This window comes from Apteryx mantelli, chromosome 3 (genome assembly GCF_036417845.1).
Source record: "Apteryx mantelli isolate bAptMan1 chromosome 3, bAptMan1.hap1, whole genome shotgun sequence".
Lineage (NCBI taxonomy): Eukaryota > Metazoa > Chordata > Aves > Apterygiformes > Apterygidae > Apteryx > Apteryx mantelli.
The window spans coordinates 94,245,722-94,796,930 of NC_089980.1; the positions used below are offsets into that span (position 1 = coordinate 94,245,722).

At 37.9% G+C, this 551,209-nt stretch overlaps 4 protein-coding genes, 2 long non-coding RNA genes and 1 pseudogene across 28 annotated transcripts; 5 read left to right on the plus strand and 2 right to left on the minus strand.

The window, feature by feature from the left end:
• Positions 1 to 19,145: 19,145 nt before the first annotated feature.
• LOC106489644 (uncharacterized) lies at positions 19,146 to 69,272 on the minus strand. Its single transcript, XR_001293428.1, has 3 exons — positions 69,220 to 69,272; positions 26,460 to 26,571; positions 19,146 to 19,210 (listed from the first exon to the last, which is right to left on the minus strand). It is a non-coding gene; the product is annotated as an uncharacterized lncRNA (long non-coding RNA).
• Positions 69,273 to 163,166: 93,894 nt separating this feature from the next.
• On the plus strand, positions 163,167 to 263,803 carry MMS22L (MMS22 like, DNA repair protein). 5 transcript variants are annotated; one of them, XM_067293947.1, is made up of 26 exons: positions 163,167 to 163,243; positions 165,082 to 165,274; positions 167,580 to 167,705; positions 171,231 to 171,283; positions 174,648 to 174,735; positions 174,834 to 175,011; positions 176,462 to 176,555; positions 179,804 to 179,934; positions 185,342 to 185,455; positions 187,525 to 187,704; positions 193,824 to 193,886; positions 200,251 to 200,370; positions 200,786 to 201,012; positions 203,448 to 203,957; positions 235,046 to 235,236; positions 237,730 to 237,880; positions 242,397 to 242,539; positions 243,318 to 243,460; positions 243,617 to 243,776; positions 246,074 to 246,243; positions 250,535 to 250,573; positions 252,561 to 252,772; positions 256,844 to 257,010; positions 258,417 to 258,513; positions 259,454 to 259,621; positions 261,806 to 263,803. In XM_067293947.1, the coding sequence occupies exons 2-26, from the start codon at positions 165,096 to 165,098 to the stop codon at positions 261,879 to 261,881; spliced, it is 3,780 nt and encodes a 1,259-aa protein (XP_067150048.1). In that variant the 5' UTR covers positions 163,167 to 163,243; positions 165,082 to 165,095; the 3' UTR covers positions 261,882 to 263,803. The 5 variants fall into 5 exon arrangements, with proteins under 5 accessions (XP_067150048.1, XP_067150050.1, XP_067150049.1 ...); XM_067293949.1 differs by having other exon boundaries at positions 237,745 to 237,880; XM_067293948.1 differs by having other exon boundaries at positions 193,830 to 193,886.
• Positions 252,698 to 424,150, minus strand: KLHL32 (kelch like family member 32). 19 transcript variants are annotated; one of them, XM_067293956.1, is made up of 20 exons: positions 423,489 to 424,150; positions 422,284 to 422,634; positions 404,719 to 404,836; positions 371,202 to 371,290; positions 368,875 to 369,055; positions 343,629 to 343,736; positions 334,139 to 334,237; positions 310,663 to 310,878; positions 288,244 to 288,970; positions 279,415 to 279,473; positions 276,736 to 276,928; positions 274,541 to 274,635; positions 271,199 to 271,361; positions 269,844 to 269,905; positions 265,923 to 266,066; positions 261,421 to 261,607; positions 260,787 to 260,874; positions 256,091 to 256,194; positions 253,743 to 253,814; positions 252,698 to 252,780 (listed from the first exon to the last, which is right to left on the minus strand). In XM_067293956.1, the coding sequence occupies exons 4-14, from the start codon at positions 371,222 to 371,224 to the stop codon at positions 269,874 to 269,876; spliced, it is 1,896 nt and encodes a 631-aa protein (XP_067150057.1). In that variant the 5' UTR covers positions 371,225 to 371,290; positions 404,719 to 404,836; positions 422,284 to 422,634; positions 423,489 to 424,150; the 3' UTR covers positions 252,698 to 252,780; positions 253,743 to 253,814; positions 256,091 to 256,194; positions 260,787 to 260,874; positions 261,421 to 261,607; positions 265,923 to 266,066; positions 269,844 to 269,873. The 19 variants fall into 19 exon arrangements, with proteins under 19 accessions (XP_067150057.1, XP_067150054.1, XP_067150055.1 ...); XM_067293953.1 differs by having other exon boundaries at positions 265,923 to 266,100; XM_067293954.1 differs by having other exon boundaries at positions 265,904 to 266,100.
• Positions 403,642 to 406,846, plus strand: LOC106489600 (kinesin-like protein KIF11; annotated as a pseudogene).
• A 157-nt stretch (positions 424,151 to 424,307) lies between the features above and the next one.
• On the plus strand, positions 424,308 to 429,719 carry NDUFAF4 (NADH:ubiquinone oxidoreductase complex assembly factor 4). Its single transcript, XM_067294809.1, has 3 exons — positions 424,308 to 424,482; positions 425,210 to 425,307; positions 427,539 to 429,719. The coding sequence occupies exons 1-3, from the start codon at positions 424,356 to 424,358 to the stop codon at positions 427,833 to 427,835; spliced, it is 522 nt and encodes a 173-aa protein (XP_067150910.1). The 5' UTR covers positions 424,308 to 424,355; the 3' UTR covers positions 427,836 to 429,719.
• Positions 429,720 to 458,909: 29,190 nt separating this feature from the next.
• On the plus strand, positions 458,910 to 480,015 carry LOC106489640 (uncharacterized). The gene is made up of 3 exons (XR_010883900.1): positions 458,910 to 459,141; positions 477,796 to 477,884; positions 479,530 to 480,015. It is a non-coding gene; the product is annotated as an uncharacterized lncRNA (long non-coding RNA).
• Positions 480,016 to 484,363: 4,348 nt separating this feature from the next.
• On the plus strand, positions 484,364 to 485,681 carry GPR63 (G protein-coupled receptor 63). The gene has a single exon (XM_013948843.2). It carries the CDS (start codon positions 484,370 to 484,372, stop codon positions 485,627 to 485,629), a length of 1,260 nt encoding a protein of 419 aa, XP_013804297.2. The 5' UTR covers positions 484,364 to 484,369; the 3' UTR covers positions 485,630 to 485,681.
• The last annotated feature ends 65,528 nt before the right edge of the window (positions 485,682 to 551,209 follow it).

A 551,209-nucleotide genomic window follows, 5' to 3' on the forward strand; every position in this document is an offset into this window, starting at 1 on the left:
TCTTTCACTGAGTAATTCTTTCAAAATAGTTTTGTTAAAAATATTAAGCTAAAATCATCGACTCTTTTTCACACTTCCAGATAGAGAGATAGATAACTTCAAAAAAATCCACAAGTCCCAGACTATGAATGAATAGGACCAAGGAAGATGTTAGTCCAAAGGTGAATATCTGTAAGGATATTGAAGAGATTATAATAGGAAGTATTTGCATACTTACCTACTCAGTGATCACTCTTCAATCCATCACAAAGTCTGATTTCACCTACTAGATTGCATTCCAACAACAAACTGAATACACAGCATGCCTCCTTTTCAGGCCTTCTTCCAAGACCTTAAAACTAGAAGTAAATTAGATTACATTTCTATGAAAGAAACATTTCCATACTTTGAGATACATATTTAATTTATGATACTCTGTAAATGCTATAATTCCCATACTACAGGAGAAAAATTTGAGATCATAAAGACAAAGGAATACTGAAATTTGAACCTACTTTAGTCCTGAAAATCCTCACTATAATCAGCAAGAATTTAGAGGACTTGGGCCAAAGTACAAATACATATACGAGAATTAAGCTGATTCTTGAAACAGTTTCTGAAGCAACACACAGTAGTTGATGCTATTTCTAATTTAAGAATTCCTTCTCTCTCGTGAAGATGAACCTGATAAAGTAAGTGCTATTTTGTCATTTTCTTTCCTTTTGATTATAGGCAAAACAAACATGACCCCAGAACATCTTTGTTATTACTGTGAGAAAAGAAAGGGGGAAAATAGCAAGGGTGGGACAAAGAATGTAGGAAGGGTTTTTTGGCAAGTTGTATGATTAGCATAAATGGACGTTAGCGTTTTTGTAAGGGAAATTTTAAAAGGAAAGGAGACATTTAATGGAGGCTCTGTTAGCCAGCACACCAGTCACTGGAATGACTTAATCCTTGAAGATGTGGTAGGAGCTGGAAGAAGATCCAGTTGAAAATGCTTCTCACTGCACATGGGAAAAGAAATACTTAAAATAAATAGCTAGAGGAGATTCAAATGGGGCACTTTTGCTATCACTAAAAGGTGCCTTTTCCACTGTAATTCTTGAGGCGGTCTTCCTGAGCTTCAGAGTCTCTGCATAGCCACTGCTGTGCAGTGCATTTATTTCCATTTTATTTGCCTTTGCAGTGGGATTCATATCCCCTGATTTTAGCTGTAAGCTTGACAGTGAACTCAGTGAGGGTCAATTCAAGACACCTACAATTACATATGTATGTGTAGGTATCTACGGGCACAATGGAATAGCACCTGAGTTTTGAAGCTTGGTTCAGCTGACCACACACTGGCTTCTAATGCCATCTGGAATGTCCTGGGATGTCCAAGATCCATCTGACAGGTCCACACAGATGACACAGGACATATGGGAGACCCACTCGCAGAGCGGGCTCTTCCACAGCCTCTCAAATAGTGCTAGACCCCTATGAGAGGGCAACCGAATCAGGGCTCTCCTTAAAACAGTCAGTAACATCCAGACAGTTCAGCTGACCGACTATGGTATCTGCATTACGGTGAGCTCAATACCTCACTTGGCTGTCGTGACTATACCTCCACTCACTCAATGGTAACTTAAGACCTAGCACATATGTCAGCAACAGCATTTACTAAATGTAAATGCCTGTGATCTGGAGTTGAATCTTCTCACAGTTGTCTAGGCCCCTTTTTCTGTTACAAAAAGCACTACACTTACCCAGAGGACAACTCACTCTATTCTAGAATTTAAGTCTAAGACAGGTGGGAGCAATTGCCACTTGGAAGCATTGCCCCTCCTCTCCAATGACTTTAAATCGGACTGAGATAACTGCTATAAAAGCAACAGTATGCAAAAGTTTCCACAGAATCCTCACTCTGACATTGTGGATATAGACTCCAAATGTTGCAGACAAAATTGTGAGATAAAATCTTTTAATGATCAGTTACATATTTTTAAACACTTCAGTTAGTTTTAACACACTTGGATAGCACTAACTCAAGCAATTTATACAGAGCTCTCCTTCATCACATGGTAGCTTTTCTACAAACTTAAAGTTTGGTGTCATTAAAAAAAAACAGCATATAACCTGAATCCTTCTATTCACTCTGTTTCTTTTAACCACAAGGATAGTTTATATACATTTTCATTAACCCTTTTGACAAAATCATAAAAATTTTCTGTCTGATCACAGTAAAGCCTAATTTTCCTATCTGTTTAAAGTGTCCCTCATTAGTGACATTTATAAATCCTGACAACTAATCTGGTCATTTCAGAAATATAAAAGCATCCTAAATTGGATTTTAAAATGATAAACACTAAAGGAACCATGTCATTCATAGATAAAAAAATAAATACAGTCAAATTCAAAGGAATGAGTTTAAAAAATTTACTCTGACTTGAACTTGCATGCCAATTTACAGAACAACTGCATTTATTCCAGTTCATAAATAAGTGACAAAACCACTGTACATTTTAGTACACTTCTGTTAACAACTGGAACTACTTTAAAAAATGGAACATAATTGTGAACTGAAATATGGTCATTATTCAAAACGGAAAATTTCATGAAAAGTAGTTAATCTTTATTTTACTTTCCTGCCTTATTCTTTTTCAAGATTAATACTTTTTCTTTTTTTTCTTGTTTCTCTTCCTTTAATCCTCTACTTTGCATTTTTCAGTGGTTTAAAGAGTAGGAGGAAAAGAGTGGTGCTTCAGGAAAAATAAAACATAGAAATTTAAAAAAATGGAAAAAAAAAATTTTAAGAGTTGAAAATCTTTACAACTGAGCAATCAAATGAGATTTTTCCCTCAATAAATTAATCATATCCCTCATATTCCTCAAGATACAAGTAATGAAAATTGCTTCATATCCATTTGCAGAAGTATATTCCTCTCTTTAACAGATCCACCCATCAGATGACAAACAGAACTTAAAAATCAAAAAACAAAACAGGTTCTGGTGTTGCTGGACCAAAAAAGGAGGATAATGCCAGGATGAAAGATGAATTCAGGATGATTTTCCATGCATCCCCTTCCATTTACTGCAGAGATGACTGAGTGCTTCCTCAGCTCTCGCCTACCATGGAGCTACATGAGAAAACTGATGTCAGTGGGAGTAACCCCCTGTACAAAGGCATCAGCATAGGCCAAGACTCAGTGGGCTGAGTCTTTTTACTTCTTTAAGGAACAACTTCCTCTTCCAGTTAGAATAATTCTCCATTCATGACAGACTAAGAGGAATTGCTCTGGGTTAAAAAATAAAATGTCAAATTTTGTTAAATTCTGTATCAGGTTTATATTGGCACAACATAGTTCAACTTGAAGGATCTTCGACTAGAAAGGAGAAGTGCATCTGTCTCCTTTAGAGTAGATGATTTGCTCAACAAAGCTACCAAACTGGATACTAAACTGACTGATGGTCAGCTTAAGGCTACTTCTTATGTTTCATGCAAAATGGTCTTAAGGTAACCAGAGATTTTGAGCAAGGTAGCTCACATCCATGCATTGAGAAAGCCTCTGACAGTATAACCTAGATTTGGGTTAGTTTCCTCGTCCGGTAGCCCTTTCCACCCTACCCAAATGTAGGAAGAAACATCCCAGGGATGGGAAGAGGTGTGAAAGACCTGGTTCCTGAAACACCTGATCCTTCCCTGTGGTGTAGGGGGTCGCATAAGGGCAACGCAAACGAAAATAGAAGCTCTTTAACATGCATACTGATGAGGTGGCTTGGGAAGCCAGGAGCCCTCTCAACTACATCGTAGTCACTGCGACCAAAATGACGTGTACAAACTGTGAGCTAATTCAGGGCAGGCAGCACTCAGCTGTGTTTCTTCTTGGAGCACATCATAGACCCATGAGCAAACTGAAGAGTCGCCCAGGCTCTGTGATGTTTCTGTTGCAACACGCAGGTCCCCCCAGTGTGTTTGAGAGACGAGGAGTCAAAACGTGTGAAGAAGCCACTCAAGCTGTAGGAGCTGGGAGCTTCTGAAATTCTTCCGGTGAAATTCTTGTGACAGAGCCTACAGAAATATTGCAAGCGAGTTTCAGCAAGCCAAAATCACAGATTTGCAAAAAAAAATTGATTTTCTCCCCTCTAAAAAGAACAATAAAACTTTGGGGTCCACATCACAGGATTTTTTTGGCTGATAGATTTGGTTTTTTTTTTTTTTAACAAGCATTGCTGCAAGGTGTATGCCGGTATATGTACAAAAGTGACTAGGAACAGGGAATTTTGGATTGCGGTTCTTTCACAGGTTCAGCTGTTCCTACAATGATATCCTACTGCACGATTTCTACAATCACATTTTATGGCACTTCTTTAAAGAAGTGGTCAGAGCAGAAGTCCATGGCTGAGGGGAGCTGACCGCCGCTACGGCAGCCCGAAACAATTTCTCGTGACAAGATTTGTCAATCTTTACCGCCTTAAAAGGCTGCAGACGGAGAAACATCCAACAGCAGCACTGCAGGAAGCTGGTTGAGGCTGTCAGCAGATGACTTCCACCAGCCCCCGACCCTCACCCGCGGACAACACACCCAAAGCGACGCGGGCTGGACGGAGCCGGGCATGGCAGAAAGCGAGCCCAGGCGGGCCATCCGCAGCGGCATTTCGGCTCCGCGCGCCCCCCGGTCCCACGGGAAGCAGCGGCGTTGATGGGCGCCCGGTGTCAGCCTCCCTCCGCCTGTCACTCTAGCTTTTGCCTCTATTATCAGCTGCCCGCACGCGGGGCAGCCCCAGCCTGGCCGGGCGGCCGATGCCCATCGCGGCTCCCTCCGCGCTGCCTCTGCCGTGAACCTGGCGGAGGGAGGGATGGGATGGAGGGAGGGGGCCGGCAGGGAGGCAAGAGAGAGAGTGAGGTGCTGATACAGTTTGGTTTCTTTTCTTATTTTCCCCTCCTTCCTCTGGCGCTCCGTCTTTTGTGTCAGCTTTCAGAAATGCTCTGTTTGACTGGCAGCCTGTCACAGATCAGTTACCACCTAAAGCCGCTTGGCAGGGAGAGGTGACGGCCCAGGAAGGGATCTAAGTGGGTTTATCAGTGCTTCTTTACGCCTCGTGAGCTCCTTGACACAAAAGGAAAGGGTATTAAAGATCTAAAGCGAGCCCAAAAGCGTGAAAGCTCCTTATAGGCTGCAAGATGTGGATGTGACTAAATTTTTAAATATTTTGAGTTGATGCTATTCATTTTGCCAATAGAGTAGAAAGAATTTTTGTTACAGAAATGAGTGTATGTTCCACTTGAGTGAGATTTGGAAAAGGGAGGAAGTCCCTAAATATGTGCTTAGAATATTACAACTACCCGGTATTTACAATCATGCATCTGTTTTGAATATATATAAAATCTGACATATTTCTTTTTTAAAAGCCAGTCATTTAACACATCCAGTATTCAATTTCCTGCTACTATTGCTGATTTCATTTAGGGGTTTTGTGTGTATTTGTTTGTTAAACTTTAAACATTATAATGTAGTAAGAAGGGCTGGCGATTTTAAAATCCTATAAATGGTAAGCATGGAAAAGATCCAGAATTCAGTAGGTATATGCCATATCTCCTTTCAAGCTCTTTTATGCATGGATTATTGTTAAAGTAGTGTATTTTTAGCATACCAATGGCTTCTCACAGCACATTACTACAACCATAATGGTTACACTATAGGCAGCAGAGCACAAAGCCTTTTCCTTTGTTCCTAATTTACCAGATCTCAAACTCTTTTATTGTCTGATTTAAATTAAAACAAAAGCATTTCTATGGGAGACAACATCAGCAAGGTGTATGATTTAGGGGTGATGAAATATATAAAAAAAAAGACCCTACATCCTGGTGGTCAAAATGGATAGATTTTTCATCATCTACTTTAGGGAAATTATATGTACTCTAAACCTCACATAATCAGAGGGTCATATTCCAGCCTTGATGAATGTTAATGGGAGTTATACAGAGATCAGAACTGTCATGTTCAAGATTACTTTTTTTTTCATTTACACAAGAACGATGGGAAATGCTTTTTATACATTTATATTTCTCACATACTTACCAGATTCATTCTGAAAAAAAAGTTTTAAAGTGTTTGGGATCATGATAACATGCTTTTTTTTCCAATACAAAAGAGTAAGTCTCAATCCTTCTCTCGCTTACATATAGTCACCCAACTTGTTTTTCATGTCATTATAGCCCCTCCTAGCCTTCACATCTGCTGTCTACCATTTTCATTGCTTATAAGCAGCAGGTGAATGGCCCAAATGAAAGATTTAACAAGTCCTCAGCGGAGCTTCTGCTCTGACATTTCACTCCTCTACACAATGCTCTTTCCCTCCTTTTATTTGAACTAAAAAAGGTTTCCCTTGAACTATTGTCTTGACTGTTGGCTAATATTGTCATCCTGCATAAAGTTCTGTAAGTAGCTACTGAGCAGGATGAAGTGAGTACTGTAAAAATATTTTCACACTATTTCCTCAAATTTGTCAGACAGGCAATTTAAATCATCTTCCCATGCCTTTGTTACTAGACACCTGCAGAAACTTGAGCTACTCTGTTTACAGGTGCAAATACTAAGATAAGCAAATTAAGTGCTGATTTTTGTACCAACAGTTCATATACATCCCTCCTTTCTGAAAGCAGAAAAAAATATCAAGTGCCTGCCTGACCAGTGAAAACAAAACACTCAGTTTTTGACCATTTATGATTAAACCCTACAGTGATCAAAGTTTGAAAAGAAATACATCTGAATAAATGAAAATGTGGGGAAATCAAGACATAGTTCGTCCACAGCTGAGAAGGTCTACATTTGTCTTTTTTTCTATGCATAATTTTTCTGAAAATTATATTCCTGAAAAATATTTTTCTGTGCACTGGACTTTCGATTCATTCCCAAATACCCTTGCAAGCACAACACCAAATATAATTTCGCATAGATTATCCAAGGAAGACCTTAACTTCTCAAGCTGTGTCTTTAATGAGCTTGGTGCTTCCTCTGCAGGTTAACCAGAAAGATTACTAACAAGTTAAGCCTATTACCTGTGAAATGGATTGAGGTAAAAAGAAAACCCAAACACACGCAAAAGTCACTGCAGTAGCATGTCAGCAAACAAGCTTTTCACTGTAAAAGGCCTAAATTCAAATATGAAGACAGGAGTTTGCTAATCTCAGCCTAACCGATAGAGGACACCAGATTATATCCCAAGATACATATATATATATATATATATATATATATATATATATATATATATATAATGGCACAATAAAGTTTACCTTAAATATGCACATCCATTTCATTTAGTGTGCCTTCAGGTGAGGTTCATACATACTGGTGGCAATATTTTCTTAATAGTACTCAATATTCAAAGAATAAATGTCAAAATGTCCAAGTCACAAGCATTAGCGGCTTTTAAAGGTATGTTTTACAGCTGGAAAAAAGTGTATTTACAACAACATTAATTCTTAAAGTATGCACCCTTTCTCAGAATATCTGGGAACACTAAAGCAAAAATGTCTTTCAGCTAGAGGGGTGATACGTTCCCTGCTTACTGAGAGTCCAACAGCTTTCTTAGGAGAGAGGGACTGGAAATCCTGGTTTTCTTTGCATTCGTGGGCAACCTGAGACATTGGTTGTCCTAAACTAGATTTTGATGGGTACATGGGACTTTCACAGCAATACTGCCAAGCCAGAGCTGGTACTTTGATAACAAAACAATGAAAAAAAGCACTATACCCAGTGCCTTGCACTTTACTCAGTGAAGAAGATTCTCAGCCGTTATATATAAGGATCCTTTAAACCGCTGTGGCTGGAAAGCAGCAGTCCCTTTACACCGCCAGTGTGGTTTTAGGGACTTTAGTATAGGTAAGAATGTGGCTATAATGCTAAGCAAGGGAAAAAGGAAGAAAATGGTGACTAACTTTCCTTATTTTACTTTGTATCTATCTCATTCCTCAGCCTTATTTATCAGGGCTTTTGTAGAGTTTATCCCCTCCTTGCATATGGGATTTTGCCCATAAAGATAAAACACCCGTAAACCCCTGTAAGATACCGACAAGAGCTTGCCTCCTTTGCCACTCATTCCCTCCCACCTTGCTCCGAGCAAATCGCACTGGAAAGCAGCCTGGGCAGTTGCTTTGACACTGTGAGTGCCACAGCCTGACTGAGAGAGGACGCTACACTTTCCTGCTTTCCGTCAAAGCGGAAAAGGAATGTCAGCTTGCCCATTCCTGCGGCACATTCAGGCATGTTTGACCGCGAGTTTGGTGGGGAGAGCGGGCAATGGCAGAGGGCAGAGAGGAGTCCGTGGAGAATAGAAGAGAGGAAGACGAAAATGACAAACAAGAAGGGCAAGATACCAATTTAAACTCTCTCTTCCTCATGTTTTAAGCCATACCTTGTAGCCCTTTGGCCCCTTCAAATTCACTGCAGGTGAGGCAGGGTGGGTGACAGGTGCTCACCGCAGGGTCCCGCAGCCCCAGCACCTGGCTGCCTGGGGAGGGAGCAGGTCCTGGGAAAAGGAGGACCCTAATGCTGGCACACCAGCTTCCCCGGCACTCAAGCTATGAATAGGGAAAAGGAAAGATAAATAACATGATTTCCATCTTTTAGAATATGGACACTTGTGCAGAGGTAAATTAAACAATTCGGTCCTTGTAACAGGGCATGCTGGTGACCTGCATGCTCGATCACCTCCCTGAAATGCCTGTACACCAATGCACGCAGCTTGGGGAACAAACAGGAAGAACTAGAGATGTGTGTGCGGTCGCAGGGCCATGATCTCATTGCCATTACAGAGACATGGTGGGATAGCTCGCATGACTGGAGTGCTGTCATGGATGGCTACGTACTTTTTAGGAAAGACAGGCCAGGAAAGCGAGGTGGTGGAGTTGCTCTTTATGTGAGAGAGCAACTGGAATGTATGGAGCTGTGCCTAGGGGTGGATGAAGAGCGAATCGAGAGCTTATGGGTAAGGATCAAAGGGCAGGCTAATAGAGGTGACACTGTTGTGGGTGTTTACTACAGGCCACCTGATCAGGATGAGGAAGTGGATGAGGCCTTCTACAGACAGCTGGAAGTAGCCTCACAATCCCAGGCCCTGGTTCTCATGGGGGACTTCAACCACCCCGATATCTGCTGGAAAGACAACACAGCTAGGCACAAACAGTCCTGGAGATTCCTGCAGAGCATTGGTGACAACTTCTTGACCCAGGTGGTGGAGGAGCCAACAAGGAGAGGTGTGCTGCTGGACCTCGTACTAACAAACAAAGAAGGACTGGTGGAAGATGTGAAGGTTGGGGGCTGCCTTGGCTGCAGTGACCATGAGATGGTGGAGTTCAGGATCCTGCGAGGAGGCAGCAGGGCACCAAGTAGGATCGCAACCCTGGACTTCAGGAGAGCAAACTTTGTCCTCTTCAGGGACCTACTTGGAGGAATCCCATGGGTGAGGACCCTGGAAGGAAGGAGTGTTCAAGAGAGTTGGTTAATATTCAAACATCACTTCCTCCAGGCTCAAGAGCGGTGCATCCCTATGAGTAAGAAGTCAAGCAAAGGAGGCAGGAGACCTGCATGGATGAGCAAGGAGCTCCTGGCAAAACTCAACCAGAAGAAGGAAGTCTACAGAAAGTGGAAAGGGGGACAGGCCACTTGGGAGGAATATAGGAATGTTGTCAGAGTATGCAGGGATGCGACGAGGAAGGCTAAGGCCCGTTTGGAATTAAATCTGGCTAGAGATGTCAAGGACAACAAGAAGGGCTTCTTCAAATACATCAGCAGCAAGAGGAAGACTAGGGAAAACGTGGGCCCTTTGCTGAATGGGGTGGGTGCCCTGGTGACAAAGGATGCAGAGAAGGCAGAGTTACTGAATGCCTTCTTTGCTTCAGTCTTTACTGCTCAGGCCAGCCCTCAGGAGCCCCAGACCCTGGAGGCAAGAGAGAAAGTCTGGAGAGAGGAAGACTTTCCCTTGGTGGAGGAGGAGTGGGTTAGAGATCATTTAAGCAAACTTGACACCCACAAATCCATGGGCCCTGATGGGATGCACCCACGAGTGCTGAGGGAGATGGCGGATGTTATTGCTAAGCCACTCTCCATCATCTTTGAAAGGTCATGGAGAACAGGAGAGGTGCCCGAGGACTGGAAGAAAGCCAATGTCACCCCAGTCTTCAAAAAGGGCAAGAAGGAGGACCCAGGGAACTACAGGCCAGTCAGCCTCACCTCCATCCCTGGAAAGGTGATGGAGCAGCTCATCCTGGAAGCCATCTCCACGCATGTGGAGGAAAAGAAGGTGATCAGGAGTAGTCAGCATGGCTTCACCAAGGGGAAATCATGCCTAACCAATCTGATAGCCTTCTATGATGGAATGACTGGCTGGGTAGATGAGGGGAGAGCAGTGGATGTTGTCTACCTTGACTTCAGCAAGGCTTTTGACACTGTCTCCCATAGCATCCTCATAGACAAGCTCAGGAAGTGTGGGTTAGATGAGTGGACAGTGAGGTGGATTGAGAACTGGCTGAATGGCAGAGCTCAGAGAGTTGTGATCAGTGGTACAGAGTCTAGTTGGAGGCCTGTAGCTAGCGGTGTCCCCCAGGGGTCAGTACTGGGTCCAGTCTTGTTCAACTTCTTCATCAATGACCTGGATGAAGGCACAGAGTGCACACTCAGCAAGTTTGCTGATGATACAAAACTGGGAGGAGTGGCCGATACGCCAGAGGGCTGTGCTGCCATTCAAAGAGACTTGGACAGGCTGGAGAGGTGGGCAGAGAGGAACCTCATGAAATTCAACAAAGGGAAGTGCAGGGTCCTGCACCTGGGGAGGAATAACCCCATGCAGCAGTACAGGTTGGGGGTTGACCTGCTGGAAAGCAGCTCTGCTGAGAAGGACCTGGGAGTGCTGGTGGACACCAAGTTAAGTATGAGGCAGCAATGTGCCCTTGTGGCCAAGAAGGCCAATGGTATCCTGGGCTGCATCAGAAAGAGTGTTGCCAGCAGGTCGAGGGAAGTGATTCTCCCCCTCTACTCAGCCCTGGTGAGGCCACATCTGGAGTACTGCGTCCAGTTCTGGGCTCCCCAGTACAAGAGGGATGTGGCACTACTGGAGCAAGTCCAGCGAAGGGCCACAAAGATGATTAGGGGACTGGAGCATCTCTCTTATGAGGAAAGGCTGAGAGAGCTTGGCCTGTTTAGCTTGGAGAAGAGAAGGCTGAGAGGAGATCTTATCAACGTGTACAAGTATCTGAAGGGAGGGTGTCGAGAGGATGGGGCCAGACTCTTTTCAGTGGTGCCGAGCGACAGGACGCGAGGCAATGGGCACAAACTGAAACACAGACACTTCCATCTTAACATGAGGAAAAACTTTTTCACTGTGAGGGTGACAGAGCACTGGAACAGGTTGCCCCGAGAGGTGGTGGAGTCTCCTTCTCTGGAGATATTCAAAAGCCGCCTGGATGCAATCCTGTGCAATGTGCTCTAGGTGACCCTGGTGGAGCAGGGGGGTTGGACTAGATGATCTCCAGAGGTCCCTTCCAACCTCAGTGATTCTGTGATTCTGTGATTCTGTGAAAACGAACAGTAGCTGCTCTTACTCCAAACCTTCACCTGTAATGCCATTAACGCGTTTCAGTGTTTGGCCTTTAAAGTTTCTGCCAAAGTGAAACAGACTGTTGTGCAAACATATGCAGATATTTCTCTAAGAAAGAGTGGTATTTTCACAGACACAGAGTGTATTTAAAAAATGGGATTCAGCTACAGTGCCAGTTATAGATGTTTAACCTTGAAAAACAAGAGGAAGTCTACTTCAGAGCCCATTTTAATCCAAAAGGCCACCCCTGTTCTTTGACAAAGCTGAAAACTAATTTTCAAGGTGTAACTATGTAAGAAGTGATGGTATAAACAGAGCAATAGCATTATTACCAGTAAAATTCTTAGACGCTATTAAAACAGCTGGTATCTGCCATGTAAAAGCAGAAAAGTTTAATCCTGTCTATGAGTCCTTTAAAGTTTCCTCTAGGATGAAGGGTGCTATAAAAATATTTTTGAGCCTGTAACTAGCAAAAATGACTTCATTATGATCTCATGTGCTGCCAGAGCACCAATTAAATTGACTTGATAATGTTATGATTAGGCTGTACTTTTCATCAGTTACAAAGCTCTTGATTGAAGAAGAGATTTGCAACACTGAAAGAAATGACCTTGTGATATGGATTTTTATCAATGACTTTTTACCTTGCTAGTTTCCAATTATATGACAAATAAATAGTACTTTCAGATTCTATTACACTTCTGAGGATCCCAAAGTACTCTACTGATTAATTAGCTTCGCAAGAGCTGTGAGAGATAGATAGATACATGTTATCCCCATTCTTACTAACAGTTCAGAATTCAAATGTGACATCCTTGCCCCATTCAAATAAATGGCAAAAATCCTACTGACTTCAGTGGGGTTAGATTTCACATTGAGAGTTTAAGCAGTTTGACCAAGGTCACGCAATTTGTCTGCAACAGAGCAGGGACTTCCTTCTCACCACCACTGCAGTTAAATCCATAAAGTAACCAAGGTAATATGTACCTAAGGTTTGAATTAGACTTGATCCTATACTTTCATTGTCAAAAAGTTACCTTAAAAAGTCATAACACAGCACTAGCAACTCCCTAAAAAATAAAAAATAAAATTTAACTATTGCACAAAAAATTTAACTGGTGGGGAAAAAAGAGCTGATTTCCACAAAGCATCCTTTCAAGTCCTTTTCAGTCTATAAAAAAACAGTTTGAGAACACTTCTTTTTCAGCATTTGTATGCACACAGACACTGAGTAAATGTATATTTGTATAGAATATGTTCTCATACTTGTCTTAACATAAATTCACAGAAGGAAATCGAAGCACAATACAGCAGAATAAACAAAGCTTCTCAGCCTATGTTAATACACATTCAAAATGACCTAAGCAATCATATCATAATGTGAAGTGAAATTATACACAGATAATTTAGAAAAAACTTTTGTCCTCCTGGATGCTCTAAAATGTATAATTCACTGTTATAGTGCCTTATGAGAGCTAATTGCTGTTTGGGATACTGTGCAGTGGGCATTCTTTACACTGCGTGCCACGCTCCTTGGAAGTTTCATAGAAAAGAAGAAAAGAAAGACAATTTGTCTTTTACCTTTGAATTATGGGACAGTCAAGAAAAAAAAGATTTTTCTGGAGTCAATTCAGAAAACATAGCAGCTAGAGTACATCCAGCTGAACTTCACTGTTTTTTCTCCACCAGGCGGGCTGGTTCCCTGTTGGAGGAAAAATGGAATCCAGGTAACATTTACTTTTGAAATGTATGTGTTCACCTCACACCTACTAATCCTTCACAAACTTAGCTAGAAAACATGAAGAGAATCCTCCATTTCAGGGATTATGGCCAAACTCAATGTTCATCTCTGAGTTTGACCTCAAAGAATTAAGACAGACACCACCCTACCTAATTGTTTGCCTCATCTTTCTTCAAAAGATATTCCAAGGATACAAAAATTGCAGTGTAGGAGGAAGGCAGCAAAGATTTTTTCATCATCAGTTGTCAAACATGCACAGAGTGGTGGTCTGTAATCCTTGCCCTGCTTCTCCTCTTGTAGCATTGGTCGAAGCTGAAGAGACCCCAGAAAGGTACAAGGCGACCAGTGCAACAAGGACATCTGTCTGGAGACTGGGAAGGTGACACCTATAGACATTTATAGGCATTAACAAAAGGAGATGCAACCCTTGTGGCAAGAAGAAACAAAGAGTGAACGGGGATGAACTTCAGTACTGCTTGCCTGTGTAACCAGTGTCAAAAAAAGGCGCCCCTCCAAACACGTTATTACAAAGTTGAGAATTACTAAAACCTCTACAGTTAAATGCATTTCATTAGCTCATGCTAACCAGAGTCGGTTAGCCTACATGCCATAACAAGCATTGTGTGGTCAGGCCAGCCTGGATGTGACCTGGATTCTGATCTCCAAGTTTCCAATTCTGTGACAACTTCCCAATGAAATAATTATTTTAAAAGGTCTTTATACTTGCAATGTGGACATACCTTTATTACAAAACCATGTAATTTCATTTGACCGGGGTGCACTTAGTGCAGTAACACAGAGAGGGAGAGAAGTTTACAGTCAACTTTTAATCTGGGTACCAGCTCAATCCACAGGAGAAAATACAGGGGGCTGTCACAGGCTCCGCAGAGGCTCTGCGCAACAATGACAACCTTGTATCTTAAATTACAGCTTAGAGACAAAGCAACGCACAAGCCATTTTTACAGCTGTACACAAGTGGCTTTATTGGTTGTGACACAAACACCAAATTTCACATAAACCACAATGTAACATATACAAAAATTCTTTCAAGTTGCCTTTTGCAGACACCTCAGAAGTCATCTACTGATCTTCATAAGATCATAGGTAGAAAATCATTGCTCTTCACCATCCATGATTTATTATTAGACAAAGGGAGTTCTGTGTCAGGCAGCATTTCCCAAGTTCATACGCATGGTATTTCAGGAGGTTATGGCACATATCCAGAGTATAACTAGCAATCTAAACTGGATATGCTGTAAAAGATGGTAGACTGGATCTGCACAATCAAGTAGTCATAATGTTGATAGTGGGTTGTATTCCTGTTTACAGAAATCAAAATGAAGATAAAATTTATTTCTTGTTTTGGAAGACACTGTGCTGGTGGTTCAGAATTCAGTTTTGAGGAAGTAGAGATACTTGTACCATAATACCAGAAAAACCCAAAGTAAACAGCAAGATTTTCAAGATTTTTTGTTTAAGTTCATAGAGGCCAGAAAAATCCTGAAGATATGCCTGTAGAAAGACATGTTACTAACTCCTGGGATATTAATTATAAGATTTATTGCCTCCTTCTAAAGACTCCCAGCAAGAAACAATGTCCAACTGAGTTTGGGAAAAACAGATAAAAGATTTGACCTCCAGTCTGTAATTACAACAGTGGACACTGAACTAGATTATCTAGCTAGCAGGGTGAATTAGCTTGACCACTAAGTGGACATGATTAAACTCAGGGATGGACAGACTTTCTTGTAGAAAATAAGAGAGCAAAGTAGATCACTGCATTTCACGTGTCTTCTGTCATACATGATTTGCTTTTGGAATAATATGCTGCAAAGCCGGACACAAATCATAATACCTATTTCTCTGCTAAGACTGCAGAGGATTAAAAAAAAAAAAAATTGCTGAATTTTCTTCATGCCTCATATCTTGAAAATTGTTGTTAGGAATAACTGTATTCATAGAGTTGTCCTCTCTATCTCCTGGACATCCAAAGCCCCTCACATTTAAGGTAATGGACAATCTGGTTATATGAATATTATAGATTTAATTCTAACCTTTGTGTCTTTCTTTGTGCATGATCAAATTAAAAAGAAACCATCAACACTTTTGTTGTTGTTGTTGTTGTTGTTGTTGTTTAGCCAAAGAAAGCCTCTATTCCACAAAACACAGCAGGTATTAAAAGAGAAACAAGAATTTCACATGTGGCATATATATCAAACTTTTTTCTTCTTGATATTTCTGCACTAGATTTTCTGCCTCTTCTCCCTTCACCTCTACTCTTCTCCTTTATTGAATGCAAACTCAAAGAAACTTAAATCAAATATACAAAGTCACTAAGTTCAAGCAGGTTTGAAATTAGGTGAAGAAAGTTCACTCAAATTCACAGACTATATTTCTGGCTTCAGCAATTTTGAAAACAAACACAATCTGTACCCATAGGGGAAGAAGCTGAGGCAGCCTCTGATAACAGAAATGTAGATTTGAATCTTTTCAAATGCAATGGATTTTAATAATCTCGTCTTAAAATGTCCTTTTGGACATTTTTCTATATCTGTGTTTTTGGTACTGAGGGTCTTACAGTCAATGTTTCACTACTGTTCAAGACTTGCAGTCAAGATTAGGAACTATAAAAATGCTAGGCATTGATAGTTTACAAGAAACAATGTTTTTGTACTATTTATTTTCTGTTAATGTTTACATATTGTCACTCCTTCCAAATATCCACATTCCAGTGTGTATCTTATGCCTATTTCTTTCCAGTAAAGATTTCTATTTTCTTATTTGACCAGAATACTCTGATAATCTATTGTTTATTTCTAATCAGAATTTGGCACATTGTCTGCATTTTTAAAGCTTCCAAAAATATGTTAAAATCAGGTTTAAATAAGGATTATATGATGGGTAGCCTTCACTGGAACAAATACATGCAACTTGTGTTCTGATGCTTACCATTAATGTAGCATTGTGAAGGGCAATAAAATAAGTTCAGGCAGCAAAGGATTTTATGCTGAAATAAACACACACAAATTATAAAGCTTGACAGCGCACACAGAGTCAGAGAAAATTCTAACAATTAAGATATATAAGAGGAGGCTTAATAATCCATCCCAATACTGACAAGCATTTTGTATAACTCATATTCAGATACTGAGTAATTTGAAGCTACATCATTTTACATTATGAAGAACGTTAATGAAAGCCTCTGAATTTAAAGATAGAATATCTTCTGAGAAAAAAGGTCAGTGAGACCTAACTATGCTGTTAGTCCCACCACCATTAGTGAAGATACATTCCCCAAGTGAAGGAAACATTCTTTGGCCAGTTGTCATGTGAATGGAGAAAGAAGCAACAAAGATGTGCAGAAGGCACCAAGAAGATAGAAGTGTATGAACTAAATTAGGAAACTAAGGGAATGTGGGAATGAAGGATTAGATGGGGAAAAAGAGGAAAAGGGAAAGATATGTACATGAGATTGTATTAAGAGTAAAAAAAACCCTATGAAGGTGAGAGGGATAAATAAGAGAAAGAGAAATTTAGAAATGATGGGAAAAGATGTTGGTGAAAGAAGAGCCTGGGACATATAGAGGAGCCCTTCAGCCTCATATTTCAGTCTTAGCACGGCCAACTGTTATGCAAGGAAGAATAAAAGCCGAATAAGCAAATAAAATATTTTTATTAGATAGATTCCTATGGATATGTGCTGGAGTCTGGGAGAAAAAGTAGATTTCCTAAGTCAATACATGCATATGAGTAGACACATACTTTAATAAACTTTCAGATATGGGAATTTAAGATGCAAAAATTACAATTACAAATAACAAGTAAAAGAACTCAAGTTCATTTTAGCCTCACAGTTCTCTGCTGCCAAAGAGACAGAACTTAAGTAGCCCACCTTGTGAATTTTGCAGCCCAAACCAAACATGTGCCACATTATTATATAGAATCAATATAAAAATATTCTCTGCAAAATCCCTGCCTGCTCTGCCTACCCCTATACCAGAATGTGAATGTGATAAAAAAACATACTGCAGCTGATACATACTGCTCTTGCAAGATTTTACATCCAAATCTTTTCCCTTGCCCTTTATTTGCTGTCAGGAGAGAGAATTCCTTCTGGTTTATCAAACGGTTCATTAACAGCCAGTTTTGATGAGATTCTAATGACTTTATTGCAGTTTGCCTGCAGCCTCACCTCATTTCAGGCCGGGAGACAATAGCTGAAGCACAAAAGTCTTAGGAGCTTTTGGTGTCATCACAAAACCCATCACCAGAAGTACACTGGCTGCAGTGACCAGAATAATCAGGCCGTATTATACTGATAGGAGGAATAAAGTGAGGAATCCTGATGGTCAAAAGTTCTGTGAAGACAACTCCTGAATTATTGAGCTTGCTGTTGCTTGAATTTACTTACCCTGTACTTACCCAAGAACAGAAATTATGCTAACCCTTAATGATAACATTTTTCTAACAACCCTCATTCTCTCCAGAATGAAATAAAAACTAAAAAACCTACAAATAAAAACATTTATTTCACCTTTAGTTATTTTTCTCTTTTCATCATTAAAATTTTTTAACAACTCACTGCAGCAGCCATGCTATTTACAGGCAAAGAATGGCAAAATGGCATCAAAGAATGGCATCAAAAGGAATGGCAAAAATCCACAAGAAGATGTAGTGACTTAGAATAGGTTATAGGTAACACATCTATTGTTGAGCAAGTGATACATAACATATACATGGTGAAACAGGAGGAAAGTCATCTCACAGGTAGTAACAGTCTTTGTCTCTTACTAATCCTCTACCTGGTAGTCTTATGTAGTCTGCAGAGTATTAAAGATCCTTTTAAAAACAGAAGTGATAGCTTTATACTTGTTTATAGTTTTATAAAATAATTCTCCACTGGAGTTACCTCATAAAGCTAAATCAAAGCTGATGTTTTCAGCAAACAACACTCATTATAAAAATGATAGTGGGATCATCCCATTCCATATGTTCTTACCCATTTGTTTTGGTTTTGTTTTGAATTTCAATTTTGATGGTGTTAATGAAGTATCATCATGAAAATACATACATAAGAATTTACAGTGAAAGCATGATAGTACAACCTAGGTATCAAGTATCATATTGAAACCTAAGTACATGTAATAGTAGAAACATAATTATTCTTGAAATGTATGCAGACTACAGAGGAATGTAATGGAAAGAAGAGATGCCACCGTACTGGAGGAAAGGTTATGTAAAGAAGAGCTTTCCCATTATGTGCACTAGCTAGAAAAATTCATCCCTACTTTCAGGCTAAAGCTGAAAGGATTGAGTCTTGCTTAAGGGCTTCATCCTGATCTTTGTAACATGGGACATCCCTGCAGCTCATAGAGGCCAATCCCAAAGTAGGTCCTCACCCACTGAGAGACTTGGAGACAGTGATGGCATCCCTAGAAGGTATTTCAGTGGTGGATGTTGAAACATCTAGATAATAGGATGCACTCCCCTTAATTTATGTTGCTTAGAAATTTCATCATGCTTTAACATCTGATGTTTCTGTGCTTCTCAACTCACAGCTCCAAGCAGAACAGTCGGAAGTTGCCCAGCACAGTGATAAACAAGCCTCATATTACCGTAGTAAAGTCCAAACTTGACAGGAAAAGGTTCAGTCTTCAGCAGAGCCCGCAGTAGCAGAAAGCATTCTTTCTATTTATTTATCTAGGATTAGGAAAGTCCTTTCAGCACTTTAACAGTCACAGGCAAATGTCCTCTTTAGAGATGTTATAATCATCCCTTCAGTTCCTGGAAATATTTCTCCTTCCTTACCTGCATCTCTTCCATCATGCCCAGGAGGAGCCTAAGATTGTTCTTCCATCAAGTAAACATTTCTTTCAGACACGGGGGCATATCGGTGGCACCATTGTCTCTTCCTGACAAGAAGGAAACAGAGCTGAGTGTATCTGGATGCTGATTGTATATGAATCCATAACTACTAATAAACTCATTTAAGGCTCCAGCACATACACCAAATGCAACAGGGGACAAAGCTCAGCTTCAAGTGTCAGAGTCCTTTGCAAAGAGTAACAAATAGCCGTGTCACTGAAAAAGGACTGCAGGACTCAACAGAGCAGTACTGCAGTTTAAGAGCTGGTATTAAGACCATTCCTGATGCAAAAATTCTACAGTACAATTTCAACACAGTTATCAAAAATGGTGGAATATCTTAAGGACTATTGTTTTTTCCAGTGGTTTCTTTCCGAGCAAGATTTTCATTTGAGCGGGTGAAAAGGAATATTATCTGGTATTCTTAAAATATAAAGATTCCATTTACCTGTGTATTTAGTTCTTCCTTCTTTATGGTTACGTGGATATCAAACTTTTATTTAATAGTTAAAACAGTTTAAAGGATTAAGAAGACTTTTTAATTTTTGCATTTTTATTTTTTAAAAAAATAATCATCCTATTTCAGACTCGGACATTTAACCCCAAGTGACAACTTCTAAAATTCTGGATATCACAAGTCAAATTGTCATTTGCAACTCATTCTAAATGCGACTCATGCAAAACCTTTTTGCTCACAAAAAAACTCATGCAAATCAGTTTGGAGTAAGGAAACAGGCCTTTATATATGGACATTCATATAATTTTGCAGATGAGAAATCACAGGCCATGAGTCCATCTTGATGAAATACAGTCATTAAGGGATAAATAATATGAAAAATAAACCAAACCCAGGTACTCAAATATACTTATACTTTGCTATTAATTTAGAAATAAAGATTTCCCCCTGGTTAAGGAATTACTTTGGAATTATGATTTGTAATTGTTTCAAGATCTGAACTCCTTCTTATGCATGTATGTTTGCAGACAGGTTCTGAGGTTAAGGAATTAGCCACTACAAATATTATGTTACTTTGTTAGAGATGACACTATACATGTTACTAGGAAATAAAACATTAGATTCTTCATTAAAATTAAGCTGTATAATGCACTTTTTTATTCTTAATACTCTGGTAAAAACAAGCTCGACAGAATGAAGCATAAAACGTACTTTATAAACAATCCATTCTGCAATTGGATTGTTCTAAAAATATAATCCTTTCCCTCTGATTTAAAACTATTATTTATAATCATAAGTCCTGGTAAACATAAAAATACAGAAGGCTAAGTCCGAGCAGAGTGTTTTCAGTTTTGTTCCTCTTTTTCCCCCTCACTCTTCTACACCTAAGAATACTTTCTCTAAAAAAAGAGGCAGGGTTGCATACCGAATGCTGAACGCAATCTTGCAAACATTTTCTTCCTTTTGCTCTCTCTGTTTTTTTGTCCCAGAGCCCTAACGTAACACTTCCCTGCGCTCTCACTTGTTAAGCCCCAGCTCCTGAACTGTTGTATGTGGCCAGCAGTTAAGCGGCTCCCTGCGTGAGGAATCCTCCTACCCACAGAATTCCTAGTCCTTGTTTTCTAATGTTAGCCAAGCAAAACAGTTTATCTCTATACACACGGTGCAACCACCAAGAAATCAATGGTGCGCGTTCTCCTCCCTCTTACACTTCTAAAGAACCACGCTCGGTTTGCTGTTTCTTTTACCCAACCTTCCTGAGCTTTAAAGCAGCATCTGAGCCCTTCCCCTCTGCCCCGCGAGAAACAGGTAAAATTCCTCCGTCACTTTTAACACCTCAGAAATATGATCGCGAAACAAAAGCTTTGCTCCTCTGTCCAATTTGATGTCTTTTTCATGCTGCCTCCGTGATGGCCAAATAATTGGTTGTTCACTTGTGTCCTTGTCTCCCCCGACAGTTCCACAGATGCCCTGAACAATGCTCCAAAGGCTGCTTGCAGCAGGGGCAAATCCTCATTAATCATTGCTGGCTGACAGCACAAGGGAGCACCTGCATCTGGTGCGGGCACCAAGCAAGGGCTTCTGGGAGCGCGCATTAAAAAGACCAGCCAATTCAAGTGGTGGGAGTAGGCTCTGAACAGCCATGTGAAAAGTCTGCCTCTCTCTCTGGGCTTTCCTTTCATTAAATATCTAAAATTAGACCTGTGGCTCGTGTCGAGATTAAAACACCAATGTATTCTAAGCAAATGAGGAAGTGAACAGTACTGTGTGTTATGATAAATGGCTGCTAAATTCTTTATGTCTAGATCAAGCAATGTTAGCATTAAATACTGATGAACTGTCACATAATTTTCATTTAGAAATGACTGCACTTTGAGCTTCATGTCCTGTGGTGCTCATAAATATTTTTCCCTGCTATATTTCAAAAATAGAATATATTGACTATACAGATATTTTCACCACGTAGCCCCAAGTCCACACTGTATATAACCTATTTTTCTGTGCGAGCATATCAACCTTTCTGTGCAAAGTGTTAACAGAAAATGTTCATAGTGCAAAAGGGTACCATAGCCATTCCAATACTACAAAATCATGCTCTAACTTCGTATTATAATATTTTCTTAATGGAATAATTGTCAGATTTTTTTAAGGGTGTTTTTGTTTTTTGGGTTTTTTTTGGGGTGTGTGTGTGTGTGTGTGTGTGTGTGTGTGTTCAGAGTACAGTGCATTTTTTCCCCTATGACATAAGGGGGAGAAGAGAACAAAAGGAGGTTGTATTTTTTTTTATTTTGTTTGCATAAAAATAAGTCAGATGATACATAACTGAACATTTAGGGACACTGAAATCTGATAGGGTTCCTACTGATTTCAATGGCCTTTGGGTCAGGCCCTTAGCTCCTGCATCTGGTGTATGATTAAACAAGCACAAGTCTTCCCACAAACAAACTGGAAAGCACCACCATGGACTAGGGATTACAAACTACTAACAATGTATTTTTTTGCACATAAGAGGGTGCACAACCTGGCTTTGAGTCTGTCCATAAAATATGTTCACATCTCAGACTCAAATATCTCAAAGCACTCAGCGGATACAAAAAGTATCTTTTAAAAGGTAGTCAATTATCACATATACTACGTGAAGATTTTACCAAAGGTCAGAAGGGGGAGTAAAGGAAGGAGAGAGGCAGGGATAAAGAACTACAGAGCACTAAAACATCACCAGTGGGGAGATGGTGTACACAATATAAAGGAGCATAAAAAACATCTTGGAGATTACTTACAAGTTTAATTTGAAATATATTTCCCTGCAAGTTAAACGATGCTGATGGATTTGATTTTGAAAAAAATGACTGAAAGCAAAATCAGAATTTTGAAGTCATTTTTTTAATTTTAACAAGAAGGAAAAGTTTTCACCTCGATTTGCAAAGTAGCATCAAGTTCTGTACAAGCCAGGATAAAGCTTACATGCAGTAACTTTACCAAAAAAAAGCACTGATGACCAAGAGAAAAGCTATGAAGTATAATACTTGTGAAATTTATGGCTGCATACATTTTATATGCATTTTCACATTTTATCTTCATATTGACAAGTATTTTCACATTTTGTGAATATTATTGAACAAAAAATTTAAAAGATATTTATCTTTTGCACTTTGTTGTTGGTTAGAAATACTGACATTTAACAGCGAAATACTTTCTTTGTACAGAATGCAGTGCCATCATCTATACAATAGGAGAAATGATGCTACCTAAGTGCCATGAATTAAGGAGATAAAAAAGAGCAGATAAAAAATACAGGCATCTATTTGGCCTAGTCTCTGAAAGACACCAACATATGAAGTCTTGCTCAGTCCATTGCTACTTTCTGTTTTGCTGTGCTTTTATAGCAGCAACTAACGTAGCTGTTCTTAAAAAATTCATCCAGCTTTGGAGGAAATAGGGTTTATAAAAGATGACAATTTATTATTAAGACCAATATTTTCATGAGGTCTTTAAAAATCTCAGATCTTTAAAGTCCATGTTTGGACTTTGTACAAATGTGTACAGTTGAGAAATGAGGAAAAGAAGTGACTGTGTGGATGTGCTGTATTTTTATTCACATCAGTTTGTAAGAATAGCAAATATGTATAGTGGGCATAGGTATATCTCTTTAGTAATACATCTCAGTGATAGATGAGAATGACTTAATGTGGGAAGCCTCCTACCAATTTCTTTAATTGAGAAGTGTAGCAAGCTGTCATACGTGCAGAAGGCTAGAATGTAAATTGTAGCTGCCCTCAGGCAAGTTTCATTAGGCTTTCTGAAATCTTTTTAAATTTGCTGTGTAAATAAGTTCCCATATAACTTGACAATATCTCCTGCTCAAAAGCGAAACACTTAATGTATACATCAAAAATATGAGGGGGGAAAATGTTCTTCAAAGAGACATTGCTAAGGAAAAAATCATGTAATACATTATCTTGGTTGTTAGTAGAAACTCTGATTATTGTATCGTTATTAAAGTTTTGAAATAACTTTGAGAATCTATTTCTTTTATCACAGGCATCACTCACTTCTCTTAGACTGGACAATGAAATGAGACTAGCAAGTTTCCTTTATAACCTGTTTCACTATCTACTCTTACTCTAATCAACTTAAAACTAAAATATATCAGCACAAAAGTTTGCACAAGATTAAAGACTAAATCGAAATCAAAAAAACCCTACTTTCACTCCAATTTTAAAAACTCATTTCTTTGACCGTTTCTATTCACATTGTATTTTCAAAATCTCCTTAGAGGGAGTTTTCCATTGAAATTACACAACTCAGTCATATAGGCATACAGGGAACGTGCACAGCAAGCGAGGCTCACCCCCCTCTCCCACTTCTTTCTTAAACTTGGAATTAGTCAGTTCTCAGAGGCAAATTAAAACTTTAAATATATAAAGTTTTATTTCAAATGTTAACAGTTCCAATACTGGGGGAAAATGTGGACTCATTCCAGTAGGAACTGGAACAGAAATCCAAAAGCCAAAATACAATCCTTAACAGTTTTCTGCTTTCTACCCAGCCTTCATCCACCAGCTCTGGAGAATCATTCTTGACCCAGTCCAAACTATGTGCATAGGTCATATACTGCAAAGGGTAAAATACCAGGGGAATCACGTGGGTAATCCTTATAAGTGAGGTACCCAAAATTAATCTATAATATCTTTTTAACACTTCCCTTTTATCTTAGTAATTATATAGGAAGTGTATATTATATATAATCGATTAAATATGTAACCACCCTCCCAAGTAATAGTGGCTTTCAAAGATTGTGTCTTGTTTTTTCACTTCATTCTTATTCCTTAACTCTTAAAACAGTCATATAGAGGCCTATTTTTTTGGGGGGGTGGAGGAGGAAGGAAGGGGGGAATAAGGGGTTGCTTAACTTAAATAATATTAGAACGATTAGTGTGCCAGAGAAGTTGTTCTTGCATTTTCCCCTATATTCCTTTCTCATAATCCCTAAAGTATAAGGAATAATTAACTGAAATCCAATTAATGTTGATTTAGAACACCTGTTTCCAAAATCCTTTGAATAACTTTTTCTTATTACTTTTTCCTTTGGTCTTTGTTTTAAGATGAAATAAATATCCGTATTCTGTTGCTTTCAAGAGCCCAGAGATTTGCATTTCCTAGACATGAAGAGAAGCTTTTGTAGGAGAGCTGTGAAGACTTAAAAGACCAAAAGAGCCTGGCATGTATATCGCAACAGCACTAACTTCTTTAACTCTTCCTTTTCCAAGTTGCAGTCCTTCAGAAAACCAAAGTGATCAACCCACCCGCCCCCCTCCTCCCCCCCACACGAATTTTGTTATGCTAGCTAATGTCTGCTTTACAAATTTTCTGCAATTTGTGGAGCAATGTAATTATTTCCTGCTAAATGTGCTTACCAGAGCCACCCTGTCAGGATAAGCACTAAAGAGAGCGCAGGTTGTGCGATAAACACTGTCCCACTTTCCCAGAAAAAAATATTTGCCTGTGCTATTGGTTGCAGGTCTGAACATCTTTCATGCCTATTCACTGCTTATCCTGACCTGCTGTTGTGCAGGTACGCTTGAGGACAAGGTCCCGTCCCGTCCCTTCCTTCCCTTCCTTTCCCTTCCCTTTCCTTCTTGTCCCTTCCCCAGCTATTCTTATGCAATGCAATACGAAAGAGTGCCCCGAAGTGGGCAGGACATGACAGGATTTGTGGTTATATCTCAGTCAGGCGCATCTAGAAAGCCCCACCCTGACAGTTTAGCCCCGAGGAAGACAATGATTTAGTGAGACACTATGAGAGACTGTCTGCAGATTAGACGTAGTAATTAATTGTAAGCTGTGGTTGTAAAGACCTAATAAACACATCTTGGAATCAAAATATTTTTACAATTTAGGCCTGATATCATACTCCTACAATGTTCAACTGAATGAAGAAAGAATCTTTTCAACTCTGTATTTGGAAATATTTTGCAATATAGCTGGCTATGAAACTATCCTTATGTTTTGTGGGGAGGAGAGGAACATGAGGACCTCTTATTCCTCTTTATCCTTAAAAGTGTTAGATTGCTTAGCTGAAAAATAAGACACCAGCAAATACTATTCAATCTTAATTTCTTAGGTACTAAGCAATTTCTTATGAATCATGTAATGCATTCAAGGGATCAACTTGTGTGGATACTGATTAACTGTATCAGAAGGGAGCTGTCTTATTATATATCTTGAGCTTTTTTCCTTAGAACAAATCTGCAAACAAACGTTGAGTGTTTAGATTATTTTGCAGCACGCTGTATGTCTGGCCACAGATACAGAATATACCTATTACTTTTAACAGGATTATAGAAAACATGAAAGGGCACTTACTTAAATATTGACGGTAGAGGGGAAAAAAAGACTTTTGATACAGAATCCAAAAGAGATGACAGAAAGAAACCTTTTGCCCCTTTAAAGATCAGCTGCATATTAAACATCTACACTTCTGAAGCACCTTTAAAAAATTACCCTTAGCATTAGAGTGTTTTATGAGAAGCCCATGAAATTCAGTAATAGTTACAAAAGAAGGAAAGAATGGACAAGAGATAAACAGCATTAAGGAGAACTAAGTAAAAAATTAGTCTTGAATTATACAAGCTGTTATAGGCAGCAGCCAGGGTTGAGGGGGAAAGGTTACATATTTCAAAGATTATCGATTCTTTTCATGAAAAGCACTTGCGTCTTTACAAAGCTTTTTAGCATCCCCAATGATATCTTAAGGTTAGTATGAATTGAATTAAAATATTGCATGCAGTGGAAAAAGGTTTCCTACTGTACATATTTATTTTTACCCTCTCTCTTACCCTTTTCTGTTTTGCTGGCTCTTTCGCACTGCATGACTGGTACATAGTCTTCAGGGTGCTCTGCTTTCTGATGTTAAAAATATTAGACTCCTGTCAATACTGGAGAGCAAATCTGGAGAGGGACATATAAAAATGGATTCCATGCCTTTATCTTCACACATGAATAGGGCTAGTGCAGACTCCATGCATGCAAAATACAGACTTCATAGACCACAAAAAGGCCACCACCTCCATTAATGAACTGCACACATACAAGACTGACAGATTCAGGCTGAACATGTTCAAAGTAGTCTACACGCTGATGTGCAATTACAACTGCTTGAAAGCTACAACACCAGTGCACATTTCTAGGATATAGGACAAGAGGCACATCCTAGCTCTTCACAGTGTTATATTTTGACGACAGATTTCAACTTGTTCAACTAAAAAGAATGCTTCATAAAAGAACTTCAATTGTTAATATTCCAACAGAATGAAATAAAGAAGGGAATAGTCTAATACCAAGAATATTTAAAAAAACAATAAGGATTTGATCCTTTAACAAAAGTAAAATATTACTGAAATAAGTAATTGTGTAAGTCATGAGCCGACCCTATTACTTATTTCAGGAACAATTTTACTTTTGTTAAAGGATCCAGCCCTTATTGATTTTTAAAATATTCTTGGTGTAGCTACGATTTAGGTGCAAGATTTTCAATGATAAGTTTTTTAAACTGGATTTCATTCTCTGCTTCCCACAGGATCATAGCTAGCCCAGCTGACAAGAATGGAAAGATCTGCCTGAGTATGGCACTTTGGGACACTGGCTTGATTTCTTGAGTTAGGTGTCTTCCAGTTTTGAAGAAAACTTTGGGAGGGGAGAAGGGATTTACTTTAGTTTTCCAATATTTGAGACCAAAGATCTTGAGAAATGCGCCTTTTTCTCATAAGCTCAAGTCTGGATATGCATGGCTCTGACGGAAACCCCTTTTGTTCTGTAAATTGTAACCCAACTCCCATTTCTGTGGCCATGTGGCCTAATGGATCAGAACCTCTCACCTTTGGAGATGCCTATAGGTACCTCTGCTCATCATCAGAATGAGAGGAAAAGGTGAATTTCACCTCTGCCTCTTACCAGGTACATGGGGTGTAGGAACAAAGAGGCAGGCAAAGAGGGGACCTCTGCATGATTACCTTTCCAGCGCTGCTCTTCTCATAGCCTTTATATATCTATCAACTTTTCCAAAGGGCTTATAATGATCCAAGGCATGGATATTATATCATAAAAAGGAAAGCACAGGCACTATGTTTGCATGGAATATTAAAGACAGACTGTGCCAGCATAGGAGCTAAAAGTGAAGTATTTTATAAAAGCCATTGAAACCAGCCATTGAAACAGACTGGGCAACACAAAATATGTGCAAACAGTCAGGGTGCCAATAGATCAGGGAGTTGATTAGAGAGAGATCCTCATGGTAAGAGTTTGGATAATCAGGATTCTATTGTTTTCAACATCAACAACAAAGGAGGAAAGTTAATGGAACTATCTTAAATATTAATACAGTCACTTTTATTTAGTGCCATTCTTAAATGTTACTATTTCAGTGCCTGTTATCTGAATAAAAATTCTGTATGAATTCAGTGCCAGGTCAGCATCTGCAGGTGCAAAATCCAAATAAATTACTGGGGAAGGGGCAGATGCTGACAGGATTGCAGTCTAGACTCCTCACTCTAAATCCATTTAGTGCTATTAACCATAACTGGGTGTAATAGCTCTGTGTACATTAGTGCCAGGATAATTTTCCCTATTTTGCTAAATATCAAATGTGTTTATTCATACATACTGTATAAAGAAAACATCAGAAATAACAAAAAAAAAAGGCTAAGATGTATTCTTTATTTCCAAATGTAGACTAAGAAAAAAAAAATCAAAGTAGACAGGGTTTCTTAAAATATAGCAATATTATTCCTCTATTGAACAGTGGCACCAGATGAAATATTTCCTTTTGATACAAACAGATTTCACTCACTCAGAGTACATGATAAAAAAAAACTTGTTTAAGAAACGCACACTTCCACTGCATGCAAACAGCAATAGAAACCAAACTCAATCAAAAGATAATCTCATTTAACTGAATACATTTGCTGTGTGACAACCCATATTTTATTAAGTTGCCCAACACTTTTGAACCTCGATAGGGAAATGGACCTATTCTGGGGGCAACACAGATATCTGCTGAGGAGATTATTTCTACTGTATACATCTACCCTTGTTAAGAAGCAATGAAGAAAGGCGATGCATAAACACAGGGTGGAAACAGAGGCAACACTGAAAGTGATATTGAACTAGAGGGCCCTCCTTTATGAAAAGAAATAAAGAACAAGATTATCTGAAAAGATGAGAAACTGGTACCAAAAGGTAGGGAGAGATGAAAGGTGCAAGAGAGTGAAGGGCAGAGAACAGTCAGGATGTGCGGTGGCTGGGAGAGTCAGGTTACACTCAGAAGAGGCAAAGGGATCTGAGGGGAAAAAGCCAATTAATGGATTAAAGGGTAAGTATCCAGGTTCTGAAACAGAGGGGTGATAATATAGGCAGCTAGGGAGAGGATTAGAATAAAGAAGTGATAACAGTATTCAGCTGAGAGGGAAGGCTGTCAAGAGCTGAATGGGAAAAGAAGGTAAGACAATGAAAACAAAAACCTGTCATTTAATCAAGGGCTGTGATGGTGAGAGCTTAGACAAAAAAAAAAAAAAAAAAAAAACACAGTTTGGTTTCAGCTCCAAGTGTCCTGAAATCATTGTTAGAGGGCAGAGACAGATGGAAGATTTGGCCATGATTACATGAAATCAAGTGGGTAACAATGAGTTTGGAGCAATTACCACATTCAGTTCCACAGTGCTGTTTCTCTAAACTGTTTGCCACTAGGCACTTGCTTGTCCCGAGTGTATAAAGCTGAGGATTTGCAACAAAAGATACAATGCCTGTTTATGGAACTGTATAAGGAATTGTGCTCTACACATTTCTTTTATGGGGTTTCATAGTAACAAAGTATAATAAAGTATGTTTGAAAGAATGCTTAGTTTCCCAGCTATATATTATCTTACTGTATAATCTTAGCTTCCATAATGTCTCTGACACTATCCGCAGTCATACTTTGAACTTAGCCCTTCTCCATTAAAATATTATAGAGGATTACAGGGGTGGCATGGGCAAGGACTGATTTTTTCTGTTTCAAGCATCTTTTGCTTCTTACTATTTATGCTTTCCTGAGCTGATAATATCTTGTTTTCTTCTTCTGTGTAATTTACTAATATTATCCTGTATTCTATAAGTATGCTAATGTATACCATAGAGATAAAATACAGCAGTCATGGCAGATTTCTTCCAAGGGAGTGTTTAAGAGGACTGCAGAGTTGCAGAGACTTAGTGATACTTACAAGCTACAGCAGGATGGTTTTAATACAACCTGAATGAGACAAAAAATTATAATCTTTTTACTAGAAATGTAATCAAGCAATTACATTAGCAAATTTTAACTGAATCCATTTGTTAGGGAAAATTATTTAATAAACAAAAGCATTCCCATTGGCTTTGAAATTTCTTTGCAATTCTTCAACCATTCTTAAAATCCATCTTTTCATATATCCTGTACTTTTCTCAATGAATAGGGAGGGAAACAGTTTTTATAGGTATGATTCATGTAACTGCCACAGAATGATGAAAAACAGCAGACAAGCATAAAGGCTTGATTTTGTCTTAAAATGCTGACATCTGTCTTCTACTGATGTCAGCAATCCAAGGTCAAAACTAAGCCATAATTGTCAGGCCAAAAAAAGTCTTATCATAAAAGCAGAGGACTGGAAGTGGAAATGGCTGTGGATTAACACAGCTGTCTTTCGTTGCACCATACATCAGCAAATGTCTCAGTTTCAAGCTGTAAAATGACTTTTATAGACCTTTCAGAAAAGACAGGATTCCTTTACCCAGGACAGTGCGGTTAAGGAATTTGCATGCAAGTGGGAAAAAGGCAGAAACTGTTGTGAAAACTAGGACTCTCTTTCCCCAAGCAAATCACCTGAAAACTGGGTTATAGATCAGCTGATCTTTCCCCAGTGCTTTTGGACTGGTCCATTTGTACAAATAAAGCCATATTTACACAGTCATCGGGAGAAGCAGCAGATTTTATACAGAAGCAGGCGGGAGCCACAGAACAATTCACTAATACAGCGCCGCGCTGAAGGGAGAGAAGTGGAGGTAAAGGGGTGAAAAGGGAGAAGAAAGAGGTAAACCTCTAAAGACCTGCATAGCCTTTCCCCTCAATGTTGGCTCCTTTTTCTCTTCAGCGTTGTTCTCTCACCTACACTTCAATTCTTCTCCTGCCCATTTATCCTGCTGCACTACTCTGGTAATACTCTGAGTTGGGCTGTACTGCCTACAGCTGTCACGGTTTGGAGAGCCCCTGCATTAATTCAAAGGGGCCATATGGGATACTGTGTGTTTCAAATCCTGGCATGCTTCAGAGTGTCTTATCTAAGGCAGTGAACTTCATTCACAGATTCCAGTATTTAAATACTTTAAAAAAAACCAAACCCAAACACTAGCCCTTCACTAACCATAAACTGTCACAAGACTGGGTGAGAGAAATTTTCAGAGAAACAAAAGTTGCGTCTCTGCCTGGGTTCTTGAACAGCATATAGTCCTCTTAGTAAGGAGCAAATATTCTTTTTTTCTCTCACCTTGGAAAAGGAACAAGATTTTGAACAGGTTCTGCATCATCTACTTTATTTCCTCAAGCAAGCAGTTACTGCTGATAACATTTTTTCACAGAATTTTGTTTGAGTGTAGGGTTGTGAAGAGCCTGCTAAGGTTCTGGGTTTAGTGTCTGCCAACATCTGGGCATGGAAAAGTCTCATGCAGGAAAATCTTACTAAATTAAAATGGCACAATATGTAATTTTTATAAGTTTTACCTAAATCTCATGGAATATGGTAAAATATTTTTTCCCAGTTTGGGAGAATACTTGCTTCCCAGTTTGGAATTTTCTTTGCAGTTGTAATAAAGTGGCTGTTTGGAAAGCTTCTGTGCTAAAGAGGCCCTAGAATAGGTTAATGGAAATCTTCACTAGGGTAAAACGTGTTAACATTGATAAAATGGGGTGATTTTATGTATCATATCTGGAATAATTTATAGGAAACTTCATTTAAATGCAGAGATTAATCAGAGATTCAATCAGAGATTCTTTTCTCCTTTAAAGTAGGAAATACTGTTATAATTTTTCTGTCTTAAACAGATCTGAGAGATACAAAATTGTTTAAAAAATTAACTTGGAAAATTGTGTTAAACTACTAACATAAAATGTGATTTATAACAACATTTAACTTTCTTTCAATATATTATGATTTTGTGGAAGACACAAAGATATACATACTTTCATAAAAACAGTATTTTGATAACAGAAAAAGGGAAAAAGCAATAAGACAAGCCTCTTGCAAGATCTCAGAGACTCTCCTGGGAATTTTGCTTTTGTAACAGTCAATAATATAACTCAAGCATTAAAGCTGGCCATCTCTGAGCAATACCTGTACGCCTTCACACCATGGCTACATCCTGTGACCAGCAGTAGTGCTGAAGGAAAACCCAAATGGAGCAGAACATTAAGTAACAGAGCTCAGCTGCTCCCCTACCCCAGGATGGTTCCTGTGGAAAAGCCTCGAGAACTTCTCCTGCCTGGGGACTCCTCCGGGGCTGCTTTTCCTCCTGACTTTGAAATATGTGATGTTTGCTTTACAGTTCCAAGCCATAGGAAAAATTCGCTAGGTGGCTCTTGGAAACAGGAATACTGACCATTTCCGTCACGAATAAATTCAGACCAACAGAGTAATTTTTCTGATAACTAAAAAGAGTGGTAGAAAGATAAATAGCTAAATAACACCCAGTGCACCTTTTTTGAATTACATGTGTATTTTTGCATGGGCATGTTACACTGCAATGGCTCATAAAATTCTCTGGGTATCTTTTTTGGTAATGTTACTTTCGAACAAAAAATGTTAAATCATAAATTTTATGAAGAAGTTGCTAATAGAAGAAATAAATTGGAAAGTATTTGGAGTTAAAATTACACGCTTGGGACACGCTTGGTGTAACTCACCTGAAGTCAGGGCAGCTGCAGTTTATAGTTTATATAGTTTATAGCTTCCTAGAGTCTGTTCAGTGACTGTATGATGAGAATGATTATATGAGAAAGGATTACCAGAACTGAAGTTCTGAACTCAAATGCAAGAATTATCCCACCAAACTTAAGCCAGTAAAAGGTATTTAATGCTAGACACCTGCTAAAGTCAATAGCACTTCCCCAGAAGGATGTTGCCCTGGCTTAAGCTAGATTTCTGAGTTTAAAGGGTTGAATCATCCTCTCTCAACAATTAGTTTACCTTAAATTTCAAAAATTTAAAGGCCAAAAATTATGTAACAGGAGTCCCCTCTAACTATTTAGAAGAAAGAGCCTTGAATCATTTGATGATAACATCAAAAGTTAAAAATATCAGCATGCCTGATGATTTGATAAGGATCCTTTAACTTTGCCAGATGACTTAGAGGTGTGTTAGTAAGGTAAAATGAACATTCCAGGAGATTACAATAAGCATATATCTAATTAAATCTTGAACTGAATTTGTGTTGGAAAATCAGTCTTGAGAAGACCCCTGAAAATCTTGCAAGAGCAAGTTTATACAAAACTTAATATAACAGGCTCTTATCTTGATGTAGCTTTAATCATTGCTGCTTAAAGATTGAAATCATGTTCTGCATGCATCTATTTTTTTCCATTGCCTCAAAGGCATCTTGGTTGGCTAGACTTTTAACTTAGATATTCTGGTGAAGTTTATATAGTTGGGAAATTCAGTTCCTAAGAACTCAGTGTACTTACATTGTAAAATGTTCAGGAGGCCTGAAAGTACCTGAATCATAAGTCCAGTAGCAGAGATATCAAGTTTAATGTGGTGATACATAGCTGGAAAAAAATGTCATTTTTTTCCCCATGTTTAAGAAGAAGGAAACCTCTGTGGTACACAAGGATCAGAAGAAAATTTGAAAATGGAATATAGAATAAAATGTAGCCAGTTACTGAAGGTAGCTACTGCAAACTTAAATTGACAGCTATCTTTGATAAGATAACTGATTTTCTGAACAAAGAAAATAGAGTAGTTCTCACCTATCTGGACTGGTGAAGGAACTGACAGAGTGCCACACAGAAAATTACTGATAAAATTGGAGAAGACGGGAATTAGCAGGAAAGCTGCACAGGGGGAAAGAACTAGCTAAACAACAAGACAGAAACAGGCTATAGTTATAGATTAAGCACTGGTCTGGGAGGTTACTGGTAAAATTCTTCATGGTTCATTCTGGAGGCCTACCTAGTTTAATCAGAAAAAAATCAGAACTGCTTGATGAAATATGCTGATGACAACGTTGGGAGGTATTTTTCAAAAGAAGGAATTATAATATCATGCAAGAAAAAATAGATGATCTTTAGGAATGGAATAATAGAAACGGGGTGACATTTAACTGTTCAAAGTGCAAGGTCAATCACTAACAGATTAATAAGAATTTTTGCATTAAATTTGGAGCTCATCAGATGCAAACAACACAGGAAGAAAATACATTGCGATCTTGTGAACTACTAATTTAGCAATGAGGAGCAGAAAAACATGGCTTTCAAAGAAAAAAACAAAAACAAAAACACTACCCTGATATCCAAAAGACCCTGGTGAGTTAACTGGAACATGATATGGAATACAGCATTCAGTTCTAGTCATCTATACTTAAGCACAATGGGTTTGAAATACCACATGGGCAGAGAATAGCTACTAGCTTGTTCACATTGGTTTCCAAATAAGACTAGTCTTTTTAAATTCATGGGAAGGATTAAATATTGCAGTTGTCTCTAATAGCAGAAGACTGGATTATGACCCAGGAAGTCCTTTTCATTAGGAGAGCCACCTGAAAGCAGGACAGGGGGTGAGCATAAGATTTAACAGCTTACTATTTTACGATAATAATGTTAGAAAGGTTATTTACCACTAAAGGGTATTTTGCAACATACATTGTCTGTATTCACATGTGGCTGAAAGTACATATAGCCTTAGAACTACAAACTTTTAGTCTGAACACCATCACACGAGCATACCCGCTCTCTACTCGTGTGTGTAGTACATAAGGAATAAAAGGGTAGGATATATCCTTTTTCTTTCGGTTAAAATAATAGAAGGACCCCAATGAAATGGGTAAGGGGTGATGAATTTAGGGGCAATATACCTCAAAGAATATCCAGCTATTGGTAAGCACAATAGTTTCTTCCTGCAAAGGATTGTTCGTGTGCGTATTCCTGCTGTGGCATTGCAGCACCATGTAACCCACATAGGTCATCAGAGGAAGAAGAAAACTTCAGAGAACAAGAAATCTCAGAGAAAAAGAAAAAATATGAATGGAGAACTGCCTAAATAAAAGGTCAAGCACAGAGGTCCATACAGCTCTGCAGGCAATGACATGAGAACTTCCCTCAAAGATGCCATTCAGATAATCTCAGAGAGCGTGACCAGACCATACTAGTTGATTTTATCTTGCCTATGGCGAGTACATAGCAGGTGTAGTAGCTAAAGAATAGTTGATATAAACTGCAATAGTAACTGGGGTGCACTTGGCACTTGTTACAAAAGGTTATTGTATGCTCCAAAATCATCTGACAAAAAGGATATTCACCCTAGGACACAAAAGAGAGAGAAATGATTTCAATCTGGCAAGCCAAAAAAGAACCATGAAGCATTGGATCAAGATTTTGAGAGCTTGCTTGCTGAGCTCTTTCTGTAAAGAAAGAGTAATTGAAGATGTCGAATGATGAGTGTCTTTAAGAAACTGGCTGCATTGTGACCTGGAAGTATACAGATAAGTATCCTGCCTCAAGTGCCAGATCAAAATAGGAAGGAAGAGTAGTAGCAGTCTGTGGCCACTGCTCTTGTTACAAGCAAAAGGAATCTGTGATTTGTATGAGCTCTCATATCTCATTTGCCAGCAGTTAGTAAGTGGCCTAAGTAGCCGAAAGCATCAAGAAGAAAAGAAAAACTCCCTAATAAGACTCCAGGAGAGAGCTCATCTAATGGGTAAAATGTAGACTTACACATCTTAACAGAAATAATAAGGTGTGGGCAAAGTTGTCAAAGCAACTTGCCACAGCCTGCTAACTGTGACCAAAGGCAAAGACAAAACTGGTGGCTGAACAGAAGAAATATTCAGGGTTCTATGCAACATAAGCAGTCCCTACTATGAAGCAGAGGATATTCTAGAAATGGAAGACCATCCAACAATAAAGCTGTATTTTGAAGATTCCAAGGAACTAAACATTTATTTGGTGAACAGGCCCAAGCTTTCTCGTGTCCTCTGCCTTCTCATCAGACTGTTTGTATCACAGTCAGAATTAAGTTCAAAAGTAGGTCTCATGAGCCTTTTTATACTCCTCATCCTTTTGAGGATGGGAGTTCACAGCATGAAAAGAATAAGATGACACTAGAGAAACTGCCTTTGTGAGGCTGTGTACAGGGGGCTGATCCCTTGCCCTAGTCACTGAGCTGTAGTCCAAAGACACCCTTTTTCCTGGCTGGAAGAAAAGGCAGGGTTGAGCACCACTGAAATGCTCAAAGCTACTCAGATCTGAGACAGAGCTAACAGATTTACCTCTTTTTGCTTCTCTTAACAGGATTTGGGTCCCTAAGCATTTTCCAAGGATAAGCTTTTCTTTGAGACAATAAAGTCTTCCAGTATGCCCAAGGGACAAGGGACTATCTTCCCCCCACTTGTAAGGCAGGTTGATATCCACCAAGGAAACCATAAAAGGGATAAAAAAGCGAGGAAAAAAATTATAGGCAAAAGAACTAAAAAAAAATCCAAAAAAGCTTTAAAGGATAAATGCAAGGCCAAAAAGGAACAGGACATGGTTTAAACCCAAGTTGCATTTACCATGTGTTCCTCCTTTACCACGTGTTCTGTCCAGTAAATGGGCATGGGCATAGATGCACCAGATGGTAACGCTAAAGCTAAAAGGCTCATTCACACCCACAATAGGAAGATACATATAGAAAATCACTCACAGGAAAAGCAAGCATTTGAATGTAAATGCAATCATATGTACAGTTATATAAAAAGCAAATTTAAAAAGGTATTCCCCATAGACCTGTAAATATTTCCAGCAAATTTGATGGTAATATTGTTAAGACAACGGAGGTATCATTTCTATCAACAACAGATGCGATATTCAGGTTGATGAAGCTCCTCAAACTCAGTGGGAGACAATTCTTCCAAATTCAGAAATTGTCTTAAAAGATCTGAAATAGCATATACTGTCCAAACAAAGAAGTTAAGTCCTTAAATACCCTCATTTGGAAGGAGAGAATAGTCAATAGATAGAACAACCAATTGGAGAGAGATTACAAAGCTCAAAGAGATTTCAATGTAACAGAAAAAAACTGAGGAAGTAAAAAATGACAGAACTACAGTCTATCTGTAATTATGGGTAATATCTTGTGCTGTTAAAGTAACCTGCATTTGTGCAAAGCAAAACAAAAAAGAGCAAGATTTGAATAAAAAACATTATTCTTTCCACTTTCCTTCTTTTAATAACAGGACAGAAATCAAATTCACCTTTGAAGTCACTCTAACATTTAGAGGACTGAAAGGTGTTACACAGGTACTTAGTAGATACAGAAGATTTTTACTTTTTTTAATATTCTGGGTACAAATTTTCACTTAGTGAATCATACATTCTGTTAATCTAAAATAAGGCTATGGATGGAATTTAAGAATCTGCCTTTCAGTAGATTCCAATTATTATTAAAACCTTCCACATATGTTGGGAAATGCAGCTATGTGACTATCATTTAGCCTATGTCAAAATTATTTTCCATAATTACTACTTAGTAAGCCTTGGGTCAAATTTTCCTTTCAATTACACCAGTGAAATGAGACTTGAGTAAAGTTTCTTTGCTTTCTCCAAGACAAGAATTTTGCTCCCAGTCTTTTTATCTTTTTATTAAGTGCTGTGTTTAAAAAAAAAAAAAAGATAGCATGTCAGATCATATCAACGTAGTCACCTCTGTATATATAGTTCTGATAGAACTATAGTGAGTTACACAAAATCAGAATCTAGACTATTATCATGGATTAATCATGAATTTTGAAGTCCAAAGGGAATAAAAATCCTTTCCCTGTTACTTTTATCATCATTAAAAAAAAATAGGATTTTTCCCCTGTTTTACTTCTGTAACTTTAAATAATCTGCCTTTATGGCTACAAATGATGTATTGGTTCCCTTAAATATCTCTGCAAATGTCACAGTATAATGCAAGTACTGGAAGTCCTGCATTGAAGTTAGGGTGTTCATATAGCCAGAGAGTTCAGGTTTTTTTATAAATAGACAGGAAATAACATTTGAATACTCAGCACAACATAAAATTTACATTGTGAAAAATAAGGGTACATTTCAGCAATCAAAAATATACACTCTCAACAAATATCATTTTGATCCATGTATACAAATACAGGCTATTGACACACGTAGATACCTGTATACACTTAAATTTCAACAAGAACATTATACTTGGTCAGAACATAGCCTTTTCATGCTCTTCAAAAGTACTAAAAATATACTGCCTTTACATCCCCCACCATACAAATTTCTACATCTAGATTCTGTGCATGTGTTTGGAGGGACCTATACAAAATTCACATGTATGGGATACAAAAGTTTGTTTCCATCTGATCTTTTAAGCTTTCATAATCATACACGCATTTTAGATACAAAAATATTCTACTTATTTTGGAAATCCCCTTAATTCCACTGTCATTCTTCATTATTGTGCCGAAGTCTCCTTATCCCATTCTGCCACAGCTCAAAAATGTGTGCATATATTCATACAGATGCAGAAACACAGCTTGGCATACGGCGATCTTGGAAATCAGTGCGTACGTCAACACTAAGCAAGGGCAGCTAAGCACATCAGCTAGGAAGTCAAGAAGACAGAGCTGACGAAGCCTGGTGTGCTATACGGGGGTGTCCAGTGTCCCCTTAGCTTTCCTGTCCTTGGGGTAGGGGGCAGTTCCCAGCCCAGGCTTTTCCTGACTCATGTCACCTCTGCTTCCAGTTCCTCTTCCCTGCCCTACCTACTGCACACTGGGCTCGCAGGTTATCGACCAGTTTCTGCTGGGCGGCTGACTGCCCATCACCTCCTGCAGTAAGAGAGCTGTACCTCACTTACCAGGGAGAGACTTTCCAGGGAAGAGTGGCGCTGTGGCAGGGAAGAGCATTTCATTTCTGCTCCAGATCTCAGCTGATTCCGTGCAATTGCAAATCTTCATCACCTTGCAGTTGCCCAGTCCTGCATTTTTCCTACCCCAGTCCTTGCTCTTTCAGCCAAATGCTCGGAGCTGTGTATCTCACAATATCCCTTCTCAGTTACCCTGATACAAAACCATCCCCCTCCACTGAGGACCCTGCAGTAACCATTTCATCTGTCTCAGCTGTGCGACAGTGCAGACAAAAGACAGCCGTCCACCCAGGCCGCTCACAGCTCATACCAGTACCATTTCCAAGGAACTCCTTAAACACATAGTGTTTATGCTGTCCCACTGCTGAAGACGAAAGGAAAAAACACTCATGCTTGTTCTCAGATGTAGAACAAACAACTTTTCAGCAGCCTTAATACAACAATTCTTTCAACATCTGTACTGAGAAAGACACAGCGTACATATGCAATAGAAAACAACAAAATAATGCCTTTTCTATTCTTCATGCAAATACAGACACTTGCTCTCATCTTTATATCTGCCCATCTGTAGGAATGGGTGGAAAGAGATGGGAAGTGTCATTTCCTTTTTTTACTTCTGTCATATATAAAGGCAAAAAGAGCATATGAGAAAGGCTCAGTTCTTTTAACAAGAAATCAGGATTGAGTTCAGGTTTAGCAAATTTCAGGACTAAAGCATGTTCAGTCTTGCAGTGTACTGAAAATTAAGCTCTGTAATGCTCACACATTACCACCAACCTTAGTTTAAAGGTAATAAAAGGTTAGGAAGGAGGCAGAGATGAGGTTTGGTTTTTTTATCCTAGCTAGGCGAAAAGAAAAAAAACAAACATGATGGTTGCAAAAAACCTATATTCCACAACAAGCCCTTAAGACTCCCATGTGCTACATCAGCAGCACTACATCCTCGATTTTTATTGTAATCTTGTGGCTTTTTATTTGTAACTTATATGAAAAGAATCACATTGATTGGGGCAGTTTTAACTCAGTAAAACCTATTCTACTGAGATTGTCTGCGCTAGGTGATTTTATCAAGTTCTCTTTTGGTTTCATTTTCTTCCTCATCCCTATCCCCAGGGGAGATTGCAGCCCAGCTTGCAGAGCAAATTGCCCTAAATTGAGTTCTTTCTCTGCCATATACAGGCCTGCCTTTGGCTCCTCAGCTTGAAAACTTTATGCATTCTTATTTTTTCCTCCATCTTCCTTAACACCCCCTTCTCTTTTCCAATTAAAATGGAGAAGTTTGCACCAATACCTGCTCCCAATTAAATGAATACTGCATTACCAGCCACACTCTCCAGATCTCCTTTACCCTCCCTTCATTAGCCCTATTCCTCTGAGGTTTCCTGGCTGTCTGCCAGGGACTTATGGCAAGAATTCAAAATCTTGTACACTTTATCCCCTCAAAATCATTCTTGAATTTAAGCAGTCTGCTCCTTGGGCCCAGCATGAGAAATGCTAGCAACTGATTCAAAGGGGAGGAGAGAAAAGAAAGAAAATGATTTATTTAAAAGGTTAAAAAGCTCCCATAAAAGAAGCTAAGCTAAAAGAGGTTAAACTTCCGGGCTAATTGGCTTCCGTTTCCTTTTAAAAAATCTTTCTGGAAGACAACAAATGACAGGAAGGTGTTCCTGTTTTATTTAAGAGTATTCATGCCTACAGAAAATGCATCATTCTCTTAACACCTCAGGCATGTTCGCCACTGCTCACTCAAATTACAGACCCAGCACAGAAAAAAACTAAGCAGTCAGAGGCTTAAGCAGCTGGGTTGTTGTTGGGGGGGGGGAGTTGGCCTTTCTTCTAAATCATCATCTAATTTTCCAACAAATGGTGAGCACTGCAGTACCGTGGCATCAGCCACTCTCATCTGACACTTAACATAGCTAACATCATATCAAGCTGTCAGCAACGACAGCCATATTGGCAAGTCTAATACAGCAGAGGGAAGTACTGTATTACTATTTAAAATCATATAAACTCTTCTCAGAGGTCATGTAAGTTTGCTGTATTTATCAAACATTAATTTGTCAAATGCCTCAGCAGAATTCGGTAGCTGAAGGCACTTGCATGGGACTATAATTCTTCTTGTGACCAGACTTAAAGAAGTTGTTTAATACATTTAAAACAAAATTCTGATATTAAGAATGGTCTTATTCTCAGTGACTATTTTTCTTGAAATCAACCCCCAAATTAGTTAGGTCTCCTTTCCTGTGGACCCTAAAAGAAGCTTTTATCTTTCAAAATGCTACAAATTTTTTTGAGGGCACTGCAGGAGTGTTCACAGAAATTTCACAGGAGAAATTTTTAGCAAGCTGAATACCTTCAAATGGATTTACTCTCTCCAGTAAAGCCAGGGAAAAGTTGTTTTTTGTAGTACTGAATTCCCGCCTTCCGGTGGCTGGCCGTTTCCCACAAGCCACAGCTTCCCAGGTGACACTGACTTGGTGAGAACATTTGTTGGGAAGTGAGGTGGGTGGCAGGGGGAGCTTAACAGTCTGCTTTTAAGGATTTCAATGACTCCCAGGCTAGAGGTTTAATTTTCTTCATCTCTTCATTTCTCACCCAACATTTCTTGATGCAGGATGATTCCTTTCCAATGAGGGTCATCTCTTGGGATAATTATTTAAAAGTGAAGAGGAAACCCCTCTCCTTTTTGCTCCCATTTCATTTGTTGAAGCTGCTTCTGATCTTGTTTTCCCCTTTTTATTAGATCGTGCTTTACTAATTACTGTTTCTTGCTCTCTTTTTACAGATGGGAACAGAAAAGGGTATTATAACTAGGAAAGCTGATTATACAAGTAGTAAATAATACAACATTTAGGCCTTATAAATCTTTCTGCAAGACTTTATTGTATTAACTCAAGTCATGTCCACAAGGAAGCAACAATACTCTCTCAGCCCTTCCCTTCCAGATAGGCAACAAACAGAAAACTAGTGCAGGATGAGAACTGCCATGCCTAGTTTTTGGAGCTAACCACAGGAAAAAGAAAAGTAGCCATTATGCAAGAACATACAGTATATATATAGCACTCTAAAATAACTAAACAATATATTCTATCCTGTTAATAACAAACTTCAACTGACAATTAACTTAATGTATTAAAATACAATACAGTACCATAATTACCATGAAGTAAAATAAGCTCATTTATCCATACCAGGAAGTCCCAGTGAAGAACTGTCAATATCAGAAAACTAGCAGACTGTTGGGCTGCATTCAGTATTATTAATAATTTCTGCTCAGGAAAGGCCACATATAATACAAGCCAAGAAAGAACTGCACTAAAAAGCTGCATGTTAAATAATTCATGGATAAATATTACGGATACATTCTGTTACAGTACATTATACTTTCTGGATATTTGTGTGACATTCAAGCACCATCCTGTTATGGATGTTACATAAGGCATTGTACAAACAAATGAGTACCAATTTCTTCAGTGATCATGCTAATTTAAAGATTGGCCTTCAAACAAGTTCAGGTCAGGACTTAAATGCTGGGGTCTTTTTTGTAGTCTTTTGACAGATTCTGTGATTATCCAAGAAAAAATATAATCCTCAAAAATGATCTGGTATTCTGGTATTTTTAATTTTTATGTCACCGCAAGTCCATGACCAGGAAGAAATCTGTGTTTAAAAGTTAGCTGCCAAAATGATCTAATTTTTAGGTCTCTAATTCTTGGAGTGAAATCAAAAATTTCTAGTTCAGTTCTTAGGTTCCTGAAATAGTGCATGGGAGAAAAAAAAGTATTTTAGAAGAAACCAGCAAAGCCCTGAGCTGTGAGTTACCTGAAATTATAATATTCACAAGCAACTGTCTACAATGCATTTTGCACTAAAGACAGATCAGTTCTTTACCTACATTCCCAGCCCTCCTAACTCAGGTACCAAGGCAGGTTCATAGGGCACCAGAGCCTTGAGCTTTCTTGCTGTATAATTAAAAATATTTTTTTAACACAATCATTCTATAAAAGAGTATATTGTTCTTCTGTGGAGTTATTTGAAGAGTCTGGTAATAAGACAATAGCCCCATTTTGATAGGAGTCTACTACAGTTATGGTGTGTGACTCAATGAGACTGCCAACTCATTGAGTTCCTTAGAATTATATGCTAAAATGAATAGTTTCTGCATATCATCTGGCTTGTACCTGGTGTAGATTCCCACCTGTTCAGCATGAGCAAGACTGGGATGGTCCTAGAAGAGCTCACAAGTGCAATTATATGCACCTGAGGAATTTTAAAGTAACAAAAAGTCTGTATCCTCCTAGTTAGCCCTATGTTTAGACGGCAGCTAACCACAGACTTCCAGTTTTAGACTTGGGTATCTCAGTTCCCTGTAGACTTGGGTATATCAATTCCACAAAGTCCTTTTTTGGATTTGGCCCTTGATTTATTGGAGGATTTTTGTCTTCCTAGACGAGTTCATACTGCAGCCTGCAGTTAAATTTTCCAGGTCAAAATCTTTATTATACTGTTCTGTTCCTTGCTGGTTAACTTCTATTTCCATGAATGAATGAAAGCTGTCTAACTTTTGGTGACTCTGATAAAAACACCTTTTGACACATACTTTGAGATGCAAAGCACAGCCTACAGAGTACTATGAACAGGTCCAAAAATAAATGGGGAGAAAAAAGGCAGACCACTGTCCTTTATTGCCTCTGATTATCAAGAGAGGAGTGTTTCTTAAACTGGTTGCCTTGGACCAAGTGGGCAAATTATCCTTAACTCTGTGAAGATCGTCATAGATCCCCCAATTCATGTCCAATACAGGTATCTGCAGCCCTTAAAAAAATCATACAAAAATAAACGAGATTCAAGTAAAAGCATTTTTCTCCCAACTCAGAGATTTAGCTTCAAATACCTTCCTCTTACCTTCAAAAGCTACCTTAATATATTTAAAATGCTCCTTTAAATTACAGTATTATTAGTCTTTCTATGAATTTCAGCTATAATACACTTTGCCAGTGTTAATTGGACCACATGCTTCATTAGTTATACCGTTCAGTCCGCAAAAGGCCCTGAATATGCTTTAACAGACACCTCTCATATGTAAAGCAATTAAATTATACTTAATATTGCTATAGTTTGTTTGCAACCTCAAAAGGGACAAAGAAATTCTATTCTCATCAGACCATATTGACATCAGAAAGGAATAAATCTCCATTGACTATGGCACAGTAAATCTCCAGCACCTTAGGAGCAGCTCATCCAACAGTTTGGAAACAATCTTCCTCCCCTAAGTGCCTTCTTTTTCCAGATACAAACAGATCAGTTAGAATACGTCAGGCCATGGAAATTTTGAAACAGTTACAGTGCATTAGAAATATCAAGATAAAATCAGTAAAAGAAAGGTATCTAATATGGAACTGAAAGTACAGTGGCAAATACTGAAACAAAACATATTTAAAATGTCCAAAGGATATTTAAGAAAGCATGTCAACTTACTCTATTGAAGTTGTATTGATAATTAATTATACTCTAGTGCTCCAAATATTTTTGGTGCTAGAATATCCTTCTTTCAGCATTGTGTTCCCCAGTGCAACCAGTATTTGAAGGAGGATATAAAGAATGGAAAACTTTGATTTTTCTTCTTACAATAGTCTATTATTGAGAATAACTTGAAATATATGAGGGTTTCTAGTAAAACTTCTGTATTTGGCATGATGGCTTATAGTTAATGGTAGCAAAATACTTTTTTGTTGCCTCTGAGAAATGGGAGCAAAGTAAAGGTTTTTTGTTCAAAATAAATTAGTGAGAATAAATGCAGTTCTGTAAGTGGTTTCTGTGTACTTTGATTCCTATGAACTTCTTAGGAAGTCTGAAGGTGCTATCCATTTCCTAGTTTGATAATTAATTGTTATTATTATGACTTTTACAGATTCTTAAAACCTAAGAAACATTTTATTATACTAACAAGAGTGACATTTCTGCCACAACCAGTATGCTATTTTCAGAAAGGAAAACCAAGGAATACAGAGAATAACTTACTTGTTCAAGGTCATACACTGAGCCTGCAGCACAGACAGGATTAGAATTTCAAGTTCTTGAATTTCTGTACCTCAGTAACAAGTATCCCTCTTATAATTTTAATAAATAATGCATTTTATGTCACAGAAGGTATCAAGAATACTCCTACATGCCATGAAGTGCTAAAACATATAAGAAATAAAGCACAACAAAGTAACACCACATAAATACATAATAGATTACGTCATTGTGCAATGCAAAAACATTTCAACTTCTGTGGTTCTCGTATTTCCCTTAGCCCAGTGTAAAAACCCTGCTGCTACTTGGCTCTTGAGCCTGAAGCAAAATCATGAAACAGACTGAAGCCATACAGTATCTCAGGGTCCTCCTTGGGCACCTTATTGCTGAAGTGAAGAACTACGCAAACGAGGTGCAGCACAGAGCCCAGGCAGAGAAACTCTGCCGCCCTAAGCAGAGCCAGCTCGGATGCCCATGCTTTTTAAGTAGTTCATGCCATGTTCATTAGTATTTCATAGTTTGTGCCATGCTCTTTTAGTTAGTTCTTTTAGAACTAACAATGCCAGGAAGCACAATGCAGCTTATTAGTTTGATGTTTTAATTTAGTGAAGGGGAGAGCAAAGGTGAAAAATCAGTAGCAGCACTGAAGCCATACCAAGGCAAGAGGAAAGCGGTGGAGATCCTGATGCATGGCAAGTATTTCTGGCCAAAGTGTGAAGAGCTAGGCTCATGGGCCACAGATTAGTACCTGTTTTCTGACCACAAAGAGGTTGAAACGACTGTGCTATCACATGTCTATTCTTCTGTTTATTTACTTACTCACTTTTAATATTTATTTATTTATAAGGAGAAAAGAATCAAGAAAACTAGCTTAAAAACTTTAAAAAGCATTCTGTTTATGGCCAAAAAGTAAGGTGCTAACACCATAGAGAGAGGCAAGTCAGCTCTCAGCAGTATCTTGCTTCTAAGAAAGAAAGAGGCTCCTCACTTTTGCAGATTTCTTCTTATCACTGGGGTGCAGCAGGTTACTACCAGCCACAACTCAGCAAGAGCTGCCAGCCAAGTTGCTCTGTGTAAGGCAACATATTCCAAAACTAGCTCCTGCAAAAATGGGAAACCACCTTCACACAGGAGCAAGATACCACCGATCAGCTGAATCAGTGGGGACCTCTTAAGAGACCACTTCAACTCACTAATACAAAGACAGCTAAACCAGAAACAAAACAAATTGTTGGTTTTGTTTAGGGTTAATAAATTGAAATGCCTCTGTGCAAGGTCCAGAAAGCACCAGTGCTTTCACAGCAGAAAGGAGAAGGGGGTCACCTGGCCAGTAATAAAGGCAGTGGGAATGAAGGAGAGCAAGATCCCCCTGTTTTTTACAGGAGGGAGCCTTTAGCCTTGCTTAGCTGCTTGCAGAACAGCAGCCCAAGGTAGGTGTTGTGTATAACTCCTGTTCGCCCCACACCTTTGGTTGACTTCCTTCAGATTTCCTACAAGTTCTCTTATACTAATTTCTGTGTAAGCAGAGTTAAGAGATGCACATAAGAGAACATAAACTTTTAGTGGATCTTTTGGATTACTCCTTTGAAAAAGTTATAGACCTTGAGTATTCTTAGTGTTGTTTACAACATGTTAAAAATTTTTTCATTTATTCTTCTAATTACCACATGCAATTTAATGCCTCATATTTTTTTACTACTAGGAGTCTATGAGACTTATTCTGCTCTCAGCTACACCAGTATAAATCAGGAGTAATTCCATTAAAATCAGTGTATTTGCTGGTGTAAAAATTGGAGGCAGCACATAATGACTTCAAAATATGTTTTATCTGTGAATCTTCAAGGTGGTAAGTAAACTGGATTTTATAATAAGAACTCATCATGAAAAAAATTTTATGTTAGGATTTTAATAGTGTCTGATGTACTCACAGTATTCTATTTACTATTTTATCCACGTATACAAACACTGCAACCAAGTGAACTTTGAGTTAAAGAACTATATAGCTCTAGAACCAGCACTGCTCCATATACTTCATTTTAGAGTTTTAAGCTATCATCAAATAATTTTCTACCTTGCCTAGTAGAGAAGAAGCTAAAAAAAAAAAAATACATGTTTAAACAATGTAGAAGAAGTATCATAACTTCTCAAACATTAGGCAATTTTGACATATAATCATGTATAATCATCTTCAACCTAACTAAACATAAAAGGTAAGACATAGTCATATCTGAAGTCACAGGCAGCATTAAAGACTGGTATGATCATGTAGAGTATCAAGCAAGAAAACTCAGGTATGTCAGTATAATTGTTTGTTCTTGGAATTTTTTCACAATACTAGTTCAAATTGCATGAAGATTTCATGATATCTTTGTTGGGGGAGAAAAGGGCTCAGGGCTATCCATAGTTTATCAAACATCTCTGTAAACATCTCCGAACACAAGCACTATTTCAAGTCAAAACACACAGCACACATATATTTACTATGACATGACTCTAAACTATGGCAGAGCAGCAGGAGGGAAATGAAAAACTTTTGCATAACTCCCTGCAGAGCTCATTCCTGAGAGGCAGGATGGAGTTTCAAAAACCTCATCTAAATTCAGTAGACGGGAAACCTTCACTTGATCAGCTTTCGCCATACCACCAGATGTTGCTGCAGCATTGGCAAAAATAACAGGATCAAAAGATGTGCGATAATTTAGCTATCAATAAAAAGTTCAAACATCTATTTATGCCACTGCAAAAATCAACTGTCCATGAAAGAAAACTCAGAAAGGAAATTTATTATTGAACAAAGTAATTGTCTAAACTAGTTTTTGTTATTCCACAATACATCATTTGTAGTTGAAAAGAGATGAAAAGCAATAAAATATTTACAATTACAGATAAATCATGTAGCAATAACCATATATCAAACTCTTAGCAACCGCAAGTCCTAACTTTTGCTCCCCAGATAGCAATAGCACTTTATTTGGTTTGATAACAATACATGCATGATGGCAAGGAGTGATGGATCACTCATATCGTCCGTACTTCAGTGGACTGACCAACCCTCTCCAGGGAAGTGAAATTATGGTCACACACCTTTAGTGCATGCATCAATAACAATTACATTCTAATGTGTTTCTTGAGGCTTCCACTATAATGGGGGGAGATTGTTTGTTTGTTTGTTTGTTTTTTAATAAGTGCTGCCTCACAGGGGCAAATCAAAACATCCAGAAAACAAACAGTGTAAGTCATGAAATGACTGATATAACATAAACCTTCAGGGAGGAACTGTGATAAACTCAGGGACAGAATAAACATTAGTATTGCCCTCTCCCAGTATTTAATATGGTATGGGTCACAAAAAGATTAGCATGCAGTGTAGTTATTTAGATTTTGTTATTGAAGAAAATGTGCTGTAAGAAATAAGTTTTCACATGCTATAAAATGAAATCAATATAGAATGAAATGCCTATACAGAACTGTAAACAGTGTTTAGATAGCATCTTGATGACTAAGAGATCGTGACTTCTGTCTGAAACTAAGTCTAGTCCCAAAGGTAATGCCAAAGAAATGGGTGAGTTTGCAGAATCTTCTAGTTTATGCTTCCTACACCGCTTCTAATTAGATATCTTGGAAAGACTGGATCTGATGAAGTCTTTCCTTCATACAGATATGTAGCTCTGCTCGAGTTGAATAATACTCAGCTTGGTTTTGGAGAGTGAAGCAAAATGGCATGGTGAGCCAGAGTACTCAAAACCATTCCCTTGAGGAAATGACTATCTCTTTCTGTTGACAGTAGAGAGAACTTAGGAAAGCTAGGCTCCTAGCTTGGGAACATCAGCACTGAAGGCTGAAGTACTCTGTATTTACAGTCTTTCAAATTAGAGCAGATTTTGGCTTAGGACATCATTTCAGCTGTCAAACATAACTGCTGAAAGAGAACACATGGAAGAAACATCTCTGCTAAATTTATTTTTCTATTTTTTTGTGTATGGAATTAAAACTCATGATCTATTTGTAGTTCAGATGCAGTGATGCAGCTAGCTTCCACGTTTTTCCCCAGTTTAGCCCTCGCAAACTGAAATATGAGGTAATGCAATGTAGTACGCTCCTGTTATTATCTTATCAGAAATAAAACGGTTGAGACGCACACCCACACCAAACAACATTCCAGATCGGTAGTATGATGTTGGAAACTGTACTTTTAAATGGTTCAGCTTTGGGAACAGAATGTCTGGAGAAGGGCTGTTCTGTTATACAGACTATTTGTAACTAATCACTGAATAATTTAATGCTCAGTGCTTGAGACCTTTGCTGAGAACCATATAGTAAATAGAAGTTGCAAAATAAGAGTAAATAATAGCTGAAGAAAACAAGACGATTGGAGAATTGAGGGTCTCTGAAACACAACTGGAAATAGTTTTAGAGCAGGGAATACTTATTGTTGAGTTAAAAGTGTGTCAAGAAGGTCCAGTTTTTGGCAGGTCGCTGAATCAAAACAATTGAGAAAGAGAATCAAATTGTCTCACTCTGCATTTGCAATCAATAGGTGCCCATGTCAAAGACGACCATCAGAAAATAACCCTATTACTGACAGCAGCAGATTTTAATGCATTTCATGTGCTCTATAATTTTCAGCTAGCTCAAATAAAAGAGGCTAACTATGAAACTACATTTCAAAAATGTGAGTACTGTCCTCTCATCTGAGGGAGATATATTAAATCTGAGGATATCTAAAGAAAGTGTAAAGAGTTTGCAGTTTATCCAAGGCAATTTATCCAAGTATTGTCATTCTCGCAGGACTAATCAAGTTCCTGACAAAGACCAGATTGTTATTAAAATCTGGCAAGGGAAAGATGGGAGGGGAAAGGGACTCACAGCTATTTTTATGGCAGGAGATAAAAGGACCAGGGACCATGGTCAACTGGCACAGTGTAGCTTGCATCCATACAGCTTCTCTACCTTATCTCCAGAAACAGGCTGGCCACATCCAGACTGCTTATTGAGACTAGACTTTGACTCATGCTACCCACTATTTCAGAGATGGGGCAAAACTATGATGGAGACCACGCTCGCAGCTTAACAGTATCAATGATCAGAGGGCAGCTCTCAGGCCCATGCCTTAGCCCTGTTTAGTTTACTAAAACAGATGTAGCAGAAGATACAGCTGGAAGACAAGAATTAATTGAACATTGCAAGTAGAATGAGCCAAGCAGCTGGAATCACCCAGTCAAGAATAAAATTTGGGGAGATGGACGATATTTTAAACTATGAATAGGACTGAAAATTTAGAATACAGAAAACACAGCTAAGACATAATAGCTCAAAATCCAAGCCACTTCAGAAAGACCACAGACTTGCATAGACTATGAAAAACAGCACAATACCTGGCATATGGAAAAAAATGAAAGGCATGCAGTGGTTCACATCAGTTTGCAGGCACAAGTCAAGTATGCACGTCATAGGCAAAGAGACGCACAACTTCCTCGGATGAATATTTCATGGGAGCATTGCCCATCATTGCACCAGAAGATAAATAGGCTGCCATCCTGAAAGTAAATGGGACATTTATTAACTTTAAGCTGGGCACTGGAGCACTAAGCCAGTGTGATGTCAAATAAACTATTATTAGCATTAAAAGAAGAGGTAGTGGAATGCAATTAAAAATACACGCAAAATAGAGGTGTAGGTAGATCATAAACTGGCAAAGATAAAAATTCGCAGCAGCAATTTGCAGGTGCAAAGTCTTGGCTTCGCCAAGAATGTGATATTCTTAAAGGATCAAAGTATCAAAACAATCAGGGAAAAGTTTGAAGACTTCTTGGGGATGGAGAAATTCTGAAGCGCAGCAGCTGAAAACCCAGTGGCTCCACAGTTCATGTTCCTAAGTCCCACTCAGGCAGAAGGAACCAGATCCACTAAAAGAATGGGTTGCAAGCACTCTTCAGAGAAAGAAGAGACAAAACTTTTTCTTTACATTTAAATATATGCAACAGCAAAATGTCTACCCCAAGAGTCAAGGAAATGATACAAGAATGCTTTGGAGTGGTCAGGAAATTCCTGACTGACCATGCTCTTGGACCAAAATCTTAAACTCACTACAGTGCTGCAATGGGGACCTGAGGAAATACAACATCAAATGCAAAAATAAGTTGTTTACAAATGGTTCAAAGGAATGAACTGGTAAAATTCTCATAAAGCAACATGGTAAAATTGTAGATCAATGTTTTATGCATTTTGGCCACTGACAAAAGCTGAGTCCAGGCACAGAAAAAGGTTTTGGCCTTTAGTCCACAGCACAGAAAGATTCATGTCCTTATGTACAGAAGACTAGCATCAGCTGTAAACAACCTAGCATGAGCGCAAAATATGGGCTAAGCAAACAGCACCCTGAAAATATGGAGATTATTTTTCAATTACAAATTGATGATTTGTAATTGGTTACAAGCTGAGGGAAAACTTCTTGTCTGGAGGAAAATTCTTTAGAGCATTTGATAAAACTTCATTGGAATAAAATCCAAAGTTAGATAGAGTTACTATTAAAGAGATTTTTAAACATTGTTCCATTACAGAAAAAGTGTAGGCTGTAGCAGTTCAGGTTGAGAACCCCCAAAGAGGATTATCATTAGTAGTGCAGACTAGCTAGTACAGAACATTTCAGGCCATAAAACAAAATCAAGGCAGAAACTTGAATTCATACAGGGGATTTAAAATCATCAGAATAGTGAGTTGACAGTGTTACTGAAAAAGTATCTTAAAAAGGATAAATCAAAGATAAATCAAAGGACTGAAAAATCCAAGAGACAAGCTAGAGATGTTTGATGCTGCTCCCAAATACTCAGTGCTATTGGAGAATTTATCTAGGCTTTGTCACGTGTGCAAAAATATAGGCTATGTCAATCAAGGGAGACCTATCGGGCAAGAGAGAGTAAATTGTCCTCTGGACTAAAGTAGTCCTTGATTTATTTAAACTGACTAGGAAGATGTACATATTCATTCTAGACTATTATTTAAATTTTCCTGAGATAGCATTACTAGAAAGTATTTTAGTTAAACAGGTGATTATGCAAATGTATCGTTGCTAGACATGGAATATCTGACAGTGTTTAACAGCGGGCCACAGTTTACTAGGGAGGACTTGAAACAATTTGCAGTGAAGTATGTGTTTACCAATGTGATGATCTTTAAAAGGCTATTGTAAAATAATCTGGATCCAAAGAACATGAGCATATTTAATTTAAGCCTCATTAGGTCTGCCTATTCCCTTCACTTTCCGTCATCTGAAGAAAAACAATATTCATGGTTTCTTGAATGAATTAAGCATCCCTAGCCAAAATTTGCCTTCTCGTGGAAAAGGTAAGCAAGTCAGCATAGTCACTCCTTTGCTAATGTTTCTTTGTGAGCCAAAGAAATTCAGCTGTATCCTGCCCACAGCAAGTGACCATACAATTCCTCTTGTGCAGACCAGCGGATAAGAGGCTGCTGTTACTTATCAGTACCACTTCAGAACAAAAACAATAATAGGGATGATACAGTGAACAGGCAGATTTATGAACACAATTGCCCTGTGCCATGGTTATCAGGGCAGCTACCAGCTTGTTCTCTTCCTGGCTTGCCTGATTTTACTCCTTTGTGCACCCACCTGTACTGGGATGAAGTCCATAGTCGTCCTGCTTTTGAGCTAGGTGTTGGGCTACAGAACCTGTGTAAAAATTGTTTTAAAATAGTAGGTGAGACTGAATTGTGAACTCAGTTGAGATTCTGTGATCACTGGCATCCAGTGACTAGACTGGCTTCTTATTTAAACAAGATACAGCCTTATATGTATGCTTATCCTGCATAAAGGCTTACCTTCCCTTTATGGCAACATAAGCAGGTCAAATGCCTTTTGACATCTGAAGTTTTCTGTCTCAGCTTGGCTTCCCCAAGTAACTCTCTCTTTCAATGGAGAACTCCTCTTCTAAATCCTCCATATTTCTTCTCACTTCAAATCACCTACCTGGGCACCAAAATGAAGCACCAGAAACCATAAAGACAGCTGGGCTACGAGATCAAACTCAGCAGAGGATGTGCAGGTTTAGTATTGAATTTTCGTGATGTTTAGCTCAGAATTATATATCTGCCTTGTTGCTTAAAGAGGAGTGAGAGTGCCTTCCTGGGAACATAGAGAGCCTGGGAACACACATCCCGCATTTGACCTGCCAAGGTTATCATAAGAGGAAGTTAAACCTTTAGGAAGCACAATCCTTGAACCAGTTGAATTTAGATACCGCTAGAATTAAGCTGTGCTGAAAAGCTCTCTGAACCACTTTCTGAGGCTTAGGTGTCTGAGAGAGCCTACTCGTCAGCACAGAAGTACCTAAACATTTTGATGATCTAGAAATAGAAGTTCAGCCTCATGCCATTTTTTTTTCCACTACCAGTATGGGAATATGAAATTGATTCTTTGTGTCAGCTGGATCCTGCCCAGGCTTGCAGGGAGGCGTGAGCTGTTCACACCATGGAAAGCACCTACCCTACATGCCGTAGTGATACAGCTGAGTTGCAGACAGTGATTTAATTGTCAGTACCAAAAAGAAACAAAACAGAAACAAAAGGTCATGCAGCTTAACCTTTCTCACTAGATCATCAAAAAATGCTGTAATGCAAAGAATTATATACAAAGATAATTATATTTATGTATTTTAATATAAGCATTTCTTTATGAAGTAAAATTTTCTCTGGTAATTATGGATGCATATGTTACGGCCTCTTCATTTTTCGACACTTTGCAGGGTATACTCAGCACAATCGGTGAAGCTAAAGTGAGAACCGGACATGTACAAACTTACACATACCTTTAAAAATATCCAATATGCAAAACAACTTAGAATGTAAATGAAAGCAAAAAACACTATTTCATTTGCACAGTTTAGAATTATAGGGACTTAGCTATAGAATTAAAGGTTTCAGTAAGTGTAATAAATGAAAATGAAGGTTTATTTTTTCCTTTTAGAATTGATGAATAAACAAAAATAATGCAAGGTCTCTTTTTGTCTGGACCAAGACCTCTTTTTTCCCAGCAAAACAGAAAATCTGAAATACTCCAACTTTGTTCAGACCAAAAATAAGTGTTTTGTTTTGGGGTTACTGAGCTCTTTTGTTTACCTCCCTTCTTTTAATTTAATTCATTTTTAAAAGAAGAACATTTATTTGAAACAGAAAATAGAAATGCTTTATTTTTACATATCAAAAGTGGTATTTTTGACACTTCTGAAAATACACTGTGCTTAAAACTTTCGAAAATAAATATCCATTTTTTTAATTGCTCATGCCTTTTTTTCAACTGAAGCTATCAGGCATATTCTGCCTTTAAGAAAAGTCATTTCACTCACCAAAAAATCCAAGTTTTTGAGCAAATTTACTAATCATCAAAAGCCTTTGGCTTGCCTCTGCCAAAGAAAAAGAATCAGTACCATTCTACTGGTACCATAAGTCTGTCTGTAGTACTGTAGCTGCTAACAATAAAATTACTTCTTGTACTGAAAGTCTTAAGGGAGCTATTGCAATGAAGAACCAAAACAGCAGATGTTACCCAATATAAATACTGGTAAGTATCAACTGAAAAATAACACACAAAAGATAATACAAGCACTTAGGCATTAGGAGATACAAATAAGCACAAAAGTGTATGCTATTTTCAAGAAAATATGGTACCCAAAGGCACTAATCGACTCTATGGACTAAATAATGTAGTTAGCAGAGAAAAAACAAAGCCTTGATCAACTTAGAGTGCAAAAGAGCACCAAAACCTACTAGCTCTTTTTCCTCCCACTATATAATAGCAAAAGCGATTCAAAAACACCTGTAAAAAAAGAAAATTCTAGTCTGAGACCATTCATGCTGCAAATTAAAAAAAAAAAAGCAGTGAGCATAGGGAGAGTGAGGAGGAATTTTAAGTGGGAAAAGTTTAATATTCCCATTATGCTACTAGAAAAGTTTTATCACAATAACAGTCATACAGTAGTTATTTTTAATGTTTCCAAATTCAAGCCCAAATGAATTCTTCTTTGAAAATTGCAAGACAAAACACATGACTGTGTTTGAATGTTTTTTAAAAGTACTCTTTCCATAGAAATATGGCATAGACTAGAAGAAAGCATACTGTCACAGCACTTTCTTGTTACAGGAAGCACTGCTTAAGCCCCCCTCCCCCTCCCCCCCCCCCAAAAAAAGATAAATATTAGGATGAATTCAAGTTTTAAGATTTATTGTTATTGGTGAAAAAACAGTTATGACAAAAATTAAGAACCTGGAAGTTGGATCATCTGCTGGCTTGCAACTGATGCAGCTCCATATACTTCAAGTTAAATATTTTTCTACCAGGTGACCTTTGTCAAGGAGAAGAAACATAATTCATTTAAAACACTGCAAGGACACAGCAAAGCAAAGCACAAGACTCTTCATATTGGGGAGGATATGAACATGTAAAAGGAACTTGTGGTAACTAGCTATTTCCACAGATTAGTCCTTGCCACAAAGTTCACACTACGATTCAAGGTTTTTTTCCACAATAAAGTCTTTTGACTTCTTTCACTTACTCACAAAACTAACCCGCTATACAAAGAGCTTCCAAGGCCTAGGCTAAAGTCTTTTTTCACAATCCTTTAGCAATGGAATTTGTGCTCTGCGTGCATGAGTACTGGTGGATAGGCAGTTGCATGTGTAGATGGGGCAAGAGCAATATAACAGCTATGGTAGTAAAGAAGAAATTTTTTAAAGAAAATAAAGAAAATAAAGGTCATAAGGGTGTGTGTGTGTGTGGGGGGAGCAATTAGAGGATTTGCATCTGTGTGGTTCTTTCTCTTGTTACCTTCCTCCCAAAGGACTGCTGCTGGTTAGGACTCTGCAGGGGGGACTCAGAACTGTGAACTGGTGCTGGGCAGGAAGCGGAGGCTGATAGCCAGCGCAGGCTGGTACTTGGGCTGAGTACTGATCAAGAAGATCTGAACCTAATGGCTTAAGTGGTTCAAAGGGTTTAATAGAGGTCTTTCTCAATGGAGTGGCTTTCACTCTCATTGAATGTTATGAGCATCAGGATAGAGTTGAAAGTCAAACGGAGGCAATGGAAGCAATTTCTTGCGAACTGTGGTCAAACTTGGAGAAATGAACAGGATGCAAAAAAAAAAAGAAAAGAAAAGAAAAGAAAAAGAAGGAGGGGAGTTGTTTCCCTTCTTAATATCTTTTTTTTTTCCTCCCTCTTATACACAATGATAAGAACTGCACTAAAGGACTTTCCAAATAAGAGCTATGGTATATGAAAAAAGTGAATGACAAATTAGGAACATGGGAAATCAGATAAATGAAGACTGGCCTTTTTCTCCATTTGCTTATTCAGTAATTCCCTATTTTAAATTTGCAATACTGAGTAACTCATGGAAGCTTCAGAGTTAGTATGAGAATGACTTTCCAACAGCAACAGACAAGATTCAGAATGAAAAATTTTACTGCTAGGCAAGAAAAATTTGCAATAATTTTCTGTAATACAAGCAGACTTTTTTAGTACTTTTATTGCAGAAGCAATTCTAAATAACAGAGCTTGTCTTATAATAGCATTTCTATAATAACGGTGTTTTATAACAGAAGTGCTATTATTACAGAAATGGTATTATAATAGTAGCATTATTATTGTAGAATCTTTTCCATAACAGGAGTGCTAAATAAGCCCATTTGTATTATAGAAAATGATTGAAAACTTCTTCTATGGTACTGAAAATGCCTAAGCTTTTCTGTTTAATGTGATCCAGATTTTAGGAAAGATCATAAAAGTCCAAAAAATCTTTCAAAAGGAATCCATGCTGCAGAACAACTGAAAACTCTGGTATGGCTCAGCAAATGGTATATCTGACAACGAATTTTAAAATCTAACTCAAATTCCAAACTAAAAGTGGTTTAAAGCAGAAGTTAACAGAACATGTCTTTGAGAAGTGTAAAATATTTCCAGTGCTGGAATAAAGCACTAAAACGTTGGAATATCATCTCAGGTGATAAAAAGATGTAATATTCAGTAATAGTCATACCGCAAAAATGCTTTGGAAAAATCTTATATCTACATCAACTATATTAATATAAATTTCACTCATCATTCAATAAAGTATATATTGCTTTGCCATATACTTAGGAAGCATTCATCTAAAGAATTTAACTGTATATATAGGGCATGAATAAGTAAATTTTAGTTTATAAAATTCAACTTCTTTTTATTAAAGTTATCTGGTAATACTTCAGTACTGAGATTCTAGTGCAGTATAGAAGACAAAGAATTTAAGTTCCAAAGCTACTGACCTTTTTAACATTAAAATAAAATCCTATATACTTCTAGGCTGATACAATCAGATTATACCATCTGGTTAGGATAGAGTCTATGAAACAGTAAAGTAAGAAAATTCAATAAACTCATATCCTCTGCAGGCATTTTTACATTTTTTAGACTGTCAGGAAAGCTTTAGATGTGTGTTTGTATGAAATGAACTTATTTTATTATTGATTTCAGGCAGAAGAGAGTTTTGTTGGATTTTTTTTTACAGCCTGCATTGCTATAGAGAGTATTTTTTGTTACAGCAATAGTCCTAGCTCATAATCATAAATGAAAGTTATCATGAGCTATCATTTTTGGAGATTGAAAGATAAAGTATTACATAGAAAGACATACTTTAAAATGCACATTTAAGAAATATTTCTAACCTAATAAAAATAAAAATTATTGATTAGCTTTTAAAATTTACTGACATACACATTCCAATACTTGCTGTGCATATAATCCATGTAGTCAACAGAGATTATATATTCATTCCAAAAATAATGGTAAAAAATTTGCAGAAATGATCTTGCAAAAAAGGCACAAAATTAACCCTAACTCTGCTGCTTCCTCTGTGTTTATGATTATAATATTTAATTATAGGAGCGAATATTCTTATCTTTAAGGGCCTTGCCTCAGTCAGGGTTTAGTTCTGCACTCGCTTAAGCTGAGAAACAAAATCTCAGTGACTCTGAAAAGTACACTGCAAATGTTGCTCTTTCTCCAAGAAAGAGAAAGTTGCTATTTAATTTCTCATTCAAACCACTCCGTATGGCTTACTGCTTCTTTGACCCTGACAAAGTTCTGCCAATTTCTCTCTGTCAAAATATTATTAATGGTGCAACATCAACGATGATGCTTTCAAAGAGAAAAGTTTTAACTGAAACCAGGCATAGCCTTCCAGGGTGTCTTGTTTTCTCTGTTTTTTACATTGGGTATGCTCTTTGGGGCATGAAATGCCCATTTTTGTCTTTTTCATAGAAGAGAATACACTTATTTGTTACAAACCGCAAAGAAAAATCAGTGTAAATACTAGAGTGCAACTTTCTTCTTACATGGCCTATTGGCAGCACTTCACGTAGGGAAGTTTCTGAAGTGCCCACTCATGCTATGCTAACTCTTGCCAATTCTATCTTGTTTTCCCTGCTACCAAAAACATTGGTATTCTTTTCAAGCACCTGCAGTTTCCCTGCAAAATAATTTTTTCAAATATTTCATCTTATTTTGGCAGCTTTGTACATACTTGCTACACGCAGCAGCCGCAAGTCCACTCCGCGCCTAACTCAAGTCAGTGTTCTATTATCTCCTCGTGTTTTCTAAACCCTTGACACGCAAACAAATATATAAATTAGGAAATGAAGTAAACGCCTAAGTATTTTCACTGTCTGTTGATGTAATATTAAGTAGCAAAACAATATTCTTTCCCTACCAGGCTTCCTACTCCCCATAAGAAAATCCAATTCCAAATGAGATCACGGTACAGTGACCTCATTCTGAATGTTACCTTATGCTTTTGGCAGCCTGGAAGAAAACACCCCTAGCTCTTGTGCTGTGTTTCGATCTCTTTGAATTTCTCCAGGGGCTTGAATATCTGCTGAAAAGCTCTCTGCAGCTCTGAATACACCAGAAGAGGAAAGGGAAGCAAATACGGGGGGGCGGGTGTGTGTGTGAAAAGTGGGGATTAGTTGATAAAAAAAAATGTCAAGCTGCCTGCAGTGGAAGCAAGAAGGGGTCGAGGGTAATAAAGCCAATTAGCGGAGCAGAGGATAAGAAGCCATATTTGAAATAAAGGAGTGATAATTTTAAGCAGCATGGGAGAGATTAGAATATAGAAGTGCTAATGGTATGCAGTTTGGGAAGGAGATGGTGAAGTACTGGATTGAGAAAGACAAGATGAAACCAAATACAAACCCTAACATTCCTCCTAGCTGCTTCAAATTAATGCTCCTATATTTCTGGACTAGCCTCCATGCTGAATGATGCACAGATTATATAAATATCCTGATTCCCTTGCTTCCTATGCTTGCAGTATTATTCTTGCACATATGAATGGTTCTTGCTTATTTCCAAGCAACTTCTTTTCCTTTGTCTTTGTAATAAGCTGAGTTACTAGAGTTCTCCCTCTTGATGAATATCCATCTATTTTACATGGCCTTACAAATATTCAATGTCAAATATTACTTTAAAATAAAACTGTTTTCATTTTTGGAGTACTTCCTATAATTACTCATTTTATTTTGTTGGCTATTGGTTGGTACCTTACCAACCTCTTTCCATATTTTACACAGCTTGTCATTTGATAATAACTGTGCAGAAAGAGCACAACACAAAATTTAGGCTTAATTTAGATTCTGTTTATATAATCCTTTTTTAAATACTTCAGTCACTGAACACACTGGCTTTGTTTTTCAGCTGTGTCAATGGGCTTAAAGAATAGCATATATGCAGCACCTTAGTCTAGTGTGCTCACTAAATTAACTTTCACTCCTGTTGGTTTACATCAGAGGCACACCTGTAACATAAACCAGCATTTCAAATCCTAACAATATTTTTGTAGTTACAGGGCTTTACTCACACATCTTGAACAACAGATTTGGTACCTAAATGTGTTTGCCTCCGATTTTGTTACACTCCTGTTCGATAATAACTACTCTGAATGTAAACAATCAAGGCTTCAAAGCATGCAGTATTTATCTGTGGATTTAAACCAAGGCTGAATTCTGGTATTCCTGAAATTAAAACTCAGAACTACTTCAGCAGAATCAGCATTCACCCCATGAATCCAACATCTCCTGTTCACTGTAGAAGCAAACATAAGATTCCTACATCAGGGCCATTCTTTGCCAGGGGTGAGTCTGCAAAATTATTTCAAATGGAAATAACATAAGAGGTTTTTTGAACAAGCTGATCAGTTGGGTAGTAACAAATCACCATGATTCAGCAGTAACCATCTATAGTTTTAAAAGAACTCACACATGAAATTGCTGATCTATTAACTGTAGTACATAAATGACCACTTAAATCTGCTTTGGTACAGGGAAAAGGAAGATGGCATATATAATAACTATTCATTAAAAAGTCTCCAGAGGTGATCTGGGAACTAAACACTAGTAAGTCTGACTTCACTACCAGACAAGCTGGTAGAAAGTATAATGACAAATATGCTTAGTAAACATATGGAACATCAGTAAGCAGAGTTTCTGTAAAGAGAATTGGTGCTTCACAAATCTATGAAAGGTCTTTGAGACATATGATATGGGTAATCTCCCAAATATATATCCCACACCAAAGGACTTAAAAAATGAACAACAAAAACTGGGGGATAAAATAGAAGGTCCTTTTAAGAATTAATTATTGATTAAAAGATAGCAAACAAAGGTTATAAATAAATGGTCAGGTTTCAAAATGAAGAGAGGGTACCTAATCTTAAGTAAAAGCTAACCTTAAATATGGGGCAAATATTGCAGTGACAAAGCAATGGGATGACACAACATTATTGCACACACTCATGTCTTCTGCTGACTACAGATAGTTGCAGAAAGAGAACAGGATCACAGAATAATTCAGGTTGGAAGGTATTCCTGAAGGCCATCTCTTCCCACTCAGAGCAGGATCTGTTCTGAAGTTAGATCACTGCTCATAGGCTTGTCCAGTTGAATTTTGAAGATCTCCAAGGATGACAGTTTCAAAACCCCTCCTTTGCAACCTGTTTCAGCATTTGATAGCCCTTGAAGGGATGGGGGGATATGGGGGAGGAAGAAACTTTTCACAGTCTAATTGGAATTTTCTTCGTTTCTTGTTTCCTTGTTCGTCATGTTTATTGCCTCTCATCTTTTCACTGTGTACCTCTGAGAAGAGTCAGGCCCTGTCTTCTCTACAACGTTCCATTAGGTAGTTCAAGCCAGCAGTAAGATCCCCCTGGTCTTTTCTTCAGGCTGAACAGACCCAGCTCTCTCCGCCCCTCCTTCTCTGTCATGTGCTTCAGCCCCCTAATTATCTTGCTTGCTCTTTGCTGGACTCTCTTCAGTGTGTCAAAGTCTTTCTTGTACTGGGGAGCTTAAAACCAGACACAGTACTCCAGATGCAGTACCACAAGTGCTAAACAGAAAGAAAAAAATATTTTCCTCTGCTTTTTGACTACGCAGTTGGGCTTCACTGCTGCAAGGGCACCGTGCTGACACATAATCAACTTGTCTACCAGGACCCCCAGCCTCTTTTCTGCAAAGTTGCCTTTTATCCTGTCAATGCCTAGCCAATTCACAATACTGAGTGACTAGCTGATAAAATAGTGGATGGGTTTCAAAACAGTGGATATAATGATCATAGTGGGGGAGAAATCAAGATAGCTTCAAATATGCTATGGTGGATTTTAAATTGTCTTGGTTGCCACTCAACAAATTTTGAAGACATTGCAGATAATTCTGTGAACTGACCAGCCAAATCCTCAGCAGTGATCATGAAGAAGGTACAAAAATAAAGGAAAGGAGTTTACAATAAAACAGAAAACATCATTGTGCACTATTCATGAAGTACTTCTACTTCTTCAATACAGCATGTAACTGTTTTGTTTTGTTTTGAATAACAGAATAGCAATAGAAAAGTAGAAAAGGACAAGAAGAACAGAGGCATGGAATTGCTTTCAAGTGAGAAGAAAAACTTAACAGACTAGGATCCAACATAGAGGGCATGACCGAGTGGCAGTATAATAGAAATCCAAAGTCATAAACAGAGAGAAAAAGAGGAGGTTGAAATAACTGTTTATTTCTCAGAAAACGAAAACTATGAGAACTCAGTGACATCATGAACAATAGTTTTTTAAAAGAAGTTTTTCTTTCTATAATACATAACTACACTGTGGAGCTGGAGTTTTTCTTTCTGAATCTCTGGAGGCCAGAAGTGTAAACGGGTTCCAAAAAGGCTTAGACCGGTCATGGAGGATAGGTACATTGACAGTTATTAAACACAGCAGTCCAAGTCCAGCCTCTCACTCATGCAACTCCTAAAGCACTGTTTGCTGGAAATGCTAGAGTTAGAACAATTTTGTGCATTATTGTCTTCCTTAGGTATCCACTACCTATCAGTGCTTCACGCTGGACACTAGTCTAGATGTACCTTTGATATGACCTACTTCAATTACACATATGATGATTCCATGTTAACTAGAAATATGAACTACAGAGAAAACAAAAGAAAAGTTACAGTACTGACTATTTTGAGGGCTGCTCTTCAGAATAAAATTGCCTCTCTTCATACAGTGAGCCTGAAAGTACAGCATCAGGGGTAGCTAGAACACTTATACTATTAGCATGCATACCAGGCTGTGAACTTACGGGTGCTTTGGCAGTATGTCCTTCAGAGACTAGATATGTGTATAGTGGGTAACAGTTAGAAAAGGATGAGAAATGGGAACATCAACAGACCTTTCACAGTCATATCTCTGTGCCAAATGGTGTGGGACTGTAGAGTAGAAGAAGAAAAACAGGATTTTATGGCTATTTCTGTCTGTAGCTGAGGTACTCCCTAATCTCCTTTTGCTCACCGCTTACTTTCAGCTACCTAGTCACTGACCTAGCTTTAGAACAGTTTAAACTTTGTATTGCTTTCGACTCTTAAACTGGGTTCAGATGTCAAAGCACCTCAACCACGTCCCATACCTATGTCCTTGCTATCTTGGTAGGCCAATATTCTGTATTTGGTAACTGCAAGCTCTGGGGTAGAGAGATTGAGGGAAGTGCAATGTCTATATGACAGAACATTCTCCCACCCATCACAAGGAGATGCAATTTCATGTAGTTTAATGTTCCTGAAACAACATTTAAAAAACAACGGAATGGTTTGGCTTTGTTGTTTTTATCACAATAGATTTTCCAAGATACTAATATGGAATATGTTTCTATATATCTAATAATTAAACAAACAAAACAATAAGAGGTGCACAGTAACAAGACCTTAGTAAAAAATTCTAAGAATATGATGTTATATAGATTTCTCCTGACATGAAAAGTAATGATGTATTCTTCCTTCTTCCTATAAAATTCTTTTTTACCCTCAGATATACATTTCATTGTTTGGCTGCTGGAAGATAGTTCATGGAGGAGCTCTTCATTGTTTTTTTTTTTGTCTAGGGCACCTGGTTCTTGTTAAAAAGCAGGCTCCGGGTACATTGAATTGACTCTTCCTTGTTTTAGAGGGAATTTGTAGTACTTTTCCCAAATAGTTTTCCTTCAGTTATTAGACTTCCGTAGAGCTTCTGTACAGGACCTCCTCCCTTAGGTACTGTTCCCTAGCTATTTACATAATCTCTTCCTCTCTTCTTATGAAAACTACCTTTTTCATTATCTCCTTTTTATCATTATGTCTTCTATTAATGGCTAGGAATTTCACCAGTCATTTGACTATCCTACTAAATGTTACTCCTCCACGTCAGTTGAAGAGGATGTGGTCTCAGAGCCAGCTAGCATGACAATCCTCTGACTTTATTGAATAGACAACTCCATTAAGCCCCACATTGAGATGACAAATACTACTGCATGTATGTCTACAACTACAGATAAAATTCTAGTAAAGTGGTCAATAGAATTGCACGAGGAAAATAATTGTCTTTGGAATGTCTAATGAGAACATTAAAACAGGAAAAAATGGAATTTTTAAGTACTATTGTCCCTTTTCTTTCCATCTGTAAAGTAAGCTGGTTTAGTTACTGATATGTGTGATTCCTCTCAAGGAAGTTATACTAGTCAGACACCATAAAACTCCTTTGCATTGTATTTTCTTACATTGTAAATTTTTTTCCACAAAGAATTTCTCACACCCTTTCAAATTACATTTTTAAACCAGGGGCCTTTCTCTTTATCATTAGCTTTCATTTTAGAATGAGTTGCAATTTGGGAGTTGAAAATCTGAGTTTATAGTTTTCAGCTTATGTATATGTATTTCTTTAGCTTATAAACCTAACAAAGAGACTACTTGTTTCACATTTCTGATGTATTCACACATAAATAGTCTCTCTCCACAACTAATTCTTTCAAATGTGAGCAAAGACACCAGTAGCTTAGGTATCACAGAAATTTTATGAGGATTCTGACAATAACATCTATGTTGATGATATCAGTTACTGCTTATTTTTTATACTAGAGACAGCATTTGTACATCAATCCATTTCTCATGTTTCATTTATTTTTAAGATTCTTGCTACATGTGTTACCACAACTTCTGAGAAATTCCAGTAAGCTACTAGGGAAACATTGTCCTAATATTCTGTGATGATAACAAGTAGAGAAGAGGTGGCAACTCTTTTTTCACACTTGGGACAACTGGGTTGCTTGTACCTATATCCCCAGCAAAGTTTCCCACTTCCTTAAAAAATTACACTTTCCTTGTCAAACTAGTCAGAAGGATTTCATGCAAGTATGAGATCATTATTTCAGTATCTCTCATCCTGCAAAGGAATCTTTTTTACTGCCTGCATCTAGGCATCTAATCTATAAATTATTTAGACAAATGCACTCAGCTGCTTACTTTGCAGTACATACATCTCTATGTCTTGTTAAAGCATAAAAAATAGGGCCAAAAAAGCATCTGGTTCAACAAATCTAGTCACTTGACACAAAAAGTTCTGTCCTATACACCCCATTCATAAATTTATCAAGGCTCATACAAAGATTAGTTACTCCTGTTATTCCTATAGCCAGTAATTCCTGAACTGGTGTTCCAGAACTGTGCCCCTAATAATCACAAATCTAATAATTCTCATCTTAAATTTAGTCAAAAGTAAAAAAGCACATTGTTCTAAATTTTAAAATTCTACTTTTATTACTAAGTTTGCAAGGCTAACAGGTTATGTGAGAACACACTATATATTTATGGCCATATCTTACAATTCAAGAAAATTAAAAGGGAATGAGGCTGTAAATTAAAAGGTTGTTATAGATGGATGTCTTCTAAGTGATATATGTGATAGAAGTGATTAGCATTAACTGATCTTCCTGAAGAATGTACAAGTATAATTCATTATAATGGCTTAGAAGTGCAATTAGTGAACTATAGTGTAAATGACACTGCTGTTCATAGATCTGCCCATAAGAGTAATTATATTTTGAAAACTACTTAGTGAAAAATTGATTGAATGGGTCCTGTGTGCATAGATAATTGAGATAAAAATATGTAAACAAATTCCCATTAATAAGTTTTATGGCAAATTTATACATTTACACAATTAGCTAGTCTGGAAATGTATATAAGGAATGATAATTTTCTGGTGTTTCATTTTTAAGACACATTTAAATGAAAAATTATTTTATACCTTTGAAACAAAACTATTTGATTATTCTTACATTGCATAGTAAGATTTGCTGTGATTTTCCCACTTGCTATTTTCTGATACTTAAAAAATAATGAGATTCAGAAAGAAAACTTCCACTATCTGCAATCCTTTAACTTCAAGAAGCTTCCAGATGAGATCAGTGTGGCACGTGCTACGTTAGAAAAACACCTGCCTCGTACCAGTTGCAGGAGTCCCTGGGGCAACTCCTCTTCTAACCAAGGAAAATAAAAACAGAATTGACATTTTTTCCCCCTTTAAAAGAAATCTACAAATCCTATTCTAAGAACCATTCCCAATTCAAGCTGGAATACAGGAACTTGAGTGATATTAGAGAGACCCAGTGTGTCTTCGGTGACCTATCCCAAACATATCCCGCAGAATACAGTCTCTTACTGTGTCAAAATTCAATTTTGCCCGTGCTGCTGAGAAGCTTCTAGGAGGCTGTTCTCATAGCATATGTACCCACACTCACAGACATTCTTGCTATTTAGGGAGAGATGGAATTTACTCACTTTTCCTTTTTCTTCTTCCACTAATTTGGGATTATTTTAATTGCTGACATTTCCTTTTAGTTATATTTGACCACAGTTTATATCAAATGAAGAATTTCCAGCAAAGGTAAAGAAATATTTATGTTGCTGTTCTGAACACTAGCATTCCAGAAAGATGAATTCTAGCAGAGATGTGCTCAAAGGGCTTTTAGGTTATTATATGCAATGGAGTGCAGATCTTAGAAAAGAACTAGCTAGACTAGAGGAGCTTGACTTATTTTATCCAGTAAGATGAATATTGCTCACTCTGTCTTAGAATATCAGTCGTGCAAGTGCCAGCAAGGCAAAAGAACTATTTGACCTAATGAACAAAACTAGCAAGAGAGCACATGAGTATAACTATGAATACATTTACACTGGGACATATAAGTAAGTTTCTAACGATGACAGGAGTAAGTTGTCGAATGACAGGAGTAAGGTGCGGAAATATCAATGATAAATGACATAAACAGTTTTAAAGAAGGAGGTTTTCCTGAAGTGCTTATACAGTGTGGCTGATGGCAGGGGAGTGGACTCGATGACACAGGATGTTTTCTCTAGTCCTGTACTTGATAAGAAAAATCATAGAGGTATTCTAGGCTCTCATTATGAATAAATAATTATGTATTCATTATACTGTAGTATATAAATTATATAATTTATTATAAACAAACACCAGACTTGTGAAGAAGCATTCACTGAAATTGCATAGTAACTGTATCCCTGAACTGAGTGATCTGAAAACAAGACCAAAAGAAATCCATGCTGTTGTGAAGAGAGAGATTTCTGGTAACAAGAAATTTATTTGATACCCCACATTATTCATAATTAAATTATCTATGTTTAAATAAATGGACTTATCTTAAAACAATAATTAAAAGAAACACTTTCCACATGCTTTCTGATAATCCTAATTGTAACCATACCAGATATCGCTTTTTTTGAATCACACAAGATATTTTTGATATCATAGTAATGTAATTATTATCTAATATATTTTATAAAATACTATGTTTTCACATGATTTCATTTTGTACAGATGTTCTTCTATGAACTTAGTGAAAATACCTTATTGGACTAATTCAGTTTCACTAGTAAATGCTAATTTCATGCTCTTTTTTTGAGATGTCCAAAAGCTTTTACTCAATGATAGGGTTTTTTTGCTTAAAGACTGTTTTTTTCTGAAGACCTTAGCGAATTAGTAAATACAGAGTGCAAATATTTGGATATTGTAAGAATAAAGGATTAGTTTCCTTTGTAAGCACGGCAAGTACTGCATAGAGCATTTTTTTTTCTTTAAAAACTATTTATCTAATTATTTGAAATGCTGTGTTTCCAGCTATGAGTTAATTTACTTACTTGATTACTTAACACTGGAAACAAGGACTACCAGGCATCATTTAACATGTATGATTTTAAGGGTTAATTCTGAGAACAAAGTTGGCATGGAGAAAGATACGTGACTGATCAAGACAAAAGTTAATGCTGGGTAGCATTCGCAAAATTCTTCAGTTTTAGGCCCTTAAAAGTCCCAGTGCAAATTGTTTCTGTGAATCTAAAAGCTTCATCAATCAGATGTAAATTGCAGCATGCATGACTGGCTGCATATTCCATTCTAGAGTTCCCTACAGAGAACAAGAGAGCCAACTACTATAGAGGCTCAGCTAAACTGCAAGTATCTTTTTTGCTCTCTTGGGAATATATACCAACACATCAGAAGGGACAGCGTTCACCTGAAGCTCACATCAGCAGATCTTACAAAATCAGAGACAATGAGTCGAGCCAGCATCTTCTAGAACAACAAAATAAAGGGGACCAGGAAGATGCAGGCAAATATTGATACAGGAAACAACACTAAAAGCTTACTTAATACCCTGCGGTACTAAGTGGCCTTTCTAATCACATGTCCAATGAATAGCAGATGCAGAGAAACCTAACCCAAGAGGCTGGATATTCACAGAAGGATAAACTATAAAGAATAGGGGCACAAGATTTATTCCCAGCATTAACATGGATATGACTGTCAGAGACTTCCAAAAATAACGAAAGGGGTAAAAACAAATTTTAAGCAACACATTAAATTATTAAAATAGAGCTGTTGAATGACCTAACAGTAGATACCCGAGCTACCATGAAGAACAGAACTACTAATTGAATTTCAGCCACAGAGAGGAAAGCTGAAATTCTTGCTGTTCTTGTGATCTTCACTCACCTAATTATGGGCAGAGATAATGTATGAACAGAGCCTATGATCTGTAAAAGGAAACCACAAATGTCGGGCTTTGTGAGGTAAAACCAGAATATGATGAGAATATGTGAGAAAAGGCGCAGCTTAATGTAGTATTTCTAAAACTTCCTAAAAGATCATGACCTCCTTTTATCTCACCAGTCATCGTGAAACTTTCTGAGGCAGCAGTAGCTCAATTTCTGCAGAGCAAAGGCTGCAAGTGACTAGTTGCAGTACCTACATTAACTGACCCATCACAGAGCAAGAGAGCTGCTGATTAATTATAGGTAGTTAGTTGTTAGGTAGCAGGTGTAAATAGTTGTATCTTGCAATTTTCCCACCTATTCTCACCTCTGACTCCCAGTATGAATGTTTCTGTGACCCATTTAGGAACTGCCATCAGCTATTGGTTTAATAGGTATAGAACCAGACTGGGATACAGGAGATCTGGGCAAATTTACTGATCTCACTTGCAAGTCTTTTGACCTTTCCACTTCTTTATTTCCTTCTCCATCATTTGTTGATCTTGCCTATTTATATAGTAAGCTTTCACAGAAATAAATTGTCTTTTATATATGTTCCTATGATATATAGAGTTTAGCATTAATCTGTATTTCAGTCTCTCAGAAACACAGCATTATTAATATCAACTTCACAATAACATTTCATAGAAATTATTTTAATTATTCGATATAAGCAAAACAAAAGTTGTTTTTACAAAAATAGTTTTTTATATTAGTATAGAAAGGATATTGCTTGTTTATTTCCTTGCTTTTTCCCTTCTAAAGTGTACTCATTCCTATCATTTAGCTTACTGAAACATAAAATTACCACCTGGGAACAAGACTGGAAACTGCAATTTCTGTTGTTAGGGTCTTTAGATCAAAAGGTCTGGCATGAAGTCCTGAGTTTAAAACTTATGTTGAGCCAATAAGAAACATCAATTGTAGAAAATGAAGATACATTTTAAGTTTGTTGAGTAAGAAAGTAGACACTCAAAATTTGCATTTTCAAAATTAAGTCTGAATAGTGTGGACCTTTACCTTTGACAGCTGTCTAGGAGCCTTTGTGATATTCACTGGTTACTGAAGGCCAGTTTTCAGTGGGTCAACATCTAGATTATTAAGCTTCCATCCCAACTGATGTCATTGCTGGGAGGACTCTGCAGGATGTCCCTCACCTGAAAAGGAAGAATATATGAGAGACATTTGCAATGTAAAGTTGAGCAGCTTTAACTGTTGCTTTTGGTAGTGCTCGTTCTCTGGGGAAGTCCTGGATCTTTCATCTACTGAATCCATAGCACTGGATATTTTCCAGATTTTCCTGATCAAAAACCCTCCCTTATTTATTGTGTAAAATCTTTGCCTTTCACCCCTGTTTCTGGTTTTTGGGGTTTTTTTTGACTCAAAGAAATAATTGTTTCCTAAGTTTGTGTTTTTTCCTTCATTTTAGGTGATAAATTTGGGGAAAATTAATCTTTTCAAGATTCAAATAGGCTGGCATATTTCATTTATTGATTCCTAAAACATTTTCTTTAAATAAGGAATAACTCATAGGACTCCACATTTCACACTCACTTTGTGCACCTCTGGGACTTTTACTTCCCTATTTGATCACATTTGTTTATAAAACTTGGCTAAGTTATGAATCTGTGACCCCATGGAAGAAAAAGGGATGAAGCTTACTGTTACTTTAGTAGTTTCTACCAAATCTACGTTTTAAACAAGTTGATTTTTTCAAGGAACAATTAAAAAAACAAAATAAAAACATAGTTATTCCTTATCAAAATCAATGTATTTAAAAGACAGAATGTGGCTGTGTGAAGTGTCTACTAATTCAAAATGCTTTGTTCCAAATCCTAATACTTAAAGTCTTATGTGAAGGCTTTAAAATACACCCTTTCTGCAGAATTAAAAAAATGGCTTTTAATTCAGATCAAAATTCATCAGACTACTAGAAAGGATCCTACCACTTGAAAAAGAATGACAAGTTTAAGTTTTGGTAATTTTACCTATATATCAGATCACTGCTCTCTTTTTCGACTGACATTCTAAAGGCTCAGTTCTGCCAGCAGCTCTGAAAAAGTACTATTAATCTGTCTCCTCTTGCTTAGCTACCCAGAGCAAAGCATTTTCTTGCTCTGCTCCAAAATCCAGCCACAGAGTCACTGCAAGCTGTCTGGTGTCCAAGATATCCCTCTTCAGCCTTTGCATTCTTTAGCTGTCACTCTAGACCCATGCCACCTTTTGGGTAATAGCAAGAGCAGCAGCTGATGAGGTTCAAGCATATATGCCCCATTTGCTGTCCTTAGTTAGCTCTACAACCACTTAGCTCTGATTTTCCAGGCTAAAAAAATAAAATGAAAAGTGGATTCCCACTAGTACTTAGGTAAATTACGTTTAAAATATAACTGTAATATAATTAAACATTTGCAAACAAATTTAGTATTTATATTATCCTCATCAGGTGTAGAACCATCCTGTGATGTCAGGACTGTTTTGGTAAGGATTGTGCATAATCTCTTTAATGATGTTCAAAAAAAGCCACCCAAGACAATCAAATTTGTCTTTTTCTTATTTTTTTCTAAAATATCCTCACCAAAGATGACGGTATTTTACAATGCAAAGATTCATACAGAGCATGTAGGAACAGTTTATTGAATTGAGAAAATGACTGTTGTTCAGCTTTCCAGTAACTTAGGACACAAGTTTTTTTTTATTTCTGATACACTTTTTGCCATACTCTCATTAGAGTCATTTTCAATTTTGTGATGATCACATTGAAATCTTTCTTTCTTTGACATTTTGTGTCATGAACATTTTCAAAAACAGACCTATTACTCTGTACTTTCTAGACAAACTTTTTAGAGACCCTTTTGTCTCTGGGTATGTCTCATTATGCTTTCAAAACCGAACCAAACACAAGAGTTATTCATTCCTTTAACATTTTAGACTAGCAGATATTGTCTTTATTATATTTGTCTCAAGATCAGGAAAGCTGTTATTTGCACCCTCTGCTCATTTACCTTATGAATTTGGCATCATGTTTATGTAGAAGGGAAGGGGATGCTCCCATATTTTTGCAAATAATGTACACTTTAAGAATGGAAAGCACAAAATTCATCTTGGCAAAAATCAAAAAGAAATCTGTGCAATCTTTGAACACTTCTTTAAGGTTTAAATGTGTCTGTTGTTTCTTCTGAGGTTAGGAAATAAACATTCTCCAAATTGTTCAATTGTTGTATATGTACCATGCTGACCCTGGCCAGGAAGATCTTTGCATCAGAATCACTCTTGAGGGAATATTGCTAATCTATTAGAACAACACCATTTTCCACATGCAGTAAGAGTTTTGGGGGGGTTGTTTTTTAACAGATTTCAAAATAGCTGGAAAATGACTACTGCAAAGGTCGATAAAATCTTCAACTACTACATGAATAAGGCAAGTAATGCAAAGAACTTACAGCACGTGACAATGCTCTTAATAAAGATCTTTAGCAACTGCTGAATCATTGTTGAGGGCCCTACACACTTTTTTTTCCCCAGAACACAGTGCATTTCCCCAGAAAACTAGGAGAAGCCCCCAAATCAAGGCACAGAACTGCATCAACAGGTCTGATTTCAGAACCATAATTGCTATATTTGCAGATTTCACTCAGAAAAAAGTTGCAACCAGTAATCTGCCAGAAGTTATCCAAACTCCAGAATTTTTATCAGCAGTTAGAGGAAATTGATTACTTCTAAATAGTTCATTATTTACTATATCTTTCTGATGATGCTCAAACGTTTCAGGAAACCATTTCTTTGCCCGTTCTTGATAAAGTGGCCAACTATATGATATGGCTTCATATAGATAATTTCTGAATGGATTTGAATAAAATCCCCTCACGACACACAAAGTCTACTAAATTGTATGGAAAGTCAGCCACAAGATTTGCCTTATGATGCACACAATCTAACCATGTTTCCATAATGGAGGAGAAAGGTTGTTACATTTTTTACTAGCACTTGGTTTGACGTGTCTCAGATTTTAAGAATTTTTAAACTGTTTACTTTATGCTTTTTCTTACAATATTTACCTCTTAAAAATTGAAAATTCTTGCAATTACCACTTTTCTTTATATATTTTACCTCAGACTTTATAGCTTGCAAACTTCTACTAATGACTTCTGTTTATGATCCATGAATACTGCATTTTTTAAAGCCACTCAGTTATGATCAACTTAAGTGTGCTCTTGATTAACAGCATAGTGTTCAGAATGCCTCCTATACTAAAGATCAGATATAAGAACCACAAAAATAAACTGAATAAAAATGAAAGAACACTGTTTTGCATGCAAATATCAAATTAATTCAACTGCTATTTTTTCATTAAGAAAAATATTATTAATATTAATATTAATATTTATTGACATTAGAGAACATTATAAGAAATCACAGGTTAATTCATAACTGTGAGACTTACAATTTGAATAAAACCTTTGGGCACAATTATCACAAACTACCAAAAGTTGTCAGAGGAACACACCTTCCTCTTTCATCTTCTCCACCCCTGCCATGAGAGAAGCATCACTCGTAAAGCGAGTCTATATTGGTTGGTGAATATAGGCTTGAACTGACCTAACTGCACATTACCCAAGAAGTTGGATCTAAGCCAGCTCTGGTCTAGAAGCAATCTAATCATGTTCATACAGTGTTGCATGCAGCCTTTTAAGCCCTGCCTCTCAATGTTGATGTTCCCCATGATGTTCGCTAGAGGCTTTGCTACTGTTATTTATTTTATTTGGAAGGCACTCAGATGCTATGGTGATGAGCAGCAGTACACAACCCTTTGAGAGAGAGTGTGAGAGAGAGATGAGAATGAGAATAAAGACATTTTTATTATGTTCTTCTTAGTCTGAAATTCAAAATCCTGAAATTCTCTGAACAATGGATTTAAACTACAGTCAGTAATTCAAGAGGAACAGATTCCTCACATTAGCCTCTTGGTGTGTGGTGCCAAAAGGTCAGAAACATTGAATATGATTTAAATGTGTAAGTTGAGATTCTATACAGAAACCACACATTCTGAAGTGGTGTGAGAAATGACCACAAGCCCTTTTAACACTAGTTTCTGTCACAAAGCAAAATCTTTTCTAACACCAAATCTCTTGATTATATTTTGCTATTCCACTAGGTAAAAATGTAGGAGAGGAAACAATATCCTATTACAGCCTGAATATTCTCTATTCTGCACTCAAGGGATCTTTATATATTCTGCTTTGGACACCTTATTTTCTTTCCCTATTTTGGGATATTGTAAAGCTGAAAAATAAATCATATTATTATTTATTTTATTGCAATAAATACTTTCTTAATCCATTTCTTTCACACACACATATATAAAGAATATACATACACTGCACACTTAGACTGTTTCAGTTGCATGTCCATAACATGGAGTACATACATAAATGCCGCAAATAAAATGAGAGTCACAGTTTACTCTTCCTATCTGATAATAAAAAAGTTTTAAGCCTTTTTATGAAGTGATAAGGTATAACACAAATTTCATAATTTATGGTTCACAGGATGCAATGATTGATATTATATAGAAAGTTAATCAGTCTTGCAGAGCTTGCAGACATATCACAGTAGGAGGTTCTTTTGACATTTCATGGAGAACTAAGCAAGATGAGATACAATATGTGTGCATATTTCAGTATGTTATGTATTTTCTTAAGCTTTTATCCTTTCAGGAGTTATTGTCATCTTGAAGGAAATCATTCCTTTAGAAAGTTCTAAATACATGAAAGATTGAAGCTTTACCCTCCAAAGCAAAACAGAGCTAGAAATACCTACAGAAGTATCCAAAATTTTTCCTGACATGGACTTCACAATACTGACACAAATCTTTTACACTTTTTATATACCTCCTGAAATCTGTCAGCTCTAAAGCACTTGGCTGCAGTCACATAATCAGGCTACAACCCTGATAATATACAGAGCTATGACTGAGAACATTTTGCCACAAAGCCTACCAAGGATGTAGGAAGAGAAAGTCAATTCAAAACCATGGTCTCTTACTTACCTACCCACAGCTATTCTGATTCTAAATTCCCAGCAACTAAGAACTGAGCCTGAAGGGGAGAATATAAAGCTATTATTTCCAAGTTACATTTTATTATTCTTATTTGCAGTATGTTGTTTCATGTAATGAACAGAAAGGCAAGTGCCATAATATCACTTCATCCAGCAGTATTCCATGATTCTTAATTGAAACAAGTTTGTCTTTAGAAAAAACTTTATGTCAGAATGCTGTAATTACATTCATCATTACTTGGTAAACCTACTTATATGCTATTATGATATTAGTGCTTGTTGGACTGAATGTCTGAATCCTCAAATACTTTATCATAAACCAGTGATTATGGCTATTATCCCACACATTCTCATTAGGAATGTAAGCAACTACCTAAACTTTTTGACAAATGTTATCTGATACATTATTAAATGTTTTGTTGTTATTATCAAATTAATAACTTTGTTCATTTTACCCTTTCTCCACCTTTTTTCTCATATCCCAAAGTTGTGATTTAAACATACAAAGCAGGGTACTCAATTTTTTGGTGGAATCAAATTCCATCTTCAGAGAGCTACCTTAGAAAACATCTTAAGGATAAATATAAAACACCAGGAATAGGTCAAAAATATATATCTGGTCAGATAACATACAACCAGCTTAACACAATGCTGGTCTATATTATTAGGTGGCAATCCTTCCTGAGGTTACACAGCAGGAACAGGAATCATAGCTATAAATGACTTTGAGTGGAACTGGATGTTTCCATCTTTTTAAGATGTCTTTTTTCATTAAAAATAAGCAGCGTGCATTTGTTGTTTTACTTCAAGTGAAACCACATTGTCTTAAATTATATGTGGAAAAAGTATCAGCCCAGTAAAAATGCCAGCTACAGTCAACTAAGAGGACTATGATTAATGAAAGAGGATAGCTTACCATTGACAGATGGCTGGCTGGAGTGGTTTTCATCCCTATCTGCTCTGCCCCCAGGGTAGGAAGGACAGGGATGTTCATGAAGAAGCTGGAGAACCCTCATAGTTTAAAGCCCTGGATATTAAGACAAACCAGCACCAAATTTTTTGTAAAAAATAATAGCTTAGCCTACTTTATATGCCACTTTTCCATGTCTGGAGAAGAAATGGAACAAAGAGAGACAGACAAAATGGGCAGGTGGGAGCAAGAGATGAAAGGAATTATCCCAAGGTGTATGTCCACCTCTGTGAGGCAAAACGCTGAGATAACAAACTGGTAGCATGGTAGCATATACAACTTGCTTATTCTGTAACCTCCTGATCACTCAAGATTACTGTACAAAACCAAAACCAAAACCAGTTATTCAGGATAAAAATTTTGGGTTACGTAACAAAGAAGAAAGAGAGATACTTTGAGATTTCAAAAGCAGAGGTATTGATACTTCCTTATATTCATGGGCTAGATGACTTTGTCACTTTATATCCTGCCAAATACTGTAAGCTTCTTTGATTTAAGATAATCAAGAAAATTCCATTCCAAAAGAAATCTACAACATGACCACTAATTCAGGTATTTTTCATCTTTTGTTTTATTGCAATCTAATTCAAATTATGATAGCAAACTATCTATGTGAAAAGAATAAAAATCAGTAATCATTTTAGGAATCTAAGAAAAAGAAAGGCTAATTTTTTTCAAGCTAACTGGTGTCATGGTTAGATATAAACTCATTTCAAAAGATCTCTGTGACTTATAAAAGTCTATCTATGACTTCTGCAAACAACTTTTTTTTTTTTTTTTTTTACTATTGTTAGACCTGGGAAGTTGCAATTTGGGTTTACGTGTCAGTATTCGTCCGCAAAGCACAAAACTTCATCTGGAGAAATAGAGCATGAAATCACTTTCTCACCCTGCTTCCATACATCATACCTAACAAAACTGAAACTTAAAAAAAAAAAAAAAAAACCACACCACTACTAAAGTGGTGTAAAAATAAATTGTCAGATTTATTTTCTCAACTCAAAATCAAATCCAGAATGAAATATACTTCTCTTGGCATCTACAAATCTCAACACTTGGTTGCAATTGCTGCATTACCTTTACCTTTTATTTTCCATGTTTAAAAACACCCCCCCAAAAAACCCTAAAAATGAGAACTACCATGAATGTTTAAATATTATACAATTATAGTAACTTAGTAACAAAAAGATGCATTTTTCAAATGTCTCAGGATGCACAGCCAATTATTAGTGAGAATGACTGTTGAACATTAAAGGCTTAATTGACTAAAAATATTATCTGTATTCTAAGAAAAGAAGGCTAGGCAAAACTAGTAGTCCTAGAAAGCTCATCAGGAATTGCAAGGTTCATGTGGCTTTTATTGTGGCTTCCAGAATAAAAATATAGTACTGTTCCTCTATCTGCAACTTTAACATCAGCAGAGCTTCTTCGAACAGGACACCTTTCACATGTTACATGTTAAAGGAGATGAAAAGATAAACACTGGAGGATGATAAAAGATAAAGATAAATTTTAATAAGATTAAATTTGGGCTCTTGGCATTGGATCATTAGGCACAATTAGCTGCACCACCCTTGTTACAAGGCAATAGAAGTAAGCACTACACATGTAATAAACACTGTACATCACTGATAACCAGTCTATACTCAGTTTACCACCACCTATAAATGCAAGCAATATGTTTCTTTTGAACAGGCCTGGAAAGTGTCTCCCAGGATACCTTCAAGGAATGTGTACTTTTTGAACTAATTAATCACTGGATGCCATCACAGCTCCACTCCACTGCATATGAAACAGCAGTTACTTGGCACTATTCAAGTAAAACAGCTTAAGAGGAATATAACTTCAGTGCAAGAGAGATTAACAAGAGCTAACTCTAAGCAAAAATGGACATTTTATAAGTGTATTTCTGTATTATGAATGATTTTCCTTCAATATTTGCATGATTTTCATGCATATCAACTGAGAACTCTTTCCTGTTCTTCCTTTTAGAAATACACTGAGTGAATGTTCTTTTGGAGAAAATGGACTTGATAGACACATACTGCAGGAATAAAAGTTGTTTAAGCTCCCTGCCAATGTACGTTGTCCCTAAGATCCTCGCTAATACAGTGCTTTATAGTGAAGAAAGGCAATATTTTTTTCCAAATATGGGTCTTTTGTCATATGTACAAACAGAAGTAGGACACCAAAGTATGAATTTTCACTGGTGACCCTAAGGTAGAATATGAACCAAGGTCTCCAGAGGGGAAAGGCTAATGCACTAACCTACTGCACCACCAAGTCCCCTTCACTTTCCAATTATCACAAAACCTCTTCTACTGCTGTGACATTCTCTCTGCCACATAGGTCAAAAAGTGAGTTACTGTCAAAAGTGATTCATCTGTCAGCTGGCTCAGGAATGCTATTGAATAAAATGACTGGTGCTTTTCCTGAATATGGCTGCAATACCACAGATCTACTTTCAGTCTTTTTATATCTGAAATCATGACTTCTTTTTCATTCATACAGTATCATGTCATATCAGATTTAAAGGCATCTTGTAAGGGGAAAACTCTCAGTGGTATCTCTTTCATAATAAAGTTCAAGTTTATAGTTACTACAAAACAAAGACCTCTGCTCACATGGCTTTATTTCTAATATATAAAATGATATATGACAGGTCTGTTTTTAAATATATATAATAAATTAAATAAATATTACAAATGTAACCTGAATATATTTTTGTGGGTTTTTTTTTCTAGCTTGCATTTTAATTATGAACAAAATAAGCTGCTTATGAATACAAGCAAGTAACATATACTTTAAATTCAAAATGCTATGATAGTTTTTTTCCTCTAATTTTCCTGTAATGATCCTGCACCTTAAAAAAATAGTTACATTATCAAATGACCCTATGCAATTCACCTGCATAGCTTATCTGCACAAAATCCCCAACATTCACTCTCCGATTAAAATCATATTCTCAGACTCAGCAGATTTACTCTAATGTTGAAAAGTCATTTTCCCAAATATTCTTTTGGTAATATGATCTTTCTCTTCCTTGAAGGATTTAATAATTTAGTATTGCAGATTAAACAACACTCTGAGTGGTTTCAACCTATGAACCCTTTTTGCTCACTTTTTAAGGTTATTGGCTTCATTTTGCCTCAAATTGTCTCATAAGCTTACTAAAGATGCTAAATATTTATGAAGCCCTTATGAGTACAAAATTAGATATTTAACAGATTAATCAAAGTCTCCATTTTATATCAACACAGTTAGCTACAGTTATTTTGGTGTTTAAAGATTTTCATTTTTCCCTTTCTTCTAAACTTCCAGACATTTTCCAGCTCCATCCTTGTTGCAAGCTCAGTCAGAAAAAAAAAAGGGGGGGGGAATACAATTTCAGAGTATGCTAATACAGTGACTCATTCTGACTGTTTTGTAACTGAGATCTGTAAGTCAGGACCCTCCACTAAAAATTTTGTGCTTCTAACTCCAAAAAATTCCACCCAGGGCTCTGCCAGCTTCATTGATCCTACTGCAGTTGTATCAGTGCTGTGTCATCACTTCCCTGCCAATCCTTTGCTTGCTTCATGCAGACATAATGCATATAAAACACAACTATTAGAAAAGTATTCACTTGCTTTTTTCCTAAATATTTGTTCAAAACCGGATACTGTAAATTTTCCAGGTGTCAGACCTGTAGACCAATTTTAAGTTGTACAACTTTACCTTCAAGCTAATAACTAAGGAAAAGTTACTAAGAGAAAACACCTAGAAGAATGCCAATGACTTTGTACTTCATTAAAAAGCATTGCATTGTATTGACACCAGATTTAGTAGAAAAATTCAAATTAGAAAGTTTTAATAAATGATACTGAGATAGAACTGTCCCTTTCCTTGTGGAACCTGTCCTAAAGTTGTGAATTAAACAAGCCTCTGGGCAAAAGAAACAAGATCATTTAATCCACACAGAGAATAAAATAAATACTGTTTCTCATATGCAAGATATAATTTATTAAGAGAAAGTCCTGAGCAAGGTCATACAATATAGTTGCCCTTATAGTAATTGCTCCGGACCAAAATTATCCTTATATTATTATACAATAGTAATTTACCTACACTCTATATATAACCTTCACCCATCTTATTACTTTTTTATAATGGCCTCATATTATGTAATGTTGATATTTCAGTCTTTAAATTATAGTATTTTTAAGGAAACTTTAATTTTATGTATTATATATGTTGTTTACATATATTGATCAAAACTTCACTGCAAACACTGATTTAGAACAGAAAGAAAAGGAGTGATTACATAGACTAAAATATTATAGCAAAGACCTCAGATACTACTTCTTTAAAAAGAATTTAAAAATCTGCCACCTTTTGCTTTAAAATAAACAACTCTAACGTTTCGGTCTGTGAAAAAGCATGTTGTAATTAGCTAGTACTATGTAGCAAAATGATTTTTTAAAGAAGTTCCAAAAGCTACCTTTTTTTTAATCAACTAAAATATGTAGCTATTAGGTTGTTTTGATATTTAGTCTTCATCAGCTGCAAAAAGATCCTCTGTGACTTAAAATACCTAGAATTTCAGCTAACAACATGGAGTTTCTTTGGAAGAAGGAAAACATTTTAAAATAGCAATTACCACCATAATTGCAAATAGCTGAAAGTTTTTGAATTTTAGATGGTCTGATTCTAGCCTTGATTTGCAACATCATTTTTGATTGCATTCCTCTGTGAATCTTCTTGTTGACATTCAGGTTTTTGTTGTGTTTTTTTTTTTTTTTGTCAGCATGGCTAGAAGCTGTCATCTGAAAACTGAGGAAATAATAGGTCAAAAGAATCAGGAAGGGTGAAGGTATGGATTAAGAATTTAAGCTGTTTGTGAGGCATTCACATGGACAACCCATCTTCTTTTAAAATGCCTGTAGAATGGATTTCAGAAAGTTCTTCTAAGTAGATTTAATAATGAAGTTACCACACAAGATTTTGTATGGTATAATTTTAGTTGGAATGAATTTACACTAAAAATATTAATATTTCTCCCAATAGATTCCTTACTGCTATTCTTTATTTCATTTCTCTTCAGCAGCTAAACCACAAAACCAACCAGATCATCAGCTCAGGCTTCCTCCCATCTCCTCCTAATCCAAATGAACACAGTTGCTTCTCAAATTGAAGGGACGATTCATAATCCAAAAAATATGCTATATATCCACATATAACTCTTCTTAGATCAGTGTTTCAGAAAATCACAGAATCACAGAATGGTTGAGGTTGGAAAGGACCTCTGGAGATCATCTAGTCCAAACCTCCTGCTCAAGCAGGGTCATCTACAGCACGTTGCCCAGGATTGTGTCCAAATGCCTTTGAATATCTCCAGAGAAGGAGACTCCACAATGTCTCTGGGCAACCTGTTCCAGTGCTCAGTCGCCCTCACAGTAAAGAAGTTTTTCCTCATGTTCAGACAGAACTGCCTGCGTTTCAGTTTGTGCCCATTGCCTCGCATCCTATATCACTGGGCACCAATCTAATTACTTGGTACCATCAACTGTACCAGTGATAACTATAGTAATTGCAATTGGCAGGAGCAGGACTATGAAAGGTTTTATACCATTTTGAAATGGCTTCTGTGTCACTAGTGGTATACAGTTTGGGAAGCCCTTTCTTACTTCATGCATCTGTAGTTTTACTTCTCAATGAGGGTGACTTGATGGAGTACACTATGATACATGACTACATGTAGAAAATTCTTTATCTGTGGTAGTCTCCTTAGGTTACTGCTTAATACTGATATATACAGTCAAAAAAGCCATTGAGAAAGTATAGCTGAAACATGAGTGACTAGTTAAATCATTGATTTCCAGCCATGACTTCCACCCATGAGATAATGGTGGACAACACAGATATGTATCCGTTATTACAGCTAATGAATAAAAATTCAATATATAAAAAGAAATATAAAAATTTAGCAGGAACTACAACTGACTATATATTCAGTTTTCATAATACTGATTACAAAATAATATCCATATCCATATATATTTTATATCTAGGTACTTAAATAAATATTTTACAACTTTTTTGTGAGCTAATAACCATGAAGAGACTGAGGAAAATCACAGAAAGACTATGGACATTTCAGAAATGAAGATGAAAGTGTTTTGAGCTGCACAGTCTGATGAGTCATCTTTTATGACTGGCAAGATTCTAAAAAATTTCCTTTCACTCTCCTTTTTAAATTCTACTTTTTCAAACACTTTCACATTTGTATATATTTGCCCTTCAGACATTGCAGGTTTGTCTGATGGAGCAAGGAAGAAATGGCATCTTCCAGAAAGTAAAGGTTCAATGTGGAGTTATTAATTATTTTCCTTCTTCCTTTCATAAAATTTCATATTAGTGTAATTCAAAAGGTGATTTTTTTTCATTGCCTTGCCTTCAGTTTTCTAGGCTCTATCTGATAGACTGAAAATCAGTTCTTTGTTTACCCTTAGCTACAATGACAGGAACTTAGAATTTTTTAATTATGCATTTGTAAATTTGAATAAGTAGTTCTGTTCTCAGTTCCATTCTGAAACTGCATTTAGTATTTGTCCAAAAACCATAACTAAGAAAAAAACAAAAAGAGGGAGAATATCCCACCTGTTTGGAAAGTAAGACCATTATGAGCTGGATATGGTAATTATTATCTTTGGGGTTATGAAATGTATTGAGCATATGGTGATTTACATTTACTTAATTACATGTAGACTAAATTAATTGGTAGGTATACATGTATGTTTACTAACATTTGCTGTCCTTTAAAAAAGTGTGCTAAATGTTAGTATTAGAGCACAATAGAAATAGATTCTTTGATAGGAAAAAACATATACAAAAATGTACTAATACATGCTTCTTACTACTATATATATTTCTAAAAATTCAAAGGACCAGCTTAAGACAGCAAAATAGTTTACCAGCTGGTGGTGGATGTTTACAGAAGGACTTTCAAGGATCAGGTGTTTTCTAAACTCTCTCTCTTAAGTGTCTGAAAATAGGTATGATAAAATTGGACTAGTGTCAAATGCCCACAATATAGGCTCTTACTGCGGTGTGCTGTCCCCTCACTAATTTATTTTGGCAGAAATTAAACATCATTCACCAAAGGTTAAAAAAAATTAAATATATCTAAACTCATAGCAGTTATAAAAAAGACAAACTTTCCTACATAAGGACCTTATATGTTAACTACTTAATGAAATGGGAGTAACAGAGTACGTTTAAGGGTCACTAAACTGAATGATACTATATGTGCTCATGAATAGATCACTACACATCTATTTTTTCACAAGGTGGAAACAATAATGAAGTCCTCTTTTTCTCAGCAACATTTCCAGTGAACCCCACATAATATTTTCTTCTGCTTTACTCATTCATAAAAAGCTTACCTTTACCTGAGAGCATGGTGCAGTTGTACACAGTTTGCCTTTTCTACTCTCCTGCATCTGTTTTCAATTTTTTCCTCTTCTTTTGTTTTGGTAATTTTTAATGTGCCTGTTGTTGTCTATATGAATATAAGAATCGGGTAAAATAGGGTCCAACTGGTAGTGCAAGGTTAGTACTAGATAATAAAAAAAGCAGCAACATTAATAATACAACAAAGCCCTTGCTATAAACTGCTAATTCCTGTTTTCCATGAAAAAGCTGCACTCCATCAGCTTCAATATGTGAAAAGCACATTCCATCAGTAAAGACTCACCATGGACAACTATATACAATTAATTCACCAACCAATTACAAAACTGGGCAATTTTCCAGCTCCCTTACCTGCAGACCAAACTAGTCACACAGTCTTCTTGGTTCTCTTCACCAAGCAGACCTTAGTAACAATGCTTCACATGTGCAATAAAGCAACGAAAATCCTTTAATTTTAATAGCATCCTTTAATTTTAATAGCATCCAATCTGGCTGTCAAATCAAATTATTGTCTCTATGACAAGTAATAAAGACAGCTTGAACACACTGTGAATCAGGAGTAATAATTGATCTCTTGAATATATTTTTCCCATGCTATGAATCTTGTACTTCAAAGGAGCATATCCCAACTATACTTCAGAAAGCTCAGGCACAGTCACTTCAAAGCCCAGTGATGGCAATTTAGTCATATTATAAGAAAGACCATTTCATATCAGTTCTCTCAGAACTCCACACCAATATACTTTATTAATGTGATTAAACTACATCATTTACAATGCAAATACGCAGGTGAATTTGTATTAAGGTTAATAACAGCATGGATGCAGTCTTAGTTTCAAGAGGGTGGACTTTCCTTCAAATAACCCAAGCAAAAAATGTCCATGTCATCTTCTGACCACTGCCCCCCCCCCAAAAAAAAAGACTTCTGGTTTCTTGACAGAAATAGTCAGCCAATTTTAAAATCTTTTATCAGAGATTTCATAGATGTTTGCATATGTATTTTTATACGCTCATTTCAAGAAAGGGAATTTCATGTCTAAGCTTCTGAAAAAAAAATTAGTCAGGAAACCTGTGCCATTTTTTTCATGTTTTCTTCCAGAAGTTCAGTTTCCTTCCTTCAAATTCTTAAGCAGTTCATGCTGTATACTTGTAATTTTCTTCTATAAATTACATCTCTTCCTAGACATGAAGGCTGAAGACACAAAAATTAATATTCTTTATTACTAAGAAGTGTCTCTTCATCGTAGAAGGAAACAGATACATTATTTGTCAAAAGCTAACATTAAAAGTAGTTTAAATATGAGCCCTGTAGTGAGGGAAAAGCTTACCAGCATATTTGTACATAAAAAATATCTTCCTAGGTGAATCATTTCTTTGCTAGTATTTAGCACAGAATAGTGTAGTTGTTAAACAGTCTTCCTGCATAGCCACTGCTTTCCTTCCCAGACAAAAACAAGTCTGTGATCCATTTTTTGTAAAATTGTCTTTAGATGAAATATGCTGTTATTCAAAAATAGTGCAGAATAAAATGAACCCTAAAAATGCCAAGAAATCAAGAGGAGTTTGTAATGGAAGCAGAATACTGTGCAGTATTCAGTAGGTGGGGTACAATTCAAATGAGAAAAGATATTTTCTCAAATACTCAAATACCAAAATAGACATTCACTCTCATCTCTGTCACCTCTCACATGCACGGAGGACCATTCATAAGTAAAGCAATCAAGATTGCTCTTATGCTAAAGAAAAAAGTAATTTAAAGGGATAATTTATATCAGCTTAAGCATATGTAGAGAAAATAAAAAGGAAAGAGTCAGATTGACAAACTGAGTGAAGCAACTGAAGTGGGACTTTGATGGAATACTGGTATTTAAATTCAAGACATAAAAAACATACATCTCCCCCCATAAACACATAAGCTTTCAACACTAATATTCCCAAGGTGTCTAGCATTCTGCTTCTACACTTGTCCAGAAATGCACCAGATAAATCAAGACCAAGGAGCTCAATATCTAAACCTAACTGAGAATCTCAAACTAAGCAGTTTCCTGACACATCTTCACTAGAGCATATAAGCTCCTTACTCTGCATTGCACAGGGAGCTTTGGCACCTAACTCACTGTGCTTTAGATTCCACTCAAGGTGCGTGTGTATTAGACTATGCAACACTGAGATTTGCATAATCTAAATTCGTTTATGTATCCATTTCCTTGAAAACTGTTTAGAATGAACTCCTATATATGCATATACAAAGCAGCCCTAAAAGCTTTCAACAAAATAGCAAACTTGGGAAATTTTCTTTAAAATAGCAAACTGTGAGTTATAGTGTTTTCATTTCACCCATTAATATCAGCCATTAATTTCTAAATGCATTTATTGATGTGCTATTATCAATTTATGCTATATTCATAGATAATAAAAATGTTCAGGTATAATGGGAATGGCATATCAACAGAATTAACTATTGCAAAAAAAACCCCCCAAAACCCCAACAAACTATTGCTGACATGATGCCCCAACACTTACCAACTCAGAAGCCAATATCAACTGGCATACATATGCAAACAAGTTCAAATAAATGTCATATTGCAAATATGGAATTAGTTTATCCTGCAAATACACAGTGTCTTCTGCTGTGATGGAGGGAGACATGCCCAACATATTGAAGTTATGCTGAACAGAGAAAGAGATTTTAGGAAAAGACCTAATTGTTATTAAATAATTATACTATTTGCTGATGAAGGCAATTATCAGAAGTTCAACAACCAGGATTTCCATAACTTGCTTCAGTTGTTTCATAATATACAAATCTTCAACTTGGCTACAAGTATGTATCACTGCCATACAAACAAACAGAAATAACTTCAGCTTTTTATGATGAAGAAAAGTTTGACTTAAACCCTAATAAATGCTATGGTTAAGGTGATGTTTTGAAAGATCAACTGATAATGTACATCAACCAAACATCAGTATGAAACATTTTCTGGACAGAAGTAGGCAAACAGTAATTTTAGTTTTCAAAACATAAACCTATACAAATCAACAGAAAAAATATGACTTGATTTATTCAATAAACCTGAAAAATTTAGATATAGATATCCAATAATTTTAGAACACTCTAAATGCTTTTATATTGACTTCTCAGTTTTTTTTAGTACAAATTAACTAATAATTATCAACCAGAAGTTTTCTTAAAGCTAAACCTCCAAAAAAATCACCTGTTATACTTCAATTGTCTTATTTCAACGATATAAAAACTTCGTTTTTCAAACTGAATTAGGGCTCTACTAATAGTGACCGATACTAATGCCAGTTCTGATTTGAAAGCATGAATTATTTCTGTTGAAAATTGTTTTGATGGAGAATTCCAAATAAAATCCTACCTCCAGCTCTTTTGAGGCTGACAGTGAATTTTAATTGTTTAGCTCAATGTGTCTCTTTCTTCAAAAAGTTAGTAACTTTCATATAAAGGGAAGAAAAATACTTAGCCATAAAGAACTACCAGTAATATTTTTCAACTTAAAAAATAGTTTGAAAGTTTGTTTTCATCGCATTATTATACATTTTTTTCAAGTAAGAAATAATATCTTGAAAAATCAGTATACTTACCACCTCTAGAAATTTTGTTCCTTAATTTTTGCAAATGCTAGACCCTTTTAAAGGATCCAGCTCAAATCTTTCATTAACTAATTCATACCTGACTTTTCACAGGTGTTTTTCCTGTTCTCTGAAAGGTTGTTCTTTTGAAGAGAACAACTGAACCTCTGTGGAATTTTCTCATTATTAAATACCTTAAACATTATATAACCTTATATTTCTACAGCATATAAATAAGAAGTCAAAAAACATGGAATTTTAACCTTGACAACTAACTAATCTAATGAATTTATTGAAGCCAAGTCTCTACACAGATGTCCAAGAAGCTGAAGCAGAGAAAATAAAGTTGGAGCATGACGCATATGAAACAACAGCTATCTTCTTTCTCATCCTGCCTTTTTAGGGTTTGTGTTATTGTTATATGTTTCCATGTTCATCCAAATTTGCCAGTTCTCAAAGTCAGATCTGTTTGTGGTTTTGCCTCAGTCTCCCCATTGCACCCATCAATAATCTTCCTCCACTTTTCCCTACAAGAATCTGCTTCTTACTCCCTGGCAACATCAGTGGCAGTCTCGTTGCCTACGTCAGGAAAGGTGTCCAACTGCACAGGCAACACTCACTGCTCAAGCAGCTGCTCCTGCCTCCTCAGGGAGATTGAAGGCCATCAGGTGGAGTATATTGATTCAGCTAATTCATTTTTAGGATGGTAAATGCTTTTAATGGAGAAAGAAAGTGTCATGATATGTATACTCAGTCTTGATGGGGAATGGCTCAAGGCCCCGTTATCAAAAATAGACTGCTTTCAAGGAAAACTTTCCTTTAAATGGCATGACCCAAATTCACTGTTCAGAAAAAGTGTGGCTGACAAGGCTTCCCCCATGTAAGAGCAACGATTTCAATACACTATCACTAACAGCTCTGTTTCTGTATGAGCAGGAAAAGGAGACACTTGCAGCTTTAAAATACAACATAAACTAAGCACAGGAAGATCATGCCAGACTAGACCAATAGCTTTCTTTTAACAAGATAACTGATACGCTTGACGAAATATCTATGTGGATTTCAGCAAGGTATTTCACACAGCGCCACATGCAAAAAGATTAGTTAAGCTGGAAAATGCAGAGACTAGCAGTGAAACTGAGAGGTAGATAAGGAATTGACTAAAGAAGAAATGGCAATAAGTAGTTTTGAAAAGTAAAACATCAAGCTGAAAGGAAGTTGCCAACAAAAAGGCAAATTTTGGCACAAAAAAGTATGTATAAACTGGCAATGAAAAATTTAGGATGGAAATGTAAAGGAGTTTCTAACAGAGAGTCCAAGAAGAGATTTCTATTGGAAAAAGCAAAAGTTTTTAAGATGGAGTTTGCTAAGTTTATAAAGCTGATACAAGAGACTTAGTCACCCATAAAGTCCCTGTTGGTCCTGTGTTTGAAAATTTCTTACCCCTTACATTCTTTCATCAAATCCTGTACCTTAACCATGCCATATATCAGGGTATCTTTACCATGTTCTACACATACCCCATTCTTTTGTTCAGGAGAATGCACTTTCTCTTTTTTAAGGCACATTTATCTCTTGAATTATCTGATTTGAATTGCCCAAACTAACATTCTTATGAGTAATAAAGTGAGATGAGTGATAAGGTCCCTCAGCCTCAAAAAGTTATTAAAGCCATTTTCAGTGAAACAGTAATCAATGCATTTTCTTCACTACTTCTTGCTTCACTGATATGCCTTTTTTCCTTCTCCTCCCTTCTTTTTCCTCACCTTTCTCAATTCTTCATCATTTCCTTCTGCTTGTTTTTTAAATATTCATTAGCACTAGTTAACACTGTTTTCCTTAGCAAATACGAGGAATGCCAATAGCATTGATTCATTCATTTGTATACATTGCCTGTCAGATTTACAATTCAGTAAATTATCTTGCCCAAATCATGGATATGAATACTCCAGATCTGGGAGAGACTAAAAAAATCTGGACTATACTCAAGCTCTTCTCCTTTGCCCTGAACAACTTAGGAAGAAAAAAATGCACTAAAAAATGTAGTGTAGCACAAAATTAGGAGGTAAATATTCTGGTATTGCTGTTCTGGCCATTTATATATTCTGGGTTTATCTGAAGTTCATCATGCCTATTTCTGGACTTACTGTATGGGTAAGACATGTATAATCAACCCCTAAACCAGATTTCTTTCCTTTTCTGTGGGCAGCTGTTCTGCAGGCAGCTGTTCTGCATGTGAACTAAAAATTAAAAAAAATAGACTTACCTTTTAGGTAGATCTGTGATAAGCTTCTCTCTGCTGGAAATTGCTCTCATATACATCATGCACAAGCCTTACAGGCTAAGAGACCAGTACCTAATAAAAAATTCAAAGTCACTGCACGTAATAGGTAATGAAGTGCTGGTTCTAGGCAGCAGCACAGGAACTTCAGGTGTTTGTTTAATATTCACTAAGCATATTCCTAAATAGTCCATGCACATTTTAAAAAATTTCTTTCACATAATGCTGCACTTTTTTAGATCTTATAAAAGACACTTGTTCAATAACATCCACTAAGTAGCTGGGCCTGGGGAAAACGTATCATGTGTGCAAAAGAATTAGAAAGACATTTAGTAGAAAATGACATATCTTTGAATCTGATATTCCAATAAAAGACCGTAAGAACTTAGGCAAAGCAAGTTAATGTTTGCATTACTTATATTTCATTTGGCAAAAGAATTGAATCATGAATTTAGATATATTTAAAGCCAAAATTACACAGACAGGAACACATGAACAAGTTAATATGTAATGTCCGTATACTTATAAAAAATTTTATAGCATAGCAAGTGAGCTTTTGAATTAGCAAAATAACATACCTGAACAAAACAAAACATATGACTTGCTTTTAATAACAAAAATTAGTCTATATTTGTATTATTTTTACTTCTCCTACATTTCTGGAGTCACTGAGTTTTCACAAATTTTTGCCACCCACCTTTTGCATACTGTCAACTTCTAAAGGAATTAAGTATAGAATATTAAAATATAGAATTAAAATTATATAATAGGAAACCTGTAATATTAAAAATATTGAAATATGTTGAGAATTAACAGCTCTGAAGATCAATAAAATCTTAAAATATGGTTCAAAATTTAAAAAGCCTTTAAAATGGTCATTCGCTTTTATCAAAATAGACATGCTGCCTTTGGCTTACAAAAAGTGACAGTCCAGGGAGATTTTTATATAAAACAGCTTGCAAACAAAATTATTTTAAAATACTGACAAAATGTATACAGAAATGTAGGCTGAATCTGTCACTAAGTCCATGAGAGCAGTATCTTCCTTTGTAAAAAAGCCTCTAATACCAGTAAGTCTACTTAGGAGCCACTGTGAACAAAGTGAGAGAATCTAGACCAAAATATTTTTAGAACAAGTTCTTTCTTCATAATCCATACTAAAATGTACAGTATAAACAGACTCAAGGATAATTCTGTTTTCATGATACAAAACTTAGAGAATCAGAAACTACCTGCTCCCCAAAAAACACACTCAACCATCTTTTATTGTTGTCTTGTCTTCTTCTATAAGCAAAAAATTTAAGGGAATACACAAATGCATGTGCGCATGCATATGTTTGTTTAAATCTTGGTGGGGGGAGCAAAAGAAACACAATAGCAATGGGAGACAAAGAAGGAATTTATTGGATTTAAAAATATTCAGGCAACAGAGCGACTACTCTTCAACTCTTGGATTACTTTCTAATGTCCAGTATTCTCTCTCACTTCTTCTCAAGGCAGACTGAAAGAATTGCCTATTTTTCAGGAGAGGTAAGACCTCAAAAGACAGGTAATTGCCATTTTGCTGCAAGATCATATAACTGCAGCCTCTGAGAACCCTACATTTAAGTTGAGCAACACTTTCAGTGATGTGGATTTTGAAAAATTATTATGTTCCTCCATCTCACCATGGCATCTTTCTGTGGTAAGATAAACTTGATGTACACACATGTAAGATTCATGCAGAAGAACTGCCATAAGGAAGAAAAACAGGAGAGAAGGAAACATCTCCATCAATAAGCAAACATGGGCCTGGCACAAGAAATATACCCAAACCAGTTCAGATTCAGGTAGAGTGCTATTGTAAGTCTATTTTTGCATGCCTGTTTATATTCTGTAAGCCTCCATAAATGCAGTTATCATTACCATTGTTGCCTTATCATTCTCAGTGATTGCTCTCTTTCAGTCAAGTACAAAGGCAGGCTGAATATAAATGTTTTGTCATAAAACTGCTATTCAAACAATAAAAAGGGTTATAATAGTACTAAAAAAATCACCCCCAGGGCTGCAGCACAGACTGGCAGTATGCATATTCAGGCTGTGCAAAACACTTCTAGTCACATACTTCTACCCATAGGACCCTTCCACTGCATCTGTACTTAATATCAGCATGTTTCCAAAAGTGATCCAGATATTATCAAGTAGTCAAGATATACAGAACATTTTGGAATCTGATTCAATAAGACAAATACAGTTCAATATTCCTGCTTATTTGTATTGAATTCAGCAAATATCAACAAATTTAGCTTAAGCATTTGTCTTTAATTTTTTTAAAAAGAAAACTGCTTCAATTATATTTTCTTCCTTTATCTGAAAATGTTTTTGTTGGTCCCAGTTCTAGCCATGTAGTGCCACCCAGGGGCCAACTGCAACATGGTTCAATACTGCCATCTTGCCAAATAGTCTCAAAAAAGCATTATGCAGTACTTCCCAGACAGTCTTCTCCACAGACTTGAGTATTCCTGTTGCAATGTCTTAGAGGCTTTGGTATCCTTTTTTGTAGTGTGGAGACCAGAGGTAGGGTCAGGTCAGGCAGAGGAAGGTGAAAGAACATGTAACAAGCAAGGGATCACCAAAACAAAACAAACTAATTACTCCCACAGAGTGACAGGATGGCTATCTGATCAAAAAAAAAAAACAGTTAGAATTTAAAACAAAAGGTATATCAGGGCCGAAAGCCCACTGCCCTAGGCAAATGTGCTTCCTTGCAACAATAAAGACAAATAAAGTACTAAAAAAGGATAAAGCAGGAGATTACAGACCTAGCTGTGGTTTGATAAATGGCACTCTACTCCACTCTGCTTATTGTGTACTTCATACCTCGCTCTTGAATATGGAAGAGAATTTTATTAAAGATTTAGCCACGGTGGTGGTGGTGACTGGCTCACAGTAATTTTCCTACAAAGTAGTTTAATCTATCACAGGGCAGACAGTGCACCTTCTTACCATGTATCATATCTGTCTATTGAGTAAGTGCTATCCAAATCCAATTTCTTTTCATTTTTGGAACCCGTGATGCATATTCAAGATACATTTTGTTTTTGTCTGTGGCCTAAATTAGGTGCTGTATAAAGAAAAAAAAAAAAAGAAAGAAAAAAGGAAGTAATAAAAAAGACTGGACTCTGGAAGCTACATTTCTCAGTGGACATTTTCTTCTTCCTTTTTTTGTAAAAAAGGTTCAGCACAGTACTAATGATGCAAAACAATGGGCATGCATGGTTGTCATTCTGCTCACAACACTGCACGTGCACGGCTGTAACTCTGAATCCTTGCTATAGTACTTACAGGTGACTTACAAAATCACTGCAGTAAAGCCCTATGCCTTAACTTTTTGAAGATTTCAATGCTTGCTTTGTGTATTTAACTAAAATAACAATCAAAATCATTGTCTTTTATTTTACTGAATGATCTAAGTCTGGAAAAATAGTTGGTTTTAGTGATCTAAAATAGAGTCCAAGGATTTAGAAATTACAAAATGGATCTTTTTGACCAACCATGCAAAAAATATAGCTTCTAATAATTTCTTTATTTTAACTGTAAATGAACCGATACAATTCAACACTTAATTAAATAAACTAACTACTTTTAATGTCTGATAATTTTGCATTTCTGTAAAGTATTTCATCGCGTCCCAGGGCTTTAGGTTTAAGGATTGAGGGATTTTTCCATTTCCTAACTTCTGTATGTCTGCTGACAAGAAAGAGCATGTTTGCCAAACTAAGGGAGAAATTTCAAGAGGTCTAACCCAAAATTGATTGTTACATCTAAAGGGCCCTTTTTTGGAAACTACTATACAGAATATAGCAGCCCGCTCAGCTCTGAGCATGAAGCACATCAAAGCCTCGAATATATGAATATATGCCTAGTTCCACAAGCTTTCCAGAGGCAATTAAAGGTGCTGGATTTGGTCCTTCATAGTTTCTGTCCTGTGTGTATTGGATGCTGCTTCTCTTCTCTTCATTAAAGCAGCACTTAAGATCAGTGTATACATTTCAAGTGATAACCTGAATGTTTAATCTATTAACATATTTGAATTTATGCCTGCTAAATTATGGGTGATTATTGGATGCCTGATTCACTATGTCAAGACAAAATAAACTTGATATACATGAGCATTTACTTAACAGTAGTATATTCCAAAAGTGCAATGTTGGAAATGTGAGAGGCTTATCCTGGAAGAACTAGACAGTATCATCAAATCTATTCCCATTTTGGTCCCACAGAAGTATCTTTGTCAGGTTATATCAGCTTTGAACTTTCTGATATACGCAACAGGCTGAAACAGTTACCTCTATCTTGATTTTTCACTTCATATCCCTGATTTTTTTCTCTTGGACTTTCTATTTCTAATCTCTGTCTCCATATCACCGTATTTTTTTCTCAGTAGTGCAAGTATACTACTCCAGTGCCTTTAGACATAGTTCCATTCAGGTCCGAGTCTTCAGCAACAGCAGGGACTACAAAAATGATGTTCCACGACTAACTAACAATTTCAGTCCATATTTCATCTGAGACCAGACTACTGAAAAAACAAGTAAGATTAACATACTCTGACTTTGTTGAGAGTTTACTTACTCCCTAGAAGATGTCCTCAAAGTCTTTCATCAGTTCTCTCCCTCTACAAGGACAAGATTTTCACTCAGAGATGAGATGAAAGGATTGTCAAATTTTTCATTTTATTGTGGGATTTCTTCCCTCATTCCATTACAAATCATATTTTTGTTGTCTACTGAACAACATATATTGTTAGCATACATTTTGAATCGAAAAGCCTACAGCTTAACCTCTTCCTCTTCACTGTTTCAGTTCTTTCTACATTGTTAATAACCCAGAATCTCATGATTTTTTTGTTCTGAAATAAATTGTGCCATTTCTTCCAAGCTGACAGTTTAGTCACCTTTGACTGCAATGTCCACTACTGCTCCTTTGAGGGGTATTATTTTCTGAGGTAGTAGCACTCATCTAGTAATGTCCTGTGAGATGTGCAGATGTTTCCAAAACCATGTAGTTCAATTCTTGTAATTTTTCCTCAAATAGCAGGCTTTTTCTGGACTTTTTATGTTTACTACAGTTATGTTTGTGGTGCTTCTTTTGGTCTCTTAATGCCTTTTTGCCTAATGTCTTTTTTGCAGTACTGCAGATTCTCTATCATATCCACAGTATCAGGACACTGCCTACTCTCCTTGGGCTTTTTTCTCATCTTACTTAGCAAAGTAAATTACTTTTTGAATTTGGATCGGTCAGCAGCATCTTTCCAAAGTTTTCTGTCCTAGGTCTCAGACCCAGTTGGGTTTCATATGAAGGACTAAATTAGCTCCCCAAGCAGTAACCCTTAAATCCACCTTTAAGCAACCCTTACTCACTTTTAGACCTTCATCATTGTTTTTATGCTCTGAAAAGCATTTGTTTTGTATTTATATAGAATGCAATACTCTTCAGATTTCTGTAATACAGTTAGTTTTACCTGATCCAACTGAAAACTACTGAAAACATCAAGTGAGTCTCATCCTAATATTGAAAGAAATAACACTCAGTTACTCACTCAAGTGCTGTTTAAACCTTATTCTATTGTTCTACACATCTTCAGAGAATTTGAGCTGGGTGGAGGTTTAACAACTCTCTTTTTCCATCAAGGGCATTTTCTCAGTTACTTATAGTCTTGTATCTCATTTTATCTGTGCTATTACATTTTCTTGAGGAATCATTCTGAGCTATAGTTTGACAGAGGCCTGTGACAGATACTAATACAGTATCTGAGTTCTGGTTGATCTCCACTAAACAGTATGAGGTACTACACATTGTACCAACTGAGTACAATTGGCCATAGGCTTTCACTGCTACAGTTTCCCACAGATGGGACCAAAAGCTTATAGATGAAAGCAAAGCCATGACAACCAAGAAAAGACCTTACTCTGCCAATGTCAGTAAGGATATTGCACAGATAGTAGGCAACGATGTAAGCAAAGGTAAGCAGAACTAAACATAAAACACTAAATGAAATATTATAGCACCAATAAAGAAGGCTGCTCAGCTCCTGTGTTAGAAGGAGAAACCTGACTGAAGTATGATACTTATGCTAGGAGGAGGACAATGCACATTTGTATGAAAGAGATGTTTTGAACATGCAGAGCAAAAAATATTTAAGATAAGAACCAAATAAATGAGTGTCTTCACTTTCACATTAAATAGCCTGGCCTGTGTCATTAAAAATATGAAAGGGGAAACTGAGGAGAAAATGACTCCAGGATCATCTCAGATGAATTCAAAATTTTTCAAAATCTGTCACTTGGGATCTGAAAAAAATGCCACCTTACATGAAAGAGATATATCAACTTGGATAGCTCCAAAAATTGCTTGCTGTAGGAACAGAATTGTAGGAATGTTTCAAGTCTGAAACACTGATAGAAAGCACTGAGGGGAAAAAAAAATCAAAAGCTACCTGTTAGAATTAGATATGATTTATACCTGTACAATTGGTCCTCACATTCATAACGCTATATTCATAAAGACTTGAGATGATATCTGATCAGAAAGAAAAAATACTCTAGTCTAAACAGAAAAATTAATAATCAATAATATAATGGAGAAGAGTCTTACGGTGACTTGGGACTTAGCTTGTGAACTGAATGATCAGAAAAACTGATCTGGCTATACTGGTAGTAAGAGGAACCTTTATATTTAGTCAGAAATACAAGATGTAACATGGACCAGCTTTGTTATCAAATACTTTCTTTGATGAATTATAGAATGAATGTCTTCCTTGAGACAAATTAAAAGTATACTTTTCTTTTAATTTCATATAGAGATTGGTCTTCTTCTGTGGACATCTGGATAACTTTTTGATTTTTATTCGCAATGGCAACTGAGCAGTCAAGCACCTATTGCAGTCCTGCACCTGGCTGTTTACACCTGCACCAGTCTAATAAAAAACCCTTGTTTTAACCAGATTTGTGGACTAATTCCTAAGGCCAGGTCACTGTATGACAAAAGCAGGAAGCACTGGCCTAGAATATTACTTAAGGCTAACTGCCACATTTTAGCAGGCAGCTAATAATTCTAAGACTCTGTCTCTGCATCCTTTGGGATAACAAAAAGCACAAAAAACACCTACTACTCATCTAATTTAACAATTAAAGATTTTGAAACTTATGTTCCCCTTTGGAGTTTTTCATCCTAGAGTATTTAGAACCTCTCCTTCCTCTCCATATTAAACGACAATACGGGCTTTGGTTGTAACTCTCAGTTCCAACAATACACACTCGTCTCATTTTCAATAGTTTTCAATAGTCTTTAAGAAGAAATTACATTACTTCCCCCCTTACCAAGAACAATATGAATTAGCATAAGAAACTATATAGCAGCAAGAGTTTAAAAGAGGGTAACACTTAAGATGAAGGAATCTCAACATTACACATCAGTGATCAAAGAGGATTTATAATTTTTATTTCAATTATATCTAAAAGCAACTATTAAAACATTAAAGATCTGTTAAACAGTAATTAAAAATTCAGATTTAACTTTACAAAATCTAAATGTGCTGAAATATGGAAATAGAGATACCATTTCAAAATAAACCTAACTCTTAGTCATGGCGTACATCAATAATATGATCATGTGAAATGTGTATTACAACTTCAAATAAGACTATTTGACTAAGACTATAAGACTATATTTGACTATTTCACAGAGTATTTACAGGCAATAGACCAAACCCTTTAATTCTCATAAATCCGAGAAGCTCCCTTGAAATCTGTGCAGCAACACACAGGTTCTCTACATTGACTCTATCTGAAAAACTGGCCCAGGAATTTTTCTTTTCAAAGTAAATAATCTTTTTTAATCATCATGATTAATATGAAATTCTTGAAAATATTTTTTGCAATATACATCTGTACTAATCATCTCTGTACATAGAGCAAATGTCTCAAAATGATCAAAGAGATTTTGGTAGAAGGATCAAAATATATGCCAAATACAGCCAGATCCAACCTGCCTCACACTGTCCTTTCCCTTCTCAACTACTTATATCAAGATCTATATCTTGTCAAGTCTGTAGCAAGCATGCACTTCTTTAGTCCCCCTGCAGGGTTCTGTGGTCTGGAGTTCAGAGTGCAACAGCTGAGCAGAGGATGCTGCCTTTAGGTGAGTTGGGTCCACACTGCACTCCAACATGAATACCTTACACTTTCAATGATGTTTGAAAAGTTCAGTAACAGAACGTTATGGGGAAAGTTATGACACAGAAGTTGGATGCTTCACCATTTTATTACGTGAAAGCTAAAAAGAATTTTTAAAAAACAAATATGCTGACATTGCCTAGACTCTTCAAATATATTTTGAAAATTTTTCACATGTATTCTTCCCCTACAAAGGAAGCATCACTCAGTTACATAGCAAGTTGGTTCAACCATAATGGCTATATATTCGGTAAATGCGAAGAAATTCATTCTTGCTGAAAAACCTAACAAAAACTAAGAGAATTCATAGATGAGGGAAGGTTCCTCTCTCCTCCTTGAGCTCATTAAGGAAGTGAATAAGGAAATTACGTCTTCTGCCTATGTATTCAATATCAGCTATATCTAGAGACAGCATGTTTTTATTAGTATCTGTCACAACACTAGCATTTATATAGACACTTATATAGAAATGGCTTGAAACCTATATTCCAGGTACAACCGTCCCAAACCCTGGGAAAGGCCAGATACAGCCTGTGCAACACAGAACATCTTTGCATCTTATGAATGATGCTTTATTGTTAGAAAATTTTCCTTTTCTTTTATTTTTTTGGTGTCATCTATCTAGGACTTTTTCATATAACCCATGGCTAACAATGTATTTTTCCAGGTTAAATTACAGAAGATATAATAATATTCAGAAAGTAAGAAAAAACAGATTACTAAATTATATTATTGCTCAATATAAATATTTGCCCAGAAGTGTTTCTCTAATCAATATTTAAAGTGAGTCAAGAAAGTTTAATAGCTAAATCTTGCTCTCATTACATGTCATCATCCTTTATCTGATCTCTTCTGAAGCTATAGACCCCTCAGAGGTTGGGAAAAAGCAAACAATTAATTTCACAAAATTTTTATGAGAAAAAACTTCTCACTCCAAAAATGATAAGAAAACTGGATTAATATTTTCATGCAGTCAGGATGGCACTAACAAATGCAATAATTTCTTTAATAATGAAACATACTTCGATCCTATTATACATTTCAGGAATAATTATATCCTGTCAAAACACCAAACAAAATGAAAATAAAAATGGTTCACAAACAAAAATGATTGGAAATCATGAGCAACATATGCATATCTATTTAGGATAAAGACTGTATTTTGAGTATGTACGCATGTGTGCATTTGTGCTCACACACACGCTGTTTTTGTGCCTACAACTGACTCCTGATCTGGTGCCGCCTGGCATTCCTGCTAACATGTCATTGTGACTGACCATGCTGAAAACAATTGTCCAAGTTAAATCTGTATTTGTACTATAATTTGCAGTATATCAATGTATAAAAGGTATTACTGTTTTCTTTCAGCTAAAAAGGTATCTTCTATTTTGTAAAAAGCATTAACAAACCCTTCCATATGAACATGATGCAACCTTTTGAAGCATGAGTCACTGATGAGAATGAGCACTGAAGAACTAGATGACAGACACATAAAGTATTAAATCATTTATTATTTATAGCACAGTAGGCTCCCACAATGCCAGCTCTGAACTGGGATCCCAAAGTACTAGGCCCTGCCTTGGGCACAGACCCAAACAAAGCTCTCTGCCCCAAACTGCTTATTATGAAAGTACAAGATCAACAGAAACCCTAATTACACAGGGAAAGATAGGAAAGCTAAGGAAGCAATACTATCAGTGCAATAGTCAGTAATATCTAAATACCAGCTATGTATTTATTACACCAGGCTTAACTACAAGTTATACTATGAATGTGCAATTTTTAGGGTCAAATTTTGAAAGCTGCCAAGGGGAGTGGATGTCAAATTTCCACAGGAACTCTGCATCCAAATCATCTAGGCAACTTTTAATACATCAACCAAATTTCTAGATAAAAGAGAAATATTTTTGAACCCTTGTAAATGCACAGATTGTAATTCATTTTACACACTAGTAGATGAATTGATTAGATTTTTTTTGGAAACTCAATGCAAAAAAATTATCTGTGTTATATCCCCAAAGATATAAAGTTTAAATATGTCTTTTCAAAATGTTTTAATACTTTAAAGGTCTAGTTAATGTGACATTTTCCATGTAAAGCTTGATTGCTGTGGTGAATTATGAAAGATGACACAGACTCCTCAGATCAGTAAAAATCAAATGAACATTCAGAGTCTCAAGGGCCTTTTGTTGTGAAACTGGGAAAAAATACATTGGTGTACAGGTACAGTTGCTTCACTGCTTTGTCTGCTATCACATTTGTGTCTTGGATAATTACAAGAGTAGTAACAACATAGCACAAAGATGAGACAATCTAGAGTCAGGAAAATAAAGTAATTATAACAGAAGGGATCTAAACCAAAACTAAATGCAACAAAAACCACTACAGATCATCAATACAGAGAATTTTATTCATGTGCTCTGTTCTTAGCATTGATAAATTATGGCAAGTGTGGTTTAGGAAAGAAAATCTTTCAAGAATCTTGAAGTAAATTATTCTGTGGTAGGGAGATGATATAATAGTGAACCCACTAGACTGGAAACCTGGAAAGACTGCTGCTTATTTTCACTGTATGTTAAAAGAAGCATCACCTTGTTCTTCTTAGTGAATGTAATAGTTTTTACCTACACCACAGTATAATGATGTACAAATTCATCCCTACTTATGACATGCTTTTGGATGCTCCCATAAAATAGGCTTTGAAAACCTGGATTCAATATGCTGCTTGGCTCCTTTATGGCCATATTTAGTTTCCCTTTGCCTAAGTTCTTCTCTGGCAATGGAGATAATACCTGCTTTCTCATATAGTTCTTCTGCACATCATTACACTGAAGGTTGGGAGAACCAAAGGACCATGAGAATGAGTATCACCAAGGATGCAGGTATAATGGTACAGTTCATCAGGCACTTAATCCTTGTTATAGTGGGTCCCTATTCTATTTTGTATTTACAACTACTAGGACTACATATAAAGGTGAGAAAAATCAATACTGAAATAAAACTATCATGAAACAAGCATTCTGAACCTCTTCAAGCTAAAACCTCTTATCACTATTTAAATTTGCACATCACAAATATTAGTCATGTTTATGCATTTATCCAGCCTGGCTTCTGACGATGTTTTTTGTCAGACCACAGATGTCAAACACCAACATAAGTTCAGCTGTCTGAAATTGGGATGCAAGGCACAACGACTAAGAGATTACATTGGAATATTATTTTTGTAATGTACTAACAAATTTTCCCTCTACTTTTTCGTAGCACAGTGTAATTACTACATCCCGCTACCTACTCCTTAACAAAACCTGGGAAAGATCAAGTGCTGTATAATAATATAAAAATGCACTAACAAGCTAATGGCAAGAACAAAGGGGAAGGGGGGGGAGAAGTAAACTTGGATTTTTACTGATCCTAGCTGTTAAATTTGGCTAAACTTCCAGAATCTAACAGCACAGAGTAACCCCCAATAGTGAAAGAGACATGTGGGATGAGCCACAAAGAAACTACAAGTAGCAGAGGGGCCAAAAGGTGTCCCCTTAGCCTCGAATTATTAATTAGCAACTAGCAAAGCTGTACCACAGAATCACTGCTCCAGCATTCCTCCTCCAGAGGTTGCTGCTAGTCTGTCTCATTATCATCTGGATGGAAAACAACACTCTTTCCTGGGAGTTCACTGCAACAGTCTTATTGATTAAGTTCCCACAGTGTTAAATCATTCTGCATCTTTCACTCCATTCTGCCCACCTTCCCACCCCTGAATAATAAAAGCTTCAGTGGATTTATGGGGGTGGTGCAGTAGATGAGGAGGATTTGATAAACACCATAGCATAATACAGTTTCTATTTATGCAATGCCCTTAGCTTCCGAACATTTCACATGCCAAGACAGCATTTTAAAAAGCCAAATTAAACTAATCTGACTTTGTTCTTGCATGTACACTGCTTCTGTTACCCTTAGGAAACTCTGCCAAATGCATCCAATTGTGCCCTTTCCTGGTGGTACTGAATTTGAAATAATGGAAAAAAACCCTGGTAAGGCAATGATAGGTCTCCTTTCATCTTCCTTCAAGTTGGAGTTCCCCAAAAACTTCAGAATAAATAACTTGTTATTTTTTTCACATCTCAGATGTGCAAATATATAACACACAAAAAAAAGAAATGAATGAAAATATAATTTATAGATAAAAATAAAACCGAATCTTCTCACTTTGTGAAAGAACCTACACAGAATCATGAATTCTTGTGTTAGTGAAACAACAATAAAGACCCTAGTGCAAGCTTAGGATGATTATAGGCTTGGCTGTTTCTTTGCAGAACTGGAGGTAAGAAAAGAAATAGAGTCTCTTGTGTTAAGTTGCACAGAGAATAGCCAGGAGAAAAGCAAGCATTACAAGATCATTTCATAAACATATCTAGGTTCTCTTCCCCTCAGCCAGTCCTATGAGAAGAAGAGCTGCTTCTGACAAATGAGGAATTTCCCACATTAACAATTTCAGGATGAGAAAGATCACCCTCCAGATACTTCCAAAAGTTAAATTATACTTCCAAAAGTTAAACTGTTTGTGCTGTTTGGGTAAGGATGGAAGAGGAGAAAGAATAAAAGGAAAAAAGTCTCATTTGTAGATGAATAATCCTTGAAATTGTCATTGATCTGTTTCTAATAGCAACATTGTTCATTTTAATTAAAAAATATTATTATAGGCAGAATATTTTTAAACTTATTCTTTCCCAGAAGAAAGAGGGTTAGGCTAGCATTTAAAAAGTACATCAGTTGTATCTGAGCATCTTTCAGTAGAACATGAGGGTGTGACTAACCTTTGTTACAAGTGGTCTTTCTTCTTTCCATTTCCTATTCTCTTCTCAAGAATGATGTATGCCATTGCCTCTGTTCCATGGTTATTTGCTTTGTTTAAGCGTATATGCTCTGTAGATAATCATAAAGAAGTATGCTTTGCACTTGAAGCAAAAACCAGTGAGAATAATGTAAATTCTTAAACTTCAGGGGTTTTATCCAATACTCTCAGATTAGATTTAAAATGGGTCCACAGATAAGTTTAAGTAATTAAGCAGAAGTTCTATTTTGTGTATGGAGTTTATCACAGATGTATTGCCAAGACAGCATTCATAACGGTCATCACGGTTTAAACAGAAAAGATTATGGAATCCTTCTGATGTTTGTTAAAGAGACATACTTACAGAAAAGAGAAACTTATGTTCATCTCTGGAGAAAAGGCCCTGCACTATAGAATCAAAACAGACTGCAAAGAAGGTAAAACAAACCAAGGTAGTATCCCTCTGGCCCAAAATCAGGACAGACCACAACTGTTATACCAAGAACATTGCCAGATGGTGGTTGATCCAAAAACAAGACCAAACTTTGCTCACAGATGAAGGAGACGCTAAGCAGGGGCTTAAAAGTTTCTTTAGAGGACCCAAGCAATGGAAAATGCATCAGATCCAAGTGGATCCTGAGCCATCCTAAAAGGAAGTGGGCTGACAAAGAAGTCATAGGAAGGATGTTCTGAAAATGTAAAATTAATTATTATCATCAAGAAAAAAACTGAAATTGACTGAAAACACCACTTAAGAAAAGACCAAGATAAGTATATATTAGAAAGTGTCTGAGAGGAAAATGTGATCGAATCAGCTTTTTGGCCAAGTGATACATTTCAGTTGATATGGATATTCAGCTGAAAACTAAGTATTTCTCCTCCATTTGTCCAAAAACCCCCATAATGTCTGTCACTTAATACCTAATGTGCCTAATATGGCACTTCAAAATTTTACCAGAGAATTTTTGTTCTGTATGGAGCTATCTTCTGAACTAAGACATTGAGAAGATTTTGTTATTAACTCAAATTCAGATATGAATTTGTGAAAGCAAGATAAGGGAGGGTCAGAGTTCAAGGTTTTTGCTAAAGCTCTATCTTTTTCATTCTACTGATAATTCATGTAACACCTTCACTGATCAGCTTTTATTCTGACCATAGTTGCACATCCTGTGATTCTAGTACCTTACTGTCAACAGCAAGTAGACTGACTACCTCTAGACATCCAGCATGGCATCCTTTCTTTTTTCTACAACCATTTTTAAACAAGCTGCAATGTTGTTACAAATGCACCTCTTAGGCATGTTCAACCAAGGAAAGCCTGTGCCTGCTGTTTGCACAGTGGACTCTACCTTATAGTGCTAGTGTGTCACCACAAGAAGCCAGCAGGAACTGAGCCTGCAGTGAGGACAGCGTTCTTCCTCTTCTGTAACCATAGGGATATTTTTGCTTTTTCCATTTCTTTCTGACTGGTTGTGCCATTCATTCATTATTGAAAGGAAAAATATTTCCAGAAAAAAAGGAAGAAAAATTGCTGATATTCTAAGATACCATGCACTTATACTTTGATTCAACAGGTGAAGGAAGGACAGTACTTCAGGAAAGAAACTAAACAACTAAACTGAAATAAACTCCATTTAAAAAATGGAAATCTGAAATTACCGATATCTTCTAAACACAAGAAAACCTGTGGCAGGAACATGTGTGTTATTCCTAATATCCCAGCTCATTCCCAATACAAATAATTACACCTTGCTACCTAATTATATTGACAGTTTTATGTGGATGATTTAAATTTTATTCCTTTTCTTTCTCTCCAGCATTTCTTTTGTTGTGACCACTTAATTAGTTGCTGTATTTTATCTAAGAGATATGGATTTACATTTTGTATGCTTCTTGTAAGCATATTTTGCTATCCTTACTTACATAGAAAGTTCTAACTCTTTCCATGAAAGTTCCCATTGATTTTAACAGGAATGCTCACAAAGTAAATTATTAAATAGAATTAGTGAAAGCTGTTATATCAGTCTATGCATTTACACTGAAAAGAAAAAAGATATGAGGTATGCACTACACTTCTTAGTACTAAGTATATATATGCCTTCCTTTAGCACTTACAAAAATTAGTTGAAGTGTATCCATTGGAAATAATTTGAATATTTTGAAAGTCACTTCTTCTTTGTTACCAAAGCATATCCGTACTCATCAGCAATTTGCAAGTTCTTCTTTATTTATTTCATGAAGTAATGAGACTGGGAAGACAGCTCTCGATGATACATTTTTAAAAGTGATGAAAGATTTTCTCAATGAGTATGTCTTTTTCCACTTCAGGAAGTGCTCTAAAAAAGGCAGAATCTCTGGATTGGAAACTATGCTTCAGTACATATTTATCTCAGGAACTGTAATCAAGTTCAGCAGAAAGTTCTATAGCCCTAGCTGGAGGTTTCAGCTGAACATAATTACAAATTTTAGTAAAAGACAGGATTTACCAGGGGACCATCCAATAATTAAGATGTGAAAAAAGGCCATAATGAAAAAATAAACAGTTTCTGTGATTCTCTTCTAGAAATAAACACAAAACACAATTGTTTCTATTACTCTATACCATTGAACATAATTTTAGTATGTTTGACCAAAGCATCTTCTTAAATAACATTCTCCTAGTTCTCAAATAAATACAACAGTAAATGTAAAAATACATTTTCAAACAACAAGCACAGGCTGACATTCATCCCATGTCATTTTATCCATCCAAAACTAAATGTTCAGTCTAAGTCAAGTTGCCAAGACCTATCCAGCAGTAAATGGAAAGAAAGTTAGTTTATGAAGAGCCCATTCTAGAGTTTGCATACTATCTATGGAATATGACTATCAACTGTTACAAATGACTTGTTTTCTCCCTCTCTCTTTCTCTTCTACTGGAAGTTACATGTGCAAAGATTAGTTTATCTTGACAAGATGCTTTCTTTGTTTAAATGTATGTTTTGATATGTTTTTCCATTGGAATCAGTGAGACAGATTGCCCTCTGAAATGCCTTTCTCTTCATCTCCACTAAGCAAGTAACACCTTACCCGCATGGTTTAGGTAAATGCTTAATTTTGTGTAACTAAAATGTAGTAAAATCTGATTCACTGACTTTTCAAAAAGCAGTAGTTTCTTTTAAATTATCAATAAGTGGTTCTGGTTTTAGCTGATGCAACAAAGACTAGTTGTTGGCCAAATGCCAGCAGAGATCTTGATAATGATATGCATTTTTTGGAAGCTAAGTTATCAGAACACAGAGAGATCAGAAGGATGATAAACAATGAGGAGAATGTGCAACTGTTGCAGAGGACCACCTAGTTGAATGGTCACAGCCCAGGAAAATGTGCTTTCATAAAGTCAAATGCAAAGAAATAGGTATGTGGGAACAAAAACCAAATGTTTTTCTTTGAAAAGGAGTATTACAGGAAATTATAAATAACCATCACAATATAATTTCTTCATGCAATATTGTGGCGTTAATGATTAATGAAATTCTCATATATTACAAAACAGAAGCCGGGAACAGTCTTTCCTTACACAAATTTTGGTGAGACCACTATTATAATACTGGATCCATTTCCTTTATTCACACTGCAGAAAGCATGTGAAGAGAAAACTCAGAAGAGAGCTAGGTAGGTGATCCAAAGCTAACGAAAAAAGCCCAAAATATGGGACTTAAGGTGCTCAGTCTGATTTATCAAAGCAAAGGTCAAGAGTGTAGGTATTTACAAATGGAAAAGATATATGAGGGAAGCAGCTTAAAATATACTTCACAAAAACTTTAAAGGGCTCTCTCTTCTTGAATTCTTCAAGCGTGATCAGGCAGGCCAGAGATGAAAAGTTAAGGAAAAGGAAAATTAGTGGTGGTATGATTCACGTGCCCTAATGTGGGAATCAAAAAATTAGACTAAGGTTAGGCTCTGATTATAGTCAATGGAAAGAACCAAACACCTTCAGAGGATAATTTATCTCATCCTAAAATAGATGCTGAAATACATAGAATGTACCTGGATATATTTATTTCTCTCCTCTGACTAAAATAGGAGCAAAGATGACTAGGTCAGACTGATATAACTACATTTATATGTCCGAAGTTGGGTGAGATGTATCACAGCCTCTTACTTTTAGAGCCAGACTGTCTTTCAGGAGCTGTAGCGTTATCACCAGAGAAGTGGTAATCTGTATTTTGATTTTTCTTGGAGAAAAACCTTACCCCCCTGCATGAGTGCAAGAGTGTATGGAGAAAGGAAGAGGGAATCTTTCAGTAGTTTAGGGCAGTAATGTAAAATCCACTGGATTTTTCATTTCAGCTTTCAACTTGAAATTACAGATCTAACTTTCATTTGTGACTGTTATGACTGTACTGAGATTAGCATTTACCATATCCCTCTCTACAGCTGGTACCAGTGAAAATATTTATGCACACAGTTAGAGGAGAAAAGAATCTGCCAAAACCTGTGGGTGCCACTAAACACATTTCTTTCAAATATGTGTTTTTGTACAGCGCACAGCACAATGGTGCCCTGATCACAGTTGGAGCTACTAGGCACTACCATAATCCATATAATAAAATAAAAATAATCATTTCTGTTTTGTAGTAACTAGATCTTGAGCAAATTAGGCACTATAAATACAAGAGAATATCAGTTATACTGTCTCACTGGGGTGAGAGAGGTTGGCTTTCTAAGGAAGACCACTCTAACAGATGTGGCTGTAAATTCTAGTTTTAACTTTAAGCTCTCTTTGGACTTACAATAAATAGATATAGTGCATATGTAAATAAAACCAAGTAAAATATGAACATGTAGAACCTTCTTAGGCTTGGCCTATGGATAGTAAACTAGTTTAGACTTTAAAACATTACAATGGTAGTAATCAGTCTTAGATACTTGATTCACTCAGAATAAAGAGGTAAAGAGGTACCAGAGCCAGACAACTAAAAACCAGATGGATTGTGAAGTCTGTGCCAGGTCTTTGCAATATAAATTGCAGAACGAACTGTTCTTTCTTACCAACATTTGGCAGAGAATACTTGTCTTTTTTTTAATTGCTTTTGCAACAAACTCTATAAAGGTTTGTGTGATGGTGATGGAATGCTGACCTCACTGAAGAAAGACCAGTTTTACCTTAGTTAATGAATAATAGTTGCCATTTTCTGTAATTGTCCCCCCCCTTTACTGTCACAAATGGTCTTATGATAATAATCATAGTATATAATCTGACACAAGTGCTCTTAAAGAAATTTCTAGTAAAGGACTGCAGCCTCTGTGGGAGGTAACTGTCGGAATTATCTTAAACCACTACCTGTCTTCCACTACAATAGAAAAGGCCTTTAATCGAAATAATCCTTTTTCAAACGAGCAACTTTTTTCCCTCTGCAATTCACTCATCTTAAAAAGAGCACTATAGCTTTTGTGCATAACTTAATTCATTCTTCAAGACAAGTACAAAATTTGTCACTGACATTTAGCGCCAGCCGTAGGCAATGGATAAAATGAACTAGTTAGCAATTTAACCTGCAAAAAAAAAGAGTGGGATGAACAATTTTCTGCCATCAAAGCAAATGGCTAACATTTAGCATGATTTTATTTTTATTTTTCAGCCCATCCCATCCTCAAGAAGAAAGAAGTCAGGCTAACATTTTTTCTGGGTCCTAAATCTTCCTCTCAGCCTATTTCTTTAATGGTTTAAAGTAAATGACTATCCAGAGGATAATTAGGCACTGTGCTGTCGCATCGTGTCAGGTCACAGCTGGATTTAGTCAGCATTAACCTTTGGGGAGAATTGGAATATCAGTATCATTTAAAATTAAAGACGTGTAAGCAGGCATTTCTGGAGATGTCAGAAAAGTAATTGTCTGTAAATTGTTTGACCTTGAGATTTAATTGCATGCACAACACACATTCTAGCAAGAACCCTGGACTGTGTTCATTCTCTTTCACCTCTGTACCTCTCACTTTGCAGAGCCCATTAAGCTACCTGTGGATTTTTCAGTAAAATATTAAAGATTGTTTTATACTCAGAACAAATGCTTTTAAGCAAGACCTCTAACAAATAAAATTGTTAAATAGCTATAGTATAGACCTCTCCTATTTGAATTTCAGCCATTTTATATACTAAGAAATATTTATATATACATATGAAATACTCCTGTTAAAGAGTTATGCTTAATTTTTATTCCCCCCCTTTTTTTTTTTTTACCTAACAAGTTTGCATATTATGCCTTATTCCTTTTTTCCCTAATGAGACAGCTTATGCTTTCAAAGTCCCTCAAGCTAGGCAAACCTCTCCACTGCTTCCACTGTTAATAATGAAACTTCATAATTATACAAATCCAAGGTGGCCAATCAGCTTACCAGGCTGAGCCTTTGGGTACCTCATGCATTATTTATGTGGCACTCGGGCCTGTGAACTCACTTGCTTATATTAGAAGCCTAATTAATATTTAATCACACGTACAGAGGGCACACAAAGCTGCGCTAGCCCCCAAAAGAAGTGCAAGAAAAAACGTACACAGGTGCTTGTTTGTGTGTGTGCGCAAGTGTGCTACAATATACGCACTCATACACACTGATTAGAAAGACTCATCTCAGATAAGGAAATAGGCAAGTCTTTGAAGATGCTAGCATATATCAATAAAGACCTGTATGGTTTTGATCCTGATTGAGAAACACCTTTCTCAGTTGATGTTGAAACCAGCTGAGACTCTCCAGGAAGATTTCAGCAGATGGAAACCAATGCCGTGTTTAGGTTTCTTGGCTCAGAAATTACTTTCTACATTTTCACGGACAGAACCCTAGGGCCAGATTCTCCATTCATACAGGTACTAAGTCATCACTTGCAAAGGAGTTGTTTTACTTTTATGATAATCCATGAGAAAAAATAGCAAAGTCCCCAAATACCCGCATTTTTGGGGTATACGCCATAACCATCTCTTCCCTGGTTTGGGAGTGGCGGATAATCCCTGCTCTTACCTTACATGGGAAAGAAATATCTTAAAACAACCATAATTGTTATGATGATGATTTAAGTTGTAGAAGATACCACTTGTTACTGGATTGTTTTCCAAAAACCATTCATGTCAGCTGATGCACAATTGTTTTCTTTCTCACATAACATTGTGCCTTTACCTGAAAAATCCTCGTTTGTCTGTTGTTTCCCTTTTCTCTACATAAACTCTGAGAGATCACAGTACAGGATGACTCCTTTCTGATCGGGAAGAGGAGAGATCCATATCTAGAAAACCCTCTGAGTACACAAGTCAAAGCAGTGAGAAAACAGCCTGTCTCAGTATTATAAATTCCACTTAGTATAATTTGGCTTAAAATTATTAAACAAAATGTTTCATCACATTGATAATATTATTATTTCAACTGACATTTCCAACGAAGCCATTAACTTAACATTTCTGAGTTACTATCCTCTCAGACAGATCATTCCAATCTTTTCCTACACTTGTGCCATCATTTTTTAGGCAGTCATTAAAGACCTCATCTGAGCATCATCCTCAAACATATTTTTTCAGTTCTAGTTTCACCAGCATGGTCTCCCCATAAATGGTTAAAGTAGAACAGCAGCAAATAGGACTTTTGGAATTTATTCCAAAATCCGCTATTAATGCATTAATGTGGCTTTGAGGTGATTCATCTTAACCATCTATATGGTTGTGATAAGTAGACCTAGAAGAAGCAAGATATTTTGATTCGGTGGTCAATCCAAAAATTAGGAGTAAAAAGGTGAGGGCTCCTACAAAACAAAGAATTTATTTTTAAAAATTGTCCAAGACAACATAAAAATATTTTAAAAGTCATAAATTTTACATTTTATAAAATTCCATTTTAAAATTAAAAAGCAAGAAGTATGGTTAGAAATATTAAGTCTTGCCTTCCTGGAATATTTCATTTTGAAAGCATCACTGTGCAGCTTCCACACTTTTCCCAACCTTGTTTTGGTTGAAACTATCCTCTGAACATAAATCAAAATTGTAAATAGTTTTAGTTACTGCAAATATCCACTTGGATAAAATTTGCTGAAATCATAGTCTCCCAGCTCTAGTGATATTGATCCAGCTCAAGGCTTTGTGAAACTTAAAATTCTCACAGTCTTGAATGAAGTATGCTACACAGATTAAAAGAATTATAATTGTTAAAGTGAAGTACTGAAATTCATTGCAATGACTGTCCAAGAGAAGTAGTCCTTCTTTCCCCTTCTAGTCTCACTTCTCCCTCCCTAGTAAATATTAAGGATAAATCGAGATTCCAAAGCTTAAATTTGTCATTACATCAATTTTTAAAGTAAAATATCTTACCAATGCACCCTAAAAACTCAGTTCTGATCTCAGTTGTGCAAAATATTGACAGTACATTCTTGTAAAATAACTTAAAAGATGCAGGAAACCATATAACTTCATATGTTTGACATCAATTTTCTTAAAATCAGGTGGATGTTTCGTAAACAATGAACTGCCTCTAGATGCATCATTTTTACTTAGTGCAGAGGACCTTCTGTAGTAAATTGATAGAAATAAATGAGCTGGCCCAATGTATACTCCATACCATTCCATGTCTGTAATATATGCACGCACGATATATTGACACCAGTTTGCTGAACACCTCTGGCAATCACTGTAAAAATAGACATGCATAGACGAACTTAGTAATATGTTCCAAATGAAACCAAATTCCAATTTATCTTGATTTTTTTTCTCCTTTCAGGAATAAAAATAGTGAGGGATTAAATATATGCCAGAAAACCTGTACCAAGCATCTGGCAAATTTATGGGTTCTTGTATCCATTTTCCAGTGCTACACTCCCAGAGGTGCATGAAATGAGAAGAAACATTTGTTGTAGTTCCAGGGAGAGTCTGCAATTTCATAATTCTTTATTTTTAATGAAAGTGTCTTAAATAAGACTTGCAACTGTGTTTATACAATTTCCTTACAATGATAGGTATCCAGAATTTGAAATGACACTTTGTATGTTTAATAGGGAACAATCTGTCATTAACAGGGAGAAGAACTAGATGAGTCACAGTGATTTTCTACTTTTATCCACCTTTCTAATTAAACTGTAGTTATGATGCTAACAACAGATTAGGTATGTATAAGGATAGACAGAGCACTGAATAGTATTATCCTCAGCTGCAGAGGTAAAATGATTTGCTTTCAAAAATTGTCAAAAAGTGGGTTGTTTTTGCAGTACTGTGCAAAAAATATTTTAAATATTTTTCCATGTTGTGCTTGTTTGCTAAATGCACCATTATGCCAACTTCAGTGCTTAAACTCCATTTACGTAAGACTTGTCTACTCACAGGACAATAGAGAAAAAAAGATTTTAAAAAATCATCTGACATTACTAGCTTCCATATTCCATCTCAGTTCCAATATAGGATTGTTCTATTAAGTGTATTCTCTAATGGTCTGGTCAGCCTAGCATTAAATTATTCAAATAAAGATGAGGGACCTGATTCTCATCTGGCATATATCAGTATAGTTGCATTGATTTAAATAGGGCTATGCCAATTTACATCTGTGAATCATGCCCATCATTTCCTATCAGAATGATTAAATGATTAGTTTCCTAGTATATTAGCATTAATTGGTAATAACTAATGAGCGCTCATACTTCTCCACCTTTTTGTAAAGCCATTTCCAAGCATACAAACATTTACCTGGTAGAGGGGTGAATACATAAGCTGTTGTCTCATGCATCTGAATAGAATTGTTACCTAGCACAGCCAAAAACATGGAAAAGATGCACAGTCTTTGTAAGTTTACAACTCACAACACTCAAGAAATGCAAGAGAATTTTTAGCCGAGATTAAAACAACAGATGCTACTATTTCACCAGTACAAAAAAATAACACTGCAATCTTCAATAAATGGCCTCAAAGGACATAAATTTATACTATAGAAAGACAAATTTGCTTTTCTTTGAAAGAAAACATGAATCCAGAAGCAATTAGTTTTAATAAAAATAGAATGAATTAGTAACACTGTCATATTAAAGAAAAGAATCAGTTGTACCACATACGTAAACAAATGAAAAACAGTGAAAGCTTTCACTATAGTATGTCTTGTTAAATATCTTGATAGTACTTTTAAATCCTCAAATATTTTCCGGTTGTGGTAGCAAAGTGTAAAACCAGACTTAGTACCATCTAAAGTGTGCTCTTCCCCACAGATTTAGGAAAATATAGCTATTACTACCTTTAGACTTCAGTGTCAAGAAGGCATTTTTCCTCTCTATGCCACAAGAAGAACACTTCCTGAACACTTCAATAGCTTCACAGGATGGCAGAGAAGAAAAGAGAAACATAAGTAACGATCTGTTGTCTGGGGTTCTGGAAACCCTCATCTTTTAAGAAAACAGATTTGCTTACTTGTAGGTCCAAGGTAATGGAATTAACTCCCCAATAATCAAAGCCCATACATTATTTTTTTTCTTTTTAAAAGGCTTTATGTATCACTTTGACTCTGTCTTCTGTAACAAGCACGTACCACACAGGGAGAAAATCAATTTTAAAATAATAATTTAAACTTAGTATTTTTTTTTCAGAGAAAGAAAAGCAGTAGAATAGCAAATAAATCACATAGGGACAAATGCTCAGCACAGAACAAACTCTGGAGCAAATATAATACATTAAAGATGTGCTGTAAAACTTGAATGGGAGAAGAGAGAGAAACCATTGATTGAACTCTTGCCCAGAGTGAAGTCTTGTAAATTAACATATATCCTTGGATAGGATCTATTAAGCCACTGTCCAACCCAGCAAGAGGCACTTCCTTAGTCTCCTTAGATTTTGTGTATTCCACCTTTTAAGGGTACAATAATATTGAAGAGATTTATCATAGGATTATAGTAATACATGCACTTAGAAACATCAAGTTATATCTGCTCTGCATACAGCTTACAGAAGCTTAACAAAGAGAACAGACTTTGGAAAACAGAATTAGAGATGATTACAAAGTCACTAAAAATTTCTTTGGATTGAAAAGGACACAAGAAAAGAAAGAGGAGGAAGGAAAGGGGAAGAGGGGAAAGAGGAAGGGAGGAGGGAAAAGGGGAGGGAAGGGGATGGGGAAGAGAGAAAACTGAAAGGGAAAGAAAAAACAGAGAGAAAGAAAAATGAAAAGAGAAAGAGAAAAAGGAAGAAAATGAAACTAACCTTACTTACAGTCAAAATGTCATTCGGCAATCTTGTTTTCATTTCTAGCATGTACCTTTATTAAATCCATTTTTATTAAAAGTGAGGTTTGCTGCCCAGCTTGACTTTACCTTCTAAAAAATATATATATATACAGACACACAATCAAATTTTCACTCCTGATCAGAATAGTTCATTTCAAATCCTCATTTCATTTTTTTTTATCCAAGATCTGTTTGGATTTTCCATATAAATTTAGCAATATCAAGACCTTGAACTTCACTGCAAGTGCTCCTGAACAGACATTTTGCATTAGCAAGAACAAATTCTTAGATATAACTGCCAAACACAGTGTACCTTTTGTATAGTATTTTTTCAGAGATTTGCTGATGAAAAATAAATATTCACTATAGCTAGGAAATTTTATTGTAAACTAAATTTGTAACATACCCATATTCACATACAAGCATAGATAGCTATTAGGTGTGTGTAACCATAAACATGCACAGACATATACATTATATGTATATATACACATTTTTATGTATACATGTAACTTCTTTTTAATTGCACCTTCAGTTACTCCTATGCCTTCTTATCCATATCAGAAGGGTGTAGTAAGTAGTTTCTCTTCAAATGTATCAAAACCTTCAAAACTGATCCAGAATTTAAAGAGATTTTTTTCCAGTAATTAGTGCATCAGTAATATAGTTGTTGGTAAATTAGATTTCCACCACTTCCCAGGATTCCTAGTTTCACTTTGAATTTCAAATTCACTGTAATCCAAATCTTTTACTAACCCAAATTAAAAAAAAAAAAAAACTTCTTGTGTTTCTTTCGTCTGACTTTTTCAAAAATCATTGAAACTTGGTGCTTGGTTAAAAATCTCAACTAAGAGAGCCGTTGATTAAAACTGTTGTGCAAGAGCCTTGCTTCTTTTAGTGAATTTAGTATAAACCGATTCAGGTGTAGCATCCCCAGTGTTCCCTCATGTTTTTGTTTCTGCTACACAGGAAAGAAATGAACAACAGGATACAGAAACACTACTTTGGAGAATTAAAAGACTGAGACCAAATTGGTGATTTTTCATGTTTTCCTATGAATGTCTCACATAGTTTAAGTAAGTACTAATGCCATTTGCTAATTGGGTACATTTACATAGAAACATTTCTCCCTCTAAGTTCACTGGAATGTCAATAAGAGGTTTTCTGTTGACTTCACTGAGGTGAGGATGAGGCATTTTACAACCAAAAATAAAGCTGTTCTTGATGACCCACAGCTGATGTGCACACATTCCCTTTTCAAGTTTTCCACTTTTACTACCTCCTCCCCTCTGAGACTTGAGAAATGAGAGAGTCTGTGTCTTAAACAGTGAGGAAGGTAGCAAGAGAATGAAATTGAAGTGCTTGACACTGTACCCTCTATTTCTGCAGCGTAGCACTACAGAAGAAAGTCCTTTTTGCAATATAGAGACAAATACTCATATACATTCTACATGACAATAGTGATAAAAATAAGAATTGAACTGACTCAAAATATGACTGCGTGAAAGAATCCTAACATACATCTAATTCTAATGCATGCCTCTGATAGATATATTTTTTAATATCTGCTGTCTTCTCTAATATTGAGTGCAATGGTATCTCCTTAATAATGGTATCTCCTTTGCAAAACCAAAGTGAGTAATTCTTTGCAAAATATTTTGGTTAGGTTAGAACTGTTGAGAATCTCCTACACAGATCTCGGGGGATACTTTCACAGTGTTTAATGAGTGTTTTAATTACATCAGCTTTATGCCAGTGATTTTAAGTTTTAGAGAAATTATAACAATACCTCAAGTTTAAAAAAAACTTTTCATATACACTGTTTCTATTTGTCAGCTAGCTATTACACTATGTGAAATAATATAGTATTCAAATCACGGAGTTTAACATTTTGGAGATAATATAATAAACGTCATTGAAGAGTTACACTTTGAACAAATGTATTCCAGTGTGATACCTAATCGGTAGCCTTTTTCATAGATAGTTACAATTTTCCTACTGTGCTGCCAAGCATCTGCATATTAATAAGTAACAACATTTAATGAGAGGAAGCACTCCAAAGTAACACGTTAACTCACTGTCTTTATTCACTGCATCATAGTAAAAATGTACACTTATGCCAAAGGGAAGTTACGCTTTTAAACTGCAACTGTAAATTGCAACTAACATACTAAAGCAAGGATGTCACAGTTGCACATAATTACCATTTCTACAGGAGCCTGTTTCCTGTGGTGACAGTAGCATATTTAAAAGATGCCGTTTTCAGTCTTTGATGTCACTTTTCTCATACAAAACTCTTTTTCACTAAGAGCCCCATTCGGTAGCCCAGCTTTATCCAGAAAAGCATTTAAGCATATGCTTAGATTCTATTATTTCCAAAGAACGTAGGCACATGATTATGCATTTTTCTGAAATGGGACTGAGCTTGAAATATATGTTTCAAATGCTTTGTCATATGGGGACCTAAAACAGCAGTGTAACTTCTAACTGCAATACTACCAATACTCCCTACTACCCAGGAATTTTTGTGACAATAAATTTTATCAAGTTTTTAAGGTTTATCTTTCCAAATAATGTTTTGGCATCAGCTTGTCTTGTTATATAGCACATGCTGTAAGCTTATTATAAGCCACAAAAAGTTTGAAAAAACATTAAGCTTAATCATATTTGAATCTTTAATACTGCACCAGTGCTCCTCAATGGCTTAAAGACCATAAGCTTTAAATACCACAGAGGCTTTTTTTCCATATTTGAAATGAGAATGGTAAGGAAGGTATCTGCTGCTTATACAACAGGTTGTAAGCCAGAAATTCACGGAGAAACCAGGGGAAAAACCCTTCCTATGTCTCCTGCATTTTTCTTTCCACCCTTTGCTTTTGCTTCTACACAATCTCTATAATAAAAAAAGTGTTTTCTTGGAAAAATATTACAGAACAAAGGATATAGTGTGACTGGCTTCCTTATACAACCACAAATTTTCCAACAACCTAAATATAAATAAAATGTGCCCAAATTGTATTTGCTAAAAAAACCCTGTCATCTATTCCCCTTGTACTAAATTCCTCTGTACTACTATCAAAACTTGAGGAAATCCTTCCTAACCAACCCTGTAACTGAATCCACACTTTATAAAAATAGTTACTGCCTAATACCTCAGATATTTTTATTAACCTGCTTATTATCACAAACTGTGGTGGTTTTAATATTTATACACCACGTGTGTCACATTATGAAGATTATGCCGTCATCATCATTCTTCCAACAGAAAACTGAGTGCAGGTTCCCTCAGGGCCCTTCAGTGGTACTCATGAACAGAGTCGACCATAGGCTGTTGAGGTACATATAACACATTGCCTCTTCTTCATAGACTGACTACATTTTCTCTTAGGATAATTTCTTACAGAGAGAGCACAGAATTGAAAATCTAGAAATGTATGCTCCATTTCTCGCTGGGCCACAGACTTCATGTGTGGATCTTGAACAAACTGTTTTACTCATTTACCTCTGCTTTTCATGTCTGAAAAGCAGGAATAAAAGCAACAAGAGCAGCACTGCAAGGCTCAATTCATTAAATTTGGCAAAGAACTTTCAGTTCAATGGATGGAGGCTGCTACAGATTAATATTGTTAAAAGTTTTAATATTTTATTTGTGATCTATTTTTACTGATATAAGATGATTCTAAAATGCAACATGAAAGTCTAACACTGTATCACTGGTGTACAGGTTCAGTTTTAAAGATATGTAACTAAAATTGAAAGGTGTTAGTGGGTTTCCTCTATTTGGGCTGCATACCACAGTACTAGCAGAAGCTTCAGGAAGAACCTTCTTCAGATGGAAAATTATAATGAAGCTAAATGGAATATGAATACATACTTTGTGTTTATACACACATGTACATTACACATACAGAAGATATGTGCTTTGAGACAACAGTTCAAGGGAAAAAAAAAGATTTTTTCTTGATTGTGTATTAGAAGGCCATAATTCCTAAAGCTCAAAGATAAATGTTGCAGAAATGGTCCAAAGTAAAATGTCTGTAATTAACTAATATAAGATTTTACATAAAATTCTGTGTTTCATCTGTCTTCATATTAACATACTCTGGTTAAAGGAAAATAAAACAGCAGAAGAAGAAAAGGCATATTTGTATTTTTAAAAATAATAAAATCTGCTTTATTCCAATAGTATTTTTCCTTAGGATTTTTTTCTTTTAAAAATAAAAATTCCATTTTCCTGTCTGAATTCAAAATGATTGACTAGAGCACAATATTAAGTAATAAATAAAACAGTCCCAGTGCCTGAAAGACTCCTGAATAAAGAGAAAATTATTTTTGGATTTTCCTTCTGATCAGATATGAAATATTCTGAAACGGCACCTCTATAATTTGATAAAAAGCTTGATATCCCCAAATGAAAATAGGATTCAGCACTTTCATTTTTCTGTCTCTAAAGGAACCTCTAGGTAAACTGATTTTAAAAAAATGAAAATCTCAAGCATAAAGGTGGGAGTAATGGAGCAAGTTTAAATATGCGCTGACCTTTGAAATGAACTGCATTCCATGTTGTTTGGCCAAGAAGCTGGCTGTGTTGCTGTCTCCATCAATTTCCACAGCATAAAAGATGTGGGCTTTGGAGCTGCCCTGCTCTCTGGTGGAAGTTGATAGGCATCGCTGCAAATACACCAGTGCTGATAGTAACAGCCATATGTTCATTGCTCTGAAATATTAAAAAGAAATCCACAAGGCACAAAAGTGTAAGCATCTTCTTTTGCTGTTGTTCTTCACCGTAAGAATTTATCCAGAGGTATCTGTATTTTATTTTCCCTTTCCTTGGTTAAAAAAACAAAATTCTATTATGTTTTATTTAGTAGCAATATTAAAATAAGAAAAAGCAAAACAAAACAGGTTATTCTTGGAAGCTCAGAGTATTATGCTGTTTGACAGCATCTAAAAGCAAAGTAGTATTATATTACATTATTTTATTCAATACAACCTCCAAAACAAAAATGTACACTATTTTGCAGCTTTAGTTATATAATTACTTCCTGTTTCCACTCTTGATTTATTACCTAAGGTTCAATAGAATTTATTCCTTGTTTAGCTAATCTGAAGGTGTACAATAAACCTGAAGATCAAATGTCATCCTCTTAAAAATTTCAATGTTTGATATCAAAATGGAAGGTTGCAATTTTAATGTCTAATAGTTTTAATAACTACCATTAATTTAAATATCTAAATGCTCATTTTAAATCTTTCTGTAATATATTTTATTAACAGTCAGTTAAAAAGAGAATCCTATGACCTAATCGTATATTGCCTAGAAAGATGAATGATAGAAATGACAAAGATGCCACATTTGAGAAATAATACAGACATCTGAATTAGGAAATATTCATACCTGACTAAAATGTATTCTGCACATGCTAAGTCTTAGGTACTAGATTCTGGCTTTAAAAATAAGACAGTAGCAGGTAACGAAATTATTCTGAGTGAAACTACAAGAAATTTTTGCTGATTCAGCCAAAAGCTTTCTGCAAAAGAAGTTTTTCCAAGTCTGCAGTGACTCCACCATTCCTCTTTCCTTGTATGTCTTAAAAGTTCTGTGCTGAAACAACAAGAGCATCTTCTAAGTAGCTGTGTTATTAGGTGCAAGCAGTGGTAGAAATCCAACTAACTTTTCCATCTATTTTCTCATTCTTTTATATATCTGTTAAGATCTGTATACTAACAGAGCTGAAGTATTAATTTAAAAATTCATGATATAATAGAGAGTTGAATGTTTATTTACCTGTTTGTCATTTTTACAGTAATTATATCATCATTAAAGCAGCCTTTTAAAATAACAGGTATAAATCTATCAGTGGGACCATACAAATATGTAGAAGTAAACTACTGTATCAATCCACCCTTTGAAGACATAATTCTATCTTTCCTAAGACATAGCTTTCAATTGCATCCTTGCTGAAGACCCAGAACTAACGAAAAGCAGCCAGTGACTGAATTTTACTCCCACCCTGAGTAATAGCTCTTTCTAATATTAGGTGCAACTTAAGGTGCAATAGAAACTAATAATAGTAAACTAATTATCCTAGAGTGTTTTTGGATTCTGATCGCTACCTGAAGCACATATAAAGCCTCCCGGAGGTCTTTTTTAGTCAGACACGTGCAATCTAGATTTCTAAAGTTCCTCTCCAAATCATAGCAACATACTTAATAGAGACGCTACTGGTCTTCCACTTGGCCTTTTGGAACATTAAGGATCAAGGTGGTGGGAACTGCAATTTATCTTTGTTGTCTAGTTAAGCAATCAGATCACAGCCCTATGAAATGAAGCCCAGCAGTCAAAGGAAGGGAAATCACAAAGATTATGGAAGACTAAGTTTCAGCTCCTACATGTAAGAAGATTTGAATCCCATCAGATACTATCCAGGACAATGCATGAGGCTAAAGGTTATTTGGCTTGCTCTTTCTTCTGCTGAAACAATTCTACTCTGCATGGACTACTTACTTAAACAGTAATTAAGTCAGAAAAAGAAAATGACATTACAGCTCAGTCTATTCTAAACATGATTCAGAATGGATTTCAACCAAGGTCTTCTACTAACAATTCTAATGCAGGCTAGAGTCATCTCCTTGTCTAGCTCATTGAAATATTTACGTTGCACACCACCTAGGTGGGCAAAACAGTCCTATTCCCATTGTCTTCAGAGAATAAACATTGAAAGGAATTCTCCAGTCAAACACAGCCAGCTAGGAGCAATATAGTTGGCCTATATTTAAAGTAAGCAAAGGATAGGAAGCGTACAGAGGGATCAGAGCCACAGAAAGAAATAAGAAAAAATGCAAAATTGATAATGTGGACCCACCCTGAGTAATTCATGCAAAATAAAACATTTCTAAAACAAAAGATCAGTATTGGCCTACATAAAATGCCCTAGATCATAAGGACATTGTTTTAGGAAAAGAAAAACTTAGGTTCAACTCCCTGCAGAGAGAGGGAAGAACAGAACACCACAGTTTTGAGTAAGGGACTGCCTCCACTACGGTGTTGGTAAAAAGGGATTTGAAGATAATCCTCTCTTCTCTCAGCGATATTATTTACTTTGACATTCACTTTACTACTTTTTAAACCAAACTATCTTGATAGTTTTAAAGTACAGATTTACAGAACTTGTTCATTTTTTTAAGGTGATGGATTTGGCAAATTTGATCTGACCTGAATGGAGCCACCCTGCAGATTAAATTTTTTGACTACCAATGAACTTCCCAAAACATGATATTCCGATCTACAGATAACACAATGCAAACCTGGCTGAGAGGCATTTCTTATATACTGGTGGCTTATCCTGTTACTAGAACAGGAAAAAAAACGCTCATGGATTAAATGGGAAATGATATAAAAAGTAATAATCATAGAAAGCCTCTGCTATTTATATATACATTAAGAAGCTTCGACCAGCAATATAAAATTAGTTATATGTGACTTCAAGATGATACTTAGAAAAACAGTTGGCTGACAAACTGGAGAAAAAAACTTACACAATTAGTAAAATTTTAGATGTCAAATCATGGACTCTATTTCTGAATACAGATGGTTATCCCGCCAGTATATATTTTTACAAAAGAGTTACACATGTAGTAGTTTTCCCTTCCACTAAAATATCATTTGACAGAACTCTTGCTCCTCAAGAAATTGCAACTACACCCTAAAAAGTGGAGTCAATAAACACAATCAAACACATCTTCAAAAGTAAAGTCAACAATTTAAAGCGCATTTTATAGGTACGAGTAATAACAGGACACATTCACAAGCATGAGGCTGAAGCAAACCAAAACATATTGACTGCATCACGGAAAAAAATTTCAGAAACATGGCCAAGTAAAAGGGGGCCAGTTTTACAAAATAAAACCCTAGCATTTGAAGAGGTGAGGAAACAGATTTTGAGAACAGATTTTGCAGGTGAAACAACAGTGAGAATCTTTCACTGAGGTTCTACAGGATAGACTATACAGCAAACATCATTACATCAAGTGATTTAGGCAAACACAGTATTCACACGTTATTGTTTAAAAGCATTGTGTTGGGTCGAAAACCGTGCAGGGGACTCTCATGCTGTGCCCTCCTGACATGCCTTACACTTGATGAAGTCTTCTGTCTTTCAGATATAAAGTCTTTGGAACTTTATTTCATTAATCACAATGAGAAAATACATCAATGGAAGGCCTTTAATATATTGAAAAAGCAAGGCAGAAATAAGAGCAAGGGATTGTGGTATACGTGACTTAATGTTGTCATTTCTTCATGATATTCAGAATGGCAACAAAGAAAAGAAATCAACCTGTTATGGAAGGAATGTATACTTCAGAACATATTTTTCAATATAGGGCACTATTTAAAAAGTGACTGACTAAAGCCTGTCTTGAAAACTTCTATGAACTCCTGAAAAGATCAGTACAAATTCAGAATATTTGAACTCAGAATTCAAAATCTGAAATCTCAACTAATACAACACAAAACTGCATCAGACCTGCTCTTCTTCATCATTTGCTTATGTGAAAAAGCTATTTACATTTGCTATACTTTGAATATTATAATCTGTAAAATACAATTTTGTAATAAATTAGTTGGATTTTAAATAAATCTCTAGATTGTATCAGCATTGCTAAAGTTTCAATAAAGAGTTTACTAATCTTGTTGAGAGAAAGAGCATAAAGCAAACTCTCTTTTGAGGGTTTGTTTTCTGTGACAGCATGAAAACAATGGATTCTATGCAATATGAATATTAGGAAATCATAATATACTATGCATACAACAGTTGGAACACCTCTTATTCAGCTTGCCTAACCTTTACAAAAACATATTACAATATCCCTTCCTATGTGGCCATTATATTTAAGCCATAACCACTTAAGACTCGCTTGTACTGGACAGTTTCACTTCAGTTATCAGCTCCTGAAAACAAAGTGGGTGGGGAAAACATATTACATTAATCTACCTTCGCAAAAATTTCTTTCAACTAAATATAGAGAGAGCTGAGTTATTTAGGGAAAGAATGCAGGAGGGAAGAACTGAAAGGGAATAGAAATGCAGAGTGTTGAAGAATAGGAGACAAAAGAAAAGAAAAACAAATAAGGCAAGGAACCAGTAGAGTGGAACTTGTCTGAGCAAAGAGACATGGGACAAGGATATAAAATCTGCAGGAGGAAAGTAAGTAAGTGAAAGAGCTAGTGACAGCAAGGAAAACTCAACCAGGCTGTAAAGAACAAACTAGAAAAATCCGTAACCTTCAGATTTGCTCTCCTCCACAGCCTGAAATCAAATCCCAACTTCTAAATCATTCCATTCCCCTAAAACTGGAAAACACAAAAGCCACCAGAAGTGCCTGCTCTCCATCTATTGAGCCACATTGATGATTAAAGCCTGGTACTACCACCAAACGGTGAGCTTCTTACTTCAGCTGGCAATGTTCTAGACTGTGGATGCAAAGATTCTAACCCCATCAACACTTCCATGAGGGTAGCAACAGGTTGCCAAAGGATGACATTACTATTCTAATCATCCTGCTATGAACATCACAAACATGAGAGTTAATCACACACAAAACACTCCATTAAAAAAAAAAAACAACTTCCTAAAAGTCTGCAAAATCAACATTAAAAAAATCCAAGTTAAGGTGTAAATTGAGATTGAATTCAAAAGTGCCGATAGAGGGCGAAAGGTATTTTGAAGGCTAGGAAAAAGGCAATTAAAGGCCTGAAAGTAGTCAAGATTCATATCCTATTACAACAAATTCACATAAAGTACGATCTCATACAACTCGCATCTTCTTCAATATCTGCCTTTATTCAGCTTTCATAGTAAATATGATAAATCCTAAAGGGAGTTCTCAAGGGTTGGTAACTGCCAACATCCATAACTAATGTTACACAAGGGGGCAGATCCTGTACGGGTCAGTGATTCAACCTGTTCTAAACTTCTGCTTCTTCATTCTGAAAAATTTTCAACAGTAAAGATCAGATTTTACTTAAATATGCTGGAAAGCAACTTAATTTCAGAACACAGGATTTCACCCAACCTATAAAGAAAGAAGGTTCATGATTTTATTAAATTCTACCAGAGGAGGGAGAAAAGGGATTTACGTTTTTCCTCTTAGTATGACAAATACAGTAGTATTGTGCAAGTGAAATTCCCCAAAGAATTTTCTAAACTACACATACACAGTAAGATACTAGGCTTATTTTTAATAATTATGATAAAATTAAAATATCATTTAAATACACAGTTTTATGGTAGCCACTTCTCTCTAGGCAGTGAATAACTACTATAAAACATTATATTGTTATTGGGTTTTGTTCTTTTTTTTAACGCAAATGAAGTTATCCCACAGTGAAGTACAAACCACACACTGGTTCCATTAAAATTATCTAAGTACAAAACAGAAGAATATATATAAACCTTTATCATTATTTTGGTTTCAGGTTAGGAATAGGAGATACTATCATTTAGCCAAAAACATACATAGTTTCTGCAACAATCGAAAGGGTAGAACTTCTGAGACTAGATTTTTAACAGCTCTTTACTCATTAGACTAACTAGGACTAATGGTATGGCAGAAGTATTTCTATCATTAAGTGCCTATCACAACATCAGTTAACTCTGAATCTTTTCTACAAGGTCAGTAGCAGATGAATAGCATGTTTTACAGTTACTAGTCTTGAGAGCATTGTTTTGCTGCATCAGAAATTTTAATTTAAGTTCTAAATATGAATGATAAATGCCACAACAAATTAGTAACTTCCTGATGTTATTATACAATGCACACATTTTTCTGAATCATAATTTTGCTAGGTAGGCACATATATATCAAAAATTATTATATTAGTCCTTATCATCATACAGAAAAGAATAGGTAGATATAAATCTAAAATTTTCAAGGTGTTTAAGCTAAATATGCTTAACAATAAAGCTCAGAGATTACCATCAGAAATATTTACAAAAATGTTGAAAAAAGAATTACATGTGCAGCAAGAGTAAACTCCACTTTTCATCAGAAATGTCTGCTGTTTTATAAAATAACAAAAAAGAGAGAAAATAGATGAAAGAGTGAGGGTTTTTCTTTTTTAAAAATAAGAATCGGCTTTCTTGTTTTATCATCTTCCACAGGATAAAAATAATCATCTTTAACTGTGCAGTAAGACAGTGTTTAGTTTTTAAGGAAACACAGCAAAACAGCTGAATTACAAGCACCACATTTTGTATTATGAAGAGTTTCCTTACAGGTTTTGTATCATATGCTGACCAAGCCCAGTTTTGCTCAGGTTTATGAAAAGTGACAAGATCACAGTTAAAGCTGATCTATGCTGCAGGCTATTCATGTTCTCTGCTCAGATGGCATGTCATAATACCATGAGTCCAGATACTGCAACTTCTTTGTTTTCTTTCATTTATTGTACTGAAGTTTTATAACAACAGAAACAGAGCCAAGATCTGAATTTATGGTGTTATTTCTCCCAGCTAAGAATAAGCACCAAACCATGAGGGTGTATTCACAAGCATCTCCTGTGATGTCTCAGACCCACAGGAACAGTATATTCTGTTGATTTTGTGGTCTTAACTGAAGAATAACCGAAGTGAACATTATGTAAAAATACACACTTACTTTATTTTTTCTGAGCAACATTTTTTGGTTTTAAAATGTATTGGTACTGGCAAACACTTTTAAAAGAATTATCTTAGAAACTGTCAGCATTTTCCAGCTTCTACCCAAACTCTAAAGATTGTACTAGAAAATGAGTAGAGTTCAATCACCAATACAGCCTTTAGGGATGTCACCAGATTTTTAGAGGACATCAAAGGCTTTAGATCACCACTGAGAACCAAGAAACTTCAAGAAATGGGCAACTTCTGTAGATTGAATTTAATCTTGAAAAATCAGAGACATTTATAATAGAGTACACTTTGTTTCTTTAGTTGTTACCATTTTTGTTGGAAAATAAGAAACAACAGGACAATTTCATATCACTTTGCAGCTGGATTGATCTCAAAATTCTTTACAAACCACATATACAATCATGTGTGAATAATAAATAGAAAATAGTAAAACTATAAAAGCATAGACACCTAGGAGTTTGGACTGGCAAAACTGTTTATTAAAACACTGAACTACTATAAAACTTCTGTAATTGAAAGGGAGGAATTACTTCAGCACATTACTGTGAATTAAGTAGTACTACTGTAGCCATATGTTCTAACAATATAAATAAGAACAGTTCATAAGAAGAGTTAATATCTTCTATTAGACTAAATGAAATATTTCGGGAAAAAATGACAAGCTTTCAGGCATGCAAGACTCTCTTCCAGTCTAAAATAGAATTAGCAATCTTCCAAACTCAGTAAAAGTTGAGAACAATTGCTCTGAAGTTAACCTAATCATACTTACCAATTAAATTAACTAAAAGGAAACATAGTTGGCATATATGGAGTTGGTCTATATGGCGTTGGCATAAATGTTAGAAAGGGAAAGACAATACATTTGTTTGCTCCTATGAGACACAGAAAGAGAGAGACAAGTAATTTATTGTCTGTACAGCATGGAAAGGTTATCCTGGGGTGGCAAAAATTATAATGTGCCATAAAACCAATGTCTCTGTTGAGTCCATGGTTTTTAGTGCCCAGCAGAGTTATGAATTTTAGTTCCAGACTCATCTTTTGAAGGTGTTTTGTACATTTCCCTTGAGCACCAGGACTGAGAGGCTGGAGATGGAGTGGCTGTTTTGAATTAAAGTAAATGTGACGTAGCTATGCAAACTGGAATTCACAAGACAGTAGGATTAATATAGCTATCCTGCCTCAAGGTGCTGTTTAATTGCCAAGAATGGTCACTCCCAGAAATAAAAATAATTCAAAGTCCCTGCTTAAGCCATTTTCAACCGCTAGAATAGCGCAAGATAACCTTAAACCAGTCTTAAATAGTTGCTAAAAATTATTTATCTATGATGGCGATGGGGCCATTATAGAAAATGGAAGTTGATCTATATCTGGCTTTAAGCACTTGCTTCTCTCTACTCTGACAAAACAGAGAGAAAGGACAAAAATAGTCTTGGGAAAATCTTTTAGCCAGCATAACTTCAATGAATTCCTTGACTTGCTCTAAAACTTTTCTAGAATCCATTATAACCTCAGGATCAGGGAAGCAGAAGATTGACTCAAAACTCTTGATTTAGGAGAATATTTTTCCACTGTATGCAGCAGCATAACCACTTCAAACATGTCGAAACAATAGTTTGAAGGCTCAAAGAAAAGAGATTTCTTTACTGAAGTACCACAAATACTACTGGTTGTGTTCAGGAAGCTTTCTAGGCTGAGGTCCTCAAAAAGATCTTTCCTTTTTTTAAAGAGGAAATTCCAGCTGCCAAACCTTATCTCAGACATGTTGTATTTTAGAAGTTAAATCACTTACTGGCTGGTTAACCTACACTTAAAATTGCCCAAATTATGCTATCACTCAGCGGATGATATAATAGATAAATTAAACGTTTTAAATTACATAGCCTGTCACGCTTACTTGTGTGTGTGCTTCATAGCTAGTCAGTAATAAGGCTGTAAAAATTCATATGAAAAGGATACAGAAATCAGAGGAAGGTACCAAAGGGGATGAAGAACAGCTTCTCTCCTATGTTCCCTATGTTACATAACAGTGAGAAAACAGGTAAGTGTCTGGGTCAGGCTTTAAGAGTTTTTAAGAGGCTAGAAAGAAACTTCACAAGAGACTTCATCGTGATATCAAAAAAGTACATTTTCATGAAGCTTAGCAGTCTTAATACCCACTCTGAGATGTACAACTTAGGCAGTTAAAACAAAATCGTTTTGCTATTATACCAACAAACACCTGTCCAGCTCTTTAAACAGTGTGAGCTAATCCAAACTTCTTTCAAGGCCTTGGCTTTGATGTTAACCAAGGAATGTTTATATTTCTAGAATATCTTTCCTTTACCTTTGAGTCAACAGACTCTTGGTCTTCTTTCTAGTAAGAGTTGACCTTACTTAAAACTCAGAGCCACCTTAACTAGTTAAGAGTTGTAAATGACTGTTCCACTGTTTTAATAACTCAGAAATACCTCTTTCACAGTAATGCACATAGTTAAGCGATATGTAAGAACATCAAATGATTTATACATTTGAGTTCTGGTCAGTCATTCTCACTGTTGAGGCTACTTTATGGTCTTCAGTTTTATTAAAAGGTAGTCCTATTCTGTGAAATATAACAGAGACTTCAGTTAACACCAAAAAGAACTTCAGGAATACTAAAACAACATATAGCCCCACAGGTACCAAACTAAAAATCCTGGGCAGCTCTGAAATAATTTATTTCCCTATTCAACCACAAAGCTGAAAAGAATCAACTATTTGATACATTTCTGTGTATAGTTTCCAGAAAATAGAGGCTGTGTTGTATTGTAGAAAGTGTGTTGAAATTCTTAATCTATAGAAAAACCTCTGCAACAAACAAAAAGAAACAACTGCCACGTTAGGAACTTTTGGGCTCATGTAAAGCAGAAATAATTAATTGTTAGCTTAAAATAAAAGAAAAAAAAGCAAATTTAGCATAACCATCGGTTTGAGGAATGTCTCATTATTGGACATTCCAAGAAAGATCCTTTTTTTATACTTAATGAGCAAGGCAATAAATTCACTTCCTAAGGTTAATAAAGAACCAGTTCTAACTTGTTGGTCAAAACCAAAGATATTTAAATATATCTCACTAAAAGCATAATTTGTATCTGTTCTAATCAATAAATAGGGTATCCATATACAGAATAGTTGAAGATGCCATTGCGAAAAACAAAAAGATAAGGATCATCTTGAAGCTTCCACAGAACATGAGGTGATTAGTTAGTGGCTGAACTGTATCATTTGTTTGTAATTCAGAAAATGAACTACATCCTATAATCAAAAAATTAGGATGTGAATATGAAAGAATGTCATTGTAACCTCATTCTGCTTTCTCTACCAAATGTGAGGGGAAAAAGCGTGTTAAAAAAATAACTGCTTCTTCCTTCGGAAATGACTATAGAAGCAGAATTAGCGTCACAGTGTTAGCCTATTGTATTAAAGGGTTTGTCAAGCCCTGCTTCCAGGGTTTAAAATTATCATCAGGAGTAGGGCCAAAGATAACTAAAAATGAAAACTAATTAACATGCAATTTTCAGCATCTATTTAGTTTAATGGAGCAAAATAACCTTTACTACAAACTTGACTAGTATTAATAAGAAAATTCTAAACACAGAAGTATTGCTTTCTTGTAACAATAAAAAAAGGAAAATCAACCTTCATTTTATTTAAAAGATTAGTTAGTGCTGCTCATTCCCCTGAGAAATATTCCACACCATCACAAAGGATCCCTAAATCTGATTCATGCCTAAGAGCCAAGAAGAGTTGGAAGTGCTTCAAAATCAGCTTAGGCAACTCAACCCATAGCTCAATGGCTCAACAATGATTTCTACAGCCAATTAAACAGTGGAATTGATGGACCCTGAGAATGCCCTATCCCGCCCTCTGCTGAAAAGATGATCATTATGACATGAGGACTTAAGGCTGGAAGGTTTGACAGAAGAGAAGAATAAGTGAAGAATCCTCTGATCTCAGGGATGTGGATAATTCCTTTAGGGAGGGAGGGAAGATTAAATGTTCACCTGGGCAAAGAAAAATTTCATAGCACATAAATATGGTGTATATATAAATTACTTTGACAGGAACATGAAATCAGCAAATTAGTTATTAGAAATGTAACTACTGAGAATTACATTGATTATATTCATATATGTCTTTAAAATGGCTACCTGTCAAGTAGTTTAGAATTAACATGTGACCTACTTTAAAGTTATTATAATGAGGAGTGTCTTTCAGGTTCAAAATATGTATTTCTTACCCTGTCAATACTGTGTTTACTGACTGGTGCATATAAATGCAGATGTACACATTTCAAAGTCACTGTGAGAAATAGTTAGCAATAATGCTGTTGTCAAATAAATAATTAAATGGTTACACTCGCTTAGTAATACTTTCCACTTTCAGAGGGTTTTATATCTTAATGAAAATGTAGAGAAATGTATTTTTCTAGGATTTGCTGTATCATAGCCAAACTGACAGATACATGAAAAGGGGACAAATGTATGAAAGCGACCAGCAGACTGTACATTAAGTCAAATAAAACTAGATACATGTTTCTTGGAGCAACAATCAGAGTATATCAAAAAAAGATGGTATAATTGAACTTGTCAACTAACATTCTGAGCCTATGGATTTAACTGAAAGGAAAGATAAGAGAAAGATGCTTAAGTATAATTATTGTAGTAATATTTTATTCTAAGAAGGGTGCCACCCTCCTTTCTTAGGTAATGAAGTACTGCTGCCCTATAGTATCACATAATAACAAACAAACAAAAAAGTTACATGGCATCTCAGTGACAGTACAACCACATTTCTACTTCTATCTACAAAATAATATAGTCCCCAGTACCACCTAGAATAATGTGTAAAACGAAGACTGAAGTATTATTATAGACCATTTTTCACAAGATTTTATAAAAACAGTAGTCCATTTAGCCTATATTTCCCCTGCTGGACCACTTTGTTATTATGAATGAATAGAGGAATATCACATTAATTTTCCTTTGGAATATTGTCATCTTGCTGGCACCATACATACTCCATGGTATGGCACTGGGGGTATAATATACACCAAAAATGCTCAGCATGCATGTTGCTGTTACCAGGGACGATTGACATAGAAGAATCAGTGCAGTGCATTTCAAAGTAAAATAACAGGATGTACAACGGTGAAAATTCTGTTCAAACAACACACCTGATGTCTATTTCCTATAGTTGACAGCTTTTAATCAGTGTTCACTAATCTGCTTCATAGTATGTGATTTATCTTCACCCTATCCTTACCTTCTTATATGTAACAGTATAGAAAGTATTAAGATTCCTATTAATGCTATTTTAAAATAGTTGTCATTTTTGTTATGTTCCAATAATCAGGAATATTGTTTAATTTTTACACTCAATACTGTAATTTAAGAGGATTCTACTACATGATGATCAAGGGAAAGAAATGCTGATGGATTACTAGCAGCCATGTTTGAAATACTGTCATGTTTGAACACCCTTATTTATAAAGATTTGGTCAGACAAAATGTAAATATATATAGTTAGGAGCTTTTACTTACTTTATCAAGGGATGATACTTTTACATTAATTCTGATACCAAACTATTGATATTAAACAAGTTAATTGTAAAGAACAGTGTATATAAATGTGAGCTTGATGGAGATGAACATCAATGTAAATCATGCAGCGGCAGGAACTCTATAAAATATTCTGGGTATTACTGTGCTACCCATAACCATAAATATTTCAGTACAGGAATAGAAATGAAAGTTGGGGAAAGAAGATGGGCTTAAGCCATTTTTTGAGCCCTACATTTCATGGATCTCACACAACTTCTAGTATTCATTAGAGTAGCTGCATGACTGCCTTCATTTATATACTGCTTCTCATAAGCTAGGTGAAGAAGAGAAAAACTAGGGAGCCCCAGTCTGTCTTGGCTTTGCAGAGGTATAAGAAATGGGACTGGCACTGGGCCATTTCAGAAAACTCTGTGCTGGGTGAGCTTTATTTAATCAAAGAACTAGAATATCATTACCTATCCAAGATTTTCTATAGTTAAAATCACCACACTTTGGGCACCTATTTGGAACAGCATTTGCTCAAAATACATACAAAACAAATTTTAGCACAGTTCCTGTAACAGCATCTACTATCACTCGTCTTCATTTTTGTACAGATATATTTTGTACAGATAACTTACCTCCACCTTAAAAATATGCTATCATACAACTAGTGAGCTGTACAAATAAAGGTTATAAGAGAAAAAGTAGACTTCCCAAATTGAAACCTGAAGACTGATTTTATTATTTTTAAATTAAAGTCACAAATAGTACACTTAAAACATTTCCAGATAAATATGAGTGGTAGATTACAATCAGCTTAAAACCAATTTGCACAGAAAGAAAGGAGTTAGAGCAGTGGGGGATGCAATGATGAGGCAGCAAGACAGCTGAGTCTGTGATACTCAGAAGGCCCACATGGTGGCCTGGCCCCCAGATGTGTGAGGGCAGCAACCCCATGAGGCTCTGGTCAGGTCCAGGGCCAGGAATGAATCAGTGGTGATGGTCTAAGAGACTCTCAGTGACTCAGTTTCTCAGCAGGAGAAAGGTTACAAAGATTAAATGCATGCCATTTAGAAGAAATTAAATACAAAAATTTCCATGGCAGCACTCTCTGAGATGTATTTATTATTTATTATATTGTATTTATTATAATGTAATGAATTGGGAGACTTCTAATTGTCAGTAGGTAACTAGATGTCACATTGATGTATGAATATGACACTTACTTTTTAGGTCCTATAAATGACCAGAGCATCTAGTGGCAAAACCTCCAAAAAGAAAAGTAACTCTTGCCAGGATCATGAATGGTGTAAAGGATGTGGTTCCCAGTATTACTTTTCAGGAGCCACTCTATGACAGCAACCATCATATATTTAGATATGTCTTGCAGAAACAAACAAAACATGAAAAACATACTGTGATGCTTAATTTCAGAACAGGGAACTACCTAAAAATTAGAAGGTTCATGAAAAAGAAATGAAAAGAGACACCAAAAAGGGAAGAATACCTGCAGTCATTAAGGAGACTATTTCAAGGCCTTATATTTAAGCCTCATAGCAAATGCATACAGCTATCAAAGGGACCAGAAAGACCAAGGAAAAATTGTTATCATTATCACAGCACAGTCATGGAGACCAAAGGAAAGTAGGAAGTTATCTTTCAGAAAAAGAAGTTGCATTCAAAAATGAATAAATAGAAAAGATCACAAACTCTGATAGTTTGTGAAAAAATACAGAAAGGCAGGCCAAAGACAATTCGAAGAATAACTTGCAACAGGCATAAAATATAATAACAAATGCCTTTTCAACTAGATGAGGAGCAGGAAGTCTGACATAAAAAAAAAATAATAATAATATTTAGATCCATGGTCATTGTGGAAGAGCTTCAAGAGTTCTGCTCACCAGAATTTTTCTTTATGGGGAACATATTAAAGGGTCTGCCTGAAACTGAAAGGTTCTGAAACTTTTCAGAGTTCTGGAAGAGGTTCTGGAACAAAACAAAACAAAAACCAATCAAAATGAAGAGCAACAAACTTCCTATCTACTAAGTGGTGTTCACCAAAAGTTTTTAAATGATACGAAAATAACACAAGTAAATTTGTTATGAAAACACTCTCTCAAAAATGCTTTGGCATTAGAGAATACACTGTCAGTTTTCACAGTGAAAGGAGGAAAATGGCAGAGTCCCACTGGGATCTGCATTGTGACCTGCATTGTGTGCTGTTCAAGAGATTCATAAATGATCTGAAAGAAGGTTTAAAGATTACGAAGTTTGCTAACTTTGATAGAAAAGTTAATGGTTAATTTCAAATGTCATGATACTGTGTGACTATGTAATTAAGTGGTGCGTGAAATTCAGTGTAGACAAATGTAAATTGATAGACCAAAGGAAAAATAATTATGGCTTTACATACACAGTGATAGACTCTGAAGTATTATCACTCAGTAATAAGATCTTGGAGTTATAACAGATCATTCCCTGGAAATATCAGTCATATGCTTAGCAATAGTCAAAAAAAAACAACAGAAAATTGTAAATTACTATGAAAGAAATATAAAATCCACAATACCACATAATAAATTAAGGCACAGCTGCAGTCTGAATACTGTGTATTCAGGAAGGTGGTCCTTCTTACCTCAAAAAGAATATAGTATAACTGGAAAAGGTACAGAAAAGAGCAAAGAAGGTATCAAGGTTGGTACAGTTTCTTTACAAAAAATGACCAGGATTCTTTAGCCTGGAAAAGAGATGGGGACATACAGAAGTCCATATATTAGAAGTGGCATTAAGTAGGTGAACAGAAATGTATTGTTTACTGTCTCTTCCAATACAAGTAGTAGGAAACATTAAAGGAAAACAGCTAATAAAAGATTCAAAACAAACAAAATGAAGATAATCCTTCAAATATCATTAAATTATGATACCTCTTGATATAGAAACATGGACGCTAAAAAATGGTTCAAGAAATGATCAAAGAAATTCATGGGGGAACAAAAATCTATCAAGGGCTATTAAAAATAAAGATTCAGGAGATCTCTGAGTTCCAAATCATTTAAGCTTAGAAGAGAATCCTGGAGATGCATCACTCTCAGACCACAGTCTGTACAAATTAGATCAAATGAGTACATCTTGATTACAGAACTATTATTAATTTGCCTAACCATAAGCACAGAGTGCCAGCTCAGACACCTAAGGCTGAGACCTCCGGCTGACAGACATGAGACCTAGAGGAAATGTGAGCCCTTCAGGAGCAGCAGTTAGAGGCTAGGTGAGACATGCTAGTGCATTTCAAATAGCACTAGACATCTATGTTTTGGCAACAAAATCCTACCTTTCATTTTTAAAGAGCTGTTCTATAGAGGCCCAAACATCAGCCATACCCATTTCCATTTATAAAAGCTTTGTAGCCAGTAAACTCACTTACTTTGTATGTCAGAGCATGCTCACTGGTGCCAAAGTCAATTGAAGGACCTGAGATAATCACTGTTTAATGTTAAACTCTTGTCTACCAGCAAACTACAGCAGCTGCTTTTTGATAATAATTACATCCAGATCGTTGAACATTTTCTCTCTCTCTCTCTCTCTCTCTCTCATATTGAACCATCCAGCTCACCTATGTACCATTTACTTTTTTTTTTTTTTTTTTTTTAAGTCCAGTTAACGTTTAATGCTTTTCTAGAGTTTATATATTTAGACCAGGGAAGTAGTTTTTTGTCATGTGTGAACATTCAACTTCAGAGATATCACAGTTTCCTTGATAACCTAATAGAACGTTAGTGGGAATGCATATCAAACATTCAAAAATAGATTTATATCCACCAATCCAAAAGAAATTCAACCATCTTGTACATTCGAATACCAAGTGTTGTACTTTATGAACATATACTATTCCTTCCCCAAAAAATCCAGATTAATTTAATGCTCAGGATTGAGCTGTGATAGGAAAAGATGATTTTATATGGAATTTTTATTTCATTTGCTGGAGCACCTGGAAATTATGTAATAAACATGTAAATGTTTAAGTAAACATTGTTTTATGTAAAAAATTTGGACTGCACTGGGACAAGGAACTATGTCAAGGTGAAATGGAATGGAATAGGAGGTGCCAGGGGAACTAAGACTGGGACTGGGCAAAAGTGTCCATGCCACAGTAATGCACTTTCCTCTAAAGCCTGAAACAGAAAACAAGATTCTGGATGCTTTCAGTCCTCTGCTGTCAGCAAGTATCTGTGAAACCCTGCTGGAAAGTATGTTCCTCTCTCACATTGATCTATGCAGAGAAGGAGTAGGCAAATCAAACTATTATGCCTCTCATCTCCCAGTTCCAGCTTCTTAACCTACAACCAACTCCTAAACGAAGTCTCTCTGCCCAAATATTTGCAATTTCTTCCTCCAATTGCCAGTCAGTTTCTCTCTCAGTCCCAGTCTCAGTAGACTCTTGTCTTCATCCTCAGGCCTACCTAAGCACCAGCAGCAGGACTGTGGGATACAATGGCACAGTTTAAAGGAATTGCATTGCAACTCGCAGTTAGACTGAGGAAATTTATTCTGAGTGTGCAGTATGTTCAGTAGCTGGGAAGGAATGGCACAGGTGCTAGCATTGATGAGACAACAGCATGTCTGGGGTTGATGCACAAGCATCAAGCTCCTGTTAGATGCAGGAGATATGAAGGGATGAAACATATTCAGTTGCCATCTGTTAACATTAGGGACTATGAGAGGATCAAGCATGCTTAGTGATAACAGAATATTAGCAAATTTTAGCAATTAAGTTCCACAAAGTCATTACTGACTATACATACACCGAACATACAAGCCACAATTTTTCAAAGGCCATTAAATGTTGACCATGGGGAAGGAGGAACCAAGCGTGGAGGTTGTGGATAGAGGCCTTTTCAACTGGACAACCAAGTCACATTCCTGAGGCAAAAACAGTCCCATGCATAAGGGCAACAAAGTATTTAAAAGGAAAATAATCTCAACTGTTTTCTTTTTTATGAACACTTTTTCTTTTTCTCTGTTCTTCAAAAAGCCCGAGTCTTTCTAGCTGCAAATAAAATAGCAAGCTGGATGAGGCATACAACAGCATGTAAAATTTTGCTTCAAATTCTCAAACTTCGACAAGTTGTAAACAACTGAAAATAGGTTTTTAATACTACTACTTCCATATCCATACCTGTCACATCATTCCTTGGGAAATATTGTTTCTTTGCAAAGACTGAGCTGTTTTTAACTGGAATACAATACTGTCTTTTAGCAAGTAAACATTTTGCCACACACACACACAATAACTTTATATTAAACACTATCCATCTTCTAACTTCACTTCAATGTCTGTCTGTACTATTGGCATTAGCTACAAGGGAAAATCTCAGAGATGGCACATCTGTACTTCAAAAAAGGTTTAAAAGTCATGAAATCATGATCTAAAAATTATTTAAGCTCTACCTTATTGAAAATGCTTAAATATTAACAGTTCACTGAAAGAAAGAACACAAAAGTGAAAAAAATTATAGAGAGAAGAGACTAATTGTTTTAAAAACAATCAGGAAAACTGAAAAGAACTTGCACCATAATGTCTCAGTGGCCAGGATACTCCAAAGGGAAGTGCGACCTCATAGATCAAAGTGATTCTTTGCCTTACTTAAAGAATAAAAATAACATTTGCCAGTAAGTTTCCTAACCTGCAGTTTTGAGATATTCTCAAGGATACTGCTGAACTCATGGACCTCCTCAGCTTTATATGACAGACAAATATTCATTCTGATAGAGAGCAAAATCAGCCAGCCCATGTGGTAAAAGTATTCTCACAAGCAGTGGGAAATGCTAATTTGTCTTTCCTGAGTCAAAGAAAGAAAATGAATGAAAATCTCCCATTCCCTCGCTGAATGTTCTAACCACTGAATTCTCACACAGAATGGAGAAGGCAACACACTATCATTTATATTATTAAACTAGTCCTTCCCCTTCTTCCTCATTTTATCTGTTTTTTCTAAGGCTGCTGTTTGGATAAACCAACTGCAAGTTGTGATTTGCTTCAAGTAAACCAGAATACACTCTTGTTTTTTGAAAAGAAAATTTCTCCTAGAACTGGTCTCTTAAAAAGGACATAGCACCATGGAAGAACATAACAATACCCTCAGCAAGAGTTATTGTGTTTCTGATTTAGTGTCACTAGAGGTGACAATAGAGTTGTAAACTACAAACACCTAAAAGCTTATAAAACAAGCTGTCAAGCAAAGAACTTCCTGCAGTTTTAGACCATCTGGATAGCTCCAAACTTTTTTTAATCTCAGTCAAGAAAGAATGTGAACATGGATGTATAAACAGTGGAATCTCAAGTAGGAACAGAGACACTACTTTGCATCAGCTACTTCAGTACTAGAATGATGCATCCAATTTTTGCATTCACAAGTCAAAAAAATGTTGATAAGTAGATAAACATCAGTAGATATGACCATCAAAGGATTCAAAAACATGACCTAAAGGAAGAGAATTGAGGAATTTCACCTCTTTAGTATAATGAATAACTAGATTACAGTCTGTAAATATACACATAGGAAGATAAATTTCATTTCAGTCTCATAGAGATATAACAAGACTCGGGCTGGAAACCGAAGACAGACAAACTTAGAATTAACAACATAACTAACAATGAAGAGTACCTCATTGAAAATTGTGGTAGATACTTGAATGCTTGAAGTATGCTTTTTAAAAAGCAAGGGAGAGTTTTGTTTTATCTTTAGAAAGATATGACCTAGTTCAAATGGGAAGAAATTGAAGACAGCCATGAGGTCTCTGTTATACAGTATGCCAGGCTGCATGATCACAGTGGTCCCTTCTGGCTTTTTAATCCATGAAACCATGTACATTTCCATTTCAATGGAACTGCATCTTCAATGAACATTTTTTTTAATGGAACAGCTTTTCAGTGAGATCTAGTTATGCCTTGAAGGCATAGCACTGTTTTGGGGAAAGCCTGTGAAGAACTTCTGGACAGCACAATATGGTGTTACTCTTTGAATGGGGGCAGCATTCAGTTTTTTCCGAGCTGAAGCTGGGACCAAGTATGGTATAGGGTAGAATATACTTTGTTTGACATACTGATTGGAAATGAACGCTTTGCAGCATCAGCCTAAATCAGTTTATGCACTCAGTTCTATCATCACTTCATGAATTTCACATCAGCTTGGCACAGCCAGACGTGCCATTTTAACCGATTTTGGTTTACCAGATACTTTCCCTTAAATCACTGCAGAAAAGGGAGTCTAATGTAAAAGTGTTAACACTGGAGCATGTTTGCATCAAGACTTCTGATTTAGTTTGCTCTGAAAGGATTTTCATTTTTGCACATCCAACTGCTTAGAGAACTGAACCAGCATAAGGCAAATGGAGACCACTGAACGATTTGCATCAAAAATTTCATATTGCACCAAGACAAATTGCCAGGGTAGACACAGCCTTCAAAGACAGGCAATCTAACAAGCCCACTATTATCCATCTATGTTTAATTGTCACTACATAATATTAGAGAGACAATAAAATATTTTTTGAAATGCAACTCACTCTAGGATTTTTTGAAGTCACTGATTTTGACAGTACTAAATTTAATCTAATGCATTTTCAGTATGGCACACAATGTTACTTATTCATATCTATTTCACTTTCTTACAGTAGTTTCCATTTCATTAATATCTTCTTTAATATCTTCCTGTGATTTTTATTATCTTATTTCAGACATGTAAGTAATCATCAAAAAAAAACCTAGAAGATCATTCCGACTGCTGACACACAGAAGTAAAACTGTAAATACTTTACATGAAACTAATTTTTCTGCAGATAGTATAATAAAATGGACAGACCTTCAAGTTCAATCACATAATATTGGCTTAAATGCCATATCCCAATGAGTATAAAGACTTAAAACACAAGCATATCTTAAAGGTAGAGAAGGGGATAATCACAGTAGTATACACCTTTTGAAAAGATCTCATTATCTTGTGATTTAATCTCTGTCTGCAATGTGTGTGTGCGTGTGCGTGCACATGCGCGCTATAAGCACATTTAACCTTGAGAAAATCCTGCATCTGGTACATGTTTTCAGCAGGGAGTCCTTATGCTAGTAAATGTGAGAACTAGATCTGACTTTATACTTGCTGTGATGGCAACAATGGCTCATACAATTACTTGTCTGCTTTTAGCTTAGTGTTTGTGAATGATTTCTGATACCAGATATCAGTTGTTACCTTGTTGTTAATACTTTTCATCTTTATGTCAGTAGAGGTCACTGTGATGAAAATGGCAAATCATATAGAAAATATCTGTAGTCATGAATAAAGAGTTCGAAAATAATGCTATTTCTCTTTCATTGTTTCATCCACAATGTTGCCTTTCGCATTCTGACCTCCAATGCGTAACAATACCTGACGAGAGCATAAGAATAACAGTAACTACATGTTTCTCCATAATTGCTGTTTGTCATTCATTTCTTCAGCATTAACAACATTCCAGACAAACTCAAGGTCAACTATATCTTATGGTAAGGGACACATCCCTTCTTATCAAGAGAAATATGCAAGCCAATGAAATCCATTGCCAGCTTCCAGATGAGTGCTTGATTCTGGCTCAGTTCTGTGCCCATGACTAAGGAAAGCAAAGCCACTGAGAATATGATGGCATTATAAACTGGCAACCAAAGCAGCTGAAAATATCACTAGTAGTATTTCCTCTTTTATACGTGCACAATCAACTCTGTGTACTTAGACAGTACTTTAGCACAGAGAGCCAAACCTGTGCCCTGAGGTGACCTTCCCTACAAACCTGACCTTGATAGAGTGCTAGAGGATGTTTACATGAAGACAAACAATCCTCTAACAATTTCTAGAGTGTATTAAAATGTATAAAGTTGCATAAAGTATATCACTAATTTTTTGCCATTAGTCTTATTAAATACATCATTGAAATTGATAAAGAATATTAAGCTAAAATAGATTTAAAAAGACTACAGATTTGAAAGGTTACAGATTTGTTGTAAGATCCTTCATGAAATGACATAACTGAAACAACGGATCCTTCCATCCAAAACAGGCACAAAACAAACAATTGTGCTAGGCACACAAAGACTGAAGAATTTTGGTAGATATTGCCATAGTAGAAGTGCATATGAAAGAAGCATAATCAGGAGGAAAACAGAGAGACCTTTACAAAGAAATTTGCAAGAAGCCACCAACCAAAAAGACATAAATAATATATCCCAGGGAGGGAAACAGGAATTATTGTTTTCACCAAGCACTAATGAAACTGCAGGAAAGAAACTATTCCATAGTTTGATTTCTCTTGTATTGAAGACAATGGGGGTTTATTTATTCTTCATAAATAAGCATGTTTTAAACAGAAAATAACTCATTCCCAATTTCTATTTTAGGGAAAATTAAAACAAACCCATGAAATAGCCACCAGCTCAGGTTAGAAAGGCACAAAAATATAATATAGCTTTGTTCAAAGACAGAAATGTCATTTTAAAACATTTTTAGATTATTTTTCATATGAAAAATAGTTTCAGATTTAATATATACTGAACCACTCATCCTTTTTGTTGAGTAGTAAAGGACAAGATAAATGTATTCCAATCTTTTGATGGAAATTGTTTAAAGAAAATTCAGTAGGGTCCAATGTCATGAAGCAATTGGCAAGAACATCAGTTGGCCTTATGCACTAATTGTTTCATCTTTTTTGGCACCAAAACTGTTTTTCCTCAGATCCACAATATGACCCTTGTCCCACTGCCAAAGCAGTCCTTGACATTAAGGAAAGAAACTCTGGTGGCAGCAGAATTTAGTTCATCAGAAATGGCAGATTCAACATCATCAGTCTCACGAGAGCAGCGGACTGTACTAATGGAATTTTCCCCCAAATCATTCAACACCAACCTACTGTTACTCAGAAAAATTCAGGGATGCTGCTTCTCTGCTGCTAAATGCCATGCAGGTTGACTATTCTAAAATTTGCAAGACAGTCTCTGTTTTTTCCTAGCTAAAGAATTGTCTATAACAAAGATACATCTTTCCACAAGGCGACACCAAATAATGAAACCTAACATCATGTTAAACCACACCACGTTAGTTTTGCAGAGATTAAGTGATAAGTGCCTGCCCTTCAAAGAGCTACAGCCCTGCTCAGTCCAAGTTCCAGGTTCAGAACCATGACATGCATTAATCAATATTGTTTGGACTCCACACAACAGATTTTAAGTCTTGTCATTATAATAACTTGGTCTCCAATTAGCAGCCAGATTAATTCTCAGCTCCCAATCTCTTTCATGTATACTAAAAAAAACATTCTGAGAGGGGATCACTCAGGTGTCAAGTTGTAATTATAACTTAATAATGTAGCACAATAAATGAGTGAAATATGAAATGTTTGTTATACCTACATCCTGTTTAATTTATTGTGAAGTGACAGCCCGTCTAACAGAATCCCATTGACCAAAGCTATTTGATCATGTAATCAAAGGTCATAGTGTTATGTGTAGGGGAACAGAGATAAACACAAAATAGGAAGGATCAAAAAGATGACAAGACAAACAGGAGAAAAAAAAGATTTTGAGAGAACAAAACTGAAACAAGATTATCTCTGAAATTTTTTGCTTATATCATATTTAATACTTTTTGAAGTTTGGTTTATCTACATAGTACCCAAAGAAATGTATGCCCATAACTCTACACATTCTGACTCTATCTTATCTTTCTGTCACTTTTCTTCTTCAGTCCCCAGTTCAGTGCAAACGTGCTTAATTTTAATGTGTATGTAATTCCAATGAAGTCACAATGAGGCGTTTGGTATATAGGTCTTTTTTGTATATAGTCTCTCTGAAGAGATCATATTTCACATCTTTACATAAATATTTCCTACAGTAAGTAGTGATTTAGTCTGGAACATTCAGGCACCTTTATGCAAATCTTCAATACTTTAATAAATATTAAACAACAGGACTGGCATATTTATATTGCACTATTAATCAAATATAAAAATATAATAGCTTCTCTATAGGACAAGTTATTATGTTTTTAAACATTTTCTTTCTATAGAGGAGGAAAAAAAGTTACCCAAGAGACTTGAGACTGTCATATGACAATCCTGAACTAGGTTTGAAACTTTTTCCAGAAATAGTTAATGTAACACTGCTGTCCCAAAATAAGAGGAGATATAAAGTCTTTTTCCTGTTCTTCAACTTACTCAGCAGGGTGCCAATACTAACAAACTCTGCAAAGGGAATATAGACTTCTCTATATTGCCTTTCTCATCATCATTTGAAGGCACGTAATGCAATTACCTAATGGCATACATAGTCCATTCAAAAATTTGCATGGGAGGAATAGAAAAGCTTTGCAGCCCCACAAAGCGTGACTGAGTCATGTGATGCAGGAATGTGTATTGCACCGGAAAGCACTAATAAGAAGGTTTAAAGTCCTCTTTAGTCTTCCCTGTAATTTGTTAAACACAGCAAGGATGTATCAAGAATTCTTTCCTTGACTGCTCATTCAAAAATACAATGTTAATCACAGCACACATAAAACTATAGAATTACATCTTTCATCACCAAATGTTTTGCATTTACACATATATTCTACAGCTAGATTAAGAGGCCAAACACATGAGAAATGTGTAAATCAGCACCAAAACCATGCTGATACTCTTACTGTCTTGTATTTCAGCTAGGCACCAACAAGGAAGCCAAAAATGAATTAACTGCTCCTGCTTTTATTCATGATACAATATTTAATTACAGTATACTTAAAATACCTAGATTTGTGTACCTTTCATTATTCAAATAGATTGTGTTTTCATAGGTGTTAGTGGTTTTAGGAGACACTGAATGATGAGAAAACAATGAGAAAAGTCATTTCCCAAATATGTATTCCTTTTATCAAATTAAAGTATTGATAATTCATAGTCCATTTTTAAGATATGGGTATGCTACAGAAGTAACAACAAATGCAACCCAATCTTGTGGTAACATCACATACGAAGCTGCGCTGATACATGGCAGAAATTAAATATTCTTGTTTGTACAGAAAATATACATCAGGACTATACTGCATGCTTAAATTATTTTTTAATAAATGTGATCAGAAGTACAAATCAGATTTACTGCTTCTTCAACAGTCTTTTCAAAGTTAATGTGAACAACTCAATTCTCTTGTCAGCAATCCTCAACTAGGATGGTAGGCAGAGATCAGGCATATCTTGGTACACATTGCATCAAACTTTCGGTATGCCTAATACTTGAGCTGGCTTTCCTCAGCTTATGCACTCCAAAGGAAACCATTAAAAGATATTTCTTCTTTAACCTAAGCAACATAACACCAGCACATTAAAAAATGAGCTACAGGGCCCATTATTGCCAGTGCCTGTTAACCAAAGTTATATACAGACATATGATCAGAAACAGTGAGGTAAATGGAACGCGTGTTAACTTCAGTTGAATACAGAGAAGCTTTTCTTTTTTTCTTCTGCCAAAGTGTATGACTGTGTTTCCAGCTGCCTAGTATTCATTGTGTAATCACATGCTCAACTCCAAAATTAATACATCTAACTTTTCAGATGCTGATCAGTTAATTGCCTTTAGCAGGTATAAAAATCTACATTTTTCTTTCAAAGAAGCTACATCAGGGATTACTCACATAGGATATACTTAAATTTTGAACAGTATTGGTTAACAAGGAATTATTAGGACGCTCCATTATTTATATGGACACTATGAGTAATATTTATTATGATTTCTTATTTTTATGAAGGGGCTCAGATTACCAGACAGACATTCATTATGAGGGCATGAAAGCAACTTAAATAAACAAAGTATTTCTTGTATATCCAATATCACAAACTTTCTTCTGTACATTGAGTATTCTAAAGAATTAATGCTTGATATATGAGTCCATTAGATGAAAAGAACCACTCAATTCACTTTATAGTAAGTATATTTTACTCAGAGTGCCCTTGAAAGCAACTATACACATCTTAAGTGTTCCTTCCTGTGTACTCTTTAATCCTTGCCAAGAAATTAGTCTCTATTGATTTCCTAGTTCACTAACAAAAATGTCAAAATAGAAGAGATAAATTAAAATACTATTGACCTCAGTTCTGGACTTTCTGTTCCTCTTTACATATATGACATCTTTATTTATGAGGGTTTTTTTTTTTCTTTAGAAGTTTCAGTCTGTCTAAAGCAAAACTTAAAGCGTATCAAGCTCCCACTGCAATTTTTAATGGTACCTGCTGATATTTGTCTTTTGTTCGTTTAATGCAAAAGTAAATAACAAAATCTCTATCACACCTCACAGATCAGCACGAGCCCAGGGACCAGACTCCAAAGTGACTTCTTCATCCCATGCAGATTTCACACCTCAGCAGGCAGTAGCACCTGTAGTCTGTATGGCAGCCACCTCACCCAAAGCCAGGCAGAAAAAACAATAATGATTTCTAGAAGTAGTATGGTTGTAGGAATACTTAACTTTTTCTGACTGCTTCTGATGCATGATGTCAAAGAAAGCTTTAAGTACAGGAAGCCCTGGCACTGATCAAGGTAATAGAGCTAAAAGCAATAGAATCAGAGTGAATTCATAGCTCCTGTGTACAAAGAGCTCTGTATTTTGTGATCTCCCAATCCTAGGACTCAAATCCTTTCATTTGGTGCCAAGCCCTTTTTTGAAAGGCACAGCTTGAGAAAAAAAAATCTCTTTGCATTCTCATTTCCCTTCTTACAGGCTTTTCTAAGCAAGTCCCTCATTTGGCCCACAGTTACACTCTTTTGATTATGTGTAATTGTGTGAATTTTATAGATACAGATAAAATACTGAAGGAAGTTTGACAGACCTTTTATATATCCTCTTTGCATATTTTTCATTGCTTTGTAAATACAAGGATGTTCCCAAAATTACTTTATCAATTTTTTAGCAAGAAGGAACAGGATTCACATTTGTAGATTGGTTTCCTGATTTTTCTTTAATTAAGAGAATTCCCCATTAATCAAGAAATGCATGAGATGATTTTAGATTTTACTTGCAGGTCATACATGTTATTAAATATTTGAGAAGTGGAACTATTATTAAATAATACATAAGTGACTTAATCTTTTCTAGAACTATTAATTCATGTCACAAATAGCTTATAGTGCCTATCTTAAAACTTCCTAGTGTTTGAGAAAATAGAAAGATGGGCAGATAACAATATGCAAAATACATGTCATTACGATATGAATTGATGGTACAAAAATTGTACCATCAAAGATGATAGTACATCTTTAATGATAGCATGTTACAACCATCTTTAAAAATTGTTTTGATTTTTGGCCATCTGATCTCAAAAATGACAAAGCAAAGATAAAGGAAGAACAATAAACTGACTGGACATAAGGTAAGAGAGTCTTAGTTACTCCTCTATAAAGCGACTGAAAAGACCAGCATTATTTAGGATGAAACACTAGATGTAAAAATACATAAGACAGATATATACAACAATAGTATAAAATACTAAAGGCTAAAACTAAAACTAAAGACTTTGAAAGGACATCTAGCTCACCTCCTTGCATGTCACAACCACAGATCAAACAGATAATAAACAGATTAATCACAAACATTAAAAAATAAGCTGCAGTTTTCCTGGTTTAAAACAAGGCAAACTTTAAAAAGTGAACTCAAACTAAAACCCAACAAATTAATTTATTCAGTGTTAACAATCCCAGTTTGTGTTCTTGGCATACTAAGACCCATATTTAATTGTTTTATTATGCTACCATTCCATTAAATATCTGCACACCATTCGGAGCACAATTATAAAGTTTTATAAATGCATTTGCAAATTCTGCTTCAGACCACATCCTTTAAAACTCCTGTTCCATTATTCACAGCTAAACTGAATGAAATGTATCATTACACAGGAAAATAGTACTCTTCCATAAATGCATTTTCTGATTACTAAATTAAGCAAGTCTGATTGGTTTTGTTAGATCAAGTGACATATAAGGAGGGAGTTTCTAGTATGACAAACAGAAAAAGTGAATTTGATGGTAAGTACTAGAGCTAAGCCAGTCAGCATACTAAAGAGTAGTTCTTCCTGAAGTTAAAATTAAATACTTTGCCAAAAAAAGTCAGAAGTCTTCATCTTTCAGTTCCAGCAAATTTATGGCACAGAGTATTTAGGAGTCAGTAAAGAAGAAAGGATGATGCAACCTCACTGGCCATCAAACCTTAAACTCCAAGACACTGCTTTAACAAATGTGGCGAGAAAAAATGTGGAATGGAACAGAGTAAGAACATCTACAAAATAGCCTCCAGCGAAAAAAAAATACTGTTATATACAGAAAATCAGTTAGTGGGTTTAAAATGGAGTGATAAAAAGACAAAATATCTTGCAAATATGAAAACAAATGATAGTACCAAAAGATCCTAATAATATGTTAAAGAGTGACATGTAAGGAAAAAACAGTGAAATTCCAAAGTTTGCTGGGAATTTTGACAAAACTTTTAATATTAGAAAATAGCATATTAGATATGACAGATTTTTCAGCCCCTTAGAACTTCCAATCTGAAAAAGGAAAGTCCCAAAACAGACACCAATAACATTGATAAGAAATGCATGAGACTCAGCTTTCACCCAATTGTCTTGGGCGCTACCCATCTTCCCTTCACGGATATGCAGACCATTCCTACTTTTTTTATATTTGCACAGAATACCTTATTTCTCATTCATGATCAGATTACAGACTACTACATCTGTTACAGACAGAGCAAGCAATATATGTGAGAAATTTTTAGTATATAATTCATTTCTCTTAAAAGCTGAGGGGTTGAGAGTGAGCAGCAACATATGCACAACAAGTTTTTCCTGGTTCACTAAATTATAACCTGAGAATCGAACAAAAACATTGAAAATAATCCAATCAAAAGGAAAAATATAAACAATATAAAAGCAGAACTTTTCTTATGGCAAGGAAAAGGAGCAAACACACAAGCACGCCCACACACGCAAATCTTAAGTGTATAAAAAGTTTCTGCTTTTCCTTTTTGAAATCAAAGATCGAAGAGAAGACAATCTTACTCACGGAATAAATTTATTAGCATACATCCAGATTAAGTCCACCAGAGGAATCTTAGCACTGGATGACACTGAATGGAGCCAGAGCTCACTGAAAACAAATAATGTAAGCAACTATATGCAGAGACAAAACACATACACACACAGAGACCTGCAAATATATACACAAATATATAGCCTGGGTACATCTCCAAAACTGCTATTACAAGCAACTTTAAAGTCGTTCTTTAAATAGTTCCTCCTTAATACTCCAGAACTGACTTTCCCCCAGCTCTATATCAAATACACTATGCAAATTTCCCAGAACAAATAGTGAAATACCTTCAATAAGCAGTCCCAGAACTCCAACACCAGGCCTCAAGTCTGCATCAGCTATTATGGTATTAAAACAATAGAGATTTTAACAAGTTATGCTTCATTCAGAACTGTTTGCTTTTCTGGAGAAGATTTAATAGTCTGGATTTAGCAAAATATTCTAACCTCACACAGAACCATGTCACACATACAGATTAATGAACTTCAAGAATGAAAGCTCAGATAACTGCAAACTGGATTTAAATACTGCCCATAAGAACAAACTCTGCAAGCATTTTTTTGCACTGTCCCTTCTGGATTCAAAAAATACAGACTTTGACAGAGTAAAGTGGTCATTTGTTTCTAAGTTCTGAAGCATCTGAAGTAAAATCTCAATACAGATTAAAAGACTTATGGTTATCTCCTTTTCACAGGCATAGACTGATCTTCCAGCCTACAGCAAGAAGCCAGTCTGGATGAGTGAGGAAAAAGGCTCAAGGAGCAAACAGAGCAATTCTAGCAATTATACAACCTTATTTCTTAAATCAAAAAGTAAAAATTATTTCTAACAAACAACTGAAAAATTAGAAGGCATAAGATGGAAAATAAAGTATAGAATGCAATAAGCACAACAGGCACTCCATCAGAGTCTAAATTACAGTCAGTTTTAACAAAAGCAGTGAAAACATGTGAGTCAACTCAATGACTTCCAGAGAAGAAAACATTTATTAGTCAATCACTTCCACTGAGAGAAGAGATAAGAAAAGTATCATTTTTCTAATGCACACTGGCCAAGAGATTGAATTATTACTTTGTACTCTATCTAGAAAGATGACAGTCTTGTGTTTATATAATAAACAGAAGTAGGTTAAAAGCTTCTGTCAAACAAGACTGACAACAATCAGAGGAAAAATACTGCAAGAATAATCACAGAAAATTCACAGTTGTGTAACAGAAAGCAATTTTTTTCTTGGGAAATGAATTTTAGCATATAGCACACAAAATATATTCCAAAAACAACTTGTGACTGCCTATAATACTATAAAAGCAACACTTGCTTAAGTGCAATAAAGAATTCCAGAAAATATGAAGAATCCAGAATACGAGTAGCTCTTGCAAGTAAAGCTTTATTATTCACTTATACGATCTACACATAACGTCTGTGAACATACTAGCAAATCATATTTTAAACAACCAAAAATTTCTGCCTGTTTTTCTAGGACTATATTGTAGGCAGTGCCTACATATTTACCTCTATAATTTAAGATCTACCTGTAAACCATAAATTTCTACATAATCAAGGCTGACCTACTGAGCACTTAAAACCTGATCCTGTGCTTGCATCCAGTGGCATGTATTTCTGGAGTATTGATTCTGGTCCTCTCTGATGGGTCGGGACTCATGTGCGAATTGCAGTTTTAGGGGACTGGTAAATTTCTCCCCAACCTTCCCAGATTAGGGGATTCAAATTCAGCCAAAGCAGCAGATGCTTTGTGTTAGTTCAGTGGCTATTCATGAGCACATATAACAGGTATCAAAGCAGTTATCAAAGATGATTCTAATAAAATACTACTACCAACTGTCAACTTTTTGCTATTTATGTTCCCAGATATATTCCAATTTTGTTTTATTTTTCTAGAATAATATGATTAAGAAAATTGATGACATGGAGATAGCATGTAAGACAACACCACTTCAACTGAAAATTCTAAAGATTTCTAAAGCATTAAGAAATCAAGCTGCTACTTTTAGAAAACACAAAAAATGTCTGACTGGCAATAATTTCTGAATATTTTTGCCACTGATTGTGAAGATCATGGGAAGGGAGCGGATTATTTGGAACTGGGCAAGTGAAAAATTCATTGTAAAGCAATTGTTTGAGTAAAAGCTAAAGCAGTGAATACTATAAACCATATAGGGATAGATACCATATGGGTAGAGATACCCATAAAGGGTAAAATGCAGGGTATGCAGTGGAGTTTTTCGGGGTAAGGGTAGAGAGAAGCTTTCCATCAGAAGCTGTTACTCCTGGAAGCCTGATACCTAAACTGATCCTTCAGAATAAGGATGAGATTTTTATGAATATGAAACTATGAGTATATTTAAATATCAAATAATTTCAAATGAAATAAACATCATATCTTTACTAAGAAACAAGGCTTAGCAGCATCTATTGTTGACTCTGAGAGAACAGAATACTTCTTAGATCAAAGACTATTGTTACTTTTCACAGTTCCCTAAAAAAATCAGTACTGTAATAACACTACAGGTCTCTTTGCTCACCTCCTCCTGATCACTTCCAGTAACCAATTTCCTCCAAGCCCAATACAAGGGAAGAAGTATCAAAGATATGACATTCCTACAAATTTTGTGAAAACAGGCAGCTGGTAGAACAGGGTATCTGTTAGTTAGAAGAAAATGAAGTGAACATAACTTTTATTTAGCAGTATAAAATCCACTTCTTAGTCAAGGCTTCTCTTTCAAATTGATTCTCTTCTGTCTAACAAAGGAGGAATTTACCCTGCAGTCTGAGTTTTTTACTTAATTAAAACATCAATTCACAAATACACAAATACAAACACATAGGAAATCAGGATGCACTTACTCTTACAGAACTATTTCTCAGTCCAAAACCTCTAATTTAAAGTACACAAACAGACCAGTACACAGGTCTTTCTCCCCCTCTCTCCCTCTGGAATACAGCCAGCCACACACACTCATCCTCTCCTGCCCAATGAATCTGGCATTCCTGGCTGCATAGTGACTCGGTACTGATAAACCCAATACCCACCCCCACCTCCTCCCTCGACAATTACTTTAAGTACACTTGAACGGGGTAAGACAGAAGTTCAACTAGTTCAACATCCTGCCTCTGACAGCATCTCTGATAGCAGCCAGTAGAGAATGCCAAGGGAAGCAATGTAAGAACAGAACAAGCAGACGATAATTCTTTCCCTGGCATAGTCTCCCAGTAGCTGGTATTTTGTGTTTGTGTAAGACCGAGACTGTTCATCTCCCGGACTTGAAGTTGTCTTCATAGTATTTTCCATAGGAGGGCTACAGCAGCGGTGACTCATATAGGGTCCAGAAAGGAAGTAGTCCTACACTTCCCTTCACATACCTGACCCCTCTATACTTTCTAAAAGAAGGAACAGATGAGCAGATGCACTAAAACACATTCATGAACAAAGCTTTGTTAAGATATTAACTCCTGCAGCCTTGAAAAATGGCACACAAAAGTCCAAGTTCAGCTACTAGAAAACAAATCAGACAATTTTAATTCAGTAAAAGCAAGTTCATTAACAGGGTTAAAACTATGAATAAGGGGACTACATTGCCTTTCCAACCACTAATAGTTTGAGAAACATTAATATTTTGAATCATGAGCTTCCAAAATCTACTACTGAAAAATAACACGTTGATAGACTGAAGGTGCATTTCTTATTTGCAGCAGAGTATTGGGAAGATACCCCACAAGTTTGTTGGATTAAGGTAGCCCCTGAACCAGAAGCAGCACTACTGCCTCAGCACAAAGTTGTATCTATTTAATCAATATGTTAAGATGTACGATATATTAGCTTGGACAAAGCAATATGCTAATTCAGTTGTATTATTTTTGAGACCCTAGCTTGTGTCTCTGCACTTCAAATATGATATAATCAGCCTTGTTGACCCTAGTTTTAGGGTCAGAAAAAATCCTGTGGGCTAATTAGCATGCTGTTTACTTATAATGGATAGGTTACTTCTGTCTGGCCATGATTATCTGGTATATCTAGCTGATTTCAGTGCTATTAATAGCTTGCTCTAAGAAGTATTAGAATACGATATTGATTTTAAAAAGGCTATATCACAGTGCTAATTTACAAGAGATTCAATTAGTAAAGAGACTATCAACATTTATTTAAAAATACTCCCTACCTTCTTGTGAATTCCTAAAAAAGTGTAATTTAAGTAGCTAGTAAAAATTAAGAACAAGATATTTGAAAGTGATCAAAAATGTGAATTCTAAAACTTTAGAAATAAACAATTTCCAAAGAACAAAGGTTCAGAAAGTTAGGTCCCTTTGAAATATCTCAAACTACGTATTCAGAAGGTGAGAACAAAAGAAAAAAAAATAAGATGTCACTTTTGAAAACCTTGGTCTAAATAATTTGTCTAAATGATTTTCACTCCAGCTGCTGCTATCCATTCTGTTCCATTAAAACGGGGTCAATTATTGTAATACACCTGCTTTACTGAGCAGTGTGGAGGTGTTTTCTATTGGTATATACATAGAAAGTTGAACAGCAGTTGAGCAGTGGCATTTATTCCCTTTTCTAAGTCTCTCAAGAAGTTTCCAGTTGGCCTACTCTTTTTGTTTCAGCATGGTTTATGATATCATACTCTCTACAAACAAATCAAAATCCCACTAACAGAGGCTAATGCCTCCTCCAGATGAAGTCTAATCAGTTTTCACCATTTCAATCATCAATACTGTCTCTGGTCTTTATTATGTTCAGAACAGGAAAAGATCTCCTTCCTTTCTATTACTGTGGGAAGAATCTACCCTCAAAGATCTGATTATTGAAACATCTGCTCCAATGAGTTGTCCAGAGGACTAAAATAAAATTACTATTTTTGTCAAGTATTTAAATGATCAGATCTTAGGGTTTGTTTGCTTTTTGCTGAGAAATGTATTTGTCCATGTACCAGAACAAGGGACTATGGAAGAGCTTTTCCTGTCAAAGTAAAGAAGGTGAGCTCCACATGCTCACAGCTGTACAGGCTACTTACAGTTACAGTCCCTTGGTAAAACACAAACACAATTCATTCAATGCACCTTTGAAAATGGCATTTTTTCCTGAAAGAAATAGAGATAAGAGAGGACCACTGCCTCACTCCTTTCTCTAAAAAAGGGCTGCCACAACCTCATGAAACATTCAGACAGCATCTGCACTCCGTTTTGAACTGGGAGATGTTATTTTTTAATTTACTTTACCAAGAATATATTCACAACCACATTGGTCTGAGCAGGGGATAAATTACAATGTCTTAGGAGTGTCATTTTACGGGATAAGGTTGACTAAAAATAGTTAGCTTTACACATAAACTTAGCACAGTTTTACGACTTTTACCAACCTACTTGAAGTTGCTAGATCTAATCCTTTACATAATACCATTGTATAATCTTCATTTTTCAAAAATAACAGTTTCAATATTTTGGTAAGTACTGTTAAGTCTATCTAGAATATACAACATACAATTATATAGGATTACTTATACCCCCTAGTTAAGTTGAGACACATTTTCTAATACAGTTTTCATTATAATGTGCTTTCACTTCTGTAGCCTAAGCCTGAAGCAAGAAAACTGTCAGTTTATTCTCACTACTCTCTAAGGTTTCTAATTTCATTGCTCCAAACAAACTTCACATATCAGACTGAAAACAAGGAAAGTTCTATGTTCTTGTAAGTCATATCAGCTCATCTGGCAAATTACAATACATACCTCTCATAAGGATATAAACCTGAGGAATCTTTAAAAAAATCTATAATTCCTTGCAGCTTCTCTGTGTGTATGTTTATTAAAGATACACAGAATAAAATATGAGGCACTTCCTGATGTGGAAAATGACTCCAGTGGGCAGATGGACAAACTTTCCCTTCTCTCTTCCCAGAAAGAAATTTGGCTCTGGAGATTTCAGATCTCAGCATCAGACACTGTCGTGACTCTCCTATCATCTAAAACCTTTCTCTGTAGAAAGGACAGTGCAACTGATACTCATATCCAGATCAGAGTATGAACATCTAGAGATAGGATCATAACGGTAGGATCATATCATACAGACCTAGTCGTTTTAAGGCAACCAGATACCCGGGAACAAATACCTTCCTCTGAATTCCTCTTTTTTCCTCTGTGACAGACACTTGAGAATAGTTTCATTATACAGTCATGTTCAAGTGTGCTATTACGAACTCTTCAGCCAGGATGCCTGTTTCAGCCGTATTTATTTATCTAAATGACTGCTGTCAAAACAAAGACTATATCATTTTACACCCCTGTTTTGCAGATTACATAGCCAGGGCATCTGCAAAATGAAGGTTATGCTCATTTATTTTGGAAAACTGCTTTGAGATCAATTGATAAAATGTGATATCTGTATACAGTTGTTTTAATAATACACTGGCTAATCATTCATCTTTAGACAACCTGTATTGATTTCTATATAAATTTTTTAAAGCATTTGTTTTTACTGGTTCCTGTTAGGTTTTGGAATTTTTTTAAAGAAAAAGACCTTCCTTTCTCTATTTTTCACTTTCTCCAGAAAAAGAAACAAAAACCTAATATGAATTAATTTTATAAACATGCTTTTAGTATAGCTGGCTAAAAAGTAACTTGATAACATGAAATTCAGACAACTTCATCCCACATTCTGAAATGAATAGTGTGGCTGATAAGTCGAAACGAATGAAGAAAAGCTTCAGCACTATATGATTGTGTTGTTACCAAGCCCTAAAAAACAGAGCAATGTGTCACTGCTGCCAGTGGGAAATAGTAACAAAGGTGTGCAAAAGAAGAACAGGGCAATGTTGACTGAAAACAAATGATAAATAAAATAAAACTAAAGAATTCAATTAAAATCTGAAAACCTCAATACAGAACTCACCTTAAGAATGAGTATTTTGACAAATTTCCATTGCAATTCTAGAAATAAGCTACCATTACAAAAAGATGCTTTGTGTATTTCTTTGCAGATGACCCATGCTCCCCAAACAGATTTACAAACAAAAATAAAATTTTCCTCAAGTACATCAACATTTCAGGTAAGTATTTTAAAAACACATTAACCTTGTCCAAAAATAGACAAAAACAAGATTTGATGCAAATAAAACTCTGCATCTTGATTGTTATCTCATTAAGCTAGTAGTAGATGATTTTAATTTCACATATTGGAAAGACTTAAGGGGTCACTAAGTCCAGTTTGCAGTTGCTTTTCTCAGGCAATATACTATATGACTCCTTCCACAAACTGTTCCCGTTCCATTTCAAAAATCAACTCCTTCTCTATCTCCTTTCAGGTATTTCACTGGACAGTTGCTCAGCAGAACTTCATTTTATTGACAGTTGGAAACTATTTTTAATTTCCACGACTGTGCATACCAAACTGTTTTTATACATTTGCTCAAATCCTGTGCCAGTACACTTGAGTATCTAAGAGCCTCTTGTAGGCTTCAAATGAGAATAGGACATCACTGGAATGGTTTAATCACACAATAAGAGAGAAAACCTGCACTTAAATTCATATGGTCCAAAGAGATTTAGACTTTGGATTCTGAAAAAAGTAGGAAGATTTCCATTTCCATTACACAGTTTAGGAACTGAGATACAAAGATGAACTGAGTTCCCAAAATCATACAGATAATCTGTGCAGAATGAGAAACTGAACTTGGCCCATAACCACTGCCTTTGTTTTCTTTCTACTAATCACATCTCTTTTTTCTAAATTCCTAAATGAGGACTTAAGATACACGAAGAGTACTTTTTTCTTCCACTATGTAAACAGTATGCTAAAATTCAGAGAAAACAACAAATTTTTTGATCCAAAATTTGTGAAGTCATGCTAAGCACCAATAGTCTTCCAAAAATTTTTTGGAGGGTTACCTGGAGAGGCAAAGAGCAAAAAGCGCTCCCGAACACAAAAAGGGAATATTGCTGAGATGAGGCAAAAATGGGTAAAACAGTATACTTCTGGAAACCACACATGAAGTTTATCAGAGATCCACTCTGTATTTGACTGATTATTGTTATCTGTTTTAATTACAGCAGCTATAGATAGGTATTTTGCTTCTTTAAATACCTGTTTGAACATGTCATTTACACTGAGAGTGCCTTTACGTGGGGCCCACATCCATAACCACAGAGATCATTAACATACTTTCTAAATGTACAGCCTGTGGACAAGTCATGAGAAAAGAAAGGTTTGCTAAGTTCATTAGCAAAGCAGGAGCTCAGCCTTATTCCCCAACATTAGACAGATAATGTGAGTTAGAGAAAGACAACTAGACTTTGACTTTTTTCTAATTAACAACCTTAATTCAAATACTGTCAACCACATATCCATCCAGTGGTGCTGAAGCAAATATTCTGTGTTTAAAAATTCCACACCAAAAAGTTTGTGCTATGGTTTAGCCAGAAGGTTCCTGCTAAGCTTGATGTTGGATTGCAGAGTTGTGCCTTCCACTTCCCCAAGTCAAAGGACACTACCTGTCCCTTTACACTGGATACTGCCAACTAACACACACTACGTCAAAATGCTGATAGCCAGACACTTATCCTCCCAACATCTAGAATATGTGTATCCCTCAACATGTCAAAAGCAATGATTCTTTCCAAGACTGCATTATTTTCTCCACCTTACTCACTGAACAGATGCCTCCTATAGATTGACACCGTCTAGCCACTGTAGTCTCCTCCCACCCTGACCTTGATTCTGAAGCCTGCACACATGCTATACTCAAGAACTCATAGCTCTGAGATTCCTACTTATTTCAGCCACATTCCTATATCCCTCTTTGCCCAGCACCATCCATAGATCTCCCTTTCAGACACCTTACCAGCCTGTTGCGTTGCCTTCCAGCATCCCACCCCACTTCGCACCAGGGTGCCCCCACCGCAGCTTTATGATATCTCTTCCTCACAGAAATTTTTTGCTCCACCATAGCCACTCTCAGCCAAAGCCATTCCTCCCGGCAAAAACCCCTCAATCTACACCTGGACTGATACAGTCCTTCAGCCATACCTACAGAGGTTGTATTGTCTCTATACAACACACACCCAACCAATTTATGTACCCAAGAGCCCGAAAACATTCAGCGCAGTTCTTATTGGACCTAGGGTCTCTTTGACGATTAAGTGTTACATAGGGGAGGCAAAGAGAATGGAGAGCACTGGACAGAAATACTTTGAGGAGAAGTTATGCTTTGCTTGTATTTGACCACTTTCTCCCACAGCTTCCTACTGCCTCAACCTTTTAACTTCCCCACTATCCAAATGGAATTGTATTGCAAAAATGTTATGAGTTGAAAAGACTGACAGTGTTATTAGGAATTAAAAATGCAGCAATTAAAATACTTAACCCTGTACATTATTTATATTACTATTGTTAGGATTATCAGTTGTATTAAGATAGTGCCTCAAGGCCCACTGTTTTGGGCTCTCTACAAGCACAGAACAAAAACAGTCTTTTCATTAGAGAGCTTACAATCTAAACATAAATTGGGAAACAAGAAATGGGATACTACAAGAAAACAATGAGAAAAGATAGAACGATAGGAAGGGATTTCAAGGACATTAGCAGCCAAACTGTTGCCAACTCATGTAGCAAACATAACAAAAGAGTTGTAAGGAGGGATGCTTTGGGAATAGTAAAAGCCTCCTGAGCTTCAGGCATAGCATGGGAGAAAGTTTAAAGTGAACGGCTGAAAATTCAGCAAGTGAGCAATAGAAGCCTGAGTCATCTTTTAAACAGGAAATAACATCTCCATGAGGGATAAGAAATAATTCTAAAAGTCAGGAAAGTATGTATAGATGATAAGACAGAAGAGCAATCAGCTGGAAGCAACAAGATGCTTTTGTACTGTATTAAATATTATCAGTACTTTTTCTGGCCTACTATAAAAGTATATAAGAACTGTAAAGTTTTATATATTTATATTTATAGAAGCTTGGAGTATGTGAACTCATACAGTTTATTATGCTATTTCTAGTTTGATTTCGTAAAAAAAGCCAAAACTGAGTTTAAAGTAATGATATTTATCGCTATTCTACTTTAAAACGTATATAGTATCTTAGGTTGCTATTCTTAATATTGAGTCAATTGTATGGAATTTTACAGAATAAACTGTGTATGTTCTACTTATGAAAAAATTTCTGGAAAACATTGGTGAATGTAAATGAATTTGAGATTTCTACCAGATATCCAGATTACTATAACTTCATATGACATTGGCATATATCTTCCAGTGGAGAAAGAGATAAATTTGGAATTTAAAGTATTATCAGTACTCAATCTCCTTCTACTCTGAATATTTGTTTCTTTTGGTTAGCCTTATTCACTGTCAATCAAGTTAAAATACTCCCACTAAGTTTTAGGGTAGTTTTGCATATAAAAGGATTGCATTATTAGGCCAGACTAAGAGAAGATATTTGGGAATACTTAACTCATCATCCCACTTCAGCATTTATTACTTATAATGCTACTTGAGCCCGGAGCTATACAAATAAAAGCAGAGAATATCACTCACATAAATATATTATGGATGGATTTTTTTGAAGTATTTGATATGCCATTAAAAATTGAACTAAATTAAGAAAATATTTTCTTGAATTTTTGATATAAGAACAACTACAGAAATACAAATCAGTTAATTCCCCAAAACCTTCAATATTCCAAACCACAGGAAGTTACAAGTCAGAGGGCTCTCACAGTATAAGGGTTACATTCTAAATATATGAATGGGATGCTTGTGTGTGTTTGTGTGTGTGTGTGTATATATACACACATATATAACATATATACACACATATACACACACATGTGTATGTATGTGTGTGCATGTATACACACACACACACACATATATACATATATACATATATGTGTGTGTGTGTATATATATATATATACACACAGGTCCTTAAAAATTTTTTTGGGTAGCCACTACAACTTCATGATCAGATTATGCCAATTCTGATTCCATGGAAACATCACAAGTATCCTGTAATTTTTCAGACATGGGACTCCTCCATTTCGGCTTCAGACATCACGTTCTCCCCCCGTCCTATGGGAAGGCAAGCATGGTATTTTTTCCTCCAAGCTAAAAATGAATTGAGCTCTACTTTTCCCTTAACAAACTGAGTAGATCGTAATTTGCTCTTTCTTAGGTATGTATCTCCAGATGTAGACTGAATCTGCTAGGCTAGTTGGAATAGGCTAACTTTCTAACTTTTTTTTTAATCTAACACAGTGTGCATCTTTGCTGCACAGTCAACTCAGGACTCTTGTTACTGGTTGCCACTAACTCCCTTGCCATTTCCACAAAAAATTTCCTCACCTAACTTTTGTGTTGCCTCAAACTCAGATTGTCTGATCCAGCTGGGGATATGAAAAAACATTCAGATTTTAACTTCTGGATACCAAACTTCCTGACAACAAGGGCACGCTCTTGTGTCTTGAGACAACTCTACCTGTGTCAGCACAGAAAGTTCTCTCATGAGTCTCTGGCTATTAGAACTCCCTGCTCACAGCAGACACAGCACCTCTGCAGACATAACGCCTCAGATATTCTTCTCAGTATGATGGTGGACAACATTAACCAGGTCAGATCCAGGTACTGAACAAGAGAGTTAAGGCTATAGGATAACATATCCATCCATACAGGCCACTGCCTGTTTTTGAATTAAGTTTTTTAATTGAATTTGAATTTTTGAATAGGCTTTTTGAATTAAAAACATATTCAGACATGTAGTGCATCTCTTCATCCTGTTCTAGATCGTATGTCTAAATTAACAGATGTCATTGCAGCCGTAACATGCAAGTCACATTAAGATTTTCTTCAAAACCCACAAAAGCAACAAACAGATTTCTCTAAACGAAAACATAGAACTTATTTTTATGACAGTTGGAATAGCATGTCTGAGTCAGGAGAAGTGCGTTTCAAGAAAGAAGAAACACAGAAAGTCCAGAGGACAGCAGCAAGAATGAATGATCTAAAATACAAGGAAAAAAAAACCAACAAACCATTTCCTTCTAAGAGGAAAAAAATGAAGTGGAGTTGGTTAAGAGAAAAAAACAGTGAAAATGTCATTAAGAACCTTAAATATGTAAAAGTCTGCTGCAAAGGGGAAAATAAATTCTTTGCAACCACAGTGCAAAAAGTAACAGGTTCATGTAACTTTCAGCAAGTAAATTTCAGGTCAGAAATTAGTAAAAACTTTCTAATGACAAGGCTAGTGAAATGATGGAATAGATTACTTGGGAAAGTAATCATCAAAATCTTCAAGCTAGGCAAGCAAGCATTAAAAAGACAAATTTTACTGATCCTGTCTTCATAGAAAGAGTGAGGGCTTGGCCATGACGCTTTCTTGGAGACTTTTTCAACTGTGTGATTCTATTCTGAACTGACTGAAGAAATGTGGCTACATAATGATACCCATATTATATAACAGCACAGTTTGCTGTGGGATCCTGACTTGAAATGAAAGTCATATTCTGCAAAAGACAATTTCTTCATGTTGATAATCACTTGGATTCTAATATAATCAACTAGTTACTGATCACCTATCTACATTAATCTAGACTGCAAGTTCTTTATTCAACCGTTTAACAATAATTACTTTCAGGACTGGACTAATAATGTCTGATACTGGTCATAGTATTTATCACTTTAGTTGCTATAAGCAATGACTTAGTAATTTGTTCCGAGGCCTTAAAGACAGACAACACTAGTAACAGCCACAAAAGACAGCAAATTCCAAATTTAGTTCTTGGAAGAATATTTTAAAAGGGATTAGCTTTAAAATATTTTGTTTTAAAATTCTAGATGTACTCAAAATTCTTAATCCTATTTCTATACTTGACTATTGAGTAGGGGTCTTTGATTATTTTTTAACTGAATGGCAGATCATCTTTAATAGTAGATCATCTACTTTTAATGGTAGTTCATGTTTAATAATTAGAACTGCAATCCTCCAAACACTGCATGAGAATAAGTTTATTTCACAATAGTCTCAGGGACTGTTCTTTATATTTTGGAGAGTTAACACAAAAGAATTAGATAAGATTCTCCAGTGAGATATTTCATAATAAAAAAATTATGATTGTTCTAGTGTGAGAACTCAGGACAACTGACTCCCAATCTGACTAGCGACTAAGTATGGAACAACAACACTCTCTCTCCAGTTTCTTCTCAGTTGTCCTGCTTTTTATTCTATAATAAGCAGCATAGAGAAATAGGAAATTTGCATAACCATGCATATTTCCTACATTTAAATCACCCGCCTTAACACCAGGTAAATGATAACAAGGAAAAAAGGAACAAACTTGCATTATAAAACACATTTTTGGATGGTGAGACTGTACTGTTAAAAAAATAACATGTTTTCTAAAACGTGTATACAGTAAAGCCTATGAGAAGTGAAAAAGGTACAACAACAAAACAGTAAGCATCAGGTGTTCTCAAAGTTTCTACACTTAAAGTAGCTCCCTTTTAAAAAACTGTAGTTTGATAAAAGTTACAAATGTCTGTGCTTTAGATAAAATCTTTAAAATACATTTAGTCTCTCCTATAAATGATTGCTCTATGATAGTGTATACATTATTGACCTTTTCACAACCTTTAAAAAAAGGCACAAAACACAACCCCACCCCCGTCCCCCGACTCACAAAAGCTGCCAAAAACACGGCTACAAAGTTAAATCAGCCCCCAATTTGCTCCCTTGGGCTGCCTACAGTGTACTCACCATAGCGGGTTAGTTTTGAAGACTTTCTTCCCCTCCCCCAGCACCTAAGCACAATGAGTGAGAATGGAGAGTAGTTTCAGAATTAAACTTGAACTTGCCTGCTTTTGTTACTGTGAGTCACCACCTTAACATTATCTCAACTGTAGACTTTTATCTGTGAATATCTAAGCCCTGTCTTGTGCAAAACTAATTATTGAGCCACTGAGAGGCTTCATAATGTCCTGCATTTAAGTCCTGAACATCATACATAATGCATAGGAAGCAGTCTCTGCACTCTGATTACAGAACACTGTCATTAAGTGAGCAAATTAAAGATGTGAATAATTCACTGGCTGAGCTTATTGTCAGTGCTGCATTGTGAAATTAGAATTTCTAATAAGTACTGCAATTTTTTTAACCCAATTAACACAGAGAACATCTTGAGTCCGATTAGTACAATAAAAATTATTACCTTATTCTTTTGCTTCACAACAGCCAAATTAAATACTGTACTTAATTATGCAGGATTCATCGCTGTGATAGAATAAAAAAAACCTCACTATCGCTTTAATAAGGGTTCTAATATTTAGAATGCCACCGAAAAATAGAACATATGAATCTCTAGCACAATTTCTTATCCAAAGTTGCTCGATTTTTTTTAAGACTTTGCAAATCAGTTTTAACATCAGCAGTTGACCATGATGTCACTACTGAAGTCGTCTCTGGAAACAAAAACGTATTCAAAAAAAAAAATCACAAAATTACCCTTTCAGATAAGCTCTGAAAATCATTGTGAATTAACTTTTGGGGGAGTTGATGTAAAGACAGGAAAAAAAAAAAACATTTCCACTTAATGATTCTCAGTATACATACAGTTTGTGTGTGTGTATATATATATACACACACACATATACAACTACATATATATCTTATATACATACACACACACATATACAAATGGTATATATCCTGCTTCCAAAAAAAACTGCTTAGGAAATATGCTACGGAAAAGAAGGAGCTGGAATAGCTCTCTTACCTCAGTTCCCCCTTGGCACAGGATAGATATCCTTTCATCCTAGGAAGGAGGGAAGTCCAATTCAACATCCAGCATGTTGCTTTTCCCCCACACATGGCGCCTGCTGCCATATTAAATAAAGAAAATGATCACTGAGGATGCAGCTTTTGTCTCCAAATATTTTTATACTGCCTTTTGGTGTCAAGGACCCCAGGAACCTTAGCACATCTGGCAGTACACACTGCTGGCTGCAGCTGCTGCAGTGGGATTTTCCTCAACCCTATTTCATTCCAGCTCCTTTTTCCTTCCCCATCCCGGGGAAGTTTAATCACTGAGCATGGGTGGAAAAAAGAAAAGAAAAGAAAAAAGAAAAAGAAAAGGTGGCATTGCAATCATGAGATTTCTTGGGTTTTCTTCCTAGAGACAGGGACTGCAGCAACCACCTTGCATCTTTGTCTAGTTATTTTAGCATGTGCATGCGAGAGAGAAAAAATAAAGGAGCCCTGAAAATCATTCAGACACAATGCAATAAAGAGAAAGAGAAAGGGAGAGGAGGGAGGGAGGGAGAAAGAGAGAGAGAAAAACACAGAGAGACTAAGAGAGGGAGAGGGGGCTGTCAGTGCAGATAAATCTGCATATGGAAATCAGGGTTATCCTGGGTACAGTTTTATTTAACCATGATGTACTGCTTTTTTAATTAGACAGGAATTTAGAGAAGGAAATGAGGGATTCTTACATACACAAGAGCAAATGAAGCTTTTATAATCACAGCAGAGTTTTCACAGCAAGCTGTAGCACCAAGAGCAGAACTTTTTATAGTAACTTTCCTGTTAGAAACAAAAGTTTCATGCACTGCTGCTAATTTACACTAAAAAAGCAAAACTGGAAGAGCATTTTGAAATTGAACTAACCAAAGGCAATCCAAAATAATGCAATAATTATTGAAAATATCAAGAAGCCACCAGCTGCACAATATGTATTTTAAGCGAAGTTATGCCAAGTATAGGTTTTAAGACTTTCTCCTAGGCCCCTACTCTGACTGTCATAACCAATGAAGAGATTTTAGTAAATGAAAATAGCAATACCTAGCCTGAATTTCAAACGTGCTAAACACTGCTTCCCCTGCACGATGACAATTGCTGCTCTGGAAACGGGAGCAGTACCTGAGACATACATGGAAGATGGAGAACAGTTTATATGGCATCAGAAAAGATGAGATGGGCTCATGTTCGTGGCTGCCAAGAAGCATGGGAAGAGGTGAGTTTAGGTGTCAGATGAGGAGGAGGAAGAAAACCAGGTTCTGCCACAGGGACTAGAAGAACCCCCCCAAAAGATGGTGGGTAACAGAAATACAGGAAGACTGGGAAGTGGCAGTCTGACTCGGGGGATTTCCTAGGAGTGGGAAGACCACAGACTTCGGGTGAAGGGTAGCCAGAAACAACTCATGGTGGATGGGCAGGCAAGGGGTGCCCAGCGGAGCAGTGAGAGCGGAGGGCTCGGAGGTGCTGAAGGAAGTTGGGAGCGCTTGACCAACAGCAGGAGAAGCAATGGGCCTGCAGGGCGAGCAGCTCCCGGGAAAGCCTGCCTGGATTATGAGAAAAGCGGGTGAGTTAACAACCACATTGTGACCTAACAGGGGGACAGGAGGCAGCACGGCTTAAAAGGCTCAGCCACCGGGGCACAGCATGGCACGGGCCTCGGGGGAGGAAGGGGCAGAAATGCGGGGTAAACAGGTGCCAGGCCAGCACGGCAGGGCCTGCAGGCGGGCAGGGCCGCGGCAGGGAGCCCGTGTGCCCAGCGGGACCCGCAGGTAGTGCGGAGAGGGCCAGGAGGCGGTGGGGCCCGGGCGGCACCGCTGCCCGCGAGGCTGGCGGGCGGGCGCGGCCCGACGGCCGTTGGGGGCGCGCGCGGCGCTCGGCCCTGAGGCAACCGGGGTGGGGGAGGGGAGGGGCGGGGCGCCGCGCGAGCCGGGGCGCCGCGGCCCCACGGGCGGCTGTGGGGGGGGAGGGAAGGGGTGAGGGCATCCCCAATCGCCGGGGGCTGCAGAGGGCGCCGCGAGCCACCCCGTCCGCGGGGACGGGGGAGGAGAAGGAGGTGGGGGAAGAGGGGAGGGGAGGGGAGGGGAGGGGAGGGGAGGGGAGGGGAAGGGAAGGGAAGGGAAGGGAAGGGAAGGGAAGGGGCGGCCAATCGGCGCCGCGGCGCCTGCGCAGTGCTGGGGTGACGGCGGCGCGCGGGACGTACGGAAAAGTGTCCGGGCGCGGAAGGGGAGCGGCGGCGGCGGCGGCGGTTGGTGGTGGCTCCGCCAGGGCGCAGGTACCGCGCGGGGCGGCGCGGCCCCTGCCCGCTGTGTGCGGGGCTGGCGCCTGCGCCGGGCCCCCGCGGGGTGCGGCGAGCGGCGAGGCGGCCTGCGGCGGGGCGGCCTGCGGCGGGGCGGCGCCGCCGCCGCCGTTGTGCTTGTGTGGCTCGCACTAAGGGTCACCTTTTATAAAAGCCTTTATTGCCCCTGTCGTGCCCTGTTTAAACAGGGCATTGACACGTTAGGCAAAAGCTGCGGAGGGGTTTCCTGAGCTTGGCTCAGCCTGGGCAGCGACGATCCTGTCTTACTGCAGTTTTCAAAGTTACGGTTGAGTTTCGATATTCAAAATCCAGGTCAAAACTGGGCGCTGGTAGCTGCTGAGATGCTGAAACAGGGAATATTAGTACAATGGGCATGGTTTCAGGGTTTGCTTAAGCATATGCACAAAGTGTAAAAGATGATGCTTTATATAACACTAAGTCTGTCGGGGGAGAGGCCTTCAGGAACTTGTTAATGAATTTGAACTGACGGAGCAAGTTTGTCCTTCTTCAGTGCTTTCTATCATTTGGGATGATTTAGATAGCTTAAATTGAATAGACTTTCTTTTGAAACCCACAGCAGCAATGTCATGATCTGCCATCCTGGCCAGGGAAGCTGATCTGGGGAGTTCCTTTAGTTGCTTATTTCTGCCTTGACTGTTGTGCCAACACAACTGTTTGTAGGGGCCTTCTGTAAACTGAACCACTAAACTCATCAGGTCATTGAGCAGTAGCCACTGCTTCTGCTGTGCAGCAGGCTGCATCGCAGGAGTGTCAATGACGGGGGGGGGAAGGTGGGACATAAAGTTTTTTGTTTGTTTGTTTGTTTGTTTGTTTTGAGCTCATTTTCTAGTCAAGCTTCTGTACTGTAAACCTCTGGCCACAGGGTAAATCAGTTCATATAAGTTTGTGCAAGAACAGTACCAAAAGCTGTCAGCAGTGAAATTGGAAACTTTATTTAGGGTTAGTAGTCTTAATTATGTCACTGAAATCGCTTTGGTAACAATTATACTGCTTGCATATTATTGTAGAACTCTGTGGCATCTTTTGCCTAGTTCTGTTCTTTCAGTATGTTGTGTAAAAATATTAGTTCACTAGTGTCACGTATACAGTGTATTTTCTTTTGACCCAGTCTTTCTTCTCCTTTTGCTTAATTGCTCTCTTTCAGATTCCTGGGAAGTCAGATTTTTACATAGGAACTTATGATTTTAGCTATATCAAAATTAGCTATACAGTGGTTTTCTCAACTTCAATAATTTGGCATCTCAGTGTTGCATAACTGTTATGGGGGTGTATTTGCTATTTCTTAGAAGGAACTTCAGCTGTAATGTTGCCTTAAAGTCATGGACAACTAGGAGCATTTAATGCAGAATATTGTTTCATGGTAGCTAATGTGGTCAGAGAACTAAATATTGCTGAAATTAGCTCACCCATACTCTCTTTCATGGTATGCATTCCTCCCTCCTCTTTTACCTTAGTGGTATTCTGACCCCATAACTAGTCAATTCAGAGAACTAAACCAGCAGAAAATGAACCTGTTTTGTACTTTTGTAGGGTTAGGTTTTTTGCTAATTTAACTCCCTGAACAAATTGCAATGGGGGAAGACGAATTCCAGTGTTGCACAAAGCAGAAGTATGTGGCAAGGTGTGGAACCACGTCTGCCCTTTTTTTTTTTGATGGTAGCTCTCCTGCTAGTTTCACGCTACAACTAAGCTGATCTGTGTTCTCACTTGGGTTGCTGGTTTATGGGGAAATGTAATGAAAAATTTATTTGTAGAAATACAGAGTTTTATTTATTTCTATTTCTATTTTCTAGAATAAGTGAAAACAATGGATGATGACTATATGGCTTCCTTCACACCCCTGTTCCTCACTGAAAGCTTGGAGATGGCAATGGAAGTGGAGAATGAGAACTCCAAGCCGTCCTGTTTTTCCTGTGTTTTTGACAACCAAAATGGAGGGAGAAGCTTCTCTTCAGAGTCTTATTTAGCAAGTGGGTCTCTTAAGAGGTAGGCTTATATTGAATTACAAATATAATAAGCATTTATAATGTTCTTTTCACAGGTGTTTGGTGTCTCAAAATGCTGACAGGGTCTCCAAATCAGTTCTTCTTGAGTTCTTATGAGCCTGAGTTTAGCTTGATGATGCACCAAACCAGGAAGGGCAGTTTTGCTGATACAATGCTTTGGACATTGTTCTGGATCCAGGTCCTAGCTTTGTGAATGTAATCTTTGAGGGTGTAAATGATGTGTTACAGCCTTAGTAGAACTCTTCTAGACAGAACACTTCAAAAATTGCCCTGTTGGGTAGCAGCATCTAAGACTCATATGCTTAAATTTCTGAGGAGGCTGTGGGACTGCTTTTTGCATTTGTATGATCTCCTGGATGCTGGCCCTTTCTCTGTTTCCCATGTGATAGAAACATGGCTGCCCTGCCCAGCTTCCCTAGGAGCATTTTCAGTGGCTTTATCACTGTATTTCTCAATACTCTTCCTTTGCTGGCATTTTGGACTTAAGGTTCAGAAGCCATGTGCATAACAAATAAGTATTTTCTGTGAGATTCTAAAATGTTACTTTGGATTAGGTAATATCTTCTTTTCTGCTTGTGATCCAGGTTAGCTTTCTGTGCCATTTACTGATCCTGCAGGGGCTGTCTTGTTTATCTTACAATAGCTTTTTTCTTTCTTTCCCAGTACTTTTTTTTTTTTTTTTTTTTTTTTTTTACATTTATACCTTTGAACTTACCTGCTGTGGGTTTATCTTGCCATTTCTCATGGTTTTGCACTGTTACTTTGATTTTGTAACCTTTGGTTCCACAGCCTTTTATGTAAAACCTTAGTGGGGGCATCCCACCCCTCAATCTCCAGCTTATCTACCATGTTTTGTTGTTTGATCAGAGCACATTCATTAAGACTAGCGTTCAGTAAAGGAATGATAGAACCTGTGTCTGCATGAACATATCAGTAGTGGATTCCATGCTGGTAAAGAGGCACTCCATGACAGAAACAATTTCATATGAAAGCTCACTCAAGAGCTTGTATATACACAGGTTTCCCAAATCACTACCGTCATGATAATTATGTTCTCCTGCCCTTTAGTCACCTTGTCTACTTGGATTGTAAACTTTTGGAAAAGCTTGCATGTGAGAGACTCCTCTGGCTTCGTTACCTGGAACGATAGTGACTGGATATAAATTGCTGTAGGCTTCAAAACAGAACAATGTTTAGGCAGTTGCCAAGAGTGAGTTTTAGGTGTTCTGGGATGCCCTTTCTGCCTCTGATTGAGTACTGAACTGATAATAGCGCCTAGCTCAGCAAGAACACGAATTTGGTGTGTAAAACAATGCAAACCAATACATTTTCTTTATTTTTAAAATAGAAGTGTCTTTTCTTGCATCTTAGTAAATACGGCTTCATCCGTACTGAAGTATTTTATGCAAATCAGTAGAAAAACGCTGAAATAATTTGTTTTGATGTCTTTGTTTTTATTATAGAATACAACTTACAGTGATTTTCTTTTTTTTAAACAATCTTTTTAAAAACACCTAAATGAAATATTTTTATATTTACACAATTAGTATATTCAGAAAGTACTTTAGGAAAAATGTGCAAAAAACCTTGGGATATTTTAACAGTCTATAAACATGCCTGATTTTCTTCAGTTTGAGGTAAAGTGGGAATTCTGACTTTCTTTGACTAGAGCAAAGGGTAGTCCTGGCCCAGTGTTAGGTTAAGTTGTAATAATGAAGTCACGTTTTGTGTCTCTCATCAGTTTAGCTGCCTAAAACTGTGCTTTTATTGATGTACTTTTTTCAATAAATGTTCCATACAAATATTTTTAAAAGTATACAAAAGAGCAAATATATGTTCTACAGTTAGTTTTTTGGCATGTGGTATACATTGAGAAAGATTTCAAATGTACGCTTCTAGTGGAGAACACTCGCTAATGTGGCAGCCTCTTCTGTTAAGGACAAACTGTATGTCATGCCTCAGGCCCCTCTGTAAGGATAAAGATGCTTTAAGGTGATAGCTTGTTAATTTTTTCTTTAGTTTCTAAAACTTATTGTGCCCTGTAACTAGACAATATTTTTATACTGTTGAAGCTAGGAGTTGCCATATTTCATAAACTAAATAATATATGGCTATAAAAGGTACAACAGTTTCTCTTTTGAGAGCACTGCTGTACCTTCCTATCTATAGGATATATACTGCTGATATATTGATAAAATAGCTATGATACAAAAGTCAGCTGTAGACATTGTATCCTTAGGCTTATTACTGAAGAATTTGTGAACAGTGCTAACTTTATTTTATAGGCTTTTGCTGAGACTAGATCCTTCTCCAAATGACTATGAAGAAGATACAGTGGAAATGTTTGGCTTTCAATGGGTTACTGAAATGGCATTAGTTGAATCCTGTCGGCTTCTCTTTGGATTACTTAGGTATGATGTCATGAATGTATTTTATGATTAATACTCTTCTGAAATTGTATACATTTACCTAAAGGGCTTAACAAACTTTTTAAAGTTTCTGATAATAAAATTAAGAAAGACTGTGGGCCGTGTATCTAAAAAGACTGTTATCTGTATAATCCTCTGATAAGTAGTGGGTAACACACAGATGAAATTGTTGGAGGAAATAAATTATGTATTGTAGAGTTGTAATATTATGTGACTTACTAATACGTTTCTAAGTAGTGTAGTGCATATCTTAGCTACAGCCAGATAAAGATTTATAAATATATTTGCTAAACAATTTTGTGATTAATTTAGAAAGCATAGTAATATTATTTGTCTGACTTCGGAGTGTATGAATAAATTGCATCAGGTTTCCTTAAATGAGACTATGCTATATTTAAAGTTGTCTTTTTTTTTTTTTTTTTTTGCATGAGTGTGTAAAGGAAAAGTAGAGGTTAAAATCAAATACTGTAAATGTCGGATGCAGCATTTTCTTCAATTGTTTGGATTAGGATAGCTTCAGCAATCTCTTCAGATACAGTTACTCAGGGTTTGACTAATATTCAATGCAGATGTTTAATCTGGTCAATGCAAGTACACAGATCACTGATAATCCTCTGCTACTGATAATCCTCAGGATGTACAGCACATACAGAGGGTGGTTGGAAGAGGGGCTTTTATACGATACGCAAATATATGTGATATATTCCATCATTCCTTTGATTGTAGTGGTGTGAAATGTTAATTGGGTCTGGCTATTGAAATATGATGGCATAAATGACAGGAGGTGTTTTAAAAACTAGTATTATTTGTTTTTGCTTATTAAAGCAAACTTTGACTTCAGTGTGGGTTGTTTTTCTTTCTTTGATAGTGAGAGAGATAGGAGGATAACTCAGTTAAAAGAAGCACTATATCCCTTTCAGCATTCTGTCTGATCTGTTTGTTAACAAAGTGACCACTTTGGGCAATCAGACAGCAATGTAATTGATCTTTGGAATCAAATCTGTTTTTCTTTGTAAAAATAAACTCATTCTGTATTTATCTTCTAATTGTAATAGAGACAAATATAGGGCATAATATATTTTATTATGGTTTTTGAGTTATTCAAGCTGTACAGTTGCAAAAGCTTTTAAGAATAAAACCACTGAACTGGTAAAAATGATGGATTTCAGCTAACTCTTGGCTGTGAGAGTTTGGTTGCTAAGCTGTCTTTTGGTGTGACAAGTCCCTCTTCAAAGATATTCTTTCTTTCAGTTCATTTGTTTAGTCATAAAATGGAACACTTTCATTTATAGACCAGTTGGTAACTGAAAGTAGGAAAGCTTGTTTCTCCAGTGTAGAAATCATGTGTGAAAGTACAAGTTATACTAATTCTTTGAGGACAAGGTGACTGGAAACAGTTCAGTCTTTAAACTACAGATAACATTATGTTTAAATGCATGCTTATGGAAACTTAGTCTACAAATATGCTTTCTTTCTTAGGTGCCCACAATATTAAAGATGGTTATGTAATATTTTATAAATATTTTAATAACAATATAATACAACACCACTGCAATTTAAAAAAAATGAGTAACTGCTCAGTAAACAGAACTTAACTGTAATTTTTTTAGTGTGATTGAAGATATATGAGTTAAAACTGAATAACAATTATGTAATCGTTTACCTGGGTATGTTAAGACAATGTAAACAGAGGTGCCAGTTTAACCCTCAGGCGGTATTTATTTGAAAATCAAATGATTTAATGATTAACAACCAGTGAGGGTCAATCTTTCAGGTACAAATACAAAATGAAATTAAAATTACTTATTTAATTGAGGACATCTTTGTCATGTTCATCATGCATGCTTTGTGCTTTTGTTTTATCAGCCCACTGTATTGTCTTCTAATATTCAGTAGAGAAGTCTTTGTTTTTTTTTGTCTGTGGCTCCTTTCTGACTCTCTCTCTCTCTCTCTCTCTCTCTCTCTCTCTCTAACCTTTAGCCTCAGCAGCCCCCTTACACAAAGTCATCCAATTTTAGACTTTCTTCCTTTCTACCTAGCTGAAATAGTTGAAAAATTCATTCAGAAATTCAGCACTGAGAAAAGCTAAATAGCTGAAAGTAGTCCTAGGTAGATTTTATCGAAGGAAGGAAAAGCTGAGGGAGGTAGTTTTACTGTGTGCTTGCCCTATAATGTACAGGTTACAGTCTGGGTCTTTTGATCCTTGTGGACATCTTCATAATTTTCACAAGGGTTTTTTTTTGCCTTTTTTTAATTTTAATTTTAATTTTTTATACGAGCAGCTGATCTGGGTTGGAGTCAAGCATCCTATTTTGAATCCTACAGTAGAGGGTGCTTAGACTATATAAGAAACAAGGCAGAGAGCTCCTTCCTCAGTTTATGTAGTATTTCATAATTTGAGCTTAGCAAGGGGGGCAGCCTTTTCTTTCAAAGTCTTTGTCTTGTGCAGTTGAGCTTTCTATGTATTCAGTTTAGTGTCCTGTTATCTCTGTGGAGATTATACTTGATGATCACTTGAAAATTAGTTACTGCAGAATATGGCTGAATACTTAGCTGTGTTACAGCTTTTCTTTATTTTTATTTGTAGTGGCAGTTAGCAGCAAATTCTTTAAAAATGGTATCTCTTCCCCTCCAAAACTGTACAGCATACGTCATTTTATTGCACTTCGCTTTATTGCACTTCACAGATATTGCATTTTTTACAAATTAAAGGTTTGTGGCAGCCCTGTGTCGAGCAAGTCTATCGGCGCCATTTTTCCAACAGCATGTGCTCACCTTGTGTCTCTGTGTCACATTTTGTACATTGTTTTTTTTAGACATAATGCTATTGCACACTTAATAGATTACAGTATAGTGTAAACAACTTTTATATGCATTGGGAGACCAAAAAATTTGTGTGACTTGCTTTATTGTGGTGGTCTGGAATGGAACCTGCAATATCTCCAAGGTATGCCTGTATTGAGTTTTACCTTTTCCAAAGATGCTTTCTTCTTTGACTGTACTATATTTGTTGCTATTAACTCTGTGTGCTTAAGTTAAGCAGTAGACCGTGTTAAGCAGAAAAAGGGGAAAGCTGCTGGCAGAATTTCCTGGTGCTCGTTTAGAAGTGAATGAATTTAGTGTATGCTATGAGGTCTATCATTCAGGTTTACTTGGGGATCAAACGTGAGGGAGATTGAGTTACGTTTGTGGGAAGATCACTTAAAGGGAGTGTGGGGTTTTCTGGTTGGTTGGTTTGTTGTTTTTTTCCCCATTTTGGTATTTAGCTAATTTCATCATTATTGTTTAATGTTTTAAAAACAAGCAAAAATGCTGTCCAGTATTATCACTTCACACTGGATATGTCTGTAACCTTCTTCAAATGCTTTTTCCCAAGTTACATTTCTGTAAGCTTTCTCAGAGCAGATGTGTTCCTTGCTTTGTATTTCTGTTTAAAACATTATTAAAATGTTGTTAAATACCTTACATTTATATTAATACCATAAACCTTTATATCTCTCTAATTAGGCAACGAATACACGGATTGGAAAACTTAGTACAGATGAGTTCGTCTGATTTCAGTAAGTTTAACACATCTCACTTTACATGGGGTAGATATCTGACTACATTTTCATTATAGAAATAAGCTATTACCCTAGTACTTCAGTTCTTGACTGAGGGCTCGTGTGGTACACACCACAGAACAATATATAAACTCCATAAAGCCGCGATAGGTGTACTAATGTATGCAACCAGTTGATGTAAACTAGTGTGAAAATAGATACCTGACCATGCTAAATGGAAGTGTTATGAGTCAGTTTGGAACTGGATCTTCCTGTGTAGTAAATGCACAGGTCAAAATCCTGGTTTTATTGACCTCAGTAAGGAATTGTGTTAACTTGACTTGAACTAAGATAAGATGTCTCTCACAAGGCAGGGTTTGGCAAACCTATTTACTCATTTAATTAAAAATGGAAAGTTGCATCAAAACTCCCAATAACTATTTTAGTTATAAAGGTAGTTGGTTATGACTCTTTTTTTTTTCCCACCACAATGTTCTCTTGGCTTACATTTAAACAAGTTAGTTATATTTGCTTAGCTTGGAAGTTATTTACAGACTTCATTTGTCTTTGCAGTAGGATCGATGAAATAGGAGCACTACAAAACAGTTTGTTTGAATTAAATACTAGGGCATGAGAAGCAGTGTGTTTCTGAGGGATTATTGCAGCCTTGGGCTTACTGTGAGTTTGAAGGCTGCATTACTTAGCAAGTTGAGAAGTTCAGTAATTACTCAGATATATACTGTCTGTAGTATCTTCTTGTTAAAAATAAATTGGTAGTGTTCTAAGAGTACAAGTGAATATTCTTATACCTTTTTATTATTAATTTGGTTTGATATTGTCATGCTGTGCCATTTATATTGCTGTTATGAACTTAACCAGTAAGATTCGATCATATGCTTTTGTTGATTGTATCTTAAAAATATAGCTTTAGCTGAAATTTAATACCTAAGTGGAATAACTTTATTTTAAATTACATTTGAATATTTATATCATAGCTGGACATCAAGTAACTGTTCTGTAGTTCTTTTTTCCTTAAATGTAAGCATCTGCCTGGTTCTCTGCTCTGTACTCTTTTCCTCCTTTTGTCAAATAAGCTAGTAAACTAAAAATAGTATAAAAGTTATACAGAAAAATGTCAAAAAATATGGAAATACGGACACTTCTCCCTGTCCAGTTCTCTAATACTGGATCCATAATACTCATATCTGGTCTAATTGTATAGCAGGAGTTTGGATTCTGTGCCATTGCTGATAATATTTCTATTTGTTTCTGCTAGGTCATATATGACCTTAGTTGTGAAATAAACTTTGCATGCAGCTTTAACCATGCCTGAGCTTTAGTAACTTTATTCTGCTACAAAAAATAATTATTTTAAAATAGGCTGTTGTATAAAATGCCTTTAATAATGTAATATAATGAGCATGATGATTTTTCTGGTGAAGCACTGCTTTAACTCAGTAGCCTCAAGCAGGGATTAATACTTGAAGGTGCGTGTAAAACAGGCACAGAACTGATATAAAAGTTTGCAAAACTCTGAGATAATCCCAGGGAAATGTGATGTGTAAATGCTATGTGCCTGGGCTCCTGGACCAAATCATGAGAAATGAGGGCTGATTAAAAACAATCTATCCTGCTGAAGAAGACATACGGAACTGATTAGAGTCCTCTTCAGGAAGCTTTCCTGCCTTCCAAGGCCGCGTCTAGGACCTATGAGATGTGAATTTAATGCTTTGCAGCAGACTACCTTTGTGACTTAGAGCAAAACACTGATGCATCTGTGCCTCAATTCCCCATTTATACAAGCAGAGTAGTAGTAGAGGTGTAGTGTGAAGATACAAATGTTAAAAATGATCAGACAGTGTGATGATAGGTATTATTGATATCTTAGATAAATGGGCTATTGCCACAGTTTAAAATCAAGTTTGGTTTTTAGCTCAATGGATCTTTGTTGTGCATATTCCTTTACATGTATGTTTATATAGATATCAATATCATACATATTGTTTAATTTCTTATCAGTCTTAAAAAACTTTGGAGGTTTGCTACAAGGATCTGTGTAATGTGGAGGCCATATGAAATGTTTCTGAATTTGGAATATGGAATATTCTGGTGCTTGTGCCAATTGATTTGTTGTGTTCACTCAATGAGTGTTGTTGCACAAAAGATTGTGAGACAGACTTATATGCATTTATTTGTGGGATCCGTAGCAAGTGGCATACATGAACTTGAAAGTTACCTTCGGGGGAAGAAGGGAAACAAAAGGAGAGAAAGCAAGAAAAGGAAAGGGAAAACTCTCCTCAGTGGCCAGCTGGGAAGAGAAGCGATGGAATCCTAGGCGATTGTCTCCTCCGGGTGTACTCTCCAGTGCCATGCTTCTCCCCTGTTACTATACAGTTTTCATTGGGACCTATTCAAATTGTCTATTTGTTTTTCCTATTTATGATGCTCTTAGCAATGACTGGCACATGCTTAATCAAGTACAAGTGTTGTATGCTGACTGGTTGCTAAGTTTTTGTGCATATATATTATTGGGTAACAATTATGGGGTATTAAATGACCACTATCTACTTTGTTATGCACTAAGTTTTGGTTTCCTCTAATATAAACTAAAGCAACCAGATAAGGTGTACGGAAATGGTGTGAGGGGGGAAATAAGGAGTGATTCTCACACCAGTGGCAATTGCTTACCATAAAACTTGCCTTAAAAATGGTGTTTGGGCTTGCAGGTGCAAGATGATGAGGGTGACACCATGAGAACAACAGCAGGAAGCAGCAAGGGAAAGGAAAAATACTATCACAGAGGCTTTGGGGAGAGACAGTCACAATAACTAGATGGAAGGATACGCAGATGCAAGTGAAAAGCAGATTACTGAATTGCAAATGGAAGACTCTTAGCATTATACAGCTTAAGGCACCTGAGGCACTGTACAACAATGCAGTGCTTCCCAGGGAAAGATGTTACAAAACATATTTCCAAATAAGTCCATCTACTTAAGAGTTTCCCTGAGAGAAAAGGATGCTGAGAAATTGCTTCATACTGGTGTCTTTTCTGAAGGCTTCTGGGAAGCAAACAGGGAGCAGGGCAGTAGGGCTGAATGGTTTGTTCTAGTAATGATTGCTTGCCTCTGCCATCTTTCCTGAGGGACTGGATGCCTTCTCTTCCCTCCATATCTGGATATGTACCTTTGATGATAAGATAAAGAATTATGGGATCCCTCTGTCAAGATGGCTTTTGGAAGTGGGTTGTTGCCACCAGAACGATTCATCTGGCCTGCAGCCTCCCCTACAACCTGGCTTCAGGAAAGAAGGTGGCTTCATGTGATTCATGAGTCATAGTTTGGGCAAGTCTGCTTTAAGCTATTGATCTTCTCTTTTACTTCAGGTCAAGCTGCAAACTTGCACTCTGAAGCAGAGAGCATCAGGCATCAGTGTATTGAGTTTTTGCATTATGTGAAAGTTTTCATCTTCAGGTGAGATTTGCACACAGTTTACTAACTTTATGTAGCACTGAGCTTTGTCTAGCTGTTTTTTACATGTTCTCTGATTGTGTATCTCTGTGTTTGTTCAGGTATCTGGAACCTCCTAGAGCAGAAAATGATGGAATGCTCCACCCATATGAAGAACTAGAAGCCCAAGTACCATCATTGTTGGTGGAAGAGCTTCATGCTTTGACCCTACAAATTGGTCACCTTTTTGAACTATCTAGTAGTGTTCTGGCAGCATTTACTATTCAACACCAGGCAAAGGTTGATGGCTGTTGTAATTTTAAATTTGTTTGTGTGACAGTACGTGTTTGACTTGAAAAATTATGGTTGAATAAGAATTAACGTTTCTTCAGAAATGAAGAAGAATTTATGCTTTTTATTTTTTTTTCTTTTTCCCCTTTTAAATGTTAAGTGCCATCCCATTCTTCAGACACAACTAAAAAGCTCTTGATTTACTAGTTTATTATTTCTTTGTTATGCTTTATTCCTTTTAGAATTCCTCCTGTAGTATACAAATGATGATAACAATTACAGCTAAATAAATAGGCTTGAATTAGTATAACATGTTACAAGTTTCTCAGTGGTGGTCCTTGGTGATGGTTAGAATTTCTGACCTTCCCAATAGAAGGGGCACTTCTTATAAATATATTCTGAAATGTGTTTCGAAATAGGAAAAGATCATGCATATGACAAAGAGAACTGCAGACATGGAAGAAGGTGCTGCAACATTTGACACTGTAAAGTATACACCACTAAGATTGTGCATATATATAGTAACTAATGCTTTCAAATCTCTAATGCTCAAATCTCTTAAAAAGACAAGAAGGAATTTCAATCTTAGGTTGTATAGACTAATATCTGGAGAGGAACGATCCACTGAGGAACAGCATTTTGAATCTTTCTGTTCATTTAGCTTGTCAGTAGGACTAACGTTGAGCTGATGAAATAAAATACAGGCATACCTCATTTTATTGTGCTTTGCTTTATTGCACTTCGCAGATGCTGTGGTTTTTTTACAAATTGAAGGTTTGTGGCAACCCTGTGTTGAGCAAGTCTATGGGTGCCATTTTTCCAACAGCGTGTACTCACTTCGTGCCTCTGTGTCACATCTTGTACTTTTTTTTCTTTTTTTTTTTTTAGACATAATGCTATTGCACACTTAATAGACTACAGTACAGCGTAAATATAACTTTTATATGCACTGGGAAACCAAAAAATTTGGGTGACTTGCTTTATTGCGATATTCACTTTATTGCGGTGGTCTGGAACCGAACCCGCAATATCTCCGAGGTATACCTGTAACTCCAAATATTCAATATTCTCTTCCCTAAAAATTGCCGAAATTATTGTTTAAGTGTATACTTCACTCTCGACACACTTTGTGTGCTACGTAATACTTTTCTGGAAAGGAAAGGGTAACTAAAGGCTTTTAATCTGGCAAGTCTGAGCCAAGACATTGTGGCTAAATTGTGGTTTAGATCAGGTTAAAGTCTTCATGACTTTGTGCTCTACAGACAGAATTAACTGTCTGGAAGCTCTTTTTCTTTCACTGAATGGCATGTTTATATGTTACAGTCAATTTAATAGTAGATATCAGTGATGTTCGCTGTAGGCAAAATGTATGCCCATCTTCGTGTGCCTTAGCGGCATCCTGAATTCACTAAATAAATGTTATAAATAAAAACTAAATGGGTGTATTTTTTAATCACAGCTCTTTCCTCCATCATGGCATTTACTGCATCTCCATTTGGATATCCATTGGCTAGTGCTGGAAATTCTTCATGTCCTAGGTGAAAAAATGATGAGTAAGTATGTGATTTTTTTTTTTTCTTGAATGTATTCTTCTGCATATGACTTATCTAGATATTTCTCATCTCAAATTGTCTAGACAAATTTACTTTTTTGTTAGAGCCATTACTAAGCATATCTATATTTAATTGGTCAGACTCAGATATGGTGAGGTCAGATTCTTTGCAAACCTTACCACATAGTTTGGCCTGTGCATCTGGGTTTCACTGTGTAGTACACCTCTATGATTAAACCTTCCTTAATATAGTTTTGCATTAAATGAAATAGTATTGGGAATTTGTTCTATCAAAAGTTGACTACTATTACAAAGTTCTTTCTCAACTGGTGCTTGCAACAGACTAAATATTTAATAATAATATATGTTTGACAAACAAAAATGCATTTGCAGAGATCTGGAATGTGTGATAGTGCACAGCAATTTGATGCAAACAATGTAGGAAAAGTGTCCAGGGATGGGCCAGAACTAAGAATCTCAGACACAGGCTCTCTTGAGAGTCAGAACATCAAAAGGAGAAATATTCTTCTAGTCAGGGTACATGATTCCTCTTTCATTATTAGACTCCCTGAGAAGGTTTTGTGAAGATTTTAAATAGAGAATCCACATTGCTAACCATATATGACATTAAGATGATACTGGGCAAAGACTCGGTCAGAGGAGTTTGTAAAAATACAGCAAGAAAAGGGCAAGGCGAGACTATTTTTTTTAATGGATTTTAAAAGGGCAAGGAATAGATTGATATGAGTAAGCTGTTCAAAGCAGCTGAACAAAAAAGGTCATAGGATGCAGTTGAAGAACCCAACTTCAAAGCAGTTCAGTTTGTTAGAGAAGAATTGTTAAAATACAGACGAGAACAATTTTTGCCTTTTCAGAACTCTTTATGTATTGTTCATTTCCTTGTCAGCAAAATAAATCACAAAAGAATGTTTTCTTCTGTAATCATTGTGTTGCATTACACCAAAACCCCACATTATTATAAATCACTTATACAAGTTCTGTATAGAAATTGCAACAGTTGGAGTAACATTGAGGTCTATCTAGAGTACGCTGTATTAGACGTCTAGTCCAGGTAACTGGTATTGAATCTGAACTCTTGGATTAATATTAGTCCGCTTTTGAGTGCTGTCACAAAACAGTCTTGCTCAGATTAATGTCTTCACTGTTTCTGCACATCTGTTTCTGGATAGCATGTGGATTGGCTCTTTTCTCTATAAAACTTTATTCTAAGTTTCTTTTATGATCCATTGTAGATGGATCGCAGGATGGACCTGTTCTCTTTTTTGAGGCTTTTGGAGAAGGATGGGAAGACTGTTGGCTCTCACATGGTCTTTCCTTTTTCTTTATCAGAGAGTGGACAGTTTTAATCCAGAGCTGTGCTTCGATTCGTACGCACAATCACATAAGCATGAACATATTCAAAACACAAATCAGCACAGGGTTGCAAAATTTTGCTTGGATGTTATAGAGAAGTTGGGTAGAAAACATATTAAAGCTAAGACTATAGTGTCGCCATTCTAGTAGTTCGTTAAGTAGTTCTACCAATCTCTCAAATGAATTGAACTCATTGAAAAAGGTGAGAAAAGATGGCAGAATTTAGTCAAAGCAAAGCATTCTGTCATTGTCCAAAGTGTAATTGAAAGAGAATATTATATTTTTTCACAAAATATTTATAATAAAATTTATATGAACTTGGGATAATATAAAGTTAACTTCTGTACTATCCTAAATGATGAATGTTTAAGTGTTTGAATCTGTTTTTTAAATGAACATACAAAACCAGAATAATATATCTATTTGTTTATTTGTTTTGCTTGAGAGTAACATAACTTCAGTTTAAATTAATTACAAATTTCCTATTCATTTCAACAGCTGAGTACTCCTGCTTGATTCATTATTCACTGCATTCAGAAATGCTTCAGTTTTTCTAGAATTTTGTTCAATAGTTTAGTTATGAATTCAGTGTTTCAAAAACAGACTTCTTATTTATAGGACCCACAAAATTTAGCACTGTATTGAGACAGATGCTTTCCTTAGCAGAGAGAAAAATAGATGTATTTTGAGACTGTTTTGAGGCTATGAGGGTTATAGCTATTTTAACATTCGTATAATGCCAAACATGTACAGTGTGCCTTACAGAGTACTTGAAAGGCAAGGTCCTTCTAAAAATTTGAGCTTGTAGAGGGAATGTGTAAAAATAGCATGGTTTGGAAGATGATGAAAAGCGTTATGATTTACTATTGAAATTAAGTGGTTGTTAGTTTTCTTCTTGCCCCTGTGATTTTCCCATTTTTGCCTAAGAAAATTGACAAAGATTTTAAAAAAATTTTAAGTGAATTTGCATTCTCGGCATGAATCTTGCATTGAATATTCAGAATTTCTCCATAAAGAGGTAGAGGTTTTCTCCTCCAAAATTTAGTATTTATTTTTAGATCAAATTCTGAGTAGTAATATAGTAATCCTTTTTCATAAGAGAAAACTTGTGCTTTTTGACAACAAAATTCACTAGTCGAGACATTAGTCAGTCTGCATGTATTATTTTGTCTTATATTCTGTATGCCTTGTAGAATTTCTTAAGCTTTCATCTCATTCCATAGAGCCTGCTGAGTGAAAACTTCACGCCGCTGAAATCAGTGGCAGGATAGTGGGCTCAGAGCTTCACCCTACATTTCCAGGAATAAAACAGAGGCTCGGTCTGCATATCTTCTGTTCCACTGATGTCAAGGGAGTTGTACTGTTGGAAAGCTAGTGAGATACGATCTTACAGCCTCTTAACTTTACCATGTTATCTGTGTTAATGTCTACAAATGCTCAAGTTAGAATATGATCATGCCAGCTTTTTACATCAACACATCTCAAGGAAAGTGTTAGACCTCTCTAGAATTGTTTGTCATCAACTTGCATATCTGTAAAACATGTCATGATTTCAGAACATGCGCACTGGCATGTGACAAAGGAATTTGCAGATAAATAAATTTTTATTCCCCTGCAAAGGCTGTGCCAATAAAAGGCTGTGAAATGCCAAACCACTTTACTGTCAACCAGAACAATATCAAATTGCTGTGTAATAATGAAGGCACTAGTTTGAATTTAGAATGGATGAACTTTCTCAAATGAGTTTGTAAATGAAAACTACATATAGCTCAACAAACCTATTCTATGATATACAGTATAGAAAAAAAAATCTGTCTTTGTATTCCTGGAAGCATGGCCAGGACTAAATAGATCTAATTTTCTTTTGTGTTTTAGGACAAGTGGTGTATGCTAACCATTTCATGAATCTAACTGGAGAGAATTTAACCAGTATCAGTTTATTTGAAACACACTGTGGAAATCTCATATGTGATTTAATAAGCATATCCATCAATAAGTATATAAAGGTAAATTTTTTCTTTATCTATAGGACAAATTAGATGCTTCTATTGAGAACCACATTAGGTGCTGTACCCATGCATAGATGACTTCTTACTGCTAAGTTTTAAATGTTATGTGTGGCTTAGTATCTCCATGTTTTAAAGAGTGTTATTTGTTAGGAGCTCAAATTGTGTTATATTTATTCATGACCATCTGGCAGTTGAATGAGAGAGTAATATTGAAATGCACTGTGTACAGAGCAGAAGTGTGCCACATTTCATAAGTTCAGTGTTCCAGGTTTCGTGCCAAACATGGCACAGTCTAAAAGGTTTAGAGCCACAGATGAAAAAAAAGTCTTTTCAAACTCTCTCAACAGGAACAAAAAGAGAGTTATTGTAATATTGGCATTAAGCTAACTGGACACTTATAGAATGTCATATTACATTTTATAGTTACACTGCTCCTGTTTCAGCAACCGCATCTTTCTATTATAGTGCGTCTTTTCTGTTACATTTGTCAAGGGAAAACCTTTTTTTTTCTTGATGTTTTTCTTTTTTTCCTACTCTGGCTGCAATGTTTTTCTTGCTTGTCTTGAGCAATCCAAAACCAGAAAGTCATAATAGCTTCATATATCAGCTAGTAAAAGAGCTGTGCAATCTTCTTTGACTCTGTCATTGTGAAACCTGCTTTAGATGTGTATGTGTGATCTGTGAATTCAGGAGTAGACTCTAAGAATAACTAGCAATGACCACTGTATAATTTATATTTTCCAGGTACAAAGATATGAAAAGTGGAGTCCCTCTTTCTTTCCTATTACTCTTTACGGAAAGACAACAGCTGTGGTAGCATCTGAGAACTGTTCTTTTAAACAGTCTCTTCAGGCAGAATTCTTTTATCTTTTTAAATTGGTTTTGATCTAGTAAATTTTCACATAATACTGCAACCTCCTCCCCCCTCAAAAGGCAAATAGGAAGAGAGTAGCTTTTATAAAGCAAGATTCAAGTAGTATCTGTTGACCACTGTGCTTGATGGCAGGCTTTGAAGTGTCGGATGCTAAATTGAAATTCGCCCTACTTGCACAGAGCTATATGAGACAGAGACAGAGAGAGAGAGAGAAAGAAAAGATTGTTTCGTTGCTACTTTTTCTTCTGTCTCGTAAGGGTTGGGCCCCATATCTTGAGCTAGATCTATTTGAGGTTCATTTCTGAAGTGTAGCTTGGACTGAAGCTGAATAATCCTTCTTCAAGCTGATGCCTCCTCTCGTAGGCATTCATTGCTATGATCTAGTGATGAAAATAATGCCCTGCAATCATGGACTGAGCCCATTGTGGTCTGAGATGTATTTGGCAGAGAAATATACATCCTTGGGAATCCTCTTTGCTATTTTCAGCATCACATCCTGTCACCAGAGCTGTATTGCCTCACTGTGCCACAATTTGAGGTTATAGTCATTATGATTTCTTTTCTAATCCCATTCTTACTGAGATACTCAGCTCAGGATGTCACAAGGGGAATTGCAGACCATCTCTGAACAAAACAAAGTTTCAGTTATCCTCTGTCTAACCAATATCTGTATGGTGTCTTGCTCAGATACTACTAGCCACACTCTATCCTGAACAGGTACTGCACTCAAATCTCGTGTAGAAGAGATCCTGCTATCTTGTTGTAGAAGATCATAACAGCTCATTCATCATGAAATAGACCTTATGCTTCCTCAGGTTTTAGGTGCCACATTTGGTCAGACCCATGCTTGAGAACTCTTCTTCAGAGATCAAATGTCATGTTAATTCCATTACTTTCTCTGCTTTGAAAGCGTTGTCTTTTTCACCAGATGAGAAAGTGGCATTTGCAGATCCACGCCACTCAAACTTTGGATTTTGAAGGTGTGAAGATTCAAGAACAGTCCCAAAAGCACTTGATATCTGTAACTCCCCATTGCCATTTGGAATTGCCTACTCCATTACCAAAGGTGAGGTAGGCAACTCTTCTGAAAGGGATTTGGCAAATGCCACATAATCTTTTGCTTCATTTGGGAGGGTTTAAAAAAAAAAAAAAAAAAGTACTCAGCCCCTGCAGAGTTACTTATGGTTCCAGGAGAGTAGGAAAACATTCACATCTGTCCTCAAAATATTTTAAGAAACTGGGTTTCCGTATGTGCAGGGTGGATTCCTCCTACCTTCCATCAAAAACTTTCAGATTCAGTTTATGAAACTTCATTTTCTCTCCCTAGCAGTGAATAAAATTGTTGTTGGACCTAATCAGCACTGGGTTATGGTATCTATTTCTATTCCTTACTTCTTCCTACTCTCTTTCCCAGCCTTCTTCAGGGTTCCATCTTAGGATAGCATACTGAAAGAGAAGTAGCAGTGTGGTTTTTATTTAGCAGCAGTAAATAAGGTAGTTGGGAATTCAGATTTCTGTATTTTGGTAGTCTTTATTCTATCTAAATCTGGAGAGACTTGAGTCTGTATATTGTCTTGGATTCACTATAGATACATTTCGGTTATTGCATCTTGCGTGTTCAAGGCCTATACTTTCATGTACCAAAATACCTAATTTATTGTGGGACCAACCACTACAAGTACAAGATGTTGTCATTTGGCCTCTCAATGGCTTTGAGAGTTTTTCCAAAATGCCCACTTGTAAAGAAGAAGTTTTTCCTTATGTTCAGACAGAGCTTACTTTCAGTTTGTGCCCCTTGCCTCTCGTCCTGTCACTGGGCACCACTGAGAAGAGTCTGACCCCGTCCTCTTTACACCCTCCCTTCAGATATTTATACACACTGATAAGATCCCCCTTCAGTCTTCCCTTCTCCAGGCTGATGAGTCCCAGCTCTCTCAGCCTTTCCTCATAGGAGAGATGCCCTTAATCATCTTAATAGCCCTTCACTCTGTCTCTTGTATTGTGGAGCCCAACACTGGACACAGTACTCCAGATGTGGCCTCACTAGTGCTGAGTAGAGGGGGAGGATCACCTTGCTCAACCTGCTGGCAACGTTCTTCCTAACGGAGCCTCACAGCTAAGAAAAGAAGGTAGATAATAATAGGAGACAGTTGCAAGCCTGAAATACACTTTCTTCTGCTGCTTTACTTTTTAGACTTTCTAATGAATTATCCCTCATCCCACTGCAGACAGTGGAATTCATAGGCAAAGATTTGTAGTCCAGCAAGAAGGTATATTCCAAAGAACAGAACGCTGTAACAGCTATAACTCATTACAATGCAGCTTTGCCTCTGACTGTTGTGTCACATACTCATGCATCCCAGGTACCACCTGTGGCCTTTCACACTCTGGCCATCAAGTGAATAAAGTCATTGCTTCTCATATCATCTTAGCATTGAATTGATGGCTAGACCTGCAGTGGTGCCTGCTTCTCAGTCTCTTTCCTTGTCCTGTGTTAGCAATAATTACAGACCTCTCAAGCACAAGATAGAGAACATTTGGATTATCTGCAAGTGGTAGATGAAGAAACTTGGATGTTGCAGCAACTGGCATTCCACGCAACAGGTCTGAAGCTTTGACTGTAAGATAGTTTGCATACCTAATACTTCCATAAAATCCCCCAGTGTTTTAGTGCCTCTGCAATAAGGAGACTGCTCCTTCTTGAGGGATCTGTTGTGCTCTTTGGTGAATTATAGCTAGAGTATTTTTGAGGCTGCTTCAGCTTTGGGAAGTCAACAGTTAAATAATATTTCATTAGACTTTAGTGGTCACTTTTGAGTTTTATTCTGGTGCTAATGTTTACATAAGATTAATTCAGGTTTTTGAGAGATTCCTATAATAGAACTTTAACTGGAAGCATGAGGAGGCATAGGCATGTGCATAATTCTAAATAGCATACATGGAACATGAATAACAGAATTATTTTAAGAACTTCAGTCTTGACCTCATGAGTTTTTTACATCAACACTGGATCCACCCTGGCGATTTCATAGGGTCAGCAGGATTCTTTATAAAGAGAGAAAAATAAATAATGTGTCACATTTATTTATGTATGTATGTAAATACATATACATTCATAAACATGAATAGCAGTACTATAACTGTACTACATGTTACAGTATATAAACTTAATTTGGAGCTGTATGAAAACAGTAGTTGTAAGCGTATACGCTAAAGGTGGACAATAAATAAAAGGTCTGTATCCTTATAAATATTACACAGATTTGAAGCAGGAGTTGAAACTGTTGTTGATATACTTGTTCTAATTGTGAGAGTGTGCTTTTTAGTCATCCGCTCCCACTTCTGTATTGTCTCTTTCACACAGCTGCTGCTGTTATTGTCAATGCATGTTTTGAATGAATTTTTAATTTATGCTGTCAGGTTTCCAAATTCAGAAATGATTTTAAGTGCCAGTGTTCTGTAAGAATAGTAGTGTGTGAATGGATCAGGAAGAACAGGAGGATATAAAAATACAGGATTCATCTAATCAGATTTAGGTGTCTATGAGTCATCTAAATTAGTCACCCTAGGCTCCCTTTATTTTCAGAGGAGGATAGCAACAGTTCTTCCTCCTGCAATAAGAAAGATAATTGTTCTCTCTAGGTGACCATTTCTTTCTTGGCTCTAGAGGGGTTTAGGTTCATTACTCAGACTTGGACTACTGACTTTTAGGTCCCTAGAATTGGGAGAAATATCCCAAATTTGTGGGATAAATTGAGTATAAGATGCTTTCTCTTACCTCTTTTCTTATTACATTTCTGCTGTCTGCTTGCTGTTTTGCTTGTTTTGTTTCACAATTCAGGGAATGTAAAACTGAAAGATGAATCACAAGAAGACTACTTTGCATTTGAAATTCATCAGTCTAGGAGTGAATTTTGTTAAATATGGAATAGTAATCAAATAACGTACATGACTTGAAATATGTTGTTTTCTGCATATTAAAAGAATGCCTTGCAGTAAATTTACCGAAAAGCAGATTTAGTGAAATGTTGTAGGAACATTAACATCCTCTTGCCAACAAAAACATATTCCACTAGCATTATGCCTAGTCATTAAGGTTTTTTGAGTTAAAAATAACAACAATAATAGCTATTAAATCATTTGAAATCTTTTTCTTATCTTCCCAAGAACATCAAGAAACTCTAATCAATCATTTTCTCTTTTCCCCACTGTCAGACAATGAATCAGTATTTATTGCAATTCCATTTCATTTAGGCCTCAGAAACCCATTTTCATTTGATTAAATAATATTTGAATGTGGCTCGGAAAAAACTAAGAAATAGAACAACCTATAAGATATGTTAAATTATGAAACAAAGTCTTTGTTGCATGAGGGATGTATTTTTGGAAGTTAATGGGATAATGTACTAGTCCGTAATTTTGGATATATTATTTAACTGGAAAAAAAAAAAAAGAGGAAATATTGGTACATAAAATGCAATTTCAGAAACGCCACTTCTCTGAATAATGGGATTGCATATTCTCTTTCAGGTGAGACCTTCTGAAGCTCTTACTAGTCACCATTACCCCTGTACCTGCATTAAAGAATTATGGATTCTACTTATTCAGCTGCTGGATCATAGAAATAAAGGGTCTCACACAGAGGTAATGGAAGAATACTGTTACATAGGCATACGTGTTACATATACAGTGCAGTGGCCAAGTGTCCTCAGAATGCCATGAATGCACTAGTTTGTATATCTGATGATAAAGCTGAACTTCATTTTTGCAGGCTTTAAGAGGGCTGCGTGCTAAATATGAGGCTTTATGCCACATGTTTGAATGTGCAGGTCCTGACTCCAGCTTCACAGCTTACTGTTTAGTTATGACCTAGGCCACTGACAAGGAGTGCTCCTTGTGCTAAGGAAAACAAAGTGAAGGAACGGGCTGTGTAAGTTGTATTATGGGATAAAAAAGAAAAGAAAGCATCTTTACCCTTGTTTTTATTTGCAGTTTATGAATTATGTTATGTGAAAATTCATCGTCAGATATCAGAAGTACAAGAATGGTCAGACCAACGATTCATCTAGCACATCTTGCTGTCTTTGGCATCCATAACTTAACTAACTATATAAGAACAACCTGGTTTTGTTTCTGAAATTTGTACCTGCTGGTTTCATTTGATGCCTCCTTATACTTTTTTTGGAAGTATCAGTCATTTCCTACTCTGCTTCATTATACCAACTTGATTTTATATGCCTCTTCAGGTTTTCTCTGATATCTCCTACCTTCAGTTTTCTCTTTTCTAGACTGAGAAGTCTTACTGTATTCAGTCATTCCTTTTACAGCAGCCATTCCACACCTGTGGTTATACTTGTTGCCCTTCTCTGTACCTTTCTCATCCTTTCTACATCCTTTTTCAAATGTCAGAGTACCAGGACTGAACACAAGATCCAAAGTGTGAGCTATGTGGCTGTGTGATTTTTATATACTGAATAATGATGTTTTCTGTTTTGTTCTTTTCCTTTGCTAATAATTTCTCGTGTTTTGATTTTTCTTTTTTGACTGCTGCTGAGAATTGAGCTGATGTTTCTCTGAATGCATATTAAGAAGTGGCAACATTCTTTGAAAACTTTCTGAAACAATCTTTATAAAAAACAAAGCAGCCATCTGTGCAACAAGTACCATTTAGTTAGTGTAGAACAAAGTACTTCATAGTTGAGTATGTGCACTGATAGCTATTTACTCGTTAATGGCAACAGATGTAAAGGGGGAAAACAAAAATGAGACTTCCTTGCTAGTGTTAATTGTTTGCATGGCACTAGCACCTTAAAGCCTAAGTCAGGATCAGGACCCAGCTAGGTGAAGGCAGGCGATACATAAGTGCAAGGAAGTCCCCCAAAGGTTCTGTATAATTAGGCAAGATAGACACAGGCTGTGAGAAGTAATATTATGGTATAGATAGGGATCTGAGCCAAAGAGATCTAATCAATTTGACAGTGCTGTAACAGACTGACTTGAAACAAAGCAGGGAATGTGAACCTTAGTCAGCTCTCTTGCAGACTTATTCTCTTAACTATCATCTTTCCCTACTGATAATTGGCCATGGTAGAAGCTGCAAATTGTTCACTACCATAAAGAAAAGATCATATTTATATTTGTGATTAGATTGTTCTCTCAATACTATAAATGAGTATTAATGCCTAGATCTCTTTTTGCCCAATGCTGTTTCTTAGCATTAATCACATGCTTTGTAGGCTGCAGACAGTTACATATGCTGAGAAATAATTGTATCTAAGGGGTCACTGTCTCAGGTGTTAGGTTAGTCTGGGGCTAAGACTTTTCGCAAAAATCTGTTATAACAATATTCATTACAGAACTTTAATCTCTCTAATGCAAGTACAAACTGTTGGTGGTACACAGTCCTGTCTGTACAGCATCATTCCATCTGCTCTTAATTGTGCCTGTAAAGTATCACATCATGTTCTTCCTTGTGACCAGAGCTAGTCCTTTCACACTGCTTTCTACTGGCATTTGAGAGACAGCATCCTAAAATGGCTTCAGGTTTTCTGTGGTAGTACTGAACATTGTTGTTTGTTATTTTCTTTAAATGACTGTCACCTTGCATGTTCTCTGCAAAAGCAAATTTATCAATAGGACAATATTGTAGGGAACATTTTTAACATGGTCTTTGTTATTCAACACATTTCAACTTACTTTTCCATTTTCTGCAGTCTTTCTGGAGCTCGGTGAACAAAAATCTAAAGAATATCTTTGAAAGACCAAGTAGTTCTGACAGGATGTCTGTTTTTGAAACAAATCAGTGTAAAGACCCATTGAGTTTTAGCTGGTGGATTATTACACATCTGGCATCACTCTACCAGTTTGACCGTAATGGAAATCTAGATGAGAAGGTGGGTATGCTTTTTCTAAATATCTGAAAGTTGTATGTTTTATTTAGATCTCAGAATTTGTTTGGTTGTTGGCTGAAAACAATAGAAGAATTTTTACATACATGTTACAAAGGGTCCTTTAAAATTGGTGGTATTAAGGTGCGCTTTGTACAATTCAGTGTATTCCAGGATATAGTCCCTCAACATATTGGTTATATACCACATACTCAGAAGATTACTGTTTTAAAGAAACTTGAAGAATCCCTACTAGTTAGTGGCATGCACACTTAATGATGTGTGGCCTATGTATTAAGATTGTCCATCTGCAGCATGAATGCTTTACTGAGTTTGTTGTTTTAGGAACCGAACACATTTGATTGTACTGTATGAAGAATAAATCTCAAACACTGACTCTGTAGCTGTTATGCCACCTTTTTAAAAGTGGTAGCTCTGCTCTGGATAAATTCTAGTCTGTCTGATTGCTTTCTACATCATTTTTACGGCATTTGGCATGATGAGGGGTGTGTGTATATGTGTATATAGCTTAATTTCCTATGTTGATATGTAGTGCTGTTAGACACTTAAATAACTGCTGAATTCAAGCTTCAGTTTAGGATGTTCTGGCAGTGAGCTGCCAGACATTTGCCTTTAGATGATGGCCTCAGCTTTTCCCTCTAGATGACTGGATGGCTAGATTAGGCAAATCCATGATTATCAGGTTCTTGTCTGTGAATCTCACTGTGAGGGACTTAATATTTCTATGCACTGTGTGAGGGACACAGGTGCCTAGTTCAGACCTGCACATGCCATTCCTAAGTCTGCAAGATCTATGTAAGGCCATACTTGGTATTGGTGCATCAAATTCCTCCATGGACCTTACCATACCATTTGATTTATGCAGTTCTGGGGTAACCTAAACCTTGACCCTTCTTTCAGTCTCTTACTCTGAGATTAATCCTGCCTAGTTTTAGGTTTCTAATCATTAATTGGGAAGGAAATAGGAACTTGCTGAGGCAATTCATCCATTTTGAGGCGTGAAAGCTGCCAATTTTCCTTAATTGACTGAAGAGGGAGCTGTGATGATTAGCATAGACTAATCATGCCAAAGAGATAGCTGAAGACCCAGAGATCTAGTTTGTTAGGGGCTTTTTGGTCTGATAAAGTGTTCTCAACATTGGGGAGAATCTGGTTTTGCTCTCTTCCATCCTTTTATCTTCTCTGTCTTAACTGCAGAAATGCCTCATTTCAGTCTTAATTTTATACCATTTTGTGTTCTTTCTTTACGTTTCAGCTTGATTTCCTATCATCTCCAGTTTCCCAAGCATCAGCTATATAGGGTTCCTTCAAAATTTGGCTTAATTGCACTTTCTTGTGAAGTATCTTTCACTATTTGTAATTTAATAGTGCATACTAATATTGGACAGGTCATGCCCTTTCCCTGTTGAAATCTTTACCAAGATTTCAAAAATGTTTCCTGCCCCGAATTAGGATGAAAAGTTAAAACCTTGGAAATGTTTATGAACTGCAGATCTGGAAGCAGAGGGAAAAATCTGATCAACTCAATTTGATAGCTTAATTTTTTTCCCTGTTTCATCTTTAGATTTTTAAAAGCTTTAATATATGAACAGAGAAGGAATGAACTGTGTTGAAATGTTGAACTTCTCTGAATGCTTTCAATAAAATAGACGTTCTAATCAAAATAAGAATTGCTTTCATTGATTTTTATCTTGCAAACTTGCTGATTTGTCAAAAAAAAAAAAAGATTGGTTAGGGAAGGTGTTATAACACAATACTTGAGTACTTAGCTGAAAAACTCCTCACCATTTTTGGTGACTAGAAGACTTGGTGAATGTGGGACTCTCATCCTTCTGTCACTGTGCTTCAGGGGCAGGGAATCTTTTGTTCGCTGAGGGTTGATGGATCCTTTAGGATCCCATGACAGGCTGCTTATTACCACATGCATCAGACTTGTCTAATAACAGCATGGCAAAATGCAGCAACTTCTTATACATTTAAACAATGTAAAACTGCAAACTGTATCTGGTTGTCATGCTGCAGGTTATGTCAAGCTTCCCTTGCTCTTTTCCCATTACGATGTGGGAGACCACAGGCCATTCTGTATCTTGGAAGGGCATTGGGAAGATAGAGTTGCTATACTCCCCACTTATTACAGGAACTTAGATGCAGAGAAAATGTTATTCCTAGGTTGAACACAGAAACTAGCGTTGAGACATTTGTCCTGGGTTTCTTGTGTTTTGTGCCCTAATCAAAATGTCCTGTTTACTTTGATCATTGTTTTTTCCCTGTCTATCTTAGTGATATATAGTATGTAGCCTCCTGAGAGATTATTTTTTGCTTCAGGCAGGCACTATATTATTTAAACAAGCAAAACAGACATAGAATGGAAAAAAGATTCTTGTTCTTATTTTAAAGTAGAAATCTGAGATGCAGTGACAGAAAATTACTTACCCAAGATTAAACAATATTTTTTTCCTTAGAGTCCAAGTAGGAGAAAAGAATTTCCAAGCCAAAATTTATAAATCATGAGACCATCCTGTGCACGCTTCTCTTTGTTTCCAGCACTCTTTACGTTCAAACTGTTACCCTGTGGTTCACGTTTTTTTGAGAGTGTTTGTGAGTTTGTCCAGGGATCTCTTCTTTGAGCACTCTTAACTGTCATGTGTGCCTACAAAAAATCTGTCAGTAACAACAGTGCCTCTTCACACATGACAGGAATGTAACCTATCATTGATAGTTGACAGTAACCATTTCTTCATTTTTTTTTCCCCTGAATTACAGCCTCAAACAGCCTCAAACATTCTTTGACCATAATAAGATAAAATAGTCCCTGATATAAATTACATCAGGAATTACATCAGGGCTGAACATAGTCCTGTCTTGTTGGTTAAACAGTATAATGTGGTGGCTTCATGACACATATACTTTCTTTTAATTAACTGTGATCAGAAGTGGGAGGGTGATGTGTCGTAATGATGGTTATTCATGTGCTCCGTAGCAAAAATTGCCTCCAAGCCTATGTCATCTGTGGAAGACTTTCAATTTTTTAATGTGGACTGCATGGCCTTGAGGTTATTATGAAAGCTTTTAAAATTCTAAATAGGTTTCAGACCTGCTTCTTTTTATTTTTTCCCCGTTAGCTCATATAACATAATTTCAGATATGAAATGATTCATATAGATTAAATGTATATTTTGTACACATGAAAACATTTTTTAACTAGAAAATTTAGGCCAGTTTTTCTGGAGACACCTTTCTGAAGGATGTACAGTGCATGTCTTTTTTATTTTCCCTAACTCCACATTCAGGTCCCACTATGCTATTCTGAAAAGCGTGTTTTGTACATTTAAAAACCAAATGGGACCTGATGAGAAAAATCCCTACTTCTGAACATTGCAGGGGTCAATTTCAATATATTGTGGACAAGGAAATATAGGCAAAATTGCTTGGGGCAAAGAATTCTTGCCTTTGAATAATCTGAAATGGCTACCTGGCAAGATATGCAAACACAGATTTCCAGCTGAGAAACCTTGTATGGCTCTTCCAGGTAGTCAGCAGTTAAAGTCTTTGCAAAAGTTTTTTCCTGACAATCCAGAGGATCTCAGCTCATCTTCTTGGCTTTTCCAGCACTTTTACACACTGTGTAAGGTCTCCAAGTTCTGTTGGTTTTAGGACTTTGGGGGTGGAGGAAGTATACAGTAAGCCAGCAGGTTTGGAGTGAGATATGTAGATTCTACATATTATCTGACAAGGATGGATTTTAAACTGTTGCCATGCTGTGTTGCCAGTATAGCAGGGAATCCTGTTAGAATGTAAATTTAGCTAATTTGAATGAAACATTTCTTAAAAGGTAGAGACAATTGAGGCTAAAAGAAAAAATGCAGTGTGTTGTTGGTTTCATTCTTTCCCTGCGTTTGGATTGAACATGGGTGCAGTCTTGTCATCAGTTATGGTTGGTGTCAGGAGCTTGCCCTAGATTCCTCCAGGATCTTGTAAGGTGATCTGCATACTGCAGCTGAACTGAAATTTTGGTTCTAAACACTTTTGTATAAATGGTGTGTCCTTTGGCTATGGGAGTGTTAAAAGCCATGTTCTGGGCCAGTTGATCCAGAAGTTTCATAGCTATTTAGCACGACTCTCTAATATCTATTTCTCTCTGATATACCTGGCCTTTGAGCAGTTGATTAGCTTTACCTGGAGTTTGCAGTAGGACCATGCAGGTATTCTTGTAACATCCAGCTCTAAAATACAGGAGATAAAGTATGAAACTGGCATATGTGAAATGGCCATGTATGAAACTGAGCAGCTGGAACTGTCCAAGGACACTGATCATGCACTTCCTGGATTCTGTTCGTTACTGAAGTTGCTACCTGTGTTCCTTGGCTGCTTGTTGGATGCAGGGGTTTCTCCTTCTGACAGGACTTCAGCTGTGGTTTCATGATATAAGGACCTTGGCATCAATAACTACTTAAGAACTCCTGTTTACTGCTCTAGGCATGATGCACCCTCAGCTGCTCTGGCACAATTATGGAGCTATTATGTGGCCTAGATGAGATCCACCTCCCTTTTTTCCTCCTTTCTTTTTCTCTTAAAACTCTGGGTCAGTTCACTGATCTGGTTCACATTGGGTTCCACAAACAGAAGTACCAGAACAACTGAGCAGTGGCATGCCGCAGCTGCAAGGGCAGGAAGAGCAGCTGGCAGGATGAGGAGGAAGCAACGGGAACCCCTTAAGTAATGTTGCTGAAGTTGCTGTATCATGAAATCACAGCTTTCCTGTAACTTTCTGTAGATCTGTCCTTTATTTCCTTTCTGTTCTGTTTGTTCTATATTTGTATATTTGTTCTGTTTGTTCTAACAGTCAACAGACTGCTACCATCAGCAGTTGTTCAGAATTTTCTTTTTTGTAGTGCAAAATTGTAAAACCACTAAATAGTCAAACTATATTATGTGAATCGTAGAGTATCTTTGATCTCTAAAATTCTCTGAATATTCTCTGGAATTCTGTGTGGAATCTCACAGAATCGCAAAGTCAGTAGGAAAGGAAGACCATGGATGATGGTGTTGCTGCTGGAAAGTGGTTATATTTCAATTAACAAAGCACAAAATGCTCTTCATTGTAAGCTCTATACAGATGTTTAAAGGACAGATATCTGCAGAAGAATTAACAAGTGTCAACAGTTGTGATAACTGAGGGAATGAATAAGGCAGGACAAGGATTTAAATACTACATCTACACATTAGTTATCTACACAAGCTATATACATAACTGTGTGTATGAGATGATTTTTTGGTCCTCCTAAGTGATCTAGGTGTAGCCAAGAATTGCAAGTACATTGGCTTGGTCTCCTATTATTTACTTTTTTTCTGGCAAATAGTCTTAGTTGCAAAACCTTCTACCCTTTTATTTCCCACTTTGCCTAAACAGATATTTTCTCCTTTTAATATATTTTGCCATGCAACTTTATTACTTTAAAGGAATGGTCTAGTTGATTCAAATGGATAGTCATCTGCCTTTCCAAACTGAAGAATATGAATTATGGGCCGTATTTGACTTACCCTGTTTTGTTTTGTTTTGTTTTGTTCTATCTAGGTAGGGCAATACTGTCTGACCAACTCCTTACTAAGTTGACCAAAACAGTCCTTATTGTTTGGCCTAAGGAAAAAGAGTTAGAAGTAGCTTTTCACTGAAAAGGTGAACGAGAAAAGTGAGATTGTACAGTACCCCTCTTCTCTCCCTTATCTCTTCCTTTTTAGAGAATGTTAAGGAAAGAAATTATAAGATATACTTCTTGCTTACACTAATCAAAAAGGCCTGAATATTTTGCTTCTTTGCTAAAAAGTGAAGGTTGGGATTGAAAATGAGTCGCTTAAGCCAGTTAAAATAGCATACTTTTTATTTCATAAGGAGGGCTTTTTATTTGTTTTTGAGGCCTAATTACTAGGACAGATATCAGTTGCATTCCTAAAATAGAAAAGCTCTTTTCAGTGATGGTTTCAACATGCTGCCATGAAATTAAATATTTCTGGAAATCTCTTGCTTGCTTATTCTCATGTCATTATATAATGATTTCTGTGCAGAATACAAATACTATTTCATACTGATAATCAATATTTTTCAGAAACAGAAGGAATCCAATTGGAAATTTGTGGAAGAGCTCCTCAAAAAATCCATTGATGCTCAAGTAAGTGTGTAAAGGAAGAAATAATGAACAAGAAAGTGTCAGGGATGCTTTTTGGAAAAGACAGTGCATGAAACAGAGTCCAACTAACAAGTGTATTTTTGGAATTCTAATGTTTTTATCACAGGTGAATGATCATCCTTGATATAGCTGAACTATGGCAGTATACAGTTCCCTCCTTGTTAGCAGTTACACTTTCTTTAAAGTGATTGCGCTTGATGCTAAATTGTCAGATAAAGGAAAAAGATAATTATCCTGGAAAGGTATATGGCTACTCTGACAAGATGTATTCAGAATAAGAACTGGATGCTTAGAAAATGTAAACCATATACTGAATGTAAAGATATCAAGTTGAGAAGACATGATGAGGGAGATAGTCAGTTGCATTGAAAATTCAGCTATATCCTCATCACAGCGGGAAGGTGACTTGCCTTGCTGAGCAATTTGTCTTACAGGCTTGAATCAAACTCTTACTGATAAGGTTCTAGTTTCTGAGCACTCATTTCATACCTTATCATTTTTCTTTCTGCAGAACTGTTAATGCAATGCTTCATGGCCCAGAGGTCAGAACTGACCTCCTTTTAAAGTGCTTTTAAATATGCTGTTCATCACATTTTTAAATATGTTACGTTGCAGCTCTGTAAATTTGTTTTGAAGTTGCATGGTACAAATTGTAATTGCTGTAACAGCAACACCTATAAAAATAATTTCTTTAATTTGTGTGTGTTTAAAATGAGAATAAACATGTTTAGCTCTTGTATTTGGTCTCACATGAAATAAAAACAATCCTGCAAAATTCTATACTTAAAAACAGAATAGGAATGGGTTCTTTTTTATTATCATTACTGCCTTGCTTGTGCTTTAGTAAAAGCTGTGATTGAAGCTGGAGTTAGTAATAACAGTACTTGTTAAAAATACATTTTTTATTAATAAAAATAATTTTAGGATAGTTGAAACAATAGACTGGATATTAAAAAATTGAAAAATCATGCTATACATAAACTTTAAAGAATTGTAAAATTTGATAAACGGTTCTTAAAAGAAGGAGGAAAAACTTTCTTGGCCCATGAGGTTTAGTGAAGGCAGACCGACTTTCAGAATACTTTTTCTTAAAAATAGTTACTGATACCCCAGTTTCAGCGTTGTTAGCAATTATGTCAAAGATGCTTGAAAGAAAATCTTTCTCATCTAAAGAGGAGCTCTCAACTTTTTAACTAGCCTAAATTTCTAATAATTGTATTCTGCCAAGAAAATCTTGCAGTGGTATCTGTTTAAACATCTACCCCAAGTTCATACATAGATCTGCCTGTGGTCTCAGGATTTCATGTCTAATACTTCATGTATTTCATGTTTAAATACTTCAGTGTCTGTATTTAGAAAATGTAACAGAGTCATGCTGAGCCATTTCACTGAAATTAACAAGGTAAATCTATCTTATCCCTGACTTGAATTTCAAATATATTTTAGTTTATATAAATACTTGTGGGGTTAGCGTGTTTGGTTTTAGTTACCTCTTCATCCTGATAGTTGGGGAGATATTCTTTGTTTTGGTTATGTGGTCTTTTGGCTTATTGAAAGATTAACTCTGTTCTGAATGATTTCACAGTATATATTTGAATATGTATCCTGTGTGTATACATTCAAACTATAGTGATGACATCACTTATTGGATGGTTAGCATTCTGTGAGAGAAATTGGAGAGATTTAGATGAGATAGGAGTCATAAAAATTGTAAGTGGCAAATTAGCTGTTTTCCTGTATTGCATCTTCTGTATGTCAGCAACCTGAGAGATAGTGAGAGAACACTTGTAGTTACTCAGATTTCTCTAGAAAAGATTGCTTTTTTCTTGTGTTTATTATTTTGAATTAAGAATACTCTAAAGTCAAATAGAAGTGAAATATACAGCTTTTTGATGCTTCTGTTAACAAGTGTTGTATTGTAGACACTTTAGAAATGCAACTAGATGGCCAAGTTCAGAAGACTTGAATAAGGAGTGAATAATGACACTGTAGTAGGAGGCAAAAATCTGCCTTAAGCTCCAAAGGCAACCAGTCTCAGATTTAAAACAAGCTGCCATTTACCAAATACATGTTTGCAACTACTACCAACAGTTTGAGACATCTAGGTTATTTCATTTTTTGATTGTTCATTATTTTTTCTTGCATTGAGTTAGCTGTTTGTAGGAAATGCTTCTTGGAGAGTCTCTCTCCTATCAGTAACTGATTTTTTTTATGCATATGACCTTCAATTTTTACATTGTTAAAAGATGATTTAATAGGCACTGTAGCAGGTATGGATTTTGAGGGTGAGGCAGCAGTGGAGGAGAAGAACCATCACCTTTGCTGAGGAATCAGCAGAAGGCGGAGTTCACTTTCACATCCTTAGGACAGCTAAGTATTGGGATACTAAAAAGACTCACCAGTGTTAAAACTGCAGTATTTTGACTGTTTCAATAAAACTGTTGAGTTTAGTGATAGAAACTAAGGTTTCAGGAAATTGACAATGAGGTAAGTGACAGATAAAAGACCAGAAGACTGTCTATCTAGTCACATTAACCTAAGAACAGTTTAGTGGATCGGAACAATGATTCATTGAGGTAAGAACACATAACACCTCCCAAAAGAGGGGAAACAGGATGTAAGCAGTGGGATGAAGCTCTGGATTTACAGCCCTCTCTATTCCCATGTGTGTGCCCTCTGCCCCTGGGGTGGCTCCCCTCTTCTTAGGCAGGACTTTGCACTGCAAGGCTAGCCCCTGGAGTCTAACCCACAGCTCGTCGTGTGGAGGATCTCCAGTGTGGAGAGGGCAGGGCTCATGAGGCTACTGAGAGGCTGAGCCACCTCCATCCAGTATGTGCCTGATTTGGGGGGTAATAAAGATTGCCTGAGGAAAGCGCCTCATGTCCTGATGAAGGTGGCAGAGGGGTGCTGCAGTGCACTGTCTTTGGACAGGCATTTCTCATTTCCAAGGAGATACCCAGCCTGCTTCTGATCAAGGAAAAGATGCGAAGGGGCTGTCTAGTTCAGGGGGCCAAGGAAGGTGGGAAGGGAAGCGAAGGTATTCTGTTTATGGGCTGTAAATAAAAATGGTTGCAATAATGGATACTTTGGTAAAGTGCAGAATACTACTGCATTGCATGTATCCTTTCAGCTTCCAGCAGCTGGCAAATTGATGACTTTCTCAGCCAGAAACTGCTCTCTTTTTTTATAATTCTTGATAGATAGAGCTGAAGACACTTGTGTTAAAAATCTCTCATCTGTATCACAAAAACAGTCATTTCAGGGGAACTGATTACATCAGGTATTCCCTAGTTGTAATTTGGATTTGTTTTTACCAGGCTAATGCCAAAGGTAGAGCGGGCTTACAATTATATTTGAACCACAAAATGAAAATTACCGTACTAGGAATATTAGAATAGCTGTATTTGTGTACTGGGTAACATCAAACTGAGTAAGCTTGTGGATTGTCAGTATAAGATGAATTTGTGCTTACAGGCTTCTGTTGCAAGTGAGAATCAAAAGATGGATGTTTTTATTCATAAGAACTAATAGCAGCTTGTGTCTTACTAGCCTCTCATTTTGGAAAATAAATGCTTTGTGTTGTTTCATTTTTACTGCAATTTTTTTATACCTTCACTACATTTTGTGTTTAATTCTACTCTGGAAGAAGTACAGAAGTACTTGCTGGAGTTCTAGGAAAACAATTTTGTTACTACAGTAGGAGGTCATAAAGGAAAAATGTTGTGTTTAGATAGTACTACCATTTTGATAATATCTGGTCTTCCTCCCTTCTGTGATAAATTAAAAGCTGACTACCTCAAGAATTCTGACAGTATTTCCAGCAGTGCAAAAGACCATTTTAAGCAAAAGAGCAATGAGAGAATCCATTAATCCCAGAGGTATTTGAAGTCTGGAGAACTCTTTCATGTTAAATTTGAGATAAAGCCTTCAGAACTAACCTGGTTTTGAAAACTGTTCTAAAACTATTGTTGGACAGATAACTGGTGGTCTGAAATTGAAGCTGCTCACAATGCCAAATTTATTGTTGAATTAGTCTAATTAAAGCAATAATTAAATGTTGAATTAGATCCTAAATATAATCCTGTGCACGAATTTGGGCTTTAAAACTAAGCATTCTCAGTTGGAAGCTTTTTTTTTTTTTTTTTTTCATACATCTTCTGTAACTTTGTAGATCTCTCTGGAGAAACAGGCATGTTCATCTGCATTTTTTGTGTTCCGTGTCAGACACTTTTATCCATAAAAATAGCAGCTGTTGAAAATGGCTATGGTTCAGTGACTTCTTGTTTTTGGATAAGTTTATTTTTATTTTACTTAAATTGGAGACTACCAATTTAATATGTACAACTATATCATATATAAAAACAATATTTGAAGATCACCCTTTGTAGCCATTTTTATTATACTTGAACTGTTCTCTAATTTTTAATGAGTCTCTCTTCAAGAGTTTCTCTTCTATTTCAGTGTTTTTCAAATTTGTTATGTATAATTCGTTGAATACGTAATTTTTTATATTACAAATGAAAAAGTCTTTTCAAGTTGTTTTAGAAATATACCACTTGAAAAGCCATATGCTGTAGATTAACTGTAGATTGTTCATGAGAAGAGAAGGCAGACATGATTAGTAGCTATTGTAAATGATTGGCATAATTGCTCACAGTGTTCTGATAAAGTATAACAAATAATGTTTTTCTAAAGAGAAGTATAGCCAGATTTATGAAGTTAGCTATAAGTTAATGAGTTACAGCTCCTCTGTAGTGTTGAAAACAGGGGGAAAAGGCAGGTCTAAAACATAAGTCATAAAAAGTAGCATTGTGGGTCAGATCAGAAGTCCCTCTCTTCCAGTATACTGTCTTTGATAATAGTGTAAAAGGCTCTTAATGAAAGAGTATTTAAAAAAAAAAAAGCCTAATGTTATCCTCTCCCATCACCTAGCATCAGTGGGGTTTTTTTGTTTGTTTGTTTAGCATTTTCTTTGCTGGATCATCTTGGACAACTGTCTTGTATACTTCAGGATCCAGCAGGGTAATTGGAACTGAAGGGGATAACTTGCTGATGTTTATCTGAGGGATGAAAGAGGTTTTGTTCCTTCTCCATCCTGGGTACTATATTTTCAAGTCATTAGACTTGGCCTGTATCCCCCTCCGCCTTTTCTTCCCCTTTAGCTCATTTTGTGCATTTAGAAATCCAGGCCTATTTAGTATTCAGAAGTATTTGAAAACTAGGAATAGGTCAGAGGTTTCTCTTGTCACAGAACAAGTTTGCTGCAATCCCAGAGGTGAATAAGACTTACGTGTCTTAAGATAACTACAGAGAAGCTGGTCCCCTAAGCTGCCTTTATAGTCGGTAGAGATGAGAAATCCCTTCTAGGGCATTATTCTTCTCTTTCTAAAGTAGATGTCTGAAACAGGCTGGATTAATTAAACATATGATTTCAGTCTGACTGTGGAACTCATAACATCCTAGATCTGTTGCAAGTCCAGCTTTGCTGACCACAAATGCTGGGTGAGATGAGTCCCACCCACAGTAACCTAGAATTACAAGCTGAATACTTCATGGTCTTCAAATTGATTTGAATTTCCTATTTTCTTTAATGTGGGCTGTATATTCTTCCTTCCTGTGCAAAAGTTGGAACTGATGAATACAAAAAATGTTTGTTTTCTGCAGTGGAGCTAGTTGGCAATATTTAAGAGGCTTACTTGCCATTGGTTTGGAGTTGTCTGAGATGTTCTCAAACCTCTGCAACATGGCTAGAGTGAGAAGAAACATGATTCAAAAAGGGAAGCCCCTCCTGTTTTGTAATAGCATTGTATTACTGGCAGTATAATGAGAAACATCACCTTTCAAGTAGCTGCACCTTTACTTGCTGCATAATTGGAGATGCAGCATCATACAGATTGGTAGTGTGACATCTCTAGAATGAGCTGTCTTTTGGCGGTACACTGCAGAAGGGTTTTAACATGCTGCTGACTCATGCATTCAGTATAGCTAATGCCCCTTTTACCATTTTGTGAGGTTTTGTACCACACAATCATGTTTCAAGTTAGGCTCACAGTATTGAATTTGCTGTTATCTTAATGTGTCCACAACTCTGTGGACACCTAAAAATGTGCATGATGAGCTATTATATTGGCTGGATTTCCAGGTGCATTGGATGACGATGCCTGTGTTTGTCAGCTTTTATTTTCTAGTTCATTGCTCATATTAGCAGATGCTTTTTTTAACATTATATAAATAGAAATAATTTTTATATTAGGAAATTATTTTCGGTAGTTTGGTGGTATTGGGATTATATGTAGGCAAGGTGATGCTCTCCTGTGACACTAAACTTTTTTCTTCCCTTTGCAAGACCGGTGTGTTAGAGGAACAGTTACGAATGCATCTTCAGTGCTGTTTGACTTTGTGTAGTTTCTGGGACTTGAACCTATCTGTTGCCACCATCCTCTGGGATTATTACAGCAAGAACTTGGTAAGTAGATGGATATATGAAGGAATAAAGTTGAATGTGGACAGTCCTCAATTTTAGCAATTAATTCTACTTCTCCTCTAGCCAAACATGATTGCTGTACTTTTGTAAAAATGACTAGTCAATGGCAGTATCTTTAAATTTGCTGTATTTATTTTAATAATTATGTTTAAACAAGTATTATTGTTATATTATGTCATAGTAGAAAGAATGCATTTTGACTCTTATTTTTAATCAGGGCTAGTGATTTTAAGATCTTGTAAAAACACTTGTACATATTGACAGTACAGTTTTATTTTCTGAGTTGTGGTAGGAAGAGATTGCCTTTTGTTTATGTGAAGGACTGCATTTTATTGCCTTTGGAATATTACCATTTTATGTTACTTAACTTCTTCTCTGGTTTCATTTATTATTTTAGAACAGTTCCTTTACTGTTCCTTGGCTTGGTCTGAAGGGTCTGGCAAATGTTAGTAAAACTCCTTTGTCAATGCTTGAGCTGGTGAAAAGCTGCTGTTGTGACCAGCAGATCCCTGCTCTGTACAAGTCCAGCAACAGTTACCTCATTTTTCTCAGCATTTTGGCACGGATGATGAAAGAAGAGGCAGAGAACAGTGGTGTGCATCCTTGGAAACAAATTAAAGGACGGTATGGCCTCTATTTAGCTTATGGTCCCTGTAAGAGACCTAGTCAGTCTGATTGTACAGCCCTTGAACCACATACTGCAGTGAAGGTGGTACTGCGCTCATCAGAAGGTTAAAGGGGATGAGGGATCCAGGGTGATTCATGATTGGAAGAAGACAGTTGTTGCCGGCTAAGGCTGTGACAGGTGTATAGCTGGGTCCAAGAGTCATCTTGGCATCCACAGCCTTTGATGGTTTACTTCCTCCTACAGGCCAGGGATTTAGTATACTGGCATCGTATGCACTGGTACAACCCTATTGCCAGTCAGGTAATGTAGTTAAAGCACAGAAATTCTATTTGAGCTGTGTGTAAGCCATGTGTCATCCAAGAACCTGCAGACAGGCTCTTGCTGTACCAGTAATTCCATTTATATTTTCTTTTTCATGGTTGCCTAAATTTTTCCACAGTATTTTTGAGAGGATTTTACTTTTTCATTAATTTTGAAACATACTAACTATGGGATATGTTAAGTCATTACATAAAGAAGCATAAAATACATGCGCTGTAAATCAAAATCCTGATGTCCTATGTACTTACTGAATCCTTGAAATATGTATTACAGTAATAACAACTTACTGTTCATTAAAGGTGCTAAAGTTTTTATGAATTGCTTTCATTGTATAAAACAGACTCTTAGAATTAGTTCTTAAGTATTAATCTCAGTTATTTATATATATGTAATATATATTTAAAATGCATATGTGTATGCAAACCCTGCAATGATACGTAGTAAGCTTCTTCCAAGAAAGAAGCATTATCTTGGGTCTCAGAAGGGGGAAATATATCTACTGCCTATCTATGCTTCATGAGTTGTTATAGTCTTCAAAACTTGCGTTTAAAAATTACTACAACTGCATATTGAAACAAATATGACATTGGATGTTGAATCAATGTCTTGCTTTAGTTAGTAATTTTAATTAGTCTGCTCTGTTTTCACTGAAAACAAATTATACTTACATTTTTGTCTTATTATAGCTTGTTACTTTTCCTAATTTAAGAGGGGGAATAATAATACATAACACACTCTGCCAGTCTGCTCAACCAGTATTCATCATTTCTACCTTGAATAAATCAATTACACAAGTAACAAATTTTAACAGCCTACAGCTATGATTTTGGGATGAACTCTGTTTTCTGCAGCTAACCAAGCATTAATTGATGCATGAAAAACAGAAATGCCTGTCAGTAGTAATTTACTACTAAGCAACATTAATTGGATTTGCTATAATTTTTGGTAGCTAGATTTGATAACCTCAGCACCATTTCCAACTGTTTTTCCAGGTGATGGAATAAGAAAACAGCATTTATGGATGTTTAACTACTCTATATGGAACTTTTTTTTAAGTTAAAGGTGAAAGATACATCCAAGTTTTTAATCACAAGTTAAGCAACCCATTTTCATCTTATTCCTTTCTCATAAGAATGGTGACATTTATTTAAAAGTCCAGATATGAGCAAAGGTCACACAAAAAACACCTATGTAAAAGCTTTCTGCTTTTTGCCAATCACTTTAAAGTTGCAAAGTAGGAGAGCTTTTCACCATTAGCTATGTATGACTTAAGCACTACCGTATAAGCAATCCAGCTTAAAGTTTCTTATCACGTCTTCCTGCTAGAGAAAGTTCCCTCTCCCAAATGCTCCAGTTTCCTGTTTCCTCCCAAACTTGTAGTCTGCAGTCCATACAACATGTGCCTGATAAACTCCATGCAAGACTTTTGCAGAACACTGTCGAGAAAAGGAGCTTTCTATCAGGAATCTTTCTCTCCCTTTTACTGTAGTGATGATTAAGTAGGTGAGCCTTTGATCACGACAGCTATGGTAGTATAACGTAAGAACAGAAATTAATATCTCAAGGAGAGAGGTCCCTGGCCATTTTTGGAATTTTGTGTGTGCCACCTGGAAATCACTGAGCTTCTAGGAAAGAAGTTGAGGTACAGAAAGTGTTAGCTGTTGCTGAGAGATGCGACTTAACAACAAATTGCTTTCTTTTCTAGCAGTCCTCACTGGAGATGTGCTAAGTTTGATTGATGCGAAGGCATGGTATGGAGAAAACTCATCACAGACAAAGCAGAGAGTCTTCTAGTAACACTGGGCTAAACTTTCTGCTAGAGGTTGGATGTTGGGGTAAGGGAGAAAGGTTAGGCTGCTCTTGGAGTTGAAAGCTCCAGCATGCACTTTGTATTGGGAGCAGAAAATGAAATAGCATTTTTATTCCATTAGCCAAAACAGTAGGAGAGGGGAGGGAAGGGAAAAAGAGGGTATCTAAAAACTAAGAGTTATTGTAAAAGGGTAATTCTAGACTAAAAGCATGAAAATACAATTGTAGTGTATCAAGCAGGTAGAAAATAGTGTATTTGAAGAAAATTTGTTTTGTTTTTTGTTTGTTTGTTTTGATGTAGAATTTATTCCAAGTTCCATCGGAGAAGAATGCAGGAGCTGACAGAAGTGGGTCTGCAGAACTTTTTTAACCTTTTCCTTATGCTAGCAATTGTTGCAGAAAGAGAAGACATAGTGAGTCGAGTGTTGGATCTTTTGGATTTCCTGACTCCATCCTCTGTTACTGTCTGTCAGAGAGCTCTCATTTGGAGAGGCCAGTTTGCTTTTCTTTTGATTTATGTTGAGAAGAACATGGACATTAGTGTCCTAGCTGAGAAACTCTCAAATGCTTTCCGTGAAAAAGCAAAGGAGTTTTTGGTAAACAAAAATGACTACACACAGAAACAAAATCTCTGGACTTTACTTTCAACATACATTGATGGTGTCCAAGAAGTGTTTGAGACCAGCTGCAACCTGAATCTTTCTCAGGAAAAGTTGCTAAATGATGGCTTTACTATGCTGCTGCCTGCTTGTCGAGGAGCTGAACTGAGTATGGTCCTAAATTTTCTACAGGTTGTTCTAGCCAGACTTCGGTAAGTTATTTAGTTAAGTTGTGGATATAGACTGGCATGTTGTTTTTGTGTTTGTAGTCAAAATGTAGTTCATATTAATTTCTTCCTGAAACACAGCAGAAGTAAAGAGGTAGCTCTGGAGGACTGTGAATGATTTGTTAAATTTCAAAATTCACCAATACCTTGCTATGTTTAGAATCTTAGAAATGTTTCCTTACAGTTTCAGGACACTGAGGGTGTCAAGACACAAAAGTTTGAGATCTCTTGATATTTTGTTATGAATCAGTGGCACTGTAGGCAAAATCATTCACTTGCCACTGTTTCAGAGAACACCGTGAACATACTATCTTTCCTTTGGCACAAGAAGTTTCAAAATTCATATTTGTACTAATTACGGAAGTTACTTTTTTTTCAGTGAATCTGTTCTATTTTTCAGATTCTTCGTTATAAATTTTTTTTATCTCTTTCACCAAGCTTGTGATCAAATATAACAGTTATGGAGACTTTTAGTCTGGGGTTAGATAGGAAAGAAGGAAATCACATTTCACCACTGAAGCAATTTTGCTTTGAGGTACTAGTTCAGTTTTCAACAACCACAGGGTTCTTCAATAAGCATATTTTTGTCTGCTGAGGCCTTTTGGAAGTAGTCTTCCAGTTTGAAGCCAAAATTGCCTCTTTTTTTTTTTTTTAATAAGTTATTAAGAGGCAGCTATTGATCTGCCATTACTTGAGATGTGCAAGACCGGAATATGTGGAAAGAACTGTGTAAGAGCGTGTAATAGGAATAGTGAGGCCCATATGCAAGATCTCTCTTTAACGAAGTGCTTTGTTACTGTCTAGTAGTTTGATTGCAGCTGTCAATAGCTTATATGTCCAAAGACAACTGTTTTTCTGGCAGTCTTTTGGAAAAAGATGAAGCATGAAACTAAGTTTAGTTGATTTATTATTTATTATTTCAGTTCTACTGAATGCATTTACTGGAATAAATTGGAGACTTCAAAAATACTTTGAAATTTTCTCCATTGGTTAATATACAGCATTTGTGTTGCTTTTAAAGATGAAGTAGGGAGAAATTTTAGACTGTGAAAAAGTTTCCTGTTTCATAACTTGACATTGTTCTGAAGCTTTCCAAAACTTCAGGGTTATGTAGTCCTCTTGTAACATAGAGAGAAGAGGATAGAAATTCATTCTAGACTTCTCAGGCCATCATGGGCAAGGTACAGTACAGTTATTTATACCTTTACTTACACAAAGGAGTTGTTCTGAAATAATTTGCATTACCAACATGCTCAAATACTTAGTTGTATGAGAGAGATTATTGGAATCTTGTTTTTAACTGTTGGGAGGGAATAGTGAAATGTTACTGGGTCTCTTTCCCACATTGATAGACTCACTGAAAATAGTCCTCTGCTGCCAACATGAGTAAAACAGCACTAAAAATAGTTTCTTCATTCAGAAGATTTAGATGATTTTGTGCCAACCAGAGGTTAAAGTATTACTACCTTAACCAGACTGATTAGGCCTATTGTGTTTGCAAACTTGGAAGAGGATGAAATGGTTCAGTGCTGTTCTCTCTCCTGTTTTTAAAATCCTGATATATAAAAGATAGTAGACCTTTCATAAATAAAATTTTTCTGTAGACTGCACTAATAGTTTTATAACTGTGTGACAGGGAATTTCCAGGTAGGAAGGAAGTGAGATCACTGATTAAAGAGACAAGCAGCTCCCTGTAGGCTGTTAGGAAATAATAACTTCATGTGCCACTTTCTGCTAAACCCGGCTGATGGCTCACAGGAGTATTCTTTATTGCTGATTAAGTAGCATTATGAAAATACTGCCTTGGTTATGTTAACTGAATGCCTCAGTATTTAAAGCTTAGAATGTCAAATAGTTCTAGCAGTCTCCTTTAACGTATCTTGTTGCATTGCTACTATCACATTTCAGGTTTCCCACTTGCTTTTATTGAGGGTATTGTAAAAAAGGCAATCTTTCATTTGCAGACTGAGGTGTAGCCAAAAGCTCTTCTTTAATTATAGCCATTCATGCTGCTATGGTTAAGGGTCTGTCAGCATTTCCATTATAAACTTTTATTTTCAAGGGTTTGTAACAGAGCTGTGAAAACTTGCTGTGGGCTAAGACTTGTCATAGAAGGGTTTGAAAGTGTGCTTGTTTTCTTCCTTTCTTTTTTCTTAAAAGGCATCACAAAAACGGACCTCCACCATTTTTACACTACTGTATTTTAAAATAACCCTTTTCTGACCTTCCCTGTGTTTTGTTGTCTGCTAGAAAATTGCTGGTAACTTTTGATTGTTGTGTCTACCTACGCTTAGGGTATTTTAAATAAGCTGTTTTATACCATTGTTGGTTTTTTTTGTTATTGTTATTACTATTTTGGCATCCAAATACTTCAAATGAGCTATGACTTAGCAGGAAAAATTATTTTATTAGTCTTTGATCTGTGGAGAGTGGATAATTGGAAACAAGATGCTACTTGCTGGCACTTCCAAGTATTTGGTTTTCATAGTGAGATTCAGTATGAAAGTGTAAGATTGTATTTTAATACAGTCTCCTTTTAAAAAACATATGTAAAATAAACAGTCACACAAAAAACCTCAGTAAAATAAAAAATGTGACAAGATATAGACTTCCTTCTTAGGTTTACTTGGAGCCTTCAGCACCTAGCTCAGACATAAGGTTTTCATTACTTTTTTGTTTCTGCTTTTAAACAATACTTTAGATCCCTGAATTTTTTGTCCTTAATGAAAGGTAAATGTGGGATGCTTGCTCCATGTGTGCTTTCATTTGTTGCAAATTTCTAGTGCTTCCCATCATCTGAGTACCTCATGCCACAAAAAAACCCCAAACCCTAGGTTAATAAAAGTACAGGCATTTAATGGATTTGATTAAAACTCACTATTAAAATGGACACTGGCTTAGAGAAATTTACTGAGTACCTGGAAGACAGTAGGTTCCAGCATTTGTAATACGTTACTCTTAAAAAAGTGCTTGCAACATATTAAAATGTCTTTTATTGTAATCAGATAGATATTGCTCTGACATGAACTTTTTCTCGTTACCATCTTTCTGGTGTTTATTTTTTTGTAGTACATTAGAACTGAGTTACAGTATTATAAAATGTAAGTACATGGCCCGGTATAAAATCACTGCTGGTACTCTAAACATCTTTGTGTAGTTTCAGCGAGACTTACTATGGATTCTCATAGGAGAAGAGAGAACTACCACAAACCTAATAGCATAATAAACAGTGATTTTATTTATGAAGACAATATCTGAGTATTTATGCCAGCTTCTAATGCTCTGCCAAAGTTGTAGGATATGAAAAGTTACTGAAAAGTTCAGTGTGTAAAATTTCCTAAGTTTGTCTTTTTGTCTCTACATGAATGCTAACCAGGTAAACATGTGTCTAATTAAAATCTCCATTAATAACTGAGCCATGGATAACGGCAGAAATGGATGTCTCTATCTGTCACAGTGTGTCTAGCCTTGAGGTTGAGAGAGAAATCATGATAGAAATGGATTTTCTATCCAGTATTATCTTTGCTATGGAAATGTATACTTATTTGTAATTTTTTTGCATTATATTTCCATCAAAAAATGCTGTGGGGAGCATTCTGAGACCAACAGGAGTTTCTCTTCCTTTCTCTGGTATTGCATTAGTCAGCAGATGGAGGAGGATGGAAAGGTCCTCCCCCCTTCCTCCCTCTTTTCTTCCCCTCCTCAGGAATTTTAGTGTTAGTCTTTGGAAAATGTATTTTTCTTAGGTTGAACTTCTGAAGACTGTGTTCAGAAAAGTTTGGAAGAGCATGAGTCTTCTCTTACCCATCCCTTCCCATGAGTATATTTAAAGCTACCAATATGATGTCCTGATAAGTACAGAGGGTAGCTCTGTGACAAAAACACCGAGCTGAGATTCAGGAGAACTTAGTTTGGCTCTGCCAGACTTACTGAGTGACCATCAGAAAGTCTCTGAATGTTGCTACGAGCTTTGTTCACCTGTATGGAAAATGGAAATAAGTCCTTCCTTTTTTGTCTTGCTGTTATAGGCTGGGAGGCAATTATAGGTTTGGGGAGCAAGCATGTCCAGCAGGACATGGGTTGGCTTGACCTATGATTTAAAATATTTTAGGGCTTTGAAGTGCAGGAATTCTCTTAATTAAGCTGAGGTATGAATGAATTTAAAGTAAATATAGTCTCTAAATGTTTTGGAACATGGAAAGTAAGCATTGCTTAGAATGTAGCACTGTTCTGAAAGGTTTATTGTGCCCAAATCCTTTCAAGTAATCTGTTTTGGTTTTCTGTGGGGCTACTACATGTGTTCTGAGCTACTTTTATTACTTTAAGGTATGGCTCTCATAATTAAAATTCAATTTCCTTTCTATTCCTCTTTCTTTACCTGGTATTGCACTGTTTTGTGTGTGTGTAAAATAACATCATATGCCTTTTGTGTTCTGATTTTCAAAGACAACTAGCTAAAACTGAAGTGTATTTTGATTGCATGTCCTCTGCTCTGAGAATATTACTATATTAATGAATGAAATGAGATACATTGCACTGAAGCTGTGTACCTAATACTTTGTTTGTGGAAGGTTCCTGTATTTGTCTAGGATTGCTTCAGGTTTGCTGGAGTATTTACTTCCACTTCTTACTATCAATTTTCTGGAATCTGTAAAAGGTCACATGAGAGCTGAATAATTGATTAAAATCAATTTCATATTAGTGTTTAGGATGTAATAGAGAGAGCATCTGCCATAGCATTGTTTTAAGAACAACCTGAAATAACAGAAGCAGTCAAGGAATCTGCCAAGCTTCTGATTGTTGATGCCCAAGTAATGCCAATCTTTTTAGATACATGAAGCTAAAGAAATTCAAGTGTAGTACTCTAATTATGAAGATATGCAGCTCTGTCCCCTGTGCTAGAGACTGGAACACTTTTCTGTCTTTCATCCATTGTACCCATTTTATCTACCAAAAATTAATTCACGTAGGCCTTTTTGTGGCCTACCTGACAGCAATACAAGACTTACTGTTGTGAAAGACTAAATACACAAAAAAAGAGTAAAATCATATCCAGGTGTAGTAAGAACCTGCTGGTTAGGATCCTGTTGTTTAGAAAAATATGTGCTTGTTCCCTGAAGGACAGAAAGTACAGATTTGTTTTCCGGTGGAAGTGTCTCACTTTTGAAACTGTTTTCCCCAAATGAACTTTCCTCTCTGTTTTCCTTCTTTTCTTCTTTGCCTGAAGTGTAAAAATGGCATTTCATATGGAATATTTTTTGTTGTGGATGTTAAAGAAATATTTTTGCCAGTAAAACCATTATATGCAAGTAGCATTCTAATCTCTTAATTTTGATTGTTTCTTTGTTACCTTACAAGATATATATTTCTTCTCTCTTTAGATATCTCTTGTCAGATTTAAGGCTTATTTAAAATGAAAAGAAAGCTGAAGCAATTTTCTTTATTCCATTTCAGTCTCCTAAGGCCTATTTCCCCCTGGTGAGCTCATAGCAACAGGGGGGTTTAAGGGAATTCAGCTTTCTGCAAATTAATGTCTCGCATCATGAAAATTCAGGACTTTTTTTTCTATATCTTGAAAAAGTAATACAGTGAGTGTGAGTATTATTTCTTGCCAGCGGGTGGAAAATGAATGATTTTGTCACAGTTTTACTGCTTGATGAGCAGTGTCCTGAGGGTCAGGCTTAAGTCTGTGTCACTATGCTGCTCATTACTCTTGAGCTAAATAAGGGCTGATTGGTTCTAAATTGCCTAGCACATGGGCCGCAGATGAGCTCAGTGAGTAGGGGATGACCTGCTATTCAGGCTGGGAGTAACCCCGGTGTGCAAATGCTGCATTAGAACACCGTGGGAGAATGAGAGGCTACCGACCGCTGCCAGCAAAAGAAATCGAAATGTAAAAACTCTTTGATGCTGCAATGTTAGAATTTGAAATGTAGGAAGTGACAGGTTGATGGTACTTATCAGCTTTGGCTGGATTAGAGAACAGTGTCATTTTGCTTATATAATGACAGAAGAATGAAGCTGGCTCCCAACTACTTTGCGGTGCAGAGCTGTGGCTGCCAGACTCAATGCTGCCTCCTACTGACAGCCTTCATGGAGGAATGGAGAAAGCGGATGGCGAGCCCGCTCAGATGTTCTTAGCCTGTTTTGTGTACTGAAGGATGCTCTGTGCATGTGTGCATCTATGCCTTTGTCTGCGTTCTCTTCTCCTAGCAGAGAAGCGGAACGACAGGCCTGATTGATAAAACCCTGAGCATACGTTTTGGGACAAGAGCAAGTCACTGTAGTCTTCTAGAACTGTTAGACTGCTCTTCTACTTGTACTGAACTGTACATGTGTATGTGTCTCTGCTTCACACGTAATATTTCCTTTGTACTCTTCTCTCCATTGCTAGACCCTCTGGAAGTAGATGATCTCTGGAGAGAAGAATTAATTTGTGTCTGCATGTTTTAAGGAAAGTTGACCTTTAAAGAGGAGAAAAAAATCTGCACAAACTCAAAGGAGAATCCTTATGCTAACTGAACAAATGAATATACTTGTCTTAATGGAGGAAAATGAAAAGCAAGCAAAGCACCCACCAGGCTTTGAACAAAAACATGGCTTATAGTAGCTTATGCCGTTCTGAGAGATTCAGTAGTTCAGTAGAATGATCTTTTTGTTTTGTTTTTTTCCCCCTCCCCATCCCCCTCCCAGGCAAAGAAGAATAGATAAATAGCCACTTCATTTTTTACGAGGCAGTTTCAGATTCTGGTAGTGATGACTGAAAACTACCAGCATGAGCCTCTCTCACTACTAACTCATGGGACTACCTTACTAGCAAAACAAATTGGCTGGCTCATGAAACCAGCTACTAGATAAAGAGAAGGGATGAGTCTGAATGTAATCTGTGTTTTCTATTTATTTGTATACTCTAACTGTGAATATACCAGTTGATTCCTCATCCCCAGGGATGATTCTGCCCATGCTGAAATTCCTTCCGAGACATAAAAACAACTTCCAGTTTATTCGTTTCTAGGCATTGTAACCAAAAAAAAAAAAAGGAAGAAACAAGAAAACTGTGGCAGCAGGCTCACAAGCACAAACAGTTTTACTGTAAAACACTGCGAGTCTGTTGGAATGAGAGAGAAAAATTTTTAAAGAACATAATTAATGTGAGGCTTCAGCATTACTCGAAATGTGTTCTTAGTATTATCAATGTTTAATGGCTTCATATTGGATCACTTAAGATGAAAAACTGTTTAGCATGACTAGTTTTAGTAGATGAAAGTGTCGAGTTATAGAATAAATTGCACAGAAATTAAGTTTTGTCTGTATGCAGAAAAAAGTGTATGGTATTTCTAAGTGCTCAAATGCAGGGCAGAAACAGAATTTAAAATGATTTTGATATATTGGGAAAATGGTCATCAGCAAGAGGTAATAAAGTGAAGGCCAAGTACTGAAATTAGGAAGGAGAAGTATTAATACAAAACATGGAATGGTTGGCATGGCAGGAGTACTGTCAAAGCCTCAGGAGGCAGCATGTACCATGAGGTGATAGAAATAAAGGTGGCATTCACATCTGTGGTGAATTGAACTGTGACAGCTGACATAGCTGTTACCCCCATCTGTCCATCTTGCCCTTTCTCGTAGACTTTGCTGCCCGCTCAGCACGGATGGCTGCAAGACACATTAATCTGTTCCTGCACTAGCACGGTTTTCTGTCTGGCATACAGAAGAAAACCAAAATAAGTTTGTGAATGGCAGCTCCAGTGGATTCCCCAACATCTGCAAAAAGGAGGGCAAGGGGCTGTATTTATGCTTTGGCCTCTATTTACATGGCTCTCTATTTACTTTAATTTTTAAGAATATAAATGGCTGCAAGAAAATAATTATTTGAAATTTGGTTGAAATCTATCCATGGGCTAATTCCCATAACAGTAACTTTATTTCACGCACACAGGTTGTGTGATATTAGGAAGCAGGACTTAATGTGACTCCTCCTAAGAGGAAAAAAGCAACCCTCCTCCCTCCCCCCAAAAAGACACCCTTAAATATTGTTGTGTGGGGTACTAACGAAAGTGTTTTGGGTGAGATACAGGAGCTGCTTATTTTGTCTTTAGCTGTGGTTTTGTATGCAGTTCTGGACATAACAGTTTACAAAACATGTATGAATAAGTTGAAAATTGGAGAGCTTCTCAGAAGGGAATGACGAGGAGAGGAAGTTTGTAGAAGTTGGAAGGAATTTATTTTATTTGGAAAACCCTGAAGGGAGACATGGTAGAATGATCCAATATGTAAAGGAATGTAACAAAGAAGACAAGCTGTCTGTTGTTCTCCATCCCCGTGGCTTTAAGTTGGCTTAATTTGTGGCAGAAACAGTTTAGTTTGGTTATTTAGAGCATTGTGCAACTGTCAACACCATGGCAGACTGTAAAAGAGGGCTGTGGAATCGACTTTCATTTTTTTACTTTTTAGAGAATGCATTAGGCAAACATTTGTCAGGGATGGTCTTGGTAAGCTCAGCAGACTGCAGAGATGGACTTACTAGATGACTGTCGAGGTGCTTCCCAGCCCTTCATTTATGTTTCTGTGATTTCATATTAAGGAGTGCTAGATGCGGCTGACGACTGGGTATTAAGGATGCTTCCTAAGCAATATTCTCTGCTTTTCCTTACAGAACAAAACCTCAATGAAATCGGAAACTAAGGGGTACAAAAGAAACCAATACCTGAAACCGTAAATCTGCCATAAAGTTTGACTTTGGAAATCTGCCATTAATTTTGATTTGTAGTGTCAGTGTTCTTTTAACTTCTGCTTTCTGTTAGGGAAAAAAGCAAATGTGTTTACTACTTCTAAACAGTAATAATTTGTGGAATTTCTGCAGCGGGAGTGTCAAGGTGGCCTGTGCTGTGTGTTCACCAAAATGGATTCTGTTGAATCTGTATTCAAGTCTTGAAATCTGTGTAGAAAATGACTTAGGAAAATTTTAGACTTTTCCTAAAGGAAGATAGTTGAGACAGAGCATGTCTGTGTGCATTGTCATGTTTGTTTGTCTTGGAGCAAGTCCAAATGCCATTAATTGCCAGTGCCTTATGTGCATAAATGTTCCAGCTTTCTTGCCACTCGTGCTAAACCAGGAACAGTGAAAATGTGCCTAATGTGAAATGAGGCTGATACAGTAGGCCACCTTATCCTCCCTAAAGAAAATGGAAAGAGCAGAGCATGCTCTGCAATGTGTACATCCCGCATCATGTCATGCTCTTGTGGGGCTCCCTTCCTGACATCGTTACTGGGAGGAGCAAACAGAGAAGGTAAAAACAGTTGTTGTTTATTTAGTTCTCTGATAAGCTGAACTACTGTCTACTCGCTCCTCTTTTTCACAACCAGAAGGCCCTGTTTATCTCTAATCGGGGTTAATTAAAGCCTTAGGGCAATGCTGAGACCCTGCCAATGGCTGGAAGGTACAGGCATAATCACGGCTGCAGCTCCTCACTGTAGGGAATGGAGAGGTAACCGTGGGCTTATCACCAGCTCTGATAATACAGCTGTGCTAATTCTTTCTGAAAATACATGATTGAACTTTTTTGTCAAATAGTTCTGTTCATTTATTAATTTCAGAGTGTTAGCAAACAGTGGTATGAAGTCTCTGGTTTAATATGTATGCTTGCAAATCCATGTTAAGAAACAGAAACCTTTTGGTTTTATATATGGTAATGCAGTGACTACACAGGCAGCCACGGCAGCCATTATGCACTCAGCAGCCTTGAATATGCGTAATCTTTTACTGAGGGGCAGCAGAAGGGAGGGATAGGCAAGTACGTATGTGCTTGCCGGGACAATGAGGCTTCCTTTTACTGCCTTTTGCATTCCTGTGTTACTTACAAAAAGTCAACAGGGAGAATAAAAGCAAATATTTCATTGGCATTCTTTGTTTTCTTGGACATGAATATATTGATTAGTCATTGGTGATGTGCATTTGAAAATATTCCAGTAAGTGCTCCAGGTATCCGCCTAAAAATATTTTAAAGCTGCTAAAGATTTGCTCCTAGGGAATTCTTCCAATTCACACCACACCTGTATATTCTAGGGTGTTCTGCAGTGGCTTAATTTGGGGAGGAACTGGTGTGTGTGTGTGTGTGTGTGTGTGTGTGTGTACACACATGTGCGTGTTAAGTGTTGCATTTAGGTGGAGCTTTGTATTAGGTGCAAAGATGTCATCAGAAAGTAATGCACTGTGATCATCTTATTTCTTAAACAGTAATTAACTGTAGCACGGCCAGGATTATCCAAATGTCATAGGGAGAGTGAATATATTCAGATAATCGAGGGACTTTACAATGTAATTATTAGACATTAGGGAGACATGACCCTGTTTTGGATAACAGGGAGCTTTGGTTAATTGATGCTAGACTAATCAAAGTTTGGCCATTTTATTATTCTGGGACTCTAGGCTTTGCTAGAAAATATCTGTATGTATTTAGAAAAAAACTCAACATATAAAAGTGTAAGCCTAAGACTGAAACTTAAGATTGTACTTGTATTGCCTTGCTGTATTGAATTACTGTTGTCATGATTATAAGGGTTCAGAAATAATTTATATTGTCTGTAAATCATCCACATTTTATATCATAGTGAAAATTTAATACATTTTGATTCTGAGTCTTTATTTTGTAAAGGCATCTATTTTTCTAAGTCATCAAGAATGACTACTGATTTTTCTAAATAGAACTGAAAAAACTGAAGATTTTTTTCCTGCAGCCAAGAAATTTTTTTGTTTTATTTTCTTTCTCTGAAGAAAAGCTTTGATATGTGTACAGTGTGAGCATTATGACAGAAAATGCAGTTGATGCAGTCCCCCTTGAGCTTCATTGTCTTCTCCAAGATTAGAACACGAGGACATAAAACAGAATTTCATTTCATTAGAGTTCATTATGAAAGGGTTTTCACTGTACTGCTGTGATACTGAACCTCTGGAATTTCTAATGACTTAAGCCACCCTTTGGAAGATCTGAAGATTAAGTGTAGCGTTGCTAGGGTCTTTTACTGAAAGTTTCTCTATTGCTCTCTTTTTCTCTTTCTTTTTTTCTTCCTTGAAACAGGGTAATTTCTGAAAACTCTTCAGCAGTCCTATCTCCATGTAAATTAATACTGTAAATTGTGCTGTTAGTGAGGGTGGAGGGGAGTAGTAACAGTGGGTGGGGGGAGAAAAGAATTAAAATCATTCCAATAAATGGTTTAATTTATGCCTCAGCAGTTAAGCATGCTCCCGGTTAACAGAAATACCCTTCAGCTACACAGGATTTGGGAGGGTTGGAGGGCACTCATTTGCACATAAATAGCCATTAACTGATAAATTCCCAGAGGTCTCCTGTTGCATGCTAGTGGTTCTGACCTACTTAGCTAGCTTAAATTTGTTTTACAGAATTATTATAATTCCATCCTTGGTACTTAAACTTTGTGATTAATGCATGCCTCACAATACAATTAAAGTATAATTACACAGTTTTACAGTTTGCTATCATGGTGTTATTATTATTACAAAGAGCTGGGTTTTGCAAATATTAGAAGAATTAGGGTTCTGATACCCATCACTGCTGTTATTAAGTGATTAAGTTAAATGGGACCCCTTTATGTCTGAAGAATGAATTGGAGAGAGAGGAATCATTAACTAACACATCAGATGGTTTCTAAGTGATTGAGGAAGAGATGTGTGGTAGCGTGTTTTTTGGGGGGGGGGTGGATGGGGGGAGGGCTGGGGTTTTTTTTTACACATCTGTAGACCATAGGTGCAAATACCTTTTGTTCATCTTTGCCAGCTGCCAGTGATATGCTGTAGCAAATCTGTGCCTTAGTGCTAAAAGTTTCTACTAAGTTTCTACTAAGCATCTCCTTTTTGTAATCTGTTATAAATCATTTGCCTGTGTTAAACATCTGATATTGTTAGACTTTTGAAGCTTTTTATTACAGGGTTAGTTGCTTTGATACCTTTGTTAGAAACACTAAAGGCCAGAGAAACAGTCCAATAGATCTGTGCGCATAGGCTGGAATGCGCATGGAAAGACTGTATAGATTTTGTTTTGTGCTCTGAAAACCCAGAGCAATTCTCTGAGGTATATGTGGGTTGGAGTAGCATGAGAATATTCTATATTTATACTGGCTGCAAATAACACTAAGTCACAAACACTGCTGGTTTTGCCTTAGGGTAATCTTGTAAGGGTTCCTGGCCTTCCTGGTTTTTCTAGCTGCACCTAGTTCTGCGTCTGCTGTTCACTCCTCAGGAAGGAGTGATGTGAGAATCATTATGTTACTTACATGTGACCCAAGAATCACATCTGTATTGTGTAATTCTCCTTGTATCCTTTTTATGCAAATGCAACTGAACCGGAAAACCTAAATCTTTACGTTAACCAGTAATAAAATTAGTAAATCAAAGGACTGACAAATAATCCTTTACAATATTTCCTTATCCTAATATAAGTTACAAATCTAATTTTACTTTCTTTATCTGTGAGTATGGGTTACATTGCACATTTCAGTGTTAGGAAAGGTATCAGTTGACACATTTTCTGAATTTTCAGTCTGTTCTTCTGAAGCTCTTAAGGTTACCCTATAACAATTTTTAGCCATAATTGCATAGTGGAAACTCCAAACTGTACAAAATCGAATGTTGCATCCTCAAGTCCTATTTGATCCAGTGTCTTGGATTTCATTTTTGCTTAGTTTGAAATGACCTGTTGCTTTTGTGGTTTTCTGGTCTCTAAGTTGTACTATTCATTTCCTTAACCATGAAAATATTTCTTCTTTTTAATTCTAGAGAACACACAGGGCAAAAGGCAAGTAGAAATCTTTTCCTTGGAATGCCTTCTTTCACATCTGTAATTTTAGTCTATAGTATTGTACTGTGCTGTACATGTGTACTATGCTAGTACGATAATATAATCTCTGCTTTCACTATTATCATTTGCTGTCATTGAGGTCAGAAAACATTGGTCATTATTACTGATACATGAAAGCACGTGAGCAGGTAGCCAGTAATTATGCTTGGAAGAATTTAGTGTATTTCAGTGCTTCTTACTTGAATATATGTGAATTGGTTTTATTTCTAGTCTTTAAAAAATTACTGTGTAGAAGTGATTTAAATCATTTTCATGTGGCACAGCAAAAATGCAAAAGCACATTACCAGAAAGAAATGGTCAGCAGTAAGAGCTGTTTTGCAAAGTTGGCTTGCAACAACTACCCCACTATGAGGAGAAAACAGTTATCCCGTAATAAGAAGACTAATGAATTCAGAAATCCATTGATTATACTGGCTCTGGGTAGATTATGTGCAGACTTGCTTCAAGGAGAGGAATTTATGAAATGTTTGCCGCATCCAGCAAGCACTGCTGCTATAATACAGCTGCCTCCTCAGTGGTTTGCTTTGATCCTGTGGAATGAAAGGACAGGAGGATCAGCTCAGGTCTAAATGAGATTACAGCTGGTTCGGCAGCTTATCTGGTCTAATGCCAACTAGTGTGGCTTTGCACGTCCTAAGGGGTTTACAACAGAAACTGTTTATTGAGTATCATCGGTTTACTCAACACAAGCAGGCTAATCCTTCCCAGCCTCAGCATGTTGTAGGATTGTGCATGAGCCAAACCAAAAGCTGGTGTAGCCAGGGCCTCCAGAGCCCTTTGTCTCGCTTCATATTGATTTTTTTACCTGTGTTAAAGACGGTAAAAAATAAAACCAATAACCAGCCCTATTGTGAGCAAAAGGTTAATCTGACCTAAAATCTTACAAAAGCATCTTTTAACCCTAGCAGGGATGGCAGCCTTTCTCTGACTTCACTCAAGGGATTTTATAGTTTCAGGTTTTGAAGAGAAAGACAGGAAAAACAGCTAAAACATTTAACTCTGTATGTCTTGCAAGGTCTCTGCAATCTTTTAGCTGCTTCACAGCAAACTTTAAACAATTATTTCTGAGTAGCAACCACTGTTAACAGGGTATCATCTAGCTGGGGTGCATGATGACATGCAGTAAGACCACGATATGCTGCGTATAGGTAGAAAGTACTGGGAGCTTGTAGGCATCCCAGGGGTTGTCTTGTTTTTTCACTGTAGTGTCTTTTGTGTGTAAAAAAAAAAAAAAAAAAAAAAAAAAAAAAAAAAGTCAGAAAATGCCTTGATCAGTTGCTTTCTCCTAAAAGAAATTAGGAACTGGGCAAAAGTGTTTTAAGGATTGAAAAAAAATAAAATTACAGAACAGGCCCACAGAAGCAAGCAGAATGTTTTAAAAAATTCTGTGCCGCAAGTTCTTACTCCTAACGAACATCCCTTTCTGTTTTCATATGGAAGAAAATTGAATATTGGATGTAATAGTATTTTACTGAATATGTTTCCTGTCTGAGGTGAGTCTCTGTTTCAGAAGACATTGCAGTGTGTGGCAGTTTATTATCAAGTGATCTGGTTTTTCTCGTATAGAGAAGGAATAGACTAAACACTACGAAAACCTGCAGAGTAATAACAATACCTTTTTAGTGGAAAAAACACAGGAGGTTACAGAATCTGCATCACTGGAGATATGTGGGAATTGATTAGTTACCTATATTTGTAGACTGCGTATGCTTTAGGAATAATTAAATCAGTTCTGCCATGACACAGGGAGCTGAATCTGGTGACATACCTTTCATTGACGTATGGCACACCTAAACTGGGAACCGTTTCAAAGAGAGTGTTGAATACTAACTAAAAGAAAAGATGGCAGTAGTTTGAGGAAATATGAATGGTTGTTTTCTGTTTACTTCACTTAATTGGAATGAATGTGTATTTTAAGCTAAATGTAAGCAAAGAGGTTGCCGTGGATACCATGGAGGCATTGTGACTGCTGTGTGGTGAAATCACTAAAAATGATGTTTAAGGTAAACATGAACTTTACACAATATTTAAACCTAATGGACAAGATGTGTACAAGTTGAAAATGTAATATTTATCCAATCATTCCTATTTTATCAAATCTGGTCTTAAAGCAATTGGTTGCTCTCATGTAGTATTACATTTTTAGTACATTTGGAGATAAAAGCTATTGTTGGTGATTGCTTAAACTCTCTTTGTTCAGTCATCTGAACAGTGTAAATCAAAGCATTTTGTCAGACTGTGAGAAGTTTCGCCTAGATAATGCTTCCCACACATGCAGGTCACCAAATAAATTATGTTCATGGTTTTACAGAATAGCTGGTGCTGGAAGTTAAATGGATGCCCAGTGGTAGAACTCATAAAACATTTTCCTGTTAACACGGCCGGGCAGAATTGACATTGTTGATGGTAGCTTTGATCTAATAAACCATCAGTTCTAACAGTGATTTTTTTTTTTTTAATGTGTTTCTGAGGGGATGATGATAAAAGTTTAGCGAGCCTACAGTTCTTCCTGAATGACAGAAAATCAGCTCTACTGTCTGTATTGCCAGATGTTGGGAACAATGTTAGTAGGGGATGTTTTGTACCCAAAGTAATCTCCTTCACTAGAAAGATGCATTACATGAACAGCATCCTTTAAAATAACAGATACTCTGTAAAGAACAAAATTGATTTTCAGGAAAGAAGTGCAATATTTTGTTTGAGAATTTGGAAACAAGTTACTTCATTATCTTGACTACAAGCTGCCTGCCTTCCAAAATTTATTTTATCTCTTGGTTTAGGAAAATCTTTTGCTCTCTACTTAGAGTATATGACTCCCAGCAAGTTGCTAGAGAGCATACATATGCATATAGTGTTGGGTTTTCTGCATAGACAGCTAGCGAGGAGCAAAAGTTTCATTTGAAACAGCTTTTTTAAAACTTCACATTTGAACTACAATTCTTCTCTCTGTCATGTTCTTGTTTTAAATTAAGAGAAATAATAAAACGCACAAAAAAGTGTTTTCTAAGGCTTACTACGTAAAAATAAGGATGTCATGATAATAATGAAGTGCTACACATATGATAATGATAAGAAAGGTGGTTACTGGAAACTATATTCAGAATGTCTGAAAAGTTAATTATGGGTAATAGCAGTAATTTTTTTCTTTTTGGTTTTCAGTGTTTGGGGTTTATGTTTTGATGCTGTTCCTTTATCTCCTCTCAAGACTTTGTATAGCTATTCTTACAGTCCATTTTGCATCTCCTGATCAGATCAGAAAATTTAAACTGAGATAACATCAATCAACATTTGAATTTCTGCAGCCAGGATTGGTGTTTGAGAAGTTTCTCTGTCTTCTTGGTACTTAAGTCTGGGTGAGAACATAATGACAGAAACTGGATGTCTCAAGCTGTGGTAGATAGAGGAAAACACTTGAAAGAGATGGCAAGTGGACCTGTGTGAATTTGTTCCAAGCAATTTGCCAAACTTTGGTATTCATAGCTTGGCTAAAAACAGTTTTAATGATCTTTACAGGGTCAGAAATTCACCATCACATTTTCCAAATTGTAAATTTTTCCAAATGTTCTGTATATTTTTGATGTATTTGAATAAAACACCATGAACTTATGAAGAGATCCCTTTTAGTACAGTTCATAAAATTATAAGTGTACCAGAATGTGACTGCCTGATCCCCAGTATCTGTAACAGGGAGTCCCTCAAACTGCTGGGCTCTGAATTCTAAAGAGAAGTCTGTTTAAGATCAACCTATTAAGCTTTGAAGATTTTTTAGGTATCTCTAATGTGTGGAAAAATTACTTTTTAGAAGGCGTAAACAGTATACTACAGAAGATACGCGCTTGTCCCATCATTACAATTCTATGTCAGCTGGGATTATCTTGATCCCAGAGTCCCAGGAAAGAACTGAAGGCAGGATGCTTTTTGAAAATTGATTACACTTAAAAAATGGATTTCACTACTGGCCTGTCAGAGCCAGTTGACTGGCATTCCAGTCACACTGCATAGTTATCATTTTGCATGAAGTATTTTCTTTTTTTCTGAACAGAAAACAGTAAGGGATTAGTATAAGAGACTTAAGTTTTCTAAAGTTAGAAAATTTTTGTATCAGACTCTGGTCCATTGTGCAGCTACAGATTGCTGCACTTTGTTGCCCTCCTGGTGTTCCAGAGGAATGCGTTTCAAATAAACTGTATCACATAAGTAGGTAGCATTTTGGGTTCCCAGTACAAGAAAGATATTGACATACTGGATTAAGGCCAGCAGAAGATCACTAAGATGGTTGGGGAGCTGGAGCACATGCCTTGGGAGGGGAGGCTGAGAGAACTGAGTTTGTTCAGCCTTAAGAAAAGGTGGTTTGGGGTGGGGGGAAACATTTCTTTATCTGCAGCTGCCTAATTGGAGGTTTTAGATAAGACGGAGCCAGACTCTTCTCAGAGGTGCGCAGTGGTAAGACGAGAGGCAACGGAGTGAAGTTATGATGAAGGAAATTTTAATTAGATAAGATTTTCACAGTGAGGGGAGTCAAACATTGGAACAGGTTTCTTAGTGAGGTTGTAAAATTTCCCTCCTTGGAGGTATTCAGAACTCGACTGGACAAGTCCCTGAGCACCCTCGTCTAACTGGCCCTGCTTTAAACAGGAGTTGAACCAGGTGACCTCCAGAGGTCCCTTCCAGCTTAAATTACTCTATGATTCTAGCTCTTCAAAAAAAGAACACTATTTAACAGATGAGATGATTTCTAGAAGATGAAGAATTTTAGAGGTTTTGCTCTAACAGAAGAGTTCTCTGAAAAGTACACATTTGAAGTCTACAGTTAATCTCTGTAGTAGTAACCTGACTGAAATCAGAAGCACTCATTTTTTCACTTCAGCGTTTCTGCTTTGTTTAAGTTTGCTAGATACACAGGCATTCTGATACTGATATAATATAAATTATATTCACATCTGATTCATTTTATAGTGACATGAAAGATTTCCATATACCTTCATCAAGGGTTTCTGAGGAAGAATGGAGAATGTGTTTTTTGTGCTCAACAGTATTTATTCAAGGCAGGACTGTGGTATAAGATGATACTTTTTAATATGCAACATTTTTTTAGAACTTTGAAAGCAAAGGCTCACTGGAAAGGCCTTGACTGCATTGAGTGAATCTTTCTTTTGAATATTTTGAAGAAAGGTGGTGTTTAGCCTCGCTTAGGACCATTTGCTCCCTGTTATTTGCTTTGACCCTTGAATCTTCAGTTGAGTTTACATCCTGCTCTGATGGCAAGGTGGAACAGCTATCATGGAAAGCTGTTAAAAACGGTCTTGAGTACAGATAATAGTTGCTGTTCCCAGCTAAAAAATGTAACAGCTAATACTGTCTGTTCCCTATATGACAGATATTAGTCTTTATGTTCCTCATAGGCTATAAACTTGAAAAAAGACCGTCTAAAGTGATCTAGACTTCCTGTTCTTTTATAAGATACTTTAGAAACCAAATTTAATCTCATATTTTAAAAAGTTAATTGAAATTGTATCCCTATAATTTCGACTTACAGAAATGAAATTACAAATTCTCCTTAGTTTTCTAACAAATCTTTTAAATAAAAGATGGCTTTGTTTGTTTGTTTTTTAAAAAAAAAGGGGCAAGGAACCTTTTGGTCAGGGTTGACCACAGAACTCCCAAGGATCCCAGCAGAGCCCTCCCTGATGTGACAGGAAGTGTCTGTCATACTGGCATATGACATTTGCCACCAGAATGCTCGATATCTTTTCTTTGCTTTTCAGGTGGGTCCTAGTGATGGTGTTGAAGTGTGTTTTGTGTTTTTCTTTTAAACTCTCATCATGTGATATGACATGAATTTAACTCTCCTGGGAATTGCCAAGATATTTTGGGGAGATAGGGAGTAACTTTGTGTGTCTGTGTGTTCAGTTTATAATTAGAGTGCATTAAAGATAACAGGATAACTGTGATCATAGCGTAATTCTGTGTAGTACAGGGGAAAGGCTAACTAGGCTGAACACCAGTGAAGGTAATGGAGGAAAAATTGTATTTGAGCTCAAATTAGCTGCCTGATTTTCCCAAGACTCTTCCATAGACTGAAATGTGAACTGGTTACACTGAATTCACATACAAGTTATGTAGTTTTTGCTGCTTTTTCAACCTATACTCAGTTAAATGTGGTTAGGAAAAATGAGAGCTGACTGGCACAAATTTGGTAGGGTGGCTGAAGAGGATGTAGCATTCCCTCTCAGGGGTCCTCAGCAAAGCAGTCTAGAGCTTTGTTGCTGCTAATTTAAATTATGGTTATAACAACCTGTCCTTTCTGTGATGTAGTTTACACCCTTTGAGAAGAGTTAAGGAGAAAGTGCTAACTAATATTCTGCAGCTCTGGTTGTTTGGCTTTTCTGTACTGTTATGTTTTAGGGTTGTGTCTGTTCTTGTTAATATCTTTACTCTGTCTTTGAGCGTAATAAAGATGTTGGGGATTTCTTGTTCTCCCTGTATGTTTTCGAAGTATTACTGAGCACACACAACATGCTCTCACAGTTAACGCAGGGTTCTCTATTACTGTGCTTAGCTATAGAGAGGATTATATTAAACTCAGTAACCTTACCGAAGCCCCTTTGTACATTGTTGCTATATTGATAATCTTCACATGATTCAGCTGCAGCTGAAAACCTTTTATTCACAGAATTAACACTTTCCATCCCAGTGAAGATGGGAATCTTTCCTATCAGCAGACAAGCTCTTTGATGTGTAACAGATAAATAATTTTTTTGTTGTGGTCCTGCAGATGCTGCCTTGGACGTTGCTTCAGCTGGACATATACAGGAAATGCTCATCAGGCCTTAGCCATTCAAAAAAATCGGTAAAATAAATCATTTATAATGCCCTAAAATAAATTAGTGAATAACAATGGGACTGTTGCGCTGATTGCTAACAAAACAGTCAGTGTTTTAGGAAAATAAAGTGAATTTCTTAAAAAAAAAAACAAAAAACAAAAAACTCACAAATAAGTAATTAAGAAAAAATTTTCCTGGTATTCTGCACCTAAAAATGAAGAAGCAGTATTACCTATGTACCAGTAAATTGAAGGAGCAATACAAGAAGTGTTGAGATTTTGTATCTGTGATGAATACAGACCCATTAATGAACAGCTTTCCTCTGAAAGGTGAATTTAAATACCTAGAAAATATTAGAACTTTTTAACCTAACTCCAGTTTTGCACATTATAGAATCACATTTTCGGGGACATTTACTTTGCCTTTCTTTAAAGTAAGAGAAATCCAGTCAGTGGACAAAAATTTCAAGCTTGATTTCTTTTCTCTTTTTCCATAATTTTGTTTTGTGCCAGGTGATTTTGTTTTATTCTAGGTCTCTACCAGTTTCTTGCTGTCTCCTGTAATTTAGCGAGAGGTGTTTCAGGTAAACTGCTGGCCCATTTCTTAATATATTTGTTACAACTTACATCAAGCAACAGATAGAAGATTCCTGCAAGTGTTCATATGACAGCTTTCACTTGCACGGTTATGGCATCTGTTTTGCCTTGATCATTGCAAGTCTCACTGCAACCGCAGCTGTCTGGGAGAGTCACTAGGACAGGACAAGCTGGGTACGTCACGTTCCAGGTTTGTCTTCCCCCATACAGCATGTGGGGGAAAGGTCACTGAAGGAAGACTGCGATGAAAGAAGTAGTGTAATAGAAGTGGGAGAGTGGACTGTGCTTGGAGGACACTCTGTTCCATGTTTTTTTCTTTCTAAGTTAACTTTGCAGCATTTTCTGTGTCCACTTTCCTATTTGAAAGATTTCCATGTTTTTTGCTGCAGCTCCACAAGTTTTAAAATAGGCTTTTACATCCTCTTGCTTCTGCCAAGTTTGTTAGTGGTATCCTGGGAACTTTTGCTGCTCCCCAGTAAAGGACAGGAATGCTCAGGCTTATACTGCTCTGGCACGGCTTCTGGCTTCCAGTAGAAAAAAAAGTAAAGGACAATATGTGAATTGCACCGCAGATATTGAGTCATCTTTGTCTCTCCTATGTGCTACTTGCTTCTAAAATTCCAGAAGGCTAACTCCCAAAGAATGAAAATCTTTAAAGTTTCAAGGGATGTAGCTTCATAATACTTGTACAAGAGGCAGAGAATATACAAGACAAAGGTGATTTTGGACTGTGTCCTCCTTCTGATGAGAAATGTTAAGGGGGATCATCTTGCTCAGCCTTCTACATCCAGAATGCTCAGAATGCACTTTGTCTCTCTTTTCTAGCCTTTGCCACATCCAGAAATACAGCAGCTTTACAAACTGACACCTCTTCTTTTCAATACTTGGTTCAAAAACTTTGAAATGGATTAGGTCATGGTTGCTTTTAGCAACTTCTGTGAATCCCTGATCAGGAGTGGATCAAGCAATGAGAGATAAGCTTGCTGTTCTATAGTCTGAGCTTTTGTGGATGCATAGGTCATCATCCTGAACCCTGAAAGTCACTGGATAGCCAGTCAAGAATTATTTAAGAATAATATTGAATTGTTATTTCGATTAAGACATATGTAGCAATCAGGAAGCAAACTTACTGAGATTTTATATTTGTGAGATTTGATTGCTGTTTTTTCATTACTGTGTACATCTCACATGAAATAATAGATCAATAATTACTCAGTTAATTCCATATATCATAACGTATTATTGTTTCCATTCTGCCATGTAAAAGAAAAACCTGAGACTTTCGCTTCATCTTTCTTCATGTTACAGGCTTTTTGAAGTGTTACATTCAAATCTAAAGAGTTTAGCAAAGAACATAGCTCTGCCAGATTCCTCCTTATTACTTTGAGGCAAAGAAGAGCCAAATTTCTTGAGTCATTTTTTCTAAAGAAGTAGATGCCAAATGATGTATTACGGCATCTGTTGTCAAAAATAATTTGTTATGAGTATTGACTTATAATTTGAATAGGGGATGTTTCCCATTTTTGGTTATTACAGGGCCAGCAGCAATGATTGGTGATTTCCTTTTTGAACTTGGAAAGCTTTATAAAGAGTGCTGCTTTAGATTGATCTACTTCTTATTTTATATCAAAATCATAATCAAGTGCTTTTATTTGTGCAGTTGATTGACTTACTTGTAGAAGCCATATAAAACAAACAAAAAACTCAGAAACAGTCACAAAGTATAATAAAGATTATTAAAAAATAGTCACAAAGTATAATAAAGATTATTAAAAAGTCATAAGGGCTTTAGCTGTAGATAGTGTAGTTATTTAATGTATTTTTAATTACTGACTACTTGCATTGTATTTATATACACATATATACACACCTAAATACTGTCTGAGAAATGAAACTTGTCTTCAGTCTTGAAATCAATTCAAGGAAAAAAAAAGTTATTTACAATGGTTAACTCTTTTTGAAATATTTGCATCTTCAAAGAGGTTTATATAATTTGCTGAATATGTTTAGTAACTGAGCAGGCCCTTTAGTATAAGATGTTTTCTGTTGGTAGTATTTAACTTGGAAAGGTGACCCTGAGCTAAATTGAAATGTGCGATTTGAATGCCCATAGGCTGCCATTCATTGGTTTGATTGGGGGAGATTATCTGTATTTTTAATATACTTTAATTACTATGCTTATATAAATCATCACATTAGAAGCTTCTTAACTCTTGGGTCTGTTCTGTCAATGATCCACTAACAATAGGGATATACTAGGGTCTTCCACTGAGATTTGAAGATTTATGCCATCAATGAAAGAACTGGAGTGGTTCCATTTAAACCTGCTGTGTGTTTAGTAAGAGTGTGTGGTCTGCTTCTACTCAGCAGCAACTGATGTGTGGTAAACTGAAAGAATCTGTAGCCTTTCTTATTTTGATAATAGGCATTTTTTTAATGAAGAGAACATAATGCAGCATATGTTTTAGGATGCTTAGGGGAAATGGTTTCCTGATATGCACATGAAAAAATGGGGAACAATTTGATTAGGGTTTTGGGGGGCAGTATCATTTAGCAATGATTAGCTAAGGCTGTACAGAGAAGCTGTCCTAATTGAAATACTCCCCTAATGTCTGTGTGCATCTCTTATAGCCTGTTAGATGCTTTGCTTTTTAAATATATTTATTTATTTATTTAAATCCTTTAAATTGAGGTGCGAAGGATGTCAATCCCAGAGTGTCATGGTGATTTAGGACTTTTTTGACTTCTTGCTCCGAAGTGCTGTGCCATCTGCCTGCCTGCCAGCTCCATTCAGATGATCTGGCAGGATACTAGAACTTCCAAGACTCCTACCCTCGAGTAGTGTAGGATTCTTCAAAGTTACAGTGGTCTGATGGCCTAGAATAACAGGTCCAGCTGAGCAGCAACTCATTTGACATGTACAGCCTGCATGTCTTTTAAATCAAATTAATTTGAATATTTTGATAACTTTCCTTCAAAAGATATAACGTATAGCTCAAATAAAGAAATTAGGTTCATACAATTAGTTGCTTCAATGCCTACATTTTAGGCGTGTGGCCTTACAGAGTAGGAGTCAAAACCCAGAGTTAAGCACTTTTGCTCCCTTTGAACATATGGGGAGAAGCAGGTATTTCAGAAGGGTGATCTCCCCCAGAAATCTTGTATGCTGAGTGGGAATTAGCCTACTGCTAGCCTACAGAGAATGCAAAGTGAAGGATTGAATCTGATCTGTTTCTGGTGGGACCAGAGGTGTCTGAATCAATGTCATGAAGAGCAAAATTCTGTCTGCTTGGAACCACTGGGGAGTCCTAACATAAGATTGGGAGGGAAGAGTATCATGGGTTCCAGTCCTTGTTCTAGGATTTTGGGGTTTTTATCCAGGGACTTATTTAACGTAAAACTCGCAATCCAAGGAGCAGAGTCTGATCCCAAAACCAGACTGCCAAAACTGGACCCAGGTGCCCTGCCCCCTGCAGCTTTGAGTCATTGGTGCTATATAAAAATGTGTATTCAAGTTTTAAAATGACGATAGCTACTGCTGCACTCTGTGCAGCTTGCTTTTGTTGGTATGGGTTAGTAATGGTCAGATTTCAGGGCACCGGTAGGTAGAAATAGTTAGATGCTCAGCTCAAGGCATTTGTGGGCATTTGTGGCCAAATTTGTGGGCATTTGTGGTCAAAGGAGGGTGATATAACTACTAAGTGAGCGGTCTGGGAATTATGATTTGAGAATCTGAGATCTGTTTGTGCCCTGTTTTTTAACCACTACATCCTTTGCTCCTACTCTCCTCTCTTTGGATTTCACCCAACGTTTGAGACATGTCAGTTTGCCTATGCTTCACATTGTTTTGCCTGATGAAGACATGTTGTAACGTTGTGATGTGCTATATAGCCTGAGCTATAAAAAACTTGAGTACAAATGGATGAGTTAAAGAAGCATTTAATAAAAATTGTCCTGCATGTTACAGTTCTGAACAGCATCCTTTTTCCTTCACCTTCCTACCCTACTACTTCATCACACCAAGCAGTTACATATACACATACATAACCAGACATATTATTCAGACATCCTTTTTGCAGTAAACATTTAAACATGCAGTTTATTTTGGATTACTGAAGCAGATTAAACCGAAGGAAGAACACTGAAACATGCTGTAATAAATACTGGGCTGATGGAGGCATGCTAATGTTTGATAATATTTTATCATTATTTTTCCAGTTCTGTTTGTACAGTCTGCAATACAGCACTGTGGTGGTGATGCTATCATTATAGCTCAGACAACACTGACACTTTCATTATAAACTCATTTTTCCAAATGTTTCTGTTAAAGGATGGGAAAATCTATTTTTGGCCTTCAGTTTCTCATGTTGCTTATCCTTCTGAAATCTTTTTTTTATTTCCCCAAAGGTTGCGTTAAAATTCTGTGCTCTTTGTTTTTGAGTTATCAGAGAGTGAAAAGGCTGTTGCTTAAATATTAAGAAACTTCACAGGCACTTTGTATGTATGTTGCAGATACAGAAACAACTTAAATTGAGAGATTCTGACTTGATGTGGGATTACTTCTTCCACTGGGTTGCTACTGCAGTCACACCAGTCTCAATGTATTGGGTGCTATATAAAGGGATATAAAAAAGAATCTATGTCCCACAGAGCTCAAAGCCAGATTGAGAAGAGGACTTAGATGTTTGATCAGTTAGGTAGAATTTAGTTAACTTCCTTCATGGGTGTTCCACAGAAACTCTACCTAAACTACTTCAAGTGTCGAGAGTTTCCATTCTAACCACTAAGTCCTCATGGTACTTGTAATGCATGTGCCCAGGGACACTGCTGTTTCCACAGGCCTTAGCTGTTCAGCATCCAGCTTAGGCACTTTGAGGCCCATAAACTAGGTGCGTGTACACTTAAAATTCTTGTAAGCATGCTCTCAGTGCACCTAATAAACACACTGATAATGAAGAATTCACTGCAGAGCTCTGCAGCCCTGCCTACCTTCATTCCAAACTGTGGCCAAGGAAGGGAAGGCCACCTTCTTCCACATTATGTCAAGTGGTCATTCACCAGTGATTAAGAAACCCAAGGCCTTTACCATGGGATGCCTGAAATCCGCATCTGTGACTTTTCATCAGTCTCAAAGCACGGATTAGCTGGGGTGCTTCACTCTCTACTTGGAGAACCAACTATGCACCCAGAGTGCCATTTTCATGAATCCAGAAAGAGAACATGTGAAAGAGAGTTAGGATAACGAAGTTTGTTATTTCAGACTTGGAGATAGATGCTGAAGTCAACAGGAAAGGTGACTTTTCACAGCTTTTTTTCATCATTTCCTATGGGCTAATTTTGGCATCATGCTGCTCAGGTGCTGGCTGTTACAAATTTCTTTGCCTGGTTCTTACTTCTTCTGTATACTAGAGAGGAAATATTGGCTATTAATTTTAGTTTGAGAATTCCAGTCTGGAAGCTGCTTGTATTAAAAGCTGGTCTGTATCTAAACTGAGCAGTGTTGAGGTGCATTACAGGTATCACAGAAGTGTTGGTCAGAAGGAGGAGGTCCCCTAGTCCAACCTTCTGCTCAAAAAGTCTCCTGCTTTGGGTCATGCTGGCCAAGCCTTTGTCTAGGTGAGGCTCAAAAGTCTCCAGGGACGGAGATTCCCCCAGGGTAAACTGGTGGGGTGCTGCACCCTGCTCCCAGAGCAGGGACTCGGCCACAACTTACCACAGTCCTGTTTGGCCTGTGCTCCAGATTTTGTTTCTAGTGGAAACAAAGAGAAGAGGAAAGCTCATGTGCATCCAGGTTGCACCTTGATATTTCATGAAAGCAGACCTGAACCCAGCTGCAACCTTTTTGTCCTTGCCTTTGCGAATGTCAGTATTGTAGTCCATACTTAAACTAGTCTTTTTATATGTTTTTGAAAAATTCTATATAAAAATAATGAACTTGGTCTACAAACTTGTTCTCTTTCCCACTGATTTCTTTGCATTATATTTTGTGGTAGTGTAATGGGTTACAGTTTCAGAAAAGTACATATACTTTCGTGTAAACTGCGTATTTGGATCACAGACTTCGAAATAAATAATGCTTATGGAAAAACTACGAAGTAGAAGTTGAATAGTGAGCTTGTTAATATGAGAGTTAGGATCCATATGGATCAATGAAATAAATGCTATAGTTGGGGTTTTCTATAACTGTTGTGTAACTAAATGACATAATAGTCAACTAGATGAATGCCTATACTGAATTATTTTCAAAAGCATATGGAGAGCATCTCTTCCAACTTAATTCTGGGTAGAACTAATTACTGGGAACTTTTATGACTTTTTGGAAAGCTTGCTTACAATTCTAGTCATCGTAAGAAGCAGCAGTTGAGGGGAAATGAAAGGAAGAAATGAGTAGAGGTATTAAAGAAGTATTGATGTTTTATGACATTTGAAGAAAGTAAAACTGAGTGAATAATTTTGAACTAAATTCTGAAATACTGCTTAGTAAATATTGTTTGGTCATTAAAGCTGAATGAACTGCTCTTTTTCTAGCAAAGATCTCAGAGTTTTATTCCTGTAGTATTAGCAAAAATTTTGAGTGTATCACTACAGTATGATTTATACAACCACAGAAAGTGTGGCTGCATAGGTTTCTACAGGACAGCCCAATATTTTGCCATACAATAGTGCTATATAATCTGTTCGTATTGGCAAGTGAGAAAGGAAGGGAAGCAAAAACACCTTTCCTTAGGGAATGGAGTACTGTTAACATTGGCATTTTATTTTGGATTTCATTTTTATGCCATCTTTATTGTATATCTTGTTGCTGATCTCTTCAGCAGAAACAAATATGCTTTTCATTGTGTTAGTGTGATTTTTGATTTTTGGGAGACATTAGGTTGATAACTTTTTATTGCTGCCCGCATTTCCCAGTCATTGACATTACCTTTGTGTCTGGGCTTTGTCAAGGGAATGTAAAGCTGTTCTGTCATCTTCACTGAAATCAAAACTCAATTTTTTTGTTCCCTGGATCAACTAACTTCCATATCTTTTCAATTCTTTGTGCTGAAATCTTCATAATTACCAGATAGTTGATGAAGCCTTAGCTTCCCCTGGCCACTTCTGTTGCGTCTGACACCACTATGACAACATTAAAAGAGGACCAAGCCAAAATGCATTTGCTGCCAAAATACCAAAACAAGAAACTGCATTGAAAGTATTACGGTGAGGCAGCAAGAGGGAGAGGGTTTGGAAGGGAAATGTCAGTGTCATATTATTCAGGTCCATTGATCTGTGGAGGGCACAACGCTCCTATTATTACCCATCTTTGAATCCTTCTGTGATGATGCTTTGTTTCACTTTACTTCTGACTTTTTCTTGAAAGAACTGATGTTATTATTTAAAATTCTAAGCATCAAAGCCATTTATCATTTTAGAAATAACTCATATGTCTCTACCCAGTCTCCCTAGTTTTACCAAGGGTGTTGGTTCTGCTGATGGTTTTTCTCATCTGTTTGCTTCAACATCAAAAGGTCATTCAGAGCTTTTAAAAAGACTTTCCTGAGTTTAATCTTGGCTGTGTTGTACATTCGGGTTCTGTGGGTACCACCTGGCCTGGGCTGGGAGCACTACCCATGAAGAAAGCAGTGTCTGTGCTTATGGTCTGCAAGCCACTGTGGCTGGTGGCCCGTGTCTCTGCTAGTCCCACCTGTGGTTTTGGTGGGAAGAGGAGATAGGCATCCTGTCCCATTGCAGTGTGCTAAGCCCTTGGAGATCAAATTAAATGACACTGTATTTCTAGGAGCCAGTGTGCAGCCGGCATGGATTATGGGCTAGTAGTGACTTCAGTTTGCATTGCATAGGCAGGCTTCTGCCTTTTATGCGTGTTTTACTTTTCTGGTTTGACCTAAAGTTTCACTCTGTTTTGGTAATCCAGGCTTGAGGTAGCAAAGGCATGGTTTATTATTACAGTACCTGCATCCAAAGAAATGGTTTCAGTTCCTTACCCAGGTGTAGGACATGGAAAATAATCCTGCATACTACTGCTATATTTATACATCCAGCACAATCTTCATCAGGGTGCAGAAGCATTCCTTTCTTTTATAAACCCAGGGTTTATTTGATCTGATAGCAAAATGAAAAAACACCTCTTTTTACAGAAATAGAAAATCCAGGATTTAAAACAAGTAAAAAACACACCAAGTTATTACCATTGTAATGAGGCAACTGGTGGTTCCATAAGTCTTAAGACAATGGAAAATCAGATATATATAGTTTCAGAAATGGAACAGTGTTTGATATGCTTGTCTAACATTAGAAAAATGTTAGAAGCCTGAATAAAAATAAAAATTGTATTTATCAACATTTTTATGGAATTAAATAAATTTGCTTATTGATGGAAGTGGCTGGCTACATAAGCTGCAGCAAATATTGATGCCCCATTGATTCTAAGCATTTACCTCATTGCAAGCATTTGTGTAGGTTACTATGAATAAACATAAATACTGATTTGTACATGTTGCCCTTCCACTGACACAGAGATGTATTACCTTACTTTGGTAGTCTGTACACCCTTCTACTTTGCATAGATGGCTAAAGGAGATGCAAGCCATCCCTCTTTGGAGAGGCAATTTAGAGGAGAGAAAAAGGTCTTTGTGCAATTTTACAGTTTAGTCTAGATGCAAGTAGGGCAGAATTTGGTCCTGGGAGTTTTATTCTCTGCACTATGAGGCATTATATTATATTACATGCTTCCCTTTTTAACAAAATAAAACAGAAAAGCCCTCTATGTTTTTACAGTTAAACTTTGTTTAGTAATGGGCAAAGATATATTTTTATCTTGTTTCTTTAGCCCTTCTTTTACCTTTTCATTGTTTGTCCTCTTGTTTTTTCTTCACCCTTTTGTTTTTCCTTTTTTTTCATTAAGGGAAATTCCCAAAGAAGTACTGCTTGACTTTTTATGCTAATCTCACTTGTTTTTTCAATTCATGTTGACTTGGAAAGTATGCCTTGTAAATGGGAATACCAAGTGACATCCTGAATATAATCCTCAATTTCTAAGCACTGATAGTTTTCACAGCATCCTTAAAGGGTAAGCTGTCTTGCTATCCAAATATCATGTCTGGGAAACTGAGGCTAACAAAGGCTGCATGTTTTATGTGAAGCCACAGAGGGAATAAATGTTGGGTTAGGGGATGGGTTAAGAATTCCTGGCTTCTGTTGCTGTGTTTGGACTGGAGCTGTCTCTCAAAGAAATATTTGATTCCTCCTAATATTACCCTTCCATGTCTCTTAAATGTAGCCATTCAAAAAGTAGCTGATACTCAATTCTCTGTGTCTCTCCTATTGAAACTAATGGATGCCTGCAGGCAGGCATAAGGTATCGTTACCTTTGACAGCCAGTATGTTTTATGTTTTAAATTATGTGTTAGGCAGAATTTTTGGATACTAATTTGATATAATGAGATGCGCTTCTAATACCAACCCCAGTAAGTGAAGGCCTTGCCGCCAGCCTACTCTTTATTTAAAATTATTCCATTTCAGATGTCCTAATGAGTGCTGTGAGTTGTGTAATTCTTTTATAATTCTCCCACATTCCCAGAAGGGAACTAGGGGCTGGAGTTTTTTTCTGTTTTTGTTTTGTTTTATTTTGAATTAGATGAGCACAGATCTAGGAGAAAAGACAGTTTTGTGAAATGCTTGCTATTGTGACAATGGCAATTTAAAAAAAATGTTATAGTCTACAAATATTAGTGTTAAGGCAAGTCTCGATGCCTTCGCTGTTTGCCATTATCTTATAAATATCTTGACTCTGACTTTACAGTGCTGTTTATAGAATTTAATAAAGCAAATGTAATAATGCTGCCTGTGCTTTAATGCACAATCTCAATTGAGTTGACCAGAAGATAAATAGGAACAGGAATGATAGTGCATTCCTACAGATTGTTTTTAATAAGCATGTTATTTAGTTGATCAGTCCAGTGCAGTAATGCCTCCTATGCTGCTCTACCAGACAAATTTATCAACGCTTCCCCCCCGCCCCCCATTTCTCTGAGAACATTGATTCCCTGCAGACATATCTCTATTAAACCTCTAGAAAGTCACAACTTCCAAATTAGATTAAGTAGCAGGAATGGTACTAGAAGAATCAAAGAAAATTGAGTGCGTTATTGAATTCATGCCACATTGTCTCAGGAAGAGATGGGAGTTATGTGTAGTGGTAACTTTTGTCCTTACTGTACTAACAAAGCTATGGGCACTGCTGTCAGACCTAATTGTCTGCAGCGCGTCAGGATAGCACGAATCTTTTCTCTTATCAAAACTCGTATCTAGTGAGGTTTTACAAATTAGAAATAGGTTTTAAAAGGAAGCCATACAGTTGAGCAAAATCATTTGCCATTATTTACTGTACACAGCCCTATCCTAAAAGCCTTATTGACAAAAATTTGAAAAAGCATCTGGCTTTGGATTGTAAGCAGACTTGCTTGTCATGCTAGCGGTTGCAAAAGGCAAACGTTCATTTTAAACCGCCTATTTCTCATTTTGATCTGACATATTAAAAAGCATATAATTAATGGTTGACATTAGTAATTAACATTAACTTTATGGTGCTTAATATGCCATCATTCATCCATCAAATAACCGGTATGCATAATGTCTTTGCAAAAAGGTTTTAATTACACGAAATGATCCTTCAGTTCTCAGACTATACAGTTTAAAGTCGTTGTAAATACATTTTTAAAAAATTTGAGTCTTTCATTTATTGAATGTAAACATTTTTGTTGTTGTTGTTTTTCCCTAGGAGTGTGCACAAACGTGTAAGCCAGGGGCTTCAGCTAGGGAACACGGCCGCAAATGCACAGCTTCCATTAGTGGCTAAAGAGCACCACCTTGCTGTCGCCAGTGCTCTCTGGAGAAATTTCTTTCCCTATTTGAAGAGTCAGAGGATGGCACAGATGCCGCCTTCCCCACAGCTTGCTGACACAGCTGCAGGTTAGCATTGGCACCCTTCCCCCACCCCCCCCCGTGCAACTGCTGGATTTTTCACCGTTTTCTGGGCCACAGTCTTTCAAGGATTTTATAGTTTGGGATATTTCTACTTACATGTAGTAACTTAAATCTGTATAAATGCAAAAGTTAGATCTCTGCTAAATATTTTGATAAGATGCACGCCTGATTTATTTTTCTCTTCTATTCACAGATTATAATCAACATTGGAAATGTAATATAAAATAAATGAGAATAGCGTATTTCACTATATCTAGAATTTGTATCTTTTTGTCCAAGTTTACTATAATTTTGTGTTGACCTGTTTTTTTCATTATGCCTGTGATTCAATGAAACTTTTATTTCTGTAAAATATTTTATCTGAAGACAGTTTTTAAGAAGTTGATTTTAAGACTGTCAGATTTTCCTGAACCTTTATGCTCAAGCTCATAAAACTATTTCATAATTCATTTAATTTGTCATTTTGTTTTGCACTGAAGGGTCCTAATCTTGAAATACAATATTGCATATGTATGTGTTGCAAAGAATACTACTCCATCTCCAGCCAGAGGGTCAGCATGGCAGCGAACAGAGTGAAAACCAAGTCAGATCTTTAACGTCAGTCGTTAGCATTGTATTCTTCTCAGTGTTATTTTCGCTGAAATTTTATTATACTACTGCCTATTTTAGATTGACCAGACTAATCTGTAGTTACAATGAAGTTTTGTATCCGTTTAACTAAAATTTAGAAAAGTGAAATATAAAGCAGTATTTTTTCCATCATGATTTGAATTAAATAAAGATATAAGCTTGGAAGTACTGAGTTAGTAATAGAAATGTTAAGACTGTTCAGTTGAAGTAGCCCTGCAGTAGTTAGTAGGTAACATTAATGAAAGAGGCAGTGTGCAAAGGTAGTGCTGAAGCATTTGTGGAAAAAATACAAACCCAAAGGAAGGGGTTGTTAACATTACAGCTTTCATTCATTTCCTACAGTGTTGTGTCTTTTCCTATTTATTTCATATTAACACAGCAAAATAACAAGAAAACTAACCTATTTCAGACTCTGCTTAGGACTAGTGGAGTGCAGTTGTGACCTGCATTATATGGATGTGTTAGGCAGTACTACGGAGGAAGACAAACCCTCCCCACGCATACGAGCTGCTGCCCTTAGAAGTTGCAGCCCCGACGAGAGAGCAGCTGTTACAGCTCTGCTGCCCCCCCTGCCAGGCAGAGAGGCTGGGACTCGCATTATCACTTCTGTCCCCCCTTTCTCTCCCACCCGTGTTGTGGCTGATGCTGCAGAAACAACGTGATCAGCTGGAAGAAGGCTGGCACAAATGGCTGCCTCACCTAAGGCAGAGTGGGGACTCGGTATGACCTCCTCTCTGAGTCAGAGGCACATAAGGAAATGTTAACTCCTTCAGGGCTTGAAATAGTCTGTCCCTACAACATTAATTAAAATACCTTCATTGTTGTTGTCTCTGAAAACTAACTTTTTCTGGCTAATTCAAAATCAGCCTCTCAGTGCGTGCAGTTTTATAAATCACTATTTTAATAAATTAATATTATATTTAACTTGAACTGGAAAATTTGGGAATTGTGAGTCCCTTTATTTCATTCCCTTCCAAAGTCCGTCCAAAGTCCTTGACTCATTTGATGCCACTCATTTCCTGTAGCCTAATATCTCTCAGCATTTCAGATTACATCTTCTTCCTGAGTTTAAATGCATTTGTCATTTGCAGCATAAAGAACAAGTTATATTTTTATACTGTTAGTATTGGATGTAGATTCCACAGTAGACCTACCTGGACAGCAAAAGGTTATGCTTTATTAACAAAAATTCTGTGCCAAGTACTGTCCCTGTTGCTAGATCTGCCCCTGTTGTATCAAGATTCTTTTTTCAAGAGTAACTTTGTCCTTAGTGCTATATTTACACAATAACCTCTAATATATGAGATTTTTTTCTAAAACTAGAATGGTACCAACTTTTACTGACTCCGTACATTTCCAAATACAGTTCTTCACTGAGTGAATTGTGTAAAAATAACTGAGTAGATAAATAAAACCTTGTAAAAGCACAGTTACGCATAAAAGGGAAGAAGTTGTGGATGGAGGCAAGAAAGGGAGTCCAAACAGACAAAAAAAGAAATTTTTATGGCAAGTGGTCTTTATTGCATCAGTGGTGAAGCTATGTCATCGGCATTTATAAACTGCGATTTCATGAATATATTTAAAATTGTGTATGTTTGAATCAGTTTCTCCTCCTTTGCATTTAGTGCATCACCTTGGCTTGCAAACTCCCTGGGACAGAGACTACATCTTGCTATGTGTACAAACAATATCCTTGAGAATAGTTGCCCGGGTTTCGTTGAGATTTCTGGTACTTCCAGAACAGCACCTTATTAATCATAATTGAGAAGTTTCAATGCTTTCTAGTGGAACAGGAATATACTGAGAAACCATTAACACTGTGCCACGTTTTTCTCTGTTTAAAACCAGGTTTTACTCTCTTAGCTTTGGACATGCCCAGCAAAGCTCTGTCAGATCTCCAGCCACAGCCTGTTCTGTCAATGATGCAGTTGTTTGGATGGGATGACATGGTGTGGCCTCAGCTGGTGTCAAGATATCTGAGTCACCTAATACAAAACAGGTGAAAAATTGCCCCTCCTTTTCTTTCAAGTTCTTCCAGTACCCTCTCATTTCTTCATCAAACTTATGGAAAATGTTGCTTCAAACAGTTATGTTTCATTAAGGCGGTCCAGGTTCTTTGCATCTGTGAAAGTTCTAGATTTTTTGAAATTATTGTGGCCTCTATGCATTTCACAGGGGTAGTCGTGTTATTGTGTTGGTTGGTGTGTGTGTGTGTTTGTTTGTTACATATAAATAGCTTAAGACGGTCAAAATTTGTCAGGAAGATAGCTAAATATTTTGCAAAAGTTATATGTCTTTTATATAGTAACCCACTTACTTTTTTCCAAATGGAAACAGTGTTATTATTAATAGATTTTGAAAAATGGGGACCTAAACAGTGCTCTTCTGAAGACCAGTACTACACCAAAGCGAAATGCCTGGACCCATAACCTATTTTTAATTTGCCTAGTTGTAACCATCTGTCCCCTTCTATTATTGTTACACTTTGGCAATGTTGTTAGTTTGACAAAGCAATAGCTTCCTGCCCTAGCTGCACTTTAAAAATGAGTGGAATATTGTAACTTGGTAAAATCTAAAATTTCTAGTTAAACATACTGGTCTTATTCTTCTCATACCTTTTACACTTAAGAGATTCAAAATTTAAATCTTTATATAAAAGTCAAGATAAATATTATAGAAATATGAAAAGATATGATAAGTATTTAATATTTAAATATCTTGACTTATTCAAAACAAAGAACTTTTACAGGAGGATGGGTTGGGTAGTATCCAAAACTTAAAGCAATCATAAGGAAGCAGCTTTCTTTTTGGCAATCTTAGGCCAATTTTTGAATGCATATTAATGGTCCTGATGTTCATGCAGCTCAAGTATCTGAGACCTGCTAAATGGGTGCTTTAAATTAAATACCAGGATTACAACATCTATCACATGCCTATGTTTTTACATACCAATGTTTATTTTTAAATAAAGAAATTTGATTGCCTTAAGTAGGCTTTATTTAGTTAAGATGGGCTTTTTTTTTTTTTTTTTTTTTTAACTGAATCAGGCTTTGGAGGCAGGGGAGGTGAGAGAGAAAGAGAGGGAGTGTTTATGTTTCGGACTGTATTTGAAAGTGAAAAATATTGCACATTTTTGAAGGTACATATTGTACTAAATAAGATAGCTGTAAATCAGGCTATGGTAAAGACTGTATCAGTGTGACTGGCAAAGATGAGTCTATGTGCTTCTTGCAGGGAGATGCTAAAAGAGGTTGAATTTAGGTGTTAGGGTGTCGGTTTGGGATTCTGGAGATGAGCATTCAGTCCTCTTGTATGATAGGGTTAGTCATGCAAGGTTTCAGATACCCAGCTTGTGCTGAATGAAATAGGAGTTAAGCACATAAATAGCCATTGGTAATTTGAGGTTTTTGCTCTTCAAGTAAGATCAAGAAAAACACTTTGATGCCTAAACTGAAACTTTGGTGCAATTTAGGTGCTTAAGACAAATTACCAATTTCCCTGGTAAGCACTGAGTGATGGAAAGTAGTTACTTAAGTTTTCATTAGTAACATTAATTAAGTGCCTAATATATTGTTATACGTGTATCTGCAGATATATTGCCATCCTGGCTGGGGCAAAAATACGTTTACTGGATTTGAAACCACAGTCTAAGGATTCCTCTTCTCAAGTGCTGGGGAGCCTGATTGAATTTGCAAGTGCAGAACATGCACATCCAGCACGTACTGAGTTCCCCATAAAGCCCTGCTGCCATAATTCCATTTAAAAATGCAGTTAGCACTGACAGTAGTACCTAGTGTATGTTAGTCGAGCAGTTAGAGCACTTGTGCAAGAATTGGAAGACCGCAAGTTAAGTGGATCTTGCAGTCTGAGGGAATTCAAAACTATTTCAAAATACCACCTTAAAAAGGAATGAGGGGATCTTGCCCTCCTCTTGTAGGTTGTGCCACAGAGTGACTGAAAATGTCAGATTCATGGGTTCATGTCAAGAGAACTAGCAGGAGAAAGCATGACTCTGTAGCTCAGCGATGATGGATATTTGCCTTTTGCTTATAGGGGTGTGTATGTTCTCTCCTTCTCCTTCCTCTCCCTCTCTTCTTCGATGAATCTCTCCCTGCTGGATGTAGTGAGCATGCGACATAAAGCACTCAGACTGAGGCAGGTATTTTTGCTCCTAACATACTGGGCTTGTGATTGCCTGCATTATTTCTCCCCTCAGTTGCATATGTCCCCATCAAGGTAAAAAGGTCTGTATCTGAGCCTAGGCAAAGGTACTTCCCTTCCTCATCAAGAGAGTGGTAAGGTACTCAGATTCCTGTGTACAAGGATAATTAGTACCTAAGACAAGACTTTGGTAGAATTATACAGATGTATTATATTCTAAACATTGTCATTTCATTGTATGCTAAAAAGATGACAATATTTTTGTAATACAATTCATGTACTTATTTACCTTAGGCAGTTGTAGAGCAAAAGTTATCAAAGCGTTTAAGTGCTGGGATCTTAAGACTTCATGGTTACTGTGCTGTGATAATTTTCACATCAAACATTCTCAGTTAAAAATAAAAAGACTATTTTGTTGCTAATGCTGTTATACACCCTGCAATCTCAGCCTGGTCTCTTTAAGATTGAAGCTGTGTTCTGCATATTAGCTACTTTAATATCAATAATAAAGGTTCTGAAAGACAAGTTGTGCCTTTGGGAACATATGCGCATGCTTAGGTATTTCTTTTGCAATACTGCCTAAAAGTTCCTCTCTGGATCAGTGTTGTGTAGTGCATGATATTATTACAACCCGTTCAACCTAACTTGGAGCACATATGTAAGCTCACTGATTTAGATGCACCACTCCCCATCCTTACAGCAAGTAGTTAATGTTCCTTCCTTTCAGAAGGTTTGGGAGCATATTCCTATCCAGCTCTAGGGCAATGCCCAAGTGGCCTACCTGCCAGCAAGCAAGAGAAACAGGGGTAAGGCTACGGCAGAAAGTGTTTTTGTAAGCTTATGGGGCCAAGTAGACTAGCTGCATACATCAAGGTTAGGTAAGGATTGGAATTTTTTTGTTGTTGTTTAGGCATTACTGCAAAGAGCGTTAAATCCACAGGCATCCCATTTTTTGTGTTTTGGTACTGGAATTTAGTTTTCATTTTTGTGTTCTGTTTGGGTGCATTTTGTTTCCTTATTTATTTTGTCAGTAGCACGCCAGCAGGGATGTTCAGACAAAATGTACAAATGTCATTTGTTTTAACTAATTGAAAAAGAAATAAAAGAAAATCTTTATTAATGTTGTTCACTGAGAAATAGAATCCAGTTTGGTCATCTGGACCAGCGTTGACTCTCTCTTGCAAGCTTGAGTAAAAACTCAGTAGAAAATAAGTAGATATATATGTACATATATCAAGAAAAGAGTACAAGCATTAATCAGTAAAGTCAAAACACCTAGGACTGACCAGGGAAGAAATCTCTCAAATAAAAAGGTGTAACTATTTTCCAGGAATTTCACTGACCTGAAGCACATACAGAGCTCATTCGATAGGAATTGCAAAGAGGGTGCAGAACAGACCTGTTGTCCATTAGCCAGGAGTTTCTGCAGAATTAATGAGACGGGGCTGATATGCTTGGGAAAAAGTGACTACAGCAGGTAGTCAGAGTGATAAGGCAAATGAAACTTGGGGAATACTGAACAGCAGAGGAGAATGATTGTGCGCTGAGTGTGGATGGTGCTGTTGATTGCAGCCTAACACCTGGCCGGTAGAACAGTAGCAAGTGTTTGAAAGTATACACAGCAAGTGTGCTCTGTGTGTGAGTGTATACTTGTATGTGTGTATATTTGCATATATATATGCATATATATATGCATGCTTTCACATATACATTTGTAAATATGTAGCAAGTATAGCAGTCTCCTATGTCATCTCCAAGTTGCCTTTTTATGTTTTTCTTTTTGATCTGCTTCTAATATGACTCTTTTCTGATCAGACACATCTTTGTTTGCTAAAGCAGACCTTCTCTATCTTTTATGTAGGGTTAGGACTAAGTATGCTTGAGAGTAGCATAGGGGTACCTGAGCTAGCTTTAAATGAAAGGCTGGGGTAGTTTAAGTAGTGTCAATATAAAGTTCCAGGTTGATTCAGATAAGCTATTCCCAATGTTGTATATCAGCAGTTTAGATAATACTCTCAGATTATCTTTTGTCAGAATAAGAAATTCCACATTGTGTGAATTCTTTTCTCTCTGTTTTATCCAAAGAAAACATATGCACATATTTGTAAATGTGCTTTAAATTACCATGGGTATCACTATAGAATTTATCATGTTCTCTGTATATAGGCATCAGTATACTGTGAGCAAAATCTGTAGAGCATGCAAAAAGAGCGGAAATTTACCTTCTCTGTTATTTTATTTCTAACTGTTTATATGTAGTATTACTATGTCTAGAGCCAAATGAGACTTTTTGCTGCCTTTTCACATGTTTTTATTAGATATCTTTACCTTTTATTCCCCTTCTACCTCTGCAGTGCACTGTATGAAGCGTTTTCTAGTATGGGCTATACATCCTATGAAGCTTTGACAGTTCGTTCTTGGTTTCGATGCATTTTGCAAATGTTCATAGATCAACCGACTGGTATGCTGGCCAAGACAGATGCTGAGCGAACAGTTGGTAAGTGTTCACATTTCCCTAATGTTTGCAGTAACGATTCTATATTGCAAAACTGGCAAACATTTTCAGCTAATTACAAAATGTATTTTTGTTTGTATTCCTTTACTTTTACCTAATTACAAAATGTGTTTCTTTACGCTGCTTGTGCTATTTATTGATGGTTTGCCTGTTCTGCATATGACAAATTTATCACAAACAAAGATAAAAGAGCTTGTTTCCTTGGAAGCAAAGAACAAAAACTTGCTCCCAAGGAGACAAGCTATTTTTCCCCCATGGAGAAACTGCTCTGAAAAAAAGTGAAAATCTGAAGTAAATAGTCAGAAATCATGCTGTGAATGCCCTAAAAGAAAAAAAAATCCAATTGTAAACAATTCTTCCCTATTTTATGTTGGATATTTTGCTTTCCTTAGCTTCTTTTTCATTATTTAGTGAGAAACACTTCTTCACTTCTTTCTGCAAAAACTGCATACTAATTATCTGTAGAACACATCTTCTAGCAACTATTTTTCATGCACATTTTGTAGATTTCTAAGAAAACCATCAGTAAAATGGAAGACTTGGTTATCCATCCTTAATAGTCTTCATTCTTGTAAATCTGTATTAGATTCACACATTCTTTGTCTAGGAAGGCGCTGTCAATTGCCGAATACTTGTATTTTGGACATTTTAAAATCATATTTTACTTTACTTTTTTTCCCCACAAAATTATAAATTGAAAAGCAGTAGACAAGCATAACTGTATACTACATTTACTGTTGTGTTCTCTTGTAACAATCAGGGAAAGTCTATATGGAGCAGCTGATTGAAATGACAAGACTGGTTTTTAAACTCAAAGAAGTAGAAAACGTTCTCTCAAAGGCTAATGTTGAAGAGTCAGTTTTCAAGCAAGACCCTAAAAATGCTCTTGTCCAGTTTATTAAGGTACTGTACCTTTGTGTTAGTTCACAGGATAATTTAAGAGAAAGGGAATTACATATAATATTTTGGCTTTGTGTTCAAGAAGAAATTACTCACCCAAGCCTCAGGAGAGTTAATAAGTTTAATCCAGTGTTTATTTAAATGTCTTTGTTTTCTCAGGCTGTTGGTAGAACTTACGGTGGCCTTCAGACACTCCCTGAAAAATCTGCCATGGTAGCAAAGACTCTGGAATATTTAGGTGATGTGTTAAAGTATGTGAAACCTTATCTGAAGGTAAAAGGACCTCCAGAAGGTCTGCAGCTTACTTACTGGATCATAGGTAATTATTTCACAACCTCTTTTCTTTTTTTCTTTTTTAGGAATGTATATGACTTTTCATACTTTTGTTTTCTATATTGTCCATTTAAATGGTTAAAAAAAGCGAAGTCACCAAGACAGTACAGTTAGATATTTAATTTTATTCCGCTGACTTTCTTTATCTTTTATCCTGATGCTATAAAACCTAAGCTCTTTGTGGTTTTTGAAATGACTCCTGCAAAGTTGTGCTTTTATTCAAAAGTAGGAGGCTTTCGTGTCTTTCACCACTGAAAACAGTTATGTAAATAAACCCAGAAACAATGACAACTCAATGAAGCAGTATTATGACATGCTACATTATGTTTACTGGAGTTATGATAGTGGACAGGTCTGCTTATGCAAATTAGAAATGTAATATGCATCCTTTTAGAATTGCTCCTCTTACATGCTCTCTGTGCTTTATTAAAGCTCAAATTCTAGTATCCTTTCATTACAGTGTAGAATCAGTAATAGGATGCAAAAATAATCATGGTGTTTGTTATGAATGAATCTGACCCGCTTATCCTTAAATAATATGGTAATCCTTATGTATCTTAAAGACAGAGGTAATGATTTGCATGTAAACACAGTGTACATGCTGATTATGAGGAGTACAGTGAACAGCATGACCACAACACAGAAGGTACATCAAATATACTGGAATTTGAATTTTATAAAATACTTTACTTTTCTATTGCAAGATCTGTATATTTTGCTATACAAGATAAATGTCAAATGAAATGTTTTCACATATCCAGATGTTGGAGCTTTGCAAAGTAATTTTAGATTGATATTTTCCTTTCTGTTCTTTGCAGCAGGAAATGATTAATCTTCAGTCATGCTATTGTGTACAAGAAATTGTCCTTTATTTAAGGGGAAGGAAAAAAGGCTTTACAAAAAATATTTAAGGGTATTCCAATCACTTCTTCAATGTTCTGTGATGCTGTAAAATTATAGGGGTGAAGTAAGATACTTAGCAAATCTAAAAACTTCCTATCTACGGATACATATCAGATTGTGTCTTCTACTGTTGCATCCATCACAGCAGTGATACTAGAAGGAGTACTTTCAGTCTGAACGAGCATGTTTCTTTCAAAACAAGGAGCTTAGACAACATTATTAAAAGTATTGTTAAGTGTTCATTCTCTTTCTGTATGATTGATCATTGTGTTTTCTTTCACTCCACAAGATTAATGTTGTTTTTCGTTGTTTTTAGAGATGGCAATGGGATGACTTTTATAGATTAATAATATCTTGCAACACGCTATTTTTGATCTTTCATTATTTACTAAGTCTTAAACATATTTTCTTGAGATATTCCTGTATTTTCCACCCAGAAAACTTTTTTTTGCTTCTAATTAAATATAAACTCAAGCATGTTTGTGAAAACTACTACATAGGAATCTATTTAATTAGACACCCTATGTTATTTCATCTCTGGTTTGAGTATTAAAACTCTTGAGTGTGCAGTTATTTTCCCAAGAAAAAATGCATCTCACTTGTAATAAGGATGTTTCTATAAGTCAGGGTATTTACACGTGAACTCCTTTTTACAGATTTTGCAGCTCAAAAAAAAGATTTTAAAACTGGCTAAAGTTGTGCAAGCAATACATTAATGTGCTGAAAACAAGCAAGATGTTCTCCAAGACTCTCAATTTGTGGACTGAGAGCCCACAAAGATCTGGAGAGAGGATACTATTTCTATGGAGTTGGCTGCACCTCATTCTTTTTAATTTGCTAAATTAAAAACATTAAATAGAGTTTAAAAGAAATTTAAGGTTTTTCTAACATTGAATCTCTGTGTGAGTAGTTGCTGATGTGGCCACAGTATTGTTAGACAAATGTAAATGGAAGGCAAAGGCAGTGTCTTTCTGTAAAATATGATTAATGCACACAGAAAGATAAATGTTTTTAAGTGCACATGTGCCATATGCAATAGTTTTATGTTCCACTGTTAGTTAATTTTCCTGCAGAGATGTGAGAAACTGTTCTTTCTTAATGGCTTTACTGTTCTTTTCCTAAAGCAACTTCACTTGCTTATAAACTTTTAATGTATTAAAACAGTTTGGTGTTTTCATCTTGCTGAACTGTAAAAGGACTTTAAATCTTCTTCACTGGGGTTTTCTAGGCAAGTACCATGGAAAGAGTACACGGGAATGAGCATTTTAGTTGCTATTGTTACTCTTGGCTCATCTAACTAACAAATTGCCTGTTTAGGCTCCCCCCCCCCCCCCCCCAAGCTATAAATTACTTTGTGATTTCTTGATTCTTTTCCGACAGGATGTCTTGTAAAGTTCTGGGCACCAATACTGGCTACTTCCAAAGCGCAGCAGCTCCTCTTCCGCATCATAGATTGCTTGCTGCTGCCACACTCTGTGCTCCAGCAAGACAAAGAGCTGCCTGTGGCTTTGCTGTCTGCCATTCAAGAAAGCCTCCCTCTTTATCTGCAGGTAAATGTCTGAATTGTATTATCAGCAGAAAACTTAGCTTCAGGAAAGTGTTCGTATAGCAGACAATTTTTTTTCCCCTGTTCAAAACAAGCATTGTTTGAATTTACAGAAGAAGCAAGAGAAGTGGAAGTGGAAGGAAAAATGCCACCTCATTGGCTTCCTTCTCAGTGTGTGCTGCTATGCTGGGATGTACTCCAGAGTTGCTGGTCTGATCACTGTACCTAGAGAAGCTTTTAGCTAACCTGCTGTTTACACTGGTCTCTGATGTGAGAGATTTCTGAAATAGTGGATCAAATAATCATAATTGATAGGAAGACACTTCTTGAGAAGACAGAGCAAACAAATGTGTTTTAAATCATCCTTGACTTTGCTAACAGTGGATAATTAAAGGTGCGCTATCCTCCATATTTTTCGTTGCTCTTAGTAACAAAGACAACACTCTGCATATCATGATACTGTTTTATCTTAATAGTTTGAGGATATGTTTTGCTGAATCAAATTCCTTTCCTGCTTACATGACTAAAGCCTTCTTGTCCATTATTCCTCCCATGCTTCCTCCAGCTTATTTATTACTCTTCAAACTCTGTAAGGCTTTGATGTTGAAGGGGTGAATTCCTATGGGTGAGGAAGAGAAAAGGATATATTTTTAAAATAAATAAGTTGACATATTATTCCTTGTAAATCCTTAGGTCTTTTGTGCTTGCCTTTTCCCCTTCCCTCATAGCCTTCATTTTGATTGCAATCTTAATACAATCCTTAAAAGTTATCAGTTGTGAAGCAGTGAAGTAGTGACATTGTAAACGTCTCTTGGATTTATTCCTTTTTTCAAAAGTTGCATTGTGATTGATGGCATGTCATATGGAAATGAATATTATATAATGATGTGTAGAATATGACTTGCTTCTTTGCTGCTCTGTAGGTATTTTCAGAAGCTATCTACATCTAAGACCATCTGGACACTGATATTACCACAGAGTGTGATTGTCTGCTTGCTAATTTAGTATTTTAGCCAGAGAGCATATTAGTTGTTTCTCTGTAGTCTGCACATACAGATGTAGTTTTGAGATGAAGCCACTCAAGTTAGCTTTGAAGTCCAAGTGTTGTGGACCCTTGCTACCATTTTTCTTTGTCTGTCTTTGACTTTCTGACCCCACTATGGGACCCTTCAGCAATCTGCTGCTTAATCCATGTGCTTTCAAGCTGAGCTACATGATTTTATTGAGGAAATAGTTTAGTTTAGAAAAAATGCTGCTTCCAGAAAATCCAAGCTATTCTTTAATTTGACAGGCAGTTTTGGAAGGAAATAGTTTGGGGAGAGAGTGGAAAAAGAGCAGAAGACTTATTTTTTCATATTTCAGTACAGAACTTTTACACTTTAACTGATTTTATTTTAGAAAGTTCCAAAATGTTTAAAGGGTTCAAATGGCTTCATTCATTCAGAATTCCCTTCCCTCAACTCAAAAATGAAAATATTTAGTTATAGTCAAAAAAAATTATTCTCATAGGACTGCTTCTGAGCTCCTTTGAGATTCAATGGGTTCTAGGCATTATCTTTGACTTCTCAGGTTGTTGTTTCACAGTTGGCTTAAGCCAATGGATTTGTTAGCTGCCAGTGAAAGGGGTAAATTCCTTCCCTTTCACCCCCATGTGTGGTTTAATGATTTATAATGATTTTGTGAATATGGGATGACTCAAATTTGTGAGCTGATTCAACTGACAGCTAGCTCTAACAACAAAAAAAAAGCAGATCAGAAAAGTGATATAACAGTGTATGTGAGAAGGAAAGGATGTAGCCATGGTGGGGAAGATAGATAGACTGAGTCTTCTAGGAATAATCTCACCTGGATTAATTTAAACTACTGCTGAAATACATGATCAGACTCTGTCACAGAATCACAGAATGGTTGAGGTTGGAAGGGACCTCTGTAGATCATCTAGTCCAACCCCCCTGCTCAAGCAAGGTCATGTAGAGCACGTTGCCCAGGACTGTGTCCAGACAGGTTTTGAATATCTCCAGAGAAGGAGACTCCACAACCTCTCTGGGCAACCTGTTCCAGTGCTCTGTCACCCTCACAGTGAAGAAGTTTTTCCTCATGTTCAGACACAACTGCCTGTGTTTAGGTTTTTGCCTGTTGCCTCTTGCCTGTCACTGGGCACCACTGAGAAGAGTCTGGCCCCATCCTCTTTACACTCTCCCTTCAGATACTTATACACATTGATAAGATCCCCTCAGTCTTCTCTTCTCCAGGCTGAAGAGTCCCAGCTCTCTCAGCCTTTCCTCATAGGAGAGATGCTCCAGTCCCTTAATCATCTTAGTAGCCCTCCACTGAACTCACTCTGGTAGCTTCATGTCTCTCTTGTACTGGGGAGCCCAGAACTGGACGCAGCACTCCAGATGTGGCCTCAGCAGGGCTGAGTAGAGGGGGAGAATCGCCTCCCTCCACCTGCTGGCAACACTCTTCCTGATGCACCCCAGGAGACCATTGGCCTTCTTGGCCACAAGGGCACATTGCTGCCTCATGGTCAACTTGTTCACCAGGACTCCCAGGTCTTTCTCTGCAGAGCTGTTCTCCAGCAGGTCAGCCCCCAGCCTGTCCTAGTGCCTGGGGTTATTCCTCCCCAGGGGCAGGACCCTGCACTTGCCTTTGCTGAACTTCATGAGGTTCCTCTCTGCCCATCTCTCTAGCCTGTCGAGGTGCCTCTCAATGGCAGCACAGCCCTCTGGTGCCAGTCAGCCACTTTTCCCAGTTTTGTATCATCAGCAGACTTGCTGAGGGTGCACTCTGTCCCTTCATCCAGGTCATTGATGAAGAAGTTGAACAAGACTGGACCCAGTACTGACCCCTGGGGGACACCGCTAACTACAGGCCTCCAACTAGACTCTGCGCTGCTGATCACAGCTCTCGGAGCTCTGCCATTCAGCCAGCTTTCAGTCCACCTCACCATTTGCTCACCCTAGCACATGCTTCACCAGCTTGCTTATGAGGATATTACGGGAGACGCTGTTGAAAGCCTTACTGAAGTCAGGATAGACAACATCCACTGCTCTCCCCTCATCTTCCCAGGCAGTCATTCCATCATAGAAGGCTATCAGATTGGTTAGGCATGATTTCCCCTTGGTGAAGCCATGCTGACTACTCCTGATCACTTTCTTGTCCTCCACATGCTTGGAGATGGCCTCCAGGATGAGCTGCTCCATCACCTTTCCAGGGATGCAGGTGAGGCTGACTGGCCTGTAGTTCCCTGGGTTGTCCTTCTTGCCCTTTTTTGAAGACTGGAGTGACAAAGGATTCCGAAGGAAGGACTCCAAAATAAAGAACCCAGTATTAAGCTAAAGCTAGAGGGCCTTCATTTCAAAAAAAGAAACCCAAGCTCATTTCTGGAAAGTTTAGGGAGCAGTAGAAACATCAGGATCTAAAAGTCTGATGAATTCTTCCCTAAAGAGCTTTGATGCTGTAAACATGCCCTACGTGTATGAGGACTGATCCATGAATTTCCTACTATAGACAAGAGACAGTGTTTTGTTTTGAGGGGGTGTGGGGGGGTCTTTGGCTCTCCGCAAAAGGGAAGGTGATTTTTTTTCTCAATGTTTTCAGTTAGAGGAGAAGATTTGTGTCTTGGAAGCCTTTGGTGTTAAACCTGTAATTTCCAATCTGAAATAGGTCCTTATTAAAGAGAGATTTTGATATTGCTGTGTGGTTTTAAAAAAATCATGCCTCTTTTAAGAGGCAGCATCTCAGCCTGACCCATCAAAAATGAAACTAGAATCCTTTCTAAAGAAAACATTAGATTACAGAACAAAAGGTTTTTCAGTATTTCTAAATGCATCTATAGTTAACAGTTCTCTGCACTGGGTTTCAAGAGGACTCTGTATCCTTATTAGATAACCAAAGGAAAAAAAAAATAGTAACCTCTGACCTTGTTTTTCTTTAACCAACAAGATATTTTTCAGTAATGTTCTTCTCAGGGTGGTGTTTTTAATTTAATCCTTTCCTTTTTTTTAAGATTACTTCTCTCTCTCCCCATCCTGCACCCAAAAAATATCAGTTTACTTCAACTCAAAAATTAAAATGCTTCTATGAAAGATCATGCTAAAGTTGTTGATCTATCAAATGAAACTATTGCAAGAGCTGCAAAATTCAGGCAGTGTTCCTTCAGAGATCTAAATTTTAATATTCTTTGCTTTTTCTTCCACTTATCAACTAACTGTAAGATCATTTCCTAAGAAAAGTAACTCTTAGTATTTCATAGTAACTGATTTCTTCCTTTTTTTTTCTTGTATACTATGTAGCATTTGCTGCTCCTCAATTTGAAAAATTATCTTATTTTAGTAAGTATCATCATTGCTTCTTCACAGGTGTTATATTCTTTATGTATTTTTTATCTGATGTTGTTCCTACCTCTCAGATGAACTGAATGTTGTATGCAGGTATTCTCTGTAAGGTTGCAGTGTTCTTTGTGTCCCTCAGATCAGATAAATACACTTTGTTACAGTTGTTACTCATGTTGAAACAGTCTAGAGACTTCAGAGGTTCAGCTTTGATTATAGGATTATGGAATATTTTCTCTTTTTATAAGAGCAGTGCCACAGAAAGCTCAAGTGGCTCCTTTGTACCTCCTGCAACATCTCATTGGAAACACCAAACGCTCAAGCTTACAAACTAAATAACATCATCTATAACAGTTTCTCTGAGTCTTGTATTTGCCATACAGTATTTTTAAGAAATCTGATATAGTAGCGACTTCCTTTTAGTACATAATTTTGCTTATGTAAGCAAATGGCTGAGAGAACGTGAACTGCTCATTAAAGCCCAAGTTTTGTTTCAGTAATTGTGGCTTTTATCACTGGGACTTACCAAAATTTCCAAGGAGATCTAGAGGCATGTGAACTTCCACCCTAACCAAAGATGTCTGTGTTCAGGAGGGCTTCCTACAGGAAGTCTTCGGGCAGATCCTTAAGCACTTTATTTCTTAAATTCCATTTTCCTGAATTTATTTACTATGGAACCAAAAGTGGGAACTGTCCATTTCAAGAAAGTGCCAAGAAGATTCTTAGCTGTGGTCTCAACCTGCTTTTTTCCTGGAAGAAATCTTCTGTCCATGTGAACATGGGCAGGTAAAGAAAGAATCTTTCTGGGAAGGAGCTCCTGTAAGAGCAAGAGCTTTCATGAGTTCCCCATTTCTACATTTCATACCTTGGAGTCCTGAACTATTCATTCATATAATAGGGGCCTCAGCTTACCTTACCATCAGTATTTAAGCAGGTATTCTTTCTACCAAAATTAGACTCTGGCAAACGTACAGATTGCAATACTAACTGAAGTTTGAAATACTGGTGAAGTTCCTGTCTAGCAAACTCTACTTGTCCACTTGTTTTACCTCATTATTCCTGCTGGGTAAAACTATTAAGAAAACTGTGAATTCTGAAGAGACTTGTATTTGTACTGCTTGCTGTGACCTTCGTGATAGGAGATAACTGGGCTTTTTTTCAATTTTTAGTGATTTATTCTTCTTCCTTTCAGTCATTGAAAGAAGGGAAAGGAAACTAACTTTCTCTCACAGAGACTTGTATCAGTAAAAGAAATAGTCTTTTTTCACAGATGTAACATGTATATGTTGCTAACTATGGGGCAATGTTCAGATCGGCACTTTCTGGACAGTTTTATACTTTCATTATAGATTTTTCTTTGGCATCAACATAGCTTATATTGGATAAGTCACACCATTTTAAGCCTTATTTTAAAGAGATTTTTAAAATCTCCAATTCTCTTATAATTAGTGTTTAATTTACAAAAACCTGTTTACACTATGAGTGAATTTTTTTCTTGTCAGACCACTGTTCTAAGCACTTATTATTCTACTATGCCATTCATACAAAAATATCACAAGTTGCTTTACAAACTGATGAGGTGCTCTGTCTCTCCTCATACACCTTGCTTGACTAATATCCTTTCTTAGACCACATATGAAGATGAAAAAGAAAAGAGCTTTTGGAGACAGAAGCCCTTCCTTAGGTCTGAAATGTCATGGTTTTATTTCTGATTTGAAGGGGAGCTTGCATGTCCCAGAGCTCATCTTCCAAGTGTATTAGTTATCTAGTAAAAGGTATTTTCTCTCCCTTGTAAGCCTTGCCCTGACTTTGTCTTTATCCTTAGACCATCATAGCTGCAGCAAATTACTGATCCTTATTTGTCATGCAGTAGTCAGTCTGTGTGCAGCAGTAGTTTACACACAGAGTGTAGCAGAGTTTAGAAAGTGTGCAACCTGGTATTGTTAAAAGATTTATTCCATTTTTCTTTTTGAATTTTCTTTTTCAGGGCTTGTCCTTTATATGTTGTCAGTCCCAAACTCAGGGGCCCTATCTGAATCAACTGCTTGGGAGCATTATTCAACAGTATTTTGGACGATTTCTCCCCTCTTCACCAACTGCGCCAGGAGCTGGAGTGCATCCCATGGTGCTGGCCTTATGCAGTTCCGTTACGGTCTCCCAGATGCTCCATCTACGAAAGACCACTCTGAATGTCATAAAGTAAGGCCCTGTGAAGGAAAAAGCATCATTTATTCAGATTTCACAAATAGCTAATGAGAAGGGAAGTGTCATTGTTTACTTCTCAGTAGCAAGCAGGGTCTGAACTTGGCTATACAAAAGTGTAATCAAAGACAGTCCATGTTGTGACAAGCTCTCAGTCTACTTTGGTTCAAGATGCAACAGTTAAAAATAGTGGATGTGACAGAGAGCAAAAGAAATCATGACAACAGTAATGAGAACACAGCTTAAACTGATCAGTTAAATGCACATTTTTCCCGTTACACTTGACTTTTATTTTTACTTTTTTAGTAAGTAAGCAGGAGATGAACAAAAGTCTGTAGGACTGTCTTTCTTAAAATAATTTGCTTTATAAAAATTATATATTTGTTTATTTCATTTTCTTATAGGGTTTTTAAATCAGGTAAAAGATAAAGCTGCCAATAGTTCTATTTTTGTTACGCTGCTTCCAGAATTTGACAGCTGGAAAACATCACAGAATAACAACAAATCACAGCCCAATAAGGCTGTGGCTTGTGGGCTGGCAAGCTAAAGAGCAAGGAGAAGACAAGCAAGACCATAGTTTATTCATTGAATATTGAACCTTTTTCAGCTCTATAAATAAATACCTGTGCATCAGTTTGACTTAAATAAAATATTCTGGAAGAGCCCTAGGCTTGTGTCCTTGAGAGTTCAAGCTCTGTAAGTCCTGTTAGTGCGTTAGCGCTAACACTGTTAGCACAGTTGTATGTTGACATACCTGTTCAGGACCCAGGGTGATTCACATGCCTATGTGCCTAAATCCATGAAACCAGATTGAGTGTCCCTACATCTAACTCCCCAGTGTTCCCACTTCCAGTATCAGCATTCTGTTAAGCGATATTCATCCTGTAGTGAATACAAACCCATAAGGAATTTTTTTCCTGGTTTGAGCAATAGGGAGGGAGACTTGGGTTCTGTTTTGGCCTGTTACCTGCAGGTAGGTGGATTCACTTTGATTTCTGTCCATGAATACAATACTATTCACACCCCTCTGTTGTGCCCTCTGTAATGGAAAATTCAAATATGCTATGTGTTATTAAGGTTAGTTTATATTTATCATAGATTAGTAGTGCTAACTATTATTAAAAGTATTTCCATCATAAGACCTTGATAGAAGTACTTAAAACTTTGCTGCACTTCAACTGTTCAAACCTGGATTTTCCAATACCAACCTGGAATTTTCATGTTTTTTGTGGAAAAAATAATTAGGAGAAATATTCTAACCCTTTCCAAGGCTTATGAAAAACATGCTATTTTGCCCATGTAAAAATATACAAACACACACACACACAAACACACATGCATAGACACATACATGGGACGCTTCCTTTGATCATTATAGCTTCTCCATACTTCAGAACAGGCAATTTAAATTTGATACAGAGTTTGAGTCTTCCACATTCCATCAAATTCATTTCAGCTGTCCATATCTCATCTTAAAAATCTGACTTTGTATGTGAGCAGCTGTTATTTGCCATGACTTGTCAGTGTAACTCCCTGATATTCCTTCTTCCAGCTTTGGGATCCCTGCACAGAGCAGTTGCACCCAGGGCTGATGCAGGCCAGGCTGAGCCTAGGACTTAGAACCAGAAGCCAGAACCTTTTACTCTTTGTTTTCCTTTTATTGTGGATTTTATCATTGTGAAAACCTGAACTAAGCACTAAGGGGACAAGGTATAGATGGATGCTCTGAGCACCAAAATGGGATAAGAAGTGCCGAGGGACAGTTGAGTTGGAAGATTGGGGGAAGCATACTGGAATTGTTAGTTAGGCAGCAGAAAGAGCCTGTAATTCGCTGAGCAGGGAGCCAAGGAAGGATGATGTGTACAGAGCAGCAAAGCAGAATCGAGGAGTTTCCAAGTGAACAGAGATCAGACGAGGGAGACTGCGTGAGCGCCACGGAGGATGGAGGTCCTAGGCAGTAAGAAAAAGTATTGCATGTGGCTGAATGAAACGCAAGTATTTTTCCAGAAAAAATGCCCTCAAATATATGGCATCATACGTTTTCATCTCAGGCTGTACTCTCAGGTTGTCATGCTTACTCTTGCCACAGCCACCTGTGCATGGGAGGCCCAGAGGTGGACTCTTGTATGTGTCAGGCTATGCAGAGGTGTGCCAGCTACCCAGGGAAAATGGAAATTTGGGGTGTAAGAAGAGGGAGAAGTAGAGGCACAGGAGAGAGAAGTTGTCAACTGTACCGTCACTACTAACCCCATACCAACAGCAGCCATAAACGTTGGGTCCTTTCTGCTGAAAGGCTGAAGCTCTTTGTTTTATGTACCCTGGAATATGGAGAAATCTGGACTTTTTGTCCAGGTCAGGAGGGGAGTTAAACGCCCTCAAATATAAGGCAATTATTTATATTCAAGGTAATTGTATTTTAATTTGTTAAAGAGTGTGCATGCCTGCTGACTAAACAAAATTCAAGGTTGATCATATATTCAGGTAAATTTGAGAGGCAGTCCTGTAAGTAAAGCCTGTATTATTATTAAGGAAGTGAATTAAGATTTCACAGTCTTGGTTCTGACATTTCTTAACTTATGAATACTCAAACTTTGTCATCTTAATAGAGTTATTTGTGAATGTGTGCATGCATGTGTGAATTTTAAGATTGATAGTGGAAAGGAAGTTCTGAAAGTGTAACAGCAGTTGGTGACTTGTAAGACATGAAATGTTTTCTGGTGATCTGGGAAGAATATCTTAGAACTTAACAGCAGTCACTGAGTTACAACTTGCTGGATGGTCAGAAGGCAGTCACTAGGTCTATATATTAATGCCTACAGAGTTCACTAGTCCTTTTGCCATTAGAAAGCTAGTCAATTCCTATTGCTGCACAGGGGAAATTGAACCACATGATCAGGGCTGCATTATCCAGATCAGATAATCATTTTAGTGGAGGAGAGCCAAAAAGAATAAGTGTTAGATTGTCATAGTAAATTCACAGAATACAAGATTTCAGAGATGCTAATATTAAAGTTAGTAAGACTACAATATGTGAAGAATATAGGAGGAAAGTGTTACAACTGTTATTTGCTGTGTTATACTAGTGCTCTAAAGCCATGCAATCAAATATTCAGATCTCTAAAAATCAGGTTTCATTTGAAAGTGTAAATGAAGTTGTGTAAGCATGCTTCATTATTTTAGGACTTGAACAAGGATAGTAGTTTTTAACTAATGTATGCCTTGTTTGGGTAGCTAATTTTAAATATCTGAAAAGTTATTTTGAAGGTTCTGGGAGTTCTTTTGTTAACTGGTGAATAAATACTGTGTTCTTCTTACCTGTGTTCTTCTCTCCTGAAGGCTTAAATTTAGAAGTCAGTGTCTTCAGATTTCAGTAAGGTCACTTGTAATTTCAAATCAACAGCAGTTTAGATTCTTGCCTCCTTTTGTGAAAAATAACAAGACATTAAATCAAGACATTAAAACTGGAACGCTCAAAATGTGTGTGTTGTCAAAATTTGTTTCTGTCGCAAGATGACAGGTTACCCTTTATCTTTGTGACAAATTTTATAGAGGAGATGGTTGTGTTAATTCTGACAGAGCAAAAGCAGAGATTGTCTGTCCCATTACAATATAATGTTGACAAAAATAAGAGTAACAGCATATTCCTTGAAATCAAACAGCAGAGCTGTTAAGGCAGTTGGAATGTTAGTTGACAAAAGCACGCAAGGCTAAATAAATTAACTGAATAAAAATTGTATTTTGGATGTTGTTTTCAGGGTCTCCTTTTATTCAGTTATTTTATTCAGATTTCTTTGTATTTTAACTTCTATAGTCACATTTGGCTTTTTCACTATGATAGCTGCTATTTCTCACTTCCCTCTCAATAGAAGAGTTAGAAGGCATCACTGTCCTCTGATAAATTGGGAGTCATTTCTAAGACTAAGACAAATAGAAGCTATTAGTTGAACCAAGATAAAGATAGAAATCTATTTAATAGCCCTCCTGCTGAAATACCACAGTGTTATTTTAAAGTATATTGAATGGAAAAATAAATTATGGACTATGTTTTGGTTTGCTTTGTCTTCCCAGTGAACACTACCTGCAGTTCAAAGGTAATGCTCCACCTCCTCGCTTGGCCTCAGTTCTTGCTTTCATTCTCGAAGTGCTTCAGAGAACTGAGAGTACTGAATTACATGACATCAACTTGGTTCTCCCAGCTGTGTTGAAATGCATGGTATTGCTTAACGAACTACAAGGTGAGCTGCTTGTTTGCTTTAAACACAACAGTGCACGTGTATAAGATTATCCACTACCAAGCATCCTTCATCCAAATACTTAGGTTTTATGTGGCTTTTAGATGAGGTGAAGGAGATGCATTGGCCAGATGAACTGGAGAAGCTTCATCTGTTCAATGAGCTGTCTGGGGCTTCTGTCTGCAAGAGGTGGAGTTGTTCTGCTTTGTGTTTCTCTTGGACTCAAGTGTCACACTCTCATCAACTAAAGATCAACCTTGTCAGGAATCCAAAGAGCATTTCCTTTCTCCCCACCCTCCTCACCTCATTTCTCCTACACTTGGTAACTGTGGAAGTTCTCTTCCACCTAAAGCTTTGAGACCAAACAAGTCCAGCGTATGTTCTGCCCGTAGAGGCATTATAAATGGATTAAAAGTAGCGTGTTGCTTTCTGAAGGCATCTTTGAGCCTCCCTTTATTCTTTATTTTTAGCTTCTTAAAAAGTGAAGTACTCTGTTCACCCCACCTTCGTACAATGAATTAGCATGTGTGCATGTACGCACAATTCTACTCCTTGCTGCCAGTGGCAGCATTAGGCGAAGTGGGGACTCACCTCTGACTTCTCCTGGGAATTTTAGGCATTAAAGTATTTTTTTAATTCTGGTCTGTAGAAGTTTCAAGGACAAGATATGCTCAGGAGATTAGCTGAATTAGCACATACCCTTTCTTCCCCCTTCTGCCTTCATAGCCATATCTGTCTAAAGCTGAAAGTATCTACTTTGCAGTATGTTATAGAATAGAATAAGCTGTACGTCTTGGGCTGCTGTAGCCACCAGCTCACTTCCTGCCTAAACAGGACTCCACAACACCCTGGTAGAAGCATCATTGCAGCCCATTTCCAAATTTATAAAGAAAGAGTGCTATCTTGCAACTGCAGTATTTTTTGGAATAAATTAAGTGGAAGAAAATATTTTTATAGAAAGAAGGTAAGGCGGAATTCAGAAAAATACCCTCTTGCTGAAAGTAAGGAATAGATTTGTATAGCTTTGGGCAGGATATAATGCCCAGACTGCTTGTCTTTAAATCAAATAGGGATGATTTAAAGAATACAAACAAAACCTAAATTTAAATAAAATCTCTATTTCCACTGAGTGTGGGTCTCTCTGCTTTGACTTAAAGAGAGAGTACTGTACTTAAAATCTGTGTGTTTAAAGGATAATGGTGGTGAAATAAGACTACTTTTGCATAAATCTGTGATTCATTCTGTTCTTTATAGCCAATCTTACTAACTGCTTTTGCAGTCATTTTACTTGCATCAAAGTAAGATTAAACCATTTTTCCTCCTTTAAAAAACTGTAGTCTTCATAAAAGACATTCTCCAGATGGTCAGTTCAAGAGTTCTGTGTGAATCTTGTGATTTTTCTCTTACAGTTAAAAAAATATCTACAGACATTCTACAATACATGGTAGAAGGCTGCCAAGCAGGGTCAGGAGGAGAACATGCCACCCAGCTGACTTCTGTATTTAGGTAACCAGAAAATATGCCAATTGGCAGTGAAACTATTGCAAGCCAATTGACAGCAAACATGTTTTTTTTAAATAACTAATTATCCTTAACATACTGCATTGTCACTTGTTTATAGTACTTAAATTATTGTACTTCTGGCACTGGTTTTAAACATGGCTTGACCAAAAAAGCCAGAGCAAAAAGATACAAGCAGGAAACATATCTGTTTTCTTATGGATTAAGTACTGTTTTGAAGGACCAGTAATAGAGAGGTATATTGCCACTGTAATGGGAAAAATTCCTCATGAATGGTGATGCTCAGTGTTAGGTACTGTGAAGAATAAAGGTGCCTGCCTAATTAGAAGTGTGTAATAACGGATATCAAATGCTCATAAAAAAAGCTTTGCTTTCATTTCTGTTTTGGTTTGGTTTGATTTTTGTGACAAATAGCTAAATAGATTTTTATAATGTGAATTATACTTATTCCATACCTCTGCAAAATGATATTCTCCATGAATTCCATTTCTCATGTGGATACAGTGGAAGAGGTGCGTGAGCGAAGGACCCAAAGACAGTTTGCAGGTGTAAGCACTGGTCCTGTATTGGCTCATGTCTAGCTGAGAGCTCAAGAGACTTGCTGCAATCAGCATGGATGTTTTGGGCCTGCCTGCTGCCTTGTACAGAATACATTAATTTCATGGGACAGTTTATTCCTCGGTTAGCATGGTCTTACTTCCAATTCAAGTACAATCTGTGAACTTGGGAATAAACGTGTTTTTTTGCAGCATTACCTGCAAAAATTTAGAGAAAGTAAAGTATTCCAAATAGAGTATTTCAATGTAAAAATATGAAAATTTCCATGATCTGGATTGCTTTGTTGATTAGACTCTTAAGCTGTTTTTTGGCATGTTCTCTGCATTTAGTTTTGACCTTGCATTAAATGCCTCTGTGTCCCCCTCAGGCAGTTTATCCAGGACTATACAGCAGTGTATGATCATCGGGTTTTCAGCATACTAGAAATAGTGGCAGTCTCGGATCAGACATTAGTTACCTGCCTGATTCCCACAATCACACAGTCTCTGAAGGATTCGGAGCACAAACAAGGTCTTGGAAGGAACACTGCGCAGAGGTTTGGAGTTTTTTTTAATTTAATATATTGCTTTTTGACAATGAACAGTAGAGGTTTATTCTCTTGAAAGAAAGCAGTGTTAGACAGCAGCACAGATACTCAAAAATGAGTGATTTTAAAGTGTGTTCAGCCAGAAATCTACCTTCTCTTATGCTTTTCATGGTTTTAAGCCATTCGTATTTGCTAAATATTTTCACAGACATTTTGACACTAAGTCTACAGACCCCCAAAAATTTATGCAAAGCCAGATTGTCTCTGTTCACTACACTGTGTGTTCTAAAATACAGAATAAAAAAGAATTCCTGCCCCAAAGAATTTGTCTATTTGTCTGTAAGTCCCTGCTTTAGAGGATACAGATTATATGTAAAATTGCAGTATAATCAGATATGATCTGAGATGCTTGGAAAAGAAATATCCGTGGCTTAATTTTTTATTTACAAGAGTTCTCTTGTAATATAAGCTTACAAGAGTTCTGGATGTTCAGAAACAGTGGCCTCCTCCCTCTGCTAGGCACAGCAAAATCACACTTCCTCCGTTTGCCCTTCAGAGAACTTGGGACAGAAATATTTGATTTGTGAATTCCATCTAGCCTTGGGAAGAAATGGCACTTGAGGTGAGCAGCTCAGCACAGATGGCGGCATCTCTGGGTGCGGATGCAGTAGTGAACTTTCTGCACCTATATAAATGTTGTTAAGAAAATCCAGGAAGCTGTGGCCAGTGGGGCCCCTAAGCCAAAAGGGCTCCTTCTGTTAGTTCTGCTAACTGGCGCGCTGGCACTTGACCCTCCTGTGGCTCTAGGCCAGGGGCTGGCCTAAGTGGTCACATAAATGCACATACTGGGACTCCTCAAAGGATGGGATCCTGGTCACACCACAGGCTTGAGAAGTTCTGCCATAAACATTGGCAGGGCCTGGGATAGAAAAAGACAGAGCTGTGCAAGAGTGTAACTCATAGGGCTGTAAATGGTATTCAAAGAATATTAATTTTCAATTAAATGGGAAAAAATTAACTTGTTTATTGATAATTACAAATGAAATCTGTGATTTCATAATTATTTCATAAATTATTCGCTTTTTATTACCCCCTACCAAAAATACATTTGTTTTATTTATAGGATTTCACACTAGGTCAGACTGCAGTAATATATGCAACATATTCATACTACCAGCTTTTGTCCTTTTAGTACTGTATTTCATAGTTGACTTTCATATATTTTTTTCATACTGCCAGTGAGGCAAAATTCATCCCTTTACCTACAAAATATGGAAGAAAACAGGTTGTTTGAAGTTCTGCAATTTATGTTTGGGAATTAAAAAACAGCCAAGTTTCTTCTAGTTGTATCCCGTAACATATACATTATCAAATCTGTTCTTGATGTTCTGTATTAATAATTTGTATTTAGAATGTGCTCCCTTATCCAGCAGTCTAAGGTGCTCCATGAACATTTCAGTGTAAGCACACTAATAACTGATTTTTCTCTTTTCAGTCCTGGCCAATATAACATTAACATATTCTGTGGAATTACTGTAGACATGAAAGTCAAAACCTATGTATATAAGAGAAACAAAGGTCAGAAGTTTAATTACATGCTTATAGCAGCAATGCCCAGTGTTATTGTTGCCAGGAACTAGTATGAAAACTGCAGGAAATACATATTTCAATTTTGTTTGCTCAAGTTAATATTTCATGAAAGAGATATATAATCAGAATTTACTTCAATGGCAGAGGCAGTACTTTAGCAATAATGTTATAGTTTAGGTTGGAGAGTATTACAGTGAACTTCAGGTGAAAAATCTCACCAACACATATGCACTCTGCTGGAACGTCCACTTGAGTGACAGCCCCCTTCCGAATTCCAGGTTTATTTTAAAACTAATCAGAGATCTCTGTTGAGGGTGATGGTCTGTATCTGTGTCAGTGCCAGTCTGCGTTCTAGTGCCAGTGGTTCACATCACTGTACTGTAGCAAGAGTCACCGGGAGATTTCCTATGCAGAAATCAAACAGCGAATGTGATGAAATCTGAATGCAGGTCTCCTCTGAGCCTTGGTAACTCCATGTTTTAAAGTAAAAAATTTACACATCGCACATTCTGGTTTAATATCCCAATATGTAAACAATCTGGGAATTGTGTGCTTTTACGTGTGAGATTAAGTAATGTGTTACATTCTTTTGTTTTTCAACAGAGAAGCCTATAAAAGACTCTTATCTCACCTTACAGAGGCTGGACAAAATGAGATAGATACAAAAAATGGAAAATGAGACAAATTAGGAGCGTGCTGGCAATTAATCCTTTCCTCTTGAATCTTCTCACACTGTTGATACCTGAAACAACACTGCACAACACACTATCCAAGTTCTTTATCTTTACAATTGCAATACATTTATCAAATCTGATTTTTTTAAAGTTATATATTAATTTTAATAATTTCTGTGGTATTTGAATGTTGTCATGCATATGAAGAGTAACTCTCAATATATCGTTGAATGATGATTGAAATGTATGGCAAATTTATTATATGTTAAAATGTTTATATGAGCAGAAGAGCCTGTATTGCAGCATACAAGGTGGGATTTCAAAGGACTGAAGTGATTTCACAAAACCTAATTCACGTTTTGATTCACATTGTCAATTCACATGGCCCTCTTAACAGTGTACTTTTGAACCCCCCCCATTCAGTATGTTCTTAAGAAAATTACAACTCCTTAACTTCTAATTTATAATTTTAGTAGAGCAAGAAAGACTGTGATCTCTAGTACTGAACTTGATGAACACGGTGCATTCATGCATTCGCCGGGAGTTGGAACAGTGTGCTAGGGCTATCTTATGTTAAGAGAGGGCCTGGGTATTTGTTGCATAGAATATAGAATTCATATAGCTGCCCTACCCTTCCTCCTGTATCAAAACATTAAAGAAGTCTTTCAGATTCCAATGGAAAATCTCTTCTGTTGTCCTTGTGGGTAATATAAGAAAAGGTAGGTTCAGATTTCTTTTCCTTTTTAACACTACATTTGTAAAAATAAACACAGAATTTGCAGTGATACCATGATATTTTTAAATATTCATGACACTCTATTAAATATCCATTTGACTTGGACTACGTGTAAATGGTGGGAGAAAAAAGAAGAGAGGGAGGATGGACTTTTTTTAAAAAAATACTCATTTTGGAAATTAATTTTATTTCATTGTAGGCTAGTAGTTATTTCTATTTGCCTGGAAAGCTGGATTTTTCAAATATTTTGCTGTATTGTGGATTATCTTTTGGGTCTGACCTGCCTTCCAAGACAGGTCTAGCTCTGTAACTTTTTCTATGCTTTTTTTAAAGTTTGCAGGAACTTTCATTAATGCCTGTGGAATTCAAATTTTCACTTCCCTCAATAACCTATATTTTTGCAGCTACTCACTGGACTCTGGGAGTCATAAGTTTGCTCCTGATGGCAGCACTGGTGAACAGGGTGCCTACTTTTGAAGTTATTCAAATTTTAACTTTACAACATTAATGGGAAGGAAAGATTATTTTTGTGTCTAACAACTCCAGAAAAAAATCCCTAGAATCTTGTTCAGAGCAGCTTCTGTTTCGTTACAGTAATCTTACCAAGTCGAAATAGATAATCTTTTCCCCTAAATCAGCTATTGTTACTTCAGATAATGCAGTAACTAAAAGCCTCTTTAGGCTACTTAATAGCGCAGAACATGGAGGTTCTTTCATTATGAAAGTGACTTATTGAACTTGCATTGTAGCTTCTTGTAAGCTTCTGCACCTGGGAGGAGTTTTATTCATCTCAGGAGGATTGTGCTTCTAAAAAGCTTTTTTTTTTTTAATATCTATATATATATAAAAAAAACCTCTCCAAGTGAGATTAAAAATCTACTAAACACATCATTAAACAATGTTACAGTATCTGCTCTATCCTTTAAAAGTCAAAGGTTTTATATACTACAGTCAGACATCTGTTCTGTTATCTACTGTGTGGTGAGATTCAAATTTCGAAGACATCTCTATTAAAGACATATTTAATACTGTCTGTAGTGGTTGGAAGTTTCTGAAAAAGCAACAGAGCTTTATGCAAATGTGAAACAGCTCTTGGTGCATGAGAAACTAATTTAAACAATTTGGAAATTATCATTCTTCTCTGTCAAAAAGTTAATGTGAACAGAAATAAAGCATTTTGCATTGTATTCATCAACCATTGCCAAATGGGCAATCTGGTTTGGTCTGATTGTTTGGTATGGACATGTACAGATGTGACTGACAGTTTTGATAATATTAATGAGATGAAGGCTTGCAGAGCATTAGTCTAGAGTGACTTACCAAGTATTTACCAAAACACCCCTCCAAACTTAGGAGGAAAAAAAGAAACTGGTGAATTTATGTACAATATAGGAAAAGTAAGGATTGAAAATCACTGTGAACTAAAAAAAATATGTATTATGTCCTATTAGATGCTGTCTGCATAAAGTCTACTTAGGACACTGAATATTATTTGGATTAAACCTTTCTACATAATTTTGTGTATGAACAGTTTGGTTTAAAAACACTACAAAAGTCTAGATTGCCTTTACAGTGCACCTGTGCATGGCATTCCTAGAGCCCTATATAAGGAGCTGCTTAAGCTAGACAGTAGGGAATACTGGAAAGAGGCTTTTATACTGGTTACTACCACTGAGAAGAGCAGTTCATCTGCATATATGTCCAGTGTCTGCCTCTTTTTTTTTTGGGGGGGGGGGGGGGATTTAAGCCTACTTTTCCTTTCTCATGAAAGAACATGCTGTCTCTGCTTTGCTTAATGAGCAGCAGGGCAGAGCCTTGCTCCCAGTCAGGTAGAGAGGGGATCAGAAAATAAGATGTTCATCTACTGGTGAGCATCCTTGACCTTGGCCACAGGGCAGGAACTCGCCTCTGCCAAGCTTTCGTTCCTCTCTTCCCCCTCCCCAAGACTCATCCTCATGGTTATTTGTGCGAGGCTGAAGTTGGTAGGTGCGTTCTGGGAGAGCTGGATTGGACCCTGTGGGCGAAATAGGAAAACTGGGAAAGGAGAAACAACTCATATGAAGGTTCTGTCAGTGCTCAAGATCCTGGTGGCATGGAGTTTGGACAGTTGTCTCTGTGTCAGCTGAAAATGTCACCTTAGGGTCTAGCCAACAGTTAAGTGTGCAGTGAACTTGGACAGCAGCCAAGCAGAATTTTGAGGACCTCTGTGATTCCGTTTGACTTCTTGCTTCTGAGTAGTTTTGCTGCCATTGTGTATTGTAAACATTTACAATTTGAACTGGCACCAGTAGGCATTTGTGCGGTTACTAGCAAATCATGTACCTGTTTTTCACCATCTCTCAGTAAGTATGACAGGAGAGCTAGTACGGAAGGCTTCCATTTCTGACAAGAATGTTGATTACTGGAAAAGGGTCATACTTCAAATTTGAGATGATTTCCAGCAGATGAAAGAAGCATATCCTAAGAGCACCTTTCTAGAGATGGATATCAAGCTCACTCTATGTATAATAAGACTGGTAAGTAATACAAGCTCTGTCATTGCAGAGAAGACAACAGAAGCTGCCATTTGAAGTCATCAATCGCTGACAGCCAGTAGCTTTGCCAATCATCAGGCCTATACTGGGAGTCTCAGTTCTAGAGGCATGCCAGGCCTTAAAGAAGGTGCCTGCCACAAACAACTTCAGGATTTTGGCTTTTTGGTCAGTGACTCTTGCAGATAATTCATCCTGCAAGGTGGCTTGAGATGGCACACACATTCCTTTCTTTTGCCCAGCAGCAGTATTACAACTTTACAGCAATGGGAGGATTTTTGGCTACATCATTCAAGCTGTTCTAGAAGGTAATGGCCATTTCCACAGCCTTAATGGAGAATGCTGTGGCCAATATCATGCTGTCTATCTTGATAGTGTGTGGAGGTAGACCTGTGCAAGGAGAGCTTTGCCCATCTGATTGCTCTCATTTAAATCAATGGCATGAGTGTGATATAGTCCCAGCTTCCATGACTTGTAAAGCTACTGTACAGTGAAAATTGATTGCCATGAAGAATTTTCAGTTAGCATCTGACCGTGTGCACAATATTACAGAAATGTGCATTTGCCTGATGGAAATCTGTGTGGTGATCACTAACTTGTAATCTTCATATGAATACAAGTAAAGAGCACCCTATCTGTAGATTTAAGAATCTACACTTTCTAACAGGCTTGGAGGTTTTTGGCCTCAGATCCCCAAACATTAGTCACAGACCTTGTGAAATACAAGTTCAACATTACCCTTCAAGAAAAGCCATCTTACCACTGGTGTTTGGACAGACCCGCACTGCAGTTCTGCTTCTTTCACCCTGCTCTTGCAGGTTCTTCCTGTCCTCTCACAGCCCTGGAGCAACAAGATTGCGAGGAACCGTACGAGGGGCTTTTCCTCCATTCCTTTCTTTTCACCCAGCACCTGGCTGCACACACTGCGGTAGAGAGCAAGGCTGAACTCTGAACCTGCTGTCTCACAAGAGTGTTCAGTATTGACAGAGGAAGGATGAAAGGCATTACTGTACAGTTGTTTGCTGCAAGACAATATGCTAGTGACTGTAGTGGTCTGAGTTAAAGCCAGGTCAGACCTGATGTGCCAGGGCCACTCTGCAGGTGAGCGTGTGGCCTGCACTGTGGAGTACTAACATTCGACCACTCCAGACAGTTTGGTTTTGCCATCTCATAATTTGGAGCCTGAGACATCACCATAAAGTAACAGCCGCCTTTGGCCTTTTATAGGATCCCCATGACCCAGATTTTTTGAAGCACTGGGGCAATGCTGTACTACTGGGATGGAAAGGGTCTCTGTTCCAATGCCTTGCTTAAAAATAGTATTGCTCACGAACATGGACATTTTACTGCAGTTGCAACTTATTTCCATAACTGAGGAGGAAAAATTCTGAAAATAAGTGGAAAATAAGAGGCTAGAGGTACTAATGAAATTCATGTACACCTAGGTTTAGTCTGGCTCCCTTCATAGATATGAAAAAGTTGGTAGACATCTTTAATATACTTACTTAATTACTGCCACCACAGGATTGCCATCTTTCAATGCAGTTTTTTAAAAACAATTAAATCTCTGTAAGCTTTTTCTTCCCCCAAGCCTCTTGCAAGGTCCATGCCTAATATCTCCTTTTGTTTGGAAATGCTCATACTGTTGGCAGGAGAGCTGTTTCAGGTACAGCAAGAGCGAGCCTTGTAAGCATTTTCTACGCCGATCTCCTTGGCTAGAGGACTGTTCCAGGGCATGACTGGGTAAAGGATTACTGTGCTCTTTTCTCTTTGGAATATTTAGAATTGATAGATGAATAAAAAGTATTTCATTTTTATATTTCTCCTATTCCAGAATTCAGCATACCAATCACCTCTGACCTATTATCACTGTGATATGAAACAGCCATCCAGTGCATCATGAGCAATGGTAGGGAGAGGGATGTCTGATTTATTTTTCCTTTAGTACCCCTAAAATGCCACACTGGAAAATTGGGGGGGGGGGGCACATTCTGTTCAAAATTCACATGCAACTTCCATTAGTCCCACAAAGCTGTCCCTCTATTTTATACAAATTTCTCATTTTTTATTGTTATTAAAGAGCAGGAACAAGAAAAATTATTCCTTGCTTCCATTTTCAATGACAAAAAAAAAAAAATAGTGGGGGGAAGGCATTTGTTTCAATGAAAGCACTTCTGAAATAAATAGAAAAATTTACTCCTTTTATGCTGGAAGAGAGCAGCAGACCTATGCAAAGAATAAGGTTCTGCATATCTGTTGTAACTGCACAGAGCAGGAGCTGCCAATAGCATACTACTTACATAGTCATTTAAGGAACTTCTATGACTGTCCCCCTAAAAGTGACATATTTCCCTCAGGATACAGAAAAGAGGTTTTACTGCACACTGTGTTTCCTTCTTTCAGTAGCTTCTAAAATTATGCATGGATATTTTCAGTTTAATCATATTTTATAATTTTTAACTATTACTTAAAACTCAAATTCAGTGTAACCAGCCCATCTGTTAGCAATGGTTATAAAATTATGTTGAAGATTAAAAATCTGATGCAGTGTCAATATGTCCTAGCATAATTAAGCTTGTTTTATAATGAATGACTAAGAAATGGCTTTTGTCTATTTGAGCTGCTTTAATAGTAAAACTTTATAGGCTTAGTGCACAAAATATATACAGTTATGTACAAAGGAAAAATAACTAAACCCCCCAGATCCTGTATTCAAAGGTGTGGTGTCTTTGCAGCCCTTGGGAAATGCCAGCATAATAATTCCATGTCACAACCTAGTTCACTGCATGTTTAAGTCCATCAAACACTATCTTAGATATACTGCCATTCCTGTAGAATGTCACCCAAGTAGGCATTAAAAATTCAAATTTGCTAAATTTACTTACTAATCTTAGAAAGGGCCAACATAACCTGTATTACACCGATGAAAAAATTAGCACAGCTTCCATCTATATGGATTGAGAGTGTTTCTAAAAGTACTTTGTTCTTCAGTATTTTAAGTATTGTAACATAACCTAAACTACACAGAGTAACATTTTAAATATTTTAATTCTGGCATTACTGTGGAACAACCATTTATTAATCATCTCTGCTGAAAAAATATTCTTTATAGAGACACCTTTTTCCCTTTAAAATGTGCTCTTGAAAAAAAAAGATGTAGTTTGGCAAAATAAAACTGTGTAAGCCCCCTATGCAATCTATTTGCTAAACTTCCTGCAAAGTCTTCCTCTCCTACAAACTCTGACTGCAGATGAAGTGTTTTAACCTTGCCCTCTTAATTTATTCTACATTCTAATTTTCAATAAACAGATGCCGCCTCTTTTCGCGCTTGTTTCCACATTGTTCCACATTCTGCCTGTGTTGTTTCTGCATGTGTGAATATTCAATTATCTATTTCTCCATGATTCTGCAACTGATGTACTAAATGTCTGTACAGGTTTGGGGGAAGGTAACCAGAGAAGGCAAAACTTAAAGGAAAAAGAGTTACAGAACTTGGAATTATCCTGGCAGTCAGGTACTTCACCTGAAAGCTGCTAAGTTAAAAATAAACTGTAAGGAACAACTAGAAATGCAAGCATTAGTGCAAAGAAACAGATTTGCAGCGCACTGGCACAAAACATATAAATATTTCTTTGGTCAGCGCTTGGGTGTGAAATGCTCAGTAGAGAACAGGGGCAGAAGAAGCTGTTGGTGCTCTCTTGGTGCTGCTGCTGAACAGTGCGCCAGCACCAGGCAAGGCTGCTTCTGGAAGTTGTGTCTTTTTGGATAAAACGCACAAAGCAGCTGATTACTACTGTGATTATTTATAGCTAAGGAGAACTGATAAAACATCTTAGGACTCTGAGGTGAAGTATGCAATATAAAGGATGAAGTATTATTCTTTATGGGAATGACCTAAAAAGGAGATCACAGGACAGGCATAAAAATACTAAAGCTATTCATTATAGCTCTCAAGACCTTGTGGCCCAAAAGCCTCACTGCAGATGTGAGCAGCTTTAATCAATAAACCTAAGGGAATGAACAGAACTGCAGTGACTTCCACACTGGGCAGTCTATGGAACTGCTGCTGCATCATTCAGGCACAAAGATCCCTCCATCCTGAAGCCCCCCGTGAGTTGCTACCCAGTGTGACCCAGTTCACTACCTTGCACGCTTTCCTGGTTGGGAACCCAAGTGCCAATTGTGTTGGCATCTGCTTTCACACTGTGCTGATCAGACTCTAGTAACTGAATGACTGAGCGTGGAAATATTCCCATTCTGGGCATCTTCAAGGCTCTGCGGAAAAACTACAGCTAAACAGCATTTCAGAGTTACCTACCAAAACTAGTGGCTGGGCAGTGACAGAGGCTGGGTTCAAAGGTTTATGTTTGCCAAAATAGTACAAAATGTTGAATAGCAGAGGTGGATGTGGAGCCCAGGTGTAGGAGCCTGCAACCAGTGCAGTGTCAGAAGCCAGGGCCACTAAATGGAGAAATGACAGAGCTAGGGCCCGCTGCACCAGCAGCTTCACTCCCCTGGCCAGCCATTGCCAGTAGGACTTGTACAGAGCTGCAGCCACAAAGTAAAGCCATCTGGGCTCTCCCACCCACCACCCACCCCTCTCCACCCAGAGCAGAGCCCTGCTAGCACCAGCGTGCCATCTGCACACTTTTGCAGTGACATCGTGCTCTTAGTCAGTCATAGATAACCAGCTTGCTCACCTGGTAAGGGTTATGCGGCCGACTTCAGGCTCAGGAAAGCACCTTCATCTGTCCTGAAGGTCCTGCAATTAAAGCAAATAAAAAGACGCAGTACGAAAGCCTGGCACACAAACTTAGTGGCTAAGAGGTTGTCATGAAAGACTTCTCTGTGATCGCTGGCATCTGATGATTAAGAGCCAGTGCAGAATCCTGCCACTAATAGGAGCATATGAGCTGTCCTGAGGCTCTCTGGCTGTGGTACCCTTAACTAATTTAATGCAATTGCACAGCTGTTTAAACTGCTATTCACCACCACACACAATTGGTGATAACAACCAGAACGGTAAAAGTGTCTAAAGGGCAGAACAAACATGATAAAAAACTTTCTTGCCATACACTCCGGCCTTTTCAGTCCTTGAACTAAAAGGCACGTGCCGCTTTGCAGAAGGAAGCTGGCCCCCGCCACTTCTCCGACTCGGGCTTCTGTCACAGCTTGCTGCCACTGGTAAATAGCCAGTTGGATCCGCTGCAATCCCTTGCCCTCCAGAAGGAAGAGTTTTGAAATGAATTCATAGCTACAGCTGTGGGAAGCTACGAGGCCTGGGAATGGCAGCCTCAAAACTAAGTTTAGACATACGAAATAGACTTTGTAATTTGTCTGGAAGCACGCTGTGCTTTACAAAGGCTAAGAAATTAATTCTCCCACCAATTGCAAAATAGGAAGTATAACAACAGTTACTACACACAGAGCCAAAGCTAATCACTCACCTGATGTGATACCTACTGAATGAGGTTCAAAGCCCCAAGGTGCTCTAAACATGTTTATGTAACCACCCTCCTTCTGAAAACACTCTGTCTCATGTGTTTGTGTCCCTCCAAATCACACATAAGTACAACCTTGAATACTTCCCAGCCTTGGCCCTGCAGCCCACACAGAGCAACATCCAGATTTTTCAAGTGTAAATGGCTCGTTAGGAGAAATGGCCCTTGCATGCTGATTTCCAGGAGATCAAAGGAATTAAAACTAAAAAGATGCCTGGTGAATAGCCTCTGTAGCTCTCTGTACAATTAGAGAAAAGTACAGCCTGGACACAGACTTGTTTTGTGTGCAAAGGGAGAAATTAGCACTCAAGTAAGCATGCCAGGTTAAGCCAGGGTAGCTGGGGCTCTGTTCTGTGTAACCGCAGGCTCTTGAGAATATTCAGCAAAACACTTTCAACCTGAAAATTATTGAAAAAGGAAAGGTGATGTTCCCTGAGGACACTGCCAAGCTGGAGACTGAAATGGTAGGAAGTGATAAAGAAAAGTTCTCCTCGCTGTATCACTAAACAGACCCTTAAAGTTAAAGATTTATTTGATTTGAAAACACTGCTCACTGGACAAAGTCAAAACTGTTCCCGTCCAGCAAGCGCAGGCTATTACTGTGGCATATTCTGCAAGTGGCATTTCCATCAGTGTCAGTAGGAATTTCATAGGTCTGCTCAGATACCACAGTGGCAAGGAACAGATCAGTAGGTAAAGCAGAGAAGTGCACTGTACCTGTAAATCATAAATAGAGAAAGATTTAATTACATGCTTGGTTAATATTTACAAACATTGAAGTTGTTGTTCAGATATGTAAATTTGTGACGAAAATAAGAGACAGGGGCTGCAGTAGCCAAGCAAAGCCAAAATATAACAGGTTAGAGTTTTTATTCTGAATTGACATATGCCTGGAGTATGGCATGGAGACTCACTATATAAACTGAAAGAATAAATAAATAAATATTGACATTGTTATACACCTGTTTAGCCTCTAGAGACCAATGATTTGTGGGACCATATGTTGGACAAAATGAGACTGTTCGTTGATAATTGTAAATGTGGTGACCCCTTGCAAAATGGATATTAAAAATATTAAGTAAATGGCACATTTTAATTATACAGTAAAGAGGCTGTTCTCCACCATTAAAAGACTGCAGCTGTCAGGCAGAATTGATCATATGACAGAAGGTAACATTTATTTGATAGTAGACCTTGGTAAATGACATCCCAAATGATCTTTAGATTCTCAGACAAACACGTTCAGTTCAGACTTGGGTTTAACCATGAAGCTTCAGTGTCTTTGTCTTTCAGCTGAGACAATTTTTAGACGTGTTCCTCATATATTATAGGGCTTGTTTGTTTTTTGTTTTTGTTTTAATCTGCTTTGCAGTATTTAAATTTCAAATGAAGTATTATTAGATGAGAAATTGTAAATGATGGAGTTTGGAATTGGTAGTCAACACATTTGTTATTCTTTTCGCCAAAGGTATCAAGTAAGTTGCATAATTACCATAGTATTATATCATCTTTGTCAACATAAACACTGCTTTCTATCGTCTTTAAAAAGTGCCACTGGTGAACTACTGAACGTGCAGACTCCAAAGAACAGCAGCCCAGGGAGGAGCTGAGAGCATTCACAATGCCGTACAAAGTTGCAAAAGGAAATTAAATAGAGACAGGCAGCAAGTAGTCACCAGCAGAAATGCCAGACGGTCTTGCGTATATGCTTCTAAATCTGAGGCAGAGGAGAGAAACTGCAGACAGCTTTTGTAGCTTCCTTCTTGCCTATTGTGATCTGACTTTAAGACAAATGTGTGAAGGTAAAGCAGCAGCCCACAAGGATTGATTCTTTTTGTTGATCCAAAGAAACCCTTCTATACACAGAGCTTGATTTTTCCCCCTCCACTTTTGATTTTATGAAGTGCATATGCCTCACGTCACATTGTGCCAATCCTGTGGTGAGGCACTTGCAGAGTCTGAAGGTTGGGGCATGCGAAATAGGGAGCTGGAAGAAAGCATGCTGCTATGCCATTGGAAGCAAAAGGGAGTGTAGGCCCATAAAACACCTCTTCTTTCCCTTCCTTGCTAACATCCACCACCTGCAGGTCAAAGTGTAGAAAATATTTCAAGGATCACAAAAGAAATCTGAAACAAAACTGCTGGCACATACTGCATAAATGTACTATTAATCTCTATAGAAAGGTAGCTTCACATCACTTTTACACTGTATTTATGGATCTAGTGATTTATTGTTGTCCTTATTACCCAAATCTTATCCTAGCCACCACTTAATAGCAGACACTGACATTTGATTGTGCTTCCTGGCAGCAGAATGTGCAACCATGCAAGTAGAGTGCTCTCCACAGAAATGCTAAACCGTTACCACAAAGTATGAATCATTTGTCAACTTGGTATATAGAGGAGCAAGGGAGCTCCACTGAAGTTGGAAAGGCCAAATGAATGACTTCAAGTAAATGAAGACATATGGAAAAAAGTGCTTTTTTTCTTCCAAAGGAGAGAGCAAATTCAAATTTGCTGAATCTGAAGATAAAAGGGCTAGTTTTACTGGTTAAAGTCAGGCACAATGCCAACAACTGAGAAGGGAAGGAGGCAGCACATGCAGCTCTGCCAAAGCACTTGTTATACTTCTTTTCCCTCTAATGCTGAGACTGTCTTGGGCAGGCTGCCAGTTCACAGCCAGTTTTGGGATGTGGACAACAGTCCATTTTGAAAGGAAGATCCCAGGATCGTTTTCATTTGTCACTGCACAGTATTTAAACCCAAGCGAAACAATACGGCAAAGTACCTGCTGATTATAAATGAGTGTTTGTGGAATACCATCCACCACCTCGATATAGTGCTATGTATTACTCTGCATTGTATTTCAGCTACTGTTGATATCCCAGCCAGTCTGAATGAATTTTTCCAGTTACAATTTTTGGGTACTGTAGCCAACAACATAGAAAAATGCAATTACGCTGTAACAAGAACATCGTTTTAACTGTTTATCTTGCATGACCTATTCTTTACAAACTCATGCTAATGAGTGTTCATTATTAGATCAGCAGCTCGGCATTTAATACATTCCTTTATTATGCTAAGTCTAACTTGTATCCTTGTGGGACAGTTTGGAGGTTAAATCCTAAAATCCCTACTTGGAAGCTAATGAAAATTTTGTCCATCAGCAAAAGTGCAGAGTGAGGTGTAAAGAGGTTCTGCCTGTAACCACCCAGCTGGTCACAAAGGGAAGGCTGTGCTGAAGATTTCCTTCACTCAGAAAAATGTAGAAAGATAAAAATTCCTAATTTCTGTATGGGGATATCTGAAAGCTATGGAACTGCAGGTCAGCTGCTATCATACAAGATGAGAGCAGAAGAGTTTATTGGACAACCTACTACCTGCAACAGGGACCAAAAAACTTCCATTCAAGCTTTGAAGCAGTAAGCATTAGGGCAGGTTGCAGGTTGACTGAACTTTGTCAAAGAACAATTCATTAAGTCTGGCTGCTCTTCAGAAACACGACTTGGAGAAAAACACACACACACATGAAAGGCTGAAAATGGAGGCTCAGGCCCCAGGTCCCATCCATTTCTGCAGCTCTTTTACCTTTGAGCTTTATGTGCCACTTGAGAATATATACCCATTCTTTTACCCAAATCTTCTCAGAGGAGAGGTTCCTCAGCCCTGTTTTACCAGAAGATCTTATTTAGAAGAATTACATCTAATGACTAATCTGAAAATCTTTTTAATATCCAGTGTTTCCTCTGCGTGTTTCTAAAGGTTCAGTAGCTGCATGCGAAACATTGTTAATCTCTCCACTTCACACACATTATCATTTTTGAATAACCTCTGCGCAAAAAAGTATCCTTGCAAAATTATTGGCAAAGACTTTAAAAGAAACCTAAATCACTCACCTGGATACACGCCAAAGGCTCATTTGTCCAAATCGAATAGCCGCCAACTAAATATATTCTACCATTGTGGACGGCAACTCCAGACTCATTTTGACCTAAAGTAAAAAAGGAAATAGAAATAGAAACCACTTTCAATGTTTAATTAACCCTTTTAACACTGAATGCAAATGCGAACACATTTGGCTGTAACTTGAGTATTTCAGAATTCAGAAATTGCAACAATTAAGGTGAAGTGCAAGAGCTGTTCTTTGCTATCTGCATGAGCACAGTATGGTGCCATCCAGAGAGATACCACAGATGAGCCAGGTCACAGACACGGATAAACTAAGGCTGTGCAGGGGACCATCTGCTGTCTTCTCAATGGCACTGTTTTTTAACACATCTATCTCATAGGTGATACGCAAGCTCCCCGCATGCCTCTCAGCTATCACTCGCGCACATTTAAATAGATACATCAGCCAAGGCAGCTGAACTTCCCTCACCTCCTGCCCACACCTGCTCAGCCCCCCAATTCTACAGGTACAAGTACAGTGAAAACCGCATAAATGTCTGTGCAAAGCTCTTCCCCATAGCAACAGTCTCTTTAATATATCTGGAAGTTTTGAAGGATGGTTTTGAAGCCTTAAAAAACGTGAACCGCACAGTGCAACAGGCACATGTACTGTCAATTGCAGAGACGCACAGAAAGGCTTAGATGGCTTCTCCAGGTGCAGGTTGCAGGGACAACCCACCAGGTCGGCTCTGGCAACAGGCTATTATCTCACTGCATTCAGTGGGAAGGACCAGCTCCAGAGTGAGGGTGCCTGTAGTGCCAGGGCTCTTGCAGTTATGAGTCAGAAGCTGTTCTTCTCAAAGGCTGGCAATCCCTCCAGACAATAAAACAATTAAATGGAGAGCAAAAGGAATAGGAAAAATTATTTCCATTTGATAGTGTATGATTCTTCCTTTTTAATCCATGCCCCTCTCCTCAGTGTTCATGAAGTTTCTCTGATGACCTGATTCAGAAAACAAGGACTCCTTTTCCAGATCCCAGAGATTAGGAAGCCCAGTGTAGTATCTTAAAGAACAAAGTTGCTACTGGAGCAGCTTTTAAACCTACTGGGAGAAAAATGAGATCATTGCGACTGTCTTATTTGTCAGACGTTGATTCCTCTGACATGGAGCTCCTATTTCAGCTAAGTTTCCAGCTATGCTGAGCTTCTAGTTAAGCTCCTACATCTTTTGTATCCTTTCCAGTGGTAGATCTTGAAAGTGAATGCAAGGCCAAATGAAAGAGGATGAAAAGTGCAGGAAGCTCAGTTCTAGGACTCTGATAGCAGTCTGCACTGAAACTTCTTGGCAGACAAAACTGTTACTACAACAGTGCCAAGTCTGCTGAAGAAGAGACCAGCCCCAACATTAATGCTGTCCTGTCCTGAAAACGCATCCCTTTCTGCAAAGCTGCTATTGGTGTTGCTCACAAAACGTGTCACTGGTCTGTCTCTCCTAAGGGTTTGAGGTGTTAGTATACCTGGGAATCTTACCAGGAGGTGGTGGAGTTAGGTGGGCTGTGCGGCAGGGGCAGTGAGTTGCAATGCCTCGCAAGCTGCTACCGTAACAGTCCTTTCTAATGACTGGAAAGAAGAACTTTACAAAATCAGTAGCTATCCAAGCTACTCAACTCATCCCTGCTTTGACAGAATGCTAATGAAGACCACTTTCCTGGGAATTTATTAAGAAGATAGTGTTCAGAAGTAACTGATGAACTGAACAGATTTCAGTGAAAGCCCCACCCTCCAATGCCAGCAGAAAAGTGCTACAAAACAACATTATCACAGAAAATCTGCAGATGCACCTGCCTGCTGTGTGCTCAAATAGTGAGCTAAATCTATTAGTGTAGGCAAACTTTTGGAGAACCAAAAATAAGGACGGGTGATTTTTTGACAAACTACTTTTGATTGCTTTATTAAGTCACATTTTTGTGCATCTTCCTAGAAATTTAGCCTATGATATACTAAAACAAAAGTTTCATAGAAAGATATATGCCAGAACAGTAATTGAAACTCTCCTGTTGGCAGACCACAGTCCCTAAATCAGACGCAGCTGCGGCGAAGTCATGGCATTTTACATACTACAGGCATCTAAAGGGGGAAAAAAAAAAGATGCTTTACTGTAATAATAATGATGAGTTTCCTGGTTTGGTATACAGTACTTGCCTGTCAACATGTTGAAGGTGCAGCGTGTCCATTGGTCAGTGTCTATGCTGTAGGAGTCTATGTGCCGAACCAGGATCCGATCGTTGTTGTAGTCCAGGTCATTCCCACCTAACACATAAAGTTTCCTTTGCACAGCAGCCATGGAGTGATACACTCTCCTCTGTAACATTGGGCTACGGCTTAACCACTTGTTCTGGAAATGAAAAGACCAAACTGGTCTCAGCAGTGCCTGAAGATATGCATATATTAGTGGTACAATAATACTGGCGTGTTACTAGTGTCCTCCTGCCCTTCAGCCAGAAATCACAAGTGTGTATACTTGTGCTATACCTATGCTAAACATGCATGCTGGTTATAACATTGACTAGATATACCGGACTTTCTACACTTATTTCATAGTTCTCACATTTAAATTTATTAATTTATTAGTGTTCCTGGCTCTGTGTTTTTCTGTTTATCTCATCAGATTTCAAAGCTTTTTTTTTCTTTATAATTCAGTAGCAAATCCTCCTTAAGCAAGACTATTATGCTTGAAGCAAAAATAAAGTTTTAGATGTCTCCTTTGTATACAGCACTAAAATTATCTGGACCAGCCAGCTATGTTATGAGAGAAGAGAGATTCTTCTACCTTTCATTACTCAGAAGCTTATTTGATCTTATCCTTGGGGAGCAAAGCAACAGGGAAAAATAATTTCCTAAAGAATCTTTTCAAATGATTCATGTATTTGGTTTAATGCTAACCCTTCATTTTTGGGCACTTACAAAGTAACATCCCTTTGCATATCTTCCCTCCTGGTTAACAATATTCCAGAGTTCTACTTTTTGAGGAAAGAGGAAAGGGGACAAGGAAGCAGAGGGATTAAAACATAGCATTTTAAATGTAAGAAAGCAATTGCTCCTGCTACGCTTAAACAAATCAGACAACCCAGCGACTGACAAAGATTAATATATTTAAGTGGACGAAGTTAAAATCTGAGGAAATTCCTTGTGTTACATGTGCTATCGCTTGGGGTAACTCAAGAGCCCCTAATAATACTGCCTTTTAACCCCCATACTGTATAGCTATACATTTCAATGTGTAATAGCTGAATATTAGGCATTAATGTTTGCATTAGTAGTCCAGTCTCTTAACACAAGACTATAGACACCATCTGCTTTGCAAAGCCTGCCTGCATCCCCTGATTATATCTTTAGCTTCCTCCACCGCAGTGCCTGCCAGGTGAGCCGCAAAGCACTGCAAAGGCAAAGAAACAGAGGGGCCTGGTGGGGTCACTCCTAATAAGCCAGCGTGTGAATACTAATCAGTGGTGGGGAAGCAGAGGTCACCCCAGCCGGCTTGTTGGCAGGTAGCTGTGTGCTCTGTGGCAGATGGCAGGCATTATCGACTCACCACAAAGGCCTCGCGCACAAGCAAGCGCTAGCGCTGAATGATGGAGTTATTGAGATTCTGTGCAAGATGCAAGCAGATGTGACGGTTTCCAGTACCCACCGTAAACAATATGCCAGTAGAATTTTTAAAAAGAGCATGTGTGTACAAACACGAAGCAGACCTCATTTGAAGAATGCTAGCGCACACTTCCTCTTTAACTCTTTCCCCGTCAGCCTGGGCTTCCTGCAGTCAGCGCTGGGCACTGAAGGAGCCCTGCTGCTGGTATTTTGGGGTGCGACTTTCCATGCTATGTCAGCAAGTGAAGAATCACAGTGAAAGACACACGGAAGAGAGACAGTATCGAGAGGAGAGAGTCCCCCTCAGCAGCAAAACAAGATTGCTGCCTGTCATTACTACATGCTTGGATTTAGGACAGAATCAGTGTTGGTATAATCGATGCATAAAATTGTTCCTGAAAAACAAAGAGCCAGGTTTGCCATTGCCTGCTTTCGCTTCAGGACCCGTATGTGATATACCTTATAGAGTTAACGGGAACCACACAGACGTGTCTACTGGCAGAACGTGGTTCCAAATAAAGCACTCAAAGCCCCCATATCACAATCAGAAAAGTCTATACTCTTCCAGGTGGGCATAAATCACACTATGCAACTCTGATTTCAAGCTTAGGACTTTTATTTCCTAATACAAGCACAAGGGCATAACCATGCCCTAACCCTCTGAAATGGTTACTGAGCCATGCTAACCTAATCAAAACACATACATAATGTATGAAATAATCCCTAAAAGATATTTTAGGTGCTTGGGTAATGAAATGATAGGCACCCTGGCAGTCAGTGGAATAAGTCACTGACAGGTAGTAGAGTTCTGCAAGTATGCAGGAAACAAAAAGTCTATATATATATAAATTATTATGCAATTTCAAAGCAGAAATGCCAATGAAAAGAAGCACTTCTGTGCCACTGACTTTGAGTGTATGTTGCCCAGGGCTTTGTTGCCAGGGATTACAGAAAAATGAAGAAGCAAAATAAACACTGATAAATATAGGAAATTTAAAACACTTTTCTATATTTCATCTAAGATGTTTCTAACACCTAAAGGCTTCAAAAATACTGAAAATGTCAGGGTCTCCAGTACTCTGTTAAACATACACACCAGTGGAAAGTGAGTGTAAAACAGTACCAATTCAAATGGACATCATTTTTAACCTTACAAAATCATTTGAGATATCTGCCGATAGATGTGTTTTAAGCAAAACATATGAGAAAAACACATACAACACAGACACCCACCTGCTTAGGATCATAGACCATGAGCCTGTTTTGATACTGTGCAGTATTTGTTACTCCTCCTATGAAAGAGTTTACACAGGTTACATTTTTTCACATGAACAAAACCAAGACCCAGATGGTGTATAGCAAAATAACCGAGCCTAGGATTCATGTGCTGACACAGTTATACTGTATACTACCAGCTATGCTTACATTCCACCGCACTTTTTAACCTGGTTAAGAAGAAGTAAATAGCACATTTGTCAAAAATCTAGTGACATAAAATAGCAACAACAATCCCCCCACACTGCTTTCTTCATAAGACTAATTCCATGGGCTACAAACAGGATAAAAATTGATTTGTTTAGAAATGACTGCACATTCAGCCCTTTTCGAGACACGGAGATAAAAGCCGTTGCTGTTCCAAGGAGCATGCAGCGCCTGACACGGTTTAGAAAAAGAGAAGGAGATGGTTTTGTGTCACAGCGAAGGAAGAGGTCAGAGAAGAGCTGTACCTACATGAGAGCAGCGATGCAAGATGCCAATGCCAGCTGGAAAACATAGCGCAACTCTTCGAGCGACTGCATTCATGCATATATTTGAAAGAAATTCTGTACTTGGCCTATATTACTGAGGGAGCATCTCCTGGCTTAGTTGTAGACTTCTGTTGGGAGCTTCCTCCACAGTGATCAGAAACAACACTAACCATTCACCATTATTTACTTTTCAATAATGTGTAGAAACGAAGGTAGGGAGCACCTTAGAAAAGCCTAGGATGGATTTTTACCAAAGTAGATACTGCAAATCAACTCCTTACCTCAACACAGCACATGTTCAATGCCTAATCATCCTATAATCTGTTGGTTTTAAATGGTAAATCTCACTGAGTAAACCAAAGGAAAAATTCCTCAGCCTCAAGTCTGTAATCTCAGCTGAGTAAACACTCTTGAACACATCTGAGCTTCCTGGGAATGCTGTGTCTCTGCAGCACTACCACAAGTCCTGGTCCGTCCGTCCCCCACTCTCCGCACTGGGCCCCTGGGAAGCTGGGACGAGACCAAATGCCTGCAAAAGCTGCACCTCTAGGTTTTATCCTACCAGAAAGTCCGGACACAACTAAGGCACTCTGGTAGCCACACACCAGCGGAAACCAGACTGGCAGACTAGCTTTTTGTATTATAGTTTTAACATCATGTGCCAGAGATGGACAAAATCCACTGAGAGAGGAAGGAATTTACTCTGTTATTATACTCGTTCATGCTTCGCTTGTGCAAGGACATCCTCCGTTTCAGACAGAGCAGCTGCAGAGCTGCTTTAATTCCTGCTGGTCAGGCTTTGGTCACCAGTTGGTTGGTGGTCAGTTCTTCCTTCTTTTATCCGCAAGCAGCCTTCACATGCCTCCGTGCCAGGGAATCCTCCCTTGGCCACACTCCTGCTGCACCTAGCATAATACTTTTGTTCAGAGCTGCACGGTGGTTTTGAAGCAACTCCCCCACCTCTCACGCATCACTTCAGTTTGTGGGGTGGTATGGGTGTTCACGACCCAGACCCTTTCTGGAGGAAGCTAGACCCAAAGCTCCGTTCCAGATGTGTACCAGATACGCTCCGGCTCCCAATGGGGGAAACAGGGTGTGAACCAAGAACTGGCCTTTGGACAGCTTTGAACCAGCTGAGTGCTGGATGCATTCAATCCAGGGGACCAGACTAAAGCTAGTCCAAAATAAAACCCCCAAAATGTAGATAGCGTAGATACAGAGAACTCGGCACCAATGCTTTATCCACTGACCTGCTCCTACTGGGCTGAACTGCTTGCTAACGTAGGTGCACCCTCCAGGCATGCCAAGTATGAGGCTGAGAATCTGATCGATGGAGAGCAAAAACTGAGGACAACTTGTTCTCGGGTGCAGTAGCAGGGAGGAGTAACAGTGGTTATTCGTGTGCATCTCTACAAGCATCAGCCATTACTAGGGCCACTACACATAGACGGTAGCAGGAGCTTTCAGTTCAAAAAAAGCTTACAGGCTAGACAGTATAGGCAATATGCAGTCTTTTCAGAGTGTTTCCATCACACTGTCACACATACTGTCCATCACAGCACCTGTAAATTACATGTGCAACAAAATGCATTGGAAAGCCATGATCATTCCCATTTCTAATCTCACAATATGTTATTTGTCTTGACGTTGCTGTGCAGTGTTAGCGGTCATGAGCCATATGTACCAAACAATCTTTTTTCTGATCCATTTTGTAATTTCATTTCTTTTACATTGTTATTTTCACTCCTAGAATAATGTTTAAAAATGAGACATCAGATGAGTATTTCAAAAAAAAAAAATCATAGTTATTTGGTTGATTACCTCCAGAATGTGAAACTACAGGAGACACACCAGAAACATGACACTGTGTCTCTTTTTCTCGTTAAGAAAGAACACCTAAGTTTTGGGGGAGAGATGGGGAGGAAGAAGAGAAAGAATGGAGTTGCTTCCTAGTAAAATAATGAAATAAGCAAATAAGCAAAATTATTTTCCTCTCTTCACAAAGAGCCCCTCATACCAAGTACACAGCTTACATTTTTTCCCCTGCAATACTGCTCATCTGTGGTGTTTTATCATTACATTCCCTTCACATACCGCTCTTCATTTTTAGATTAATCTGCCAAAATGAGATGCTAAGGATTTGCATACAGATTTGACTACACAAAAATAGATCTGGAATTAATAACAGTCTCTATATGTTTTAATTTCTTCTAGACTGGAGTACCCTTGCCTCCAGCAGTATTCTTGGCTTTGAAAGTCATCAAGCTGATTTGTCTGCTCTTAGGTTATGATGCCACATGCTGCTACATTGTCCCCTGCAATCAAAGTGCTTGCAGAGATAGATTCCATGCCTTCCCCTAACAAGTATATTTTATAGATTGGCAGTTTTGATCTCCCCTCCCCAGGGGGATAATCTGCATCTTAACAGGTTTCTATAGATACATCTGTCATTAAATATGCCATCTTATATCTGCATCAATTTTCAAACTCAAGTTCCTCCTAACTTTGAAGTGCTATAGCAAAAGTTTAAAATTTTCTGCCAAAATTCAGATTTAACAAGTCTGTAATGTCCTCTTGAACTATTCCTTTAAAAATACTCCAGGCAGCTGGGAAAGGGCAAAAGAAGAGTAATATGTCTCTTAACAAATAGGACAAGGAAAAATAAAAGTTTAAATGGTACCAAAAATAGTAGATACTTTCTCTCAGAAAAAAATGGAGTAATCCTGAGATGATTTCTTAAACTTCTTTGCAGTGCTCTCTACGAGAAAAGAAGGGGAGAGGTAATGGTAACAGCACTTGTAAAGAAGTACTTAAAAATAAAATACATGTTATTAAACTTGATGTCAAGCAATAGCAGTTAATGTGGTAGTAACCCATCAGTTAAGAGAAAAAAATCTCTCGGTAAATGCCAACAGAATTTAGAGTTTGGTCAGTGCTGACTGGATTTTATAAGCCAAGGGCAACAACTGTATCATACACTGACACGAGCAGTTTGCCTGGAGCTCCTCCAGTTTCAGGGAGACCAGGAGCGCCCTCAGGACAAGCCTGTGTCTGTCCTGTTCTTACAGGAGCGAGAATACCATCACAGAGAGCCCAAACAGCATCAAACCCGTGGGCTTACAGAAGTTTTTATACTGCCACAAGCACAATCGCTTACTCTCTGTGCAGCCAACTGAAGTGTAAAGCAGGCGATAAGCCCTGCTTTCTAACTGAGCCCTCCAAAAATCAAAAATTCGCCACTCATGCTGCAGTGCTCTTCTACATGCAGAAGTTCCTGGAAAGGTCTGAGACCCACCTTATTCCCCTCCACCTCCACCCTTTATACATGAAAAATATTGTATTTTGTTACAAACCCCCAAGCAGTTCTCAAACTGAACTGAAAATCACCTCCAATAAAGACAGCTCCAAAAATAGAAGGGTGGGAGGCAGTAGCTTTAATACAATTTTCCCAATTGGAAATTTGTAATCCATATTTATAATGTGTCCTAGTAAGACCCCCATATGATTTGAGAAATCTAATCCCATCCAAACTCTCTCCGAAGTCCCCAAGTGCTAGGCTGTGCACATGAATCTGAGTTTGCTGGTAGATGTGTAAAACTACATGTTGGCAAAGAGCTCCCATGTGTATTTCTTCCAGCAAACACACGGAATATAGAGAACTCAGGAAATGCCCTTAGGTACTCCACGCTGTTTTAAAATAGAAATCTCTCCTCTCTCTCATGTCTGTGTGTTAAACATAAGATAATCGTTCCTCAACATGCCAGCCCACTGCCTTCTACTTCAGTCAAACCAGGCGCAGTGAGGACAGGTGAATTAGAGCGTATCCCTATAGGTAATGAATTCCCTGGAAAACAGTAGTGGAAACTCTAATTTACACTATTCCATCCTGGATGCAACTCAGCTGCCAACAAGAGGGGCACAAGCCCTAGCTGAAAATAAAAAAAAATCATAAAAAATTGATGTTTACATTCAATCTAAGAAGCAACAAGGACATCCAATCCATAACGTCAGTGTTTTATAGGTGTGTGAGACCCGATAGTCTTATTCAAAGTTGATAATAATAAAAAAGAAACACCCTTCCAAATACAGACTGAGAATGGGTCACAGGGGCAATTTTTATCTATATATAAAGCTCATGATAATTTCCATGCCAGGGACCCCACAAAAGTTGATTTGGTTAGATACCACAGATTCCTATTTATTCCAGATCTATTTTTCATACAACAATTTTATAGTATTGAAATACTTTTCACTCCAATCGCTTGCAAATGCGGAATAATTCTCTGAGATACGTGATCTCTATTATTTCATTGGTCAAAACTGCCACCATTAGGAAAAAAAACCTCTCAACAATCAAATAATAAAAAAAAGAATCAAAGAAGAAAAAGCTATTTAATAAGAAGCAATTGTAGAGGGTTTGCTTGTTTCACCCCCCAGCAAAGCTGAGTTTTCATGTGCAGGTCAAGGCATGATTTTTAGCTGACATACTTAAGGGCACGCAACTCCGACCTCTCTGAAATAACGGCATAATACTTTGCTTTAGACAATACTTTTCACGTGCTAATCTCTTAAGCACTTTACATGGAAGGGAAGCCTTGTCAGCCCCAGCTGCAGACACAGAAATGGACAGAGTTGAACTGCCTGCCAGAGGTTCCCGAACCCTCTCTGTGCACCGCTGCCTCCGCATGCATGCACCTATGTAACAGGAGGAAGGTTAACCCATGCAGAAAAGTAGGTCTGCCGATCTGCTTGGTGCACTGTGGGGCATGAAGGGAAATGTGTATAGTTCAAGTTCTCACTCTTGTGGAGAGCATTTCACTGCATTTCTAGGAAGTGACTGTTAGCAATGTTGAACTCCGCAGGGTTTGGTGCGTTTTGGGTCTATTTCACTCGCACACTTCTCCTCCCAAGCATGTGGCATGCAGTTCATTTGTGAAATGGGTCACAGTGTCAGATGTTAACTGGGGCCTGTAAAATTCAGCTTTCTACAAAATTTCAAAACCATCTGCCCAATGCTGTACTGTCAATACAGAAAACTTTTTTTAATGAATTCTCATCCACTTTTTAAATTAAAACTAAAATAAAATAGGGGGCTGTGAAAAAAAAAAAGAAAAAGAAAAAAATATGGCACACATAAAATTCTCTTCCAGAATATATGGAGCTTGGAAAACTTGAGAGCTGAATCCACCTTTTGCTGCTCAAAGGATCACACTACTTCCAAAGTGCAAAACTACTCCGAGCCCTCTGACAGGTAAAAACCCCAGAGGGGTGGTGGCGGCTTAGCAGTCCATCACCTGAAACACTGGCCACCCATCACCTGCTCTCAAGATACGTGTGCCCTTCTACGGTGCTTTGTTTATCAGACTTCCCTTCCCGGCTTCCTTCGCCATGATTTTATGCTCTATTACTTTTGACTCCTTCTCATATCTGTCCCAAAGGAGCAGCAAAGTAAAGCTGATGGTGAATCCCAAAGACAGCAATAGCAAACCCTTGAGTCTAGCCAGCTCCTGAGCAGCAAAGTCTTTTGAAGACAACACACCACAGCAGGGGCACTCGTGCTCCGGCTGTAGACTAAGTTTTACAACAGCAGCTTTGTTAGCAGTGTTTTCAAATATAAATGGAACAGTATTGATTATTTTTTGTTGCTTTGCCCAGCTGTAAGCAGATCATCTAATGGGCTTCCACCTCCTCCTTCCCCTGATTCTACCATTGTATCAGAGGCACGTCCTTGAACACAGCATCACACTGGTTCACTACATAAATGTGGACAGTATTTAAACACACAGGCACACATGCATTTGCTTATGTAACTAAGCATAATTTTCTCTTTCCCAGCATACCTGGAAAGATTAAATGCAATCTGCAACCAACCCCACATGTGACTTCAAAAATCTCGATCAAATACTTTCTTGCTCCTTTTTGTTAAAGAAAAAATAAAATTAAGAATTTTTTTTTAATGTATTGGAGCAAGGACCACACTCTGGTGAGTGTCTCTAGTGCTCTTTCAATGTTTTTACACAAATCTGTTTAACACAATTTCCTAAAAAGCTCCTTTCCCATTAATAAAAACTGTCAAACGTAAACCATAAGGGGGGGTAAGAAAAAAATCAAGACACAGCAATAGCAGCATGTTGAAAGGTGCTTTGAGTTGCTCCTCAGAGGCTCTCATCTCATCTCTTTCCACCGACAAAACAGGGAAGGCACTCAGCAATGCTCTGAACGCACCCAGTTGTATTCCTAAAGCAGAACTTGCGTTTCTGTATCATCACCTGGTTCTGTGCACACACTTCAGGATTAACAGACAGCACAAACTCTACAAGACTTCTTCGATGTCAGCTGTTAACACAAAGTGCCTGTCAGGGATCTTTGCAACTCCGTGCATTCTGTGATGCCTTTAATTGCAAACCCATTATTCATGATTTTAGTGCATATGTATGAAAACAGAGACCTGCTACTTCCCCGCCAATGCCTGGGAAGCCACTCTCATTTGGCACTTAATCCATATGGGCCGAAAGATACATCTGCGAGGAGCTCCACTAACCTCAATGACATACGTTGACAAGCACAGTCAAGGCATAAGTAGCTAATTTCTTCTTTCATTCACATACCATCTTTTCACCAGAGGGATCCCAGACCATATTAAAATCCCCAGAGGGTTTCTACAGTGAAGATGGCAATCACTGCACATTTTCTTCATGGGTTGGTTAGACTCATTTACTCATTAACTTCCTTGATAAATATTACAACTTTATAACTTTCCATGACACATTCCCTACTAAAAGAAATTTTTTCTGTCTCTCAAATCTTATGTAGACAGCTTTGACCTTTTTCCAAAAACAACTAATGCCAGCGAAGTGACAACAAAGATTGATGACACAATGACCTCAACTCCTATCAATGTCCACGTGTAAAATAAAAAGTAGATCAGACTGAGTTGCAAATGACATGTTATGTTAAGATTACAAAGCCTTTACGTCATCTGTCTGTGCCATAACGCTATGATTTCATCCGGGCAGTCCTGTGCACAGAGCTGTGCAGGATGCCCAACAAAGGCCACCTTGGCCTGTTCCAACATACGCAACAGTAAGTGGGAGCAGTTTATACATCTGCCTTCAAGTCTTGGATCTACACAAGCCTACAAGCAGTTAATTCGCCATTTCCCTGTCAGGAAAAAATGCACGATACCAGATGACGGGCGAGTGAAGAGTTAACAGGACTGAAGAAGTTTGCCAACTGATATGCACAAGAACTGATATGCGCAAAGCTGCTGAACAGAGGACTTAACAGGACTAAAGAAGTCTACCAACCGATTTGTGCAAGGATTGATATGCACAAGGCTGCGGAATAGAAGAATTAACAAGACTGAAGAAGTCTGCCACCTGGAATCTGCACAGACCCCCAGGGAGGGAAGAAACAATACGGAGGTGTTGTGGTCTTGCCTCGCTAGCAGGGTCCTCCCAAGCAGACAAACAGACAGTCCTGTGATTGTGAAACTCGCAAAAAGTCAGCAAAAGCAGTGTTTGCCCAGAGCCCCAGCCGTATAAAAGGAGACTTGGGAGCTAGGAGAGTTTGAGCAGGGATGGGAACGTGACCTGATCATCCTCTTCAGCTGGACCGTGAGTATTCCCCCCCTCCCCTTTTCCTGGGATGCAACCCCTCTAGGTTGAGAGTCCTCTCACTAAGAGAGGTAACAAGAAAGCTTTCAAGTAGGGATAAGCAGTGCTTCCAATTAATAACGCAGTAACTGGCGGTTTGGGGTTATCCTTTCTAAATCGGTAATCGACAGTTTTGGGTTATCCTTTCTAAATCAGTAATCGCGTTATTTTAATGGATGTTACTAATCCAAAAATTTGTGTGAGGAAATAAACATTTTTTTTTTATTACGTTACTGTCTCAGTCATTGCTATAGAACCTTTGTGGCCTGACACCAGATCACACCACAGAAACTGGGTTTTGTTTTTTTGTTGTTCTTTTTAGCAAGCACACAGAATTTACAAACCTACATTTGTCAAAAATGGGTTATCATTTTCATTCATTGTGATTTATGAACAGTGATCGAAGGTAGCACATATGGTGTACGCTGCTTTGAAACACAAAGAGATATTTAGTAGACACAAAATATTGTATAAGTGTGTAATACTCCTATACTTCTAACCAGGCTTGATTATATGCATCCAGGCTTAAATTCTTTGAAATACCAATCTCCTAAGACAAAAGTTATCCTGACATATAAACCAAAAAAGATTTATTAGCTTCACTGGAGACAATATTTTGTATTTTGTTAGTACCTCAAATTGTGTGAAACGTTTTCTACCTGATATCCAAAGAAGACCATCCACCACATATCCTGCATGGCATGAAAGAGATCGGTCAAAGGACTGTACAAAGGTCCACTTGTTCTTCTTGGGGCAATAACGTTCCACAGTAGGTAAAACTTGACGCAATTCATTTCTGCCCCCTACTGCATAGAGGTATTCATCCACTGCTCCCAGCACAAAGTGTTCCCGACAGTTCTTCATTGGAGCTATCTCAGCCCACGAATTAGTGCGGGGGTCGTATCGACAGGCAGTTCTCACTGCACAGGTGCGCCCCGTGGAGTGCTCTGCCTCTCCCCCAGCTACAAAAAGAAAGTCTCCCATCACAGCAATGCAGTGGTGACTTCTCCCTATGGGCATAGGTGTCAGCTCGCTCCAGTTTGCAATCCCTGCGATGTGAACGTTCTCTTGATCTACCGGATTGAAGTATCGCAGTTCCTTCACTTTACAGATTTCACGTTTTTTCCCACCAATAATGTAAAGAGTGTCTGACTGGAAGCGAGGTCTTGTCCTTCTGGTTTGCCAAACTGGCTGTGCATAGATGCTCTGGTGGTAAGCCAAGGCCTCATTAATCAGTGCTGTTGCAGTTTCACTAGCTTGGACAAGAGGATGAGAAAGAGCTACAGTATGCAATGTATCCACATCCATAAGGCCGAAGCGGACATACTGGAGAAGTTCATCCATGTATTGGTAACGGCAGTTGTGTTCCAACCACCTCACAGCTAGCTAAAAGAGTGGGGGAAGGAAGGGAAAAACAAAACATCAAAAACAATTATCTGTATACAATTCTGTCAAAATTTGGTCTTTTGAAAACTGTGTTTGCATTCTAAGAAGAACTGTATACTTGCCTTAGTAGCAATGTCAATCAGTACAAAAAGTACTTGTGAATGCATGAATCAACACAAAGATACACTTTAAAACTCCATCTATTATATACATAAAAGCATTGTCTTTTACTATTCCCCCAAAAGAATTACAATTTTTCACAGTATTAATACCAGATTGTAATACTGCTATGCAATACTCCTGCTGTGCAAACTGTTAGAAATGCTTTAGGAAACCACAATATCCAGGAATCAAGCTGCTGGAGCACTATTATAAATATATAGACTATGTGATCATTGAAGACCACAGGTACACTAGAAAGAAAATAAGTAAGATTATGGTTAGATGATTAGAAAGAAAAGGCTTTTTTCTGCTCCATCTTTCATTCCATTTATGACAAAATATTGAAGGAATATAACAAATAAATACTGAATCTATTTTCTTCCATCTTTATTTATTTTAATCATAAAATGGGGAGATATTTAAAGGGACCAGAAATTATAACAGAGAAGAGAGAAGCAGAGAAGGGGTTCTGCTGGCTTGGGACTGGAAGGGAGAGAAAGAGGAGAGGAAAAGCCTGAAACCAATCAGCAATTTTAACTGGTACCAACAGCCAAAAATATACACAGATTTTAAATTACATAAAGCACAGTGAATCCAGCCAAGTCTATGAGGAGGCCAGGAAGGGATCTATCCCTAAACCATTTCAAGAAATGTTGTAAAAATTATTCTTGAAAACCTCCATTGATGAAGATCCCTTAACTTCCTCAGGAAATCTATGCACATGCTCAGCTATCTTCTTGGACATTTCTTCCCTTTACCTATGCAGAAGCACCAAATCTTTCAACTTGTTGTCCCATTTTCGACTGCACCTTTGGGTTTACACTGCAGAGCTCAGGAACCCCCGGTCCAACTTTGAATCTCGTTTTAATCTGATGATTGCTGCATCCTGTCCATACAAGATGAAAAACAGTTTGCTACCTTCTTTTCTCCTCCATCTCTGCTGTATTTGAAGATGCCTGCCACAGTTTCCCCTTCTCTGAATGAAAAAGTCTCAGTTTTTCATTCTCTCTCAGGTTACATTTCATAAGCCCCTGAACCTCTGTTGCTCGGCTCATGGCTCTCTCTTGCTGAAAGAAAATGTCCCCTCTTTCTTGATATTTTTTGCCCAAAAAAGGGTAAAATCTTCCTCTTAAGGCTGTAGTAATGGAAAATAAATTGGAAGGATCCCTTTGATCACAACAGGCTATGCCACTCCTGTTTGTACATCACTACTATTTGAGACTTCCTTTGTCATGCACTATGATATTGCTGATCCATGTTTAAGCTTATGACCTACTAGCTCCACATCTTTTTCTGCAGAACTTCCACAAAGTGCAGTGCTTCTATCTGTTATTACTGAACTGTCTACTGTTTACTTTATGCCACTGCCCCAATCTGTCCAGATCATTCTGAATCCTAATTTTATTTTTGAAAGTGCTTGAATATCATTCCACTTTTTGATTGTCTGAAAATATAAAACCCATACTATTCTATTATCCAAGTCATTAACAAGACATTGAATAATTCTGGATGAGGACAGGCTCCTCTCCTTGATACATCCTTTCATCCTGACAAAGGATTCCTGGAGTACAAGTTTCTTACCAGCTATGCAATAACAACGTTTTGTCTAAAACTTACTGCCCTTCATTGCTCATGAGAATGTCACATGAAACAGCTTGAGAGTAAGGCTTTTGTCTTGCTCAGGGCTTTCTTATACTCACAGTATATCAAATCTATTGCTTCTCCTGTATTCTGTAAGAGAAGGACCATGACAAACTAGAAACACTGTGTTATTAAGACAAATGTGAAACCCTAACTTTTTTCTTCTCTGTGCTATTCAACCCCTGCAAAACAAAGAATCAATGAAGAGCATCAAAAATTGCAACAGTAGGTTCAGCAAGCTATATGCAATATTGTTTCTGTCTGCATTAGCTATACATATTTATACATGCCGGTAAACAAAGAGTTAAATACATTTTAAAGTGCTTGTGGACTTGAAATCATTGAGGATTATAGTCACATGTTCTAAAACCTACCAGATATACATGCCTAGTTGTCTCCTGCTGAGTGGCTTTAAGTAACTCCCTGTTCCATCTCTTAGGCCATGTGAACCATTCCTCAAAATCTTCAGAGGCATTTAGCTCTCATCATTGACTAGACACTGAAATTCAAGCGGAATTCAGGCTGTCTTCATCATGATGAAGACACCAACTGAATTCATACTGACTGATGTGTGGGTTGCTATATTGAAGGAGAAGAATTTACAAAGAGTATTTTATATGTCATCACTCAAGTCCAACAGATTGGTGTTTCTTTTGCTTACAGTCCATGTCATCACTCATACCTAAAGCATCATAGCACAGGTGTCACCTGCACATTGCTGCAATCAGGTCTTGGTAATTACAAGGCTTTTAAGTCAATTTTCACATCAATGCCTGTTAATATCTTAGAACCTCACTCCTCCTCTTCTCTTTCTGCTCCCCCCCCAATAAATACTGTATAAACACACAAACAACACTACATTCATACCTTTCACAGACGCACTGTCTACATTTGTGCATATGGGGATGTGTGAAGAGTTGCAGCAGAAGGGATGACATCTCCATTACAACACACATTCTCTGCTGCATGAAGTTTGGCAAAAGCAACTTGGTTCACACTGAGTTTGGTCTGTATTGAGAATATTCGTGGAGTTGTCGTTAAAAAAAAAGTTTCACTGTAATCAATAATGTGTAATATTTCTCTAAAATCATGGAATTTCTATACCACCACAGCAATGGTGCAGAGTGGAATAAGGATACTGTTGGCACTCATTGGAGATGTATGATCTATTCCCAGCCCTGATGCAAAACTTTATCTTTTCCTGCCCTATTTCATCCCCAGCCATATGTCTTGCTTATTTCTTTTTACCCATGAAAACCTTTGAATCTTTCCAAATTCAATTTATTGCAACCTCCTGGGGATCCTCTAAACACATCATCCTCTCTTCTAATCACCCTTCTCTTCTCTGCAACAGCAATAGAGGGAGTAAGGTGAATCCCAGGTGATGTCTTTTGTATAGGCAGCTACTGACTCTTACCAGACTTCAAGTCTGAGGTCAGTTTGTTGTAGAGTACTGCATTTTACTATATAAATTTAGAAGGCAGGGCTAAGAAGCCTACACATCACCTTATCACCTGTATGGGCTGTAGGTAGTTCATACTGGACAGAGAGGCTTTGTTGGCATTGAAGTTGCTCTTAAGGGAGCAACTGAGATCTGGGAATCACAATGCGTGATTCCCACCGGAATCACTGGCCACTGGCTGACTGCCCTCCCGCTATCACTGAACACAACTTGACTACAGTATCTCATGTGACTTACACCTAATCTTTGATTCTCCAAGGCAGAAAAAAGGTGGTACGAGCTAAAAGCTGTAATGTTTATATCTGTCTTGCTATTGATACCAATTAGCGTTACTTGACTTTAAATGCCATAAATTCATGTTGGAACAGTCCTTTAAAATAGTTACTATATATTAAAGCCACAGATGTATGCATTTATGTGTATATTCCACAGGATGCATGACCATCACCTAAATCATGACACAGGGCTATGGAGCAGGTCATATGGTTTTAGGGGCACCCACAAACTGAGAGCTCAGATTTTTACATTTCGTGTGCAGTGCACATGGTTACAGTGCTCTCTAGCAGAACACAGTGTGGAAGGAAACAGAGCTACCAGTGAGGTGAACTGCCACTCCAGTCGCGGATGGCTTGGCAGCTATTGGGAGGTTGGAGGGGGCAAAGATCAAAAGAAAATCAAGTACCAAACAAGTCTTTTGCATGTAGTAGAAACAGTCACTGATGAACTGCAGTACAGTTCTATATTTCCCTTAGTGTAAAGGAGGCAAAAATAACGCTCGTGAATATACGGCAGAAGTGCAAACTTGTATGTAACATACTAGCAAATATTTGTATATTTACTCAATTCAAGCTCCACCACCTTTACTCAGGTTTTGTTTAATCCAGACTGAGACTGGTGCCTGCACAGGGTCTTCAAAATTTACACCATATACACACTAATTAGAGTGCCTATTTTCTAGCCTCTCTGGCAGCAGGTATTAGCAACTGCAGTCAGTATAGGCAACAGAAAGCCATTATACACTTTTTGACACTGCAAGGACACATCCAGACTTCTCTAAGGAGAATCTCTTCTCTAATACTTGAAAGCACAACTGTGTTTAAAACACAAACAAGTAAGCAAAAACAAAGAGACTCTCCACAATTTTGAGTTTAAAAATATTTATATCACTATTAAATAATTTACAAAATAAGGAAGGACTCCTACTCTTACTACCATATAGGCAAATGCTGTTTAAACTGTTGAAAGCTTCTTTTCTTATTAATTTTAATGTGTGAGTATGAGAAGGAAGCCACAGCCCAGTACCTATATCAACTTTAATAAATAATTTATTTTGCCATATTCATCTTCTAAACTAAGTAAATGACAAAACCAGGTCCTCAAAAGGACATGGTTTTCACACACACTCAAAACATCAGGGAACAGATGGACAATATACTGTGGCGCGGCTGGAGCGTACATCTAAATGTACTCGCATATCTGACTGGGATTTCGTTGTACTTACAACGGTCACTTCTGCTCGCACCACAGTGCTTCAGCAGCCTAATTCACACAGCCTAGGAGCCTGGCCCTTCCCTCCCTGCCATTAACAGTGTACGTGCCACAGCTGGAAAGGGCACAGAGGCAGTGGAAGCCAAAGCAGAGTTAGGGGTTTCACTTCTGTGGAAGGTAGCACTGGGGCAGGCCTGCAACAGTTACCTGTTTTTCTGGCTTACCAACCATACTTGGAAGCAACAGACCCTGACGCGTCTTCGCCTTGCCTGTTCAGCGTCCCCCGTGAACTGTTCTCACGGCACGCTGCTGGTAAACACGCTAGACCTTCAATTGGCATCGCAGGAAGTTTTCGAACCAGAAAAGGCAAGCTACTTTATCAATGCAAAAGCCTGACATATTCATTACACCCAGGTTCATTTGTAAACTACTTTAAGTCACAAACTTAGCGTCAGGGAAGGTTTATGTCTACAGTGCTCCGACAGAGAAAACACTGCTCTGATCCTGGACTCCACAAGGGGCAGGGGCCATGGGAACTCCATTAAAGTTATTCCAGCCTGATCTTTAGTTGACATATTCATGCCATAGTCCCACAAATTTCAAAGGAATTATGCTAGTTTATACCATCTAAGGTCTCTAATAACTGACAAGGAGCAAACTAGTGACAGTGGTGGAAAAATTGAGTATTTTTTTTAGCAATAACAAATGAAAGGAAACATTAAATTTGACAAGCTTTCAAAAACAATGAATTCACGCTTTCTCATTGAAACAAATGGAATTTTCAAATAAAATAACATAGTGAACATTTTCTTTTAGGAGAAAGGATAATTTTAAATATGGAAACAAAAGTGAGAGGGAAGTTTTCTCCTAGACTGAGACCAGATACATTCAACACAAATGATCAGATTTCTGCATGATAATCTGACGGTATACCAGGGGAAGGAAAAAAACAACCCCCCCAAATCTCTTCTTTCAACACAAATCTCACCCAAACAGTTTTTCTGTGCCTTGTTGTTTAAAGATAAGCAAAACTGAAAGCCAGAAAAAAATCAAATTAGTATCTTAAGTATTTTGGAAAGTGCTGTAGATCTGCTCCTACTGATAAATAAGGCAAAAAAGTCATGAAAGCAACACAGCTACTACAGAAATGACTTTAAGGGACCTAGGGAACTTCGAAAAGCAAAACTTGGAGTTTACTAGTTCAACATTTGCTTTCAGTTTAAACTGTATTGCCACATTTCCTGTTGCAATGCAAATGTGTATTTTGACTATAAATTTGCACATCTGATTTGGCCTCTCCTTGGAGATTCTTTAATTCAACAAGTCTCAGATTTTCCAGACTGAAACCTCTTGCCTCAAAACCACTGTCTTATTTAATTGGACATCATCAGCACCACCCTGGCTCTTTAAATCTCAAGTACGGGATCAGAACTTATGTATAAACCAAGATATTTACTAAAGCTCTGAAACAAAGTCCACTGAAGCCCATGGAGGGACTTCCACTTTTAAAATGAAAACGGATTTCCAAAGGGCTTGAATTTGGATCTCTGAAGGGTCTGAGTCCTTCTCTCTCTCCAGAGACTCTAGAGGAGGAAACCTGCATTAGGATATCAATTTAAGCCTTTTATGTAAGTGAGGTGGACTAAATTGGACTCTACCACCCATTTAGGAAAAAAAAACAAACAACACATGGGTGAAGAAATCCTTCTGGAAAAAAAAAGACAAATTTTCAAAGCCAGAGTTACTCATGAATATTTTTAGGAAGTAGGCATGGCTTAGTAAGCAAGCATGTGGCACAGTGTCCAGACTCTCTTCTACAATTGTATCAGTCAGGTACTACCTTATATTTGACAGCAGCATTAAAATAAGTGACTCAAACCAACATGCCATAGAGCCTTAAAGATAGAAATCTTTTTTTTTTTTTGAATTAAAAATGTGCATAAAAATAAGACTGTAATGAGCTGCATGAAGAACAATCAAAATTATTAGGTATTTGCATTTCTTTTGCACCTTGAGCCAAACAACTAAAAAATTATGCATAGGATTCTCTCAATCTGAACACAGTAAATATTAATAATCTCTGAATCTGCAATGAAATGTCTTTTGCCTCAGACCCTGAAGAGAGACTTTCTAACTCAAAAAGTTGTAGTACAGTGACTGTGACTGTATTTACACTGCACCAAGCTGAGGGCATGTGTGTGTAATCTGAAAATAATGCTGTGCCACCCCCCACTCTCTTTACACAGAGACATTTTAAAATTACTTGTTTGTCAGTTTTACAAATGTGTGTATATGTAAGGAGCCTCCTGTGTGGCATTGCATTAGCAAGCAGGCAAGCTTTCATTTGCACATTCTGATTTTACAATCAGAATTAAAACATTTACTCTGTTCAGGGTGAGTTGATAAACAGGGATTTTAAAATTTCCTTTTTTTTTTAATGTGAAAAATGAAAGAAAAATGTTCCTCTGGATACATTATGCCTTTGGGCTCCATTTGAGGGAAGGGAAAAAAGACAGAGAAAGCTACTGTGAAGGTCACAGAGTGAAAGAACTTCCTCAGGGCACAGAATAAATTAAATCCCAAGGAAAAAATAAAATGTGTTTTCCAGAGTGTGAGGCACAAACTCAAAATGACAATGATTGACAGCCAAACTATATCCATGCAATATCGAAGACTGCACGTTCTCATTTACCTCAGTGTAGCCAGCAAGCGCCCATTAAACATCCGTCTGATACCCAAATTAACCTTCTTGGCAAACTGAAAGAGGCACAAACTATCATAATCAACCTTTCATTATCACAGCAGCCTCTAGTTAAAGGGTCAGAATAATTGTGCCATCAGAGCCCTGATTGTTTTCAATCAACAGACGACTGGAGTGACAGCTCAGTGATGGAGTAGTTTGATGAAACCGCACCAGGCCTAATCAGAGCAGATGAAAGGAAGGCATGATTGGTGCAAATGAACAGTCGTGCCTCTCTTTTTCATTTACAATCTGAAATTACTCTTAAATTTACAGAGTTTTTTCTCCCTTATGAGTACCTCTGAAAGAATGTTTGACTTATTATGAGTTCTGGCAGTGCAGAGTTATAAAACACAGGTAGGGTTTTCAGCCGAGGCTTTAAGTGGGTATTCAGCATAATTTTAACAAATTCACTCTTGAAAAGCACAAAATGACTAAAGACTTCCAATGACCTAACCTTTCAGTGCTGTTTGATTAGCAGAACAATTTATCACAGCTCACATTCTTCATGATAAGAGAAGATTAAAAAAAATGGGAAAGGATCTCTTGCAAATGTTTTCTCTTAGCCAATGTAGTTATTGCATTATTGCTCTCCTGTTCTCTCTCTCGCACACACGCGCACACACAAACAAAATTAAAGAACAGTGCATTAATAATCCTTTCCCCCTTAGAATGAATAACAGAATCTAAGCAGTGATTGCTTGGAGATGAAAGAAGAAACCAGTTACTGTGCTGCTGACAGCATCAATATTCAGCTTTCTGGTGGGTTGTTCATGCCCATGTTCTAAGGGACACGAAGTGAACCTATTCCATTAGGTGTTTGTTACCTTAGTCATCAGCAGAAAATCAGAGTACTTCACAAACCAAAGAAGAACAATTTGGGCTCTCTTTTGGCAAAACTGGGAAAGAATGGAAGGTTTAGGCTTCCTGCAACTCCTCAGCTACAGTCTACTTCTACTCCCGGCCTCAACCAGCTCCAGCCATGTGGTTTCCCATCCTCGCAACGGCTCTGTAAGGAAGCCATTGTAAATCAAAAGAACCTGTTTGTACCTTCAAAGGAAACAATTATTTCAAATGGAGAAAGGTAGATCTTTTCTTACGTGATCTTTGCTATCATCAGATGTTCTCTAGTCTATCAGCCATCACTAAATGTGTATCAACATTCAGCATAGGAAAACAAAAAGAAGCTTAGCAGCAAAGATTAATGTTTATCTGAAGTGGGAGTGGATAGAGAAGACTGATGCTACCAACAAAAGACTTTTAGATAATTCTATTTCCTGTACCTTTTCCTCACACTACAGAATGTAAGTTTTAATTCCTTGGAAGTTTAGGGCTGTAAGCACAACATCCATCTGAGTGGAGAAACACAACTGCCCTAAGTTGAAGAGGCTGTGAGCAAGCCTGCACACCCTGGCTGACACAGGGGCTGCCATTTTCACTTGTTCCTGTTGTAGTTTAATTTATTGAAGTCTACTGTTGATGTAAGCAGGTTCACAGTAACAGATTCTCTGAAGAAAAGGAACTGCAAATGGATATAAAATCTTAAAACAAATTGTAGATATCAACTGATATCTTCAAGTTATCCCATGTCCCTTCTCTGTAGGTTGCTTGCACCTTACTTTCAGCCAGCTCCGTCCCACTGTCGAGGTACACTCAGCATATTAGGCTACAGGCCTTTTTAAGAAATATGCGTGCTTTTTCTTTGTATAACAAAGTGTTTTACTGTCCTCAGATAGCATAAAGGCTCCAAAATCAGCCCCATTAAGAAGGATCTATTAGTTCCAAGTCCTATATAAAGGGAGCGTGACACTAAAAGGTGCCCAGTGTGTCAGTGGCTTGGTAAGTACTTTTCCTCACTCTTTCCCACTCTCTTCTGTCAGCTGAATTCCCCTTTCTTCCTGTTTCAAATACTAAAGTGCCCAACCTTTTCTAGGTATAAAGACACTGCTTACAATATACATGTAGATTTAGTGAACTCCTGGGAATGACCCCAAGACATTCCCAAGCACACCTGACCTAACATGTCAATAGAAAAGGGAAGTAACAGCTTGGGAAATTGCCAGAAGGTGCTTTATTTGATGGATGGAGCAGAGAAAAGACTCGGAATAAAGCTGTTTCTCCACACAAATAGCAGTCTCCTGTATTTGCATCTCCTCCCCTGTGCCCCACACGCTGGGATCACACCAACTATTCAAAGACACTCTCATTCTGCTGTCTGTCCCCAACACCTTCCCACACTCATATAGGACCCCTACTTCAGCAGTGGCACTGGCTTGCTGTACAGGGGGGCCACACAGAGTGTATTCCCACAGACCCAGTTTCACAGACTGCCAGGGTCTGGAGACAGTAGGCTCAGGTAAGAGAGAGAGGGAAGCCAAATATAAATGAACTATGACTTCAGTAAATACGTGACCCAAAAGGAAGATTAGAGAACCCCAAAGTTAATTAGATATGGAGAGTGAGGGCACTTGTTAATGTATCTCCCCCTGGCCCTTTAGGCACCTCTGCAAAAGCCGTAGTGGATCTTGTCAGAATGCTACTTCAGGAAGCCTTTGATCTGCTAAATAAGAACTTCTATACCTCTTGGTTGGAGTTTTGTTGGTTTGGGATCTATGTAGCTTAAAGATGACAATCTATGACTTTCAGAAAAGCATCCCTTCATCTGTGAGCCAGTCAGTTTTCAACAGGCAGAAATCTGATTTTGATCTTTGAGCACTGAGTTACATTCTGCAAGCTGAGTGGTTGGCCATACTCTGTCTAGCAACATGAATGATGCATTTCATGATATTATATTGCGATTAAGGTAGAGGTACATCATGCAGCTATATTAATAGCAAACATTTATCAAAATTAACGGTGTTAAAGTGAATCACAATGTATTAAAAATATTTCTCAGTTTTTCTCAAGTGCTGATAGGATCTATCTTAAAGCAGTTAAGCTGTAAAGCATCAACCACCAATTGCCTGATTTCCTCATAGGGCTGCTAGATGAATATATTGTCCTGTACAGTCCTCAACAGGTACAAGAAGAATACATATGCTCCATGACTTTGCCAGATATCTTAGGCATATGCAAAAAGGTCCATTAGTAGCAATTTTCACAGCTGTATCTCATCTCAAAATTTTTCAATAATTTTTTTCCCCGCAACATTCTTGTGAGGAAGGGAGGAATTAATATCTCTATTTTGAGGATGAGGAACTGAAATCAGGCATATTCCTGCCCACAGATGAATTCTCCAGCAACTAAATCCAGAGCAATTCTCAGGCCAGTGCTTTACCGTGAGCTTGCTTCTCCCCCACAATGCTGGCACAACACCACTGCCCTTCCCACAGGGCCGTTATTTTACCAGAAAGGTGGTGAGAGAGACAGTGTTAGTTATGGGGAGGTTTCATTCTTTGGGGAAGTTCAAAGAATTTTTTTGAAAGATATAGGAAAAATTTAAAGTTTTATAATGATGACCAGTTATGAAGAGTTAAGAATAGAATATTCACTTCTTTTGAACACTTTATCCAATGCACTTATTTTACTATTTCTTATTGTTACTGGAAATGAGACTAGACAGAAGTCTAGAATGTCTAGAAGACATTAACTAACCTCAATAAAAATATTTAAACTTTTCAGACATAATAAAATAACTATGTTCAAAAATCAGCTTTATAAAAGGCTACTTACACTACATTAATATATAATATTATATATGGTAATACATCATATTAGATTAGAGCAAAGAGTTGTTATAATGGAAAAAAATAAACTTTTCATCTACTCAGGCATGAAGTAAAGTAAGGTAAGGACAGAAGGTATACTCTCAGCTGTTGCAAATTATCACAGCTCATGGAATTATGCCATTTTACACCTTCTGGGGAATCTGAACTTCAAAATTATATAGCACTTTCCTTCCAAGTATCTCAAAGAAATTTATAAACACTAGAACTAGAGTTTCCATGTGAGAAGTATACACTTCAATCATTTTCCAGGCACGGAAACTAAGAGACAGAAAAATTAAGTGATATGACAGAAGACAGCAGTGGTATAGCTGAGCACATAATGAAAATCTTCTGTCCCCACAACCTGTCCACAACTGAAGGAGTTTCTTTTCTCCACAACCAAAATCCCTTGGAGATTTTTGTGCTCTGTGCCCTAAAATAAAGCCTGGCAAGATGCATGTATCTGACAAAACACGAAAAAACAGACCCCTAAATATGATCTGACAAAAATATTTAAGATATTCTTTTGGCTGAAAAGCATATCTCCGTACTGGCAATAAACACTCTATTCCTTAATCTTCTTGGAGCAGCAAAGACAAAACTATCCTATATTGTGCTGGCAGTAAAAAAATTTGACTTTATTTCAAGAGAAGTATGTTCTTGTGCTATTACATCTTCAGTCTAATGCGTGGAGTTGTTTTCTTAACAATCATTTGGGGCTCATCTACAAAGAAGATCTACAAATATGCTTCTTGCCCCTCTGTCATTCTTCTGCTATGACACAAGGATGGAGCAAGGCCCTGTGCAACCCACGGGGCAATGACACTCCATATGCAACTGTGTGTTTAAAATTTCTACGAGCTACTGAGTAGCCGCTATTGCAATACACTTTGCAGCTACCCCACTACTGACAACAATTCTATTTTCCTGTGTGCTACAATGACCACCAGACCTGGAAGTGTACACAAATAAATAAAATAAATGAGATGGGATTTATCACAGTGGAAAGGTTCTACCGACTGTTGCAATCAAAGTAACCTTTGTTTTAACAAGAACGTCAGAATAGAGTGGGGAGGGTGACAGTCTAACCAGAGTGCACAAAAGCAATAAAACCAAACACCAAAACTGGAATCCAGAGCCAAGAACCTCATCTTTTCTTTTCAGACAGGTCCAGCCATAGAAAAGAATTGGAAACGACAAGCAAGCTCCCCCACCATAAGCATTCCCTAGAAGTAGCTTAACAGGTTCTAAAACCTATGGACCCTACTACATTTGCCTCTCTTTAATACCTGTATCGAACGGTGAGAAGCTCTGAGGTAGGAACTCCTTGCCATCCATTTTCTAACTCACCACAAAATGCTCAGGTTTGGCCTCGCCATCATTTGTCATGATGGTCAAACCAACACTGCTAGATATTTTATCTCACTTGTGTAACTTTGTAAAAAGTTGCAATGAGCAAAAGCTTACCTCTTCATAAACAGAGCTGTCGAACTAAGACTCTTCACTGTGATTTGATTTTAGTTTAAGGCGAACAAAGTTTATGAGAGCATTAGACCAATTTAAATAATCACAGTCTCTCTTTTCTAAAAGAAGGGTGAGGACAGAGCCCATGGGAAACAGAGGAAGAGAAAACTCCCAGCAACCATCCTTTCAAAATCCAGAATTATTCATTTTTATTTTTAAAGAAACATTCAGGCTGACATCAAATGCACTGAAACCTTACATTGCCACACTTAGCATTAAAATAAGTTGCTGGTACATAATTATAACTGGAAATGACAATCTTTTACCTTCCAATACACCTTGTTTTGATTGCTATTCCTCTCTGGGTGTTTTTTTTTTTTCCCTTGGAATATATTTAAAATGTATAGTGGCTCTCTATGGAGACAGGAATCTACTGGCTTTCATCAATAAAAATTGATGGAGAATAAAAGAGGCACAAAAACAACAAAATTCTATAAAAATGAAATACAGCTCTGCAGAAATTAGTTCAAATGGTTCTTGAATGTAGAAGGATTACTATTTCTTTCTTCCCTATTGTTAGGGTATAATTTTCTATGGAGTTAATAGGCAAATCCAACAAATGACATAAAATGTATAATTTTCTATAATAATCTTGACAACAGCTATACAGGACTTGTATATCATTAATATCTTAGGTCACACACAAAAATGTACATCAGAATACATACTCTTTGCCAGTTTATATAGACGTATGCTCTCAACATGTCACATTATTACAAAACCACTGAGGTCAATTTTTCCAAGTGCAATCATTACGTGTGTATATGTGTGCATATATATATATATATTTTTTTAAACCAGTGATATCACTAGTACCTTCACTGCAGGAAGAACTTTATTTCTGTTTTGTTTTTTATTATGTCAATGAACCCTCTGACAACTACAGTGTCAGTCTACCCTTCTGGGTTTCATACTCATACTGCTCGAGATTCCCCTACTTCCCCCTATCCGCTTCACACCTGCAACTACCAGACATCAGGCATTGAAGTCTACATTATGCATTAGTAAGCCCAATTCTTCATCTCTTGAGCACTGCAGGAATCTCATTTTAACAAGGATGGGCCCACAAATATTAACTGTGGGAACATTTATGCTTTTTTCTGTCAGCAGACAACATACTTGTATTTTAGGAGCTGGCATTCCTTTCAGCTGATTTTTCAGTTGGGATTTTTTCCCCATTCCTTTCTAAATACAAAAAGTAAACAGCAAGTACACCAGGTGTAGCTCAATCAGCTTTTTGTGAACAGAATACTTTCCTTTTTAATCAAATGATGTCTTGTTAAGGATGTCCATTTTGTTGACTCTGATTTAGTCTTTAATAGCCACACGATAGGATTCAGACTAGTGTACGACTCTTACTATTTTCAAACGATGAGTTTATTTTTCAAAATCAACTAATTGTCCTAAGAATATTATTTCTTTTTAAAAAGTGACTTAGACACTTAAAGCCATATTTGTAAATGTATTTAGGATCCCAAATGTATCTCATGCATCAGGAATGTCAGAGCTTAGCTACCACAAGATGAAAACAAACATCTGTTTATTTAAACTCATCAAATTACATCTGAAGCAAAGTGAAACAACTGCAACTGCTGAAAGGTGAACCTCACAAAATGCAGACTTCTACAGTTTCACATAAACACTACAGTAGGCTCCACCCTAAAGGAACAATTCAAAAGCTTTTCAACACAGACTCTCAGTTCAAAGACCATCATCCTTCCTGTCCATCGTTACTACCTCACACAGACCTCTAGCTTGGAATCAAGTTCACAGTAAGGCTTCTTAAGATCTTTTTGACCAATGTATTTGTTGTAATCTCTTCCATGCTAGCTCCCTGGCATGAAGGGGTCTAAGGAGTCTGAGGACTCCTTTATTGGGAGGCAATGACAGGTCAGGCCTCAGCAGTCATGCTGAATAGCACTGAACCAGCAGGTCTAGACATATTGGCACAAATTTACATCATATAACTTTACACACTTAGATACTAGTGTAAGCACTTAACTCCAGAATTTAGATCCTAAGTATCACACTGATGATAGTGTATATGGCTTTAATTTAATTTTCTTTCTCACTCTTCTTTTGTTCCATAGTTACAAATAGAGGTAATGCTTCTCCCAGCTCCCAAAGGCAAACATGATGAAATATGGAGCTGGGCATCCGCAAAAGAGCAAGTTTCTCATTTTCTAGCAGTTTCACCAAGGTAAAACCCATCAGAAAAAATATTAAAGAGCTTTACTGGGATTTCAAAAAAGTAGAGATTATTGCCATTTGTATCTCTCAATGGAAGATGTTAACTAAGACAGTAACTACTGACTGCCTCATTTGAGCATCCATAATATCCATGGATTTGGGACTTTATCTATGCTTACATATTCTTTAACTTAAAAATGAAAGGAATGTGTATTTCCAACCATGTCTGGCTTTCACAATACTATGGCCAAAGCAGCTTTCTTTTATCTAACCATATACCTGCATATTAATATAGTTATCCTTCACTTAATCTTCTCTGACAGATCAGTGCCACAAAGAAGATAACAGTCAACACAAAACCCACCATAACAGACTAATTCAAATGCAGAATACAGTATCACAGAGGGTGTCTTGGTGTGTGCACACCTTGGTGTCATCTCTGTCTAAGCCAAAACATGTATCCACTGCTTAGCTGAAAAGTGACCTAAATTCCAGAGCCATGGGCACAGCAGCCTTCCTTAATATTGCTGTGATACTCTATGCAGTTCTGAAGTTAATCAAGAATAAATTAGGTGAGGCGATGTTACTGTAGGACACAGAAGCAAAAGTAATGCCCTCCAGTAATTTCTTTATTGCTTGTAGCAGCAGCAGCAAAATAATCAAGCTTTCTGGAATTGACATGTATCAAAAACAAATACACAGTTGCTTCTAATATAAACATATTTTTAATATAGACGATCCCTCTCTATGTGGCTATTGTTGATAAATAACAGTTACAATAAATTAGCCAATATTCAAGAAATAACATGCAGAAACTTTGAAAACTTCAAAACAAAACTACATATAAAATACAGAAGATCTTACTGTAAACGACAAGATCTAAGCTAAGGCAGGCAAAGGAGGGAGATGACTGTCAAACCCATCAGGTAAAGGGACGGCACAAACAGGCAGTAGACATTTTCACTGTAAAGCAAGATACTAATACCATTACCAATATCATTGGATATCCTACCCAAAAATGTTAGATGTTTACAAATGTTTACACAAATGAATCCCTCCCAAATAGTCTGGAGAGACTGTTAGGAATATTACCATTGTGCGCTCTCAATTCAGGTGAGACAACTGTGTCAGCAGGATTAGCCTTCGGAAAATGAAACCAACATCCTACCATAGGCTATGTTTTCACACCAGTTTTACTTGAGGGTAACTGTGTATTCTTGCTTGGAGCTATTCATGATACAGTTAGTGCAAGGACAGCAGATCCGGCACAGTGGATACTGCAGTGGCTCTTTGGCATTTTTACACAGACTGCCCGTGAAAAAGGTACTATAAAGGGGGTGAAAACCCACCAAAAGATCCACAGGCAATATGCTGATTTTCCCATATAGCTTCACCAATTCACCTCAGCCTTGATATGCATCAAACTCCTTTTTTCTCTCCTAGGCCTCCTGATAAGAGGCTGACAGCCACATTTAGTGTGGTGGTTTTCTGCTTAGGCTAAATACTCCCCACGGACAAGCATCAGACCACCAGACATAATTTCACTTATTGCCCAAGAGAGGACTTCAGCTTATTTCTTTAACAGTGAAATGCTAATATACTGTTTAAACACAAAGCTGATTACTGAAAGGCTCCCCTTTACTTACTATTTAAAATGTTATTTTTTTTGCAGCAGAACTTAAGTTCATGTTTAGTGAGGCACTTAGTCTGCATTTTGTCAAAACGTATATAAATCCCTGAGAAATATGATTTTTGCTCTCATATTAAAAATTGCTCTATAGAATCAAATGATTGGCAGCAAAAAAATTCAAGTACTGCACTAATGGAATGGAAAGTTTGTACTGGTACATGACAACCCACTTCTAGAAACTGCTGTTCTATACAAGAAAATGTGGACACCATTAGTGATGTATGGAGGATGTCTGTGGGCCTATCTGTGGCAGACAACTGTTCCATGGTAACAGCCTGCTATAATGTGTACAGAGTAAGATTTCCAGCAGCACTGAACTCCATGGATTTCTGCTGGAGAATCCATTTAGCCCTCCACAATTGTCACAAGGAGATTTGAATGGACCAGAACTGCATGAAAAGGCAGTTAAAAACAGGGTCCTTTACTCTTCCTTAGAAGAGGATAAGCAGGACTGCAACAAGAGAACTAGATTTATACATTTGTTATTTTTATAAAACAGATGTTTACCAACTCATACTGACCTGTGTCACTGTAGTCTTCCTCCCACTTATTTTTCTATCTATTCAACGAAAGACACTTCTCTAATATAGAGATCAAAGACTGATTTTGCACTTCATGTTCATAGTATCAAAAGGAAGAACTAGTACTACACTTTCAGATGTGGAACATCATTGTGTGTGATGCAAACACAAGCTCATGTTACCATACCAAAGCAAGTTAACAGGACTGGAGTGTCTTCAGTGGCTACCCCTGGAAAAGACAAAGCATAGCTACATGCTTTTCAGCTGTATAAACTACTCGAGGAGTATTATCTACCAGATTTTCCTAGATTACTTATCAGTTGATGGCAAGAAACTGGACTGAGTGGCAAAGTACAAATCAACAAAAAATTCTTAATGTTAACTTGAGAAGTATTGGCAAACACTAAGACTGATCTACTCTTAATGTTAACCATTTAAAAATATATATATCCTCTAAGAACCTACTTTGCCAGTAGTGGGGGAGGAAGAAACTAATCTATATTGATCTCATGTGATGATTTTTAGTCTAATGTGATTCAGAGTTCACCCTGGATTAAGTGCAGTATTTATTACAGCATCATTTGACCAATGTACTGCCAGGGGACAGAATGATCCAACAGATATTTCTATCTCTAACTATTAGTATGATCCTTGAAGAGTGAACTTTTACGCCTCTTAATGCTGATTTGTAATAATGTATATGACTGAGGTATAACCATATTGCAACTAAAGCTAACATCAGTTTATTACTTAAATCTTTGGCTTGCTTTCTCCTTGCTAAGGTTCCAACAAGAAGCCCTCTACTGCTAGATTTCTCTGAGAGCATGCTCTGTCATACAAGTTTGGTTACCTTTTCAATTATCAAGGGAAAGAATTAATCTGCTTCCTTAAAGTAGAGCCAATGAGCCTTTTTAGTAAAGGCCACTTATGAAAAGATTCACTTTTCACATCATGAAAAACTAGACATTTATGTCCTCATGATGACCATTTCCTGTGAATAAAATATGCTACACAGCTCAGACACAAACATATGATGAAGAGTAAAAGTACCAAAGAACAATTTGCTTTTTTTAACTTGTTTTTCTTTGTTTTTTTTTTAATCCTTTCTTCCATGTCATTACTTTAAGTTTACTCACATTTTAATGCAGCTGACAAGCCATAAATTTCATATGGTCACAAAGTAATATTTAATAATCTCACATGCTAGTCAAATGTAATAATCAATATGAAAAAAATGCTATGCCACATAATAATCATTGTTACTAGCTTAGCCTACCTAAAAAGCTCCAATGATCGAGGCTACCAAGCTGCTCCTATTTCTCAGCCTGTGGAGGTTTTACGGGGTGGATTGCTTGCTTGTTTTAAGATATATGTATATATATTCTCTATTGCATCTCCAAAAATAATTAACCTACAATAGGCCAAAGAGTTTCATAAGATTTTAAAAGGTAGAAAGAGAAATGAACTACTCAGTTTGTCCACTTTAACCTTGTTTGAACTTTTCTTTCTGAAAGAACCAACAGGAATTACTAAAAATTAATCCGCATCCTAATTTATTGACATTAATATTACTGATTAACTTCCTCAATCTTGGTTTCTTCAAGGGTATATTTCACCATATTCACTAAAGTTGGGCAATTCATAATTGGTAGTTGAATAAAAATCTGGAACGGGCTGCATATGTGCTGCAATCACTTCAGTTCAGATCACATTCAAGCATGGCTCTGTGTACAGACTTAGATGCACTAAAATAACTGCCTTAATCTTTACGTGCATTCGGCTGAAGTCATCCAGTGGACATTGGGAATTTAGCGAGAATAACTGTGCTTTGCAGACAGTTGCATCCCTTCCAGAGGTTCTTTGAGGGAAGCTTTAATTTGTGCTTAGGGCTTCATGGGAGCCCTACTAGCAGTCAAGGTGCCTTGACTACTTGGGGACATGTTAAATTCATATTGCCACAACATGCTGTGTGCAGAAGGCCACACCAGTCACAGGTAAGACATACAAATCAAATGGTAGCATCCTCCATCTCAACTTTTCTATTATCTGCCCCACTTTGTGCCAATTTCCTCTTGCCTTCCCAACACCTCTTGCTTTGCTGTTCTTCTTTAAAACATGGGATGGGGATTTGTCAAAGTCAATGAGCACTTTATTACAGTGAGAGTGCTCAGTAATGAACAATTCAGCAATTTAATGAGATTCTGTAGATCTGTCTCCAGCCTGTCCATCAAGTTTCACTTCTATAAAGCACCCTGACACTAATCCTCTGGCATACCCAATCTTCACCCTGGGCTGAATATTAGATTCTTCTATGGTATATTGCATTACCACTATAACCTTAGCAAAAATGATGAGCTTAACTACACTTGAGGCAATATAGCTGGTCTGATTTGATTTTCTTCTATTGGGTTGACTACGAAGGAATTACTTATTTACTAAGATAAAGCAAAAAGAGTTTCTTATTGCCTTCTGAATGCCTAAATTGGTAAATATTTGTGTGAGTCTTTTAATTCATTCTGGGGACCTGGAATATTTATAAATATATATATTTATTCATGGTTCTACAGAATGAATTAAGATGACACACATACACATATTGCCTGCAGCAGTAAAATAGTTTAAGAAATTCTTCACAACTGCATGAGTAACCTTTACAGAGGCAATTACAATAATGCTTAAATGGACAGTGTGGAGTTTGTTGTCACTCAAAAAGCAGCACATTACCTATAAATATCTCTCCCCAGTATGACCCTGCAATAGTAACATAAGCTTTGTCATACTTGCTTCATGAAATGTTCATTGACTGGAGTGCATACAATTAAGAAAATTATTTCTGAGTTACTCCTGCAAGACAGGGCAATGCCACAAGATTTAAAAACTCCCATTTCCCAAACTTTATTTCAGCAAGCTGCGTAGGGTGTACTATCCTGCATATGCTTGTCCGCTAATGAGCTGGCATTAAATAATGCTTGTACGACTTTCTGCAGTAACTTTTCTAGCAAAAGTATTTCCAAGCACATAGCTAGATTTCACTGCACCTGCAGAGAAATGATCATAAAAACAAACTGGCCAGTCAGCTATGCCCCATATACAATCCTGTACATTTTTATTATTACATATTATTACATACCTATTACATACAAAAACTGCTTTATGATCAAGGGAATATGGGTTGGGACTCCAGAGTATCCTGCTTAAAAAAAGAAAAAAAAAAAAAAACCACCACAGTTACCGTGCTGCAGGTTCTGTTGCACAGACACTCTCCAGAGACCAGGAGAGGAAGGAATCCAACTTCAATATTACTATCTGCAGAAAATATCATCTTCAGAAAAACTCCATAATCTTAGCCTCAAAGTTTTGGAAACAAATATGTCAGTCAGGCCAAAGGATTACATTACATCCGCATACTGCCATTGTAGTTTGAAGAGGTTAAGCTGAGATATTTTGTTCCTACACAATGATGTTCATCCACAGAACACAAAGGGCCCTACAGATGAACGCACAGTTTATACTTTGAGAAAACAATGGCAGACGGATGTAATAATTTGCTTAAAATAATCCAAGAGATAAGCAGATAAATAACAGGGTTTGAATATAAAGCAATCTTCTGAATCTCAGGCCCCTCTGTTGGACCAAGATATCCCATCTTCTAAAAGAAAGAACAGGTTTTTTTCAAGTAAATTAACTTCTACCTTGAAAAACCCTGAACTACTTTTCTTCTATTAAACATGACAGAAAAAAAGAAAACAAAAAGGAATGTTTGGGTAACACATTATCAAAATTTACTTCCGCTATATCATGAGCTCCAATTTTTACAGATGTATGGTGGAAATGTTTCCAAGGCTGGATTTTGTTTGTTTTTCTGTGCCCCTCTTTACAGCCTACGTGTATTTTTGGCAGTGGACTACTTTTTCCATAATAAAGCTCACAACACAATGCCTTACTCTTGTTAATATTCTACGTCTGTCAACCTGTGGTCCTTTTCTAGATCCAGCTTTTTTTAGTAGAAGCGATTGCCACCTCCAGCTTCTTGCCACAACTCTTCTACTGATGCATACTGCCTCCACGCATCTCCTCACAGAGCAGTCTGTGTGACAACTCCATATTTTGCTTCAGGCAAAGTCAGCTGCAGTGGCCTACACAATTTCAATGACTAACTGAAATTAATACAACTAGTTTCGTCTGAAGTGAATGGAAGAGATTTGCAGAAGCAGGTCTGTCACAGACTGGCGGGGCTAGCCTCGCTCCATACAGAGGCAATGATAATCAAGTTGCATGCATTGATCATCTATTCTCACCAGCAAAGTTAGATCTGGAAGAAAGTATCTCATCACATCTGCACCACACAAAATTAAGCAATAAACAGATTCCTATTTCAAATGAACTAATAATATCAATACAATATAGCATTTTTTAAAATTTAATTTAAAAAATCCCTCAGCTGTTATTCAAAGTTTTTGCCCAAGTCCTTAGTCTCTCTTAAGATTGCTCCAGGTTCCAAAACAACAGAGTACTCTTACGGTTTACAGAGTATTACATATTTTGCTTGTTTTACTAATTTCCTTACCTGCCAGATTTGTTCTTCACTGAGTGAAGTGAGTCTATCACTTTTAAAAACCTCTCGAAGAAGACAGTATGGGAGTGCCAGGACTTCTTCAGGATGACTCTTCAATAGCTCAGACAGATGTTTTACTAAGAAGTCAACCACTGCATTCTCCAACAAAGTGAGGTTGAAGAGGTCCGCGAGCTTATACAGGTCCAAATAATTAAAACTATTTAGTTCCTAGATGGGTGAAGCAAACAAAATGTGTCTCAGAAAAAAACCAAATCAAAACAAAAAACCCCAGAGGTCTCAGATAATGAAAAAAGGTTGCTCTTTTGGAAGCTAGGGAGATAGAAGGCAATATAACTTCAGATTAATTAACATAGTCTCATTCAAAATGTATGTGCAAATGCTACCACTGCATATGCAAATATACATGAGAGTACTCATTTGTGCTGCAACTGCTAAAATTATATATGTACACAGCATTTATAAGAAATATGGAGTAGTACACAAAATAATAAACCAGCATGACTTACAGTGTATGACAAAACCTCTCAGGACTTAAAAAGTGAATTAAAAAATATATTTGTTAATTACAATGGTTTGTTCCAAGCAATTTTTTGTTCATTATTTACTATTTTGAGTGAGCTAGAGCATCTGTGCAGCATAACTTTTAGCTCCACTGAAACCTCACAAAACACTTCTTTGTGACATGCTCAACTACATTTTCTATATAAATTTATCTTCAATAAACAAAAAAACCCCCCTTTTTTTCCTCCCCTGGCAGCAACCTGTAGATGACATTGGCCTCAGTCTTTCTCCCCTTTCTTCTACCAGCAGAAAAATTTAGAGACAAAAGCTACAGTCAGGGCAAGAAGGTTTTTTTCATCCAGATAACAGATATCTTACATTAATGAGCCAACATTTTCAACTTGGTATTCTTTGAAAATTAGTGTCTGGACAGCTAACTACTCCTGTTCTAGATGATGCACTCTTCAGGGGAGAGGGCATGAATTCATCCATAACAGACAAAAGGACTCAGCACATTTGGGAAATAAGCATGTTTATTTGTTCTCTGTTCTTGCTGTATGCTCACACATCTTTTTCCCTCATCTCCTCCCCTCCACAAGCCGCTTTTCATCTTCCTAATTACCACATTGCTCCCTATCAGCAGCCTTCTTCTTGACCAGCTCCATGTGTGAAAATGACAAGAACTGTTGTCAGTTTCACTTTGCTGGTTAGTTAACATAGGGACTAGAGCAAGAAAGAGAAACAGACTAAATTAAGTCAATTTCGCTTTCACTGCTCTGCTGGATGGAATGGCAGCACCAAATGAAACTGACAAGAAATCTTGTAAATGTCAAATGAGCCGCACGGCTGGCAGATAGAGCAGAGCAACAGGGAAGATGGGAAAGTGAGAAGAGGGGTTTTTTGGAATGTTTTATGGACTGTATCTTGAATGCGTGAATTCGGTGGCTGTCCCAATGACTGTGGAGCTGTTTATGCATATGCAATGGAGAGTGGAGGAACACAATTTTTTTCTCCTCCTTAGAGCAGTCAGTACTGAAGGAAATTGAACCAAAGTCCTTTGGAGGCTTCTATTTGTTAAATAATCTCCCACTCTAACTGTTCACCTTCATTGGCAGGGTTGTATGTTAAAGATAAATTCTATTCATTATCTACTTAAGCTGCTGCATAAGAGTCTCATATTGTCTTCCTGGAAGAAAAGATAAAAGTTGCTTATGCTGCCGGAATAAGCTCTACAGGCCATCACAGAAATTCTGAGCAGTTCTACTGTGTCACTTCCTCTCCACAGTGAAATAGAGGAGGTAAGGATAAATCCTCCCCAACTGCAGAGAGAAAGAAAAAAAGAATGAATTTTAAATGAGAAGTATCTCTTGTGTGCCTTATTCTTTGAAGTAGTATCTGCAGATCACAGATGGTACCTCAAAACACCACTTCTGCGATGGCCAAGCAGTTGTGGCACAATGCAAAGGAGCATAATCGAAGTAAACATCACAGCACAAGTAACAACCACATTTTACTGTCACTGGTTTGGAAGACTATCTTTAAAAAACCAAATCATCAATTGAATGAATGCAAACATGCAGAAAAAAAATTAAAAGAACTCAGTGTATATTTACTGAACTTTTTTGTAGTCAACAGCTATGGTTGGGAAGAATAACAAAAATAAACAAATAAATAATCAAGAATTGTGATTTGAAGATCAACTTTCCAACTGAAATACAAGCCTGATCAAACCCCATTGCATGTCAATGGAGAAGGCCAGTGGGATTTTGGTGGTCTTCAGAAGACGGCATTACTGGAGCTGGCATAGTAAAATCTTTGCTCATTAGACAGCAAAAGTAATGTGACACACAAATGCAATTTTTCCCTGAAAAAAAACTTCATATCTTCAGTGAAATCTAAAAGACACTGCAGAGGCTTCATTTTTGGTTGGGTATTTCTGATCATCTCCCAAACTCCCCTATCCCCTCAAATCAACACCAGTTGAAGTTTTTGCTGAAAACTGGTATATAGTTGAAAAGGCTGAAGATACCTATGGATAAATAAACAAACTTCTATCAGTTGTTTATTTACAATATCATTTATTTATATTTATGTGTTTGTTTACTTATTTCAGATGTTTATTTATTTATGTGTCTATTTATTTATTATGGGCATTATTTATCTATTTTTATTGCTAGGCTTCAGCAGATGTTTGAGGTTTCCTCCAATACAACATGTTATTGACCTGCCACAACTTGTGGCTCACTGCTTGATGCATATTGCAAGTGTATCTCCTTAAAACTGGTCTTGGCCTGCAATCAGAAACACATTTGTGTTTCTCTAAGGTTGATCTATAGGTCTGTATTTCACAGCCAAAGTACTGCATTAGCTTTTACAAATGAAAATTATCAGATTGTCATACCAATACTCCAAACAAAATTACACAGTACTACACGTTACTGTCTCTGTGATGATACTAGAGGGCAAAAATGTCATGCTGAGACTGCAAGATGTATATTGCTGATCAGTTAACCCCGCTCTCAATATGTGGCAAGACTTCCAGAAACATCAGAGTACAGTGGGGTACGTAAGCTAGTTGCAAAGAATACACTTTTATCTTCTGGCATTAGAAAAAGAAAGTAACAAAGCAACCATTAACTACTCAGTCTGATTTACTTTCTCTGAATACATTTTCCAACTAAACTCATAAATGAATTAAAACTTTCTGTTAAATAAATGAAAGTGAAATTGTTACTCTTTCAATTCAACTGTGGGCATGGATAAGAGTTCTGGCTGTCTCTGCTTTCCATGAATTTTATTAGATTGTGTTAGAGCAAGTTACAAAAATCTAAAAGTTGGGTGCAACTTTCTTCTGGAACTGTATCACAACATATCTTCTTTAAAAAAAAAAAAGGAATACAAAACAGGTATTAATTTCTATATTTTTATACATATATATAATTTATAAATTATTTTAACTTGTAAACTTTTTTTTATAAACTTTCATACAGACCATTTATCTTTTTTGAATTGAAAGATAAAATATGAACACAAGCAGAACTGTCAAGAGCTAAAGAGAATTAAGGAAAGGTAGTGATCCTATCTTTTCTACTGTGATGCATTTTACACTGCTGAAACATTTTTGGACAAAGAAAATATGTGTAAGATTATATAGAGAGATCTTATAATTAACAGTTGAAAAGATTCTAAAATCCCATCGAAAACTCAAACCAGTTTAACAAATTGGCCAAATGATTTATCAGTGTCTGCTTCAAAAATGAAGAGGTGCATCTGATCCCACACATTCTATGTACTGTACTTTTTTCCTCCTCTTTCAATAGTTAAGTGAATCCATTGTTCTACATTATTGGTCTTGTGTGTCAGTAACAGCAGCCTTTTGGTACCAAACCAATTTAACCACGAGCTGACATTTAAAATCCTTGTAAAAGAAAATCAGTTTTCCAAACAAACCTGAAAAGATGACAGTATTAAATGCTTAAAATAACTGATGTGACATTCTCTGTATTTTAATACGGAGATGTATTTTAATATAGAGATATGATAAATTGTCAAACTTTTTTTTAAATAAACACTGTATTTAAATTACTTTCAAATTCATCTTTATTCGTTTGTATTTTTAAGAATAATTGCATTGCACAAGCCACAGAAAAGGATAGAAATAACAGATTGATAAATTAGAGTTAATCATAACCAACTACACAGTAGACTACAATGTACCTCTATTCCTGTGCTCTGTGTTATAAATAGCAGAAAAAGTGCAAGGAGAACTAAGGGGAAAGAATGCATTTCTTTATGACCTTATTTGAAAGATAAACTCCTTGGGGAAATACAATTTATTCAGATTATCAAGACCCTGCTGTGCAAATCTACAGTCTGGGAGCACACTACAGAGATCAAAAAATATTTACTTTATTCTGTTGGGTATAAAAGCTTTTAATGAATGCATAATTAAGACAGAAAAAGTATATACAGCTTTAGAAATTCCATTGCCGAGCCAAGCCATTAATATCCAAAGTATCATACCCAGTTGTGACTCCACCTGCTTCCTATTTAGATTACAGCACTGTTATAAATCAGGGTATTACATGACTAGCCCTACCAGTGTAACAGAGAAGGGCTGCATTGTGTCACCAGTTCCCCCTTTTCTATAAGGCAGTCAGCCTCTTTAAAGCAAAAATGCTTTTCTGAGGTCTCTACAGCAGGGACTTGTTTATTCAAAATACTTAAACAACATCTAGTACAACAGGGTCCTGACCCTAAATCCTCTAGGTTCTCCGCTATGTTAAATACAATAAACCAGCTGAATCATTCAGAACAGAATCTTGGCATAAATCACAGCAAAGAGATTCTAAATAGCTAAGGAGTATTACCAAAACAAAAAATTGCAGCAGAAAAATACATTTATATGACAATAAAAGGGACCAACTGAGTTTAAAGAAAATAAATCCAGTTCTGCCAATAATAACTTCTTTTTCTTATAGCAACAAAGGCTCCAGTTGTGGAATGCCGCACTCATTTACCCAACACTCATTTACCCAAGAACCAGCAGACTACCTATATACAGGTAACAGGGCAACAGATGAGCTTATTTCATGCTAAGCATATGCACAAATACTTCAAAAACTGTATTTTAGGTCTTATCTGGAAACTTCCTCCCACTAAACACCAAAGCCATCCAGTTGAACCGTGAAAGACATTTTTGCTGAAGCAGGGTCACGGTAGCAGGGTCACGGTGGGACAGCTGGGCCAGAATTTCTCATTCTATAAAATAGTGTTTACATTCATTACAAGACCACTGTGGAGTACAGATGTATTTACAGGCACAGTTAAGGATAACTTTTTAATTGACTCATTTTATAAAATTATTTTGTCTGGTAGATCACCACTTTCTCAGCATATTCTTTAATCTCTTTGCCTTTTTTTTTTTTTTTTTTTTAAATGTGTGAAAAGATATTTTGCATCCTTGCTGTTATTCCAAAGTAGGTCTGGGGCTAATTACAAGAACAACAATATCAAAAAGATTCAGGTCTATTATTTCCCCTCTTCCCTGTGAGAATTTATTTCCCTTCTCACTTGGTGGTTACCTACATCTGCTTAGTTTTCAGTTTCCATCCTGCTGGCTGGTGCTAGCAAGCACCCTCTTCGAAGGCATGAGGGCAGCCTGTGACCTTCACAAGGCAAGTGGAAGCCCATGACATTCTCAAACTAGCTCATGTGATGAAACATACATCTGAGCTTCCAAAAAAAAAAAAAAAAAAAAAAAGTGAAACATACCATAATACGCAGATACTCAAAGTAAAACTGAAGAAGACAGAAACATTTTTTAGAGTTTCACCCTTCCTCTGGCCTTTTTACACCGTTTCAGACAGCATGCACCCAAAGCATCACATTTACAAATTTTGTCAAATATGGGAGTCTGTCCCACGTGATGAGGGATGATATAATCTTGCATTCTTCTGGCAGAAATCACAAGCTGTTGATACACAGACTTTAAGAATGTTTTCATTACTTCATATTTCTGCTAACTCTTCAGCGTGACTTCAGTGTGATAAAAGAAAGCAGAAAACTATTTGGCTAATCTGTCGGCCACCAGCAAGCTCATATGCTGACTTTCTGTTATCCTTTTGCTGTTGCTAAGATTGTCACATCCAGAAAGAGCAAGTTTTGTCCTTTAGAACCCCAGCAAAGTTCACAGAAGTAGCAGTCAGAAAAATATCTACCATCAGCAAGAGGAATCAAGAAAAACAGAACTGCACAATGCCATTTCTTTAAATTCTTCTGTAGAGTTTAATGACAGTTTAAGGCAGGAGAATACAGGACTGCAAGCTGATTCCTCTACAATACTGGACAAGCTCAGACTTAGTCATAAGTTTAGAAAAATCCATCATAAAACTCGTTCAAGGTATTGCTCCCAACTACTACCACCAGAAGGCTCAGCTGATTTTGAGACTCCTTCTTCTAATTTCAGGCTTAATTTACTCAGACAGTTTATACACATTTGTTCCTGTGCCAACATTATCTTTTAGTTTTAACAACTCTCTCTCTCCCCGGTGTTTATTCCGTTGATATATTTACAGAAAGCAATCATATTCCTCCTCAGCCCTCATTTTGCTAGACTAAACAAGCCAAGCTCTTTTAATCTCCTCACATAAAACAGGCCTTCCTGATCATCCCAGCTGCCCCCTTTCCTGCACCTATGCCAATTTGACTTCATTTTTACTTCTGCATGGGCAAACTCTTAAAAATACTTCTCATGATGTTCCAGCATTATCTTGTACATTGGCATTAATACTTCCTTAGTTTTAAGAAATTATCTTGCATGAAATACCTCAGGCTCAAACTGCCTTTTTCTTGATGGTATCACATTAGTAGCTCAAAGCCACCCTATGATTTAATACATGAAAATTCTCTGTAAACTTGTTCCTCAAGTGAGACACAGTAACAGCCCTTCTGTCTGTCAGGCAGGACAGAAATAATATGACATGTTACGAATGGGAATTGAAAATGATCAGCTGAAATGCAGCAGATTCTACTGAGGATGCTCAGAAATGATTTTCCAATCCTTATTTCATTTCCTTCTATATTTGAGTAATGGATCTGGCAACTGTCCTGGTACATAGTGATTGTTTACTGGAGGAGAAAATAATTTCAGTAACTTTCTTAAGATTTCTTTTAAAAGACAGCAAGGAAATCCCCTTAATGTTCTGAAAAACAAAATAATCTTTAAATCAATACTAAGTATGAAAACCACCATACACAGTGGAAATACATGTCAAAAATACGTCTAATACACAGTAGGTTAAAATATCATTTTCATTCTTAACTCCAGTTTCCATTACCATGAAAAAAATCAGCATTATATTAGATCTGTTACCACAGTTAAGGTTCCTGACACTTCCCCTTTCCAATGCCTTTTTTTCAGTCACTCAGCCAAAATTTAATACTTTAAAACTGAATTTTTTCAGGCTTAAGATGAATCTCTTTAAAATCTCCTGAAAACACCTCAAACCACTTTCTTTGTTTCAGAACCTTTTTATGAGATTTTATTTCTGGAGCACTCAAATTACATATATGTTTGCCCTGTAATAAATACAATGAGAGATCATTTTACTTAAAAATCTGTCTCTGCTCCAGAATCCCAGACATCTGCCTATTAGCAAATGCCTAAGAATTACAAAAGTAATAAACAGATCTAAAGATGGAGAAGTGGGCAGGGGTAACTGTAGTTAGGGGGGCACTTAATCTCACCAGAGAATGAAACAAATTGTCTAGAATGTGTAAAATGACTGGTTAGTTAACACAGAAAACTTCAATCTCCGGAGTATTTGCTAAGCACCTCACAAAGCAACAAAACTTTCTCGGGTCTTTTTAAGGCAGTATGTGATACTCCCTAGACACAAAGACTGAATCCAGCGTAGGATAACTCAATATTGAATACCATTTTGATAGTCAAAGCAGAGTCAGTTAGGACAAATTTAACACATAGTATTAGAGAAAGTTGAACATTACAGTATCCTATAAAATGCTCAAAAATGATCACTACAAAGAGACCACACACAAACTCAAGATGATCCTCTTGCTGGTCAGTTAAACGGAGATGTGGAAGTACAAACAGAACAGTACCAAACTTGGTATGTAAGTATGGAAAAAGGTGAAGTAAACACAATAAATTTCTGACAAGGGGCCACAGTCCATTTATAAAAACAAATGATGAAGTTGCAGATAGCGACACAGGGCAGAAAAATTCCAGTTACGTCTCTACTACTTCTAGAACGAAACACAAGTCTACCCCATATAAGCTGCTGCTGTTTGAACAAGAAGTTTTCTATTTGTAACTAAGGGAGATGTGAACAGAAATTACATACCTTAATATCACTACCATAGATGACACACAATAAAGAATTTTAATGGAACTAGCTAAGAATCCAGTGTTAACGCTGAACAAGCTTTGGAAAAAAATGGGGAACTATACAGGACTTCAGATCATGCCAGTGAACTACAGATTAGTTATCCTAACTTGTAATGCATGCAATGAATCTGGGAGTTTATTTACAAATAGAAGTGAAAAAAGAGTGAGATTATCAGGTAGCTGTTGGAAAATAACACCTATTACCCCTGCAGAACAACTGTGGTTCATTTGATCAACTGCATCAATAGACTATACTTAGTTCTCAAAGATATCCAGTTATGATTTTTATTTTTTCATTATATGGAATATATCTAAGAGGATGCATCCTAGATGGATCAAAGATTTGTTCAGTGACAGATCTCAAAATGAAGTTATCAACAGTACATTATCAAGCAGCATGACTTTTTCCAGTGAAGTCCTCAAGGGATTGATTCTTAGTCCAATACTGTTTCCAGTTTTATCCAACTAGACAGTGGTAAATTCTGCTACTAGAGCTTGCAGAAGACTCTGCAGTTGGGTAACAAATTATGAGAATGACAGAATAAGAGAATATTGTCTGCCTTTCCTGGCAAAATGATCACATTCAAGCAAAATACATCTGAGAACCAGTAACATAGCTGATGCAGAAAATATAATAGGCTCTATTTGGAACAACACTTATAGGCCATCAGGAGGGACTAAGAAGCTGTCATAAATAATCACATGAGTTCTCAGAACCGTGCTGTGGCAAAAACAGATGTCATAAAATACACACTAAGTACTGTCCAATTAAAGTAGGGAACATTCTTGCTGCTTCACATAGCATTTTTAAGACTACTGCTCAAATATTGGTCCCAATTCTGAAGTCCACAGTTACAAATATGAAAATACTATAGGCTAGAAAAACAGTCTTGTAAGATTTAAGGTGCTCAACTTAGCTTTTTACAGAAAGACTGATGGAGGATTTGATCTCGTGCAAAGATATTTATAAAATGGAAAGAATACATGAAAGCAAGAAAGTTCTGAAGCTTGCAGGGAGGGAGTCAACAGACCCACTGGCTGAAAGCTAGCGTTATGCAAATTCAACTAAGAAAGGCATCATTTCTCCATATAATATGTTGAAACTGTTTGTGGAAAAGGAGAACTGGGAAGAGAAGTTACCATTATTTGGGGGACTTCTAAAAGTTATGATCTGAAAGATCAAATTTTTGGAAAACAGTTTCTGACTTGTGGATGTAAGATCAAAATTTCCCTGGTCACTGGCCTGGAAGTATGGACTTTTTGCATTGCTTTCACATGCTTATGAACATTTTGCAACTCTGCATTAAGAAAGTGATTACAATAAAATAAGGTTTTTGCCAATTGTCTGTAGGGGTGAAGAAGGAATTATTTCCCTTGATTCATAATTTGACCTCTGAGAAAATAAGGTTCCATATTCCTCTGACTTGTTGCAGCTGCAGGAGGACATGAGGATACTCATCTCTCAAAAAAATCTGATCATCAGCATATGAATGATAAAAAGGCAACATTAAAGGGGTTGCAAAATATACTTTTTTTGGTAAACTGTTACTTGTTTGGGTACCTCCATGCTCCTGCAATATCTGAGCACCTCAAAAAAAATCAAACAGATTTTGTGCTCAAAACACTAAACCAAGGCAAATTTGCATTTTATGAGAAAAAGTGGGGCAGAAGAAAGATTATAAGAAATTGCCCATGATGGAGAAGAAATATGAAAATTCAGATATGAAAACAGAACCTCAATTGCCTGGAATCCACTCCAATGCTCTAGCCACTATATAATTCTTCTTATCCAACTGTAACACAGTTTTAAATTATTTATGCAGTTTAGTATATCAGTAAAATGTCTGTAACATGTTTTGTTAAAGCAATATGTCTCAGTGATAGAAAATGTCTCTATAACACTCTGTCCTTAAATTTATGCAGTGAAAAGAACATACCTCTTTTTCACATGACTAGGAGCTGTGCTGATTAGTAGGTTTACTACATAATAATCAGAACTGATTTATCTGGAGGTAAACAGGATGAAAAGAGATAGTACTCCACATATGGATGGAAAAGGAGTTAAAAATGAAAAAATTATGGAAGTACCACTGACTAAAATAAAAAAAATTAGAATTTGGTATGCTTTAATAGAATCAATTTTTTTTTAAATTCATTACTTAAAGCATTAGTGACCTGGGATTTACATATCACTCTCATGGTCAAAAATCATTATAAATCTGACTTTCCAAAACAGGAAATCTAGAAAGAGCAAAGCCCAAATGTAAAAAATGGACACTGACTGAATGTCTAATTTGACAGATTCTACATCTGACCTTCATTAGTGCTACACAAGTCACAAGTCCTACCAAAATTAACACATGTGAATGTTTATGCTGCTAAAGGTGCTAAGCATCAGGACAACATGATCTTCAAAGATCAAGATCACTTTGCTAATTTAGTTTCCAGGTGTTCTTAAGAAAATACTACCCACCCACCCCCCAAACAGATGATGGTCAGAATTCCATGCTTTACCACCAAGGCATCTTTTCCCCAGAAGTACAGAAGAGAAAAATATGTAATCGAAGTATTACATATGTAAGACAAATGAATCAAATGGCCAATTTCTTATTGGCTTAAAGACTCCACCTTGAAGCCACCACATTTAAGAGCAGAATGGATCACTGTAGGCCCAAATTCTAACTGTTTTGCAAGTACAGACACTTGCGGTATCTCAACACCCAGAGGTGTGTGGAGTGCCCTCTTCTATACCCTCCTTCAACCATTTCCAGAATGAAGTGAATCCAGTGCAGAGGAGCACAACTACCCCTTCACACACTCCTCCCCCCCCCCACCCCCCCTGCTCTTATCCAGGCCCATCTGACCACAAACAGCTGACAATGCACAGTGCTGACCAGGAGGAACTAGGCGATACTGGTTGCAACTGGTGAGGCCAGAAATGGGTATGAGGTCAGCAAAAAGGTATATTTTCCTCAACATGGCATGAGATCAGGAAGAAAGGTGCATCTCCACACAAATATCATATGACCATGAGTCAAACTCCGTGCTCATAAATAGCACTGCAGCCTAGAGCCCACTGAGCTCTCCCGCACGGCAGCGGGCTACACGGTGGCGACTCTCCCCTTGAGTTGGGACACCTCTCAAGGTTACTCTCCAGGAGTTAAGAGAACCTCTGACAAGAAACCGTTGGAGAGGTAAGAAACCGAGACTCAGGCAATAACAAATGTGCAGTAAGATTCACTTGCTGTGACTACACTGTATTGCCATCTTCAATAAATCTGTTTGCAATAAACCCAGAGTTAATACCCTGGCCCGCAACACACAGACAGGGCTTTAACAGGAGACTGGAAGTGCATTTAGAGGAGGGACACAGATTAGCTGCAGAAATAAATTCTGTTTTGACTGAGTTAACAATTTTTAGAAATAAACTAGAGCTCATAGAAAAAAATTTTTTTTTGGTCAATGATTATTCCATGCAATTTTAATTAAAAGCTGGTCCTTTTCAAATTCAAATTTTAATAAGAAGTGTTGCTAAAACATCAACATTTCAAAGATTTCAACCACTTCTAAAAGCAAAATCCTAACAATAACAGTTTATTGAAGCATCTCATGGTAGGTTACATATATCTGATGTTGTTGCTTTTCCTGCAGTATTCACCACACTGATAATTTTGGCTACTTGTTTTATTCCTTTTCCAGAAGCTCCATCTGTCTATTCAACTTTTGGTCCAGGGATGCATGGTGCTATTTGAGTCCAGAACCTGATGAGGGTTTTTTCATGTTATACAATCCAGACTCTCAGCAGTATCTAGATAGTCAAATACTTCCAAGTATTTAGTTACAGTATATATTTAATATCTGTCTCTGAGGGTCCTTGACATCACCATTGTATGCATACATTAGCTGCATACTTCCATTCTCCATGAAGATGGTAAAACTGTAAAAATATTGTAAGGCATACAAAACTAAAACCCAAATGCATGTAAATATTGTCTTTGAAGGATATGACACTGGACCTATCTCCCCAGCTTTCTCCATGTCCAGAATTTACCATTTCAGGTCAATGGAATTCCAATTCTGATGTGCTTTAGAGGCTGGACCTACCTGAGGTTACCACTATACCTTCCCCATGATAAACAGGTGTGCTTTGATACTGTAGAAATTCAAGGCCTTTTACACATATAATTAGAACAGATGTGTTTACAGTAAATAAGGAAAAAATTCTGAAATGGAATTTAGAAAAAACTGCTTTGAGTGAGTTGGGAAACTTCCAAAACAAAGGTCAAAGTGTTTTGGAAGGAAGTCCAGCTAATACATTACTACCAGTTTCCCCAATCCAGAGGACACAACAGCACCTGTAAAAAGTTACATGCATACAAAATACTCTACAAGCAATTCCACGTGATGTCAGTTCAATTCCCTCAGAACAGCAAATGTAAGTCCTGAATTTAAGTCATTGAAGATCCAGCGGTACCCGTACAGCTAGACATGTTCTGTGACACAAATCCCATGTTCTGCAAGACTCTGGGAAGATGGGAAATTTAGCAGCAACTTCCTCCAAATTAATAAACAGATTTTTAGAATAGTTTACATAAGAAAATACATGAATAAAGTTAAACTTTTTTCAAGTTGGAATAACATACTTGCAGGACATTATTGATGGGTAATAAAGTTAATATCATTAATGTTAAAGTTTGTATCTTTAATTTTTAGAATTAGTAAGATAAATAAGGAAAACTTATGTGTTTCAGAGCTCTCATTACATATTGGCTGCAGACTCAGTAAGACAGCATGCATACAGTTATATTCATTCTGGGTTTAAGTCCTCTTCATTACCCTACTGGACAGAAATGCCTTTTTTTTTTTTTTTTTTTAATCAGAACTTAGTCTGGATCACTTCTGAAGCCAGATACTGGTTTCCTGGCAAATTCTATTCCTATGCAGTTGTGCAAAACAAAACACTATAAATGATGGGATGTGCTAAGATACTGTCTCATTTACCACTGTGAACAAATCTACTGGAAAACATTAACAGCCTTACAGATGACACTTTCTGCTTTGTGCTCCCCTATAAGCTAAAATGTTTTAGTGAAGAATGTTTCTCTATTAAGTATTTAAATAATTTAAAATTTAAAACTAGATGTTAATTTGGGGTACTTCCAGTTCTGAAACTACTCATGCATATTTTAGGCTTAGTATCTTGTCATTTTCTTTATAAATCTTTCTTTTTTACTGGCAGTTGAGTCTGTTGTGAACAGTTCAAATAAATGGATCAAACAGTAATGACTAAACCATCAGAAGAACATGGCATATAACAGGAAAAAATATCAACTACACAGACCTGTATCAAGTTCAGACTTTCTGCCTTTAACCAGAGATGGTCCAAAGAAAACTCTAAAATCCAAATATCGACAAACACTAGGTTGTATTAACTTGGATCCTTATGACTTCAGTCCACCTCTACCATTAAACAGACAGATGAAAGTTTTGAGGGCATAGTGTCTTCTATTAAACTGACTATAAAATGAAAATAAAATCTACACAGCTCTTTTAATACCTCTTAAAAATGGAGCAGACTGAGACATTCAGTATTTTCCTGAATGTAATACTTCAAGTTGCCTCTTAAAATTTATCAAATAATACTTTCCTCATTTTCTTGAGATTCAGCTTAACCTTTCAAACTTCAAATTGATCCCTATGAAAATAATAACTGTATTTAAAAATACAAAGAATAGAGCATGTAAAAGATACTTATCTCATAACTGAGAAGGAAAAAAAAAATCTGTTCTATTTCAGCAAAGTCAATACAGAGAAAAGAAAGGATGGACAATTACCTATCTACCAAAGTGGCACTTCCGAGATAAAAAATCAGATTCTAACTCACTTCAGGCCCAACATTTCCATCAGGTTCATAGGTTACAAATGATTTATAGTCACCATTTTGTACTTCGCATTCTGGCTTTTCCCATATTGATAAATACTTCATAATCAAAGCATTTTTGTGTTGCGAAATACCTTTGCTAAAACGACTAAACACAACTCAAATTGATTCAGATCAAAGCAAACTTAAATAAAATGTTTCTCTGCTTCTTTACAGGAGGCAAAAAAAGCTCTGTATATCTGGTGCCTGTATTCCTGTTCTTTCATACTACAGCAGTAAGTCTCCTCTTTCAGGTCACGTCTTCCACATAAAAGTGCTAAACTAATGCTGCTTAATGACAAATTAATGTCCATGAATAAAAAATACACCTCTAATAGCATAGAGTAATTTGCCATTACAATATCATCATTGGACATGCCCCTGGTTTAATACGATGTATTTAATTCATAACTTAATGAGTGATATATAAAAAGAGAGAGATGAACCCTGCAATTACATTTATGTGAGTCTGTCACCTTATTTGTAAAACCTTAGAGTCATTTACATTCAAATTAGAACAAATGAGTGATTTCACAAAGTGCAGTGATAAATGACCATTGTTGCACAAGACAGACCTGTATTTCCTGTGAAAACATTAACAGTTTCCTATTATTTGTTAAAAATTACAATGCATATTGCCCAGTGTTGTGTGAATAATGACTTTTTTACTGATTAGGTCAGAAGACTAATACGGAGTAAAAATAAATAATTTTTCTTTTCATTTTTTCTGATTTTAGCTTTAATTCTTCTGCTCTGCTGTTATGGACTCACACTGCCACCTGCTGCCCACGCCTGGATAATAAAAGTCCCTGACTGCCTTGTTTCGACTGAAGTTCAGTCATTTGACCTTTCAGTTTCCATCTCTTACAATCAAACAAATTTTCCTACCAGACTGATAACTATGCATGTCGCCGATGACACCAGCTGATAAGGGTAGCTGCACTACCCAATTACAAATAATGCAATTTTTTGTGCATGCATCTAAATTGCCCTGGTTGGTAAGGAGAATTAATAGCTAAAGACATGGGGAGGGGTATTGATCAGATGGTAATAAAACTGGGGAAGAATTTTGTACACTAAGCATTCTGGGACTCATCAGCCTCTGTTTACAGCTTTATAAAAACAGTTGAGCAGGATCCCAGAAGCAGGAATCTTTCAGGGGCTGAGGAACAGAAAAGTCAACTAAGTAGGCCATATTGCCTAGAAAGACAATATGAGGAGGGAAATGAGGAAACAGTGGAAAAAATACAGGTTCTTTGTTATTTTTAAGACACAATCCAAAAGCTGCTCTACCTCCCTGACAGAAGTTTCTGAGAAAAGGAAGAAATAGCAAAATCCACCTCTTCTCACTTGTGACCTCTCCTGTCATTCTAATGCGGAAACTAATTTGTATTGTACTACTAGCTAGGCAACTGTGGATTTATAAATTTGCTAGCAATGGTTAACCCAAAAACTCGAAGATCATGTTTCACACATCAGTCAGCAATTCCAATTCAGCTTTTCCAATTATTACTGCATTAGTAAAAACAACACAAACACACACACACACAAAAAACCAGAAGGTCCCTGACCACAGCTGTAACTCACTGTCATAACAAGTAACACTCCAAGAGTAGAATCCATTACTAGAGCACAGCGACACAGCAGCAAGTAGATTACAGTAGGAATGGGATTAAAAGGGACTAGGTATACTACTTTTACTTGCCTCACTGACACCAACTGAAAAACGGAGAATACCACCATCATTTTTTTCCTGAGTCCCATTCTGGTTGGAATAGTCAGTAGTACATTCACATTTTATGTATATGTATCTGTATACATGTAATGTGTCTGTATGTGCTAAGGGAGAGAAGAGAAATTCCCAAAGTTACTTCTGAGCTTTGTACAAGAGCTTTCCTAATGACTGTCAATAACTCAGTGACTCCACAGCTGACAAAACATGTTCCCTCAAGAAACAGTGGGCTAGCACAGCAACAACTGGTTGCACAACACTGAAAATAGGGAAGTGTGAAAAGTATTGATGTATTCTTCATATGGGAAAGTTACTGTTTCCACCACTGGATAAAGCTGGTGAACTCAAGTTTTATGGTGGTGGCTTTATAAAACACCACTCTAATTCTCCCTCTCCCTCTCTCTCTCTGTGTGTGTGTGGTGGGGGGATCTGGTTTTTTTGTTTGTTTGTTTGCTTTTTTACATAAAAACAAAGAACTCAGTATTAGTTAAAAGAAAAAAGCAGCCTTGGTTGCTAGATGACCTTTAGATTTTTTTTCCAGCAATTTAATTTGCTCTATATGAAAAACCCAGGAGCTAGAATCCCAACTGAGCTGGGCTTCTAGCAATACAAAGGTGATGCTCTCAATCTCTGGTGTAAGAATTAATTAATCTCTGAAGGAGTGTATCTTAGTGAAGGTTGGGAGTGCGTTCTTGGCACAGCTCCACATGGAGAAGGTAGGTTTAGGAAGAATTAATAGCTTATAAAGCTCTGGTTCTATCACATATGTAGACCATACACACTCTTTTTCATACCACAGGCAGATGCATTTGTAGTTTCTTCCTTTTAAAAACAGAAACAAATATAATTTGATATGTAAACACACTCATATAGTTTTAAATTAGTGGAAGAAAAGACCCAGCTATTCATTAGGTGCTCATATACCATGAAGAAAAATTTTATAAGCCTAGATTAACCAATAGGGTAGGTTAAAAATCAAAAGCCCCTTCTCAAGACAATTTGCCTGCTTCAACTGTTACCAATAATTATTCCAGAAGGTTTTATTTTATAATTTGAGAGTTGGTTAATTCATACTTTGCAGGCCTAATCCTGCTCACTGCCTGCTTTTGTGTACAAGGATCTAGAGGGCACAGTACAGAGGAGGCTCCAAGAAAACTACAATTGACTGCTACTATATAGTGCTGTTTTCTCTTCAGTCTCATTTTAATCATTCATTGACCTGTTCTTTTAAGCTTAAGTTAGCCCTTTTTAAATATCACTGCCATTAACAGCAACTGGGCAGATGCACCTGTCGAGAGTCCTACCCACCCACTGTAATAAAGTTTCTAAGGGGAAACCTAGTGTGCTACCCTTTAGCAGAGAACTTAAAGCAGTTAAAACAAAAGGGAAATTTGGCATCGAGCTTTTAACTTTCCTTGAGCTAAAAACATTTATGATCCCAAGAGCAACTTTTAACAGTCAAGAAAACTTTAACAGCTATCAGGATCACTACAGTTGTCTATGATTCTTGCTGCTTCTGCCTAATAGGAGAGAAAAGGAAATGCTGGAAATCAAGGACAGTCAACAAAAAACATGTCTAGTAAGGATGTGTAGAACATGAAAATATGCAGCTGTCCAACCAATACACATAACATAAACGGTGTCTCAGACTGTGTCCAGTTTGTAAACTGCCTTTGCTCTTCACAAAATACTCCTGATCTGGCCACTAGAGAGTTAAAGGGCTAAATGGTAACAACCATGCCATGCTCTTCCTCTCAGATTGAAACTGGTGGATTGCTTCAGACAATTCTGCTACCTCTAAACCCCTAACCCACATCTATCACCCTGTTACCTTGAATGTTATTCAGGAGACATATAGAACTCCAGGGGAGACAAAAAAGGCTAAACTTCAGGTAATACAAAAAAGTCATTTAACTTAAGACTGTCCATGTTTGACATCTTAAAGTCCCAGGTCTCTGAATGACAGTGGAAATCAGACCCTGGTTTTAAAAACTGATTACTAAAACTACATCCACACAAGACTGACACTGATCTGAAGAAGATTACAAAAAAAACAAAACACCAAAAAACCCCACCCACAACCACATCCATATTCTCAACAGCGTTCCTTCCTTATAAAGACATACAATCTTAGATTGTTGAAATGATTTGCAGTTTGAGGCTGTCTTTGCTATTGAGAATACTCGAAGAACTGAGGCAGAGGGAAGGAAAAAAAAAAAAAAAAACCCAACCTTCTTAAATCTACCATCAGTTAGAAAACTCAGACTTCCAAAACAAACATTTGTATGTTCTGAATAGATCTTCTAAAACATTATCTTTCATAAGAATAAAGTCATGTATCCTTCAGTATAACATTCACAGGCTTTAAAGTGCAACACAGGTCATCACAAACACACTACCTAATATCAAGCTCTCTACAGCTCCATTTAAGAAGTCCATTCTCAGATCTCCACCTACACATTCAAAGCCTTCCACTGGCTTTCTCTTTCTTCTCTAATGCCATACTCAGACAACTATGTTCTATTGCAACTCTAAAAACTAAAATTTTTAAAAAGAAACCAAGATATTTAGATAACCCATTCCCATTAAATTTCAATAAACATCTACCCGTTGGTTGCAGCTGTCTGCAGACAAAACTGACAACCAAACACTGTACGTATGACCATAGGCCTTAGGCACATTCAAGATATACAAAGCTCATGTCTCCAGCTTAGCTTTCCCACACCTATACAGGACCAATACAGCTAAGAACAATCGAGCTGCCTTACTGTTTGTTTAGTCTGAGAAGGATGTGTAAGATTTCTAGCCTCGTTTCAATGTTTAAAGTACCTGAGAATTATGCAGACATTATGGTAGGAGAGACCGATGAATATGCATGTATCTTAACTAAAATACGTCAACGTGCTTAAAAAAAAAGTTTCTCTCTACAAAATAGGCTGAAAATAAAAACCCCAAACAGCAGAAGCTAGAGAGCAATGACAATTCAAGCTACAGCGCTGAGGGAAGGGGAAGTCTGCACAATTCGAGTCAGGAATTATTGCCTAAAAGAAGGAATGGGATCCCCAGGGCAGCCACATCATTCCAAAACAATCAACAGGGCAGTGATCAGCAGCACAAAGTCCAGCTGCAGGCCAGTCATGAATGGTCACCCCCAAGGGTCCATTCTGGGACCAACACTGTTTAACTTCTTTATTAATGACCTGGATGAGGGGACTGAATGCACCCTCAGCAAGTTCACAGATGATACAAACCTGGGAGGAGTGGCTGATACACCAGAGGGCTGTGCTGCTTTGTAGTAAAGGACCTGTGGATCCTGGTGGACAAGTTGAACATGGACTAGCTATGGGCCCTCATGGGCAAAGAAGGTCAACGGTATTCTCCCCTGCATTAGGGAGGGAGTTGCTGGCATATGGAGGTAGGTGAATCTTCGCCTCTGCTCAGCACTGTTGAGTCCACATATGAAATACTGGGTCCAATTCTGGGCTCCCCAACACAAGACAGACATGGATCTGCTAGAGTGAGTCCAGCAAAGGGCCACCACGATGATTAAGGGACTGGAGTATCTCTCATGTGAGAGGCTGAGAGAGCTGGGAATGTTTAACTTAGAGAAGACAAGGCTCAGGGAGTGGGGGGTGGGGAATCTTCTCAATGTTTATAAATATTTGATGGGATGATGCAGAAAGGATGGAGCCAGACTCTTCTCAGTGATAGGATGAGAGGCAATGGGCACAAACTGAAACACAAGAAATTCCACTTGAACATAAAGAAAGCACTTCTTCACTGTGGGGGTGGTTGAACATTGGACAAGTTTTCCAGAGAGGTTGTGGAGTCTCCATCCTTGGAGATATTCAAAATCCAACTGGTTTTGGTCATGGTCCTGGGCAACCTGCTCTAGGTGACCCTCCTCTGTGCAGGGGGGTTGAACTAGCTGATCCTTAGAGGTCCCTTCCAATCCTGATTATTCGGTGATTAGATACTACAGAGTATTTGACAGTAACGTGTTACATTCACAAATGAGAAAACACACTTAGTAAATCAGTAGTGTTGTCAGAAGTCTCAATTCTGTCATACTATCATAAATTGCTTAGATATGGATATTACCCAATTGGGGGGGGGGGCAGCGGGAAGACGGAAGAATGTTCCTTTCTTGTTTTTTGTGTCTCACCTTTGATCAAAAACTCTTGGTAAAAATGCCATATACATGATTCAATTTGTTATAGAAATCTTTGAGATTTATCAACAAATTAAATAAGCTGTTCTAAGCTGGTTAGTCTATAAGAACTAGGATTTATCTTAAAGTCAAGCTAACATTTTGTTTATTCTGGGACAACTGAGAGAAAATTCCTTAAAGATCAGTGAATATAAAAGTCAGCCTTGGCTAGAAATGAATCAGGCCCCAGTGCACTCTAAATCATCTTCGACAAGATAAATTAGATGAATTAGATCAGTACAGTCTTCTTTGGTACCTCACAGACTACAAATATGCCTTGGAATAAATATGGGCCAAGCCAATCCCATTTGTAGCCAAAAAGAATCTTTATTGGTATCCACAGAATACCAAATGGGCCCAGACAGAAGTGTTAGGAAGACATGAAACAATCTTGAATGCCAGAAGATGACAAACTTTTAGAGTATCTAGGGAGAAAGAAGAGCTATAACAAGTTTTAACAATAAGAATGGCACTCTTATTCAGCCAAAGCTAAGTCCAGTCCCCCAAAATAAAGAGAATCCTACCAAGTAAAAACTCTGCATCATCATTACACAACAATAATAAACGACAGCTAGATCCTACATATTATATTTCCTGAGATTATGCTTAGCCAAGCTAAGCTCACGAGATATCAACCATTCAGAACAGCAAGAAAGAAATTCACTGTTACACTAAACTAAGAACATGGCAGCACTCTGGGACTCAAAAAAACATTATCAAGAAGAGAATGGCTAAGGATTATTCTCTCCCCCAGCTGTTGTACCATAGCAGGTGAGGTCAGGTGTGACAAGATTCCCCAGTTTCCAACTGCAGCAGTGATTAATGGTTTTCAGGAAGCCTTCTTTAACTACTGTGATTTTGCTTTTAGATAGTACTAATATAAAGCAATAGATATTGAATATAAACAGATATTTTATATAATTATTTTGGACCCTGGAAGATATCACAGTCTATTTACGCACAGTCTGCTGTTAACCTCTGCTAAAAAGACCTACATGACCACCCAAGGTTGATTACTGGCATGGACTGAAACTCTGCGGAAGAAACAAGGCAGATGAATTCTTTTTCTGGTCTATTCAGACTAAAAATTTGTCCCTAGATATTCTTTCCTAAATTTGTCCCTAGATATCCTTTCCTGGCATTGAACTTCGTAAATAAATACAGTGAGAAGACTAAAACACAGTTTAGAGCCTAAGATGATGTAAGCTACAATCATCCTACAGATGTCCATGCTGGTTCAATACCTTACAATGAAACCCTGATTCAAAAATACCTTACAGAACTATCTCTGCTCTCTGTCTCCCAATACATATTCTCCCCCTTATTCCCTACCTCCACCATTATAGATCTTGAGTTTGGATCCCACTTCCTCTTGATTTTTACAGCAGTATAGCTTCAGTTACTCTACACTGGCATACTACTGAAACTGCAGAGCTCTTTCACATCATTTGAGAAACTACTTATGGACATTCACATCCATGGGATTTTTACTGGTCTGTAAGTAACAGAGTAATTTGGCAGCAATGTTTGCTCACTCTGTTTTTTCAGTTCATTCACAGACTGTTTCTAAATGTCCGACTATGGCTTGCACATTCACATGCTCTAGATGCAAAGCACAATTAATTCTGCAGCTCTTTCTATTGCAGCAACTTCAGGATGAAAAGGCATTAAGATGGTGCAAAAGGAAGAGCCACTAGTAACATAGACTACTCAGAGGAAGTCAAAGGAGCAGTTGGTAAAGCACTTAAACTGGGCCTGTACCTGCTCCTCTCAACTTTCTCATGTCCCTCCTCACCAGCACTACAGTACCCAGCTTCTTCCCTACTCCCTTATACCTTCCCAGCTTCTTTATCACAATGGTCTGTCTGATCCAATTTCTGGCAAAGATGGAGCAGGTAAGAGGCAGAGATGTGCTCACACTGACTGATTTGCTAGGGGGCATTAAACATACTTTATATCTATCAAAGCTGGACCTATACCTTCCTCCTCATTCTATAGCCCCTTCCCATGCCTCCCTTAAAGCAACTGCCTGACAACTGGTAGACCAAATGGTTGTGTGTGTTATTTGGCGTTTCTCATTTCTTATTTCTCAAACCGTCTATCCCATTACATTTCATCTCCATTTTCTAAAAATAATTCAATCTTTCTTCACAATCCCTGAAAACCAAACTGATACAAATTGCACTACTCTATCAGCTACTTTAATTTTCTAATCAATTTATAATGCACAAATTAGCACCACCTCACTGTCTGAACATACATTTTGAATGCTTCCCCGAGGCTACGCTCAAAGAACAGACTCTTTCTCCATTAGACACAGAGCCTTTAAGTGCATCCTGAGGCTCTTAACACAAGATCCTGCATGCCTATGGTACTCAGTAGCTCAGTGTGCTGCCAAGCACGCTCAACAGACTGTTCAAAGGCAGTTATGCTGTTGGAAGGCAAGCGCATATGGAGAGCACTGTGCTGACATGCACTTCCATGCCCAATTGTCAACTGTTGCAGAAATACAGCCAAAGCGCCCTATTTCAGAAACAATATTGAAAGATTACAAAGACAAGGAAACAGTTCTGTAGAACTGCTATTGCCATTTCTTTTAAAAAAAGCTTTTCACTGATGCACAACAAAGCTAATGTTTTTGCTACCATCATGAGCCTTTTCCTACAGCCAAGCACAAAAAAAATTACTGGATTCAGATTTTTTGCTTCAAAATGACAGCACTAATATTCTTATTGTTATTAGCATTATGGGAATGAGGCCAGTTAAGGCACCACTGTAGTAAGTCCTACACATTGAGAGGTAATTATGTCCTGGAATATGCATGAATATTCTTTTGTAAACACTTAAGCATCTTACTCATTCTCACAACAGGAAAATACTTAATATTTGAGAAACAAAGGCAAAAGAAAGTGAATTCTCTGGTAGAGGAGGGAATCAAACTCCTGTGTGTTGATGTTAAACAATGGACTGTGCTTGCTTTCAGGTCTGAAATGAATAAAATGGATGGGAAGAGAAAGCATCTAGCACAAATTAATGCCCTGCCAATGATATACCTAAAATTCAGATCTCCTGATACAAAGTTTTTTGCCAGTTTGATTAGACCATGTACCGTACTAATGCTGTTCTACTGAAATTAGACTTAGAATGTATGTTTACCAAGCAGAAATGGCTAATAATCAGGTAGAAAAGCCTCACCTGGATGAGATAGTGAGAACATAAACTGAGAAGCTCCAGCAGCTGCAAATGACTCCCAGCTGCTAGCACATCCTGTATCACTCCTGGCTCCAAGAGGATCTGTAAAGAAGAAAATGGAAGGTTTGTCATACAAACCTCAGAGTATTTGTAGAAAACACTACAGGCCTTTGGTACTTCAGAGATTTAAGTCAACAAAAAGAACAGAAAGAGTAAAATTAAGCACATACAGAAATTTTTGCAGGATGGGGACAGAGTTTTAAAAATTTGCCTGGATTGTCCAAAGGATTTTTAAGCAAGTTGTTCTCTAAGAGTCCATGAACCACATTACCCCAACATTCTTTAAAATGAAATGCATGTTATTTATTTAAAAAAGAAGACTTTTCAACATAACAGAATATCCTTTTGTTATCTATATGCCTGGATATTTCCATATATACTGATGAAGTGGGCCAAGAGAATTGACTTGGAAGTCTCCAGATTATTTATGCTTGTAAAAATACAGGAACACCCTTCCCATTCTGCATGGTACCATTTCATAATTTTCCTGACCACTATCTTCGTTTTTACAGAGCAAGGCTGCGAAGGCACAGAGTGAGAATGCTGCTGGGGGAGCGCCAGAAAGGGCTCTGAAGCCAAGACTGATTAGCTTGACACTTGTTCACATGAAACTCCTACTCATTTCAATTAAAATAATGCACAGACAGCAGCCAGGATAACTGGCCTCAGTTCCCAGCCTGCTGTCTTGGGGTCAGCTTGTTAGGGCATCACTCTCAGGACACCAGAAATCTTTGGGACTGCAGATACTGCTCAATTTGTTTTTATCATCAATCATATTACAAACTACCAAAACTAGCATTATTTCAAGACAAATGGTGCAGCATCCATAAAAATCAGAAATAGATGATAAATATTAATTCTGCAAAGATACTAAGTTTGTTCAGAGTTTTATCCTCATTGCAAGTATTTCCCTTGGCAGCTTTGGTTTCATACCACATGAGGTCAGTCTCTCACTGCTCCACAGAGAGGTAAAGCTTCTTTCAGCCCCCCCCCCTTTTTTTTTTTTAATTTTGCACACACAGTTTAGTTTCATCTCACAGTATTATTTACATGTCTCAAATGCAGTGGAATAAGGAGGATGGCATAAAAAAGGAGATGCAAATTCATCTGCATCTTCTGCAGTCAAATTATTTTTGAGGAGATGAAAAAACAGGTACACATCTCTTCAAGCAAAAACAAAATTGTCTCCAACACAGCTGATCTTTTAGGGATAGGAAAGAAAGGAACCAACTCTTGTTTACACCAAGAACTTATTTACATTGAGTTCTGGCAGTGTATGCATACTTAATATATAGTAATTTGCAGAAGCTTTAAGTTTGAAGTGAACATACATGTAATTTATATGCAGTATAACAGTTCCTTTACTCAGCTAAAGAAACATATAAGGATCTTAATGTAAATGTGAATCAGGCCCAGCATGATCTAGGTTTTCAGCTGATGCTAATTAGGTTACTACACATGATGAGACACATACATTTAAGGGAAACCTGGAGAGGATTTCAGTTATAAAAACACCTTCGACACATGCATTTAAAAAATCATGCATCACTGTCAAGACTTTTCAAGTGAGAACTCAAGGTCAGACTGTCAAAACAAACTGCTAATATTCTTCAGGGTCTCACTGCTTTAGACCTGCAATGTTTATTATTCAGACATTGTTTGTACTGAACAAGTTCTGTCATCCAGACTGATGTCACATTACTTATTAAATGCCAGCCACCGGCTTAATGTTGTTAAAGACGCAATATAAAGAGAACTAGAACCCTAAGCAGATTACGGTCTTGTGGGCATAGATACAAGCTATATTTAACTGTGAAATATTAATATATTTTAAAGCTACAGCAATGCATTTACAAATAATACATCATGAGCAGCGTCAGGAGATGAGAAGTAGGACAGAGGCAAGGAGGGTCACTGGTTACTACCTAGAGGTGATTTGCACAAAATCTTTTAGTTCTAAGGTAGTTAGAACTTTGCAAAATCAGTTATGGTATCAAAGAGGTTTTTTCATTTCTTACAGGTTTCCGAGCCCAAGCAAGATGAGATTCTGCTGAGATAATACATTCACCTTTGTGATTCCCAAGAGAACAGAGTTAAATGTATTGTTTCCCTTCCCCAAGGCTTCACCTTAAATGGAACTGTCTGAATTTTCACTCAATACTCATTTGGATATAGGCAAAAATACCAACTGATCTGTGCTAAATGTTCACCATCAGCAAACTGCATGATGGGGAAATCCACAGAAAAAAAAGGAACACAATGAGTAAAGATGACGAAAATATTGCAAGCCCTCCTTCTACTGAACTTGGGGCAACTGGCAATTACTACAAAACCTCTTAACCTCTCTATATTAATGCAATTACTAGAGCTCTTTTTTATCACCAGCACAGCTGTTTATATGCTATACAGGCTGTCCAGCTGAATCTTAACAGTAAATGCACATAAATACCACTTTAAGCACACGCCAAATACACACAGTGGCTGACTCTCCTCTGTTTATCTGTCCATCAAAATAATAGCTCTGAGGTCTACAGAGTGACAGTGACAGAGAATTAAGGAAAGGGAAACTAAGATCTACTTTGGATTCACACCTCCAAAATCAATCACGAAGTATAAGCGCAAAAGCTAAAGGGAGAAACTTAATCTCTTTCCCTACTCCATCCCCAAACCAAAGATTATGAGGCATAATTAAACATATAAGGGCTTAGATGGCATAATTTGGAACCATCAACTTCAGTCAATTTTGCAGTCTTCACCACTGGAGGATTTGCCGTTGTGTAACATATTATCATCTTAAGACTGTTCTCTGTGCTATTTTTATATTAAGATTAATTACATGCAATTTAGATATTGTATCTGGCAGCACATTACAATCAGCCCTCTATTCAACCCTTACTTCTGCAGGTTAATTTTCATTATGCTCTCAACTCTTCTCCAGCCTATGATGTTACCCAAGAATTACCCAAGAAAACCAGCTTAACTACTGTCTCCCTGTATGCTTACTTTCCCAAATCCCTAGGTTTGAGGCACTGCACATTTCAAACTGACCTCATCGGCCAAATTACTTTCTTCTACACAATGACTTTGTGTTCAAATAGAAATCCTTTTCTTCAAGGTAGCCTTTCTATCCTCCATCCCACAAATCCCCAAGAGAGCGTGCATTAAATCTAGTTCACTTCATCTGGTGGTGAGATCCACAATTTGCATGGAAATAGCAAAGAAGGCAGCAATGAGCAAAAGGGAGTGAGGATGAAACTCTAACCATCCTTGTTAACAAAGAAAGTAATAACCCAAGAGGGAAGGGAAGGTCAACTATCACCTCCATGGAGACTCATGAAGTTTAAATCTGTAAAAAAAACAATTGGATCATTTAAATCTATCCCCTGTATCCTCCAGTACATGGTAATTCATCCTGGCACTTCAAGACACTCAACTAAAACTACTTCGGACCCAAGGAGTCCAAACTGTGTACCCAGACAAAGATGATGAGATGCAGGATACAGTTCTATCACCTCACTGATCCTGGATACTCTATATCCCCTATGTTCCCTTCTCATTTCCATACAAGTGTTTGTGGGGCAATGGAATAAATGAGGTAGTGACATGATTCACATTAAAAGTAACACTGCATTATGCTGTAACAGTAGGGAAACAGGTAATATTACATCAGACAATTCTAGAAAGTAAACTATAAGGAATTTAACATTGAAAGAGGAAAAAAATTCCTAAGGTTCCTGACAGTCTGATGCAATAGAAAATTCATTCTTGACCCGCACGCAGTGATCTGCATATCAAACAAGACAGGTACCTAACAAAAGTACCATTTGTTTCTCCCATTCAGAGACCATTTTCCATGCTTCAGATCAATTGAAAAAAGTAGCTTTCCTTTTAGACCAATTTAGATCGCATTTCACTCAACCAGTTAGCACTTCTGCCCGACTCATGGTTGAATTCTATGCTCCTCGCACGTTGAGAAGCGCTGCTTCAGAAAGCTGAGCCAAAGAAAAACATTCTGGTCCCCTGCGTACAACTGCCCTAGGTCTAGACATATAATGTTTGATAATACTCATTACAAAACCCAGATATCTCATTAGCCAGGACCAGAAGGAACAACTAGGACCACCATTTCTGCTATGTGTCATAACATCTTTCCAGAAAAGTGAACAAGAACATACGTTGAATACATGGAATACCAACTAAGATTACAAGCAAATTCACTACTTTTTTTTGGTAAGATGTACTTTGATTACTCTCAACTCTAGAAAAGGTCTCATGTGCACATCTTCATATCTATCCAGAGCAAGTAACATAAAACTTTTAACCTTCTCTACAATAAACTGCATAAACTGAGTTCACTAAATTCCATATCTTTCTAAGCCTTCTGGACTCTCTGTAATTTAACTATAAACTTGACCTAGTAGTAACAGCCTCATGCTAGGCACTGAAACAAGATTATCCTCCTGATAATATTGAACGTTTCCTTTTTTATTGTTTCTAAGTATCAAATTTATGTTTCTGGCCCTGAAATTACATTGAAAGTGATGTTAAAATAGATATTTACAGTAATGCATAGTCCTGCTGTAATCACAATTTTCCTAGACCATGGCATGAATCATGCAGCTCCTGTGGCCATTGATCCAGTGTTACAGGAACCTGACAGACCTACAATTGCACCAGACAGCTCTAAATTAATCTCAGCTAATTCATCAAGAATCTTCCTTCTCTCCCTTCTCTAGATTGAGTCTCACCCCTGCACACACACTACAGCAACTCTTTCAAAATCAGACAAATGCTGTAAAATAAGTTTGATTACAGTCTCTAAGCAATACGGCATACAAAGCTGAAGAAAACGGCACTATTTCAGCTGTTTCTTCCCTCTCATCTCCATGTCCCAGAGGTCTGCAGCTGACTCATGCTGACTTTGAGTTGTCCCTTGCAGAAAAGAACAAGGATATTTTAAGGCACTCTCCCCTGCACTTCCGCTAGGGACCCCAGGCAGTTTAACTGAACCCTGTGATTCACTTTTGTCAAAAGGCAAATGGTAGAATTGCCTCATACAGGTACCAGGAGGTCACTTACCCAAGAAAACAAGCAAATACAACATAGCTTTGCAATATACCTCACCTCAACCAAGCTAGCAAGGATTAATGGAATAAGAGGTGTCAAGATACTTAGACCTGTCTCCCCACAACCTTAATTGAAAATGGAAGATGAAATACCAGTTAATCTCTAGCAAAAACTGTCGCTATCAAAAGAGGGGGTTTTGATGAGAGGTAAAAGCCAAGATTCTGTAAAGGAATCAAAACAATTATCAGGAGAAATAGTTGTACTTGGAAATAATTATTTGTACTATTTCTTTACTAACTGGGAAGATTTTTTATTCTTTCATAGTTTTTATTAAAGGAATAGCTGAGTTGAAATATTCGACAAAAAAAGGAACAATTTCACAAAGGGGCTGTGAGGTAGCAATTTAACTAACTGTATGTTTGCACATATGAATTCAAAAATTGCTCCATGGCATTCCTATCAATTTATGAAACTTGCTTGGTAAAGTAGCATGTAGCTCTAGATTTGTAACTAGCCTGACATACTTATCTTTACTTATTAAAGACTGCTTCTGTGTTATCATTTTGTGAGTAAAATAAAATTTGCTGTTCCTCCTTTTTTTGTACGTAATAAAAATAGTAGTATATCAATAAAAATATGCTAAGAAAAAGAAAAGTTTAAAGTCTATTTTCTAATCATTATAAATACAACTTCATATGTGGCTTTGGGGAAAATGTAACCATTGTTTTCTATAGGTAGTGTGTAAGGCTGTGCGCTAATCTTGGGCTGTCTAGGAAGATGCGACAGCAGGAGTTACCCCAAAATTTGCTTTTAGAGAAAGAGCTGAACATAAAACAGTTCTTTAGCACATTATGGCCATGACAGTAAGGGCAGCGAGAAACAATCAGGAACCCTTATGAGAGGCAACAGCTGATGAGGACACCTAACTCCAAAAGAGAAATCACAACTGTAAAATCCACACAGGACCTGGGGTCTAGTTATTAGAAACACTGGATTTACACACTGTAGATTTGCAAGAGAAAACATAAACCAGCTGGGTTTGTGGCTCATAACTCCTCTGGTGCACTGAACAGGATACTTCAAGATCCTGGAATTCATTGTGGAAATAAGAAACCATTAGTTGCATAACACAACACTCAGAATTATGGTGCCTAAATTCATCTTTGTACCTGGGCTTTGACCTTTCACAGCAATCACATAGTGTACTCTGGAAAGATCCTGTCAAAGGGAAAATAACCCTCCTAACCAGACCACTATACTCCTGTTTTAAGTAGACTGCTTGCTTAACAGTTCTTGAGTAGGAAACAAGATTTCATTATTAGGGGATTACTGAGATCCTACGTGCATAGAACATGCTGCTGAAGCTGTATCTCTATTTTGTCTCAACATTATTCTTGATGAACAAAACCAAATTCTGCTGTTATTCCTTTTTGTTAGTTTTTATTCATCTCTGTACCAAGGTTTGTTTCTTTGTTATTATGTGATTAGGGACCATAGTAATGGATTAATTCAGTTAGAATTATTACATTATTTATAGTTAACTTGAGTTTTATGACAATCTTTTCTTCTATTGAAAAATCAATTTCCCTTAAAAGAAAAGATTTCCAGCAGTAATTATGATAAGGCACTGCCTGCCTATGTAGACAAGAAGATTAGTGTCTGTATTTTTAAGTCCACGGCCACCTTTCAAATCAAAAAGGATGTAATGATGTCAGAACTGCATTTCAGATTGCCATGTCATGCTGAAAATTTTTTTTTTTTAAGTTTTAATAACTTTAAACAAATGCAAGCATCAAATATTGCTATCATGCAATATTAAATATTTCCACCAGATGTCTCCAATATACTGTTTTACACAGAAAACTACATTTCAGTTACAATACATTCAAATTGAATGTAAATGGTTAGCAAAATATGTTTATAAAAATCAAGGGAAGAAAGCTGAATTTAAATATTCATCTGTTTACATACTGTGTTACACATAACATGAATACCTTAGGACTGTCCCTAAATTGTTATTGTTATTAGTTCCACAGTGTTTTCTAAAGAAACAGGAACTTTTCGGACCAACATTGTGGTCCGAAGCGTTAAAAGTGGATCCCATGAAATTTCCTTTTTAATTATTTATTTATTTTCTTAAAGGGTGCATCAGATCATGTCTTGATACTTTCATTTTCAAAGCAAAACAAGGTTGTAAATGGCAGGATTGAATTTTGGATAACTAAGACCGACTGATTTTTCTTTGGAAACAGAAAGAAACCGAAGGAGTTTACACACCCCAACTAAAGATGACTCCATTTTCACAACACTCTCCAACGTAAGCATGATCTACTCAAGTTATTTATTAACAGCCTTTATGGATTACTCCCGCTCACTGCCTTGAAGCATTCACCAAGATTCTATCGGTTTGAGTCAGTATATAAGCAATATTGGCTCAATATGTATAAAACCTGGGTGAGAGCAGAATTTCAACGACATAAGGGAAAATTCAGTGTTCCTAGTTCTCAGACCTGTACCACTGAGTTATGCTTGCAAAGGCATCTTCATAGTAGAACTCCTAGAAAATCCTTGTCATTCGTCTGTGTTTTGAAATAGCATTTGGTATATCTGATAAAGCGATGGAGTGAGAATCTTTGCCCTACAAATGCTCATATATGTGAGGAACTGTACATATTGGTACAAGTATTTATAACTCAAAAAGCCAACTCATTTATTCAAAGTAGGTGATAACTTGAAAATGCAAGACTCAGAAGTCTGCGTGGGATCAAGGCTAGAAGTCACCTGTCATTGACTAGGGAACTGATGATACTATCCTAGAAGCAGGGGTTAGTGGAGTGGGGTGAATTGTTGATTTAAAAAAAAAAAAATACCCATATTTTCAAGGTTCTCAACATATTTTACACAGATTTATTAGATTTTGAATTTCACTCAAAGACAGGGGAGCATCTCTATTCACAGCAGAGAGAAAAACTCACATACAAGTAAATTACCATCCAGCATCTCAAAATTAACTTTGGAAAGTGTCCAGTATCTTTTGGATACTTCTGTTTCACAGCAAGAGCTCTCTTTTCAGAAAAGTGACCTATAGTCTCAACTGACTTCAAGCACGACACAGATACTCAACAGCACAAGAAAGATTCATTCAATTTTATCTATCAATTTAACCACCTTTCAACCAAAGGAAGAACAAAAAGCACAGAGATGACAAGCCATACACCGAGACCTCCAGCCATTCAGTAATATAGCATTGTATCGCTGTCTCTTATTTATCTCAGAGAGAAATCTCTTAGTAAGTTCCATTTTCCATAATAGCAGAAACATGAAAGTTTCAAGGACTAATCGGTAATGAAAACACTAAACTATTGTGTGGGTAGGTGATAAAAATAATTCTTTTAAAATAGGTAACAAATTATTTCTTTCCTTATTCCTATTTACTTCCCTTTCTTTGAAAAAATTAAGGCCAGGTACTCAATCCACAGTATGGAGCAGATGCCTTAGTTAAATTTGTACAACCTAACAACTCTTCTGAAATAATGAAATACAAACTGAAGCTTCAAATATGAATTTTGTTTCAAAATTAAGTAATAAGTGAATACACATCAATGAATTCAGCTGTTGTTGTAGCAATATTTCCAGAATTCGTTTGGTTACCTAGAATTCTAGAGTCCCAAACAGAAATAGCATGTCTCCATGGCTGGGTGCAAACAGATCTGAGCTCACTACATATGAATTCTAAACTGAGATAAAGTCATGCAGCAACATTAACACAGTGCCCAGGCATGAAGCGCACAGATATGACAGGTCACATTTACTTTTTTGCATGCAGGGGCATCACTCTGCATTCCCTGGAGTTTTGTTTTGACTTTTATTCTGGTAACATAACATGATAAACAAGGTGCTGTCATTAAAAAATGCTGCAGTAAAGATGTACTGTATCTATAAGGATCTACAACGATGCATGGACTGCATCTGCCTAGAGATTAAAAGACTGCTTACACAGCAATAGAGTTCCATAAAAATTTATTATTATAAAAATTATCTAGTATATTTGTCTTTACGTTTTATTTAGCAGGTGGAATCAACTCACATTAAATTTGTACGAAGAGCCAAGCCATCATAAAAGGGGCACAGGAGTCCTACACAGTTCACTATCTGGGAACAACACACAAATAGTAGGTGTTTTCTATTAGACAATCCCTCTTTAGAAAAAACAATCTTACTTTGGATATACTGCTTAACTCAGACAACCTTGTACTGGGCAGTGCACTGATATAATCATTTCTAACACTTCCGTAACGGTCATCTTTAGTTTTTATTTGTAATTTGCTTTCATTTGCATCTCTTAATTTGAAGAACTGTACAGTACCTGTCCAGTATATGCAAAGTCCAGGGCTTGTTTTAAACCTAGGCTTGTGACACCATGTAAATTCACCTCATCAGCTCCACTTTCAACCATGCAGAGACTGAACATTGCCTAAGGAAAGAAAAGAACTGTTATTAACCATTAAAAACAACACTCAGTGAAGGTCCAGGAAGAACAGGAATAATTTTTCCACCTTCACTAACCTTCGTTTTTCCCCAGATAAGAATCCTGAACAGGGACAGACTTGCCAGTTAGAATGAGATCTATACCAAGTTTTCAATATTACCCCAAAGCAATCAATCTTGCAACAGAGTCCTTTTATTGATAAAGGAGTACAAAAACTTATTCTGGGAAAAGCTGAAACAAATCCCTTGGGTCCATGTATATATACTTCTCAACTGAGTAATTTAGGTGAAATCAATGGGACCAGTCACACAATAAAAAATAATTAATTAATTAAAAAGTAATTGGACTCTGGAAAAAAAAAACTCTATGTAACCACCACTAGAAACAATACTTATATAAAGTATTTAAAAGAAGGAACAACAATAAGCCATACACAATTACTTGTACAAGAAGAAGAAAGTTTGTTAGGGACAGTTAGTACGCCATCTCTCATAAAAAATCCTATCCAAATTGCACTTCCCACGGGAATGTGAACAACGATATTCAAGTTATCAAATGAAGAGTCAGGATGGAGGAGCAGTCACTTAAAATTAAACTGTCCCTCTCCTTGTTACTTTCCCACTTTTAGACTATTTTAGTCTCTCCGTAAAATCTAAACTGAGGATTGGTAAGGTTGTAGGGAACCTCCCTACAGATAACAGTGAGGAGAGAGGCTGTCCTTTTCATCCAGTCCTACTCTCCACACCAGTCTTCGATGCCTTCCTGGATTGAAGCAACCCTGCTCAGTCTTTGGGTCCCTGTAGAAGTCTTTCTTCCCATCACTGTTGAGATTAAATTCCTGGCTTTGTCCCTGACTCCTCTCTCCCAGCCTGTGCTTACCACTCCCTCCCCATCCTCTTATCAGCCCCATTCTCCAGGCCAACACTTTCCCAGGACCAAATGTGCCCAGGGACTTTTAGGAAAAGAACAATTTCCAGTTTCTTCCAGACAGCAGCACCAGTACAACAGAACAGCAACCTTTCTCTTTATCACCCTCCCACACATTTTTTAAGCAAAATATATCACACAGCCTTTAGACAGTAAACTGTGAACAAATAAATTAAACAGTTCTACCATCTGTCACAGCTAAAGAGAGCCTAAACTTATCCCTGGGGGGTTTTGTGTAAAACTTAATTCTCCTACGCAGTCTAACAAACTTCACCTTGGAGAACCGCAAGAGCAGAGCACCGCTTGAGAACTTCTACATACCCTCAACTACTTTGTGTCTACTCTGGCTGACACCTGCAGAAGCTGAGGCTGTCAACAAACCCACTGGATTTCATATGGGCAACTCTTATGCCAAGTACTGCTGAGTTTCAGGGAAAAAATTAGCTCTAACACCTCTAACAGTCTAGCACAGAGGACTTTTCTAGACTAGGATGGCTTCTTTCAAGAACTGCAGTTCCTGCAAATTAGTCATCTCTTTGAAAATGTTAGCCTCTGTATCACTAAAATGCCATGATCTGACATAAATCTGCTGCCTGGAAATCATCCAGTATAAGCAAACATGACATTTATCACATGGTCAGTCCTACATTTTTGCAATTTCTATTCCAATAAACTGTTATCAGGGCTTCTTCCAACTGGCAACAGAAAAGAAGTGTCAAATAGTTTAAAAGATTTATCACACTAATGTAGTAAGATATAACCATATGAAATACTCCTAGCTAGGAGGGAAAAAACAAAAAGAAAAAATAAGAAAAAACAACACAGAACGAATTCAGCAGTTTTTCTAGTTCCATTAAAGATGTAATCAGCATTGGACATTTCATTGTCATTTAGATATATGAGCAAGCTCTAATAACTACTGCAAGGCTTTGAAGTTTGCCAGGAGCTGTAAGGTACCCATCAGCCATCTGCTCCTTGCAAAAGCAAAACTGCTATCTGTGCCTGCTAGAGAGAACTCAAGGCCAAAACGTAGCACCAGGCAACAACTGGCCACACAAAAAGCTTGGACAAAACACTTCCCTGCCACCGAGACCTCTAACTCTTTTGGGAATGCAGTGCCTTCCAGCACGGCTGAAAATATCGATTCACTAGCATTTGTTAATTGCAGAGAGACAGCGCTAAAGATCAGCGGTTTCATCCAATAGTGTCCTCCACACACTGGTTAGATTTAATGATAAAATAAAGAAAATACTGATTAACTAGTACCTCAGGGTTTTAGAAACAGCTAAAAGCAAAATAAACATAGATGCAAGCCTATTCTGAATTTAGGTACTCTGTAGTTGCCAAGTTGAGCTAGTAAGACTTGGCTTAGCTTTTTAACAATAGCTATTGGCAAAAACAAATAAACAAAAAACCCCACGAATGTAATCCTTGTCTGAAATTAGGCTGGATACCTACCTTTGCAGTTGCTTACCTTCTCTACCTAAAATCCAAATCTACCTAAAATCCGCAAGTGTCCTAGACCTTGGAACTAGGGATTTAAGATACGCATCAACCACCTCTTGGATGCTGCTTTGAGCTTATAGCTCGAGGAGAGGGCTGACAACTTCTAGTGAGCCTCCTCCAAGTTACCTGCCACTTTATTTCTGGGACACAAATCAGCTGTAAGGGCTAGCTTCCACAGAATAACCCTACCATGCTCCCTCCCATTAGCTTCCCATTGCAATTTCCTCTCTTCTACTAAATTCAGTCTTCTGCTCTTCAAATGACGCAGGTTACACTTATGTTGATAAGTGGTGGTGTGCAATGGGGGTGGATCTGTAGAACAAAGAAGGTCACACTGAGAACCTGTCATCAGCACTACATGTGTTTTGGGAGGATTTACTTTAGATTAGCCACGGTCTGGCCCCCTTACATGGATGCCGAGTAGCACCTGGAGTGCATCTTCCAGCTTAGTTTCATGCTAAAGGAAGCCAGTCTCCGCACTACGAGACCACAATTAACAGGAACAACGAGAAGAGCTTTACAAGTGCATCCCTGGTCCATGCTAATATGGATACTTCCATAACTACAGCTTTGAAGGCCACAGCTCCCACTCCCATTGTATTTAAGAGTTCAACTTTAGGATATGAAACACATACACCCACAGACCTTTTCTGAGCTCAGTAATCAAAAGACAATTTAATGTGAACTAACAGAAATATCTAAACATTCAAACATTTACACTCAATCTAGACTATTTAACATGCACCCCTAAGCCTCTGTTGGAGCTAGTACCACATACTGAGGGTTATAAAAAGATATTAGCTACAAACACATTCTATAAAGGTTATGAACTGTGATACGTCACCAGCTTACGTGTTGACCCTGTCAATAAAGTGGGTAGACAAGCTAGCTTTCTAGCTGTTTTCTGGATGCTTTTACTGGGATTACTTGCTGCCCATTGCATGGGACAAAAGTGTTTCTAATCCTTACACTGATTAGTTTCAGTGGGGAAATAACTAAATGGTCAGTTGGAATGGTTGTATATGTTTCCTAAATATCTAAATATCCTAAAATTTATGTTACAGTATGTTGAAGTGGAGCACCTGCAGAATTTCCACAGCATTAGCTGTAAACACATTCAGTCGTGGGAATGATTATACACAGAAATTGTACTCCCACCAAAAGGATAAAAAGCACTCTGTGGCAGGGAACTACACACACTGAAGTGATTATACATGACAGTACATGACAATGAAAAGGGTAACACAAGACTCAAGAAAAAAAAAAATCACACTAGATCACTAACAGAAGAATACTTGTCATTTTTACATACTGAGCCTTTCAAAAAGGATGAATTTGTTAAGCACAAATACATTCCTGGTAAAGATTTGTTATGCTTTGCAAATGGATACGTTATTGCTCACAAGCCATGGCTATTATTTTTCATTAAATTATGAATTTTCCATAAAAAAAGAATTTGCTGTCTAAGCACTACACCAATGAACAATTATGTTTTCATATATTCAGGTTATATACATGGCATTTTCTTAAACATTATGTATTGTCAGTATGTCTGAAAGACCATTAAGCTATAGTTACAGAATACACTCTGCCTCAGTGAAAGAAGGAAAAACGTTATTCAAATTTCTTGCACAAGAGTGAATTTACACTATTATTAATGATACAGTACCAAGTGTTCTGTGTGTCAACTGTTGCTATTTATATTAAGCAGTAATTTGACCTATTAGCACAGAGAAGTGTTGCAGATGTTCATTTTCTTTGGATTTCAAATGTTTGCAAGACTGGAATAGAAGAACAATGACAGCAATACAGAGTTTATTTAGCAGTTGTAATCATCTTTCTTATCGCAAAGCATACGAGCTAGATTCTGGTAGTCAGTATTGCTGCACTGGTTTTCATGGATATACACTGACTGACATGTACAGACTATCTGGACTTTAACTAGAAGAAAAATGTTTTTATTCTTTTTTATTTCTGCAAAGGTATATTTCAAAATTTAAGAGCATCCGTTAAGTATTCTAAAGTTACATAAAAGGTCTTCTTTTAATTACGTTTGCCCTGATGCATCTAAGATAAAATATTTACCTGTGTCACTGTATCTATAGATACTTCCTTTGCTATGAAGACAAACTTCCGATCTCAGAAATTTGTAGTTAAATAACAAACTTTCCAGATAGTGCTCCTCTGCCACATCAAATTCTGAATAAGGAGAGTACAGTCTCGGAGCAACATTTGTTTACACAGCTCTTACATGGAAAGATTTGCTCACCTTCTAAACATACAGTTCCCTCACAGATTGCATGCAGAAAGCCTGGAAATGCTCGGTGATACAAGGTCCTGCATACCCTGCATTCTCCGACTGTACTGCAGCAACTGTCTGTACACTACCTACCTGTACATAGCAACCATCACAAGACAGTGTGGTTACTAATAAAGTTCATATTCTGACCAAGGACTGAATGTCCCATACAGCGGCTTAAATTTACAGACCTAAAGAAATACTTAACTGCATCTCATCTGTAAGCCATGAACCACTTCTGTGCAACTGGTACAGTTTTTCTTTGAAGATTTACCAAATCTACCATACCCCCTTACAAGATTGTTGTACTGTGCCATGGAAGTTCCTACATGTCCTTACATATGAATTATTACTAGGCCTATATTAGTAAACTCAACAGGATCAGGCCAGAAAGTCAGTCACTGTCCCACAATCATCCACAATGTTTATTTAACAGTCTCCAGCACAGCCTGGACCGCCACCAGCTCTCCCTGGCATGGTTCTGGGTCAGCTCAGGCCATGGACTGTTCCAAATTAGCAGTATGGGTAAGGTCAACCTATTCGCAAGGGAGTAAGGGAAGGTCTAGCCATACGGACATGAGCCATGCTGTGCCAGTTCCTCTTAGGGCCAGAAAACAAACCCTTACCCATTTCCCATCTTAGTTACTAGTACAGGCACAGTCCAGTAGTGCAATGGGCTATCAGAACTGTAGCCTCCAGTAAGTCACAGGACTATAGCTTCACGTGCCATCTGCCATGAGGAGTTCATTCTCCCTCATGCTGTCCTTTCTCAGGTGGAGTATTCTGTGCAAGGTTTTTGATTTTGCATATGAACTACATTTACCTTTCAGGAAGAAAGGTCAAAGCATTTCATTGAACTTTCTAATGGTCCTAAGAGAATCCCTTCAGTTGAACTGGATTAGCCTCCAGGAAAGGCGTCTCCTACACAGAAAAACCTAGTACTACTGTTCAGCTATCCACAGTGCTCTTACCAGTGGGCAAATTTCATTCTCAGCTAGATAGTTTAAAGGTTTCATCTGGCATGGAAAAAAATCTGTTCAACCACAGGCAAAAACTCAGTTCAGAAACTCGGCTCTTATTTCATATTGCCATACTTAAATATTACAGTATTAACTGTATAAACATATGGATCATAAAATTCTGTTTTGAGACTTCTCCAGTACCTGGAGAATGAGTTAAAGTTGGGCTAGCAAACTCAGGTTTCAGATGAATCTCTGAAAATGCTCTGAAATTCTGAGAATTTAAATAAATCCATCAGATGTGCTTTTGATGAAATGTGAGTAGTGTACTTCATTTTTCCCTGGGATACATTTAAAAACAAGGCAATAAGGCCTTGTACATCTCAGATAAATGTACAATGGAAAAGACAAAAAATAATGAAATATATTTGTTCAAGTGCAGAATGCAAAGTCAAGCTTATCAGAAAAAAATATCAAATTTGAATAAAAATGCAATCTTAATTATTTTTAGTTATTAATTTCATTCAGCCACGCTAATATTTCCTGCTTTAAAATATTTTGCTTGTACAAAATAAAAACTTATTTGAAAATACCTCCTTTTTTCCCCTCTGAGACCTTTATGAGAGTGAGCAGTACACAAATTACCAATATGTTAACTGAAGTTCCCTTTTACAATAATATCCACTGGTGAGAGGACCTAGCTTTTCTTCCAGTTTCTTTTAATCTCCAAGCCTTGCTATGCCATTCACTAACCAGTCAATGAGCTAAAACTGAGGGATATTAAGTAAATGTCTGAATCTTGCTTGTTTAGACAGTATTTTAACTAAGTAAATCAGTTCCCAAAAAGAAAAGCAAACATGATCCGCCTGCCATGTGGCAACAGCTCATAAAATTCAGGGATGAATGCATCTCCAATCACAAATGGTTCCACCTGAGCTCACACTGGTTTAAAAAGCTCCATATTCTGATAGACCTGTTTTTGCGGGGAGGGTGGAGGGAAGGAGACACTTCACTTGCTCTAGGAGGGTAAGGGGCAGCAGAGGATCAACCTTCTATTCTTCTCCTAATCTCAGACTGAAACAGAAGTGGTGCCAGGGAATTATTCTCAAAGGAAAAAGAAAACAAAGATCACAATCCTTGGATAAAAATAATCAAACAGTATTTGACAAAAGCAGCTCTTATGCTCTTTCTAATAAGGCAAGTGTACATGCAAATTACTAGACTCTTGAAAATTTGACTTCAAAGAAGTGTGACACATTGGTGGGCGTTTAATACACAGCACACTTGCATGCAGTTTCACTGGTTTGCCCAGAGCAGCCAAAGGCATCTTTGAAAAATGGTTTCTCTCGCAAACATCGAACACAAAGTAAGATGAAAGCTTAGAACTGAATGCCACACAGCAACAGGGTGACCAGGCACAGATGCGATCGGATCTAATGTAACCGGGCAGAACAGCCCAAGTAAATGATGCGTAGCACAGTCCTAGGCTCTACCTTTCCATGCTCAGCTTCCGTGGCTGCTTAGCTTTGAAAAACAATATACAAGATGGGTATGAAATACTGCCCAATCAGAATAATAATGTACTACTGTCAAATTAAATAAGTATAAATGAAGCAAAAAATATCTAGATCCATTGGTTTTTATCAGTCATGCAGCACTGCAGCAACATGTGCAGACTGCTTCACAAAATACAGCTTTAAGAATAGATTCCAGAGTCACAAAAACATGAAATAAATGTTCAAAGTTCTGAAAATACAAATTGCGCACTGTCAAACGGTGAGGTGCAAAATTGCTCCTTGCCTTGTAATAATTTTCATACTTACACGGAAGGCTCGAAACAGCAGATGATCCATATCTGTGAGAGTAACAAGCTTGTCCTCATTTGTACACATCAATCTCAAAGCCATGTCAGGCATAGCAAGCAGTAAATAATCAGAAAATAACTTAATCGGCTATCAAGTTGTACAGTAGTTTATACAACCAAACTCTGTCAGTGAATTCCGTGTGACTCAGAGCCCCTTTTAAAGGCAAGAAACAGAATCACAAAACATATGTTGGCTCAGGAGACAGGTAAATTAACACAATAAGAACAAATTGTTATGCTTTAAAAAAATACAGTAACAAATTATAGCGGGTGTACTGGTAGTGAACTGGAGAAAAACTGAAGTTGTTCGTATTGGGCTTTTACAAACTTTTTGCTGGGAGTTTAAAAAAAAAGTCTGAACACTAATGTAACTTCAAATAGATATGTTATTGCTTTGGAAGATAGTTAGAACCATTGGGTTCCAATTTAAGTCTGCATAAAACCTGTTCAATATTTCTTAAATGTCAAAATGGAAAGTTATTAAATCATTAAGTGAGCAATAAAATGTTATATTGTATAGAAGACTAGATAGAAGAGAAATAGTTAAAATTCCTGGAAACTTGAAAGGAAAGGAGACAAAGTTGTCAGCAATTTAAGGGACTTAGTGGGATGAAATACACCTTCTACTCAGTAACTGTAGAGGAAGCCTAAATGTTTAGCTTAGACTAAATGCCTAACATAAATGAAAACGTCTAACTTTTAGGAATTAAATTTAAGTGAACTGAATGAAGAAATGAAAGCTGAAGAGGCAAGAGCGAGTTGCCTCCTTTTAGCATATTCCCTTTAGGAGACACGAAGATAACTATTTCAGGAATGAAAGTGACAAACACTGACAGTAGTAATGAACGTGGAAGTGTCTGCACCTGTAAGTTTGTTGTACCTAACAAGTTTCTGTGTATTTTTAGAACCAGAATTTTCTTTCATTTTTCTGAATTCACCTAATTTTTGAAGAGCCTCAGATAAGAAGTTCTTTAAAAAAGTTACAGATCAATTATGAGAGAGGCTGAATCCAGACAAAATGCCTTCAGTTTGCCTATCTTGATCTTCATAAGCTCATTCCTTACTTCATCTACATCAGCCTCTACCTACCTTTTGCCATATATTCCAAATGGAAGATGAGCAAATGACCACTTAAATTACTACCTTCAAGAAACAACCTGGCTTTTCTTGGAATACAGTGGATGGATTCCAGTGCACTGCAATTACCTCTAAAACAGCTCAAAGTTCCCTTGGGAAGAATGAGGAATACCAGTCATCTCTATCCCTTTTTACTTGATTCAAATTTAAGAGCAACTTTCATAATAAATCTAAGCTTTTGAAAACCAGAAAGCAAGTTTAAAGTTGTAGCTGAGCCAACCTAGAGTAAACCAAAGAGCAACATTTCCAGATTGCCTCGCCCAATGTTTTCAAACATTGTTTCAATAACCATCAGCGGCCCTAGCTCCAAATCTACTACAATATAAAGAAGAATACTTGGATCCCCCACCATGCACAAATCTGAATTGCACAAATTCTTGCTCAACCACAGACTTATCAGGCAATCAGTAAACACAATAATGAAGTCCTAGGGTATTCTACAGTCGCTTCAATTAGAAGTTGTACTGCTATAATGTTCATGGGATTTCAGCAAGGCCAGGCTTGCTTTGTACAACACCATGCAAATCTCTCAACTTGGTTCAACTCCCACTCAGCTTTCCCCATCACCTTTCATCCTTGACTAACTGACAGCTGAAAGCTCTTTGCAGCTGATGTCCCAGAAGCCTGCCTTCACCTTCCACTGCTGCTCTTGTCTGGCTGTCCAGAAGTCTGAAACATTCCCTATGGGAGTGCATAAGCATTCGCTGCCCTTCCTCACAATCACCAGATAGGGAGAGCGGAAAGTTAGCACAGAGTGAACTAGCATTCTTGGAGTTCCTTTCATTGCAACACACTCCAAAAAAAGATGAACATCCAGGAAGTCAAGATGAATTAACAGTGAGTTAGCTTTGCTGCACACAACCTTTTCATCTCCAAGTACAGAGTTCTGTGTTTAAAACTCTCTCCTACTTTTCCTACAAATTATCAACTATATTGCAAGTACTCTGGTCAAAAGTTACAGAGAAAAAAAAAATCTATTCAGTCTAACTAGAAATTAATTCATAGGTCTGCCATCCCACCCAGCCTCTTTTATTACTGAGGCTTAAACTATAGGTAACAATCAAAAAGCAGTGAATGACTTGTTTGGTAGTTGCATTAGCTATTTATAATGAAATATGACTTTTTACTACCCAATTCAGAAATGTGTCTGAAGAAAACAAGAAACTTTGTATCTGATTATTGTAGCTGAAAAACACTATGACAATTTTGTGCACAAAATAAATGAATACCTATTCTGTCTCTCTAGCAAACTAATTTGTAAAGAACTGTGCTCAACACCATTGCCAAGGTTTCCCATAGCTATTTATATATCTTCCTGCATTGAATTTTTACAGTAAATAACACCCTCTAATACTGTTTTGCTGCTTTAGACAAGCAGAATTTCCATCTCAAATTTCTCCCCGTCCTCCACAATTCCATAATGACATTGCTTGAGCTCTTTTTCAAATCATTTTAAATAGAATAGTATCTTCATTAGAGTGCAGTGTTTTGTTCAAATTTACTTCCCACAGCATATTCATCTACTTCCATATTCAGCTGTTACTATCACATTTCTGCGCCCCCCTTATAATTCATTGTACTTCTGATCTGATGCATCATAAAAACCACTAGGAAAGTAAACTAACACTCAAGGGATTTTGGATCAATTCTCTATGCTGCTCAGGCAACTCAATTATAATGTGATACCTCAAGATTTGTAATTGCTTGTGTAATTTTAAGCCTGTGAGAAGTTTTACAGGCATCCATGGAACGACTCACATTCTTACATTCTTTCCCATCTGGCACCTAAGCCTATCCGAATATAGGTTGCTCAAGCTTGTAAGCATCCAATCCTGACACTATTTTAGCCACTTGGACTGTAAACTCTTTCAGGCCAAAACATTCTCATATGCAGTTTGTACTAAAAAAAGCACTTCACGCTGTTCATGTAACAGTAATATTAAATGAATAAATGATAGTCTATTTAACCCCCTTTGTAGTACTACCGCTGTATTAACTTTCAGCTGTTCTTAACTTTCATGTTCTAACCTTTCATTACATAAGTAATGTTACCCTTGGCTGTTTGCACCTATCACTATAAAAGAAAATATTCAGAGCCAATTAACCAGAATCAAAATACTAGTTTGACAGGTGACAAAATCCAAATCACACTGAGTAAAATTATGTGCTAGATACACAATGTATACTTACCCAAATAACCAATTTAATATGAGCATGTCTCTTTACTGCCTCTAAAAAATGTGACTTGTTCTTCTTATATCTAGCATGCTATATTTTGCTTTGTTTTCCTCCCATTTCAAGCCTGTCTATCCTAAATCAATTGTCAGCCATGTCCTCTGGAGTCTCCTGCACTCTGAAAAACATATCCATCAATATCAACTGCATGAAATATGATTAAGAGGCTTATTACATGATTCTCCTGAACAAGCTCTATATAAATTGCCAGCAAAAATGTCACCTAATGTCAATCATTGATAACTGAGCCTGCAGTAATACATCTGCTCAATGAAATCTATCTAAATATTGTTTTTAAGCTTTTGCCATATATCTAAAATGAATGCTGAAAGATGAAAAGGTCAAACATCATTCATATTTTAAGGGAAGATATATTTAAAGAAATGAACATAAGTAACAAAAACTGAGCAGCAAAATATAGTTTTACGTACTAAAGTCTCACATGCTACTGTTAGTGTAGCAATTTCCATCAGTCCTTTAACATTTCTTTCAGTATCTCAGTGTCAGACAGGGATCCATGATTACACAGCACCTAAGAGTGCAATACACCAGATCAATCATATATGAAATGCATTTGTTACACTGCACTGTTAAAACAAAAAAACCCCACTTTCTTATTATCTTAAGAAACAAGTAATAAAAATTCTTTTCCAAATGGTCTGAAAAAATGGAAGCAAAGAGTTACCCTGATTTACTATTCGCAGGAGCTAAGGATGTGGTGTTTCTCCCTATTTGTATAGTGCACATATGTTGGGAGTGACCTGGCAAAAATGAAAGGATTTTCTTGACTGTAACAAGGCACAGGTTCTGTGCTCACAGTCAAAATAGCAACAAACACTTATATTTTTGTTTAGCAAGTTACATTCTTGGCTGAATCTGCCTCATATATGATTCATGTTTTGATGGTCATACTTTTAATAGTGAACATAGCATGTCTTCTCCAAGCTTCCGCTTAGGTGCACAAACATAATCTGGGACAAGGAAAAAGGACAGATTGTAGCATCCTATTCCTAACGGCTTGTTACATCACCAGAAAGACCTATATTCAAAAGCAGCCCAAGTTTTGCCGTGGAAACAAAATAATTTCGAACTGTCACCTGCAACCTCATATCAGAATAAAAGAAAATTAGCAGTGAACTACTACAGCTAACCCATTTAGTTCCCTTATTTCAAAAGAAATGAGTCATTTTTAGTGGTCCTTGAATACCATATAACGGTGGTCCTGAATGCCAAAATTATTGTGGCAGAAGTGAGAAAACTGAATCACAAGGACCCTACCATGCAAAGCACTGCAGAAATATGCAGTAATGTACAGTCTGTCCTAATAACACTCACTCTTAAACAGACTTGCCTTTTGGAATATAAAGGAAGCAGCATTAACTAAAAACACAGATTTTTTTCCAGCATTTCCAGTCAAGCACAGAACAGTATGAGTCACATTTGCAAATTCTGGCTTAAATTGGTTTAATGCTTCCCAGTGAGTACATAAGCCTATTGTTCCTTTGATGATTTTAGCAAGTGATATCAAAAGCAAGCCCAAAATAAAACTCAAATAAAAGTCAGCTAGCTCTTGAACTAGCACTTTAATAACCACAGTACATTTCATTTAGGGAAACAAACCTTCTTGTGATTTTTTTATTGGGGCAGAAAAAAAAATTGATCAAGACTTTCTTGATGTCTTTTAGGGGGGTACTTTCAAAAGCATATAACATACAATGCTATCAAGACAAGTTTCCCACCTCAGTGCATGAGCCATAACTAAATAGTTATACAGCAAGGTTTCATCCAACAGAACTGGAGCAATATAATACTGCAGGAAGCAGAAGGACGATTCATGTCCTCAGACAGGCTGGATCACACTGACCCTGTCAAAGTTCAAAGTCCCTTCAAATAGCAGGGAAAGGACTTGCATCGGAACAGTGGAGCAGGATCAGCTAAAACAGACTGAAGAGTCCCGAGAGGGGTAGGAGACCCATTTAAAGCAGAGCAGATCCAGTGAAGCTTCTGGGTACAGTCAGACTGTACAGTTAAACTGATCCAACAGGCAACTGTAAGCAGAATGGCTGGCCATGCCCTCTGTCCCTCCTCTTCTTTGTACGCAGTGCTGGTAGTTTCACCCATGGTTATCAGAGAACTAGCTGAAAAGTCAAAATTTTTGTACATTCTCTGAAGTGACTCACTGTGAGGCCAAGAAGTGTCCATCCTAAAGCAAGAATTGTAGCAGGGAAGGACAAGGGAAGCTGCCACTAACCCTTACATCAATGTAACTGTATCATCCAACTGCACCCTCAAAATTCCCGGAGATGAGGAGATGTTTCTGGAATGGTGGGAGGACTAAGCAGGTCTTTTCCAATGCTGGGAGAAAATATAAGCTGATGAAGTAGAAAGCAAAACTATAACTACAGACTCCCATTTCTTCCCACTTTCCATAGTATTATTGTGGAAGAAGGAAAACACATTTTGTTTTGTCCTTTAATTTGTCTTACATGATGGATTTGAGCTTTCTATTTAGAGAGCTACCAAGTTACAGATTACAGTTGCACTCTTCAACTTCCAGTAACAAGGAACGTAATTTTGGATACTTAATTCTTAGCAACTGCCTTGAATTCCTATAGAACTTTGATTACAATCTGATTTTGATCATGATGGCTGGGAGAAAAAAAAAAAAAAAAACTCAAAAAATGTTAACACTAGAAAGGGATTACGCTACCCCAGAACACTTGTTCCAACTGTATTCCACTTCAAGTACTATAGGTGAAGTAATACTCATTTTAACGCATTACATTCTACATACTGAAAATTACCACTCCACTTCCATTGCTTAAATTCATCTAATATAGTCAACACTCTATTTCAGCTGTGCTTCTTTAATAACCTTTATGATTTCAAAAATTAAGAACATCCACTTGCTTGATCCATTTTTCTCTCACACTGTCTGCAAGAGTTTAACATATGTAAGAGAATAAAAACATAGTCTCTATTCATATCAGCATTGGATCTGTAGGTAGCATCACTGTAAAATCCGTTTTTCTGGCACTAAGAATTTTAATCTTAGTTATTATTATAAGTAGCTTCTTAAGAAGCCATTTATAGTGTTGACGCAAATGTCATTACTCACTGAAATCCAAATGTACGAACTAACAGCAAACCTTGGCAACTATCTTCCAATCTGTAACTCGACTGCAACAGCATACCTGGTATATGAGAAGCCAAGTGTTGCAAGTTTAAATGGTCCACTTTATGAAGGGTTGAACTAGGTACCCCTTCAGATCCTTAAAACAAAAAAAATCTATTTTCCATTACGACTATAGCACTTTCTAGCACTTAGTTCTCACCAACATATTTATTCAATTATTTGATACAAAAGCTGAAGCGTAAAACCAGTTTATTGACCATTTTTTCTTTGGTTTTCCACATCACTTTACTGAGAAAACTTAAAACAGTAATTAAAGCCTAACAGTTTGCTGAATAAAACCAAGTTTGTGTTTAATATTAAAGTCATTTGTCACAGTAGTTTTCATCATTGGCTGAGCTCTGCCCTCCATCAGCTAGCTCCTCTGGAACAAATGACTCTCTAAAATTGTATCTTCATTTTATTTTTAGTACTGTACATTTGGCTGTGCTCATTTATCCTTTGGCTTTTCCTTCATCTCTGATGAAAAAATCCCCTCCAAGCTAAAAGAGCACACTGATGTCAATTCTATTATCCCTGTAAGTTCTATAGGCTTTACATCTACCCCTTTCCAGGTGAAATCTAACTAACTCTTGCAAGATAGATTCTTAAGTGTCAGGCATAAGAACTTCTAAAAACACAGGCAGACATTTTGTAAGGTGCCTTCATATCCAGTAATTTTGATTTCAAATGAGCTTTATGTACATTGTTGCCTACTTGTATTGGCAGTACCCTATAACCTTGGAAGACCTGGTTCTGACTTCATTCGTAGTTGGGAATGTTCAATATGGTAACTAGTTTGCTGGATTTGGGGTTTTGCACACATACAAAAACATAAAATAGTTTTTACACATGTAAAAATAACAACTATAATTTGAAAACTCAACATTACTGCATATAATACACGCACACTCTAAAATAGATGTCGTAGCTCAACAAGGGTGCCTGTTCTTTAACCTCTGCACCCCCATCTTCTTCACACTGACCAGAATCATCTGGGTATGGCCACATCCTGTCCAACATCCTCAAGCTGGATTCTAACTATACTTTCTCCAGCCCACTGGTGAAGTGGACACTATGCTGAGCCCTAGCCATCGTATTTCTGCTTTATACAGTCCCCAGGGTAGAATTTCAAAAAGCTTTTGTCAAAGTCATTCATCACAGGCCTTTAAGGCAAACTAGGCAAGAGAGAAAGGAAGGAACATCTTTGCCTGGATAAATAAGTGACTGAAGACATAAAACAGAGGACAGGAAGACAGCAGGCCAGTTCTCACAGAGGAGTGATGTCTCCAGTGGAGTCTGGGCTGTTTTACATATTCATAAGAGATCTAGAAAAGGGTAACAGCAGTGAGGCTAGAAAGTCCATTGAGACAAAGCTATTCAGTGTAGTAAGGACATGAACAAAATAATGATAAACCACAGAAGGATCACATGAGATAGAGGGACTGGTCTATAAAACAGCAAATGAAATTCAATGTAGAGTGATGCACACGAGGAAAAAAAAAAATCCTAATTTCACATAGAAAATGATGAGTTCCCACCTGACCATTACAACTCAGGAGAGAAGTCTTGGAGTATGAAAGAGTTCCATGAAAAAGTCATCTCAGTGCTCAGGAGCAGTCAAAATAAAAAAATAGAAATAAAAGTTTAGAAACTGTTAGGCAAGAAAGAGAAAACAAAACAACCCCATGGCAGTGCAGAAATTTATGCTTTGTCTGCACTGCATGCAATTCTCTTACCCTCATCTCACAAAAGATATTTTAGAGCTGGAAACGCTTCAGAGAAGGGTGCAAAGTATGATCAAGGACATGGAACAATTTCCATTTGAAAAGCATTTGAGTAAGTCAGTAGTCTCCAACCTAGAAAGAAATAACTGAGCGCCATAAGAATACTCAAGAACTGATGGTGCATTGTTTTTTCCAATTAAAAAAAAAAAAAGAGGGAACAAAATGAGCTAACAGAAGCCAGATTCAAAATAAAACAAAAAGTAGTTCTTCATGCTGCAGGCAATGAGCTTCCTTGCCAGAGAACAGTCAATGAAAAATTTTACACAGGTTCAAGGAGAAACAGGTTAAATGCTTGGAAGAGAGACTTATCTAGGGTTAGGGTTACTAAATAGACAGAAATTACATCCTGCTCAGGAAATGCCCTGAGCTGAAAGCTGCTGGAGAGTTCTAAGGGACATGTCACATTACTCCTTTTCTCCAGGCATCACAAATATCTACTGCTAAAGTGACTATCCTACACTGAACTAACCCTTGATCTGACACAGTGTGGCCATTCTTATGTTCTCAACCAATACTGTAAAGGCAGCTTCCTAAAGAGACAGGCAGTTAAATTCATTTGTCACTTGTACATTATGTCATCCAGTCAGAGTGGATTGGGACTTAAGACAGATTTTTAGATGTTTAAGTTTGAAAACAGGTTGACTTAGGGAGATTAAATCCTGCCGTAAGATAAGCAACCAGCAGCGCTCTACAAAAGCGTTCAGTATGGTAGAACCTCTACATTTCACTGCCTAAATCCAACCTTTAATTAGATGAGGGCCTACAGCGACATGAATTCAATTAGCCAATATCACATTTCAGTCTACTAAAACGAAGTTGTTAAGTTAACAAGACGCAGCAAATGGCACTGTTGACAATGAAACAATTGAAGAGCTCAGTGAAAGGTATTTCCTCTAAAACTTGCAACAAGCATAATCTGTAACACAAACGGCACAAGCATATGCGTTGTGATGGATTTCTCCTTATACAAATGAAGGGGAATGCAACAAATTTTGATGGAGCATCCAAAAGAAAAAAAAAAGCTATTCCGATAATGTTAACGTATCCTAACACCAGCTATGTGGTGTTGTACTTTACAAATTTAAGATCCAGATTTTTAGCTCTTCAGCAGTCTTGCCTCTTTCTTCAGATACTTCTCATGTTATTAAAATGGTATATGGGTCCTTCTCACTGAAACTAAAAGCAACATTCTGCCCAAATAATTTTCTTGGGTGGTTGGCCCTGGAGGTGTTTTCAGCTTCACTACGCCCACAGAAGAATAGCTTTAATTTCTACTGAGGTTCTGCAGGAAAATACTATTCAGGACTGTGAAGTGTACGAGGTGTCTACTGCACCCAACAACATTCTAAGACATAAGGCTTCTTCAGCAGACCTTAGGGACCAAGAAGAAAACAGGTAAGAAACTTCTCTGCCACAGGCCTGTCCTGATAAATTGGCTTTCCATTGGCAGATTCTTCTAGCATCACAAAAACTACAGCCAAGCCCAGCTCAGCTTCTGAATACTTGCTACAGCTATACAGTAAAACTGAACTGAGGTAGCCTGGAGGAAGAAAAGGAGAAGATGGCAAAGAAAATTGGCAATTACAGAAACAAGGCTGCAATTAATCCTTTTCATCCTGTTTATATAGTGGGAAAGAGACATCAATTGAATAGTTACTATCAAACACCACATGCTCTTTACCAGCAAGGTAACACTATTTTAATTACCGACAGTGAGCCACAGTCTACTAGGGCCTATCTCACTAACTACAGAGTTGATTCTGCTATACTTACTCACAGTGCACATACTTACTGTACAGGGAGTTCCAACAAAAATAGAAAGGATGACTTGCAGAACAAGACACCATATTGCCTACCATCCAGTAGTGACAGAACTGCAATTAATTGATTTAAATACTATGAGAACAGCAACAAACATTTACTCTTACAGCATAACAACTGCTGGAAATTTGAAAGTTTTTCTTTCTTTTTTTTTTTTTTTTAAAGAGTGCAGGGAGGGGAAGGAAGGCAGGGGAGAGGGAGGGAGAGGGGGAGACCCAGATGCACTCTCTTACTTTATCCACTTTGAAAGAACATATTAAAATATTTATTTAGAAGGCTTTAAAACATTTTTAAACCATTGTTACGTATACTTCAGAACTAAACACCTTGTTCAGATAAAGTTCAGATTAGAAAGGCTTTTATACAACGAGCAATGTACACCTACCCATGCTGCATTATTTCCAGTGATTTGATTAATTTTTCTAAAGCTATTGACAATGCCTATATCATCTTTTTAAGTGAATGAATATGCTTTTTGTGGCATTCAAGTGTAACTGGATTATTGAATATATGGTAACAAAGCTCTTTAATTTGTATTTACCCCTTTGTATTATGCTAGGAGCGAAGCTTTTCCAAAAAACTTGATTTTTCAAGGCTTCTTGTTTTAGGCAATTTTTCTAATGAAAAGCAAGCAGCACTCCAGTATCTATGGAGATAAGACCTTAATTTCTCTTTTTTATTGGTATCAAAGAAGCCTTAGCTCTTGAACTTTAGCTTTCTGTGTTTCAAGGTGATGCTCTGAATTCCTGAGTTAGTAGCTGACCCAGAGAGGGTCTGTGAATGTCTCTCCATTCAAACTTGAACCTGAAGATTTTCCATTGAAGCAAACCTACTTATTCAAATGGTATGAGCTTGGATTAAATTCGCCACTTAGCTTTGTGCTAAAAAGCAAACAAAAAAACCCCAGGCCAATAACATTCAATTAGTTCAATTTCAATTTTTCCATACGCTGTGGTATCTTAAATATATACAAATAAATACAGCTGAATGCAAGCACTGTCTTTTTTTGACCAATAGTTCTTCATGCCAGTGAGCGAAAGAGAAGCTTACCGCTGAAGTTAGTTATCCATTATTAGCCAGTTTTCAGGGAGGACTCTGATTCACAGCTCTGAATTCTCATTTGTCAATAGGCAGCCACCAAGTAATGTGTTTACACCACAAGTTCTGCTTTTTCATTAAGTATTGAAAAATGAAAGTGTAACTGATGTGGTATGGATATTATTAGTAGTTGAAATGGCCATGCCTTCCCCTTCCCCATCCTCACACCTTTTGTGAAAACTACACTTTTACAATTGACTGAAGACTTAGCAAGTTTAACATATTCTAGTGGCTATCAATTATATGTATTCTATAATAAATAAATAAATATATATATAAACACAAGTGTTTCAGTAATATTATTTAGGATAACATTGCTTGATTTACAGGGGCATTCCTGTACTTGCCTGAGTTGCTCAAAGCTCCCCAGCAAGACAAGCTCTGCTCCAAGTACTCATCTACATTTGTGAATTTTACAGGCAGTAGCTTATATACAAGAAGAAAATGCAACCGAACCACAAATTCTGCTTAAATTAACAGAACTGGCTGTTTCTGCTGTTCAATTCCATTTCCTTTTTCTATGCATTATCTTGTTTACAATGATGAATAACTTAGAACTTCAGGTTTCAAATTCATTAAAATACAGCTTTCGGGTTCAAGTTATAGCCTTAAGAGTTGTATGTGAATTCATTTCAAGTTACCTGCTAGCAAGCAGCAACAATATCCTCATGAAGGGTATTAACTGAAGGATTTACAGTAACTATTTTTAAATAAGATGGCACATATGTTGATTAACAAGAAGTGATTTTGTACGCTTAGGAAAAAAATGAAACAAACTTAAGCAATAGTTTAGAAAAAAGTGTTAGATGCTGCAGAGAATCTATGTGATTGAGACCTACCAGAGATGAGTTTGTCAGTTCATATGGCTGAAAGAGTTTCATTTCTCAAATGTATCATAATTTCCAACTGAGAAAATAGAATGAATCTGATCCCAGGAAAATTTTAGACATAGAAGAAGAAACATTTTGCAGCCCACACCAGTAGCTGATAGTAAGGAAGCCTGTTTTGGTACGTAACACTCAGCAATTAATAGATACTACAAAAACAATAGAGGTTATTTGGTCCAATGAGCTCTAGTCCAATGGAAAGCGCTAATATTTTAAAAAATTATCTGGAAAAAGAATTTCTGAATAACAGCACTTCCAGGTTACCATAGCATGGAAAATATTGTTCACCTGGTATGTGCATATAAATGGTAAAGTACTGAAAAGTAAAATTACATTATACTGCAAAAGAAGTAGATAATTCTGATTGCTTTATACTAGTGTCAGTTCTGACTACTGCTGAGCCAGGAAGAGATCTCAGGGAGGCCCTTTTCTTTATGATTCAGGCAAAATTTACATGAAATCATAGCTGCTTCTTCATTTACACAAGCAGCTATACCATCTAAATCAATGTTACTCATGTTAAAGAATGCATATGTTCATTTAGCACTTGTGTTTGGCTTTCCTGTAGAAAAACTGGCATGCTTTGTGCTAGCTTCTTACTGCTTTTCATTTTTTGTTTAACCCTTTCTCTCAGTTCTAATTCTAGTTATCCTCTTCTATATACATTACAATGTTTCATGAGAACACACCCCAAAAAATTACAATACCATATTGTGCCAAAATTTAGCCAATAGTATCAGAATCAGATTTAAGATTTAGAGGACTGTTTTTACTTAGAAAAATTGCATAGAGCTACAAGAAAATATATTAAGTATTTCAAATTCTGCAAGCTATTTTATAGACCACAAAATTAGAACACCTTTATCTATCTAGTTACTTAGTCCTAGTGAGAGCTGGAACCACAGCTCAAAGAACGCCTCTTTAGGAAAAGGTCATCCGCATCTTTCATAATAACCTTGATGAACATGGTATTGGGCAAGTCCTACAGGCGATCACTGCACAGAAAGAAAATTTACCCTTTGCAAGGCAAGACTTCAACATACATATTTTCTAAAAGAAAAACTGAAACCCAGCAAGACAGAGACAAGATATGTATAACAAGACCTTGAAAGCTATTTTCACCCTACAATCTTTCATACCTCAGAAATTTTTATATAAAAGTTATTTCTCTAACCTTCTCAAGAAACATAAATCAATAAATGGCAAAATAGGAACAATCAGCTATGTTGAGTGTACATGAAGAAATCATCTGTTGAAAGGGAGGAAAGATATAGGACTGAAAGACCTCTGAAAATAAGCTGCTTAAGAATCAGCTGTGACAGTTACAAGTACAAGGTCTGTACAGAATATTCACATCCATTAGGTTCACTTCAGAGAATAACGTCTTTTAAGAACTGACATGCTCACTGTGGAAAAAGCAGAATATTACTGACGCTTTAAAACCTAATCTAGTTAATTCACATAATCCTGATCATCCAGATTACATGAAAAATCTACATCATTCTGAGAAAAATCAAGTCCTGTGACTATAAACCCACTGAAATGAAAAGTAAGGATGGAAAAAGGAGTTGTTCAGATTGGAAAACTGATGCATTTTGTACAAGAAAATCTTGAGGTTATATAATCACCTGCCAACACTATAAATGCCTGCTAATAAAGTCATGCAGTAACATTTCATTTTGCTCCCAGAGTTTAAAAAATATAAATAAATAAATATTAAAGAACCTTTTAATGGGAAATCACTTGCTAGAGCTATCACAACACACATATGAGCACCAGCTCAACCTTCTTGTCTCACTGCAACAGACTGCAAATTACAGCATGTCATACAGTTTGCCTAAAATGCTGTTTCCTGCTTAGAAAAGAATTCATAAAAATATATATATATATTTACTATTCTTTACATATTCTTTACATGAGTCTCTGAGTGTGTGAAGGTGGCTTCTGTATTCCCTAATTCACTTTGAAAGAAGAGGTCCTTCAGGAGATACTATACAGAAAACAATTTCAAATCCTAATTTTCAAGTGCCTAATCTTGCAATTTAACACTGTATTTTTACTGTAGTTTTTGTATGCAATTTCCCCAAGTTTTGGGGGGTTGTTTTGTAAAGAAAAAAAGCACAACATTCTTATGGACAAATGTAAACCTCCCAAATCAGATGCTATGCTCAGGTATGCTGAAGCTGCAGCACAGGTGGAACTGCAGGACTAGTTATAGCAACTGGCAGAAGAAATGGCCCGCTGTTACCCTGGAAGGCTGGCCAAAGCCCAGAATTCAGGTATTTGCTGAAGCACAGCCCAGGCATCTGTCTTGTCTTACAAAAGCAAATGAAGATTACACCACCAGGCTATACCTCCAAAGAAAAATTGATAAGGAGGCAACCTAAGTTTGACCTTCCCCTCTCTTCCACATACAATGGCTCCAACACCTGCATCACAGTCTGTAACATGGCCCTCATTGAGTCATCCGTCTAAAATATTAACACATTCTTCTTATGAGTAAAATGAAGAGAAAAGTGGCAATTTGCAGAAAACATGCTGTTCAGCTCTAAATTAGTTTTCAAGTAATAAAGAAAGTTAATTCACTGTCACTAGTAATTCCAGTAACAGAGATCGAACGAATAGAAACATAAAATTAAAAGCAGCATCAGGAATCAATTCACAAAAGAGACTACAAAAATTTGATCATCAACAAGAACAACTATCAGTTCATCAACATTTGCAAAACTGGAGAAGTTCCCAATAACTACTATGATAATTACAGCATATCATATCATGAGTCACAAGGACTAACTTTTTTAAAAATACTGTCAGGAACTGATATGGTAAAATAGACATATTTATACTGACTTATCTCTTCAAGAAAAGAATTTCAGCAGTAGCTACATCTAAGCCAACATAGACACAAAATGTGCAGAAAACCATAAAAACGCTCTACAGAAAGCAAACATCCAGTATCTTGTACGAGCTGTTTTTACAAATGCTGGAAAAGAGAAAGATAAAAATTCATGCTCATACATGCTGATAGAGCCCTGTGAAGAACTCAAATTCCTCTGGTAATCTGTGAGATCATGAGGACCAGATGGCAGCCCCTTCAGATGGGGCCAAAGGTAGATTGGTGTTTTAATCAGGTCTATGAGCCATGGAAACCAGAAGTTAGGTAAGGCAAGCTCTTTGTGTCACACTCTTTTGCAGTGTTGTCATCTCAAAATTTTATTCAAGACAACCCCAATATCTGAGGCTCTCAGAGTCCCATTGCCTGCAGTCCTGTGCTTACAGGAAAAAAATCCCACAAAAATAAAGGGTAAGTTTCTCATGGCAAGGCTGGATGATTTGCAAGGTTTTTCCAAGAATTCCTCCAAGAAAACCCAGGGAAAACTAATGGTAGAAATCATCTTGTGCAATTTTAACAACTAATTTTGAAGCACCTAAGTCTAGCCTTTATGAGCAGTGGAGAGAGATCCAGCACTTCCAGATGGTGATTCATTTAATCCTTAAATAAATCTTCTGTTCTCCTTTATCATCCTTTGGAGGTGCCTGTTTCTCTTTATTGACTCTGAATGAAGCCTCGGTGTCATTCTAAGCCTTAGAAAACTAACTCTCAGGTAGCTCAAATTGGGCAAGATTCACCCAGATACAAAAACAATAATAATCTCAGTTTAAATACAAACATTCCTACTTTTAAATCAACATTTACCTTTTTTAATGATCAGAATCAGGAACATATTGAGTAGCTACTTCTTTGCCATCTTGTTACAGAAAATAAATCTCATTCCACAATTTTCTAACAAAGCTTTTGTCCATTAACAATAGAAATTGTTCAGTTGATTTCAGAAAGCAAGGGGTCCATATTTTTAGCAGATACTTGAAGTCTGAAGAATACGTCCTACTAAATTATAACTATTCCGAGGCAGATCAAATTATTAAATACTGCATAAGTCATTCTCTCAATACTTTTCAATATAAATGATTTATGTTACAATTAGTAATTTGACCTATTGTAAAACTTTTTTCTTTCCCGTAGGGCAGTAAGACTTTAATTTGCAATAACCATTCAGCAAATACCGTGTAACTCAACTGGAAAAAACAGTGATAATATGGTGAGTCACAGTGCCCCAAATCTCAAGGTCAATCAATAAACGACCAAGGCAGGAGCTGTTCCTGCCACCCTGCTGGAACAAACAGTAGAGCGCCCACTCTGTGATGTTTCTATGCACTGGATATAAGGAGCTCTGGAAGCAACGTATGTCACAGGTGTGGAGGAATCATATGCTGAAGTATTTCAACCAAACCAGAACAACAGCCCTGTAGGATAACTACCATTAGCAAGTGTATGTACCACTTGCTACAGCTACAGAACTTCAAAATCCCTCCTTTTCTGTGCACTAGGGGAAAGAGGAGGAACAGAGGAAAGGAACAATCTGTGTTACAGCAGGCCAAGGCAGCATGATAAAACAATATTAACAGCTATGGCAGTACAAAGTGTACAGTAACAGAACACAGAAGTATACAGACAAGTTCAAAAAATGAGCAATCAATTTGCTCAAAGACATCATGGTGAAAATAACATCAAGTCAACAGTACGTCTTAAATATACAGAATAACCTGAATCTCAATTCTAACAACGAGAGAGAGTGCGAGTGCAAGACAGAAAGACAAATTAAGAATACAGTACAGTTGCCATAAACTGTATTACTATTCTAACAGAACAAAGAGGTCACTATAAAGACTTACTTAAAAACTTACTTTAGACCTACTACAGAATTCAGCATTTTGAACACGTACATTATAACAAAGGTTGGTAGCATTGCCTATTACAAAGAATGTTCTTATTAGAAAACTCCATTTTTTAGTTACTTCAATTTTATCATTTGGATGCAAGTTTTCCATGCTGAGTATCTGATTTAGTCATATTTCCCAAGGAATATTTTAACCTTTACATTTCAGAACCATTTGCATCTGAAAAAAACTTTTTATGCTCAAAACTTACTATGGCCTCTTCTTTGAGAGCGGCCATTGCCATCCCTACAGAAGTCCACTCTGAAGCCTATAAAAACTGTATTTATTAACATTTAAATTTCCTCTCCCCATCTTCCCACACACTAATCACAGGTGGCTTAAATGCTTGAGGTCTGGAAAACAATCTTCCTCTTTCAGACTTGACTGGGTTATAAAATCCATAGAAAGATGTGCACTGCCTTTCTCCATTGTAAAAGAAAAAACCATGACTAAATCATAAATAAGGATAAAAAAATTATGTTCTTAATATGTCTACTTGCATTTCTTTCCTATTGCACTGTGTGCAATAATCCCCAGATTTCCCCTAGGTAAGTTTAAATCTTCCTCAATACAAAATCTACAACTATTTCTCCCCCACCTTCGGGGTCATTTTTAACGTTAGCATAAGAAAGCAAAAAGTCTTTGGACTTACTCGGAAGTAGTCACTGCAGGCTGCAAGGACTGCTTTATGCGCGTGGAATTTCTGCTCTTCAGCAATAAGGGTGATATCACAAAGTATGCCGTCGCTTCTTTGCTGGTTCAGGGCTGCCAAGACAGCATCATTATGAGAGCTGGACTGGCAAAGCCTCTGACCTGTCAACATTTCCTGAACACTGGAAACGGAAAAAGGGAGGGGGGGGGAAGGTGAAAGATTTTATCAACAACTGTAGGAAAGAAATAGATTTTATCAGCAGAATGTAAGAGCTTTTTGCAAGACAAGACTGTTCAGCAATTCTGGAAAAGAAAAAGAGTCAAAAATTCTCTCAGACAAAAACTAAAATTGATTCATTAGTGAAAAGGAGCATATACATATGTAACTAGTCCTACTAAAAAGGACAACCTTTAGTCTTAGGTGGCCTATTTAAGTTTGATCCTTGCACACTGTTTGCCATTCTCTTACCTGAGTTTTTCAAAAGCCAAGACCAAGACATCAATTCTGGAAGAAGGATGTCCAAAGTGGAGTTACAGAGGAACAGCTATTATATCTGCATTTCACCCTCTCTTTAATTGCTTTTGGCTTCACATATGGACATACTCTACACTTGCTAAAGAAGAAACCCAAACCATTTTTTCTTAGTTGTTCTGTTTGTGGAATCCCACTTATATTTTAATTGACAATTATTAGGAAATGCAATCTTTTAAAATACAAGGGAGTTATTTCTAACAATTATTTCCCTTCTGTAATTTCTATAATAAATTGACTAAATCAAACTAAGCTATATTATTCTAGTCAGGCAATGTCACAGGTTCAACTTGCTGTACTAAAAAATAAGAAGATAAAACTAATAAAATTGTATTTTTTATGCAGCTTTCCTCATCACCAACAATAAAGAACCTGAAATCAAAGGTTAACTGTCAGTTTTATTACCAATTCATGGAGAACTGCAGAATAAACCCTGAAGTTTCCCCGTTCTTTATTAACTGGAACAACAGGGGAGGGTTCTAAGGAAGCTGAGACTATAACAAAACTGGAAGAGTAACTGTGCAAGCGTAATAATCTAATTATATTTAAACCTGTTTTCTCTTTATATACATTTTTATTAGCCTCCCTCCCAGTGCTGTGAAACAAGTCCTTCATTCCTCTTGCTTTTGTCACAGTCATCCAGAGATGAAAGCATTTCATTTTGTGTCAAATGACTATTTCATTCAATAGAAAACAGACTGGAGGGACAAGGCAGAACCATAATTTTGATGAAAATAAAACCATTATTTTTAAATTCATCTTAAAAATTTCTCAATTTCAAATTTCTCTATTTCAAAACCCTTTTTTTCAATTCAATGACCAAACTGAAATAAAAACCACAACTGTCTTCACCTTTTATCATAACAACATATGTAGAATGTACACCCAGACAAGGCAGTTTAAACAGATTTTAAGAATGAGAAAGCACTGATTTATCAAACATTATTTGGCTACTTTGTCCCTAAACTGTCAGTGCTCAACAGCTACAAAATCCAAGGAATTCCTGATCCTCTTCTGGTGCTAAAGCATGGCTGGGAAAAGAAGACTGGAGTGGAAGGACATTTTGCCCCAGCAATATTATCCAGATCTCCAAGCTCCCAGATCAGCCCATGAGTGTTAACTACTCTGTAAAACAGAAACTGCCAGCATATCAGATTAGTGGAAAGTTCTGCAGAAGAGTAACTGGATGAATAAGTTTTGCTCAGTGTTTTGCATGAAAGTGCTCCCAGAAACTAAAAACTATAAACACCAATTTCTCTGCCGAGACAATGGGCAATACAAATAAAGGAAAAGGGCTAGACTAGCAGCTACGTATGGGTGATTAAGACCCCACAAGAGGGAAAGAGAAAGAATGGGAGATTCTGTAAGGCTGAAAGATGTGTTTGGAGAGAATACTTAGAAACCATTTCACAGAACGGGAAAGAACACTCTATGTCCTGAATATTGGAACGCTCTACACATCAAAAATGATCACTAGGCACCAGCTGCATGATTGCAAAATGCCAATTGCTTCCACAATCAAAAATTCCAAGTATAGACAAGGGCATAAAGAAGATGACATATGAAGGGATTAGAAGACCTAAATCGATCACAGGTGTCCCAGGTATACTTCCCTTTGCTTTCTTTTTGCCATTCATCTCCAGTAATCTCTTGCAGGTTATAGCATGGAAACGTACTAATATGAATAGCTAATGAACAAAATCACTAGTTTCACATTTTTAGTATCTGTTAACTGATGCTTTGGTAAACATCATGCTAAATGTGAATGACATTCTGCACGCTACAGAGTACCATACCTGAGACACCTCTCAGATGGCATCCTTCAGTTTTGCTCTTCTGAATATCAAAGTTTATAATCCTGTAGAGAAAGCAGCAAGCATTCCAGCTAGAGAGACAGAAAGGAGAGGCACATTAAAATTCAAGGCATACACAGCCTCAGCCTTAAAGATCAATACTTTCAGGAGGTGTAATTCAAGAGCAACTTTTTCCAATTCATCTGTTTCTGAAGACAGAACATAAAGTTTCACATTCAGCTATATTCAGCTATATTGGCTAGATTGATTGTAGCCTGAAAGTGGTCTTTCCTCTAGTCTTTTTTAGGAGATCACACCCCACCATTCGAACGTCCTGCACCTACTACCCTTGAGGTATCTCTCTTTTCTGCAAACTCAAGGACACATTTTACTTAAACAGGGTGGAAGAGCAGTGAGGGAAATATCTTCCCATCAAACCAATTTGAAGAGCAGGCCACAGGTATCTGTTCATATTTGCTTACTTCCCTGAATAATACAGCTATACGATCTTACATCTCTTACAGTGCCAGCTCACAGGCCTTTCTGGGCTCCAAGAGGTTTGCCATGCACCTAAACTCATGCTTTGACTATATTATTTTTTCCTAAAAACACAACCAAAAACGAGGATTACTGTATACTCCAAAACACAGCTCCCTCTTCTCCCTAGCAATATCCTTGATTTACTAACCAGTGCTTTGACCAAATACCACTGACAACCCGGGTATAAACAAACCTTTCAGCAAATACAAACAGTATGATCAGATCTGTTAACTCTATAGGATTTTTTTAAGGTAAAGTATTAAAATCACTGTATCAATGAACCTACACTACTTAAGTAATGGCTACTGAAGGTAGCTTTTGCAACAAAGAGGATGCTTTAACAGAATTATTTCCAAAAGTTGTCAAACTATTACAGATACCACACAGTGATCTCCCAGTACCTTACTAAGTCATGACAGAACTTTTTCTTCTCTTCTGGCTGATGTGTGGGTTCCTGTAAAAGCAGTTACCTCTAATGCAAGCTTTTCCTTCTGCTTCCAGATTAAAGTGATGCACCCATTCCAGGTGCTATCAGTGGCTTTTACCAAGCTCAATGCCGAAACAGCACAACCATCTCTTTGTAGTGTTACTAAGCAAATTAACAAAAAAGGCAAACAATCTAGTTCTTTGCTTATGTTAATTTGTTCTTAATTCTGCCCCCTAATCTTATACTGACTGGTAGTTTTACTTTGAAATCAGCTGTGTTTATTTCAGGGACACAAAAATAGATGTGTGAAGGGAAGGCAGAATTGAGTCATTAGCCATTCACAAGGAAACAAACAATCAAGTAACCCGCACAAAAGGAACATTAATCACAGTTCCTGTTCTCTGGATTACAATTCTCCATTATACAGACAAAACTACAGTTATTGCTTGCCAGAAAGGCACAGTGACATCTACCTTTCTCTAAGCACTGTCAACTTGCACGACAGCAGTAGAAGGACTGAACAAACCACGCGTGAGCTACAATTTTTAGAGGATTTTAACTTTGTTTAGACAGATTTTTCAGAAAGACAACAGAAGAAACATTCCTGAGAATTCTCTGTAGATTTCACGTCCTTGCTCTAAGACCCAGAGGAAATAACAGCCACTCAACCCAGATACAACTGTGGGTTTAGGTTAGGTGAAATGTAATTTTTCTCCATTTCATTCTCAAAAATGGTGGCTTCAAAAATTTCAGTCTGGGACAGGCACCTGGCATAGAAAACCACAGCCTGAACAGTTGAAGTGTCCAAAGAAATAAATTATTGGAAACTGGGTTGTATGGCAAAGTGTTAAGATACTCTCATTACTGACATAACAGCCAGCATAGCTGACACATGACATTTTGGCCTCATACGTCAGGTATAAAAGAAAAACAGATTTCAATAGAAAACATCAAAACAAAGTATGCTACTTTGGCTGCTTATTTAAACCATACGTGGATTATTTAATACAACTCACTGTCAACAAAACGTGACAATACAATGAAGTGTGAAGAATGGAAAAGTTCCCATATTTTTTCCCCTCTCTTTCGAAAGACTGTATGATGAGCAAAGGGGTGAGCTCACTGAGGAACTAGGCCAATAATTCAGCTGGATGCTCAGCAGACTGATGCAGGCATGCAGTGATTCCCAACATATATCCAGAACATTTTCACTCTTGCCATCAACTCAGTTTTCTAGTTGTTAATATTAAGACAACTTCACTGTATCCTGTAAAAACAGATAAACATAGTAGATTGTTAGCAGTCCAAGTGCTAACAACTAATGCACCAAATGCATTTGCTGATCAATGTACCTGCTATTGTACATACCCGGATGTGGTCAAAGCAACATCTGGGAGGCTGAAACAGGCTTCTAAGTTCAACCTTTGCATCAATACCAAGAAGAGAGACCCAACAGTTAACTTGACTGGTATACAGTAACATTTTAACTATGTCCATAAACAGCATAAGTCCTATGCCAGAACTTCTAACACAGAACTAATATCCATAGCTACTACACTATTATGACATCTACATAAACGATGACGTTATCCACACTGGCACAAAGAATCCTCCGGCGCAGTCCTTCAGAATATCTGATAAATATACCTGCATACTAATATATAACATATATCTAATACGTACACAAAATATACCTGCACAAGTATAAAGAACAAAGTGCTTTGGTTTTCTAGTCACTGTCTACGTCTAAGCAATCCACTTCCACGTTGTGTTTGAACAAAATGATTTCTAGCAATCTCAGGGAAACAGAACTTAGTACTTTATAAAGAATGAAGCCAGAAAGCCATTCTTCTGCTGAGTACTCAAGTTCAGAGTAAGAAAAATCTCTTTGTTGACCCTGATAACATTTTCAAGTGGCTTTCAGCAAGATTTGCCAAAAGATGTCTAGAAGCTGCCTTGTTCCTTCCACGCTGTTCGGCCTGTTTTCATGCCGTTCTACAATCAGATCCATAGGCACCTCCACACACAGGCCTAACTGGGCCACTGAGTACAGACAGCATACTAAATATTTTCTCTCAATTTCTTTCCCCCTCATGATCCAGAACTGGTACTACCAGAAACACAGCAAAACGAACTGTTAAACTTCTCCATACACACTATGCTGAATTTCGGCAGGCCAAACTCCTTCCTACTCATCAAGGCACAGTAAAAACAGGCATTCATGTATCTATTAACTCTCCTGAAAGAAGTGGAGCCCACTTCACACTTTTATAAACATGACAATGAAAAACTTTATTAAAGTTTTCCTCCTTATCTTTTCCAATCTGCTAATTCTTTAAGTCAAGAGATGTCAAACAGTCTTGGTATTACTGGATGCAGCTGGGGAATCCTACACCAGCCAGAGGCCAGCCTCAGTAGGGAAGAAATTTAAGCTTTCTCTGATCTTCTCAAGAGCTCCAAACTCTCTGACCCACAAAAAACAAGCAGTGAAAGAAAATGGGAGAAGTAGTAGAAGGGCCAAGATCTGAAGGGGAAAATGCTCCTTCTAAACAGCTATTGCATCTGCTTTTAGGAAACAAAATATCCGAACAGTTCGATATTGAGTTCCCTGTTTTTTGTTCCCAGACAAATCCATCTTTTCTAAATTTTGCCATATAGGCTTTCTCCTGCCAAGTGCTAGTGGAGCATGCCTCAACATTTTCTACCAAGACCAAACAGAACAAACAAACAAACAAACAAACAAACATGCTAGAGGATACTATACCAACTTGCAAATCATTTGATCAATTCTGCATAGTTCTGTTTTAGAAATATTGCATTATTTATTGCAGCTCAAAAGTTTTAGTCACTGGAGATTCTGGTGTATTTATTCGTGCAAAGGAGATCAGCACCTCCACCTGTCACATGGATACACTGAGCTAAGTCCCCACCAAAGTATTACTTCATATACAAGCCACACACAGGCCAAGTACAGTCAGGGGCACATAAGCACCACCTGTGTACCACCACTCAGTACCACATTCAGTATTTCTCTTAATTATATTGTTTTAACATCAGTATCATGGACAACACAGTAATCTAATAATTATTTGAGAGGCATCTGCCACTGCAGGTGGTGCAAAGATTCCACTGAACTTTCAAGTTTATACAAAATCCAGTTTTTCCAGAAGTTCTTATCAATTCAGTGTTAGATGCAGACAGGTAATATTTAGATTGAAAGAGCAGTCTCCAAAGATTACAGTACACTTCTGAAATAAGTCATAGGTGGGCTGCAAATTGCTCTGGTTTGCCTATAGATAAGAATGTTTAACTCAGATTTATAGGTCCTGCACTACCTATCTAGCTGGAGAATAGTGGCCTAGACTTCAGGTACCTTCAACAAGAATTCTACCTTTGCACTTCTTTTAAATCCAGAATTTTCCACTCTCAGGTACCAAAAGCCTTCATATCAAGAGCTTAATTTTCTAGTTAGCTAGATCTATTTTCTTTATGTAAACTAACTTCCATTGGTACATAAGAGAATTCTGTGTGTTATAATGTTTAAAACAGACTATTGTCTTTCTATTTGACTACGTTCAATAATTAAATCGATTTAAAAGATTAGTTTATCAATTTAAGAATAAGACTTTTGGTTTAAATGGAAAACTGTAATTCCACCTAAATCCTTCTGTTCTAGTGACCTATTCCATTACATCGGACAGATTAACAGGAAAAAATACAGGCCAAACAACAAACATTAACTAGATCTTAGGTTTGAGATACACTCTAAGTTTTCCATTAAATGTTTTTGCATATTATTCCTTTGAGACACCTGATTCTTACAAGTCTATGAGGAAGACTTCTAACTGCTGGTCCTATTATATTTCAATTTAAAAAGATTTCCAATTGTTTCATTAATACATTCTTATCCAAAAAGAGTGCAAAAAATTTACAGTTTGCAAACAAAAACCCATCAATGATGTAGTAAGCATTGAAAAAGCTTAACCATAGTCTGCGGAGCAGGAGGGACAGGGGTTGGGGAGAGGAGACCTGTAGTTTTCCTGGAAAGCACTATACATCTCGGAATTTCAAAGATATGCAAGTCAAAAGAAATCACACTGTTCATGCAAATGAAGTGTCCAATTTAAAAAAACAGTGTTTGTTCTGTGGCAGCCTCATGAAACGTCAGTCTTTTTATATATTCTTCCTCAGCATTATGAAGCAGCAGAGCAAAAACAGTTTGATGTTCAAGAAATCATGAAGCAATAGGCCACTTTACTGCATCCATAGTATATTGTCAAGCTGTGCTTCTTCTCTAAATTAGCAGTGTAGCTCAAGAATTATTTGTCCAAGGGTTTAAAAAAAAAAAATCCACAACTATTTGCTCATTTAAGCACTATTTCCTCCCTTAATTTAATTGACTATAAAATTGTTTTAGAAATACTAAACAAAGCAATTTATTTCCAGCAAGTATTTACTGGTGGAACACGTGTCCTTCTCAGAAAAAACTCCCATTCATTTAAATTAGTTTAATCTTAAAGAGTCAATAGCACATTCAAGGTTTACACAGAAGGCATCCAAGGCAACTGGAATGAGAGAATTTCAGTTACACTTGGGACTGTCATAATTGTATTTTTTTTGCATCAATGAGGGAAATGAAATACAGGAAAGAAAGTACTTCTGATTAAATCTCAAAACTACATGACAGCAGAATAGGAACTGGATTAAGGCATGGGGGGAGGAGACAGAAATCAAAACAAAACTCATATGTAGTCTGGTTTATTGTTGAAAATAATTTTCATGTGCAAAATTCACTATTTTTCCCTCCAATTAAATAATAAGCTTTTTTCAGATCACATAACCAATATTACAGAGGCATTTAAGCCACAGTTCAGATCACCACAGAATTAATTCTGTGCATGAACTCTGCCTTTTAGATTTGGGGCCTAAGAAACTAATTTTTTTTTCTAATTGTTTTGTCTTACAAAAGCATAAATTATTCATAATAGAAACCACAGTCTACTAATAATGCCTGAAAACATCCACATTTTTTCTATTTAATTCAAGCTTATATGAAATAAATATCACGTGGGAAGGTTCTTCAGTAATTTTTCATGTTTGTTTTATTTACATAACAACTGAGTTACAATCAGTCTTAATGTGATCTCATTTACGGAATATGATATAAACATTTTTTGTTGATAAGTGAGAAATGAAGTGATTTGAAAATCCAGATTTTAAATGTGTTATTACAAAAATAAAATAGCGTTTGACAAAAAAAATGAGTTCTCTCTCTACTAAGGTAATTACACCTTAGGCAGCAGTTATTAAATTATTCCCCCCTCCTGAGATGCTCATTCCTTCCATGCCCTCCCTGCACTGTGTCAGCAAAACCGTTTGCACAGCTGTTCAATGAAACAGAGCAAAGAACCACTACTTAAGTTGTGCATTCAAACACTCAAACTAGGAAATAACGGGTGTAACTCCTTGTATAATATTAGTTTTACACACTGTGCATTCACCATGTGCTCTGAATGAGACAGCTATCCTGCTCAGTCGGAGGAAGGGAAAAAGAGAAAAGCCAGTATGTGTTTAGGGACTTTTCATTAAGAGGTGGCTGAAGAAAGGGGACTGCTGCCTACCTGGAAGCCAGAAAACTCCCTTTTAAAGAAGCTGTATTATTTGTGGGCTTCAGCCATTTACAGAAGAAGGACTCTCTCCCACCTGCATTGGGCTGCTCCTTCCTCCAAGCCCTTTGCTGCCCTCTGAGCTGCCTTTGCAGCAATCTGCACATTCCCGAAACTTCGAAAAACGATGAAAAGCATTTTGAGGAAATCAAAACGTGACAACTTTTCAGAGTTCAGCCTAATACAATTTTCAGGATGTACCAAAAAAAGGCACTTTGGAAGCCAGAATGGATTTTCTTCTGCAAACAAGGCCAGTGTCAGAGCTCCTTTTAAAGACAGGTTCAAAACCTGCAAAGGAACTGATGTCTGTTTTCCTTAAAGAAATAATAGCAAGAGGACACAACACACACAATTTGAGCAAAATCTCCTTGCAGTTGCTGAGATCCCCGCAGCGATCGTACACAAGTCTTCACTGGGACCACACGCTGCATACCTGCTCCGTAACGATCCGCGCTAGGAGGAAGGTAGTGGAGCAGACTGCTGAGAACCTTTTGGAGCACCTCCAAGTGGAATGAAGCAGCTTTTGCTTCGCTCCCCCGAGGTGGCCCCTACTTTTTACTTTGGATTGAGAAAGCAGGGCATTTTTATCTATTTCCACATTATCCAAAAAGAATGCTGCCCTTCAACAATCAGTTTTAAAATCATTCAAACCAGCTAGCAAAAACCCAAGGATTTAAGCCAAGGTTTTAATCACATTTCATATGTCTAGTTTTAGTTATCTTCCTAAACAGAAGTTGAGCCTCACTTGCCAGTGACTAATAAGAAAAATACTGATTTGTAAAACTTCCCACTAAATGTGATTTTTTTTTCTTAAATGAGTACAGATAATGCACCTTTCCAGTTTGCAATTATTTCATTTAGATACATTTATGAAGATTCTTAATTCTGCCTCTTAAATTATGTTAGAAAATGGTGAATGAACATTACTTTTCTTAAATTTGCAATGCTTCAAACTAAATTAGATAGAAACTTATTAAAATTCACATACACATAATTTAGTTAACAAGACTACAAATGCTGAATAAACAAAGGATTCAAAATAGATTTTGCATTTTCTATTAACAAAGTGGTGTCTCTATTTTATAAATCAGAATCATTTTTTCTAAACACCAGACGGTCACAAATTTAAAAACAGTAAGTCTCTTACTCTCATGTGGGAAACTAAAAATGAGCTGGGAGAAAAAAATGCAAGAAAAATTAGTTATCTTTCTTCCCTCAAAGTCATTCTTTCTTAAAATGTACTTTTTAAGTATTAAAAAACAATTCCACTCAAAGCATGCTTTTTACTTTAAGTTGAAAAATGGTAAAGTAATAATAATAATATACACTAGGTATGAAATGAACCGGGAGCAGAAGCATCATGTTACTCTTTCCTGTAGAGCAGCAAAATTTTGAACTAGATGCATCATGAAGATAAAGCATTTGGACTCCATGAAATGTTATTTTCCCCTAATTTCAAATAGATGGTTTAAATTTCGCCTTCATACAGTCTTAAGTCTTTATTTAAAAAGAAAATGAGGCATTTAAAAAGCCATCAGAAGTACACTACATACATTTCCTCACAGAATGAGTTCACAGCATGTCCTGAAAGACCTCATCATGGGTTCAGAATAAGAAAATTAAAATATATCCATGGCAATTTTATGTCCTACTTTAGATCCTTATGGAGTTGCTGGTTTTGTCTTTAAAGTATTCTGGCTTTAAATAAGTCAGAATAAATCAGTCTTTCAAACCAAACTTAACTCTCTCCCACAATAAAAACTGTTAAGTCTCTTCAGAAACAAAACTATCTATGCTTACTGTTCACAGACAATGCAGCACAGCATTATTTTCTAATCCTTATCAGAGCCCTGCTAAATTAATTTGTGGAAAGAGTAATATTCGACAAGTTAAAAAAAAAGTCTGATTGCAAACTCACTCTTCTCAGTAGGTTAACACACTTTCCCCCCTTTCCCAGGTGACACCGCTTGCCCCTTTTTCCTCTAATGTCTTTGAGAATCCAAAGATTAGTATTTAATTGCATACAGAGATTTCCAAGAATGTCATGACTGTGAGGAAAACTCCGCAACTGCCTAAAGTTGGCAGTGAAACCATAACTCAAGCTCAACTACAAGTTTCTCACAGAACCTTCACCTATAATTTAGTGCCTGAAGATGGTGGCTTCCCAGAGAAAACATTCATAATATTGGAAAAAGAAAAAAAAAATCTTTAAGATTTAAAGAAAACTGCATGCCAAGGGAGAAAGGAGGGCAGGGGAGAACAATTGCATTTGTTTGGAAAAATAGGAGCCAGGCATAAAGCAACCAAGAAAATATTCAGCAAAAGCAATACTAAAATAAAAACACAGTAAGAAAAAAAAAAAAAAAGTGTTATACTGCTGATTAGTTATAAACTATTCTCTTGCCAGACTGGACAGGTCATCACTTACCTGCAGACTATCAACTACACTCAATCAGAAAGGTGATGTTTATTGTCCATCACTACCACAGTACCACCTGACTTTACAAACCATTAAGATAAACTACAAGGGTAAAGGATGTATGAGCAGAACCATAATTTTATATCTATAACCGTATGTATATTTTCCCTATGTACATCAACATTCAGATTTTTTTTTTTCTGAAGATACAAAGGAGTGCAAGGTTGTTGGTCACCTGGTAACTTGAGGCATATTTTGTATGTTCTACCATTTAAGCAGGAGGTTGTGGTGGTCTGTTGATAAAACTGTATGCAACCATGTAACTGAACGCAGTATCTTACTGCACATGAACAAGGAAAGAGAACTGCAGTTCCACTGGAAACCACATATTCCGAATTTGCTGACTTTCAAGAACTCACTTGTTTCCAAGATGTGTGTATATTGTTTAACATTTTTATTTTTAAAAATAAAAGATCTATTGTATACAACTGTAATAACCACACTTTTGTGCACTATCAGCTTAATTTTTCAGAGCCATTCACTATTGCTATCATTTAAACTACAGTATCAATTATGTCACCTGGCAAAAGGGGAAAGCCATTCCTTACATACAGTTGACCCACGTGTCATGGTTGGGAGAACAATACTATAATTTCATTTCTCACCCTTCTGAAGGCCAGGCAACAAATATGCAAAGCACTCTCAAAGTGAATTATCTAAACCAGACATCGTGTCCACAGTCATTATGAAGGGTCAGGATGCAAGCTTTCTGGCATTTTTAGTTTTAATGCACACTGCTGCTGGCACAATCCTAACCCCTCAGTTACTTTGCCAAGAATGTTTTCTGTAGCTTTCCCATAAAGCTCAAGAAAAGACAGAAGGACTTTTAAGTATTTTGTAATTCATTTTTCATTTGGAATTTAATTTGTAATAAGTTTCATTGGTCACAAAAAATTCTCTTCTCCAACCCAAGCACTTTCCTTCTGGGAAATTTGATAAATTTGTTGCAAAATGTGGAAGACTTCTCTAAATGAGGTCAGAATGATTTATAACGGAGAGTAACTGAAACTTAACTGTAGAGAGCATAATTATTCCTCCTGATAACTAGAGAAACCAACACAGAAATGGACACACAAGAATGAATTGTGTTCTGAAATGTTATCAACTTTCAGTGCCACAAATGAACCTTGATTTTTAACCATAACAAACATCAAGATGTTTTGAGTACAGCAATCAACCTTTCTTAGAGCAGTGAGAGTCAAAAATACGAGTATGCTTTTGAAACCATTTAAATTCTCATATATTTACAGCAGACAGGGGTATACAGGATTGTAGATTGTCCAGACTCTTGGCAATTAGTTTACGTGAACTTTTACGTTTTAGACCTGTTTGAAGTAAAAAATAATCATACTTTCTGCTTAAAACCAGATTAAAATGCTAAGTAAATAATAAATGATTGCTGGTTAGCAGTCAACCTTGTGTAACCAAGTATGAGAAGATTTATTAACCTACAGCATTTGCGGTGAATATATTTATTTATTTCAATAAAAGCATAGAGAGCTGAGACTTATCTATGGGGCTTACAATACTCCTTCAACTTTTTCCACAAAAGAGCATTCATTAAGTTTAAAAGAAGACTATAGGTACTAGCAGATCTTACTACATGCACCTTCTTAGAATGACCTTTGCTAGCCACAGGGTGGCAGAACTATATTTCAAGATAATTTATACATCCAGGAGTCACTTTAGAATATTTCAAGGAGTTCTCCTCCCCTCCCCAGCATAATTACAACAGCATAAAATATTTGTCATATGTTCAGTGTGTGCTTTCAACATTAGGAATTAAGAAAAGCCTGCTTTTATCCAATGCTTGAAATGAACTGGGTACGTAAGAGAACTTATTAGCATTTCTCAGAACATCAAACAAATATTGCAACAGGACAGAGAGAGGCTTCATGGTTCCATTCTGACCACTATTCGTGTAATACAGTAACTGATCACACACTAGCTGCTATCAGTTTTACTTTATATTCATTCAACCAGCATGAAATCTTGCATATACATTAACAAGTCAAAGGAAACCCTAATAACTTCTTCATTGAAAGTGGAAATTTTAGATAATTCCACCATATCCATCTTCAGTAGGGAGGAAAGCTTCATCAATATTAGTAAATTTAACAGTGTGAGGGCAGGTTTCCTTGTCCGTAAAGTCAACTAGCCCACATCCGGTCTCTCACAGTCTCCAAAATAATGCGACCTATCTAAACTGACAATTGGGAAAGATCACTAACTCCCAAACCACACGTGGAAATTTTGGGGGAGAGTACTAGATAGTTTAGAGCAAGACCTTGCCAAGGATTGTTTTAAACAGCCTATCAATACAAACACCCAAGTTTCAAATTCTGGCCTGGAAAGGGTACTGTCAAACTTACCAGCACAGACACGGCTTTTGAATCCCCTTCATGAAACACAACACGACTTCTTGCAAGAACATTCAAAGTTCTAGCAAACTCTTAGCATATGAATCATCTTGAGCAGTTTTGTAAGTGGGTTTATCTCTGTTTGTCTATTTTGTCTTCCACAAAATACATGTTTCCTGGGGGGGGGGGGGGGGGAAGTGCACCAGTTACTAATATAAAAATAAGTGTTTCAAATACATCACTGGAAAATGTTTTGTTAATGTAAGCACTGCTACTTTAAAACATGCTTTGTACAAAGTTAAAATTTTCAGTTGAGTCAAGAACAGAACAGGGCACTCAATCTTGCTTTATTACAGAGCTTTTTGGTTTATTATTTCAACAGGAAAAATAATTTGCCAGTTTAATATTAAGGTTCAGAATTCTGCTTTGGAAGAAGGAAAGTTGCCTTCCAGTCCGTCGTGATTTAACTGGCTTACCAACTATTTCACAGGTCTTTAATGTAAGAAAACAAACTTACTTGGAAATATCTTTCTGGAGAGATAAGAGGGCATCAAAGATTTTGGCAGCTTTCAGTAACTTGGACATCCATCTTGATGAAACAGAGCTGGACCAGGCCAGGGCAGCTGGAAGATGAGCAGTCAGGGAAGGAAAGGATAACAACCACTGGAAGTTGGTGATGAAGACAGGGCAAGATGGCTGTGGTTTTGTTTCCTTTTTCCTCTTTTCCAAAGGGCGAGGGGAAGCTGGTGGAATAGTGCACAATACTAGAATCAGAGAATTATCTGCGCGAAATAGAGGAAAAGGGATAGATTTGTGTATGGCAAAATCCCAGGAACAGAGGCCAGATGCCATGCAAGGAGACTGTATGTTCAGTTCAGCAGTGAAGACTAGAAAGGCACAGAGAAGACAGACAAAGGAGCCAAGGACAGGGAAGATCCTAGACTCAAACCAGCATGTGACAAAAACATCAGATTTAGAAAAAAGCAACCAAAAGAATCAACGTCCGTTGAAGCCCACTCCGTCTAGATTTTGGAATAGACATCAAGATCACCAGGTTTCACTTCTTCTTTGTGGAGAAGCATCTCCAGAACACCCGCCTTCGCTTTTTGCTGACTATATTGCATTATAAGGGATAATACCTGACAGTAGTATGTTCACTGAGGCAGCATAGCTCAGTGTTAGTGGTTCCAACCATACTGCTACCCTATGTGGTCAGTATAATTCTTCCAAATTGTTCTTCTCTTTTTTTTAATCTGTTAAAGTCTTAAAAGTTATATGCCTCGGAAGTAAAGAGTACTAAAAAAGTCAAAAAACTAAGCACGCCAGTGACCAATTAAGAAGTTGTCTATGATGTTCTTATTACAGGAAAAGACACAGGTATTTCTAATTCCAACACTTCTGAACATTGGGATTTTTTTTTTAAATCTTAGTGGAATTCTTTTAACATGGCTTTTATTTTTGTGAAAAATAAAACCAATAGGGTAAAAAATATTGGCAACAAAAGGAAAGGAAATCCCGCTCCCGCAGGACCCTTTTTCCATACTTAAAATATACCCCAAATTCTACAAACCTGGTTAGTACCATTGCAAAAAAAACTCCTGAATTACACTGAGGCCACTTACTATTGAGCTGTAAGCTTCTTTAAGTACAAAAAGAATTTTCACACATAGCTCTTAGTGCCATTCACTAAGTGATTTATAATCTTAAGAAGGTGTGACAGGACCCTAAGTTAACTGGTGTTTTGAGGTGGATCCATCCAAACTTTTTCCTTACAATGAACTTCAAGTGACCAAAACACTTTTAAACTGAAAAGCCATATGAAAAGCCACATTTGATATTCAAGAAGAATTCCAGTTTGAAAGAGAAAATCCAAATTAACTAGATATTTAGAACAAATAAAAGATATATAAATAAATTCTGCCCACTGTGTTTGGTAGTGGAGAGGAGGGGGAAGGTTGCCCACCTCCAAGCTTTGTTGCAGACTACTTGGGGTTTTCTTGATTGCAGTAAGTTCTGCAGTCATCTCTGCTTTTTGAGAAGTTTCTCTTTCAGTCACATAGAGCCTGACAGGCATCTGCTCCCTCCTCCTCTCAGCAGTCTCTCACAGTCTCTCTCCTGCACCAAAAGTTCACAGCTCCTTGCTGCCATTCTCCTCTCCTGCCAGCCCCATCTTCCGGGGGAGGTTCTCCCTCCAACATGCTCATTTGTTCCTAGGAAGGAATGATCTCCTTTGCCATCTTCCATTTGTCCCACATACTAATTAGATACCGTCTCTTCCATGATGGAAAGTTATTTACTTACTATCCACAGTAAGGGGCAGAAAGAGTTTTTCTCCAGGAGTTTTTTTTCCTCCAATTTGTGGCAGGCTCTGTCCCAATTATTACTATTTAATTTGATGTGATATATTTCAAAGAGACATAATCTGACAGGACCTACAGGACAGATTGACATCCGAATTTATTTCTTTCCACGAGAAAGAGGCAGTTGTGAGGATTTGCAAAGGATTCTTCAAACATCAGTTACATACACACACGAAGAGGAACACACTGACACTGCCATAGTTAAACATGCAGGGAACCATGCTTATCGTTAAGAAAAAGACTATAAGACCTTATCAGAGGGAAGATGATATAGCAGAGATGTACGTCGCATCTTTAATACTGCTGGCTGCATAGCAGTTACTGTCCCACAAAATAGTGATGTGGGGCATGCAAAATCTGAATTTTAGAACTTGTACAGCTACATCTGCAGCAGCAACTCTTCTCTCAGCTCCCTTTTTCAGGGCTCACAGTCTACCTGAACTGCACTCTTTTTATTCCAAGCTTTCATTAAACAATCCAAAAGTTTCATTCAGAAGTGTTGTAAGCACCATGGTTACAGATTAACAAAGCACTAAGCCCATGTCATTCTGGAAGGACGCTGGTTACCCTAGCTACAATCCCTCACTTGTTATCCCTCTGACTGATGGCCTCTCCCAGCCCTTCACTCCATTTTACACTGCCTTCTGCAGATCAAAAAAAGCTTTTATTGTTTAGAGGAAAATTAAATTTCCATCATCTTCACTAATCTTTTGCTGTAGCCCATTTTATTTTTTTATATTCACTGCCTATAATATATTTACACAGTTATTACCTCTGAAACATTAACTGGCTAAGCCAGAAAAGAACACAGAAAAGTGTGATCTGGGAGGGGGGAAGTAGCATGGAGGAGTTTGGAAGGATTTTTTGCACCCCAAAGCCAAAAGTATGCAGGAGCTTCATCACATACACAGAGCTGTAAAGTTAAAATTGGACAAAGAAAACAGAAGACGACAGATTGGACCAAGACAGAAAACTTACTACACCAATCAAAGAAGAAAGAGGTCTCCAAACCATGACAGAGAAGAGAAAATCTTTCTCTTAACTCAGGAGGGGTATCAAGGTGTAGATTTACTGGAGGAACTAACTGTACCTTTTCCCTACTCTCCGGGAGTACAGGCTGCTATTGTGTGAGAGCTTCTGAAGCATTAACACAGTTGGGAATGGTACAGTATCCATGCCATGCAAGGGGAAGTTGTGGTTCACAGATCTACCGGAAACACAAAGAAAAACATCAGGGCACCAAACCTCTCATCAAGGAAAAGAGCTGGATACTCTGCCCAAGTTGATGGTAGAGCCAGCATGGTCTTTTCCTCTAGGAATTCATCTGGACCCTTTACCTGGCTTTGTACAAGACAGCTAGACTGTGTTTCAGTCCAGCTACCTAGAAAGCGTCCCATACTGGCCACTGTCATTAACACCCAGTATCAACCAGCAAACAGAAGTCCCCCTCCCAGAGCAGAAAGGATATATAAGGGAGGGAGGGGAGGTGGCAGGTAATAAAATCTTAGAAGACTCATTTTGAAGATGTGTATGATGCATCTTATAGTGCAAGTTATATCTTTGACAATATGCTTTAAGAAACTCACTTTAAGGTAATACCTTGCACTAAAGTATAAGATCACTCCAATTAAGCTCCATCAATTAGGCTCTTAGAAAACATTCCAGTTCTTGTTTGCAGACATCAAATATCAATGTACTCTAATCTTTCTCGGAGACGATTCTACAATTCATACTTAAAATCCTTTGGATATATACAGATTTCAAGACAGACTGCATGGTTCAATGGATTTTTTGCAAAACCTGCATAAATTCACAAATCATAAATTGACTATTATTAGCTGTTGACACATTTGGCAGCCAAAAAAAAAGCCAGTTATAATGACAAGTCTAAAAACTCATCACCTTCCACCACATCTCAGCAATAGCCTCATCTCAATAACGGAAATGGATGCAAACTCCCAGTGAATGTAGAGATGTCACAAAATATATCCATTTAGGGTTCTCCAGTTGCACCAGCTCTGCTTTTAGACTGACCAAGCAAGAAAAGGTACACTCAAATCTCCTATTGCTTAATACTTGTAAACCAGACTGTAGGAAAAAAAACCTTGTATTACAACCCTGTTTTCAAAATGCCAATTCAACACTGTGGGCCCAACTCCCAGGACAAGGTCTCCCTATTCCCCAGGGCAACCCCCTCATCAGTGGATTACAGGTTCCTGTTCTTGCTCACTCTCCTTCTGACCCAAATTTTGCATTATTCGTGGGACAACGAGCCACATCAGCAGGAAGGAATGGAGAATTCTCCCACTTGTCTCTGGACCTGTCTCTAGCCTGACAGTTATTTTATACTCTTCCTATGAGAGGAGAGGTATGGGTTTGAATTCCCATCACACTAAGGACGATTGAACTAAGATCCATTATTAGGTGAGTGCTATATGAACAACTCTGGGATTATTAAATAAAACCAGAAGACGCATTTTAAAAGAAAGAGGTAAACCAATTTCTTCTTTTGTGAAACAACTTGATGCCTACATTTGTAAGCAGATCGTGAATCTCAGCACCCATGAAAGACTTAGTAAAGCCACAGTTAAGTGCTTACTTCCAGAAGAGGGAGGCATTTTAGAAACACACATCTTGATTTTTTTTATATCAGTTCTCAGACATTCTGTTCTCTTCATACACATGCAAGCGACTTTTCACTTGTTGAGAATGCTTGTTCTTAAGCATCTATCAATACCCAGGAACTGAACTGGAAACCACAGCATTTCTGTAGGGTTTGTGAATACCACTCCTGGTACCAAAACCTAAAATGCTTTGTGGAGGTGGTCCTAAATGCCTAACTGAAGTTTCTGAACTGCATTCCAAGCACTAGAAGCCTATTAGGCCTGGGGAAGCTAAAGAATGCCAAGCATAATTCCTTGCAAACCTCTGGAGCTAAGATTCTGCAGGGGCAACACCTATATACCTGACATTGTGAAAAATATAATTTAAGAGACTCTAGTAGCATTTATTCCTAACTAGTATTTTTTTTTCTAATTATAAGGACATTTCCATTTTTTGTTAAAAATCACTGAATGCTAGAAATAGCCACTTCTAACCCAAATTAAAACCCTGCCTCTTCTATAACTTTAAATAAAATTTAGCTTTTTTTATACTTAAATGCTGGATAGCAACCCTTACCAAAAGTTGAGGTCTTAGATTTCTTTGGTAAAATACCAAACAGCTACCAATGTTAGCTGGTAACCTCCAAAACTAATTCTACTGCAATTAAAAAACAAACAACCCCCCCCACACACACACATAAGTTTAGTAAGTATTGTGTGTGGGTAAAAACATTCACTTTGAGACCATAGACTCATTAACAGGTAATACTCACATACGTTTAACAGCAAAATAGTATCTTTTCCATTAATTCAAATAAGTATAATTTTAAGGTAGCAGGTCAAAAAAAACTACCTACATCATTTGAACTTCAATCAGTGAAAACTCAAGTTAAAGTTTAGCCATTAATGCTAACTTTAGAAAACTGTAAGTTAATATGAATTACTGAATCCAGCTTCCCAGTGATGGGCGAGTGAAGAGTTAACAGGACTGAAGTTTGTCAATTGATATGCAGAAGAACTGATAGCACAAGAGCTGACTGCGCAAAGCTGCTGAACAGAGGACTTAACAGGACTAAAGTCGTCTACCAACCGATATGTGCAAGGACTGATATGCGCAAGGCTGCGGAATGGCAGCACTAACAAGACTGAAGAGGTCTGCCACCTGGAATCCGCACGGACCCCCGGGGAGGGGAGAAGCAATACGGAGGTGTTGTGGTCTTGCCTCGCTAGCAGGGTCCTCCCAAGCAGACAAACAGACAGTCCTGTGATTGTGAAACTCGCAAAAAGTCAGCCAAAGCAGTGTTTGCCCAGAGCCCCAGCCGTATAAAAAGAGACTTGGGAGCTAGGAGAGTTTGAGCAGGGACGGGAACGTGACCTGATCATCCTCTCCGGTTGGACCGTGAGTATTCCCCCCCCTCCCCTTTTCCTGGGACGCTGGGTTAAGGTAACTCCTCGAGGTTGAGAGCCCTCTCACTAGGAGAGTGAACAAGAAAGCTTTCAAGTAGGGATAAGCAGTGCTTCCAATTAATAACGCAGTAATCGACGGTTTCAGGTTATCCTTTCTAAATTAGTAACTGATGGTTTTGTGTTATCCTTTCTAAATTAGTAATCGCATTATTTTAATGGATGTTACTAATCCAAGAACTTGTGTGAGGAAATAAACATCTTTTTTATTATTATTATATTACTGTCTCAGTTGTTGCTATTGAACCTTCATAGCATGACAGTGTGACACCCAGCTCAGATCCTAAATGGCCTACCTGTGAACTGAGATCTGAGCTGGCTAGGAAGGATTCTCTTCAACTCCGGAACTACAAACACACATTAAGATAAGCGTGTCTACTGCCTTACTACTGCAGAACCCCCCTTGGTTTGTGTGACTCTCTGTGGTAGAGAAGATTATGAATATATGGTATGTATGCAAGAACATACTAGCCCCATATGCCCTATTTATCTCATATTTCAATCTTCTGGGACAGTTCTATCTCTTTAAAAGAGCAGAAGAGAGCAAAAATGGCAAATTCTATCAAAACTATATAGCATGTATGTGCCTGCAAGCACCTCAAAACTGGATCCTACCAGCTTCTCCTGGAGCACATGTGTGAATTGTAGCCTTTCTATTTACCACACCAGTCTAAGAATCCTCTGAACTCCTGGCTAGAATTAATATTGATCCAAAGCAAGTGCACTGTAATACTAAAAAATGATTTTGCCATATGCAAGAACAAGTTGGGGTTCTGGGGTATTTTTGGATAGGAAAACTCAGTAGAAATTTTGTTGCAATTTGCATGAGATTTGATGATTATTTCACTTCACAAAAATAATGCTTTGTAAGCCATACATGTGTGGTACTAACTTTTTTCCCTTAAATTAAGCTCAGTCAAGAGCTTCATTCAGTTGATTATATACAAACATCTGTTGTCATTTCACACCTCCTACAGTAACTAAGACATCTCCCAGGGTGGAGGGGAGATGACATAAGATGTTAAAGACAACCAGTCGCTTCTATAGATCAGCAGCTAGATGCTTGGCAGGCTAATGCAGTATCTCAAATGGCACTAGATATCCTTGTTTATGCAACTGAATTGAGCCCTTGAAAAGGCAAAAGCATTTATTTTATATAACTTAAGTTTAATGAGTACTTTTTCTAGAAATTCTCTGATAGAATTTCATCACTCAAGAACAAGAACTGCTAAACAATAAAAGCATCTTGCACACTAGCTCAAGAATTACAAAGACTTTCCCTTTTAAATAACAATGCTGCCAAGTCAAAGGACAGGAAGCAATTCAGAGCATTTCAGAATTAAGCTATATTGAGGGCCTTCTTGAAAGAGAATTTTGCTAAGTTCTGATGGCAGGGAAAGCTGCTGCAAATACTGAATATTCTGAATTAACCCCCAAAATTCTGAGTATCCATTAACTTACAGAAAGTACATCCTACCATTTACTTCAGGTCAAACCTTGCTATCATCAAATTCATCAACAGTTTGATCAAGGTCATTCATGAGAACCATACTAAATTCACAGTTTAACAGTTTGTAATTCTTTCAGTCATTTTATGGTAACATTTCATAGCACACTAGTAGAAATGCTACTGTATAATTTGTAAAAACTAATGAAATATTAATGCTAGATCACTCCTCCACATGCAGCTAGGCATATGCCTAGCTACTGGCAAGCAGATCTCCAAGGGTATGTAAGTGTAAAGCATTCCCACTAGTGATGAAAAAAAGGAGGAAATTAAATCTTGCTTAACCACTCACAGTTTAATGATCTTGCAGGTAAAAGCAGTGGAGCTCCTCATGAAGTGGGAGAAGTTGCTAAACTTCTGCCTTACACCTAGGATTTCAGCATGCAGCAGGCCTTCAGGTTTGGATGTACACAGGAAGAACTGGAAGAGGCAGGCAGCAAGCAAGCCACAGCTGGGCAAAGTCACTGGAGAAGACACACTTCACCCAGCATCAAATCAATGGTGTTTAACGCACAGCCAACTTAGAGGTTACATTTTCCTATGGGGATGCTTCAAGATAGGGTTCCTGTCGGGCTTGGCAGACACCTCTACCAAAGCCACACTACCAGGCAGGGAAGGAATTCAAAAGAAGGGAAATCATGAATTTTAGATTGGTGAACAGTAGCCTTCAGTCTCTTATATCCCAGAAGACGCTGAAAGTTTTCCTGAATATGGCAATACCAAAACTCCACAAGAGAGCCTGTAGAGGTTTCTTCCCTCAGATCTTTTCCCCAAGGATACATTTAAGGAATCTAAATCTGAAAGACACATGATCTTCTGAACAGTTCAGAGCATACAGTTAGTACTCTTACATTATACAGTCTTTTTTCATATAGTTATTAGGCCTTTTTTTTAAGCAGAAAGGAATTTATACTGAAAGTCTCAACTGACTAGATCTTATGCTGTTAATTGTTTTAACAGTGCATTTTATTTTATTCACAAAGATCTCACATTAGCATTTTTAATTATTTAAAACACATTAAATATTGCTGGTATCAGCATGATCAGAGATTATCTTCTTAATAATCATTCTTGTTGAAGTGTAAAGCATTTGATTCCAGCTGCTATGAACTTTTACACAAGCAAAAGCAACTTTTGCTGACATAAAAGGGAGAATCCACTTCAGAAGGGAATAAGGACCAAATTAAACTGCACACACACACCCAAAACCAAAACTATTTTACATAGTATTTTTGATTTGCAAGACATTTCCTAAGCTTTAGCTAAAAAGACAAACATTCTAAAAATATTTACTTACTTTACCTACGACAGGTTTAGTCATTCCAAAATCCTTGTATAAAACAGCAATAAATATTTCCCCCAAAGTACTTTTTTTAAACCAGTTTTTAAAGAAAACTTCTAATTAGATTAACTTGGCACAAGTTAACAAGTTTAAATAAACAGCTTCCAAGTCCCTACCATAACCTATTCTATGTGTTCAGCACACGACATGACAAATACCTAACATCTGACTTTAATTTTGAAGTCCACAGATGTCAGTCTCCCAATTTTTTTTTTTTTGTAGAGATGATACTGGATTTTTTTGTTGTTAATTGTGTTTGTTCCACATACTTCTTGTTATTCACTATTCACTTACATTTAATAACAACAACGATGATGATGATGAAATGATGCAAAAATAGGTTTGAAAGACACTTCTCTGCTTTGCAGCACCTTACTCTCTGATCTGGCAGCACTGCTAGTCTGGAAGCAGACAGAAGCTGTTGCATCCCCACCATGACTAGCCTTGTGGCATACTCATTTGGTCATACAACTCTCACATTATGCTTGAACAACAAACCCAAGCTTTTACCTCTGTATTTGTCCTGATTCTGAGACAGCCAAACAAAGGCTCTTCCCACCTACTTTCAGTAAGAGTACAAACTACAGACTAACTAAAACTAAAAGCAATCTTATCTTAATAAGCAATCTTATCTTAATATGTTAATGAAATTCAATCAATAAAACTCAATCAGCAAGGTCAGCCTTCTGCAAGGTAACTTGAAGCCAGACTCAACAATAGTGCTGGCAATTGAATATTTCCTCAATTTTCCATTATAAAAGTATTACGTAAGTATTTAGAATCCATTTCTCACAGACACTAAATAAAATTCCCGGATCTGGACTGGAATTTACCACTCCGCAATTCCTAAAACTTTGTCATCTCATCTACATTCAACATAGCCCATCACAAAGCCTTGCTGAGACGTCCAAGTAGTTTCTCAACATGCAAACCACACAGAACACTACTAACAATACTGTTCCCCATAGTGCTTGCCACTTTGTTCAGAGCTAAGTTGGTATTTCTATGCAGCACAGCCTTGTGCCTCCTAAGGGTATGTTTATATGAAAGGTTTCATCCCTCCTGTAAAACAGGTTATATTTCTTTTTCCTACCATCACAGTCACAAAATCATCTAATCTATGGCTCCAGTTTTCCAAGCTGTTTGGTTCCAGTGGAACCATACAGCCAAAAGATTCTCTGTTTGTGAAGATTGGCTTGAGATAGGTTTCTGCTCCATGGAGAGAATGAGTAAGAAAAAGAAGGGGGGGGGGGGTCACATATGCGACTGCATGAAAACAGTCAATCTGAGTTATCAGCTAGGAATGTACTCTGACATGACACAGTCACAAAAACTAGAACATCAATATAAATATTGAATAAATATCCTGAAGCTGGGATTTGATGTCATTTAACAAACTAATTTACTACCACTTAAAACAACCCTCTCAGATACACAAATCTATCCTTCAGCTGCACCACTGGAAACATTCTGCTCATCTGAATACTGGCTACCAACATCATTTTGTGCAGTAATATTAGACTGAAAATTATGAAAGTCTGAAATATGCCAAGAATACAAAATAATATGAAGTAAAAAATAACCCAACTGATTTTAAATACTAAAATAAAAGATTTCCTTGTATGAAATGATTTGTAAGAAATGCTTTAGCAAACTGCAATATTATAAATAATTAGTAACACACTCTGAACACATAAAAGATGATCTTGGAAACACCTTGGGGTGATTCAGAAGACTTCTTGCACAGTTAAATGCTGCAGTTGAAGTTTTTCACCTTTCTCTGAGGACAGAGTTGGTCAGAATCATTGCATTTGGTTTCCTGAGATGATCTGAAGACTGCAAACAGAAGAACATGAATGGTTCCTGAACTTTGTCCCAGGTTTGCAAACAAGGTTTTTCAAGACTCAGAAATAACTTGCTCCTTTTTGGGCACAGTCTCTTCCTACTTTTGTAAACCATCAGGAACAGCTCATCTTTTATTTGTTTTCAGTTCATCACAGAACTGCAGTTTGTTATGATTGCTCTCTCCTACACAAAAGCTGGTCATGATTTTCAAACACCCTTCTGTTTATTTATGGTAAGCTGCAGTGAAAACATTTGCTTACTTCATTTCAGTGAAAGAAGCTGGTAAATAAAAACACTAATTTAATACCTTTTATTGCTCACTAATTAAAAAAAAAAACACTAGGCACACAAGGTCAACATTTCTTCCTCTAGTAGGCATATATTCACAAATGGGCAAAGCAATCAGCTGCTGTTGTTTCTGAAACAAGTACAAGAAGTTCAGCAGCAATATTGCCTTACAGTATTTCTTTGATTTCCTGATCTGGCTTAGAATATGTACAGATTTCTGTGGGGCTGCTTTTTATTTTTATTTTTTAATTTTTTCTTAAAGTTAATCAATGTTGGGATCTAGTTCACAGTACACCTCCATGAACAGCGGTGCCAGCACAACAGAAGGGCAACACGCTGCTGCAGGAGAGCAGGTGGATCAGAAGTATCTTAAGCTGGTATTGCTGCAGAGCCTTTTGTATCATCAAACCATGACACAAAGGTAAGGAAAAACTGAATCACAACTTTTATTCAGTCATCACCTGTCTATCCAGAGGAGGAGCATGAAGGATCATAAATCCATTAGATCATATATTTCATGTTGTGAGAAACACTGTTTCTTCCGACAGAGTTAAAAAATATGTGCATACCATACAGATGAATACAGACAAAATAAACTTAACTGAGACATGACATGGGGGGCTTTGGAATTTTTGTTTGTTTTTTGTTTTTTAATAAATGGCTCTGAATTTACAGTTGTCAAGATTTTCTTTTCCTTTATTTGGGCACAAGCCTCTGCTTCAAAGACAACCCCCTAAAAAGAAGATCTTCCAACTTTAATCTTTCTTAATCTCTGAACTTTAAGTAGGATCAAAAATATAATTAGAAAGGAAACAGAAGACAAGTTTTTAGATGTACATGCCTTCTTCAGGTCTAAATAGAAGAAGCACTTGTGGAAGCCTTGTCCTTGTTTCTCCCTACCACATACTGTATCAACTGGCTTCATCTCTGACCTCCCCCCCCCCCCCCAAAAGCCCCACCAAAGCAAACACTCTTCTCTCCCACCCCAAGCTTCATTTCTCTTGTAGCTTTAGATCACCACAGCTACACTAACACTTTCTTCTTAAACACAATTTTTTTCTTGCATGTTCAAGGGATGGTCTGGTTTTCTATGGCCTACTTGGTAATCACATTGCAATACCTCCCACCTAGCCTAAAGAACAAATAGGCCAGAAACTAGAGGTACAACCTATGAAAATTCACTCCTTTGGGTTTCTAACAACAATTTTAAATACTCACCAAACACAGACCAATTAAGAGAGATGACAGCAATGGGTAAATTGTAGAAATATAATGTATAATTCACAGAAACAAACTGTGTCATTGAAGACACTTCCACTCCCCTTCCGTGTGCCCCGTGCTCTACCACAGGTAATTGCCCTAGAATGCAGACACTGCTTTTGCCTCCACCGTCCCATTGGGATTAGAGCACAAACACATTCACTGGTAGCTGAAAGTCCTACAGACACCCCATGACAGTGCCCATAACCAGCTGAGATGCATGTATGTGCCCTATTCTACCAGCTCTACTACATGAGCAGAGCAGGAAGGTGGAAAGCTGGAGGTGTTTGTGTTTTAAACCACCACAAACCACAATTGATAAGGCAAGGCTATTAGAGACCTAATTCTCTTCACTTATCCAGCAACACGACTAAAGCAATGCAAGTTCAAAAGTGCAAAGAGTTGCTTATAATGAGCAGGGACCATGAATTCATACAGCCCATTTAGCAGTTTTCCTCCCTTTAATATTCCTTAGAGCTGCACTTTGCCAGATTTGGAATCCTATGGAAATATGAACAGCTGCAAGAAGTATACATTGTACTGGTTTTGTGCATTACTTGTCCTTGTCTTTGATAATGCTCTTCTGTCCTATCCAAAAATCTGTAGTATGGAAAGAGACCCCATAAAGCACCTAATAAAACAGATCTGATCCAAAGGTCTTGAAGAAAGTAATAAAATCAAACAGCATGCTTCAAACTGAATATATGCTTGAGGGCCCAATCACAAGAGAGCTTCACACATTAGAAGACCAGCCCTGGCTACAGAAACATTCTGGAATTTGACTTGCTTGCTGTAAAGCTCCCATTTCTGTTCCACTTCCATTCATATTTCTCCTCCTCTTCCAAAGGTACACAAAGCATATCCAGTCCTTTATTATTTATAATTCTGTAGCTCCTATGTTTTTGCACTTCTAACAGTGACCCTGTTCAGGGATGAAGCATATACATGAAAAGTATGAAATTACACAGTGGTATCTCATCGTTCTAATTTCCTAAGCACTTTCCCAGTAAGCAAGTTCATCAGCCATATTTGTCTGCAAAACTCATCACAGACTGCAAGGGTATTTTAACATAACCACACAGAGCATGTAGGGGTATGGCACACTCTCCAACGCACTATGCACTCCTGATCCACTAAGACCCTCCCACAAAGCAGTTCTCTTTCCTTCCTGTTTGTTTGCCTGGGTTTTCTTCTGAAGGAGAGAAAAAGTGGAAGTTGAACTAAGGAATATACCTGACCCACAGCACAGATCCTGTTATTCCCCTGAAGAGATTCCATGCTTCAGTTCAACCTATAGCCCTTGATATCTACTTAGATCAAAGTCACAGTTCTCTTCTGGAAACTTCATCTCAGTTCTTTTTTCTTGTACACAGTTAAAATAAAGGCCCCTTTGATTGAGAGGAGGTTTTCAAAACTAAGTATCATACAGAAGATACAAGACACATGCGAATGATGTATCCCCTCAAAAAGAGAATCCTTTTATTTGCTGTTATTGCTTTAAAGACACCATTATTTTCAAGTTTGTATCAGATGGGGGGGGGGGGGGAATGTATCCAAAGCCTATCACTGCTTACAATTTTAGCTGTTTGGAAAACACGTTTAGTACCAATTTTGGTACTAGGCTTTCAAAAAAAAAAAACTGAAAAGAATGCATTCTAAATATCCTGATATTACCTTTACAGGTTTTATCTGATTTGTCTTGATAAGCCAGGTAGAGTTCTAGTCTAGCTGACTAAGAGCAATAGCCCTTTTATTTCACCTGAAGTGAACCCCGATGGAAAATGTTTCAGACATAATACGGCCATAAACTTGTTCATGTCCACTTCACAATTCTTTATTAATCTGAGCAATACTGTTTTTCCTTGAACAATCAGGTGTGGGGGGGGTTGTTTGTTTGTTTTGGTTTTGGTTTAGTTTTTTTTAGAAACTATACAGGACAGAAATCTATCAACTCTTATCAACTCAGCAGAAATGGACCTCAACCATTCCTAGCTGTGATATCTGCACAGCAGAAGCCCTCCATTGTCCAAAGTTGTGATGTCGACAATTTATTTCAAGTGTATCCTTACTGAACAGTGCAATGAAAGACTAATTCTAGAGGTATAAAGGGATTAGAAAAATTTAAAGTGTTTAGACTACCAGGGAAAACACACACACACACTTACATTTTAAAGAAATTTCCTAAGTCATCACAACTCAGGAAAAACACAACAGTAAATCAGGCTATAACATCACCTCCTCTATACTGTTAGAACCACTATACATACAAAATCATTTCTGTGGGGAAAAATAAAGACAGACAGTTGCAGAAAAGGACAGCCTTCAGAACACATTGATAGATCAAATTACATTTAAAATATTTTCCCCTATATAAAGCTCATTCTGCACAATTAAAGGTTTTCTTCCCCATTAGTACAGCATATTGCTATAGAAATTTTGGCACAGAACAGATTCTCCATTTACATAATTGTTCAGAGTAGTCACATAATGTAAAGAAAAATTATACATATTTTCAAGTATTACTGATGTTCTGAAAGCCTCCGATTTATTTTACTCATAAATATTCTATTGTTTTCTCATTACACATTTCAGTTTCATGGGCAAGACTGATGAGACCAAGTCAATAGCTTCACAATGGCATGTATGTAAATAGAGTCTGAATGGCACTCATAACTGAGACTTTTTTTGGAATGACACCTTTCATTTTTCAAACCAACGGAGAGACATTTTCAAGAGTTAGACATGTACGTACGTGGATAAAGAGACATCAGTTACTACTCAACTTCCACAGAGCATTTGCCCTTTGAGTGATTTAATTCTCCACTGACACTGTGGAGCCCAAAAGATACCCTATTTCAGCTTATACGTGCAAAACCTCTGCTCCTGAAAAAGGAAGCCAAACATTAATCATCCACAGAAAGCCTGGTAAAAGACCTCAACATCAAAACTTAGCTATGTCCAAGTGTCCCATAGTCACAAGGACAATTAAAATACAAATCTTCCCCCACTGATAAAATCTTGACAAAAACCAATTTTCTAGTTCTATTCTTAGCCAGACTGCTCAGCAGAAAACAGCACAGAGTTCCTCCCTGAGTGCTAGAAATTACAAAGACTGTGTCCAAGACTACAGAGTAGCACCTGGCCACAACAGGTTGCAGCTCCGTTCCAGCCTACAAAAGATGTTTCCTTTCTACAACTGCCAGGCAGATTGAGGGTGGCCAGTCCAGGTGGGAACACTCAGAACGAAGAGTTTCAAAACATTCATGGTCTCCCAGCTTAAACTGCCAAACTCCATCACCATCTTCAAATCTTCCATCACCAAACTTCAACACCACTTCACTTTCTCCTCTCGAAACTACCTCCTAGACCTGCTTGATGTCCTTGGAATTTCTTCATGGATTCAGCAGGAATGTCCCTCAGCAGATTCTCTCCTAAGTTTCGTTTTAACTTGAAGATAATGATTGCTTAAGGCCTAAAATTCGATCAGAGGCAAAACCAACCCAGGAGTCGACACAGCAAAAAAAAGTTAGGAGGAAAAAAAAAAGAAGTGAAAAGTATCTGTTCTTTAATCTGCTTCAGAGATCACAATTTGACAACGAAAATTCAAAAATCCAACAGAAATCAAGTTAGCAAAAGCCTGTAGAACAAAAGAAGTAATTGTGTGTACTCATCTACAAGGAAGCACTCTTTCAAATACTTAAGCATATAGAGCAACAGAAGTAGTGTCAAAGCTCATTTGGTCTCCTAAGTGGTCAAAATGTCAACAAAAATCAGAAAGCAAAGAGTTGAAGACTTAGAGAAATTGCTACATTAAGAACCCTACGGATCTATTCCTATTCAGTAGAATTCTGAGATGATTCAAGAAACCAGGGAGACACACTACCAAGACCAGTCAGCAGTGTCTGTGTGTGCATGTATGTGTGTGCATGTATGTACATGTACCCTCAGGCTTCTAAAAATGGAATAATTTGCTAGGAAAACTTCTATAATTTTCACCCTCTAGGTACTATTCCTCTGACTGTCTCCAAAGGAGCAAGGAACACAATTTCAGAAGCACAACAGATTTAAACAGATTAAAAAGACAGAACAACTATTAAAAAAAATTTTTTTGGGGGTGGGGGGGTCTTTCCCAATCAGTTCTGGAGTAGTCTGGAGTCCTCAGAGCAGAGAACACACTGCAAGTGCTGTATGAAAGTCTAGACAGATGAGAAACCTAAGGATAATCCCCTATACTAACAAGAACTAAAGTGAGACAACTGCATGTTTACTACAGGTGAGCATAATTATAGCGTATAACATTTATGCTTGGTCAGTTGCTTTCGATAACACTGTCAACTGTTCTCACCTGAGTCTTTAAATTAATTTCATTTTTCACTTCATCCAATTCACATTTCTAGTCCAACTTATAGTCATCATTACCCTGTACTAGTGTGGCAATAAATTACTGCCATTATTGGCCATTAAGTCAATCATAGTCTAGTCAGCAGAGTCAATCAAAAGCACCACACCAGTGCCATGGATTTCATACTGAACAGGTTCCTTTTCACTGTGTTGTAGCTCATTTCACACTGACATTAACCACCAATCACCACTTCATCAGTGTCAGAAGCTACACTATACCACTATCGGAATTTTTCAGGCACAAGCAGCACATTCTGAATCTTTAAAAAAAAAAAGTGATGGTGAAAATAGACACTTTTTTTTAAGTGAACACTGAATTTTCTCAGGTCAAATCCAGCTCACTTTACTTTGAAAATACCCAGTGAAGAACAGGCCCACACAAGCCTAAATTTTTTATTTGCTACAAGTGCTTACACTGCATTTTTTCTTACTGTAAACTGCAAATTTATTGCTCCTCTTAGTACTAAGAAAATGATCAGAAACAGGAAAAAAAACCAACCTCTTTCTTCATGTTATTCTAATTTCTTTGTGTGTTCAAATTCAAATCCTGAGCCAAATTAATTTATAACATGCAGCAATACACAGACTTTTTAAACAGGAATTACCATCTCAAACACAGATGTTCATGCTCTTCTAACAGAGAAGACAGACTCAAGTAAGATTAGAGCTCAGTTAGAAGATGTCAGGCAATCCTGAGCTGGTTATCTGAGGCAAGATTGTACACTTTCTGTTCAGGGCCAGTTTAAGTTCAATCACTTCCAAGCTTGCTTTCAAAAAAATGTCCAGAAATCTCAATTTTGGATAGTCATCTTTACTTTTAGGACATCACATGATTTTATGACAGTCAAGACAAGGCTTAATCCAATTTTCTTTGTGGTTAATATAACATGCTGATCTATAAAGTGTTAAATAGATAACGCCTATTTCCATACTAAAATTTCCTTCCTTATAGGCACTTGTTCTCTCTTGGAACTAAGTGTGCAATATACCTGCAAATCTAACTGGATCATTTTTGAAGCAACCCAGATGCCACTTCCTTCTCCCCGTTTTTGTTTTCTTTTAAACAATGGGAGTACCACTTTGCCCACATCTACCAGGCCAATAGCTGCCCAAAGGCAAATTTTCTCCATACATGCCAATACAGGAAAAAACAGGGAACCTTTTCTTGTTCCTATGCACAACAGATCGCAATCCTAATGATACTTTAATAAATACTGTAAGCACAAAGATCTTATGCTTGAGAAAGATTAGCTGGTACAACTGCATTATTTTCAGTGTCCTACTAAAACAAGATCTTGTTACTCCATACAGTTGCTCAGACTATCCATACTTACTTTAGTACTTCACACATAACTGCAAAGTGCTTTATGAGTGCTGTCAAATTATTCAGAATCTGAAAAGCACACAAAAGATTAAAGGAGTTCTGGAACATTTTCAATGTTAAGTAAGAATGTCTCTCTAATCATTCGTAAATTTGAATAAAACAAAGATCTTAGTGAGTAGCTACATACTGCTAGATATTTAAGTATTTGTGGTAACCATATTATTGGTTCAGTGCATCATTGCATTTATTTAAAGTTTAGTTAAATAATAAACTTGGTTTTCAGATAAAAACCTCTAACCAATTGCTGAACATCCCTTGGAGGCCTTGCCCTCAGCAACTGCTTCACGTAAGCAGATACCAGAACAAATGGGAATTGGCAAGGTTACAGGAGATCCCCCATGTGCTACAGTTCACAGGATTCTGGCCTCCGAGTCTAATCCTGATCTTTTGATGACTAAAGGAATGTTGTCATTAGCATTTATGCAAGCAAGACTAACCCCAATGTCCTTCTGAAACATTTCTAAGATATCATCCTCTTCCCCCTCCCCCATGAAAACAGATTAATTCATAACAAGCTAAAAATATATTAACACTACTTGCTAAGACCAATACCTGTACTTTAACCCTCTGTGCTTTTTTTAAATTGTAGCTCTATTTCTTCTATATTTTATTGTATTGTATGGTGCCAAGCATACTGCTTCTCAGTGTTCGCATGTGCGGGCTACGTATATCACAGGACTCTGCTGCAGACTGTGGAGCCAACTCGGTATGGTCTGCAGTGATGGCCAGGCAGACTTGCAGCAATGAGCCATCTGCAACCTGCACCATTAGAGGAACTCACGAATTTTAGAAGCGTTCCAGATTCAACAAACAGGAAATTTACTGGTGCAGCCGAGAACCAAATCTTTCCCTGCTCTGACCTATGTATTTAACCACCTGAGTAGTACCTTCGAAATCCCTCGGATTGCAGATTTAATATTCCAGCAATTCAGAAGCTGAAAAGTAGTCTAGCTCCCTTTTCCAGGTGGAGGATTTGGCATACTAAAATACCAGAAAGGAGCAAAAGCTTGTTTTTGTCACTCAACAGGGGAGCTGTAAGTCTGGATACAAAAAAAGAACCGCTCTACTGAGTAAGGAGATGCAGCTTCGTGCCCCGTAGACAGCAGAGCCATGTTTTAAGAAACAGCAACAAACCAGCCACCTGGAAACACGCAGCGCCCCCGTCGAGGCGAGCGCGACCTCCGCGCGGCTCCGCAGGCAAGGAGCGCGCAGCGGCGCCGGCGAGCTCAGGACGCCCTCGGGACCTCGGAGCACCCCCAGAGCTGCCCCCAGCTGCGGTTCATCCTCCCCGCCTGGCCGCGTCCTGCCCCGAAGTTGAACTGAGCCGAGACCGCGACGCGGCGGGCCGCCGCCTCTCTGCCGCCGAGGCGGGCGCCGGCGGCGACCGTTACGTGGCCCGTTACCCAGGGACGGTCCGAGGGTCGGCGCTGCTGTTTGAATCATCTCCGTGGCAACGCGGGAGCGCAGCCCCCTCCCTCCCCGCCGCCGGCCCAGAGGAGGCTTTACCGAAGGCTCCGCCGAGAGACCCGGGCGACCGCGCCGAGGAGCCGCCGCCCGCCCCCGCGCTGCCCCGGCTCGCCCAGCCGCCGGGCCACCGCGTCCCGGTTAGCTAACCGGGGCGGCGGCGGGCGCCTCCTCACGCCCGGCGCCTCGCTCACCTCGCGGCGGGCGCTGGGCCGCCCGTGCGCGCCGCGGCGGCGCCTCCCAGCCCGCTCCCGGTCCCGCGGCGGCGGGGAGCGGACAAGCCGCGGAGAAGGGACTCGCGCGCCACAGCCCCGTCGGCCCGGCTGTGCGGCTCCGTCTGCTCGGGCGGAGCGTCCTGGCCCTGCCCCGCCTCGCCCCGCCCAGTGAGCAGCGGCGGCCCCGGAGCCCCCGCAAAGCCCGGCGCGGACCCGTTGCACCTGCCGGAGGAGGAGCCGCAGGGCGCCCGCCGCGGGGCGGGGCGGTGCGATCCCGGCCCCTCCGCTCCGCTCCGCTCCCGCCGGGCCGCGGTCGCTGCCCGCCGCCGCGCCGGAGGCCTGCGGCAGCCGCGGGGAGGGCGGCGAGCTCGCAGGCGGAGCACCTGAGCGGCTCTGGTGGCCGCCGCGGCCGGGCCATCCGTGGGGAGGGCAGGAGCAGGAGGGCTGCCAGGCGGCAGAGATGGGGGAGGAGGGTTTCAGGGACACGAAATAAGGCCGGAGAAAGAAGGGGCAGCTCTGCCGAAGGGCAGGCCCACTGCAGGGTTAGGGCCCTGCAGACTATATTTAGGGTTTTAAAGCATCTATCTGCTTTAAGGGCTTTGATGTGGCTTTTTTAAAATCTCACTGCAAGAGTGCGGAGGGAGACCTCTCAGAGATGAAAACTGCTGCATAATGACATGCTGCAACCCTGAATTTTCTAGATGCTGTCTTTGGAAAGACACAGTATTACCAGCCTTTGCAATGAAGCTCAGTAACACCCAGCACTTTTCTCTCAACCTGGCCTCAAACTGTAGGGGTGGTGTGAGCTCTTCTTTTGCCCCCCAGCCCAACAGATCTCATGGTTGTGAAGAACATTCAGGTTCACACTGTAAGTTCAAAAACCAGAAGAGAATTAGAGCAAAAAAGAAATTCAATGATTATTAAGCCAATCATATAACTGAGCAACACTGGACATTGCTTTAAAATATAAGAGGAAATACTATCTTGAGAATTGTTTGGAGCAGCTCTAGTTTTGAGTAGAGTCCATGTTCTCTTACTGGACCTTTCGAAAGACTCTTTTAGGAGTCAGTTCCTGTTTTCTGATCTGTATGGTTAATACAAAAACTGCCTTCATCTCCAATATACTTTTATATTATATTTTAAATACATATTGCATTAGAGCAGTTCAAGTTTTTTTTTTCAGCTGACAAAGCCCAAAACATTTGTCAGAGAGTGGGGGCCTTTAGTTAAACCTATTGACAGATGAATTGTTTTACTTTAAGGTGTCCATGAAAGGCATTTAAAAATGCCTCAGTTCCTCATCTGCAGAGTGGATACTGGAAACTAGACAGTTCAGAGGGTGTACAACACAAAATGCTGTATATAATGCATTTTGTGTAGTAACACAAAGCTTCTCTAAGTCAAGTCTCAAGCAGATTGGTACTGATGCAGTGCAATACTAGGCAGAGATACCAAATCGTGTTTCAAAAAAGAGACATAACGACAGGGCTATGCTCGAGTTAATTACCACTGGTTCCATCAGGACCAGTTAACTCGTGCAACACAACACTGTTGAGGCTATATTACTTTTTCTTGAAGAGCTATTTTGATCAGTGTGAGCTTAGGCATGCCCACATCTTGCTGCACTACACAGTGTGAATATGATAAGGGAAGTGATGAGCAGAATCTCCCTATGCTCAGTTTTGCACCACTATAACCAGAAACTTAGCAGGAACTGGAGCGTGGAGCTGCAGGAGGCACAGCATCAGTAGCTGAGGCGAGTGTGTGCAAGGAGCAGGCAGTTGGCAGGAACCTGAGGGGCTGGGAGAGCAACGCAGGACACTCAGAACTTCACCTCTCCCCCAGCAGACTCACACTGAGGCCCAGCCTATAGCAAGTATAATACCCCATCACATCAAATATTTGAAAAACTCACCAGGAATGATACTGTATTTTCTGTGAAAGTCTCTCCTGGAAATCTATAATGAAGAACTTTTTGATCTTCTGAATCCTACTCCTGATGCCGGAGAAAGACTGCAGATGTTTCATGATCCCTGAAACAAGAGAGGTATAAATAATAAAGGCTTGAAAGAAATAATTATACATAACAAAAATTAAGTCTATCAGATGTTGGAAAGGGATATAGAAGAAAGAACTATTACAGCTACTTATATGAATAAATATTCTTGTCATTCCCACTCTGCTTTTGAGGTGAAAGAAACCACAATAGATGGATAAGAGCTTATTAAAATTGGGAAGCTAAACTTGGTTGATCATGTGGGAAATGAAAATATTGGTCAGTCTAGGGCAGTTGACAAAAGAGCTCACGAAGCTGGAAATATCAACTAGACTGTTCTGACTCCAGGAAGAATTATTACTGCTCTTGTGGAAAGATGCAGGGAATCTAAACTCACAAGAACCCTTCAAGACTCTTTAAGAGGACAAACAAAAACATCAATAATTGCTACAGTTTCTGCTACATCTATAAATCTTGAGGAAACATTGAATATGCTGGAGTATACCCACAGAGCAAAGAACATAATGAACAAACCTGAAGCCAGCCAGAGCTGACAGAAAGAACTCTTGTTAAGGAATATGCTGAAGAGATTGAGCATCTGAACCAAGACCTTACTGCTGCATGAAAAGCAAATGGACTCTGTATTTCCCTTGAAAATTAATGAAGCCCTTAACGGAAAGCTGACAGCTGAGGAAGAACAAATTGCAGAGTATATTGACCTAATCAGTGCCATGGAGGAAGAAGTGAAAAGAATCACTAAACCACTCACAATTAATAAAAAAGAACATGAACAACATAAAACAGATCTGCAAATCAAGGAGAAAGAAACAGAAGAAACGCAGAAAGATCTGCAAGAAATCAAGGGTCATCTGGCTGAAGTTCATATACGCTTTCAGTTTTGGAAAACACTGAAGAAAAACTTCATGGCATAGCTAGCAAGCTGCTTAGTACTATTGATACAAAAGATGTATCTGGTCTTCATGCGACACTGGATCATAAGAAGGCTGTTAGTCAACACAGTGCTATCGCCCAAATACATCTGCAAATGTTCTGTTCAACAAAATACAAGATTCAGTTAGTGAGAACAATTTGAAGCAGGAACAGTTGTTATCTTACACAAATTTTATAGGTGACCTCCTATCCACCAGTTCTTTGGCAGGTAATATCCTTGCATCAGCATCTTTTCCCTCTATTAAAGAACTGGAACCTGAAGTTTCTTATACATCTTAAAAAATACTACAACACGAGACTGTCATTTCATAGTAAAGCTGAGCTTCTGAGGTTGCTTTAGGACCATACATCTAGATTAGGAAGAGCATTAAATAGCTTTACACCAGTGCTGGGAATTTGTCCTCAGGCTAAACTGTCAGTTTCAGAATAACATGAGGAAATATTCTGCTCTGGCTGATGAGATGGAGAGCCATAAAAAGGAAATGAATAATTCCTTTGGAGATTGCCGTCTCACTCTTAAAAAATTACAAGAAGAAACAGCCAGTGTTTTTGCTCTGCTTCAGAATAATTGCAAGAATTTAAAAGAAGAGGAAATGACAAGGCTTGCACATACAAGGGGGACAACTGAATTAATGTCTTTGCTGCAAAGCCAGCTGGACCTGATGGCTCAGGAAACTCGAAAGAACTTAGCTGGTGTGCTGGCAAAAAAAATGGAAGTTTGAAGACCACCATCACTGCCGTGCAAGAAAATATTCACCTGAAAACTACAGGCCTAATCAACAGTACAACTTCTAACCACAACGAATTTATTGCATCTCTAGATAATTTCTCTCCAGAGCTCAGGGACATAAATGGTGAAAACAAGAAGATGCTAAAGGAATCCACTGGCCACTGGAAGCAAATTCTCAACAATCTCACAAATGTGTCTCAGGATACTCATAAATGGAGTGAATTTGTAACTGCTGAAATAGTCAGCTTTACTGATCAGCAGCTGTCCTCCTTCAGCAATGAGAAACAACTTCAGTTTTTACAAAAGGAAATAGAAGGTTTATGGTCGAGGTGGATATTTTGTATTGTGTATCTTGTTCTACGTTAAGTTGCACAGATGTGGTTTGGCACTACCACAGCCTATGAGTAGACTGTACTTTAGACTATTGTCTATCAATAATACAAATACTCTTTTGTGTCCAAAGATACTTAACATATTTCTGGCACTAAAATGAGCTGACGATTTTAAAAGCTTTGGAAGTCACCCATGAGAGCTCTGAACCAACAGCCTATACTGACCTTAAAGAAAGAAAGAAAATGTCATGTTGCTGCCAGCCATGTTCAGACTCTCCACATCCATGCTGTCATTTAGAGGCCTTACATGAATGGCCATGCTAAAAAAAGAATCTGCTTATCAATTTCCAGTATGTGCTCACTAAAAGCCAATCAATAAGTAAGAACTTATTCAAAGAGTGGAATTGTGCTATAGCTATTGGAAGCTGGTAGGTAGATAACAAGCAGTTCTGTATGACAACAGGGAAATAGAATGGATTTATTTATTAGATCTTCTCTCAAGAACAATAGTGAATTGCAGCCCGTGGCATTTACAAAGTGCATGACCGTTAAAGACAGAAAAACTATCCTTAAATCTATAGATATAGATTTAAATCTATCTCTATATAAATATATATATATATAAAATCTATATTTAGATAAAGATTTAAGAATAATTTTTCTGTCTCTTTAATGGTCATGCACTTTAACTTGTCAGGCTCTTTCATGTTATATATATATATATTAAAGCTTATATTGCTACACATATACTCCCTTAGATAATTTTTGTAAGTCTGACTTCAGAGATTGGCATCAGTGTAATTTCTCTATCACTACAACATATGGCAGTCTTCCCTGCTGCCAAAACATGGCCATGTTTCAGCCGCAGGGTACAGCTGAGTTGAAATTAAAATTGAGACTGTTTTCAAACATAGATATAGAATTTTATTTTTCCTCTTTTGACACCCTAATGGAAAAGTAAATTCATAATTTCATCTCTATGCTCTTACTGGAAGCTCTACAAACACTGCAGTGCCTGGTTATTGATAGTAGAAAAAGAAGAGTTTTATCCGGAGGTGCTAGTAAAGTGTTTTTTCCTTGGAGCTTTTTCTAACATCTAAAATGCTAAACAGTCACTATCTCAAGATATACATCACTCAGCTAATCCATACTGAAAAATTTTCAGTTCAGATCCCAGCATGGATTTGCAAGATTCTGAATCTTATGGTGATTTATGGTAAATTTCCCACATAACCAAAGGTTTTGCAATCTCCGTTCTTGTGCAATCAATGATTCAGTAAACCTTTTCTTCTCAGAGGCTCTTTACAACTTATCCACACTTAACCCATCATTTTCCTCTTAGAATGCTCCTCCTGACTTGCAAAGCTGAAAATAAACTTGTTGTACTAGTACGTGTTATCTCAAGATTCCAAAAGTTAGCCAGAGAAATCCTAGTTACATTTGGTTACTACCACTATCTTGAGTAAAATCATAAAAATACTGAACAGTACACTAAGTTCTGAGCAGTTTGCTCAGCTGAGCATTTCCCATATTACACTGCAGTACCACAAGCATATAAAGCAATTAAATAGAAAAACAGTTCAGCATAAAAAAAAGTATGAAAAATTACTATCTGCAATACTTGTTCTCCAAACTCATAACTAGAGCTAGAAGAAAACCCATAAGCACATGGGTGCGGTAAAACAGGCACCTCAGTTCTGCTTATTGGGTGGAGCCAACAAACACCAACTGCATGACAGTACCTGCTGAAAGCAGCTCAGTAGTCAAAAGTAAAATAGGTAAGGGAGAAACGATTCTCTTCTCTGTAGTAGATATATAAATAGCAGTGTTAACTATAATATCAGAGTTATCTAGGTTAGTGCTTTGACCTGGTTCTTTCATTTAGAACAGATTTAGTCAGATGAGATGACATTCCTTATAGGAAAAAGGAAGCCTCCAGATGGGTAGCAGGGTGGATAAGGTCCTGTTTTGAACTTTGCAATGCTTTCTCTGTACGCATGGTATTCTGAATAGAGTTCTAGATGTAGCACTTAACATTTACATAAAGGAAGAAAAAAGTGAGAGGGAACTATAAAAACAGTTTGCCGAGCAACGTATGTAGCACTGTTGACAGGTAAATTGCTGGCTACTGAAGGTTAAAAATTCTTTTATTCCTCCTCCCTTTTCCAGTTTCTCCCTACTCCCAAAGAAAAATATAGCAGGCTCAATCAGATACTACTTTAAAAAAAAAAATCATTCTCAGCTTCTGAACTGTTGAAATCAAATAGTCTGGCATGCTAAATGTGACAATCCACAGCTTTTATTCCCACGAAGTAGGAGGTGTATTTCCAACATCAAACAAGCATATCATACTGCTCGTACTCAGAAGCTGTAGTTGTTCCATTTAGCATGTGGCTGCTGCAAGAGCAGCCAGAGGCTCTCCTGTAGGAGTTCCACAACGAGAGGAAAAGGACCACAGAGTGACCGGCAAAGGAGGAGCAGGGGTAAACACTAGGGCAAAATGGTCATGAAGAGGAAGAGACACCAGTAACTCCTGGAGTGCTTTCCCCAGTGTGGTAGATGAGCCAGTATATATAATGCTTTACTGAGTTTGCTGCAAGCCTTGGCACCATCGCTATGGCTAATAAAAGTCTATGTCTCAGCACTTTGCAGACATTCTGTTTTCAAAGCTAGCATACCTCAGGAACCAGAGCCTTTTCAGATTACTTTTCCTTTAGCATCTTCTAACATTCAGTTTCTTCCTACAATGGAAAGTAGCATGGAGACAGTGAAGATCTGAAAGAATGACTGAATGTTTTGAAGCACTCTTAATTCTGGAATGATAAGATAAACAATCCTCTCCCTATCCATACAGACAAGAAAAGAGAACAAGAGGAATCAGCTATTATCAGCTAGTCTAATACAGTCAAGAAAAGTGGACAAACTTCTGGAGACACAGTCCTTCCACTACCCATCTAGGTTGCATAAAATCAGCCTAGAGTTTTCCTCATAGAAAACACTGACTACCAGAGTTCATATGAAATGCTTCCCTTCTCTGGTGCTAACACATTTCCTTTACTTGTGATCCCCAGTTCAGGACTGCCTCATAAGGAGAGGTGTTAACTAAATCTCTAGGATTCAGGCACTTCACAGACTCTGGATGTGCCCTCTAGGAACATATTTGAAAGAGCTAAACAGGGCTCATTCTAGAGTGATCAGAGAATATGCCAGTCCCATTAGGTTGGGAGATAAAAGATGAATGACAGTGGCATGATGAACAATCATCTAGACAAAAATAAAAGCTGCATTTTGCAAGGAATCCTGCATTTCTAGTGCATAGTGCACACTATAGAGGAAGGCAGTCTTTGTCCCCTAGGCTAGAATATGAGACATTGTTCAATCTGTTTCATGTAGGCTCTTCATATAGTCAAGGATAAAAGGCAGACCCTTAGTACATCAGCACACCTCTCTTCATTGACAAAATAGGAAACATAACATCCCTAAGTTTGCCACTGAAGTCTTGTAACTCCTCAGCTACTTTCTGGATCTTGATATATGTACTAAGCTGCTTACTCATCCTCTTAAACTCTGGGGTATCTGAGAAATAATAGGGTGAAATAGATGTCTATGGGATTAAGCAGCAGTTGAATATTGGCTTTCAGGGTCACCATTCTGGACTTACCTACATTCCACCATATCACTCATTTAGGCCCCTAAATCCTTTCTTATAGTTGATTCTTGGTCTTTTACAGCTGTGCCTGTATTTGTCACCATGTAAAAACTGCATAAAAGTACTTTCCTACCTCTAGGGTTTTGTAAAATTGAACATACAGAAATCACAAGGACCACAGTAGCAGAGTAATGTAAGTGTCTTAGAAGTAGAAAGACTGTATGTTTTTTATCAGAGTAACCTGAAGTGGAAAACATAGCTTGTACTCTCATGATTCTGCTTGTTAATGTTTAGGCTTTTACGTTATTACGAAAGAATTGAAAATACGACCTGACTAGGATACAGGCAAGTCTAAGTCCTGATTCCAACTTAAAATGTTTTGCTGGGATTGCAGAAAAATAATCATAAAATTTAGCATGACTGTTCCAAAAAATGGTACTGTAATTGCATTATACCAGAGGCAAAAAGCTATTTATTGGAACATTTTGTTTTGCTTACAACATAAATGGCATGGGTAGCATCACAGTATATGGCTGTGCTGTTAAATCTTCAATTTTTAGGCTAATCTTACTGAACTTGTACTGAAGCAGAGGCCTGCTCACACAGTTACTAACAGCATCTGAATATGACTGCAGTATGTAACACTATGGACAGAGACAGTAATAGAGGTTTATCTGTATGGATGCAGGTTGCATGTGCTAACTGGCCTGAGGGCCAAAGAAAGCTCCTTGACCTATTTGATTTGGTAAGATAGATAACCCCATTATAAGCTGACTCAGGTTTTCAGGCAGAAAACTTTGATTAAAAAAAAAAAAAAAAAAAGCGAATGGTTTTCTGCAGGGGCAGGGAGTTGAGCTGGCTTACCATGCAGCCAGATAAGCCCTACTGCAAGGGGATTGAGGGGTGGCTAGTAGCAGAAGAGGAACTCTCCTTTAGAGACAGCGCACAGTTAGATCACAACCTGAAATTGTTCCTGTTAAACATACCAAAAGATGCACGAATGTGATTTCAGGGTGAAGGATTCTACTCTGGGAACCAGGCACCTCATGCCTGTTGTCTGCTCAAATAAATAACAAGTCATAACAACACAAGAGATGATAAAAGGTAGAACGCATCTAAGAGATGTCTCTCTGATCTGTGAGAAGGTCTAAATCCTATTTAAGGTTTGTAAGAGTGATATCCTACTTCCATTCCAGCTGCAGTCAAGTACTTTTTTTTTTTTTACTTCTTTTTTTCTGGAAACAATGGAAGTAATTGCTCAAATCATTCACCAGAATGACAAGACTGGAGAGGAAACTGAACGGTCTGGTCTGAAGCCAGGAGGGTGGCGATTTGTCTGGAGGGAAGCTCTGTACTTCTGAGAGAAACAGACAAAAAGCAGCAGGGAGGGAGACAGTTTATGGAAGTTATTATATGAAAAATTTGACTTGTGACAGCAGGGGCTACAGATGACAAGAGGCCGTGCTCTCCATAAAAGCAACAAAAGCATATGACTCTGTGTGTGCATGTGTGTGTGTGTGTGTGCGTGCGTGTGTGTGTGTGTGTGTGTGTGTGTGTGTGTGAATGCTGTCTGCTGGGGGCCTGAAACTGTGAGAACGGAAACTATCTCCTATTTCCTGCTGTGTTCAGAAAAATGGGGCTGCATGTGTATTGCTTGAAAGGAACAAGACTCAAATGAGCAGAACTCTTTCAAAAAAGTAGCTGAATATCTGAAATACTGGCTAGAGCTCTAGCATTAAAACAAATATTGTTGCCATTCAACTCCCAGTCTACAGGATAAATAAAGAAAACATAAGCATGATCATCTCTGGCAGGTATTTCATTAATAAAATGCTAAATTGAAAAGAGTATATGACTGGTTTAAGCTTTTCAGAATTTAACAGAAATTAGAATTTCTGAATTCAGAATTTAGGAAACAAGGAATGCACTTTCACAATTTTTCCCTATTTTTCAGATAGCTATAAACACGGTAACTTAGTTTTTTACTCTCCGTATTTTCAACATATACACTGCATTACAGAAAAATCATTTATGCCTCAGAAAGACAGAACACATCTGAAGAATGACTGAATTTTAGCAAAATGCACAGCAACTGTTTTAAAAATTGCACTGTTACTTTTCACTCCATTCTCTAACCAGCCCTAGGAAATAATGGAAGACCTTAAAATACGTGTAAAACAACAGGAAGAAAAGGAAATGCTCAACAACATCTATTCCTTACAAAAGAAAAAAAAAACCTTGCTTTCTTATTGATATCTGCTGTAATCTAGACTACAGAAGGTTCATTTTGGGAGAATATCCATGCAGAGTATGCTGTAATCTGCCTGTGGAGATCACTGATATTCCAAATTTCAGCACTGGAAGGGAGGGAGAGAGGGGGAAACGGGGAGAGGCAGAGAGAGAGGGAGAGGGAGAACAGATTCTGTGAGATGACCATTCTTTTGTTTCCAGTGTGAACAGACTCTGCTTCTTCCTCCCATGCCCAAAGTGTAACACCACTGGATGGGGTAGGAAAAAGAAGAAAGCACCATATCATCATGGCAATTAACCATTGTAAGATTACCCATATTTTCCATGCAGATTAAGAGAGTAAAAACAAGTAACAATTTCTCATGCTCTCTCTGATATCTGAACAAAGGGTGAAAGAGTGCAGGAACAACTTGCAGAAATATAAAAATCAAAGTTATTGGTGGTGTGTAAGGTGGGATTTCCCTATGCTGCAAATCCTTTCCAGAGTCTTCGAAGAGATTTTATAGCAGGGTGAAGCTGGCTCATGTCACAAACTGTTGAAGAGACCCCAGCAGTATTTCTGGCAAGAAAAAGCAAGGCTGCTGTTATTCAGGCCGCCCATCAAAAGACAGTCCTTCTGGAGTAACTCAGTGTATGGAGTTACTCAAAGTCTCTGCAGTCCACAGGCTGAGTCCTGGGTTCTGCTGCTTAGAGGTACAGCAGGGAATCTCATCTCAAGGCAGTGATCAGATGCTGGGGCCTCCTCCCATAGAAAAGCGCTCAGAGGGATTTTTTGCCAGTGACTTACTGGAAACAGGTTCTAGGAGTCTTGCTTATGTGAAATGCATCATTTGTTATCACTCATTGTTATAGTCTTCTGTGGATAATTAAATTCCTTGCTCCCATATTTGAACTACATGGGTCATAATGATAAATCATTGATCAACTAAAAAATTCCTACCATTTTTAGCATTAATTTTCTAGCCTGAAAGTATGTTAATCTCTATAGAATTCTTGATCTGATACTCAAGAACACTGGTTCTGCATTATATTACTATATATAGGGAAGCTTGGTAGCTTCAAGTCTTGACCTTAAAAATATCTTACATAAAGAAGGAACTCTCTGCCTTCAAGGAGTCTCAGTACATCTGCTTTCATACAGTTAAAGCTGGAGGTTTAAAGCTTGATCTTTTTATGATACAATCAATAACAATGAACTTTTACTACATAGAGGTAGTCCCTCTTTAAATAATTTAGGAACTCTTAATGGTCTATTTTAGTATCCTCCAGAGCAACCTGATACTTGCATATTTAAACACTGTATTTTTATACATAATTAGTAAATTAGTTCAGAACTCAGCTGTATCCCACATGCTTCTCCCAGATTTTTGATGCTGTGGAAGGAGACAGACAAACTCTAACTTCAGTAATGAATTCCAGTTGAACTGTAATACTGGTAGTCATGTGTTGGCGTCATTGAAACATATTCTTTTTTCTCTAATATATTTTCTACCAACACAATATGTATATTTAAGTACCCAGGGAAACAGTAATGCCTATGAATGAAAATGGGAGGGCTCAGAAGCAGTAACGGAACTCTACTGAAAAACCTGTTATCATATTAGAGAGTAATTCATTTTCTGCATTGCTATACATGAAGTATAATATATAGGAATAATATAAAATTAACTAAAAATAATACAGCATTATTTGTCTTAGTTATATCCTCCTCTGGGGACCAATACCTCAGACATTCTTTACATACTGTTATGGACTGTTATATTAGAGGTAGACCAAATCCTTTGCAGTGGGCCTTACTGCTATTAGAACACACGTTCTTCTGCAATATGTTGCAGTAATCAATATTGTTTTATTCCCAAGTCAAATACAGCATCATCTTTTATGGCAAGTGAAGCAAGTATGGCAAATGAAGCAAGTGAAGAATAAGTCTGTTTTCCCATGAATCAGCGATATGAATCAGACTAACTGTCTGGGTAGTCTTGAACAGTGCTTCTAATAATGGCTTGCACAAGCTGTTTCAGAGCAAGATGTAAAAGAAACAAACAAACAAAAAAACCCTATAGTAGATAGCAGTAGATATTTATGAGAGTCTTCCTTCTGGCAAGTTTTCTCTCTGACCCTCATTGGACCATATGTCAGGCTTGAGAATTTTTGTTCCGTTTCAAATGTAGATTTTTGTCTATAGCCTTAGATTCTTTCTGCCATTATGTTTTCATTCCTATTTATCCTGTCCTGTGTAACTGTTACTGAAGTCAATACGAGTTTTTAATATTAGCTTTTACAAGTTTATGGTCAGCTCCTAAACAGTTATTGTTTAAAATATGGAGAAAAATGAATATAATCCAAAGCTTAAAAAAAAAAAAAACTTGTGCTTGAATCAGCTAGGCTTGAATATTGTAATCTCATTGGAGGCTGTCCAATATCTATCTTAGAAAAGTTAGATGATGGTTTGTCATTTGTTTTTTGGACTAAAGGCTAAATTAATATAATGTATCTCTCAAATCATGCTCTGAAACTTATCTTCTGGTAATACAGTATGTTACACCTTCTGCTTTACTTCAAGGCTTTTAAAGGTTGTAACCCTATGGTCACATTTCCTTTGTTCTGCAGTCCTGTAGCGTTCCTTAACAAAAGTCTCTTCTATCATTAATATAGACTCATCTGCGTCTCAGAAAGGAGAAGACTAGTAATTGGTAGAAATGGCTTACAGAAGCAGTACAGAAGGGTGTGCAATTTCAGTAGAGTATTCCTTGAAACTTTGCAAAACACCCTTCCCAAGTGCCAGGTAGATTTTAGCTACTGTAGATCTTGAAAAAACGAGTATGGGACATGGACTCAAACACTGCTTATTACCCAGCATAACACTGATCAAGCCAGTGTTATATTCTGACCTACTAAACTGTGCCATAACTTCTCCAGTTTCTTAAGATTTGGCTAGAACTAACTTCTATTGAACTACTCCACTGGACAGGCAGAGTTGGTCAATCTACACCTCGAAGCAGCAACGACTTTTATACCTTTCCCCACTTACAATCTATGCATTGACAGAAGGCATATCTGCTGCTCGGTACTCCTCCACTCCTTAACTGTCAAAACCAGCAGAACTGAGGGACTGAAAAGCAAACTTCTTCAGCACCCAGTAACAGTGGCAGGTTCTAGCCTGTGATGCTTTCCTTCTGTCTGACTTTTTTACTCAAATGAATCACCAAATATGATCATCTATGATATCCTCAACCATTTGCAGTAAAGATGCACAAACACTCTGAAGAAAGAAAACTGAACGACTGTGTAGAAAACAGAGGTTGATGCAAGATGTATGCATATGTAAATAATAGGTAACCTTATGTAAACAGTTTTAGAAGTGTTCACTAGTATTATCTTGGCTTTCCTGTTTTGCAAAAAAATTGCCTTCAAATAGGTAGATAAATCAGACTTCAATTTTCATGGAAACTCTGCTTCCAAATATAGAATTTGCAGATGCTGCAATTAAAATGTAAATGAAATAAATAAATAAAAATGGTTCTGCAGCTACTTACAGAAGCTTGCAAATGCAATCCCAGGGTACACCAACACACACTTAATAGGACTAAGTTGGAAAGTTCTGTGGTTTTGTGGTACAAAATGTATCACACATGTATAAACATATATGCATGATCACAAATTAAAAGCATGTTGAGAAAATAAGAATATCCTTTGGGGAAGGAAAAATCTATATTATAATAGAATTATACTATTATAATGCTATTATATTGTTATTAGAATAGAATAGCATTTTACCAAGAAATATCTAACATATATGTTTACCTGTTATACTCATGAAAGAAACTTACTTATTAGTCCAAGGGACAGATGGTGAACAGGTTCAGTATATCAGCTGTCTTCTGTGCCATAATGTTGTTACTACAGTGACAATGCAGTAAAATCATGGCTACTGCTACTGCACAGAGTCAGCCCTAGGTAAATTGCAGCCGTGCTCCCATGGCCATTCTTTGCAGTAGAGCATATTGCATAATATTATATTTTTAGTCCTCTTTGTTTTTATAGCCTATACCTATACTGGAAGTCTGAATCTCTTCTCTTGGTGAATATAGAGTTATACAGCATAAGGCATGTGCTGGAAATTGGGCTATTTTGAGCACAAACTGAATGATATCAAGGATATGTGGACTTTTTTCTGGAGCTGTTGGAAGAGCATGTTCAGTCTTGATGAAAGAAAGGAATTAGATATACACAGATGGGCACTGATATTTAGGTTTCGTTTCAGTGTTTCAGACAGAATAATGTCATATACTTAAAAATACACACTGACTCAGGGCAACAGTTCTGTGGTAGTCTCTGAAGTACTTCTTTCTCAAAAAAAGCTTGCTTCCTCTAAAGGATAAAGGGTGTATCTTTGAAAAAGATTGCCAAAGATCTGCTTTTAGGACATGAATCTATTTAATGTTTCTAAGTTACTACAACTATGTGTAAAAGAAACATTCAGACAAATAGAAAAAGGATTTGAACAAATCCTAAAAAGCATGTATTTTCCCTTTAAATCATTAAACTACTAGAAAGCCTGCACAGTGCATGCTGTATACAATCCTTCTCTGAGGCTCAGTGCTGCGACAACCTCCTGATTTTTAGCCTGGCAAGAAGAGAGCTCCTTCTGCCTGGGCTGTTTTCTCCCCTTCCAGTCTCTTGAGTGGAGAAGCCAAATGGAAAGCACAAAAGGAAGCAAGTGTAGCTTCTTCCTTTACTCAGGAGCTAGGAGAAGGTCTGGAGAAAAGACTGTATTTTTCCACAAGAAAGAAGAAACTGCCTCCTCCATTGCTCACAGTTCTTCTCTCTGGGTAAAGTCAAATCTTCTTCATTCCCCTCCTCCTTTTCTCCCTGTTTGGCAATGTCAGATTGAAGACATAAACCTTCAAAAAAGACCAGCGTTTTGGGAAATCAGTATTCTCAATGCTTTTGTGTATCAAGGCCCTCCTAAAGAGTTAATCACTAAATCCTTGCAGGACCCCACATTCTTAATCACTGTCATTATCACAGCTCAGACATTTTTGTTATTGGCATATTCAAAATGCCTAACTTAATTAATTGATACATATATAGTTCAGTAGTCAGACTGCTGTGTAAATAGCCTATTTATGTGTCTGATCAACCAACAGCCCTGCTGACTGACTGACCAGGGTGTAGAAAGTAAGGATTTCTATGTGCATCTTTTTTGCTACACTTGAAAGAAGAGGTCTCAGTTATATTGCATATATAGGCCATCCAATGCACTTCAATCACCTCAGTCCCTTCAGCTGATTGGCCATTCAGTCACATAATTTACCTCAGTCCCATCACTAGTCACTTTAGTCACCTCCCCAGACGATACTACAGTGCAGAGTAAGCTCCGTGGAATTGGTGGAAGTTGTACTAAACCTGCTGTTTACAAAGAAATACTTTGGTCTTCGCATGTTTGTATTTTATTATATTTGTAAAAGTAAACTGATCCTTTAAACTTGATCAAAACACTTCCTAAAACCAGAATCGGTATTTATTGAAATCATTTCATGGGTACTAACTTACAACAGCCACACAACATAAAGAGAAGACAGTATTATTTGATACACTATAAAGCCAAATCAGCCCACCATGTGGAAGGGATGTGTCAAGCAAAAACTAGGCAGACGAAGCTTTATGATATCAAAGCATCTAAAAGAAATTGCTGTTCTCTTTGAGGGAAATTCCGCATGTGAAATCTTCCCCTGGTATACAAAATCTTACTGGAGAATGGGGAATTATCTGGGCTTGCTCAGCAAGTTGAATAGCAAGAACCCCAACGAACAGAACTTGAAAGTCTAAAGATACATCAATTTTTATGTATTTAATCCAGCAAGATGGTTGTGGTTATTGTACTTACAAATAGGCAGTTTGTATGTGTACAATGCTCTCTGCAACAATTTGTCATCATAATACAAAACCTCTCCTATAGCTAACACAATTCTTACCTTTCAAGTGGATGCATATTCACTCCCATTTTTGACAGGCCCAAAGGGATGGTGTTTGTCTTGGGAAATCTAGTGTGTCAGCAAAGCCAGCCCACCTCCCATCCTACACTGGGTTCTTTTGACCTCTGGTTCACCTCCTCCTCATTTGGGCTGGTACAATTCTTTGTGTGACTGCTGAAGTGAAATGATCTGGGTGCAAAGTACACCCTCTCCGTTTAATAAAAACAAACAAACAAAACTTGGCAGCAATAGCAGTTGAAGGTATTTGTACACCTCTCCTCTCCCTTGTTTCTCCTCCTGTTTTGCTCGTAGTTTTTTGTGGGAGCAGTCAAACCATCAGTAACTGCTACACCTTAGAAAAATTACAGGACTTTTGTTTTTATTAAGTCAGATCAACTATCTGATGTTGTTCACCCTGAAGAGTTCCTGCACCCTTGCTCTGGCATGAGTGATGACACGATGCAAAGGCTAAAGGAAAGAACAAGGGCAGCAGTACTCTAAAGCAATACTGCCACTGAGAACAGAGTATGTGGAACTGAACCCTTTGAAGACCATGCTATCTCTCACTGAAAAGCATAGCAAAATGCACATCTCTAATTGCTGTAAGTAATTAATTCCAGTGCCAGGCTGTCTCATTATCAAATATGCTGGCTCCTACTGCGCATTTCCAAGTCAAAGTAACCTGCTAATTGAGATTATAACAATCAGCTAGGAAAATTACGAAAGATGATGTCAGTTATACCAGGCCACAGTCAATCAGGAGAATGTAAATGTAACATCTTGAAATCAATGTTACAAGGAACTAGTAACGTGTCCAGACATTACTGATGTGGGCCTGTAAATGTGGGCTTGCTACACTCTTCATAAACTTCATCCCAGTGAAGGACCAACAGAAACTCATGCTTTTAAATACAGCACTGCAGCCACCTAGCCTTCAAAAGATGCAAGTGTTTAGTAATACTCTGGTCATAGCCTGGAATCAGGCAAAAGTCTTCTGTATATTTGTAGATACTTCTGGAGCCACTAAAAGATGGATCAGGTGAAGCTCAGTAATACAAACAACGGAACAACCAGAAATCACTAAAAGGCAACAGTGATCTCAACACCCATCTTTCTTGAGTGCATCTTGACAAAGTCATGGGACAGTCATTGTTGCTTGGGTCATAATTAATTCTTGCTAATGCTGTGTACTCTGGCTCTTTTTACTGCTGATGAGATAGGAAACAAATGGATCAATGCTCTCATTGTATTTAATGGAAAACCAGTGATCAGGAAAGAGAGCTGAATTCCCTTCATCCTAATTATACATGAATTGGCTAGACAGTATCCCCATAGATTGCCATAATTTACAAACAATCAGGAAAATAAATATGAGAAGAGAAAAACAGTGTCAGTGGTAGAAAGCATGGAGAGAATCAAATACTAAACTATGTCACTATAGTATAAGTGATTCAAATTTTCCTCTGCATTAACCTCTGAAAGTTTTCTAGACTACAAATCATGCAGTAAACCTCACCTACCTCTTCAAGAATTGTCAAATTCAGCATCCATTACTAAAAAAGATTCTTATTTCACTGAGATTACCTGCTTATCTAGCTAATACTCCGATTCCTGCTTTTCTGAGCAATAAAGAGAGAAACCTTGGTAGCATCTCACAATAAATCAAGTTAAAAGCCAGACATTCCACTTCTCCCTTGCATAAAGAGAATTCGCAACAGATCAGTCAGCCTTTTTTGATGCTAGTTAACTACCAAAATTAATTTTGGACTTATTTTCCATTCAGCTATGGAATTAGTCAAGAATGAAAAACAAACAAACAAAATCCCACAACATAAAATCAGAACTGGCAAGAAAAACTGAAAGAAAGGCTTAAAGAATGCTTGCAAATGTATTATTATTCTCCAGGTGCACAACAGTTTTAGAAATTTCTCCCTCGGAGGTGGGAGAGGATTAAGAGGAGATCCAATGTGGCAGCCTATGGCACATATATATGGTGCCAGTTTCAGTATTTTTTTCTGAAATATTTGACACTTTCCGCTGTTGACAACAGGTTGCTCGTATAAATGAACTGAGTTGGATATTCTGTGTTGTTCCCTTGTTTTGTTATTTTAAATTCCCTTGAAAAATTCAGGTTCCTGGTTCAAGAAAAATGCATTTATAACAGTGTAGAAGCTGAATACACACAGTTTTTATGCTTTGAGGAACTATACATTCATTTTTTTAAAAAATACACTTGCAGATATGTGACAGAGAAAAGGAGCCCAGGCTTTTGGTTGCTGCTACTTAATATCAGTACGGTTACATTGATAAAATACCAAATGATCAAACAATTTTTTAAAATCCCAATTCTTCCGCCTGCTACAGTCTAAATGAAAGATGAAAGATTATAACTTCAGAATAAAAATCTTGCACTTCTGATCCTTCCTTATACATAAAAAGAACAGCTTTGTGCCATCCTCAGTGATAGGAAGAGACAGGCAGAGAATGACATCACAATTTTTAACTGACTGCCTTCTGGTGAATTTATTTTGCTGTCAGTAAATATTACAGCAGTGTTAGTCACATTCAGGCTTTACAGAGACAGAATCACTATGCTGAGTTTGATCCTAGAAGCCAGCAATTCTTAGCTTTTGAAGGGGAGCATCTTTATTTCCAAATATGTAGCAATGGCTTGCATCCACAGACAGAAGAGTAAGAACATGTCTTAGAAAAATGCTAAAGTACATATCAAAGGTTTACGACCACCAAGAAAAAGCATCCATGTGAATTTTACCATTACATTTACTATAACAATACTGGATAGGCTAACCATTACAAAAATATCAAACCCCTTGCTCCAGAACATAGGTAAAGTCAGCCACTAACTGACTACTGATATTTAATTAGACATGCCACCAGCCTGATTCGAGACATAAAATCTTACAGCAGCTTCCACGTTCCTATTATTAATACATATACAATGCTTAAAATAGGATCAGGTTTGTTATAGGGTGAGTTTATAAACAGAGAGCAGAATTTAAACAGATGTTTCCATCCTTCTCCTACAGGCAGAGAGAGTGTTCCAAGCCTGGAAGTGAAAAAATTGCCCCTTCAGGAGTCTTTAAGAAGGCACAGACGAAGCACAGATCATGCTTATGCTGCCTTGTTCTCATTGCCTTTGTGGATCTATTTATTTTCCTCATCCACCTGCTTAGTCTTTTGAATTCCCCCTAAGCAAAAAACTGTCATTCATTATGCAGTATTCAAGCACACTGTAGTCTTAATAGCTACCACATCATCATTGTTATTACTAATAATAACACTGCTGCTAACACTAACAGACATCCAAGTTTTGCCTGTACACAGTGATAACAAAATTAGATGAGTGCAAGGACAGAAAACAGGCATTTTCCTCCTAGAAAAGGACACAGAGAGACATTGGATCTCTTCACTATCCTTCATAACACTCACTCTCTTAGTTACTTGATTCAGGCAACTATTACCATGCATGAAGAGAGTCTGCAAACAGGATATAAACAACTTAAAAGTACAAAGCAATTACGTATTGGCCAAATCACACAACAGCTAGGATTAACAAGCCAGTAATATGCTTACCTCCTTTGGTAAGCTGTTCTCAGTCCATGTTGAGCAGGCAGTCATCAGTCAGATGGAGAAGGGTCAGCCTCCGTTGCTTCTTGGAACACTAATCCATAGTGTTGCTGTTTCTGACTCCTTTTCTCTCTCTTGGAATTTCATATCTTTTCATACTTATATTCTTCCTCTTGAATCTTTAAGCTCCTGGCTCTGTCTTTCTCTTTGTCTGCAATTTTACCTTTCTTATATAATATGGCTCAAAACTAAGTACTTTCTCACAGCTCTTTTTCACAGTTTAGCAATTTTCTCAGAAGTCAGGGCCAAGATTATTCAGCTGGGCTGCATCAAAACTAGGCCTCGGATCACAGACAGCTGAAAGAGAAAGGTTACACCCTATTCAAGACCATAGCTGAATAACATTGTATAACTCTGAATGATACAAAGGAATTGTTCTCCAAATTGCCACGTAGGGCATACATTCTAAATTATATCTGTCTAGAAAATTAATTTTCTGTCACTGAATAAAGCAATTATGTGCCTATAAGGAAATGCTATACATATTAATGACTGAGTAACAGTAAGATGAACAACATTCTTAAACAACATCCTTCCATGTTATCATTATTCAAGTAAGAAACTGCAAAGAGAAAAAACATGGTAAGATATTTTAAACTGGCATAGTAGTTGATAACTGTTGGAAAGCAAAGTTAAGATAATGTCCTTCCTACAGGAGGATTCATCATTCAGCAGTATATGTGGTGTCACATGATGACACTGTATATTTGGAGGCTAAAATGCGAAAAAGAAAAGAAGATGCAGATACATTGCATGGCCCTCTTATTCTTGCTATCAGGGCCACTCAGTCCTTTTATAAGCCTTTAGATGATCCTACAACTTGTTGGCGCAGGTGACATGTATTTGCCTGATCCAGATTTTCACTGTCTGGCTTACACTACACTCTCCTAACAATTCTCTTGAGGTTTCTGATGTGCACAGGTAATAACCCTGCTTATAAATCAAGTGAATATAATTACGAAGTAACATATCTAAAAATCACCTATAAAACAGCAATTCCTATGTCTTATATCAAAATGCTGACAAAGTTGCATCAATGATTAAAACATTGAGTATGGAAACCCTAGACTAGCCTGCCACCTTGAGGAAATTCCCAACTTTACCCCAATAGAAATAACAGGGCAGTGGTTCTCCTGACGCTGAATACTCACTTTAAGTTTTGGTGATCAATGTATTTAAAAAACAAAACAAAAAAGCAGTCCAAACTTTTAAGTACACCATTAATATTAGTTACATAAATAAAGCCCACTGAGTTACACCAGACCAGTCACGTCCATGAATGCTTAAAACAGGAAAATGTTCTCCCAAACAGATGAAAGAGGTCTGTAAAACACGTTGCTGCTGCACGAGACCATTAAAACTGCACTTTTCATCCATAAATATGAGTTTTTGAAAAAAAAAAGATTTTCTCTTCAAAACAGCAGTAATGTATCTCTATTCTTGCAGCAACAGGAGAGCATCTTTCTTTCAGATGAGTAATGGAGATTTTGAAACCACGAGTACAACAATGTGTACACGAGGCACCTTAGGAAAAGCACGCTCTCTGCGACGGGCCACGGGCCAGTATTAAGGACAAGTCTGAACACTTAAGTGCGCTAGTAGGGTGAACGGCGCCGCGCAGGGCAGGGCAGCGCTCCCGGCGCGGCGGCTCCGCCATCTTGTCCTCTGAAGCCCCCGCACCTGCGAGCGCCGACGCCACAGCGACAAAGAGCGCGGGAGAGGAGTAAAAACGGCCAAATCGCATCGTGAAGTGAAAAGCGAATCACCCTGACTGCAATTCACACCTTCCCTCAGCACCCGCACTGCATCACCAGCCTCTTATACATGGAAATCACGGCACGGCCCCGCTCCTACCGCTCCCTCCCGAAGGAGCAAACGACAGAGCGCCTCCGCCCCCCCCCCAGCAGCGCGGAGCGCAGCCCTGTGCGCATGCGCGGCCGGCGCACACCCCCCCCCCCGCTTCACCCCGCCCCCGGGCGCTGCGGCCGGGCTGCGCAGGCGCGGCGCGGGCGGCGGCGATGGGGGCGCGGGTGACTCGCGTGTTCCGCACCTTCAACGCGGAGAGCCGCGCCCGCCGCGAGATCAGCAAGGAGAAGCCCACGCCCGCGCCGCGCCACCCCACCGCGCGGCTGGACGCGCTGGCTAGTGAGTCCCCGCCGGCGGGCAGCGCGGAGGAGCGGGAGGGCAGCGAGCGCCGGTCCGACGGGGCGGAGCCGCGCTGCGGCCTCGAGGGGAGAGCGGGCGGCGCGGGGGGCTGCGTCGGCGAGGTGCTGGGGGCGCATGGCGCTGGCGGGCGGGCAGCCCGCGGCTCGCCGGCGGCAGCAGGAGCTGGGCCCGGCGGCGGGTGACATTGAAAGTGGGGCGGCCGCGCGCGGGGCACGTCGGGAGCTGCCGCTGGCGGCGGCGGCTGGGCGGGGCGGTTGCTAGGGGCGGTTGCTAGGGGCGGCCGCAGCGGTGCCGCGCCGGGGGCGGTTGGGCGGCGGCCAACGGCTGTTGTGGCCCGTCGACCCGCTCCCTTGGGCCGGGCCGGACTCGTTTCGCGAGTGTTCATCGCGTGTCTGCTTCGCAGGCCGCTGGCGACTAGTGCGATGTGTCTGGAGTGAAGGGACGCTGTCGTACGGGTTACAAATAAGTGGGGTGTTATCGTGTTGTTTGGCGTTCGTGGGTATGGCAGCACCCCTGTTTCTCAGTGTAAAACCGTGCTTGTTAACGTTAGAGCTAACGCAGAACTGAAATCTTCCTGAGAAACGCGGTGTAGGTTGAGGGTTGTGTGATGGCTCTGGGGAAGTGATTAGGCTGAGAGAAGTAACGAAAATGAAACAATTTTGTGACTCGAATCTTCTTTTTTTTTTCTTCTCCCCTCCGCCTTTAGATCGTACAGAAATACAAGAAGAAATATACAGAAAGGATGATAGGCTTCTCACTTTGTTAAAAGATGTTTATGTGGAGTCTAGAGATCCATCTGTGCAGGTGAAGTATGTCTTACTGTAGGAGGCATACGAGCATTAGCTTTGTGGTTTTCAAACTCAGTACAAATTCTACCTAGTGGGCAGATTTTTCAAGAAAAATACTCTATTAATGCCTAAAAACTACTGCTTTTTTATAGGTAAAACTGATGTTTTCATTGCTCTTCCGTATATCAGCAGCACTGACTGTGTTTGACCCTGAGCAGTCTTGAACATGTGGCAGATTCTCGTAATCTAACCTTTTAAATACTTACACATAGTTTTTCTTTTTAACCTCATAGTGACTTTTTTTTTCACCTAAGTTAGCACTTCTGCTTCCTCAAAGGCAGAAGGGTACTTGGCCAGTCTTTTGGAAAAATGCACAAGATTTTGCCAGACATTTCTCATAGACTTGCTAGAAGGAAGGAGACTGAATGTGGTAGAGGATGAAGACATTAGCATCAGTAGTTAAAAAACTCCACTAAAATGTTCATGGCATACTACACAAAGGCTTTTCCTTATGTGGCTGAGGTCATGCTTTAGTTAATTTTTTCTGTATAACCTTTGAGATTGTTTTTTGATCAGTTTCCCCATCACTAATGGCTGTAGTCTTTGACTTGGACGGCAAGGCATACCCCTTCCAGTAATACATAGGCTGGGGTTCAGTCTCTTCCACTTTGTCGTGCTATGTCTTGTGCTTTTTACTTCCTGCATTACTGGACCATTTTATTTCAGCTTCTTCATGTGCTAATAAAAGTTACATGATCATCTAGCAATAAAATTCTTAAGTCTCTCTGATTTAGCACTTCTGTAGAGCCTTCCATTCAGGACTAAAAACATCTTAAAATGCAAATGGATTTCTGCAGTTTCTCCCTGAAGTATCCAAGTAATCTCTATCCATTATTTTCATAAAAGAGATTAAGACTCTGACCTTGAAGTGCTAAAGATTTCAATATCTTTGGCCTAACTTCAATATCTTTAAATGCTTCCATTTGTCAGGCTGTTAAGAGAGATTTGAGGAAAAGCCAAAAGCAGAATAGATCTCTTAGTGTTTGACTAAGTTTGAGAGCCTGGTCTGAGATTGCTGATATGCTTGCAAGACTTGCTCTTGTAATGTGTCTACTTGAAATTGTTAGGAAACATATGATAAATATGTTAGCACTGAGGCTTATTGGCAAAACTTCATCCAACAGCTTATTCCTTTCTTTCCTGATACTACACTGAATGCCTTGTATGTGTATGTATACATACATATATGTATATTCTGCATGTCTGTCTGTATTAAGTGGAAAAACATACTCTCAGTCTTGAAGTAGCAGATATCTGGAGCTGGCTCATTTTATTACGACGTTAAGAATTGTTTGTCACCTCAACATAATTTTAGGATGGGTTAGGGAAGGGAAAATTAGTAACATACTATCGAATGTTCTTTGTAATTTAGAAACAGCACGGATGGTGTAGAATCTTCTTAGCTTATGGGTTAACACAGAGTGTCTGTGGGCTAATCAGTGGCTATAGACTATGATAACTTTAAAAGTAGTGTTCCTTGAGCTTAAAGTTTTTCACTGTATCTTTTCTGCAGTGTCATTCACTGGTAAAGTCCTAGTAAAAAGCAATACAGGGAAGGCAGAGCTGGTTTGAAAATTACTTGGAAAAGGAAATGTGAAAGGACTTGGGACAAGAGACTTTGGATGTCTGAGCACTGCAGTAATCATGGGAATCAAACTGCATATGGAGCTGCAAAATAGCTTTTTTTTGTCCAACAAAGCTCATGCTCTAAGCAGAGCAAAAGAAGGGATGTCTTTTATTTGCAAAACTAAGATGTTAATATGAAAGAAAGGGAAGGAGAGAGAGAATGTATGAAAGGGGTTCTAATGGTACCAGAAGAATACCAATTTGTAGTATGATGCCCCCACCATGAATCAGTACCAAGTATTGTATCACCTATATTTATGTTTGACTACCAAAATTTGCAGTGCGATATATGTAGGGCTGTTTAGTATGTACAATACCTAGTGTTTAATGGATGTTTGGCTTTTCCAAATCTGGGTGGAGATTTGGCCTCATATGTAGAATGACTGTGCAATAACTGACTATAATTTTAGTGGTATCAAGAAGTGCAGCAGGTAAAGCATCCTTTCTTTAATGCTGTGAAAATGGGGAAAAGACGTATTTAGGAAAACAACTTGGCTGTTACAGCATGCATAGTAAACAGAACTGCTGTTAAGCTCTTTTTGTTTTCCTTCCCACAATTAGGTAAAAGATCAAGGTGGTGAACATCTTCCATGCAAACAGGAGGAAAAGAGACTTACAAAACTAGGTCATTTGGCGGCTCTAGATGTTAAGAAAGTTTCCAAAGGCAAAATTTCCATTGTGGAGGCTGTGACGCTTCTCAATAATCACAAACTTCATCCTCAGATATGGACTGCAGAGAAAATAGCAGAGGAATACAGTCTGGAACTGAAGGAGGTCACCTCTCTTCTGGAATTCTTCATTCCTTTTGCTGTGCAGGAGTTTCCTACTGAAGGCAGAAAAGCTATAAAACCAACATAAAAATAATTACCAAAACCTTGTGTGATCTCACTGGTGTCTTAATTTTACTTTGAATTTATTCATTGTCTGAAAGAATTACTATCATGTCATCCAACAAGGCTGCCTTCTTATACCAATAGGATGTATTTGGGCAATTCCATTCCGGCTTCAATTAAATGCAGCAATTATTGGAGGCGTTTGTAAACCAGAATATAACTATTAAGTTGTATTAATGAGATAATCAGAGAATCAGGTGAAAGGCTGTCATCAGGTTCACTTAAAATATGTAAGTTCTAGTTAGAACATTCATTAAAATGGGTAGCCTGTCTTAACAGAAAGACTTCCTGGCCTTCAGCTAAATCAGTGCTCTGTGTGTACCAGTTTTGTAGTTCCACATTTGGTCCATATTCAAGGACTTGCTGTCAAGATGTATATATAACAATATTATTATTATATTTCTTCTGTATAAAAATGGAGTAGTATTTATAATTTGCAAAGAAGGATGATGATGGAAAGACTTGGAAAATTCAGCTGTATCAAAAACTTAGAATGAAGATGAATAGCAAGAAGACCTCTTTATGATGCTGGAACAGGAATGGCTGATGGTAGCTCCTCTTTCTCCACTCTGTTCTGATTTAGCTTTAACATCTGTATTTCCCCAGATACTGTCTGTCAGTCTGTGAATTTGCAAAGAGTGAAGGGATCTTGTAGCATCTGAGTCTCTTGCAGCTGTATCTGTCACCTACAGTACAGGCTCATATCATAATTAACAGGATCTAGTATTTGGATCCACTGACAGAGCTGTAAATTGCTACCTGTCTTGTTATAACAGCCCTGTTTTCCTTATGGAGGCTTTGTCTGCTTTACCTAAATGTGGGCTTAGATCAACTCATGTTCAGTGAGGGTAAATTGGCAACATGCTACAACGCTGTAATTGAGCACTGCCCTTTTCAATTTTTAGTAAAGGATATTACAAGCTGTGGAGTGGTTTATAACCTTTTGGATACTTAAACTATTCAGGTCTGTGTAAATAAGGAAAGAGTTTTGCACTGGTGATTAAAAAATACTGACTGTGGTGAAAACTGATTCATATTTTCTACCTAAAATACATAAAGGGGAGAGAAAACCATGTCAATTTATATTTAGAAATGTGTTATGATTCCTTTTTTTTTTTTTCTTCAAAACCTTAATTTTGTGAGATGCTGACATTCCTAATACACTACACTTAGAAGCTGAATATATTAAAAGGGTAGAAATCAGTACCAGGCCTACAATGTAACTTTCTTTTAAGAACTTTTCTGTCAGCCCTTAGATTCCTGACTGTGGTAAATGTGCTATGAAGAAGAACACCAACTTTGCTATTTCAGAGCAAGATCCTTTCCACTTCTCTGTCTGACTGAGATGAAACAAGGTATTTACGGTATAGTATACCACAGCGTGGTTTTGCTTGATTTATTTCTGACTGTACATTAGTGAAAGATGACATAGCCACCTAAGTGCATTGTGTAAAAAATTTAATTTGTTCTGCAGATGTGTGGATGGGCGACAGGCGGATAGGCTTGTCACTGTCTTGTAAGTCTTACTGGGAACAGGGCTGTACTCTGAAACTAATGCATATTACCTCAGAGCTGTGTATCACATAAAGATTTTTTCCAGAAAGGATTCTGTTTTATAGAATGTTGCAACAAGTACTTTTATGTTTGACTACTGTTCAACCTAGTGCGGTATTTAAGGTAATGTTCAGAAAAAACAACTGTGGAATGCATTTGGTAGATACTTGTTTATTTTGGGGAGCTCTATGATTACCTTCTTTAAAAACGATTTTTTGCCTGGATATTTGGTAGAGTTAATTAAAACCTTGCTTCACAATCTGTCAGCAGTAGACAACAATTTACTATGCCTTTTCGCTCGCTCAGTATGTATTTTGGCTCCTTTTGTCTGTCTTTGTGAACTATCTTGTGATGTGTCTAAACCATTATGCTACCCCGTTTCATGCAGAAAGTCCCTGGAGTCACTGCGATATACTCTTCCTTTTTTCTCATACTCTTTGATAGGCACGTGTTTTTGGACATTTGATGCTCATCAGTGTACCTTCAGGACAAAATCCTTGCCCTTGGTATCTTGAGGCAGGATCTCATCTTCAGGATATGTTGTCTATGGTGGGGAAGCAAGCAGATCCCACAGTACAGAGATGGTCCAGAGATCTATCTCCCTGGAAGTAGGTGAATTCCCAGTGGCCCAGAAGGTTCCTTGGGAACAAGGGAGCTTCTTCAGCATGGTGTGTTCAACACAGGAAAATTAGACAAAAGCCAGTGTGCTCTCAGGTACTGCTGATCACCTGCCCCACTTGCTGGGAAATGTCAAGCCAACATTAGGAAGGCATCGCTGATGGTATTGGGTGAGGTTAAATCAGTACCTTTATATGTCCAAGTTATCTCATAGTCTGGATGTTTGGCTTTCAGTTTCTTTTCAGGCATGGAATATTTCATTTGCCCAAAGCTCACAGAACATCCACAAACAGGGATCTTTTCTCCTTGCTCTGGCAGGAAAGCCTGTCCCTGATCAAGTGCTCTCAATTGCCACTACCATCTTTTCCTGGGTAGGCTACCAGCCATAGCCATCCAGAAGGTCCTTGGCAGGTGTGTACTCAGTCCATGTGCAAATGAGTGTGTGTCTTTGTAACAGTGTGCATCTTTAAAATAACAGTGTCTTTAAGGTTGATGTTTGGAACAAGACTGTTCTTACTGCTATTCGTTTCTTTTCTGGAACTGTTTACTTCATTCCTTTTTCTTCTTGCATAAGGGACTCTTTCCCCATCAATTATCTTTCCTGCTTAACAGTTTTTGGTTTTGATACTGGTATTCTTCTGATTGTAAATTGTATTTTCCTCTGCAATTTTTACTTGGTTCTGTCCCTTTCTCATGACTGTTAGACTGTCAGCTTAAGTTGCTCTTCAAGTAAACATTTTGAAGAGGTAGTTATGGGGAATTTGTGGGAGACTGCAATACAGGCCTCTGGGAATCTTGTGTGGAGAATTTTTCATGTTTCCTTGCTATGTAGTTTGTCAGATTTGGTTCAGATGTTTTTTGCCACTGTATGGAATTGTTACATTTGGTACTGAACAACCTGCATCACTCAAACTGCATTGTTCTTACTGAATTAATGTAGAACATGTAGTTGGTATACGTTTTTGTGAGCCTGTGAGGAATTTGCTTCATTTCTTGTCTGAATGACACAGAGTTAACAAACTTATTAATATATAGGATTATTTCACAAGTTTTCCAAAGTATTTGGTAAGGTCTGTCACTGAATGAAGCTAGGGCCTTTTGGAAATTGATGTGGGTAGACAGTATGGGCTGTAGTATCATTTGGAAGTGAGGGTTATGTTTGCAGTGAGGCATAGAGTTGAATATCCACAGGGAAGTTCCAGCAAGTATTCTGTTTCTGGGATAGAACTTTTAAAAAAAATACTGTTTTTTTTTCATCATCCACATTTTCTGAGACAGTCACTTCGGTATGTCTGTTCCTTTAGCCTCATTCTATAAGGAAGAAGAGTGTGCTCTGTATTGGTTCTACCAGTAGTGGAGTATTCTATATTCACAGTCTTCTCCAGTCATTTGTCTTTGCTGTTTCTATGAAAACTTGATGCAGCTGTACTCTTGACTCTTTACTAGCCCACATGCAAAGGCTAGTTATATTCTGGCCTCACAGTAGCAATGACCTGTTTTATTTCTATAGAGCTATATCTTGAATTCTAGAAGGAATAGCACCTCTGCTGAGATAAAGATGAAAGGACTGGGTTTTGTTCTGTAGAACTTACGAATAGGAGAAACTTTCAAAGATGATGTAGTTTACATACATCTTCAAAAGTTGGTCTTTTTGAATATGTTTAAGTAATCTTGTGCTGCCTCATCATATATTAATAGTAGCTAGGTTTTTGCTGTCTGATGCCAGGATAGCAAGATCAGATCTGTAAGGCAGGAGGGAGGTTTAGCTCTGTTTTCTGAGCAGTATAGCCAGAGAGAACTGCAATACAAAAAAACAATCTTTCTGTAGTCTTCTGACATGGAGAACTTGTCTTTTAATGCAACTGCCTATTTTTATGCAAGGAGAAAAGAAAATGATGTTTATGTGTTGAGGGATGCACTACACTCATAAAGGGAATGTCTTATTTGTGTTGAAAAAAATGGAGTGAAACCCTAAGCAGTAACAAAATAGGATTAAAACTTAGAAGTTTAAAGATGCAGTGGTATGGACTTTTTTTCATATAAGCATCATACTTTCATGTTTGAAGTTTCATGAAACTTGATGTTTTGTGACTCTGTTCTGGAGTCTCTTTTTAAATGGGAGTTTTTTGGTTGTTGATATGTGGCACCACTGTTGAATTCACAGCACTAGAGGTCCAGTTGTTCGGTGTGGGTGAACTTGGGGTGCAAATGGATTTAGGCACTTGAGACTGTGGAAGTCAGGAGTGGGAAAGTTCTACACAGATTGATATGTTATCAACAATCAAAACACTATGTAAGTGCCTGATGTTATTAAATATGTTGTCAGCAATCTATGAATCTAATGAATACTGTAACCTTTAATGGTTTAGATACCATTATGTTGTTATCAGTGCTAAGTGTTTTCTACTGAAGGCTTCCAGAGAAACCTTTTGCAATAGAGAGCCACCCTCCCAGCTGCCCATGGGTGAACAGGCTTTTCAGCCCATGTCAATATGGACTCTATTAGGATTGGGAGGCACAGGAGAAAACTGATTTAAGAGAATGCAAGTGCCATTTTGGTCCAAGAAACATGCCTTCTAGTTAACCAAAGATGGGGAAGAATTCCCAAGGCAATCTTGTCTAATTGATTATCTTCTGAGGACTAATATCCAAAAGCTGTCTTGGACAAATTTGGAAAAATGCATGTTAATTTCTCCTAGAAAATTAACCTTACCTCATTAGTTTCTTCTAGAGAAACTATGAAATGAAGACTTAGATTTACAGGAGATGACAGCAGCAGCAGGTAACAGCAGCATATATCCTGTAACATAATGGAGGAGGGGGTGTTCAGGGAGCCATGTGTTTCTGTGTAGTGCAATGAGGTTTAATGTGTCTGTTGGCAGTAACAGAATTTGAAAAATAAATTCACAAAGCTTATTCTACTACTGTTTTGCAGGGTCACTTTGGCCATGGTTTACTTTAATTGCTAAAGCTCTGTCTTTAAGTAAAACATCATCTCTCTTGTGTTTGGTCAGGTAGGCAGGCACTAGACTCATCTGCATGTTTTGGCCTTCTGACAAGAGTATTACACAGGAGAGACAAAACTGAAAGGAGAAGGGGAAGATTAGATTCCTCAGGCATCTTCTTTGTTGTACAGAAGCAGAAAATGCATAGAGTCTTGTAGGATTGGGGCCCTCAGGCTACTTCTTAGAAGATAAGGGAGGTAATTTTGTGGCTAGAGGAATTCAAACCTTTGAAGTAACTGTGTAGTGGCAGCCACACCTATGAGCTGGGCTGACTCTGACCTGGAGAATGAAGTATCCAGCAGTACTGATGAGCTGCAAATGGTGCTGGTGAAAGCTAGACTTATTCCCGTAGGAGGCTGCTATAATTGGAAGCATGAATGTAAAGCAGCAGCGGCAGCATCTGGCAGCTGGGAGCTATGCATGTGTGAGAGAGGTCTGGACTCTGGAGGAAGGAAAACAGCACTGGCAACTTGTAGGCGTCTGGGAATGCAAAGCTGATTATAATTGTCTGGGCTGGCAGAGAGTGGAAGAGGTGAAGGTGGGATCTTCAGAGCATTTTTCTGAACTAAAGCATGTCCTGGTATTAATTGCATAGGGTTTTGTTCTCAGGAAAATAAACACAGTGTGGTTTGCCATTCAAGCAGTTTTGACTCTGGCCAAGCCAGATATTGGGTATTAATATTGGGTATTAATTAATGGCTGATGTCTGTAAGCCTTGATGACTAGAACTGTGCTCCAGAGCTGAGCTGCAGTTCATAAAGGTCTGTTAAGAGTTGTGGGTTGGATGCATGTCACACTCAATTGGCTTCTGCCTTATTCTCGTGTTTGCAGCACAGCATTGTAGCCTAAAGGATCCTGCAGGCTTGACGATTACATCTTTCCTATTAAAGTGGGGAAGTGGCCTTGAATCCCCTCAAGCTGAGGAGGAAACTGACTGTTAGGCAGGAGTCTAGCTGAGCTGTCTCTGTGCCCATAAAAGCTGGAAACCATGGACGTTACTTTTAGTTGCATAATTTTTCCTGTTGAGCACAACGGAAATTTGGATGCCTCACTCAGCACCGTGAATTTCCTTCACCAGCACCAGCCTGAGTCCCTCTTGGTGAGGCTGAGGTGAGGAAGTGGTAGAAGCCATGGCATGGTGAGCACAGCCGTGGCTCACTGCTGCTCAAGGGGCAAAGCTTGCTGCTGCCTTAACCATTCCTGCCCCTCTCCTGTTCCCAGGACTTTGGTCCATCTCTCTCTTTTTGCTAGCTCAGGCAATTGCCAGACCTTCACTAATATGATAGAAGTGAGAAGGTGAAACAATCTTTAACTTCATCAGTATCAGTTTCAATTCTTTGCTTGGATCCAACATATATTCTTCTTAATTCTATTAACTTTTTTTCCCTTTGGATGTGGCTAGTATTAAAACTGGGTATATGTTTGTGCACACAGTTTAGGGGAAAAAAATGAAGATGCAGAGGTATCAAAATGCCGTTGAATTTTTCCCAAATGCACTCTTCCCAAATTCTTCGATTTGGGATAGGAAAAAATGCATTCTAAAACCTATTTTTTTTATATTCTAATGAAATATTTTGGTGTTGTGGTGATGACATTTACTTCCAAGACTAATGAAAACTGAATGCAAAATATTTTGTTCAAACACCAAAGATGCCTTTTCTGACTCCATGACTTGTCAAACAATGGAGAAATCTTTTTTTTTTTTTTTTTGCTTTGATCTATCTCAAAATGAAATGCTAAGGCTTTTCACAAACAAAAGGATTCTTTTTTTCATCTCATCCTCGTTAATACCATTCCCATCCTTACTTGAATCCAATCCTCCCACTTCCTCTGCTAGTTTATTGCTGAGTGCCATCTGTCAGCTTTCTGGTCCAGTTTTATAGATACGCAGTTAACTATGTACAATGGGTGAGACTGATTTACTGTGTACCTAAAGCTACAGTGAAACTAGGATAAATAGAAAGTAAGTGCATTGAAAAGCAATGAATCAAAGCAAAGTAGGTTATTGAAGACATCTTTAGGAAGAAATAATGCCACTCTCTTGGCTTTGCTTCTCTACAGAGGAAGAAAGTGGGAATAAATTTCATATTGCATTCTGCCTCTCTCAATTAGCTGTCACCAGTTAAAGATTTCCCCTGTGAGAGCAAATTCACAGTAGTCGTCACATAACAAAGATAAATTCTATCAGCTCACTTCAGCAGATGCAATACTTCAGGATTTAACTCTCAGGATATAACTTTTATATTGTAAAATCCTTTCTCATTAATGTAGGAATTTGAGAAATGGAGCCATTTTTCTTGTGACTCTTAATAGGTTGATCGACACTTAAACATGGTTTCCTGTCTCTTTTGAAAGAAATCTACTATTTTGTAGATCTTTGAAGGAAAATTATTTTAATAATAGGCTCATAGCTGTGATTAAAAGCTAAAGAGATACTACTGAAAGTAAGTCTTTTTTTAAAAAAAAACAAATAACATACCTATTTGCAATGTACAGGTTCCATGACATACATTTCTAGCCTTCAAAGAGTAATGAAACCACAATGTTTCTGAAAGACTGTAAGGAAAAAACATAGTTTTACTGACAGAGCACTCTAGGAAGCCCTTGTTGGGTTTTTATGCTCAAAGATTTGTGTTTTCTGTAATTCCGTTGCTGTGGAACTAGTTGTAGAATTCTCCCCTTGCTACAACATTGTGCTCTAGCATCTAACATTTAATTTTGCCAAAATGTGCAATTAGTTCTCAGCTGAAAACAAAAGCTTGAAAATATGAACTGTGTGTGAACCATGCTACTCAAATCCTCTTGAGTCTGCTGCAACCTAAAAGAATAGCTCTGAGAAATATGGACTGCTCCCTTTGTCTTAACTGCTAGTTAGTTCTGAAAAGCAAAGATGAAAATTTAAATTTGGTTAAAGTCAAAAGGCAGAATATGATATTAGTATAATTGATTACATGGGGGTTTTGATGTGCTATTTCTCCCTTCTGTCTTGAATTCCGTTCAGACCTCTGCAGCAGTTTCCCTCATTTTTTATAGGTTTTAACAGAATATGAAGGGCTTTTGTTAAAATAGTCTTTTATCCTTAATCAAACAGTAGCTTAGTGCCTTCCTGCCTTCCTCTGCACAGATCATCTTGGGTTCCAGAATTAGGAAGGAAAACAATAGACAAATGGATACAGATGTCAGTTTGAAGAATGTGTCATGAAGAATTTTCAAGCACAATGTCCTTTCTACACAGGACACTAGAGAGAGATGCATTGCATTCATACAGTCTTGATCAGAAGGTTTGTTTCAAGTGGAAGATAACTTGAACCTGGACTAACTTCACTCTGTGCTGGTTTCACATTATTTCCATGATAAGGAAAAGTGATTACTTAAGAGATGGAAACCCAATATGCATTCTAATTGGCCAAACTGTTTCTATGGTTGCAGAGTGGTATCTAAAGATTCAGCTGAAAATGTGGTTTAAAGATGAGAAAACAGCCTATCTGTTGCATCCTTGCATCAGATCTGCTAGAGAAAAATGGAGCTCCAGGCTACACAGGAAATACAAGCAGGTTTTTTTTATGTTGAATCCTTGCAAATACCCCTCTCCCCAAGTAAAACAAAACCAGAAAAACCCTGCCAAGTTCATATCCTCTATTGCCAAAGCTATACTGCTGTTGGCCTCCTTTGTATTTTTTGTTGGTGTCTAGCAAAGCTTGTAAGTGCCCCAGAGATTTATTAGAACATCATCAGCCATCCTCATGGGAAAAACTGTTTCCTTATATTCAGGCAAAATTTCCCGTGTTGCAGGTTGTGGCCATTGTCCCTTGTCCTTTTGCTGTATGCCTCTGGGAAGAGCGACCAAGTCTTTTCAATAACCACCCAAATTTGTCTCAGCATGACCAGAACATTAAAAATCATGGGGAAAGAAGCTTAACTCTGTTCATCTGTGCTTTACTGCTTTGCTTAGAATGTCATTCATTCTGTTCTTGTTACTACTCAGAGCTAACTCTGACATCTCATCTGTGAGAAGTGGAGAGAAAATGTACTAAAATTTAGCTTAAAAGACAAAAGAATCGTTCAGCAACAACACACAAACATGCCATTTAAGGATTAATCCCACAGTTGTAATACCATCATTCTTCTTCCTCCCACCTTGCTTGTTTTCTCCGTATATCCTTTATACGAGGAAATGTATTTGTCTCTCGAAGGCACCAGCCGTGGTTCTGGACATGTGAACAGGAAAACAAATGAAGAGTGAAAACCCAAACTAAACTTCCCTGTGTTTTTTCCTTTGCAGTTTTACCACTGGAAATAATGTTGCCTTATTTTATTTAATGAACAGTAATGCAGAAAAATTGTATGTAAACTCACAACTGCTCCTCACCCCCTAGCAATTTCTCTGTAGTTACATTTTCTGGTAATAAGGTTACAGGACTTACATTGCAGTCAGACGACTTCATGAAAGGAAGCGTTTCCATTTTTTGCACATTTGAACGATTAGTAACTGTTAGTTGTTTTATAAGGCCCAAAACTTTATGAAGTAGTTGGCAACAAGTCTGTCTTAGATTAGCTTTAATTTATGATGCTTTGATTCTTTTTGATGATATTGATACATTGGCACAAGTGAGTTGCTATTCTAAGTTCTTGTCTTGCATTTTCGCAAAGGTGCTACACAAAATCGCACAGAGTTTCTTAATGCCTCAGGTCTGCATTAGGTGTATGAAGAAGTCTGGGCGCAATGATTGACATCCTTATGTTTTGATCAATGCCTTAGCAATGTGTACCAAATTGTTTTTAACTATATCAGTTAAATCACTCGGGAAAAGTCTCCGATTGTTCTGTGGAATGACAATGGCATCTATATGTTTGTCTTTATGGTAGGAGTTCATCTTAAGTTTAGGTTAGTAGTAAAAGAAAGCTGAAAAATTCTGACCTGCCACATGAGAACTGCAGAATGGCTGCGGGACATAGTGAGAAAACTTGTGCTTTGGTTCTGCACTGGTCCAGGCTGGCATTATTACTGTCATCAATACGGATGACACAAGGAACAAGAATGCAGTGGAACAAGATAGACCTTTAGGTCCTGGCTTTTGTGAATTTCTCAGAAAAAAGGTTATTTAAGTTAAGATTCTGATGTTCGCTTTTTTGTTTGAGGGATGAAAAACATTGAAATACTCTTCTATGAAAGTGTGAGGTGGCACCCTGTGAAGATCTGAGTAGTAAAAGGCATGATAATGCTGTAATCATGTGCTATTGATCTGACCACATGAGAATGCTTTAAAAGTATAGATGATCTTAAATTCAATTAGTCTAACACCTTAGAGACTCCCTTTTAACACACACTGATTTTCACTATTATGCTACATTACAAAATCTCTGACATTGTACATTGTAAGTCAGTAAATAAATGAACTTCAAAAACAGATAAAAGATGTTGCTTATAGCTGAATGTGATTTATTTCAGCACAAGGGAAAAGGTGTATGCACGTGCACACACACATGCAACCTGTTATCATTCTAGTGTACTAGCTTAGATTTTTGGGGCTATGTAAGCTTGCTCCAGGGTCCTAAGCTACCTACGGATATTCCTTTTACCTCTCTTTTTCCAATTTCCCAAGATTATTGCTTCCTCGGCTGCTGTGTCAGATGCTGGTTCTATTGTGTGGGTTGGTTAGATCCCAGGTAAGCAGACAGGCGTTTCACCTGGCTGTACAGTTGAAAACATCTGCATGCAAGCTGAAAGTCAGATTTTTTTCATGTGTAGCATCAACAGCTAGAAAGCAACAATACTTTATCTTTTTTCACTCTTATTATTATAAAGAAATTGGACTCTTATCCAGATTTGCCACACAAGATAGATATCAAAGATTTATATAATATTATTCAGTATTTAGAAAATATTTAATGTCACTATAGAGTACAATTTGCATTATTTCCATTTTTCATGCCAACATGATTTGTATAGCAGCCAATGTATGTCAGTTAGAGAATTTCCCTAATTCATTTTTTGTCAATGTGTTGCCCTAACATGACTTAAAAATGTGCAGCTTAATGTATTAAAACCGCTTGTACTTCCCATTGTATACCAGGTAGTAATTTGCTATTAACAGCAAATGTTTACAACAATCTTTAGACACATATGTTCTAATAAAAGTGAACATCCAACATGTTGGCTAAGGATGAGTCACACTTCACAACAGCTCTACAGGGAAGGAGATTTGAGTTGTGTATTCACTTGAAGTAATGGCCATGAAAATAAATTTTCTTTTGTGTGAAATATATTTTGTGCTGTTTATTCCGTAGTAAGCATGGAAGTACCAAGCCTGGGCATATGTACTGCATGTGGCAGGAAGGTAGCTTCAACGAAAGGTTAAGGGGAGGGCTCTTTGAAAACTCGGTTAATTAGGTTTTGTTGCTAAGCACAAAGCCTATTCTATATGCATTTTTATTACTCAGGAATAAGGTACCAGTATATGCCATCCTAGTTACCATGGTTTCCATTCAGTCACGGTGCCCTCTCAGAAAAGAAACAAGTTTAGTTTTATATTCATTACTTTAGGTATCTTAAAAACAGAATTGCAAATTGAATATTTATGGACAGATCATAATGATTCTGTTGCTTGAATGAGATACGTACTTTCCCAGGCCTAGAAGCTTTTCCTCTCACCCCAAAGAAATTTGAAAATAAACCCCATCACAGAGATCCCTTTTGTTTGAGAGAGTTGAGTGGTATGGGACGATTTTTTAAAAAGGGCAGGTTATGACACACCATGAAGGTTAATGGCTTGCCCATTTCCAACTTGATGCGAGGCAGTAGGGTGCAACTGCCAGCGGGCTCAAAGGCGCTCGGGGGCAGAACGGATGGCCTGGAGCTGCCAGCGGCCGCAATAGGAATTCAGCAAGCTGCGAGGAGGACTGGCGTCTGCACGATGATGCTCCAGGAGGTGAAAAAGATCTAAAGTGTGGAGGAAGTCTCCTTCTAAAAGAGTAGTCATACTGCTATTTCAGTCCTTAGAGACTTAAAAAAGAGACTTCAAGTCCTAAGAGAAAAGCTGAGTCCTTTTGACCACAGTGTTTATTCTGAAGGTGTCAGGCTAGATCATCATCTTCTGATTTTTTTGCACCTCTGAACATCTGCAATAAGTGAAATGCACAGTGACCTGTTCTCTAACATGGCCCCTTGTGAACTCCAGCTGCATTTAAATTGCAGGAAGTTCAGTGTGATGCTTTCCTAGGAAAATCTACAGCAATTTAGTTTGAGTGAAACAAAATACACGCGAAGAACAAAATGTGAAAGAGATTAATGCTATCAGAACAATAGACAGTATACTCAATTTTTTTCTAAATGTTCACCTTTTTCTTGCAGCACAAGAGTCCTCAAAATATGATGAACAAAGATAGCATGAGCTGGTCCTCAGGCAGCAAATTACATGTGAAATGACATATGAAGTACACTATTTTTTTGAATTTGTCTACTGAAACAAACAAGAATGAACTAATTAGTAGTACAAAAGCTAATTTCAGTAAGCTTCAGAATCAGCTCACAATTACTAAACAAGCCTGTTCATAATTTTCAGACCCATCACCATTTCAGACTTCTTGCAACTTTTCAGAGCCAACACTCAACCTGTATTCACAATTCATTTGGATGAGACTTTGCAACAATAGGTTGTAAGAAGTTGTATAATGAAGTATAACTCTGTGGAAAGGAGCACATCCTAAATAGCCAAAATACATTGCTTTTTTTCCCTACAGCTTTAAGCATAATAGAAAATTCTAAAATTCTTCCATCAAAGCCAGAAGAGTCCTACAGATGTTACACAGGGAGATTTATTTGTTTTAATATCTCCTAAAATACTTACGAAACAACTATCTGGTTTCACTTGTCACTAGAAAACTGTGTAAGGAAATACATTCCCTACATGAAATGTCCCTTTTTATCCCACCTCTATAATAGATTATAGCTGTGGTAAATCTGTAGTAAATACCCACTGGAAAACGTTGACAGGTTAATTAGGCTGATAACTGTGAAGGCAATGAGACATTTCTGCAACTGTTTAGATCAGCTTTGTCAGAACTATGTCTGTTGCAACAGCTACACATTTAATTCTACAAAGAACACATGGAGAATAAATCTACTTTCAGGCTTGAGGAGCTGAATTACAGTGCAGGAGGATAATTACCATAGCAGAACACCTACTTAGAAACAAAAATCATTTGTAGTGCACAAACACCTGGAACACAATTATGCTGGAAATTAATGTTGAGTATCCAATAAATATAAAATATGAATATTGAATAAAATAGTGATACCATTTTGAGCTATGATCTTATGAGAATTTACATTCTCAGCAGGGTTGAAGGGAAGTATTTGAAGAGACTTCCAAAATGTTTTGAGGTGATGCTGATGGTTCACTAAGCATCCATCTACCCCCAAGGCCAACGAACAATTGTGGAGTTACTTGCATCTATTTTCTCTACAGTACCCATAGGCCCGGGAGGTGAATGAAATGCAAGTATGTGGTCCAGAAGGTCTGCTTTAGTTAGAATTATATATAAATCAGAGACACTTATAATGATTAAAAGCTATATGAAAAAGCTAAGACAAACTTTGAGTTTTGGATTGATAGAACTGAGCTGTTTTAGATAACTGCCTTGCACAGAATGTTGCCAGTTTTGTGTTCAGGTTAAGTACCTATGAATTGGCAAATTGTTCTTCTGTGCAATGAGCGTTATTTCTCAGATACGATAATCCTGTACCTGGTTTAAAACCTAGCAATAGTATAGTGTTCTGATGAGAATATAAACTATAGTTCAAGTCTATCTAGGTAAAATAAACCCAGCAGGTGATATGACCAAGTATTGAGTTTTACAATAAAGCTTGGTTCCCTTGTTCATCAAGGGTTCTTTGGGACAAAGGGAATGCATTTAAAAAAACAAAACAAAACATTATTCTGGAGTTATCCAATCTATATGAGATTTGCTGCAGTTTTCTTGGAATGCAGAGTTGAGGCAATAACACAATTTAAGTTATTTTTCATCTACAACAAGGCTAAAAAAAGGTATGAATGACAATATTATCAGTCCCAAGCATACAACAGTCTCAATTCCACAGTACTGCCCTAAGATCAGGGAATCTAAAAAGAAACATGGGGTTCACAGGGTTTGTTTTATTTGGTTTACAATTGTTGAGCCTTTGCCACAGACTTTTAATCTTTTCTCTAGAATCATAAGGCTCAGAAACTTTCATTAAGAAAGAAGGAAATAAAGCTTTCACCGAGTAGCAGTACTGAAGGAACTAAAACTTTTTCTTGTACAAGCCAACTGATCTTTACTTCCTCCGAATTATTCCAAAATAAATTGTCTTTCAGTGGTTCATTTTCTTGCAGTGGTATTCCAAGTTCTTCCTTTATTCTTATTTTTATACTCTATAATCTTAGACGTGACCACTGTGCTCATCTAATCTCACATAAAATATAGGTAATGTAATGCTTCTCTAAAGTCCTATTTCCTTAAAACAGAAAACAACCTTTCGGGAAAAAAAACCCACACCCGTTATTTTCACTATTGATCAAACAATTTCAAGTGAGAGGCAATCCTTTACAATCTTTTGAAAATTAACACAGTGGTTATCTTCAGCATTCAAGTCTGAGCTTTTCCTCTAGAATAACTTTATTTATGGTAAGCTTTCAACCATTTATTGCCTCTTCTTACACCACTGTTTATTGGACCAAAGAACAGTTGTATTCCCCATGTAGATACAAACTGTGATCTAGCAATACCATAAAACAGAAGACTGTGTTACATTATTGATCCCAAAAGATTTCATATAGCCTTTCTTCTTCCAGTTAATCACTGTTCAGATATTTGTTGGCTTCTTGCTTCTTGCACTGTGTTACAACTTAACTCTCTATAACTCACGTAATATTAGTCTAAGAACTGTTGCTGTGAAGGATAGAAAATACCTCTAGAACAACAATTGTCAAGAAAATAACAAGCCTAGTCAAAATACAAAGTATTCCAAATTAGATGTTCAAAATAGCTCTAACAAGAATCTTACCTTATTCATTCTTTTGAGGATAAACACCCTGGGGGCTGTAGAAGTTGTTTTGTTTTTGTACTCTGCAGACTATTCTGAGACCTGCTGTATCTCATAAGTGCACTGATGTTATCACATCAAGCTGTGACTGAAACACTTTCTATTAAGGTTGGAACTAACACTATGATATAATGGATCTTTTCCATTTCTAGCTTCTGTATATGTCCCTGTAGGCTGAAACGTTGAAATGAGCATGTTAAAATGGCAAACAAGCTCTGAGGACCACATAGCTACCATGCATCATCAGTCCTGTGAGCCATTCCTTTTTATAATGTATAATTAAATTGTGGAACTCGTTGCCATGAAATGTTATGGAGGTCAAAAGTATAAGTGGATTAAAAAAGAAGTTAAAAAAGTCCATCTGTAACTGTTATACCCAATGATCTGGATGTAACATCTTCTGGTAAGAACATCTGATTTAGGAAGTCCTTAAGTCACTGACTGCTGGAAACTGGATAGAATCGTTTGGTACATGCCCTGTTTCTTACACTGTTCTTGTAAGCATCTGCTGTTGATCACCGTTAAGAAGAGTACACTGGGCTAAAAGGACCTCTGGCCTAAGTCAGTATGGCTGCCTTTATATTCCAATGAAGCTTATGATGGTGACAGCCACATGGTCTGATCTGTATGGCAGCATGTCAACATGAGTGTCATCCTCCTCCTCTCCCACAGCTGCAGGCAGGGTAACTGTTGGCACTGCTGCTGCTAAAAGTGCTTGCTAGCTTTGAGGCTGACTCACGAGCCTGGAGACATTCATTATCAAGATGTCAAATATCCCCTCAGCAACACTTCAGTACGTGCAAGGATTGGGACTGTGGTACAGAGATGACCAAATGGGCCAAGAAGAAATGGGCTGCAGGACAGCATGAAAGTACAGTAGTTTTTGAGCTAGACCCTCAAGTTCATAATTTCTGGGGGTTTTTTTTGTTTTTTTTTTTTTGCCATGTGGCAGGCATCTCTCAATGTGCCACAGGAAAACATCCCAGAATGCATAAATCTGGAACCAAAATATCTTCAACCTGCCTAGAAATATTGCAAGCTTAATATCTCAAAGGTCCCCACTGCGTAGAGACAATGATTCAGGTTGCAGTAGAAATAACTGGTTGCATAGATACAGCTACTGGGCTGTGTCAGATAATCACCATAGAAACAGCCAAAATGGCTGGAGATGTTACTGTCCTTTCTTTCAGAGGTTATTTGCCTCTGCAGCTCAGCTTGTGGAAGGCACTCTGTGAGCACTCCTAATCTACTTCTGAGCAAAGTCAACTGGCTTACTATAACCTGTTGCTTAATGTATTTTGGGCTAATTTTGGCTGACTTTTTGCAGAAGCAAACCAGAAATGTTTGTACAAGCCCTTTCGCCAGCTCAGCTCTGATAATAGTACCCTCCAGCATAAGAGCAGTCATCTAAAACCTCTGCAAATGCTTTCACAAAAGTTATTTGACACAACTCCGCAGCTCAGTAAGAACTCACTCCCTGCATAGGCAAGGTGTAGCAGACCAGAAAGTGGATTTTCTCCCTGTAATCCCCAAGTTACAGCTGTCGCTATGTCCCCACAAAGCAACAGACCGCAGAATTCCTTCTTCCTGGTAGTTCATGAAAGGAAGAAAGCTTACTGTGGCTGTGTTACAGCCCTCTGATTAAAAGGGCAGAGCTGGAAATCACAGATGTTATCTTTGTACTGTAAAGAGTTCATTCCACTGTGACTTCTGCTGAAAAGCTGTTCCAGAATCTGATTCTCCTACTGATTAGAAACATTCTGAATTTCAAGCCTAAATTTATTCATAGCTCTTCTCCCTCCTGGGTGATTACCACCTCACTCCCTGTGTATTTATAGGCATCAATCATAATATTAGAAAGGACTTTATATAGAGCAATCAGGAGAATTATGTTTCAGTAAACATGATATGAAACTGCAAAAAGGATGGTTATATTTTTTGCAAGTTTGTGGTTTAAAATACTTTCCTGAGACATCTTTGCTGTAACCGCCTCCTCCCTGCATAAAAAATACAGAACTAGCAGCAGCTGTGTCTATCTGAAGACAAGAAAGGAAAGGAATATACTGATCAATAGCAAAAGGTTGATTATTCTATTGTGTTTACACTTAGTAACAGAGGTGCTTTAAAAGGACATAGAGCTTGCAAATTAAGAAACTTTTTTCCCTCCAGCAGTCAGCATTCATAAGAGTAGAATAGTGTTCAAATTATTCATTTTTAAATGGATGTTTTACTTATTCCTTGGATATTTTACAAAACAAAACAACCCCCTCACAAAAAAACCCACTCCCCTCAAAAGATCAAGTAACATCCTCTTTTATTTGCTTGCAAAGCTGATTTAAAATGCCTGAATTTTTAAAGTATGAGACATAAAGCAGTGAAGAGTGTTACAGAAGAACAGCTTATTGTCTGCTTGTATGATTGCCTATACAGGTGCCCTGCTAAAAAACATTATTGTTTCATGTGGATACTGAGTAGACAAGAACTAATGTGCCAAGCAAAATGTAATAGATACACTTGAATACAGTCCACAGGGATTCTCCCTTCTCCTAAAGTACTAACACAGATGAAGACAAGAAAAGGGAAAGAGCTTTTTAAACATTTGGCAATCCCCACATGCTTGTTCACAGATAAAGAGGAAAGAGGGCTTGGTGACAGAGGTATTGTACTGGGATTCAAAGGTCTAGGCTAATCTTTCAGTTCTTTTACAGACTTCCTGTCTGATCTCCTGAAAGCCATTTTATCCTCTCTTTGCCTCCTACCTAGCTCCTGCATAGGTAAAATGGGTAGGGAAAATTTATTTCTCCAGCCTGTATCTGTTTGTTCAAACCCTACTGGAAGGTCTTCAAGTCAGGAGATGCATCATATATGGAGTGTGTGCACACATACAGCCACATAAAGTACGCTCTCATTGGTCTCTGTGCTCTCATGAAGCCTCTGATAACTACAACAAAAAAAAATCAAACCAACTGCTCACTAATGGCATTCATGCATCTAAAAAAATTGGAGATGAAATTAAAAAAAGAATTAAAAATCTGTGAAGATGACAATGATGTTTTAGGAGCACCCATTCCCCTCCTCCTGTTTTACTCCGAGTGGAGATCACTAGCCATAAAGAAAGAGTGGACTCAGGTACTGCTGCAAAGGTAACCCTAATTTACCTTCTCTCTGTTGTCTTCATTCCTAAGATTTGCATCTACTGCATTTTTACCTCCTGTACCCCATACCAAAGATAGTTTATTTGAACTTATTTAAATAAGAATTCCACTTCACTCAAAATAGAGCTGTTCATTTGGAACTTTGGGACACAATTCATTGGGACACAACAAATTGCAAAAAAAATCATACACAGGATTAAGAGGAAGCTCCTGTACAGGTTAATATCACCTCTAAAAATTAACATTATTTATTTGGCTAAATTAGTTGGCTATCTGAAGCACACAGGTTGTCACACAGCACTGCCAGATCTAACCACCAGATACAACTCAGGAAAAAGAAAGGTGTTGGGCATCATCAGAAAGGGTGGTGAGATGGCATAATTTTGCCACTACATAGTACTCTAGTACACCCACATTCTGAATGCTGAATACAATTCTGGTCTTGGCATCTGAAAAATGACATGGTAGAGTTAGGGAAGACACAGAGAAGACAACTGAAATGACTAAAGGGATGGAGCAGCCGCATCAGACTAAAAGGACAAGACTCTTCACCTGGGAAAGGAGAAAGCTGAGGCGGATGTGTTCAAGGTTTATGAAATCATTCAGGTGGGTCAGAAGATAAGTATGGAACTGTTTTTCATTGACTTTCACAGCTAGGGTCAGTTGGTGAAATTAGTTTAAAACTGAAAAAAAGAAAGCATTATTTTACACAGTAGCTAGTGAATTTCTGGACCTGCTGTGAATGGAGGTTGTGGAGGCAGATACCAACAGTAGGTTCAAAATGGAATTAGACAAGTTCATGTAAAACAGGTCCAACAATGAATACTAAAAGGACTAGGCAAAGATGTACCTTCCTAAAAAACACGGAAGCCAGTGGTTAAAAAGAAAAAGGCCTGCAGAACATGGCCAAACTTGTGTGCCCTCCATAAATAGTTTTTCCTATACTGCTGCTGTTTCTATTGTCTTTTCTGTTTAGGTACACATCAGCAAAATCTTGAAGCCCTTCCAGAAAGGGAAAGGGTAAAGGAAAAGAAAATAAGGAGGAAGAACCATTTATGACAGACAACAAATGAAATAAAGGGAAGAGTAATAGGATCAAAAATTCAGAGATAGGGAACTGGAGGAGAACACCAAGCAGAGAAACCCTGTCATCACCCACCACTACCTGAATGTAATCAAGGAGCTGGTGGATGCTGCCCAGTAATGTTCTGCCTGGAGATGTGGGAAGACGGCAGAATCAAAACCCGTCCCACAGCCACCAGGGATCCCCCCATCAAACTTCCTGCTCCTGGTGACATGAATAACCAACTTGGACAGGGACTGGAAGAGGTTGACAAGGAGATCTTGCAACTTGGAAAGGCCTTGGATAGGGAGGGTATAAATAAAAAGGTGAAGGGAAAAGTGCATCCAGAACTTCAGTAAGAAGTTCTGGAGGAGCTGGAAGAGAGACAACAACCCGGCTCATTTGATGTACACTCAAAGTACTCGATGTGCTCCAGGGTCTTTTGCCACTGTTGGAGAAAGAATGCTGGGCTGGAGGAACCATCACTCCCACCCACTAGGATGTTTACTATGTTCATATATGTTCTCAGACATCTCCTTTCTGCCTGAGGAGTATAAGCTGTAAAATCTTCCATGGGTGAAAGTCACTATTAAATTACTAGTGCTATTCTAAAAAAGCAAGGCATATTTAGGACAAAAGCAACCTAAAAGGAATAGAAAAAATGAGCTAGGTGTAATTTCCCAGGTATCGGTCCCCATTCTTAAGTAGGATAGTATCTTTTTTAAGAGACAATTGAAAATTATGTAAAATACCATAGTAAGATTTTTATATTCTTATTAAATCCATTGAACATAAAACCTTGTTTTAAATTTACTATTTCATAAACATTCTTTGCTAGTTACTTACCAATTTATAGCAAGGGTTTCCAACACAGATGTTTCCCAGTGGTAAACTGTTCTCCAATGCTCTCTTTCAATGATAAGTGAGTTTTTAGCTGTTTTTTTAATTTAATTTGAGGATACTGTGAAGTGTTTGTCATTCCATTTTATTATAAAGGTCATTTCTTCATAACAATAGGTACATGGGGCATTGCCTTCGATTCTGCATAACAAGAATTTAGATTTTTTTAATGCGTTACATCTACATTGACCATCTTGATTTATAGCCTTTGTTAAAAATAAAATTTTCTGAAAATTTAATGAAATTTTTAACATGAAGCACAGAATTAGATTTTATAACACTACACCAGTCACATCAAAAAAAGAAAGGTGCCTTTGCTGCATGTAATCACAAAATTATTTCAACTTCTCATATGAACATCCTATTCTTACATTTCTGATTTGTGCAAATTGTTACATTCTTCTGTGTAATTGGAATGATTCTCCTATTTGATAAAGTGCAGTATTTAAAGGTTATCTGATATTTACAGTTGGAAATTTTCACAAAAATACCAGTACCTATGTACTCCTCTACTGCAGCTGAGGACACCTGCTGAGAAATTAAACTTTCTTTGAGTTGGCTTTCACTGAAGTAATAAAGGGAAAAGTAAGTTGATCAGTGCAGCACTGAAGCTAAAGATGGAAGCTTTGAATGAAATGAGGATACTATATATTCGTGTCATATTCAAGGTAATATATTGTCCTGACTTGAAATGGTCTCTCTTCTCTCTTCTGTGCAATTTCACATGGAAAATGTATTCTAATATTATTTTCTAAATCTATGAAATCCTTTTGCCACATACATATTAACTCATTGTGCTCTACCATAAGATTGCAGTGTCAAGGGAATCCTGTACTTCCATTGCTATCTTCTGTTTTTTTTCTCCATTTATGAAATGCAGAATTATTCGTACCACACAAATCCAAGAAGGTGATAGTTGTGAGAATTATTTCCATTATGCCTTTGACATATCACCAGCCACTATTTTCCACTTGTTAACAACCTTACTACGATTTCGGATTGCCTCTTTAGATTTATTCTGCTGCAGATATTTAAGAGTCCAAGACTCACTGAAACATGTGCAGTCAGACTGTGGTTACATATCTGACAGCAGCACCATTTATGTTGGTGTAAGCAGTTTCTGCAGTTCACAACTGCTGTAGCAGAGAGTGACCTGTGTTGGGAAGCTGGTCAGCTAGAGAATAATCTGTTGAAATTTAAAATATTTTTGAGTGGGTCAGTCCCCTAGAGTTCAATTCTGTGTGCAGCACCACAAACACCTACTCAGCAGCAGCAAAGCTGGAGCAGGACCAAGATGGTTTCAGACAGTACTGCTCCGGAAAAATGATCCATGCAATCATTGCCTCAATACCTGTGAAAGCCTGAATAGCAGCATTTTACACCCACTTTGCATTCACTTTACAAACTGCAAGACAAGGCAGAATCAGAGTGTCATTTCATTTTAAGGCTAAGCCATTTAACAGTGGAAAGGAGCAGTCCTCCTCTGCTTCTTATTCTCCCCTCCAACTTCTTTTGTGTTACATAGACCTGGTGATGATGTGGGTGCAGGGTGTGTTCTGATTCAGCTGGCTAATCCAGTAGAAAAGTCTTTTCTTGGGGGTGGGAAAAACAATTTCTGCTAGACCAGCTAGCTGTGCCATTCATCCAGCAGTCCACAACTGCTAGGTCCCACATTGCTGGGGTTGGGTGGTGGAGAGGGAGCGAGTGAGGGGTGGGATGGGGATGAAGAAGGAAATGTGTAGTAATCATCACTTTCTCTGTCCTAGGCAGTGGCAGCCAGCAGTCAAATTAATCTGACTGTAAGACTGATTGCTGGTTTCTAGGGGATCTTTTAAGGGGTGCAATTCCATAGCAATTTGATTTGGGACTTCTGCGGTCCCAGCTTCTCCCTTGTCATCGCACTGGCACCTGGACCACTGAACAATGAGATAGCTCAGCAAGCTAAGCTGGCAGGCAATGAACTGCAAAGAGAGAGGGTTTTCCCAAGGGACCGGCTCCTTGAGCCAGCTTGCTGTGTGCCTGAACAAATGCTTTGGCTGAGGTGTGTGAACATACAGCTAGGAATGGGAAGAAGGGATTTAATCCCCCTAACTTGTTATTCCTGCTCTAACAGCAAGTATGAGATACAATTGCTTGCATACAATTGCTATGCTTACAATCTAAGCATAAGCTGCTGCTGCAAGGGCATGGTTTTGCCCTTCATCCAGCCCAGAGCACACATGCTCAAACTGCCTCCTGTTTGCCCAGAGCTGGGTGATGGCCAGTGAACTCTCTCAGCCAAAAACTAACCTGCTTCCTCTTTCCTTGTTTCCCCTGCTTGCTTCCCCAATGATTAGTTATCAGATGGATCCAACTCATGGTGAGACAGCATGGGTGTTAGCATTGGCACAATCTATGAGGCTGAAGCAGGCACTCAGAGGCAAGGGCAGAATGTTGCATTCAGCAATAGCTTAGTAGGTGTTCGATCACAGTGTCATCATGTATCCACAGATGTGCCTTGCTTTTCAATTGGAGCTCACACAAGTTATTTAAAATCACAAACAAAGTAAATGAAATGCCTTTGAGTAATCAAAGTCATCTTCAATACAGAAAACACAGGGTTCCTCTGGGTCCTTTGGTTTGCTGAGCAGTCTCCAAGAGAATCACTTGGTCAAGACCTTTCAAAGCAGCCAGTGAGCAGGAATGCTTCCCCTTTGGATCTGCACTGCCCTTCACAGCTGTGGATTTTGGGGTGCAGGGCAGCCAAACTCTGTTGAGAACAATGGGTGTTCTGCACCTCCAAAAATTCAAACCAAGATCACTGCTAGTGATCTGCTGTTATCACACTGGCCCCATGTTTCAGAGATTCATCTGAGAGAACAAGAAGCTTCTTTTCCTCTTCTCTATTATGTTTTGAGTTCACTTCCAGTACTGGAAATCAGCAATTGTGAAAATGCCCTTTAAACAGATGACAAAATAATCTTGACAAAAGACAACTCATGACAGAGAATTGTACTTCAAATATTTACTTTTAACCAAGAAGTACAACTGCTGCCAACAGAAAAGGCACAGATATTAGCAAATTTGCAATGGACAGCACATTGCCACCCGGCATGCTCTAATTCCTAACTGATGATGTGAGAAACCAGATCTTCAAATTAGAATCAAGAAAATACTATTTTTTCAAGCTGAAAAAAAATGCTACATCCTTTCTTGTTCTTTTTCAAACTATATGCCAAATTCAGCTCTTCTTAAGCATGTGTGAAGTCCAAATGAAGCCAAAATTTGTGTGAATAGTCTGAGCAGAATTTAAACATGTCAGAATATATAATAAGACTCTTTCCCTGGCTCTTACTTACTTATTTCAGTGTTAGGTACTATTCTACTGTTCTACTTTCCATGTTTGAACTACCAGAAGTGGTAGAAGCTTCTCTAAAATTATCCTAAGCTTGGAAGCCCTAAGAGACATCATTTTATTCAAAAGGAGACTAGAATTTAATGAGGGCCTTAGTACAATAGATTACACATTGCATCGGGGAAGCATATGCTAATGCTTAGAGAGTGAAAGTCCTTTTTCAGTTCTCATCTTCCGTCTTATCCTTTTACCTCCCATTTCTGTCCTGTGCCATGTCAAGACAGAACTCCAAAAAAGGACTTGAACGATCCAATCTTAAAGTGCCTTCTGATCTCAGGGCAAAGATAAGAATGTCCATTCTAGGTTAGACCAGAAATTCATCTGCCCAGTCTCTGTTTTTTCTTTGCAAGAGAAGATAGAAGGCAGATCAGAGAGTTAGGCCATGGAAAGCAGGGTGGTAAAGCAAGGGCAAGGCCAAGTCTCACTCTTCCCAAGCCAGGCTCAAGTTGTCTGTGGTTCAGGTTCACATTTGTCCCTCAGGAGCAACCAACATGGACAGAACTTGTGTTCTGGGGTGCCTGGCCCTCAGGCTGGAGTACTTGATGGCTAAGATTCACAAGCTGACTGGGAATATGACTTCCCTTGATCATCCCCCACTGCCAAAAGCTCACCATCTGCAGTGAGAAGCTGAACAAGCTGCTGAGGAAACCCATTATTGCTTCTGCCCAACACCCATGCCAAACTGTTGCCCAGAAGAAACAGCAGCTGCACAGCTAAGGGCAAGTAAATTAAGAAAAGGCAAATGGGAAACTGTAGTCTATAGTAAAAAAAAACCACCAAACCCCCCCCCCCCAAAAAACAGAATAAAAGAGTGCTTGAACAATGAAGAGTGAAAGAACAGACAAGCATGTTGTGATGCCTCTTGTTTATAGGGGAATGGTATCCCTGCGCACTGGGATATTCTCCTTTCACCAAGCTGTTGTAAAGGTTAATTATGACTTGTAGGCATTTTCTGTTTTCTTGTTCTGAATGGGGTCCAGAACTATACGTTAGGTCTTAGTGGGGTCCCTGAAAACATGGTTGAACACAGGCATCAGCCTGGGCAGGTACTGCTGAAATACTGAAAATGGGTAGGGTTTATATCTCATTCCCTTTTTCCACTCAGCATCATGAGGTCTGGAATAGGATGGCATGAATGCCTTTTCCCTCCCTTTTCCTTTTCCTCTCCAAAAAAAGGTGCAGAATCATACTTAAAACACGGCTGTTGGTACCCCACTACCATTTTTAACGCAACCTAGTGGACGGACTACTTCAGATGTGAAGGGGTCTTACTTGAAGAAATTTGAATCAACATATTTGAGATGACCTGAACCACCAGGTCTCTAACTGTCAGACTGGCTTTATTTGGCCATGAAGAAAGAGAGAGGGGGAGAGAGAGAAAGAAAGAGAGATGGAGAGTAAATGAATGAATGAGTGTTCATGTCTGTTGTGGCCTAGAGGGAAATCTGAGTTCCAAGTCCAGTTAAAACCATTTATTATTTTGCATCAACTTAGTCACTGGAGGCAAAGCAAGTAGTCCTCAGAACAGGATTCATACCTTTTAAAAAGAAAGTGAAGTCAGTGATGGTTTTGAGCCTGCCTCCACTACCATCCAGATGCCAGTCAGCTTAAGAACCAATCGTTCAGGCCTGTCAAACTTGAGGCACTTTGGGGCACATGCAGAACTTCAGGGGAAAGGGAAACTGTGGGGCCTCCCAGGAGATGTGGCAGCTGAGTGAATATTCTTCAGGGCTGCAATTCTGAAGTTAGACACAAAAACAGATGCAGCTGGGATCTGGATGGGGGGAAAGGCTTACACTGCTTTTATGCTCTGCATGGGAGCATAGGAAACACTAAATTGTAGCGGGGGGAGCAGGCAGAGACTGGGGAAAGAAGTTTATAGTCTCTTTAGATCCTCTCTAGGAAGTCCATGCATCAATATTTCTCCCCCTCATTTCTGGATTACACAACAAAACAAAACAAATATCATATTAAAAAGAATACATTGACTTTTGTAAAACTGGACCTAACCTCCATGCCAAGATCTGACATAACAGAAAGTGTCTAGCATACTAAGTACAAGTGGAGGCAAGTTTGTTCTCTTACTGGAGAGTCTGAATGAAGAGAAGTACTGTGAATCTGACTCCCTTTTTAAACTCAGTAAATGGGATGAAGATACATAGGTTTTTGGGTTGAGTTTCCAGGACAAAATATTACTTAGGAGACCACTCTATGCCATGTACTTAACTTCCATGAGCTTGAGAACATAATTTGATCTAATGATCATAATTGTCAAAGGGAGGATATAGTTACAGCCCAGATGCTTCAGGGCTGTAGAATGCTGAATTTTGCCAAAACAATTTTTTTGTAGGGATGAGCATGGAGCACTGCTGCAGTAGAGTTTTGGTCTATCCTGCTTCAAAGACAAACAGTAGCAACTGAAGCAGCAAATGCCCTTTGAGAGGAAGGTGAATTTATAGGGTTTGTTGATCACCTTTTCCTTTTTGCTATGAGAAATAAAGGGAAATGCCTTCAATAGACAGACAAAACAGAAGACAGGAGACACTGAATGCACTGGGATACCTGAAATTACATCGTAATTGATCTTTTATTTGCTTGGCAATGACACAAACTTTGCTGAAATGCTTTCTCTCTCTTTCACTCTCTCTAACAATAAAAATAGGATAGAAAACAAAGTATTGAAACTGTGAGGAAATGACTAGGAATTGCTATGTGCTCCACAGCAAAAGCAGTTTAGAGTACCTCACATCTACAGAAAGGTGTGAAAGCGTTTTCACGCTACATTTCAAACTCAGCTCCAATTCACAAGCCTTCTACATCAATTCACAGATAAACGTCATAAATTTTCATCTCAAAATAGCAGTGTATTTTTTCACCACAATCCTTACTCATCCAGTCTTTCTTCTGTCACTCCAGTTAACGTGGTGTGCTTGCATATATTTTAAGTCTGGATAGAACAAAATACTTGTGTAACTTTGAGCACATGAATAACCCCACCTAGGTCAGACTGCAGTACTGTCCCCTCATTGTTCCACTGTGCTGTGTTTCTTCATGTCTTCAAATTCATTCTACGATTAGTGTGAAAAAACGGGCAAAAGAAGTGGTCTAGGATTGTAAGGTTTTTATTTTAGGTACACCAAAAACCCACATTTTGAAGCCTTCCTTTTCTTTAGGGTACAGATTTTAGAGGAAGCCTTGAAACTCAAGACTCTTTAGGGGATGTACATTACCTATATCTAACTGCTTAATAAAAAAGGTGCAAATATAAAATCTGCACACTTGAATCTTTTCTATTTATCTGTATAATTTTTTGCTACTGTTAGAAAAAAAAAATCTATCTGCATTATTTTATCATCCATGTTCTATGTTTCTAAAAAAAGGATTTTTTCTTTTGGGGAAGCCTTCCCCCCTTCTCTCCCCCCCCCCCCAAACATTAATCTTTGGTCTGTTATTTAAGAAAAAAATCAGTAAAATTGAATTTTAATAAAAAACAAAGAACAGTCATGTTACATTCTGATTTCCCTTCAAAGAATAGTACTGGTTTCAAAAAAGGGTCTGACCATTTTCTCTTATAGTTTTTACATACTATATAAAAAAATCACTACTGAACAGAGTTAAGTATCAAAAAATGAATAAAATAACTAGAAGAGTCTAAATAGTGTTCAAATTCTCACATAAGGTGCTTTCAGATGACAACTGTTTCAAGAATTCTGACAGTTGCACACAAAGTAAATTAACATAAGCATCATATTACTTATTTTATAACAATAACAACCATGTAATGTAATCAGCACAGTGATGAAGTGATGAGACACTGCTCTAGAAAAATGACCAATGTGCCTGGAAAAGGCTAATAAATACTTTAATTAACAAAGATTTCCTTGCCCTTGGGATTGTCTCTGGAATTAATGAGACCTGTCTTCACTATTATAATAGTAGTCAGAAAGAGACATTCTACCTTCAAAGCCTTGTTTGCACTTGAGGCATTACTTAAAACATACCAGTTCTGCCTTACCAGATTTAGCAAAGTTTGGAGCAGTAAAGTGAACTGGCAATCAGCAAATTGACCATTACGTCGTCTAAGCCTCTCCCTGCAAAAAGAAACAAAAAAATGCCAGTGCTCAGTTTATCATTGCTGCTCCGCACTGCATCATGGAGAGAGGCCTGTATATTACTGCTAGTGCAAGTGAGGAAAAAATTTTGTAAAAAAAATACAGTTCACTTTTGCCAATGAAATTTAGCCTGTTTCTGGAACCTGCTTCTGGGGGAGGTAATTCAGAGGATTCTCATTTGTACAACAGAATTTTCTCCTAACTTCTTCCCACACAGAACCCTATTTTTTGGGCCTGTATGACTAAGCTATTCTGCAGTCCTTTCTCAAGGAAACCTTTTTTATTCCACTCAGGGAACATTTGGAGTAACTATCCCTCTTTGTATTTTCAGCTATTCATTAAAGTTACATGGCTTTCAAGCCATTTCAATGGCTTCAAGCTTGTCCTAGGGCAACTATTATACGGTTAATCATTCTATAATTGGGAATCCAGATAAGTTCCTCAATTTTTTGTGCACCCAGCCAGGTACCGATATGTACAAATAAACCCCTGCTATAGTTCATAGTTGTTGCCTCAATACTGAGTCCAATTTCTCAAAGCAGTGCTGAACATCAAGGGAGAAAAGGTCAAAAGCTATGAAAGGCAGTTTGAGAAGAGCAGAGAACACCTCTTTTTTTTTGTTTGTTAGTTTTTGGTAAAACAGACAGCAACCCTCAATATCATCTCCTGGATATGATACACAACCAGATTATTATTTACTTATTATGGGGGTAAAAACCAGGCAGTGCCCTACAGAGCAATCCCACTTAGCAGAGCCTGTCCCCCTGCATCATACACCCATAGACCACTGTCACCGCTGCGGGTGGCTGTTGTTTTCGGTAGGCCTTTTCAGCCTGCCAACTCTCCCAATCTCTGGTGCTCCTTGGCAAGCTCACCTGAGAAACAAGTTCCTTTCTGCTTCTTATTTCTTCTGTTCAGACTGCACTTGTTGAAGAGTTTCCCCAAACTCCTTCCCAAATCAAAGAAGAAAGAGATGTGAAGTGCCTACCTAAAATCCAAGGGACACGTACACAAATTCACTGGGTACAGCTAGGTCGACTGAGGATTAAAGTGCCCAGGCAAGATCTAGGTTCTTTGTCAGGGATGAAATTCCACTATCCACATGGTCTGAAAAGTTGTTAGTCATTTTGTTTTTCAATTAAACAGCACACACAAGGTGCATGCGCCAGCTGATTCTACAGTATGCAGAGTGCTGTGGGAATGCCCATCTCCTCAGCAGCTAGCAACAGTATTTAACCTTGAACAATAAAGATATAAAAAGATGTCAAAGAAATAATCAGCTCTGAAGAGACATTTTAAGAATATTTAGGAAGTTAATTACATCTTGACAGCAAATCATTTCTCCTAGATCCTTTTTGCATCCACTGCTATTTGTAGTTCCTTGCTTTGGCAGTAAGAAACAAGCATTGTTGGGTTTAATTACGCAAAACTGCTCTATAGGATCATTTTAAAGTCTGTATCATCGCCTCTTCCACAAGATGGAGTGCAGCGATAGTATCTGAGGATTTTCAAATTGAATCAATATATCATGACTTCCCTAGAAAAAGGCTTTAAAGACTTCAGCCAACTACAGCAAAACAAATCAGAAGCCCCAGTGGGGCAGTTTCTCACTGTTTAGTTATGCTTATTTCATGGGAGGATGGGAGGAGCCCAGAATGCATCCCAGAAAGCAAGTGGAGCCCACAGATTTTTCCTTTTCTGTCCAAAGAAAACATTAGAACTTAACTGCAATCATCCTCTGATGGTGAAGTCCAAAAACAAATGTGCTCATAGCCACTTGTTAAAGATGTAAGAATAAGCAAATAATTTCACTTGGTCAGGAGCTGGAATGCTTCCTCTTTGGATCTGTGCTGCCGTTCTCAGCCGCAGATACGTTGGTGCAGGGCAGCCGAACTCAGTCGAGAGCTGTACTTCTGAAAAATCAAAGCAAGATCGGCATGTAGCTGCTACAATCTGCTGGTATCACAGCAGCTTTATGTTTAAGAGACTCATTTAGGAGAACAAGAAGCTGCTTCTGTGTTTTGAGATCACTGTAAGCAGTGGTGAGCTGATGTTGGGACCTGTTAGCTGGCTATGGCAAGCAGATAAATATTAGCTGAGTGCAGTTTGAATAGGAAAAGGGATGGTGAAAGACTCTTCCTGATTCAGAGATCAAGCAGTTCTGTAATATAACAGAAAATGAGAATTCTCATCCCAAACTACATCCTTCTAGGCCCGTTTATTAGGATATAGCAAGCCTTGCCAAATAATACCTATTTTAATTACAAAAATAAAACTACTGGTTGAAACCACACTATGCCACCCCCTCCCACCTGAAGTTATACTTTGGCCTGAAATCAGGCTCGCGCCTTCTGCTTCTGAGCATGGGCAGCAACCCTGCACCTTGCTGCGGCAGCAAACACCACGCAACATTCGGCCACGGGCTGCGGGCAGTACCCAGCTGGGAAATCTTCCTCCTTACCGAGCTACTTATGTAGGCAGTCAGGAGACAAAAAGGCTTATCTTAGTCACCCAAATCGGCTGGCATGACTCAGTGTGCAGACATGGCGAATCCTGGGGATATTTCAGATTAATTTCTGCTTGTTTATATATGCAAGGACTGCAGTAACAACCGCACAGAGCGCATGCTGCACCTACATTACTGGCGGGAGGGTCGGCATTCCCGCGCCTTCGCTAGCCCTGCTTTCAGCATCCCTCACCTGGGTTTTTAAAAGAGGCGTTTCCAACTCGGAAACAACCTACTAAACGCTTAGGAGAAAAATAAGAGAGCAGCAGGCCTTACTGAAAGGGCTGCTGAGGCCGGCCGGGGCCGCCCCGCTGCCACAGGTGCCTGGCGCGGGGCTCGCGGCAGCGCCTCGCCCGGGCCGGGCCGGGCCGGGCCCCCCGGAGGTGCCGCCCGCGCGGCCGGGAGCGCGGGCCCGCGCCGCCGCCGCCGCCGCCGGCCGCGCGGGGGCCGCTCGGCCGGAGCCTGCGCGCGCCCCCGGGAGGCGGAGCCTCGGCCGCGGCCGGGCGGTGGCGCGGGCGGGGCGCGGCGGCGCCGCAGCGAGCGGGACGGGGGGTGGGAGGCGCTGGCTCGCCTGCTCGCTCCGCCGGGCGCGGGCTCAGCGCGCTGCGGGCGCAGCCGAGCCGCGCCGCCGCCGCAGCCCATGGGGAGGCGGCGCTGAGCGGGCTGCCCCTCCGCGGTGTCGGCAGCCGGGGCAGCGGCGCCGCGGGCAGGCGATGCCCCGCGCTTTTCTGCCTGCGCTGCCCTCCTTCCTCCTCCTCCTCCCGGCTTCGAAGCTTTTGTTGTCCCCGGCCGCTGCGATGGCAGGAAACTTCCCGGAGGGACGGGCTCAGGCCGGGCTTGTGCTGCGCTGCTCTCCGCAGGGCGCCGGCCGCGCGCTGAGGTGAGGCGAGGCGCGGCGCTGGATCCGCCGGTGGCGCTTCCGCGGGGCTCCGCGGCCCCGGCCGCTGCTCCGCGTGTGGCGGCGGGGAGCGCCCCGGCGTCGTCCCGGGCCGGGCGGTGCCCGCAGGCTAGGCCGTGCCGCGGATCCGCGCCCTGCGGGGGCGGCGCGGGCCCGGGGCAGCCGTTAGCGGGCAACGGCCGGCGACGATGCCCGGCGGGCAGGGCCGAAGTTGTGGCGCGGCTGGGGAGCCGCGGTGGGAGCGCGCTGTCTGCCTTGTTCCCCGCCCCGAGAGCTGGCCCCGTGCCTTCTTTATTCTTTTTTCCTTTATTTTTTTCTTTTTTTAGTCTTTCGGCTGAACAGAGTCTGTCGCTCCGTGTGTTGTCGAGGTATGAAAGCGCCCGCTCGGCCGTTAGGAGGTATCGTCTTCCTGGGGACACGCGGAGCCGGCTGCTTTCCGTCTCCCTCCCTTCGGGCGCTTGGTTGTGGCAAAGTCTTCATCGGGAAGACCCCCCCCCCCCGGTTATGTGGCCGCTGCCTTATGCGCCATGCGTGCGGTGCTCCCGATACAGCACCCGCTCCTGGGCGAAACACAAACGCCCCACTGCTTTCTCTTCATTTGCGCGTTCAGCGTGATTTTTTTTTTCATAGAACTTCATCCTTGATTTTTAAAAGATAACGCAGACTGCAAAATATTTAAGAAAGCACCTTGTAAAGATTTTCTCGTTAATCAGTAAGAACGCTGTTTGCCAAGTAAGCAGAGGATGCGTGTAAGTGTGCAGGTAGTAACATACACATTTTAAATGGGCAGAGCTAGGTATAACTGGCAACTTATATTCATGCCCAAGAGGATTGTTAAACAAAATTGTTCATCCTTATTGAAAAAAAAAAAAGAAGAGTTAAACCATGGCAAATGAATCTGGTATGATGCATTTTTTGTAGGACACTTTATACATTCTGATATTAGAGCAAAGAAAAGAAGCATCAGATTACAGAAGGGACAGTTTCTGGCAGATGAAATAAAGCATTTCTAGATATCTGTATCAAACTAAAGAGATTTCAAAGAGCATTCCTTAAACATAATAGCCAAGTACTGTTGGCTCTCAAATGTATTTTTACTGTAATTTGTTCTTAGTTATCTGTTGTGAAAATTTATTTGCTAGCTTTGCTGTAGCTAAGTTTCCAGGATAACAGAACAGATTTGTTTATAACTTTTTAAATTATTATTATTCTACAGGAGCAGATTTGGTAGTGAGTAGTAATTAGAAGAATTGTAATTTCTGAATAACTTTCGCTTGAAATGTTTACTGTTGAATGATCATGTATTGGAAACAGCTTATTATGCTATTTTACATGATTCATTTATTAGACAGGGGCCTTATTGTCAGAGTGCATGTCAAATATATAGATTTTTCTTTTTCTTTAAACTGAGAAAATAAAATGAGTGTGTGGTTATTAGTAGATCATATGCAGGGTCTGTCTGCTCAGATGAAACAGGAAAAAGCCAAGATGAGCTCTACTCATTTCTAATTTTCTTCTAATGTAGTACAAGGTATGGATAATTGTTGTAAGGTGGTGCCTGATCAAGGCTGTGCTCATATACTTTGCTGCCTGTGCCACTCTCAAAATCTTCCTCCAAGAATAATAGCAGATGAAACCTGGAGACACTAGGTCTGCTTCTCTACTAGCTAATTAAATGTATCGAGGCTGTTCTCTGGTGCTGAAGCCAGCTGGCATGGATTAGCCCTTATCAATGCTGTTAAACTCTCCTGCCCTCCAGAACAGAGTAGCTGAATACCGACTGCCAGTTGGGACTGGTTCCTAGCCTGAGCTGATACCAGACTCTTGGCCAAGCACTGTTTGGGAGAACGGTAGCTGACCTGGGTTAGGAGCGTGCTGCACCGGTCTGTAGCAGTTCAGCAGTTTGCATGATTGAGCGAGCTGCATGGTCCAGGAATAGTTCTGGCATTGTCTGATTTACTAGTGGAGACATGGTCTATAAGTAACACTGTGAGTAGTCCCTTGAGACTCTGTGCTCAGTTGTAGTAATCTTATTTGCCTGTATTGAGGATCTCGGACACTATAAAATGCTGCTTTTCATAGTCAGCTGCGAAGAACTGTCAGGGCTGCTATTTTTCTCTGCATGTACAGATGAGTAAACAGGGAGTAGGTGAAGGTTTGGTGGCTTTCCCACTGGCCCATAAGGGAGGAGTAGGCGGTATCGGGGAAAGTCTTACACAACTTATTTCTGCTCATCTGGGAATGCACTTCCAGAGCAGTACATGTCCATAAATAGTCCCAGTGGCTAATGAGTTGCTACTCGGTGAAAGTAAAGATCCAAAATGCAAACACATCCATGGCCTCTGTTCTAACGCTGTTTTGCTAATTATTTTGTTATAAGAAGCAAGTTGGGCAAATACTTTTTTTTTTTTTTTTTAACACTCTGAAGAAGATTGTTTACCTCTAGATGTCTGGAGAGATCACTAGCCTATTACAGTTATTAGATTAGATGTTTAAAATAAATCATCTTGGACCTTGGCCATGCTAGCTGAGTCTTTTTTCACTGAAATTATAAACAAAGCCTGTGTACTCAATACCATTCTGTAAATATGTGTTTTGGTTCACATGTTTAAAATATTTCACATTTTGGTTCAATAATGAAGCAGTGCATCTGTAGATGTTTATGCTTTGCTTGCTTTTTGAATATTGATACATCTAGGTTATCTCACATAATATAAATATTTCAAAGCAATTCGAAAAGATATGAGAGTTGTTTTAATTGTTATGAATGAAGAAACTGAGGCAGGAGGATGTGTAACTATTTATTCAAGGAATCCCACTGGTAGGATTCAGAAGCAGAATTTTGGGCTGAAAATTGGTTTGTCAAGTCATGCTGCCTCTCACAGACATAAAAAATACTTTAATAGAGTGGTGTAGTTTTTCTCTGTATTTGCTGGCAGCCATTATTGTATTGCTAGTATTGCTTCAGCTGGAACTGAAGTAGGAAAATTGTTAGTTACCTCATTTTCGGTTGAGGATTATGCTTAAATACTTAACTAAACCGTATCTATATGATGGGACTTGATAAATGCTTGGAAGTGCTTTCCTGAACAGGCAGTGTGAGCTGAGGTCGCAGTGAAATTCTGTTTCGGCTTCATTTGAATGAAACCTCGTAATATACAAATCTTAACATTGAAACATTGCAACATGTACTTTAGGAGAAAGTTGAGCTATCCTTTATGTAAAAGTGCTGATTAAGTAAAGTATTTACACTTACACATAAAAGAGTATGAGAAGTCCCACTGACTTGAATGGCACTTAGAGAAATCTCTTGCTCAACTGTAACCTAATTTACCTCAATCTAGATGTATATTATACACAAGCTGTGTTTAAAAGAAAACTCTTAAAACCACATAAGCACAGAAGTGTTTGGAAATGTAAACCTTTGAAGTAGTGGTGATGCAGCCATTGGGAGTTATGCTTTATATTATCTAGGATTTGATTTTTTTTCAGGGCACTTAGCATCTCAGATTGGGTATCCAAAATTAGTCGATGGTTATAATTATTGCATCTGTTCCTTTTTTTCCCCTTTGATTTTGAATTGTGTTGAAACAAGATCTTGAACAGTTGCTTATCTTGGTGAGCACTGGCCCTTCTAAAGGAAGCTGGATTCTGTGTGGATAAATACTATTTATTCAGGTAATTAATTAAACGCTCTGACACAGTCTTTAAGGTTCCATAAATGGTACTTTTCAAGTCTTGAGAGCTTGACTTTCAAACACTTCGTAGTGCTTTTTTAACATGGTTTTGGAGTTTGTAATTTCCCCAGTATTTTTTTTTTTTAATCCTTAAAGCTAATGGAAATGAAGGCAGTATTTTTTCTGAGGTATCTATGATCACCTTTTACGTTCTCAGCAGAGTTGAAACCTCTAGCGTCTTTTCAGGCCATAACCAGCTGAGCTAGTAGCAGTAGGTCATGATCCAGAAGTGGATTGACAGTGAAGAAGAATAGGATGCTTTATACTTGAATTATAAAGATGGCCTATATTATCTCATAAATTTTATGTAATATATAGCTGACTTTAGCAGGAAGGTGGAATTTTGGCGTCTGGTTTCCATTCTGTTGTTTGCAGGGCAGTGCTGTCTGACTTTACTGTTCATTTCCGCACTGTTTTACCTCTACTGCTGTGTTTATTTTTGTCTCACAAACTCCTTCTGACCTGTGTCGAGAGGATGGGACCAGACTCTTTTCAGTGGTGCCCAGAGACAGGATGCGAGGCAACGGGCACAAACTGAAACACAGACAATTCCATCTGAACATGAGGAAGAACTTTTTCACTGTGAGGGTGACAGAGCACTGGAACAGGTTGCCCAGAGAGGTTGTGGAGTCTCCTTCTCTGGAGATATTCAAAACTCGCCTGGACGCAATCCTGTGCAATGTGCTCTAGGTGACCCTGCTTGAGCAGGGGGGTTGGACTAGATGATCTCCAGAGGTCCCTTCCAGCCTCAACCATTCTGTGATTCTGTGATTCTGTTCTCGCTCTCTGGCTCCTTATCTTGGTCATGGTCATCTTGCCTTAGAGACAAGAGGTCTGCCATCCAGACACCTCCAGACTGTCACCTCACTGTCTCGCTGCCCAGGTGCTATTTGTGTGTTTCTGCCAGATCCTTTTCCTGGTTGATTTCATATATAATGTCCAGTTTCTAGTCATTTTAGTTGGCCAGTTACAATATTTTTATCCTAATCTAGTTTGCAGCCCTCTGGTTGCATAAGGCAGGTCTGTCCATGTCACCTGGCCAAGCAGATCAGGTTGAGAAAGAAAAGGAGAAACAGACTTTCAGATCCAGCGCTCAGATTTAACAGGGCTTATGCTTTAACAGCAATCCTTCCTGCTTCAGGGCCTATCTAGACTGAGGCTGGAGCACAGAAATATAGAATAATTTAGGTTAGAAGGGACCTCAGGAGGTCATTTAGTCCAATGTTGTACTTAGTGCAGAGCCATCTTCAAAGTTAGGTGAGGTTGCTCAGGCTCATATTCGCCTGAGTTTTGAGTATCTCCAAGGATGGGGATTCTGCAACCTCTCTGAGCAACCTGTTCTAGTATTTGACCACTCTCACTATGAAATTTCTTTCTAACACCTAGTTGGAATTTCCCATATTGCAGTTTGTGTCTGTGGCTCCTTGTCCTTTGTTGCATCTCCAAGAAGAATCTGGTTCTTATGTTCCTTAAAAACAGAACAAGATGTTTTCAGATACTTAAAAATACACTTTCTATCGGGAATATAGGAAACTTGTGCCAAACACGGGAAAAAACAATCCTCTTCCAGCCAGTCGTGCAGTTCTTATTCCAAAGCATGCTGGAGTCGGCTGAATTTTGTATATGGGCAAAATAAGAATCTTTTGCTAGCCTTATTCTTTGAATCAGATGAGCTGTTTGAAGTTTCTCCTCTTTCTCCCACATGGTGATGCATTATATTTTCCAACAGACACCTGCCTCATTTTGTGCAGTGAATGGATGCTGGTGGTTTAGGAGGTGAATGCAACTCTGCAACCTCAGCTTCTAAAACCTAGCTGTCTTGTCCTGTGATTTTTCAACTTCATTAGATGTGTGGACCCCTGCGTAGCAAATTTAAAGCCACTGACAATAGACTTGCTTGCTGGCTACCTTTCAAAGATCTATTAGAGGTAATCTGCGGACTGTGGTAATGCTGAGGTAGTCTCAGCTAGTCATTCAGGATCTTGTACATTCACTGGAGAAAAATGAGTTTGTCCAGAAAGTGGTTTATCCCACCTGTGGCCAAATTACCTGCTCAATGTCTGTCTGCTGGGTATGGAGAGAGTTTTGATGGCTTGTTTAGCCTTTCTATCCACCTTTTAGGGACAGCTCGAGTTAGACAAGGTTAATCCTAGCGAGCAGCTTTGCAGTCTTTTATTTTCTTGTCATTATTCAATGTATTCAATGGTCACATGCCTTATTTGCAACCCATTATGAATGCTTAAATATTAACTTTAATGTGTGTTTTTTCTATGGTGATGTTCATCCCTGTAATGTCTTGGTTCTTCAGGGGCATGGAATTATCTTCATTACCTCACTGTCTTGTGGAAGCTATCTCCCCATTTTAAAAAGAATGGTGCGATAGACACAGATTTACAGGAAAACATTTAGCAACAAAAGGTGTTCAGTCTGGGTTGCTTTGAACACAAGGGGAAAGCTTTTCAACAAATGGGAGAAAAACTATTTTTAATGCAAAATGTAAAATAATAATCCTGTCTTTCTGAGGCCATCTTAGTTAGAACTTCAAAACCTGATATTACTTAGAAATGATTATTGCTGCAGGTTTTCTGCATCAGTAGTGTAATTCACAAAATTATCCCTTTCAAAGGATTGTACAAGGTTCATTGTGTATAATGATAGAAAAGAAGGTATGATATCTAATGAAAAATAGAGCCTTTTTTGTCAAAGACTTAAAGTAATTTGAAAACACATGATATTATATGTTGATTAAATTCTTATCTTTAGTAGATAATACTTATTCCAACAATCCTTTTATTACTTTATCATTTTGATTTAGAATCTTTTGTCAGTTGTCACTTTTGAAGTTTTCTCTAGATACTTCTTCTGGAGTCTCACATGCTTTTTGTGGATGTGTTTAGAGATGCATGCATATAATGTATTCATATTTTGTTTTCTGTATCACTTAGCGTATGCGCATCTCCTTACATATACATAAATGCAGATAATTATTTTAAATTGTATCTGAATTTATAATGCTTCTCCTTACAACCAAGATCACTTTAGAAGCAAAGTAAAAATCCCCAAACCAAAATCCAGACTGCACAAAATCTAGCCAAAACGTGCTGTGAAACGTTAAAGGAGTATATGTGTTATGTTTGCAGTTCCACCCTCTCAAAAAAGTGCGTGTAGCATGCTGGTACCTCAGACCTTTGTACGCTTGTATTGCTTACTCTGGAAAAGCTTGTGTGTACTGGAGAGGAACTTCCTCTTTATTTTTGGAGCAAAATCAGCTGAGTAGCAATGGGGCCTCCCACCTCTTGCCTTATCTCTGATTTGAAGGGTTTTTGTGTTAGGGCTAAGAAATTCACGTGATCCTTCTCACTACTGGGTCTTCAGCATGTCTGCTCAGGCTCAGAGTGTGTCATTTGTGATAAGGAAGTGACATCTGAAAGAAATTTGTCAGTATTTAGTACAGGCTCACAAAGGCATGTTCAAAGTGTTTATAACAGGCAGAGGTTATACTGTGCCTTACCGGTATTGGGAAATCTACTTCTGCCATAAGAAATTTCCATTGCACTGATTATGAGGCTAGGGATGGGACTGTGCATTCGCTGATGGAAGTTAAGAGCCTTTTCCCTCCCCCTTCCCTGCGTTCTGATAAGAAGGCAAGTTCAGACTGCATTCATCTTTTCTGGAAATACCAAATCAGAGCATGAAATCTCAGGTAACTGCACTTACGCTGTTAGACTACTAGATCTGAATGAAACGAGGTTACATGAGTGTTTTCAAGGCCACCACAAATAGTAGACTTGGTAAAGCAGCTCCACAGTAGGCTGTCAGTACGATGGTATGCTCTGATAAGTATATTGATATATACTCTGATATATGCTGACATTATCAGCAAGGTGGAAAATGTAATAGCCCCATATATTTGCTCTGATTTCCCTACGGTTTTCACCATCCATCCCTGTACCTGGGCACACATCTGTTTGAATAAAGGACCAGATTCTTCCTCCTTAATATCAATGAATGAATCACAGATTAGGCATTGGCTCAGGGAGGATCATTTGCTTAGGTGGTAGTTCACGATTTCTTGCTTCTAAAATGATGAGAAAGATGAGTGATCTCAATTCTGCTCTGGTATTTCATGGACTCCTGACAAGTTGCAAAGCACAGTGAGTATGACAGCATCCTGACTCCAGGGCAGGGGGCCTGCCGAATCACTGCTGATGTATGCCAGTGTCAGCCGGTGACAGCCCAATTTCTGAAGTTGTCTGAAACTACAGAATGGTGAAATGCTCCTATTCAGCCTTATGCATCTGTTATATAGAAGCATACTGAACTACTGTATTGTCTGTACCTATCTGTATTGTCTTGAGCAACTAGTTCAGACAACTACAGATACATCAAGATGTGGCGTTCATATACTGTACAGTATTGTTGAGAAGCAAAACTATAACTAAAACAGGTATTTGAAATAGTTTAGATGACTTTGCTTTCCAGAAATGCCTGTTTCTGTCTGACTGCTGACCAAGCTTAGATGATTACCTCAGGGTTGTGCTGAAGTTAGGTAAGATCAGTCTCAGCCCTAGTATTGTCACAGGAATGGAAATGTGGGGAAAGAAAAAAGTAAAGGCTAATATGGAAACAGAGTTCCTTAAGTTGGGGCTGCATATTGATCAGTGTTTAATGAAGTTGCCAGACTTTGCCCAAAGGCCTACCCAATTTACTCTTCAATCAGTCTGTGGACTGCAACAGGACTGGGTCCTAAGCACTGCAAAGAGCCTGTCTTTTGAGAACTTACGGTCACTCAGGAATTTTTGAACGTATAAATTATTTTAAAACAATATTTGTGAATTTGACCCTTTCCTTCCCTCAACTGGGAGAAAGACATGAAGAACTGATATTGCTTCTGTCCAATATAGTCAGCCTGGTTCCTTCTTTCTTGGAACCAACCAACACCAAAACATCTAGGAAATGTTGGCTGTAGTCAACAATCATGTACAATCACACTTACATTTTTGAGAAAACTCTTCCAGCCAGTTAGATTCCTCATAAGAAGAGCCCATCTAAGTTGCCTCATCTGTAATACTGCTGTCTTGTTTGAGAGAGGCATCAGGGTCTAGAGTAAGTGCTACTGTATTAAGTGCTTTCTTGGGGAATGCTAATCAACGAATAGCAGTGAGAAGGAGCTTGTCCAACACTAGATTCCTTACCTGAGGAGACTCCTGGTTTATGAAAGGTCAGATTTCTGTTCAGTTGCTGTCAGTAGGTCAGGCACTATTGACTTGCATGCTACTTTGCAGTATATGCAGGTAAAGCTATGCAACCTTATCACTGAAATGGTTCACTGCATTGGCAAAATCTCTTAACAGGTAAAGGACCAGTTTGCTGTTGATGGGCCTTTATGAGATGGAGGCAGTGAAGTTTCCCTCTGTGTACATAACTGATTAACTTACCTGTTAGGTTAGAACTGGATTTCCTTTGGATTGCTTGGAGCTGCCAAACTCTTGGAAAACAGTATACATGTGAGGTGGATTCTGCTGTTTTAAGTTTCTTGGTAGAAGGTGGCCAGGTGTTATTCACAGTCTCATCTTTTCTTAACACAGCATTGCAGAATTGCTGGTTATGAAGCTCATGGTGCCCAGGTATATGCTGCAGTGTGTCTCCTTAGCATTCCAAGCTTTTCATACTTGTTCTCTAGTCTCTGCATTCGGCAATTTTTGGATCATGTCTTGGATCTCATATTGAAAGCTTTTGGGGTGCCTGCATGTAACATTCCTTCATAAAGTTGTGGAAGGAGTACTGTGATGGACTGTTGCATAGTCACTGATTGGGGATGAGCTGCATCTGTACAAGATAAAAAGTATTTTGTGGGCTAGTCTGAGACTGTGGAATGAACTGTCTAAGGAACATCACAAAGCTGAACAGCATTTTCTGTTTCTAATGTAAGATACAGACTTTGACATAGTCCTCTTTGACATAAGCACTACAAATGTGTAACATATATATCAAAGCAAACCTATGGACAACAAAGGAAAATGCAACTAACTGCTCCCCAAAGAGTCCAGTTGAAACAGGGTGCTCCACTGAATATGCTTTTCCCACAGCAAAGAGCTTTAGAGGGTGGGTGACATCAGTTGCACTGCTGAGCACACTATGAAAGGGGTGAAAAGTATACGCTTACTGTTCTGCAAAGGCTCTTAATGTTTAAATGCTGCTGTTGGGGACTGGATTTTTTTTAATGCACATGGATGATATTTATAGTTCTAGGTGCAAAAGCCTGAAGGGTAAGTGTTTTAAGACAAATGGCTGTACTTTGTAGCGTGATTAACTTGTATAGAGCTTCGTTCCTTGCCCTTCCTTAGTAGCATTGCATCCCAAATATTTCAGATTACTTCTCTCAGAAAAGTCTTAGGAGAAGAAGTTGACCTTGTGCAATTCTGAGGGTTCCTTTAGCTGAGCATGGTGTAACAAAGATGAGAGAAGTATTTTTATTTTTGAAACTTGTGTTGGAAGATATGCAAGATCTCTCCCCCTTAGAACAAGGGACTTCAAAAGCTTGGATTAGGACTATAATGGCAAGAAAAAGATGCTATTGTAATACCTAGAAGTTTAAAGACTGTGTGTGAAACACTTAGTCAAACTAGGGCATGGAGATTTATATGCATGTGTGCTTTAAGAACGTCATTGCCTTTTAAGATTCATTAATATGCTCACTAATCATGGTGACTGTATGCTGTTTAAAATATAAATGTTTTTGAGCCTATTTCCGATATGCAGGAGGATATGGTTTAGGAATTTAGCTTTCTGCAGCCAGATGGATTATATTGTTGCTAAGGAAACAGACTATAAATGAAGTGGCAGCTGAGTGTCCCCAGGACATCAGACTGCTTGAAGCTGGTATTTTAAACTCATTTAGGTGGGTAGATAAATTGATGTGATGAGAAATTAATTTCCTGTATTTTACACTTTGTTAATTTTCATTGCTGTATTAGTATTTACCTGGTGTGTGGGTCACTGAACAAAAATTTGTTATTAAAATTATAAAGTGGAAAAATGTACAGTAAAACAGATCCTAAAATCATCTTTAAAACGACTGATCAATGGATAGATAATGATGTAGTAAAGACCTGGCAGTAATATGGTCCTACTGAAAAACATCTGGGACTAGGAAGTAAACAGATTATTCTGAATCTGTGGGAAGGTGTAGAGTTACAACTGACCTGATGAAGTAGTACATTTTGAAATTCATGCATAAGCTGTTTAACGTAAATATTAAGTTGCTCGGAGCAAGCCAGTTGAATTGCATTTTTTATAGCTGGTCTGCCCCAAAAAGAGACCTTGGCATTTTTTTCTAAGGGTTTTGTTGAAAATTCGTCAAGTCTCCAAGTCAGGGTCACTGACTGATACAACAATATTTTTCTTTTTCTTCCCACAAAAGTACAGCAGCATAACTGATCCATTCCAGCAAAGCACGTTACTACAGAGGTAAAAGCTTTACTTAAGTAAGCTGAGTCCAGAGGAGGGGCAGCAACCACTGCCATTGGTAAGGCAGACTGACTACACAAGAAGACAGGAGGAGTTCTGAATAGCCTGAAATAGACACAGATCTCAGGCTTTTAGAAGGGAGGTAGATGGGATGTGTGTCCTTCCCACCAAGATCTCCAGCTTAAAAGGTGAAGCAACTAACAACCACGTGCTTATTTCACATTGCTTGCTTTACTTCCGAGTGCCTCATGTTCCTGCAACTGGCCCAAGTCCCGTCTTTGCAAGCTTGATGGGCTTAGAAACTCTGATATACTAGAGAAGCTTAATGGTATCCACTTTCTCAGCTTTGTGTGAGTTACGGTTTAAGATAAAAGTAGTGACTAGACTGTATCTGGATACGATATATTTAGAATTGCACCCACTTGCAAAAAACCTCATAATACAGAGGAAAGTAGAACAAAAGCTTAAAAGAGGAGCCTGCTGTGCCATATTGAGGTTATATCCTGTGCATACATGGGTGTAAATTTCAGCACGTGAGCAAGTGGTTATAACTTTATTCAGACATACTGTTTTGGGAGTGTATCTACTCAAAATGAGACTGCAATGCACCAAATATGCAAGTGTTTAACAAGTTAAGTTTGCCTATGAAGAAAAGAAATAAAGAATGGCTGAGAGGAGAATATGTGATGATTTGAATCTGTAGAGCTTCAGAAACTTGTATTAGCTACTTCTGCAACAAAGAGGAGACCTGAAAAGGTCTTTGTAAGACTGAAAAAATATGAGAACTCACCTAGCACAGCTAATGTGAGCTAAATAGGAAATGGAAGGCTGAGGAAGGATTTAAAGTATGTACAGGTGATTGGTAGAGTTCCCATCCTGTGTTTTCTGAATTGAAATGAAATTGTTTCCAGTAAAACACATTCTGGAAAATGAATCGATGTACCAGCAGTTTTAAACCTCTTCAAAATGCAGTGTTTAAACTGTTATTCAGAGTACAGTAGAGCATGCAGTCTCCAGTCTTTTCAGCCAGGTAGGCCACAGAGGTCATTGTGGAGAAGACTTTAGTGCACTGTAACCTTTCCCTCCATGCTTGTCATATGACTGAATTTATTGCACTGACAGGAGTATATCTGGATCAGGACCTGCCGCTGTCTTACCACAGGTAAGCCAGGAGCAGACTACAGCTGTCAAAGCATATAAATCATGACGTTTCCTCTTAATTGCCCCTTTCTTGAGGGGCTTTTGGAGTGAGCCAGATGAATGGTTCTGGTGGCTGTTTGCTGCTGTATTTCCTGAAAGTCGTCTTCCCATCTCCTGACAAACCGTGTGCCAGGTTAACTCCTGTTGCAAAATGCCTTTAGGAGATGTTGAGGACAGTAGGAAGAAGACAGCAAGCCAGAGGAAACTGTTCCAGAGAGTTAATTGTGGCTCTTGAACTGTTCGTGGAACCTGTATGAGAAATATTTTGAGGGAACTCATAACAAATGTACCATATACTGTAGCAAGGTATGCTGAAACAAGCCATGTTAAAGTGAAACTTTTATGTGTAAATGAAATGATGATGTATAAACAACATTTTTGGTGTTCATTGGAGAGGTTTTTGTAGAAATATGGCAAATTGAACAAAAATTTAAGTGGAAAAAAATAACATTCATTTGATAGGCAACAACTTTTATAGAAATTATTTTCAACCAGCTCCATGACTACTGAGGAGCTGTTCACAGAAGCCTGTTACATTTAGAGTAGGAAAGTATTTTTGATAGAAATAGAGAAAATAATTAGAAGATAAAACCAGTCAATAAAGATTAGAAAGAAATACTTACTTTAAATTAGTTCTGAAGAGAGGCAGAAAATAGACATTTTTATTGATAGCCATGATGCCTCCTATAGTATCCTGATACAGAATCCTTTAAAATGACCTGCAGACCTTCCTCAGCAGTTTAAAATCTTTTTATTTTTTTCCTGAAATATAGGAGGAATATCACTGCTGATTTTGTAGCAGGTGTATGTATCCTTTTTGATGTCTTGTACTGACTAATGTTGATTCTGACATTAACAATGTTTTAGGGGTTATAAAGAGGTTTGTGGAGAGCACAGAGGCAGGGGCTTTCATTCACTAGTCTCTTAGGATGTTGTTACCCTTGTTCTTTTAAAGATTTTGTCCATAACTTAAAGTTGTATCTGACTTCTATATGACTTTGTGTTTCAGTGTTTTAAAAACTCGGTACAAATCTCTTAGCCTGAATTTTTTAGCATTTGTTGAGTAGTCACAATCGAATTAGAAATTCTGTGTTATATTTATTACTCTGCTTAGAATTGTCCTGGCTGCAATATGATAAATTCCATACTGTATTTTCTCAGGATCAGATTCATATTGAACATAAACCCAGATAAACTTCTGTGTAATTGAAGAGACACTTTAGTATTATTTGCAAAATGAATTAATTGAGCATAATTGAAAAATTTGCTGTTAAGTAGGGAAATATGATCTTGAGCTACCAAAGTGGAAGACAATGTGAGTTAATGTGCAACTCCTTTCTGCTGATGCAATGCATCTTTTTCTAGTTCTTTTGATTAGTTATTTAAATAAAGTACTGTGAAAAATCTCACAATTTTATTACTGAAAGAGCTTTCCAGTGGAAACAAGCCTTTCTCAAATGTGAGGTTTGTGAACTGAGGACTACTATAACTCTAACCATGTGAAAAGTCAGCTTAGGATTACTGTTTGCTTAACAATTCCTAGATAGCACAAAACCACTGAGTGCTGCAAAATCACTTGGGTCAACTATAAAGATAACTGTAAGGGGGAATCGTATGGTACTGATAAGTAATGTTACCATAAATGTTATCTAGTGAAATCTTGAGTTTATTCCACTTCTGTAAACACAAGTAAGACACGTTGATATGCAGCATATTGTGCTATCAGATTTTTTGACTGAAAAGTGAATGGAGGATTCCTTCAATCGATAAACATATTTGTTTGCTTAAAATGAAGTTATAAGTAAATTTCTTGGAAAAAATGAAAGCAATGAGGTCTCTTGTGCTATGTTACAACAAAACAGTGTATTTTGAAATCACAAGATCGATTGATTTGAATATTTTTGGCTTGTAAATTTCATCTAATATTTTATCTGTTCAGGATGCGTGGAACATTTTCAGACTCTGCCAGTCATGTCTGTACAGAAATTGTGCCTGTATTGCATAGGATCTGTATGTCCGTAGTATGCCATCTCACATTGAGTGTTGTCCAAATGGAAACTCTCAATTTAACTTTTTTATAGCCGTAGTATGAACAGAGCTGGCTGATTTCTAGCTAGGATTTGTTGCTCAGAGGTAAATTTGCTGTCTTGAAAGTGTTACTCCAGTTGACTGGCATGAGACCAAAATTGTTCTGAAGCTGTTATAGCAATTAGATGGCATGGCTTCAACAGTAGCTATGAATTATTTAGTCTCTGTTTCTACATTATGATAAATAAGTTAATATTGTAATATGCAGCTGATTTAATAGACTAATCTAGACTATCACAGCAAATTATAGGGCAAATCTGGACAAAATTCAAAGGAACACAAACAACTATTAGAGTATTTTGTTGCATTAAGCTTAATTGTCTTAGTTTTCAGCTAAATAGAGGTACCAATAATTATTGAAAATATAAACACACACTTGTACATATATATACATGCACACACACACAAAAGCTTAATCTATATCTTAGTTCTCAACTCAGTCTTATCCTAACAGACTTTGAGTACTCTGAGCAGAATGCTGCAAGGGAGCATTCTTCTGTTACTGAAATACAGTCACCTCATTTAACTTGCTAGCAACACCTCTTCTCTGTGAGCCAAATGCCAATGGCTCCTGCGTTCCCAAGAAGCAAGATCCATAACATCTGCTTTACAGCAGCAGGAGTCTTGAGCAGTAGCAGAACTTGGCTGCAACATGAGTTGAACCCGAATGGGAAGAGCATAGCCGGAGTGGGAGGACCCCTTTACTCTGGGTACTAAAACAAATTGCATGAACCTAGTGTGCACAGTACACAGTGTGAAGAGAGTACTAATTCGGTAACCTTTTTCTAGTCATTCTAACCACCTTTCCATTAGCATCTCTTCATACTTTTATAAAAATATGAATTTTCATCACATCTGATTTTATTTCACAAGCAAGCATGTTTTTGTGGGAGGGACAACTTACAAAATTCCATCACTATAAAGATGATGATGGTGACGGGGTTACCGTTTTTTGAGAATAATTTTGTAAGCCCTTTGCTTTTGATTAGAAAACTACATGTGCTAACAGCTGTTGTCAAAACTACTGACTAAAAGAAAATCCAGCTTCCCCTATTTTTTAGTAGAATGTGCTATAATAGTGTATATAAAGAGGTGTGTAATGGGGCAATACAAAGAAGGTACAAACAATTTAATACAGGGAGTCTTTAGATCTCTGTCTTACGATATATAAAGCCAAAAGTCTTCATAGAACTCCATCTTCCATTCAATTAAAGAATATACTAGAGAAGCTGCTATAGTTGAAAAGCCAAAATAGCCTTACTTAGGACAACTCTGTTAAAACTTTGACTTGAAGCAGGCTGTTTTTCTAGGGCTTTTTTTTTTTTTTTTGGACTTTTTTACTTATTCTGTTAAAAGATAAAAGCACTTTTTGTTGGGGATTGGAAACTTTCAGTATTTACATTTATTTTTACACATAGTTTGACTTAATACCCAAAGAAAATTTTAAGAAAACTTGTTAAGGAGTGACTGCGGGGTAAAACTGAATGTAGTGAGCTGTCATTAAAGTGTTTGGCAAAAGTTGAAAAGTGATGTACGCTTAAAACATTTCATAATACTTTTGAGGCCTTCTCTAGCCTGTTGCTAAGTCTCTAATGTAATCTAAATGCTTGTGGGAAGCACTTTTTGGTATAATGGTAGCTAAGGTCTCTGATTTTTGGTTCTGCTGTTTCAGTTATTTGGAAATGACAGTTTTTTGACTTGGAGATTTGAATTATATCTGGTTAGATGCAAATTACTCTAAGATCATCAGTAACTACAAGGTTTGTAGTTCTCGCTGATGGTACAGCACTAGCACTGTCTTGGATGTGATCTGTAATAAATATGTCTTTAGTATAGAGAAGTTGAGTCTAGGTCATGATCTTATGCCTTGATACCCCAGCATTTCACAGCTTCGGGTCAGAGATGTGAAGCTGCTATTTGTTTGTCAGGGTCCATTTTAGCTCAGATCAACCCTTCTGGTTCACATTTGGCTGTGCCTGGGCAGTAGCAGGGGGGCAGTGCAAGGGTGTGAATGAGGAACTGGGCGCAGGGATGAATGAAGAAGAAGTCGGGACGAGCTTTTCAGTAGCACTGCCAGCTCTAAGTGCTGCTGTCAGTGAGATTGTAATTGCAGAAGTATAGCTCTTTGCGGGTACAGGAATCTCTGTATTCAGATTTCATTGCAGGATCTTGAAGAATTACAGATCTTTTTCCCTCTTTTTTTATAAAAAAGCCTGGCCCATAGTTTATAACAGAAAACATGGAATATTATTTGGAAACAGTATTAACCCCTGACTGCCAGCAGAAAACCACCCAAAGCATCTTACCCAGTTAAGAGCAAGCTCTTCAAGCTACTCAAATTTAGTAAAATTTTCCAGATTCACTTTAGAAAAGTCCTCTTACCTTTTCCATGTTTGGAGGCTTGAAGTTGAAGATCTCTCTAGTTTCTGGATATGATATAGGTGACATTCTGGATTTTTTTTTTATTGGCTTTAAAGGTACCTTTAAGGAGAGTTAGAAATATCTTCTGTGCAAGAAGACATAGTTCTCATGTCAGCGAACGTGCTTGTCTGGTGGGAAGATCTGACAGGTTGTTGCTCTCTCTAATCCTTCCAAGTTTCTGGCAGATTCTTCTGCCTGCTGGCAAACATAGCCTTTCTGAAGTGTCAAAGAAGTGAATAAGAGGGAAGATTAACAGTTGATGATACTTATCTTGTTAAACAGGGAAGAGATTAAGGGTGAAATCTTATAATAATCTAATGGCTACATTTTATCTCTTTTATACACTACTAAATCTGAGACCCATACTTTTCCTTCCTACCCTGTTCTGTGGAATAAATGCAAAGTCAAATTTTGTGCTAATGGAAAATAATTTGCATTAATATCTTGTCAGAAAATCTTTCAGACCCGGTTTTCATCGTGGCTAGATAATGCGTTTGTTCTGTAGAACATAGATTTCTCAACAAGCTTAAACTACAATTTGTTATTCCTACTTCTTTTGTAGGAAGTCATTGTCAGCTCATTGGCTGGTTTGTCCTCCAACCCCCATATACAGCATTTATTTAGACACTTATTCCTGAAGGAGCCTGACACCTTTTGCTCCACTGTGGAGTTGAATTCTAGATACTTGTTCTGAAAGCTTTTTCTGAAAGAGATTAACAGCTGTGTAGCCTTTTAAAAGCAGAGTGTGAAAGTGTCTGTCCCACATCTTTGCTCTTTGATTTTTAGATATAAACCATATTTATAAATAAATCGGGTCATTGGGATCTTTCAGTGTTATATTAACTCAATTTTCAAGGCTCACTGAAATTTTCTAACTTCCCTCTGAGACTGTATGGAAGAGCTGCTTTGAAAATTGAAGGCCTCTGTTAACCTGAGGTATATCATGATGAAATAAACAGCCTTTTAGCTATTCTAGGCCCACTTTAAAGAAATCATTTTAACCACTTGAGGCACAGTAGTATCCCATTGATGATTGCATAGCACTAGAGCATATAAAGGAAATGTTGAGATCCTGCATTGAAACCTATATTGTTTGTTCTTCCTAAGATAGCTATTCAAACCTGTTTCCTTGCCTCTTGTTTTTGCTTTTCTGATGCCGTTATGCTGATATCTTTGTAATTTGGAGGAAAACTCATTCAGCATCTTTATGATGTTCAGTAGCACCCTGTGGTTTTAAGTAACACTTCTTCTGAGAGGTTTTGGAGGTCTCAGGATCAGGTTCCTGATGTTTCAAAACTAAGCACATCTTTTAACAGATCCTATAAAAAACTTGCAGTAGCTAACTTCTGTTTGCTTGTCCCCAAATTAATGAAGTGCCTTTGAACGAGATTCCAAACAGGATGCCACACTGGACCTGAAAAATTTAATGTTAAATGGTGAGATACTTGTGCTCCACAGGTGAGATAGCTGAGGATCCCTGGGTTTAATGAAATTTAGATGCCTTTAGTCCTTTAGTCCTGCCTAAGGTCCATACTTTCTGCAGGGTATGGATATATGACCTGTATCTTGTCAGGAGACATGGCCGTTTCTGCCTCTTCCAATAAAAACTGAAGTTTTATTACAGGAAAAACTGTCATTCTGATCTTGTCCTGCCTTGTGCTTACATATGTCACTGAATATATATATATATATATATATATATTTTTTTTTTTTTTAACAGGGTATTTGGAAAGGGAGTACTTTGCTGAACAAAGCAGCACAAGATGACTTGCAAGTCCTTGTTGTTCTCATGGGAGCCTGCCTGGATTGGTATGTGTGGTGTTTTTTGTTGCTTTGGGTTTTGTGGTTTTTTGGTCAAACTGTTATGTAGTGATTGCATGTGTAATCAAGAGTTCCACTTAAAATTTAGGAAGCAAAGGCAGAGCTTCCATCTTGTTAATTGTTTGTTAATAGCTAGGCAGAGACTGTGGATCAACAGAGTATGTTTTCAATAACATTTTAAATGTTTAATGTTCTTGATACTACACTATTCAGCTAGCTCTTGCAACATACATACGGTTGATAAGACCATTGAACTAATGAGAAGGTTAGGAGGTGGGAGAATAGCATGACGATGCTTGAAATGAAAATAGAACTTCATGTGTCCTTTCATGTGATCGAAAAATGAGACCATATCTTTTTTGTAAGAACTAAGAAAATAGAATTATTCATTACGTTTTGCATATTTGTGATTTAGGATAATAATGACTCCCATAGTTGGCATTTCTTAACAGCTAATGGCTCTGTGAATTAAGGGCAGAAAGAAACTTTCTCAAGAGGGCAATTAGTTGTGCATAATGACCCAATGCAGGGGTGGCTGTTTCCCCACCATGCTTCCCTCTGAAAATTGGCACGGTAATGTTTATAGAGTGGAAAAGAGGAAAATTTCCCAAATTAAACTAATGCCTCTCATGAATAGTTTTGTGGGTCATCTACTCATGCAGTGTAGCTGATTAGTTTCAATTTAAGATATGTAAGTAGGTATTAAAACTGAAAACTGCTAGTTCCTTTTAGGAGGAACAGTTAGGTGAGTAAGAACATTGTCCCTTGCTAATTTGTGCTCTGACTTTCCCTGCTTTGGCTTTAGCAGAAAGGATTCCATTGCAATACATTGGTGGCTCTGCTTAGTGGCATAGGAAGCAACGTTCACCTCTTACGGAGGGGGGAACATCTCCTGGGCTTTTTTGTACAATAATGAGGAGTCAGAGAACACACATCTGAGCGTTTTCTACAAACACATATATATATTTTATTAAAAAAAAAAAAAAAAAGCCTGTGGCTCTCATGTTTGTTTTTTGACTTTATCCCTTTTCTCCCTAAAAATATTTTGGTGTTTTTATGGGTTTTATATACAGAGATGCATAAATTGTTTTTGCCAAGTTTACCTTCAAAATGGTCACTGTAAAACATCTGAAGGCTTCCCATTTATAAGCACTTAAAAACATTCCCAAGAAATAGGTTCAATATGCGAGACACTGCCAGCTTCAAGTTTCTGAAGAAAGGTTGCTCCTGGGTGGCCAAATCTTGGTACTGGCCAGTTCAGAAAATGCGCTTACTTTTAGCAGATAAATTTCATAACTGATTGAGCATTTTGGCAGCTGTTCATAGCTTGTTCTGCTCTGCATCAAACATAAATATTATTATGGTACTGTTTTCACAGGTAAAAAGTTCCCTGTTTGGCTATGTCAGAGTTAATGGTTTTGACTGACGTTGGATTTGCATATAAGATGTAATCTTTTATTTCTAGTTGAGCATGCTATCTGAATTCTGAACGGAAATGTACTTACCTTTTAGTTTAAAAAGCAGTTAAAAGCAGATGCCATAGTTCTAGCAATAATTATATTTGATGAATGAGATTTGTGTGATATTTAGCTTTAAGTGTGTACTTCATTGAGATGTCTATTATGTTCCATAGAAAGTTGCATATGAGTGAGAACCTTGCTTGAGAGAAAATGTGCATACCCAGTAATTTCCTGCATTGAAATGGAAAAAAAAAAAAGTGATTATGTGGGGCTTTTTTGCATCTGAAAAGAAACAGTGAGAGTACATGTTCCAAAAGAGAAAGTACTGTGACAAAAAGGTATCTGCCTCTTGCTTGAGCGCTTTGACCATCAATAAACTTACCTATTTAAACTATCAAAGCATGATTGTCTTTTATAAGCTATGCAATTACAATTCAGCAATGACTGTGGCTTTGAAACTACAGGATCTCTTTCTCAAAGAGTGAGTGGGGACTGAAATAAAACTGCTATGAAGCTATTTTATCAGCTCCTTTCTTTCAACTTTGAATTTCTATCCTTGTATAATTTATGGGAGGTGGGAGGGATAGGAAGAATGATTCGGGGGGGGAGAAAATGCAAGGTGCATGTTTAATAACCATGTGGATGCTGGTGGTAGAAGTCCTCTAAGTAAAAAAAAAAAAAAAAAAAAAAAAAAAAAAAAAAAAAAAAAAAAAGATTTGCAGGAGGGTTCCTCTTGCATTTGTTGGCTGAAATGCTAATCACTTATGAAGGATGATAGCCAAGAAAAAGCATAACTGACTTGCCTGCAAGTGGATTGGTGCGAAGAGGTTACACACCTCAGAGTGATGAGCTGAGTACTGGGAAAGGTGCTGCCTAGAAACCGTCAGGAAACAGTGAGCATGGGAGCAACGCTGAGGGTTGGAGCTTCTAGTTCTGCCTGGGATCAAAAGCTTGCAGTCCTCCTTTTAGATTAGGTATATTCTTTGCAAGAACAAATTACAGTTTACTCTTTCATCTTTCTTGAAAAGAACAGAGATCTGGTGACTTATATAACAGCCAAATGGCTAAAACCCACTTCCAACATTGAGCACTCAGCTAGGTCCAGGCACTATCTTGCGTGAGGACATTCTCCACCACTTCTCTTAAAACTGTACAGAAAAGCATACAAGCTTCATACTAAGGAGAGAAAGTGCAAAAAAGAAGGTGGCTATTTGCTTAGATAGCTGGGATGGTGAGAGAGCATATGTGAGATTATTTTTCTTAGCCACTTTGTGTGGGTTCATTAGAGATAGTCTGTGGACACCTGTGAGTCCATGGCCACTGACTGGGCACTGCTGACTTGAGAAATTCAGGATAGCACAATCTTCTTGACTAAATTAAGGGTGCAGAAAACTTATGTTCCTGCTCCCCTTCCCCTCTTTGGTTCCTTCTGTTTAAAGGGACAATTCATGATGAAACAGTATATTCTAAAACTTTGATTCTTTAGCTTTGAACATGAACATCTGTTGTTTATTCTCTTTAGGACTTTTGTAATACCTGTTATCATCTAAGGCTATTATCATATTCCAGAGTGTAAAGTTGCATGGCATAAACATGTTTAAAGAGCTGAAAACTTAGCTCAAGCAAATTCTATTGTGTATGTTTAAAGTTAGTCGAGTAACTGGATGTATGTGCTTTAAATGCCTATACTCAAATCGGATGGCCATGCACCCTTTGCAGTCAACAGAGGGAGATACATGCTTCCTGTGAGTGATTCATCTCTTTTTGACAAAGATATCTATAATCATGTGAAATGGGTCCTAAATTGCCTTCTAAACCCCCTAAAGTTCCTTGGCATCCACAACATCCTCTGGCAAATATTTTTCGCAATTAATTGCTAAATAATAATTTCCTTTGACACTCCCTAGTTCCTGTATTATGAGAGTCAGCAGTCGTTCGCTTTCCCTATGCTACTAATAATTCTATAGACCTCTATGATACCTTTTTTCAGTCACTTTTGAATGGAGATGGGGTGGAGCGGAACTACACATATTACTGAAGATGCAAGCTGCCATGGATGTATATTGTAGCAGGTAGTGTATATAGATATATAGTGCATATACATAGAGCTCCTGCTTTTCTTCTCTTTTGCTTTGCTAATAATTCCAAACACTTAGCTGATGTTTTCATTCAGCAGACTATCATAATTACAAGATGTGTAGAGTTTGTTTGTTTTCCCTGAATGGTAATAGTTGGTTTAGCATCTGCCACAGTGCTTATAACCTTATTTTTCTATACATGAATAGCTTTACCTCTATCAACCCTGACTTTATCTGGCAATTTGTTACATTGTCACTATCATGAGATCCCTCTATACCTCTTCATAATTGACTTTTATTTTTATTAGATTGCTCTGAAAAAATGTTTGTCATCAGAAAATACCATGGTTTTACCTTTTCCCCCTTCTTCCACATTTGTTGAACAGCCTGAACCCTAGTATAGATTTTCTTCATAGAAATCCAAAACTTACCTTTACTGGCTTATTGCTTATAGAGTTCTGAAAGATACTGCCCTGGGGACCTCATCTTGTGTACTCCATGTTTTTAAATCCAAAATTATTTGTTGAATTTATGCTCTTTTGCAGTGCCTGCAGAACGCTGCAGCTACTTTCACTCTTCAGTGTTCCTGGCTTGTGGAGTCAAAAGCCTCTGTGGAACTTTGGGTGAGACTTTGTTGTTTGTTGGTAAAGTTCCTGCTCATCTATCCTGGAAAGTTGTGGTAATTTTTATGTTGTTGGTTATAGATTTTTTTATAACAAATTTGTTAAAACAGACTAGTAAGGGAAGGTTTATAGCGACAACAACAAAGAAAAGGAAAAAAGTATATGCTGTGTGGCTGCTATTTATGCTTTAGCCTGTGATTAACATTGAGGCTTTCTCTGTAAGAGTTATGACAAAATAAAAATGAAAGAGTAAGGAGAGAAAGGGAAAATTTAGAGTGAAGATAACTGGCATTTATACAAAATGTCAGCATTCATAGTTTAGTATGCGCTTGCCAAGTTCAACAGTCTTCAAAATGTAAGCTAAAATAGAAAACAATGACATCAATCCTTCCGATTTGAGAGGAAGATGTCTAAAAAGTGGAATTCTTATGACTCAGTGAGATAAGCATATTTATAATAATGTCTCTCCGTTGTGTTTTTGAAGATGAGAGAGGCAAAGAGGTTAATCATTTGTCTTAAGAAAAAGTGCTGAAGGTGGTCTAGCCCTGGAAGACATCTAGTGATATTGAGCTTGAAGATAGGAAGAGAGCAGCTTTGCGATGGAGTAAGAGGAGCAGGCCATAACACTGATGTTCCTTGATGAAACTGCTGTGACTGTAACACAGAAACTTTGGAAGAAGCTTGATGGGGCTTAAATTTGTGTCACTAGAAGTCCAACCTGGGGACAGAGCTTAGACTGTGTTGTTTTACAGTTCATTTCTTTGTTAGCAAAATGCTGCCTTGGGAAGAGTAAGCTTTTGATCCTCTGCTAAGCATGTGGTGCTTATTTAGTTTCTTTTATACATTCCTTCTCATTTCACTTGTGCCTAATGCTGATACCAAACAGAACCTGTGTAGATACTGTGGGTTGGATTTGTCTTACCAGACATAGGCATCCCAAGTTAGTAGCACAAGCTTGTTGCTCTGTGCTGAGATGGATGAGATAGATTGTCCTCTGAAGGTATCTATATCTCTCTTCTAATGAAAAACAGAGCCTAAAATGACTACTGTGGACATCCAGATTGGGTGAGATGAATTCCGCTTTGTTTCTGGCTATGGTCATCTTTCTTAAGAAAGGCATAGAATCCTTTTGGTTTCCAGCTTGATCGGAGGCCACAGCTCTCTGGGAGTGTTTAAATTAGTAGCCCAGGATAGAGAGGAGGAGTTTTTTGGAAAAGCTCCCACTGGAAGTTGGAGACAGCTCTCAGCTTTATTACATGTCATTTATATATAAGAATAGTGTATATTTGATGAAATATGTAAGACAGTATATGTAAACCGATAAAAGGAAATGCTGTATTCCATCAGTATAATATTGAGGTAAGGAGTTCAGCAAAATGTCTAAGGATTAGATTTACAAGGAAAAGAAGGCATGCACAGTTAAATTATGTGGAATATCAAGATGGACTAACAAAGCCATGTCTAGACCAGTGACAACAGGAAAGCTTGCTGCAGGGGGAAGGGGTTGTGGAGACTGGAGAAGAGTTAATTTCCTGCGACTTGGTATGAGTCAGTCACTAAATGAAACAAATTGAGGAATACTGTAATCCTGTGGACAAGTTATTAAATAATTAATAAAAGGTCATATGGTTTGCATGTTCTTCCTGAGGCATCTGATGCTGTCCACTGAGACGGAACAAGGGATTTCATAATATATAGTGTAGCTCAGATACTCTGTGTCAGTGCCTGCCAGGCAAACAGGTGATGGTTGTGCTAGTTATTTGGAAATGCTACTGATGTTTCCAGCTGTAGGTGATTTCAAGCAAATCACGAGGTTAGTTTAAGAATTATGAGATGTAAATAAAGATACTGATTTGAACTGTTACTTTAGTGTTTGAAAATGTGAACTTTACTGATTAAAAGTTTTCCAGTCCTGGGAATAGTAGAGAAAAGCTTTTGATGGGTGACAGTACCATACAGTATCAGCAAGACTACAGGAGTAGACTATAGGTCTTTAAGAAAAAGACCAAATGTGGGACTCCTGTGACCAGTGCTTAGGAAAAATGCACTGACCTAAAATACTGGTAAAGGTGTAGTAGGATCCTTTTTGGCATTAAGGAAAGCAGAAAGATCTTCTAGTTCCCATAGATTTTTTGAGAATCTTACTTGGTTTCTTTCTTCTTTTTCAGATGAAAATACTGACATGAATTTAGGAGCTTTGATGCTTTCAGACATTGAATTTTGATTTGATAAATGACCACGAATAAGATACTGCCCGAACAAGCTGAAATGACTTGAAGACCTTTGGTTCTCCATTCGTTCCTTCTGAAGCAATGGTTGTCTCAGCAATGTTGACACTGGCCCATTCTGGGACCTCAAATGCTACTTTTATTGTTTATGAAAATGCCTATACGAATTTTACCACTCCCCAGTTCTTGCTTCGTAGTGGCACAACACAGCCATTGAGATATAGTTCAGGTGCTGTGCTCACCACTGAGAGAAGTACTTTTCTGGTAAGCACTACAGCTATCCTGCCATCACAAGAAGTTTTCAAGAGCTTGAGTTTGCCACTCCAGATCATTCTTTCTGCTGCTATGATATTTATCCTATTGGTTTCTTTCCTTGGAAACTTTGTTGTCTGCCTCATGGTCTACCAGAAGGCCGCTATGCGATCTGCAATTAACATTCTCTTAGCAAGCCTGGCTTTTGCAGACATGCTGCTGGCAGTGCTGAACATGCCTTTTGCTCTGATAACAATCATTACCACTCAGTGGATTTTCGGGGATATATTCTGCAGAGTCTCTGCCATGTTTTTCTGGCTTTTTGTCATAGAAGGGGTAGCAATTCTTCTTATTATTAGCATTGACCGATTTCTTATCATAGTTCAGAGGCAAGATAAACTGAACCCTTACCGTGCAAAGTTTCTTATTGTGATTTCCTGGGCAGCGTCCTTTGTTGTTGCTTTCCCGCTATCAGTAGGGAATCCTAATCTGCAGATACCCTCGAGAGCACCTCAGTGTGTTTTTGGCTACTCTACAAGCCCAGGCTACCAGGCCTATGTGATACTTATTTTGCTAATTTCTTTTTTTATTCCATTCCTGGTAATGCTGTATTCTTTTATGGGCATACTCAACACCGTCCGCCACAATGCAGTTCGTATCCATAGCCACCCTGATAGCATATGCCTCAGCCAGGCCAGCAAACTTGGTCTCATGAGCTTACAGAGACCTTTTCAGATGAATATTGATATGAGCTTTAAAACTCGTGCCTTCACAACCATCTTGATTTTGTTCCTTGTCTTCATAGTCTGCTGGGCACCCTTCACCACTTACAGCCTTATTGCCACATTCAACAGCCACTTCTACTACAAGCACAACTTTTTTGAGATAAGCACTTGGCTCCTTTGGCTCTGCTACCTCAAGTCTGCACTGAACCCACTGATTTACTACTGGAGGATTAAGAAGTTTCATGATGCATGCTTAGACTTAATGCCCAAACACTTCAAATTTTTGCCACAGCTACCTGGCCATACAAGGCGACGCATTCGACCCAGTGCCATCTATGTGTGTGGGGAGCATCGGTCAGTAGTGTAAAGCTGCAGCTGTTTGACATGATGATTATTTTCTGGGATTACTTGTTTTTAAGCTTTGGTTGATTTTTTTGTTTGTTTGTTTTCTTTAATATGGCTTTTTGAGTGTGGTCATACAACTTGATTAAATTTTCCAATGCTCTCTGCAATTTTGGTAGGAGAGGGAGACAGAGGAGAAGTGATTGATGATAGTTGGTTTTACTACCAGAATACAACGTAAACAAAATAACAAATGTTACCTCTAGGATTCCATGGAAATCCATTCTTTTAAACAAAAATTACATTTGTAACACTTTGTCAGGTTTATGCTTACTAGGCCTGCAATTGCATCTAATTGTAGGGTTTCTTTATGCTGCTAAGATACAGTATATTTAGTTGATGTAATTTTTCTGAAAAATGTTGCTGCTGTTTGCCAATATATTAGAGCCAAAAAATCTCATTAGATAACTTCTATTTAATTTTAACAATATTTCAGAAGTTTTGATGGTGACACTAGAAAACTTTTTTCAATATTTCCATTAATATTTTTGTGCACTTTACAAAATTTGCTACAGAATTTGTTCATTGGAATTATTTTCTTCTGTATTGAAGGGGTATTATGATCATTATTCATTATATTGGCGAGTTTTAATGAAAAACCCATTTAAGCTCTAGGAGGGCAATTTATGTTGGTATATTTGCACTTAGAGCCACAGACTTGCTGTTTTTCTGATCAACAGTAACTTTAACTGCTCAATTATTAGTGGAGTTGGAAGGAGAAAATGGAGGAATGAAGGGGAATGAATATACCATGTCTTGAGGTTTAGGCTAACAAATTCTAGAAAAAGAGAGTTCACATGAAAATTGGCATAGGAGGAGAGGGTGGATGTAGAAGTTGTTTTTGGCTGTAACAAACTGTCCAAATCTAATGATATTCCTGAAAGTGTATTGGAAATTGTGACTTTGGGCCTACAATTTACGTTGTGTTGGTATAATGCTGTTTCTACTTGGACTTCTACCTCACGTTAGGTGAGGTATGCTCTATACTGCTGAAATTTTGCTATCAGATATTTGTCAGAATAGAATTGGGGATGGTAGGGCAAACCAGCAAACAAACAGAACATGATCCATAGTTGAGGCTTAGGACCTAGTCTGCATGCAATGACTGAAAAAAAGAAAAGAAAAAAAAAGAACAAAGAACCCCCCCAGACTTTACTTGTTTTCCAGTTTAAATGTCAAACTGAAACCATAACCTGGCAATAATGAATAACAGCTGGCCAGTAGTTTGCTACGGATGGAGTTAAGTTAAACTCCCTTTTTCCCTCTGATAATTACTTTACACTTTTTTTTTCATTACCCCTTTCCCCTTGTAGTGCCTGCTGCCTCAAGGGTTTGCTCTACTGTTCTCATGTATTAAAGATCAACTTCTCTCCCTGAAGCACCTCTCTGACTAATGTCAGGCTGTCTTGAAAGTAGAAAGTCAAAGGTTTCCCTTGATGATAGCAATCCAGATTCCTAAATAAGTATATAATAAAAGGTGAGTAAAATTAAAACTTTGGGTTCAGGCTTTGAAGTGAGATCCTTAGTTGCTCTGGGGCTAGGGAAGGATGCCTGCAAAACTTGTGCATCTTTGCAGTGGGCTTTTCAGGGAGGCATGTAATTGAGGAGAGGAGGAATAATGTACATCCAGTTTATCCAGGGCTAGGGTTCAGACTTCTCTTGGCTCCGGCTCTTTTCAGCACTCCAAAGCACAGGGACCTCTTCTTTGCTCTTGTCCCTAAGGAGCAAATGTCTACAACAAGCTGCATAAGAGCTAAACTGAGTGTATGAAGGAAATGCTCTGTACTGTGTGAATGTCCAGGGGCTGCTTGCTTTCTGGGGTCAACTAAGCATTTACAGCACAGATTTTATTTAGGTCTTCAGCAAAGAACTAATTTAACAGTAATCTCTGTTCCTCTCATTGACAGCTTTTGGTAAAAACGTTGATTATATTTAAATTCCAGGAATATAAAAGGAAATTTTTTAATTTACTTCATTAAAAAAAAAAAAAGGAAAGAAAAAAAACTTGTTAATACACTGCTAGTCAAGGTTGTGGGTTCACTGTAAAGGTACATGTCATGGATGGCTACGTACTTTTTAGGAAAGACAGGCCAGGAAAGCGAGGTGGTGGAGTTGCTCTTTATGTGAGAGAGCAACTGGAATGTATTGAGCTGTGCCTAGGGGTGGATGAAGAGCGAGTCGAGAGCTTATGGGTAAGGATCAAAGGGCAGGCTAACAGAGGTGACACTGTTGTGGGTGTTTACTACAGGCCACCTGATCAGGATGAGGAAGTGGATGAGGCCTTCTACAGACAGCTGGAAGTAGCCTCACAATCCCAGGCCCTGGTTCTCATGGGGGACTTCAACCACCCCGATATATTTTCCCCCAGGGGTCAGTACTGGGTCCAGTCTTGTTCAACTTCTTCATCAATGACCTGGATGAAGGCACAGAGTGCACACTCAGCAAGTTTGCTGATGATACAAAACTGGGAGGAGTGGCGGATACCCCAGAGGGCTGTGCTGCCATTCAAAGAGACTTGGACAGGCTGGAGAGGTGGGCAGAGAGGAACCTCATGAAATTCAACAAAGGGAAGTGCAGGGTCCTGCACCTGGGGAGGAATAACCCCATGCAGCAGTACAGGTTGGGGGTTGACCTGCTGGAAAGCAGCTCTGCGGAGAAGGACCTGGGAGTGCTGGTGGACACCAAGTTAAGTATGAGGCAGCAATGTGCACTTGTGGCCAAGAAGGCCAATGGTATCCTGGGGTGCATCAGGAAGAGTGTTGCCAGCAGGTCGAGGGAAGTGATTCTCCCCCTCTACTCAGCCCTGGTGAGGCCACATCTGGAGTACTGCGTCCAGTTCTGGGCTCCCCAGTACAAGAGGGATGTGGCACTACTGGAGCAAGTGCAGCGAAGGGCCACAAAGATGATTAGGGGACTGGAGCATCTCTCTTATGAGGAAAGGCTGAGAGAGCTTGGCCTGTTTAGCTTGGAGAAGAGAAGGCTGAGAGGAGATCTTATCAATGTGTACAAGTATCTGAAGGGAGGGTGTCGAGAGGATGGGGCCAGACTCTTTTCAGTGGTGCCGAGCGACAGGACGCGAGGCAATGGGCACAAACTGAAACACAGACACTTCCATCTTAACATGAGGAAAAACTTTTTCACTGTGAGGGTGACAGAGCACTGGAACAGGTTGCCCCGAGAGGTGGTGGAGTCTCCTTCTCTGGAGATATTCAAAACCCGCCTGGATGCAATCCTGTGCAATGTGCTCTAGGTGACCCTGCTTGAGCAGGGGGGTTGGACTAGATGATCTCCAGAGGTCCCTTCCAACCTCAGTGATTCTGTGATTCTGTGATTCTGTACCCAGGAGGCCATGATGTTACTGATGTCTGCTTTCCATTCCTTGTCAACTCCACTGGTGACAATATGTTTTTTTGATCAGAATGACAGGCGATAAAGGAGTTCTGCTGTAAAACAGAGTGTTTAAGTGTGTCTTTGCAATAGAGCTTTTATTTTTCTATTACATTTACATGGATAGCAGAAGTTTATGACCTGGGTGATACGGATTTTCTGTTTTGGAGCTGTCATTCCCTTTTATTTATCTTTATTATTTAAAGCAGCAAAATTGTGCTTTAAACTAATGTAATACAGTAGGAGTATACACTGTCTATGCTGGCAAGAGCAGGTGTTCTTGCTGTCTTCCGGAGCTATAATATTAGAGGTTTGAATCAATGTCATAAAATGTAGTGATTCAAGAAGGAAGGACGATGAGTAATGCAGTAAAGTTAGTGAAACGACCTTTTTGAATAGGAAGGGGAAACGTTTTGGGGGGATTTCATAATCTCTGATTGTACTTGCTATGAAGTAGAAATTGCAAGTGTCAAGTTGATTTGTCTGAATAACTTGATGTTTACCCCTACTGTAGCAGGGTTTCTGCTCAGAGCTGGGTCAGTTGAGGCTCAGAGAAAAGAGACCCTGTATGGCCCAAATCCAAAAGCAACTTAAATGATGGTACAGTATTCACACTTACCAGGTTTTACAGATGATCAGAGCATACAGTGAATAGAAGAGTGTTCAGAAAAGGAAAAGAAGTGACATAGAAGTAACCCAGGTTAGTTATGTGTTTACAGAACTATTTGGCCTATCGTGTCTAATATACTGTCTTTAGAGCAGTGCCTTGATAATTATAGCTGAAGACCTAGGATCAAGTTAAAGACCATTAAACTGCTTAGTCTTGCTCTCTGTGATCCTGCCAAGATGAGCATAGCCTTGCCTACATCTGTAATGTTACAAGACATACGTGTTTGCAGGATTAGGGCTATAAGGGCATTTTAACGGTCTTGACAAGTCAGGATTTTAAAAATGGAGATTAACTTGGTTCTTTATGATTCTACTGGGGAATTATAATCTTCCTCTCCAGAAATGATATGTGTTACTAAACTGTATTCCCTTGCATTAGATTATCAGAAGTCTTTGGTATGGAGTATTGAAATGAATGTATTTTTCAATTATGTTGCAGTTTAACTCATTCTATCAAAGCATGCTGCTTTCACAACTTTCATTTGTACAAACCTATTGCTAAAATGGTTCTTTTGTACTCAAGGTTGTGTATTTTTGACATTTCTTGTTACCCATGTAAAAATATTTATGTATATAGGGAAGAAAATTGTTTTGCCTCTTACTGCTTTCTGTTGATTGTTTTTTCACTTGTATGCCTGATGCTTTTATATTTTTCTCTTATTTGGGCATATGCATAAAGGACTGCCAGATTTCAGTGGTCTTTCTGTAATCATTTGAGATTTTTAATTCTCAAATCACTCAATATTGCCCTCCTTGAAAGATATTCTGATTTATTTTTATGTGGAAAAATAAAAATTCAGAGCACAAGTTTGTTGTGGTTGGAATGGTGGAGAATTTCTTAAGTCCTGTTTTCCAGGAGCCACTACTTTGCCATTATGAACTGGTTTGATCCTTTTCTTGAGAAGCAGTCATTTTCTGATGTGCAGAAACCTTGAATTACTGTTTTAAAACAAGCTGTTAAGTAGAATGGTGTTGTCTTTTCTGTACACATTACACCTGTGGAAAATATTAGAGACACATAAAAGAAAAAAATAAACATGAGCATTCTCCAAAAATGTGGCAAAAGTCTATTGCATTGCTATACCTATGTACATTCACAACCTAAGCAAAAGGCCTCTTGAATTTAATGCCCAACTTTCAAACATTTTTTTGTTTGTAAGTCAAATAACAAAGATTGATGTTAGCCCACTTTACTGATTTTTAGATGGTTTTTGATTAAATCAAAATGTTTTTTTGTGTAGTGAATTTACAAAGTGCTCTTCTACCAGAAATTGGGTAGAGATATGTCAACGTACCTAAAATAAATTAAATAATATCCAGAAAAGAAGAGAGAGGAGGCTTAAAGAGAAAATAACCTTCCTAAGAACACCATCTGAAGTAGGTGCACTACCTTTCAGCTAGGACTGAGTAATTAAAATCATCTCATTGTGCAATAAATAAAACAGGCAGTGATACTGCATGGTATGATTCATTTTAGCATAAGACAGTGACCTTTATGATTCAAATGCTGCATGTTTGTATGTGATGAATTATTGCCCATGTTAGTAAAACTAAAAATGATCAACATCCAGGCTGTTTGGGGGGAATTTTTCAGTTTGCTAATGATATAGCAGAAATTCTGCTACAATATTTTCTTTAAGTTATAAGCAGTCAAGGCATGTTCCTGAAGAGTTGCTGAAATGGGATGGGTATTTACAGTTGCTAGGGAATGGCCTTGCTCAGTCAGGATAATCCAATTTAAGCAGCTGCCTGCACACCTAATTTTGGAACTCCTTCCCTGTACTTCTGCAAAAAACACATCTTCCCCTCCTCCCCTCTACATCCCCTGAGGTGGTGCCTTTTGGTCAGTCATGTTAAGGGTAGGTATGGTGACAGCAGGAGATGCTGGTGCTGCCTCTGTGGGAGAAGGAGGAGGAATTGGGGCAGCAAGTCCCACTCCCTCCCAGCCTGGCTACAGGTTGGAGCAGCTGTGAAAGGCTGAGAGTGAGTTTTACCACCTTTGACTGTAAGATTGGGGTTGCCAGGGACCAGCTGTTACAGGAGCATGTACATTCTCTGCCTCTAGTGTTTGTGCGGCATTCTAGTTCTTTTATCCCCAAGAGCGTTACAGATTTTATACAGCTTCTTCCATCTGTGTCTTTTTGCAGCTGAGCTACAACAGTCTATAGCTACTTCACTGCTGAATAAGAATCCCTCGGTTGATTTGTCTCTGTTTGCATGAGTACCCTGAGCACAGAAGCTGCTGGTCAGTGTCCAGCGGACCTAAAGTTCCTACTGCTTGCTCTCAAAAGAAAATGCCATTAAGAAAGAAAGTCACAACTCTGATATGAGGGGCAGAAGAGCCATAAGTCAGTGACTGCACTGTGATGGAGGAAAATGTGAGTTGTACTCACATTCTTGTGAGTACATGTGAGTTGTGGGTGATATTTTAATTCTTAAGCCCCCCCCCCTTATAAATCAGGGTTTTGTTTTTAAAATGGAAGTTACAGATATTTGATGCACGGAATATTAGGGTTGTGTTGTTTTATTTTACTTTATTGGGCAACAGTGAATGCAACTTGATATCAAATCACTAACATCTTCAGAAATGGAAAATACCACATAAAATAGCGACACAGTATTCATGAATATCAGAGTAGAACTTGTTCCTGTTTTAGTTGCCTGTATCTAATCAGCTTTCCTGGTGTGTGGGTGCAGAACAGCTATAATGAGACATATTCCTTGCTTAATTTGTGTTCTGCCTTAAATAGATCACTGCAGTGCAAACCTCTGTGGTTGACCTGGAATAAAATTAAGCCTGTTCACCAACACAAGTAGGAATTCCACAGACACTTCCCTTTCCCTTCAAAGGAGAGGTCTAGTCAAATAAATGACAGTAATTCCTCCAAGAGTAGATTAATCTGATCTCCAAAGGGGCTGTAATAACTGCTATGTTAAATATCACAGTGTTTCCTTCTGACTTAAGGTGCCTAGGCTCTGTGTCAAAGACATGGGAGATTTTGGTGGCTGAGATTAGTGTCAAAAAAGCCAGTGTGACAAGAGGGGAGCCACTGTAGCTTGCTGACAGGAAAAACTCAAGACAAGGGTGTAATTTAAGTCCTGTTGTTTTTTGGTGTGTCAGTGCTGTCTTACTCTGGAAGAAGTCCTCTCAAAGAGGGATGAAGTGCCATCTCTTCCACCATTTCTTGCTTCTTTATTGATATTTTAACTGTGAGACCAGTCATTTAGAATTTGGTTCCCTGGACTTGGATTTGCTTCCCTTCCTTACTGAAGGAGACTTGAACCCATGTCTCAGGTTTTATACTGTAATATATTCTGGAGGAGATGTGAAACACTGTCAGTTCCTGCTGGGGACTCCTTCACACTGAATAGCTTAGCGTTGCTTGGGCCAGAGAGAATAAGGTAGTTTCTTTGCAAGAAAGTGGGAGACTGTGCTCCAGTTGCCATTTGATACAAGATGGTGTGGAGTTTCACTGCTCTGTTTCCAGAAGAGCGATGGAAGCCAGGTTTGCCCCTGTTGCCAGCACATGCACTAGCTGCCCAGCCCAGGTCTCAGTCTCTTTCAGTGAATATTTAATTATTTCATTCAAAATGGAACAGCTTTTACAGGAGGGAATGAGAATGCCCCCTCTTTTCACCTCAGGTTCGGTAATAATCTGCTGGTTAAAGCATTCAGGAGAGATGGAAGCTGTGGTTTAAAATCCTCTTGGATCCTGAGAGAAACTGAAATCATGTCTCCCTCCTGAGTGTTTTAACCACAGAATTACTAGGTAAGGGAGTAGGATACCAAGAATTCTAGCTTCGCTTATGTTTTTGGCAGCTTCATCTCTTAGATGAGCTCTGAAAATGCCTATTGGGTGGACTTTCTCGTGTGATGTAGATAATGTAAAGCTTATTTTGTAAATCCTAGTTTGAGATAGGCACCGCACTTTTCGCCAGTCAGTACTCCACCAGTTCTAGGCATGTGCAGAAACAGATTTAAAAGATGGGATTCATCTGCCTTAATTTAGCTATCTGTAGTGTACACAGCTCCTCCTGATCTAATCACCTGAGGCTCCTTGCAGTCAGTGGAAATGAGTGAATGTTTTTAGGTATGATTTATATGAGCTATTTTGGAAGTTTACCTTAGGGTAAAAGAAATTGAGCCTAGAAAAGTTGTGCGTCTCTCCGCGATTATAAAGTGGAGATTATAAAGGGAACCTGGAGTGACGAGAGCTGAGATACATGTTCACAGTTGGTCAGATTAATCTCACCCCGAAGCACTTAAGGAATTTTAATGTGGGAAACTTAAGGCACCTATGAACTTTAGGGTTAGATGCAGATGAATAGGGCTTTAAGGTTCTACCTTTTGACTTGGATTACTAAAGTGTCTGAATCACCCTGTAGATCCAGCTTTAATCTTTTCTTGATTTTTTTTTTGCTGATCACTGTGTTGAAAAAAGAACGTGTAGAGGATATGAAGGTAAATGGAATTTTAGAACTTAACTTTCTTTAGCGTTTCTTCGTGGACGAGAGACATGGGATACCTGTGTTTTCCGCTATGGTAAACTGCAGAAGTCAACTGGCCTTAGTTTGCTTCTAATGTAATCTGAAGGAATTAGACCACTTTGGTTCTGTGTGAGAGCATCTGCACAGAGATTACTCATTCTTTAACTAGAATGCATTACATTCACATCTTTAATTACCTGGTCTTAAATTCTCCTGTTCCAGTGTAGACAAAGCCTGAAGTCACCTCTAAAAATTACCCAGCCTTCTAGCATAATTTTTAGTTTTGGTAATTATTCTATTTCTATTTCTCTTATTTCAAACCCAGATGGCATCATGCCATAAACTGAGCTGCTCTCCTATCCATTTTGTTAGACTAGGTAGAGGAAGCAATGCAAGATTTATAAGGCTAAATAGAAAGTAAGGTAGCTGAGGGACTCACTTGAGGGAGCCTGACTTTGCAGCCTAGTAATCTTGGCAAGTTAGAGGCCTGGGTGATGGTCTTAACTGCCTGGCTGATTTCTGTTTTCATTCAGTGATTACCTAATGTGAAATGCATAAGCAGTCCAGTGCACAGATGTGAGACCTCAGGCTTCAGTGTCCTGATTTCTAAACTCCAGCATCTCACTCATTCCTGTTTTCTCTTCTGATCCCGGAAAGCTTTCACTGCTTCTTGCATTGTGCTGCATCTGAAGTTGCTTGGTGCTTCCAGTTAAGTGGTGGCAAAGGCAATCAGACCTTACTTTGGCTCCTCCCAGCAGCATGCACTAACCATGAGTCCAAGAGGTTAGTCCTTTTCTATATGATCATGGTTTGAGAGAGATGAGTTCTTTCCAGGTAGGTATCTATCGTCCTCCAAGAAGGAACTGAGATTTGGGATTTCGGATGGGTAAAGGCATCCAGTGTGCAATAGGGGGTAGACTTCTGAATTTAAGCAAGGAAGGTGGCAGTATGGACAACCTTCTGCCAAACATATTTACTGACAGTTCTAGGCGGCTTCTTAGTTATCACGTGGAGGAACTGAAACAGCCTTCAGATATAGCTGACTTTCTCTGCTCAGTGAAGAGAATGTAGGTAGCAATCTCTGACCCTTTGAATAAGAGTCTACAAATGACTCATTTGTAAACTGAAGTGCTTTTGGTGACTCTCTGGATCTTAACCCCACTCTTCTTTAACTCATGACAAGAATTCTTTTAACTAAAGCAGATCACTACAGAAGAAGAAAATACAAAAAGCATTTTAAATTTGAGATTGGATTTTTTTTTAAGGGATGCTTTTGTTAAGGTGATAGTTAATCCCTGTGACCAGTATTATACTGGAGATCAGACTAAACGGCTGCAGCAATTTCTTCTGGCTTTATTCTTTATGAGAGGCCAATTCCACTTACATAAAACTTGTCTTTATTAGTACCATTGTCAAGGTGAGCCTGGGTGTTGGTAGAAAGAATCTCAAACATAATTTAGGGGTACAAAGAAATAGCCCTTTCAAGAGTGTTACTAACCCTTTAAATTCAACTTAGGCCAACGCTGGTGGTACTTGATTCTGGAAGACTGGCTCTTCTAATCAACTTTCTCAGAGGAATTCATTATCTTAAAACCTGTGACTAATGAAAGATGTTTTGTTCTTTTGAAGTTCAAGCTAATTTCCATGAAGGTTACTATTACTTAGCAACAGACTCTAGGGAGTGCCTCTTGAGCTGAAGCTACAGTGTCTATAAAAGTAAAACAAAACACAGTGGAAAAAATGATGAAATGGTATCCCAAATAGAGCGGCCATGACTAATACCACGTACAGGGCTTGTTTTCAGGAGTCTCCTTCCTTGAAAGCTGTCGTTTGACTAATGGAAAAACTCCCGTAGGAGCTAAAGATCAGCATAAACCTTCCACTATGAATGCAAGGCAAGATTCAACCTCTCCTTAAATGTAAATGCACAACATTATGGCCATTCAAAAGATCTATTGGATCTGCTTGCTATGTTTATCACAGCTTTTAAAAATTAATATGCTGATTAGAAATAGGAGTTTTCATCTTAAATTGTATCATCATTTTATGTTGCAAGCTCTGGATCCTTTTAAACTGGAATTTGGAATAAATAAATTGCAGGAAGTCTTATTACCAGATTACAGAAAATACTACTTTCTGTCTTGTGACAGCTAAGATTTTAAGATATTTCCATAGGTCAATTATATATTTGTTTTAAATGCTTTTATTTCAGAGATTTGAGTCAAAAACTTCTAGGAAATCACTGTGTTTAAGAATTATACTCTTTATGCTTAATTTACTGGTTGTCTCTCATCTTCAAAGTAACATCTAGTATCAAATGCTCCTTTAACATTTGTGTTAGATTATAACATACAGCAGCTATTGTTTGTACTAGCTTTAATACACTTTGTTGCATCCCAGGCTATGAGGAGTCAAGATGTATTAAGGAGAGAATCACGTGGTTATTGTGGGTGGAAGGTGTGTAAATATGTATTGTCCATAAACTGCAGGATTCTTTAGTTTTGCTACTGGTGGAATAATTCATATTATTCTTAAGTACAATTTGGCATAGAAAATTTCAGGTTATATTTCTGCAGTAAGTCTGAACAAGCAGAAGTCCACAATAGTGTGTGACAAAGTGAAGATGGTGGAAAAGTCTAAAGAAAAATCTGAGTTGCAAAGTTAGGGTCACAGATGTGGAACTTGGGTTGGGTTGAGCTGGATGGAAACTGTTGAGAGGCAGAGCTTGTCAAAACCTGGATTTCCTTTCTGTGGGAAATACCAACATTTTGAGAATGTGTGAATTTTGATTCAGAAGGAAAGTTAGGAGTTTTAAAATTCCCTCAGAAGACAAAGAGGCAATTCCTTTAGAAAAGCAGAAGGCTACTGTTTTGATATTTCTTCAACAAAATGGACCTGTGTATCTCCGTTGCAGCCACTCCTAGACTATCCAGGATCCTAGACAACCTCCAGAGAATCAGACCAGATTGGGGACACCTCTCATTGTGAAAAGAGGAATTAGGAGGCTTAAAGTCTTGACCCTCAAAATCCCTTAACGCTTTTAGAGGCTTTTCTGCCAAAGCAGTCAAGTCCAAGTTAAGATGGGGCTCCAAAGATATGAAGACATTTACCTTTGTATCAGGGACCCTGAAAGACCTGGCATCCTTGGCCTCGCAGCAGCTCACATGAAGGCCAACTGAGAGCTGCAGACCTGTAGGTCGAGTCCTGGGTATGGTGAGGCAGCTGTGGAGCTGCGGACTTTGAGATTGCGTCTGTGCCACCAAATGGGCCAGGGCCGGGGCATGGTTGAGACAGCTGGGCTGAACGCTGGTGTGCCATCCTTGCTGTTAAATTCTTAACGTGGATAATTTTGCCCATGTCAGTTAGCATTCTAACAGACAGGGTTCAGAGGGTCCATGCCATTTAGTAGTTTGAATATAGGCATTATATTTTAAGGGGAGCCCTTAATTGGATGAATAGGTGCTGAGCCATGCCATTTGGTCTTAGAGATAAATCCCTGGCTTTTCTCTAAGATCATGTATTTAAATACAGAACTATGTATATTTAGGAAGGATGGCTTACAAATATGATTAGAAAATATGCTCAACTTGTTTATATCTTTAAATTATCCATTTCAGGTCATTCCATAGTACCTCATTCAATCTGTGTGTGCTACAGATGTTACATGAAAAAAATTTTAGAAATGTTTTAGATATTTAAAATGTATTGGACTCCCTTTCACACATCTTGACTTCAAAGGCTGGACCATCTTCATTACAGTGGGCCAATTTTTGCTCTCGTTATAGCAATTGTAAATGTGAAACAAATCCATTCATTTCAATATAATTGCTCTCAAGAGACTTTGCAATATAATCCTGCATTATTTGGCTCTATCAGACCAGTACAGAACAGATCTCTGAAGGAGAAAAAGATTAATTTAAAGTGCTATTTAAAATTTATGTTAAAATTACATGGTTTCTGCCCATTGTTCCAAGTGCTCTAGTTTCAAAATCTGTGGTAGAAACAAACTGTATATTCTATTGAAAAGTAGGTCTGCTTAGATTTTGTTTGGGCTTTTGCAGACGCTGATATTTAAGATATGAAACTCTCCCCAGGTCTAGAATTAAATAATCCATTTGGATGAGTGTACCTTTTGGAGGAATTTATGTAGTATATATGTGCGCATCTAGATCATTGTCGTTGTCGTCCATGAATGCTTACAGACCTATCTCCACATATCTCCATGTAATAAATGGTATCATTTGGTAACGGTCTGCAAAAATTGATCCAGTCAGAGTGGAAAAGGGAAGGCTGTGCTGCTACACATTTACTGCATTACTGCATTTGGCATGTGTAAAAATAATGCTAATGGGATGAAATTAGCCTCTTGTACTGGCCCCTCCTGCCTTTCAGAATGGTTCTTCTTGGCAAATAAGAAAGCTGTCATTTGAGTTGTTGTCCCAAACAAGGTGGTACCATTTTCACGTGACCTGGTTTGCAACACTCCAGAGTTATTTTGAGGTGGAGGGTGAAACACTCCTAATCGTTAAATCATATTAATCATTATCATATCATATTGTATCATATCCTGATATTAATCACTATACAGGTGCTGTTTATTGAGCCTCTACAGCTAAAGTCTTCTGATTTTTGGCTGACCTACCAAATTGCTTTATAAGACTGAGGAAAACCATGCATGCTTACAACATGAACAAGTCCCATGCCCTTGTATTTATAATGCATTGATGACTTATGTGTCATTTTTCTTCTCCAGTTTTCAGTAATACTGCTTAGCGAGCTAGTCCTGAGAAATGAAATTTCAACTTTTTTTTTTCCAATGAAGTAAGCCAAGCAAGTGGTATTTTAATTTGACTTGTTCCCAGTCAAGGATATTTAATCATAACCTTCCGTATGATACATGCCTCAAACAGCAAGGTACCCTACTGAGCTCATAGTGCAATGGAAGACTTTGTTTTACTTAATTTAAAACAAGTGTGTGTGTATAACAAAATCTGGTTTTATATTGCCTTTCTGACCCTTTAATTAAATACTGGTAACGCAATCCCTGCAAGTGCAGAGGAAGTGCTGTTAGGGCTCAGGCATTAATATGCTTAAACCTTTGAAAAAAGCAAATATTTTCTAAACATGCCTGTCAGAACATGTGGTTACTGAGAGTGTCATGCTGTTCCCTGTGTTTGAGAAGTTAGTTTAAACGGGTCTGTCAGAATTTGGGATTATTCTCATTCCATTCATGCAGAGGAATATTGAAAATAACAAATGTGTGTGTGGGGGGGGTTTACCTGGCTTTTCTTCCCTTAGCAACAGGACTGGCATAGTGCAAGGACTGTGGTAGTCGCTCAGTGGCTGTTCGTTCATTCTTATCCCATTAAAAGCATTTTATAGCTATGCAGACTGAAGCCTCTTCCAGCTGAAGAAATAACTGGAGACATATTGCTATGAAATATCCTCACAGGATAAGTAATACAGAGGGTGCTTCATTTTGAAAATGATGGTCTATCACTTCCAGTTTCTTTATATTAAACCCTGAGACATTTTAGAAAAAAGGCATTCTAGCTCCAGTATGTACTAGGAACAGAGGAACATCACCCACAGTTGTGGCAATCTGCAGGAGATATTTCCAGGTCTGCCATGCTGAAACATTAATTTAACAAGGCAATGAACTGAGCTTATTTTCTTTGTCTCCAGTCAATACAGACTGGCAGGTTTTAAAGGAAACGGGCTGGATGTTTCTTAATGCTCTTAATGTCACTGTTGTGGATCAGCATGATTGTGTGTGGGTTTTCATATGTCTTATACTGAAATACATATTGCTTTAACAGGTTTGTATTTGAAATGTAATAATAGGACCCATTATAGTGTCTTGAACCTAACTACACTTCAAAATCAGTTTGTGTTTTCTTGTTGTAATAGTAATGTGAGAAACAAAAGGAACAGTAGAAGGGTACTTTGTTTCTGTGCTTACCTGCTTGGTACATGTCTTTTAATGGCATTTGCTTTGAATTCTATCAAGAATAAACTGTAATATTGTCAGCTTTTAAAAAGCAATATAACTGGCAGAGTGAGCCAAATTCATTTCTGCTTTTTCTACTATACATCTGTTGTAATGTCTTCTAGATTCTGAGAAATATCAGCCAGATTCATTTTACCTACCTTTCAGCACCAATAAGTTAGACATCTAATCTAAGCTACTCCCATATGCTCTCTAGGTACCTTCAGGTGGTGAATCATTCCTTCTATCCAAGAAACTTATTTTAGGAAGATGAGTCATTCTCCAGAAATGACCACCTCCTTCCAGTGACTCTAGCCTGGAGGCCTAACTTTTGCTTCCTTAAAGTTTGGTAAGATGAAGTTCAGTTTTTTTCTTCCCTTTCCCCTATGACTTGTTTATTACCATGGTCATGTTTGTTTTAAAAAGAGAGAAGCACAGATTTACACCATGATTATTCCATGGCACTTACTATGTAGCTGTACTGAATCAAAGCCTATGTAGGCAGGGAAATTAGGTACTGTATCTCATATAGCATTCCCCCTGTGTATTGAATATGTGCAACATACCTATTTACCTAGAGGTTTAAAGAGGCAGCATATTGCTTTAGTTCAAATTTTGGCTGTCCAACGTTGTCTCATTTTGCTTCTTTCTTGCCTCTGGTTAAGCGGGTGAACAATAGAATCAATGAGCATCTTGTTCCTTTCCTGTATGACATTACTTATGGCTCATGGATGACATCTAAGTTTTTTAGGTAACACTTCTCAGACTTACCATCATAATTCTTATGAAAATGCTTGTAGGTACTGACTCTCCCTGTTTTTTCATGAATTGTCACATTTTACTTTTTTCCAGTAATTTTCTCTATTAATTTTGCCAGTAGCCAGCTTCTTGAATGTTTGCATCTTTACCATGAGATTTTGACTTTCAATTTTTTTTAAATAAATCATTGTCAAAGCTTTTGTTTGGGCAGATGTTCTGGTGTGAATATTATTAATGCTACTACCATCAAATTGTGAATCTAATGTTTGTGCTGCTAGTGCAGTTTAGTTACTATTAGACTGTTTTATACAACTCCCTGTTATGTTACTGGAATCTGACAATATTTTGGCTAATTTTTTTAATAATAATATAAAATAGAGCACAGAGAAAGCTGGTGTATAGGTTTTTCTCTTAGCTCCAGCAGAATTTCTCTCTTTCACCTATCCTGAGGATGTTTTTAACACCTTCAGCAAATCAGCCTTTCAATTCCTCCTACAGAGAAGTGTCCTCAGATTCTAGCCTAAAAGCACTGTGACTTCTGCAGTTAGACACCATCTGGGACCTAAATATAGGAACAGCACAACTCATAACGTACTGTGGTACATGGTTACTGTAATGGTTGCTGTAATGTACTATGGGACTATGGTACATGGTCCAGGTTACCTAGTGCTCTGTTAAATAGGCAGAAGAAATTGTCAAATGTCTTAGCATATGGTGTTATTTGCAGCAAGTCTGTTCCTACTGTGGGCTAGGAAAGATGAATTTCCAAGAGCTCCTTCCAAGCATTAACAAGCTGGCATACAGCTGGCACTAATTGGCACTCATGTTTGTGTTCTCATCAGAATGAGTCTCTGCGAGGTCTGGCCGTGGCACTGACCCGTTTCTTTGTCTCTTGAATACAGGGCAAAACGGGGCTTTCTAACTATGCAGGAGCAAGGATGTGCGAACTTCCTTGCCAGAGAGGTTGAAGGACTGAACCTGTAATAGTGCTTTGCAACAACTGGTAAATTTGTTTGAAAACTGTTGAAGTTGCAGAAAGCTGATTTTTTTGAAAACCCCATATGGAGAATGAGGCAGTTTCTGATTTGTCAAAGAAGTAGCTTCACTGTTTCAGAAAAGATAAAAGTGAAAGTGGACAGAAGTACAAACAAATTTTATGTTACCCTGTTAGATGGGAGAATCACAATTGAAAGGATTACTGGGTTTCTGTGGGCACAATCCTATTAATGACTGTCAGCTATGGGAATATGTAATTAAACTCAGTTGTGTTCAGATATTGCTGAACAATTCCCAGTAAAGCCAACAAAGTCACACAGCTAAATCCTTACCCCCATTTCAGTAAAGCATGGAGGAAAGTTTTGCTACATTCCTAAGAAAGGTGATACATCTGAATAAAATCCACTTCATCCAGGGTGGTGCTACATACACATAGAAAGAGAGAGGAAGAAAAAGGGGAATCTGCTGTAAGGCATCAGATCATCTGAGAGACCAAAACAGTCATTGCCTATTGCAGGCCCTGGAAGCCAGGCTGGCTGCTGCAGTATGATCTGGGCAGGTAACTCACTCCAGAAACAGCAAAACAGAGAGCAAAAAAAGCTTTCCTGAGCTATCTCAGCTCCCTTTCCATGTATTCCGCTTCTTCATATGTCCATCTTTCTATTTTTCTTAAGGTAGTGCCAATGGCTTATTTGCAAACTTCTCTCATTATTCTAGCTAGCCTAAATAACTGGCACCAAGAAATACTTTACCTGGTCATTCATTTTGCTTCTAGGTGTGAGGAACCAAAACACTGTTAGCCAGTTCCAATTCCACTTCCACTTTAACCTCATTTATTACCTGGGTCACAGCATACCTTTCTCCTTGATTATAGTTTCATCAGTAAAAAGGTGACTGTGATTTAGTGTGCTTCTAATACTGAGACTTAAGAGGATTTAATTATTTTTAAGTGAATTGAAGTGGAAATTTGTCATGGTTTCAAAGTAGATTTTTGAAGTTATCAAATAACAGGTGGTTCTTCAAACATTGACATTAATGTGTTTTAGAAATTCATTTGGTTCTAAGTAGAAAATACAGTAGTTACTTGAGGCACACTCATTTACTACTAACAGAGTAGTTTTGTCTGTAGTATTTAAAATATTTTGAGTAGAGAAAAATCCTGAAAGTTATAGAATTGCATCAAAACTCTAATTTGAATTACAGATTTGAATCCAAACTGGTAATTTGGATTAGAGATCTAAAAATCCAAGACTAGGAGGACCTTCAGTAACCCCTAGTGTTCTCAGAGATTGGATCGTAAGATCTGGCTACTCTTTCATCAGAAAAATGCAGAAGTGGAGTTCCCCTAGGGTTCTTCTTAGAACACGATGTGGGTAACAATCATCTCATGCTGTGATCATGCTTAAATATGTTGCTACTAAAACAACATACTTATCAAAGGTCTTAGCTGGTGAATGCAGATGATCACAGATTCTCTAACCATACTTTAATGGCTCTCAACATTATTGCATTTGCAGTCTCCATTGATCAAAAGAAGGGCAGACATTTCTATGCACTTCTGCTTAAGCAGCACATCATTTAACATCTTACCTTTTAGGATGCATGTGGAAAAGTATAAATGAGAGAGGGAAGAATTTGGACTAAAATCTTTATCTTAAATTATATTGTAATACATTTCCTTATATTTATTTAACATCATCTATTCTGATCAAGAACAGAGCTGCATGATCTATGTTAACTTACTAGGAATGTGCTGGGTCATTTTTAAGGTGGGAGTAAAGAGGCTTTACAGAATTTTGAAATGGAGTGGATGTGAGCAGGTGAAATTTTGACCTTGATCTTTGTGCAGGAAAAGATCTCTATTCTTTCAAAATGTTCAATTGGGCCTCTCATGTCCAGGAAATTTACCCCAATGTCAACACTTGTTGGCAACTGTACAAATCAAAGCTCTACATGCCAGTATGGAGGGATGTAAGAGAAGGATCCAGATATTCTTGGAAGATGAGTGAGAACAAGCTTTTTAAGCATATCTTCTTTATAAAATCTGCTATGCAGTGCAAGTCTGATGTGGGATTTTGTGTACTTATGAAGCTGGTTGAAACACAAGGTGGATTAATTTCAAATGAAGAAGAAGGGCTTTTAGAACATCTACAGGGTTTGCACTTCAGAGAAAATATGCAATCAGCTAAGTCCTTTAGGACACTGGTAGTGAGTCAGTCCACAGACCTTAACTTTTAATCTCAACTCTGAATTGCATTGCTTCATGCAGGATGAGGCTGGGAATTTGGAAAAAAAAAAATTCAAAGCTGCCATAATATCCCACAGATGCTGTGATTTCTAATTAGAGACCCAGATATTCAGGAAAGTCCCTAAATTTTTTTCTAAGTATTCAATAGACTGTGATATTGTATGATGCTTTTCTTAATCATGATACCTTAAAGCACTTTGCCCAGCAGTTAAACAGTGGACAGAGAATTTACACTTATGTGCCAAAACAATGACTTAAACACCACTATAGATAATGGGTACGATTTTTTCAGACAAAATATTAGTCAGGGCTCTAGGGAGACTTTCTAGTCTTTCTGAGAACTGCCCATTAAGAAATGAATTCTGAATTCTGTATTAAATCTGGAATTAATACATTACTGTCAAAGTAGTTATTACTGGTTTACCTTGGTGTAATTCTGAGCAGAAATTGGCACTGTAGCTTCCAACTGGGTGTTTGCTAGAGATGAACAGATGGACCCTTTTCACCACATTTTATCTTAAGCATGGACTAAAATGGTAATGATGTATCTGACTATGACAATTTCTGTAACTAGAAGTCTGTGAAACCAATAAGGTTAAATCAGTGCATATCTCTTCTGACCATATCAGCTATTCTGCTTTGCCTCTTGGTTACTGAACTTTCCTGCCTTACATACAACTCTAAACTTACTTGTTGCTAGCACCATCATGTAGGCTAGATTTGGAAAGGGCTTATGATTCCTCTGCTTGAAACCACAGGCAGTGTTTGGCATTATACTGAAGTGATTTATTTCTCTTAGATTAAATTGCGTACTTTAGGTGAAGACAAATTTGTCACCAGCATCCCAGTCAACCAAGAAGCAGTCACACTGTCCTGAAAGTTTTTTTTTTTTGTTTGTTTGTTTGTTTTTAATAGAAGGTGAAAGCGCAGAACTTTCCCAAACCAGGAATGAGAAAAGCAAATGCTGCTTTGCTAGGGAAACATTAAGCAAAATTTGCAGGAAGGCTGAGTAACTTTTAAAGCAGATGATACTGTTCTCTTTTAAGACTGTGATGCATGAAAGATTTTCCAATGCCTCATTTGCTTATTTTATTATAGAGTTGGCCTTTAATAGAGGAAATGAATGATAAAATAAAACTATGCAGATTCTCAGTCTGTTATAATTTTTGTAAAAATTGAATTAATCATTAAGTATGGCTGCCATCAATTTTTAACAGAATTCTATTAATGTAATCTTTTATGATTACATTCATGAGCTAGCCTTTAATGGCTGATTTCCTGGATTGTCAGTACAGTCTGGGTATATGCTGTGTATCAAAATATCCGATAGATGATACAAATGATGCAAATTACTGTGAAGCTACACAATTAGCAAACTTCTCCTCTTGATATTTTTATCTTCCCTGTGCCACATTTTTTAAAGAGGCTACTAGTCTTGTTATAATTGGCATTGGCAGAGGGTGACACCATCACTGAAATAGAGGCAGTGAAACATATCTGCTTATTTTAGCTATCTGACTGCGTGTTTTTTCTCTTGAGGTCCGTCTGCTACCAGAGGCTCAGAAATCTGATTTAGATGCACTGCAATGTTCTTCCATCCCAGAAACCACATAACTGAATCACAGTCTTAAATCTAAGTGGGTGGAAAGTGCATTTCATTACACTAGAGCTTGAATTCTTCAATTTCCTTTTCCTTGCTTCTGGGAAGCTTGAGTGCTCTGCTATTTCAGCAGTGGGATTAGATATAAACCTTAAAAAGCCTCCTTTCATTGAAGGGTGCACTGTGGGTTGCCTGGTTTCACTCCTGTCTGAACTCTTTTTAGACACGATCATTCATCTCCAGCTTGCTCTGGTTTTGTGCACAACTTGGCAGAAGTAAATTCCATCTTGTAAACTGTTTTACTTGCTTCTCGTGTCTTACCAGCGTAGGTCTTTCTACCCACACTTCTCCCCCAGCTTGTCTGCATCACCTCTCCGATACCTCTTGTATCAGCTCTGTCCACTCTTGCCTGCAAGGGCTGCAAAATCCTCTTGCCTTTGACACACTGGTCAGGGGGCTGGTACCACGCTACAGGGCAAGGCAGCTGTTGCCAACTTTGGGGCTTCCATTCCAACTTTCATCGTTGTCTGGAGCAGAGCATCTGTCCCATCATGGTAAGCAAAATAGTTATTCTCAGAAACAGCAATAGCTTTGTTGAAGAAAGCTTCTGCAGCTGAGCAGGGGCCACAGATACCATTTATAGACCAATCTGCTGCCTTTCCAGATGGCAAGCAGGAAGAGCTACTATAACAGTGCTATCACAGGAGCTGGTGGATTACCAGGGTCAGTTAGCTTATGAGCACTAATATTCCCTGGGCAAGCATACGAGTCCCATCTTAACAAATTCAGTGCCAGACTAACAACCTGTTCCTACCACCACAAAGGAACACTGATAATGCCAGACTATCAGCTTGTGATGTGGCAAGTGCTGCATACTTCCCACATACTTTTTTCCGTTTCCTATCTGAATAGGAAAGAGCCTCCACAGGCTATCTGGCTGGGTGTCTACTGCTGGATGTGGAGGGTGCATCTGGATACTTACCTGCAGTTTGGTGAATTTTTACTGGATGCCAGTGTCTTGAATGTTATGCACACTGTCACTGCCTTTGTGAGGCTGGTCATCTCGGGATGAATGGAACAGGGCATTCAGAGCTGCCTCAAACCCTCTCACTGCCACAGGGCCAGCCCGCTGGCAAAAGGCCATCTATAGGGCCAGTATCCTATGATTATCCTATATGTCTGTATCACACAAAGGCTAAGTTACTCTCTTGCTGCCAGAGTCAAGACTGGCTGTTATCACAGACAGCTGTACCCCCAGGCAGAGCCAGTGTCTCTAATTTTTTGCTCCCTGCTTTTCATCTGTGGCAATAGCAAAGTCCTTTCAAGACCTGTAGTCCTGGACCACAGCAGAAGTCTGTGCAAGAGGGCTAATAGAATCAAGCTCCTATTTATCATAGCCTAGATGGGTGTCTTTTATGAATTTCAGGTCTGATTGGGAGGAGGGATCATGCTGGTGTCCAGAGTGGCAGCAGTGACTGAAACTCGGTGCTCTAGAAAGAGTGCTCTGGTTTTAAAGGGATCATGTAACTGGGAGAAGTAGATTACCTGTCCAAGATTTCTTGCAAGGATTTCATAAGAATAGATGTGGTGTGTAACCTCAGAATGGTAAATGTAATCTTTGGCCTTGAGATATGAGGGATTAATTTCTTTTTTTTATTTAAATGCCCTTTGCTGCTCTGTCCCGGTGTGCCATGTCTGGCCTTATCCCAGACATGACCTCCTACTACTGTTCAGACACTTTATGAGCAGAAAAAATGTGTCCTTGATGGATTCCCTGTTGGCAACTGGCATAGTACTGGAAAGGAAATGTGTGTTACTCTGTGGCCCTCCTCAAGTAGAGGGACCTGAGAGTAGAGTAGCTTGTTAGTATCGTAGAACCAACATGAGACCAAGTGTGTGTGAAACCATGAAGCCTGCTGAAGTCAGCTCAAGGCATTTGGGAGCCAAAGTGCCCCCTTTATTTGTAGTGTTGGGTCTAAATGCCAGCCAAAGTGTACCCTGGCTAATCCAGAGCCATGCATATGCTGATTGGGCAGCTGGTGGCTACCAACACATAAAACACACCACATCTGAGCTCTCCCTGCCCTCTTTCCAGTGGGGTTTCATTCTGGGTTTCTCTCCTCTCCCTAGCTGCAGATTTCAAAAATTCATTTAATCATTTCTGAGACTCCTGCTTCTCTTTCAAATTTGGGAAAAGTTGGTTAAATAGGCTTTTCTCTTATCTCACAGGAAAAGAACAGACTCAATTTTCCTTCTTTTAAGAGCTCTTGAGACATAATTGGGCCTCTGTTTCTTTTCAGAGAATCTTTCCAACTGTCTATATATAGTCTCTCTATCAGGTAGATTTTGTTTTCTTTCTAAACAAACTTGAGCTCAGTTCTTGTCTACCTCAGTAGTTTTTTATTAGAGGGATTATTGTCTGAAAGTGGTTCTTCATAGTGACCAAGTCAAGCCATGGAAGAGTAGGCCTCTGTGATACAGCCCTGGTGTTTGGCCACCTATTCCTTTTCATCTTTGATCACTTCACAGTCTCAGGTATTGTCCCTGGGAGGGAATATGCTGAAATGAACATTTCAGCTAGCATTCCTGGCTTCTAATTCTGAAATCCTGTAGATAAAACATGTCTGTAACAACAGACATAGCAATAGCGTAGAATGTCCCTCACATTCATCACGTGCAATAAGCTACCATTCTTTCTGAAACCACATTTATTCCAGAATCATATTCTGGATTTATAGTACTAGTTATAAATCTAGTATATCCCAATGCTTTGTAATGTTTATATGTCTTATTTGCATGTAGAGTTCTAGAAAAATGTCAAATAATTAATATAACTTGACAGACCATGTAACAGATTTTTCGGAAAGAAATCAGCTAAAGCTGACTAAAGCCAGCCTAATCTTTCCAAGTGCAAATACTATTAATAATGTTTTCCCCAAGCAAATGGTGCTTTCCTGCCTGCTCTTCTGTCCAGGCAGCTGAACTGGTTTAAGCAATAGATAGCAATAACAAAAGAAGATTGACAACTTAAAGACTGTATCCTGTCACAAACATTTAAAAACACTAAAACAACATTTTTGTGATTGGAAATGAAAATAAACATGATTTCTTCTTAGAAAGTCTACTAGAGACATGAACTGTTTAGAAGCTTAGTCAATTAAAATTTGAAAACAATTGGGAAAATCTTTTGAATACATGTCTCAATTCATTCAACCTCTCTAAAAAATAGGAGACAGTGATGGTGGAAAAAGGCATATATAAGCCAAGAATTAGTTATTTACACTTCCCCTGAGCTCTGCTGAAAGCAAGAGACATATGCTCATGGCCACCTTCAACTTAACTCTAAACCTGTCTTTCAAACTTCTTTTTCCTACTCCTGACCTTCCTGCATAATGAGAGTATGTGAAATTATAGATTCTCTACAGTAACGCCAAGGTAAAATGTGAATCACTTTCTGTTGCAAGTCTAATTCTGGCTGCTTCATCCCTATTCACTCAACAAATGATTGCTTTTTTTCTTCTTTTTTAAAGTCTTTTCCATCTGAAATTGGCACATACAGCAGAGCTGTAGCCAGAGGTACATTTTTCTGGAAAAGTTTCAACTTAATTGGACAATGTCTATTTTGCAGACAAGGGACTCTAAAAAAAAACCCTAGGTGTTTCATTTTTTGAAATGCCTTGTGATATTTTCTGAAAAAAATTATCTCAGAATCAGCTTGACCTAGAAATGTCAGTATATTGGAGATACTTGCTAGTGTGGATCTTGGAGTCCAGATGCCTCAGTGTCTCAGCAGGTTTTAACAACTTTGCCGAAAGTCCTGTAGAGAAAATGAATCTCTAGCCTAGCCAAGTTGCCTCAGAAAATAAACCAGGGACTTAGATGGTTTGCCATGGTGAAGCATCTTCAGCAAACATAAATAACCTGCCTTGCTCCCTCTCTTGTACCCTTCTGGCTGTGCGCTTGACTCAAACTGATTTCCTACTTTGGAAACCCATCTTGTCATCATGCCTCCTATACAGTGTGGGTGGGTGGCGGGAGGCAAGACTAAGCAGATCATTCCTTCTTCATTCACTTTGCTTCAGTGCCTTGTTGTTTCTTTAATGACTAAGCCAGGATTGCCATCTGGAGAGAATGGTACTTGTTTCCTAATACTTAAACAAATTTAAATTTGGTGCTTAAATTTAAAATTAAATTTAGCACCTCATCTGTCTCCTTGGGAAAATGGTGCCATTGGGCATTCTCTGCTGAGTCAAAGAGGTAAGGAGAGAAAGATGTACAGAAGGAAAAGTATGTGGAGAATAGAGAGGAAAATAGAAATAGGGAAGGAAAGGCAAAATATTAGAAACGGTGTGAAAGAGGAACAGATACAAGATCAGCAGCAGAGAGAGAGAAGTTGTGAAAGAGAGGAATGGATCGAGACAGGAAAATGTGATTGACTCCTTGACTGCTGCGGGCTGATATGAACATACTCTGGGACTGAAGTGTAACAGAGCTGACCTCACTTGAAGTATCTGGTTGCGATACAAGTTGCAGCCTTGTTGCAGCCACACACGGCTTGGCAGGCCTGACAAACCTGTGAACAACCAGGGTAAATAAACTTGTACTGTGCTGTGATCTGCCACTTTTAGGAAGCTATAGGTACATGATGTGGTGTGTCCTCTAAGTAGTGGGATGGTAAGGAAAGCTGATTCATGAGCTCTGATTCCCTGTTTTGCTTCTGCAGCTTCATGCTGTGCCCCCACACATGTACTGTTTCATCAGGGTTACTTAAGTGGTGAATTCATATCGTGAAAACATTTTGCCTGGAGTTTGAGCAAAGTCCCAGACATTTCTGCAAAAGCTGCTCGGGAATTTCTTGCTGTTTTTTGACTCTTGGGGAGTGAGTGCAGAGCACTGCTACTGTGGCAGCCCTGAAAGCAGTGCAGCTGGCCAGAAATGTGTTCCCTGCACCACCCCTAGCCGAGCAGCCCTGGACGAAAATACCCCAGGGGCTTGACACAAATGTATTAGGTGGACTGAATTACACTCTGCCTGGGTGTCAGGGAGGGAAACATTCAGCACGGGAGAGACTAAGACCAAAGTTTCATCTTTGGGTTTCTCCTAGAAACGCTTAAAATAGGACAGATTTAACTCCAGAAAGGTTCCAAGATTGGACAGACAGCTTTTAGCATTCTGTTGATTTGTTACAGTAAAATTGAAAAGAAGAATCTAGGTCCCATTTGACTTCACTGGGTTTGGAGAGAAAGGCTGGTCAGTAGTAAATAAAAGGGATATGTAGCAAGACAACAGGTGGCTGTATCAGCAAGAATATACATGATCTTCTGCTGTTCTTCTGAGCTTCTGTTTCACAGAGAGCTCTAATCATTTAGGGCAAATAGAGCTATAAGCTACAGGCAGATAAAAAGGCAATGGAAGGAAATTATTCAGTGGGCAGAGAAAGAAAACCTCCTCTCTTTAGCCTTTTTCCATCTGTTGGCCTCCATTGAGAAACTGAAAAGGCAGTCACTGGGGAGCCCTGATCTGCTGGCAGCACAGATTATTTGACTTGCTTTCATACAGTTGCAGTGCTGAAACTCTGTATTCCAGCAAGAGCTAGGTTTATTATTTGAAGGTTTTCAGCCTTCTTAGCCATTGGTTTTCTCCTCAGGTTTTAGTTTTCAAAATATAGTGTAATCTAACAGAGTGTAAACCTAAAGATAATCCAAATGTAGGTAACTGAAAGCTATGGGGGGAAGTACAACAGTTTTCAATATCTATTACACTAGTTTTTTGTAGTTTTGAGTAGCAGAAATAATAATAGTGTCTAAAGGATTCAGCAAGGGACTGTATTAAGAAAAATACCTTTCATGGCTGTGAACATGCTGCCACAGAATCACAGAATGGTTGAGGTTGGAAGAGACCTCTGGAGATCATCTGGTCCAACCTCCCTGCTCATGCAGGGTCACCTAGAACATGTTGCACAGGATTGTGTCCAGGCAGGTTTTGAATATCTCCAAGGATGAATATCTCCACAACCTCTCTGGGCAACCTGTTCTAGTGCTCTGTCACCCTCACAGGAAAGTTGTTTTTCCTCCTCTTCAGACGGAACTGCCTGTGTTTCAGTTTGTGCCCGTTGCCTCTTGTCCTGTCACTGGGCACCACTGAGGAGAGTCTGGCCTCATCCTCTCCACACCCTCCCTTCAGAGACTTAGATACATTGATAAGATCTCCTCTCAGCCTTCTCTTCTCCAGGCTAAACAGGCCCAGCTCTCTCAGTCTTTCCTCATAAGAGAGATGCTCCAGTCCCCTCATCATCTTTGTGGCCCTTCGCTGGACTTGCTCCAGTAGTGCCACATCCCTCTTGTACTGGGGAGCCCAGAACTGGACGCAGTACTGCAGATGTGGCCTCACCAGGGCTGAGTAGAGGGGGAGAATCACCTCCCTCCACCTGCTGGCAACACTCTTCCTGATGCACCCCAGGACACCATTGGCCTTCTTGGCCACAAGGGCACATTGCTGCCTCATGCTTAACTTGGTGTCCACCAGCACTCCCAGGTCCTTCTCTGCAGAGCTGTTCTCCAGCAGGTCAGCCCCCAGCCTGTCCTGGTGCCTGGGGTTATTCCTCCCCAGGTGCAGGACCCTGCACTTGCCTTTGCTGAACTTCATGAGGTTCCTCTCCGCCCACCTCTCCAGCCTGTCGAGGTGCCTCTCAATGGCAGCACAGCCCTCTGGTGTATTGGCCGCTACTCCCAGTTTTGTATCGTCAGCAAACTTGCTGAGGGTGCACTCTGTCCCTTTATCCAGGTCACTGATGAATAAGTTGAACAATACTGGACCCAGTACTGACCCCTGGGGACATTGCTAGCTACAGGCTTTCTACTAGACTGCGCCACTAATCACTGTCTATATAGTGCTATGTGTGATTCATTTGGATTCACTGTGTGAGATATATTTTTTTTCCTGTTAGATATGTTACAGTTTTTAACTGTTCTTTGAGTCAGAGAAATCCACATATTTACTTTTCCTGAGGCCCTCATTTGTGTGGACCTCCAATATGGAACTGAAGCAGACAAGGTTAGTCTGACTTTTAATTTGAGCTATCTCTGCTGATTTCTTACACCGCAATAGTTAACAGCAACACCCCCAAACACAAAGAAATGAAAGACAGCCACTTGGAAAGGGAATATTGCCCCCTCCATGAGTTCATACTCTTAAGGGTCAGAATCAGAGCAGAAACAAATGTTGGCCTTGTTTTTGATTGTAACGTACTCAAGTCCACAGAATTCATACTAGAAGTCACTGATGTCTTGGGTCACTCAAACTGATGCAAAAATCTCAAGCTTCATTATTTTCCAAAGGCTTTTTTAGGTACACGAGTGCCACAACAACAACCTTTTCCTGCCTCTGACTGTCTTCCCAATACCCAAAGTTGAAGCCAATATGCAGGTTGCCCAACATATAGGATAAACTCTATCTCTCTGAAGCGATCATCATGCCATTAAAGCAATGAGTGACCAACAACACCAGGGTAACAGACAGTGACTATAACGCTGGACTATTGTTCACATAGATCTTTTGAAGGTGAATAAAGAAGTGAAAAGAAACTTGAGCAGTAGGTGAAAAAGGAAAGAAAGCTAAGGAAATTTTTTTTTCAAATATATTCAGTAGAAGTTTTACAGACCAGAAAGATGATATTTTTAGAATCTGCAAACTCTGCCAAACAAGCCATAAAAAGAAGAACAGAGAAGGAATTGGTCCTGACAGATGTTTAGATATTACAACAGCATGTATAGGAAAATGATTTGAATAGCACAAAATACAACAGAGAGATCATTTATGGACCAAAGATTCTGGAATTCCTTATTTTCCTCATGGTTGGGATACTGAAAACAGTGCTTCAGCTAACTTTATTATCTTTTTTTGTGATATGAAGAGATAACAGTCTGAAAAATACATAAAGGAAAATATTTCAGGCTTTTCCTCTGAAAGTGCAAACTTGTGTTTTTTTAAAAGTACGCTACTGTGAAAGGAATCTATCAATAAGATTCAAGGGGTTTTTCCTTTCATGTTTGAAACAGAAAAAAATAAAGAATTAGCCATCCATAGCCAATTCTAAGGCTTTGCAATATTAAAGTCATCTAAACAAGACAGAATGAAAATCCATCAATAATTTCAAAATTATAAGGAATAAACCAAGAAAAAAGATGTATGGCTCTTCTGTTAAGATCTGTGATAAAAGAAATGAAGAAAAACAGAATACCTCCTGACGGTACTAACAATAACATGCTCTTGACTTACAGTGTCTAAAAGCGAGTCTTGTGTCATATGGTGAGCTCTGTATGAGTGGACTCATCACATATACAAAGTCCTACTGGCTGAATTCAAGCTGTGGCTGGAAATGCAGAACTGGAGCTTATAAAATTGAGGTAGACATGCTGGTGATATGGCCAGGACCCTAGGGAATTGCCTGCCCTTCTTGTGCCTAAAATCAGCCTTGAGATGCCTAAATTAGAAGCTTATTCATACAGCCTGCCTATTTAATCAGTGTAGAAGGACAGATATCTCCAGAGAATAGTAAAAATCTCAGTGCAAGCACATCCTCAAAATAGTTTTGAGCTATCCACACCTGAGTCTGCTGTATGTAAGAATGTCTTTTCTCAACTGGACAAAGAAAATCTAGTGAGAAGTTTTAAAACATGTGACAAGAAATTAGTGGATATGCTGGGAACAAGATAACAGCACATTCAGCAGAAAAATACCTGTTTTTCTGCTTTAGATAAATATATATGTGCATAATAATTAATACACTTAAATATAATAATAAATAATACAGAATAACACATTCACATAAAATAAATATATAAATAAATAAATATGCATACCTGAGAAAGGGAATAATAATTTATTTTATTTTGAATTTAGGAAGTAATAAAGTCTGGTAGCTGTACTAGAAGTGGGTGATCACCAGATAATAACAAGGATATATATATGTTTATGTGAAAAGTGTGTGTGGGGGGTGTATGTATGTGTGTAGGTACATTTGTGTGAATTTACAAACAGTTTTACCTACTCCCACGCAAGATAACAAAGCTATGAGATAACTCTGAATGGCAAAACACACCTTGAAGAAGACAGAATACAATCATACATGTGGACTGAAGAACCTCTTAATCTTGTACTAGTATTTCAGATATCATTTCTATGAGAAGTGGTTCTTTGCAGTCACAGACCTTTGAGATTCAGGATGAGGTATGAATGCATTTTTTTATGTAAACTGCTCAGACTTTAACAGATTTTTATTCTATTGACTCTATATTAATATTTTTTATGTGCTGATGGTGGTTGCAAACATGCCAAGGAACATAAAATGGAGTGACAACAAGGTGCAAGGACCCACAGGAAAGCAGTAGGAAACTGGGGTTTCATATGTGAAATTTTTGTATTCTTACAGCATTTCCACCTGATTTCCACTGTCTCCAACCTTGAATTTCTTGTGTGTTGTGCCTATTAATAAGCTGCTGTCAATCCAGTACCTCTGAGCAGCATTCAAAAGTAATATTTTAAATTCGGGTAGGGAAGTAGGGAAGGTATAAATGATAATTGGTAGCGCAACTTTGGCACTGTGAAAGTCCTGCTACCATAGAGAATCCCTTTTCTTTTTCAACTAAGAAAAGCATAGCATTTCAATATTTTTATTTTGGGTGAGACTATCAAGTCTGTGAATGATAATAATATAGGAAGTTTCTTAAAGCTTATGTGGACTTCATAGCATACAGGGAGTTTACAGAGAAGGAGAAAAATTTACCGTGACGTTAATGACACATCTGACATTTGTTTATGCATTCCTCTGTCCACTTTTGCATGTAGCTAAGTTCAATACTCATTTGTCTTTGTTTTCATTATTTACTTAAAGAGGCAATTTTAATATGATATATGTAATATACATCTCACACTCTTTTATTTTACATATAGAAAGCCTATACATTTCTCTTCAATGTTTTATTGAATAAATTCAATAAACCTAGATGGAACCATCCTATTTAGGCTGTGTGTCTTGCTCCTGAGCTGCAAGAGGATTGCAAAAGCCCCTTAAATCCCAGGATAATTGAACAAACCTTAGAGGGTCAGAAAGAAGAATGTCAGGTTGCTTTTCCCCCAGATTAAGATTTTATAGCTTTTCATTGTGTACTGGCCTTGAAAATGTAAATTGATATTAACAAACAGCTAAGGACCTACAGCTGTACTTTATTTCTACACCAGGAAGACAGGGGCAAGGCAGACAGAATACTATTGCCCTGAAAAAGCTCTTGCAGAGATTGTAAGATGAATATACCCTAAAGCTGGATGGGGGTCCAGTGAAAGCATAGTGGAAGAGATCTGGCTACATTTGAGGGAGATAGCAAGCTTGGCTGACCGCCCATCCTGCCCTGCCCAAAGATGCACAGCCTGGTGCTTTGCTCTTGCTAAATGTCCCTCCTGTGAAGGGCATAGACTTTTGTCACAGGCATTGCTATTGTCATATGATCTTTACAAGGAAAACCACTCGGTGGGTTCTCTTCCTGGGCACGTGTGACTCCCAAGACACGTGAAGCTGTTTCACCTGCTCCAACAATGCACAAGAAAAGGAAGGAGTCAAGTCTGGGCCAAGCTTTGATGATTCTGAAGGAGTTTCTGTATTCTGTGGATGCTGTGTTGGGCTTGTGCCTGTCTTCAGATCCCAGTTCTAAATTCAATAAAACTGATCTTGAAAGCCTTGGGGCTTTGCTTCATTCTCAGTGCCTCACACAGGAACCAGTTTTTGCAATCCTCTTGCCTACCAGCCACCATGAGGGATCACCGCCTTCATCCTGAGCCAAGAAGATAGCCAGCAGTTAATGAAGTCCCACTCACTTCAAGAATAAAGATACCATTGACCCCAAAGTTTAATACTCTGTCACCCATTTTTACTTTAAACAATCTGCTCTGCAAAGCTCTTCTACCCTTTAAAGCTAGGGGTTAAAGGACAGCATAGCTGTCATTACTGTAGAGGCCAAATTTCACACAGCAGAAGGCAACCCTGGCTGCTAGAAGGAACATAAGGGAAGGAGTGTATGGTGCGAGTTAATGCTTTTAGGCTCAAATTTAGGCTCAATTTCAGGATGACTAGAACAGAAATTGGTAACACAAAACTGGAAAACACCTAAATCATTGAGTCTAGTCCTCCACTAGCCCTGATAACCATGTTATATTATCTGCTTCAGAAATGCAAGATTGTATAGCTGATTTATTTTAAGACTTTTCAGTTAGAACATAAAACAGAAGTTCTTAAGGCCAGTGTTCTTACTAAGAAAAGGCACGGTGAGGCCTGGATCTCTAATCTGAAAATGGAAAGCAACAGGACTGTTAGAGAAAAGTGCTCAAGTAAGCTATGTCACGTGGAAAATGAGAGAGGAAACAGAAAGTTTTGAGGAATCTTATGCAACTTCAGCAATTTTATTCATTGTATTATTTTTAGTCATAGCAGGAGTACACAGTAGGTGTATATGATCCTCAGAGGGAAGTGTTTTAAAGAATGCTGGAAGAAAGAACCACGGGCATTGCTCACAGAGCTATCTCACTCCTCAGGTTACAGCTCTGAAACTTTCTTCAGAGAAGCAAATATCACTCTACAAACTTCCAGTATCTCAGTACGTACTGATTTTTAAAGTAATGCCATTTGAAGGAATTTTCTTCACTTGAAAGTTGAGGTGATAACTAACTCTCTGTTAAACATCACTGAACCTGTAAGCATGAATAGCCTTTCTGAAGTTTAGTAGGTGTGAGAGAGTAGATGAAATGTCTCTAACCCCAAACTGACAGCTGATACTCATCAACTCTGGATTAGTTCCTCTGTCTGAAAAATGGGGAAATGCTATTAATGTTGAATTATATCAAGACGTGATCTTCCAGGTCAGTTTCCCATTTGTGGTAAAGAACATCTGCTGTGCTGGAGGCCAGAGTGCTGTCTGTGGAAATCATTCAGCTCCTAAAGCAGGAGCAGTATCACATGGTAACAGAGGCCACTGTCTCTTGCAGAAATCTCAGAGGACTGAACCTCTGGTCTGTCAAAGTAACAGTTCTAGATATCTTTGTACAGATTGCTCTGCTTTGCTCCTTCAGGCCTGCATTTTTCAACTGGGGAACTACTAGTGCAGAGCTGCTCATGGAAAAAAAAAAGCTATAGACAGGAAAACCTTGTGGCTATACTATCCTTTCTGAATATTAAAAAGATGTAATGGGAACAGCAGAACATTCCCAATCCATTCACAACAGTACAGGATTTTTAGAAATGAGATTGTCTCACAGGTAAGGGAGCTCTTGTGCTCATGTACACAGTGCAGTTCACTCTTGTGCAGGCAATGAAACCAGAAGCACAGTGCACATGGTGGAGAGTGTGGTCTGCATGCACGCAGACTGGTTGCTCCGCACATGCAGCAGCACTGAATTCAGATTTCCTGCGCGCTTCCTCTGGGACCCTGCTGAAACTGAGAGCCTGAGCACCCATGTGGTAAAGCAGCATTTCTTCAGGAAAAAGTATAAAACATAGAGTAATCCTTCCTGTTTATAGTCTCCCAGCTGTTGGTACCAGCAATTTAAAGACCACCCGCACTGGAGGCTACATCTGAATCACTGTCCTCAATAGCACTAGGTGAACCTAATTTATATACACTTTGTGAACAAGCACTTCTTTCAGAAGGTTTGCTTAATAGTTTCACTGAGCACCACACATGTCCTGGATTAGGGGATATGGGTGAATAATTGTTTCTGACTCACTCACTCTGTTTTAAAGGATACGCTTTCGTATCATCTCTCAGTTTTGTCTTTTTTAATGGAAGTCTCCCAGTATAGTTAGTATTTCTTTGTAAGGAAACTCTTCCAAAGCTGTTAGGCAACCATTTCCCATCTTCCATCATCTTTGACAATGTTTTCTGCGCCCTTTCCTGTTATTTTCAAGATAAAGTGACCAAAACCATATGCAGTATTCAGGAGGGACTTAGTCAGTAGATTTTTTTTCTTTTCTTCTCAATTCTTTCTAAAATAATCTCCAATATCCTATCTGCTGAGTACTGTGCTGTTTTTAGACACATATGTACAGTGATTCCCAGATTTCTCTGATTAACTGTAGCAGCTGATTAGAGTTCATCACTGTTTATATATAATTACAAATACAGAGAAACTACTGTAGTCTGTAGCCTATATGGTTTTTTTTCAAGTAGCATTCATGTATATTCCTCCCAGCGGTGGTCCTGTTTAATGTTTAAACCAGTCTTCTTTACATGGCTTAATGTATGGATTGCAATATCAGCTGTACTGAATGCAATGGAAAGGTCTTTGGACTGAATCCATCTATTTTGTAATAATAATATAAGTAGGATCATCAGGTACTCCTCCAGTATCCTTAGATAATTCCTCAGAAAAAGGAAGATAAGTTTTCCAGCTATTGAAAAAATATCCACTTCATCTCATCCACAGAGCTAATGCCTAGTGCCTCCAATACTCATTTGCAAATGCAGAAAAAAGTGGAACACAGCTATCAGGCAGGACTTTATGGTAAGCGTCCACATAGGCTGAATGCCTAGGTTTGCATGCCAGCTACATATCCTGCAATTCAACTACTCAGGCCATTAAAGGATATTTCAAACTGCTTCAATAGCCTTTTAGATGGAGTGCAGTGAGTGTCTGGCATCTTTAGGTTTTTTTAGAGAGTTTCAGTCTGGATGCTCATATCTCAGTAATCCTTAATTTGCAAGTCATTAACATCTTCAAATGATATGGGCTTTTTTTTTGGAGGAGGTGTTTTTCTTCATAGGACTAAACTGGGGCTTACTTTGGCTTTACCCAGAGCTCTCCTGTTTGCTTAGAGATAACAACTTTAGACTGAGAACTGAACATTGCTTTGAACGTAGGCTGGCCTCTTGTCTTCAACTTTATGATAAAGTCTGAAACTTTTAATGTGGTTTCTAAGGAATATACCTTGCAGGGAGTTTTGGGCTATGTAATCAAATGAACAGCTCTCAGGTGCATCCCCAGGATTCATATAGGAAGTTAGAACTCTGTTTTCAGATTTTCTAATCTTGAATGTATCTTTCCTGAGTGACAGGAAGTTTTTGGTTATTGCATTCAGCTTCTCACTGTATGTGAACCCCTCAGTTCTGTGCAGTTCAGTCCAGTGCATGAGCAGATACTGAACTGCAGCACTTGTGGCCCAAAAAGTTGACAAAAGAAATGTTGTCAGTAAGTGTTTGATATTGCCAGAACTGTGGTAGCAGGTACACATCTTAGGAGTTTATTTCACAGATTGCAGGTGGACAATTTAAGTATCATGAACAATCATATCCCAAAACATTTTGAACACAAATTCAATTAAGCCAAGGTTTCCTAACCTTTGAAAATCAAATAGTCAGTTAACCACTCTGAAAAATAAAGCCAGAGGATCATTTAATATTTGAACCCTCCTGCTCCTCCAAATCTGTTACCATGATGTACAGTGTTCTGATCTCAACCTTATTTCCCTTGTTGTGTGGTGGGGTTTTTTTGCTTGTCTGGGAATATGAATATATACATTTGTTTATTTATTACATGTTTATAGTTATTCTTGGTCATCTTGTGCTAAAAACAGTAGGTTAGATAGCAAAACTAAATAGTTGCTGACAAAGGGAAATGTCTACTACTAAGTTCCACTGTGGCTAGTACGTAGATTTAATTTTTTTCTGTTCAGGGTGCAAATGCAAGTGATGTAGAAGCACTCGCCACAACTAACTTGATTAAGGTGAGGCTGGAAGAATGAATGAAGTATGCCCAGGAATCTAAAATCTAAACCGAGCATACTCACAGCTAAAGTAACATTAGAGTCTGATCCAGACAACTAAGTCAAAGCACAGAAATTCATTTATTTCAGTGTTCCTTAGTAATCAGAAATACAAGGAAGACAGTTATGTGGGATTAAAATGGCAGTAGGGCACTTGCGGTAGGATTATTCCTGAATTCCTGGTGTCTAGGTCTATAATAATTTTGAATGCTTGGTTTGTTACTTGGGGGTGTAGGCTCAAACATATAGCAGGCAAGGCAAACTTTTCAGTGTCCAGGATCCAGTGCCTGTTGGTTTCTACTGGGATTGTATACATGTAAAAATTTTGAAAGTTAATGTGCTAAACTTTAAGTTTACAAGTATTTTATCTGGAATTTGTATTATGTGAAAAATATTTCTTCAGTATATAATAACATTTTCCGGGGATATAGAGCATACTATTTAGGTTTCTTTGCTTTTCCTATGCACCCACAAAAGATATGATTTAGAAGAAACAAAATGGTCTAACGGAACTGGGAAACAAGAGTTGTTTTTCTCCAATAAAAAACGCACCTAATGCCATTAAAACAGAATCTTTGCTTATGTGCTATATTTTGGCTTGGAAAAGTAGGAGTGGATTTATTTCAACACAAGTGCTTTAATCCTCTTTGCAAATCTCCTTTGAAAATGAGGGCTGTGCTGCCATTGAGAGGCACCTTGACAGGCTAGAGAGATGGGCAGAGAGGAACCTCATGAAGTTCAGCAAAGGCAAGTGCAGGGTCCTGCACCTGGGGAGGAATAACCCCAGGCACCAGGACAGGCTGGGGGTTGACCTGCTGGAGAACAGCTCTGCAGAGAAGGACCTGGGAGTGCTGGTGGACACCAAGTTAAGCATGAGGCAGCAATGTGCCCTTGTGGCCAAAAAGGCCAATGGTGTCCTGGGGTGCATCAGGAAGAGTGTTGCCAGCAGGTGGAGGGAGGTGATTCTCCCCCTCTACTCAGCCCTGGTGAGGCCACATCTGCAGTACTGCGTCCAGTTCTGGGCTCCCCAGTACAAGAGGGATGTGGCGCTACTGGAGCAAGTCCAGCGAAGGGCTACGAAGATGATTGGGGGACTGGAGCATCTCTCCTATGAGGAAAGGCTGAGAGAGTTGGGTTGTTCAGCCTGGAGAAGAGAAGACTGAGGGGAGATCTTATCAATGTATCTAAGTCTCTGAAGGGAGGGTGTGGAGAGGATGAGGCCAGACTCTCCTCAGTGGTGCCCAGTGACAGGACAAGAGGCAACGGGCACAAACTGAAACACAGGCAGTTCTGTCTGAAGAGGAGGAAAAACAACTTTCCTGTGAGGGTGACAGAGCACTGGAACATGTTGCCCAGAGAGGTTGTGGAGTCTCCTTCTCCGGAGATATTCAAAACCCACCTGGACACAATCCTGTGCAACATGTTCTAGGTGACCCTGCTTGAGCAGGGGGGTTGGACTAGATGATCTCCAGAGGTCCCTTCCAACCTCAGCGATTCTGTGATTCTGTGATTCTGTGGTTCTGTGAAATGTCATATGGTTTTATTAATTACTTTTAAAGCAAACTGCTTTTTTGAAGACATTATCTCTCTTAATATTTATAGGCAATACCTGTGTCTGTTAAAAAATATCAAATCTTTGTGTGTTGGTGTTCTATGAGCGACAAACAAGGAGGTAGGCTGCTACAAAGAATTTTTCTACCTTGAAAAACATATATCCTTAGTACAGCATCTCACAGCAAAAATTCAGATGCCTGGATCTGGAAACCGCAACTGAAAAAAATTTCAACCTGATTTTTTAAAGATAAGGCATCAGGAAAAACTGGTCATTCAGATGCCCAAGGTGGCTTTGCCCCTGTGCAAAAAAGGGTCAAAAATTTTTAGAGTGATCTCATGAAACGTGCTCAAAGTTCCTTGATACAAGCCCTGGAGGGAGTACTAAACTGTCATTATTGCAAGTGAATCAATGCAGCAAACACCAACACTGCAGGTCTGTGACCCTCTGGATGAGAAGAAAAACAGGCTGTCAGTCTGGCGTGCCAGGCCAAGTTTTATATGTATTTAGGTGACAATGGCTGCAGACAGGCATCTGTCATGATGGTTAGGAGGACTGAGGCACTTAACATGTCTTGACTTTAAAAAAGATTTAGGCACATCTGAAAAGCCTAGGTGCCTACCTCCACACCTTTGGAAATCTTTCAGCCTTTAACATCCAGCACTTGATCTGTGTATTTCCATTCCCTATGTGCGTGACAGGGATAATAACATGTCCCTACCTCAGAAGAGGACCCATATAATGGCCTGTTCAGGCTTTAAGCTGAATGAACAATGGAGCATGATATTGCAATACAATATTATCTGTGATGTGCCTGAGTACTGCAGGATTTACTCAAGGTCTGTTTCTTTTGCTGAGATTTGTGAATGATCACTGACATTTAATTGGAACTGAGATTATGGAGTTCTTCACAACATAAAATATATAGATACATAATATTTTATTTATTTTACATAAATATATCCACATCTGTGGCAGCTAAGCACAATTACCCTTATGAAAGTGGTTTTTAACATGGAAACAAGAACTGTGCAGGTTTAATGCTCCAGAAGCATGCACTGTTCTTCTTCTCACTAGATGGAAGTCCAGTGCCATGAAAACAGTAGCGTTCTTGATTATTCATGTTAGTGATGAAGCTGAAATCATTGCCACAGCAATCTATATAAAGCTTTATATTGCATCTGTGTTCTCAATAGAGGACAAAGATAGATGCATATTCATAGATCTGATAAATCCTATAATACCCACTAGTAATAAAACATTTAGAAAAGGGAATGTAAAAAATGCTATAAAGATGTAGATATTTAGATGCAGATGTTTAGACGCAATGAAGATTTTATGAAATCCAGTTGTACTGAATGAATTTCTTTTGGCAAAAGCAGACCTATTTAAATAGATCACATCTGCCTGGCTGATGCTGCATTAATCCTGACAGTAAATTGCTGTAACTAATCTTTTGTAATTGGGGAGAGTAAAGACTGCCCTTTATTTTGCTTTTCAAATTTTTCACTAATCATCCTGCAGTGCCAGTACATTTAACACCCATCAGTCCTGGTACCAGAACTAAAGGAGATAAGACCTTTCTTTAGAGGTACCTTTCAATTGAGCAGATGTGTCCTGTTTAACCTTCTCCAGTCTTCTAGTGGCTTAGCCCTTCCCTTCCCTGGAAGTCTGTATTTCTGTTGTCATCTTTAAAACATGCATCTTTCTTGTCATGTTGAATTTCTCTCAGAATCATTTCCCAGACAGAAAATATGAGGGATGGAGTAGCACCTACCAGACAATACACAAATAAATATATAAACAAAATAAAGAATCAAGGAAAGAGGGACTGAGTTGGAATTGTTATGTTACTAATTTGCAAGGCAATGTTTTGTAAGGGTGGATGGGCCAATACTTTAGGTAATGGGAGAAGGGTTCAATTTCTCCCTGTCCTTCATTTCAGCTCTGTCAAATCATTTCAGCCCAAGTATGCAAAGGGAGTTAGTGCCTAAAATATCTTTTAGGTCTGGGATTTAAGCAACCAGCTCCAAACTTAGATCCAGAAGATCAGATGCCTGGCAGTGACTGTAAAATGTTATAAAATTTTTCACATGTCTACAGCTCTCAGCACTGGCAGTATCTTGCTCATGAATGCTGAGTAGAACACAATGAGTTCATACTTAAACCCTCAAAATTTTTACAAATTTGGGGACCTTCAGTACTTTGTCCAATGCTCCTGCCTATTCTGGACTTGTTCAGCTTTTTTTCTCTGATAGTGCTTTAATATATGTGTTTAAAATATATAAACAAATATAATCTCTTAAATGCTCTAAATCTTATGTTAAGAAAGTTTAAGAATAGAGGACTGGGTGGGATCACCTTCATTTCTGGTCCCAGTCTTCCGATAAACAGATTCCCCCCCATCTGCTCCTTGGGTAGGAGGACGTCAGAAACTTACTGCTTGGGGGTTGGAATCTTCCCTCTCATTTCCAGTCTAAATTTATCCAAATTATATTTTTTATATATGATCTTATATGAACATTTAGCTTTTGTCCATGTGTGTTTACCCCATTCTGTTCTTGGATCATGCTCATCTCTTTTCTCAGTAGTAATTTTACTAGATTTTCAGGACAAGATTGTGCAGTGATTTTTGATATGATAGGCTCCAACTTGTTTGATCATCTTCACCATTGTACTTCTTCCAGTTTTTAGAGAATTGTGCTGTCTCACCCACTTCAAAATCCTTCATTATTATACACAAAAATTCCAAAGGACTGGTTGACAAGCATTCTTTTCCTCTCGCCTTCTTCTTCCCCCGTAACATAGTCAGAACATTCAGTGGGTATTGGGAGAGATGGGCTTGAACTCCCTTGTTGGTCTGGGGGGATCTGAACACAAAGCTTTAAGGTTCTGGTCGAGTGTACTAACCTCTTAGTTGTTAAATAAAATAAAAGAGCATGGACATGTCTTTAGAAAAGAATCACTCTTTTCCTTCCGCATGGGTGAAGGAAAGGGCTCTGGCTTTCTGAATCCGAAGTATACAGAAGCACCACCAGCATCACATCTGTAGGTCCTGATAAGAGGTGAAATCTAAGCCATAAGGAGGATAGACAAATCCCAATTTGTCTAACCTGACTTTCATTGTCTAGTCTGCAATTTTTTATCAGAGTTGTTGTTCAAGATTCCCCTTACAGTCAACAGAGAAAAGGCATTTTTAGGGAAAAATTCCTCTCTTACCTATTTTTAGATGGTAAGGATAAACAATATCTTCAAAGTACCTATCTCTTTCCATTACCTGAGATGCAGATATCTGCATTTGGTAAATAAATTTCACCCATGCAGTTTTGAGAGTGCCAGTTAATGTGAATCCCCTTCTAAGTCATCTGCAGTAGGATTTAGATATCTAAACACAGGCATCTAGTGCCGCTGGAGATGTCCTTGGTTACCAAGTCATCAGCGTGGAGCAGGTAGGCAGATATGACTCAGTATCTTTGGAGACCTGAGTCTTCCTGGAGTGGCAGCAGGAGGCAAGATGGGGTACCCTAATGCATCTAAAAAGGCACAGGGTGCCTGTGTTTGGGCACCTAAATTGCTCTTCTATGCATAATAAAGGAAATCAAGGACCTAAAGAAGTATTCTGCTTAGGAGCCTGGCATCTGAAGATTTACTGCCACAGTGCTCAATGTTTTTTTTAATTGCCTCCCTTGGTGGAGGCAGCCTTAAGAGATACCTTATGTGTAAACTAGGGGCCTCCATACTTCACAGAGAGATGAGAATAAATAACTTGCTGTTTATGAGGTGCTGAGCTACCAGGGTAATATTGGCTAAGGAAATGCTGGCATTAAAACAGCCTAGGTAGGCTGCTCCACATCCCTGTAGAGGAAGTTTCAGCCCCACTGAATCCCACGGGGCTTGCAGCAGACTTAGAGCTCCTTGCAAGAGCAGGGCTCGAGTTATGAGCTGTGAAATCTTTGTTCATTTTGGAAATAACCATACATTTCATGTTGCTAAATTTGGGATGGGATAAAAAACATTTAATAAAGACAAGGAATATGGCTGCTTCAATGTATAATTCATTTAGGCCCGGATTCCTAAAAAAAAAAAAATGGTTACATAATTTTCCCATTGATGCCTCTGCCAAGTTCCTTCCCCCAGTTATTTTTGATGCTGGCTAATTTTAACCAGATTTGAAAAAGGGGTAGAGTGCTCAAGGATATTTATGTTCCTACTGGTTTCACAGAAACAAGTAGCAGGATAAAGGAGAAATTTATGACCCCTCTGATGTAGGCATAGCTCAGTCATTATATGTTCTCTTTCATAGCAACCTCCTGGTTAATAAGCCATCCACATAACAAGCTGGCCTATCCGCATGGACCCAGCTTCAGATGAGTCATAGTCACTAATTTCTTTTTCCCAGCGGGTGCGTTATTAGATGCATATGGACAAGCTGGGGTTACTGCTAGTGAGAAGCTGGACAAGGATGAGAGACATAGTATAAATTCATGTTTCCAGACCTCTTCTGTTGCTCTGCTCATTGAGCATTTTATTTTGTTAGTGCTTCAGCCAATTACTCTTGCTTCCCCATAAATTTTCTGTCTTGCTGATTGTTCTGAATTTACTTATAGACAGTAGATATTTCCCATGATTTAAAATGTAAGCCTACTCTCAAAAATGCAGATCACATAGGAGCTATTTGACTATAAAGAGAGGCTTAGTCTTATTCTAGGTAATAGCACAGTTATTCTTAGTACTGTATGATTTATCTTCAGCAAAACATACACCACAGATATGTATATAAAAGAGAAAAATTCTAAAGTTTTTCAGAGATAGTCAGGGTATCTCAGGTTTTATAATCTGTTTCTAGTTGCCAGGATTATATTTTTAAAAATTATCCCAAACCTATTTTATCTTTTTCCAGATTTATCCTTTCTCCAATGAATATTATTAATTATAAAAAATTCTCACTAATTACTAATTATAAAAGATTCACAATCTATGAAAAACAAAGTCTTAATTGTTTTTGGCTCTGCTTAATAAATCAATTGTTCAAATATGAGAAATATGACGTGGAGTTAGACCTTATTAGGATTAATATTGAAAGGATGACATTCAATAAAAGAGAAAAAACTTTGTTCTGAACAATGGAGCAAATGCTGGTGACTCCAAACATATAAGTTTTTCTTTTTAAACACATATTTTCAAAATTCCTCTAAAATATACATGTAGTCTGAACTGCTGAAAATTGTTAGAAATGTTCCAAAGCTGGGATAAAATGCATGATAAAAATTGGGAATTATTTGCTCAAGGATCACCTGAGATAAATACACCTACCTCCACAGTATGTTCTCTATAAGAAGTGCTAATAACCTTAGAGGGCTTTTTTGCACAAGAAGGAATCACTGTGAATTATCCACATGGAGCTTACATCAGCAGCTTCTCCTTCTGAAAGCTGGAGTTCAGTACAAAAACACAAAAACCCACCTAGTTCCTATTACTGAAAAATTACCAGGGATTTCATTCTGGTGTATAGCATAGTTAGCATAGTCAATGAGAGTATTATGAAGCTAGAGAGAATTTCCAGAAAACAGTGTGGGATCCAGTGCCGAAACAGAGCAACAATGGAGGCAAATTGTGATGTTTTTCTTCATTCAGTGCAATTTCTTGGCTCACTCTCTTTCATATAAATGGGAAAGCTTGGTGTCTGGTCCCTAGTCCCAGGCAGTGTTGAAGTCCCAGGTACTGGAGTGTCCCTCAGCATCCTCTTTGCTAGTCTAAAAGGCCCTGACTTCTTCAACATCTTCTCATTGATCATATGCTCCAAGCCCCTGTCCCTCTTAGTAAGCTCTCTGCTGAGCAGTCTTCAGTTTCTCAACATCCTCCTTGAACAGGGCAGGGAGTAAAACTGGACTCTGTTCCAGGTACAACCTCACCAGTTTTGAAGAGGAAGAGAATCTTGGGTAATTGCTTCAACCTGAGGCTGTGGCACTTAAGACAGGAAACACGACTTCCACTTTTTGTAGATGAAAGCGGCCAAGACATTCTGTACTCTGTGCGGTCATGGTGGGTTGGATGTGCTCAGAGTAGGACAACCAAGTAGTTGCTCATGTGGGCAGCTCAGCCAACATGGTGGCTCTTCAGGACATGTACAGCAGGAACACTTTAGGTCCCCAGGAAAGTATTGTCATGGGAACTCAAGCCCCTAGTGCCTAAGAGATTCAAAGTAGTATCTCAGAAATCGTGAGACAGCACTTCCTGACTTTCATTCCCACTCTTGTCATTAAACATCATACTTCTAGGTGTGGGAAAGAAAGAAAGGAGGAGAAATTATTAGGAAGTTAACACATAAAAATTGTTATGTAGTTGAAGTAGTGCTCCATATCCTGTGCTCCTTCAGTCACCTGCCAGGGAAATGGTAGAGCCTCAAATGCTGGAAAACTAGAAAACTGTCATGCCCTTACAATGCTGCGAGAGTTACAGTAAAGAACAATGAAATGTCTAATTAAAAAAAATAAGAAATTCTGTGATGTAAATTCAAAGAATGTTTTCATATTGCTTCCTATTCTTCTTCAGTTCACTTTAGGCCAGAAAGATTTAATTTTCTGAGTTGATACGGAAAGGGAGCTAGTGTGTCAATGAATGTGCAATGGGAATCTCCAGGGAAGGAAATGCGATCACTTTGAGTAATATTGTTTTACCTTATTTTTAATAAATCTGAAGATCTGTGATGGCACAGGACTGTGGTTTAGTTGCATAAAGATTGAGTATGAATAATAAAAGAAATACAAAATACAGCTTTGGATATATATTGAGCCTCTATTTTTTCCCCAGTTGCTATAGTAATGTTTGACACCTTTGTTAGTTATTCCAGCAGGCTCTCTCATGCTGTGTCCCTGGGAGATACGTCAGTTCAGGAAGACTGAGAACAATAAGCATGCCTCAGATCTAGAGATAGATCTCATTAGTTTTGAGAATTAGACATGATGCCTAGCACACACATGGGTAACCATCATACAGGCGAAGTCTTTTGTGCAGAGGAATCCCAGGCTGCTTTTAATCAGACCACTCAGCCTGGGCATGGGATTGCTCTGTGGCGCTCCAGTACAGCTGACTGTAAAAGTAGTGGGTGACCCTACTGAAAGTGCGATCCTAACAACAGTTGTTCATGCTTAAGCATAGACTAAACCAGCTCAAAGGCTTCTACAATTTTGGGGAGTTGCATAGTTACTCAAAGGACCACAAAAATTTGTACATATCCAAAGGTTTCTTTTTGCCACCAAATCAAGTCTTTGGGCCAGTTTTGCTCTCAGAGGTGCAACTTTCATTGGACTCAAACACCTCCTCAGAAGCAGCTCTTTGCAGGTGTTGGTCTTTTCCTTTTGTCTTTTGACTGTCAACCAGATCCTCAGCGACCCTCTGCTCTTCTGGGAGGGATGAGAAAGAGGCACAAAGTGGCTTGAACATTGCTGCTATTCTCCATTTTGCTGCCTCACTTGTGTTGTAGATTTTTTCTTAATGTCCAGTTCCTTTGGGTGATCCAGTGAGAATATCAGCTTTTGTACAAAAATAAAGTATGTTTTGTCTTCTGTGTTGTAGAGAATCATTCCCCTCAACCTGAACCAAAGCCATGGAAACATCAAAAGCTGAGCGCTATTAAAAGCTACAGTAGTAACAAAAATGAACTTTTTGTTGCTGCTGTTGTTTTTTACTTTTTTTTAATCTCATGAATGAAGTCTCTCTCATGATTTTGGACTCTTTGGCATTGGCCATACTCCCTAAATAAATGTTTTTAAAAAGTTCCCTGGTAAGGTGACAGGAAGATCAGAGAGGAAAAAGGGAATCTGAATGCTCTCCTGTCAGAGCCACCTGCAGTTCACCCCTTCCCCCCAAATCTTCCTGGTATGAGAGATAAAAATATTCACTCTTGCTTAGCATTTTATGTGTGTATACATAGAACTGCCTGGAGTCCTAGTAAATCTTTTGAGAGTGCTGTATTTATAATAATTGCACTATAACTCTGAATTAATTAACACTGCACATGTGAAAAGATGAGAATTTGTGAATTCACAAATGACAATTGCAAATAGACCTTTTTGTTCTTGAGAAGCATGTGCTCAATCAGTGAGCAGGAAAGTTACAAGTTTGGTAAAACTTTGATTACTTTGGGTTTCTCCACAAAGGGCCTAATCAAGAGTCTAGAGAGCAGTGTACTTGAGATCAGATATTTCAGGTAGGCTTACATTCCTCTCCAAGTGCAGTTACTGATAGCTCTGTGCTTAGAGAACTGTTTTTAAGAATGTAAATTACAATAATGATGAGATGATTATAAATTTTGTCAGCAACCTAACAACCCCTGAGATTACAGGAGTACAGAAGTGGCTTTAACTTGGATCTGTCCACTTGGATCTCTATCTTGGATCTGTTTTATATTGTGCTGGCCTTTTTCTTGTGCACATTTGCTGAGGAGGGATAGTCAAGGGATTAATGCAGGTATGAGCCTATGAAGAAATTATATATTTTTTCTCTTGCCTCAGTTTTCAGGTGGATAAGCCCTGTGATACAGCAGTCTGAAAATCAAGGAATGCTGATACTCCTTGGGGAGGGAAAAAGCAGGAATGTGGGGTTATGCTGCTTGTGGAGCAGCATAGACTTTAAAACGGCTATGGGTGACTGTGCAACCGCAGACCCACACACATTTGAATAGATCTAGGTACATAGGAGACCACAAGGAAAATGACCAAGTAAGAAGGGCTTTTAGGAAAGAATCATGTGGAATGGCCTTCTTCGTTTGATGAGGATGATAAAGAGATCACCTGAGAAATCAGTTATAAAATGAGTTATAAAATAAGGGTCTCTTACTAGCTATGCTTGGAAGGTGGGTTTATTATCTTTGGGAGTAAGAGAAACGTTTTATGAGGTAAAGTATTGGGGAGTGGAGTGGAACCGTTACTGCTCCAAATTTTGAATGCTCAAAAACAGAGAAGAAAAAAAAAGTCAGTTGATGTGACTGATTGCAGAGCTGCATAATTTTACTTCCAACAGCACAGAGACAATGAGGTCCCAAATGGGAAGGGGAGAAGGCAACATAAACCACTGATAAAACTGTGTCCTTCGTGTTCTTTAAATATGGTTTCTGATGTTATCTGCCTGTATGCAGCAACAAATTTATAATAGAGCTATTCATTATAATATTCGTAATTTCTTTCTAGCTACAAATGGTGTAAAACAAAGTGTGGTGTAAACAAAGGTATAGTCTACCCAGCTCTGTTAACTGTAGCTGGATCCCCTAATATGAAGGCGAGGAAAAAAGAAGAGGGATTGGTATTTAGGAATCGAAAGACCTGCTACAGAAGAGCACTGTGGTTCAACAGAACTAAAAATCCATGTTAAATCTTGACTAACCAACACTAGCGTGTCCTGTAATTCAGGAAAAGGCCTAACATGATACAGGTTCAGTCCCTCTGGCTCCATCCAAGCCAAGCACGGAGTGTGCGCTATCTGACTCGAGTGCAAGGGTTGCCTTCTGAAAATGAAAGTGCAAGAATAAAGGGCAATGGGAGGTCAGGAGGCAGGATGATGCACACGTCTGGATATCATCCTGACTTGAGGCTGGGTGTGGATGTGCCCAAGGAGCTCACCAGACTGTGAGGCTTAGGGGGCTGCCTGAATCTACTAATTTGAGTAGAACTGCTCAGGTCCAGTTTGGTGACTCTGCTGAACAGAGCAATCACAACCGAAGGTATTGTGAAAGGGGAGGGAGGGAGCTAAGGGTGGGATACCGTCTGCCTAAATTTGGTACCTAACTTGTGCCTACATTTTAGATGCCTAGCAGAGCAGCCCTCCTAGTGCATATGCAAAAGATCCCCATGGTATGGAGGGAGGGAGGCCTCTTGGAAGTTCTCCAGAGCCCATCCAGGGACCTAAAAATAATACCTTTGACTGTAACCTTAGGCTGCCAACAAGAATTTGCTGTGAATTAATGCAGTCTCAGATCCATTCCAATTTATGCCAGAAGCTGCTGTGAACCGATTTAAAATCCTACAAACACAAATGTATTTATTCAGCTTGGGCTGAAAGGTCTGTGTGGCTGTTAGCTAGAGGTTACGATAGGAAATGCTGATAAGACTTCTTTCATAATATATAGCCAAATATCTAAGGAAAACAAAAACAAAACACAATCCCATCAAAACAAAGAAGCAAGCAGTTCTTACACTATTCATTAGAAATACATGGGTCTTCAAGAAAGTTTCAATACTCATGTATGAGTAGGTCCTTATTTTACTCAGTTTGAAAGAACAGAAGTGTTAGTAACAAAAATTCCTGTAAGTGCCATTTAAGCCCTTTTTTGAGGATCTAAATGAGGCTTACACAATAGCTAGATATTGTGGACTTTCCTCAGAAGGGTGAATGTCAACTGAAAAGACATTACAATCATTTAATATTGTGACCTGCAACATCTTTATCAGTTTTCCCCCACCATTTTGTTGAACTCGTTTCTTTGGTTATAGCTTCCCTCTGTAAAAGTCCCCGTGCCCAGGACATGTCATTTTCTTTCTTGTAAAGGCCCACACATGCTTTGGTGCAGGCGTTGTTTTGCTTCTATCTGTAATTTACCATGTCCTCTGCATACTGGGTCATGACCAGAAGTTATTTTTTCTGATGATATGGCCCCAGAGGAAATCAATATAACAGAAGAGAGTTCTCATTTCATCTAAATTTGTCTGTCAGTTTGGGTTTGCTGTGATATAGTCTGTTGAAAGGGAACTTGAAATTAGGAAAGAATAAGATATGTTAAAATCATAGCTTCCGCAGTGAGGTAACTTGTAAATAATATGACTACAGGAAAGCACATATGCCTGACAGATGTCAAGCACCAATTGTTTGTCTTCACTCAAGACTGGCTGGAATAATCATGTTTTTCAAAGTGAAAACTTGATATAGACATTAATTTTACATAGCTATTTTCCTCTTTGAGGTCTTCCTAAGGACAAAAATAAAGCTGAAGTGTGGGGAGGTAGAAGAGCTCCATAATCAGACAAAGCTGCTAAGTGTTCAGTCACACACAATGCAACTCTAAAACCAATGCACCAGCAAACACAGGGCTTTTACAAACTCTTGAAATGCAGTTTCTACTTGTTGCACAGCCAGTTTCAGCAAGAAAACCTATTTGGACAGGGACTGAATGCTTCGTATGTGTTGAAAGCAGTTAGCACTGAAGTTTGTCAACCCCGTTTGGAAGCTGGGCTGTATATGGCTCTGAGAGCATTGCAAGAAGCTGCAGGAGAAATGGGGCATGGCCAATTATGGAGAATTGCAGGAAGCTTAAGAACACCTGGGAGCAATTTGGCTGAGGCTGAAGGAAGATGTAGGAGGAAGGACCAGAGCCACTGTGGATAATCAGAACTGTTAAGGTTTTAGTGTGGATGTATTTAGCTGAATGTATTTAGTATAGCCTACTGCATTTGGTATAACAGAACTGAATTCTCTTTTGTTTTAGCTGAACTTTTTAGCAAAACTGTATGATCTGGAAGGGTGTGTGTTTGCTCAGTAGAGCTGAATACTGTGCAGGATGGGTCATCTGACTGAAGTGACAGACTCCATATTCTATTTAGATCTTTCTTGAGAGAGCTGGTGACAGCAAAAGCCTCTTTGTGTTGCCCAGACTAACAATGTTTCGATAGGGTGGAAACAAATGTGCAGGAATGATAGTTTTCTCACTCTCTAAAATTAGAATCCAGTTAAAAAACTGCAAAAACATTTACTGGCAGGAACCCATGTTCAAAAGGACATGAAGAACCATTTCTTATACTATTTAAGTTCAGATATATTTAAAATACAACATTTTTATTATTGCATTTATAGGAGCCTTGTTACAGAACTTAAAGTAGTAAAGTACTGCTTAAAGTAGTAGGAATGTCACTGTAGGTTAAAAGATACTTCTCTTTGAATAAATGGCTTGAATTTGGTTTTCATTAGTTTTAATGTGAATGGAGCATCAATTGGCTCTTTAACACTTGTCTGAAACTTGGTCATCTTTGTCTTGCACATTTTCTTCTTGAGTACATTAAACTTTTAATTTTCGGGCAACAGTCACCATTTTTCAATGTTTGTTATTTTCCTATTGTCACCATAACGTGCTTTTTTGTTTTGTTTTGCTGCATTCCAGAGGAACCTTAATTATATCAACCTTTGAAGGGGAAAAACATGGACCTTAGATTTTATGATAAATATACCGTTTTTCATTTAATCTTTCTTCTTTTCTTCCTGGTTAGCCTGCCAGATCTTAGAAGTCTGTGCTGCTACATACCAAATTGTGAGTTGGTCCCATTGGCTGTAGAAGAAGCCTTTTCTACTATCTTAACAGTAGACTGGTTGGAAGATTCTTGTTAGAGCAGGCTCTGCTGTCCATTTTAGAGCTTTTTGTCTTTTCTTCCCAGACATCTGGGCTATTGGCTTAATGAGACACACACTGGACTTACTGTCCTAGTAATCATAAGATCATAAGAGATTTTAAAAATTATTTTGGTGATAGTGTAGTCCAGCCTCTTCTTTAGTGAGAGCTCATTGACACTGAGAATTCATGTTTCCCGTCCACTTTTCAAATATGCTGTTTTATTTTAGGCTAAGTACGTACTTGTTAATGTTGGTTCTATCATCCACCAAGCCTCAGATGTTTATTTCTCTGCAGTTTTCCATGGGATATAGTGATGGCTCCAAGCTGTGATTTGAGTAGTATGATCCAACCAGACAAAGGGATTTTTCTTTCAGTTTAGTAAATACATGGCGTTGTTTACCCAATACCACACAAAGTGCATCCAAGCAAAACCTAATTAGGTGCTCTGCCCGGAAAAAACTATGAGAAGAGAGGAATGGAGAACAGCTGGTTCTGTCAGCTGTTGTAATCTTCAGATCTACAAAGGTAAGAGAAGTGTGATTGGCTCCTTTCCACCAAGAGAGTAAATATATGAACAGGCATGGATCTTTCACTCAGGACATTTTATCTAACAAGACAGGAGGTAAGGCAAGCTTATTTAGTAGTAAATCAACTTTAAGCTCACATGCTGGGTCTAAATCCCTTGCAATTTCATTATGTCAACAGACTTCTGACTGCAGAATTTCTCCTATGTCAAGGGCATATAATTTTTTTTTTAATCTTCTTTGCACTGATATTCTTATTAATTAGGATTTTATGCTTTTTTTTCTTGTTAAATGCATACAGTTCTAAAAGTTCATTGTAATCTGGGGTGTCTGAGTCTTGATCTTTTTATTTTATTTTATTGCATTTAGATCTCTGGCTTTGTTCAAAAGAGCTGTTACTGTATGTTGCAAACCTTCCCTTCTTCTCCTCCTCTGACAGTCTCACGGTGGCAGCTGCCACTTTGACTTGCTTTTTGCATGAGTACATGTTGCTCCTGCCATCCAGTGCCTGGAAAGCTGTAATTTGTTTCTTGGTATGTGATTCTTGATCAGGTTTGTGATTTTTGTGGAACTTGGCATAAGCCAGAGTATCACTGGGTGAGAGCCAGCTGTTCTCTGTCGCAAAGGAAGCAGCCTGTGAAATACTCCAACTTTGTCACACCCCAATTTATTATTATTTTGCACACCAATATTGTTAATTGGGCAGCTGAGAAGATGATGTTGTATGCTGAACCTGCTCTAGCCAGTCCTTCTAGCAGAACAGAAGGAAAAGGACTTCACTGCTTTGTACTTATATTTTTTATTACTTCAGAATTAACATTAAATTCATGAGATCAGTAACTGCTGTTCAGAGATCAGAAAATAAGTGATAGACGTACATCAGCTCTGGTGCAACCATGTAAATATACTATTGACATCTGGCCTGGCATAGCAGATCAGCCTTTGAGGCTGGCACAGCTGCAAAGCAAACACCCTGTTTTGACAGACCAACTATCACTGAAATTACCCTGAGGAAGATATCCAAGAACATCAACGCAAATATGCTACAGTGGTCTAAAATGGATTTACTCTGTAGCTTTTCTATTCTTCAGTCAGCCCTCTTGACCTCCCATCACAACTTGGTTGTCACAGGTGGCCTCTTCTCTGAAGTTTAGGTCTTTGGTCTCCCATGTGTTTGTACAACTGATTCTCCTTACAGTGAGGTTTTATGCAGTTCTGCAGCATGACAAATATGTTAATGTAGGTAGACAGTCCTGGCAGACATTTGCTGTGTCCATAATGTCAGTAAGTGCAAACTTCTTGTTTCCTATAAAGTATTCTGATATGGTTATAAAGCCACAGTGCACTGAGCTTGCTTTGAGTGGACTGTCTGCCTATTGATCAAACCAGCAAGACCCAAAGAAGTGGCCGCTTTGCCTTCCTATAGCAGAGATTTAAGAAGGTGTAATGCTGTTAACTTCAACATCACATGATTAAGATTTCAAATGTGTGAAAGGAAAAGTCCCTAAAAATGTGAGCTTGCACCTAATTATTATTTTGCTCAGGCATTTAGGTGGTTTGGAAAAAGGATTAAGGAGGTGGAAATTAGACTTCTTTCAGCTTTTGTGGAAAAATTTTCAGTGAATATCCGTTTTGGTGGCTAAGTACTGTATTGGCATATAAGGGAAGCATGAAAGTTGCTGAGAATTTCTATTTATAGCATTATATATTTAAAATACCAAGCATAATTTGTATCCTTGCGTTTTGCACATTTAAGATAAAATTAAGTTGACAAAGCTTATGAAAAAATCTCAATCAAATTGTGTTTCTTTGTTGGCGGAATAGCTCTTGAGGAGACAGAATGTTCCCGGAAGATGTGAATACAAACATGCAAACAGAACTCTAAATTAGGACCAAGGCAAGAGTTCAAGTAGCTTATTTGCTTTCTGAGACAGGCAGTTTAACTATTTGCTTCAAAGATACAGATCAAATAAATTCAGAAAGTTGTATCGCCTTGCTGAATCGCTGTCTGAAAGGTTATACTAAATATGTTGGAATACAAACAAAACGAGCTTGAGGTCCCCTTAAGGGTAAACATTTAACTGCAGATAAAAGAGAAGGCTAAACCTTGTATATACCAGTAGGAATAAACCAGAAAAGTTTAAATATGGAAGAAAAAAGTGTCAATGTTAGCTGGCATAGCTTCAGCTTAAGTCAGTGATGTTAAGCAAACTTTTATTATCCAGTGATGCACAGAAAGGTTTTATATGATATTGGCTGAGTTAACTTTGTAGCAGTAGTTCTTGAAATGCAATAACTCTATATCATGCCTCTGTATGTATACAAGTATTTTGGGGAGGAGGGACTGTAGATTAAACTCAGCACAGAATTAGTTTTCATGGTATGGTCTAGAAGTTAGAGATAAATTCACATGGTTAAACTTGCTGTATAAGTGTATGCCTGAAATGAATGGCACCTGACAAGCTTCCTATGTATATAGGAGCAAAAGGCTTAAAAAATAGGGGAAAGTAATGCATCAGACTGTGAGGTCCAGTACTGTCTATAAAAGAGCCTCATAAGACAGCTGCTAGCATGTTCACACTTGTACACAACCAAAAGCATATGCACAATGATTAATCTAGATCAGAGTCTGGCTGTCTGGCAGAAAATGGAGCGCAGCTGGGCTGACCACACAGAAGCCATTGCTCAAAACCTATGCTTTGTGTACAGCTTGGTGAGGGTCATGTCCTCCTCTCTTTCCCAATGAGACTCATAAAAGAATCAATCCCAAACTGATCTAATTAAATGTCTACAGTGGGAGACTGCTACATCTGAGACATATTTGGAATGAGCTACCAGAGGAAATGATTAATCCTGTCTATAAGCAGAATATTGTGTAAGATATTTGTCAAAGCTTTTCTGTAGTACCATGAGCTCGGGACACACTAGATTTAACAGAAGAGATCTGGAAAATATTGCTGTCTGAGTGAAAGACAACCATGACCGATGTTAGTGTTTCCTCCAGCAGAAACATCAGTGCTGACAGATCATAGCACAGTCTCTTAAAACAAATCTTATACCATCCAAGATGCTTTCACCTTAGCCAAGCAAGTGCAAGCAGAGAGAAGGGCATTCAAATGGAGGGGTAATAATGTCTTCAAATCTCAAACTTCATCTGTCATAGCTGTAATACAGAACTTCCAGGTCAGGGGGGAGGGGGGGGAGTTCTTGTGATCTGGGATGAATGAAGAGTAAACTAGACATTTTCGGCCCTATTTTGAAATGAAAATATATATTATAGAACATGAGGATATTAGAATTCATTATTTTTTGTTGAAGTTTGGGTGAATACTCTTCACAGAAAATAATCCTATTTCTTGTGCTTTCTTTTTGGGGAATTATACAGTAGACACTGTTTATTTTAAGTAAAGATTTATAACAAGTCTTGAACTTCTCAAGGAGCTGGATTGATGGTGCACTGTGACCATCAGTGCTGTGACAGTGTGTTTGGCTTGGGCAAGCTGACTGAAAGAAGTGAAATAATTCTTCCCTTCCCTTTCACCTACTATTCTGGTAAATCCTAAATCAACAAATGGAGTAGAACAGAAGTGTTTAACTGGACAGCTAGTATAACAGATTTTTTTTCTTAGTCTCAGTAGCTATTAAGATTATATAAACTCTGGGATGAAGCCATCTACAATCTGACCACTTTATGATGTCAATTCTAAGCACGTAAAGACCCTTCTTAGTACTTGAGAACTGTTTTACTACTTATGTGGTTATTGTTACTTGTCAAAACAGGGAAAGAAAAAGCAAATTTGTGGGATAGGAGGAGGAAGAGAAGATAGTTGCTGTTATATTGGTCTTAAGGTAGCCGTTGACACGGTTGTTCAGCAGCATCTGTTGGAAAGCCACCTGCAGATATGGGTGTAGTTGAGCATCTCTGAATCTTTCTGTGGAGTGTAGGTTTTCTGCTAGTGCTCTGCTCCTCTCTACCAGGGGCTCAGGGTTCACCCTGGGAGGGATTAATATATTTTCTCTTTCTAGGTGGGTTTGAGGGAGTGTATCATGTAGGAAGTAGGGATGAGATTTTTTCTTTTTCAGAGAACAAGTCAGTTGCATGAAATTATTATTTTTGTGTCTGGGAAAAGTCTTTTTTTCCTAGTGTTGATTTTGGCTTGCAGGTCTTTATCCCACTCTAATTTCTGAAGCACTCTCTTCCCTTTCTCCTGCAGCTTATTCATTTCATTTTGTGATTTCTGCTTCCCCCCCACCCTCAACACACACCCAGGTGGGGAGGGAGGCAGCTGAGGTTTTCTCATGTGGTTTCTAGTGTCTTCCCTCCTGCTCTGATGTGGGCTCCATCTAAACTTCAGACTGCTTTCCTGCACTCAGCCAAATGAAGCAAGCTGCAGCTTTCCACAGTGGCAGGAACCTCTCACTCCTCCACTAGGAAGCAGGAGCGCTCTTGCTGTGCGAAGGTCTCCACAGTGCCATAGCAAGCTTGGGCAAAGGCTGGTCAGGGTCCTGTCTCTGTGCACTACTCAGTAACTTCATAGCTGCTGAGTTGCAGGCTGTATCTGAATCCTTTTGTTTGTGTGTGTTTGTTTATTTCAGAGTTGTTAAGCACATTCAATGCACTAAGCCACCAAAATCGCCTTAAAACTTGCTTAAAAATGCAGGGGAAAAAAAAAAGAATGCTTTCCCCCTTCCTCCTCCTCCCCCACCACCCATCAGCTTTTAGGCTGTACTGGCTTTGGTTTTCAAACACTTTCCCTGATGAGGAGGGTTAGCTTGCTTATTTATTTTATTGAGTTTGAGATTCTCAAAAAAGAATAGCATGAATCGAAGACCTGAAGCTTTAAGAAAAAGGATGCTTTTGCCACAGGTTGGAAAGTGCTGGGAGTATTATCATTTCAAAGGAAAATAAATCTTGTTTATAAAGTGTGTTGGTTCTGCTGTGGGCATGATTTACAGTTATATATGTACAAATATATCCTTGCAAACACTTCTAGCACATCAAAAGTATCTGCTAAAGAGTTACCCTGCATGATAGGGTAGATGTAACAGTAAAGCAATAAAAACAAACAAATGAAAAGTCCTCAGAAGGTTTAGACACTATCATAACATTTAATATCAAACTGTTGAATAGAAATTATTTCACCTATTGTATTCTTTTTGGCCAGGCAAGGAGAGCTCATAAGTAACTCATGCTCTAGATATGTGGTGAAGAGGGAAGGCTTTCTGTGGAGTTCTGTTTGCTATGAAGTTTGGACTTAGAAATAATGTGATATAACAGTGTCTAAGTTGGGAAATTTCATGGTTGACTGTAACTGAAAACTGTTGAATTGATTAGAGTCAAGAGGTTAAAATTAAGAATTATTTACATTAGTGTCATGAATATTATCTAGGAGAATATGATAGCTTTACCACTGGCAGAAGAAATTCAAGCCTTTTGAGTCATTTGGGCTGGGGTGTTTCTCCTCTTACCCTTTTTCTTGGAGGCATGATTAAAGTCCACATGAAACCTTCAGTAGACTTGAACTCCTTTGCAGTTGCTACTGCTATAATGCTGTATACTTTTTTGCACTTAGCAATGAATTAACTACTTGCATGTTTGTGGTTACTTCAGAATAGCCATGAAGCAATGTTGATACTGAATGTATCACCATTATATTTTATGGGGTTTGCCTCAGCATCTGTGGTGTGACATACACATACATGTGTTTCAAAGTAATGCTGTGAGGATCATGAAATCAGTCAGACTTGGACCCATGTAGGTTGGAAGGGACCTCCTCAGGTTGTCTAGTCGAATGCCCTGCTTGCAGCGGGGCCCATTAGAACAGGTTGCTCAGGGCTGGGTCCAGCTGAGCTCTGAACATCTCCAGAGATGGAGACTCCACAACCTCTCTGGGCAGCATGTGCCAGTGTTTGACCATGGTGAAAAAGGATTTCTTGCATCAAATCTGAATTTCCCTTATTGTGATGTGTCTGTTGCCTCTGATCCTGTCACTGTGCGCTCTGAGAAGAGTCTGGTTCAGCCTTCTCTACACCCTCCATTTTGGTGGTTGTACACAGCCATGAGATCTCTTAACTGCCTCTTTGACTGTATGAACAAGCCCAGCTCCCCCAGGCTTTTCTCACAGGGCAAGTGCTCCAGCTCATGACCATTTTGGTGGACCTCTGCTGAACTTGATTCAGGTTATTGATGTCTGTTTTGTATTGGAAAGCCCAAAACTGGACACAGTATTCTAGCTGTGGTCTCACAAGTGCTGAATAGAAAGCAAGCATTACATGCCTTGACCTGCTGGTAATGCTTTTGCAAATGCAGCCCAGGATGTGATTGGCCATCTTCCCAGCAAGGGCATGTTGCTGATTCGTGTTCAACTTGTCCACCAGGACCTTTCTGCAAAGCTGCTTTCCAGCTGATTGGCCCCCAGCATGTCCTGGTGTGTGGTGTTATTCTGGCCCAGGGACAGGACTTTGCATTTCCCTTTGAGTTTCATGATGTTCACAGAATCACAAAATGGTTGAGGTTGGAAGGGATCTCTGAAGATCATCCAGTCCAACCCCCCTGCTCAAGCAGAGTCACCTAGAGCACGTTGCACAGGATCACATCCAGGCAGGTTTTGAATATCTCTAGAGAAGGAGACTCCACAACCTCTCTGGGCAACCTGTTCCAGTGCTCAGTCACCCTGTTCCCCTATCTCCAGCCTGTCTAGGACTCTCTGAACGACAACTGAGCCCTGCAGTATATCGACTGCTCACCCCCGTTCTGCATCATCTGCAGCTTGCTGGGGATACATTCTCTCCCATTGCCCAGATAAAGTTAAGCAAGATCAGTTCCAGTATATGTCTCAAAACATGTCCGAGTGGTTAAGGGAACTGTATCCTTATGTTTTGTGCCAGTCCCTCTGTGCTCTAAAGATTTTGTTTTTGTTGAGGTTATGCTGAGGTTATGCCTATTGTTGAGGTTTTTACAAAGGTGAGGCTCCTGTTTCATTACAGAGTGAAGGAAATAAAGTAATTAGAAAGGTGTATGCGCACACAGTAAAGTGGAACCCTAGGTTGTGTAGAGCTTTAACAATGTCTAGATTTGTATATATTAATATCTTTGTACATCAGGATGGTTTTCTTATTTGATTCTGGCATTAGAAATACTGAATATTACTTATCAAGTAAAATACTGGTATCTCTGAACTATTGGCTTGCATGACAACTGGTAGGGAAATAAGAAAAATATTATAATGTTTCTACTTCACATATGTGATGTGGGAAACCTTCAGGTAACTGGCAACATCCTGTGATTATACCTGGTCTTGGGGTGATGGACTTTCTCTGACAGGCTGTCTGTCAAGTTACATCTAGCAACGCTAAACTACTGTTTCAGAAGAGAGCTCACTTTCAACACCAGAATTGTAGAAATTGCAAATGTGCGTCACACTGAATGTTTATTTTTTCCAAAACAGTAACATGTGTTTTGTGATGAACTTGATGAACTTAATGTAATTGAGCTGCAGTTGGTTGAGTGTGAATATTGACTTCTATGAAGAGCTGTATAGGAGGGGGGTACTATTGCTGATCTGATTAGCACATGAACTACAGATTCCTGTGGTATGAGAGAAAACTGCTATGTTGCAGATGACATTTAACCAAGTCTAACAGACCATTCTTCCAACAGCTTTCTTTCGTGAGCTTTGAATTTGCAAAGGATAATGGCAAATAGCTTCCATTTCTGCTCCTTCATGCTGAAGGGAGAGTCTGTGGTCATTCTTGAGGGCTGATGTGAACAATGTAAAAGCAGCTCATTCTAGTTTTCCATTACACCTGGCAGAGTAGCCATCTCTTTTGTGATCTGACAAAACAGTTTAAGTTCACTGGAGAATGCACTTTGGAAGGATTGTTCAGCACTAGCTTGATGGATATAGGAGAGCTAGAGTCTGTGTTGTGAGCTTTATAGTGGCAGGTCAAAGTGAGTGTGCTCGTGTCTGCTATATGGCTGGGGCATGCTGGTGGCTACACCTCCAAATTTAGTAGTAGTTAATTTGTTACAGAGCCATTTGACCAAAGTTGAATGCTGATTTTGACCTGGTGGATTAGAAGTAGCCTTGTTTAGCCATCCTGTTAACCTTCCCTGTGCTATGCAATTGCAGAGAAGCTATCCAAACTACTTGCAACCTTACTAGCCATAGTTATATGCAGTGGGATAAGATGGCCTAATTGCTGTCTGATTCAGCTCTTCCATATGTGAACGAAGAGTCCAGTTCTCCTAAGTTGTGTGGGTGCAAAACCAGCTCTCATGACTTTTTCCATGACTCCAGTGGCACTGAGGACTGAGTAGGTAATTGTGTGTGTGCCCCTAAGAGGTGGTAATCAAAGCCTCTTTAAACTGTCCTATTTCTGTCAGGCACAGGACTGAAAAACATGAGATTTGCTTTTCATAGATCCACTGGAACAAAGAGGACACCCTTTTTTGTTTATGAAGGTTATTTGACAGCTAAGAAATAAATGCGCGCACACACATATCTATTCTCTTCAGTTAATAAGATAAGGAAATCTGTGTGGTAACACAAAATGCTTTCATTAAGTGAAAATAATCTCAGCTAGCCTGGATTATAAAGATCAGCATCTGCACAGACTCTACTATATGTGGCCTAAGTAATGCAAGTACTAAGTGTGCTGAAAACATATCAGAGATTTATAGGGAAAAATGCACTGAAAATTGTTCTTTTCCTGCACTTTATTGTATTAACTTTTCACCCACCGACTGTTGTGACAATACAACAGACAATAAAATGAGATATTACTGATAGTTATATAGGCTAAAGGACTTCTGCTTTTAGCAGCTTCTTTTTTTTTTTTTTTCTCCTGGAAAAGACAAATTTCCTCCTTCTTAATATCTAATTGATTCATGTGACAAATCTTTAGATTTAACATTTTCTTTCCATGACTAAAATGCTGCATCATTTTAATATATGGAACTTTTGCAATTAATATTGATTGCATTACTTTTTTATTATATTTCATTTGCTGCCTCTCACTTTTCTGTTACTATGCCTATCACTCAGAATACCATGTACATATTTAATATTTGATATTCAAAGGAATTACATATATGCTTTTGATTTAGCACTTATAAAGATTGTTCTGATCAATAAAACTGAAGCCAGTTACAATAGACCTATTTATTTTCTGTCTCATTGTGTTCAGTCTTAATTTTTCCATTACTGCTACTCCTATAGTTGCTTACACCATATCCTTGTATTTTCGAAGCTTTCATCCAGCTGTTAGTAGTTATATCCATCTTAGGTACCCACCAGGAATATTGTCCATTCCTCTTTTATCCAATTTTACAATAGAGGAAAAGGAATCATTCTTACCCCAGCAATGCCTCATGGAATAGACTGATTGAGAGTTATTCTCAACTGTTTCTGTTCTACATCATTTTAAAATTCTCATCTGGCCACATAGAATGAGAAGAAAAAAACAAATATTGTTTGAAAGGTTTCCCAGTTACCTGATAAAATGTATGAATCACCACCTCCAAAGTGACTATGGAAACATGCCACAAAAGCAGCTTTCAGGTGGTTTTATCAGAAACAGATTGAAAAACTTCCATTCCTATCAAGGGATCCACTGCCCCTTGCTTGTCACTGGAGGTCTAGCAGCATCTCTGCAGAACCTAATTTTCTACTGCTCCTCAGGTGAGGGACATCAATGTTAGGCTTTGAAGTTGTAACATTACTGGTAAAATCAATTAAAGAGCTAAATTCCTTGCTTCCTATGTTTCCTATTCTGTGAAAACAAATAAGTTCCTGCATATATTGCAATTAACATATTGATTTGTAATCCAGACTGTGTACCACCATGCTTAAAGTTGTCGTAATGGTACCTTCTGAGGTATTTTTAGAGGAGGATTTCTCAGTTGAATCTGTCCCCTGAAGTACATAGCGTCTCCCCACTCAAAACTGCACTTACTATGACCCTGTTTCAGTGTACAAAAGCCTGCAGAAGCAGCCTTTCCTTCAGAAAAGTTGTATCCTAAAAAATCAGCGTCTCACTCTTAAGTCAAATAGTGTCTGTGTTCACCTACTGCAGCTGGAAATGGCCACTTACATTTTCCAGCTGAGTAATTTGATTATGAATGTTAGAGTGCTCTTCATATGTTTGAGCTAGTGAATATTTAATTACATGTAATATGAAAATTTATTCAGTAGGAAATATGGCACTTTTTTGATTTCAGAATGTACTAATAACCAGCACCTTGATATGGAGTGCAAATCCCTGCTCACTGAATGGTCCCACTTTAAGTTGATATGTGGGAAGGATAAAACAGGGATGTGGCTTTGCAATTGTTTCCCTATCAAGGAACACAGCAGCCTGCTTAAGCTTCTGGGCAAAAGGAAAGCAAGGCAGAAATCGTGTTATGCTAAGCCTAAGCTCTTTAAAATTTAATAGTTCCAGCATTTTCAAGTTACTTTTGTTTAACTATCAGCCTATTATTGCAGCTGAATTTCTGTCATTGGCCACTACTTGTCGTAACACAGAGTGACTTTAATTTCAGTAAGGAAAACCAGTTAGATGCACATAAAGAACAGGATCACACCTTTATATTCTGACTGAATCTTTTGTTTGTAGTAAATAGCCCTATGGTTTGCTTTCTGATGAAAAACTCTTTGTTTCAGGAGCGGTTCTGCGGAAATCAGCGGGGGTCACTTTGGGGGAGAGCGGCAGCACGGAAGCTGGAGGAATGCTAGCAAATCTGAAAAAAGTAACACCGAATTTCCAAAACAGCCCGTTCTAAATGTATAGCAAATCTCTAGGTCAGTGGATCACATCTCTAGCTCATAAGTAAGTGACACGTCTTTGAATTCACGTAGCTGTAAGGGTTTATGAAGTTTTGTTTTTAACATCAGTTTTGGAACAGAGTGGCTGCTGGGCAGGAAAAAGATTCATTTGCTGTGTGTTACTGCTCGCAGCGGTACTGTGCCATCTAGTGGGCAACTGGCAGAAGATGCCAGCTCGATAGTCGAACCCTGCCTGCTCGGCTTCCGCCTCGGCTTTCTCTTTTGGCATGCCTGGAGGACAAAAATTTTGAAAAAATCCTCTTTTGAAAACCTTGTGTTCTTTGGCGTTTTTGCAAAAATATTAAATAGAAATGAAAATGACTAATCCTAGCTGAGGGTTGTCGTTTGGGTTAGAATTTTCAGGGCTTGTTCTTAATTCTGGTATTTCTTCACTGAGATCAAAGTTGCCTGTGCAGCTTATTTACTTTGCCTGTATATCAAGGCAGACTCACAGCCTTTCAGCAAAATGGGCCATAAGATTTTCTTTTCTCTTCTCTTCTCTTCTCTTCTCTTCTCTTCTCTTCTCTTCTCTTCTCTTCTCTTCTCTCTCTTCCCTTCCCTTCCCTTCTCTTCCCTTCCCTTCTCTTTTCTTCCCTTCTCTTTTCTTCCCTTCTCTTTTCTTCCCTTCTCTTTTCTTCCCTTCTCTTTTCTTCCCTTCTCTTTTCTTCCCTTCTCTTTTCTTCCCTTCTCTTTTCTTCCCTTCTCTTTTCTTCCCTTCTCTTTTCTTCCCTTCTCTTTTCTTCCCTTCTCTTTTCTTCCCTTCTCTTTTCTTCCCTTCTCTTTTCTTCCCTTCTCTTTTCTTCCCTTCTCTTTTCTTCCCTTCTCTTTTCTTCCCTTCTCTTTTCTTCCCTTCTCTTTTCTTCCCTTCTCTTTTCTTCCCTTCTCTTTTCTTCCCTTCTCTTTTCTTCCCTTCTCTTTTCTTCCCTTCTCTTTTCTTCCCTTCTCTTTTCTTCCCTTCTCTTTTCTTCCCTTCTCTTTTCTTCCCTTCTCTTTTCTTCCCTTCTCTTTTCTTCCCTTCTCTTTTCTTCCCTTCTCGGCAGCCCCTTCCTGGTCGTCTGTGCAGAGTGGCTCGTGTTCTCCCAGTAAGTACTGTCCTGTGTTTGGGCTTCTCATCGCCTTTCAGTGTATGGCTCTATAGTGAAAGCTATTCTGAAGACAGAATTGCTAATTTTATTCTGAGATTGGCCTGTAGTAGTCATCAGTCTATTATCACAGTGCTTTAGATGTGTTAATTCAGCTCCACAATTATTTAATTTGATCCCTCTAAGATGGAAAGTTATTTTCATTTTACAGCTGAGGAACTGAAGCATGTACCCAACCTAAAATGTTCAGTTTCTTTTTCATGGAGTACTTAGTATTACACAGTGCTTTTTGCTTTCCGAGCATAGCTCTGGCATAACTCCTAGATATGGGGGGCATGCAACAGTTATGCAAACTGGTCAACTTGTTCTCCAGAGCATCATGCAATGAAGTGGCCACAATAGTGACCATGCAAATTATCTAGCATTGTAGAAGCAGAGCCAGATGCCAGTTGTCCGTGGGTAGTTCATTAACAAAGCTAAGACCCTTCATTTTCCTCTTTTGGTCGCTATCTGAACCGCACATTTGCTCTGTGGGAAAAGCATGTGCAGTTCTTTCATGCAGAAGAGAGGTAACTGGGGCCAAAAGGGTTTTTGTGGGGATGGCAGGAGACACTTCCATTAGAGAAAGGTTTGCTTTTTGTTGTAAATTAGGTTCCTGAGCTAAAATCTAGTGAAGCACTTGAACCCAATCAAACAAAAGGTTCTGGGATTCTTTAGTGTAGGCCAAACATTATATTGTTCACTTGCTTTGTCTTTTGAAATGGCATGATGGTTTTGATCGAAATCTTCTGGAAATAAGAAAAAGGGGAAGAGGAGAGTGGGAACTGGCCTAAGAAAGCTTGGCATAGAGCAGCCAAAACCATTTAACTTTGAAGGTGTTTTATAGGCAGGTGAAAACATACTTTAAATGGAAGATCTGGGTGAATGAAAACAGGCATTATCAAAAAATATCAGTAAGAGTGTGTTTACCTTCCAGTGAGTTAACTCTTAACATTGCAATAAAGATATTGTAGCAATAAAAAAAAAAAGCCAAGCTAACAAAGAATAAATGGATATCACAAAAAAAGCCAGGAAATTCAAGAGTTAAAGGTTAAAGAAATCCAAACTCTTAAAAGCATTGAAATGCAATGTTAAGGTCACCCAACTTGTCACCTCTCTGAAACTATATGTGACCTCCCAACAGGAGACTGGTGACCTGAGATCAGTCCTCTGTCACAAGCTCACAAAGTACACATTGGGCTATCATCTGTGTTACAGATTTGTTACCAATTTTTGTATTATTTGAGCTAAATGCTATTCCTCATATTGATAGCCTTTTATGGCCATCTGCTTTCATAGCCAGAAATTTCTACTCAGATAGTCAAACATTTTTCCCTGGAAGGATAATAAAGTGCCTGCTTTGCTTTTTTATAAATGAAGAGCTTGTCCTAAAGAAATAGGGAGTCCATAATTTTTGTTTTCCTTTGGGAAACATGAACAACAAAACCCAAAATTCATCAGAAGCTGTTTGCATTTATCTTGCACTGTCTGTTTGTTAGCTTTTTACCCACAAAAGCTGTACTCAGGTGGAAGAGTTGCTTTTATTTGGTAAATAGTCTAGCAAAATCTAATCCCAGGTCTCTGTGCGAAGACACAGAGATGGTCAAATGAGAATCTTCATCCAGGAACAAATACCTCAGCTGAGCGCTTGGGCTCAAATATGAGCAACTAAGGCTATTTGGCTTTTGTTGCATCTTGCTGGGGTAATGCACTATTTGGTAAGCCACCCAGAAGTTTTCTGGCTCTTTGTGTCACGCTGAAGTGCTTTCCCAGTGAACTATTTTTCTGGTCACACATGAGAATTATGGGATTGTATCTGAGGGCTATCAGGACATAAGCCACTGGGCTAGCTCTAACAGATGACTTGAGGCAGTCAGTTAGCGTCAATATCCTTCAGCTACGGACATCTGTCATTATATTAATGGTACTGTTGCTTTTCTTTCTCCTCCTAAAATATAATAGGCTGCTGTAAATGCATTCTGTTAAATCCAGTGTGATACACAACAACTATGACCAGGTGCTGAAACTGTTGGTCAAATCAGAGGGAAGCGGTACCTATTGTTGTGATGGGGCCTGTGAAGTGTTTGAAATCATTTAAAAAAAAAAAAAAAACTTGCAAAACCTTACCACTCGAGTCCTAATGCTCCTGTGGTAGCACTGAGCTACTCTTTCTATTGGGAAAGTGTGGGAAAATATGCAGTGCTAGAGTGCAGCAGCTGTTGAAGTTGCATGTGCTAAGATAATGCAGAAAAAAATTACACTGTAATGTGAATGTGCAGGAAAACCCCCCCACTTCACTGATGTGGCCAGGCTATGCTATAGGTCTCCTTCTGTCTAGACTCTCAGATTTTCTTTCCAGAAAACTGAAGGACAAGGGCAGGAGAGAATGGAGATTGTCATCCTGTCATTTGAGATGGTGGAGTTCAGGATCCTGCAAGGAGGAAGCAGGGCACTAAGCAGGATCGCAACCCTGGACTTCAGGAGAGCAAACTTTGGCCTCTTCAGGGACCTACTTGGAGGAATCCCATGGGTTAGCGCCCTAGAAGGAAGGGGAGTCCAAGAGAGCTGGTTAATATTCAAACATCACTTCCTCCAGGCTCAAGAGCGGTGCATCCCTATAAGTAGGAAGTCAAGCAAAGGAGGGAGGAGACCTGCATGGATGAGCAAGGAGCTCCTGGCAAAACTCAACCAGAAGAAGGAAGTATACAGAAAGTGGAAAGGGGGACAGGCCACTTGGGAGGAATATAGAAGTGTTGTCAGAGTATGCAGGGATGCGACGAGGAAGGCTAAGGCCCGTTTGCAATTAAATCTGTCAAGAGATGTCAAGGACAGCAAGAAGGGCTTCTTCAAATACATCAGTAGCAAGAGGAAGACTAGGGAAAATGTTGGCCCATTGCTGAATGAGGTGGGTGCCCTGGTGATGAAGGATGCAGAGAAGGCAGAGTTACTGAATGCCTTCTCTGCTTCAGTCTTTACTGCTCAGGCCAGCCCTCAGGAACCCCAGACCCTGGAGGCAAGAGAGAAAGTCTGGAGAAAGGAAGACTTTCCCTTGGTGGAGGAGGAGTGGGTTAGAGATCATTTAAGCAAACTTGACACCCACAAATCCATGGGCCCTGATGGGATGCACCCACGAGTGCTGAGGGAGCTGGTGGACGTTATTGCTAAGCCACTCTCCATCATCTTTGAAAGGTCATGGAGAACAGGAGAGGTGCCTGAGGACTGGAAGAAAGCCAATGTCACCCCAGTCTTCAAGAAGGGCAAGAAGGAGGACCCAGGGAAGTACAGGCCAGTCAGCCTCACCTGCATCCCTGGAAAGGTGATGGAGCAGCTCATCCTGGAGGCCATCTCCAAGCATGTGGAGGACAAGAAGGTGATCAGGAGTAGTCAGCATGGCTTCACGAAGGGGAAATCATGCCTAACCAATCTGATAGCCTTCTATGATGGAATGACTGCCTGGGTAGATGAGGGGAGAGCAGTGGATGTTGTCTCCCTTGACTTCAGCAAGGCTTTTGACACTGTCTCCCATACCATCCTCATAGACAAGCTCAGGAAGTGTGGGTTAGATGAGTGGACAGTGAGATGGATTGAGAACTGGCTGAATGGCAGAGCTCAGAGGGTTGTGATCAGCAGCGCAGTCTAGTTGGAGGCCTGGAGCTAGCGGGGTCAGTACTGGGTCCAGTCTTGTTCAACTTCTTCATCAATGACCTAGATGAAGGGACAGAGTGCACCCTCAGCAAGTTTGCTGATGATACAAAACTGGGAGGAGTGGCCGATACACCAGAGGGCTGTGCTGCCATTCAGAGAGACCTGGACAGGCTGGAGAGGTGGGCGGAGAGGAACCTCATGAAGTTCAACAAAGGCAAGTGCAGGGTCCTGCACCTGGGGAGGAATAACCCCATGCACCAGTACAGGTTGGGGGTTGACCTGCTGGAAAGCAGCTCTGCGGAGAAGGACCTGGGAGTGCTGGTGGACACCAAGTTAAGCATGAGGCAGCAATGTGCCCTTGTGGCCAAGAAGGCCAATGGTATCCTGGGGTGCATCAGGAAGAGTGTTGCCAGCAGGTGGAGGGAGGTGATTCTCCCCCTCTACTCAGCCCTGGTGAGGCCACATCTGGAGTACTGCGTCCAGTTCTGGGCCCCCCAGTACAAGAGAGACGTGGAGCTACTGGAGCGAGTCCAGCGAAGGGCTACAAAGATGATGAGGGGAC

Bases quoted from the DNA above. Each gene is read 5' to 3' on its own strand.
- MMS22L (XM_067293947.1), top strand. From the start codon at position 165,096: ATGGATGATGACTATATGGCTTCCTTCACACCCCTGTTCCTCACTGAA. The intron at 200,371-200,785 runs GTAAGTAGATGG...TTATTATTTTAG, and splicing joins ATTATTACAGCAAGAACTTG to AACAGTTCCTTTACTGTTCC. The intron at 242,540-243,317 runs GTAAGTGTTCAC...TGTAACAATCAG, and splicing joins AGATGCTGAGCGAACAGTTG to GGAAAGTCTATATGGAGCAG.
- KLHL32 (XM_067293962.1), bottom strand. From the start codon at position 371,224: ATGCCATCTGAGAGGTGTCTCAG. The intron at 276,929-279,414 runs GTGGGTGTCTGT...TTTCATTTCCAG, and splicing joins TGGTCTATGATCCTAAGCAG to AACAAGTGGTTAAGCCGTAG. The intron at 274,636-276,735 runs GCAAGTACTGTA...TTTTTACTTTAG, and splicing joins CACCTTCAACATGTTGACAG to GTCAAAATGAGTCTGGAGTT.
- NDUFAF4 (XM_067294809.1), top strand. From the start codon at position 424,356: ATGGGGGCGCGGGTGACTCGCGTGTTCCGCACCTTCAACGCGGAGAGC. The intron at 424,483-425,209 runs GTGAGTCCCCGC...CTCCGCCTTTAG, and splicing joins GCGGCTGGACGCGCTGGCTA to ATCGTACAGAAATACAAGAA. The intron at 425,308-427,538 runs GTGAAGTATGTC...TCCCACAATTAG, and splicing joins CTAGAGATCCATCTGTGCAG to GTAAAAGATCAAGGTGGTGA.
- GPR63 (XM_013948843.2), top strand. From the start codon at position 484,370: ATGGTTGTCTCAGCAATGTTGACACTGGCCCATTCTGGGACCTCAAAT.